We start from the raw sequence: 576,716 nt of genomic DNA, 5'->3' as shown, positions 1-576,716 counted from the left end.
CTATATAATAACATTGCTAGAGACAATTCCAGTTAGTTTCCAGCTTCTTCTTAAAATCAAACATTTGTAAATTAGATAACTAAAAGTAAAATGGTGACATAATAATATGTAAGTCCTTAGACTTGATAACAGATTTTGAACCATCTCAAACTGATATTACTTCTTCAGTGGCCTTCCCTGGAATAGTTAATGAATGAAAGATTCTGAGCTCCTTTTCTTTGAATACTTCAGCCCTTATTTACAGTAACTGTTCATGAAGAATACTACTGAGCCATTACACTTTTTATTTGTTTGTTGGAATGATTGATTAAGTTCTCTATAAGGAACTTAGTACAAGTTGGATGCATATCTCCCTCTTCAATACCAAAAACTCATATTTTACAGCAAAGTTAAAACACCCTATATTTTTACTCTATGGAATTTCCCAGTGTCACAGCTATAAAAAATAGACTACAAGTGTATTCCGTACATCAGTTTCTAAAGTAGTCACAGGTACTTTTTAGTTTATTCTAGTTTCACAGGTTCATGTACTATACTCAAGCTTGGCAGGAAGTATCACTAGTTTCACTTAAAAATTAACTACTCTAGGAATACCTGTGTATTTATTTGAAGGACCCCCCCCCCTTTTCAGCATGTCTCTTGATTGTAGAATGCTCATTATTTTTAAATAGGACTTTGGGGGTGGGAACTACTATTTTTTTGCAGTTCTGAGACTAGAAGAAATAACTTTACAGGGAAAAAATTAGGAGAAATAGTTAATTAAAAAATATCTTGCACTAGTAATAGTTTACCTGAAAACCCCCAAAATTGTCCACAAGAGTTTTTCTTGGGAGAAGTGTGTCATAATGAAATTTTATCATGAAATTCAAACCATTTCATACATGAGATGACAGAGGATGATGTTATAAAAAGACTTGGAATTCTGGAAAATATTAAATGAGTCTTTTGCCTCCAGCTAAACAATTTCATCCTAAACAAATAATTCAGGCAGCTGATTATCTTAAATTATTTGAAGAGCTTCTAAAATGGAATTCCATACCCTTAGTACCTTAATATCTGCTATGGACTGAATCATGGCCCCTCCAAATTCATATGTTGAAACCCTAACCCTAATGTAACTATATTTGGTGATATGAGCTGAATATTTGTGTCCTCCCAAAATTCATGTGTTAAAACCCTTTACTCAAATGGGATGGTATTAGGAGGTGGGACCATTGGGAGGTAATTAGGATCAAATGAGGTCAAGAGGGTAAAGTCCTCATGAATGAGATTAGTGCCTTATAAGAGTCACAAGAGTATCTGGTCTTGCATTTAGGCCTTTAATCCATTTTGAGTTATTTTTAAATATGGTGTTAGAAAATGTTCTGATTTCATTCTTTTACATGTAGCTGTCCAGTTTTCCCAGCACCACTTATTGAAGAGACTGTTTTTCCTCCATTGTATATTCTTGCCTCTGTTTTCATAGATTAATTGACCATAAGTGCATGGGTTTATTTCTGGGCTTTCTATCCTGTTCCATTGATCTATGTGTCTGTTTATTTTGTGCCATACTGTTTTGATTACTGTAGCTTTGTAGTATAGTCTGAAGTCAGGGCACGTGATTCCTCCAGCTCTGTTCTTCTTTCTCAAGATCGTTTTGGCTATTTAGTTTCTTTTCTGTTTCCACACACAATTAAAAACTTTTTGTTCCAGTTCTGTGAAAAACGCCATTGGTGGGCTTCCCTGGTAGCACAGTGGTTGGGAGTTTGCCTGCCAATGCAGGGGACACAGGTTCGTGCCCCAGTCCAGGAAGATCCCACATGCCGCGGAGCGGCTGGGCCTGTGAGCCATGGCTGCTGAGCCTGCGCGTCCGGAGCCTGTGCTCCGCAACGGGAGAGGCCACAGCAGTGAGAGGCCTGCATACCACAAACAAAAAACAAAAACACGCCATTGGTAATTTGATAGAGTTTGCATTGAATCCGTAGATTACTTTGGGTAGTATGGTCATTTCAACAATATTGATTCTTCCAATCCAAGAACACGGTATATCTTTCCATCTGTTTGTGTCATCTTCATCATATAGTTTTTGGAGTACAGGAACTGCTAGAGGAAAATATAAGCATAACACTCTTTGACATAAATCGTAGCAATATTTTTTTGGGTCTATCTCCTAGAGTAATGGAAACAAAACCAAAAATAAACAAATGGGACCTAATTAAACTTAAACGCTTTTTCACAGCAAAGGAAATCATAAACAAATGAAAAGACAACCTACAGACTGGGAGAAAATATTTGCAAACAATGCAACCAACAAGCAATTGATCTCCAAAATATACAAACAGCTCATACAGCTCAATATCAAAAGACAAACAACCCAATCAAAAAATGGGCAGAAGGGACTTCCCTGGTGATGCAGTGGTTAAAAATCAGCCTGCCAGTGCAGGGGACATGGGTTCAAGCCCTGGTCCAGGAAGATCCCACATGCTGTGGAGCAACTAAGCCCATGTACCACAACTACTGAACCTGCGCTCTAGAGCCTGCGAGCCACAACTACTGAGCCTGAGTGCCACAAATACTGAAGCCTGCACACCTAGAGCCTGTGCTCTGCAACAAAAGAAGCCACCACAATGAGAAGCACATGCACCGCAATGAAGAGTAGCCCCCACTCACCTCAACTAGAGAAAGCCCACACACAGCAATGAAGACCCAACACAGCCAAAACTAAATAAATAAAAATAAATAAATCTATTTTAAAAAATGGGCAGAAGACCTAAACAGACATTTCTCCAAAGAACACATACAGCTGGACATTTCTCCAAAGAAGACATACATTTACAGGCACGTGAAAAGATGCTCAGCATTGCTAATAAGTAGAGGAATGCAAATCAAAACTGCAGTGAGGTATTACTTCACACCAGTCAGAATGGCCATCATCAAAAAGTCTACAAATAATAAATGCTGGAGAGGGTGTGGACAAAAGGGAACCCTTGTGCACTGTTGGTAGGAATGTAAATTGCTGCAGCCACTGTGGAGAACAGTATGGAAGTTCCTTAAAAACTAAAAATAGAGTTACCATGTGATCCAGCAATCCCACTCCTGGGCATATATCTGGAAAAGATGAAAACTCTAACTCAAAAAAATACATTCACCCCAATGTTTGTAGCAGCACTATTTGCAATAGCCAAGACATGGAAGCAACCTAAATGCCCAATGACAGATGAATGGATGAAGAAGAGATAGTATATTTATACAGTGGAATACTACTCAGCCATAAAAAAGAATGAAATAATGCCATTTGTAGCAAAACAGATGGACCTAGAGATTATCATACTAGGTGAAGTAAGTCAGAGGGAGAAAGACAAATATCATATGATATCATTTATATATGGAATCTAAAAAATGATACAAATGAACTTATTTACAAAACAGAAATGGATTCACAGACACAGAGAACAGACTTACACTTACCAAAGGGGAAAGCAGGAGGGATGGATAAAGTAGGAATTTGGGATAAAAAGATACACACTACTATATATAGAATACATAAACAACAAGGACCTACTGTATAGCACAGGGAACTATATGCAATATCTTGTAGTAACCTATAATGGAAAAGAATATGTATGTGTGTGTATATATATATATATATATATATATATATAACTGAATAACTGCTGTACACCTGAAACATTTTAAGTTGATTATATTTCAGTAAACAATTATAAATACCAAAAATACATTTATTAATTTTTTTAAAAAGAGTCACAAGAAAGTTTGCTCTTCCTCTCTGCTCTCTACCAGGTGCAGATATAAGGAGAAGTCAGCAGTCTACAAATCAGAAAACTTTCCTTACCAGAACTCAACCATGCTGGCACCCTGCTCTTGAACTTCCAGTCTCCAGAACTGTAAGAAATAAATTTCTGTTGTTTAAGCCATCCAGTGTATGGTAGTTTGTTACAGCAGCTTGAATTCACTAAGACATTTAGAGATAGGACCTGTGAGGAGGTGATGAAGGTGAAATGAGGTCATATGGGTGGGGCCCTAATCTGACAGGGTTGGTGTCCTTATAAGAAAAAGAAGAGACACCAGACTTCTCTCTCTACCATGGAGGACACAGAAGGCAGCCATCTGAAAGCCAGGAAGAAAGCTCTCACCAGAAACCAAATCAGCTAGCACCTTGATCTTATACTTCCCAACCTCTGTAACTGTGAGAAAATAAATTTCTGTTGTTTAAGCCACCCAGTCTATGGTATTTTGTCATGGCAGCCCAAGCCAACTAAGACAGTATCATAGAGTACTTCTTTATACTTACCTTTTCGGACAAGCATCTGGGTTCCTTTGGAAAGGAAGCCCAACATTCATACTGTACACTGGAATTTAGAAAGAGCTAGAGGGACAAATTGTAGAAGTTTCCTAAGAAAATAAAGGTAAGGAAGAGATTCTTAGTCATTTCTGTGCCCTAACATAGGAAATCTTCACCTCCTAGAGTAATCTGATGTTAGGCTGATGGTTTTCGTATAACCTCATCTTATCTCCATCAAAGTCAGAGGGGAAAACATCACCCTACTATTACCAAAAACTCTCTGCTTGCAATAGGGTAGGTTGTCAACCATACCTTAAAAAAGTCATACCAAGATATTGCTGACAAAGTAACAAGGGCTTTCTGGATCTTTTGCTAATCATTGTCTCATGATTTTTTTCTTTTTACTTGCTCCAGAATTTTAGAGGATAGTTGACTAGGTCTTCTCCAGAAGATACGGCTGCATAATTTCATTATCATTGCATTATTTTCCAAAGACCTTGGCAGCTAGAATTCATCTTAAAATAATGATCTTCAAAGTGGGGTACCTCTGTCTCTTGAGGTACACCAGGGCCACTTCATACAGCTGTGCAGTGTAGGCCCTGGGGTGAAAGATACCTTTCACAGCTGTACGAGGGCATGGATAGGACTATCTTCCTTTCTGACCACTTCTCTTACGTTCACCATATTCTTACTTTACAAAACCAAAAGATTGCTCTCTTATCCATCCCAAATCTTACTACAGTGTGTCTCTCAAGGGCTGTGTTGTCCAATACAATAGTCACTAGTCACATGTGGATATTGGGCACCTGAAATGTAGCTGGTATGAATTAAGATTTGCTGCTTGTATAAAATACTACAAGGAATAGTACAAAAAAAATGTAAAACTACCTCATTTTTAACTTTTTATATTGACTGAATGTTGAAATGATTATATTTTGGAAATATTGCATTACATATAACTTTAATTTCACCTGCTGCTTTTTGCTTTTTAAACAAATTTTAAAGTACATATATAGCTCACATTATATTTCTATTGGATAGCACTTCTGCTTTCGGAGAAGTCTCCCATGTAAGGCATCAAAAATTTGCATTCAGGCTTTGTGTCTTTCCTTTTCTTCTCTTTAAGAGTGGGTATTTTGGTATTCAGTGGAGCAGTTTGCCCAATATGTTCATTCAGATATAATGTAGAGTGTGGTTATAAGAGTGATGATAATTTTACCCAAAGAAAGCATTGCTCCTGAGTGAGAGTGTTGAGAGAACCAAGCAGAGTATAGGTAAGAGACATTGGTAGCATCTTAGGTCATCCAGGTGACATGCTCATTGCAACGCTCTCTGCCTTACATAGCACTCTTCCTTAGAATTAGTATTTATAAGTGAGATGATTGTCCTATAGTAGTCCCAGATTGACTGTAAAGACTGGATAATCAATCCTTTTGTAATTCAGGGGGTTTCTAATTCTTTGCTTTCAACAAATTTGATGGAGAACCTAAAGTTGATGATTTAAAATAACATTTAATGAGAGATTACTATGATACTTTTGGCATGCAATTCAGAAGTTGAAATAATTGAAGGACTTTACTATAATAAAACTATTCTCATCTATTTATGAGAACAGTGTCTCTAAGTGCTTATATCTATAAAACCCCAAAATAGAAATTGAATCTAGATTAAATTCTATCTCTAACAATAAATAACATTCATCAATAGATTTTGAGAGATGTATCCAATAAAATTTTACTAATTATGTGTAATTATTATCAAAATTTATAATATATTGTTTCAAATTTTAACTACTGATAATTATAATAAAACTTTCAGGTAATTTTAATTTTTAATTTTAAAAGACTTTCAAACATAAAAATACACCGCATTACATAAAATTCTGGGAATGGAGAATGGAATGAAAATAATATTTCATTGAGAAAAAGGAATGATGTGAAATGCAGTCTTTTTTATGAATGATAGTGACTTTCTAATAAATATGTTATTTTGATGGTACTGGAAACCTAAGAGTCATGTGATGATTTTATTTTAAAATGTCAATATTTGTAGTATAATGGAAATTACATTCTTTAAAACTACATTTCTAATGGAAAATTTTAGATGTCAACTCTCAAAATTTATAATATTTTGAAACAGTTTCACAGTTTTTCAAAACTCTTTTAGCGACAAAGTGAGCAAAAATATTCAGATGACTGCCTCAGATGGCAGCTAGTCAAAACCGTCTCATTTTATAGATGTAGCAGCTGAGGACCCCAAGTTCTGTTCTTAAACCAGAACCCAAAGCCACATTCAGTCACTCGCTCTGCAACTCCATTCCATCTCCTACGCAAAGAGGGCACACGGGGTTCTGAGAGAAAGTCCATGTTTATTAATGACAAGGTACCTCTAAGTAAAAGGTCATCTCTTAAATGTATTTGAGTTTAGAGCTGTCTGACATCTGTGGTAGCCTGTCACCACTAGTCTCATCAGGATTCCTTCTAAGGCAATCATTTAGAAATATGAGGTGTCCATACATCTATCTCAGCAAGTTGGGTTGTGATTTATCTGACAGCTGACTTCCCTAACAAAGCTGGAAGCAGCTTAGGGGGAGTAGATCTTCATTGTTTTAGTTGGCTTGGGCTGGGCTGCCATAACAAAATACCACACACTGGGTGGTTTAAACAACAGAAATTAATTTTCTCCCAGTTCTGGAGCTGAAAGTGAGATCAGTGTGCCAGCACGTTCGGGTTCTTTTCCTGGCTTGCAGACAGCTGCCTTCTTGCTGCATATGCCTGCCAAGAGAAAGCAAGATCTGGATCTGGTCTCTCTTCCTATCCTTAAGGACATAATCCTATTGGATCAGGACCCTACCCTTATGACCTCATTTAACTTTACTTCCACAAAGCCCCTACCTCCAAATATGTCACATGAGGGGCTAGGGCTTCAACTTATGAATTTTAGTTGGACACAAACATTCAGTTCCCAACACTCATAAATCTTTATATACCTTGTTCCTAACCCAACGGATCGCACTAGTGAGCATTAATAAATTTCCGCTGAATAAACATATTAATTCCTTATATCAGTGCCATAGTGGCAATGTAGTATAGCAAAGAGAAAACTAGCTCTATGACCTTGGGCAAGTCATATAACATATCTGAGCCTCAGCTTCTTCAGATGTAAAGTCTAGATAGCAACTCTTATAAATATGAAGCTTAGAAGGGAGGTGTGTCAAGGGTATGGAATCGTATGTGTGAAATAATAGCTCTACATAATACTTTTGCTTAACATTTTACAGTTTATGAAGCACTGCTGTATACATCATTCTACTGAATGAAGACCTGAATGCCTCAGACACTTGTAGCACCCAGCTTCATGATCTTTAAGGTCTTGGATCAACTGGTATTGTGAAAAGAAAATAAGGTAACCTTGGACTTCACTAGGTCATAATCTCTGTTATGCAATGAAGTAATTCACTGCATTGGTCTAGCTCTCAGGGTGATCAAGAGGCCAGGTTAATAAATCTTCCCGGCAGGAAGAGGAAAATATTAGGTGTTTTAATGTCTATTCTTTTGCAAAATTAATCAGTTACTTGCTATTTCCTTAAATAAATTATTTTTCAGAATACTTATAGCCAAAGTTTTGTAAGTCCAATCATGGACACTAGATGGCACCATAAGAACCTCACCTGCACCAATTCCTGACAGTCCAACAGCTCTTTCTCACAATTTACAGCCTGAAGATTTTTAAGATAGAGTCTAGGGTGAAGAAAAGTTCTTTCATTTCTGTGTAGAGTCTATAAGTTTTCTCTCTAAGAGGCTCTCCTACTGTGAATTGTACGCAGATGGTCAAGACTGTCGTGGGAAACTACAGACAGCGTGGGTCAAGTCAGGAGGCTTGGTCTGAGTCCCCGTGCTGATGCTTAGCAGGTTTTTGCGGAGAAAGTCTGTTTCCTGCCCTGTATGCATCTCACAGAATTGCTGGGAGGACCATACGGAGTCGTGTATGAGAACTGCCACGTGCTACAATTTTTTTTTTTTTTTTTTTTTGGTACGCGGGCATCCCACTGTTGTGGCCTCTCCCGTTGCGGAGCACAGGCTCCGGACGCGCAGGCTCAGCGGCCATGGCTCACAGGCGCAGCCTCTCCGCGGCATGTGGGATCTTCCCGGACCGGGGCACAAACCCGTGTCCCCTGCATCGGCAGGCGGACTCTCAACCACTGCGCCACCAGGGAAGCCCCACGTGCTACAATTAAAAAACAAGGTTCTTTCTACCTCTGCAGCCCCTCTTCCTGGGAGGCTCCTGCCTTTGCACCAGCTCCGGGCCTCTGCTACCCTGGCCCCTGCCTACTCTGTTTTCAACCACAAGCTCACTCCTCAAGCATCTGTAAAGGACTCTGACAACAGATCTATTTTTCCACTTTCACTCAAACGGCTGAAACTCATGCTTCTTAGTGTCCCCCACCCCAGTGGTGCTCAGCTCCTCTTCAGTAGTCCTGTGGCTACTCGTCATCATCTGGAAGTGAACCCCTTAAAATCATCAGCTTCACGTCCCATTGTTGCAGAAGTCGTCCCTCCTCTCCCCTCCCCACTTGCCCATCCCCTCATTGCGATTCCAGCTCCTCCACGGCTTCCTTCTCTCCCTGTTCGCCAGCCCCCGCTTCTCTGCGCACAGAGCCCCTCCTTCTCTTCTTGCCTAAGCTCTGTACTCTCTCACCAGCACCTGCGACTCCCTCTCCCCAGTCCTCCGATGCTCCAGCCCTCAGGCCCCCACGGGACCAGTGCAGCCTTCTGTTTGAGGCAGCGCAGAGTGCTAGGTGGAAGAACACAGGCGTAGAATTGTTTATTACCAGCTTTTACACAGTGACGAGCTGTGTAAGTTACCCTGCCCACGTACACTACGGGTCCCTCTGAGCACCAGCGCAGGGTATTTTAGGAGGATGAAAACATCTACCGACAGGAGAAGTAAGAGAGTTAGTAGGTAAGAAGAGATTTTCTAAAACATATTTTTATGCTTTTGTCTTTTGCCTCTTCCACATATGTGACCACTCCCTGCGATCCAGAGGTACTTCTGTGGAGGGCAAGTGGATGAATAGGTAGACCTGGGTTATGAGAGTGAAACGCAAATAAGAGGCAGGGTGTAGTTTACTTCTAAAACAGGTAATTGAGATATAAAACTAAAGGCCTGAAGAAAGTAGGGCCTAGAGATTAGGCCCTTTGGAAACAAAACAGGGGAGACCCAGGTATACCTGCCTTCTGTTTCCCACCACAACCAGAAAGGGTCATGAAGACCATGGAGGAGGAACCTCAGAGGAAACGGGCAGGGGGGCAGAGGGGCTGCATTGTCCCCGTATGGTCAGGCCCCCCACGATGACTGTTCCCTTGCTCTCTGTGCATCCCCTGACTGACCAGTCCCTGCCTCACCTGCATCCTACTCACCTGACCGACCTTCCCTCCTCAAAAAATGGCTGTGTACTCGCCCCGGGCCCTGACTAGTGATCGCTCATTAGATCAAAACATCCGTACCTTGCTAGCTCATCAGAGGGTGGGGAGGGTCATGCTCCTCTGCTGGTTTCCCTGGTAACTGATGAGCCAACCTGACGTCACTTCCCCCTGCAGCTGGTAACCTTCCTCTCGCCGTGGTAGTGAAGATGCCGCTGTCTGCTCCACAGGGTGGGGGGTCACGCCCGGACCTCGCTTCACACAGGTAAGACCCTCCTATCCGTTAACACCACTGATGTCTCTGTCACTGATTCTGGGGTCCTTCTACGGTCTTCAAGCTGGGCAAATACTGGGCTCACAGGCCTGCGGGGTGCAGCCCTACAGTCCCTTTTCAAGAGTCCTATATTCACCTAATCGTGAAACCCTGAAACCTAGGTGGGTCCCTTAAGCCCCAGAAGCAAGGATGTGGAAGGAAAATCCACAGCATATATTTAGCCCTCAGAACAACTCCACAAAACCACTGTTACCCACATAAAACAGCACCACAAGACTATTATTGGCTCCATTTTACTGAATAGGAAAGTGACAGGATTTTAACTCAGGCCAGCTGACTTCAAAGGCCGTGCTCTTAACCATCACCCTACACAGCCTTTCAGTGAACATCAGTTCCCTGCACTCACCCCAGCCCCATCTCGGTTCAATGCCGGGGCTAAGAAGCTGAGTTAGGAAAGGCAGGCTACCATGTGTTTCATGCTCTTACTATTTAAGGTCTGAACTCAGCTGGGCCTTCGGTTCTGCTGCATTTCCTGTTGTTTCTGCTCCGTGGGCTCCCTTCACCAATCCCTGCAGTAGGCCTAAACCTTCAACATCCCCTGCCCTGCTCACCTTCAGCAGTAAACTTGCCTGTGATTCATAGAGGAAATCAGTGCCGTTAGGGGTGGACTCTCTCAGCTTCTCTCCTTCCCTCAACTTATCTTCAGAAGCACCCTCTCCTCCTATCCAACCAATTTTCGAAAGAGAGGTTTCTCTCTCTAGCCTATTTCAGACCACTCCCTCCTTTGCTCTTTCACCTCCTCCGGGAGTTCTCTCAGGTGTCTCTTTTTCCAGTATGTTCAATCTTCACCCTCTCTGCTGGGTCCTTTCAGCGTATAAACAAGGTAAGGTCTTTCCTCACCTTCATGTCACTTCCATCTACAATTGTCCTAGATTTCAGAAATTTCCAAGCACCAGTCCCTGAACTCTTCCTAAGTAGTGATGAAATCTCACTAATTCATGATAAAAACTTGAGCAAATAAGGATAATATAGTGAGTTTCTCATTAAGCTAAAGTAATTCAATTTAAATGATTTTCTTTTGTTCTGAAATTATGACTTTTTTTTGAATGTTCTGATATTCTTTGTATAGGAGGCCCTCTGTATCTGTGGGTTCCATATCCTTGGTTACAGAAGGCCGACTGTACCACACCATTTAATACCAGGGACTTGAGCACCCGTAGAGTTTGATATCCTTTGGGGGTCCTGGAACAAATCCCCCAAGGATCCCCAGAGATGACTGTATGCCACCTATCATCAGAAGTGTGAAGACTTCACCTGAGCAACGAACAACCCTCTTTGCTGTAAGACGTTGAGATTTGGGGCACCTTTTTTTATTGTGCATTACCGAGCCACGAAGCCCTCAAACTCCTTGGTCTCTGAACATCTCTACACTCTTTACACTCTTAAAAACTATTAAGGACCTGTATTGACTATGTTTCCTTACTTTGTCTTCTTAAAGCTCTGGCACCTGGGACCTTGCTAGCGCAGGGGAGACTGCTCCTTTGAGGACTAGCTAATTCCTAGAGATAACAAGCTCCTCCCTTGTGAATATACCTCTATGTGCAAGCTAACCAATCCAAAACCATACCCCCTCCGCCCCCATGAGCACCCCCTTTTTCCAGCTCTCACAGGGCTCTTATACTCTGGGCCAATACAGCGATGCGTTGTTTTACTGTACTTCACAGATACCGCATTGTTGACAGATTGAAGGCTTGTGACAAACCTGCATTGAGCAAGTCTATTGGTGCCGTTTTCCCAGCAGCATTGGTTTCTCGTTAAGGTGTGTGCGTTGCTTGCTCAGACACAATGCTATTGCACACTCAGTAGGCTGCAGCATAGTGTGTGCACATAACGTTTATACGTACTGGAAACCAACACTTCGTGTGGCTTGCCTTATTGCCCCATTTGCTTTAATGCAATGGTCTGGAACCAAAGCAGCAGTATCTCCGAGGTATGCCTGTACTCACCTGTCCTAGTCACCTCAGGGCCAGATACAGGAAACCCTAGGACAGCCCCTACACCCAAGAGCCTGCTGAAATTATTCAAACCTGCTTACCCTGCCTTGCCTGTTCCTTTCTGCGAAAACCACAGTAAGGCTCTCACCCATGCTTTCCCCTCGCTCCTTCAGCCTTCTGACTGACTTCCCGGTGGCCCTGTGTGGCCCTGTGTGACATGGCAGGCCTCCTATTCTCGGGAGCAGACTTCCCTTTCAGTGACAGTCATCTCCTGGTCTATTGACCTAACCATACCCGAGTAATAACAGAGCCTACATTTTAAAACAGGACCTCAATGGACTTTATGTGGGTTCTATATATTGATATTTACTGTTTTAGATATTAAAACTGAGAAATTTTTAAAATATGTAAATGAATCCATTATACATTAGCATAGTAATATCTGAATGAAAAATATATTTTCTAAAACAAATAACTGTGAGAAGAGTAGCACCGTTTCAATTTTTGCAAATCTCTTTAATGTCTGGCTAAGCAGAATGAAGCTGGGTTTGGGGGTCTGCTTCTGCATTCAAAGAGCTGCAGTATCACATTCTGGAAAACTCCACAGTACACTCATGAGAGATTGAGAATGAAAAAGGCAAATAACATTTTAGCATTTAGTCATTGATTTTGAAATTGACCTCATAGACCCAGGGAAAATGTCCCCAGACCACACTTGGAGAATGCTAACCTACACAATATTGACTAATACAAGCAAGTTTTTTAGAATTTAATTTTTTTCCAGTTGTATTGAGATATAAATGGCATACAGTACTGTATAGGTTTAGCTGTCCAGCATAGTGATTTGACTTCTATACATCATGAAATTATTATCATGATAAGCTTAGTGAGCATCCATCATCTCATATCAACACAAAATTAAAGAAATAGGGGAAAAAACATTTTTTCCTTATGATGAGAACTCTGAGGATTACTCTCTTAACAACTTTCATATGTATAGTACAGCAGTGTTAATTATCTTTATCATGTTGTACATTACATCTCTAGTAGTTATTTATCTTATGACTGGAAGTTTTGTACCTTTTGACTGCCTTCACCCAATATCCCACCCACACCCGCGCCTCTAGTAACCACAAATCTGATCTCTTTGTCCATGAGTCTGTCTGTTTGCTTTTGAAGTATAATTGACCTACAACACTATGTTAATTCCTGATATATAACATAGTGAATCAATATTTCTATACATTTCAAATTGATCACCACGATAAGTCTAGTTACCATCTGTCCCCATACAAAGATATTACATAATTGTTTACTATTTTCCCCACACTGTACATTTCATACCCATGACTCATTTATTTTGTAACTAGAAATGTGTGCCTCAGTCTCCCTCACCTATGTCTTATCTCCCCCTCAACTCCTCCCCTTGGCAATGACATGTTTGTTCTCTGTATCTATGTCTCTGTTATGTTTGTTCGTTTGTTTTCTTTTATAGATTCCACATGTGAGTGATATCATAATTTGTCTTTCTCTGACTTACTTCACTTAGCATAATACCCTCTAAGCCATGCATGTTGTCACAAATGGCAAGGTTTCATTCTTTTTATGGCTGAGTAATATTCCACTGTGTGTGTGTGTGTGTGTGTGTGTGTGTGTGTGTGTGTATGTGTATGTGTATGTGTATCCATTCATCTGTGGATGGGCACTTAGGTTGCTCCCATATCTTAGCTATTGTAAATGATGCTGCTATGAACATAGGGTTGGATATATCTTTTCTAATTACTGTTTTTATTTTCTTTGGATAAATATCCAGAAGTGGAATTACTGGATCATATGGTAGTTCTATTTTTATGTTTTTGAGCAATTTCTATAATGTTTTCCATAGTGGCTACACCAATTTACATTCCTACCAACGGTGCACAAGCGTTCTTTTTTCCAATCCTTGCCAATACGTGTTACTTGTTGTCTTTTGATAATAGTCATTCTGACAGATATAAAGGGGATATTTCATTGCAAATTTGGTTTGCATTTCCCCGATGATTAGTGATGTTGAGCATCTTTTCATGTGTCTGTTGGCCATCTGCATATTTTCTTTGGAAAAATGTCTACTCAGATCCTCTGTCCATTTTTTTTTTTAACAGCTTTATTGGGGTATAATTTCTTTACAATGGTGTGTTAGTTTCTGCTTTATAACAAAGTGAATCAGTTATACATATACATATGTTCCCATATCTCTTCCCTCTTGCGTCTCCCTCCCTCCCACCCTCCCTGTCCCACCCCTCTAGGTGGTCAGAAAGCACCGAGCTGATCTACCTGTGCTATGCGGCTGCTTCCCATTAGCTATCTATTTTATGTTTGGTAGTGTATATATGTCCATGCCACTCTCTCGCTTTGTCACAGCTTACCCTTCCCCCTCCCCATATTCTCAAGTCCATTCTCTGGTACGTCTGTGTCTTTATTCCTATCTTACCCCTAGGTTCTTCATGACTTTTTTTTTTCTTAGATTCCATATATATGTGTTAGCATATGGTATTTGTCTTTCTCTTTCTGACTTACTTCACTCTGTATGACAGATTCTAGGTCCATCCACCGCACTACAAATAACGCAATTTTGTTTCCTTTTATGGCTGAGTAATATTCCATTGTATATATGTGCCACATCTTCTTTATCCATTCATCCAATGATGGACACTTAGGTTGTTTCCATCTCCTGACTATTGTAAATAGAGCTGCAATGAACATTTTGGTACAAGACTCTTTTGGAATTTTGGTTTTCTCAGGGTATATGCCCAGTAGTGGGATTGCTGAGTCCTATGGTAGTTCTATTTGTAGTTTTTTAAGGAACCTCCATACTGTTCTCCATAGTGGCTGTACCAATTCACCTTCCCACAGCAGTGCAAGAGTGTTCCCTTTTCTCCATACCGTCTCCAGCATTTATTGTTTCTAGATTTTTTGATGATGGCCATTCTGACTGGTGTGAGATGATATCTCATTGTAGTTTTGATTTGCATTCCTCTAATGATTAATGATGTTGAGCATTCTTTCATGTGTTTGTTGGCAGTCTGTATATCTTCTTTGGAGAAATGTCTATTTAGGTCTTCTGCCCATTTTTGGGTTGGGTTGTTTGTTTTTTTGTTATTGAGCTGCATGTAAATTTTGGAAATGAATCCTCTGTCAGTTGCTTCATTTGCAAATATTTTCTCCCATTCTGAGGGTTGTCTTTTGGTCTTGTTTATGGTTTCCTTTGATGTGCAAAGGCTTTGAAGTTTCATTAGGTCCCATTTGTTTATTTTTGTTTTCATTTCCATTTCTCTAGGAGGTGGGTCAAAAAGGATCTTGCTGTGATTTATGTCATAGAGTGTTCTGCCTATGTTTTCCTCTAAGAGTTTGATAGTTTCTGGCCTTACATTTAGGTCTTTAATCCATTTTGAGCTTATTTTTGTGTATGGTGTTAGGGAGTGATCTAATCTCATACTTTTACATGTAGCTGTCCAGTTTTCCCAGCACCACTTATTGAAGAGGCTGTCCTTTCTCCACTGTACATTCCTGCCTCCTTTATCAAAGATAAGGTGAACATATGTGCATGGATTTATCTCAGGGCTTTCTAGCCTGTTCCATTGATCTATATTTCTGTTTTTGTGCCAGTACCATACTGTCTTGATTACTGTAGCTTTGTAGTACAGTCTGAAGTCAGGGAGCCTGCTTCCTCCACCTCCATTTTTCATTCTCAAGATTGCTTTCGCTATTCGGGGTCTTTTGTGTTTCCATACAAATTGTGAAATTTTTTGTTCTAGTTCTGTGAAAAATGCCAGTGGTAGTTTGATAGGGATTGCATTGAATCTATAGATTGCTTTGGGTAGTAGAGTCATTTTCACAATGTTGATTCTTCCAATCCAAGAACGTGATATATCTCTCCATCTATTTGTATCATGTTTAATTTCTTTCCTCAGTGTCTTATAATTTTCTGCATACAGGTCTTTTGTCTCCTTACGTAGGTTTATTCCTAGATATTTTATTCTTTTTGTTGCAGTGGTAAATGGGAGTGTTTTCTTGATTTCAATTGCAGACTTTTCATCATGAGTGTATAGGAATGCCAGAGATTTCTGTGCATTAATTTTGTATCCTGCTACTTTACCAAATTCATTGATTAGCTCTAGTAGTTTTCTGGTAGCATCTTTAGGATTCTCTATATATAGTATCATGTCATCTGCAAACAGTGACAGCTTTACCTCTTCTTTTCCGATTTGGATTCCTTTTATTTCCTTTTCTTCTCTGATTGCTGTGGCGAAAACTTCCAAAACTGTGTTGAAAAAGAGAGGTGAGAGTGGGCAACCTTGTCTTGCTCCTGATCTTAGTGGAAATGCTTTCAGTTTCTCACCACTGAGGATGATGTTGGCTGTGGGTTTGTCATATATGGCCTTTATCATGTTGAGGAAAGTTCCCTCTGTGCCTGCTTTCTGCAGGGTTTTTATCATAAATGGGTGTTGAATTTTGTCAAAAGCTTTCTCTGCATCTATTGAGATGATCATATGGTTTTTCTCCTTCAATTTGTTAATATGGTTTATCACATTGATTTGTGTATATTGAAGAATCCTTGCATTCCTGGGATAAACCCCACTTGATCTTGGTGTATGATCCTTTTAATGTGCTGTTGTATTCTGTTTGCTAGTATTTTGTTGAGGATTTTTGCGTCTATGTTCATCAGTGATATTGGCCTGTAGTTTTCTTTCTTAGTGACATCCTTGTCTGGTTTTTGTATCAAGGTGATGGTGGCGTCGTGGAATGAATTTGGGAGTGTTCCTCCCTCTGCTGTATTTTGGAAGAGTTTGAGAAGGATAGGTGTTAGCTCTTCTCTAAATGTTTGATAGAATTCGCCTGTGAAGCCATCTGGTCCTGGGCTTTTGTTTGTTGGAAGATTTTTAATCATAGTTTCAATTTCAGTGCTTGTGATTGGTCTGTTCATGTTTTCTATTTCTTCCTGATTCAGTCTTGGCAGGTTGTGCATTTCTAAGAATTTGTCTATTTCTTCCAGGTTGTCCATTTTATTGGTATAGAGTTGCTTTTAGTAATCTCTTATGATCTTTTGTATTTCTGCAGTGTCAGTTGTTACTTCTCCTTTTTCATTTTTAATTCTATTGATTTGAGTCTTCTCCCTTTTTTTCTTGATGAGTCTGGCTAATGGTTTATCTATTTTGTTTATCTTCTCAAAGAACCAGCTTTTAGTTTTATTGATCTTTGCTATCATTTCCTTCATTTCTTTTTCATTTATTTCTGATCTGATTTTTATGATTTCTTTCCTTCTGCTAACTTTGGGGTTTTTTTGTTCTTCTTTCTCTGATTGCTTTAGGTGCAAGGTTAGGTTGTTTATTCGAGATGTTTCCTGTTTCTTAAGTTAGGATTGTATTGCTATAAACTCCCCTCTTAGAAATGCTTTTGCCGCATCCCATAGGTTTTGGGTCATCATGTCTCCATTGTCATTTGTTTCTAGGTATTTTTTGATTTCCTCTTTGATTTCTTCAGTGATCACTTCGTTATTAAGTAGTGTATTGTTTAGCCTCCATGTGTTTGTATTTTTTACAGATCTTTTCTTGTAGTTGATATCTAGTCTCATAGTGTTGTGGTCGGAAAAGATACTTGATACAATTTGAATTTTCTTAAATTTACCAAGACTTGATTTGTGACCCAAGACATGATCTGTCCTGGAGAATGTTCCATGAGCACTTGAGAAAAATGTGTATTGTGTTGTTTTGGGATGGAATGTCCTATGAATATTAATTAAGTACATCTTGTTTAATGTATCATTTAAAGCTTGTGTTTCCTTCTTTATTTTCATTTTGGATGATCTGTCCATTGGTGAAAGTGGAGTGTTAAAGTCCCCTACTATGAATGTGTTACTCTGGATTTCCCCTTTTATGGCTGTTAGTATTTGCCTTATGTATTGGGGTGCTCCTATGTTGGGTGCATAAATATTTACAATTGTTATATCTTCTTCTTGGATCGATCTCTTGATCATTATGTAGTATCCTTCTTTGTCTCTTGCAGTAGTCTTTATTTTAAAGTCTATTGTGTCTGATATGAGAATTGCTACTCCAGCTTTCTTTTGGTTTCCATGTGCATGGAATATCTTTTTCCATCCCCTCACTTTCAGTCTGTATGTGTCTCTAGTCCTGAAGTGGGTCTCTTTTAGACAGCATCTATATGGGTCTTGTTTTTGTATCCATTCAGCCAGTCTGTGTCTTTTGGTGGGAGCATTTAATCCATTTACATTTAAGGTAATTATCGATATGTATGTTCCTATTCCCATTTTCTTAATTGTTTTGGGTTTGTTATTGTAGATCTTTTCCTTCTTTTGTGTTTCTTGCCTAGCGAAGATCCTTTAGCATTTGTTGTAAAGCTGGTTTGGTGGTGCTGAACTCTCTCAGCTTTTGCTTGTCTGTAAAGGTTTTAATTTCTCCATCAAATCTGAATGAGATCCTTGCTGTGTAGAGTAATCTTGGTTGTAGGTTTTTCTCCTTCATCACTTTAAATATGTCCTGCCAATCCCTTCTGGCTTACAGAGTTTCTGCTGAAAGATCAGCTGTTAACCTTATGGGGATTCCCTTGTGTGTTATTTGTTTTTTTTCCCTTGCTGCTTTTAATATGTTTTCTTTGTACTTAATTTTTGACAGTTTGATCGATATGTGTCTTGGCATGTTTCTCCTTGGATTTATCCAGTATGTGACTCTCTGTGCTTCCTGGACTTGATTAACTATTTCCTTTCCCATATTATGGATGTTTTCAACTATAATCTCTTCAAATATTTTCTCAGTCCCTTTCTTTTTCTCTTCTTCTGGAACCCCTATAATTCGAATGTTGGTGCGTTTAACGTTGTCCCAGTGGTCTCTGAGACTGTCCTCAGTTCTTTTCATTCTTTTTTCTTTATTCTGCTCTGCAGTAGTTATTTCCACTATTTTATCTTCCAGGCCACTTATCCGTTCTTCTGCCTCAGTTATTTTGGTATTGATCCCTTCTAGAGTATTTTTAATTTCATTTATTGTATTGTTCATCATTGCTTGTTTCATCTTTAGTTCTTCTAGGTCCTTGTTAAATGTTTCTTGCCTTTTCTCTATTCTATTTCCAAGATTTTGGATCATCTTTACTCTCATTATTCTGAATTCTTTTTCAGGTAGACTGCCTATTTCCTCTTCATTTATTAGGTCTCGTAGGTTTTTATCTTGCTCCTTCATCTGCTGTGTGTTTTTCTGTCTTCTCATTTTGCTTATCTTACTGTGTTTGGGGTCTCCTTTTTGTAGGTTCGTAGTTCCCGTTGTTTTGGTGTCTGTCTCCAGTGGCTAAAGTTGGTTCAGTGGGTTGTGTAGGCTTCCTGGTGGAGGGGACTAGTGCCTGTGTTCTGGTGAATGAGGCTGGATCTTATCTTTCTAGTGCACAGGTCCACGTCTGGTGGTGTGTTTTGGGGTGTCTGTGGACTTATGATTTTAGGCATCCTCTCTGCTAATGGGTGGGGTTGTGTTCCTGTCTTGCTAGTTGTTTGGCATAGGATGTACAGCAGTGTAGCTTGCTGGTCGTTGAGTGAAGCTGGGTGCTGGTGTTGAGATGGAGATCTCTGGGAGATTTTCGCCATTTGATATTATGTGGAGCTGGGAGGTCTCTTGTGGACCAGTGTCCTGAAGTTGGCTCTCCCACCTCAGAGGCACAGCACTGACTCCTGGCTATAGCACCAAGAGCCTTTCATCCACACGGCTCAGAATAAAAGGGGGGAAAAGTAGAAAGAAAGAAAGAGAGAGAGAGAGAGAGAGGGAGAGAGAGGGAGGGAGGGAGGGAGGAAGGAAGGAAGGAAGGAAGAAAGAAAGAGGATAAAATAAAATAAAGTAAGATAAAATAAAGTTATTAAAATAAAAAATTATTAAGAAAAAAAATTTTTTAAGTAAAAAACAGATGGATAGAACACTAGGACAAATGGTGAAAGGAAAGCTATACAGACAAAATCTAACACAGAAGCATACACATACACACAAAAAGAGGAAAAAGGGAAAAAAATAATAAATTTTGCTCTCAAAGTCCCCCTCCTCAATTTGGGATGATTCATTGTCTATTCAGGTATTCCACAGCTGCAGGGTACATCAAGTTGATTGTGGAGCCTTAATCCGCTGCTCCTGAGGCTGCTGGCAGAGATTTCCCTTTCTCTTCTTTGTTCTTACAGCTCCCAGGGGCTCAGCTTTGGATTTGGCCCCGCCTCTGCGTGTAGGTCGCTGGAGGGTGTCTGTTCTTCCCTCAGACAGGAAGGGGTTAAAGAAGCCGCTGCTTCGGGGACTCTGGCTCACTCAGGCCGCGGGGGGGGGGGGGGGGGGGGGCGGGGGGGGGCATGGAGTGCGGGGCGGGCCTGTGGCGTCAGAGGCGGCGTGACGTTGCACCAGCCTGAGGCTCGCCGTGCGTTCTCCGGCGGGAGTTGTCCCTAGATCACTGGACCCTGGCAGTGGCGGGCTGCACAGGCTCCCCGGAAGGGAGTTGTGGATAGTGACCTGTGCTCGCACACAGGCTTCTTGGTGGCGGCAGCAGCAGCCTTAGTGTCTCACGCCCGTCTCTGGGGTCTGCGCTTTTAGCCACGGCTCGCGCCCATCTCTGGAGCTCCTTTAAGCAGCGCTCTTAATCTGCTCTCCTCTTGCACCAGGAAACAAAGAGGGAGGAAAAAGTCTCTTGCCTCTTCGGCAGGTGCAGACTTTTTCTGGACTCCCTCCCGGCCAGCCGTGGCGCACTAACCTCGGGCAGGCTGTGTTCACGCCGCCAGCCCCAGTCCTCTCCCTGCGCTCCGACCGAAGCCCGAGCCTCAGCTCACAGCCCCGCCTGCCCCGGCGGGTGAGCAGACAAGCCTCTCGGGCTGGTGAGTGCCGGTCGGCACCAATCCTCTGTGCGGGAATCTCCCTGCTTTGCCCTCCGCACCCCTGTTGCTGTGCTCTTCTTCGCAGCTCCGAAGCTTCCCCCTCCGCCACCTGCAGTCTCCGCCTGCGAAGCGGCTTCCTAGTGTGTGGAAACCTTTCCTCCTTCACAGCTCCCTCCCACTGGTGCAGGTCCCGTCCCTGTTCTTTTGTCTCTGTTTATTCTTTTTTCTTTTGCCCTACCCAGGTACGTGGGGAGTTTCTTGCCTTTTGGGAGGTCTGAGGTCTTCTGCCAGCGTTCAGTAGGTGTTCTGTAGGAGTTGTTCCACGTGTAAATGTATTTCTGATGTATCTGTGGGGAGGAAGGTGATCTCCGCGTCTTACTCTTCCACCATCTTCCCCCTCTCTTCCCTATTGACTGTTATTGATGTGACATTCCACTTTCTTCACAATTTGGTCCATCCTACCTTCTAATCTATAACATCTACACTCTTCAGTTGCCTGTGAGAATTAATTTCTCTGCCTATATTGGTTCCAAATGTAGATAGGAATAAAACAGGTTTATCAATATTTGTTTTCCATTAGTCTCTCAATTATAATGTGATCTCCTTTGGGTAAAGACTATACCATCATTCTTTATGTCCCCACACCTGGCCCGGTTCCTGGCACAGAGTTAGTAACAAGTAAATATTTGCTTGGTTCGTTTGAAGTACAAAAAAAAAATTTCTATTGAAATTAAATTTTCCTCCTCTTCCTGTAGAAGCTAGCTCTGGCAGAATTTCACAGTGTCTAATTGTTACCTGATTATCCAAAGCTTTATAACTGTTGCCCTTGGAGACATCCCAGCAGAGTGATATTACCTAGACCACCAGGTGATAGGAAATTTTGTTCCCCAGGTGTCATAATAATTCCTAGTGAGTCCTTCCCAGAATTTAGCTTTGTGAACTCCAGGTGAGCTTTGTCAGTTCTGCACCTGCTCTGAAATTTTTGACAAAGGAGAGGGTGGAGGTTGACAGAGCCCATGTTTCTGTAAAGCTCTCATCTTTCTGACATTATGTAGGGCAGGGTAATGACTGAAGTGGTGACTTGACTGACAAGACTCTTATATGAGGATTTTTGTTGTAGACTGTGTCTTCTCCATAACCCAGTAGTGAACAGGGGTTAAAGACAAAAACCAAAATCAAAAAAACCCAAAGCAGGGCTTCCCTGGTGGTGCAGTGGTTGGGAGTCCGCCTGCCGATGCAGGGGACACGGGTTCGTGCCCCGGTCCGGGAGGGTCCCGCATGCCGCGGAGCGGCTGGGCCCGTGGGCCATGGCCGCTGAGCCTGCGCGTCCGGAACCTGTGCTCCGCAACGGGAGAGGCCACAGCAGTGAGGGGCCCGTGTAACGCAAAAAAAAAAAAAAAAAAAAAAACCCAAAGCAAAATAAAACAAAAAAATTCTTGCTTTACTCTAATTCTGGTGACACCAGCAGAGAAAAGTTCAAAGCCAATTTTAATCATTCATATAGCATCCTCAAAAGATGGAAAATTAAACCTGCAGTTTACTATCTTCTAGAGATCACAGTGACATCAAAAATAGAACTCAGGTCTTCTGACTCCCACTATATATTTATTTTTTAAAGTAAATGTACAGAGGAATTATTTGGGTAAAATATAAAAAGTATTTCAGATGGCCCTGTAATGACTTTAAGATACTAGGGGAAAACACTTCGAAAGCTAAATAAATTAATAGTGAATTTCAGATGTTTGTAAATTAAGCTATTAGATAACTCTCATTTTCTGTCCAACAAAATAAGCATTTAAAAATAAAGATTAATAAATATCATTTACCCTTATGAACAAATCAAACTTTGAATGTTTGAATGATTCTTCAGTTATACTGATAGCAATTATTGATTTTTAGCAGGAGGAAGAACATTCCCTTAACTGAAACAAATAATGGAAAACTGCCCATGTAGGGAAAATATATTTTTAGCTCAGGGATATGAGAAGATATTTTTCAACTCAGTGTAGGTGTTGGATAAATGCTATATTTGAAAGTTTTTAAAATTAAATTTATTTTATTTTTAATGATGTATAGTTGATTTACAGTGTTGCGTTAGTTTCTGGTGTGTAACAAAGTGATTCAGTTATATATATATATGTGTATATATATATATATGAGTATATATTCTTTTTCATATTCTTTTCCATTATAGGTGATTACAAGATATAGAATATAGTTCCCTGTGCTATACAGTAAATCCTTGTTTATCTATTTTGTATATAGTAGTTTGTATCTGCTAATCTCAAACTCCTACTTCATCCATCTTCCACCCCCTTTCCCCTTTGTAACCATACGTTTGTTTTCTATGTCAGTGAGTCCATTTCTGTTTTGAAAATAAGTTTATTTGTATCATATTTTAGATTCCACATATAAGTGATATCATATGATATTTGTATTTCTCTGTTGGGCTTACTTCACTTAGTATGATCATTTCTAGGTCCATCCATGTTGCTACCAATGGCATTATTTCATTCCTTTTAATGGCTGAGTAATATTCCATTGTGTGTGTGTGTGTGTGTGTGTGTGTGTGTGTGTGTATGTGTATGTGTGTATATATATATATATATATATATATATATATATATATATATATATACCACATCTTCTTTATCCATTCATCCATCAATGGACACTTTGGTTTCCTCCCTGTCTTGGCTGTTGTAAATAGTGCTGCTATGATCATTGGGGTGAATGTATCTTACCACATTAGTGTTTTCATCTTTTCTGGATATATAACTAGTAGTGGGATTGCTGGGTCATATGGTAACTCTGTTTTTAGTTTTTTAAGGAACCTCCGTACTGTTCTCCATAATAGTGGCTGCACCAGTTTACATTCCCACCAAAAGTGTAGGAAGGTTCCCTTTTCTCCACACCCTCTCCAGCATTTGTTATTTTTAGATTTTTAAGATGATGGCCATTCTGACTGGTGTGAGGTAAGATCTCATTGTAATTTTGATTTGCATTTCTCTAATAATTAGTGATGTTGAGCAGCTTTTCATGTGCTGTTGGCCATCTGTATGTCTTCTTTGGAGAAATGTCTGTTTAGGTCTTCTGTCCATTTTTTGATTGCATTGTTTGTTTTTTTTGTTGAGTTGTATGATCTGTTTGTATAGTTTGGAAATTAATCCCTTGTCAGTCGCATCATTTGCATATATTTTCTGCCAGTGTGTAGGTCGTTTTTTCATTTTTTTTTAAGATGTTGGGGGTAGGAGTTTATTAATTAATTTTTGCTGTGTTGGGTCTTCGTTTCTGTGCGAGGGCTATCTCTAGTTGTGGCAAGCGGGGACCACTCTTCATCGCGGTACGCGGGCCTCTCACTATCGCGGCCTCTCTTGTTGCGTAGCACAGGCTCCCGACGCACAGGCTCAGTAGTTGTGGCTCACAGGCCTAGTTGCTCCGCAGCATGTGGGATCCTCCCAGACCAGGGCTCGAACCCATGTCCCCTGCATTAGCAGGCAGATTCTCAACCACTGCGCCACCAGGGAAGCCCCGTCTTTTCATTTTGTTTATGGTTTCCTTTGCTGTGCAAAGCTTATAAGTTTGATTAGGTTCCATTTGTTTAAGTTTGCTTTTACTTCTATTGCCTTAGGAGACTGACCAAAGAAAACATTGCTATGATTTATGTCAGAGAATGTTTTGCCTTATGTCAGAGAATGTTTTGCCTATGTTCTCTTCTAGGAGTTTTATAATGCCCTGTCTTATATTTAAGTTTTTAAGTCATTTTGAGTTTATTTTTGTTATAGTGTGAGGATGTGTTCTAACTTCATTGATTTACGTGCGGCTGTCCAGCTTTCCCAGCACCACTTACGGAAGAGACTCTTTTCTCCACTGTATATTCTTGCCTTCTTTATCGAAGATTAATTGACCACAGGTGTGTGGGTTTATTTCTGGGCTCTCTATTCTGTTCCATTGATCCATATGTCTGTTTTTGTGCCAGTAACATGGTTTTGATTACTGTAGCTTTGTAGTATTGTCTGAAGTCTGGGAGGGTTATGCCTCCTACTTCATTCTTTTTCCTCAGGATTGCTTTGGCAATTCTGGGTCTTTTATGGTTCCATATAAATTTTAGGATTATTTGTTCTAGTTCTGTGAAAACTGTCATGGGTAATTTGATAGGGGTTGCATTAAATCTGTAGATTGCTTTGGGTAGTATCATCATTTTAACTATTTTAATTCTTCCAATCCAAGAGCATGGGATATCTTTCCATTTCTTTAAATCATCTTCAGTTTCCTTTATTCATGTTTTATAGTTCTCAGCATATAAGTTTTCACCTCCTCAGTCAGGCTTATTCATAAGTATTTTTTTGGATGAGAATTTTAAAGGGTTTTTTTTTTTACATTCCCCTTCTCTTATGTTTTGCTTGTCTGAGAAATTCTTTATCTCTCCTTCTATTCTAAATGATAATCTTGCTGGGCAGAGTATCCTAGGTTGCAGGTTTTTCCCTTTCAGGACTTTGAATATATCTTGCCACTTCTCTCTTGCAATGGTTCTGTAGAGAAATCAGCTTATAGCCTTATGGGGATTCCCTTGTGACTAACTCTTTGTTTTTCTCTTGCTACCTTTAGAATCTTCTCTTTATCTTCAACTTTTTCCATTTTAATTATAATATGTCTTGGTGTAGGTTTGTTTTGGACCCTCTGTGCTTCCTGTACCTAGATATCTGTTCCCTTCCTTAGGTTTGGGAAGTTTTCAGCCATAATTTTTTCAAATACATTTTTGATCCCCTTTTCTCTTTCTTCTCCTTCTGGGATCCCTATTATGTGTAGATTGGCTTGCTTTATATTGTCCCATAGGTCTCACGATGCTTTCATTTCTTTTTCATTTGTCTTTCTGTCTGCTGTTCTCATTGGGTGATTTCCATTATTTTATCTTCCAGATCACTTATTCATTGTTCTATATTATCTAGTTTGCTATTTATTGCCTTTAGCTTGGCTTTTGTCTCAGCAGATGAATTTTCTAATTTTTCTTGACTCCTCTTTATAGTTTCTAGCTCCTTGTTACAGTGATCTGCATTTCTATTGATAGCCTTTCTTAATTCCTTCAGTATTTTTATTACCTCCATTTTGAACTCGTGATCTAGCAGGCTGGAGAGGTCTCTTTCATTGTTTGTTCTTTCTGGAGATTTCTCTTATTCTTTTAATTGAGACTGGTTCCTCTGCTTCTTCATTTTTCTTATATTTCTCTGACTGTATGAATTTACCCACTGTGTTCTTGAGGGTGTGGGAGTATCCCTGTGTAACCTGCATGAGTCTTATATTTTGGTGGTGAAGACTGTTTTTAGTACGGATGCCTTCCACATCTTTCCTCAGTGTGTGCTGAGTGTTGTCTCCTTCATAGGGGACTTGATTGATGTTGTGGTGACCACAGCCTGCACTGGATGTTGGGTGGGGCCTCCTCTTTGCTCTGTGGTTGTCACAGCCCTATTGGGGGTAGGGTCTGCTCCTTATTTGTTGAAGCATTAGCTCTCAGTTCTGTTTCTGAGCTGCAGTTTGAGGTTGATGGTACTGGAGTACTTCCACGGCAAGAGGAGCCACTGAGTATTCCTTCATAAGAGCTTTCCACCTGGAAGTGTGCTCTGTGGGGTTGCCTGTCACCCGTGCATGCTCAGAAAGTATACTGCCCTTGGTCCCACCTCAGCTGTGGGAATTCTAGCAACCAGCCTGGATGTTCTTTAGGCTCCATGCTCACAAAGCCACCAGGCACTGCGACCCACCGTAGTTCTACCCCTGGGTGCTGTGGAATCAGCCCAGACCGCAGCTGCACCTCTGCATGCTTACACTTGCAAAGCCTGCAGCCGCTACACCAGACCCACCCTAGCCATGGGAGCACCAGTAATCCACTTGGATGTCCCATAGGTGCTAAGTTTACAAAGGCCCTGGTGGCGTAAATCACCAATGTCATACAGCTGTAGGGATATGGCCCTGCAGATTTTAGCCCTGCTTCAAAGTCACATGGACCCAGGGATCAGCTCAGACTTCAGCCCGGCCTCTGTGTGTCAGCAACCCACCGGCACTTGCATGCTCCCAGAGCTTGTAGAGGCAGATCCATGCCTGCTGTAGGCACTCATAGGATGAGGCTGCTCTCTCAGGGCCCTACCCCTCACTCCCTGCACCTGTTAACAATGGGGCTGCTATGGCAGATCTGGGCTCTGTCCTGAGCACACCCCCAGTTGCGACCTGGACCACACTCCAGCTCCTTTGGGCTGTCTCCCTGCAGCCAACCCCAGTCCTCTCCCCAGGTCTGTCCACTGAAGCCTGAGTTTCAGCACCAAGACCCTCCACACACCAGCAGATGCACATCTCAGGCTGGGGAGTGCAGTGAGGTGTCCAGGGCCGTCTGTCCTGCTCTGCCTGCCATAAGCCAGTGGCTGCACTCTCCCGTGAGCCTCTGAAGCTCCCTATTTGTCCCAGATGATCTCCCAACTGGTGAAGGGGGTTCCCAGGGTGAGGAAAGCCTTCTTTCACAGCTCCCTCCCAGGGGCACAGGTCCATCCTAATTCCTTTTTTTTTTTTTTTTTCCTTTCACCCTATCTGGTTAAATAGTTATCTTCCTTGTAGTTTTAGTTGTATGAGATATTCTGCCAGCATTCAGTAGGTACTCTGTGAGAACTGTTCCACATGCAGATGTATTTTTGATGTGTCTGTGGGAGGAGGTGTGCTCTATATCCTTCTATTACACCATCTTGATCTCTCAACCTTGAAACTTTTCAAAGGAATAAAATTGATCTCAGTTAACTCACTAGACTCTTTTTTTTTATTCTGCTTTCCAATAAGGGGGAAAAGCTCTTGCCGATGTAAATATTTTCCAATTAAAAAATAGTTTAATCTTTCTCTGATTGTGTGAGAGGAATATATTTTATTGCCAAATAATAAAATTTGAAAACAGGGGTTTAATACTTACTAGTATATAAAACAGGTCTATGCTTCCATCACTTTTTTCCTTGACTATCATTTTCAAGCAGAGTTTGTTTTATTGATAGGAGAGTAGGTTCCACACAATGAGAAAAGTACAGTGTTATAGTGAGGCACACCTCTTCTCCTGCAGGGAACAGATGCCACACATTCTGCATCGTCCAGTTTTATAAGCAAGCCTTTTACCAGAGAGCCACTAAAATTTTTCTTTCATATAATATTTGCCAACAGTTATGTTGTAAATGAGTTCCTTCCTTCATAATGAGCTACTTGGAGCATAGATACTGGAATTCTTTTTTTTTTCTTTTTTTATTTGTGTATTTCTGTTCTTTTTCTACAATTTTTAAATTGAAGTACAGTTGATTTATAATATTGTATTAGTTTCAGGTGTACCTCAAAGTGATTTGATTATACATATGTGTGTGTGTGTGTGTGTGTGTGTGTGTGTGTGTGTGTATATATATATATATATATCCTTTTTAAGAATTGTCTTCTGGGCTTCCCTGGTGGCGCAGTGGTTGGGAGTCCGCCTGCCGATGCAGGGGACGCGGGTTCATGCCCCGGTCTGGGAGGATCCCACATGCCGCAGAGCGGCTGGGCCCGTGGGCCATGGCCGCTGGGCCTGCGCGTCCGGAGCCTGTGCTCCACCACGGGAGAGGCCACGGCAGTGAGAGGCCCACGTACCGCAAAAAAAAAAAAAAAAAAAAATTATCTTCCATTATAGGTTATTACAAGATATTATATACAGTTCCTGTCCTGTATATAGTAAATCCTTGTTGTTTACCCATTTTATATGTGGTAGTATGCATCTGTAAATCCCATACTCCCAATTTATCCCTCTCTCCTTCCCCTTTGGTAACCATTGGTTTGTCTTCTATGTCAGTGAGTCCATTTCTGTTTTGTAAATAAGTTTGTTTGCACTATTTTTTAGATTCCACATATAAGTGACATCATATATTTGTCTTTCTCTGTCTGACTTGTTTCACTTAGTATGATAACCTCTAGGTCCATCTATGTTGCTACAAATGGCATTATTCTTTTTTATGGCTGAGTAATATTCCATCAGAGAAGGATCACTGTGTTGAAAACAGTCATTTACACTATCGAGAAAGTGAAAAGACAAACCACAGTGCGAGAGAAAATATTTCTAAATGATATATTTGATAAAGGATTTGTATCCAGAATATATAAGAAACTCTTTCACCTTAACAATAAAAAGAAAAACCACCCAAATTTTTAAAAATGTGCAAAAAATTTGAATGGCCATTTCTCCAAAGAAGATGACAGGTGTCCAATAAGTACATGAATAGATGCTCAACATCATTAGTCATTACAGAAATGCAAGTCAACCACAATGAGATACAATTTCACACCCACTAGGATGACTAATATTAAAAAAACAGACAATAACAGTTGTTGATAAGGATGAGGAAAAATTGGAATACTCATACATTGCTGGTGGCAACTGCTTTGGAAAAGTGTTTGACAGATCCTCAAAATATTAAAAAGATCATATAACCCAGCAGTTCCATTCCTCGGTATACACACAAGGGAACTGAAAACATATAGCCGCACAAAAACACTTGTACATAGATGTTCACAGCAGCATAGCCCAAAAGGAGAAGCAATTTAAATGTTCATTAACTGATGAATAGAATGTGGTATATTCATCCAATGGATTATTGTTTGTCAGTAAACTTAATGAAGTATTGATACATATCACAACATGGATAGTCCTCAAAAACAGTATGCTACGTGAAAGAAGTAAGTTACAAATAGCCACATATTGTATGATTCCATTTATATGAAAAGTCCAGAATAGGCAAATCTATAGAGATAGTAGATTCCTGGTTCCAGAGGCTGAGAAGAGGGGTTTCTTTGGGTTTTTTCTTTTTTCAGCAGTAATAAAAATATTCTAAAATTACATAATGGTGATAATTCCACAACTTTGTGACTATACTAAAATCTAGTGAATTATAGCATTAAATTTACCTTTTAAAATAATAACAAAGCTATAATTAAAAATATTATAAAATCCTTAAAATATTTAGAAAGGAAAATTTGTTAGAAATACAATTTTTTATTGATAGTATTGTCATTGGTAATAGAAGCCCAGAAGAAAATATGTAGGAAAACTGGTTGAGGCCATCCTCTAACCTGTTCACCTCATGGAAGGTTCAGCACCAAGGACAGCTCCCCTGCCTGCCATCTTTTCAAAATTAGCTTACAAAAGGCTACCAAAGTCCTGCAAAAGTTTTCTAAAAGTGACATTTCTATGATGCTTTTCTTCTTTTCAACACTGCTGTATATTATGGCAGGTATGCTTGTCTTCATTTGTACATTTCGTAAGCAGTTGACCAGAAGACAAAGGATCTGCTACAACACTTCATTAATCCACTTAGCAAAATAGATCGTTGTGTGCCAGGCACTCACTCAGCATGAGTTCTTAGACAAGTCACTTGCCTCTGTTAGCTTCATTTTCGTATCTGAACCTTGTGAATGATTATACATGCATGATAAACTAAGACAATATTTGTGAAATAAGTCATATGACTTGTATTCATGAAGGTATTTTTATTACTGAATTGTTGAGCAAATCATCCCATTGCATTATTGAGCAATTTATTTTATTCTGGGCGCACGTAATATCCTGTGACCCTAGAAGCCCAGACCAGTGTCTGGGTCATACTCAGGCTTAAGATTAATTCTGTTAAGAGCCTTCATGGTAAGAATAATCTTCTTAAGCATGCTTCACATGGGCACAAATTTCTAAGACATAATCCTGGCCCTGGCCTGGAAATGGGCCCATTTCCTAGAGATGAGGAAAGGATTAAAAGCTATATATCCAATCCTTCACCTTTCTAAATTTAGTCCAAAGATGAACTTCAGCACATAGTTGCAGCTGCATGTCCCCTACACATATTTCCACGTGATCAGTCCTGTCATAACAGACTTTATCTGTATGGTAGATGTTAATTCTAACCTCATACAACACTGTTATAAAAGAATTGTGTAAAAAATAGCACTTCAAAATAAGAAATTATATAGAAAGTTCCCACAAATGTTTGAACAGAAAAATTGTGTCAAATCATGTGATGTCATGTTTTCATCTGTATGACTGTGGGTGGGAGAGGGAAAAGATGACCTACAAAGACCTAACTAAAAATGTATGGTTCAGTCTCACTGGCTTTCATTATCCTCATTCTTACTCAGATGGTTCAACTTTAGTTGCCATTTACCAATCTTGTTTGTATTTAAAAATCAACATAACTAGAACAGGATGCTTAACTCTGCCAAATTCCATGAAGCCAGATGCTGCTTCCTTAAGACGAAAAAGAAGTACATAAAAATTACTGATTTTTAAAGGGAACAGAGTGGAAGGCAGCCATTTGATCTCTCAACGTCCATTATTTCCTTTGCTCTGGCTTAAGTAAAAATGTTGTGTAAGAGGTCAGAGTACATTTCTGTAGAAGCCCTGGAATTTCTTAACACAAACATCGTAAATAGTACTTCTGTTCCTGGAGAAAAGAAAGAGCGTCACCCTGAGCAGGCACACAGGAGCCCCTATCATTCTGAGAAGCTGGGAATGGATCTTGAGTCCAAATGTTTTCAAAAGCAAACACTTCCCATTTCCATTTCATTTATTCTTTTGTTTTTCATTTATTCTTTATTTAACCCTTACTTTCTCCTTCAGTGATTATTTATTGCTTTCTTCAACTATAAGCCCATCTGCAAGATGGCTATTCTTTTGTGGGGCACAGAATTTCAACGGTTTGCTTCGTTTCCTTAATGATTTTCCTGACTTGCCCACCTGCCTATACTCTTCTTCAAGGTTTAATTTAAACGTGCCATGTCATTTCATATCACCCAGCAACATTTATTATATTTAGAATATCTTTTTCCCAAATGTATAAATGTGGTTTCTTTCCGGTCAGTTTTAGAGCCCCATCAGAAAAAAAAAAAAAAAAAAACCCATAATAATTAATACATATTTATGGGAGCACTTGAGATGAGAGACTGAAACAAATTTATATTGAAAAAATTCAAATAATATTTATAAATAAGCCACCAACACAAACCACTCTATCAAATTCCTTCAGGCTAAAGGCAAGCCTTATCATGTCTATTAGATTGGGCTTTGGACCATAAATTCAATTCCCACAGATTCATAGCACAAAAGCATTGGCAAACATTGCCCTCCTCAATTTGGACCCCAGACTCAGGAATGCAGTGGGATCTTGCGTTGCAGGTAGACTCCACATTCTTGGTATGACACTCAACCCTGTGAAAATTTCCCCATGATTCCTCTTCCTTTTTCCAGTACCAGGAAAGGTATGTTTTAGTCACCCAGCGTCCATGAGCCCTTCCTTAGAACACCCTGAATTCTTTTGGGGAAACAGCCTTCCCTCTCTGTGTGCATGTGATTTTGGTAGAACTGTGGTTACAGGAAGCAGCCCTCCTGCTACCAAGACCCTAAGCGGTCCTGAGCACCTCCTAGTAGGTCCTAGTGTATCTAGAGAGTGAGCACATGATGAGTCCAGTGCTTGTTCCTGGGACTTTGACACTTGAGCCGGTGATGGAGGTTTGAAGTAAGACTGGAATTCACTAGTTCCCGTGGAAGCAACCCAACCAGACTGCTGCTGCTGCTGCTATGGACCATCCCTGGAATTCCTGCTTCCCCCTTCTGGAGCTGCCTCAATTCCAAGACTGATTTTCTGGTCTTCCCAATGATTTTCTTTCCTTTAAGTCAGCCAAAGTCAGTTCCTGCTACCTGCAACCAAAGAACTCTGACCGACTCTCGCTTCAGGTGGAGTTTCTTGCCATGTTTAATGACTACCTACAACAGCAGCCAGTGCCCTGTGCTAATACCAGATAAGATGCTAAAGCATTTACAGGGCTGGAACCATCTTGGGAGAATTATTGCACAAAAGGTCTTCATTTTCCTTCCACGAAGCTAGAGAGTCAAAGAACCACTCACTATAAAAGGAACTTGAGTCATGGTTTTCTGTATCTTCAAACCTCGTACATTTATTTTTCAATTTCAATATTTTGTTATAAAAGCTATACGGAAGGTCAAGAATCTAAGAATAAAATTAACCGCAATCACATCCTAGGTCAATTCAATGTTTTCACTTGTTCATGTCATCTTCTAATCCTGGTCTATGTTCAGAACACATTTTTATTATCAACAACACTGTCATAGATTATATTTAACACTTCTTGTTATTTTATCATGCATCTGTTTCCATTTTGTCAGTCTCCTTGTGTTTTTCCCTCACCTCTCCCTCCTACTACCCATAGATAAACAAATACTAACAGCAACTCTGTATGTTGCTTTTTCCACTTCACAGCGCATCCGGAATTCCCTTCTGTCAGCTGGATCTAATTCATTCTTTTTATTTCGAGTGTTTGTAACCATTTACGTGTAATGGTTGTGATTAAATCTACCATCTGGATGTTTGTTCCCTATTTATCCCATCTGTTCTCTGTTCATTTTTTACCCTTATTTCCTGCTATTGGTTTCTTAGCTATACCTCTACCTTTTAGCTTTTAGTGGTTGTGCTAATGTTTATAATATATATCCTCAACTTACCAAGTTTACTTTAATTAATAATGTTTGAATATTGTATAATAACCTTATAACAATATACTTCCAGTTTCCCCTTCCATCCTTTGTGCTATTGTTGTCATACATTTTATTTCTGCATAAGTTATGAACACATGTTTATTTTTGCTTTATATAGTTAATTAGTCGTAGAAGAGATTTAAAAGTGAAAAAATACTTGCATATTTACCCACATATTTACCATTTCTTGTACTCCTCATTCCTTTTTTAGATCCAGGTTTCCATCTGGTTTTATTTTTCTTCTATCTAAAGAACTTCCTCTAACAATACTTATAGTGATGTTAACTGGCAAAACCTCTCAGCTTTTGTTTGTCTTAATAAGTCTTTATTTCACCTTAAGGTAAAAGTTTTAAAGAAGATTTTTGCTGGATATAGAACTCTATGTTGACAGTATTTTTTCTTTCATTCTACAATTTAAAGATGTCCATGGTCTTCTGACTTGCATCATTTCTGAAATCTGCTCTCATTCTTATCCTTATTCCTCTGTACACCATGTGCCTTTTTTCTCTGGCTGATTTTAAGATTTTCTCTTTATCACTGTCTTTCAGAAATTTGATTTTGATGTACTTTGATGTTATTTTGTGTATGTGTGTGTGTGTGTGTGTGTGTGTGTGTGTTTATGCTACTTCAGGTTCCTTTAGGTTCTTAGATCTGTGGGTTCATAGTTTTTATTAAATTTGGAAGTTTTTCAGCCATTATTTCTTCAAATATCTTTCTGTCTCCCTCTCCTCTCCTCCTGCCAACACACACTTTTCTGGGACTCCAGTCAAACATATAATGAACCACTCTATATTATCCCCAGGTCATTGAGGCCTGATTTATTTATTTAGTTAGTTAATGTTTCAGATTGAATAGTTTGTACTGCTACATCTTCAGGTTCCCTGGTCTTTTTCCATGTCTAAGCTGCAGTTAGTCCCACCCAGTGTATTTTTTCACTTCAGATATCTTAATTTTCATCTCTAGAAGTTCCAATTGGTTCTTTATGTCTTCACTATCTCTCCTGATTATATTCATATTATTTAAAGATCCTTAAACATGTTGAGCATGTTTGTAATAGCTATTTCATTGTCTTTGAATACTAATTCCACCATCTGTGTCATTGGTGGGTCTTTTTCTATTGACTCTCTTTCTCCTCCTGGTTATGGGTCATATCTCCTGATTCTTGGCATGTCTAGTATTTTTTTTTTTGGATCCTGAACATTGAGTTGTTAGATCATTGAGTATCTGAACTTAGCTATCCTCCTTTAAAGAATGTTGGTTTTGTTCTGGAAGCTAGTTAAAGTCCTGGAAGATCAGATTGGTTTGATCCTTTCATGGCTTCTTTTTAAGTGTTTAAGGGTATATCTGGAGTAGTCTCTATTCTGGGCTAGTTTAGCTCTACTACTAAGGTGTGACCCTCTGGGTCTCTTGAACAGTCACTTTGGATGCTGGTCTCTTGAAGGCATAATGTGAAAAGATCCATGGCTTGACCTTGACCTGAAAGATCCTTGGCAAGAGATTCATAAAATCCTCTCTCCACATGGTACAGCTTGAGACCAAAGAGTTGCTGTGAGGGAACATGGAACTGAGGTTGCCTGCAGTTGCATAGAGGGACCAAACGTATGGCTGGATGCTGAGAAACAGTTAGAATGCTCCTGTGAAGAAAAGTGGCTGGCGAATAGTGGGTCATTCATTACCAGGTCAGTAATTCAGTGTGATACTTGATTCTCTCTGTATACAAGGACTTGGCAGCTTTTTGGCCTGCTACATAGCTAATGCTAAACTTTCTGGTCCCTGTTAGGATTAAATGGCACTGAAGATGGCATTAATCTACGAGGTCCTAATGCATCTCCTTAGGACCATCAGCCTACAAATAGGAGCTTTGAGGCATTGCTACAATTCTGAAGCAGTTGTCCTTTACCACGTCTTTGCTTAATTCCTAAACTTCATAAAAGTTGTTAAATGGTTTTATGTTGAGAGATTTCTTCATATTTGAAGAAGCATATCTTGTTTCACTCATTTGAAAATGACTTTGGTTACTATTTTTCATCACTGTCCTTTGTTCAACACAATAACTGACTTTGAAAAGCGCATTATCTGGGGATGGTTTAGGAGTAAAGTAAGGGAGATGGCTTGGAACCATTTGAAATCATTTCACCATATCTATTTACTTCTTTTTCCCTGAGCTGGGGTAAGTATAGGTTTAGCACCAACCATATCTATTTGATAAGGTGTTTGCTTCTTCCCACATGGATATTCAACTTGGTGTCTGAGGTTATTAAAATGAAGCTTTAAGTCTGACTGCTTTTTTTATTGTGATTTTTACAGCATTGTTCAACACACTCATTCCATTAGGTCTTGTCAACCATTAGCTTGTGGAAAATAGTTCCTCTTCTCTAAGTTTAAGCCTAAACTTACATTGGCTTAGTTAGTTGCATTGTTAACCTTTGAAATGTAGGTAATTTTAATGTCCCCAACACAAGTTGGCCCAGAAATAGATTTAGTGAATATTCATTTACAACACCAAACTATCTTTTCTGATATCCACCGTTGAGGCTCTCCAAAGATTTCCCTTTGTTTTTATTTACTTAGTGTCTAGAAAGCCACACATGTAATCTGACGGATGAGAACAACCAGCAAGTTTACCCTTCGAAGGGTCTGGGTTCTCTGCTCTGTTCCCTGGCTCCAGGCTGTATCTTAACAAATATAATATCCTGTAGAAGGAATAAGAGGCATAGGGAAAACAACACCTCATTACAGTAAGCATTAAACTAACCTGTGATAGAGCTGTTGGGAATTCTGTGCATAAGGTTCCAGACAACCTTGGTGCTTAGGCTTAAGAGTGCAGGAGCCAATCTCCACTGTCGGTAAGAATTTACTACCCAGGGCACAAAGAGAACAACAAGTTAAGGAAGTCGTCATGGAACTTGGAGGAAGCAGACAATGCTAAATTTACCCTTTGCGACATGAAGTTCAAGTACTGGAGCCCAGAGCACTTTACAGAGCTAGCCAGCCGCAGGCCAAAAATGGGGCTGAAAACACACGTAGTTGAGGTTTAGAGGACAGAACTGTAAATCCCCTTTCCATCAAAAAGCTGCAGGAAACCTCGCAGGACTTCGGTCTGCATTTGAAAAACAGCACATGTGTGTCTTTTAGGCTATTTAAGCAGATCAACAGCAACAAACCTGCACACGAAGGGAATTACTCCGGACACCTGTAACTCTTTTTTCTTCCTATCTCCCCTCCGACCGCTAAGAAAACTGCCTCATGAGGGCAACCTTGTGTGACTCTTACCCTAAAGCTTTGATGTCACCTGCATTTGTCTTTGTTCTTCTCTGATGAACGCGTTAAGTTAACATTTCTATCGGTGAGGATGCTAATTGGATGATTACCAACGAGGTGCTCTGAACTACGCTGACTCTTCTTCCTTTGCTGAAGGTCACTCATGTGTGCACCTGAGCTGTGAAAACTCCACGTGTATTTGATATGGTTTGAGGCACGCCCTGAACACACCTGCTTCCCAGAAACTTTGAATCTGTGCTGCAGGCGCCCGGGGCCCCATGCCCTGGCCACAGATGATTGGATAGAGCTGTGCACGTGGTTCAAAGACCGTAGATCGGCTGAGCCAATCAGATTCTACTCAGGATTTTGGACTGGTGAGCTAAGATGCAGCTTCCTTCAGTGGCAGGAGCATCCTTGTGTGCCCGGAGGATGAAGAGTGGGAGGTGGAGGTGGAGAGAGACAAAGAGAGGAAAGAGAGAGAGATCATGTACAGAGCGAGGTGGGGAAATCTTGAGCGATGAGACCATCTCTCCGTGGATTGTTAGAGATGCTGCTGGAAGCTTTACTTCTTGGCTCTCTAGGTCCCAGGTGCCTTCCAGGAGGACTGGCTGTACTTCCTGCCCTGTCGGTCTGTGGGATTCTCCTTATGGAACTGACTTAAGTGGTTTTCTATCCTCACAACCCAACTGCTTGAACAGAACCCAAAATATGTTAGACACATACTTCTTGCGTTTCTGGCAAGACTGGTTTTAGGCTCAGGCAGTATTTCATATTAATCATAAAACAGCAACTTAGGCTCATAAACATTTGTCATTCACACTAAAATCCCATACAGAATTGGAATTCATGGATTTGCTCAAAACTCTTCCTTATTACAGACATTGAGCCCGTGCCCCCTCTTCAGGCCACTATCAACGAGGCCTGTGAGGGTCAAACAGTGTGCCTTTCAGATGCGTGAAGACCCTCAGGAACCAAGGCATGATGGATGTGTCTGGTGGAGAAGAGACCATTACGAGCCACCTGTTGTTTAAGAACTCTCTCCTGTCCCATTTGCCACCAAAAGTTATTTCCTCTGTGTTGGTGGTAAGTTTCCAGGCCTTCATTTTTCCTGATGTCAGTTATGCATGCCAAGGGGTGTGTCCTGCTTCTGACTTTGATAAATACCTGAGGTGGTCTCAGGCTGCTATGCCCTTGCTTCCCTGTTTGCCACACCAGCCTCACCCTACACCACTGTCCCCTACCTGCGACCTGCCAGGAGGCTCTGCAGAGTCCAGGCTGGGGTCAGGCCTCTTCCACCAGCAGTGCAGCATGGCACGTGTGTTCCCCAGACATATTAAGGTTCTGTTCATTGTTAGGAGTCCGTGACCCCAATAAGCAGTGTTTTTTCATGAGCTATATTTGTTTAAGAACCTGTTTCTCGGTGAACTCAATGTCCTTGGTTAATTTTAACCTCACTAAAGATAAAATGTTAATAATACTTGGTTTGACCTCTTATGTCTATTGTGGCCATTCCATAGGTCTCTCTGACTGGATGAGTATGTCGGGGTATCATTAACTTCAGGAAGCTTCTCTCCCCAGGACTACATCTAAGAACTTGGTCTCTTCAAGTCCTGGATCAATAAAAAAAGAAGGAAAAAAGTCATCACACTATGAGATTCTTTGCTTCTTCAAGAAGGTTAACAGCTGAGTGTGGCTTTCACTACCAACCTGCGATTCGGAACTCATTTGATATTAGTATGAGCACTGTTCTAGTCACAATATAAGACCCACACTCCTTCCCACAGGAGCCTGAAACCCATGAAGAAATAAACGTGATGAAGATTTCTGTTAACCATAACGAACTGAAATCAAAAGGACGTTCTTGCTGATTTCCGCTAAGAGAATGTAGAAACCTAGGGAAGCCTTCTCAAAAAAGTAGCAAATGTAACTGATGGCTGATCCAAGAACCTCCACCAAGCAGAGGGTACGACTCAGAGGAGAGATCCCAGCCCCCACGCACCTCCTCAGTCAGGTGCCCTGAGCAAGGCGCGTACTGGGCAACTCTACACAAAAGTTGGACCAAGAGCAAAACAACAAAACAAAAGAACTGCCCTCCCGTTCTGGGCAAAATCCCAAACTCCCAGATAAATAACATCAGGAGCTATTGATCCTTGCCTGAAACTCACGTTTCACTGCTACTAAAGGGTGCTCTGCGGACCAGTGCCACATAGCAAACTCTTTCTGCCCATCTGCAAGAATGTACGGAAACTGAGAGCAAGTGTTTAGAAACTTTTATAGCAATTTGATCTCAGTGCAACATTTTAATTTAATTTTACAAAAGTGCCAGTCTGCAAAGAACTGGAAATTGTAAGAACAGGTCCATCACCACAGATTCACCACGGATAGTTTTATAAGCACTGCACTGTTCTGTCACAGTTTTCAAAGGAAAAAGCCACTTCACTTCCTGCTTTAAAAAGAGAGTCATGTGACATTTCCTTTTCCTGTACAGTACATGGAGAGTCTTCTGGTCTGCTAGCACCTAGAAAGACACACAGGAGGGACAGCTGAAAATGCAACCAGTAATACAACTGGCCTCACAAGCCGACTGAAGTGTCCACTCTTATCTTGTGAAATATAAACCAAGTGGAAAAATTAATTTCTCATTTACCACTTTCTGACTGATGAATTTAAACACAGATCAAATATACACCAGTGCTCAGTTTTTAATCTATCCAGCATGCTTAATTATAGCTAAGGGTAGCTCCTGATAAGAGATATAAACATATATTTATCTTTCCTATTTAGCTACAATGATACAAATATTTTATAATAAACATCATTTTCACCAGGTATCACCTCATCTCTGCTCCTTTTTTATTTAAGGGAGTCATAAATGTGTCTACTTGGAATCACATACGGGAAGTTGCAGAACATTCACGCAGCTTTTCAGGTCTTCACCCCCACCGTCAGCTTACACCAGCTGCTTCTCATCACCTAGCCCTGGGGTCCTTCCCATGAAGCTCGGTCCAACAGAGAAGCCAGCACCCAAAGGAAGTCCATGCACACACTGGGCAGTGGACAAAAGCCGAGACTTGAAGGTACATGAAGTAGATCCCAAGTTGTTTCCCAGATTCTGTCTTTGGGGATGACGGTGATAAAAAGACATGGGGCCAGGAAAGTCTCAGGCCTTCATGTTTGTCCTTATAAAGGTGTTGATGTATGGTAAGGAGCAATGGAGTAAAGTTATACGTTGTCCATGAAGCCTTCTAGCGTTACCGATTTGACCTTCACCCCACCTTTTCAAACTCGAGGATGAGTAAAACAGAATAGTAAAATGCTATGCTGACGGTTTTAACCACCATCCTCTATATGGTTCTGTCCAGATGTTCCATCTGAGGTTTTATAAGTTAGAAATAAGAAAGCCTATTCGTAAACAAAGAATATTATTTCAATGGAAAAAATATTTCTGTACCTCAGGAATGCTTCTTAGGGCACATTCCTTATTTAAATAAACTACTTGTACAGAAATGGGTTTTACAACCCATCTAGACGAAGTTGAAAATACTTAAAGTGAGCATTTAAAAAAAATTTTAGGAAATTGTCTTGACTAAACTTTCCAAGTGACTGACACTGGTGGCAGCAAAATGACTTGAATAATCTGAGACCTGATGACGTTGACTATGAGGACCAATGGATCAATTATATCAGAACTCTGTTTTTTTTTTTTAACAGAGTGGTATTTTCTCCAGAGACACCGGATAGGAATATAACTTGAATGTCTCACATGTGGTCCACTCATCCACACTGGCTTTGAACCACACTCATTCCACGCTGAGCTCTTGTTTCCTAAAGCGCATTCTATGGTCTTCCAGTGCAGACATATGGCATGCACTTCTGGCTGTTCTACAGAGCCTTCTGGTCCAGGGCTGACTGAATATGTGAGTAGTTTTTCTATCACTTATAAACCATGTTGATATTTAGCATAAATGTAGTCCAGATAAGCTTTCATTTTCTTAGCCTAGAGGAGTATGACAGGATTAAAACCAAAGTGAATTGAGGGACGACTTAACTGTTTTCAGCAAATAATATACAAGTGATTGTACCATCTGGACCCATTTAATTTTGTGTCTGACTATAAAGCAAACATTGTGACAAACGGGATTTGAAGGAAACTGAGTGACTATAGAGGAAAGTATAGTCTATATACTTTTATACTATATAGTATACTTTATACTATACTATATAGTATAAAAGTACAGAAACCTAAGTATAGTCAATACTAAGGTAATGAAACAATATTCAACTTATGACAAGCAACCCAACAGACCGTTAAAGTTTTAGATCTATAAAAATATATATTTTAAAAATTTACACAGTAACAATTTACATAGTCTTAAGCAGTGTGAAACACATTCTTATAAAGAGAATCACACAGCTTTAGAAACTTGCTATTTAAGAGAACTAATTCTGAATTAGTCATTCCTTTATTCCTATTTGTATAGGTTTTCACATATCAAGTCAGTTATCAGTTAAAATACAGGGCTTCCCTGGTGGCGCAGTGGTTGAGAGTCCACCTGCCGATGCAGGGGACACGGGTTCGTGCCCCGGTCTGGGAGGATCCCACATGCCGCGGAACGGCTGGTCCCGTGAGCCATGGCCGCTGAGCCTGCGCGTCCGGAGCCTGTGCTCCGCAATGGGAGAGGCCACAACAGTGAGAGGCCTGCGTACCACAAAAAAACAAACAAACAAACAAAAAAAAACCTTCTTTAATGTGGATTCCCAACATTTTCAGAGTACTCATAAATTAGACTTTTTTTTTTTCCTCCCCAAGGCCTGCTTGGACAGAATTAAAATGGTCTTTCTTAGATCTCATTAAAATATGAGAAAATCATCTGATATATAACAAAAACAAATATTTCCATCCAAAATCCATTTGCAGAAAGTCCCTGGAAAATTAACAGGAGTGCCCCTGATCTGGGCTGCTCCTCTCTCCTGGAGGCTGGGCTGAGCCTATGCTAGCTCTGTCTTGGGCTCTCCCGTACACCAGAGAAGGCCCTGGGGCTTTCCCCTGGCTCCCCCGTGGGTGGAAATGACTTTGGTTCAGGGCTGTGAAGGCCCACATCCAAGAAATTCAAGTCACTAAGGTGGCCCTGAACTAATACAGTTTCTTGGGGACCTTTCAAATGATAGTGTTCCTAGGATGAAACCAGAAGCCATCTGTAGGTATTTCTTTACTTTGGAGACAAAGCAAAACACAATTTGCATGACTCATTTGGTCACCTAAACCTCCCTCACGTTGGACTTTACACTGAGGGTCTTTTAAGGCTAGAGGAAATAGATTAGAAGGGCACGATAGAAAGATAAAGTGAAAAGGAAAAGAAATCCAGGTACCAGGCAGGGGAATTAAACTTGCTTATCAAAAAAGTCAGTCTTGAAGATAAAAGTTCTAAGGATGGATGGTGATAATAGTTGCACAATGTGAATGTACTTAATGCCATTGAACTAAACATTTAAAAATGGTTAAAATGGTAAATTTTATATTATGTATATTTTACCACAATAAAAAAGTCAGTCTTGTACTAATATTCATACAACCCCTCAGTGTGGACACACATGGCCAAAATTTAAGAGAGAAACTTATTCTAAAATCAAAAAAGGACAAGGGCATACGTTTTCATTTTTGCTAAAATTCCTCTCATCATTTGAACCCTATAAGGTTAGAGAGACATTAAATGTTGGCATCACACAGGAAATTCACTTCCAGTTTATTGCTGGCATTTAAAAGTGGTGCTAATTTATATGCAGTTCCTTTTAATTAGTTTGTTACATTCAATTATACAACTGAATTAAAAACATAAAAACACCCAGTACCTCTTCCCTTAAAAATCTTCTGTTTTGATGCTTTCCCAAAACACAGCAACTACTGAGAAGTCGTCTTTATTTTTTACTTTCATTGTATTGAAATGTTTTCCACAATCTGGTCTTGCCCCTCTTTTTAAAGAATTCTTTTCCCACCCTGCCCCATCCCCCCAACACAGTTAAGGATAAACATCATGGGTTGATACGTCACAGAGTTATAGGCTGCCCATCCCTGTGAAAAAGTTCTTCCTTTCAGTCCTGGATCGATGTGGAAATCATTGCACTGGATAAGGAGATGCCAAGGCCAGTGGGAACACACACGTGCCAGGTACATACCTGGACAGGCTCAGGTGGAGCCAGGAGTCCGGAGCAGCAATTCTACGTGTATCGGTCTCAGCAGAACTGCTGCAGGCTGTCATCATATCTGCTTGTGAACACAGAGGGGAGAGTTCTTTTTTTCTTGGTCATGGGGATAACTTGCAACAGTGTCAACTCAATGACGGGGGTGACGTACAACCACAGATGCCTCCAAGCAGGAAAGGGCTGTAGAGATCTAGTGAGAACAGCCGCTTCGCCTGCCTGTCAAGGTAATGCACAGCCCCTGGATCTGAGCTCGTTACTGTCCAACTCTTCACCCAGAAAACAAGATGACAGCAGGCACAGCACTGGCTTATGTAGTACATACAGGTGATCGTCTCCATTACAGAAGAATCTGAATGTTATTTTCATATACCACAGCATTTAACATACCTCTTTTTTATTTACAGTAAAATATAGAAATGTGAGAAAACGTTAGCGTCAAACACGTTAAGACGTTCTTAGAAGGGATGTGTAACTTTGAAGTAGTAGATCATTAGCCAAGATTTTTAAGGTTATTTTGTATTCAATATTTGTTGAAATTCAAAACAGATGAGCAAAGTACCTCCAAAATAAAGATTACCAAAATAAACTGAAAAAGTATTTCCAAAATAAAGATGATCAAAAGCTAGTTAGCCTGAGTATATTAGTTGTCTACTGCCGCTGTAACACATTACCAGAAACTTAGCGACTTAAACAGCATATCTATTGTCTTACAGGTCTGTAGGCTAGAGGTCTGACATGGGCTCCACTGGGCTAAAATCAAAGTGTCGGCAGGGACGCGTTCCTCTCTGGAGGCTCTAGGGGAGAATCTGTTCCCTCGCCTTTTCTAGCTTCCAGAGGCCGCCCACATTCTTTGGCTTGTGGCTCCTTCCCGAACCTGCAGTAACTTTCTTCCTGTATATGCTGTAAGTAACCAACGCCAGCAATGTTGCATCTGTCTCTGATTGTACCTCGTTTCCCTCTGACCCTCTCCCAAGTCCCTCTTCCACTTTAAGGACGCTTGTGATTATGTTGGGCCCACCTGCAGAACACAGACTCCTCTCCCTATTTCAAGGTCAGTGGATTAGTCCCTTAAGTTCACCTGCAGCCTTATTCTCCTTTGCCATTTAACCCAACATATTTACAGGTTCTGGGGATTGGGATGGATTCTCCCTACACACGTTAGATACACATGTAAATACACATTAAATATACCGTTTAATATTTTTGTGACAGTACAATAATTGTCATTCAGTTGCCTTAATCTACAGAATTTATCTTTTTGATCTATATAAAACATATTAAACTGGCCAGATGCAATAGTAAAAATAAAAAAGATAAAACAAATTGTACAACATTACAAAGTAGTGGCTAAGTGTAAGTATGTGTTTAGATATGTATATATAAAATTATACATGTTTATGTGTATGTGAGTGTAAATACACACACACACAATTTTAAAGTTAATCGAATGGTTCTGGAAAATCAATATACCATAGAGATTCCTGGGAAGGTAATGCTTATAAAATAAGGCCATGTTTATGAAGATCCCAAATCAGTCAAAGACAAGATTCTTAACAAAGAACATCAAGATTATAGACAAAGCAATTCTTTCCCTTTAGTCCTTTTCCCCTACTTGTTTTTTTTCTCGCTTTCTTCCTGTTCTTGTTCTTCCCAAACTGAATGTCCTTGTGCTCTGTTGTGTGTGAAATGACCAGAGCCTTTACAAACAAGGTCAAACCACCAACCCACAAATGCATTAGTGCAAGGGCTCTGGAGGAAATCACTGGAAACAAAGGGAAGGCACGTGGGTCTCCGTCCAGTGTACCTGTAATCCTGGAGAGGGAGGTCCCGATTCCTCCAATGGCAGCAATACTAGCTTTGCTTTTCTAGAAACATGACTTGCAAGTGTGACCACTGTCACCGGTGAGAGCTGGTGCCCGGTCCAGGCAGACTTAAAAGACAGGAATGTGATAGTGGCAGTCATTCTCAGTCAGCAGGGAGACCTCCGGCCACTCCCTGAGCGACTCCTCTGGGTAGCAGACTTCAAAGTCTCTGGAGTTAAACCTGAACAGTCTGAACACTTTTATCTTCACTTCCAGGGAGTATCCAAGTACAAACATATCAATCTGGGGACGAGATGAAAGAGAGGTCACAGATACACATCTCCAAATTCCCACCTCTCACCAGCGGAGGGCGAGTATTCTTCTGCAGCTCATGAGATGATGATGTACTTGCTGACCCACACATGAACCAGGGAGGGGGCACAGAGCTGGGGACGAACGTCCGCTGCGTGGAGGGCAGGGGACAAGCGGAGAAACGTCTCTGGGGAGTAGCGTGAAGAAATCACAGGGGAAGCTGCCTGGAAAAAAAAAACTAATAAAGGAATGCTTACAGTAAAAGTTACACTGTTTTTCCAACGGTTTTTTTTTTTTATCGTTTTAAATCAATTTTTACTAAAATGTCAGATGATTTTGAGCACCTCCTAGGAAAGGAAAGCAAAGCAAAGCAGAACGAAAGCCCTTTTCTATGGGGAAATGAAAGCATTGTCTGGACTTCTTTTAAAATTTCAATAACTTCTACTTGTCTGCACTAAGTAGCCAAATGCTCTCCCAGATGTTGCCTCAGTTTGCAGCTGGACTTCCTCCTGGGTAACCTCTGTTGTGGGAAAGCCTGTTACTGCCTGAGAGGCAGTGGGAAGGTCAGGAACGCTCCCAGGACTGCCACTCGCCAGCCACAGGGCTGCGAAGACGCAGCCGCCAGCGCCGGGCAGGAAGGTTTATCACTCTTCTTTTCCTCACTTGAGGGCAATCATACCCACCCGCCACCTCTTTGCAGCTGGATTGCTCATGGCTGAAAGCAAACTACAAACACCTATGTGCTCAAGTGTTGCCAGCATCGTCCTTCATCATACACATGCGATTCTTCTGCCCCATTTACCTGCTCTAGTCCACACGTGTCACCTACAGAATTCAGGTGATTCATCATGAAGCTTAAAGGGTCGGAAGAGGTTTCCCGGGTAAACAGGAGTCGAAAAAGACTGGGAATGGCCTTTTCGGTCTTCATTTGTTCGTAAGCCTCAGTGACCTGATAGAGCATGATGAACTTCAGAGCTTCGTAAAGTTGATATTCCAGGATAGCATCAGAAAAAAGGATGTTGCACATGCTTCCTCTCTTGTGATAATCTTTAATTCCACTAAATTCAGTCCACTAAAAACACAGATGTAAAGTGAAACTTAAACGGGAAAGGTGAATACATGCACCATTGCCTAATTGTTAAAGTACTTATGAAACAAACCAGAGATTAATAGAGGGGAGTCGAACTTTAACTTTTCATTTTATATCATTTGACACTGATTTTTTTTTTAACCCTAAGTACTTATTACTTTTACAATAACAAAATATTTCATTTAAACTAGTTTTTCAAAAAAGCACCACCTACTAGGTAAAATACTAAACAAGTCAGTTTCCTAAAGCTGCCTCTAAGGGTGTTGGGTTACACAAAGGACTTTCCAGTGACAAACAGTACTAATTAGTATTCTCTCTTTACCACTCACTGTGTGCCAGGGCGGAGTATAAAGCGATCCACGTGCATTCTCCCATTAAATCCTCACAACAACTAACTGTACAGGGTTGAGGCTATTCATATTTTAGTTTTACAGATCAGAAAACCGTGGCACAGAAATGGTATTTCCCAAGGAGGATTCATTTCAACGATCTAAAATCTGTGTTTATTCAGAGCAGGAAAAACAATCTTAGTCAAATTATAACATCTGTCCTGTCCCCAAGTTACTAATAGGCACGTTTCAGAAGAGCATTTCCCAGTGCCTTGTCTGGACCTTGCACCACATTTTTCTGGGGAAACAACAGAGGTACGTGATTGTTAAGGTTTCCCGGCCAGCCCACAAAAGCTCTCTTAGCCCGTGATAGGTGTAATCGTCGCGTACAACAGCATCGCTCCCGTTCATTACTGGGAAGGACACAGAAGAGCAGGGAAGGAAGTGGTCAGCTGCTGGAAGACCATTCCTGCCCCACTTCCTACTAGCGGGGCGTAGAGCGACACGCCTGGCATGAGAGAAAAGGGGCTGTGTGTGGGGTGCATGCTTTCATTCCTAGTTTTCCCCCCTAAAGACTCACCTGTGCTTTCAATAATTCCACACATTTACGTAATTTTCCAAACACATTCGAACCTGTATACTTCTCAGGACCAAAACTGTATTGCTGGATCCAATTACAACCTTGTGAAAAGAGCAGTTTTTCAGGAAGCTTAAAAAGGAAGTAGATGCCAACAGTGATCAGTATCTCAACATGTCTGACACACAATTTGGAATATGTCACAGGAGATAATCTTATCCCATTCAGAATCTTCATTTTAAAAGACTATAACAACAGTTAAGTAAAAACATATAGTTTTTTTTTTTTTTTTGCGGTACACGGGCCTCTCACTGTTGTGGCCTCTCCCGTTGCGGAGCACAGGCTTCAGACGTGCAGGCTCAGCGGCCATGGCTCACGGGCCCAGCCGCTCCGCGGCATGTGGGATCCTCCCGGACCGGGGCACAAACCCGCGTCCCCTGCATCGGCAGGCAGACTCTCAACCACTGCGCCACCAGGGAAGCCCTATAGTCTTGTTTTAGATTTGTGGATTAAGTGATTTGGATCATCTTCTTAATTCACAGTTTCACAACTGATGAAAACCTAAATGAAGATTACGTCTACAGAAACTATCTTTTTGGATAAAACATTTCCCGAACTTCCTAGGTATACACTTTTAGAAATTATTTTTAACCAAGAACCGTTAAGAGTAACATAGTATATCAGGGGAATGTAGATTGTACGAGGATGCACTTTGGGGTTCAAACCTAGCTTTGTCACTCGCCTGCTGAGAGATTACTCACCCAGCACTGTTTATGTAACCTCTTAGCCTCATCCTCCACTGTAATGGAGACAATGACAATTGTCAAAAATCAATGACAGTACTATCCATTTTGCAGGACTCTTGTTGGGACTCTATAAGGTTATAGAATACGTAAGAATCTGATCCATTGTGGGTATCTGATACATTTTCCCACCCAGCTGAGCTTGTGGAGCCCAGCACCTCAGCTAAGTTCTCTGTCCTCAGCAACTATCAGCAGGGCTGGCACACAGCACACACTTAACCGCTAGATGCAATTAAACTACCACTAAAAACAGCTCTAAACAAAAGATGGTAAGGAAATAGACCATGTGTAGTTATATATATGCAAATACTTTATATTTCTTTGCTCCTCCATCCTTAAATGTACATCTGTGGTTAGGCATACTACATTCAAATAAAAATTAAGGTTATCCATAAGACTGTGCTGCTTTAACTGTCAAGAAAATGAAGAAAACAAGGTACTGACTGGGAGAAAATATCTGCAAATGACATAGCTGATGAAGCACTCATATTCAGAATATATAAAGAATTCTCAAAACTCAATATTAAAAAACCCAAACAACCCAATAAAGAATGGGAGGGGCTTCCCTGGTGGCACAGTGGTTGAGAGCCCGCCTGCCGACGCAGGGGACGCGGGTTCGTGCCCCGGTCCGGGAAGACCCCACATGCCGCGGAGCGGCTGGGCCCGTGAGCCACGGCCGCTGAGCCTGCGCGTCCGGAGCCTGTGCTCCGCAACGGGAGAGGCCACGGCAGTGAGAGGCCCACGTACCGCAAAAACAAACAAACAAACAAAAACAAAAGAATGGGCAAAAGATCTGAACAGAGACTTCTCCAAGCAGGTAATGTGGATGGCAAATAAGCACATGCAAAGATGCTCAATATCATTACCCATTAGGGGAATGCAAACAAAAGGCAGTGACACAAATGCACCCCTATTAGAATGGCTAAAAAACAAAACAATAAACCTGAGAATGTGGAGCAACTGGAACTCCGTTATTGGTGGCAAAATGGCAGAGCCAGTTTGGAAAAGAGTTGGCAGGTTCTTATAAAGTTAAACCTATCATGTGACCCAGCTATCTCACTCCTAGGTATTTACCCAAAAGGGATGAAAACTTACGTTCATACAAAATCCTGTATGGGAATATTTATAACAGCCTTATTCATAATTGTCAACAACAGGAAGCAATCTGGGGACCTCCCTGGTGGCACAGTGGTTAAGACTCCATGCTCCCAGGGCAGGGGGCCCGGGTTCGATCCCTGGTCGGGGAACTAGATCCCACATGTGTGCCACAAATAAGAGTTGTCCCACATGCCACAACTAAGGAGCCTGCGAGCTGCAAATTAGGGAGCCCGCCTGCCGCAACTAAGACCCAGGGCAACCAAATAAATAAATAAATAAACTGGAAGCAATCCAGATGTCCTTCAACTCATGAATAGATGAACAAAATATGTGACATTCATATCATGGAACACGATTCAACAATAAAAGGAGTGAACTACAAATCCATGGAACAACGTGGATGAACTGCAAATGCATTATGCTAAGTGAAAGAGGCAGATTCAAAAGGCTACACACCAAATAATTCCATTTACGTGACATTCTGGAAAAGGCAAAACTAAAGGGACAGAAGACATGTCAGTGGTCGCCTGGGGTTGGGGGTGAGAGAAGGATTAACAAAAAGGGATACAAGGGATTCTCTGGGATGGAGGTTACATACTGTGCTTGTCAACACTCAAATAACCATAGAGTAGAAAAGTGAATTTTAGCAGACCACCTAACTTGTAAAGGACAGATGCCCTTCTCAAGAAAAGATGCCGGCATTAAAAACAAACAAAATTGAGTGCGACTATCCTTCTGAGATGGTTTGTTTGCAAACTGACATGAGAGACAGAGGACTGGGCTAAAGGACCTTCAGTCTCCTGACGCCCTGTGTACAAAGCCACCCACAGAAGACCCCGAGCATCTGCGTTGCAGTCCCCATCAGTGTGACCTTTCCCGAATTTCCGGTGTGAGAACGTACCTTCGCAATATCTTTTTCTTTCATCCAGGACGGGAAAGAGAGGCCCTGGCTGAAGATTTGGAAGAGCACCGACCTTAGTGTGTTGTAGTTGTCTCTCCTTACTTGTCGAACACATTTAATATGCCGCCGCCAAAACAGCTCCTCATAAGCCTATGAGCACGAGAGGAGAGGCTGTCTTTAATTCCACTGGATGAGAGAATAAAGAAAGCAAATCCACTGCCTCTTCAGCAGGTGTTACTCCCAAATAAAGTGGACAACAGAAACAAAACAATTATAAATTAAGAATGCGAACACGTGTAATTTTCAAGTGACTTTTGTGTGTATGGAGTCCATGTCATGCTATTTTAGTTGGTAACTTCCTGGAAGCCCAGAGCCAGGAAATGTCATTCTGGGGAGATGATGTCTACAACTTGAACACAGTGAAATATACTATATATACTTTTAAGCCCATGCTAAAGTGTCATTTAAATGTACTCTTCTTTTTCTTTCTCTCTCTCACTCTCTTTTTTTTTGGCTTTAGCTAGTGACAAGGTTGGACAGCACTGCTGGGAATATTTACCAAGATCGGTCTGATGGAAAGTTCTAAAAATCCTCAAAATGTTTTATGTCAAGGTGCCTGAATCCCGTCAAGGACAGAAATCTCCACTGCATGTGCAGATGTGTTCATAGGCTTGGTCAGCGGGGAGCTGAAACGGGTACAACGCTCAAGTGTCCTGAAATTACGGGCCTAATTTACCCAAGTCCTCGAAGGCACTAGCTCTAGGTGAAAGGCCCGAAGGCAATGTCTAGCAGCTGTTTGGCTTTTAATTAGAGCCACAGTTGTTCTTGGTGCCACATTTGGTAAAGCAGAATGGAATGCGTGTTTCCCGATTTTTACACACAAATTCTCCAGCCACCACGAGCTGTATAAACAGACACACCTTCCTCATCAGCTTGGCATGGGGTGTCTCTCCTTTCCATTCTCTTGCACAATGACTGAGTAAATCAACTTCTGCCTCCACACTGAGGTTCCCTGGACCAAATCAAAGACACAAGGTGGTGAATTTTCCCTTTCCTTTCCCTTCTTGAACCCTCTCTGCACTTTAAAACTAAGGAAACATATGCATGAAAATATTTACTTTTGAATCTCCTCTGCAGATATCCAATCCACCTAAAAGATAAGGGAACGATAATATCAAAATTCTATTTTAAACAGCAAGGGCATTTTTGAAAATTAAAGATGACATAGCCACATACCTTTTCAGCCGGTGCCCTAAATATAAATGTAGCCTTCTGAAGTAGCAGAGGGTGCCCACCAGAAATGAAACTGCCAACGTCACTGACCCCTTTGCTACTCTCCACGTGGTATCTAAGGCTTGGCTGGTGACGAGTGTCCAGGAGTGCACTTGGTCATTTCCTACAAAAATTTAATAATAATAACACTGTATAGCATGGGGAACTATATTTAATATACTCGATAAACCATAATGGAAGAGAATATAAAAAGGAATGTATATATGTGTCTGAGTCACTTTGCTGTACAGCAGAAATTAACATTGTAAATCAACTATACTTCAATAAAAAGTAAAATAAATATACATCACAATTACACAAGCCTGCTTTGTTTAAGGGGGAAAAAAAGATACACTGGATAATTTTACCTGTAAAGAGTCTATCATTGATTTAAATAAACATTTTTTAAAGCATTTGAAAATTCAATCTAAAAATTAAAGAAACACCTAGTTCTATAATCAGTGTCATATATAAAGATATCTTTGTTCCACAGAATTCAAGAGGAACAGGGAACATAAACAGCATGGGTTTCGGAATCCCTCAGACCTGAATTTAAAACCCGTTTCTCCTACTTACTCAGCTGTCTGACTGTGGGACACCTCATTTCTCTTCCCCTGAATTTTCTTGACTGTAAAATGGGAGTAAAAATACTGACCTCGCTGGAGAAAGATGGAATGCAGTCCTTTAAGAACTAGCACAGTGCGCCTTGCCCTGGGTAGAATATCTGCTAAATCCAAGAATGATCAAGGGAGTCTGCTCAGCACCGAGCCCACGGGAGTCAGTCACACCAGGGGGGTCTCCTGCCGCGTGGCCACCACCCACTTTTGCCCACGGCGACACTCTTAGGTCATTATGGGGCATAACACATGCCATCATCTGAACGCACAGAACGAGACTCAGACAGCAGGCACAGAGACATGGTTTGCAGAAAGTGGGCCACTTAGAATAGTCGTGGATGGAGCGAGGTGTGCAGACTACAGGGTACACTACGATTCCTGATGTGACAGGAGAGAAAATTCACAGGCCAGGAGAGCCCCAACTACGTACTTGCGATATTTTACTATGTGCAACAGATTCCTAATTATATTATGTTTGAACATGTAAAATGCTGAAGTACAAATGAGGAAGAGAACTTTTGAATGGTGGCCAAACCTCCTGGGGTTCATTGTGAAACAGTTCCCTCCCTGGCACATTGGTTTAGTAAAATTCCAATGATTAACTAGTAAAAGCCTCCTGGATTCGGAATCTACAATTTTAGCATTTTTGATCTTATGGATATTTGATATGCATATCTCAGTAAAGTTGTTATACATTCTCAATAAAGAAATATATATACTCTCAATAAAGAATTTACCAGCAAATAAAGAAATAAAGTTACCAGCAAATAAAAATATGCATGTTTATAATTATTTAAAAGAACATTTTTTTATTATTCGATTAAACTGTTTATTTTTAGATCGTTGTACATTCATACGCAGCTCTAAGAAATAAGCTTACAAGAGACAGAGAGACCTCGTGTACCCTTTACTGGAAACGTACATTTTCAAAAGCAGGTACTTACCTGTTTAGAACAATTGATTGGCTGTTAATTATGTATTTACTTCTACCTATTTAGTACAAAGTTTTTAATGAATTGTTTAAAAACGTAAGCTATAATGCCTTTGCATCTATAATTCAGACTTTTATTAAAGCCTACATTATTCTCCTTAAAGAATGTATAATATTTTAGTATAAAGAGCGAGCATCACATGTGTACACAATCACTGCCTTGTTGACGAGCATTTGGGTGGTTTCCCAGCTTTTCACTTTTACAAACATTTTCCTCCAACAACAGTCCTCGTGGACTCACGGTATCTTTTAGGATAATTTCTAGAAGAGGAAACTCTGGGTCAAAGGGTGTGCACATTTCCAGATGTTACAGATGTTGCCAAAGTGCCCCCTCAAAGAGCTGACACTCCCGGCACATGTACGAGCCTCCATCTCCCTAAACCCCAGGACCGGTTATGATTTCTCACTGCAGTAACACGTTCATAGTTCGTCCTCTGTGAAGAGCCTTTTGGAGCATCTGCCTGCTTCCCACCGGGTCGTCCTGGTTTTTGTGTGGACTTGGAGGGCTTGCAGTCACTGGGCTGGGGGCTGGCTGCTGCCCCCTCCATGGGGCACTGCTCTCATCTGTCACACACAGACTCCAATCGACGTGCTGCATTCTTAAAAGATACTGCCCGGCCCCTCGGGGCATTTGATTTGAGACCCCTGAAATGGGGGCTTCTCCTGAGCCTGAGGCCTCTCGACAGCTGCCAGGGCCTCCACGGGGACCCACCGCAGATTATGGTCTCCTCACACCTACACACACGTGCACGCACACGCACACACACACGCACGCACTTCCCTAGCCTACCGCCCTAATCCTTGAAATTAAACCCACCTCCAACCCAAGAAACGGCGATACGATCAACTTCTCAGAAAAAAACGTGTGAGGGCTGAACACCCCCTTCCCACGCAAACCAAGAATACGAGCCTAAACTCCTTGCATCCACTCTACCCAGTGCAGCCACAGGTACTAGCCAAGAAGGGCCAGAGAGAGGATCAGGGGGGCTGGTGTGTGTACCAAGGAGCGGCCTGGAGGTGGGACTCAGGAGGTCACAGGGGAGTGGGCTGCAGCTCAGAGAGAACCCCGAGGTGTTCACATAACTTCATATGAAAATATTATCAGGAGTGGGGCTTTGACAGTTTAAAAGAGCTACAGTTTGAGCTTTTGCTATGTGCCAGGCCCTGCAGCAAGCGTTTTACAGGAATTGTCTCATTTGCTCCTAGAAACGCAGTGGCGTCAGGAGGCCCTGGTCCTGCAGTACACGGGGTGGGTGACTCCATGCCCCCAAGTGCCTGTTCCTTAACCCCGGGAGGGAGGGCAGCAGGACAGCCCAGCACCAGGAACGCAGGGCGGCTCAGGGGCTCCTCTCGCTGCCATTACCCTGGTAACACGGAGGCCCCCTTGGAGCTGCGGGATGCTCCAAGGAGATGTTGGGAAAAGTGCCGAGCTCATGGCCGGGCGCACGGCAAGTACCCAAAACATGTTCATTATTATTTTATCACCTGAGGACACTGCGAGGGAGAGAAAGATGAAATAAGCCGCAGAGCTAGAATTCAAGCGCACGGGGCACTACGATGCGGGAGCTGGACACTGTCCCACTTGCCTACCCTGCCTCTGAATGATGGAGCTGAGTGAATCCCAAGCCAGCTCTGCTACAGCAAGTGGAATCCAGGCTCTTTAAAAAGAGAGTTTAAAAAATTTCTCCTGCATGTGTCAATAACTGGATTACAACTCAAAACAACAGACACAGAGGAGAACACCATAAATGAGGCACCCAGCAAAATACTATCATGATCACAGCTTTGATGATCTCCTGAGTCAAATCTCATTTCCCCCAAAGCAGCCAAGACGGGATAAGATCTTCCATGTCAGAATCTTCCCGGGGTCCCCCTCGGCCAACCGGCCAGGGAGAAGTCAGCACCCGCCCGCCCAACTTCCCCTCCCCTGCCCAGTGCCCTGCCTAACAGCAAGCTGGCCTTGGGGGGTGCCCCCTGGAATAACAGGAAAAGAGAGAAGTTCCACCACCATGGAGGCAGTCTTTCAACATAATAAACAGAGGAGCGAGAAGAAGGGCAAGAAACAAGGGGAGTAGGGGACGAGGGGTGGCTTTGGCAACGAAGAGGCGGAAAACAAGCATTGCCAGGAATTATGGATTTGATCCTTTTTAACGCTCATCAAGAGATAAAAATGAAATTTCTTTTTAACGCTTTCGGGCTGGACAGCTTGGGTGGTGGCTGAAATGAGGTGATACATGAGGCACCAGGCATTCCTGTGACAGCGGAAAGTGGATGAACTAGGTCTTACACATCCCCCCAGGCATCAGCATTACCACCTGCTGAGACCTCAACCCACACAATCCGCGGCAACACTTAGGTAGTTGCGATGTCCTTTGGGTAATGACACCAGAACCTCCTGAAGCCAGCAGTGTGGCCATCTGACACTAAACTCCGATCTGCGATCACTCAGACTACATGTGGCAGATGAGACCACTGACTAGAACTGAAAAAATAAGAAGCCACTGTTCTTTTGTGGTAAAATTCTACTCAGCCTTTTTTTTTTTTCCGTTCTCTAAACTGTACCAAAACTGAAATAATTCAAACACTCAAACAGGAAACCAAAAAGAAAAAAACAAACCTGAAAACAAAACTTAAAAGACCCAGAGGAGCCAGGAAACCGAGTGATCACCCTGACAGCACTTGGCCCCAGCCTCAGGCGTGCTCTCAGGGAGAGCCCTGGGGCCTGGCTGGGGCCCGGCCCCTGCCCCACAGGCCACCCCTGGGGCTGCGGCGGCACAGGGAGCTCGCTCCGCCCTGCTGACATCTCCTGAGGCAGAGGAGGAGATCAAGAGGCGGAGACTAGGCCTGAGCTAAACAGTGGAAAAGGTGACCTAATTTCGACATTGGAGACAGCAGGGGCAGCGAGACATACAACATGGGAAAATCACCTTGTTGAAAACTTTAAGGTGAAAAATACTAAATTTAATATAATAAATACAACAGATATTTCTATCAGCTTCAATGCCATGTTCTGGCTGATTAGCTGGAGATGGTAGGAAGAGTGGCCAAGAGAGATGGATGGGTTAGGAAGCAAATAGGGCCCGGGACGGCCGTGCCCCTTCTCTGTGGCAGGAGTGGTGAAGGGATGGGGGTGCCCCAGAGAGGAGTACACACAGGCCACGTGGTACAGTGGGCTGGGAGCGGCCCGGGAAGCCCCCCTCCCTCCTGCCCCTTGCCCTTTGGTTATGCTATTTCTTCCTACCCTGGGCTGGGCGCCAGGCTGGCAGGCAGTGAACTGAAAAGACACATGCTCTGGCCCCAGGGCGCTCTTGGTCTGGTCTGCTGTCAGGAAAGGCTACTGGTCAGCTTGCCCGCGCCCACAGGTTAGCACGTCCTGCTGTCAGGGTCCGGCCAGGACACAGAATAACACGAGGCCCTCATGCTGGATGCCCAGGTGGGTCATCTCTCTCAGAGGGGAGCTCTGAGAACCTCAGAGGCTCAAGAATAAAGCAAAATACGGTACATTCGTCCAAACGTATAAACTAAGCAATATGCAAACAGAGCGATAAACATACAGAACAAATCCTGTTAGGACATCAAGGCTTCTGAATAACTTAGAGCAAACGGGAGACTCCTAGAGAAACGTCAGCACGGTGGAGTGAAAGGCTGCGTTTAAATGGTCTTGGCTCGTGCAAAACCATAGGTTAGTTGGGTTTTTTTTTTTTTTTTTTATCAGCTATGTGGGAAAGAGAACAAATAACCTCTTAATAAATGTTTGAAATGGTGAGGTCAAAAGACTTTCTACACATTGGAATTTCAGGTACTAATCCTGCTCAGTGAAGAAACAACGGTCTCCCGCTTAGTAGAGTTCTATAACCAACAACCACAAGATCAGTATCGCTGAGGAAGAGAACCCCCAACGTGGAAGTTTTTATCTCGAAAGTCATGACCAGCGAGACACACAAGGGTAGCCCTGTCGTGCAACCAACTTAACAAGGCTATGCGCGCAATCCCACATCCCGTGGGACTGGGCATGCTTCACCCAAGGCTTCTGCCAACCAAGAGTCACCAAACACAGCAGGAAATGGTGCTTGCCAAACACTGAGGGGACTGTGTGCGTGTTTTTAATAACATCATAGCTCAGAGTATTTTCATGTACTGGGCACAGCGTTCGGTGTGTTCAGTCCCACCCGTTGCTTTAATTTTCTAACCATGTGGCAGAGGTTTAAAACCCACCCAACTACAAAAGCAGGAGGTGGGATAGACTCCGGGGACCCCAGAACTCCAGGTCACTGTACCCAGCCAGGCAGACTCCCTGTCCCTGGTCCGGTGGAGACAGCGGGCTGGCAGAACAAGGCTGGGACCCAGTCTTTATTCTGCCATTTTCTAGCTGCAGGACCTCAGATGAATCACTTTGTCTCAACAAAGAGGCAAGCGGTTGGTGTGACCAGATCTGTCACCACAACTTGAATCGTTGCTGCTTGGCATCACGAAGAACGTGTTTGATTCTTCCTCCACACGACAGCCTTTTAGATCTTTGACAGAAACACGGGATGCTTGGGCCGAAGGGGCTGGAATCCCACTGGTTCTCCAAGGCCTGAGTCACACCAGGCCCTCAAGCAGAATGAATCTCTCCCCTGGTTTCCCCCTACACACACACACACACACACACACACACACACACACGCTGTCCACACTGCAGGTGGGTTCCGGTTCAGTGGATTCATGACTGTGTCCCCCACTGGCTGGAAAGCACTTTTGAGGTGAAAGCTGAAGCTTAATTCACTGTGGGCCTGGCCACCTGATGAGCTATCACATGCACACTTCATCTTTGAAGCCCAGAGAAAGCAAGCAGAAGCCTGAACTTGAACCCACATGTTCTGACTCAAGGTCAGTGCCCTTTGAATTAACTACACAACTGCCCTTCCTGAGTAATTCTCTTCCAAGAATTCAAAATAATTAATAAGCATGAACTCGGAAGGCAGCTGTCATTCCCACTGTGCCTTTTTCTCTTCTAGATCAGACACTCCCCCTTCTCTCCACCAGGCCTCACTTGACATGATTTGGTGGCGAGGGGCAGGGGGGTAGTCTCTTCACCATCCCGGTCACTCTTCTCGGGACCCACCCCACACTCAGAGTGAGGCCGCAGGTCAGAACACACTGTCCTGGGTGTGACCAAGCGGGAGAGAATTCAACCACGTAACCACTTCGTGCTCCATCGGGAGTCAGCAAGTTTTCTGTGTGGGGTCAGAGAGTATTTTCGGCACTGCCAGCCGTCTGGTCTCCGTCCCATCCACTCAGATCGTCCCCGACAGAGGGGAAGCAGCCATCAGACAGTACAAGCGGGTACTGTGGTGTTCCAAGAAAACGTTTTTACGGACGCTGAAATTTGAATTTCCTATAAGTTTCACATGTCAGGAAATGGTATTCTTCTTTTGATCTTTTTTCCAACCATTAAAAAATGTAAAAACCATTCATAGGTCACAGGCCATATAAAAACTGAGTGGGACAGATCTGGCCCATGGGCCGTGGTTGGCCAGACTGTCTAGATGATACATTCACACTAATGCAGCCTGCGATTGTATTAGTACTCAGCCTGCCATCAACCTAAAGCCGTTTAGACCTGTTGCTGGAGCACATCTCCCCATTTGCTGAAGGGGGAGAGAGAAAAGGTGCTATCGTCCCACTGTCCTCAGACCTCCAGGTGGAAGAACTGTCCTGGAGATCTGGTGCTGGCCTCCACCCCTCTACCCTCTCCTCTTCCTCCTTCTTGAGGGAGGGAGACTTACCTGATGGCAGGTGTAAGACCCTATGCTCAGCTCAGCCCCCTCCTCTCCACCAGGATCTGCCTGCCTGCCGAGAGGTGCCCTTGGGGCTGCTGTCTCTCTGGGAGGGAGGCCTGACCTTTGAGGGGAGAGTACAGCTCAGGCACTGTCTGCAAGCCCATCTGGCCATATGACTAAGACATAGGGATTTTATCACCGAGCCGACATTTTAAAAATCCCTGACTTCCACGTCCACCTTTTAGTTAGTTCAGAACCTGGGAAGGGAAGCAAGGGGTTATCCAGATCGCGTGTGCAAGCTCTGTGCTTTTTCGACCCAGGAGCTGACACACAGCCCTGCTAAATTTCACGTTACTGGACTTGGTTCACTGCTCTGACCTGTCATGGCTCCCATGGTGCTCTGTCCCTGTCTCAACTCTTAGGCCTTTAAAAATTAAGCTTGTCTTCCACATCCCAAAATAGATCATTTATGAACATGTGACCAAGAGAGAAATAAGGTACACCCTGAGACAAGCCACTTTCGCTGCAGTGATTTTTCCATTAATCAGAATCATTTGGCCTCTGTCGCTAGTGGTTACTCATCCTTCTAATTGGCTTCCCTTCTCCAACGCCATTTTCCGCTCTGGAGCCAATGGTGTGGGTGTTTTGTTGGTTTGTTTTTTGTATCTTTTTTTACATTCAATGGACGTGTCATCTCCTATTCAAAAATCTTTCTGGCTTTTCTTACTTATAGGAAAGACCCACATCCTGGCAGCCAGTGGAGTCATCTGGAAAGACCTCTAAACAAGTAAGAGAGTAATGGGGCAATGCCTATTGCACCATCCCAGCCACAGGCCTCGGAGAGCTGGTTTTCCCATAACCAGGGACCGGCCTCACCACGTAACCCCAGCCACCGGTGGAAGAAACTGAGAAGTCGGGCTGGGCCCACCACTGATGGGAGCCCAGGGCGGAGGCCCCCTGTCCTCCTCCCCTAGTCTCTACCCCTCGCGGACCCACCTACCTTTACGTGGTCCTTCAGATCTGCTTCCCTGAAAAGAAACCAGAGGCTTCCAAACAAACTCGCCAAACATTATAGAGCATTGTACTCAAAGTCTATTGACAGCGACATCCTTACCAGCTGGGCACTTAGAAAGACAATCCTCGGGCCCCATGGAAGCAGAATCTGTGTTCTACAAGATCCCCAGCGATTCAAGCGGAACCAAAGCCTGGGAGGTACTGCCACCGAGAGGGAACCATCCTTGCCCTGGCTCTACCTGTGGAGAATCTATTTATTGGCTGGGCGCCGGTCTTTTCTTTAGTTCCCAGGTGATTCCAATGTATCACTGGCGATGAGACACACTGCTCCGGAGTCAGGGCTTCCTCCACCCTCGGCTGTTTCTGTTAGCTCAAATATACTATCACCAATTGATTTCCAAAGTCACCCTTAGGGGAAATCATGCCAGATAAAGTCTCACTGGTCATGTAATCCAGCTACAAGTACGTGCTGCCTGTGTTTTGTGTCTCTTTCCCTTTGGCCAGGGTGGGGCTACTTTTACTAGTCAGTTGCTAGTTTTCCAAGGCTGGGATCTATGCCTACCTAAAAAAGAACTTTGCTGAAATTAATAATCAAGGAACCCAACTACTAATGTGACCTCCGGGGAGGTTGACCAACTCCTCCTGGCTTGCCTGGGACTCCCCCAGTTTTAGTGCTGAAAAGCTCCTCGTCCGAGGACATCCTTGGTCTCAGGCAAACCAGGACGGGTGCTCACCCCGCCTCCAGGGTCCCCCTTGGTCTGACCCTGACCCTTCCCTATTCTCTCACCTCTTCCTCTGGCTCCAAGATGACTGGCGGCCCTCAGTTCCTCCATCAGGGCTCACTCTTGCCTCTCGGCCTGCCTTTGGCCATGCTCTTCCCTCATCTGGAATACTCTTCACTTTACTCATTCTCCAGCTCTCAGCTCAAAGGTCGCTTCCTGGGGCCAAGCTTCTCTGACCCAATCCCAACCCCCAGGCTTGGTCAAATCCCTGCTACACTCTCTCACAGTACACGGTGTCCTTTTCCTTCACAGCACTCATCACAGTTTATACAACTGTGTTTGTGTTTGATTAGTGTCTGTCTCCCTGTGTAGGTAAATGTCTTAAGGACTGGGACTGTGTCTGTTTTCTCTCTGCTTTCCTGGTCCCTAGAAACATGGTAGATAGTTAATAAATATTTGTTGAATAAATGAAATGAATCGATGTAGTCAGAATCCAGTCCACATGTCTCCACGACAGAGACTGCCGGCCAACCCCCGTATCTGTTCTCTCTTCTTCCACAGGAATAGAATCCTGACTTTGGCTGGATACCTAGCTACTCAGAATAAAGGCTACATTCCACCTTCCCTACGTGCTGGGTAGAGCCATGTAAGTGAATTCTGGCCAAGAAGTGTTATGGGCAGTTTTCAAAAGGTTCTGCTGAGAAGAGTGTGTACTCCTTGCCCTCCCTCCTCCCTACTAGCTGGAATGTAGGTGTGATAACTGACATTCAGCAGCCATCTTGGATCAGGAAGTAGCTGTGGGCGTGAAACCCATGCAGGATGGAAACAAAGTGGAAGGAGCCTGGGCCTCTGACACTATGGAGCCCATTCCAGCCCTGGGGAGCCATGTCTGAGCTTTGCCATAAAAGAAATAAACTTAATTCACTTATTTGGGGCTGTTCTGTTATTCCACCATACCTAATCCTGCCTAACAGCCTCTCTCTTGCTGGTCCCTTCTGACTTCTAACATGCATGTCAGAAATGGTGTGGGAATTCCCTGGCGGTCCAGTGGTTAGGACTCCACACTCCCACTGCAGGGGGCGCGGATTCAATCCCTGGTTGGGGAACTAAGTCCCGCAAGCCGTGTGGTGTGGCAAAAAAACAAAAAAGCAAAGAAAAAAAAGAAATGGTGAGCCACCACTCTTGTTTTCCCTTCCCTTAAATACACTCATGTAAATATAACGCAGGAAATGAGGCTGTGAAGCTGTCACCTCGTGGGATGGCTTCAGGGCAGTGGACTGAGCAGGCCCCAGGGAGTCAGGAACTCAACTCCAGGTCTGGTCCTAGACAGTCGAGCAACCTGGACCTCAGCTTCCTCCCCTATAAACAAACACAAGGAGGCCAGGCCACTCAGCGCCATTGTCCTCCAAATGCCTCTTTATGTTAACATGTTTCAGAGTTATGTTAGTGGAATGGTCACGTTGTGGTACAGGCACAGGATTTTAAGAAGTTGTGAAACAACCGAGATTCAACTAAACTCAAAACATTACTCAAAACTTGCACTACAGGAAAGATGCCTGAGCGTGTACAGAAGATACATAAGACCTTGACAAATGCCAGCAAATACTTCACCCCTGAGACATGCGTGCTTAGGTCTGCACGTCTATTACACCAGCTGACCTGAAAGCAGAATTTTGATAAAGAGCCTTTTCCGCAAGGGCTTGCGTGGAACCCCAGTTTCTAAATGACAGCAAGAAATAAAAGAGGAAGATTGAGGAGCCTGGGGGAGTGGGGAGGGAAAGGAGAATTGTACCTTCACATGTTAGAGGCTCCACACTTTGAATGAATCAATGAGGTATATGTGGGAGAAGATGCTGGAATATCCAAGCATGAGGACCAGTGCAGTACAAGGTAGGTCTATTAGCAGTGGCTGTACCAGTCCTCTGTCATGACACAGCTGAGTATCCCAAACTGAGTTTAACAAATGTTTAAGAAACAAAAGAGAGGGATACACCATGGATAAAACTGATCTAATAAACTCTCAGTTTGAGAGATTTTTCTCTTTATTTCAGATTTCAGAGGAAGGAATCGATGCACCCAAGGCTTGCACTGCTTCAGGTGCAAAACGGAGGGACCCAACATTTATATTAATAATTCGATTGGCTACGTTGGCATTTCAAGGTGCGAGGCCAGCCTTAGCTACGAACTGAACTCCCAGTTCATTTGCTAAATACCAAGTAAAATGACACAGAGCTGATCGGGTCCGCCACTCAGCCCTTCACAACTGGACGGTGACTAACTGTCCTCACCCACGCCGGCCTGGCTGGCCATCTCTTCCACTTCTCCCGTCCTCTCAGCCATTCTGCTTCTTCCACAGCATTTCGACCTATCCTGGCAGGCGATTTGGAAGACACAGAGCACTGTTTTCCTGTCACTTTAGAGATCTCACAGCAAAGTTGAGGCCTTCTTGTCGCAGATCAACAAATATACCCACGATGTGCCTGGTGTCACTCTAAGACCCAGGGAAAGGTTGTCTCTTTACAGTGAAGAAGTTCAGTCCACTTCTCTTCAACTTGGGAGACAAGACGCTCTGGGGAACCTTCTCTGCCCCGGCTTAGGGGAGAGACACACAAGGTTCAAAGCCCACGCCCCTACCCACCTCCGCTCCTCAGCCACTTGGGAACGGGCGCCTGTGCCCACGAGGTCCGCCAAGCCTTGGGGGAACAGGAGCTCAGGTCCACTGTATGGGCAACACGAGAAGGCAGGACACTTTTTTTTTCCCCAGTGAAAAAGACAGCTGTATGTGATTTACATTTAACAAGATTTACAGAAAGGGGTAGGCGTGGTCCTGCGCTCCTGGCCCCCCCAGATCTGGGCAGTGCCTCCAGGACAGCCTGTCTGACAGGCCGAGACAGGGACCCCCAGGTCTTCTGGGTCCCTTCTGGCCGCCTGGGCCTCAGCGTCTGACGTCCAGCTTGACCTCTGAGGTGGGCCCACGGCACAGAGCCCACCCGGAGTGCAGGCGCCCCACAGGCCAGGCCAGGTCGGGAAGGCATCTTGTGGCTCTGGGGGCCGCAGGCACTCAGACCCCACCCAAGAGGGCAAACCCAGGTATCTGGGCAGCTGCCGGTGCTCAGGGAAGCGGGCTGGGATTCTGCTTCTAAGTTGGGAGAGGACTCTTGAGAAGCTAACTTCCAATTATCGATACATTATTACTCCCTCTGCCAGAAGACTAACCCTAACTAATATTCAATAAAAACCAATAACACTGGCAAGCAGAGATAGAGCTAATAAGGTGTTTTAAATTACTATGTATCTAACATCCAACAGTTCCACGTAAACTCAAAGTCAGAGTCACCTGGTTAAATCAACAATGGAAGACTTACTATTAAATTCTTAATTCAGAGGTTTATTGAGCATAGCCTCTTACGTGCTACAGTTTCTGGGATTGTTGTTTATTGCCTGGGAATCCCAGCAACAGTACTAACAGACAAGCGTCCTTAGTCTCCTAGAAATGAACATAAACATTTTATCTTCCTCTTATTTTAAACATGATGGCACGTCTATTCCGGCTCAGTTAAATGAAAAAGTAGAAGAATAGAGTATGACTAAAACAAAAGATCACTGGAAAAATGAGTGTATAAACAAAAACTTCTCCCTGTTGACTTATTGTAAAATGACATTTAAGTGTTCTTCCATTCAATTAATTACAAATCAATAAATGTGTATATAACCTCCGTCTTGAGAACAGATTGTCCTAAGTAACTGAACGTGGACCAGAGGATTCAAGTGGGCAGGAGAGAAAGGTCAGATTCACTAGTCCATTAACTCCTTTAAATGGTACATAGAGACTTCAGAGCCACGTATAAAGAAACACACGTGTAGGAAGTTTTAGCTCGATAACGATGACTTTTTCTCCCGCGCACACACCTGTGAGTTCCCTTGAGCAACAACAACGGTATTACGTTGATAAGCCAACTTTACTTTAGAACAGCTTAACTGTGATGAGGTACCCTTGGAACCTAGAGTGCTCCCAGGTGTAAGCCTGACTGTTTTAGGAGACAGAAGCGGGCGATGGTTTAGAACGTGCTGCGGGAGAAGCCAGGCTGCCAGGGCTTGAATCCCGGCACCACTTACTAGCTGGAAACTCTGAGGAAATTCCGTGACCATTCCGAGCATCACAGGAGGGTGGTCGTCGAGATTACATAAGACTATGTATGGGCAGTGTCTCCACGTCCAGCACCGTGAAGAGAACTCCAATACCCACTGCTACTGTGGCAGGGACAACGCTGGGGGCTGCAGACACATAGGACAGCACCCACCTGCTCCGGGGAGCCAGGTGAAAGGTCACTTTCAAATTCAGTCATTGTGCCAATCAAGAATTTCTACTTAGCTAAAACACATGGTGCCAGAACTTACATTTTATTTGCTATTTAATCCATCTCACAGCGTTAAGAGTAGAAGTATAAAAGTGACAAACAGGCTGGCAAAAAATAGCAACTGTGGACCACTTGGTTGTAAACATTCTCTTGTAGGCTCTGTTGCGGACATGTGTTTTCAATTGCAGTGTTGGTTTTCCTTTTCCTAAGCCCTCAAACTATTTTTTAAGGAAGGAAAATGTTTCCCTTTAGGCTGGAGCTGAGGAAAGAATTCTCTCTGCGCTCACAGTGGCTGCACACCTTGAACTTGGTGCAGTGGAAGGGAAAGTTCCTGACAATTACATTAAGCCAAGAGTAGGTACCCTTCCGCGCCCCCCAGTCAGCTTTTCCCAGCTGTGCCCCACCTCCGCTTCCAGCTTTGCTCTGCCGAAACAACACAGGGAGAAGGGAAGAAAATCACATATGAAAAAGTTCAGATGGATACACCCCCAGGAAATATTTGGCTAATTCTATAAGAATCCAAGGTGCAGAAAGGTTGAAAAGGAGTTCATTCTCCAAACTTTTGAGAATGGGAGATACGTCAACCACAGAATTCTAGACTGGGAGGGGCTTTATGGATCAGCTAGCCCAGTGCCCTCATTTTATGGACCAGGACCCAGAAGCTTCGAGGCCCGCAGTCCTGGGCAAAAGGATGTCTAGAACTCATGTCTTGTCTCCTAGAACCGGGCTGTTTTCACCACACCCGACACTTTGCCGTGTGAATCAAAAGCTCCTGCTGGGACCAAGAATCCGGACTAAGAAGCAGTCCCAGGAGCTTCCCATTGACGCTGCGGCACCTGGAACAGGCGTGCTCCCCAAATTCACCAGTGGGCTCTCACCCCCCGGGTGGCCTCCAGGGAAATACACAATCGGGAATGTGCTCCAAACTGAGAAGCAGCTCATCTTCCTCAGACCTGGGGCTGAAAGCATGGGAAGGAAAGCACCCTTCACTCGTCCGGTGAGGGCCCCGCTACGCACGCAGAGGGCAGAGACACCGCGACACAGGTGGCGCGCGGCGACCCCGGCCACCTGTGCCATATACCGTGCTGCCGCTCCTGTCCCTGGTGACATTTTTTGTTTCAAAAGCCAGAGTTTTCTCTGTTGCTCATCGAGTCTCGACTGCTGCGAAGGTGTCGGCCACATCCTCCGCCAGCAAAGCGCGAAACCCGTCAACTTCCCTCCGACAACAATCAAGGGCTCGGAGGGGACACCGAGAAGGAGACACCGGCGCTCGTGGGCGCCAGGGCCCGACCCCAGCCGCTGCCGGGGCACCTCACGCCGCCGCAACGCATCCTAGCCCGCAGGATCCGCTTTCTCTTTCCAGGAACCCGCCAGCTCTGCCTCGGAGGGTCGCTCGCTGCCTCGGCCCGAGGGCGCGGTTCCTCACTGAGGGGCGACCCCCGCCCCCGACGGCCCCCCAAACCCTGCAGCCCGTTCCCCTCCCCGCCCCGGGCAGGGCGCCCAGGACCTCCCACCCTTGGAATGGCGGGCCCCGAACCTTCCAACCCAGGGCTGCGCCGACGGCCGGCGGGGAGACCGCTTCCCGGGCGCCCGCGGCCCCCGCCCCGCCGGGCCCCGGGCCCACCTGCGGCGGAGGCGCGAGGTCGTTGCCGCTCCCGCTCCTGCGGGGGGCTCCTCCGCGCCGCCATGGCAGCCGCGTGCTGCTGATGGGCGCGGAGCCTCGACCGGTGGGTCTGTCAGACGCGGCGGCAGCCGGCCGGCGCCCCGTCTCTCTTCCCGGCGGCTGGCGTGCGATAGAGGCGCCGGCAGGGGACCGCAGCCTGAGCTCCCGCCCCGGGAGCCCGCTGGTCGACTGACACACCGGGCCACCAATGGGAGGCCGCGGCGGGGCCAGAGTTGGGGACCAAGAGGGCGGGGCCTTGCGGGGTGGGCGGGGTCTCTGCGCCTTCTGGGTCGCCAGCCCGGGCTGCGCAGAGCAGCTGGTACTCCGCGAGGCGAGGGTGGGAAAGACACTTCTGGGATGCAAACGCCGCTTCTCGGGAAACATCCTGGGGATTCCACCTGGACGGGTCCTACGACCTCCCTGGCACTTTATATCGAAGACCCACTGAGTGGGAAGGAAGGAAGACTGGTGGGTGAGATGGTGTGGGAGAGGGACTGGTCCCATTTTCCTCTCATGGCAAGGTTACAGCATTCCCTTCCCTGGCCCATACGTTAAACCGCTGGTCGGTCAAGGTTATGGGTGGGCGAGACTGGAGTCCAGCTGTTGACCCAGGGCCTGTTCCACTAGACTCGGCAGATTTCCTGATCTTGATTTCCCTCCGGCTCAGCAGAACGGGGTTGTGCTCACTTAGAACTCAGTTTACATTTGGAGCGTTATTGACAAAGCTGATCATCTGTTAAAGTGGTTTATCAAAAGGAAATAAACAAGGCAGTAGCGAATAGTAAAATTAAACAGTCCAACAATACAATGCACTCACAACAAGGTTCTTTCACCCCTGATTTCCTTGTCAGATGAGCTTTTTTTTTTCACAAGAAAAAGGAAGAAACTTAAAATCTTGGTGAACACTTCCTCCTTCTCCAATATACACAACTCCAGAGACAAACAGACTTGCATGTGACATGGTTTGGTACCTTTTGAAAAATTCCATAACTAAAGAAAGATGTGGGAAACACCCTGGAATTTTAGGTGGCTCCAGTATACTTAGGGCGATGTCTGCAAGTAACCACTTCCCCCCTCTGAGTCTCAGTGCCAATGATTAGAGGATCCCACAGGTCTTTGGCAACTTCAGGAAAATTCTGAATCAGAGCAACAGCAATTGATATAATGCTGGACATTTACTGAGAGCTGACATCAGGCCAGGCACTTTGGTAATCCTTTTATGTCTTACTTTACGTATTATTTCACCTAATCCTCACTGGCCCAGGAGGTAGGTACTATTGGTTGTCTTGTTGTTGTGCTGGGTCTTCACTGCAGCACGCGGGCTCTTCATTGCAGGCTTCTCTCTAGTTGCGGCCAGGTTTAGTTGCCTGGGGCATGTGGGATCTTAGTTCCCAGACCAGGGATCGAATCCACATCCCCTGCATTAAGGGCGGATTCTCAACCACTGGACTACCAGGGAAGTCCCAAGGTAGGTACTATTGTTATCTCCAGTTTACAGATGAGGAAACTGAGGCTCAGTAAATGCTGGTGCAGAGTTTGAACCTAGGTCTGATCTCTCAACCACCCCACCATTCTGCAACCCATGATTCACAGAAGATAATAAGAAACGTTCCCAAACTCTGCTGCATGTTTAGAAAAAAAAAAAAATCCCTTCTATCCAAGTCAGATTTTAACCTAGAGGGGTAGTTTTCCACAGCCATAAACCATGATTTGCATGTATAGAGCCATGTTATACAAAGTAAATGACTTAAAATTGCTGTGTATAATTAAACCTAAACAAAGTTATGAGCTGTGATGAGTATAAATTGTCTATTTTAGAAACTGAAAGTAGTACCAGGGCTAATTTCTTGTGATATAATAAAATAAAATTTTCTTGAGTCCTTTAACCACAAAACAAATGAGCCAGTAACTTCCCCTCCTCCCACAAGAGAAAATTTATGAACACAGCTGTTTGGACTCAGCCTAAAATCCTTTCAATTAATTCACAGTCAGGGTTCCCGTGGTTTGCTGTAATGTTCACTGTTACTCTGAAAGCTGAGTGGAAGGCCTCTTTGTGTGGTACTTACAGACCTAGACCTTGGAACCAGACTGCCTGGCCTGGCTGCATACTAGCCATATGGACTTGCTCAATTATTTAAACTTTTTGTGCCTCAGTTTCCTCATCTGTAAAATGGAGCTCAAATGAGTATCTTCCTCATGGGATTGTTATGGGGATGAAGTAATTAAATATATCCCAAACCCTTAGAGTAATGCTTGGCACATAATAAACACCACATAACTATTCGTCAAATACAGGATGTGGCTACACCTAGAGATTTCTGATTGGCTTTCTGGTCTACCCAAGTGTGCTTTACTACCTGTCTTAACAGTTACGAGGCTATCGATCTTTTTGTATCAACGTGGATTGTGAGCTTTTTAAGGGCAAGAATTCTGATCTAGAATCCTTAGTGTCTAGCTCAGTGATTGAATTTTTTTTTTTTTTTGTATATAGACTGTGACAAACCTTTATGGCCTTTACTAACACACATTCTTGCCTTCTACATTATATCACATCTTGAATACATAGGCTTAAAAGAAAAACTATCCGGTTGGTGCTGCACTAGAAAAATAACTATCATTGAGCCCAGTATAATAAAATCAGATTTCATGGAGCTATTATGTACAGCTTGAATATTTTTGAATGGGTGAGGCCATACTTTCATAAAGGTTGCATTCAGCAAAGATGCCTGTAGCAATTGTCTCAGCTGAAATGTTGACACATATTATTAAACTCATGGAAATATTGACCTTAGAACAACTGATGACAAAGTCAGTGCCTAGCATTGTGCCTAGAAGCACATCGCTTGATTGTGATGCTGGAGAGTTTGGACTGAGTGGCCAGTGGCAACAGCTACTCCAGTTAGTTACATGGACAAGCCTGATATGGTCCACATCAGAAGAAAGAAAGGGGTGGGGGAAGATGGGGGCGGCTCACTGGTCAATAAAGCATAGCAAATATTTTCTGAGAATTTTTGTTTTCATAAAGTTTTCTTGACCATTTGAACTCTGAGAATGGAATGTGAATATCAAGAACCCCTGAAGACATTGCAAAACGCATTCTCCATTGCTATGCCAAACTTTTCATGTTACTCAAGAGTCACTCATTCATATCTGGATCAGCCTCAGGCTAGGACAAGTTGACGTTTCTTCTGAGAACAGTGGAACTCATTACACCTTTGGGCAATAACTGCAATCTTCATTTCTATTGAGAGTTTGCTTCCTGACGGGCTTCTAGTTAAATATCCTCCTCTAGCTGGGAGGTTGCAAAGGAAGTTGCTGGTCGGTTGCTGTAATTCCTGCCCCAGGAATTGTGCCTGGCACATGGAAGGTACTTATTCAGTATTCATTGAATGAGAACGAGTGAATGTGTGAGTGAAGGCAATGATTGGACTTACTACTAAGAATCAGTGGAATTTTCCCAACTGTACTCACTTCCCACAGTCCTTATCCAAATTCATTGTCTTTCTTTTTGGTGGTAAAATACACATAACATAAAATTTACCATTTAACTTTTTTTTTTGGCGGTACGCGGGCCTCTCACTGTTGTGGCCTCTCCCTTTGCGGAGCACAGGCTCCGGACGTGCAGGCTCAGCGGCCGTGGCTCACGGGCCCAGCCGCTCCGCGGCGTGTGGGATCTTCCCGGACCGGGGCTAGAACCCGTGTCCCCTGCATCGGCAGGCGGACCCTCAACCACTGCGCCACCAGGGAAGCCCTTTACTGTGGTTTTGACTTGCATTTTCCTAATGATTAGGGATGTTGAGCATTTTTTAGGTGCTTATTAGACGTTTGTACATTTTCTTTGGAGAAATGTCATTTAAGTCCCTTGACTACTTATTGTCTTTGAAAACATTATGCCATCACTGTTGATATCTATAAAAATTAAAATTTGAGAGACCCTTATCTTTACTTCGGTTCTGCATTGTATCAGGTAGGGTCAGTTTTTCTAACAGAGGGCAGTGCGTAGAGGTTAACAGGTACTGATGATGACGATGGTAGAGCTTAATCGAGCACTCATGAAGTGCCAGGCCTCTATTAAGTGCTCCACATGTATTAATTAATTCAACCCCCACTTGAGATATGTACTATTATTATTCCCAATATACAGACAAAGAAACTGAGGAACTAGGTCATTCCGCTAGTAAATGGCAGCGAGAGTTGAACCCAGTTTCTGGGGCCGTATGGAAAGTGTCTCCTAAAAAAAAAAAAAAAAAATCACTTCTCGGGAATCAATGATTCCCTGAAAGCCACGTCTGTTCTTTTTCCTGAATGAGCTGAGGCTCAGAGAACCCTGGTCCACCTGCAACATGCCAGTCCAGGGCCTGGCTGAGATGCACCATGTCCACCAATACAGCATGAGGCAGAGCAAATGTGTGAGACCAAGACCCAAGCTGGCATTTCACAGCCAAAGCTGAGAAACCCAGAGGGTCAAAGCAGGAATGGGGAAGCCAAGGTGTGAAGCCTAAACCGGCAGAGAAACCAGGAGAGTCCTCGAGAGAGGGGCCAACGTGGCAGGAGTAGAAGCAGGTCTAAAGAACCCTGAAGCTGCCCAGAGGGCACTGGCAGGCGCTTCTGTGACTCCCGACACTAAAGCCTTAAGCTGTCCCAGCTGGGGCCTCATGCGACAGTTTAAACTGTGTTCCTTGGTCTGGGATTTTGTCTACTGTAAAAATAGTATCAGTCAACTCAATTACAACACTGTCCTATCAGTCATTCACACCTTAGTGTCAACAAGCCTTGGTTCCCACTAAGAGCAGAGGTTGTTAAGGAGAGTGCAAAGAGAGCCTAAGAGCTGGCGAGAGGGATAAAGGAGATCAGCTGAGAGCCATAAAGGGAACTGAAGGATGTGAGGGTGGTGTGTGTGGAGAAGAACTTCACAATTTTGTGTACGTCCAGACCAGAACTTACCAGAACTTAGTGTTTCCTTTTTTTTTTTTTTTCCCAGCAAATTAGATGGTTTCACTTGTTCCCAAATTCCTGACAACTGCCCTGCCTGCAGTTTGCATAGAGCGGGGCTTGCTCACGGTCTCCGGCCTTTGACCTTGGTGTTTTGCACTCCCTGGGTGTGCTTTCACCTGGCTGGCTCCAGTGGTCCTTCCAGATTCGGCTCAAGCCTGCTGGAACCCCCATGATGAGTTAGCAGTCTGGCTCCACTGCCCTCTCATGTGTTCCCACTGTTCCCACTGCACCCAGCACTCATCTCCCCACGCTTGACTGTGAGGTCCCAAGGCCAGGGACAAGATCTCAGTCTCCCCTGGGTCTCCTGCTCAAAGTCTGGGGGACACTGCATGAGCCCTTGCGGAGTACAGAATGTAGGAATCATGCCTCTCTTCAGGGGCTTCCACCCACTTGCCTCCTCTTGGCTGGGCTCAGTGAGTCTGCAGATCGATTCCTTCTCTTTCTCTGCAAATGGGCTCTGAGGACGCAGAGGTCCTTGTCAACGATTTGTCTCCTGAAGCTTGACACCTCCTCTTTCATGCCTGGTAAGCTCTTTGAGATTACAGAGGCAGCAGGAGCCTCGCCACATGAAATATACAAATGAAAAAACAATTTTGCTGTATAATTTTTGACGATTAAGTGAAAATACATGAAGAGGCACGATCTCTAAAACTTTTAGATGTGTTACTGGGCTTGCAGCTCTGACTAGCCAACAAAGCATATTTTTATATTTAGTTAAAAAGGAACAGACAAACAGCAGCCTTTGTGGCTTTGTCTACCCCCATGCCACCCTCACTTTCATAAGTAAATCCAGGAGCAGGGAAGAAAACCATATTGCTCTGAATCATTTATTTTTCAGGCTCCCTGGGCACGCACACTCCTTTAGTTGACTGCTTTTCCAGCCTGACGTTTTGCTTCAGGGTTGACATTTTAAGAGAAAGCCGCTGGAGGGCTTCCCTGGTGGCGCAGTGGTTGAGAGTCCGCCTGCCGATGCCGCGGACACGGGTTCGTGCCCCAGTCCAGGAAGATCCCACATGCCGCGGAGCAGCTGGGCCCGTGAGCCATGGCCGCTGAGCCTGCGCGTCCGGAGCCTGTGCTCTGCAACAGGAGAGGCCACAACAGTGAGAGGCCCACATACTGCAAAAAAAAAAAAAAAAAGAGAAAGCCGTTAGAAAAGACTGAACCTTGGAAACATTTAGATTTGGCTCTCCATCATCAGTTACTTGAAAGATAATGGGAAATCACTTACCCATTCTAGGTCTCAATTTCCTTTACTGTAAAAGGAATAGAATGTACTGGATATGATTTCTCAGATCCCATCTAATCCTATAATCATAATTGTGAGATGAAGATTTCCTCCAACAGGTTGTTTTAAAAACTTGTGGCGCATTTTGGGACTTCCCTGGTGGTCCATTGGTTAAGAATCTGCCTTCCAATGCTAGGGGACACAGGTTCGATCCCTGGTCGGGGAATTAAGATCCCACATGCCGTGGGGGCAACTAAGCCCGTGCGCCTACTGAGCCTGCACGCTCTAGGGCCCCCACGCCACAACTAGAGAGCCTGCACCACAACTACTGAGCCCACACACTCTGGAGCCCATGCAGCACAACTAGAGAGAAGCCCTTGCACTGCAACTAGAGAAGCCCACGCACCGCAATGAAAAGCCTGAGCACCGATCTCGCATGCCACAACTAAGATCCTGCATGCCAAATTAAAAAAAAAAAAAAAAGTTAAAAACTTGTGGTGCATCTAAATGATTACATATCAGGAAGCAAATAAAACTCATCGTGTCAAAGATATTGATGGACACTGGAAAGACATATTTGTTTGTTTTTGGAGAAGAGAATCTTCCTGCTTTTCCACCCTTTATGTTAGAGTCAAAATCCTCACGCCCCTGCTCAAGAGAGCAGCCATGTGGCAGCTCTTGGGGTGGTCAAGCCCCACTTTGGAATCTGAGCTTGAAGCTGATGGAACTTTGAAGGATTTTTTGTTCGTGGCTGCCAGACTGGCTTTCTACCCTGTGATGATCCCTAAGTGGAAGAAGTGTATTGCTCAGTCAAAAACATTAGGTAAATGATTGGCCAATGGCAATTTAAATTTTTAAAAGAATGTTCAAGTTGGGAACATGTTTGAAGTTTCACTTTAAGAAGGAAAAGACAAGTAGAGGGGTTTACATTGATTGCCGTCTTGGTGTGTTGAGAATGGTTCCAGCTATAACTAACAACAAATCTAAATTATGGTCAATAAAATGAGTAAGAGTCTCAGGTCACAGGAAGTCCAGAGGCAGGCATTGTTGGTGTTGGATCCACTGCTCAACCCTGTGACTCTCTCGGTCCTTCTAACATGAAGGCTGTTGATGCTTTAAGCATCGTGTTCGAATTCAGGGAAGGGAGAAGGGGAAGAGACAGCACCAGCTACAGGTATCCTTCCCAGAAGCCGCCAGCAGACAACCACTTAAGTGACATTCTACAGAATGGTGTCATGTGACCGCCCTGGCTTCAGTGGAAGCTGGGAGAGAAAGCGTGAGCTTTTTCAGCCTCTAAGGTAGAGGTAGCAATAGAGACAGGAATTAGGAGGAGCTGGTGGTTGGCATAACATTTATGTGGTACTGAATAAAATTCCTGAGAGCAAGCAAAGCTATTCCACCCTACACCGTGGGTCAGACCACTCAAGGAAGCACAGACTTCATCTGTCTGTGCATTGCGGTATCCCCAGCTCCTAGCACACCGAAATCACTTAATAAGCATTTGTAGGATGAATGAATAAATGAGCCAATGACAAGGCCTCCTGGAAACTCATTGTTGGTATGATCTATCTTTTTCTGGATAACACACCAACCAAGAACCCTTTGGTTCACTCATGCCTGTCCAATCTTCAAGCATGGTTGAAAGCTGCACCTCGTGACCGAAAGCCCTTACACACAGCTCACCAGCTGTCTCTGCTCATCATTTAAACCCTGCTGAAATCCTACCTGTTCACGGGCATCTTCCTTGACTGCAGAGAGGAGATGCACTGCTTCCACCCGCTTGCCCAGTTCAGAATGAAGCTTGTTTAGTGGCTACCTAGAGCTGGAAATCAGGAGACGCATTAGCACAAAGAGGATAGAGATGGGGGTTGCGGAACAGCGTCACAAAGCTTCATTCAGCCCTTCCTATGTTCCAGATACTACGGGGGGGGGGTTACATATGATTATTCACACTTTATCACTGAGGAAGAGAAAGCTCACACGATTAAGTGTGAGCCTTTGAGAAATGTCATGGGTTAAATGAAACAAGATTAAAAAAAGGAAAATTTTAAATTACCAAAAGTTGAAAATTGGTAGATGGTGGTTAACAGTGGCAGGTTCCCTGAATGCGTTGTCTCTTCTAACCTAACATGACCAGAGGAAAAGAAAACAAGGAAATGGGAAATCAAAGAAACACCACTAGGTAAAAAAAAAAATTGCATCACATTTTTAGATGAGGGAAGGTAGATAGAGCAGGGATAACTGAACAGAGAGAGAAAGCTTCCCCCTTCAATGCCCACTGTGAAGAAACCAAGAAGAAGAATAGCTAAAAATAATCTTGATAATATATACTGAATGATTATTATATTCCTGGTAATTCCAGGTGTTTTACATGCATCATCTCATTTAATCCTCACCAAAATCTCACCAAGTAGGTAAGATTATTGTCCCTATTTTACAGATGAGGAAACAGAGGCACAGAGATGTAACAAGATGATTAGGAACTGGATTAATCAGAGAACAAGAAAGAATTCTTGGAAGTTAAAAATGTGATAATCCAAATAAAACATTCAACACTGCCTGACCCAGAGTATAAGTTTAATCAAGGAACACTTACTTTCCAGTTTCACTTTTCTTTTCCATTATTGTTTTATGATCTACACCTGCATCCAAGACCCAGCACCCTTTATGTTATTACAAGCTCTTATTGGACAGAGGATAAGATTTTAGTATCTTGGATAATAGCACAAACTCGACTCTAGATCCCTCCTTTGAAGGGAATTGACTGAGGTGAAAAGAAGCCCATCAATTTTCCTAAGGTCATGCAACTACTCAGTAGGTACAACCAAGAATAGAGCCCTGGTCCCCTGGCTCCCAACTGAATGCCCCTCCATCGGTCTTTTCTTGGTTCAGCACTGCAGTGGACATGCGGGGTGGGTCAGCTAGGCCCCTTCTTTCAGGGCATCCCACCCTCCCTGGTCCTGTGATGTCGTAAAGGGAACGCAAATCACAGGGGCCATTAGATCACCTCATTGCTCTGGTCAAGAAGGGGTCAATGACCCACAAAGAGCCAACTGGAGCCTTCCCTGGGTTTGGAATATGGACATTAGAATAAAGAAGTCACTTTTCACTAGGGTTGCTAGTAGAGGGGAAGGAAAAAAGATCTTTTTCCTATACTCATCGTAGGTACCCCGGCTGAGATCCTATAAATTAGGCAGGCAAAAGACAGATTAAAAGAGAAAAACAAACGGAAGTTTTTTCTCATGTGCATGGCACATCACGTGGGGGCACCCAGTGATGGGTAGCCCAAAGAGGTGGCTAGAATTTGGGCTTATGTGCCATCTGAGGCTAAACAAAGAAGAGGGGTTTGGGGCTTTTGGACAAGCGAGGTACTATGAGAAGGTGACCAGGAAAGCTGTGCTAAACCAGGGTTGTTTAGCAAGGTTTGTTATGCAGAGTTAAATCGGTGCCTAAAAGTCCTTCTCTTCCTACTACAGGAAAGGGAGACCTCTTGACAAATGGAAATTTACTTCAAAAATATAAATTTCCTTTACCAAAAAAAGCCAACTTGTGCCCTTTTTTTGGAGTTTTTCCTGTGCTGATTCTCAAAAGTCTTTTTTTTTTTTCAATTCTTATTGGAGTATGGTAGATTTACAATGTTGTGTTAGTTTCTTCTGTATGGCAAAGTGAATCAGTTAAACATATACATATATTCACTCTTTTTTAGATTTGTTTTCCCATATAGGCCATTACAGAGTATTGAGTAGAGTTCCCTGTGCTATACAGTAGGTCCTTATTAGTTATCTGTTTTATATATAGTAGTGTGTATATGTCAATCCCAATCTCCCAGTTTATCCCTCCCATCCCCTACCCTTCCCCCTTGGTAACCATAAATTTGTTTTCTACATCTGTGACTCTATTTCTGTTTTGTAAATAAGTTCATTTGTACCTCAAAAGTCTTTAGCTCAAAATACTTTGGGTGTGGCATGTTCTGGTACCCTTTCTTTGTTGGGGAGGATCTGCAGCCAGGGTGGCCACAGCCATCTTACTGTATCAAGTGTGACGGCAGGGCATCCCCGGAGATGGAGACAGAGATAGACGGCCTTGGTAATGCCACTGAGTGTGGCCAAGGGAAGTACCTAGATGACAGCTGTGTGTGCAGCTGGTCTAGAGATCAATCAGTCCAGTTGAGACAGGAAGCTGGAGGATTCCAGAAGGGAGACCTCCAGGGAGAAAAGTGGAATTGGTTTTGTATTAATGCATTTGAGCTTTTGAAAAGTAATATGGCAGGTACCTGGTGGAGCTGATGGCACACTTGGAAAAAAAAAATATATGAGTACATAGGAAACCAAGCAAGCGGACGAAGTGAGGCAATGAACTCCAGGAAGAGCAAACAGTTGTACAAGAAGGGAAACATATATTACAACATAATTCTTGGCTCATCGATGGGCAATATTGACATTGTTATAATAAGGTTAGAAAATTGTGACACATGCTAGTGGGATGGGAGGAGATTAAAAATGTGGGAAAGAGTAACGGAAATTTTCATCTCTTGTAGCAGGAAGTCAAAAGATAATGTCTAAAATGATAAACAGTAGAAAAGGTATATTATTTAGGAATATGAAAAGAAATACCAGAAGAACTAGGAAAAGAGTTGAAGTTATAGAGCACAAAGCTTGGGAGTTTTGCTGTTGTTATGAGCTCTTAAAAGCTATGTGGTTTTTAAATTTATGGTTACTGGGGGGAGGGGTGGGGGAGGGATGAATTGGGAGATTGGGATTGACATATACACGCTACTATATATAAAATAGATAACTAATAAGGACCTGCTGTATAGCACAGGGAACTCTACTCAATGCTCTGTAATGACCTGTATGGAAAAAGAATCTAAAAAAGAGTAGATAGGGGAATTCCCTGGCGATCCAGTGGTTAGGAGTCTTTACTTTCATTGCCAAGGGCATGAGTTCGATCCCTGGTTGGGGAACTAAGATCCCACAAGCCACATGGCCACACAGCACAGTCAAAAAAAAAAAAAGAAATGGAAAATTAAAAAAAATAAAAAAGAGTGGATATATGTATAACTGATTCACTTTGCTCTACACCTGAAAATAACACAACACTGTAAATCAGCTATACTCCAATAAAATTTATTTTTAGAAAGCTATATGGTTTTTAAAGTTATACATACTTACTATTTTATACATATTACGAATAGAAAATATTTGTACAGTAAATACGTATATTTATATATAACCATATATACGACTATGTTGTATATATAGTAAATATATATATTCTTACTAAATACATATACATTTCCAAAAAGTATTTATTTTGGAAAAATGTAACATAATCAGTAGTCCCTCAGAAGCCATAAATGCGAGTGGGGTCATTATCTTACTCTATTATATAAGTCGGCAAATAAGCACAAGAAATAAAGTCCTATGCCTCCCTCAAACACAAGTCTCTGTGAATACAGTAAAACTTAATGATATAGAGGGAAGAAAAGGAAAGGAAAAAAAAATTTCATTAAAATTAACATCTTTGCAGCAAAACAATGCAAAAAAGAGGTCTTTACCTCCATGATGGCCCTGGAACTCACCCTAATAGAGAGGTAGCCAGACTCTGGCCCCACACCCTTTAGCACACCATGTTCATGGGCAGGGCTGAGATCTCAGTCCATAAAAATGTCAACATCTTGAAAATAACAGCTATGAAGTGTGGGCGTGTATCTGTGCCAGAGAAAAATGAAGAAAGTTTCCATTTTCCAGGCACTTAGTATTCTCAAGACTTCTTTTCTTGCTGCAGTTCTCGGGACTAACTCCCTACAACCGTTTCCCTTTGATCCCAGCCCTCCAAAGTCCTGCCAGTGATGCACGGGACATTTGTGATGCTCTCAGTTCTGCCCTGAAGGCCAAGAGAATATTCCTGAGTTGTGTGAACCACGAGAGAGGGTTGCTACTTGCCTTTCTGCCCAGGCTGAGCTCCAGAATCACGTGGGGTATGATTTGGGAACTCCTGGTCTGAAGCATCATCTCTAACTACACCAGGAGGACCTCTTCCACGCACGGGATCACAGGAGAGCAAAAGATCTGAAAAAGAAGTGGGATCCACCCTGTGGAGTGTCGCTTATATGATGTATAAGGGAGGACCTCGTGGTTTTGAGTGACTGAATCCTAATTGGAGTTATCACTCAATGAATGTTACCTAGTTTTAGTATAAACAAATCCAGTGTTTTATATTTGGAAGCCTTTCTTGACTCCCAACAGCTCGGATATTGCTGCTAGGTCTAAAGGAACTGGCTTAAATTTAAGGCCAAAGATGAGGGTAGTGAGGGTATGAGGACACGAGGCTCCAGAAATACATAATCTCCTCCCAGATACGGTCTCTCGAATCTGCATGTCACTGGTCTCATGCCTGGCCCCTTTAGGAGCATTGTCAGTGACTCAACAATTACACATACTATCTTGAAAAATAAAAATAAAAACAGTTATGCATAAATAATCACAATATTTAAATTGGTTCAACATACTACAAAGCAAGGCTCAAAGACACCCAGATCCCTGATCCTTCAGGGAGGTGAAGTCACCCAGTCGGCCATCTCCTGTCCCCATCCCTCTTCCCATCTCCCTCTTTTTTAATCAGCTTTATTGAGATATAATTGACACATACCATTGTGTAAGTGTAAGGTGCACAGCATGTTGATTTGATACATTTATATATTGCAGTGGATCACCACCAAAGCATTAGCTAACATGTCTATCACTCACATAATTGCCATTTCTTTTTCGTGGTGGAGAACGGCATCTCCCCGCTTTGCTCACTTAATTGAATCTCTCATCCTACTTCTTTCCCTCCTTCCGCATGTCCTCTTTATCCCTGTGAAGAACTAAAGAGAAATTTTAACTTAGGTCATTGCTTTCCTGACCCATTTACAGGTCAGTGTACCTCTCAGCAGTTCACATTTCAGACACGTTTAGGATGGAAGAGACATTGGTCCCAGGTAGAGACCGAGAATGGTTGGCAGCCATCTCCTGAATGAATTCTGAATGAGGACGGTGTAGAACCCAAGTTTCATGTGGTTTTTACTCTATGGCTGGCAGCTTGAACTTCTGGTAAGCATGTCCACGCCCATTCCGGCTCCCACACGGCAGCAAGTTCACTTTCACCTGCTCTGCAGCCACGATGCTACTGGTTCCACCCTGACCATTTGCTGTTTGCCCCAGGAGCAGCTTGGGCAAACAGAAGAGATGGGTAGGTGGGGCAGGAAAGGGCCCTAATCACCCCCGACTAAAAACACAGGGTAAAGATGGTTTTATAGCAGGTAGCAGTGCCAGTGACAGTCTCACCCTGCAGGGCCCACAGGAAAACAGAGAGGAACTGAGTTCACCACACTGGGTAGTCACTGCCTCTAACTGGTTTGCTTTAAAGCAAAGTCTCATAAAACACTTCAGCAGCCACTCGGACAGAAGCAACAGAAATCATGGAATAAGCATTATCCTGTCCTGTTGCTGGGTACCCTTGGAGTCAAGCATGGAAAATTTTTTTTCTTCTTCCTTTGCTTCCTTAAAAAAAATAATAACAGACAGCTGTCAGTGACCACAGAAATTCAGCTTTGCTTTTTTGGGTTGATTTGAGGCTTGTTATTGCAAACTGGGCTCGCCCCCTGGAGTCATTCTTCTGCCCCCAGTTCCTAAGGCTGCCCTCTGTGTACAAAGACGAAACGCAAGACATCAGGGTGCACAGGCAGAAATGTATTCTAAAGCCCTCCTTAAAAAAAATTTTTTTGAAGAGCTTTCCTCCAAACCTCTACAAATGAAAGGGTTGAAATTTAGAACTGCTGTGATTGTCCCAACTACAATTTGAGGATTTTCTGGTGGGAATTCACTTGGGCAACTTGAAGGTCATATATACACTACCAAATGAAGAATAGATAGCTAGTGGGAAGCAGCCACATAGCACAGGGCGATCAGCTCGGTGCTGTGTGACCACCTGGAGGGGTGGGATAGGGAGGGTGGGAGGGAGACGCAAGAGGGAGGGGATATGGGGATATATGTATATGTATAGCTGATTCAATTATACTCCAAAAAAGATGCTTAAAAAAAAAAAAAAAGAAGTACAACTAAAAAAAAAAAACTTGAAGGTCAGAGGCAAATGGGTGGCCTCTGTCATTTACAGGCATCTTGAATGTAAACAGGGAGAGTCTGAGAATCACTCAGCTCCCCATGTGGTTAGTTTCCTGGGAGAGCCGCAAGGACTTTCAACTTCTTGGTCTCTGCTGATTAAGAAGAAAAGGGAAGAGAGAGTCAAGGTGCACCATCCAGGGGAGGGAGCTGGGTGGGGACCTGGTGTGGGCGTCCCCTTCCCCTCCCCTAGTCAAGTTTACAAAAGCGCAGTATTTCCAGGGAACAGACTGAGGCGTCTGTGTGGAAAAGGAGGGGACCAGGCAAATCAAGTCCATAACCAGAGCTGGTCATTAGGACACCGCCTGGCTTTCTGCCCCTCTGGCTGCACACTTGAATCACCCTGGGTACAAAGTGATGAATGTGAGGGATGGAGAAGGTCCTGAGGGGGCAAAAGGACTTGCCCACTGATGGAAGGTGCTTTGTTCTCCTGCAGTCCAATATCAAGGGAACCCCACTGGGCAGTAGAAGTTCCTTTGATTCAGAGAAACCAGATTTAAATGCTATGTTATTTCAGTTAATCTGAAAGGACGGGAACTCTATTTTACAAGGTCTTTTAGTTTACGTCCTTCCCAAATTGGAATCACCCGAGGGACTTTGGAAAACCAAAACCAGATTCCAGACCACCAGCCCCAGAGATTCTAAGATGGAGGTTGGAATGGGGCTGAGGTTTCTGCGGTTTAGCGTTTCCAGGTGATTCTGATGGGCAAATTCTCTGTGTAGAAAGTGGGCTAAAGCTTGGATATAGTTTATTTTCCTATGGGTTATTTTTCAGGCATTACTAGGTTAGTAGCCAGAAGTGGGTAACTGTCAATCAGGTGACTACTTCTATAATGGCCAACATTTATGAGATGATCGTATAAATTGGTTAACAAAGATGTGCACACACACTGGGCATGTAAAAGGAGGGTGAACAGACCAGGGAAATCCAGTCTGACTGCATCACTTGGCTGTCATTCCCTCCAAGGGTTTTATAATCTACTCTTCAGTACACCAGTGAACACCATAAATAAAAATCATAAATTTTGTTGTTGTTGGTTAGAAGTTACAGGCATAACACACAATAAATAAGAGAGTGTCTTCAAAAAGAAGATGTTATTAAGATTTATAAGTTGGGGTATGGCATTTGGGTATAAGTTTGTTCCCATAAATAAAAAGCATTTTTGTGTAGAAGATTTAAAATGAATGTTTCAGGGACTGATGGTACCCCTAGGAAGGTGAGAATGCTTGGACTGACGTGTGTTGAGTTTGTCATACAAGCCTGGATGATAACACTGTTGTTTTTAATAAGCAAAACCCTCACAGTAAAATACCATGTTGTGTACCTAACACTAGCTAGTCGTACCTAAAGTTAGATGTCAGCTTTCCAAAAATTAGAGCTCACCTCAAAAAAAAAAAAATTAGATTTACCATATGATCCCCAAATAGAATTACCATATGATCCAGCAATTTCATTTCTGAGTATATACCCAAAACAATTGTAGGCGGGGTCTCAAATAGATATTTGAACACTCATGTTCATAAAAGCATTATTCACAATAGCCAAAAGGAGGAAAGAGCCCAAGTGTCCATCAACAGATGAATGGATAACCAAAACTGTGATATATACACACGACAGAATATTATTCAGTCTTAAAAAGGAAGGACATTCTGACACATGCTACAACATGGATGAACCTTGAAGACATTATGCTAAGTGAAAAAAGCCAGCCACAAGAGCACATGTACTGTGTGATTCCACTTACGTGAGGTACCAAGAGTGGTCAAATTCACAGAGACAGAAAATAGTCTGCAGGGACTGGGGAGAGGGAAGAATGGGGAGCTGTTTAATGGGCACAGAATTTCAGTTTTGCAAGATGAAAAGAATTCAGGAAATGGATAACGGTGATGGTTGCACAATATGAATGTACTTAATACCACTGAATGGTAGACTCAGAACTGGTTAAAGTGGTCAATTTTATGTTATGTACATTTTACCACAATTTTTAAAAATTAAAACAAAATCAATATAATTTTATTAGTTATGCTTCGGGGGGGTGTTAAAGAAAAGAGACCCAAGGGCTTCCCTGGTGGCTCAGTGGTTGAGAGTCCGCCTGCCGATGCAGGGGACACGGGTTCGTGCCCCGGTCCGGGAAGATCCCACATGCTGCGGAGCGGCTGGTCCCGTGGGCCATGGCCGCTGAGCCTGCGCGTCCGGAGCCTCTGCTCCGCAACGGGAGGGACCACAACAGTGAGAGGCCCGCGTACCGCAAAAAACAAAAAACAAAAAACTGTAGACCGTAAAGAGCCATCACGGACCCCATCCTGCCCTAGACTCCTCTCCCCACCCCCATCCCCGTTAGAAGCTGCTGGTTTATTCCTGTGGTCAGGACAAGCTGTCTCTCCAGATTTTCTAGGGCATTCCCCGCCCCCAGCCGTCTGGCAAGTGTCCCACTGGAAGAAAACTGAGAAGTAACTTTGTAACGTCGTCTGTAGAATTTCCTCTTTGAGGGCTGACTGTTGGTAAGCAGTTACAATACCAGGAGGGGCTCTGGGCACTGTTCAGAGCTTCTCAACTGTTCCAACCTAACTTCTGGAGCCTGGAAAGGCCGGTGGGAGTTGTGTTGGCTGGCATTTCCAGATGGGCATTGCCATTATGCCATAAGATGTCTGCAAAACAGGGCAGAACATACAGTAACCAGCTATGAGAAAGCATCCCTAGCGGGATCATCTATAGTTTAAGTATGGCTTAATGATTCTCTTGTGATGGCAGAATGCATTTGTAAATTTAGGTAATACTGTAGCCCACAAAATACTGGGCATGTGGTAATGAAAGCTGATGTCCTTGGCCACACCTTGTGCCCTCGCCATTGAGAGGATGCTTATTGGTGTCACCCGGGATGTGACACAGAATTTCCATGCAAGTGTTAAGAGAGAAGAGGTCCTGCCAACCCAGGTGGTCTGGAGCATAGAGAACAAAGTACAGACTAGACCAAAATTCAGTCTGTCTTCTTCTGGGCACACTGGTTGCCATCAGACCTTCAGTTTGATTTATAACAGAACCCCATTGAATAAGCTGTGCAAGTTATTGTTTACTAAAGTATGCAAACTATTCAGGACTCTTGCAGCTGGGAGTGAAGGAGTCATAACTAAAACTGCCATTAACAAAAAAGGGAATTCATGGCTCACGTTACGAACACATCTGGGTTGTTTCTGGTTTTAGATATGGCTGAGTCTGGTGTTTAAATCATGTCATCATCATCCTTTCTTTTTTATCTAATGATTTTTTTCTGTTCTCAATGTTATAGATTTCTTCTCTTATCTTAATTATATCCTATACTACAAATTTGGAAAACGATCAGTGTCACCTGGTTTGCAGGACCTCTTGCATTAGATAAAAGTCAAGGAAACCAGCACCCAGATCTTTGTTTCTAAATAAACATTCTCCAGTAAAAGGAACCAGGATGCCTTAGTGGAATGGCAGGGGTGGGGAAAATACAAGATAAATCTGAAGCATCTTTAGTACCACAAAGTAAGGAAGTACAAAAAAAATAAAAGAGATAGGGGTATGTCAAAGGGACACAGGAGCCAACCAGAAAGAGCTCCCAGAAAGAGCTCCCAGTGACCGGAGCTGGGACAATCTGAACAACAGATTAGGGTATGTTAAGTAGGTGATACAATAAGCAGTCACTGTAATTATAAATATTAACATTCTAAAGCACATGGAAGCAAGTTAGACTTTAGAAAACAAGACATCAAACTGTAAATCCATCTATGTAAAATTTGCCTAGGATAAATAGTGAGAGGTCACAAAACATCCAAAATGTCAAGAGGGGTGATGTTGGTGATGGAATCCCTTCTTAGTTTCCACAATACTGTGTTACTTTTATGTAACTCTTAGGAAGATTAGATTCATAATGCAAATAATCCCTCTCTAATTGCTTTTAAGACTATAGATGTTCTTGCCTGAGATTTGCTTCAAGACCTGCGTATCTATAACCAGTCTGTGCTGCAGGCTTTGAAATATACATTTATGTTGTGTCTGGTGACATGTCAAGAAACTCCAGAAAGAAGAGGGAACCCTTCTCCACTGCTGGTGGGAACATAAGATGGTGCAGCCACTACAGAAAACAGTACGGAGGTTCCTCAAAACACCAATAATAGAGTTGCCATATGATATAGCAATCCCACTCCTGGGCATATATCTGGACAAAACTATAATTCGAAAAGATACGTGCACCCAAATGTTCATTGCAGCACTATTCACAATAGCCGAGACATGGAAACAACCTAAATGTCCATCGACAGATGAATGGGGATAAAGAAGGTGTGGTACATGCATACAATGGAATACTACCCAGCCATAAAAGAGAATGAAACAACGCCATTAGCAGCAACATGGATGGACCTGTAGATTATTATACTAAGTGAAGTAAGTCAGAAAGAGAAAGACAAATACCATATGATATCACTTATATGCGGAATCTGAAATATGACACAAGGGAATTCCCTGGTGGTCCAGTGGTTAAGACTGTGTTTCCACTGTAGGGGGCACGGGTTTGAACCCTGGTCAGGGAACTAAGACCCTGCATGTCACATGGTGTGGCCAAAAATATATATACAGGACACAAACGAACTTATCTACGAAACAGACTCACAGACATAGAGAACAGACTTGTGGTTGCCGGGGGGAGGGGGAGTCAGGGGAGGGATGGACTGAGAGTTTGGGATTAGCAGATGCAAACTATTATATATAGAATGGACAAACAACAAGGTCTTACTGTATAGCACAGGGAATTACATTCAATATCCTATAATAAACCATAATGGAAAAGAATATGAAAAAGAATACACACACACACACACACACACACACACACACACACGTATAACTGAATCACTTTGCTGTATACCAGAAACTAACACAGCATTGTAAATTGACTATACCTTAATAAAGTGCATTAAAAAAAGAAAACTCCAGAAGGATTTAGTATCACCTCTGCAACCCGACGGCCATCTTTGTCGTTGGACAGATGGACACTCCTTGACTTTGAGGGTGTAGTTTCTCATTATAAATCATCTTTGGGAGTGAAGCGTTGGGTCGGGGTAGGGGATGTGAACTGAGATTGTCTCCCACGTGAGACAAGCATGGTTAGGGCTTGCCAGGCATGGTAGGGAAAGTTCCTTCCACCTTCCCCAGGGAGAAGCATGACACTGAGGTTTTCCCTTTTATGTCAAATGCCAAGAAATTAATCCCACATAAAATATCTTGTTGACGTTAGTGCCTGAGGGGAAATCAAGTTCAGCCCACCATGTGAACGGGAACGCACCATAAATAACACACAACTTAGGGACTTAGGGGCGTGGCCAGTCTGAATTTTCCCCTGCGTTGTAACTGCTACTGGCTTCAGCACACCACAGGAAGTGCAGACAAACACTGAGAAAATCTACTGGGACAAAGGAGATCCCTAACCTACGAGCTGCCCAAGGCTGGAAATCTGGTATTCCAGGCACATCTTACCGGGGAAATAAAGTGAGCGGCCATCGGGGCCCTGGGCTGTCCACAGGAGTCTAATTGACCTGCCGGAAGCTGAGCCCAGGGGAGAGGGGGTCCTTGTCGTGGAGCAGAACAAACCCAGGGTGATCTTGGTTTCTCCCTCTAGAACCCACATGTTTGAAGAACAGGGGCTTGAATTTATAGAGAATGAGGAAGCAGATGGTGAAACGGCTTCTTTCTTCTACAACTTGGAAGGGAACTGTGGGCCCTTGCAAAGGCTTTAGTAACCAAAGCACTGATTCTTTGCAAGGTCTACTCTGCCTTGAAGGGGTGTGTGTGTGTCTCCCCGCATGGATATGCATGTAGACATAGGGCATATGCACAGTTGTCCCACCACACCCAGCGGCAGTAAATGCTACCTTCATCTTTTAAATCACACAACTAACTTGGTCCACTCCTACAAGAGAAATGACCAGAAAATCTATCTCCCTTGTGTGGGAGGGGGAAGTCCTCTCTGCTCCCACGGTGTTCTGTTGGAATCCCTTGAACTAATGCCTTCTAAGAATGATGGGGCAGAGCTTCTGCTGTTCCCTGCAAGTAATAATAGTAGAGCTACTGTATGCCTGACAGTGTTCTAGAGACTCTCTATGTGATGATTCCTTTCATTCCCACAATAGCCCCGTGAGGTAAGCACGATCTTTAGCCCAGTTTTACAGATGGGGAACCAGGTGGGGCTTGGGCTCCTACCCACCACTTGGGACCGCCTCCTGGCCCGTGGCCACCGACGTGGCTGAAGCTTGGGACTTCCCTGTGGCCTGGGGTTGCTCACAGCCAGGACAGGTGAGGAGCCTGACGATGCATCTTTCTGAACCTGCCTTGTGGGGGACGGAAGAGCCACCACCTGTAGGGACGTCAGGACCTGTGCATGGGCACGAGGGATGATGGATGCAAAGCCGGCTCCCCAGCAAACACCCCGTGTGTGCAGGATCCCTGTGTGCAGGATCGTGTCCACGATGGAGGAGAAAGGGGATCGCCTGGATGGGCACTGAGCCAGGCCTGGCTCTGCTCTCCACCCCAGGGACTCAGCTATGTGTGAAGGGTAAGGTGGACAAGCTGAGATGAGGGCCAGAGCAGAGTGACAGCTGGCCCCTGGCTGTGAGCGAGAGCCGGTCACTAGAATATAGGAGTATGCTGATCGCCAGCTGCATTTATTTCATCTACTTTTAGGAGCCGAGGATGAACAATAACTTCATTAAACTAACGCAGAAATGGCACTAGATGAAGGAACAGAAGTCATACAATGAAACTCGGATAAAAGAGCTGAAATTTACAAACAAACTAAGAGAAAAACATTCCAGGTTATTAATATTCAGTTCCACAAAATGATGACATGTTTAGCTCTAGAGCCTATTAAATAAGCAGTTATTTAGAAGAAATAAACTTGATTTTCTTCATTTAAAAAAAAAAGTCACTCACTGGCTGGAGCAGTTACTTTGGCCAGAATGACATTTAAAAGCATGAAGTTTAAAAATTGATTTCAATATTATAAAAGCCAAGACACAGGTAAAGAACATATAGCTGAGAGTCCTCCCCCACCCCTGTCACCCAGCCACTGTGTTCCTTCCCCAACATTCTGTGTCTTTATATATTCCACCAGAAGGGCTTCACATACATAAATGTATATAGTCTCCCTTTTCCTTCTCTTTTTTACACAAACAGGAGCTCTTTATACCCCATTCTACAACTTGCTTAAAGAAACTACCTGTCTGGGGCTTCCCTGGTGGCGCAGTGGTTGAGAGTCCGCCTGCCGATGCAGGGGACACGGGTTTGTGCTCCAGTCCGGGAAGATCCCACATGCCGCGGAGCGGCTGGGCCCGTGAGCCGTGGCCGCTGGGCCTGCGCGTCCGGAGCCTGTGCTCTGCAATGGGAGAGGCCGCAACAGTCAGAGGCCCGCGTACCGCAAAAAAACCCCAAAAAACAAACAAAAAAACCCTGCCTGTCTATCTATCTATCTAATCTATCTACCTATCTATCTTATATATCATTCCATATCATTTATAACACATTTCCTGGGGGAATGAAATTGCTATAACAGATACAAGCTCTGGGGAGGGCATGTCATGAGATACTTTATTTTCAAAGGCCATACGTATATAAGTCAACATATTTATTGGGTATGAATAACCCAGGACAGCACAGCAACTCCTCCCAGACTCAATGCTCTTAAACTGGACAGAACAAAACGTGTTGGGATAATTATTTATCAATTTATAAACAGTGACTTCATAAATCCATGGGGGAATGTGTGGCTAGAGAGCCAGGCTTTAAGATCTAAGACGTTCAAAAGTTTCGACACGTGAAACCCAGCACCAGCCCGTCCCCAGTGTAAGGCAAATAGTGTCAGAATTGAATTGAGGAACCCCCTGGAAACAACCTAGGCAAACTGGTCCTACCCTAATATGAAACCAAGACAGAAAAGATGACCCTGTTTCCCAGGTCCCAGCTGGTGTCTGAGAACTGCTTGGTGCTGTAGGAGAAACCCCACACCTTGGAACTGGTTGCAGAATCTTAGTGTAACCGAAAGTGGGGTCCAGCTGCTCACCGCTCACAAGCCAGTGAAGAGGCCAGGTTGGTGGAAAGGAAAGTTTGCTTTAATTTGGATGCTGGCAACCAGTGGGGAGGGCCGACGCCTGTCCAAAGGCCACCTCCCCCCCAACTGCGCCCCCTCCCCCGACAATCAGGGGGCAAGAACTTTTATAGACGGGGGAGGGGGCTACATGCAGAAACAGCACAGTCAGCTCTGACAGTCACCTTGGAATTGGTCGTCGGTGATCTGACCAGCGTCATCTCGATTGTTTTAGGTTCAGTTCACCTTCAGTTCCAGGGTCACTTTGTTTCCATTTCTTTGAGGCCAGTTCTGGGAACTGTGGCAGCTTATGTCATGGCTACAACCTGGTCACCATGTAGTTAACTTCTTCCACCTGGTGGAGGTCTCAGTATCTATAAGACAGCTCAGAGGAGATGGCTTGGAATATTATCTGTAGCCCTTAAGGAGGAACTAAATGTCCTTGACTTCGCTTAATGACTAAACTATTATTATTTGGTCTCCTTTGACTGTTCCTCTGTTTCTGCATTTTCTCACTTCTCTGATTAAACTTATTCTTTGGCCAAAGTTTTTCCACAGACAAAAGGCAGGCTGAGGACATGGGGCGGGGCAAGGACCATAGGGTCCTGCTACCGTTTCATTAGGTCCACCTCCACGGTTGCTGAGGCACCGGAGGCTGGGCGGTTCAGACTCCCAGGCATGTGCACCCTTTGCCTAAAGTCCCCGTGGCTTGAGGACACTTGGGGAAGCCCTGCTTCCTCAACAGTCCATGTGGTGCCTTTGCTGAGGCTAGAAGGGACCCGGGTCATGCCGTCCTGCCCAGTGAGCCTGAAGCTTAGGAAACAGGCTGATCTCATCCTGCCCTTCGGGGAAGGGTCTCAAACTGAACTCGTGAATACCCCCTGTGCAGGGGGTGACGTTTCCGTTTTGGGTTAAATTCTGATGTGGTGTGAGGAGAAAGAATAAAATCTCAACGCAAAGGGCACTATGAAAGCCCATGGAAATGTCCCAGACTTCCCTGGTGGCGCAGTGGTTAAGAATCCACCTGCCAATGCAGGGGACACGGGTCCGAGCCCTGGTCCGGGAAGATCCCACATGCCGCGGAGCGACTAAGCCCGTGCACCACAACTACCGAGCCTGCGCTCTAGAGCCCGCGAGCCACAACTACTGAGCCTGCGTGCCACTACTGAAGCCTGCACACCTAGAGCCCGTGCTCCGCAACAAGAGAAGCCACCGCAATGAGAAGCCTGCGCACCGCAACGAAGAGTAGCCCCCGCTCGCCGCAACTAGAGAAAGCCCACGCGCAGCAACAGAGACCCAATGTAGCCAAAAAAATAAATAAAAAATAAATAAATTTATTTTAAAAAAAAAACAGGAAGCATTTTCAAGGAGCCTTCTCCAAATAAAAGCGGGATTTTACAAACAACACCCTGGTTGGAAGAGTTTCCACTGGGGACGAGTGGGCCTATGTTTGGGAAATGACCCCCGCCCCTTCCCCCTACCCTTTTCTCTTCCAAGTCATGTGCTGCAGACAGCAAACAGCCCAGCACTGTTGACTCACAGATTTAGACCCAGCTGGTGCTTGGAGAGGGCCGCTGGGTGCCAGGACTCCCGCCGGTGCACCTCCACTCACAGACCCATCGTTCCCACTTTAGAGGTTAGGAGGGTGACCAGTTGTCCTGGTTTGACCTGGACTGAGGGGGTTCCTGGGGTGCTAAACCTGGAAACAACCTAGGCAAACTGGTCCTACCCTAATATGAAACCAAGACAGAAAAGATGGCCCTGTTTCCCAGGTCCAGTGGTTAAGACTCTGTGCTTCCACTGCAGGGGGCACGGGTTTGATCTCTAGTTGGGAAACTAAGATCCCGCATGCCATGCGGTGTGGCCAAAAAAAAACAAAAAAGAAAAGAAAAATGCCCTGGATTCCCCTGTATGGCTTCACCAAAACCACTGATGCCTCTTTTGACAGACTAGCCTCTCCATTCTTTGGTTGTCCTAACTAACAAACTTCCTTCGCTAAATTACACCTTGCCACTAATAGGACTTCCAGCCAAAAGAAGAACATAAAACTCAAATTCTATTCTTTTTTTTTTTTTTTTTTTTGTGTGGTACGCGGGCCTCTCACTGTTGTGGCCTCTCCCGTTGCGGAGCACAGGCTCCAGACGCGCAGGCTCAGCGGCCATGGCTGACAGGCCCAGCCCCTCCGTGGCACGTGGGATCTTCCCGGACCGGGGCACGAACCCGTGTCCCCTGCATCGGCAGGTAGACTCTCAACCACTGCGCCACCAGGGAAGACCCCTAATTTTATTCTTAAAACATTTTTTTTGTACAACTCAAACTAATGAGTGGGATATTCAAACCTTACGTATTTTAAGTTACTGGGCACTGGGCTTTCATTATTAAACATTTAATTACAATTTTATCACCAATTCAGGAAAGAAGCGATACAGAAAGAGACGATGTGAAAGCACCTTGCTTCTTACTCCTAAGGCCCTGGCTGTCTGTATATTCTGGAAACATACTTCTGAAGAGTCTCGTGCCTGGCCAAGGACCTCGATTTCCTTCCAAGTTGTTGCTGTAATTTATGGATTAAAAACTTTCCTCCTGCAGGACGTTGTTCGATGCTCTTTGTACAAGTGCTCTGTCTTGTTTATCATGCGAGACTAATGAAGCCTGGCATGTTTACTCACTGGGAGAAACGGGGCTGGACCGTGAAGGGACAAAGGTAGCGAGACGCAGAGGCCCGTCTGACTCACTGCTGCTGCCACTCTCTGACTGTTCTCTTCCTTACCCCTGCTCCAAAATAACCCCAACAATTTATATCGGGATATAGAGGCTGGAGATGCACCGTGTCGTTCCCAGGTAACTTTCCACCCTTATCTTTGTCATTTTTAAAACTCTACATTGACGGGTGAAAAGATTTCATCTCTGTGTCTGTGGTTTTGATGCTAATGAACTGACCCTCAGAGGCTTATACGATAAGAGCAGAGCAAAGCTGTTCACCCCCATGTGCACTGCACAGACTTTAACGAGCATCCACAGCACTGGGGATCTTGCTAAAATGCTGATTCTGATTCAGTGGGACTGAGATGGGGCCTGACATTCTGCATTTTTTTTTAAATAAATTTTTATTTTTATTTTTGGCTGCATTGGGTCTTTGTTGCTGCACGTGGGCTAAGCCGTGAGCGGGGGCTACTCCTCGTTGCGGTGCCTGGGCTTCTCATTGGGTGGCTTCTCTTGTTGCAGAGCACAGGCTCTAGGCGTGCGGGCTTCAGTAGTTGTGGCAGTCAGACTCAGTAGTTGTGCCTTGTGGGCTCTAGAGCGCAGGCTCAGTAGTTGTGGCGCACGGGCTTAGTTGCTCCGCGGCACGTGGGATCTTCCTGGACCAGGGCTCGAACCCGTGTCCCCTGCATTGGCAGGCGGATTCTTAACCACTGTGCCACCAGGGAAGCCCATTCTGTATTTTTTTAGGCTGAAATAGATTTAATTCTTTTTAGTTTAATAAATTTATTTATTTTATTTATGGAGTTTTTTGGCTGTGTTGGGTCTTCATTGCTGCACGCGGACTTTCTCTAGCTGTGGCGAGCGGGGCTACTCTTCGTTGTGGTGCGCAGGCTTCTCATTGTGGTGGCTTCTCTCGTTGCAGAGCACGGGCTCTAGGCGCACGGGCTTCAGTAGTTGTCGCTCGTGGGCTCAGTAGTTATGGCTCGTGGGCTCTAGAGCGCAGGCTCAGTGGTTGTGGCACACGGGCTTAGTTGCTCTGTGGTATGTGGGATCCTCCCGGACCAGGGCTCGAACCCATGTCCCCTGCATCGGCAGGTGGATTCTTAACCACTGCACCACCAGGCAAGTCCCTGATTTAATTCTTTATTCCTCATAGATATGCATGGACAGAAATACTAGGTCATGAATGAAGTAATGGGAAGTCATGAGGTAATGAGAAGACTTAAGATCAGTCCTCTCTTTGTCTATGGATTTCTCTCATTACTTGTGTTACCATAGGTTTACATGCTCTCACGCGGCAGCGAACTGCAGGTCTTGAGCAGGATGCAATCGTAGGTTCTCTTCCACCACGTGGAGTTTTACATTGGCCACTAGGCTTATACAGTTTTACATTGGCCACTAGGCTTATACATGCATTCCACAAGCTAAAACCAGCATGGCACTCTTTACTTTCGGCTGAAAGCAGGAAGGAATTGGCTGGGATTAATAATCCGAGCAGGAAGCGGTATTCTGCCTCTCTAACCAGCTCGTGGGTGATGCTGAGGCGGCTGGCCCAGGGGCCCCATTTGAGTAGTGATGGAGTTGAGCGTGACACATGCCCAGGATTTAGGGGGCCAGGATGAAGTTAACAATCAAATTCTTCATGAGACTCCAGTAGAATTAAACACATATAGTTGTTCTGTAGACCACAGATTCTATAACTTGTGAGCTTCTGTTTCTTCACCAGTTAATAGGATGAATTATACATGGCTATGAGGATTAAATAAAAATAACATTCCCTACACTCAGGGGTCCACACATACTGTCTTGCACTGTGCTTTCTTTTTTTTTAAATTTATCCTGGTGATTTTTCCAAATCCATAGAGAAATGACCTTACTGATTGAATAAATAGTACAGTATTCCCTTGTATGAAGGTACCTTATTCAATCGATCCAATACGAGTGATCCTTTAGTTTGGGTTTAGATCTATCTTTGGAGGTTTTCAGAATACCCCGAACATTAGCATTTTCAACGCCCCAAAATGACCAGTGGAGACCTTGTGTTCATGCTCGCCTGGCATCCTGTGGAACTCTTGAGTGTCGGCCTGGGGTGAGGGGTCACACAAATTGATGATCATCTAGTCAGTTGGCCTAAACCATACATCTCCCAAGGGGAAGTTAGTGAAAGGGAAATTTAGAAAAATATGTTCTTAAAGTAACAGTGATATCACTTTCTGAATGACAGGCCTATGGCTCCAGCCTCCGTCCCCTCCCTCACTTACCGCTTGCTCTGCCTTCTTTTCTTAACAGGAAAGTTTTAATATCTCTGACGTCAACATTCTGATGATTCTCTAACCTGTGGGTCCAGCTCAGGTCTTTCTCATAAGTACCAGCCATTTACTAGGTGGTATGAATTCCAGGATCTTCTCCCAAGCAATCATGATCTCTTTGAATCCTGGCATAGTCTAGAACAACCAAAGATAAAACTAGGTTGTCCCACTGGGTTGTCTGTCCCTGTGTCAATCCCAGTGTCCTGATTACTGGAGTTTCACCCCTCCCCCTCCCCCTCCCCTCCCCTCCCCTCCCCCCTCCCCCTCCCCCTCCCCCTCCCCCCTCCCTCCTCCCCCCTCCCCCTCCCCCTCCCCCTCCCCCTCCCTTCCCCCCTCCCCCTCCCCCTCCCCTCCCCTCCCCTCCCCCTCCCCCTCCCCTCCCCCTCCCCCTCCCCTCCCCCTCCCCTCCCCTCCCCCTCCCCCTCCCCTCCCCCTCCCCTCCCCTCCCCCTCCCCCTCCCCTCCCCCTCCCCCTCCCCCACCCCTCCCCCTCCCCTCCCCTCCCCCTCCCCCTCCCCCTCCCCCTCCCCCTCCCCTCCCCCTCCCCTCCCCTCCCCCTCCCCCTCCCCTCCCCCTCCCCCTCCCCCACCCCTCCCCCTCCCCTCCCCTCCCCCTCCCCCTCCCCCTCCCCCTCCCCCTCCCCTCCCCCTCCCCTCCCCTCCCCTCCCCTCCCCCCCCTCCCCCTCCCCTCCCCTCCCCTCCCCCTCCCCTCCCCCTCCCCTCCCCTCCCCCTCCCCCTCCCCTCCCCTCCCCCTCCCCCTCCCCTCCCCTCCCCTCCCCCTCCCCCTCCCCTCCCCTCCCCCTCCCCCTCCCCCTCCCCCTCCCCTCCCCTCCCCCTCCCCCCTCCCCTCCCCCCTCCCCTCCCCCTCCCCTCCCCCTCCCTTCCCTTCCCTTCCCCTCCCCCTCCCCTCCCCTCCCCTTCCCCCTTCCCCCTTCCCCTCCCCCTCCCCCCCAATATTTATTTATTTATTTATTTATTTAGCCGCACCGGCTTTTATTTGCAGCAGAGGATCTTCGTTGCCATGTGCAGGATTTTTTTTTTTTTTTTTGCGGTACGCGGGCCTCTCACTGCTGTGGCCTCTCCCGTCACGGAGCACACGCTCCGGAGGTGCAGGCTCAGCGGCCATGGTTCATGGGCCCAGCCGCTCCGCGGCATGTGGGATCTTCCCAGACTGGGGCACGAACCCGCGTACCCCACATCGGCAGGCGGACTCCCAACCACTGCGCCACCAGGGAAGCCCGAGAACTGACTTTTTTTACAATATTGAGCCATCCAATCTATGAATGTGGTATTTCTCTCTGTTAATTAGTACTTTTTAAATTTCTTGGCAACATTTTGCAGTTTTCAGTGAAGAGATTTTATGCACCTTCTGGTAGACTTTTCCTAGGTATTTTATTTTTAAAAATATTATGAGAAATGAGTCAGTTTTCTTTCATAAAGTACCCTGGCTACCACCCCCCAAATCCCTGCTTTCATGACTATGATTTACATTTGCTTAAAAAATAATTTTTTTTAACTCAAACTGAGCAATAGCTTCCTTGTTTTGGGCTTTTTCACCCACACTGAAACATGAACGCCTTGGGGACATTGGCACGCATTGATAGGGAGGATAAGATTTCACAATCATTCCCAACTGTGGACAATTAGAGTCTCCTCAGGAATCAAAATGCTCCCAAGGAAGAAAAATACACAGAACCATGGAATAGAACCCATCTGAGGAAGTTAGAGGCAGAGCGGAAAGGTTCTGACCACGCCAATGGACATGCAGTGGTCAGGTCATCCCTGGCCTCTCAGCTTCACAAATCCTTCTTAGAAATTATTTTATGGAAACACGTTTGATTTGCCTGCTTTCCAAATTTGGGAGCACTTTAAGATATGAGGTGCAAATGGGTTACCACTGGTGTGGAACTGGAAACTCTTGCCAGAGTTAGGACTTCAATACCACTTTGCTCATTGTCAAGTGCAGAATCTGTCAATTTCGATCATGGGCCAGAGCTGACAGTTACTATCCCTTGGTGAACCGAGCAAAGACGTTCCCCTGCAGTGAGACCAAACTAAGCAAAGAGCAGGTGCGGCCAAACTTCCAACAGACGGAAACCTATTTCCAGGTCTCTAATTGAGAGAGCAAAGCTATCCGCTCAAGGCTTTTATTTTTTTTTATAATTACTTTGCTTATCTTCCAGGCATTGTTTTCCTTCCCCGCCTGGGCAGCAATTTAACCTAAAAGAAACGACTGCCAAGCTCCCTGGCAAAAGACCAAATGCCACCTAAAGTCAATACTAGGACAGATTTGTTCGCCTTAATGTCATTTAAAAGTGAAGGACAGTGTTGTGTATTTAAATGGTGTACGGAACCCAATGAAAGGAAATGGTCTTTTCCGTTTAGTGTCTCAGATTTTATTTTATTTTTTTAATTAATAAACCGATGTTCTCTTTTTACTGGCACCTGCAAAATGATAAATAGCCTTGGGCTTCCCTGGTGGCGCAGTGGTTGAGAGTCCGCCTGCCGATGCGGGGGACACGGGTTCGTGCCCCGGTCCGGGAAGATCCCACATGTCGCGGAGCGACTGGGCCCGTGAGCCGTGGCCGCTGAGCCTGCGCGTCTGGAGCCTGTGCTCCGCAATGGGAGAGGCCACAGCAGTGAGAGGCCCGCGTACCGTAAAAACAAATAAATAAAAAGATAAATGGCCTTATGAAAAGACTTTTTTCAAACACAGCAATTTTTTAAGCAAAAATTTAAAGAATTTTAGATTCATCGTAGAAGCAAGCAGTCCTATAAACACAAATATAAAAATTTGAAGCTGGCGCCCTCATTGAAAACAACCTGCACCGTGTCCACAGAGTCAACATATAATATGAGGTAGAAGCCGCCCGGACTTTTGACAGATAGTTTAAGGACGTTTACTCACGGGGTTTACGTTAGGATAAGGATGGCCCATCACTTTCCACCTTAGCAGATCAGGTCCCAACTTCTAAGCTGGACTGTGGTCCAATAGGAAACAGGGGTTATGGATAAAATTTCCTATGCAAGTAATGGCGCATAGGTAGTGGTTAGCTTTCCAGGGCAGCTGGCAGTCCGCTGAAGCCAGAAGGTACCCAGGACCCCCTTCCCAACTAGCCAGAGGGACACAGATGCCCTCGGGGACCAGCCCATGGAATTTGGCTTCCCCCGTCCAGTGAGAAAGTTTTCCTGACTGTGCAGTAACGAGGTTGGGCCTGGACTCTGGGGTGTGGAGCCCAAGGGGATTAGGGGCGACAGGATGCAGCCTGGGGCTGAGACTGGCGTGTGCTGGCTGAGGGAGAAGCCCCTGAGGATGGGCTCCCTCCTTGGCACCCCCATCCTGGCCTCACAGGGGAAGAGGTAAGAGGTAGGCAGGAGCCAGGCGGGAGAGGGGGCTGGCATGGACTTTGCAGAGAGCCTCCAGGGGGCAAGGGGAGGGACTTCCGGCTCCTGAATCGGAGGGAAGAGTATTCTTGGGGTAATCCCTGGTCCCGGCAACTTTGTCTGTGGGATGTTCATGGTTCCAGGAAAGTCTGTCCTAGTGGTCTGGGGAGGAAGTGGGCTGGACTCATGCTAAAACATGAGTCCTGGGCCAGCTCTGCCTCTGGCTGGCTATGAGAAGGACAAGACTTTTCAAGGACTTTTTATTTTGAAATAATTATAAGCTCACAGAAAGTTGCAAAAATAGAACAGGGAGGTCCCTTAAGCCATTCAGCCAGTTTGGTTACATTTTAGGTAACTATAGTGCAACGTCACAACCAGCAAACTGACACTGGCACAATGGATGTGCTCAGTTCTATGCCGTTTTAGATCTGTGGAACCACGACTGCAATCGAGATACAGAATGGTTCCCTCATAAGAGTTCTCTCACCACCACCCTCAGCCCCTGGTAACCACTAAGCTGTGTTCCCCTCCATAACTTTGTCACTTTGAATGTGTTCTGTATATATGGAATCACACGGTATGTACCTTTGAGTTTGGCTTTTTTCACCCAGTGTACTTCCCTTGAGATCCATCCAAATCATTGTGCGTATCGGTAGTTTGTTACTTTTCACCGTGAAGCAGTATTCCAGGATGTGGATGGACCACAGTTTGTTTAGCTGTTCACCTACTGTAAGATAGAGACTGTAGTTGTTCCCAGTTTGGGGTTATTAGAAATGAAGGCACTATGAATAACTGTGTACAGCCTTGTGTGTGCACGTCCATTTTCATTGCATTCCTGGGTAAATGCCCAACAATGTGATTGCTGAGCTGTATGGTGAGTGTATGTTTAGTTTTTAAAGAAACTGCCGAAGTGTTTTCCATAGTGATCGTATCATTTTAGGTTCCCACCAGCCATGTGGGAACCAGTGATCCAGTTTCTCCGTCTTCGCCAGCATTTGGTGTCATCACTATGTTTAGTTTTTGCTGTTGTGATGGGGGTACTAGTAGTGACAACTCACCAGTGTCCTAATTTGCTTTTCCCCAACGGCTAGTGATGTTGACTTACCTTTCCAGTGCTACTTGTCATCTGTGTATCCTCTTTGACTTTGGATTGCAGTCCTTTGTCTGCCAATTCTGGGAGCCAATGCCCTTTAAAACACAGACTTACTTTTCAGAGCAGTTTTAGGTTCACAGCAAAATTGAACAGAATGTAGAGATTTCTCATGTGCCCCCTTCTCCAAACACACACAGCCACCCTGGCTAGCAACATCCCGCACCAGAGAGGTGTGGTCGTTGTAACTGACAAACCTACATCGATACACCATCACCGCCCCCACGAACCTACATCGATACACCATCACCGCCCCCACGAACCTACATCCATACACCATCACCGCCCCCACGAACCTACATCGATACACCATCACCACCACCAAGTCCATAGTTTCATTTCACTCTTGGTGTTGTGTATCCTACAGGTTTGCGCAAGAGTAGAGTGACATATATCCACCATTACAGGATTACGCAGAGTAGTTTCACTGCCCTGAAAATCCTCTGTGCTCTACCTGTTCATCCTTCCCTACCCCGAACCCCTGGCCACCACTGATCTTTTTACTGTCTCCCTGGTTTTGCCTTTTCCAGAATGTTATATAGTTGGAATCATAGCCTCTTCATACTGCCTTCTTTCACTGAGCATTACGCATTTAGTGTTCTTCCACTTCATGGCTCGATAGCTCATTTCTTTTCAGTGCTGAATAAAATTCCACTGTATGGATGGGCCACAGTTTATTTATTCAGTCACTTACTGCAGGACATCTTGGTTGATTCCAAGTTTTAGCAATTATGAATAAAGCTGCTGTAAACATGTGTGTGCATGTTTTTGGGTGGACATGTTTTCAGCTCCTTTGGGTAAATATTAAGGGCAGGGCTGCTGGGGTGTAGAGTAAAGGCTGTTTAGTTTCGTTAAGACACTGCCAAACTGGAGATGGAAAGCTAGGAACTGTTGGCACAGAGGTGGCGTGATATGTTGAAAAATGACTCTTCATTAGTCATCTATGTCCTAATCCCTGGAACATATGAATGTTACCTTTTATGGCAAAGATATGATTCAGTTAAGGACCTTGAGCTAGGGTGATTCTCCTGGATTATCCCTGTGGGCCTAAAATGCCATCACAAATGTCCTTATAAAAGAGAGGCAGAGAAGGTTTTTATATACACAGAAGAGAAGGCAATGTGAGGAGAGAGCAGAGAGAGACTTGATGATGCTGGCCTTGAAGATTGGAGTGATGTGGCCACAAGCCAAGGAATGCTGGAAACTACCAGACACTCCTTGACACTCCTTGGAAGTGCTGGAAAGGAATAGATCCTTCTGTAGAGCCTCTGGAGAGAGTACAGCCCTGCTCAGTAAGACTGATATTGGCCGCCAGAACTGTGAGAGGATGATCTTTCTTTATTTTTTAAATGTTTTATTTATTTATTTTGGCTGTGCTGGGTCTTTGTTGCTGCACGTGGGCTTTCCCCAGTTGTGGCGAGCGGGGGCTACTCTTCGTTGCAGTGCTCGGGCTTCTCATCGCAGTGGCTTCTCTCGTTGCAGAGCACGGGCTCTAGGCACGTGGGCTTTAGTAGTTGTGGCATGCGGGCTCAGTAGTTGTGGCTCATGGGCTTAGTTGCTCCGCGGCATGTGTGATCTTCCCAGACCAGGGCTCGAACCCGTGTCCCCTGCATTGGCAGGTGGATTCTTAACCACCGTGCCACCAGGGAAGTCCCGAGAGGATGAACTTTAGTGTTAAGTCACCCAGTCTGTGGTAATTCGTTAAATGTCACAGGCAACTAACACAGTGTTATACAAAAGGATGATATCAATTGAGGTCAAAAGAGCCCGTGTCATCAGAGAAGGTGGCTCGCCTGTTAAGTCCCACAGAGGGGAGATAGCATCAAAGAAAAAAGGAATGGTCCAGGAGAGCGGAGGCAAGTGAGTTTAACATCTGCACAGCTGCAACGCCTGCTCTCATTTATACTCCCGATGTTGCCCACTTGGCCGTGAAATTCAAAGAGAAAATAAAGGAACGCTGACTTCTTCCCACCTTTGGGGAATATTATAACTCCTGGCATGGTAGAGCTTAGCGCCATGAAGTAATTTTCATGTTTGCAAAAAAGTGATGCTTTGCATCTTTTCTCTTTTGGTGTGAGCATTTAAAAAAAAATAGGGAAACCAGGTCATTTCCATATCTTAACCACCCAGCAGTGTAGGCAGTTCTCAAATTATCAGTAGGTGTGTCTCAAAAATCTGTTTAATGTCACCGGTTCTGACCTCTTCTTTCCTGTATGAGCACATTCACATGAGGTAAACTTAGTTATAAAGAAACTGATGGATAGGGTAATATCGAGTGAAAGGTTTTTTAGTCTTCAAAAATGGAGCAGAGATGCATGTTTTCTATAAGCAGTAATTATAAAGGAGGCAATTAGTTTTAAAGGCTCTACTTTTTTTGGCCTTTCACAGGAGGCTTTGCCTTACAAGCCCTTTACCTTTTATATTCTATGGAAGGAGGAAGCAGGAAGGTGCTCTGGTAAACTCAGCAGTCCTGAGAAGAAGCCTCTGCACTGGGGCTTCAATAGAATGAGAGCCACAGAGTCAAAGACAAACCCCTATAAAAGCTTTGACTTGCGAATGAGAGACGGCCAATGGAAGCAACAGATCTCTAAGGAAGCAAATGTTCTGCCGTAAATTACAGCAGAATCACATCGTTCTCTCCCAACCCTGCCATTGCTGGAACAACCTGACGCCTGGACCCAACCCGAGGCCAGTCTGGAAACCCTGCTCTTTTCTGCTCCTTCAGAACTTCTGTTGGACAATTCATCGCATGCCCCCTTCTAGAAGATACTGGAGGCAATGCTCTTCCCTTCTCTCCCTCCAGATGTTTCTAGAGACCAGGACTGGCCACGCATTCTCTGCAGGCCCTCCGGTCCTGTCCCGGGCCCACCTCTTCCTGTCCAGGCCACTGGCTCTCAGAAGCCTGGCCATTACTTCCCATCCTCGTCAGTTATCCTTGCCTAGGTATTCTGTCTGGTTATTGTGGCATAGGAGTAGAATCGCAGTGTTGGTAGTTAAATAAGGCTTCAACAAGAAATGAGTCAACAAAAGGCACAGACAGTAAAATGTGCAACGAACTTAAATTCTGACCATTACTGGTTGTGTAGTTCCCCCCTTTTATAATTGATAAAATTGGTCGCTTTTGAAAGGAAGATTATGCAGTTGTTTTTGTAGCTCTCAGGAGACCAAGGTCACATAATCTTAAAACAGGAGACATGATCTTAAAATTAACAAATAAAAAGAGAAGCACTGATTCTGGACTTCTGTTTCTGGGAAGCTGGGCTCCATATACTTTTCCTATTCTCGCCAACTAAGTACAATGAAAACCCTGGACACTTTACATAAAACAAACTTAAGAAGACTCTGCAAGGCGAAGGGCAGAGCAGTGAGGGAGCTCAAAGCTGAGAACCCAGCTCAGTTCTCTGGCTTTCTTTTTGCCTCGGATATCCCAGTCTGAGAGCGGAAGAAGTCTGCAATTCAGAAATGCCAACAGATGCAGTCAGCAAAGGCCCAAACACAGCCCTGCTCTCTCTAGACAAAGGACCAGGGAAGGGGCAGCCTTGCAAGACCAAAACCTTCAGGCAATAACTTTTTCACTCAGCCAGACACTACAGAAGACACTGGCCATCACCCCCACCCAGCAGTGAAGACTATGCAGGGGGAGCCTAGATCCCCACCCTTGTCAGGTTACAAGGGGGACCCCCTGCCCCCAGCCAAGGTGGTGTTAGAGGAGGCCAAATAGGGAGCTGGAACCTACATCCCCTAAGGGCATTAACGAGATCCCCCCAACCCCTTTTAGCAGTTGGGATTCTGTGGGGAGCCTATGCTTCCGCTCCCATCCCACCAAGCGATCACAAGACCCCTTCCCTTCCCCACTGGGGTGGTGTCAGAGGAGGCCTAGTGCCGGGTCAGGACTTGTATCTTCCCCATGGTGTCTGAGGAGGTCTCATGGAACCCAGAACCCTGTTCACCATTAATGAGGCAGCACCCAGCCCTCTCCCCCTGCTGGAAAGGTGTCAGAGAAAGCCAGCTAAATCAGAAGGTTTAACTGAGATTCAGAGTCTCACAACCTCATAATACCTACAATGTCTCCATTTCAAGTGCAGATCGTTCATGATACCAACCAGGAAAATCCCAACTTGCATGAAAAAAGATAAGCAAGACACCAATCATGAGATGCCAGGGGTGTTAGAATTATCTGACAGAAGTTTGGAAGCAGCCACGATAAAAATCCTTCAGGGAACAATTACGAACGTCCTTGAAATAAATGAAAAGATCAAAAGTCTCAGTGAACAAATAGAAGATATAAAGAAAAACCAAATGAAATTTTAGAACAGAGAAATACAACAGCCAAAATAAACTCAGTGTATGGGTTCAACATAGGAGTGTATGGGTGGAGAGAGGAAAGACTCAGCGTACTGGACGATAGAAAAATAGAAGTTACCCCATCTGAACAACAAAGAGAAAACAGCTTGGGGAGGTGGGGAGGGGAAGAACACTGCCTCAGAGACCTGTGGGACCAAGTCAAAATGTCTACATACTCATGTCACTGAAGTCTTTGAAGGAGAGAAGAAAGAAGGCAGGGCTCTAAAAGTACTGGAAAAAAATGACTGAAATTTGGCAAAAGATATAAACCTACAGATTCAAGAACCTGAATGAATCTCAGACAGAATAAACACAAATAAATCCACACTAAGACACATCATGGGCAAACTTGTGAAAACTAAAAACAAAGAAATCTTGAAAGTGAGAGAAAAACATCTTACTTATAAGAGAAAAAATTTGGATGACAGTAGATTTCTCATCAGAAGAAATCTATGTATGAAGGCCCAAAGGAAGTGGCCCACTTTCTAAGTGCTGAAAGAAAAGACCTGTCAGCCCAGAATTCCACGTCCAGGAAAAATATCAGGAACGAAAGGGTAAATCCAGGCATTTTCAGATGAAGGAAAGTTAAGAGAATATGTTGCCGGCATATTTTATGTTACCCTAAAAGAATGGTTTAAGTTAGTTCTCTAAGTAGAAAGGGAAGGATAAAGGAAGAGACCCTGGAATATATGGAAGGAAGAAAGAACGATGGAAAGAGCAAAAATATGAGTAAATAGAGTACATTTTAGTCCTTTTAATTACGTTTGACGGTTGAAGCAAAGTTCTAACATTGTGTGATGTGTTCTGAATAGAGGAGATATTTACAACAGTTATAAACTGGAGAGGATAATGTGACAAAAAGGGAGGGAAGTGTCACAAAAAGTGGTAAAATGGTGACACCGGTAGGCTGTGATGAGTTATGGATATATAATACCTAGAGAAACCACTAAAGTGATACAAAGAAATCAGTAGAGATGAATCAAAATGGAATTCTAAAAGTGCTCAAGCAACCCACAGGAAGGCAAGCAAAGAAAAGATATGGAAACCAGAGAAAAGAACAATAAACCCAAAAATAAAAGTGCAGGCTTAAGCCTTACTTTTACCAATAATTACATTAAATGTAAATAATCTAAATACACCAACTAAAAGAAATGGGCACTGTGGATTAAAAAGCATGATCCAATTGTATGTTGTCTGTAAGAAATCTACTCATATATAATGATATAGGTATGTTAACAGTTAAAGGATGGAAAAGATATATGATGCAAACATTAGTTTAAAAAAAGTAGGAGCGACTACATTTATATCAGATGAAGTGGGTATCAGGGCAAAGGAAATTACTAGAGAGAAGAATGGAATATATTACATAGTGATACAAGGGTTAACCTACCAAGGAGACATAGTTAGCCCAAGTATGTGCGTGTCAAAGAACAGAAAAATATGTATGAGGCAAAGCCAGATAGACGTGAAAGAGGAAACAGAAAAATCCATAATTATAGTTGGAGACTTCAACATTCTTCTATCAATAATTGAATAACTAGGGCTTCCCTGGTGGCGCAGTGGTTGGGAGTCCGCCTGCCGATGCAGGGGACATGGGTTCGTGCCCCGGTCTGGGAAGATCCCACATGCCGTGGTAGCGGCTGGGCCCGTGAGCCATGGCCGCTGAGCCTGCGCGTCCGGAGCCTGTGCTCCACAATGGGAGAGGCCACAGCAGTGAGAGGCCCGCGTATCGCAAAAAAAAAAAAAAAAAAAAAATAATTGAATAACTAGACATGACAGATCAATTTGAAAAGTACAAACTATCACAATTCACTCAATATGAAATAGATCATTTGAATAACTATAACAATTAAGGAAAATGCATTCATTAAAGCAAAAATTTCACATAAAGAAATCTCCAGGCCACATGGTTCCACTAGAGAAGTCTCCCAAACATTTAAAGAATTAACACCAATTTTATACAATCTCTTCCAGGAAACAGAAGAGGAGATAACACTTCTCAATTCATTTTATGAAGCTAGTAGTACCTAATACCAAAACTGGACAAAGAAAGTACAAAAAAAGAAAATTACGGACCACTATTCTTTATGAATATAGACATAAAAATCCTTAATAAAATATTAGTAAATACAATTCAGGAACATAGAAAGAATGATACACCATGACTTAGTTGGGTTCATTCCAAGGATGCAAGGTCGGCTCAATATTCAAAAAATCAGTCAGTATAATGCACCATATTAATAGGCTAAAGAAGACAAATTACATGATCATATCTATTGATATAGAAAAAATCTGGCAATATTCAACACCCATTCATGATAAAAACTCTCAGAAAAACAGGGGTAGAGGAGAACATCCTCACCTTGGTAAAGAGTATGTATAAAAATCTACAGCTTACATTGCATTTCATGGTGAAGGATGGAATGCTTTTCCACTTAAGATGAGGAACAAGACAAGGATGTCTGCTCTCACTACTTGTATTCAACATAATATTAGAAGTTGTAGCTAGTGAAATAAGGAAAGAAAAAGAAATAAAAGGCATACAAATTGAAACAGAAGAAATAAAACTGTTCTCTATTTGCAGATGACATAATTATGTAGAAAATCCTAAGAAATCTACAAAAACACCTAGAACCAGTGAGTTTAGCAAATATGTAGAATAAAAGATAAACATTAAAAAATTAATTGTATTTTGAATAGTAGCAATGAATTCATGGACACCAAAAGAAAAAATACAATATTTATAATTGCTTAAAAAAAGAGAAATACGTATAATTCTAATGAAACATATACAAGAAATTTTAAAACTACAAAATGCTGATGACAGAAATCAAAGAAAATCTAAATAAATGGAGAGCTACAGTGTATTCATGGATTGGAAGACTCGACATAGTAAAGATGTCAATTCTTCCCAAATTGATATACAGGTTTAACGCAATTTCTATAAAACCTCCAGCAAGGTATTTTGTAGATAAAAACAAGAGTATCCTAAAATTTATATGGAAAGGCAAAGGAACTAGAATAGTTAAAACAATTTTGAAAAAGAAGAATAAAGTGGTGGGAGGAGCAGTACAGTCTACCTGATTTCAAGACTTACTGAATAGCAACAGTCATCAAAACTGTGTGGTTTCAGTGGAGGGACAGGTAATTAGATCAGTGGAACAGAACAGAGAACCCAGAGATAGACCTACATGAATGGGCCCAATTGATTTTTAACAAAATCAAAGAAGGGTAGCCTTTTCAACAAACAGTGCTAGAACAACTTGACATCCATCTGCAAAACAAAAGCAAGAAAACAAACAAAAAAAAAACCCAACAAAAACCCCTCAACTTATATTTCATACCTTATACAAAGATTAACTCAAAATGGACCACGGACTTAAATGTAAAACTTAAAAACGTTTAGAAAAAACAAAAAACTTGGGAGAAAAAGCTTCAATGTAGGGCTAGGTAAAGAGTTCTTAGACTCAATACCAAGAAGCTTGATCCAGCAAAGAAAGAACTGATGAGTAGGACTCCATCAAATTAAAATCTTTTTCTCTATGAAAGATCCTGTTTGGAAAACTGAAAGACACACTACAGAGTGGGAGAAAATGTTTGTGAATCACATCTCTGACAAAGGACTAGTATCTAGAATACATGAAGAACTCTCAAAACTCAACAATAAAAAGCCAAAGACTCCAATGAGAAAATGGGCAAAGGACACGAAGAGACATTTCACAGAAGAGGATAAACAGATAGCAATTAAGCACATGGAAAATGTTTAACATCACTAGCCATTAGGGAAACACAAATTAAAACCACAATAACATGTCACTATGCACTTGTCAGAATGCCCCCTCTCCCCCTGGCCAAAACAGTGACAACACCAAATGCTGGGAAAGACCTGAAGACACTGGATTACTCATGCATTGCTGGTGAGAATGTAAAATGGTAGAGTCTGGAAAACATTTTAGCAAACCTTCAAAAATGAAATATGCAACTACCATACGATCTGCCAATTGTCTGACATTTATGCCAGAGAAGTGACGACGTATGTTCACACGAAAATCTGTACACATATGTTCATAGAAGCTTTACTCGTGACAGCTAAAAGCTGGAAAAAATTCAGATGCCCTTCAATGGGTGAATGGTTAAACAAACTATGGTACATCCACACTGTGGAATACCACTTGGTAATAAAAAGGAAAACTCGATACCCACAACCTGGGTGAATTTCCAGAGAATTACACTCAGTGAGAAAATCCATCTCAGGTTATATAGTATATGACTCCATTTATGTAAGATTATGGAAATGACAAGATATGGAAATGGAGAACGGATCAGTGGTTGGCAGGGGTTAAAGGCAGAAGGGAGGTGAGTGTGCTAGAAAAGGGCAACGGGAGGGATCCTGGTGGCGATGGGATGCCCTGCACCTTGACTGTTCTGACGTCAAAATCCTGGTTGTGACACAGTGTTAAAAGAGTTTTCAAGATGTTATCACTGGGGAAAACTCGGTGAAGGGTACACTTCATACAACTGCATGTGACTACAGAGATCTCACAACAAAAAGTTTAGCTTGATTTTGAAAAGCACATACTAGATGATCCTACTTACGTGAAGTTCAAAGGCAAACTAATTCATGGGTGATAGAAATCAGAACAGCCATCAGCTCTGGCAGGTAGGGACCTATTGGGAAGGGGCTGGAGGAATCTTCTGGGGGACGGTGGAAATACTGACTATTTTGCTTTGGGTGATGGTCACAGGTACAAACACATGTATAGAAATGTATTGAGCTATTTACTTATGGTTGTGTACTTTATTTTTTGTAAGTTAAATTATGCACACACACTCACACAGAGCAACCTATCAATCCCACGGATTCTTTGTCTCTATAGTTATGTCTCAAAGATGTACAGTTGAAAGGCCTTTCCTTCCAATGGTCTACAATGGTCTAATATTCTCTGGATATGACTTGCTATGATACTCATAATTTATTGCACAAAAATACTGGTAATCTTTTTTCCTTTAGAGCTAAAGAGAATGCCTGGATTAAAATACATATACATATATATATATATATATATATATATATATATATATATATATATAGAGAGAGAGAGAGAGAGAGAGAGAGAGAGAGGGAGAGAGGGAGAGAGGGAGAGGGAGAGTAACATGCAGAATATTTTGCTATTTGAGAAATCTAGGTAGTGATCATGACAGGACACTTTTCACTCGTGGGATGCTTTGCTAACCCGCAGGCATAACTACTTCCTTCAACAAGTGTCCGATTGAAAAACAGCAGACCCTTGCCTCCCTCCTGTTGCTGAGGTGTGCCACGTGGTGGCCACAGGACTCCTTCTGGGGCCTGAAGCAGAGCTGCTGCGGCGTTTCAGGACTGACCCTGTATTTCCGTCCCTCCAGGGCCCACCGAGCACCGCTGTCCTGGCACCCGGGAGGAGGCACACACCTCAGGGGGAGCGAGCTTCCCACGCCCGGACTTGGGGTCTTAGCACAAATGTCATCCTCTCACACTTGTCTTAACTTCAGGATCAAAGAGATGAAAAATAGAGCCTTTATAGTGTGCCGAGCAAAGAGTCATGATCCCAGGGGGAACAAGTCCAAAAAGAAAGCAAAAAGGAATCAAAACCGAGAGATGACAGTGTTCAGCAGGAAAGATGACCTGCTGTCAGAAGCAGGCAGAAGCCACCACTGGTGGGGGGGGCGTCTTCGCAGGTGTGGGTTCTTGGGATTGTTCCTAATGCAGGTGCTGGAACCTAGTGTTTCACGTGCTTTAATCCATCTGAACAGCATTAATTTTGCTTTTCTGTGGCCAAGTTGCAACAGCTTTTCCCCTTGCTCTGATTACGCGTTCATCAAGAACCGGGGGTACCTTAGTTATCCTAACCAGGACCAGTGCGGCGTCTCTGTAAACAGTCAGCTGACGTTCTGGTTTACACGCCAGTACCTTCCGAGTCTGGGCTGTGCCCCAGTCTGCAGGAGTATGACCGACTCCCGTTTCTGGTGGCCTGCAGTGGATTCCCAATCCAGAATATTCTCCTCCCCACGCCCCTCCCCTGACCCACCGGAGGCCTCTCCTTCAGTCTCTCCCTCATTGATCTCGCTTTTTGATTCAATAGTAACCAACTTGAATAAAAGGCCTAACACAAAAATCAGGCAAATATGTTTAATTTTTTAAAATAACTGATGGCAAAATAAAATATTTACATCACATCATACTGTGTAAACATGTAAGGTCTCTGTACAAAGAAATATACATGCAAAATAATGTAAAAATTTAACTGAAATAATAAAAGAAACAATACACAAATAAAAGTTGTGAGGTTACGAATACACATCCAGTTTTGAATCCAATTTCTTTTAAAAAGTTTCTGTACAATTTTACAAGAAACAAACAAAAACCCAACAAAAGAATAAATAAAATACATTGGAAGCTGCAAAGCTCAACTATGCCAGTTCATGGCTGAAGACCCAGGTGTCTGGCTGGCTTGGGAAGCGGGTTTTTTTTTTTTTTTTTTTTTTTTTTAGTGTATTTCACACAACGAGGATAAAAAGACATCCAGAAAAATTCAAGCGTGCCCAGAAACGCAGCGTCTTTTGTTGAGGGCCTCCCACACCAGCGTGAATTCTGCCACAGTGCCACAGACGCCAATGCCAGCCTCAAGGCGGCTACTGCTTGATTGGCTTTTATTTCTTACCAAAAGCTCAAAATCCAGCCAATTTTTGTACCGAAAGTTGAATGTCAAAAAGTCTAAAAAGTAGGAAATGTCCAGACTGATTTTGGGAGAAAAAAAATAATACTTTGGCATTCTGAATAATAGCATAATAAAATTTAAAACATTACCCTATTATCCAGTTTTATATTCAGAGTATGAAATCACTTTTTACAGTCCTCAAAACTGACAAATTTCACGAAGAGTTAAGTCTCTCTGAACCGATGGCACAGGGCAAAGACCCCCCCCCTCCCACCCACCCCCGACACACGCACAAAACCATAAAGCTCACCGTACGAAGTATGTGCTTTTTCTATATATTTATTACAGGTACAACAGAGGTCTTCATAAATAGTTGCATAAAATGTTAAAGCCACAACATTGCACATGATATGAAATAAAACCAAAAAAACCCCAATGAGTGCATTTACAGTATTTTCATCTGACTGTATACTGCTCAACAATCTGACTGACGGCTTGGGGGTGGGACGTGTGGGGAGGGGCAGAGGGGCAGGACCCAACCTGATGTCCTCGGTGGGTGGGCAGACCCCTCGGACCCCCAAAGGAAGCCCCGGGCCGGAGGCGGGGAGCGGGGGGGTGGGGGTGGGGGAAGGCAGTGGGGGGAAAGGACAGACCGAAGGCAGGACCAGTCTTATATACAAGTAAGGCCTACATTTCATCAGAGCAAAACGATTCATTCTATTTTTATGCAAAAGTTTGAGGTTGAATGCACGTTTCAGAAACCTAGTCTGGCGTAGGGGCCAGAGGCACACAGACCAGGCAGCTGCAAAAGCTCAGAGCCAGGTGGACCCCGAGCTGGACGAGGCCACGGAGACGGCCGCCGCTGGGGCCGGGGTCTTCCCCAGAGGTGTCCAGTATCTCTGTTTTGTTCGTTAACACCAGTGGTTGAACATAGGCATTTCGCTTCCTTGAAGAAATCCTGGAAAATGTTAAATTTGCAAAATTCTACTCATGTTCGTTTAAAAAAGTTTTTTATTTTTTTTGCAGAAACCTGAATAAAAGACTGTGACACAGCAATGCTGTCTCCGCCCCCGCAGAGTGTTCGAGAAGGTCCTCCACCCCAGCACAGCTTGCAGCCCGAGTCCCAGGCACTGCCGAGCACAGCTCACTCGGAATGCAATTTCACACGATGAACGTACGGCAGCTGATCAGTTATGTTGGTTTGTGTTTCTCTTCAAAATTCAAATGAACAGCTGATTGGCAGGTGAAAGAGAATGAGAAAGGACTTCAAGATAGGTCAAACTCTAGGCAAAAGCCTGCTCTGTAAGAAGTTTTTAATGCTACGAATCGGTCGAACATCGTTCTGGTGTTTGCGCCGCTCAATGAAGGAGGTCAGTCTGGACGTGTCGAGGACGCCCGCGCCTTTGCCGTGGCCATGGCCGTGGCCCGACTGCAGCCACTGCTCCTGGAGGGCCAGCGCAGCCGAGGGACGCTTGGCAGGGTCCTCGTGCAGGAGGAAGCACACGAAGTCCTTGGCCCTCTGGCTCACTCCTTGGAAGTAGTCATCTGGGAAACTAAAGTCTAGCCGGCAAATGTTCAGGCAGGTCTCTTCCACGCTGTCGTCCAGGAAGGGGGACACGCCGCTGAGAAGCACATAGGCCAGCACTCCAACACTCCACGTGTCCGAGGTCAGGGAGACCGGGTTCCCCAGGATGATTTCGGGGGCTGCGAATTCGGGGTTCCCCAGTAACTGGTGGATGTGGTAGGTCGTGTTGAGTTGGACAGCATCTCCAAAGTCAGCTAGTTTGATGGTTGGCTTGGCTAAACTCTGATCCACTAGGATGTTTTCGGGCTAGGAGACAGGACAAGACAACCGTCATCCACTCCGGCAACCCCAATCTCAAGCTGAGGTGCAAGGCTCACCAGGAATCTAGGAGGTCGACTGGCGCCGACCGTCCACGTGCGAAACAGGACAAAGCCCTCGGAGGAGGACAGAGAGGCAACCCAGAGGAGAAGCTGCCCTGACTCCTCCGCAGCTGTCACGCGCAGCTGCTGTGTTAAACCATGCCGGTGAGTGAAGCCGGGGATTCACTTCCCTCCCGGCGGTGGCAGCAGCGACCCTCCGCCTCCCGCCTCCGTCACCCTGCTCCAGCCCCATCCCGACCCAGCGACACTCACAGGAACCCCCTGAAATCGGAAGAAATGTCTGAAGAGCTCACACGTTTACCTGGTACTTTATTGTTTGTGTATATCCAACGTTTAAAAACAGAGATTAGAAATCACTGCTCCCATCTCCCGCCCCTTGTGTTGGTCCCCAGTCCCCGCGGGCTCCTGGCCTGGCTTCAGAGGACAGGCTGAGAGTGGGCTCTGCATCTCGCATGGCCGCGCTGGGGTCCCTCGGCTTTCCCGTCCCCGGGGCCCCACTAACCTTTAGGTCCAGGTGTGCTATCCTGCAGTTGTGAAGGTAACGGACGGCTTCCAGAACCTCCCCCAGATATGCCCTGATCTTCCCCTCCGTGAGGTTTCCCCATCGCACCACACATTCCAGGAGCCGTCCCTGGTCAGCCCTGCAGAGGGAGGAATGTGCGTTACGGTGCGGGTCGGTCACTTCAGACCCGTCTCCTGCGATATACGCATCACCTCCGTGCCCCGCTGTCACTGTTCTGTCAGCTTTTGGGGATCACACCTCTACCTGAAGGCAGGACGGGATCAAGGGGGCGATTTCTTTTTAAGCTCACCGTGGAGGCACAAGTGGGGAACACAGCATCTGGACCCACAGAGGGAACTGGGAGGCAGAGATGGGTGCACCCAGGCTCCCCAACCCCGCCCCCAGCAGGCTGCTGGAGGAGGGGATAATGTGAGACCACCTCCCCAAGCCTTAGTCTCGTCGTCTGGAAAATGGGTCATGTGACGGCTGAACGAGAGAACGTTAAGACACGGACAATACAGTGAGGGCTTCACGTGGGACTCAAAGTCTTCCTACTGTGAAATTGCTTTTAACATTTAAAAAACACCTATACAGAGCAGCCCTGTGCCAGGGACTAAGTGCTTTCTATCAATTCACTTAATCCTCACGACAACCCTCTGGGAAGAGTGTTTTATGGCCCCCATTTTACAGATGAGGAAACGGAGGCACAGAGAAGGTATGTAACTTTCCCAAGGTCACATAGCTCATAAGGGAAGGCTAGACTTGCAAGGAGGTGGTCTGGCCCCAGCCTCCCTGAACACTGGGCTAGGCTGCCCTTTTTGCAAAACAGAAATTTATGGAAAGATCAGCCACCTGTTTGCTAATGTCGAGTAATCAAGGGAACTTCGGTAGTAAGTAGTCTGTTACAAAAATTAACCCTATTAACAGCAATGATGAGGCCAAACCATTTAGTTTCCAGCGAAAAGAAATGACAGCTGGATGCACTGAAAATGTAAACCAGAAACCGAGGTCTTGCAGGAGATTTCTGACAAAGACTCTAGGACTCTCTTTCTTGTTGAAACTCCCTGGGGAAGATACGCAGAGGCTTTTGGTCACCAAGCTTCTAGAGCCAGAAAGCACCTTCCCCGGTACTGAGGGCCCACAGGGGCCAGGCCTCTGCCTGGACATCGTTTTAGCCCCATAATGATCCTTCAAGTCGCTGAGCGTCCACGGGAGCCGAGGTTGAGAAATGAGCCCCAGGTCCGCCGACCTGCCCTTTGCACATGATGGCCAGCCTTGGGGGCGGCTGGGGAGGGCGGAGACCTTTCCTGCTCCCTCCGTCATCTGGGAGGCTCGCTAGGCCAGAGAGAGGGCTGGACAGGCCCACAGAGATGCTCCAGCGGGAGCCCTGGGCGGGGACACCCTCGAAACATCCCCTGCCTGGGGTCGGCGGGGAGCGAGGCTGAGGCTCGACCTGGCGCCGAGGGCCCTGCAGCAGCTGCACCCGTGAAGGCTATGATGCGGAGGCACTTCCAAAGTCTTTGCGGATGGGACCAATGGGATGGCGGGTGCGGGACCTCAAGGGAGTGCCCGCGAGCAAGGAGCTCACGGTCCCTGTGACCACGCCCCGCGCGGCTCCACAGGTGGCCCTCCTGCCAGGCCCACTCTTCCCAACAACGTGTCAAGAACTAGGAAATGGGGCTTCCCTGGTGGCGCAGTGCTTGAGAGTCCGCCTGCCGAAGCAGGGGACACGGGTTTGTGCCCCGGTCCGGGAAGATCCCACATGCCGCAGAGCGGCTGGGCCCGTGAGCCGTGGCCTGCACGTCTGGAGCCTGTGCTCCGCAGCGGGAGAGGCCACAACAGTGAGAGGCCCTCGTACTCCCCCCCACCCCCCCAAAAAAAAAAAAAAAAAAAAAAAAAAAAGAACTAGGAAATGGCACAAAAGATGGTGCTCCGGCCGATGGAAACGGACTCAGGAATCCAAGGAAATGTATGAAATGACTCCCCCCTGAAAAGGAGGACTAGGACATTCAACAAAGCTACATGACGAGGAGTCTCAGAGAGACCAGAGTGTTCTACGGGCAGGGCTTCTCAACCCGGTGTTACTGATACTTTGGGACAACGGTCCTCTGTTGCAGGGCCGCCCTGTGCCTTGTGGGGCGGTGAGCTGTGACCAGCAAAACGTCTGCAGACTTGCCAAATGTCCCCTGGGGGGCAAAGTGTCCCCGGGCTGAGGCCCCCTGCTCTTGGGTCGAAGCTCTCACACTTTATCTTTAAACGACGCAAATGTTTCCTGAGATGGCACACAGGGCCCAGTAAGTACCACGGGGACCAGCGGGCTGCCCTGGGGGGAGCCACCCCCCTCCAGAGGGCGCACCTACGCTCCCATTCTCATCACCCTTGGAGGGGCAGGACGGGCCCCGGGGCAGAGCTGCAGGCGCCCACCAGCCGGGCTTGCCCAGCTGGGCAGACACGTGGGACCAGCTCAGCCTGAGAGCACGAGCAGGGCTGTGGTCTGCAGAGGCCTGGCCTCTCGGGACCTTTGGGAACCAGGGGGCATCTCCAGGTTGGCTGCGACCCCCGAGGGAGCCTGGGTGGGGAGCATTTGGATGCCAGGTTTGTGCTTCCTCGCCAGGCAGCTGTACTTCCCTCTGGCATTGCTGGAAAGCTCTAGAACTGTGGTCTCTGAGAGCAGACGTGCTTTTTTAGAAGCTCTGTGAATCCTAACATCCTGATTTCTATACTTCTTAGAGAACAAACAGCAAGACCACTTGGAGTCGAGGCTGAGCGCTAGAAAGAGGAGAGGCAGCTGGCGTGTACGCACATTTCCAGAACCAGGACGTAGCTGGTGGCGGTCTCGAAGGTGTCGAGGAGGCCAACCAGCAGCGGGTGCTGGAGGTTCTGCAGGATTCCAAGCTCGTGGGTGACCTGGTCGCGCTTCATCAACTTCTTGTTCACAAACTTCGTGGCCACTGCTCGTTTGGTGCCTTTCTGATCGCATTTCTTAACGACAGAGAATCTGCCCCTGGAAGACAGGTGGAGAAGGTCATTTTCAGAGGACTCTGAGTGTGTCACGGAGAAAAGACTCTTTCAACCCAGGCAGCCTCCCCAGCTGGTAGCCCTGCTCTCCCCGGCCGCCAGTGGAGGGGCTGCAGCCGCGCGACGGCCCCAAGGAAGCCTGCCCATGCCTGTGCCTGTCCTGTCTCCTCCCCTCCCAGAGGTGGGCTCCGTCCGGCTCAGGACAGCCACGTGACTTCCTGCCGCCGCTGAATGGAGCAGCAGTGACATCGTGAGATGTACCAGGCGGCTTCCACCTTGCTCTCGTGGAAACCTCGTTGCGTGAAGAAGCTTGGAACGGACTACTAGGTGGCTCCTGGGCACCCCACGCCCCCCACTTCGGACGGGAGCGTCTACTGTCATCACCGTGTCTGCCTTGCCGCTGCAGGATGAGTCGGGGGGCTGGTAACTCATCTCTAGTTTGTGGTCTCCGGAGCTGCGCCCAGCGAACCGCACCCAGGAAGCCTCGGCTGTACCTCGACTGGATCCGGATAACAAGATCCTGGACCTCAGGCCTGAGCCGGCTGCCACGGTGGGATGAGATTTGGGGGCTGGGGAATGCAGACTGCGGGGAGGAAGGTGGGCACACTGCTTTGCCCCTCCTCCCACGGACAGGCGGAGTCTCTTTCTCCTCCCTTGAATCTGGGCTGGCTGGTGGCTGTTTGCGTCCACAGGATGTGGACGAAGTGTGGTTGTTAATTTCTGAAGCTGGGCCCTGAGAGGCTGCAGCCTCTGCTTCTGCTCTCCCGGGCTGCGACTGCCATCACACGAGGAGGCCCAGGGTGAACGTCTATGTGGACAGAGGCCACAGACACGCGGGCGAGGCATGGGGGTGCCAGCTGACCGAGCCCAGGAGGGAGCAAGAGAGTAACTGTCCGGTCAGTGGCACGTTGCACAAAGTGATACATCTCTGCTGCTCTGGACAGCAGGGCTGAGCCTTGTGCAGCGACAGATGACTGACAGGCACTTCGGGCTGATCCACACAGGCGTGTGCATGGATCCCTGGGGCCAGCGGATCCCGGAATGGCCATCGGAGTGTACGAGGCTGCTGCTGGTGGGGGGGGGGGGTCCTCGGAAAGCTTTTTAACGGGGACAAGCTCAGCTGTCATGCTTCTGACCTTCTTCTTGCCCTACGGGACGCGACATGAGGCGTGGCTGAGTGCCGTGCCACCTCAGAAGGAGCAGGGTGACGGAGGGCGCCGCTGAGCCACCGCCTGAGCCCTGGCTGCCGTCCGAAGAGGAACAGCCCCTCTCTGTCGAAGCCCCCTCTTGGTCTACGCAGGGGGACCCTAAACCTCCAGGCACAGCCGAGACCTGAAGGACACATTCAGCCCCTCTCAACTGGGTTCCAGAGCATAATGTACCACGAGAAGGGGTGTGAGTGACTCTTCCCTGGATTCTCCCGAGAACGGGCACAGCCAGTGCTGCCTGGGCACGGAGCAGAAGCGCACTCATCACGTCACCGGACGGCTCACGGTATGAAGCCTTGATTCTCTCCTGGAACCTGCACTGGCAATCTTCTCCTCACTTCCTCAGCGTTTAACACCAACAGGCAATCACCACTTCCGCTTCGGATGTAATACATCTAACTTCCAACTGCTGGCAAAATCCGCCACTGAACTTTCTCTGTGGGCTCCTACAGAGCTGTGTCTCTGACTCTGCGATCTCGGGAGGGGCTGCGGGTTTTCCACCATACCTGCCGAGCTCAGCCACTTCGCTGTAGAAGCAGTCAAAGTTGTCCTTCCAGGTCACCATGACGCCATCGCTGCCTGGACCTGCAAGAAAGGCAGCGTCTCCCTGAGCCTGGTGTACGGGGCGCCTCTTGGGGAAGGAGACTAGAGCCCTGCGCTGTCCAACCTGGTGTACGGGGCGCCTCTTGGGGAAGGAGACTAGAGCCCTGCGCTGTCCAGCCTGGTGTACGGGGCGCCTCTTGGGGAAGGAGACTAGAGCCCTGCGCGGTCCAACCTGGTGTACGGGGCGCCTCTTGGGGAAGGAGACTAGAGCCCTGCGCGGTCCAACCTGGTGTACGGGGCGCCTCTTGGGGAAGGAGACTAGAGCCCTGCACTGTCCAACCTGGTGTACGGGGCGCCTCTTGGGGAAGGAGACTAGAGCCCTGCGCGGTCCAACCTGGTGTACGGGGCGCCTCTTGGGGAAGGAGACTAGAGCCCTGCGCGGTCCAACCTGGTGTACGGGGCGCCTCTTGGGGAAGGAGACTAGAGCCCTGCGCGGTCCAACCTGGTGTACGGGGCGCCTCTTGGGGAAGGAGACTAGAGCCCTGCGCGGTCCAGCCTGGTGTACGGGGCGCCTCTTGGGGAAGGAGACTAGAGCCCTGCGCGGTCCAGCCTGGTGTACGGGGCGCCTCTTGGGGAAGGAGACTAGAGCCCTGCGCTGTCCAATGTGGCAGCTGCCCGGGCTGCTGAGTGTCTGAACGGAGGCTCGTGGAAATGGAGACACACCGGAAGTATAAAATCCACACTGCGCTGGGACTTCGTATGGGACAAAGATGGATTTATGTGACAGAAATAAACACACACTTGCTTTTCCATTATTTTCCCATTTGCACTTCCGTAAGACCATTCCTATGAACAGCCTTCTGTCTCCCTAAGCTCCCTTGCTTTCACCAGTGATTTGTTAAAAAAAAAAAAAATCACCTGTATACTTTTTGTGACATCTTTTAAAAATTAGAACATTGGTGATTCTCTACTGTCAAATTCAAAATTATCTTCCTTTCCTGCGCTGTGATCCAAAACCAGAACCCTTCCCTTCTTTGACTTATGAGGTTACAATATATGGGATTAAGATATACAGCATATAAACTTCTAAAGACAATTCTGTTTACTGTCTACACTCAGGGCACTCCTGGACTCAATTCATCTTTTAGTCCTTTTATTTATTTACTTACCATAGTCTTAAAAAATTGGTTTTGTTTAATTTACTTAACTTATTTTAGTTCTTTACCTGTCATTCTAGGAGGTACATCCAGGTACATCCTATACCTGATGCAGCTGGAGGACCCAGGAGAAATCTCAGCAGCCCTGGGCCGCACAGCTGGCACAGCTGGCCTCCTGTGAAATGGTAGCTGGAAATCAGCCAGTATGTGTTGCTCACTAAGCATGTACATACGTCAGGTGCATCTACAGGAAATTCTAAAAGGTCTAAGATATGAGTTCTGCTGCCAGCAGCTCACGGTTTAGCTGAGGAGAGAGATCAGACCCTGCTGGGCATAGAGGGAGCAAGGGCTTTAGTCCCACCAGGGTCGCCCTGTGCTCATGGAAGGGCTGGGAGGACACACCCTCTGGAAGGGCTGTTGCGGTCTAGGACGGGTACAGAGCCTGCTCGGGGCTCACCCACACTCCCATCTTTCCTTTCTTTCCATTCTATTCTACGTGAGACTGACTGAGAGGAGCTTCTCTTAGAACTAAAGCATCAACCGAACCATCGGACAAGTGAGAAGCTGGAGACGAGAATGTTTTGAACACGAGGAGTACAGGCTGCCCTGCTCCCACCTGGAGGCTGGACCAGACGCTCACACGCTCAGTGGCCGTGGGCAGAAGCCCTCACCGTGCGCCTCCCCTGCCCGAGGGCATCCCCCCGGGTGTCCCAGAGGCTGGCCTGCTCCGTGCAGCCTCCGAGTGACTTGTCACGTATCTCAGGCCACATCGAGAGTGTGTGGGGCTCGGGGTACAGCTTACCTAGAACCCTGAGACTGGCTGAAGACGAGGCTGACCCCATGTCGTTCACTGCGATGCATGTGTAGATGCCGTCGTCCTCGGTGGTCACACCCACGATCTTCAGAGCGGCCTCTCCCAAGTCACTGCCACAGAGGAGGGCACACGGCGTTCAGAAAGGCTCAGCTCTCCCCGCCGCCAGCCCCCCGAGCTCTCTCCTTTGGGGTCACAGGAAATGAGGAGCTCAAATGCTGACGGGCAATATCAAGTGGGATTTCAACCCTAGCTGCACACCCAGGTACGACACCTTCCTTCATGGGAGACGTTCCGGGGCCAGAGATGACCCAGGCAATTGGCCACGTCAGTCCCAGTGGAACGAGGTCATGCTCACTGCCTGTGAAACTGACCCCCGAGGGGGCTTCCCTCACCTGTAGGAGATGCTGTAGTGACCATCGCTGTTCAAGGTGTTGTGTTCAGGGCCCTTCCAGGTGACCGAGGCCTTGGGGCGGCCACAGACCCGACATCTAAGAACAACGGTCTCCCCTGTCTCACACGTGACCTCGCTCAAGGGAATGACGAATTCTGGGGGAACTGCGCGAGAAAGGAGTCAGTAACGCTGGTCACCCAGTGCCCCCTCTTGTGCCCACCAACCCCCCCACCAACAAATGAAGGAGATGCTACCCAGGCCCAGAGCTCCACAGAAAACCCACGTCCACAGGCTACACTCGAGTGTCCTGAAATGCCCCGTAGACCTACCCTCTAAAGTCTACAAGAAAAAGAACAGAACTCACCGTCATAGATGTAGTTGGGATTGAGAAGCTGAAATGGAAAAAGCGCACAGGTATTAACCAGATACATGAGCTACTCTAAGATATACTGCTTCTATTCTGGGGCTACAGTTGTTGAAAGATGAAAGGAAACACGACTTGGTTTGCCTGCGTATCAATCAAAACCGACCACATTCCGACTGCCTTCGAATGCACTGGAAGGCTTCGTGTCACACAGGTGTAGGAGAGATTTTTCTTCCTACCCACAAACGCACAGCTTACACTCAGAGAAGTCCCTTTTACGCATCCTATGGGCTGAGTCCAGCAGATCCCCGAACCACCCACTTCTGCAGAATGGCCAGGGCCCTGACTCAGGGGCCTCGAGTTCCCCTCAAGAGACATTTCCTTTCTCCCCAGGCAAAACCTGCACAGGTTTAAGGCAATCTGATTACAGAAGTCAAGTGGACTGAAGCGCCCGCCGAGGGAATCCGCTGCAGCAGTGAACCTGCATCTTGGCATCTAGTCACTTCCCTTGTGGTCTGAGCCACAGCTGCTCTGTGCTCCGTCCGCTTCTGAGGTCCTAGTGTCTGCTCCCTCTGGGAATCCAGCAGCCTTCTCTGTAAGCTACACATGCACCCGCTTAGGGGTTTACCCGTATACCCGGCTCCTCAGAATACATATGCATACCTGCGCCACACTGCCCATGAGAGCGCCCTACAAAGCTCTGCAGGTCTGCTCAAAGGGCAGAGAGAGGCGGGTTGCCGCCAGGCAAGGCTGGGTGCCAGGTCCGCGACGGCTCCTCCTGGGCCGGCCCCAGCCCTGCGTGCTCCCTAAGGAGCACAGGCTCCTGGAGACATCCTTGCTCACCTTCACAGATACCTTGTTGCTGAGTCCTTCCCGAGACTTCCGATAACCGTTCTCTAACTTGCCTTCCCGTTTGCCGTCTTTATCTTTTTTCTCAGATTTTTTCCTTAAACGGAGTGCTGTGTGCCAAGATGTTGACTTCCTAGGGGGACCACAACACATTGTTAGTATTACGCTTTCCTGGTGTTCAGCAAACAATTCCTGAAAGCATCAGAGAAAAGCGGACTGTCCAATTTACACGGATATAGGGTGACTGAGATTCCTTTAGGAACAGGGATCTCAGCGAAGAAAAACTTTTCTGCGATTCTCAATGACCAGAGATAAAAGCCAAATTTCTTAAATCAAATTTTAAGGATTAAATATAAAGGTGTCTGTGATGGTTAATTTTACGTATAACTTGACTGGACCTAAATATTTGGTCAAACATCATTCTGGGTGTTTCCAGATGAGATTAACATTTCAACTGGTAGAGTGAAGCAGACTGCCCTCCATAGCGTGGTGGGCCTCATCCAATCAGTTGAAGGCCTGAGTTGAACAAAAAAAGACCAGCCTCCCTGAGCACGAGGGAATTCTCCAGCAGAATACCTTCAGACTTTACCTGCACCACTGGCTCTCCTGGGCCCCCAGCCTGCTGGCCCACAGTGCAGGTCTGGACCCACCAGTCTCCACAACTGTGTGGTTACAATAACCACCCGCTGACCACACATACACCCTACTGGTTCTGTTTCTCTGGAGAACCCTAATACAGGGCCTAAGAATATATTTGAGGAAACAAAGTATAAAATGGGATTCTTGAACAATGTACTAGAATAAAATATCTCTGTGTATCAAGGAGAAACAGGACAAGGGACTGTCAAGGAAGATGGGCTCTTTGTAGCCTGAACTCAAAGCCTGGACTCCCCATGGGGTATAGGTGCTTAGCCCAGAGGTTTGGGGTGGTGCTGGAAGGCTCGCCAGTCTGGGCTGCAAACCAGCCAGGGGTACTGCCATGCCTGGAGAGGAACATGACCACGGCCTGTGCCTTTGAGTCTGGTCTTTTGGGTTGAAGCCTCTGGAGGCTTAAAAATCACAGTTTTGCAACGCTTCCACTGCCAGAAGCCACCTGGCTGACGCCTCCTACAGCCAGAGAGATTCAGGGAAGGGCGGAGTTTGAAACCAGCCCCTGAATTCAGTTTTCTTTAAAGTAATGTTTAACGCGGCAAAATTGGTTTCAAGTTACTTGACTAAAGTAACCTAGTATACATAAGGCACGTTGGCAGTGGCACCACACGGATCTTTAGCTGAAGCTCCCGGGACGAGGATCTTCAGTGATGCAGCCTCAGCGTGCCCGATACGAGTCAGGGGCCCTTGGAAAGTCCTCACCCCTCACCCAAGACCTCGGGGAACTAAAATACCGTGATGCTCCGTCTAGCGGCTTAAAGCTATGTGTGTGCAAATGTAGGTCATTAAAAGAACCCATCAGAACAGGTCTGAGAGATGGAACGCGCCCCACCTTCACCGCGGGGTTCCACATTGTGTATAGAGATGACCTGGTTCAAGAGACCACAGCACTGCTTTCTCCCAATGGGCTTCACCCTCCCAGGGCCGCTATGCCTCGTCTGTGCTCAGCACCGCCTGCCCCCCGCCCCGCCACGGCTGCCCCGCCGGGCACTCACTTGAGAGTCCCGTCGGGGTTCTCCATGATGACTGTGCTGGTATGCCCCAGGACGAAGCCTGGAATCCAGCCCTCGGCTGCGGGGCACTGGTCAGTGGCGGCTCGGAACACCAGAAACATGTTCTGTTGATTGCTGGCCAGAATCTGAACGACCTCTCCTTGATAGACGTTTATCTCATCCTCCTTCACTGCCGTGTAATCGTGTGTCACCAACATGGTGGAGATGCTGCTACTGCTGCTGCTTTCACTCTGTAGAGGGCAAGACGAACAAAAAGGCAGAGGGGAACTGAAATGGGATCTGATGACACGAAGTCGCTCGTCAGCGTGCACCACGGCACGACGGCCCAGGGCAGGGCCCACTGGACGGACGCCTCCACACTCTTTAGCTAACTCGGTGCCTCTTTTTCAGTAACTGACCGTCAGGATTTCTCTAGAAAGCAATTTAGGAACGACACAGTGATGATGACACTTTACTTTGGAAGCTTGATTATTTCAGTCCCATCCTCCTTGCACCGTCAGAGGGATGGCTCATCCTCATGGTGATGACACGCTGGGTTCCACCTATGTCACAGTCCTGTCACTGTGACCGTCACGCTGCTGGCATCGCTAATCATTTCCACCTTTTATCCCTTCTAAAGGAGGAATGCGGGACACCTGAAAAGCAGACCAACTACTGTCCTGCTCTCGTGGAGAGTTGCTCTGCCTCCTGTATGTATCCCCGGGTGGGTGGTCCTCCTGTGAGCGTGACGATTCAACTGTCCTGAAGGTGCGGCCGTCGTGGGGACGGCAGAGCATCGCAGAGCAGCTGTGGACAGCACTGGCCTCACAACTCAAGTTTCACGGACAGCCCCTGGCGTGGGAAAGCCTATCTTCCCCTTATCTTGGAGTCCCAGTGGTACCCGATGTCTTCAGGTCACTACTGTGTCTTTAGTGTCCATCACAGTGACTGACACGTGGCAGGCACTCAATACACGTCCAGTATCTCACTCAGTGGAGCAAGACTGCAAAAGTTAAACACAGATCATTTCTCAAGACCATCGACTCAGGTTCACAAGCTGAGTGGTGTGAGCTGCTGAGTAGAAGAAACACAAATGCTGTTTGTCCCAAGCTGTCATTTACCAAGTGACCCCTTTGTTCCAGGGGATGAAGAGGAAGCTGAGACCTCCAAAGCCTGAGCTGCATCTTGTTCAATCCCCTCTGTCAACAGCTGGGATGTGGAAGTGGTGTCAGGCGCCCCACTAGCTTGTTCTCAGGGGCTCCCACCAAAGATGCTGTCTGGCCCTTCACGGCTTCCCAGGACTCCACTGCTTTCCTCCGCTGGTCTCTCGGATGTCTGGGGCAGGTCCTGGGTCGGTGTAGGCGCGACTGTCAGCAACCTTGCCATACGCCTGACGGCTCTGGGCTACTGAGACACACTGGAGTAGACGGCTGACCACTGTCATGGAGCCTGTGTGCTGGGAATTCCAGGGGCCAGGACTCTAGGCCCACAGTGGGTGGTGAAGTTAAATACACCGGAGTGCCAGGTTCTCGGTCCTGTCGCGGCTGAGGAGTCTGGTACGTGTTCCCGTCCCTCGTGGATGTCCACGTCGGGCTTTGGCCTGTGCACACCCCTTCACGCAATTTTATCCTTTTAGCATGACTTATATAGCAACACCCAACAGTGTTGAGACTACAAAGCCACATTTGCTAGAAAATGTAAACAAAACCAACTTCTGTGGCATGGCTCTTTTTTATCATACAGCGTACCACCCTTTGTCTCGTAATGCGAGTATTTTGCCACGATAATAATAGCTATTAATACTTTCTGAAAACCTCCTATGTACCAATCTAAGTACGAGGCATTTAAAAATGGATCTCAATTAATGCCAGTGGGCACGATCACCACCCCTTACACAGTGGAGGTTAGGGATTCGCACGGGTCACCCGGCCTCTGAGAGAGAGGCAGGGCTGTACTTCTATTGCTGCCTGGGTGGGTGGATGCAGGGAGGTGGTGCGTCCACGTTTCGGGCCTGGCGCAGTCACTGCCTGGGCTGATCCACATCCACTCCACTCCTGCTCTCAGCAGAACTTTCCAGAAGGTGTGCGTTAAAGGAGGAAGAAGGACCTGGGCCGTGGGTTAGGCACAGCTGCTGGGCTGTGACCGCAGACAGCTTCACGGAAGCAGACAAGGAGGGAGGAGGCCGCTGCTGACCGCCAGGGGGATAAGACAGTCTGAATCGGGGGGGGGGGGGGGGGGAGCAGGCAGGGCGGTAGCTCTTCTTGACCGAAAAACTTAGGAGTCCTAGAGGACACTCTCAGGCCCATTCTAAGCCTCTCGTGGTCTTCCCAGGCCTCCAGGGCGTTTCTGTAAGGCACCTGGACTCCCTGGCAGTTTCCCTTTCCAGGTTACCAACCACATAAGAAACACTGAGAGGCAGAAATAAAAGGCACCTTTTGCGACCTAAAACCTGCCAGAACGTGTGCCGCATGTGACGGTGCTGGCCTCAGGGTAAGCATCCCGGGGGGAGCCAGGCAGGGCCGGGAACCGAGCACGCTCACGGGGGGCGCAGAGACCAGCACGGGCTCCCACGCTGGGGCGGGTGGCGCTTAGGGAAAAGCGTCCAGATTAGGATGGGCTGAAGAGCTGCTCCCTTGGCTGATCTCGGAGGGGGCCTCGGCTGCGAGGCCACGCCTGCACCCTGAACCTTCAACCAGGTGCTGGCAGGTACAGCATCACTGGGCCTCTGCGTCTCTTCCTCTGGCTGAAACCGTGCTGACGCTCACCTGCACACCTAGCATTTCAGAACTAACTGGAGGTGGGGGTCCTGGCTCCCCTGCAGGACACGGTCAGGCACCACGACCGGGACGCTGGTGGCGGCCACCGCCGAGGAGGCCCGCCCTGACCGCTCATTTCTGAGAATAAGACTACAGGGTACATGTACCAAGACCCGTTTTTCAATTTCTTCCTCAATTAAAGACCGAGGGTAACAAAATAAATAACAAAAAGTAAGAGGAACGAATAAGGCCATGTCCACCCAAACAAGGCATTAACGGAAGTCCAGAGGAAAGAGACATGCAAAAGCCGGATTCCTTCCTTTCTTTTTTTATAAAGAGAGACACAGACCCTTTTAGGGAAATGTATTTAAAAATTTATAAAGCGATCAAACAAACACGCATTAGAACAGTTCTATTCCCTCACGCGTGCCTTTAGGAAGGTGTAACGGGTCAGACCACCTGCCGTGTGGGAAGCAGTTGGGTAGGACAGGGAGGAAGCCAGAGGATGGGGGCCAAGCCCCCCCCAGTAACCCTTCTGCTAAGAACGCGGATAGTGATCCACGACGCCCCGTGCCGCCCGCAGCCCGCACTGCGCCCCCTGCCAGACAGAGAGCGGGCGCTGGGAATCCAGCCTGCCTGCGCCTCCGCTCCCAGCCGCCGGCCGGAGCCCAACATCCAGGGGCCCTAAAGCAGTCTCTCTCTCTTCCACAGTGAAACTTTTTCTTTCTTTTTTTTTGGGGGGGGGGCGGGGGGAAATATTTCCACTGGAGAGATTCCTTCCCCCCACTGTGTCAGCTTAGTTTGCTTTGAGTCGCTGTTGGAAATTTCTTGAGGAATTTTTTTTTTCTTTTTTCAGCAGATGAGTCAAAAACGCTGCAAAGATTAATTTAAGGCATAAAAGGGCACAACCAAGCGACGAGCAGAAAGCTGAGAGTGTACAGGTTTCAGTTGACGCAGGAGGTAGACAGCAGGGGCACGGACCCCCCTAATAAAAGTGTGCGAGGAAGGCAGGGGTGAGAGAGGAAGTTCCCAGATATGCTGCTGCTCGGAAAACGTGAGAGGCTTAGAGATGCTGCATTCGGAAGGTTAATGATCTGCTTTCCCGTATTAAGGAGACACAAACAAAGCAAGGAGCGAGTTAGTAGAGATGAGAGCGCGCCGTCCGCCGGCGGGAGCAGGAAGTTAGAAGGCGTCCCCGCGTGTCCGCGCGGCCAGGGCACAGGGCGGACGGAGCTGGTGACCGCAGCGTAGCGGCCAGGAGCCCAGAGTTAGTACGAGGACAGCGGCGGCCACGCGGGAGGTTTAGCAGAAGAGCCGCGGGACAGAGGCAGCGGGGCGGGCGGGCGGAGGCGGCCGGGCGCTCTTACCCCATTGCTCTGGGTGGACTGCACGGACTGCTCGCTGGCCGAGGAGCACGTGCTCATGCGGTCCGTGTCCTTGCTGGGGGCCGCGTGGCGCTGCGCCTGCCGCTGGAGGGAGTCACTGTCCCCCGGGAAGGTGAAGGAGCCGGGCCGGCTGGCGGGGGAGGCGGGGATGGAGCTCCAGAAGGAGCCCCCCTTCTGCAGGGGGCTGCTGGGGGGCAAGGGCTCCTTGCCGAACGGAGAGGGGAACGCAGCCGAGAGAGGAGAGTTCAGAGGCGAGATGGCCCCGGGCCTGGGCTTGCCCGGCGGCAGGGAGCCCGGGCCGCTCCGCGCCTCCTTGGCGGGTCCATCCTGCTGCGCGCCCGCGGCGTTCCCCGCCGCCTTCCGGGGGCTCTCCAGCACCTTCATCTTGGGGATCGGCTCCGCTTCTCGCTCGGGACCTTCGGGCTCTCCGCTGGGGGGCGCCCTGGTGGGCTGGCCGGCCTCCAGGGCGGGGCTGCTGCTGGGAGGAGGCAGTGACGGGCCGGGAGTGGACATACCTGACATCTTGTCTGCCTCTGCCTGGTTCGAGGCTGCAGAGGAGACCAGCACGGGGGAGTGGTGTCTGACAGGCTGGGGGATCCGGGAGGGCCTGCTTCTGCTCGCGCTGGGGAGGCCGCCGCAGCTGCCGGGACCGCCGCTGTGGTTGCTGCCTGCGCCGCTGCCACCGCCGCCGCCCCCGCCGCCGCTGGGGGCCCCGCCGCCTCCCCCGCCGCTGCCCCCGCCGCCGCCCCCGCTGTGGTTCCTCTGATACTCGATGGGTGATGTCAAGGCTGCAAGACACAGAAGAGACTCAGTCAGGGCACCGAGAAAAGGAGGGTCACAGGGGCGGAGGGAAAAGGGGGCACGATGAATGGAGAGGGAGCGCTGGCTTAATGGCCCAGGGTCAAGTCACAGGGTGGCCACCAACTTCCAGTCACCGTCATCCAGAAACACCCACCCACCCTCCAGGCAGCAGGCTGACACCACCCATCAGGGAAGGCAAAAGAAAAGTTCTTAAATTTAACTACTCTCCTGTTCATGAACGAGTTAAACTGGCCCCTGCGTGTGCGAGGCGGGAGGGAGCAGAAGTGCAGGGTGACGGAGGAGGCGCGCTGCTGCGGGGAGAAGTTTACCGCCCAGGAGCAGCCAGCACAGCCTTAGCATCCCCGCCAAGTGAAAAGGGGTGGAATCGGCCTGGAGCATCCCAGGCAGATGGCCAGGGTCAACGGTGAGGCCCAGGGCTGCCAGGGGAGATTCAAGTGGGACTCCACCGGTACCAGCTGGCTCCCGCGCTGGGAAAGCTTAGCCCAGCTGCCGCAAAGGTCTTCGTTAAACCAGGGAGCAGTTAGGCAAAGAAGAACCTGGCTGGGGGTTACCCCACGCTGAGGTGGTGTTAGAGACCTCCACCCCGGGAAGGGAAGGAGCTCCACAAACCCTTGTGGGTCGTGAAGCTGTCCCATCTCCGGGCTTTAGTGATTCAGTTACAACATCACCTGCAGGAAAATGCAGGAAGCACGCCCAATAAGATATATGGAAACTAACACAAATTCTTAAAGAGCTAAAACCTTTGAGACGTGCGACAATCAGATGTAGCCCCTTCCTGCCTGGGAGGCATCAGGCAGATGTGAAGGAGCATTCTGGAGCCATACGACATTTGACAAGCTCTGTGTTGGCCGCGGCCCCCGCTCCCAGGACGAACGGGAGAGCAAAGTGGGGAAGCAGGCCCGGAGCCCACTCTATTCCCGACCTCCTTCAGCCCTCGGGAACAGTATCAACAGTCTCTAGACTGAGCGCCCAGGAAACGTGAACAGCACGGCCCACTCGTGCCTGCAATTCGGGAAGCAGTTCATTTTATTTTAAAGAAGACGGTAAAAGTTTAGAGATTTCTCAGTAGTTAACCTGCTATGGACTGGCATTCAATGCAGTACTTAAGAGCTACACGTTTCAAGAGACCTGCATTCGCTCTCAGTCGTGGGAGCAAAACTATTTTCTCCATGCACAGGAGCCATCCCCCACACCGGCCCAGCCCCAGCCATCCAGTTCTAACTGCACATGGAAGAGATGCTCAGTCTACAGTCTGGACGGGAGCCTGGGGTTAACACCCGGGCAGCTGATGACCCCTTGGCCAAAAATGCCACGTGACCTTGACTTTTCACTGAGTGCCTGTGTTCCTGAATGTCGCTCGAGATATGGGGGTGGTTTTATGTGACAGAGAGATTACAGCATCCTACTGGACCGGGGTGTAGACACGGAACACGGACATGGAGAAAAGGACAAGGACGTGACACTGAATGAGTAGCTAGCTTCTCACTGCATTTGACGCTCTTCACTAATCACCAAATTAAAACCAGAGTCCAAGTCAGCGGCCACCAAGAGAAGCCAGCAGTTTCAGGTCAGGAATAGGGAGAGTCGAGCTGTCTGAAGCGTAAGGTCTGTGCGGCCGCTCTCCCTGCGGAGAAGGCCTTTCCCTGGGGTGGCTGGCACCTCACCACTGTCCTGTGTTCTACTGTATTATTACTGTATTGCTCCTCCAAAATCACTCATGTCGTGGAAGTGGGAAGGAAAAAAGATGCCTTGTTTTTATAACGAGGAGGGTGGTGCAGATGTACAAGGTGGTCAAACACAAGTTTTAAAGTTGCACCCAAGAATGTCTCCAACATCTCTGGCCAATTACATCTGCTGCCTTAGTTTTTCTCATGCATTTCTTTCCCAGAACAGGGTTCTGGGCGCAGGTGGTACGAGAGCCTGTGGGACAGAGTGAACAGTACAGTGGTGAGGGGCACATGGCTGCTCTGAATCTCGACTTTGCCACCAGCAACTCGTGGGACTTGGAGTGAATTACGAATCCACTTTGTGCCTCAGCTTCGTCATCTATAAAATGGGAATAATATCACTACTTGCCACTTTGGGTCGTTCTGAAGATGAAATGAAGCAATATATATATGGACAATGCTTAGAACAGAACCTGGTCCACAGTAAGTGCTCAGTAAGTCCTGTCATTCCTAGTTGTGTGTAATAGGGGAGAGACGAGAAATAGGAATGTGTACATTAGGGAAAGAAAACACGTGCCCAGTAACAACACACATTACCATTTAAAAAATTGCGCTGGTTTTCTAAAATTTGGTTGATTTCATGGATCCATGCTTGCCGAACACTTGGACTGGATGAATGCAAGATGAAGGTCTCCACCACGTCACCCGTCCTTGATGTCAGAGCGAATTTACAGGGATCGTTCTCCACGTTTTCCTCCAGGCAAAGGCAACTCACCTTAAAAAAAAATTAAAGCATTAGTCACAATGGCCAAAAGGTAGAAGCAACCCGAGTGTCCATCAACAGGTGAATGGATCATCGAAACGCAGTCTGTATATACAAAGGACTATTATTCAGCCTTAAAAAGGAAAGACACTCTGTCACAGGCTACAGCATGGGTGGGCCTGGAGGACATTATGCTACGTGAAGTGGGCCAGCTATGCATAGACAACACTGTTACGATTCCACTTAGATGAGGCACCTAGGGTAGTCAGATTCCTCGAGACGGTAAGTAGAAGGGTGGCTGCAGGGCTGGGGGGATGGAATGGGGAGCTAGTGTTTAATGAGGATGAGTTTTACTTTTACAAGATGGAAAGAGTCCTGGAGATGGATGGTGGTGATGGCTGCACGACAATATGGATGTACCTAATGCCACTGGACTATACTCTTAAAAATGGTTAAGATGGTCAATTTTATGTTACGAGGATACCACAATAAAAAAACTGACGCACATTTATTTCCACTGGTCAAGTGCAAAGTGAAGTTCATCCTAGGTCAGAACTGAAACCACCACTTTTTGGTTGAGCTGCCATTCTTACTGCCTCAGAAATCCTTGTCTTGCTTTTTTATGACTCCTTTAACTCAGGTACATGGGGATGACCAGGGGTTTAACTAGCAGCTTAAACAGTTAACTAGAAAGGTTAACCTGCTGGGACCTCAGGCCTCCTCTGTCTCACCTTTGGTTTGTCCCCTTTCCAAGACTCAGGGCCATCTGCAGTCATTTTATTTGTCTTTTTCTTCTATCAGAGAGCAAGCCAACCTACCTTGTCCATCCCTACAGCCCCTGCCCAGCTCTGAGGGCAGAGTAGGTCCTTGTTGAATGGAGAAGAGAAGACGACCCTGGGTAAGCTATCCTCTGAACTTAAATAATTTTACATGGTCCTAGAGAAGACGGAGCACAAAAACTAACCAAGACGAGGTCTTCTCATTATGGTAAAAATGAATGCTGCAGCCACATGTGTAAGACATCAGCCACTGGGGAACACAGACCGTAGACAGATGGAGTGAATTTAAAGGTTCTGAAACGTTATTAGAAAATTCTCTAAATATTTAATAAACTGAAGATCAGGACATGTCATAATTAAGAAGGAGACAGTTTATCAGCATGATGGGTACATGCGTTAACCCGTGAGAAAACAGGCAAACACAAGTTACCTTGATACTGTTCTTAAACAGGAATCCTGGCACGGAGAAGCCCTTTTTTTTATCGAGCGGCTCACTGAAAATGACGATCTGCTCAAAGAGGAACACCCGCCTCTCTTTGCATCGAGGCAGAAGCCCCGTGTCTTGGTCCGTGACCAAGAATGTGTCCTGCAAGAGCAGCTTGCCCTGGGCAACAATTTTACCCTAGAACACGGAGAAGGGGGCAAAGAAATAGGAGAAGAAAACATTGCATTTGAAGTTAAGACACAGGAAGTTGTTTTTTGTTTTTTAGCTTTCCTCCCACAGAATGCTACATTTTAAACATATTTTTCTTGTCTTAATTTATACAGCATAAACATTTCTTTCACTAAAATGAGGTCTTAGCTCCAAACAGAAAAATCATCTAAATAAAATTCTTGCCAGCCTCTGTGTAAATCACTGGCCTCAGTTACAGTCAAAGACTGAAAGTGGATCTAAGGATCTAGTTCACAGTGGAAGAATGCTTCTCAAGGTGCGGTCCGCGGCCCGGTGGCACCAGCACCCCTGGCGGGACCCGCTCACAAAAGCACAGGAGCCTGGGTTTTCAGAAGCTCTCCAGGAGAGCCTGTGTGTGCTTTTTGGAGAACCACAGCACCAGCACGTTAAACCCAGATCTCTAGCAAAACAGTAGCAAGAAAAGTAAAACCTTCCCGTCTTCTTACTCAACAGTCAAATTGAAACAAACAAAAAAAAAAGAAATAAAGGCTTCTGGTTCTGAATATCTTTAGGATACTAATAGGTAATATGTAATCTGAGTAGACTGTCAACTCATAGGAAAGTCTGTAGGCTAACGATGAGCACAGTGACCCTGGGGTCAAACTCGCAGGCTGACAGAGGACAGAAGGACGGGCCCCCTGCTTTCCACTACGCCTCATGCCAGGGAAGGAAACTCCGCTCCTGCAGCAGCAGAGGCCCAAGAGACAAAGCAGAGTCCTGCCTGTTCCCGCCACAAGGCGCTGGGCTTTGAGCAGAGGAAGGTACCCCCCCAAAGCAAATCAAATGCACCAAAAGAAGGTGAAAGAAAATATCAATCAGGTTGAAGGACGGTGAGAGACGCCAGAAAACCAAGCAAAAAGGATCAGCTTTCTCCAGGTGGAGACAAAGAATCCGAGACCAAAGAAAGTGATGGCAGCCAGAGGCCGAGGTTAAAGAAGAACGCATTACGTCAAATCCTTGCAGCCGCCCGACGTTCATCATGTCGTTGCAGCGCTTGGGGACGATGCACATGACCTCCACGGCTCTCTGCGGGGTGGCGTGGGGGGAAAGCAGAGTGAGCGTTCAGTTCCAGAGGGCAAGGCTGGAGCGCTAACCCTCAGATGCCGCTCCTCGATCAGTTCCTCCCCGTTCCCGCCCGCTGGTGTGCAGAGGGCACATCTGGGGCTGGGTAGACCCGCTGTCACCCGCCGCCCCCACCCCCCCAGGGACAGGCTGGGGACGCGCGGGGATTGAGAGGGGAGCCCAGGGCCCGGGGGTGTTAAGTACCTCTAGTTCTGACGTATCCAGGCTGGCTTTCTTGGAATACTTGAGGAAGTCCTGCAAGGGAAATGGAGAGAAGGGCATGACGAGGGTGATGGTCGCACAGCAGTAACCTTTTTGATCACGTGAGATGCCAGGCACTGGGTAATCCTCGTTTTTTCCTCCCAGTAACACAAAGAAAAGGTTTCCTTTTGTGTATTTCAAGGCACAGTAGAGCAAAGTCAGACCAGATCTATCAAAGCGGGTCATGGTTCCTGTTTCACTCCAAGACAAGCGCTCATCTCTCTTTACATCCAGGTTCTAAGTTTTATACGTGAAGGAATCTCAACACTTCTAACAGTCACTTTCATGGTGGAAGATGGTGTGACTTTGCCTTCAGTGGTGCTTAGGAGTTTGAATCAATCAAGGGCCACTGCTGAGCCCATAGAGAGGAACAGGCAGGGATTAAATATTTGATTTCATCTGGAGCCCCAAGAAGATCAGAAAATATGTAAGGTGGATAGAGCCCAAGAAAGCTCATTGGTATTCAAGCTCTGTGGTGGGGAAAAAGCTCACTTTCACGGACCTTTGGCTCAGAACCTGATGTAAATGATAGTGTAAGGTGCCTTATTAAATTTTAAAAGATTTACTCAAATATTTCAAATCAGAAATGACAAGGCTGCTTCGTATTTTTTATAGAAAAGATTCCCGTCACCTGCCAAACCCTTCCATCCCCTCACGAGTCTTGTCCTCCCGCCACACGGGCTCCTGCCCCCAGCACGGGCACCGGCAAAGCCTCACCTTCAGCAGCAGCTGGTACTTCATGATTCTCTGCACTGGTTTGATCAGCAAGTCTGTGAGCTGCAGCCTGTGGCCGAGGCGCTGCTTTAAGTCCTGTGGTTTCAAAGCAGAAAGAAGGATCGTAAGTGTTGTCTTTTAAAGTCCCCGTAACTGTCAGAAATGCTAACTAACTACACTGCAGTAGAAGTAACTACTTCTAGAAAAGAGTAAAAAAGAGAAAAGATGCCAGGCTGCACACGACCAACAAGTGCTGTGCCTTCGCTCAGAATGTCCGAGTCTGACACTGAAAGATTTCTGAGCCGTTTTTCAAAAGCGTCTTTAATGCTTGCCTAAAATGGCCTTCTCTCAATTGCTTTCTTTTATTCATACAAACAAGTATTTTATTTCTAGGCTAAAAGTCGAGATCATTATTCTGAATTTGGAATGAGCCTTAAGTTTGAAATTGATTTTTAGAACCCCTTATTTTAACCATGACCCCAGTCCTCTGAATACTAAGGGATACGATCACAGCTTGAATTTACACTCATTTCTCTGATTTATAGGAAAGAAATACAGGTTCAGAACTCATATAACTGAGGCTAAATTTCCTGAGGATTGCTTAATGTCCTGGGAAACAAATGATATTTCAATTTCTTGAAATCAACTGTAACAAAGAAATACTTTGTTTGTAACTTAGGTCTTACCTCAAAAAAGGTATCGATGTATTCTGAAACAATGTGCTCAGACTTTGGTTTATTTTGACAATAAACTATGTACATGTGCAACCTTCTCTCCTAGGAATGAAAGGCACACAGATGGGTTAGAACACAGGTGCACATGCAAGTGTCAGCTCATTCATAAAGGAACGTTTCTTAAAACCCCATACTTTACCCAGCAAATACGAGAGGCTGTGAAAGGACACAGTTCTTAATGTTAAACGAAGAATCATTCTCCCCCTCTTCAAACCTTGCCAGTGGTCCCAGGAAGCCTGGCTCTTTTCAGGAGGTTAGAAAAACCTCTTTAGTCTCAAATACTGAGGGCAGCAAGCCATCCCTTAATGCCCTGATCCTCAAAGTGTGGTGTGCACACCCCTGGGGTCCCTGAGGCCTTTCGGGGACCCATTAGATCAAAACTATTTTCCAAACAATACTAAGCTGTCATCTGCCCTTTCTGTTGCGCTACCATTTGTAGTGATGTGCAAAACCAGTGGTGGGAGAAACTGCTGGCATCTTAGCAAATATCTTTCACTGCTACACATGCCAGTTTCACCTAAGGATGTCCTTGATGAAGTGATAAAAATTCGTTGTATTAAAACTCAGCCATGGGGAATTCTCTGGTGGCGCAGTGGTTAAGAATCCGCCTGCCAACGCAGAGGAGATGGGTTCGAGCCCTGGTCCGGGAAGATCCCACATGTTGCGGAGCAACTAAGCCCGTGTGCCACAACTACTGAGCCTGCGCTCTAGAGCCCGCGAGCCACAGCTACCGAGCCCACGTGCCACAACTACTGAAGCCTGAGCACCTACAGCCTGTGCTCCGCAACAAGAGAAGCCACCGCAATGAGAAGCCCACGCACTGCAACGAAGAGTAGCCCTGCTCACCACAACTAGAGAAAGCCCGTACGCAGCAACAATGACCCAACGCAGTCATACATACATACACACATACATAAATAAATAAATACCAAAAAAAAAAAACCCTCAACCATGGACTATACATCTTTTTAACGTTCCTGTGACAAAATGGAGATCCTTGTGACACTTGTGCCATGTGCTACAGGAGTCAAGGAAAAGCCCTCGTGTGGCTGAGCCATGAGCTGAACCGACTGCTTGTTTTCATGGACCATTTTTACTTGAAAGAATGATGGACACAAACTATAATTATTTACACGTGGGTATCTGGTAGGCAGTTTCCTGAATATGAATAAAATAAGCCTGTCTCATTTCAAGGCAAACAACCTGCAATGTCTATTAATAATGAAAACTTGAGCTGTCAAGCAAAAAATTATACTTTTGGAAAACATGGATTTGCTACCTGGAACATGACAATACTTAAAGACAATACTTAAAGAACATTGACAATACTCAATGAACAAATCTGATTTCTTGATACTGTTTATTGAAATGTTTCAACATCTGGAAGATCTGCCTGAATCAGTGAACCAGAATTTACAATGCAGGATGTCACAAGCTGGTGCAGGGGTAAAAGAGCCTTTAAGTGTGAGGCAGTTCAATGGCTTCTAGTGCAACAGCAAGAGAGGAGTTCACCAATGGGTTTTCAGACTCCATGTTGCGACTAACCTTTAAGAAATTCTCACTTGTTGAGTTTTGATGTAGTATCTAAGAAAATTATCTATACTTATCGGAAAAGGCTATTAAAACACTCATCCCTTTCCATCCAAATATCTGTGAGGATGGATTTTCTTCATAAATTTTAACTAAAAAACACACTACAATAGGTTCAATACAGAAACTGATATAAAAATGCATCTGTCTTCTATTAAGCCAGACATTAAGGAGATTTGCAAAAATACAAAAATCCTGGTCACTAATTTTTTGAAAATATAGTATTTTTTCCTAGAAAAACCCCCAAACTTTTACTGTTGACATGCTTCTTTTAGATACACACAAAAATTTGGTTATTATATTAAACCCACTGCACGTCTCGATACATCACCACCTGCACCAGACACCTGTTTGCCTACAGACATCCCCAAATGTTCCTCCTTCTGGTCTGGCTCTGGTCCCCTTCTGACCATCCTGTACTGTTTGTGAACTGAACAGCCAACTGGGGCCAGGTGACTGGGAAAGCTGATCATTCACGTGTAGAAGAGCAACAGGGGATTTTGAGTCCAACTCGCCGACATTGTACAGTTTGATTTTATTCTTAATGTTAAGTACTTTTGTAACCCACACATGAGTTCACCTTTAATCTGACAAGCCAATTACTAAATATGACAATACAGAACGGAATGTAAATAATGCTATTGTACTTACATGTTTAACAAAAAGGGATCCTAGTTTTTCTGGATCTTCAAGGCACTTCTCCAACTCTCCTAAAAAAAAGCTGAAATGAAAGGAGAAATATTAGAACCATTTCCAACTTGGCCTGCTAATTTTAGATTGAGATTTATATTTTCAAAATATTCTGTTTTGACAAAAACAATTGGGAAGTGTAAAGTATATGCTTAACAAATACAATGCACACTGAAAACATTCTGTTAGGACAGAAAACAGAAAGAGACACAGGTTTACAAGGCAAGGCAGAGTGAGACATCCCTCGACTGGCAAACTTCCCTTCCTCTGGATAATCAACCTTTTTGTCTCACTTTGTTTTTAAATGACACAAACAGTAATATCCCATCTGAATATGGGGTAAAAAATAAATGTTTCAAAGCAATTGGTCATTTTTCTTTCTAAAAACTTGGTCCTCATACCTGTGAGTTTCATATTCTTTCCATGGTAATTTTTAGGAGGCTCAAATTGGATAATAACAGATACAAAATACTGAATTGTTACCTGGGCTGGCTTTATAAAGTTTTCTCAAATATTATCAAAATCAACTTCTAGGTGGCACATATTAGCTTCCATTAAGATCGGAATTAGGTATCCACAGGAACAAAGCAGCTGGGGACAACTACTCTTCACTTCTTCTGGGCCACAGTAGTTGGTAAGATGTATGCCCACCTTAATTATCACTTACATATGTTGATATTTGTATCTGGTATTGTACTAACCTGCAAACCAGTACACCAATGAATGCTACATTGAACTGTGTTGCACTTGAGGATTCAATATCCCCTAGTTCTGCGCACGCCACGGCAGACACCACATTGCCGGGAGCAATTTCTCTGTCTGGTCGTCCCAGGGGCCTTGTGCCATTTCCCCTTCCCTGTCACAGCTTAAAACCAGCCTTGGGAGCAGATGACTAGATAACAGCACCGAATGTCCTTTTTTAAAATAGGTTTCACTGTAGATTAGGACAGGTGTGGCAAGGTACTGGGATCAAATTTGATTTTCATGGGCAATCATGTCTACTTTCCCCATTAAAGCTGACTTGAAAAAACTCTCTAACAGTAATTTGGATTTATTAAAGAGGTGGCTGCAATTCTAATTAGAAACACTCATCGAGTCTCACTCTATGCAGATGTTATCCTAAGTGCTTTACATGTATTAACTCGGTCACTCTTCACAAAAGTCCCATGAGGAGGGTAACACCGTGACCCACGTTGTGTAGAGGAAAGGATGGAGGCAAAGAGAGGGGAAGCAAAGGGCTCGGGGTCAGGACCGTGCTGTGAACCCAGGCGGTCAGGCTCGGTGACTGGGTTTCCAGCCTTCCCAACACGGGCAACCTGGATGGGTCAGCACAAAGAAGGTAAGAGACTTCCTCGTGCTGTGAAATGCAACCAGAAAAGGCCTCGGAACACCAATATTTCCTTTACACCAGCTACCTCCATGGGGCCACATAGGTAAGGAAATGAAATGAGTCAACAAATATCCTTTCTCGTTCGCTTGGCGTGATGCAGTTTAGCGGGTGATGACAGACTGTCCACCAACGAACATGGTATGTATTTTACGTACTCTCTGTGCCAGTCGTAAATCTGATGGATGTTGCCAAACACAATCTTGTCTTTGCCTTTCATGTCATCGGGAACGCCATCTTCTTTCATAAGTGCCATGTAGCCCTAAAATTAAATATTTAAAGATAAGATTATTTCATTGAACACGTTTGAATCAAGTAATGGTTTACTGATTGAGAGCCACAAAGGATAAAAGAGACGTACGCACTGTCTTGTAAACTAATTCTTTATGTAAGAACAAAAACCCTTTGTGGGGCTTCCCTGGTGGCGCAGTGGTTGAGAGTCCGCCTGCCGACGCAGGGGACACGGGTTCGTGCCCCGGTCCGGGAAGATCCCACGTGCCACAGAGCAGCTGGGCCCGTGAGCCATGGCCGCTGAGCCTGCGCGTCCGGAGCCTGTGCTCCGCAACAGGAGAGGCCACAACAGTGAGAGGCCCGCGTACCACAAAAAAAAAAAAAAACGAAAAAAACAAAAAAACCCCCAACCCTTTGTGAAATGTGTCCTTAACTGGCCCTTGAAATACAGTTACATTCATTGACGTGATTTTCTCTCCCTAAACTATTTAGCATTCAAAGATCAAAACTCTTCTGAGGAATTGGAAAGTTTAAATAAATGTAAATGGTTTCATAAAACAAATCATCTTGTCAGCTTGTAAAGATTAAATACTTGGCCAGAAGCATATTTCCTCTGTTCTCGGTACTGATCTGATATAAACAGATTTTCTTTTCTTTTTGGATTATTTACATACTTTGTTAAACACGGATTTAACAACATACTTTTCACAAATTGATTTTTAATAACAGTTGACTAACTATGTTGCTAAAATGTGGTTTAAAACTTCTATATAACTTGAATGTGATTCAGCCTGTACAAGAAGCTCTGAAGTTTTCAAGTTACTGTTAGTAATGATTACAGACATGTCAAGCACGTTTCATCCTTTATGTCACGCAATTAACTGTAACAGCCATTACTTTTAATGGAATGTACATCCAAAAAGTATTGCCCTGTACTGTACATATTTGCAAAGTTGAAAGAATAAGTGATAAAGTTTTATATTATAAAAATAGCTTTTTGATAAGTTGAGTTTATTAATATGATTATGCCCTAAAGTTAATGGCAGGGACAAGCCTAGAAAAGAGCCCTTGATTTAGTATGAAAGGCAGTGGTTTTGCTATGGGTACAAAGTGCGTATCAACTTCTGGTCAGTGAAAGTGGTGACATATTCGTTCTGTGAAAACTACAAGCAAATGGCCTAGGGTGGTAGCCACAGACCAAGCTCTGAACCCAGGTGATTCAGGATGTAACTGAATCCATAGCTGGTCACATTGACTTTTCAACCAATGATGTCCTCATTTCTGTGGTGATACCCACTCTTGTAAAATAATTAAAGGCCAGATTTCCACAAAAGAAATTCAAAGGTTGGAGATAATATTTACAAACTTAATTATAAAAAGAAGAGACTATGTCAAGAGGCACCATGCAAAAAAGAAGCCTTTAAAAAGTGAATACCGACTGTTGAGATAATTGGCTAAATTTTACTTTTCAGAAATATTTTGTTGGTTGTTGTTATTGTGTTTTGCTTTAGTCAAAAATATTTTTAAAGCTTTTGAGAAGGTATCAGCTTTCAATTGTCCTGTACAACACCCCCCGTGGCAACCCTCAGGGCGGATGGATACAGGTTATTACATCTCTGAAACACACACCTCCACCACACAGCCGAGGTCCCGCACATAGTCACGTTCTGTCTCCACTAATTCTTGCAAAACGTAGCTGAAACAAGAGAGAAAAAACAGCGTTTACCACCCACAATCCAAGGAATTTTCTGAATGAATTCATCCGCCCTTTTGCTTTCGTCAGGTCAGATTCTGCAGGGGCGGCTAGGAAGTGACCTCTCAAACTTGCACAACCGGATCTCCAATTCCTGTGTGTCCCCAGTCACTTACAGGTTCATGTGGGTGACCCACGGGTGCTGCAGAGGTCACAAGACACCTCGCATTCTGGGTGAATTCACACCACCGGACTCTGATCACATGCACAAGGACCGAAAGCAGCACAGACATAACTTTGTTATAAAGGCAAGATGTTAAAGGAAGCAGGGCTTTTGCTTGTTTGTGTTTTCATGATAAAGTCATTTTAAGCTTCGCTGGACATACAAAAGAAATTTAACTCAGATGTTTAAAGCCTTGGGTCTGATCACATCATTCAGAAGTATTTCTTTTCGTAAGGTTCAGTAACCGTTTAAGGCCGCTCAGATAATAGAAGACAATTCCTTGATCGGTTACAGCAAACAACCTCAGTTGACCTAAAAAGGTTCGTTGGTTGGTTGGTTGGTTTGTTCGTTCATTCATTCAGCCAACACTGGCCAGGCACCTCCTATGCGCCCGATGCCACGCTAGGTGCTGGGATACAGCACTCAATGAAACCAAGTCTCTGTACTCATGCAGCTGGTTAAGCTTTTTCCTGTTCTCCAAATGCAATTTTAAACCTTCTGTAATATTCTTCAAGACTTTTTAACTGAAACTGAAAAGCTCTACCACTAAGGTATGTTTCAAGTTTGGGGGACTGTATTTAATTTTACGTCATCTTCTTTTTCCTTCACAACTATGTATATAATAGAAAGTACGGCTGTTTCTCACCAGAAGTGACAGAAAATATTCTTGTCTCATTCTTATTTATAAATAAAGTATAATATACAAATAAAACAATAAAAGATGCAGCTATGGCTTACTGCACCCTCTTGAGGTTCTGTACGTTTGCAAACAAACGTACAATCGCTCGGCGAGAGACCCTGGGTCTCCTCCTCGTGTGACTCAGAGATGAATCCCAGCCACAGCTTCGTAGGTGACAAAGCCAGGAGGGAAGCCACCAAACAATGACAATGAGAACATTTCTTACTGCCGTCTCTTTAAAGAGCTGGATTTCCTCTCTTCCATCTCATCAATGGGCGAGGAGGAGGACAGAAGGGAGTTGTCTGAAGGGTTGAAGGAGGGGCTGCTACTGTCTCCCTGGTCCACGAGGAGTGAGCTGGGACGATCCTCCAGCGCCTAGAAGAAACCAGATCGCCCGTCAGGCCTCCTGCCTACACAGCACGTGGGGCTGAAATTAGTACCAGAAAATCTCATACGTCAGAAAATACAGAAGGCCTGATTACAACACTATAGAGTCTATGTGTGTGAAATCACATCGTATTTAGCAACAAAACCCCCAGCATTAATTCTGAAACTGAGTAAGAGGGGCTGCACAAAAGAGGAGAGTTAGAATGAAAAGAATGGTGAATTTATATCCGTTCGTATATTCTGTTCCTGGTTACCAAATAATTAGAAACAATACCACAGACTGTACCCATTTCAAATCTAGACATTTTCTTTCCAGTTATATTCCTGTCACATGTAAGCATGACCATTTCAGAAGTGTGTGTAGTCGCCTCGTTCAGGCCGGTGTACCCAGACACACTGCCCACACTCCTGGCCGGTGGACCATGCAGCAACGTTAGCAAACCTCTGTTTTAATTAAACAGGTTCGTACTTCAATGCACAGAGATCATGCAGCTAAAACTAATCTCTGTCTCTGTGACGCTCGCAACTTTCTTCTTCCTTAGTAAGTGGTTGCCATGCCAACCTTGAACACAACTTTTTCGGTGATCAATAAATCTGTGAGTTGAATATTGGTGACTTTTCTCCCTGGGTTAGTGTGATAATGATCAACTCGTTACTCTCTAATTGGCACCTACTAACTTTCTCTCTTCACCTGAATTCACAAAACTACCAGGGGTACAGGTGATAGTGCCTTTTTGTAAAAAATGAAATACAGTTGATTTACAATGTCGTGTTAGTTTCAGGTATCCAGAAAAGTGATTCAGCTGTATGTTTTTTTTCAGATTCTTTTCCATTATAGGTTATTACAAGATACTGAATCGTCTCCTGTGCCATAGAGTAGGTCCTTGCTGTTTATCTATTTTAGATATAGAAGTATGTTCCTGTTAATCCCAAACTCCTAATTTATCCCTCCCCCCTACCTTTCCCCTTTGGTAACAGTAAGTTTGTTTTCTACGTCTCTGAGTCTATTTGTTTTGTAAATAAGTTCATTTGTATAATTTTTCAAGATTCCATATATAAGTGGTATCATATGATATTTGTCTTTCTCTGACTTACTTCACTTAGTAATGATAAGCTCTAGTTGCGTCCATGTTGCTGCAAGTGGCATTATTTCATTCTTTTTTTTTTAATGTCTGAGTAATACTCCATTGTGTATACGTACCACATCTTTATCTATGCATCTGCCGATGGATATTTAGGTTGCTTCCATGTCTTGGCTATTGTGAATAGAGCTACAGTGAATGTTGTGGTGCGTGTATCTTTTCGAATTAGAGTTTTCATCTTTTCTGGGTATATGCCCAGGAGTGGGATTGCTGGATCATATGGTAGCTCTACTTTTAGTTTCTGAAGGACCCTCCGTACTGTTCTCCATGCTGGCTGCACCAATTTACATTCCCACCAACAGTGCAGGAGGATTCCCTTTTCTCCACACCCTTTGATGATGGCTATTCTGACCAGTGTGAGGTGACATCTCATTGTAGTTTTGATTTGCATTCTCTGATAATAAGCTATGTTGAGCATCTTTTCATGTGCCTGTTGGCTATCTGTATGTTTTCTTTGGAGAAATGTTTATTTAGGTCTTCTGCTCATTTTTTGATTTTTTTTTTTTTTTTTGATATTGAGCTGCATGAGCTGTTTGTGTATTTTGGAGATTAATCCCTTGTCAGTCACATCATTTGCAAATAGGTGATAGTTCTTTTAAATTTTTCAAAGCACCCTGGCTGGGCAGAGATGACCAAAAGGTATTTCAACAACTTAACGGGGAAAATGTGATTTACTTCTCTTCAAACAAAAGCCCAATACAAACTACAAGAACACTTAATATTTCCTATCATATTAAAACCTTTAATGCTTGTCCTATTTCCCCCCTAGGAGTAACAGGCTGAAGCTGACGCCATCACTGAGCACAGCTTTGAGAACACCAAGTCTGTTCCTGCAATCTTGTTCAAACCCATGGAGCTGTACAAACACACCAACTCCTGCTCTTAGTTATGAAAAACAGTTAAAGAACGGGGCTTGATGGGAAAGTAGCATTCTTATTTTTAAATGAATAGCTCTTGACCTCTAGTGGAAGCACACATCTCGTGGTAGCAGCACGGCCTGGTCCATGCGCGTGGTCCTGGAGGCCTTGGACAGGAGACTCAGGAGACTGGAGGCTGGAGGACGAGGGAGGGAGCAGCGGCGCCGTCTCCTGCCCAGATGTGCAAGGAAACAGCTGAAGCTTGTTAGCTTTAATTACGGTCACTTGAACGGTGAGCAAAGAGAGAGAGACAAGAAAGGTTCCAGATGGCCGCTCACGCAGAGTGGGCGGAGAGGCCCCGTCTGGACCTGCCCCAGTGGCATCCAGGCTCCTTCCGCTGCCTCTCCTGGACATGCTGGTGTGGACCCCGGTGGGTGGCCAGGGAGGGTGCAGGCGCGCCCCCAGGCTGCAGTCACGCCCCCAGGCTGCAGTCACGCTTGTGCCATCCACTCCTGGCTGCCCAGTGGCTCTCCCACCAACTGTGCGCGAGTGAAAAGGCTCAAAGCTGCCCCAGAGCTGGAATTACTGGGACTTTACAGGTTCAGATGAATTATCTGTGGAACCTTCTGGGTTGGGTGGGATTTTGTGGGTAGGTTCTTGTCAACTTTCCCTGTTTCTTAAATGAAGAGAGACTACCTGTGCAGACCTAGCTCTTCTGAGTTTAGTTTTGGTAAACTGATTTTCTTAAGAAACTGCCCATTTCATCCAGGTTTTCAAATTTGCTTTCAAAGCGTTGAACAAAGTAACGTGTCATGATTGTTTCAATTCCCTCAGTTTATCTTTCCTTTGTAATTTCTTCTGTTGTGAATTTGGGCTATTTTCTTTGGAAGGTTACCTGAAGTCCATATGTTTTGAAAGAACAAATTTTGGGTTTTATTTCTTATTCTATTTTTCTGTTTTCCAATTCATTCATTTCTGCTTTTATCTCTGTGAATTCATTCCTTCTGCTTTTTTAAAGAAAATTTTGTTGTTCTTCTAATATCTTGAGCTACATGTTTATTTCACTGATTTTCATTCTTTCTTGTATCTCCCTTTATATTCAGATCGACAAAGAGAAGGAAACTCCAAAGTCAAATTCAGTCCCTGTAGCTGTCAGCTGCCATTGCCCACACCTTCCAATACTGATCAGGAACGTGGAGGTGGAGAGAGAGGCGAATTCCAAGGAAAGGTGTGTGGGGCGGTTTTTCCTTTTCAGACGGAATCCGCAGGTTCAGGGCGAGGAGAGTCAGTTCCCTGAACACACACCGCACGACAGCAGGACACCTTCTCCCCTCGCCTTCCCAGTCCACTGCACACACAGCTTTGGAGGGATAATGGTTCAGCATTCAAATCCGATCACGAAGTCATGAGCGCCTAAGAGCCGGCCCTCAGGAAAATGAACAGGAAGACCAAGGAGCCACAGCACACGGTGAGATATGCAGGAGTAACTCAGAGTCATGGGGAGCATGACAGGGTAAAGGATATTAAAATGGTTCACTAGAGGTTTTAGTGACAAAAAGTGCTTCCTGTGTGAGGATTAGTGACCAGAAACCAAGGGAGAGTTATGTTTCCCCTGAACCAGAAAAAGAGGGCAGAATTTAGATTACATTCCACGTAGAATGAAGAAGAGATGCGCTCACCATAAAAAGCCTAAATATGGTTCTGCAACGGGGAGGGGAGGCACGAGTGAGCGCCCAGGTGGAGGGAACCCGGCTGGGAGCTTAACAAACAGCAGTCGGTTTACCATCCCGTTTCCAGCTGAGAGGTGGGCTCAGAGAGGCGGAAGCGGTCAGTAGGAGAGTCTGAACCCACACCTATCTGATTCCAAAACGTACGCCCTTTCCACTCTGCCAACAGCTTTATGCCCGTTAACTTCAGAAGAGACATAAGTGAGTAGAAATAAGTCAGTTTCAATGGATAAAGTTTAATTATTCAGAACTTAAAAGGGGGAGTAAAGCAGTAAGAGCTGAGAGACCAGCCATAGATCTCCTCTCCATCTGAAGTCCATCTGAATTAATTACACATTAATCTCAGCCCACTTACAATGTAATCCATTCAGATACTTGCAGAATAACGACGAGCAGGTTGACAAAGTGTTGTCTCACAACATTCCTTGGGAAAACTACTTAAATTACTAGACAAAAATGATTTTAATGATCATATAACTGATGTGTATAAACGGCTGTTTTGAAAATGTTTAAGGATGTTTAAGAATGCTTGAAAACTCATTAGATATCATTTAAGCATCTTTTTAGACCATTAATCAACTTGTCTCTCAAAAACATAGCCAGGATGTGGTTTAGCTCAGTTCCTACTCACATGATCCCGAATTTTTGACCAGTGGAGTCAAGTCCTTGACTTACTTACCAAGTCCTAGCAGCCCTGCTGCCTAATGTCTTGTCTAAGCTCGAAGCCCACTGCGTCCTTCTCAGATCACAGCACAGAACACCAAGCAGGGAGAATTCCAGCTACGGCAGGGCAATACCTGTCAGTCTGAATTTTGGATACAATTCCCCATTTGACCTAGTCAACCAGCCTCATTAGAAGCTGCTTAGGGGTGGGTGGGAGAAGAAACTGGAGTTATATACATGGTACCTAGTCAATACTGGCTTTGGAAGATAAATTCCTAACTTTAAAGAAGTACAGTTAATTCTTGAACAATGCAGGGGTTGGGATGCTGACTCTCTGTATACGTGGTTCCTCGGTATCTGTGGTTCTGCTTCTGTGGATTCAATCCAGGGCAGACTGTGTTGTACTAGAGTATTCACTATTGAAAAAAATCTGCATATAAGTGGACCCATGAAATTCAAACACATGTTGTTTAAGGATCCATTGTATACTCTTTGATCTAGCAATTCCAGTGCTGGAAATTTACCCTACAGGTTTAATCACACATATAAACAAACAATGGATGTTTACAGTAGTGAAAATTGAAAACAATTGATATATATTATTATGAATTTATTTAAATAACTTATAGTAGATTTCTATCTCTGCCCCTTAGCAGCTGGTCAACTTTTTAAGCATTCTGTGTGCCTCAGTTTCCTTATCTGTAAAATGAGAATATGACAGTACATGCCTACCTCGTAGGGCTGCTGTGGGGAGTATATACAAAGAAACTGTCTGGAGGGAAACACATCAAACTCATGGAGAATGGAATGTGGGAGAGGCCGAGGGCTTTTACTTTAGGAGGTGTGACTTTTAAAAGATGCTGTAGGGTAGCAGGATGTACTAGTCTAAAATGTTGTTACCATTACTGGTTTTTCTATTTCACAGGAAAACTAAAGAAACACAGAAATTTATTGATTTCAATCAGTTAGAAACAATGCAAACCTAACTTCAATAAATCAACATTTGATTTGGGGCTTTTATTAAATGAATCCATGTTGACCAACTGGCAACAGAGAGGTCACAAAAAGAATAAAGCCCTTATACAGCAATGCAAACCCTTCTCTCTCATACACTGCAAACCCAAGTGAAAGATCTCAGAGACAGAGAGAGAGACTCCCAGTGGTACCTGTGAGTCCAATGACCCTGTGCACAGCTTTGGACAAGACTGGAGTTGACCACATTGGCTATGACAGTGCCAGCACCGCAGACAATGTGGGTGCAGGAAAGGACTGACCTTGGCTCCTGGGAGGTCCCTCTAAGCCTGTGGAATGTCCTGCCTGATGAAGTCTCTGTTTACCTGGGGTTTTGGGGCTAAGACAGACAGTCTATGCTAACAGTGTGACTTTGGGTGAGGGCTTTGGTCCACGTCCTATCTTAATCCCTGGAGAGGCAGGGGACAAGGGTGAGCCATGTGAGCTCACCCTCGTGTATGTGACTGAGCCCAAATAAAAACTCTGAACACCAAGGCTCGGTGGGGCGGGGGGTGTCCTGGCTGGTGACACCCTGCACGTATCATCCCACACTGTGCGAGGCGGGGAGAGTCAGTGTTGCGCACATGACTCCACTGGGAGAGGACAATGGCAGCTTGAACCTGACCCTCCTGGACCTGCTCCTGCACCCCTTCCCTGGCTGATCTTCACCTGTGTCTTTTCACGGCAATGAACCGCATCTGCGGCTTCTCTAAGTTCTGTAAGTCCTTCAGGCCAATTACTGAACCTGAGGGTGGGCCCGGGCTTCCCGAACTCTGTCCTGCAGACCAGAGCCACACCTGGATGAGGGCCCGCCCACCTACAAGTAGCACCCTGGAGCAGCTTCCAGCCCTCAGCCTGAGTCTCTGGGGAGCCTTACCATCTTGCTTTTCACGAGTTCCTCGATCGCACTGACAAGCTCGGCTGCGCTTGGCGTTTCGGAGCTGGTGGGCCGGACTAATAACCGAGAAGAGGCCTATGGAGGAAGTCGAGAAAAAGAGAGGGGGAGGGAAATGCATCGTGTTAGTCACTGGGCAGACAGAATTCTCCTGCAAGCTCAATCTCCTTTCAAAAGTAATTCCAGACAAAAAGACCACAAGTTTGTCTTTGTTTGCATTTATTTAAAGCCATCTTTTAAAATTTACAATATTCTGACATGAAATACTAAATAAGACCTGTCTGGGATACATGTGGAAAGCAGACGAAGTCTGTTTCTAATCAGCAGTCATGTACCATCAGAATGTTTTTCAAAGAGGTGACTGGGCACGGGAAAATTCTAACTTTTGCAACTGCTGGCTAGGCTACTGGCTAAGGAGGAAAAGGCAGAGAATCTGATCAACAGAAGAGTGAAAGGCTTAAGGGCTAATGAGTGAACCCTTTAAAAAATCGGGAAACAAAACTGGATACTAAAAATGGCTTTACTGTGTGGATGGGGTTAAAAGAAAGAAACAAGAAAAGGAAAGGAACCGGGAGTACTGGCCAGACAGGGAAGAGGGGGACAAGCTCACCATTTTCTGTGCCATCCACTTCCCCAGTGATTAGTGCAGAGGACAGGAGATCTGTGGCCTCACAAGCTATCAGATGCCATTTACGGCTAGAGTCGGGGTGTACAGGGGTGGACAGGTAAGGAATCTGGGGGAGGGGCTACTGAGTTCGAGTTTCAGTAATTAGCAAACACGCTGTGTTTGCAGATTACTTGCACCGTTAATTTACTGGAAACTAGAAGAGGGGTGTAATATGAACCTTGCTTCATATTAAGGACAGCAGAGATGCATGTGACACACGGCTAGCTGTCCTAACGATGCATGTCTCACAGCAGACAGATACGGATTTATACGTTTACAACGAGGCTGTTACAATGCGGATCCAGATATGCACTTGGCAAAACAAATGTTGGCTTGGTCTAATGAAATCTGGAAGATGAGGTGAAGAAAACAAGGAAAAAATTCAAATGGAGAGGTAAGGAAACTGAGCCAAAACAGACACAGAACACAAATCAACATAATGCTGCAGTGAAAGTTTACGAAAAGAGAAAACAGAACAAAACAAAACATTAGTCACAAGATAATATACTCTCCGGGAACATCACTATAGACTTTTTGTAAAGGAAGAATTTCTGTGGGTAATACCCAAAGAGGTAACACAATAACCAATAAGTGATTTTGGCAAACAGAAGAATATAGTGCAATCCACTCTTTCAATGGAGAAAAATACCCTCTTATTCGGTAAATAAGTCAACCAGGCCTGGCACCTCACTTTCGGCTAACCATCCACATTTACACAATTCCGGTTTTCTGCTTTTAAAACGCTATGGCTTAGAACGCTACAAAATAACCCAGGAGCTGTCAGAGCCTGGCTTCCTGGCGGGTCTGCTCTGGGCAGTGGGGCGCGAGCTTCTCTCCCATCTCAGGCCACCCTGCCCACCGCCCCCCACCCCATGGCACGGGGTCTGTACCTCAGATGCCCTCCAAACCCCAGTCTCGAACCCAAGCTCCCTCCTTCTGCCAAGCCCACTGCAGCCCTGCTGTGCACTGAGGGCCCCGGAGCAGGAGGGAGAAGAGGAGTTCTACAGAGAAGGCGCCTTAGGTTAAGGCTAACGCGTGATCGGCCTTTGGCCTCACGGCCGTCGATCACTGAGCCAGGGCGACCCCGGGTCATCACGCACGAGCCCATCCAGCGAGTGACTGTGTTAGCACTGAGGGAAGTCAGGGAAGGAAAAAGGGGAAGAAGGGGGAAAACTGACGAAAACTTCTGTTTTATTCAGAAACCTTAGTTTCTGCCAAAAAAAAAAAAGCACCAGTAATGACTCCATAGGATGGTTTTCAACACCTGCCAATTTGGAGAAGCAGGATGGGCCAGAAATTGAGAGGATGTATAAGCCACAGTTACCAGGTTTCCTTCTTGATATTTTAGGGCTGTACAGAGTAATTTTAGATTATGTAAGAACTCAAAACAACCCACAAAACAAAAAATAAGATTTACTTGGCTTGAAGCCTCTGCATACGTCCAAAGAGGAAATTCATGGTTTCGAACTGATTCCTGCACTTTGACAAACTCCGGTTTGACCCAGATGTTTGCCATGTTGGTAAAAGGAACTGGACAGCAATACCATCCCGTCTGAAAACCACACCTGTGTGCAGACACCTAACAGAGAGAACCAGATGGGCTCGTGTGCGTTTAGGACGCAATCACGCAGGTGGCGTGCGACTTCTCTGCCCTCTCAGGGACCCTGGTTAGTACAGTGAGAAAAATTAAAATGACTTGAAAAGTAGCAATTACGAAAGCATCCATTAAAAATGCACTGAACGTCTGTATACAAGCGCACGTGTACGAGAGACTGCGTGGGTTCCTACAGCTTAGTCTAAATGGCCTTTGCTATCTATACTTTTGGGGTGAAAGGCATCTTCCAGGTGCCTTTTCACAGCCCGGGTCGCTCTCTATGTCCTGCAAGGAGGCTGGGGCACGGCGGCAGGCAACCACCAGGCCCTCTCCTGGCGAGGCTCGGTGTGGGCGTGGGCCCCCTTACCTTGTCGTCCTGTGAATCCGGCTGCAGCAGGCTGTGCTGCTGGATGGCCATGGGCGGGGGCAGGGGCACGGCATCGGCGCCCTCCTCCCCTTCTTCCTCTCCGCAGCTCTGCATGCCCGAGGACGAGGATTTGGAGAGCGTGCCGCTGCTCAGGCCCTCGTTCCGGCCTCTCTGAAACCAGACCGACATTCGCCCATTGGAACCCGGCCCTGACTGTCCAATGTCAGTCCACAGAAACTGAGCCCTCAGGGGTTAACTGGAAAAGCACAGCCGGGATCGAAACTGAGAGCAGAAATCAAGGCCAAGCTCCTTCCAACCCTGGCGGGAGCTTCCACTCCCTCCAGCAACCCAGCTCCCTCGCTTGCCAACTTGGACGAGGGAAGGGCCACTGACAGTGTCTTGGGAAGGGACTGCCAACGTTAACCGTTAGGCTCTGAACACATCTGATCTTCAAGAAGCCAATTTAAAAAGAAGGTTCAAAACTCTGAACCATAACCCTTAGTTTCTCTAGTCTCATACTTCACTTTTTGTTACTTTGCTCAAATAAAACTCACTGACATCAGGAGGACATAAAGAAAAATACAATTCAAGGTGTACTTTAAGAATCTGAATTAAGTATCTCATTAATTTCCCCGTTCTTACTTTTAGAAAAAAATTTCAGTTTTTCATTTCTATCACGGGGACACAGTATATATAAAACAGAGAGATGAGGACATAAATGAACCATACGCTCCAGTGAAAACCCACGGTGAAAACACACCCGGGCAAAAAGCAGCAGAAACCCCACATCTGCAAAATAAATTGAACGATACAAATCCTGTCTTCTCTCTCTCTCTCTGCCTTTTTTTGAGCCTGTGAGGGAACTGGGAGATAGGGGTCCAAGTTAAAAACTCTGAGGGCCCCTCACTGATACCACACTGCTGAAGGTTCATCTTGGGGACCATAAAGGAATTCGGTTCCTTGCAGTATAATTTTAAGCTCCCACCTCCTCCAAAACAGGGGAAATTAAAAATAATTCCTGGCTGACCTACATACATTTATCTTCGATGACATGAGAATAAGCCAGTGTTTACTGCTGGGTCAGCAAAGTATATTAACTGTGTGCTTTCTACTCAGGACAAGACATAAGCATGAATGTGTATGAGTACGGGGGCAGGGGTGGTGGTGGAGGTAAGTGGAGGATGCAAACATTCCCTTAGTCCTTCCAAGTCTAAAACTGGTGCTTTCCTTGCAAAATGCTGCCCCCGTGGTTGAGTGCTAACCTCAGGGGCCACGTAAATCTTTTGCCTCCCGGGAGGCACCCCTGGCTTTGCCTGTGATGGAGGTGAGAGGGGGCTACGGTGGCCGGGCACCACGTTCTCCTGAAGCAGGCGGGGTTGCCCACGGTCCTCTGATTTCTTGATCCGAGGCCACGCGTGGGTCCCTGACTCTAGACGCTGCTAGAGGAACGGAGCGGGGCTCTGACCCTGGTCCTTTCCAGAACTTAGGGAAAACCACCAGACGAGTGTATTCGCTGTTCCCAGGACCCGGAGGGAGATGCCGGAGGCCCTGACCTCTTCCACCGTCTCGTCCTGCGGGGTGGCCGCGCTGTCGTCCGAGTCCTTCTGCGAGCCGGCGTCGGCACTCTTGCGGACCTCCCTGCTCTTCTTGTGCTTGTGGGCCAGCTTCTTCACGTGCCCGTCAGCCTTGCCGCTGCTCAGCCGCCGCACCGGGCTCGTCAGCCACTTGCGCAGCGTGTTGCCTGGGCGCTTGGGGCCCGGGGAGCTCTGCGCCCCCATCATGTGGGGCTGGAGGGAGGCCACGGAGGCAGGCGGGCTGGCATCGTTGCTGGAGACGGACAGCGAGTCTGCGGGGCAAGAGCGAGAAACAAACAAGTGTGACTGGCAGCCCCCAGAGTCCTGGTTGGTGCCGCCGTGCCGGCGAGCAGCGTCACCACCCAGGCGAACACCAAGTTCAGGGGCCGCCGGGAGTGGCGTCTGGTGGCTCTGCCCTGGGGGGAATGTCCACATGCTCACCCATCAAATGGCTCCCCAACTTGAGCTTTGCTAGCGGTGATTCTTCTCCAGGTGTATTGCCCCCTCCAAAACCCCCCAAGTCACCAGTCCTGGAGACCAGCATCATTATCGCACAGGCTCAAAATGTCACTGTCACTCAAAATATCACAGACATTGGAGGACACACTGTTTGAATTATTTTCACCCATCTCCTCGATAGACAAGAACCAAGAAAGAATGGCTTAAAGAAGAACTTAAAGGAAGTTAAAAACTAATCCTGGTGGATAAATGTACAGTTTCACTCACTCCCATGAATAGAAGTACCACTCAATAAATAAACATGGGCTTCCTTGGCGGCGCAGTGGTTAAGAATCCGCCTGCCAATGCAGGGGACATGGGTTCGAGCCCTGGTCTGGGAAGATCCCACATGCCGTGGAGCAGCTAAGCCTGTGCGCCACAACTGCTGAGCCTGTGCTCTAGAGGCTACGAGCCACAACTACTGAGCCTGCACTCTAGAGCCCACGAGTCACAGCTACTGAAGCCCGTGTGCCTAGAGCCCATGCACTGCAACGAAGAGTAGCCCCTGCTCGCCGCAACTAGAGAAAACCCACGCGCAGCAACAAAGACCTAATGCAGCCAAAAATAAATAAATAAACAAATAAAATGTTTAAAAAAATAAATAAATAAACACACACGAGTATAGGCACACCTTGGGGACGTCGTGGGTTCGGTTCCAGACCACTGCCATAAAGCCAATATCGCAATAAAGTGAGTCATAAAGTTTTTGGTTTCCCAGGGCATATAAAAGTTATGTTTCCACTTATTGTAGTCTATTCAGTGCCCGATAGCATTGTCTAAAAAAATGTACATACTTTAATTAAAAAATACTTTATTGTTAAAAAATGCTAACCATCAACTGAACCTTCAGTGAGCTGTAATCTTTTTGTGGGTGGAGGGTTTGAAAAATTGCAAGACTCAACAAAATGTGACACAGAGACAAGAGCGAGCAAACGCCATTGGAAAAATGGCTCCAACAGACTTGCTCGATGCAGAGCTGCCACAAACCTTCAATTAGTTAAAAACGCAGCATCTGTGAAGTACAGAAAAACAAAGTACAATAAAACGAGGTATACTTGTATATATGTACACGTGCGTGGGTGTATAGACGTGAGCTGGTCAGGCACTGTGACAAACGGCACCCTTCTAGAAAGTTCAGTGTGGAAGGGTAAAGCTGGCTGGTTCACTGGGAAATCCGGCTCACGGCCCCTTGTTTCCCAGCCGTTCTCTGGAACTACACAGGCATCTTGCAGCCTCTGCTCTCAGCCTCAGCAAAGTTACTTCACGTGTTGGAGAAAATATCAGTAACACTTAACAAAACAACAACACATTTTAAAAAGAAATGTGAGTAGGAGAAACCTTCCTCAAGTAACCAAAATGTTACTTGAAAATATAGCCAAATGAATCTTCTCACTGGATTTGAAAAATTAAATACAGTCGACCCTGAGTTGTTAATTTTTCAGGAGAAAAAAGGAGATATAAACACACTTAGGTAACAGCTGACACTCAACAGATCTGTGGAATTACGTGAGACGTTACTTTACAAACACAAGACCAGTGACCTGGGACACTTCTTGGCCCCGTCCCGAGCACTGGACTCTGGAGGACTCCTCCCACAGCAAAATGGAATAAACCGCTTCACTTCAGGAAATGGAAGGAGCGAGATCATTCACTATATGCTTGTTATTTTCTTAAATCTTGTTAAGTCTTGAAAATTAAAATTAACCTTTAAAAAGATGATGTTATTCAGCTGCCTGTATTAGCTGTATTTACCTCTGCGGCACTGGAGACCATTACCTGCTGCAGTTACAAAGCAAGGCAGTTAATTCCAGTCCTGTGATTACACGTACGAGACAGTTGACAGCAGTTTCCCGCTCACGCTCAGATGCCCGGGCGAGACAGCGGAGCGCCGTCTGACTGCTGCCCGTTCCCTCCTCGGCCGAGCCTTGCAGGGGAGCAGGGGAGAGGGTATAATCTTCCATAAACAGATGATGCGTTTCAAGCTGGATCACTCATTCTTAAAAGTCTAGGTTTTCTCAGAGGCAGACTCAGGCTCAATACAGCATCTCCCCCTTCCTCGTGTATATATGTGTGTGTGAGCATATATTTTTATTTTATTTCTTTTCATAGAAGAGTGACTAAAACGTCCCCACGTCAGCCTCGTTCTCCTCAGGTACCATCGGGAAGAGGTAGCAGAACGAAGCCATGAAGTTAACAGCACACCTGCTGTAAAGAGCTTCCTGGGGACTTTCTCAGGTGCTGACTTAGGGTAAAGGGCAAACAAGGCAGGCACTGTCGCTACCCTGGGCACTCCTGCTGCGGTGACAACAGGAAGGACAGAAGGAAGAGGAGGGGTTGCACAATCCATGTGTAGATGATACTTTATTCAGCTAAAGTGTTTCTAAGTACCAACTATCAATGTTAGCAAGGCACTGTGCTGGCCACAGCAGGGGATGTAACTTCATAGTCGTTTACTGTGCCTTTACTGTGCTGGGATGCAGACCCAAGCCCTGTACTTGCCACTGGACAGAGATGGCAAAACCTACATCCTCCTTTACCCCGGGGACCCACCTGCAGGGCTTTCAGTGATCACATAACCATCATTCAGGCAGAACTGTGACACTTCATGCTGTAAACGAGTACAAACCCTGGTAGAGGTTGAGAAGAAGGAGAATCAGGTGGAGGGATCACGGAGGCCTTCCTAAAGGAGGTGACGCTGAAGCTGGCCTTTGAAGGAGCTGGGCCCGAATAACCCATTAGGAGGAGCTCACAAGGACATAAGCTCCAGGAGGGTGGGGGCCTCGTCTGACGTGTCTCCGGAGGTGTGCCCAGGGCCTGGCGCGGTGCCTGGCGTACAGCAGACACCTATGAAGTATCGACTGGAAACAGCAGAAATCCCAGCCCAGAGAAACAGAGCAAGCTGATCCACGGCCCTATTCTCGGGACGGGCGTTTCTTCGAGGAATATTCACTCAGCCGAGTAACCACACAAGACAGAGAACCACGAAGGCGGCGCCCGGGGGGAGGAGGGGGGGCGTCCCCGACAGGTGATGAGCGTCCGTGACGGAGCTCCGTGGTAGGAAAACGACAGAGGCAGACTCGCTTTCATAAAGCCAAATCAACTGCAGGCCTTAACGTCACCAGCAGAACCCTCACACGTCACAAGTGACAGGGACACCGCCTAAGCCAACAAACGAACCTTCCACGTGTCTGGGTGCCTAAAAGCAAGCATCTGGGGGGACGCAGCACGGGAGCAGTGCGGCCCATAATATGAACCTTCAGTGAAGAGGCTGCCCACCGGGAGACCTGGCATGGTCTCTGTGTCCCCCAAACGTGCGGGGTTACGGAGAAGTGAGAGCTCTGGGCCGGGTGGGCAGCTGAGGGCCGTCGCCCCGACACGCAGACCTCGCCCCCGGGCAGCAGCCCCAGCGGCCTTAGGCGGCACGAGGCGATGAACTGCAGTCCATCACCAAGGCCTCATGGGACCCGGCTGGCTTTGCAAGTGTGATACTCAGGGCATCCCTGCCTTGCTTAGGAAAGGAGATGGTGGTTCACCAAATGGTTCAAAAAGAAAAAGAAATTAGAGACGACCCTGCCAAGCTTCTCTCTGCGTGCTCAGCCGCATAGGAGTTGGTTCTCTGCACTTCGAGAAGCAGGTTCAAAAGAGAGTTTTTTCCCTCAGTTGGCAGGTTGAGCATTACCAACGTGGCCGTGGCCTGACCGGTCCAGCCTAGACCCAGGAGGGAGGCAAAGCTGCCCAAGGTCAGAGCTCACCAGGGCTTCAGGGAATAGCGGTTCTCTTCTTGAGCTACTATTTATCGTCATTTAAGTAACATTATTTCACTTTACTGGAATATTCATGACTTAGAAATATGCTAGCAGTGGGCTTCCCTGGTGGCGCAGTGGTTGAGAGTCCGCCTGCCGATGCAGGGAACACGGGTTCGTGCCCCGGTGTGGGAGGATCCCACATGCCGCGGAGCGGCTGGGCCCGTGAGCCATGGCCACTGAGCCTGCGCGTCCGGAGCCTGTTGCTCCGCAACGGGAGAGGCCACAACAGTGAGAGGCCCGCGTACCGCAAAAAAAAAAAAAAAAAAAAAAAAAAAAGAAATATGCTAGCAGCAATTACAAACTAAGAAGAAAATTTTGTCGTTTCTTAAATTTTACCTTGAAAAATCTATTTCGTTTCAGAAGTCTGAAAATGTAGAGGAAAAATTTCTTCCTCTGTCTCTGAGATTAACAGATATTTCGTGCTGTGCACATCTGATACATTAGTCACAATCCGGGGGATTAGCAATGAAAAAAATGACCACAGACTAAACAAACAGATACATTCCTTCTCTCTCCAGTTTGTTTTTAACAATAATACTTAATTCTTCATGCTGTTTGACACTTTCCAAAAAAAAAAATCTTATTTTTTTCTTTTCAACATAGAAACTCATTTTGCCCAAATCAATGGGTTTTAACAGTCCATTTACACGCTCTGTGACATAATGCATAAATCAGATTTTAAAACACTTAAAAATTACTTAAACTTAAGTCAATGATTAATAGAATGAAATAAAGGACCTGCTATTATTTTTCATTATCTTAAGAACAGACTTTGACCCCTAGACCCACTGCTCTGCTCCAAAACTTAAATTAAACAACGGGTCCTAATGACATCTAGTAGAATTAAGGTCTCCAGTGTTACCGGGCAAAAGGTAAGCGTGACTCACACGATAAACGAGTTCGGTGGTCTCCTTGGGAAGCTCCTAAATTACTGCACACAGGTGCCTCACGCAGCTGAGCTCCCGGCGGCCCTGACACGCTGCGTCTGAAGGTCACGATTGGGCACAGACGCTGCTGGGAAGGCCCCCTTCCTCCCTCTGAGACCCCTCCTCTCTGTTCGGGTGGATTGTGGGCGGCTCAGGCCAATGACAAGAGTAATCCTAGGGCGGAGGCCCACGGCCAGGCTCTGCATCTCCCTTTCATGACTGCAGTTCCAGCTGGGTAACTGTCAGGACAGGAAGCCACCGTGACCTAGACTCCAGGCTACACGTGGGCGGGCGCTGGGTCTGGGTTGTTTACAGCTACGTGCTCAGCTGGCACACCCTTGGAGCTTGGTAAGTTTATGGTGAATATATAACGAATGGGTCGGGACTTCCCTGGCGGTCCAGTGGCTAAGCCTCTGAGCTCCCACTGCAGGAGGCACAGGTTCGACCCCTGCTTGGGGAACTAAGATCCTGCACGCAGCCAAAAAAAAAAACAAAAACCAACAACCGAACGGGTGAGTCAGCGGATCGACTGCCAGCTACAGGCTGTTTTCCAGCCTGAGCTCACGAGCCTGATAACGTACGCTGACCCCGTGAACAGTGACATCCTGACTTGGTGCTATACCCCACCAGTTTGGAGACGAGCTACAGGTCACATCTAATCTTCGTCCAGCTTGTGAGTCTGTGAACTATGTACGTACAAGATGGTAACTCAGAGTAGATGAGAGCTGTCCCTGTACCGGCCTGCCCTATGTGATGCCTTCTTGCAGGCGAGAGCCAGGCCCAGGAGCCCTTGGTGAGTGTGGGGAGCACGTGAACACCCCCCAGCACGTGTGGTGTGGGCAAGGCGGCAAAAAGAGGGGTCGGGACCGAACTCACCTGAGAAAGACGATGGAAAACTCATTTGTCACTCAAGGCGACTGTACTGTCCCTGTTCCCATCTCTTGCCTTCCCCTCAACTCCTACTTTCTTGGAAGACAAAAAAGACTCGACATTCAGTACATTCAGTACTGCTGCCTTTCTACCCTGTCACCACCGTCCACATCTATGAGGATGCCGGCACTCACAACATGCCTTGTTGGGATGTGCCTGTCGCTTTCCAGCCTGGGGAAGCTCCGCTGATGCAAGGTCCAGGTGGGAGATCAGCTGAGGACGTCGGAAGGACTCTGGACTTGTCACAGGGTCTGAGTTTGAGACTGGCTCTTCCACTCCACGGCCCTGACCCAGGCCAACATCCTGGCACCTGAATTCCCTCGTCTCCCAGGGCTACGGTAGGATTACATGAAGGAGGGAGAAGGAACGAGCTTTGCAAATTGTAAACTGCTATTCGCAAACATAAGATGGTTGAGGCAAGCTTCTCCCGGACTCCCTGGTAGCACAGAACTTGCTACATGGCATGCATGCAAAACTGTGAGTACCCAGACAACGGCGATTTGGATTAATGATTTTCCAATCGTAGGCCTAGCGTGGTAAACAGCTACATACTCAAAATCATTTTTAGATGTATGAATGATGAGTGAGGCAACTTAGATGAATTACTTCATTCTGTTCCCATTTAAAAAAATAACTTGTCCCTTATTAAGAGGACAGGGTAAACTGTAGCATAAAGATACTGTCAGCACGTCCCACTCATTTCAAAAGACGCTCATGTGTGTATAAGAGAAAGCCAGTTGTGAGCTGCCTGAAGCCCTAAGAGGGGAAATCAAAGTTTCTCTTATTTTGAAGGGAAAACAACCCCACAAAGATGGTTCTCTGCTGAAGTCAGAGTTCACCCAAAGTCCATGCTAGATTTCTTCTTAAAATTAAGAAAAAAACTTAAAAAAAAGGAGGGGGAAGCGGGAGTCCTGCCTCTCCGGCCGCCACAGCAGAGTTCCACCATGGGAACACACACAGCCCCAAACTGCTGGGAGAAGGGAAACCGCCCTCTAGTCCCAGTCTCGACAGTTGAGACATCTGTGATTAATAAAGCCTTTTTTTTTTTAATGTAAGAAAAAAAGGAAAAGGGACCATATCCTGCTAGCTGCAGACTGAGAAAAGGATCACGTTTCATTTTAACCCTCTCCTTGTTTTCACGATGGTAAGAAGGCGTGAAGATGTTCCTAAGTGTCCCAGAGTACAGACCGGATTGCCGAGGGCGCTGTCCCTGAATTCAAAACGCCAGCCCCTGAGTTTGAACACGCTTCACCAACACGCCCTCTTGCTTGCCTTCATTTCAGCCCTAGCAGCATAGGGGCTCCAGGAGGACAGAGATCGCTGCTGCTATGTTCAGACTGTATCTCTAGAGTATAAGGTTTGCCTTTCCCTTCAAGCGAGCGCCTCATAGATTAATGGCCATTCAAAGCAATGGGGCAGCGGTTCCACACTCTCCCTGGCAGGTACTGGGCGTGGGTATCTGACAAGTCGTCCAGTTTCCTAACAGTGAAATGACTGTGATTCTTTACCAGGCTGCTGCGGGGAAAAGGAACAAAGATGGTCTTTGTAAACATATAGGCTAACACAAACACGAGGCAGTACTCACATTTTTACACAGAAAAAGGAACTGTGAAAGACAAGCAATAAAACAGGATGCAGTGGGGTGGTGAGATGTGTAAGGATCCATCTGAAAGACAGGCACCCCGGGCTGAGAGGAGGAAGAGAGAGCAGTTGGAGAGCAAAGCCGGATCTCTCTGACGGCTGGTGCTGCCGTCTTCGCTGTGTCACCGAGCGTCTGCTGTGACAGGCACCCTGCACTCTGCAGCACCGGCCAAACGTGCACACGTGGGACCAATGCCAATGGCCTGTCACGTCTGAGGCACGACCACCGCGCAGAGGCGGACACTCAACATTGGGACACTTTCCAACAAACAGCTGACTCACATTTCAACTGCTCCTCCACGGAGGCTCCCAGAGCAATTTCAGCTGATTAGTTTTCAAGGAAGATATTCCCATCTTTCTGTCCATTGTAGGTGTTCAAAACTATCTGTCAAATGAACCTTGCAGGGCTGTCTTGATGCAGACTCCAAACAGGGTAAGCTGAACTCAGAGCCTGGCACCCTCCCAAAGCAAAGTGCTAATTTACAGTTCTGGTTGGAAGGACTTAAAGAAATGCTTATTTAGCCATTATTGCTATGGGCTAGAAAAAGATAATTCAAGGCCACTTTGAGGCTGAAAACAATTCCATCAGACCATTTTAGAACAGACTGGGCAGGGTTTGATCGGGTATGCCTGGCCTCTGGTACCTTCTCAAACCACCGTCTTGTCATGAATTCAATGCAGCAAATCACCTTTTATTTAGGGAATTCTTCCACTGTATCAGAAAGGTTGTAATGTACACGTGGAAGTCGGGTCTACAGGTTACTTATAAATCACAGAGAGAATAAGTTGTTGGCTTATGATTGCTGACTGGGTTGGTTAACGTATTTTAGAGCAAAATTTTCTGAGTAAACGATTGTCATTTGTCTCTACATTTTTCAAACTGGATTTTAAGTCCCTGCTTTTAGAATCAAGGTAACTTTTTTGGGGGGGAATAATAATTGAAAACGATCACACACTAGAGATTCTCCTGAAGGTCACACAGAAAGTGAGGTCGTCCTAAATCATTCTTCCGGATGCATTTCTCGGGATCACATCTTCTCTCTGATTTACACAGTGATTACAATTGCCTGGGCAGGCTAGGTGTCTTAATTCACAACAATGAGGAGTGAGGTGAAGCTGGGGTATTACGTGGAGAACTTGAAGTAACTAAGAAGTAACTGACTGCCTGGTGATACGGTTACACTTTTGGTGGGTCAGAATATAAGAGCAAGTACTTTATAGTACTTGCCCAAATTTAAATCCTTTTTCTATTTGTGAGTAAGCATCTGAACACTTTTCTTGCTAGACTCCTAACTTTCCACCCTGGTCACCTCACTCGTCTCCTGTCTGTGAGAGTCCTTGTTTCATAATTTGTTCCTCAGCACGATAAAGACGCACCAGGGGCTGAGACACGGGCTTGGACCGGACGCTGCATCCTCGGTGGGTTATCTGCTCCTCTGCCCACCCCTAGGCGCAGGTGGGCCAGGGCTTCGCTCCGGGCTGTCAGTGTCATGGCAAATGCATGTTAACATGGGAAACGATCTTTTTTTTAAAAGTTAGAAGCTGCACAGAGGCACCGAGCGCGGATGTGGGATGGTAATGACTGAAAATGTGGCATAAGGGTATTAAAAACCAGCTTCACATACTTCGCAATTTGGTGCAGTGGGTCCTCAATGCAGAAATGGGAACTCTGTCTCTGCTTCAAATATGAAGTGGATACAGAAAACACGAAGAAGCAAGATAAATTCCCCATTTTTTTTTTTTTAAATAATCCCTAGATTTAACCAAGAGGTCCAGCATAGCACGGCCATGGATCACGCAGTAATGAAGAACACATGGTCTCTGCTGCCTGAGAAAACGCACATGAATGACCAACACATTCACTGTTCCCTGTGCAGCCCCCTTCCACAAACTCACACCATGGGAGCGCTCACTCTCAGGCCACCTCCCGGGACCGCTGAAAGGAAGAACATAAGGTAACTACTGGCATCAATTAAAACACTCAACTAGAAACAACTGGACCCAACTGGAAGCAACCTTTTTCTTTGTGAAGGCTGAAAAGCAAGGGTGTGTGTGCCCACACAGAGCAGCTGACCCGTTTCGTGCACTAGTCCTAGGGAGTCGTGTCATAAAAAGAGAGGGTCCTCGCACCAGCACCTCTCAGCAACGTGAGAAGCAAGAGAGACCCAAGGCTTGTGACCTCTACCCAAACAGAGCATGCAAACAGCACCCACATGTGCGATTCGCTCTTTGAATCTTAGGGAACCTCTAAATGCTATTTATTCTTGGTATGGCTTCTGAAAACACCTAAACCACGACATAGTCTTTGGAAAACGTGGCTGTGTCACAAACACAAAACTTCAAGCGCTGTTCTTCCGCCTCAGATTCATTCTTGTGAGAAATGCTAACCTGTCAGAATTTCTAGTCAAAACCCATCTCGTTTGAAAGGTTTGCCCTCCATCCGAATGTCACTGCTTGAACTTCCAAAAAGGAAATGTGAAGAAATTAAATAAAGATAAAAGCAGATGGCATAATCCTTTCCTTGGCGAATCAGATGAACGGGATAGCACATACTGCCAAAGTGGAAAGCTGAAACACTCCAGAAATGACATGAGGAGGGAGGAGTCATTATTGACAGTGGATAATAGAAAGGGTGGGTGAGTCTGGATCAATGTAAGGCATTTAATACAAATCTAGTGAACTGAGTTATGAAGCCCTCAACAAAACTGGACCTGGCTCATTTGTGGGATGAGGAACATTCCAGGTATCAGTGGGTCTGCGGCTGGTGACTGTTTATCACCAGGCTGTTGGCTTCTAGGAAGAGACGAGATTGGGAGCTGCTATGCCTGGTGACCAGAAGGCTGGGAGAGGGCAGCCGTGTGCCAAGGGGCAAAAGGGGCCGTGGCAGAGACACGGCTGTGCTGTGACCTGCCTGCCTGACCCGCTCCCAGGGGTGCGGCGGGGAAGGGCGGGAGGACCTGCGTCACCTGCTGGCCCGGAGGATGGAGCAGACGTCCTCCAATGGTTAAAACCATGCGGTCATAAAACGACGACGCTGTCAGAAAGCCCTCTTCTTTGGAATGCCAATGTCATGCCGGGGCTCACTTCTAAGGGGATCTTTCTCTGCTCTGGGCAAACACTGGCTTTGTTTGAGGAGAGTTTCTAGCCCATGCTCCTGTCTCCTTGGAATGACAGGGCCATTTTCTCTGTTTTTTGGTTTTCTTTTGGTTTGGTTTTTAATGCGGACTAGCCCTTGAAATACACATTTTTGGGGAGATGAACAGCAGGCTTTTCCTGCAACCAAAACTCTATGCTGCCCCAAAAGGGAGAAGAAACCCCTGAAGGGCTGTCTCGCCAGGGAGGGCTGGGAGGGGGTTTGGGCTCATTCCTGACTTTCATACAAGGACAAAAGCAGATGTTTCAAGATATCCTTGCTGCATGAAAGAAAGACACTTTTCCAAAAAAAAAAAAAACGACATAAAAGTGAGACCAGAAACACACACACACACACCTTGCAAGCTGCAGACGTTTACATCCCCATGCCGCCATCCCCAACCTGACACTCTCCCAACCCAGCCCCCATACTCCGAATGGACGGGTCCCCCCGCACCCCCCGGGGATATCTGAAGGGTGAAAGGCTGGTTAGCAGCAGCCTCATATGGAAAGCTCTCCAGCCAGCGAGTGGCCCTGCTGCCCACCCTGCGCCCCACGTGGCGCTGGCTGCAGGTGAAGTCCCGGGCCTTGGAAGTGACTGATGACACCAGCGCTGACACCCAGTGAGGGCAGAGGCGTGGGAAGGGGGCCCTCTGACACCTCACCTGGCTCCACGGCCCCCTCCTACGTGATTAAAAGGTGTCAGCCCGAGACCAGGCTGCTTCTGTGGGGGTTCTGCACGAGAGGGTGCTGCCCCTGACCGCCGTGACCACACTGCCACGCTGGCAATGAATGACACCCTGCGGGCTGCTGCTCTGGCCCAGGGCTGCTTAAACGCTTAGAAAGCACAAAAGCTCCCAAAGGTGCCTCTGTTTGTTCGGCTTTTTCGGAGGCTGAGATCCTCTGTGTCCCCCACCCCCCCCACCAAAAGTCAAATGGCTGTTCTTTTCTTTACGCAAAGAAAACATAATTAAAAAAAAATATTTCTGCGTCTTTCTCAGATTGCTTAGTATTTAGTATACTGCTAACTTAGGGATAATGAGGTTTCCTCTGTGATAAAATGGTGGGTTGTTGATTCTTAATTTCTTGATTTGCGAAGCTATTTCCAAGGCAATACAGTATATATTATTGCCCTGAATGGATAATCATCTTTTAAGGGAACAGAAAGTTAATTTGTGGGGGAAAAAGGAATCACACGGTGCTCACAAAATATTCCCTCCATCTCATCCTGGCTTTCAGAGGTTCTTACACTGCTAATTAGAACCATGAATGTTTAACCCGTGGGCAAAATTGTCCCTGCTGTCAAACACAAAGTGTTAGTCAGTGGAAGATCTAATCTTATTTGAGGGAGGCTGACATTCGGAACTGTGTTCTTCATGATGGATATTGATGCTTTCGATTAATGTCTTCATATTGTTGAAAAAGATAAAATAACTTGGGCTACCTTTTTTTTTTTTTTTTTTTGGCGGTACGCAGGCCTCTCACTGTTGTGGCCTCTCCCGTTGCGGAGCACAGGCTCCGGACGCACAGGCTCAGAGGCCATGGCTCACGGGCCCAGCCGCTCCGCGGCATGTGAGATCTTCCCGGACCAGGGCACGAACCCGTGTCCCCTGCATCGGCAGGCGGACTCTCAACCACCGCGCCACCAGGGAAGCCCTTGGGCTACCTTCTTAAAGAGGAAGCCAAAGAATTTTTTTAGGGGGCAATGTGTAGATTTTTTCAGTTGGACATGGCTCTAGGTGAAGCCAGGGACATGCAAAGACACTCCCCTGCAAAATGGTTTAAGAGAACATTATGCAGTTAGTGATTTAAACTACGTGATTGATTTATTTCAGGTGGTGACAGATTTCTCTTCATTCGTATATAAATTTATTATTACTTTTAATTTAGACCAGATTCAGAATGCCAACACTGTTGAGTCTTTTTCCTACATTCCAGAAAATGCATGAATTACATATGAACATTTCTAACCAAAATATGCTATAAACTACACAAACTTATAAACGTTTTTTTAGAGCCACATAACTCATTCATAGAGCCCTATACTCATTTTTATGGAGCATCAGGAAACAAAAACTGGCCTTGGAATGTTTTGCAATCAGCTTGCCAAGCACTATCACTCTTCACGTCATCCACCCAGTAGGTTAGCTGAAGTTTCAGTCTCAAGGGACGGAATATTAGTTTAGAAAGAGTTACAGCTGTGGAGAATGAGGAACTGGACGATTCCATCCCCCCACCCCCCAAAACCACAAAGCAAGTATCTAGTATATATATCTAGACATTATATCCTAGGGTCCGTGGTTGTTTGGTTCCAAATCAGAGAACCAAAAAGCCCTAACCAATTAGGAATTCCTTTTACAATTGTATTTTAGTAACACCTTTACCAAAAGCAAAATGCTACTCTAACTAAAACTAAGCACTTGAAAACAGGATTAAAATGTTAACCCCACAATTGTGGCTTTTTGCGCAATTGCGTGTGTGCATCCTGCATCCACAATCCACTTAACCTTATCTCGCTTGATTTTATGACATCTTGCCCCCTCACTCCCCTGTAAGAACTGAAGGGCACTGAATTTTATTTTTCAAATTATTATTTCATACTTTCTTGAGGACTGCCCACTCCCTCTCCAGGATATCACATACTAACACAACAACAACAAAAGCCAAAACACAAAATGAAAAGAGGATCAGGGCAACTGTTTCTAGAGTTCTTCATGTCTCCAACACCGGAGGTGAAATCTCCATCTATGATGTGTCTCAGGAGGAGTGCGCAAGGCCAGGGCGGCCTTCTAGCAGCCCCCGCACTCCTCATGCACAGGTTGTCCTGTTAGCATCTTCCCCACGTCGGTGTTACTCAAGCAGCTGAGTAACTACAGTGGGAAGGAAGGAAGGGAGGCCTGGAGTTATTCCAGGAAGGAACAAAGCTGCCTCAGAGACAAAGGGAATGAAAAGAACGCCTCTGCTCTGAACACCAATTAACGGTACAAATCCTGTCCTTGGCTTTAATTAGTGCCCCGTGTGATAGAACGGCACTGCTGAGAACCGGGGCGGGGTGGGGGGGGGGCAGGAGGGAAGCAATAGGAGGAAACAACCAAACAGCCTCCGCACCGGGCAGGGGCTAGCAGGGCTGGGTAAGCGCTGTGTGCCCGAGAGAGACAAGGGGAAAAACCTTCCATTTCCAGTTCTATGTCATAACAAGCACGGTCCCTTCTTGTTACTAAAGACTCTTCATCAACTTCACAGGTGCTTCTGGCCATTGGGCCATTTCTCAAAATAATCCATCAGCTTATTTAAGAGATAAAAGAGGAAGGGGGGTTGCCTGGAGGCGACGTCCTTTGTCTCAGATGCTTCTCAGTGGCTCCATCCTTAGAAGGAAGAAAAACTCTAGTCTTTTTGCAAAAGGGCCATTTTCATGACAGTGTGAACTGTTACTACTATTAAGATGTGACAATAGACACTTTCTTTAACCGTGCATTTGAGAAAATGGATGGTGGAAAGCATTGAGAGATGATGTCTTCCAGCCAAATTGTAAAAGTATAAATAAAAGAGACATCATTTTTTCATATAAAAAGCCTAAAAATTTGTCTGAACATTGTCACTGGTTGCCTATGGGCGTTCTCTCCTCCCCTCTGCTGCTCCATATGTCTGTGAATTTTCCTTGTTTTTTTTTCCTTTTTTTCTTTAAACCCTTGGCATACAGTTTCAGAGAAACACCAACTATGTGTTGGGCTGGTACACTTTGTTCACGTTTGTGTGGCTTTATGTGAGAACTGTCAAAACTCAAGAGGAACATCTGGGCTGTGGCCCCTCAGCCCAGCCTCTCCCGCCCATCCTCAGGGGCAGGCAGGGGAAGCAGGAGCCTCGGAGGATGAACTCCCAGCGCATTACCCGGTCCCAGGCAGACTCACCACCCTGAGGCCAGTTGGAGCACCTGGAGGAAATTCTTCAGCATAAAACGCCGTACACTGGTGTCCCTCACGAAGCCTAGCTGAAGGGCTATAAAGAGCACACACCGAAGGGGGCTGACAGCTGAGGAGAGAGAGGAAAGGCTTCCAGAACAAGGCAAGGTCAAATTCCAGAACAAGGCAAGGTCGCCTGGTCTGGAGGCTCCTAACCTGGGACCTTCAGGGCACTGGGAGGGAACTTTTCAGCCTATTTTCCACATGAACTTCAAAAAGCTTTACTATTTCAAAATTTGTATATTCCCATTAAATAAGGCCCAATAACTTACCATTTCTTTGCATTTTGGGCTGGAAATATACATGTATACAAATTCGGCACATAACACTTCCTCCCCCACCCCACCAAACTGGTCATCATAAGCTCAGAGGGACAAATACATCTTTGATTAGTGAAAAGTGAGAAAACTAATTAAAATTATTTTATAATTGTGGTTTGTCTAAAATAGAAAAAATAACCTTTAATGTCGTTTTTGAAGAGCATAATAACCATAGCAGCTGCAAGCTTCCTTTTTTTTTTTTTGCAAGCTTCCTTTTTAAAAAACTTTTCCAGGCGAGGAGACTGCAGTTGAGCAAGATTAGCAAGGACCTGGCTCACTCTGGCAGGGGGGCTGCCCAGACAGGAGCACTGGTGGTCTGCTATGTACAGTCACACACTACTCCCATTGTTACCATGCACACCATGCCTTAAACTCGGATTCACTTAAAAATACTTAAGGGGCTTCCCTGGTGGCGCAGTGGCTGAGAGTCCGCCTGCCGACGCAGGGGACGCGGGTTCGTGCCCCGGTCCGGGAAGACCCCACATGCCACGGAGCGGCTGGGCCCATGAGCCATGGCCGCTGAGCCTGCGCGTCCGGAGCCTGTGCTCCGCAACGGGAGAGGCCACAGCAGTGAGAGGCCCGTGTACCGCCAAGAAAAAAAAAACTTAAAGAGCAAAGAAGATTTAGGACACAATTTAGTTTGCACAGTACTTGCATGCAACAGTCAGTCTTCATCGTGGGAACAAGACAGTACTGTGCCGAGTGCTTCTGTGGTTTCGCTCACTCACAGGAGACTGATGGCCTGTGCACTGGTTCCTTGACGTGAAGTGGGCACTGCTGCTAACCACCTGCATACTTCTAGAACAAGTTTCACATTCCTATATTTAGTCTTTGAGAGGTCTGTCCTTTAATTTACAAAAAACAAAAACTGCATTGGTGAGAATCCACACTCCTCGTCGAAAAAGAACAAAGACAACTTGAAGAGAGTTCTAGAAGACTGCTGAGGCACACAGCTCCCCGTGTACAGGGGTCTGTTTAACATTAAGGAGGATCACCACTGTATGTTTTTCCAGCACTGGAATAGATTCCATGTGTCCTATAAATGGGAATGCTTATTTCAGAATGAGAACCAACTCAACAGTCCCACTATCTTATCAGGATAAATGGGCTCTCCCACTGGAACCCTCTTAAAAGATAATTTATCGCTCTCCTTGACCTCACCTTCTCTTAAGTCCTTTTCCTAACAACAGCTTGGCAGTAAAAGTCTCAGGGCTCATGGCTGTGTGAGTGACTGGAAATGGCAACATCTGCAAATAAAATTCCAAGCGAGACGAATTCATATTTGGACAAGAATGCCCCACTGCATACGTCAGAAAGCAGAAAAACTGCCTTTTCCCAACGTACTCCAATAAATGAACTCCCAGATTGCTGGTGGATATAAAAAAGGCTTTGCAATCACTCTCTACGATTTGCTGGGTATTTTAAAGTTACTTTGGGATCCATTTCTTGCATATTACTCAGAATCATCATTTTTCATTTCCCAATCTGATGCGCATATATGTCCCCATAATCAACTGGATGAGTGGAATCAGAATGTGTTAAAATATCACTCTGATATAACATGGCATTCAGGAAATTGCCTAGGAATTACTATGAAGGTTTAGAAAGAGATGGACAGTCATATTTCTCTAGGGAAAAAAAAAAATCACAGTAGAGTTTTGCTTTCCTCTTCTAGTCTTTACTGTGAAGAGATTAATTTTTTTTTTCCCCATGAAAATTCCAGTGGACATCTATTTCTTTCCAAATTTGTGTTAGCTTAAAAATTTTGTGTGACAGCTCGGATAACATCACCTGGAGTTTCCATTATAGTCTGAGAATTACCAGGACAAAAATATATCCAGGGGAAACCCAGACTACGACAGCGTAACGATCCTCCTGTATGTAAAAAGTCAGTTTAATAACGTCTCTTCGGAAGAATTCCTAAGGACCTAAAATGCCGCTAGGATTCAAAATCCCCCCTGTAAGAAGAATGCCATGTCTTCTTAAAATCTTAGCAAAATTGTTTATTAAAATATTTTGGTCTACACTTTGGGGATGTTTATGATCCACTGAGAGGGGTGCTCTATTGCTTTTCCCATTTTGCACACAAAGAAGTGAAGTTCAGAGAGAGAGAGAGAAGGTCATTCACTCGAGTCCAGAGTTACTGGGTGACTGAGACTTTAAATCTGACTTTTGACATTATCGGTTGTTCTTTTCACTGCACTGACATTATTATTTTCAATAAAGAGATCTTACAGATCATCTACTTCCACCCCCAGTGCAGATTCCCAGTGCACAGTATCACCAATGGACCTGCTCAGCTTGGACCCCTCCAGAAAGGGGGTATATTCTTGAACAATTTAATTAACATAAATATGACAAAAGTTACGGTCAGTGACTTAAAAATGCTTTGACAGCTTTGTGAACAAAAAAATACGAGGAATATTATCAAAACCCACGTTCACACCAACGAAGTCAATATTCACACAGCCAACACCTCCTTTGGGGCTCCTTTGGGGCCCATTAATCAAAGAGATTTGGTTGTTTTCCTCTGGCATTTCATGCACAAACACGTAAGCGGTGCCATGTCGCCTTCAGACGCTCAAAGCACATTTCTGCGCCTCCCTCTTCCTCAGATTCCCCCCTTCTTTGGTGGGTCCCTCCACCTCCACCTTGTCCACTGAGCTCACAGTACACTGAAGTGCCCCAAAGGTCTCGCCAGGTCCCCTGGGCTCTCTCCTGCTTGCTGCCCACTTCTAAGTGCACATGTGAATAACAGCGGGTGGGAGAGTGGAGGCAAACATTAAACGCACACCAGGCCAGCACCAACATTCTGGTAGAAGCCATCCCGGCTGGTATGCAGGACACAGCCTGTGAGAAATTCCTTTCCATGGCTGTACAGTCTGGACAGATGTCAAAGGCTATGGCTGGAAAGTTAGCCTCCTCTGGAGTGTTGCAGGGCAGGGGTTCTCTGCGACCCGCAGGCCTAACTTCTTCCCTAGCTTCACTCTTCTGTATCCTATTGCCTTTTCCTCAAAGTGGAATTTATCTACTTCTCAAATGACCTTTGCAGGAATCACGTTTTGTTGTCTTGACTCCAGTTCTGTGTAGAAACCGCAGTCTGGCCCACACACTCCCCTGAAATAGACTGGTGGTTATTGGGAGACCCGCTCCCCCCATATAACTTTATATTAACTTGTTATATGGCTGCAGTTCTTAAGGGAACAGAGAATCTAAATATACATGCAGGACACCTGAACAGTCTGAAAAACCCTAAACAAAATTAAACCTGAAACAGACATATGACCACAAGAAAGCAATTTGTAGCATAGATTACTTTAGACTGTTTTATGCCATTTACAAGAAAAAAGGGATAATCAAAGCAATCCCCAGATATTAAGAATAACTTACAACAAAGCAATCAATCAACACATCACTGCACAGAGCCCAGTTCCCGTTTCTCATCCCCTTGCTAGAGGTCCCCCGTAAAACCTCCCCATGCAGTCCCTCTTACAAGGCAGTGCGCAGATAACGCATCCCGGCGGTCAAGCACAGACCCTTTCTGTTTTCAAGCCCACCACCACCACTGCGGCAGCTGCCTGGAAGAACACAGCCCGGGGGGGGGGAGCAGCTGGGGCTGCAGGGAGGTGTGTACCTAGGTCCAGGATCCAGTACTTGCAGGTGCCGGGCTGCCCACCACTGCGGTAGGTTGTCCTGACGGCCGAAAGCGAGTCCAGCGGATCAACTGGCTTAATTCCGTTTGGCATGGTGCGGCCGGGCTGACCTGAGCCTAAAGGCTCAGCACTCTGACCCTCCCTATGCCTCCAGGCAGCCAGAGCGACCCTGGGGGCAGCGAACCAGGCGCCAGTGCCCCGGGCACTCAGACGCAGGCGTGAGGGACTGCTCCCTCTGCCTGGCGGCCCAGCACTGCCTTGCAGTGGGCTTCACATGTGGGAAGAGCCAGACGCCGCCGTGGATTGCTTTCTACCACAGTCACTCTAATTGGAGCTCAAGGAAATTCTGCAGGCGCGCTGGGAGCCAGATGTTTCTCCTCTCCTACTAGAGCCAGAGCTGCGACTTCCTGACTCAGGGAGATGTCAAGTGGCAGCTGCCCTCCCCTCGCTGGACTCTCTGACTCGGGCTTTGTGTGCCTTTGGATGGAGGGCTTCTCTGAGACACACAACAAACACAGTGCCTCCTGATGTGACTTGATATCAAAAAGAAACGTAATCCGGTCTATAGCCAACTGGTTACATCACTGAACTGCAATGCCGCTCCTCGCTTATTAAAAACATATCTTCATCCTTCCTTACAAGAAGCAGCCGTACGAGTGAAAATAAATATCCTCACTTGTGATCTGTAAAGGCGTTTTTACTAAAGCATCTTAAAAGCTTATTTTTGTCCTTTTCAGAAACTGGATGTTTAGCCTACAGAAATGCTCACTCTCTCTATGAAAGTTTACATGTGTTTTCTCCCCATCTCACACAGCATAAGGGCTTCTCAGGGGGATATCCATTGTTTAACAATCACCAAGTCTGACTTTTCAACTTCTATGCTAAGTGGACGCACTCCCTCTCCTGTTTCTCATTAATTGGAGAAGCACTCAGTGCTCTCCAACCTCTACTTTCATGGCCCAGCTCCTGCTGTGAGGCAGTCACCTGGAATATTCTTCACATATCTAAAACTGTAATCTGGCACTCAGTTACCTAAACATTTTCCAAGGGGGGATTACTGAATAGTTTCCTTCTCATTTTAGGACAATTAAGAACTATTTAAAAAAGGAAACGAAGAGAATTAATCCAGGGCGCCCGAAGAAAGCTGTCCCCGGCACTGTAACACCTCCCTAAAACAAACTGCTACAAAGTGGGGTCCGTCATTCATAGGCCCACATTAGGCCTCACATTCTTCTTAGAAGACCAGAAACAAAGCATAAGTTTGTTTTTCCTTATAAATGGTCCCGTGATAGATCCAGATGGCATACTTATGCCAGGACCAAGCAAGAGGCGGAATTCTGCACAGAGCACTTTTTATGCAAGAAAAGAAAACTTCATTACCGAATAAATAACCCTCTCTCTTCTTGGCAAAAAAAGCAGTAAAAATTATGTCCTAAAGGAAATCAAGTTAACTGACATTCTAGGGTTTCATTTGCTACAACCTTTATTAAATATTTTACTTTGTCCCTTTCCAAAAATACAGACTGCCAAGTGAGGGTCATTAATTAAAAAACAACAAAAAAAGAGCTGTCAGGGAAATTAATTACTTTATGTGTAATTATATGTTCTCTACTCAAGAGGCAGGGAATGATGCTTAAAAATGAATAAAATAATTTTGGCTAAGATATATGAGAAATTTCCTCAGCGACTGCTCTCTTCAAATTTCAAGTTCACGTCTGTCAGAGAAATGTAGCACAGCAGAAGTAAAGGAAGGAAGGAAGGAAGGAAGGAAGGAAGCTTTTTCCATCTCCTCCTTCCTTCTATTCATGGAAGTGTGACACTGCAGAGTGTTTACTATGTAATTTTGAAAAAAGTAGTAAAGATAAATGATGTCAACTAATGGTACCACATGGCCCTCACCTGGAAGTGGTGATAATCTAACCGCTGGACAGACAAACATGGAACCAACAGAAGTGCTGATGTGAATAAGTGAAAGGGATGGGAGAGGATTGAGAAAAAGGAAGAAAAGTCCAAACAATTGGCAAATGCTTCCTGGAAATAAGTTCTGCCTCTAAGGCGTGTTTCTACCTCGGTGGTATGACCGGGACTCTAAGAGTCTGAACCAAGGTCAGGTGAGAAAGACCCATGGGTGACCTCAGCTGACCTGGGGGGCAAAGCCTGTGGGAACCGTGGCCCTGAGGGTGGGAGGGAGCAGGTGGTGGGAACAGAGGCTGGGGAATTCAGGTGACTGGCTGTAAAAGAGGCGATAATGTGCCGTGACCAGAAAGGAAGCAACTGGGAAGCTCCAGAATGGGTGGAGTGAGGCTGAAGTTCCAGCACAGAATGAGTCTATCTGCAGTGTGAGTGTGAGCTAGCAGGTAGGAAAGGTGGTCAGGAAACCATGACAACAGTGTGAGACCCGGGAGTGGAACGCAACAGTGAGCTCAGTGGAGGACAGATGGAGGTGAGCTTTGCAAAGAAGGCAGACAGACATGAAAACTGACTAAATGGGGTGGGTTAAAAAAGAACGTTCTAGGCATGTGGCAAAAGAGGAGATACGCAATGTAGAAATTAAAAAGTGGACTTTGTGAAGGAAAACAAGAAATTCTGTTTTTTTGGGTATTTTTGCTGCTTTCATTTGATGGCTAGATATATAATTAAAAGCGTCACAAAGGAAATAGAAGATGCGCTGCCGAAGACAGAGCTTTTCAACGCATTAACCCAGTGATTCTCTGTAAGGCTCAACAGCAAGGGGTGCTGGGAAGAAAAAATAAGACGTATCTGTATGTCAGAAAACCGGGGATGTTGACGCTTGGAACCATGGTTATGTTTCACACACTCCCAAAGAAGTAATTAAGATCAATGAGGATTGGGGTGTGTCCTCCAAATGCAAGGTAAACACAGTAGCAAATGAACCTAGCTGTACTGCCATGGAAAAACATAACCACACTGCAGAGGGTAGGGAAGAAAAGAGCTTACTAAGCGACTTTGAAAAACAGTATTTTGATTGTATACTGTAAAACCAAAGACAACAAGAATCATAAGTTCCTGTCATGGGTTGGCAGTGAGAAAATGTAGAGTTGAGTCTTTCAAAGCCAAGTCATTTTAGGTAAAGAAAATATTTAATTTCCAAAGAGGAAAAAAAAATGGGCTTCTGGACTAGGATTGAAGAAATAAGTAAACATATTTTGGATAATGAGATGCAGGTCTCTCACTGTCAGAGAAAATGGTTCCAAGTAAGGAAAGGCGGAGGAGAGGCAGAATGAATGCTGTGTTGTTCGACAGAGGTCAGAGGTTTCAGCGTGATGTGACAGTTATGTTTCTTTATGTCTACACACACACATACATATATGGAGAGAGAGAGAGAGAGAGAGAGAGAGACGGAACATGGCTATAGACATGTGTGCACACATGGGTAGGTGCACATATATGTCTGCTGAGAAGACCTAAAAGAAACAGTTGATCCAGCACTGCCGCAAGGAAAACACAAGATGAGCCAGGAGCACTGTGCATTGCCAGAAAGCAAGGAAGCGCTCCAAAAATGATGCGATGTGTCCAGAGTTACACAGAAACCAAACTGAAGGAGCTCCTAACGGCCGAAGCTGGAATAATTTGAGCAACAAAATAAGTAATGACAGTATTGGATGATGACTCACAGAATAATATAACTATCCATGACTCTGTACCAATATAAATAACTGAATCAATAAATGAGGCGGGGGAAGCACTCTTCCTGACAGAATTCTAATGAATAAACTTAACAGGAATGAGTAAAACAGAAAATCACCAGTAGGCAAACTCCACAGTAATTATTGTTGTAGGCAAGACCCACTGATGGATGGACACGAGTGGGTAAAGGCAAGAGGAGAAACAGAATATTCTCAGTTTCAAAACAGCTCCCACAAGGTATCTGTTAACTACAAAGAGAAAAACTGTGACCTCATAGTGGAGAAATATGCAGATATCACTTTATCCAGGTGACTGAGGTCACCACCACCAGCAAGGAGACACGTCTGGGTCCTCCTGCACCCTCAAGATGATGCACCGAGTGGGGCACAGTATCATTTTTGTGGTGTTCTTGCCGAAAATGCGTAAGCTCCATTTACTCATGAGAAAATATCAGATAAACCCTACCTGGGGGACATCTTACAAAATAAGGGATGACTAATACCTCAAAAGTGTCAAGTTCATGAAAAAACCAAAGAAGGTGGAGGAACTACCACAGACTAGAGAAAACTAAATACGACATGGGTCCTGGATCCTGAGCCAAAAAGAGACATTAAAGCAAAATCCAAAATCAGGTCTGTGGCCCGGTTAACTAGGCTGGATTCCTAGTTTTGGTCACTGAACCAGGGTCATGTGACACGTCACATCAGGAGAGCCAGGTAAAGGGGTACAGGAATTCTCAATACTAGTTCCGCAGCTTTTCTCCAAGTTTAAAGTGATCTCAGGACTTTCCTGGTGGTCCAGTGGTTCAGAATCCGCCTTCCAATGCAGGGGACGCGGGTTCGATCACTGGTGGGGGAACTGAGATCCCACAGGCCGCGGGGCAACTAAGCCCACTGGCCACAATTACTGAGCTCGCGCACCTCAACTAGAGAGCCCGCACGCTGCACGCTACAGAGCCCATGCGCCCTGGAGCCTGCGCATCACAAGTAGAGAGAGAAAACCCGCATGCCACCACTGGAAAGAAGCCCACGCACCACAGTGAAACGTCCTGCATGCCTCTGCGAAGACCCCGTGTGCCGCAACTGAGGTGGGCCGCAGCCAAAAAATAAATAAATAAAAATTAAGGGAAAAAGAAATCTCAAAATGAAAAGTTTTTAAAAATAAAAAATTGAATGTTGTTATAGATAGGTAAACAGCTAAAGAAACTGAGTGTGTGAAAAAAGTTACCAGAGAAATAGGCGAAGTCAGAGAACTTCTGTGGGGGGAAATAACCCCTATTAGGGGGCCTTCCCTGATGGCGCAGGAGTTAAGAATCCACCTGCCAATGAAGGGGACACGGGTTCGAGCCCTGGTCAGGGAAGATCCCACATGCCGCGGGGCAACTAAGCCCGTGTGCCACGACTACCGAGACTGCGCTGTAGAGCCCGCGAGCCACAACTACTGAAGCCCACGTGCCGCAACTACTGAAGCCCGCGCACCTAGAGCCCGTGCTCCTCAACAAGAGAAGCCACCGCAAGAAGAAGCCCGCGCACCACAAGGAAGACCCAGCGCAGCCAAAAATAAATGAATAAAAATAAATAAATAAATAAATTTATTTAAAAAAAAAAAAAAACCTGTTAGGCAAATTGATCACCTGTGAACAAAGGGACCTTTGATTTATTGAAAAAAATCTACTGAAGAAATATAAAATCATCCTTCGTGTAACTGTGTGTAAAATTATAATAGCCAATCTCATTCTCGTGAAAATAAAGGTATTTTTATTTACATTGGTTGACAAGAAATTCTTTTGGTCAAAATCAATGCCCCCACCACCCAAATCACTTTTCAGGTAAGCTTCTCTTGTGATAATTAACCCTCAAATATTTAAAATGAGAACTTCAAATTTCACGTGCCCGTTATTGTTCAGAAAAAAACGAGACAAGGTCATTTTTTGTCAAAGGTCGTCTCAAAAATAAAAAAAAAATCCAAAACTCACACCAATAAAATAGGTCCATATATAAATGGTGCTTTATTAAATCAGAACTAAAAATATACTTAAAGCTATTTGTAAAACTAAAATTCAGATGAACCAAAGGACCTAACGTCCTTCTATTAAGATTATAGCGCTTTTTGAAAAGGGAACAAACATTAATAATTAGGCAGTTAATGTAGGACGAAAAGGTCCTCGAAATCTTCAAAGCCAAAGATGGGATCCGTAAAACAATAGCAGCTACACTTTGAGATGGAAACTCAAATAACACAACTACGAGGAATGTTATTTATCATTTCCTCTCAAAATTAGTAGTGTTTTCTTGAGACCTGAAACACTATCGACAATTGCGGTAAGTTTTCAGTATCCAGTCCTGAAACCTCAACCATTAGGAGAAGCAGGCAGCGCTGCAGCTGGAGCATCGGAGCATCCCACTGCTTCGTGTGGCTGCTTCCCATCCTGCCTCCCCGGCCCTGGTTTCCTCCCTTCCCGGCACTTCCTTTCTGTCCAGCAAGTCCACAGCGCTGGCCTCTGCACAGCTGCACAGCCGGGATCGAGTTTCTCAGGTTCCACGCACAAAGATACTCCTGTTCAGAGGACGTTGTGTCCGGTTTCTTACCCCGCAGATAACACCTCCCGCTCTGGAGGGAGGGGACAGGACGACTGAATCCTGCATCTGAGGGCCCCATTCAGCACATTATTTCCTGCCGCTTTCTAGCGCAGTTGCCAATCCACAAAAGCACCTTTATTGAGGCATTCAAACTCTTCATCTGGGTGCCAAAAATTCGATAGGCTCCTTTTCACTGCTTTACTTAACTATCTTTTCACAAACGGTGGGAGTTTTTCTCTTACTTGAACAAAACCAACATTCAAGGCCTCCTCTTTCCCACTTTAACTCACTACGTGACCTTCTCTGTTTGCATCAGCATGTGGATTATTTGCAGAATGGCAATATGAGATGGTAACCCCACAAGAACGTTCCCTAAAAAACTAACAAAAACAATAGTGTTCAAAAAATTAGAGCAATGTCGCCAACTCCTGGCAGCCAATACGCGCCTTTCATGTCCCAGTTCTGTGAAGCATCAGAGAGCGAGGACACAGGCCACAGAGAACCCAGGGAGGGGTCAGGGTGAATGGGAAGCCCCGACAGGAAGCTTACTTATCTCTCCAGCTCTTCCAAGGAAGGCCAAGTGGCGGACTTCTATTTTTTTAGGCAGCGAGGGAGCAGGAAAATTTTACTCCTGGATGCAAATTGATTAAAAAAAAAAAAAAATTTCATTTTCCCTCTTGCTACTGGTTCTTCCATTCACTGACTCACAACAAGCCCCCTGACGGTCAAGTTCTGTGCTTGACTCACAGAGGAGGGAGAGGAAGGGAGGGACCTCAAGAGAAGGGAAAAGGACAGATTTCCATCAAGGTGGCCTCTTCGGGTGGTGGGAAGCCATTAGAATTATCGTATCGTAAGTGAAACCAGAAGGTTGAAAATGGATCCTTCTCAGAGAAAATCGACTGCTGGGGGTGGTGCTGGGGTAGTTTTGGGAATGCCCACAGCCCACGGAAGGCAAATGGCCTCGAGAGCGGCGGGCCTGGGAGACCGGCTTCCGGAATCAGCTCTTCCACCAATACTGCATGGCCTTGGGCAACTGAGTCTGTCTCTAGAGGCTACAGCTTCCCTCCGGGACCAGAGGCTCCTTCCAGCTTGTATGGAGAGCAGGACACACAGGGGTTAAGAACTTGAGCCCTGAAGGCTGACCGCTGCTTTTAAAACCCCATGTTCCATCACCTACTAAGCTTGGTCAAGTTAATTTCTCTGTGCCTCCATTTCCCTATCATAACACAGGGATGATAATAGCATACACTGCCATTGGGGTATCTTGAGGATTAAATGTACAGAAAAGCAGCACAGTGCCTGGCACAGGGCAAGCCCTCAATATATCTTACCTGTTATTACTGTTACTCTTCTGAGGCTCCAACAGTTCCTCTGCTGTAGGCTGATTACGACCCCCCCAAATTCCTAAGTTCAAGTCCTAACCCCGAGTACCTCAGAATGTAACCAAATTTGGAGATAGGGTCTTTAAAAAGGTGACCAGGTTAAAATGAAGCTGTAAGGGTGGGTCTTAATCTAATATGACTGGTGTCCCTATAAGGACAGGAAATCCGGACACCCAGAGAGACACCAGGGGTATACACACAGGGAGGATCATGTGAGGACAAGCAAGAAGGTGGCTGTCTGCAAGCCAACGAGAGAGCCCTCAGAAGAAACCAACCTTGCCCACACCTTCATCTTGGAGCTTGAGCATCCAGGACTATGAAAAAGTAAACGTCTGTTGTTTAAGCCATGCACTCTGTGGTTTTTGTTATGGCACCCCGGGGTGACTGGTTCAGCCTCTGCCCCCGTCTGATAACAATCTGCTCCATAATCTGGGACTGAAATGGTCCCATTAATTTTGAGACGGAAGCTAATCTATCTCTAAGAACAGAACTTAATATTCTTTCCTTCTAGTAAATTCAAAGTTTGACAGACCCAGGAGAAGGGGTGGGGGAGGAAAAGGATGCAACTGAATACACAGGGAAAAGAATACGGAATTCCAGAGCTGCCTTGCAACGCAGCCAAGGTGAATGAGTCTATTTACTGTCTTCTCGAATGTCTGAGAGGGCCCTCAGACAACAAACATGCTGGGTCCCCTGTCCTGAGCTTGGTCAGAAGACTTTTGGGAAAATGACGACCCCCTTGAATAGCTGGCCACGTGGAACGACCAAGCTGTCCAAAGCATCCCAGCCATCGCTGGTCAGACCATGCTACCATGCGCCTTGAAGGCCCAAGCACCGAAGCACGTCAGAAGATTCCAGGGCAGCCCCCTTTCTTCTAGACAGAGCTGGGCTGGGGGTGAGAGTTCAAAGGTCAACCTCTCGAACCCTCTGACTGACCCCCAGCCTCCCGCACTCTTCTCTTCCCTCCAAAATCTTTTCAGAGTGTCCGTAAAGAAAGAAAAATGTTACACTGGGGAGGGTTTTAAAAACAGCATGTTTCAAAATTCACTGTGAAATGTTCATGATTGGCAAGTGAAGCCTCCATAAAGTATAGAGGTTATACGGAGACTTCAAAGCCCGTGACAAGCACGGACAGCACTGTCTCCGGAATGTGTTTCTCACAGGTGACGGGTGGCCTGGATTCGGAGGCAGCCTGGCTCAGGTGGAAAGCAAAACAGAAGCGCCACAAAGAGCTATTTTTAGACACACACTACGGGAGGTTACCCATTCCTTGGAAACTACGACCACTCTACATTTAGTGTCAAGCCCCGAATTTGCACCTCTTTGTCTGAGTCTGCAGTCAAATGCAGACACTGGTGAAGCATTGTTTGCATTAATACTGCGCGCTCCTGTGCAGAGCTCTGTGGGAAAACGTCCAAAATCTCATCTCACAGGAGTCACACGGAAACTTCTGGTGTCATTTACATGCATGATTTTAAAGAGTACTCTCACTCAAAGGGGAGAGTTTCTTTTTTTTTTTTTCTAGGTGGGTAAGATGAAATTAGAGAGCTCAAGGGGTTTGGTACAGTGCAAACATCACGACCCTGATCAAGAATAAAAAATATGTAAAAGCAAGTGTCATTAAACAGCATGTTTACTGTGATTTTTTTTCTGATGTGATTAATTTATGATGCAGGTGACTCTTCTTCAAAAGTCTGTTTTCCATGAATGCGTGTACCCTTCAACCCACCAATCCCACTTGTAGAATTCCGTTGTATAGACAAGCTTGCATATGAGGGAAAAGACACATACACACAGTGATCCTCTGTGACCCTCTTTATAACAGCAGCAGACCAGAAGCGACCTGGGATGCTCAGCCTTGTAGTAGGTACTAACCTAAGCCACGTGCACATGAGAAGCTCTCCTGTCCGTGAGAAAGGAAGAGGCATGCACCTCTCCACGTACTAAAGTCATTCCTAAAAGGTATGGCTGAGCGACAAAGCCGGGGCAAAATACGCTACCTTTTATGTAGGGAAACGGAAGGAGGAATGAATACATGCTTATCTGTGCCTAACACAGTGCCAGATGTAGAAGGTGGGAATGAATAAAAATGGTGATCTATACATGGCCAGTGGGACTGTGGGAAGCAGACTTCTCAGTTTATACCTTTTCAGTTTTATTTTTGAACCACGCAAAACATCTAAAAATAAGTTTTAAAATTTGTTATTTCTTCCCTTCTTTAGAAAGGAAGTTATGAATGTGGCGTCGCTGAAATCGTATGTAAAAGTTTTGTACCGATGTTCGTTCTTCTGGGACTAGGTACCACAGCTTCCATCAGATTTGACCAGGGACACATGATTCTAAAGCTTTCCGGGAGCGCTGCTTCGGAATCAGCCAGGATCTCTGAAGGTATTTTCCCTTCTCCTTGCCGTTTGCAGCTCAGCTATCAGGATCTACAGTCAAATCTTTCAAAATTCTGACTGCTGATGGGAAAGTAAGCTCTAGGCACACAAAATAATCACAAAATCATCTCACATTTCTCAGAACAGAGAAAGGAACGTAGAAGCCAAAGCCAAACACACTTTAGTTTTTCTGGCACACACTTGCCCATGGGTGCTTAGGTGCAGTTTTATCAGGTGTCCTCAGAACCACGATCTAGTAAATACTATCAGGAAAGAAGTGCCAACTGACTCTGACTGAAACATACATGAACATCCCCTCCAGGTACAGCATTTATTCATTTTCAAAATACTTAAGAAAACCAGCGCACTGAACAACCTCTTACCAAACACATCACCTCCCTGTAATTTTTCACAGCTTCTGCAGGCACTAATCAGAGTAAATTTAAAAGAGAAACCCCAGTTTGTTTAACAAATCGCAAAGTCTGGTATGCGTACGTGTCAGAAAGGAGGCAGTGAAAACCGTCGAGTCCACAGAGAGGCAGGAAGCAGACACCCCGCCCGGCCCCAAGTCACCCCGAACAAGACACGTTTCAATTCTCCCTGGGGATCACCTCTCCCCTGATTACATACCTTTCCCTGAACACTGTGTCATGACCGGCTGTGGGAAGATGGTGTTCGCATTCATTGTTTATGGCTTTGCTATATATATAATTTTTTGTGATCAGCTAATACGGATGGCGTCAATACCTGCTCATGGTTTTTTCCTGTTTTAATAAACACTTTCACGTAAAGTTGGCGCATGAAAATACCTCCAAAATGAAGCACTCAAGAGAGTCATGGCCTACTTGTGAGGCTCCGTAATTACATGCTGCATGGAAAGCGCTCCTTAATCACAGGCCTCGGGCTGATCCCCGAGCCCCGGATCCACAGGGCTCAGGGGAGAGACTAAGTCTTTGTTCTTGGTGCAACTGTCTGTTCCTCGGTTTTTCTTCCCACAGGGATTTACATAAGCAGCTGTTCAAACAGACGAAAAAGTGCTCTTTTCCAAGCTAATTAAAAAATATATATATACAGATCTTCCATTATATATATTCTTAAAGAACGTGTGGGCAGATACAGGTTTGAACGTCTATGCATTGGTGTGTCTGGGGTGGATGTGTTTTCTGATTAACGGGGACAATCTGGCACTAAGCAAATGTCTGAATACAGCAGAATCACAAAATATTCAACTAAAAATTTTAACATTACTAAAGCCTTTTTAATGCCTTACGTTTTCCAAAAACATACACGTCATTTAAAAAGTCATAAGCATTCATCAGTGGTAGGAGACTTAGATTCATCCTTGGGGAGGTGGGTTTCATGACTTGGGAAAGATGATATATTTGGGTTGAACAAATTTAAACCAAGTTTTCCCCAATATCCTTGAAGAAATGCAAGAGGCCTGGGACCGGGAGCTCCATTTTTGGTTGCACAGATTTCTATCGAAGGTAGAGAAGCACCTGAGCATCTGCAGAGATGCTGCTTTTCTGGGTGGCAGGGGGGCTGGGGAGAGAGCACAGGATGAGGCCTTGCCCCGTGCACAGAGGCCAGGCTTCCTCTCCCAGGATGGGGCGTCCCTCTGCCAGCTGGGCTGCATGGAGCGGATGCTGTCCCAGGAACTGGGAAGGTGGTCTGGATGGGGGTGAGGAATCTTAGTAACTGCTTGTATTCCGAACAGGGAAACCGCTTTAAAGTGCCCCTGAGCTGGGGGTCAGCCAAAACCAGATGTCGGGCACAGGCTGGGGACGCAGATGGTGAGGCCAGGGCCTGGGATTCCTGCGGGATGACGCACCAGTGGCCAGCGGAGTCCTACTTTTCCACTATCTGCAAACCTCTGCTAAGTCCTGTCACCTGGTCTCACCTGTATGGCACGGGACCGAGGGGCACGGGAGCTGAGGGGCAGGCAGTGGTGGGCGCCACCCAGCAAGCAGGCAGAGCCACGACCTCACAGGGCCCCGACGTGGCCAGGGAGGCTGAAGAGGCTAGGTGAGGAGAACGGCCCTGGAGGGGGGGGCAACAGGGGCTCAGACGCACTGCAACTTGGGTGCCCTAATTTTATCCTCACCTAATGGCCGTGCCAGTGGTTACCCAGAGAATCAGATGTGGAGTTTATAACCTCCAGGTCTGGGACCGGGACACTTCATCCATTCATTCATTCTAAGAAATTGCATGTGGTATAAATGGTATGTCCATTTTTCACAACTTTGAGCAGTGGCCCCATGGATTCATCTATGTAAGGTGTGTATCTTTAAAGTGAAAAACACAGAACAGAACTGGACAAAGCGGATCACGATGAACCGTACTCATTTATTTGCCTGTGAACACTGCTGAGACTCCTTTCCCCCCAAGTTACAGGCCTCGATTTTTCTTTTTTGACTGTGCTGGGTCTCAGTTGCGGCACTCGGGGTCTTTAGTTGTGTCCCACGGACTTTCCTTAGTTGTGGCATGTGGACTGTTAGTTGCAGCATGCATGCGGGATCTAGTTCCCCGACCAGGGATCGAACCCGGGCCCCCTGTGTTGGGAGTGCGGAGTCTTACCCACTGGACCACCAGGGAAGTCCCGGTCCCCAGACCTCCATTAAAGCCCTTGTGCCCACTGTTCATGGTCCCTTCTCTCCATGACGGCTGTGGGCAGAGGCTCTCTGCCCCTCGTCAACCCTGCTGTTTAAAGCCTGCGTTACTTGTACCTCCTCCATCACATTTATGAGTTCAGCACTATTACTGCACCCATGGCTCCTACTAAAACGTTTTAAAGTTCTTTCAGTGAGTTCCTGTGAGGTTCCTTGTGTGTCTTCAGTGGTCCCTGGAGTTCATCATCTCATGGGGCCTTTCTCAGGTTACCCTGATGTTAGCCTTTGCGCTGAAATACTTGCTAACTGCACCCTCATCCCCCCGCCAGACTCACTGGATCCGTTCATTTTTTCCCGTAGGATTTTTTATTTGGTGAGAAGGGACAGGAGCGTCAGGCAGGAAGAACCCCCGCTCCCGTTACTTTATGACCACACCAGGGGGAGACAGAGGGGATGTGTGCACTCATCATGTGTGCCCGTGCACACGAGCATGAGGGGCAACGCCTTGTGGCACATGTTAGGAAACCGGATTTTATCCTGGGACCAACAGCAAGACACTGAAGGAATAAGCAGGAGCACAGTATGACCGGATTTGTGTTTTAGCTGCAAGAAGAGGGGGAAAAGTGAGGCTGGGAGACTTAGTGGCAAGGAGGCAACGGTGGCGATGGAAAGGAGAATATGCTTGAAATATACACTTTAGATAAAGGTACCAAAATGTGGTAGGCATGCTCAAAAATGAAAAACAACACTATCATGATCCAGCAATTCCACGTCTGGGTGTCCTCCCCAATGCACGGGAAGCAGAGACTGGAGGAGAGCAGCTACTGACAGCAGACCCCAGTGTCCATCGACAGGTGAATGGACAGCAAACTGGCGTCTGTCCATACAGTGGAGTAAGAGTCAACCTTAAAATGGAAGGACATTCTGACACAGGCTACAACGCGGATGAACCTTGAAGACATTATGTTAAGTGAAAGAAACCAGTCACAAAAACTTGGGAGGACAGTCTAGTGACTGAATATGTGAGAGTCAAATATTCAGGCAGAGAGAAGGATGGATAGGGAAACCCTGGCAGAGAGTTTTGAGAGACAAGGAGGCAGCCCAAGGTGGAACCCAGAGAAAAACCTCCATTTCAGGTAGTTTCTCACGAAAAATCTCACCTTCCTAGTTTTCATTTGGATTAAAGAAAACGTCCCATTTCATTGATATCAATCACATATCACCGCATTTATGAAAGATAATTCCTGGGTCTTCTCTTTGACCTGATTTTGATGGCACCCACTTTGCTGTAGGTGATGTGGTAAACTGGAAACCACAGGGGATTATTTCTGGAACGTCGTTTTTCAGTAAGTGTGGTGTGCTGAGTCAAAGCCCCAGGGTGTAGAGGCCCAAGTGGTTAGCAAGCAACAAATTTTATTTCTCATGTTTTTGTTCCTCTGTTTTTCTAATGAAGAATTCAGAGGGGAAAAAAAATCATGTTTTTAGCTTCTTCAAAGTGAAATGCAAGTACTGACCTATACACTATCCCAGAGAGAAAAACTTTATAAACAACTTCAAGAGAGGTTAAGGCTAAGGTTCCTAAGTGGGTATTTTCTCCTAAATATATCAACAGACTAGCAAAAACACAACCTGGCCACCTCATTGGGGGTCAGCATAAGGAAAAAGGGGAGGTTTGGAATTGGCCTTCATTCAGAAAGGCCTCATAAGAAACAGAACCTGAGAACGTCAGAGCTGGGGAGGACCTCAGGGACCACCCGTTTCCACCCACCTCAGGCCCCGGGTTGCAACGTCACCGAAGACAGAGATGGAATCAGAACTCGGGTCCTCCTGAGACAAAGCACAGACCTTGCAAGTTCAACACATCACCTCTTCTAAAGGCTCCACCATAAAACGTCACTCTCACCCCCGAAATGTCTTCTCTTAAAGCTGAATTTTAGCAAAAAACAATTCAGTGGTGGCTAAAAGCGCAACCCCAACTGGGCCAGGCCAGGCAGTGGAAGACCTCAATTGACAAGTGGCACCATGACAGTCACATGGGCAGTCTTTCAGATGCAGTAATCCGGGTGTGAGGACAGTGGAAGGACCTCCTTAAGACTGATGACAGATTATTGTTTCACCCTTAAAAAAAGCAAATACAGTCCAAAGGCTGCCACGACACGCTTCAGGCATGCGTCCCGCAGGAAGCTCGGGATGCGACTCTGCCCGGTTACTGACCCGGGACAATCCTACTTTTACTGAGTATCTTCCACCCTCTCACCGCCAACTCTGGGCACTGTTGCCCATCCAGGGCCCCTGCACTGCTCCAGGGATGCTTGCTGGGTTACCCCCGAACCATGGAGCTAAGCCCTCAAACACTATCACGTATGGTAGTTCTGGCTGTGACGAAAGAGAACAGCTGACCTACTCAGTCTAGGGTAGCACCAAAAAGGGGATGTGGTGAATGGGCCTCGTCGGGAATATAAACATTTCTGATATTCCTGTTTACTTTCTGGGACCAACACTAAAGTAAATAAACAGAGAACAGTGACAGCTTTCCACGCTGAGACAGGAGGACAGAAAAATCCCTTGGATTTTCTGAGAGACTAAAGATAATTCCGTGACCCTGTATGAGCAGTCTAGCAGTGACCACACACGGGGGTTTGGGGGCCACTGCCTCTCAATCCGGCTGCTCGGCGGACTCACCGGGCCCCAGACCAGGAGAACCTCTGCGGTGGGAGGTGGTGTGAACCACACACACGCGCTGGAGGGGCACAGGGACTTGCAGAGGCCCCGTTCTGCTGACTGTGGCTGCTGCCTGCCTGCCTGCCGCCTGTGACTGAGAGGCTGTGAGAGGGGAGAAGGGCGGCCAGGGCAAGATGAGAACAAGATGCCAGACACCAATGCTGCCCGTCGACGGACGCCGCTCCACGGCTGCCCTCCCGTACCGACCTTTCCCCTGAATCACGTCCACACTGGAGTCTAGCCTCAGACCCAAAAATATCTTCCTGAAGAACAAACTGTACAATTATACTTCTTGTTCGTTTTAATCAGTGATGTTCTATCCTCCCCCGACATCACCCAGGGAAACTCAGCATGATCCAAGGAGCCTGGGGCTCATAAATCCTAAGTCCTCGTGCTGTCCAGCAGACTTCCAACTGCAGCCACGCCTCAGAGCGCCTGCGACCCGGGCGGTGGTCACAGTGCGTAATGGGCCCCTCTGGGCTGACCTATTTATCCTCACAGCCACACTGCGATTCTTAAATATCACACACAACCAAACACACAGACATTTAATCTCAACAGGCATGTTTTTCACCTGGAAACTGAAGGTGTTTGGATTGGGGAGTTGTGAACAAATTGAGGCACTAAGGCTGAGAAAACTGTGGGACTAGAGATTAGCGAACGTGCGTGTTCCTCCGCCTGGAAGGTCAGAGCAGCAAGAATCACAGACATTTAAGGAACCAGATCAACAGCGAGTGACCAGGGACGAGACATCACGACACCCCCCCACCCACCCCCCGGCACTCCGGAGCTCTGCAGCGTGTGAAAGGCCAGATGGCCCGCGCGCGCGACCCTGCGAAGGAGGCCTGGAGGGCGCGGGGCGCCCAGTTCTCGAGAGGAGGGGCCGCACTGGACCCCTCCCTGCAGTGGCCCTGCGGCCCAGCCCGGCTCTCAGACGGATTGAGCCGCCGCGCCAGCAGAGGCCGGTTGAGCAGCAGCCCCATTGGCCCAGCGCGCGGCGGTACGCGAACAGCCCGCGGTCCTCTGCACACGAGAGCCAGGAGGGGAGCTGTGGCTCCGAGCAGATGCCCTGGGGACCTCCTGCTCCCCAGGGGGGCGGCGGCCTCTTTCCCGCAGTCCCTGGGGCTCGTTCTGGACCCTCGCCCCTTGCTGCCCCGACTACCCGATGAAGACTCTTCTCCTAGACGGAGCCGCGGGTCACTGCCCGATCCCCTGGACTTGACCGTGCACAGGAGGCTCTGGCAGAGGCTCGTCCAAGAGCCCAAGGAGGATCCTCCCTCCCCCATCTGCCACCCAAGTCCCAACACTGCCAGGAACAGGCCACCTCAAGAGCTTCCCTGCACTACAGGAAAAACAAAAATTCGGAAAAGGAGGAAAACAGTGCTTAAGGCTCCGAGCCCCAATCTATGAACTGACTGTTAGTCCACAACAGGTTCTACTCAACGAAGAGACACCTTCTCAGTACGCAGAGGGTTTGTGAGGAGTGACGTCTCAGGTGCCGGAAAGTCACAGAACGTCAGAGAGAAGAGGCTGTGAATGGTAGTCAAGCCGGAAGACAAGCACAAACCCAACCTCTGCAGGAAGTTTTCAGGACAAAGGCAAGTGTGATAAATACACGGTTCTTTCTGCTGGGCTAGCCTGCAATGGCGAACACCAGGAAGCAGAGAACACACCACAGGAAAGGCACATGTGAAAAGAAATCTTTCAGAACAAACGTTATTTGTAGCTTAAGTTCACCGGGGCTCCTCTGCATATAATGGACGAACTTGAAAAAAACGTTGTACTTCCTTTTCAACTCAGACTCAAGGACTTAACTACATTATGCAACTCTGGGAACACCCAGGCGATGGGCCAACGGGTAGCCCAGCACCAGCCGCTATCTGAACTCAGAACTCGGTACCACAGCCGGGCAGGTCCAAGGCTGCTGGCACGCAGGGGCAGCTTCCCCGTAATTGCAAGCAGATGCCTCAGCTTCGGGGCAAAATTGGGAAATTCCCTGCCTTTCTCTTTGGACCCCTGGAGACACCACAGCCTAATTCTTCCAGCTGCTTACTGAGGTGACGATACAGTCACATTTAGGCCCCGAGGGATCCGGAACATGGTCGGGCCTGTAATTCCCGAGGGGGCTAGTCACCAGCTATTTCCTGTGCAGCTTCACTTAGCTCAACGCCATGACTAACCCCTCGGCAGCCAGAGGATGGTCTGCAGGACGCGTCAGGACGAATGTAAAGAGGGCACAGGGGCTTCCCTGGTGGCGCAGTGGTTGAGAGTCCGCCTGCTGATGCAGGGGACATGGGTTCGTGCCCCGGTTCGGGAAGATCCCACATGCCATGGAGCGGCTGGGCCCGTGAGCCATGGCCGCTGAGCCTGAGCATCCGGAGCCTGTGCTCCGCAACGGGAGAGGCCACGGCAGTGAGAGGCCCGCGTACCGCGAAGAAAAAAAAAAAAAAAAAGAGGGCACAGCTGACCAACGGAGGGAGCAACTGGAATGTTCCAAAATTAAAAGAACTGGAATATGCAGAGTATAGTGGAGTTCTCTCAGGAATGGTAAACCAACCGCTGACCCCCAGATCTGGAAGAATCGGCCATCTGCCAGCATGGCAGAAAAACGAAGACTGACCTAATGCAGTTTGAAGCATATAAACTCTACCCATTCTACATTTTTCTAGAAGCTATAGCTCAGTGTTTCTGAAAAGGTCTTAAAGGCTCAAATTAGCTCCTCAGTAAGATGAGAGATTAAACCAGCACCGTCCAACAGACACAGTGCAAGCTGCCTATGTAATTTAAATTTTTCTAGCAGCCATTATTTAAGTGGTAAAAAGAAACAGGTGAAATTAATTTTAATCATACATTTTATTTAACCCACCCTATAAAGTATGTTATAGTACCAGTTTGCAATGCCTATAAAATAATCACACATTCTTTTTTCATGGTAAGTCTTGCAATCCAATGTGTATTTTGCATCTGCAGACCAGCTCAATTCAGACAGGTCCCGTTTCAAGCCACATCAGTCCAGCAGCAACCATGTTGGACATTCAGGATGCGGAAGCTCGTGACTGACCCATCCAGACACACGTGGAAAAGCGGCCTTGCTACAGTTGCCGGCCTCTAAAGGAGTCCCCAGTGCCAAATGCCGTTTTGTTCAAATACCCTGTTATTTCAGTTGAAAAGCATTTTTTTCAAAAGCCACCTCTCTTGTCACAGCTGCAGACCCCTGACACTGAGCCCTGCCTGACTTGGCCAGCCTCCCTACCGGGGGGTCCAGCTGCGTTCCCTCTCCAGGCAGGGAACCTGGGGAGTCTGGGATGCCCCAAGACACTTTATCAAGCTATAAAGACAAACTCTCAGAACCTGCATGCTTGACTGTCTAGCACTGAACACTAACCAAATAAGAATCCACAATGTGAAAACCTGATCAGGAAGATGCCGAGTCTGGTCCCACCTCCCCTACCTGTTTCCAACACCACCTGGAGGAGAACAGCGTCTTCTCTGTCTCCTCCATTTATGAATGGCACTGGCCCCCAACAACAGCCCCCTTGTCCTTCGCTAACCAGCTATCTTATTACGCGGCCTTGGGAAATGAGGCGATGCTTCATTATTTCTGAGTGACAGGTGAAATCCTTATTCCATCTCAGCTCCAGATGGATTAAGGAGGCCCGGAGACACAGGGATAACGGACTGGGGCACGAGTGACCAAGAGGGATCGTACCTATTATGAGGCTGCAGGAAGCAGGGACAGAAGCACTGGGCATTTCCAGTAGGACCGTCATTGCCATCCACGCCCGCAAACTCCTACCTTTGTGGTTGAAGATGCCCTCCATTTCCATGCTACTTCTGGAGTGGGCGATGCACAGGGAGCCGCAGGGGACCAGGCCTTCCACCGCGGGGGACCGGTCGGTGGTCCGCACCAGACACCAGTCAGGCTTGTCATGGGGCCGCTCCAAGACTTCCACGGTCTGGCCACGGCGGATGGTCAGCTCGGTGCTGTTACAGGCCGTGAAGTCGTGGATCACCACTGTCAGCTCACAGCCGCCGGACAGCTGGGGAGGGAGGGGACAGGTCAGCGAGCCCAAGCCACCGGCCCTCAGCAGGCGAAGCTGGCGCCTGGGCCGGGAGCTCAGCTCCCATTCCACAGCTGGGTCAGAGCACTGGGCACCAGCCGAATGAGGGCTCTCCCGTTTCCCTGTCCCTTAATTTACGTCCCTTTCGAAACACTCGAACGTTTACTTTTTCACATTCTAATGTATAATAATGATTTTCCGTGTGTTACACTGTCGGAATCTGATGGGTTTCCATGAGAATGTCCAACTACTTTTGTGCCTGAGACATATGTCCCTTCTCAAAGAGTGCCACATACTGGTGACCCTTGAACAACGTCGGTGGTTAGGGGCACCGACCCCCCTGCACGGTCAAAAATCTGCGTCTAGCTTTCGAATCCCCCCAAACATAACGACTGGTAGCCTACCGTTGACCAGAAGCCTTACCAATGACATGAACCGTTGACTAACACGTATTTTGTATGTCATAAGTTTTACACACTGTATTCTGACAATAAAGTATGCTAGAAAAAAAAATTATTAAGGAAATCATGAGGAAGGGAAAATACATTTACAGCACATATATGTACTCATTGAAAAACAACGCACATATGAGTGAACCGGGGCACTGCATCCGTTTAAAGGTCAACTGCACTCATTTTTAAACTTAGGGCAAACTAGTAAGAACTCTGCTTGTAGACCTTTGGGGGGATTGTTGCGAAATACGGTGATAAATCAGATGGAGGTCGGTTCCGGCCTGGTGAGAGCGGTGCGGCCGGGGCAGCACCTGTGCCCCCCCGGATCGGGAGGACAGCCGCAGAGCAGGGAGCGCAGTATCCGGAAGCACGGGCGGAGCACGCCCTTCTCTCTCCAAAACCCTTCCAGAGCCCTCGCCAGCCCCCAGGATACTCTCTAAAGCAAGCTTCCCCGCCCCACACTGCCGCCACGCACCCCAGCTCCGCCCGGGCTCCCTCCCCGCCCCAGGCCTCAACACGTCCCTCCACATGCTGCGTGGACACCGGCTGACCCCTCACGTGCCACATGGCTTCTGGCCTGAAGGGCCTTTCCCCCCTCCTTCCCTCCTCTCAGCTCACTCCCGTTTTCTGTCCGAACTCTTCTAAGTCTTGGGCCCTTTGAAGCACACCCAGGAACTCTGTAAAGAGCACCAACTCCATGATCTCTGCTTGGAAAACAGGTGCAGGGCCTTCTCACGACCACTTGCTGTGCATCTTCCCTTAGACCGAACGCTCCTTGGGGACAGCTCACAGGTATGCTCATTATCGCCCCTCTGTAGGAGAACCTTGTGACCAGCTCCCCGTCCTTGGCCCACCCGCTCTGGCCCTCCAATCCGGGCAGCCCCAGGCTCAGACTGCACGCCGTAGCCTCCGTGCTGGGCACTTCCGAGCAGGCATCCGGGCCTGCTGCTTCCCCAGCCCTTCAAAGCAGTGAGTCTGGGACGTGACTCATTACTCGCCCTCACATCTGTTTCTCTTCCAGCGTTGCCTTTTGGGTAACGGTATCACAGTCAACCGCACTCCTTTGCACCCCTGAAACACGGTCGGTCGGATTCTAGAATGCGTTTCTGACTTCTCCCTTCATCTGCACGCCCACACCAATCACTTCATCTGGATTTCTGCACTGGTCCCGAGTGCCCTGCCCGATCCAGGCTTTCCTTCCAAACCACCTGAACACTGCTGCCACAGTTCCCTTCTTAAAATGTTCACACATGCCATCCTCCTGTTCAAGAACCTCAGGCACACATTCCTTGGTATAAGACGCAACGTTCCCGTCACCGGGTCCTAGCCCGCCTCCCCGGGCAGGCTTCATGCTTCTCCCGTGCTTCAACAGCCCAGAGCGGCCATGTCCTCCTTCTGAGGTGGGTCCTGCATGCCCTGTGTCCGTGAGCCCTTCTGCTTGGAGCCCTCACCTCCCCAGCTGCTCTCGTCTCAGCCCCCGTCAAATCCCTCTGAGAAGCCGCTCCTGTGTCTACCGTCCTTAGCACTCTGTCCTTAAATTACGTCTCAAGTCTGACACGAGCCAGGCTTTGGGTTGTGCGTGTGTGTGTGTGTGTGTTGTGTGTGTGTGTGTGTGTCCTCCACACCAGAAAGCAGGTTTGTGTCATTCTTCTGCGACCTTTCCATGCCCAGTGTGTGAGGCCCCAGGTGCCAAGGGTCGGCACACAGCGTGTAAGAGGAAGCTAGCAGCAGGCTTTGTACCCAGCAAGTGGTCACACGTTTGCTGAAGTGAAAAAGGTAAGATAGGTTTGCTGTAAAAATGAGCTGTCTGAAAACCAAAACAAAACACGGGCTCTTCCTCTGTGACTTCGGGAGTGAACTCTGCCTGTGTGTTTCCTGTCCCCCCTTTGGGCATCAGCACAGAGACCACAGAAGAAGAGAAGACGGTCACCGGACTGAGCTGCGATGTGCAGGAGGAAGGGGCGGCCAGGCCTGCTGCCGGGAAACATCCTGTTCCAGAGAGGCCACCCAGCCCCACCCCCGGCAGAGAACTGACTCCTACCCGGGCTCTCAGCCCTGCAGTGTCCTCGGCTGCCTGCCGGCCCTCTGTCACGCTCCATGCTCTCCACTGCCCTCCTGTCTTTCCAGAGAAAGTCCAGATATTTAGAATAAGAAACACATGTCCACTTGACAACCACAGAAAGCAAAACAAAACAAAACTCTTCCAAAATAAAACAAATATCGACAAAAGGAATTGTCTCTGCTGGGCCACAAAGGACATTTTCCCCAAGTGACTAACCCCCTTCTAAATTTTACAAACTTCTCTTTGGAAAAACTACGCTGAATCTCACACATTTCTCTGTGAACACTCGAAGATGCTAATGTTAAAAGGTCAACAGCAGAGGCCCAGCCCGGAGAAGATAACCCCACGTTATGGAAGTGGTTAATCCCTGTAACGAAAAGGAGGAATGTTTCCCATCCCAGGGAAAATGTGACCCGTGAACAAGCCCCATGGGGAGCCCAGCCTGCCGAGGCCCCTCAGGCCTGCGCTCCCTATGGAGCCTTCCCTCGGCCCGAGCCGCCCGTCTGCTGGGCCCGCTCGTGCACGTGGTCCCCGCGTGTCACCACCCCGGCCCTGGGAAGCTCCACTTCAGACGTGTTCCCTCATCACCGGCCTGTGCTGGTCTCCTTCTCCCACTGTAGGAACTTTTCAGGCTGCTCGAAGCCACGTGGTGTGTTCTGGGGTGGGGGAAGGGTGGGAAGGGAGACAGCGGCTGCCAAGAGGAATGAGGCTAGACTTTCTTTCTGGCGCTGAGTTTTCAGCCCCTCACAGAGTAATCAGAACTATTGGAAACATCTGTGCACTTGACAGAGCCTGAGAAACGAAAATCAAGCCTGTTCTGACAAAGAACCGCATACTGAGTCAAAATTCTTTCTCAAAGCCTTTAGAGAGTTAGTAACAAAATCTAGTACCAGAAGAATGTCTTCAAACAGTGCTAGAAGTATCATTAAGAAAACCATATCTTCTTGGCTCTACCCCTAAGAATAAACTGACTTTTCCCATAAGAATCTCCTGCACAAATCTATACGGGGAGGATTAAATGGGCGTTTTCTAGTCCAGAGAGGAGACAACCCATGGATTTCTGCCTCAGTGTTCGCCTTTGAATATTTTAAACTTATTCCAAAGCTTGTCTTTAAGACCAGGCTTGTTAATTAAAAAGACTTTTTTTTTTGTATAAAAGGCTTAAAATAACTATTTTCGAGTATCAATGCAAGTCATTACAGCCTTTTACGTAGAACTGATCTCCTAATTAGAAAAAGGTTGGGTTATCCTCATTTATTGTCAGTGACATTTCTACCCCTAATGACACAATTTCTTCACTATGTTGAAAGTGTTACCATTCCATTTATCTAGTTTAAAAATTCACTTTTCCTTTCTAACCATATTTTGTGAAAGTTTTCACATTATCTTTTTCACATCTCTATATTTTATGGACTTGTATCACGGGCTCCTTACCACAAGCATTTGGTTTAGGATTGCAATTTATGAAAATCTCAATTTCCATGACTCACATTAACTCTTGTGACATTCTCATCAGAAGATATTCTTTTCCCAATCTTTCTGCTTTTCACCTTAAAAAAATTAAATGTGGTGACTAAAAAGCATGACAGTAAAATGGCCTTAACTGGAGCAAGGACCGTGGATACTATAATGAAATGCCTCCTCCAAGACCAGCCGCGGAAGGCCTGCCGGGGGGAACGCCAGTGATGCTGATGCACGGACGATTCGCAGAACCAAACCAGGGCCCCCTTGCCTGAGTTCTCTCAATGACTGAAAATGAACAAGTTGCTGTGTTTCACCCAAAAGAATGAAATACTCACCTGGTCGCAGGCACGTGAACCTTCAAAAACCGTCACACAGAACAGAACTTTCCTTTTTACATTTTCTGGAGGAACCACGGTATATTGTTTTGCTTTGCCTGAACCCAGTTAAAGACAGTAACTGAAGCAGAGCCATGGCTGGGTGCTTCTCACCCACCGCTCGGGCTCTGGCATCCCCTCCCTGGAGCTCTGCAATGAGGCATGTCTACTTTACGAGAACATACAGTTCTCGAGAGACAACAGCAAACACCTGATGTGAATGAATGGCTCGCAGATGACTTCTGGGGCGGGTTCCGCCAGAGGAACAGGGGCTCTTTACAACTGACACTCAGATGGTGTAGTCCTCCCTGTGAATGAATCTGCTTCGAGAAGCTAAGATCAATTGCAGGTGGGTGTCTGGCCAACTTTCTGAGAGCGCTTCAGAAGGAGAGGGGGAAGCGGTCTACTAAAAGCCACCTACTTCTATGGAATAGAGTGTACCAACCCACAGTCACATCCTACAGCCCAGCACGGTGCAGGCACTAGAAGGGCCTTGCGGTTTTGTGCAGGCTTCACACAGAGCAGACCAAAGAATGGCTCCTCGCTTAAAGGGGACTAGAAAGTACAGCTCCGTGAATTACCAGCTCCGTGGTTACAAGAGAAAGGCCACCACCGGCAGTCAGAACAATTCCCCAAGGAAACGCATTACCCCAGCTTCTCCCTGGGCAACTTCGCGGAGGCCGGAGGCTTGGGCTTCTCAGTGGCCGTCCTAACCACGGGACCATCAGGCCCCTTGCTTACCCCAAACTCAAGGCCAAGTTCACAGGAGAAGCCGTCACAAAATCTGCTGCTGGGTTTCCAAGAGGACCACTGTGAATCTCTCACAGATTGGGGTACAAAAAGAAATCTGTCAGAACTGAAAAATGGTTAAGCTGGCAAAAATGTTGTTTCTTACCACCCCTCCCCCAAGAAAAAGAAGAAAAGAACGAAACAAAAGGAAACAAAAAAAGAAAAGAAAAAGAAAATCTGTGAGAAAAAACGTTTTCAAAAGCAGCAGCTTACCCTACCCAACATTTTTACCCAGAAAAGAAATACTGAGTATACCATTCAGGGAGGTTAATCCTTTACTCTTTGCTAATGTGATCACACGCTGGTTTTGACATGCAAATATCCCTTGGAAGCCTTCCTTGACTGGGATACACATGAGGTGCAGTGGAAAGTTAGATGTCAAGAAGCTAAATTTAAAAGATATATTTGAAAAGGCAAACTTTAAGTGTAAAAAGCCAAGCAGATCAGAGAGAGGACAGCTCCCAGGTACCAGGCCTCCAGGCTCAGCAGCAGCTGGCCTGGACCAATGCCACACTTGTCCTCACTGAACATTTTAGAACGAGAGGCGCCGAGGGCTGAGCCACGGGGCATGAATGAAAAGCTTCGTTGGCTGAAAAGCAGAAACACGAATGAGGCTCAGGAAGCAGTCAGCTGGACCCCACCTGTACTACTTTCAATCACAGGCCCTGGAAAGCAAGACCCCTCTTGGGACAACTGAGCCCAAAGGAGCCTGTTTGCTGTGTTTCCTGGGTCAGCAGCACTTATCCAGAAAAGTTCATTTGAAAGGCCTCTTTTTTTCCCCCTGACAAGCTAAGGTATGACAGCCAGGTAACCAGCCGACTGGGTCCCTCACCCAGAGGAAGAACAACCAGGATAAACCACCAGCCTCGAGTCTGAATCAAAGATGGGCCGCCACTGTCAGCAGTGACTTTGACTAGTACTGTAAAACTTACATTGGAAAGCACTTCCCGATGCACCACTATTTTTAGAAGCACTTTGTTAACAGTTATACCTCAAGTTGTAGTTTTGAAAACTCTGCCTCTTCTTAGAACTGAGGCTCTCTGCTCTAGCATGGGGGATTTTGTTTTTCTGATTGAGTCAAGTTAGCAAAGGCTGCATTCGTTCTGTGGCTTTATGAGAGCACTTCAGAAACGTGTTAAAAACTACAAAAAGCCACAGTCACTTAGAAAGATAGAGGGAACCCATGCCAGGGGCCACCCTCGCCAGGCTGCCAGCGGGGAGGGCTTTCTCTGCTTGTCCCTGTGGAACGGCACCTGTCCTGGGATGCACAGGGCTCGATGCCCCTGCACCTGGGAAGGCACGAACCGACCTCGTGAAGAGCACGGACTCATCCTACGGCTGATGCGGTAGGATTACAGGGGAGCGGCTGGGAAAACGTTTCAAGCAAGAGTCTCCCGCTTCCTCAGAGGCTGCCCATTCAACACGTGATCAGTATTCAGCTGTTGAGCCACCAAGACGTGCAAGTCAGGAACTGAGTCTGAGCAATTTACCCTTAGCACAGCTTCCAGCTCCGAAGGGACACAACTAGCTTCTAAATCCACCGCAGGCAGGAGTGCTCAAGGCCGATGTGCAGCGGGTCTGCAGCAGCCAGTAACGAGGGAGAATGAGGCAATTTTTGAAACGAAGACACAGTGACCGTCGACATCTAGGCAGTGCTCAGGGCGTGTAAGGCACTGTTCCAAACGCACGTTTTTAATGGTCACAGCCCTGGGGGGGGAGTCGTACTGTCCCCTGTTACAGATGAGGAAACCGAGGCACAGAGAGGCTGCTGGGGAGCACCTGCTTGTTCTTAACCATCTGCTGTTGGACGCTAAATACTTTGCTTACTCGACTCCGTTACCCTCTGGGCGGAGTCGGGACCCTTAACTGACGTCCCGGGATTAAAACTATGTGCTGTCCCCAGAAAGGCTTCTGAACGAAGCGACTCAACTTCATGCCCACGTGGGCAAACCTACACGAGGCTCTGGGACACCCTGGCAAGGGCAGCGGGCTGGGCAGCGCCTTGAGCCAAGGCTCCCTCCTGCTTCTGGCAGCTGCGGGCAGAGGGGAGAGGGTGAGCCTAGGCGGGTGGCACACAGCGCCAGGTATGTGAGGGATGGGGCTGAATGCAAGCACGAGGCACTTCCTAAGTAGGCTGAATGCAGGCTTCCTTTCTCCAGAACTTGAAGCCAGCCTCATCTTAAGACGTATTAGCATTAATGACTTTATATACTACCTCAGCGCTGCAAGTTATGTAAATCCATCCAAGTTCCTATGGTGCAGGCTGTCACTTCACAGAGGTTTATTGACTTTTTAAACTACATAAATTTCATATCCCCAACACAGTGCTATATATACTTCATGAAAAGTAACTGAAACCATTTATTTTTTTAAATGTGTGAATTCATATACTCACATCACAAGCTTAGGGGCAAAATTCATGCCAAGTATCAAGTCTCAACTGAATTTCTCGTTCATTACAAATAAGCACAGCTCGGCTTCAGACCTAGAGAAGGCTCACACCTGGCCCCCTGCTGCCTCGGGCCGCTTTTCCACAGCCTGCCCTGTCTGGCCTTGGTTATTTTTTTCATCCTGACCTCAAGATGGTTTGTTCTATAGTAGTAGCCTATATCTGATTCGCATACTTTCTATTTTCCTTATAATATAAATTTTTGTTATATGAAGCAAACCACAGACTAATAATGCATACAGAAGGAAAAAATACTAAAAATGCTTCTTTAATACGCCAAAATATTTAGTTCCTCCTCAGCTCCAGTGTGAAATAACAGGGTCTAGACCCCGCCAGGTAATTAGATCCACATTCCGTTTCTGGCTTCCGCTCTCTATTCCGGGTGGCCCTGCGAGGGTCACCTGGCCTCCCTCGTCCCCGCAGTGACCTGCAGGCGTCCCCTCCCAACATCAGGGAGACAAGCTCAGAACAAATGAGACAAGAATCTGGCAAGCATTTGATTTCTTTGGAACCCAAATTGTATTTTCATGGGATCGCTTTATCAGCACAAGCATCGTTAATAAGGGCAAGAATCAGCGCTACACTTACATCTGGAACAAAGAGATGGCAGCTTTTAAAACCGACGTTTGCAAAGAAGGAAAGGTGCTCGGGGGCCCTGTGGTCTGTATCTGCTAACAGTGTCCCTGCAGAGAGGGTGTCTCCAGGCCCCTCCTTACCTGACTCTTCTAAAACCCTGTACCTCATCTGAGAGTTACTACAGCACTGGGCAGACAACTTCTCAAGAGTTCTCCAAGAGGCCAAGCCGAAAACATCCCCCCACCCGGTTTCTGAAATGGAACCAAACTCCACGATAACAACTAACTCATAACAGACATCATAAATTAAGTCAGACAGGCAGAATATGGTTAAGTAATTTCCCTTGCCAGATCTATCTGCCCATGTCACCAGAGGCTATTTAAACTTGAAATATGTAGGGTGGAAAGAACCTTGGGACATATGAAAAGTTACTGCCATCAGAGATAACAGGGCTTTCTGTTTAAGCCTAGTTCAGAGTAACAGTGCATTTTACAAACTGACTCCATAAAGGATGCAGTTTCTTAAATGTATTCTCCTGAATCATCTACTGACCCTGAAATGTTCTACCAGAGAAGTACATAAAAGGAGAAAAACCTCCCCAAAGCAGAGAACAGACATGTGTAGGCATATGTGTGGTCGCAAACATGGGCCTTCTTTTGTATAACGCCTCATGGGTATGGCCCCTCCAAACTCCACATTCTGACGTATCCATATTAAGTGTCACACGCTGCTTATTTTCCTCCCGAATACAGAACACAAGAACGGAAGAAGACAACCCATTGCCCTTCTACGGTCTTAGGAAGACATTTCATCCTTTTTGTGTACTTCCTATTAAGGACCTATGGCCTCAATGAGGGGTATTAAATACATGCCACATCCACTTAAGAAAGCAGTTTTGGCATGTCACTACGCGAGATGGTTAGGAGTCATGAGAACATCAGGTAGGCTGAGTGGCTGAGTGAGGGGCTGCTATCACAGCTTCAACCGGGAGCACAGGCAAGGCGGCACCTGCAGAAGGGGCCCTGGCGGGATTTCTGAGCTACGGAATGAAGTTCGGTGCCTAAGGTACGAGATGAGGTAAACAGAAACTGGTGAGTTACCTTCACAAATAAAATATTTAAGAGGCAGTTCTTTAATAATTCTAATTCCCCAGTGTAAAATGATTAATTTCCACAAACCTATGCTGTTGCTAGGGATGTATCCCTTCTCTCTCACTGGGTACCTAATGTGTTGTCTTTTTTTTTTTTTTTTTTTTTTTGTGGTATGCAGGCCTCTCCCGTTGCAGAGCACAGGCTCTGGACGCACAGGCTCAGCGGCCATGGCTCACGGGCCCAGCCGCTCCGCGGCATGTGGGATCTTCCCAGACCAGAGCACGAACCTGTGTCCCCTGCATCGGCAGGCGGACTCTCAACCACTGCGCCACCAGGGAAGCCCAATGTGTTGTCTTAAAAGCAACAGTTCCTAGGATAATGCCTTATTTTTCTACAGGCGTTGTACAGACTCAAATCCAAGTTCACATAAGCCTATTTTGCTATAATAGATTCGAAGTAGAACGAGTTGCCTCTTCCTAACTCCAGGGCAGAGCCTCATCTCTGGGGCAAACCCCCTGTGAATACCGGTCGGCGCCCCGCAGCTGCCAGCCCCCAGTGTCGGGGGACAGGGAGCCCGGGGGCACTAGCACACGGTTCTCTGTGGGCCAGAGGCACAACCTGGTGCCAGGCAGCTCCATCTCAGAGCCGGGGGCTGGAGAGCCAGGAGCCCCTTCCCAGATGCAGGGGGCGTTTCCAGACTCCCCCCACCACCCATTTATACATAAAGCACCCCAAGGGTGGTTGCAAAGCTACCCTTTCTCCTTGGGCCAACCACCAGAAAAATCTTAACACCCCTTCCAAAGGACAGAACTTTTGATATTTATTTTTCTCTGGCAATTTCATTCAAATAACCTGTTTTTTAAATAAACTTTTAAACTCAGGTAAACCCAGACCAGATCCATGAGAGGACGTCTGGTAAGACTGCGAGTTTGGGGGCCTGGTGGACCTCCAGCTGGGGCGGCGATGCTCAGCCTTGGCGAGTCTGTGAATTGGTCCCCACGGCAGGAGCCACGATTACTTTGGACCTTTCCTTCAGGTGGAAGTCTTATGTAACTATTAAGATAACCCAGTCACCTCAATTACTACTTTTTTAAAAGAAAATAATTGGGATTACTCTAATGAAATGTTTCCAAGTTCAAACTTTATTTTCTTCACTGAATGACTATGGTGGGGGGGGCCTCGGGGAAAGAGGCTATTAGGGACCAAATGATTGAACATGTCATTTATCTTATTCCTCATTATTACTACTGGAGAGAAATATTTTCTGAACGTAATACACTGAGCTCTGAACAAAATCAAACGAGACATTGTTTTTGTTCTCCAGTCCTGTTACTCTAAGCATTTAAGTTCTAGGGCTTATTATTTAGTGAAGTCAAAAAGGAGGTTGAGAAAGAGCTAATTACTCCTATTAGAAGTCTGAAAATGAAATCAATGTAGGAAACCAATGTTTTTAAACCTACTCACTTCTGTCCTGGAAACAACATTCAACACCATGAATTCTGCGAAAGCAAGTGAGAAAAGACCGAAGCCTGGGACTCAGACTTGCCCTCTGAAGCAAACCCCTGCGCTGGGCTCTCTCCTCTGACAGCGGCCGTCTCCAAATGACGGGAGGTCAGGACAGCGAGTGGGCTGTGGAGACATCGTGCAAAGGCAGACTCCTCCAGCCCCCTCGGGACGAATGTCTCTCGTGGGAAAGTCCAGCCCGTGTCAGGCACTGAGAAACCCAGGAATTCTGAACCAACGGCAAGTTCAATGAAACCCCTACTTGCTGTCAAAACCTTGTTTTAAGAACTTGGTCTTAAGCCTTCTAGAAAAAGAACAGAATAGGTGCTTATCTCAGTAGGAACTGAGGACTCTGTGGACATCAATGCCTCCTCTGGCTTTTACAGGGGACTCTGGTCACCTGTGCATCACGTAAGCCCAGGGTTCCAACTTCTCCCATCAGTTTATTTTGTAGGTTAGTTGATTCTATCAAGACAGAATCACAGGACACTCTAGGCCACTGCTGTAGAAGGTAAACCTACAGACTTCTTTGCTGCAAATCAGATCCTCCTTCCTGGTGGGTAGTTCACGGACGCCTCAGGGCCCACCGGCAGATGCCGCTGTCCCTGCTTCAATCAGAGCGCCCCGCTTTCACACACCAGGGCTCTGTGTAAGACTTAATTTAAAATAATAGGGTCTTCTGCTTAATATAAAATAAAAAAGCTTAAACACACTGCCTTAGAACACTCGGATAGAAAACCATGTAACGGCACTGGAAAGGGCGAGTGACTTTTTCCTGAATCTTCAGGGTTCAAGTCTGCCAGCCCTGACACTGCAAATCTTTGCTCCTGGTACCACGTCCGGGCACCTCTTTTAACCCATGGCAGCTGTTTGAAATGCTGATGACAAACTGTCATTTATCGACTGACCGGAGACTGGCCACATGCACCTCCCCAAAGAAAGGGCTCGTTCTGGCTCACCTTATCACTGTCCAGCGTGTTCTGAGACGTCCGGGATGCGATTGAAATCGTATCAGGCTGGCTGCTGCCATCTCCTTGGCTATCCAAATCCTCTCCATCCCTGGAGACACAGAGAAATTCCTGACATTGCTGGATTTGCTTTTCAAGAATGGTAAAGATGGGCTATCAGCCATTGGAGGAAGAACAGATTTGTTTAAAGAGGTGCAAATCGGTCTCTGATTACGGCTGCCACCACGGTATTAATGACGATACATGACTGACTCTTCACTGAGAACAGGTTTTTTGCTGGGCCCTGGGCTGAGAGTCTAACATCTACCACTGCACTTAGTTCTCACAGTAATAAAAATCCAGTTGATAGGGTCACCGCCATTTTAGAAATGAGAAGCAAAAACGTCTAGGTGCTACATAACTTGTCCAAGGTCACATGCACGACTTACACAGGAGCACAGATTAATAACACTTGGGGTGGAAAAGGAAAAGAATTAGGGATTTGCATATAGACTTTCATTTACTTTAAGCTGAAGGAGGTTGTTGTCTTGACAAAGGAATTTCATTACTAAGAATGATGCTATACATAAATTGTATTCTTTAAAAAATTACTCCTCAATACTTCTCAAAAATATTTGAGAAAAATGATTTTTGAAAAATAGTATGTTAACATTGCCTTGTTCCTTTCCTTCAATAAAAGCAAACTTACAAAAAAATCCCCAGGCACTGACCTCCTTCCCTTCTGTCTCGTTGCCGGAGCTGTTTTGGGGATGTGAATGGGCTCCTTCAGGGCGCCTTTCAGGTGAATGGTCCTTTCCTGGATCACTTCCCGGATATGCTTGATCCAGTCCTGCTTGTTTTCTATACTGGAGGCCTTGACAAAGTGTTAGAATCAATCAGGATACAGAAGGGGCCTTATTCCAGAACCTGCACTAACCACACTCAGGTCCCTGCATTCCTGGAATTGCCCGTTTAAAAAATAACTTTTCAGCAGAAAAGCAACCATCTCCTGTGTTTAATTCCCCACCAAATAAATGACCCTAATTTTGAATATTCTGTCATCAAGGCCGTTTTTATTCTATAGCATTCATGTTATTCCAGATCTCTGAATATCCTAGTAATCAATCATTCTCCAGCCCTAAGACCTGTTAAGCAGCCCTGGGTAAATACGAAAACACAACCACCCCCAAACCCAAGTGTCTTGAGGCCCTTTAGGCAGACAAGTGGCCAGTGCCCCAGAGCTCGCCACCTCGCCCCCTTGGACTCACGATCAACTGGCGCAGCTGCACCGTTTCCCCAGCTGCGTCCGCTCCCCATATCCCCACTTGCACTCTATGGAGTTGGGGCCTCCCTGATCCTCCTGTTATAAATGAGGACCTGCAGTGTGGACACACCGGAAATATGCCTAAGGCCACACTGCCAGCAGGTGAAGAGGCCGGGATTCCCGGGGGGGTGGACACCTCAGCCCATCCCCCCATCTCTGCCTGTATCCACCTCTGGTTAGACCACTGGGATAAACCAGGGTAGCCTACTGCCAGTTACATATGGTGGATTTCCCTCAACTCCACTGCAACACTGGAGAAAGGTTCTCTGGAAAAGACACATCGTAGATACTCAACAAGCATCGGTGGAATGAACACATATGGCATCACTTTTTCCAGATTTTTTTCTTTCACTGTGCCTCAAAGGAGGTGGTTTTTTTTTTTTTTTTTTTTCCTTTTTTACATGTTCTGGGCCTTAGTAACAGTTTTTAATTTCCTTACGGAAAACATCAACCTCCTATGATATAAGCATAATTCCCTGTGAATGATTAAAACAATCGTCAGTGGGATTATGGATGAGATCACGCAGGGAGGGGAACCCAGCATTTTCTCGTGGTGGACCTTGTTTTTGAAAATACAAGGTCAAAGCCCATGCTGGGGAAGGAAATTAAAATTGAGAACTCTCTTTCTAAACAAAATGTTTTCACTGGAGGGTGTGTCTTCAAAGTTAATGAGAGGCAGTAACAGAGAAATGAGTGAAGGAGAAAAGGAGCCTCCTGTCCCTCTCCCCAGATCTGATGCCAGGAGAGCAGTTAAACCGATTTCTCCTGGGGCAGGAGGCAGCGTGACTAGGGAACAGGGGAATCTGTGCATGAAATCAGCATCTCAGGATGGACAACTGTGAACAACACAGAACTACTGGCATTTAAATGCCTGAGACAAATATTTGGGACGTTAAACAAAGCGAAGTATCTGAGAAAGGACATTTGGCAAAGTTTGGAGATCTGTATGTACCATGTTCAGAAATAAAGAAAATTCTCATAATTTAAGTAGAGCAAACTGACCATTATCTTTATGGAGAGCAATTCTCCTAATTCAACAAGGAAAAAAGGCACCCGTTTTTCAGAGACAGTAAAAGAAAGGTAACCCAGCTAGAGTACTAAGCAAAGGCCCCACGTGGCTAAAGAAGGGAATAATTTGTTTCATACTCTCAGTAGTCTCAATCTGCTCAAGAAAGGATTTAGAAATAAAATTCTCCTTTCCAGACTGTAAAAGTAAAAACAGGTCACAATTTTGTTCTACAAGTACTAGGCCATCACCATCACCGTCATTACCACCGTTACTGTCACCACCGCCACCACCACCACTGTCTACACCATCTACACCACTGCCATCTCTACCACTGTCTATACCCTCACCACCACCTATACCATAAGCACCATTGCCACTGCTAAAATATCCACCAACTCCACCTCCACCTCCACCTCCACCCTCACCATCTCTACCACCATCGACACCCTCACCATCTCTACCACCATCGACACCCTCACCACCACCTATACCATAACCACCATCGCCACTGCTAAGATATCCACCACCTCCACCACCATCTAGCCATCACCATCTCTACCACCATCGACACCCTCACCATCTCTACCACCATCGACACCCTCACCACCACCTATACCATAACCACCATCACCACTGCTAAGATATCCACCACCTCCACCTCCACCACCATCTAGCCATCACCATCTCTACCACCATCGACACCCTCACCATCTCTACCACCATCGACACCCTCACCACCACCTATACCATAACCACCATCGCCACTGCTAAGATATCCACCACCTCCACCTCCACCACCATCTAGCCATCACCACCACCACCGCTAAGCAGTGTCTGAAATTAATAAGGACGGCATTTCCTTTAGCCTCTCGTTAGAAGTCAGAAAAATATTACCCTCCATTCCCTAGAAAACTTTCATTTGGTAAAGCCTGCAAGGAAATCTGATTCTTCAATTGCATCGTGAGTATTTTATTATGTCCTAAATGAAAGTAGTCCATGTCTGGCTAGAATACCTGGCACTATTTCTCAGATGTACCCTTTGGCATGTGTCACTGCAGCTAATCTGGATAAATACTCATGAGTTGGAAGTTTTAAGGTCTTGAGTATACTTTAAAACTTTATCCCTTAGAAAAGTTCAGCTATCTAATATCGAGCTATCAGTGCAATTTGTATTTTATAGGGCTTTACGCCAGTACTAACGAGAATACACTGGGTTGGTAGTCATATATTCATTGCAAAACAATCCATCATTTCCATGTGAATAAAGACCTTAGGAACACAATGGCTTCCACAGTCAGCGGTCACTAAAGTACAGGCTCTACAAGAGCGCTGTACTGTTAAATAACTCACAGTTGCTGGAAATACCGTAGAGAGATTCAAAAAGAATGTAAGGGACAAAATTGCTGACATGCAAGTCCACACACCAGAGGCCCATTAAGCCTTTGGCTCGTCTCCCAATATTCTACAAATCTTCAGCTACATCTGAAGTCGCTTATGGTCTTTCCAGATAGCTCAGGAAGACAGTTCCATCTGCATTTTCTCAAACACAGGAGGAGGGAAGTCCACAAGACACCCTTAGAGCCCTCCAACTTTCCTAGGAGAGGTTAGTATACTCAAAACAGCGTTCAAATTAAATATTCAAAGATATATTCCTCCCTCAAAGACTACACACTCCAAAGCACCCTTAGTGTTTTTAAACACTTTAAATGATAACATTACCAAACCCTACACCTGATCATGACCGCCCCCGCTCCCCGCCACTTTTTTTCTCTGCCTCCAAACTGGAAAGCCAAAGACTCTTAGGACCCCATGAAGACTCCTGGCACGTTCAGCCTTGAAACTGCCAAAGGCCCTCACAGATTCATCAGGTGCCTATTCTCCTTTGGAAACCAGAGGTCAAGTGCACAATGGGAAGCTACTGGTCCATATCTCCCTCCTCCTGTACCTCAACTTCTTGCATCTCTTATGCAATCACCCAATTCTTTGCAAGACTGGAAGAATGGAGAAGTTTAGAAAGACCTTTCTCCAAGTGACCTTTTGTAGGCAAGCAAAAATTTAGCTCGAGTAATTTCACCACTAGAATACCAAACTGAATTTATTCTACTGTTCTTTTTGTGGTAATCCCCAATCTCTACAGAACACAAAGGGAACAATAAAAGGACATGAAAACCAATATGGCTCAACAACAGGAAAAAGCACTCACAGACATGGTAACCTTGTCACAAAGCACATTCCCAAGCTTCGGATGGACGTACCTTAAGGACAATTTTATTATCTGAAGTTGGCGTCCTCCCCACCCACAGTGCAAATTTGCAAGGATCTCCTTCAACGTGTTCTGTGACACCCAACTCTGAGGTCTGGATAAAAAGACAATTACATAATTAGGCAACAGTAAAATTCTGGCAGGATATAGAACAGAGACAAAGGAAACCGTTTTTGGTGACCTGTGCTCATGCTAGGTTGTAATGACACGGTTTTGTTTACACTGACACATACTCCTTAGACCTCACTTTAGTTAAAATGAGGAAATTTTGTTCTTAGGCTACACATGATTGGCTTCATCTCTTTCGCTTCCTCTGAGCACCTCCACTGGAAATCCTGATGCAGGTCAACAAGCAAATCCAGAAGAAGAAAACAAAATATCTGGAAAGTTCTATTTCCTATTATCTGGAAAATCAAGAGCTATTTTCAACCTAATAAGCAATAAAATGAGTCTGTCCTAGTTGCAAAAGAGCTGCTACCATGCACCTTCATTGACGAACTAGCTTCACAGGAGAAGCTAAATGATATTTTAAAACGCAGCTCGTTTCCACTGTGTTTATCAATAGCATTAATGTTTACTATTTCGCCAATAATGTTAAGGGGGCTAAGAGACAAACTTTCTCTCTATAATACATGCATTTGCAGGAGATGCAGAACACGGAAGAGTGTAGATGAAGGTCAACGTCTTCATCCTCCCCCGCAATCAGGTTCACCCCAATGCATTCTCTCCTTTCCAGCAAAGGAAGTGATTCATAATTGTGGCCTCTGAGGGAACCTTAACTTTTAAAAGATAAATTAAGTGAAGATGTATCAGCTTCTAAAACAGACTAGCTTGGGCCCTAGGGACTGATTAAGGCCAGCTAGTGAAATTATTAGACAGCAATGCTTCATGTTTTCTTTCCAGTTACAATATGATCTAAAATGATGTAAGGTGGGCTGTGATCCAAAAGCCAATCTCAAACAGGAAACAAGCCAAAGAAAATGGTATGCCTATCGTTAGCCTGAACCTGCAAACCCCAGATTATTATTAAGGTGACTTCTACACTTGGTAGTATTCTATTACTTCGGGAATTTGATTAATACGTGGATACCATAAAAATGTATAATGTATAAGTTGTCCAAAGTCCAAACATCTACCAATATTTATAAGTGATCTGCCATATCCTGTGAAGAAACCAAATTCTACCCCATTTTCTATTCTCTGATTGTGATTTTTTCCTCCCACTGCCCAGCAATTTTGTGTTGAAAGCCCTCTGAGATATCGCCCACGCAGGGAAGGCGAGGATGACACCCGCCCGAGACTTTTCGGAGCGTCGACCTGTGGTTTATAGATACTCGTGTGGGGCTGCCACCCACAGAAAAGAGCACCAGGTGTGTTTCTCTTGCCCGGAAGTACGCCGGCAAGTTAAAGAATTCAGAGGCATCACTCTATCTACCAAGCGCTCAAGGGAGGCTGTCTCTAGGCAGGTGGGGCTGGGTACCTTTAAAACGATTTCTGCTTATAACATACATTTTCTCTCATAATGGTATTCTGCTGCTGTTTTTCATAAATGTATTTTTAATGAAAAAATCAAACTTCATCATTAAGAGCCCACAGTTAGCCACCCAGTAGGCTGCTTCGATAAATTCCAATGTCGGTGAATGAAATATTAATTATAATGAGATGAGAACTTAATTATAGTCTAACATGACTGATTGATTTATAAAGCTAGTTAAGGCACACAGGAGATAAATAATTTAAGTTCACTTACGAAGTGTCTTCTTATGCTGCAGTTGGATTCTACGGGATTTAGAAAAAGCAAGTTTCCTAGGTCTAGGGACACTCAAAACTCACAAGCGCCCTCCAGTGGACTCAAGGCTGTCAGAATTTCACTGAAGAAGCTGCTTCAGAGTCACACTTTAGGAGTTTGGAGGTTAAACTGAAGGCCACAAACAGTAATTTTTCTCTGACCACAAGAAGCTGCAACTGTGTCACCTTTAAACTTACAATTCTGAAGGCCTATACTTACAAACAATTTGCTTTTATAAAGGTACTTGCTTCTGCCACTGGAATCTTTCACTTCTTTACTAAACACTAAGGACATTTCAAAAAGGAAGAGGTGCCGTTCTCGACCCTTTCGAATTAAGGTTTTGGGGTCCCACACTTGGAAGGATTCCTGCAGGATGAGTTCTCCCTGAGACTCAATGTTTTCATCAAACCCTAGAACACGAAAAAAAGGAGGCACGGTCAATTTGAAAGAAAATGAAAAATGATGCAGTAGTAGCATCATGGCTACTTAAACATTTGCAAAACGCCCATCCACTCAATCTCTGATTAAAGTTTCCCATCTGGGCCTCTGGCTACCCTTCCTTGGGGGGTTTTCTCTCCTCTGGACACGAAGCTCTTCAAGCCAGTCGGTCGCGCTCTGGTCACTGGCTGCCGTTCACTGCGGCTGTCTCTTCCTCAAGTGGCCGACACCCGGGCAGGGGCTTCTAGTTACGTGCCAGCCTCCAGGGGCCCCGTCCTCTAGGAGCAGAAGCCCCTCCGTGGCCGCTCAAGCCAGCACTACACTTCCCATCCCCCCGTGCGGCCAGGAGCAGTCACAAGCACGCTCACCTATGCCCGGGCCACGCAGGGAGACTCGGGCACAACTTCTGGTTTCTGCCCTTCGAGCTGTCCCCTCCCCGCTCTTTCCCCACATCCTGCTAGATGGAAGGCTAACGTGGCCTTGACACACCCTGCAGCTGGCCAACCAGCAAAACATCCAAGGAGTGGAGAGAGACCAGCTGGACAGAGCCTGAGTCCCCGGTGACGCCCTGAGGGCTGCCCAACAGCTCGGGATTTTACATCAGAGGGGGAAAAGGTGCTCTGGCTTGGCCTCTGAGGTGGGGGGGGCGGGGTCTCTGTAACTAACAAACAGCAGCACCTCTGCCCTAACTGGGAAACTGTTCAATGGGACCAATGGTGACCACACAGGCTGGCCAAAGCGTTTGGGGCAGGATTACTTCTTAAAATAACTCTGCGTAACCTGATAATGAGAGTTGAGCTGAAACACAGAAATAGCTTTCTTAAACAGAAGCATTCGTGGAAACTATAGTGGCGTTGACCATTTTTAGGCGTATTTATCTGATTCTCTTTTTGCCACGTTCCACGCGCTGTTTGGCTGCACGGGCAGGGATGTGGAACCTGCTTGGTTCAAGGCTCTGACAAGTGATGCCAGAGATGGGGAAGATTCGAGCGCTGTTAGGGATTTTACAATCTTGGGGGATGGATCTACCTATCCTTCCACCTGTCCTTCTAACACAGAGACCAGGTAGCTGAAGGCAAGTGACACAAGGTGCTCCCAGGGTTCAGAGTGTGGAGCGGCTGCTCTCCAGTGAGGGGACAAGGACAGGCTTGTGATGAGGTCGAAGCATGTCATGTACTCCTTAAGGGAAGCAACGAGACCAATTATTGCAAAAAGAAGGCACCTGCACCTGCACTGATGACTCCTAACTAAACACAGAGGCACAAGGACGCGGTGGGGGGGTGGTGGGGGGGGTGGACAGGTGGCGTCAGCAGGAGGCGGGAGGACGTACCTTCCAGCATGCTCAGGTGCATGGCGTCGTTGGCCCGTTTTGGCACACTGAGCATCACCTCCAGGCCGTCCTTAATCTCCCCCTTCCCCTCCTCGCAGCACGTGAGCAGCTCCTGTGGGAAACCGACACCGTGAGCGAGCCCAGGAGAGCAACATGCTCCGCTACGGAGGTCTTTGCAGAAATGAAAGAGTCTGTGAAAATCCATGACTTGCAAGATAAAAACAAACTGTGGTCAATTGGGCAGAGATTCGCACAGAGAGCGAATGATAAAACTGAACTGCCTCTTAATCCAATGGATGCAAGGGTGTGTCCTGCTCAAATCAGGACGTTTCTTCAGTTCAGAGGAAACCAGACACAGTCAGAGATTAAAACGAAGTTAGTGTCCACGTCAACTACCGAGCCTCAAAAATGACAAATGAAATATTTAAGCAGTGTAGCAAAGCACAGTCGGCTAGTGGTTACATCCGAAGGTCAAGCCAGAGTCCAGTTAGTACTGCTCTGCTTGCACAGGATCCCAGCATGATCCTGAGCCCTCTGGCGCCGTGAACACGACGTCTCCTCGGCCCTGGAGCTGCCCTATCTCACAGCGGGAACAGCATCGCTGCAGTTACCTACAGGGAAACGCTTCTTCTCTGTGCTGGGACATTCAGAAAGCTCTAATGATTGCAGCACGCCTCCCCGGGCATAATTACATTTCAGATCTGCGTAGGGGAACACCTGTCATTAGAGGAGTGACAGCAGGACAACAGATTCACATTCTGGCGGGCTCCAAGATATTTTCTCACCAGCGCATCTATGATTTTTATCAGGCAGTGACAGTAACAACAGCTTTCTGTGTCCTGGGGCTCAACAAGAGGGACGTGGCCCTGCAGTCATACCCTGGATGGTTTCGGGCAATGCAGCTGCCTGACAGGCCCCTCTTCTCATGGCCAGATGGTGTGCACCTATTATTCTGAGCAGCTTGGCAAAAAGCGCTTTAAAACTGCAATGCACTGAGGCTAACATCACTGTCAGGAAACGCTCCTCGCTGGGGAGCTCAGCATAGCTCATGACTGCTCTCTTGAAGAACCCCTGGGCAGAATAAAGTCAGGTTTATAAATTGAAGCAGAGGTTTAACAGTGAATGACTACATGTGAGGTCACCGAGGAAGAGATCTTTACTAGAACCATGTGCTAAAAACAAAACCCATCAATCCTGAGGACACTAAGAGGTAAATTGCCTCTGCAGAATTAGAAAGCAAAGGGCAAACGTGAATACAAACAACTTAGCCTCCTGACTTGTATTTCATGTTTATAGCAACCACGTATTTCTGCCGTGGTGGTCATAAAATCACTTAATGGGGTTCTGACAGGGAAGTGCAGGAGAGCTCTTCCAATGTAAGAATGCCATAATGGTACCCCTTCACCAAAGAATGTAGGCACTTTTTACTGTTTCTAGATTTTTTTGTATGAACAAAAAGGGTAAAAATAAGGGTTTCAGGCATTCATAACTTCATCTTCTGTATTTCTTTTATATCTAGAAAAATTACATGATCATCTCCTATTGCTGTGTTAGGACCGAACTGGGGACTTAGTTGGGTTCATGCAATGTTCTTACTGGGATGAACGGATGTGGGTACGTTCTAATGTTTAATAACATTCACCAGCCAAGGAAACGGTGGGGTAAACACCATGAGATAGAGTTTGTAAATTATTTTTCTTGTAGTCAAGAAAATGTGCGTCAGTTATATATAATGAATTCTGTAACAACTCTTATCACAAATGCTAAGTTTTCTTCACCATTCTATCGTCAGAACTAATCATTATTTGGTTTTTACAAGTGTGATTTTAACTATAATCATTCATAACCAAGAAACAGCAGGGGTCAGTCTGATACAAGTCATACTGGGAACAATGGTACTAAGTCATCCAGGATTGACAATTTTTCCTTCCCTTCTCATTTTATGTCAGGGACTAGGGTCAGTCAACAAAGTTCAGGTGCATAATCAAGAAATACACTATTATTTACCAGATGCACTGACAGATGGGTCGGGGCAATAAACGGCAATGAGTTGTAAAATAACATTAATTTGCTAGGTGTTATTTCAAAAACTCAGGGTACTTTACATACATAAAACAATGTCAAAAGGATAATGCACGGTGCATAAAATTTTTCAGGCTGAAGAGGCTTCATACATACTTTTAAAAGGAGCTGATACTTCGTTATTCGCTGAACAGGTTTAATAAGGTAGGAAGAGATGGAATTGGCTAATCCGTGCCGCTGTTGTATCTCCTGAATTTAAAAAAAGCATACACACACACACACACCACTGTGTAAGTCAGATAACAGGAACTAAAAATTTACATTCATTTACCCCCACGATGAATACACACAAACCACTTTTTCTAAAGTAGGAATCACTATTGCTTCTTTTAATAAGGTCAACATAAAAATAACAAATCTCGGTCATCACTTTGAATACTAAAGACACAGTGTTTCCCCTGTATTACAGGCCTCCACGTGCAGAGGTCAAGCAGGGAAGCCAACCACCCCTGGTGCCATCATCACTGTGCCTGCCCGGCAGTCAGACTCTCCCACTGCAGCTCCTGAAGCTTCGGCCACGTGCGCACCCTCGTCACAGGCCACATCGCAACCCTCCCTACTGGAGGCTTCCTTCGTCCTCGCTATAAGGAAGTCCTCTCTCCTGCTTGCTCTCATTTTCACACCAACCTACTGTATTTGCAGTATCTTAGCTCTTGGCATCTTCCTTAGGGCATGGGGCTTTTTTTAATGACTTTTGATTCCAAACAGCACATGTGCCATACGGTCAATAAGGCCTTCAAAAATCCTAACTGCATAGAGCCACAGTGCTGGGCTCCACATAATGGCAAAGACCCAGGGTCGTGTGAAATATCGGAAAGAAAAGGCCTCACTGGGCTGGGAGCAGGGCTTCATATTCACCCAGGCAGTGATGTGTAACTACTGGCCATGAGAATGGCCACTAAGATAGGGGCATCTACAGGCAGGGCTCCATCTCAAAAGACAGGAGCTGAAATGTATCCTAATTTCCCAGACTTTCGGCGAAGAGCAGATGATCACACTCGGCCATGTACAAACATAAAGACGGAAACAAGTCTAATACCCTCGTGGCCTCATGCACCAAATTATACGTAAAATTCGAAAGTACCTTATCTTTTAATCAAAATTTATTTGGCACACATTTGACTCTGTTCTGGAAACCCCCAAATCACTCTATATATCATGAGGCTCCACCACCTTTCGTACTAAATAACCTCCCCGCAACACGGTCCCAAAAACGACGAACTATGTTCACACCAATGAGAACATAATTAATGAACCTCCCGACGGTCTGAGCTGTTAGAGAGCTACGTGTACAACTGTACTGACAGGCCACTTCTGGAAGTCAATAACATCATGAAATTGAAATGGGAACAATAAATGATCGAAAAAGATTCAAAGTTACTTGTTTATAGAGGGGGAAAGAAGCTTAATAGTTAATACTCATACTTTTTACATGATATTACATGTAAAAAATTAATGACTATATATAAATTGTAAGTAATGACATATACACACATGTATATATTAAAATCGGAATTTTTTACAGATATACAGCTTGCAGTATTTGAGAAGCATCTTTTAAAAACAGAATATAAGAATATCCCATTATAAGATCAGCTCGGTGCTTTGTGACCGCCTGGAGGGGTGGGACAGGGAGGGTGGGAGGGAGGGAGATGCGAGAGGGAAGAGATATGGGAACGTATGTATATGTATAACTGATTCACTTTGTTATAAAGCATAAACTAACACACCATTGTAAAGCAATTATACCCCAGTAAAGTGTGGAAAAAAAAAAAAGAATATCCCATTATAAATGTGATAGATAAAAATGGTATCATGCCATCCATTAGGTGAAAGTTATGAGTCATGCTGCATTTTATGTACACGAAATGCAACTTAGAAAATATCACAGCTTCTTTAGCGATCTATTACTTACATCAAAGTAGGATCCCGCATGCTCTAATATCAGCTGAGTAGAATCAGGCTTATTTTTGCAATATGTGACATACATCTGAAACTTGTCTGCCTATATAAACAAAAAGAAAATTAGACTATCTCTTTCAAATGACAATAAATCAAATTATGATATACTTTTATGTAGAAAAGAAGCTGTGTATATAAATGAAATTCAAGCCCCCAATTTAAGAAACCCTACTTTATAAAGAAAGCTATTAAAATAAGAAACACATCCTGCTAATAGGACACACGTCCTCCCCTGGCCTGGAGAGTCAGGGCTGGATGCCGGCCCCTCTTCCCATGATGCTATATGCAAACGTGAGTGTCACACTTAGAGAGCAGGGCCTGATCACCAGGTCACTTGCCTCCTTCCCTCCCTCCCGACCGGACAATCCTCCCAGGCAGGGCTGGGCACTCACGATTACCCGTGAATCCCCAGGGCCATGAAGAGAACTCAACGTTCTATCTCAAACCATCACTACTGTCAATAAAAAGTTTATTCCACATTAATAACTAGCTGGAGAATGTAATTCTTTGAGGTAAAGTCTATTTCTCTCTCTGTAGACACCAGGAGAAAATGGCGACACTTGAGAAATGAACAGTATTCCTTCCAACTTCCCTCAAAGCAACTGTGACAGAACAAGCAGCTGAGGTCTCATTACCCAGGTTACAAAGCAATGTCCAACGTCCTCTGGCAACTGTTCATATTTTTCCAGCTCTTTGAGGAATATGCTGCAGAGACAGAAAACGATACTAAATGATTACGGTGTTCTAAAACATTTTACTAGTGAGATACGCCGGGAATTAGACCAAGCATACCGTGAATTCAGACAATGTCTGAACTTCATCATTTTAATTAAATGCAGTGAAAACTGTAACTTCTAGACTTTAATTTAACAAAATGTAGAGCAAGTGCTCTGAACTAGGGTAAGTTATCGCGACTTTCAAAGAGTTCACCTTTGAACACTTTCAACAGCAGCTTACTTCTGGGAAAGTGGTACGTTTACTAGCTAAGGACATAAGTTAGGGAGGTAAACACTCAGCCTAGAGAACCCGTTTAGATTCTAGCATCTTTGCTGGGGTGGGGGGCAGGGAAGCGGGGAAGACACCGCCAGCTCTGGCCCAGCATCCTCTTTCCACAGGCTATTTGGGCTGTACAGGCTCCACCTAGAGGAGCTTCTGCTGCCTTTTTTTTTGATCTTGAAAATAAAACCATGTTCCTCCTATGGCCTGTGGAAAGGGCACTTTATTCTGGTCACACTACACATCTGTTCAGTCCTCAGTGCCTTCCTCCTTCTTATTAGAAAAGACCAAATGCCAGCCAGCAGCCCCACAGAGGGCGGTTCTTTCTTTTAACCTTAAGAAGTTAACTGATGTAGCAGCTGATGACAAAGGCTTGAGAGAAGTTAGGGTCCCTACAAAACCAGCTTTCAGTTTTCCTAATCTCATTTCTATAAAAAGTAAACACAAAGTTGAGTCTCTGCTAAAATTGTCTCTAGAATGTCTGTGCTTGTGAAGCAAGTCTGGCAGGCTTCCTCCAAATTTCAACAAAATCACTGGAATCTATGCTTATTTATTGGAAACTTTCATTTGTCATGAAACTTCGGCACAGATTTCCAGAGTGGCTAATGAGGTCCCCAAAGATAAAGCCACTCACTTATTGTGAAACTCATAGATTTCCTGCATGTTCCCGAAGATAACGAGCTCTTTGTTCACAATGCCGGGCGGGATCTCCTCCACACCACTGGTCATTTCCCACAGGTAGGTCTGGCCGGGAGGGAAAAAGAGAGGGTTAGATGAAAACCCACACCTCACCTTCAAGAAACAGGTACTCCTGACCTCTGTGAATACGTACCCAGGGTTAATGTATAATTGAAAATATATCTTAACGATACAACCTTTTGCAAAAAAAAACACGAGGAACTATTTTTTTAAAAATCTCAGTTGTTATTAATACTTGAGAACAGTTTCCATACTTTTCAGCTCTAAATGCATTCCCAGCTTCAAATTTTGGGATAAACCTACGTCACAAGGTACGGCAAAGCTCCGTTAAACTACTGAGCGTCAGCTGCCAGTCATAATCGGTAGGCACAGTTCTCTGAAGCTGCTGTAAAATTCTACACAGAGAGAACATCAGCCAGGCCATCATGTGGTAAACGGAATGAGAGGATTAGTGCTGCGTCATCTCTGTAATGAGCAACAACACGCCTAGAACTTCACAGAAGTGCAGCAACGTGCACAGAAGGCTGCTCCGTGCGCACTTCAAATCTCCAAAATAACAGCAAAACGTGATTATTTTAAGAACTGCCAACAGGTAAGAATCAACAGCGACACTATACTCCATCTCAACAAATAAGCAGAAAAACTTACTTACATCCATACACTCCCGGAGGTCTCTTACATAAGCCTTTTCAGTTTGAATCAGCTCAGCCATTATGAACCTTAAAGCAGAGGAAAAGACAGCAACTAGTTTAGTTCACAGTCAGGATACATGCTTATGTTAACTATTTACTTTTAGGGTCTATGAAATAATAAGGTGGTTGAAAAAGCACTAGTCAGTGATATGTTCTGGAGAATTAAGGCAAGAATAGAAGAACTAACAGTATCCAGTCACCAATTCAAAGGAAAAAACATTCTGGAAAAAATTTTGTTAAGGTACCTACTGGTCATGGTTTCTCAACTTGGCAGTACTGACGTTTGGGGCTGGAGGATGCTTTGCTGTGGGACTGTCCTGTGCCTTATAAAACGTTTCGCAGCATCCCTGGTTCCGCCCACTAGATGCCAGGAGCCCTCCCCGCTCCCCACTGGGTGACAACCAAAAATGTCTCCACGTATTGCCAAATGTCCGTCCGGGGGGACAAAGCTGGCCCCGACTGAGAGCCACTGGTTTAGGGCAATCTTTTGTCTTTATAAATATTTAGTACAGTTTACTAATTAGCAACTTCCAAAGAGCTGCACTTGTGTTATTAATTTCTTCTCCTTAGTATTAGTACTCATGACCTATTGATGACAAACGACACTAAAACAACTCGTCAACCACATATGAAATGGGGGCACATGAACAAAACAACAAGATACTGTCTCTGCATCAGGGGACAGTGGACACAGTGGCATTTTTGCTGTAAAAACTAAGCATATTCAGAGCAATGAGAAGTATGAACACTGCTTGATTTCAAAGCACACACAGAAGTAAGCATCTTTGTCCAAGTGACATTTTCTTCACTTTTTCAATGAATCCCGGCAGGTTCTTAAAGACAAGCTTACTCTTTCCTGCGGGCAGATTTCCGTTTTTCTTCATTAAGCTCATGAGCGGCATCGCGGAGTTTCACCTCTGACCCGGGGATACTGGCCGGAATGATGTCTAGCTGAAGACTTTTACTCTGTGGAATAAGGGAGTCAACGAACTTCAGTTAATTAAATCGACAAACAGTACGAAGAAGAAGACAGTCATTTATTCAATTTGCACAAAGCAATTTACCGATTTGTTGGAATCTGAAGAAATCCCCAGGGCTTTCTCCAAAGAGGTCCTGTACTTCTCCATCCGCAGAGAGAAATCTCTGTACCTCTTATCCACTGCAGTGACACATTTTTTTATCTCTGCCGCATGGGCATGCCCCTTTTCACAAAAGCCATCAGCCAGCTGTATCAATAGCTTCACTCTCTCTTTGGTTTGCTGCAAAAAAACAACAGGAAAGTATTGTGAAGCAAATGAACCCAACTGCCAGAAACCAGAAACACGGTGGCAACGTGCCTACAACTCTGAGCTCTGAACAGGAAAATAACTGCTGGTGACAGAAACTCAGACTGAAACCCTAAGTCCACCCAATCCATCCCCCCGATCCTAGACTGGCTCCGTTTCCTCAGCTCTTCTGCAATGAATGGCATTTTTATGACCTCGAGGAAGAAGTCTGGACTGTCTCTGGACGGTGCCTTCACCTGGTAGATGGTCAGTCCCTCTGCAAAATGAACAAGTGGGTGCTCACTCAGGACGGCCTCTACATTCCACGACTCTCCTCCTGTGAAGGCCATAGGTAGTGCTTACGGCCACCTCCCGCCTTACGCTTGTTTATTCTGTGTCCCCAGTTAGACCGAAAGCCCTTTTAGGGCAGCAGCCGTCTGAGATTTTCGTTCTCCTGAAGCCTATGTGGCTAAGCCCCCGCCGCCGCCCCCCCGCCCCCACAGATGCTCAACCAAATCCCTGAAGCCACAGCATCACAGCACGCGCTCGTTTCTTCTTTAATTCTCAGTAGACCCGGAGGAAAAGCCACGACTAGGGAAGCTGCCTTCATAGAGGTATTTTAAACTTAGTCCCTGTTTTAAAACTCTCTCTCAGAAATACACTTATTTCATTTTATATGCACATAGAAAGATCTTTAAGTATGACTTTCCTACTTTTATAGCTACGGATAACCATAAAACACTGGTCTGATGGATGGATGGATAGATACATACATACATACGGCAGTGATTTCAGTCAAATCCGATTCTTCAACAGATTTTTCGTCACATCCGTTTATTTCACTTATCATTTCACTCATTTTGCCTTATTACTTGTATCATTTGTTGCTACCGTTTCATTTAGTCCTTGGGCTTCCTTCAACCTTCCCACTGGCACTTCATACAAGTATAGTTACTCTGCTGCTATGGAACCTGCTTTCCTCACTTAGGCTTTAACTAGAAAATCTTTATGACTAACACTCAGGAAATTGACTTTAAAAATCCCCCAAAGGAAGGAGGTCAGGGTTCAAAACCTGGATAAACTATCTTACTTTGTACAATAAAAGTTTTGAGCAGAGTTCACTAGGCAGCCTGCAGAGCCAGCTGTGAACATCCTCAGACTCTACACGAACGCCCCCCGGGCTCCTCCACAGGGTCCAGCTTGCCCACCATCCCTCCAGGCTTGCTGGCCTCCATCTCTGTGTACCAGTGCCCCTTCCGCCCGGAATGCTGTTCCCCTGGACGTCTCCATGGTTCCTTCACGCTTTGCTCGAATAAAGGCCACTTCTCACCGGCCTCCCTAACCCTCACGACTGCCACGCACCTCCCTCACCCAGTCTGCTCTGCTCCGCCCCACAGCACGCCTCACCCTCCCAAGAGGTGTAATTCACTTGCTAAGATCACTGCCTGTCTCTCTCCTGGTTAGAATGCACCTGCCAGCAGCCAGGGACATTTGCTTCCTCTGCTCACTAGTATCTCACACACCTTCTACGTGTCTGGCACATGGTGGCCATCTACCAAATATTTATTGAGATAATAAATTAACATTAGGTCCTTTATGCAAGTGTGTATACACCTGCAACTTCAATGGGAGTGGTAGTTACTTTTAACTGGCATGAATACATACTTTACAAAAAAAACTACAGGAAAACAGAACTCCAGAGACATTAATACCTCTGTGGAAAAAACTGCTATTGCAAATTGTATAAAAGCTGTTTATTGGAGAAAGTCAGCCAAACAAAACACTCTGAAAGTTTTTAGGGCCTTCATCTTGCATGGAAATGAACTCAAGTAGAGTGAGCTAAAAGGAAAATATCTGTCAAACAAACCTTCTGATTTGTGATCAGCATGATACCTTTCTGGTTAAGAGAAGCCCAATTATGTATCAAGGAAGTAAGAAATCAAAGCTTCAGACTTGGAAGCATAAATTCCAAAAGGGATTTAAGTTAGAAACATTATTAAATTTTAATATCAAAGACAATTGACATGGCTGATACAGGATTTTTAAAAAATCAGGTTGCCTAAAGACGGTCTTGCTGTTTACCAAGACATTAATCTTCTGAAAAGCACAGGGAAGTTGGGTTTTAGCACCATTTAAGCATTTCTTTTCCACTGCCATGAATGACATCAGTGGAGGGCACTGCAAACAGCCGACCCTTGAACAACTCAGGGGTTGGGGTGCTGACCCCTGCGCCTCACTTCTCACCCCGCCCCCATGAAGTCCACATCCGAGGCTCCAGTGGGAACAGGCAGTACTATAGTACGTATTTGTTGACAAAAATCTGAGTATAAGTGGACCCACACAGCTCACCCCCGTGTTGTCCAAGGACCGCTTAATCTTTAAGGAGTTAAGAAAGTTATTTCATGGTTTAAGCAGTGGGGACATAGAAGTGAAGATAAAAAAGAAAATGCATCTTACCTACATTAAAACAGAAAACAAAAGCCACCAAGAAACTAAAGGAAGATTTTCATATATGTCAAAAACACATCACAAAACAGACCTAGTTGCAAGCATGTGATGCCAACAGGCTGAGTCTATGAAATTAGATACAGAACAAAAGGTTTCCTATAGGCAAAGCCTGGCAGATCTATAAATCTTCCATTTGCAAACTTCATTTAAACAAAAATGCTCATCAGATAGTCAAAGGCTTCTTGAGGAGAACTGCCGACTGCCGAAGCCTATCAAAGATGGCAACCCTCCCCTCCCCCGTGGCTTTTTCTCTTATTATTTAACATGTATGTATATATATTTACTCATTTATCATGTTATTGCTCGTTTCTCTAACTAGAACGTGCAATCCATGAGCTCTGCACCAATGAGTGGTTCCTGGTATATTGTAGAGGCCAATAAATAATTGTTGAGTGAATGAATGGTGTGATCAAAATTAAGTAGGACGAACCTGCTAATCCACGAACATTTTATAACAGTGTCTTTTTATTTTAACTGGTATTTTTATTTATTTTTTATTTTTTTATTTTTTTTTGCGGTATGCGGGCCTCTCACTGAGTGGCCTCTCCTGTTGCAGAGCACAGGCTCCGGACGCGCAGGCTCAGCGGCAATGGCTCACGGACCCAGCCGCTCCGAGGCATGTGGGATCTTCCCGGACCGGGGCACGAACCCGTGTCCCCTGCATCGGCAGGCGGACTCTCAACCACTGCGCCACCAGGGAAGCCCCTCAACTGGTATTTTTAAAATGCATTCACAGAATTCAAAATTCAAAAGGTACAAAAGGACACAAAGTGAGAAGCCTTCTCACTCCACATGCACCTGTTACCTGTATCAGCTTCTTGTGTACCACCCCGGAGATGTTTTATTATATACAAGCAAGTGCGTGTATGTATACGTGTATTTCTCTCCCTTCCCTTTTTTGCATAAATGCCTATGACAAGCACTGTGCGGCACCCAGCATTTTCAGTTAACAACTCTCGCTTATCCTTCACCATCAGGACACAGCTGCCTCCTTGTTTGTATAAGAGATTGTTATGAAAGCAGATTTTTATTTTTGAAGAGTACAAATATAATCTGAACAACCTCATCTTTAGGCATAATCAAGGGACTGGAGAAAAATAAAGGCAGACCGAACGTTGAAGTCCACATGCTCACGAGAGCTTTACTCATCGTGTTCTCAGGTAATCAGACACCCAGAAAGGATGCATATTCAATGGTCTCAGACACTTTCTAGCAAAGTAAGGCACTTGGCATGGGTGACAAAGTTGTGAAGGTCTTAGTAAGCCAGTGGGTTTCAAACTTGAGTGTGCATAAAAACCACCTGGTGAGCTTGTTAGAAATGCTCCTTTTCAAGCCTTGCTCCCAGGGAGTCCAAGTCAGTACGTGCCTGGTGAGGATAGAAATCTGCTTTGAAGGAAACACCCATGGCCTGGATGCCGGTGGTGCTTAAAAGCATTCTGAGAAATTACTGCCTTGAGTTGCAAAGGAATCAAGCTGAGTCTTAATCAGAGAGTGAGGAGAGGTTTCATTTCCATGAACCCTAAAAATGTTACAATACTAATTATGTAACTACTGAACTGGAAGATGTCATGTCAGAACGGAGGATCTTCTACCTAACAAGAGAAAAAGTGACTTCTTAGAAGACGCTGAGACAGAGGGACAGAAGGCTGGCAAGAGCATCATTTCATCACAAAAAACTGAACGATGTCGCCAAGCACCAGGGCAGGCGCCTTCTGATTAAAAGAAAAGGAGCCAGAAACCAAGGAAAAAATGCTAAGAAAAAAACCTGAGAGGTGCTCTTTTCAAAACCCATCAGTTCCTCTTGGCGAAACTAATTCAATATACCCGACAAAAGAAACAGCTCTATTTGGGAAATAGAAAAATCAGATGTCACCTATGATTTTAGACGCTGATTTTTTAAATAAAATACAGGCAAAAATATGCCTGTTACTGCTCATTCTTCCCAAAACCACAACCCAAGTCTGAGGAAAAGGGCAAACTAGAAATAATGGAAAAATCCCTTTGTACGTGCTCCACTGGCGGCACAAAGCTGCCACGCTACTCAGCTCTAGACGACGACATTCCCACCACAACCTGTGTACGTGGCATGGCACCCCCTGGAGCTGGGCAGTGAACAGCTGTCTGGCTGTACGCATGGCTTGCAGAGTACAGCATCCATGGAAATTTAAGTCAGTGCAAATGAGCAAAGCTTAAATCTACCTGAGTGTATCTTAGGCATTTTCTTACTATCTATAACCAAATGTCATTCAATGAAACAAATATAAATCATATAAGGCACACAACAACTGTATTTATTATCCAATTATTAACAAAAAATAAGAATTATTCGGCCAAACATGTACTGCAGCTAGAGGAAGGAAAACATATGATCCTTACCTGCAGAGGTACGACAGGTCAGCTCCCCTTAACCGAGCGGGCGGGGGCCCCCTCGGAGCGTTCATGGCCCCTCTGGGTGTGGCTCGCCCTACCCAAATGCTCCTGCTGCCAGGCCTCCCCACTGAGCCCCGCTACACTGTGTGTCCTCCAGAACAGAGACCAGGGGTTCCCACAGCCCGGCACCGAGAGCCTGAATGGAAAAAGTACACTTACGGCTTGGGATGGAGGGGAGCTGAGAAGAGAGCCCCAGGAAGAAAGAACAGCAGGACTCAGAAGTTGTTACAGAATGTATCAAAAAGGAAAAATAAACATAATACAAAGTAGCTGTTGTCATTCTAAACGATTTAAAAATTCCCCATGGATATGTTTTTAAAGCCAAGATAAGGGCCACACAAGAAATTCAATCTTTTTACTTTATAGGAACATTTTTTTTTTTTAGGAACACTTTTTCTTTTTTTTTAAGTTTTAGTTTTATATTGGAGTAGAGCCAATTAACAGTGCTGTGATAGTTTCAGGTGCACGGCAAAGCAACTCAGCCATGTATACACGAGTCCATTCGCCCCAGACTCCCCTCCCATTCAGGCTGCCACATAACACTGAGCAGAGTTCCCTGTGCTATACAGTAGGTCCTTGTTGGTTATCCTTTTTAAATATAGTAGTACATATACACCACTTCTTTCTTTGTTGTTTTTTTTCAATATAACCTTTTATTTTATTTTATTTAACATCTTTATTGGAGGATAATTGCTTTACATTGTTGTGTTAGTTTCTGCTGTAAAACAAAGTGAACCAGCGGTACATACACATATATCCCCATATCTCCTCCCTCTTGTGTCTCCCTCCCACCCCTCCCTATCCTACCCCTCTAGGTGGTCACAAAGCACCAAGCTGATCTCCCTGTGCTATGCGGCTGCTTCTCACTAGCTATCTATTTTACGTTTGGTAGTGTATATATGTCCATGCCACTCTCTCACTTCGTCCCAGCTTACCCTTCCCCCTCCCCGTATCCTCAAGTCCATTCTCTATGTCTGCGCCTTTATTCCTGTCCTGCCCTGCCCCTAGGTTCTTCAGAACTTTTTTTTTTTTTTAGATTCCATATATATGTGTTAGCATACAGTATTTGTTTTTCTCTTTCTGACTTCATTCTGTATGACAGACTCTAGGTCCATCCACCTCACTACAAATAACTCAATTTCGTTTCTTTTTATGGCTGAGTAATATTCCATTGTATATATGTGCCACATCTTCTTCATCCATTTATCTGTCGATGGACACTTAGGTTGTTTCCATGTCCTGGCTACTGTAAATAGAGCTACAATGAACACTGTGGTACATGACTCTTTTTGAATTATAGTTTTCTCAGGGTATATGCCCAGCAGTGAGATTGCTGGGTCATATGGTAGGTCTATTTTTAGTTTTTTAAGGAACCTCCATACTGTTCTCCATAGTGGCCATATCAATTTACATTCCCACCAACGGTGCAAGAGGGTTCCCTTTTCTCCAAACCTTCTCCAGCATTTATTGTTTGTAGATTTTTTGATGATGGCCATTCTGACAGGTGTGAGGTGATAACTCATTGTAGTTTTGATTTGCATTTCTCTAGTGACTAGTGACGTTGAGCATCCTTTCACGTGTTTGTTGGCAATCTGTATATCTTCTTTGGAGAAATGTCTACTTAGGTCTTCTGCCCATTTTTGGATTGGGTTGTTTGTTTTTTTGATATTGAGCTGCATGAACTGCTTGTATATTTTGGAGATTAATCCTTTGTCCACTGCTTCGTTTACAAATATTTTCTCCCATTCTGAGGGTTGTCTTTTCGTCTTATGGTTTTCTTTGCTGTGCAAAAGCTTTTAAGTTTCATTACGTCCCATTTGTTTATTTTTGTTTTTATATCCATTTCTCCAGGAGGTGGGTGAAAAAGGATCCTGCTGTGATTTATGTCATAGAGTGTTCTGCCTATGTTTTCCTCCAAGAGTTTTATAGTGTCTGGCCTTAAATTTAGGTCTTTAATCCATTTGGAGTTTATTTTTGTGTAGGGTGTTAGGGAGTGTTCTAATTTCATTCTTTTACATGTAGCTGTCCAGTTTGCCCAGTACCACTTACTGAAGAGGCTGTCTTTTCTCCACTGTATATTCTTGCCTAATTTATCAAAGATAAGGTGACCATATGTGCATGGGTTTATCTCTGGGCTTTCTATCCTGTACCACTGATCTATATTTCTGTTTCTGTGCCAGTACCACACTGTCTTGATTACTGTACCTTTGTAGTGTAGTCTGAAGTCAGGGAACCTGATTGCTCCAGCTCCATTTTTCTTTCTCAAGATTGATTTGGCTATTCGGGGTCTTTTGTGTTTCCATACAAACTGTGATATCTTTTGTTCTAGTTCTGTGAAAAATGCCACTGGTAGTTTGATAGGGATTGCACTGAATCTGTAGATTGCTTTGGGTAGTATACTCATTTCCACAATGTTGATTCTTCCAATCCAAGAACATGGTATATCTCTCCACGTTTGTATCATTTTAATTTCTTTCATCAGTGTCTTATAATTTTCTGCATACAGGTCTTTTGTCTCCTTAGGTAAGTTTATTCCTAGGTATTTTATTCTTTTTGTTGCAATGGTAAATGGGAGTGTTTCCTTAATTTCTCTTTCAGATTTTTCATCATTAGTGTATAGGAATGCAAGAGATTTCTGGGCATTAATTTTGTATCCTGCAACTTTACCAAATTCATTGATTAGCTCTAGTAGTTTTCTGGTGGCATCTTTACGATTCTCTATGTATAGTATCATGTCATCTGCAAACAGTGACAGCTTTACTTCTTCTTTTCCAGTTTGGATTCCTTTTATTTCTTCTTCTTCTCTGATTGCTGTGGCTAAAACTTCCAAACCTATGTCGAATAATAGTGGTGAAAGTGGGCAACCTTGTCTTGTCCCTCATCTTACGGGAAATGGTTTCAGTTTTTCACCATTGAGAACGATGCTGGCTGTGGGTTTGTCACATATGGCCTTTATTATGTTGAGGTATGTTCCCGCTATGCCTACTTTCTGGAGAGTTTTCATCATAAATGGGTGTTGAACTTTGTTGAAAGCTTTCTCTGCATCTATTGAGTTGATCATGTGGTTTTTCTCCTTCAATTTGTTAATATGGTGTATCACATTGATTCATTTGTGTACACTGAAGAATCCTTGCATTCCTGGGATAAACCCCACTTGATCATGGTGTATGATCCTTTTAATGTGCTGTTGGATTCTGTTTGCTAGTATTTTGTTGAGGATTTTTGCATCTCTGTTCGTCAGTGATATTGGCCTGTAGTTTTCTTTTTTTGTAACATCTTTGTCTGGTTTTGGTATCAGGGTGATGGTGGCCTCGTAGAATGAGTTTGGGAGTGTTCCTCCCTCTGCTATATTTTGGAAGAGTTCGAGAAGGATATGTGTTAGCTGTTTTCTAAACGTTTGATAGAATTCACCTGTGAAGCCATCTGGTCCTGGACTTTTGTTTGTTGGAAGATTTTTAATCACAGTTTCAATTTCAGTGCTTGTGATTGGTCTGTTCATATTTTCTATTTCTTCCTGATTCAGTCTTGGCAGGTTGTGCATTTCTAAGAATTTTTCCATTTCTTCCAGGTTGTCCATTTTATTGGCATACAGTTGCCTGTAGTAATCTCTCATGATCTTTTGTATTTCTGCAGCGTCAGTTGTTATTTCTCCTTTTTCATTTCTAATTCTATTGATTTGAGTCTTCCCCCTTTTTTTCTTGATGAGTCTGGCTAATGGTTTATCAATTTTGTTTATCTTCTCAAAGAACCAGCTTTTAGATTTATTGATCTTTGCTACTGTTTCCTTCATTTCTTTTTCATTTATTTCTGATTTCATCTTTATGATTTCTTTCCTTCTGCTAACTCTGGGGTTTTATTGTTCTTCTCTCTTAATTGCTTTAGGTGTGAGGTTAGGTTGTTTATTTGAGATGTTTCCTGTTTCTTAAGGTAGGGTTGTATTGCTATAAACTTCCCTCTTAGAACTGCTTTTGCTGCATCCCATAGGTTTTCGGTCATTGTGTTTTCATTGTCATTTGTTTCCAGGTATTTTTTGATTTCCTCTCTGATTTCTTCAGTGATCTCTTAGTTATTTAGTAGCATATTGTTTAGCCTCCATGTGTTTGTAATTTTTACAGTTTTCTTCCTGTAATTGATATCTAGTCTCATAGTGTTGTGGTCAGAAAAGATAATTGATATGATTTCAATTTTCTTAAAATTACCAAGGTGTGATTTGTGACCCAAGATATGATCTATCCTGGAGAATGTTCCATGAGCACTTGTGAAGAAAGTGTATTTTGTTGTTTCTGGATGGGATGCCCTATAAATATCAATTAAGTCCATCTTGTTTAATGTATCACTTAAAGCTTTTGTTTCCTTATTTATTTTCATTTTGGTTGATCTCTCCATTGGTGAAAGTGGGGTGTTAAAGTCCACTACTATTACTGTGTTATTGTCGATTTTCCCTTTTATGGCTGTTAGCATTTGCCTTATGTATTGAGGTGCTCCTATGCTGGGTGCATAAATATTTATAATTGTTATATCATCTTCTTGGATTGATCCCTTGATCATCATGTAGTGTCCTTCTTTGTCTCTTGTAAGAGTCTTTATTTTAAAGTCTATTGGGTCTGATATGAGAATTGCTACTCCAGCTTTCTTTTGATTTCCATTTGCATGGAATATCTTTTTCCATACCCTCACTTTCAGTCTGTATGTGTCGCTAGGTCTGAAATGGGTCTCTTGTAGACATGATATATACAGGTGTTGTTCCTGTATCCATTCAGGCAGTCTGTGTCTTTTGGTTGGAGCATTTAATCCATTTACATTTAAGGTAATTATTGATATGTATGTTCTTATTACCATTTTCTTAATTGTTTGGGGTTTCTTATTGTAGGTCTTTTCCTTCTCATGTTTCCTGCCTAGAGAAGCTCCTTTAGCATTTGCTGTAAAGGTGGTTTGGGGTGATGAATTCTCTTAACTTTTGTTTGTCTGTAAAGGTTTTAATTTCTCCATCAAATCTGAATGAGATCCTTGCTGGGTAGCGTAATCTTGGTTGTAGGTTTTTCCCTTTCATCACTTTAAATATGTCCTGCCACTCCCTTCTGGCTTGCAGTTTCTGCTGAAAAATCAGCTGTTAACCTTATGGGGATTCCCTTGTATGTTATTTGCTGCTTTTCCTTTGCTGCTTTTAATATTTTTTCTTTGTATTTAATTTTTGATAGTTTTATTAATAGGTGTCTTGGCATGTTTCTCCTTGGATTTATCCTGTATGGGACTCTGTGCTTCCTGGACTATTTCCTTTCCTGTATTAGGGAAGTTTTCAACTATAGTCTCTTCAAATATTTTCTCACACCCTTTCTTTTTCTCTTCTTCTTCTGGGACCCCTATAATTCGAACGCTGGTGCATTTAATGTTGTCCCAGCAGTCTCTGAGACTTTCCTCAATTCTTTTCATTCTTTTTTCTTTATTCTGCTCTGTGTTAGTTATTTCAACTATTGTATCTTCCAGGTCACTTATCTGTTCTTTTGCCTCAGTTATTCTGCTACTGATTCCTTCTAGAGAACTTTTAATTTCATTTATTGTGCTGTTCATCATTGTTTGTTTGCTCTCTTGTTCTTTTAGGTCCTTGTTAAACATTTCTTGTATTTTCTCCATTCTATTTCCAAGATTTTGGACCATCTTTACTATCATTACTCTGAACTCTTTTTCAGGTAGACTGCCTATTTCCTCTTCATTTGTTTGGTCTGGTGGGTTTTTACCTTGCTCCTTCATCTGCTGCATATTTCTCTGTCTTCTCATTTTGCTTAATTTACTGTGTTTGGCGTCTCCTTTTTGCATGCTGCAGGTTCATAGTTCCTGTTGTTTTTGGTGTCTGCCCCCGGTGGCTAAGGTTGGTTCAGTGGGTTGTCTAGGCTTCCTCGTGGAGGGGACTGGTGCCTGTGTTCTGGTGGATGAGGCTGGATCTTGTCTTTCTGGTGGGCGTGACCACATCCAGCGGTGTGTTTTGGGGTGTCTTTGAACTTATGATTTTAGGCAGCCACTCTGCTAATGGGTGGGGTTGTGTTCCTGTCTTGCTAGTTGTTTGGCATGGGGTGTCCAGCACTGGAGCTTGCTGGTTGTTGCGTGGAGCTGGGTCTTAGTGTTGAGACAGAGATCTCTGGGAATGCTCTTGCCAAATGACGTTACGCGGGGCCGGGAGGTCTCTGGTGGACCAATGTCCTGAACTCAGCTCTCCCACCTCAGAGGCTCAGGCCTGACACCCAGTCGGAGCATCAAGACCCTGTCAGCCACACGGCCAGGTACGTGGGGGAGTTTCTTGCCTTTTGGGAGGTCTGAGGTCTTCTGCCAGCGTTCAGTAGGTGTTCTGTTGGAGTTGTTCCACATGTAGATGTACTTTTGATGTATCTGTGGGGAGGACGGTGATCTCCACGTCTTATTCCTCCACTATCTTGAAGGTCTCTCCTCAGGAACATTTCTTTTTACCCAAAAATTATTATGCAGCTTCATCATTTATTTTCTACTCTTAAATGTGAAGTAATTTCCAATTTTCTCTAAAACCTTAACTCTATCATCAAGAACAGAGGTGCTCCTGAAAACAGTACATAGAATGTATATTCAAAACTTTGAAAAACAAAAAACAAGAACACCACAGGTTGAGAAGGGAAGCCTAGAAGCCTCAAAATTGTTTTGAGGTATAAGAAGGAATTAGCCCCTGCAAATATTTTAATTGAGAAAACATTCGTGTCAGTGTGTGAATTCTTACACATCTGCTTAAAAATTCACAGTCACATGTACTGCATATGCCATAAAGATGTATTTAATTCAGCAGAAAAGTGAAAATGCCTCCAGTTTTATAAGCCTATGAACAGCCACTGACATAAACTCTGCCAACTATAAAACCCGGACAGCTTCGTGACTGGACAACTGGGCATGATGCTACTGCAGCAGTCTTCACCGTTCAAGACAAGGAAAGGAAACACGCACAGGATCCGTCTAAGTCAAGCCGGGAACACCAGCGTTCCATAAAAATAGCAAGTACTCAGAAAATACTTGGAAAACCGAATGAAAATAAGAGAAGAACGAAAAGGACAAAGAAGAAAGAAAAAATAAAGGAAGGAGGTGGGAGGCATTTCCAGAAATCAGAGGCACAAGAGGAAACAGAGAAACAAAGGGACAAATGAGGACAGTGTGAAAGGCCTTAGAATTACCACTAAAGTAGGGTCTAACAGTCCATCTGGCTCACCCCGTTCCTCCCATTGCATAAGGTATTTCTTCAATGAAATTTTTAGGAAAGACCTCTTTTACACCAAGTATCCTGTTCGAGGTCATCCTGGAAACACGCAGGAGGCACGCAGGCACTGAGCCAATGCAAGCTCACCTTTGCCGTGATCTGGAAGTCCTCGTGCTCCTTCAGCAGCTCCTGGGTGTGCTGGATACTCGAACCTGTGGAGGTGTGTGTGGAAAGGTAGAACTCCCCGCTGTCATGGATCCACTCCAAAGCCTAGAGACAGAAGGAATGGAAACAGGTTCACGGCTCAACGTCAGTGAAGCCAGTCCCAATACCTCAGTATCTCATTTAAACGCAAAGTCACACTCCCAGGCGCATCAAGAAACACTCCCTCAAAGAGAGATGAGCTTCTGAAACATGTACTTAATTCCAAAATTAAAAGTTGACATTCTAGAAAACTGTAATCATGTCACTTAGGCATCAATGATAACAAGCTCAGGAGTTTCTTATAAGCATGAACCAAGGGCCATAAGAGTCCAGTGAATAGCCTCCCTCAAGAATACTGAGAAAGTGTGGGGAACGGGAAGTCTGAGACCCTCGCGTTGCTGAACACTGAGACATTCACGTCACAGGGACTCGACAGCCTTCCTGGGGTGATCTAACTTAAAACAGGAAAAGAAAGCAGATGCAAATTCCCAGCTTTCAAATGTACAGTGTTAGCCGATTCTTCCTATTCCTGCCTTCAGTGAGTCCTGAGGTGTGCACCCACTTCACTGGCCTTCTGGGGGCTCCTACAGAGCGTCATTATGCATAAAGATGCTCTGGGGAGACGCTGGCAGAAGTGGCTTAACCTCCCAGATGTAGGAGAGATGACCCCACCTGGGAAGAAGGGGGCCGGCAAGGTCCAGACTGCAACAGAAGGACACATTCACACTCCTATTCTTTCATGTTTTGAGATGGAAGCCATTTTTTTCCTTCTATGTGCATAGATCTGAAGTGAAATCTTACTTAAACATAAACGTCTGAAAAAGCAACACTATGGAAAAGAAACAAAAACATGGAAGCTTTCATATCTGCCCTTCACAGTATCTTAGTCGTCCGCTGTGATTTGCTGGTCTTGGAACAGAAACATCACCGTCTCTATTAGATACTTCACAGCATTTACGGCATTTTAGAAGAAAAAAATGAAAAGGAAACCACGACCCAGATTACTTACCACGCAGCTTCCTGGCTGGGAATTTACCTTCGTTTTGCACAAGCATGGCTGCCCCATCTCTGAGACAACACTGCCACTGACAGTGTGTCCAGGCAGAAAGCCATTTTGGTCAATTTATTCAAAGGTCCCTACTTCCTCCGTTCACACAGCGAATCGTGCCCAAGCGCCCTCTATGCAGGCAGGTGCTGAGGGGGGCGCTGGGGTGGGAGAGGCTTGGGCCCTGCCCTTGTGACCATGAGGGACCTGCAGGCTGAGAAGGGATGGGCTCAGGAGGAAAGGGGCCCTGCACAGGGGGAGGCTGGAGGTGAGGCTGGAGGGCGACAGGGGGCCCTCGGAGGCCGCAGGCCTTTGGACTTTGGTCTGGAAGTGAATGGGGCTGCCACATGGAAAAGGGACTGCAGTGGAGAGTGAGCGAGAGAAAAGCAACACCGGTTGGCAAACCGGTCCAGGGGGTTCAGATGAGACATGGCTAGGCTGGTACCCGTGATGGCTCTGGGGGCGGAGGAGAGGGCAGATGTGCTTCATCAGGCCCCGATGAAGGGGCGAAGCTGGGAAGATGAGGGAAAGGCGGGAATCAGGTAAGATGAGGGCGGGGACACGGCGGACGGGGAGTCCCAGGTCCACTTCTGCTTTGGTTAAGGCCAAAGTGGAGAGACGCAAGGAGGGAGCTGGGGTTTCTACATCTGGAGACCAGAAATGGAGGTCAGGGCTGGGAGACACCAACAGTGAGAGCTAAGGAGAGAGGAAAGAGAAACAAGAACAAGCCCTGAACTGAAAGCCAACTTTCAGAGGCAGAGGTAAGGGAGAAGGGGCACAGACAGCCCGGGAGGAGCAGCCCCGAGGCAGGAGGTGCCCAGAGCAGAGCAGGGGCTGCAAGTCACCTGCCACAGCCCACCCATAACTCGGTATTTACTGTGGGATTGTTGTTATCGTACAGCACAGAAGCCGACCCTACAGGGCCGTGGGGCTGACGGGCCATCATCTGTAACGGCAGAAACTGAATGATTTTATTTTTGGCATGTGAACTGGCTTTAGGAAAAAGCAACAGCATATTCCATTATTTCTCTCTGTCAAGGGCATTATTTACAATTTTGTTCTCTGTAGCTGAATAACTCCTTGTCTTTCAACAGAGAGATAAAGACGTGAGAGAAGACTATGAAATAGTCTCTAATTAGAAATAAAATCAGGCCCCCATAAATCTGAAATACGGTTAGATTATCCTTAAATAAAATGTTAAGAAAATGGAATTTAAACATTAAAAAATACTACTGCTTGCCACCCCTGCTGGGAACGTGGTAACTGCATCTGGGAAAGCCAATCAAGACAAGGGAGAGGTCGGGTCAGGGTGCCAGGTTCAGGGACCATGAACTCCTGCTTACGCCCTGGGACACCGAGCTGCTCTGGGCAGCAGGCTGCCCAGTGAGAGACTGACATTTACCAAATTAAACAAAATATGTTCCCCAAGTGAGAAATCTGTGCTGAGGAAAATGTAATCTTTCTTGAGCTAAACGGATTTTATCGAATGCCTATGCTGCATGAGGCACGTGTCAGGTTTCCAGGTGGATCCAGAAGACAGAGCAGGTCACACGCGGTCACCAGGGACCGGCAGCCCTGAGGAGGCCCCGGGGACATGGTGCATGTGAGGTGACTCGCGGGGGCTTCTGAGAACAAGCCTTCTCCCTCCCGCTCCCTCCTGACCCTCCGAATTCTGGACTAATGGGCACGGATTCCTAGGCTACTGTTAAGGCCAGAGAGAAGTGACAGGCATCTTCCTGTCTGAGTTACAGTCAGACAGACTTTACCCTAAAATGATCTCCACGACTGGCCATCGACCCCAGAATGACTTCCGGCAGGTGGGGGAGGGGAGGGGAACACTGCAAACGTACCCTCTTGAGGTCTCTGCCTTAGCCAAATGTGTGACCTTTTTTTGAGTGTACTGAATTCTGAGAAATTCTGCCACATTTCTTACTTAATTTTAGCTCAGTTTATCGGAAAAACAAAATTTTGTCTTGAAGATATAAGTACGCCAACGTGGAAAACTGCCCACCGTATTATCTTACAGTGACTTAAATCATCATGATCACGACTGCTCGCACTTCGCTGTCTTAACTGTGGGGTGACGGCAGCTCGGCAGAGCTGAATGGCACACCCGCTGAGGCCAAAATCACTGAGTAACACACTTTTACGAGGCTGGGGGGTTTTCTGGCAACAAACGGTCAAGTAAAAGGCAAGGCTGTTTTGACGATCAGGGAGTGGTTTTCCATCTGCTGCCATGTCAGAAGCTGCCCGTCTGACGATGGAGGCCTGGGCACGGGGAGGAGGGCGCCAGGAGGGCTGTGTGATGGCTGACCTGCTTGGCGCTTCGCTCAAAGACCACGTACTGCTGGCACTGGTCCAGCCGCCGCTTCCTCATGGTCCAGTAATGCAACACCCTGTTCTCCCGCTGGAAGAGTTCATTCAAGATATCTGAGAGAATGAAGAGAAAGCCGCATGTTGGCGCTGGCCATCAAGCACAACACCCACAAAATCCCATTCATTTTTATTTAAAGACATTTTAATGCAAATGCCGTGGTGAGCCAGAGTATAGTCACTGAGCCGCACGGCCTGCCTGCCTGGCCTCCTTGACACGCCTGTCCAGACCTCTCCTCGTTCTCTTACTCCAGTTTACACTTAGGACTGACATCACCCGACACTCGAGTTGGCCTCTAATCCCTCAGGTCGGCTGGGTCAGTGGGATAGCTACTGAGTCCCCTGCTGGGGCAATCTGACAATGGCTGGAAAAACACCAGTATTAGACGTTTTGTGCAAGACCATGAGAACCTTCCTGCGGAAGGAATTTAGTATACATCAAAAGATGTCAGATGAAACAGTGGAGTACTAGAAGAAAACGATGGGGGCTTTAAAAACAAAACCAAAAACAAACCCTTAGGAGAGGGAAGGAAATGAAGTTGAGAAGCACGAAGCTAGAAAGGAAAAGTTAAAACAGCAATCAGATTACAAGAGAATTAAAAATCTCATAACCAAATAACAACCGCCATAAAAATATGACACAAGTAAAAAGCCAGGAAAAAACTACTGGGAACATAGAAGGTGGATCTAACTTACTTAATAGTCAACAGGAAAATATGAATAGTCTGTTAGCAAAGCGAGCAAAGCATATAAACATGGAGGTCATGATTATATGAAATGAAATATGGCCACTAAAAATACAGAAACGTTTCGTCTCACTCAAACAATGAGACCAGTTTACACCACTCCCTGGCAAGGACTACGCTGCCCAGGGCTAGAAGGGACAGAGGAAACCTGTATGCCTGTATTATTGGGGGAGGAAAATGGAGCACAACCCCTGCAGAGGTCATCTGGTGACAGGTAACGACACTGAGTGGTGCGCACCCTTGAACCAGGAATTTATCTTTCAGATACGGTGCTGGCACAAGCTCTCGACACAATTTGTACACAGATGCACACACGCTGAGGTGCTGTTCGGAAAAACTGGCAGCAACGTATGAGCCCATTGATTAGGGCAGATTAAATCAATTACGAAGTCGCCATACTGGACGTTAAAAGTAACAGAGCAGATCTCCAAATTCTGATATAGAAAGAGATTATTACTAAGCGTAAGAAGAAAATTGCAGGGGAATATAGTCCCACTTCAAAAAAAAAATTAAAAAGCCAGATGGGTGAGTTGAAGCTACACGTTTGTATCTCTCTGCATATTTCCATTTATGTGCATAGAAGGATGCACACAAAGGTCTTCACAGTGGTTACCACTGGCAAAGGAATTTAGGTAATTTATATACATTTGTACACTTTAAACATTCTTTACAGTGAGTCTGTTTTACTCTAGAAGTTTACAAAGTAAACAGATAAAAAAAACTTCAGAAAAAGATTCCCCGACTGAAATTGCAAATCAAATAAGTGGTACCTGGAATACAACTTTATTGGAAAACTTTAAAAATAATAACCTCTCCACAAATATTTACCGAGTTCCTCATAGGCTGAGTACTTTGTGAGACACAGGAGCCTGCGAGCAGCATGTACCCGCCAGCTCACTGGTTGGTCCTGTTACATTATCTTTGCTCGACTGAAAAGTGAACTAGTTTAGTGAAGCAAATTAGCACTGCAATTTGAAGCCTGTCAAAAAAATAAGCTACCACTTAAATGAAAGGAAAACGAGCCTAAGTCTTTTCTAGTCTCTTATTTCCGTAGCCTCTGCCTGGGGCAGGACTGAAGCTCAGGTGAGGATTAAAGCTGATAGAACAGGGCCTGAATACCGAGACTGTTTTCAACAATTCTCCTCATTTTCTGAGGACCCACTTCCATGTCATTTCAATTAAACTTGTAAAAAAAATTATGATTAAGTTTAAAATGATGTATCACCTGGATGCATTTTCACTGCAAAATATTCAATCAGAATTCTACAGCATAAAAATCATCAGTACCCTTAACTTCCACCCATGACAACCCTACTTAGAGTTTAGTATAATTGTTCCCAGGTCTTTTTCTATGCGTGTGTGTGTGTGTGTACAGTTCTGTACATTTTTAAACTCAAATGATACCCATCTATCTATGTAACATTCTTTGGCAATTTGCTTTTATTAATAATGCTTTAAGTATATAAAACTGATACATTATAGCAATGAAATGGGTATATAATTGTTGTGATTTAAACTTTTAGAAGTATTTGGCCTGTAGATAATTCTGGCTTTCATTTTTTCCCGATTTATATTTTCACTTACTTTTAACAAAACAGTCGATGCCAATAAATACCCTGAGCATGCTGCATTTTCTCCCTGTTTATATTCTTCAACTTTATTCAATAAATTATCAAGCTATATATTTGTTTAATATTTTATTATTAAAATAAGATAACTTAGGAGAACTTTAATGATATGAAAAGGACATTCCAAAGGAAGCCCTGGACCAAGATTTTAGAACATGTCTTGTCAAGCTCATCCGTCAGCTGACTCCTAGGTGTACTCACTTTTCACTTGTTGTTCAGGGGCTTTGATATGTGTCACCATTCCAGGCATGTTCACGCTGTTCCTGTGCAGGTATTTCAGGAAGACATCTGCATTCCTCCTAGCAAGCGTGCAAGCCTAAGAAATAATACAGAGCAACGTGTTCTTGTGACTCATACAGACATGCATCTTCAGTGTGTATGGATGACATCACGTGGCTCTAACATAGGTCTTAATCTAAAGCGTTCATCTGGTCAATCTGTGTCTGGAGAATACATAGGATAAATCCTATTTCAACTTAAAAAAAAATCTGTTTCAGAGCCCTTGCTCTGCTGAACCCAGCTGCTATGTTGAGAGCTGCCCCATGCTAAGGTCCAGGTGGCCAGACACTGAGGGTGACCCGTGGCCTGCAGCCCGAGAGGAAGTAAAGCCTAGTCGAGCCTTGAGGTGACCACATCCCTGACCAACAACTTGATCACAGTCTTGGGAGAAACCCTGAATCAGAAGACCTGGCTAAGCTGTACCGGGATGTCTACAAAGGGCAGACAGTAAATATTTTCAGCTCTCCGAGTCACGTGGGCTCCATCTCTCTGTTGCAACTACTCAACCTGCCCATTGTAGATGAAAGTGGCCTCGACTGATAAATGGGAGTGGCCAGATTTAGCCCTCAGGGCTTAGCTTGCTAACCCTTGGTTTAAGCCATTGAATTGTGGGGTGGTTTGTTATTGTGGTAATAGAAAACTGATATTCCATGTTTGTAAACCGAATAAGTAATTTCATTCATGTATTTAAAGAAGTTTCATTTAAGAGAAAAGAGATATAAATAAGAAATCAAAATGGTTCAGGAAAAAAATCCCTTAATTATAATAGAATTGGAAATATCTTGCACATTTCCTAGCCCAGATCTGGAATCAATCTTTTTTTCAAGGAGTTCGGTCTCCTTCTTGGGGTAAATGGCACTGAAAACCCACAATGTGGGCACTAGAGATGCTCGTTATCATTGGGCTGGTCATCGTTCCTAGGCCTTTTCAGTAGATGGAGCTGCAACACCTTTTTTTTTTTTTTTAATTAAGAGAAAAATACATCATGAGTCTGTACTGATAAGACCGAAATAAGTTGTCATTCCAAACAGCAAGGAGGCCGTAAAGACTGCTAGGGTTACATCAAAAGGACATCTGAGCCAACCTGACTTGAAGGGGCTCCCACTAGTGGGACAAGTTGAATACAGAAAGATAAATGACTGTAACTGATTGAAACACACCAAATGTTAAAATCCAGGATGATACTAAAAGAACAAATTAATCATACGCAGAGATTGCTAGGGCAACAGATCATTCTTCTGAAAATCATAAACAAAGGGAAGGAATCAAGCATTTACCTCCCCCCCACCCTTTTTTTTGACAAACTCTATTTTAGCATAACTAAATAGCTGAGGAGGGAATAACTGCAGCTAATCAAGGCAGAAAGAATGATAGAATGCCACCATTTTGCAACTCCTAATGAAACAGTATCACCACTGGCTACCAAACCCAGTGGGTGAAAGGCTGATGGGGAAGTACACAATGGATGACGTGGACTTACGACGTCTGAAGCACTGAAAAACCCTCATGTCACAGAGACAGCCGGAGAAGCAGACCTGTGTGTGGGTCCTGGAGCAATGCCGTTGGAAGTACACACCACCACCCATCAGGTACCCTAAGTGTACCCCACACACTCACTTAAACCTGAACCGGGTCAAGGCCCTCAACACAACTAACAGAAATGTAGAGAATCCGGGATGGTGCTAAATGACTACAGGATGCAATTACCAAATCCAGAGTGAGGGAAATTCCACAGTATGAATAACTTATTTCTTCAATTAACAAATGCTAATAAAAGGGAGGGTGGGATTTAGACTGAAAGAGACTTAAGAGACATACCAATCAAATCAATGCATGGTCTTGTTTGGATTTTGATCAAGACCACATATAAAAACACATTTATGGGACAATCAGAGAAATGTGAACACCATTGGATTTTATATAAAATATGAGTTACTGTTAATTTTTCAGGTCCAATAATGGTACTGTGGTTGTAGAATGGTTTTAGAAAGGTGGAATTTAATGCTTAGATACACACAGAGGTCTTTATAAATAAAATGGTGTAATATCTAGAATTTAAAATAATCCAGTTAAGGTGGGCATATGCCCATATGTTGGTAATTATTGAAGCTGGGTGAGAAGTACATGGGGGTTCATCCTTCCTCTTAATTTCCATAAGCATTTTTAAACTTCCATAATAAGTTTAAAGATATCCAATACACCAAAGACATAATCCTAGTTGAATGAAAGAATCTGACCAGGTCTGTGATTATTTTTGTTTTGTAATTTTACCTAAATATCTTTCTTAATTATATTAACTAAGTAGTATGTAATTTTGTTTTATACTAAATGGATTCCAGAGAAAGAGAGGCAATTGTAACGATTCCACCTCAAAACATCCCAGTAGTGGTGGACCTTTCCTAAACTTAAACAGCACCGACAAGCTGGGGTGGGGCTTTCAAGGTCCTGTTTGGAATCGTTACAACTAATGACCCTGGGAAGCTCCAACTGTTTTCCCACCTTGATTTGCTTAAAAAGAAAATCTCTGTGGTGGAAGCTCATAATAAGTTACCAGGTAAGAATTTTCAAAGAGTTACAATTTGTTCTCCCAGACTAAACAATAACTCTCTGTCAGCTCAGAGGATCACCTTCAGAAATGAAACAGAAACAGAAATGATTAAATGTGACAGGAAATGGTGTCAGAGAGGTCAGGATGCTGGAGCAAGGAGGAAAACTAAACCAAGTAACATGGAAAGTAAACACCACACCTAGTTTTCATAGGTCTGAGTGGCCACCAGCAGAACCTCAGGAGAACTTTTCCACAAGTGAAAGAATGCACCGTGGAAACATTCAAAGTCAATGTATCTCAACATTTTGACCACTTTTTATAATTTAATTGTTGCAAAGCACACCAGTAACTCAGGTATGGACCATATATACAAATGACAAAGCAGGCTTGATAAGTGCCTCATTTAAAGCTTCTCAGAGTTAAAACTTTCAGCCAGGCCTTGAATGGGATTAAATTTCTCTTGCAGGAAACACTTCCTGAATAAGTACAGTATTAGTAACTGGTCCTGTGAACCACAAGGGGTGTTCCTGCTTTGTGTCCACTCTACACTGGGCTCACACGTGTTCTGAGACAGTCTTTATTCCTCAAAAGGCTGAATTTCCAAAGGAAGATTATTTTAAGCTCTAGGCATTTTTGTTCCCCCAAATCAATCTCTCTGCATGTCTGTTCAGGATCACTGGGTATTGTGACTTCCACCCGATCTTTATGCACACAGGTTTCTATCTAGCTCTCTGCCTGTGGAAACTAGAAGGAGAGTACAAATGACAACTGAAACAAGATTTTAAGATCTCCAGTCAGCTGACTTATGGCTGAGGCAGGGTCACCGCGATCTCTCTCCAGGGCAGGGGCGCTGCGAGGCAGGCGGGGCCGGAGGAGTGGCCGCAGCTGCGGGACTGACGGTCCGGACGCCCCACCGGCTCAGGTGGACCCTCGGGGGGGGCTGCGAACCCCGTCACTGAGGCACCACACCCGGAAGGTCAGCTCCGTACCTTCAGGAACGCTTCCTTCTGCTCAAGGTGCTTGCTGATCATCGGGGTGACGTGGTCCGTCTCGGAGTTGGGGCCCAGCTTGTCGGCCCCCCCGCACCAGTCCTCCTCTCTCTTGTACTCCTGCTCCAGGCTCTCGAGGACACTGCAGACCTGCGGCAGGAGAGAATCCGGGCTCAGAGGGACCACTCGGCACCCATGGGATGACGAGTGCCGGCCCGAGGGCCGGGACCGCCACCTGGCGTGCGGCCACGCAGGCTTTCAGAACAAGGCCAAAATACAAGGTGAATTTCCCGCCTCCCTCTGCCCTGTGTCAGGCCATCCATCTAAATGAGAGGAAAAGGGACATCTCCTCAGATCCTTTCCGACCTGCTCTCTGTGATACGTGAGGGAGCCCAGGACTGACCGGCGAGGTAAGGACTGAGCCGCGCCGTGCAGTCAGGCTCAGCAGGCGGCAGCGGCGGGGAGCCCTACCTGCTCCGAGGTCTTGTAGAAGGCCACGGACGCGTTCACCAGCTTCAGCCGGTCCTCCATCTTGAGCATGAGCTGCTGCCAGTGCGAGGCCACCTTCTCGGCACAGTCCCGGATCATGTCCATGTCGTAGTGGTTGGCCTGCAGCATGGCTTCTGCCTTCTGCTGCACCTGCAGTGCGCTCTGGTGGGTCTTCTAAGGGGGGGAGAGAGCGGAAAGCGCTTCAGCGGGGGTGTCGCGCACCCACGGGGAAGGAGCGGGAAGGCCGCAGCTCTTCCGTCTGCTCGCTTTTACGGGAACGACTTCAGTTAACACTCACGAGGACGCTTCGAAAACCACAGCTGACAGGTTAGTTTAAAAAAAGCTTTTACGTCTACCAACAACGATTTATATTTATCCAGGGAATGATGAAATGCCTTAGGACTTTCCAGAATGGGGTCTTGGTTGGGGACTTTCCAGCTTTTGAGAGATAGCAGGAAAAACCCTTAGCAGCCAATATTCTAAAAAAGCTGTTGAAATGTTCCAAGTTTATTATTCCTGTTGATTCTTCTTATAATAGCAGCCAGGGGCTAATGAACAAGTGGAGAAAAAGGTGGCCTAAGTGAATGCTCTTTATTTCACTTTTACCTTAAACTCTGGACTCGAGTAAAAGGTTTTCAAAAACTACTGATTTAAAAAAAGAGAAAGAGAGAAACACAGTTAAAAGCTAAAAATGAACCAACTGTGTTCTCTGGAGGTCCATGCCAGACAATGCATCTATGAAAACAAATTGGCAAATCCGGTAACAACTCCTGCCCTCGCATCCTCACCAGAAGCTTCTGTGAGGGGCTGAGGTCAGGTTCCTCGGGGAAACCAGAGGGCCCGGCAGGGCAGCCGTCAGGGGGAAGCACATGGGTCTCTGTGGACACAGAGTTTTCTCTTTTTTTAAACAATGGCAAAATTTTGCGTTTCACCTGAAGTGGTACTAATGGCCCCATAAAACACTGTACCCAGCGTAATCCTGTCCGTTACCCAGACGGTGAGGCACACCAGTGATTTAATTACTAGAAGGCACTTGGCACAGGGTACGATTTTCACAAGATTCACCCAGAGTCTGGGCTTCAGGGAGAAGTGTTAGTGTCTGTCCACTGGCGCTGAATGGTTGAGAGTAAATTAATCTAGGGAAGACATTAATGGTAATTTCTTTGGTTTTCATCTCTGGCTGAGAATATGTATATAACCAGAGCAGGAAACAAGTTTTCTATCATCAAATGCTCTCTTTCCCTTGACTGTGCCTTGAGACCACCTGTCACAATCATTAACTCCCCCAACCCTCCAAAAATACTCTAAAATGAATTAATCCATATGCTGTGAGAGTGACTGGCCGAGCCATTTTGCTGAAGTCCCGGCACAGCACTGACCCCGTCGAGGCACAAAACCCTCTGGTGAGGGACGCTGCTTTTCCCCAGGGTCACAGGAGCTCTGCGCACAGCACTGTTTATGGGGGAAAGGGAACCGGTGATCGGCACCCGGTCCTGAAGAGCCACCCCGAGTGCCCTGATTTTTCAAGACCGGTTACACAGCAGCAACCGTGTCTATAACATCAGCAAAATGTGAAAAACCTCATCTGAGACCCCAGCTCGGGCTCCCTGGTGCCGAGATGTTCCCAACAGGTGAGGTGCATCCTGCCAGGGCCCTGACAGCAAGGGGACAGCAAGAGCCACCCCTGGCCTCTGGGACCCTTGCGGTGAGGTCGCCCTGGTGGACATGGACAGCCTCCCATCACTGCAGTTGCCAGACTGCTTCCCCCCTCTTGTAACGAACTGCAGGCTCGTAAGCGCAGCCGTTTGGGGTTCCACTGAACCCCCTTCGGCTCCCAGGGTCAGTGCCGTGTGAGGGGACTTAACAGGCTGGTCCTGAGGTTGGAGAGGCCGGGTTCCGAGGCCAGGCCGGGCGTCCGCACCTCGATGGCGTGCTGGAACTGTTCGTGCTCCCTCTGCAGCTGCTCCGCCTCCTGCAACGAGCTGGCCGTGATGAGCCCGGCGTTCAGCATTGACTCTCCGTTCCGGATCCAGCCCAGCACCTGAAACACGACACAGGGAACTCCATGCAGCAGCCCCTCTGGGGCATCCAGGCCACGGAGCAGCAGTGATGCAGTCCGAGTGCGCGGCGGTCGAGCTGCTCACTTAGCTACGAAGCAGGGATTTCCTCGTGATCCTACTGCCAACAGCCTGCTACCCTTCCCTGGTATCTGATCGTTAAGTGCTGCATTTTAAAATTAGTTCTGTCATGTTTAGTTTCAAGTGGGAGCTGGAAAAGGTGGAGGGTCCGGAGGAGTGATCATTCATCCACAGGTCAAAACAGACTGAGGATCACATACGAGAAAACCTACAATTGCAAAGAATTCCCTGATACTCAAAAATATATATCTTTCACTCCTTTTAGGCCTCATGGACATGCAGAATTAGCAAAGTGCTTGATAAGGGAACTGTTTTGATGTCACTAATGTATTTTCCACTTTAGAGTCAGTGTTAAAACAGCACACTGACCCAAGGATGTATTTAGCTGTTGGCTAATGCTCAGGGCCACACCACCAGATTCTCAGCATCACAGAATGAGAAGTCAGTTCTGACCATGGAAGCCACAGGGATGTGGAAGGTCATTCTGGATAATCATTTGTGGCAGAAACTGCTGGTTACTTAACCAGTACCTAGTTTCTTCATGTCCTTTACTCAGAAAATCCCAACTTGGGAAAGAGCTTAAAATAAAGCCAGTTCTCAGCTCCTATGACAGCTTGGTTGCAAATATGACACAATTCTAGCCACTGAGATCAAAGCAGGGGCTTCTGGGCCATTTGGGGAACACATTTCTTTTCTGATCCAGGTGCTGCCTCTTTCTTGATATGCTTTCCCTTCCTGATACCTGGAATGTGGAGGTGATAGTTGGGGCTACAGCAGCCATTTGGCAACCATTAAGCACCTCCAATCAAACAAACAGATGCCTTTCTACACAACTACAAGAATCCCAGAAAGCCATACTTCCATGGTCTCCCTGCTCACGTGATAAAATGTCACAGACATGCTAAATATACATATGCACGGAATCCCACTGGCACTGAACCAAAAGCAATCTCTTCCAAATGTCCCGTTTTTATTTTGCCATGCTATCTGGGAGATGGGAGTATCGTATCCTGAGAACACAGGAAGACCCAAGCCATACACAGCCTGTGATCCCGGCCAGACTGATAACAGTCTATTTGGGGAAAAAAAATAAATCATATAGTTATTCAGCCCGGGAAGCAACGTGGTCAGGGTTTCAGGGAAGAGACGACCAATAACAAAACAAGCTAAGTGGAGGTGACTCTCAAGTGACCAGTTGCTGGGTGACGAAGGCTTTTCCACTCCAGAGTAAACACGGAGCTGCCCAGGCACTGGCTCAATTTTACACACTAGCTGTGGTGTGTCGGGGGTGTGTTGTATTCTACACCAGGACAGCTGTGTTCTGATCAGGGACGATCTGCCCCAAGGCTTACACATCCGAGCTACCAGGAGAGCACTCATCGAGCGCTCGCTTGTCGGCTGGGTCCCCTTCACTCCGCACATTCGTTTACCTGCTTCACTTCGGCCTGCAGGTGGCGGAGCTGCACACACTGCTCCAGGTGCTTCCGATGTTGCTCGGCTGCTAAATCCAGCTCCTGCTGCTTCTCGTGGAGAAACTCCAGCAAGTCCTGGACCCGGGTGGCCATGTCTACGTCTCTGTCGCAAAGCAGCTCCACGCCTGCGGACATTGAAGGGAGGCCCGGAATTCAAACAGCACTTCAACCGGTTCTTTTCTTTTTGTTTTTTTAAAAATATCTTTATTGGAGTATAATTGCTTTACAGTGGTGTGTTAGTTTGTTTCTGCTTTACAACAAAGTGAATCAGCTATATATATATATATATATATATATATATATATATATATATATATATCCATCCCTGTCTCTCCTCCCTCTTGCGTCTCCCTCCCACCCTCGCTATCCCACCCCTCTAGATGGTCACAAAGCACCGAGCTGATCTCCCTGTGCTATGCAGCTGCTTCCCACTAGCTAGCTATTTTACGTTTGGTAGTGTATATATGTCCATGCCACTCTCTCACTTCGTCCCAGCTTCATCCCACCATCCGTGTCAAGTCCATTCTCTACATCCGCATCTTTATTCTTGTCCTGCCCCTAGGTTCAACAGAACCATTGTTCTTTTTAAGATTCCACATATATGTGTTAGCACACTGTATTTGTCTTTCTCTTTCTGACTGACTTCACTCTGTATGACAGACTCTAGGTCCATCCACCTCACTACAAATAACTCAGTTTCATTTCTTTTTATGGTTGAGTAATATTCCATTGTATATATGTGCCACATCTTCTTTATCCATTCACCTGTCGATGGACACTTAGGTTGCTTCCATGTCCTGGCTGTTGTAAATAGTGCTGCAATGAACATTGTGGTACATGTCTCTTTTTGAATTATGGTTTTCTCCAAAGAAGATATACAAATTGCCAACAAACACATGGAAGGATGCTCAACATCACTAATCATTAGAGAAATGCAAAGCAAAACTCAATGAGGTATCACCTCGCACAGATCAAAAAATCTACAAACAATAAATGCTGGAGAAAGTGTGGAGAAAAGGGAACCCTCTTGCACTGCTGGTGGGAATGTAAACTGATACAGCCACTATGGAGAACAATATGGAGTTTCCTTAAAAAACTAAAAACAGAACTACCATACGACCCAGCAATCCCACTACTGGGCATATACCCTGAGAAAACCGTAACTCAACCTGTTCTTAAGGGAGCATGACGTACACGCTGCATTTGTGAACTACCTGCCCGGCGCCGGGCCAAGCCATTACTGTGAAGGCCAAGTTTGAGGAGGTCAGAGGCAGCAGAGGAGGTTTATGCCTGCCTCCGAGCATGCCTCAGAGAATAAATTCGATGTGGTCCAAAGCCACATATAACGCACAGCTAATCAAAGCAAACCCATTTCCTATCAATCTACTTCTGCTCCTACACTGATATCTGGTGAAAGTGAGTCCTTTTTAAATGCACAAACTTCGGTTTGTTTCCGTTGTTACCCACTGTATACCCGTTCACTCTTGAGGAAGCATTTAATTTGACTTGTGTAAAATGAGTAACGTAGGACACAGGTTGTTGCTAAGTTTCTAACACTACAGTTCACTCTACGTTTTTGAGCCTATAGTGACATCTGCTGGTAAAATATAAAACTAAGAAAAAAATAAAGGACATGAAAATATTTTCTTGGGGTTTACATTTCATTCGTGGAGATCCAACAATATATAATTTGTAAAACTAAAGTTCGTGCCACTTGAAATAACACGCAGGAATATTAAGGGTAAGTACAATAGTCAATGTTAAATGTGATCGTATTATGTGGGTGAAAGAAAGCAAAACGTTTCCTTTCAGAGAGCAGGTACTTATAACACCGCAATCACAGGGGTAAGTGACCTGCGCACACCCTGAAAGGAACCGGATGCGTTCCTGCGGGGACACGAAACCCGTCCCAGGGCGGAACGCGCTGCTCACCAGAGGCCTGCACTTCATTGACATACTGCAGGAGGTCCTGCCCTTGGTGGATGACGTCGAAGGTCAGGTTATTCATGGTCAGAGCCTTGTCCGCGTGGTGCTGCAGGCGCTGCTCTGCTATTGTGAGGTCCTCCGTGTCAAAGTCATTCATTTGCTGAGAAAGCTCGTCGTTCCAAGACTCAAGGTCTGAGATGATCTGACAGAGGAAAGTATCTGCTTAGGACCAAGACTTAAAAAATAAATATCTGCTGTGACGTCTCACTGTGCCAGGTAGGGGAGGAAGAGAATAAGGTGACTGTGTCAAAAGGACACAGGAGCCAGGTGACTGGGACCATTAGACCCTAAAAAAATTTACCACAATTGAAAAAAATACACGGAATATACGAAAGTCCATTAATTCCTAATGATGTTAAAAAAAGAGCTAAAAAGCCAGAAATTAATGAAAAGCTCTTTGGTTTTGATTAAAGGGAACCAACCTTCATCCACAAAATTGGTTCTTAAAGGAGAAATTTATTTAAGCACACCATGATGAAGGAAAGTTCCTCTTTACACTTAAATCTAGCTATTAAATGTAGAAATAATAAAATTTAAAAACTTCTTTGTAACCAAAAAAAAAAAACTACTACTACTACTACACCTGTTCAGGTAAAAGTCATCAGCGCCCAGTGAACTATCCCGAGAGGCTGACGGGGACCAGGCTGCACCTCCTGCCCCAAAGACCGCCCGCAGAATCCCTGCAGATGCGGGACCAGACAGCACACGCCTCCTGACAGGAGCAACCATGCTGAGCCACCTGCGCAGCTTCTGGTACCAAAATGAACCCGAACCTGACTGGGTCTTCCCATCTGCCTTCTAAGGTTACAGGAAATGCCGAAGAAAGACCAGCAGTTAAACAGCCTACCAGAGATCAAGTGAGAAAATGCAAAACGAGGGACCTGGTTCCTCTGACAACTGAACGTTATTTCAACAAGTCACAACACGGGGAAAAGAGAAGGGTGGATGGGGGGAGGATTCTAGATGAAAAGGCTTACCACCAAATGCAGGGGCAGACCCCATGTGCCTCTTCTCTGCAGTACTTGCAGAAATCTGAACAGAGGCTGGGCATTAGCAGACAACAAAGCATCACTCTTAACAGCGAGGTGCTTAGGATATGGTTATGCAAGAAAATGGCCTGTTTTTTAGAGATATTCACAAAGCCTTTAGGATCGAAACATGATCAGCTGGCAGAGATTTCCTCTGCAACACTACAGCACAGCAATAGCAAGAGGATACTTGACGTAAGAGGGGCAAACTCATGTTGAATTTACAGGACAGGCATCTGGAAGGTAATTGTACTATTCTCGCTACTTCTGTGTAGTTTGAAAACTTTCATGCTATACTTTTTAAAAACTAAGACCAAAAATTATGAAATCCAGAAAGGAGGAGAAAAACTTCTTGTGAAAGAATATTATACTCCACACTTCAATGAAATAGCATTTCCCATGGATCCTCATTTACTTTGTCCACAGGAGCTGTAAGTTTGAGAATTTGAGAACGTGAGAGAGTTTACACAGAATCCAGCTGGGAGATGGGAAGTAATAAACATCTTAAGGCTTCTCCAAATTCCTATTGCCCAAATCTTCCTGATTTCTTCCTTTTATTACTTGGTCTCCATAATATATGTGCACATTATATTAATTTATTAAATTATATCAATTTATAAAGTAATCATTTTAAACAACGCCAAATTAGACACAAACCAAGAGGCTACGAGAAAAATATTTTTTAAAAGGAAGGAAATTACCATAACTTTAATCTTTATTTCTATTCTAAGGGGAATTTTTAAAATTAATTAATTAATTGTATGTATTTATTTTTGGCTGTGTTGGATCTTTTGCTGCTGTGCATGGGATTTCTCTAGTCGTGGTGAGTGGGGGCTACTTTTCATTGCGGCGCGCGGGCTTCTCTTGTTGTGGAGCACGGGCTCTAGGTGCACGGGCTTCGGTAGTTGTGGCTCGTGGGCTCAGTAGTTGTGGCTCGCGGGCTCTAGAGCGCAGGCTCAGTAGCTGTGGCGCACGGGCTTAGTTGCTCCGCGGCATGTGGGATCTTCCCGGACCAGGGATCGAACCCGTGTCCCCTACATTGGCAGGCGGATTCTTAACCACTGCACCACCAGGGGAGTCCAGGAATTTTCTTTCTTAATGTTTGTTTGTTTTCTGACACTGAAGGAGAAGAGAGTTAGGTGTGGTGGTGAGTTACAGACTCAGCGACAGTGCCTCATGGAGACAACATTAGGCTCAAAAAACACTCAAGAAATGGACAATAAACAAAGGTCGATGTGCTAAAAGCAGCAAGATTCAAAACCACTCACTGAGCACAAAGAAACGCTGGCGATGGTCAGGATCCAGGATCATCAGGAAAAATCCTGCCCTCACGTTCAGCATTGTTAATAACCACACAAGCCAAGGAAAGAAATCTGTGGCACAAACAAAGCTCCAGAAAGTGGAAGGCTTTTTTGAACAGAGATTCTTTGAAGAAATATCTTTGACACAATTTTTTTTAATGTAGCCCCAAACTTTTAGAAAGTCTGTTTTCCTTTCTAAATGCAGACAGTTATGACTGTTCTCCGTAACTAAACTGTCACAAGATGCTAGTGTAAGGCTTTTGTTGTTCTTTTTAGACCAACACAGCAGATTTTATATGGAATATTTGGAGACTGAAATAGCAATATTCTAAGCCATAAGAAACCCTGTTCCACTTCTGAGAGATGGAAATGCTATTTCAACTGAAATACAAGTGATACGGGGGATTTTTCTCACTGACCAGGTAACAGATGAATTTCTGACACAAAGATAACTCCATGACTCCTATGGGTAGTCAGAGGGGGCACCTTCCCAGACAGGAGAGGAAATCCCTGCAGAGCCTAAACTGCTCAACTTTTCACATTTTCAGGATTACTCCAGAGAACAGAGGCTCTCAGGCTGTGACATTTAAAAGCTTTTAAACTATATTTTAGCTGGTCTGTGACTGAACTGCAGGGTTACGTTCCCAGCTTAGGAAAGCCCTTATCCCTGGCTGAGAGCGGTGGCTTTGTTGAGGCCATGTGGAACTCTGCGGCTATCATGTGGGGAAAATGCATGTTTTTGGTTCCTGATCTACGTTTTAAAACAGTAGTTTTATGAAAGTAGAAATACAATTAAAAAAATTTTTTTCCCTTTGCGATAACATTAATACAAGTAAAGCCAATATTTTATTTCAAATATCAAAATGTCCTGGAAAGAAAACTTCCAATAATACTTCTGATTGCTCTGTGTTTCTTGATCGAAACTATTGAGGAAGCAGCTAAGTCACCAGGAGCAATTCCTATGAAGTGGAGGTTGAGAGGAAGGCAGCCACGCTGGCTCTTCTGTTCATGCAGTGCTGCACCCTGACCCCGGCCAGCCCCCAGTGATGCACCCTGACCCTTGCTGACCACCAATAATGTACCCTGACCCTGGATGCCCACCAATGATGCGCCCTGACCCTGGTCACCCCCCGATGATGCGCCCTGACCCTGGCTACCCCACGATGGTGCGCCCTGACCCTGGCTACCCCACAATGATGCGCCCTGACCCTGGTCACCCCCCGATGATGCGCCCTGACCCTGGCTACCCCCCGATGGTGCGCCCTGACCCTGGTCACCCCCCGATGGTGCGCCCTGACCCTGGCTACCCCCCGATGATGCGCCCTGACCCTGGCTACCCCCCAATGATGCGCCCTGACCCTGGCTACCCCACAATGATGCGCCCTGACCCTGGTCACCCCCCGATGATGCGCCCTGACCCTGGCTACCCCCCGATGGTGCGCCCTGACCCTGGTCACCCCCCGATGGTGCGCCCTGACCCTGGCTACCCCCCGATGATGCGCCCTGACCCTGGCTACCCCCCAATGATGCGCCCTGACCCTGGCTACCCCCCAATGATGCGCCCTGACCCTGGTCACCCCCCGATGATGCGCCCTGACCCTGGCTACCCCACGATGGTGCGCCCTGACCCTGGCTACCCCACAATGATGCGCCCTGACCCTGGTCACCCCCCGATGATGCGCCCTGACCCTGGCTACCCTCCGATGGTGCGCCCTGACCCTGGTCACCCCCCGATGGTGCGCCCTGACCCTGGCTACCCCCCGATGATGCGCCCTGACCCTGGCTACCCCCCAATGATGCGCCCTGACCCTGATCACCCCCCGATGATGCACCCTGACCCTGGCTACCCCCCGATGGTGCGCCCTGACCCTGGCTACCCCCCAATGATGCGCCCTGACCCTGGCTACCCCCCGATGGTGCGCCCTGACCCTGGCTACCCCCCAATGATGCGCCCTGACCCTGGCTACCCCCCGATGGTGCGCCCTGACCCTGGCTACCCCCCGATGATGCGCCCTGACCCTGGCTACCCCCCGATGATGCGCCCTGACCCTGGTCACCCCCCGATGATGCGCCCTGACCCTGGCTACCCCCCAATGATGCGCCCTGACCCTGGCTACCCCCCGATGGTGCGCCCTGACCCTGTACCCCCCGATGATGCGCCCTGACCCTGGCTACCCCCCAATGATGCGCCCTGACCCTGGCTACCCCACAATGATGCGCCCTGACCCTGGTCACCCCCCGATGATGCACCCTGACCCTGGCTACCCCCCGATGGTGCGCCCTGACCCTGGTCACCCCCCGATGGTGCGCCCTGACCCTGGCTACCCCCCGATGATGCGCCCTGACCCTGGCTACCCCCGATGGTGCGCCCTGACCCTGGCTACCCCCCGATGATGCGCCCGACCCTGGCTACCCCCAAACGCTGCAAACTGGCAGCTGTGGCGCGGCACTGTGAGTTGAGACCAGCGCACCTCTTCTTCATGTGGCTCCACGTGGATGGGAAGGTTAAGACCAGAGCCCTTGAGTAGCTGTTACCGGGCAACATGTGCAGGGTTTGACTCCTTTCTTGTCATCAACCAGTGATGACAATGAAACAGCCAAGACGGCCTTTCTTTAATGAAAACACGGATGGAAGATTAGACAAGCAGGCAACCAAAGGCCCCTGTGAGAGGCACACACACCAAACCACCACTCGGGGCAGGACCGAGGGACGAGCTCCAAGGCCCACTTCGGGCAGACGGTCCCCCTGAGCTGCAGCAGCCCTGCCATCCCTCTGCCTTCGGTGGCGCCTCGGTCCGGACCCCACTGCCCTCAAGTCCCTGTTCTGAATGCAGGACAAGTGATAGATATGGAGACAGTAGGCTCTACAGATTCTGACCGCCAGGCATGGGCCACCTGGGGTGCCTGGAGGTACCTGGACAGGCAGCAGGTCCCTGCCAGCAGCGGCATGAAGCCCACTGGCTCCAGGAAGCCAGGCTCACCCACAGAGTTTTGGTTCCTTTTATCATATTTCACACACAGATTCAGCGTCATCCAATTATACTTACTTCTGCTTGTACTTCATCAAGTTCAAAAATAAAAGATCTTGCCTGGCAGAGAATTTAAGAACCGCTCTCTTAAGAAACCTGTCCTTCTTTCTCCTAGTCACAAATAAGGTGCAAAAGTCAATCTTTTAGGTAAGAATTACAGATCGCCTGAGAACATTTCTGTGAAGAAGAAGAAAAAGAAAAGAAACCTTTTTCTGAAAAAAAAAGAAAAGAAAAAGAAAAGAAACCTTTCCTTCTTTCTCCCAGTCACATATAAGGTGCAAAAGTCAATTTTTTAGGTAAGAATTACAGATCGCCTGAGAACACTTCTGTGGGGAAAAAATGGGGTTTCCTGGGACGTACAAGCTTATGACCACAGGCTCTGGGAACACTCACTCTTGAAGGGAGAGGAATGGCAGGGGTGGGGGGGGGAGGGAAGGAGGGAGGAAGAGCATCACTGCCCTGGGCTTGCGCTTCTGCTTCCAGGACAAAGGGACTGCTTTGAGGGGTCCAATCAAGGATGAACAAGCCAAGGTGACAAGGTGGCCCTGTTTGTAGAAGCCCTGCCTGGATCCACTCTCAAAGCTCGCTCACGTTGCTGTCCTGCTGTGTGGTGTCTGTCCCGCTGCCCACCTGCCTGCTCCAGAGCCAGGCCCCATCTCCCAGGGCCGAGCTGGGAGGAGCCGTTCTTTCCCTCCCCCTCCCTGCTCCCCTCCCCTCCCCCTCCCCCTCCCGGCACAGAGGCTGGGGCAGTAGGCGAGGGGCAGAGGAGGGGTGCTGGAGCTCTGGGAGCAGGCCCGGGTGGGCGGGGCGGGGGGGACACTCACGTCGATGGCGTCCCTCTCAAAGATGCGCAGCTGCAGGAAGAGCTCGAGCTTGATCTTGCGCTCCTGGAAGAGCTCCTCCATCTGGGCCTGGGCCTCGTCCAGCTGCTGCAGCACCGTCTCGATGTGGCTGATGGAGCTGTTGTGTGGGGTCTTGTTGCTGGAGATGGCGGAGTCCCTGAGAAGGGGCGGAGAGGGACAAATAGGAACTGCATAGGAGAGTCTCACCCTGCCGGAGGCCAGAACCGGCGGCTGGGGCCTCGGGGAAGAAGCCGGCGGGAAGCGGGACTGCCCCGCTCGGAACACGGAATAAGCCGCCCCTCCCGCCAGACAAGCCGGGCCTTCCTCCCTGATCTCAGCATACGCTAAGGAACTCCTTCCGCACTTTTTCACAGCCCCTCTCTTAGAAGAAGTCTAACAGTCATGTGAGTCATGTCGTAGAGTTTCATCTTCAGCCACTTTTCTCTGTAAGTAGAGAACAGATGGCACCCGTTCACTACAAATGGTGGAGCCACGTCAGCTGTGGGGTTAAGCTGTAAGGCAGCCAACTGAGCCTTCATCAAGGAAGTCTGCCGGACTCTCAGAAAAGCGAGGATCACGGGAAGTTGTCAGGGGCGATGAGATAAGCTACCCCGAGGGATCCAGCAGGGGCGCTGAATTTACGTGACGGTTCCCTGTGACCCAAGGACAGGGATATGCTCTCTGCCCCAGCCTACCTCCCCATTTCCTGCCACTAGGAGCACCCGAGTGTCAGCTGGTGCCACCCGAGGCCAGGCCTGCTGAGCCTGGACTCTGAGAGGAGTGACGCCCACCTCACCGTAGAGAAGCAGGTTGCTCAGGGCCTGCAGGACGCGGTCCTGGGAGGTTTAAATTCATCTGGTTTGTAAAGAAATTTCAGTAATTTCTAGATAGCTGTTAAAAGGAAATATTAATAAGACCTGAATCCTGGGGAGGCGTATTAGTCAATGCGATAATGAGAAAAATCATAAGAGTGAAAACACTGTGAGAGAGAAAAAGAGAAAGGAAAAGAGAGAGAGTGATGTTGGTCTCCTTTGCATGCATGGATGCTATTCGTTCTCTGCCTAGTTGGACAGAGGATTATAGCTAATTGTTCCAAAAAGTGAGGGGGAGGGGAAGCCCCCCGCAGATCTCAGAGCGTCTGCGCGGGAACGGGGGAGGGGGATGGGGCGTGGCCCACCTCAGCTGCTGGATGAGGTCCTCCCCTTCCTTGATCACGTTCACGGTCACCTGCAGGGTGGTCTGCTGCTGCTGCCCAAAGCGCTTGATGAGGTCCTGCACGGCCTCCACAGACTCGGCGTACACGTCGTCCAGCAGCTCCTTCTGCAGCTCCTCCAGCCATGTCCACAGCTGCGGGGACAGCGCTGTGAGCCCGGCCCTTCCCGCTTCCCCGGGGCTGGGGGGTCCGGGCCGGGAGGGGACCGGCGGCAGTGGTTCCCAGGGAGCTGAGAGGGAGGAGGGCGGCAGGGGGGCCGGCGGCCAGTGGGACACAGAGCAGGACGCGAGGTGAAGAAACAACCAGGCAGAGAGCCCGAGGGGACTGTCACAAAGGAGAGAAAGGAAAGGGGAGGGCAGCGACCATTCCCAGTCCTTCCCAGACCCAACCCAATGCAAGAGGAAACAGAAAAAAATCTCAACAGCTGGAACGTCTGCTAAACGTAACGGGCATTCTTCTATGCGTCTTCTGACTCTTACTTAGGAGAGGCATAGTTTTATTTTTAGCAAGAGCATGACAGTCCATTACTAATTATTAAACTGCTGCTCAGACAGGGGGCTTTACATCCCTCAAAAGGAAGGAAACATATAACGTGGTAAAATCAACCCGTCACCACGCCCGGCAGGAGATTCGGATGTGGCTCTTGCCGGCTCCCCACTCCCAACACAGGCCACGGTCAACCCGGACACAGATCAGTCCTTTGATGACAGGAGTACATACTGGAAACATGTGATCACCTTCATTGCCATGACCATTAACAAGGTGTTCGCACACATGGATAGGCAAAGACAACTTGGGACAAGGACTGCTTCCAGCCTGGCGGGGACAGAGCACCTTGACCGCTTCTGGGAAGCCCACTGCCTCTTCCAGGTCCCTGGGTAGCCATTCAGCGAACTGAAAGGACAATTAATTAAACTGAAAGGGCCCTGGTGGCTTGGGAGCGGTTTGTGCGTGGAGAAAAGGCTTCCTGCTTCCCCGGGGATGGAATAATCACCTCCCGTACGGTACGGTATGTGTACATTACAGACGGCTGCCCCAGCTGTGGGAAGACAGGGGGCCCTGACACTGCCGGCCACGCGGCCTCGTGGCTGACACAGCACCACTGCTTTACTGAGGCCTGACGGACACAGAAGAAACGGCACAAGTTTAAAATACTTCGATATTTGGTAAGTTTGGACACTTGTAAACCCATGAAAAGATCAACGCTATCAAGACAGTGACTAGCTCCATCACCCTAAGAGTCTTCCCGTGCCCCTGGTAATCCCTCCCTCTGTCTTCCTTCCAGGCGATCACCAGCCTGCTTTCTGCCACTACAGATTAGCTTGCATTTTCTAAAAAAAGAATTACATTCATGGAATCGTATAGTAGGTCCTCTTTTTTTTTTTGCTTCTTTCCGCATAATTATTTTGAGATTTCATCCATACTACTGCGTGTATCAACAGTTCTCTCCTCTTTGTTACTGAGTAATACTCCATTCTGTGTCGACGCCACAATTTATCCACTCAGATGTTGACGACATCTGGGTTGTTTTCAGTTTGGGGCCATTACAAACACAGCCGCTATGCACACTGGTGTATAGTCTCCGTATGCACCTGTGCTTTCCTTTCTTGTAGGTACACATCTAGGTGCAGAGCGGTTGGATCATATGGTAGGTGTATGTTTAACTTTTTATTAACAAAATGCCAAACTGTTTTCCAAAGTGGCTCATTTCATGTTCCCCGGCCCCCGCTGCCCCTGGCAGTGTCTGAGAGCTCCAATCCCTCCACATCATTACCGATACCAACGTGGTCGGTCTTTTTAATTGTAGCCATTCAAAATGAGGGGTATCTCATTATGGTTTTAATCAGCAATTCCCTAACGACTAATGATGGCAAATCCAAGCTAACCTTTCAAGAGTTCTTTTGTTGTTAAACATGTATTCAGGTGAGAACAAAGTCTTGCCAGCTGGCTCCTGTTGGGTCAGTATTTAAATAGGGCAGGTAAATTTAAAAACAAGGTGAGTGCTGGCACAGAACTTACTTGTAGTCAAGTACTTGGGGTCCTAAGAGTTAATTTTACTAAAAATGTTAAAATGTCAACTTGAGTCATATTTTTTACCCATCTCTGTAAGATATCAAATTTCATACAATCCAAGGATTTTAATTATAGGCATTTTAGAAGGAGGCTGGTTCACCTCTGTGATCTTACAGATTAAGGAAAAGAGGCCACAGATGATGAAGTGACCTGAACAACATGGGCACACCTATTAGCAGCGCCAAACTATGCGCAAAGTCAGTACGGTATCAGAAAGGAGCCCTCCAGACCTGGTCACACGTCACATTGATACCGCATTTCAACATGAAAAAACACCATTCATCAACAGACCAAATAGGGACTGATACCTTGCACATCTATTATGGGTCCAATCAATAACATACTCCTGTTTTTCATTTTGTTTTGTTTTGTTCTCTAAATTCCCATGAAACTGGTTGCTGCAGTTATAAATAATAGGAAGGATGAAAGCATTATGACCATAAAGAATCTCCCAATTTGCTCTCATATTTCCCACGAAAAATATTCCATGGGAAGGTGATCATTTCACAATATACAGGAGTACTGAACCATTATGCTGTAAACCTGAAACTAATAATATGTCAATTATATCTCAATTAAAAAGTGTTTTATCCACAAATAATTAAAAAACACTTTTCTTATAATATGGAATAACGATTACGAGGCGTGGGTTCTGAAGCCAGATTGCCCGAGTTCAAATCCTGACTTAACATTTCCTAGGGTGTGACCTGGAGCAACTTCCCTGGATCCATGTCTCGGCATTCTCATCTGTAAAATGGACATGGTAATAATGCCTACTCCAGGGAGTTACTGAGAAGATTCAACAAGACAATACATATTTCTTCAAAATAACATATGTTAGCCACTATTACAGTTTTGTTCTTGTAAGAGAAATTTTGATAATAAGAATCATAAAGTTTTTAGAAGTGTTCTTTCTCTAGGTATTTTTCAAAACACGTCCAAGTTCCAACCAATTGTTCAAAATATGTCACTTAGTCTGGTAAACTTAATACTGTGCCGCATTTAAACCTTTTTACACCTAAAAACAGTGCAGTACGAGGGAAGAAGTGCTGGAATTAGTCCAGATCCTACAGAACTCTCTTCCCATTGGTTCTGGGGAAAGTGCCAAGAGTATGTGTGGGTCAAACCCTCTCCTTTCTTCCTGGTAAGTTCTGAAAGAACTAGCTAATTCCTTCAAGAGCCTGGACATCTTGACACGCAACCATGGTGGAGGGTGCACACCGCCCAGCCGGCTGCGGAGCCAGGGAAGGGCCCAGCTCTGGAGGGGTTCACGCAGTTGAAAAGGGAAAAAAAACTGAGGTAGAAGGAGCGAGACTATGTTTAAATCCATGATTAAAACGCCCAAAGTTCCTCTGCCCCTTTAGAATTCCTCTGTCAGGTCCTACAGGAAATATTCATTTTGGAGGAAAAAGTCTCAGAGAAAGGTCATTTCCAATGCCAACCGATGATGAACTGATGCATATCATAATACAATATGAGTCAGACAAAGTCTATTTTCAAGCTTTCGAAGAGGTACACGTGACGCCCAAAATAACGTCTGAATAAAGGAATGAGAAACAGTCTCTAGGATGCCTGTGAAATTTTTACCATAGACTTCCTGAGGGTGAAAAAAATTGCACTTCTGGGCATGCTGTTAATTTACAATGAAAAGATAAATCTTTGCCCGACAATGAGAGAGGAGTTGTATCTTATCCAAGTTCTCAGCAGCATGAAATCCACTTCTAAGAGAACTGTGCCCGCAGCCAGGTGACGGCCAGGCAGCCAGAGTTAGGCAACGCTGTCCCCTAGAGGCCACCCAAGCTGTGGCCAGGAGCGTTCCACGCAGGAGAACTTGAACCCAGCCCAGAATGGGGTGCAGGTGCGTACAGACTTGGGTCACAGTCCAGGATCCAGAGAGGAGGCTGGTTTAGAAAGACCCATGGAGTTCTTGGAAGAAAACTCCTGTGATAAGTTGTGGGAGAGCCTGGTCCTGGATCGAGCATCTGCTGTGTCTGATCCCTGTGCGTCCCCTATCCCAGTCCCTTCCCCCACACCGCCTGTCCTGGGTGGAGCCTAAAGAAGGAGCCAAAGCTCTGCTGGGAGAAAGCCCCTGAAAAAGCCCTTTGCTTGCTAGAGAGGGATCTGAGAGGAACTCACTGGGGGGGGAGATCCCAGGAAAGCACTGAGTCTCCAGCTGGTTCAGTGGGTGGTCAGATGGGAGCCCCGAGATTTGGGGGCTGCTCTAGCTGCAGCCGCTCCCAAGATGCACAGTCTGAACGCAGGCTACCAGCCTGGTCCATCTGGAGGTAGGAGTGCAACACACCAGCTGGGGGGTCCTTATCCCCCATGTGACCTTGGGAAAAGTCCTTGGAGTTCTCTGCCTTCAGTTTTCTCGTCTGTGAAATGGGATCATTTTACCATGAGTTTGAGAATCAAGTGAGATGACCACAAATGTGTGGCAGTGCTCAATTACCACAAGCACTTTGTAAATAGAAGCTACCACCACTGGTATCCATTTCCCTACTCTTGTTTTTGACAATCATTCAGGTACCAGTGGGGAAGTGTAAAAGCCGGGAGCAGGGACTTCCCTGGTGGTCCAGTGGTGAAGAATCCGCCTTACAGTGCAGGGGACATGGGCTGGATCCCTGGTCAGGGAACTAAGATCCCACATGCCATGGGGCAACTAAGCCCGCGTGCTGCAAACTACAGAGCCCATGCGCTCTGAAGCCCGCACGCCACAACTACAGAGCCCATGCGCCCCGGAGCCTGCGTGCCACACCTGAGAGAGAACCCGCACGCCACAACTAGAGAGAAGCCCGGGCGCCACAGCGAAAGATCCCGCGTGCCTCAACGAAGATCCCGCCTGCCGCAACTAAGACCTGACACAGCCCAAAATAAAAAATAAATTGGAAAAAAAAAAAAAGCCAGGAACAGAAGCAGGCGGCAACTTGCAGGGGGAATTTCAGAGGGCACCTGCTATGAGCACAGAACGTGATTCCGTTTCAGACAGAGGAAGCAGGGATCAAAGGGGAACCGCTCCAGCCACGAACAGCACGTTCTTTAGCCTGAAATGACCACCTGTGATTCTGGGGCACGTGCCTGTCACCTGACTGAGGAGTAAGGGTTTCAGGAGTACCAATTATCCTTGGATGGGTGATAAAAGATCCCTTAGTATGATGAAATGAAATGTATGAAGGATGTATGGAGGGAGGGGCAGAGGGCAAATAAAGTCAGTATCATGAAGTAATACCAAGGCAAATATGTTTAAGGGGGGACAGAAAAGGAGGAAACCCCAGGAGCATGGCAAGGGCAGCCCACGCATTAAGGAGGGACACCATTAAGGGGGGCATCGGGCTCTGCAGTGGAAGCGAGGACAAGGTGAGGCACAGGTGACGCGGCTGGGCCCACGGCCGACTGGGACATCGGGGCAGTGCCAGAACCTCCCAGGTATTTAGATGAAGTCTAATTCGCTAAAAACAGACATCGGGGCAGTGCCAGAACCTCCCAGGTATTTAGATGAAGTCTAATTCGCTAAAAACAGATGTTGAGATTTAGAATTTTAAATCTTCTTTTTATTCCACCCCATCCCCAGCGGGTAAGACACTCCCTCCAGCAGCTGTCGCTCCCTGAGGCATCAAGTTGGGGGAAAGTGCCTCGCCACCCAGGGTCGTTCTGAGCGCAACCCTGTCTCCCCGAAACAGTACGCAGCTGATCCAAGTGTACTTCCTCGTGCGCTCTTCAAATCTCCAGAGATATTGCCTGTTCCTGCAGACCGGCCTCCCTCTCCGGAGACTAACACGTTATTCCCTGCCCTCGGCCAGCTCTGGCAGCACCAGCTGTCTCTCCTCTGAATTCCCCGCCCCCCAATTTGGGGGCTGAAGCACTGAAGGCAGCACCAGACGTGACCCAGCAGCAGCGAGATACGTCACCCTGGGGGAGGAATTACTGCGGACACTGTCCATCAACACAGGTAGGAATGTTCTTTGTTTAACGCGTGCTGCTGCCACCTACGTGGCTTATGTTACCTCTGTAACCCGCCTACTTCTGATTCAAAACAGACTCATGAATCAAAACCCATGAATGAAATTTCTGTCATAGGTTTGCACTTATTCTTGCCGGGATCTTTTCTGATTCTGTTTTATTATCTGATATATCTGGCAGCCCGTGGTCTAGACTTTGATCAACTTGCCCTCCGTGCCAATCCACGCACTCACAGGCCTCATGCTTAGAGACAGAGGTCTGCAGTGCAAACAACCTCCAGCCCCGCTGAGGTCATCCACTAACCAACACTCCCACTGCCAGCCTCGGCTGCAAGGCTTTTAACGCAGCCACAATTATTTCTGCTTCAGCACCGAGTCTGTCCTGGCTTTATGGCAATTTGACCACTTTCAAGACAAAATGCTCTCAACACAACAAAGGCAAGTTTTCAGGGTGCCTGGACTTGGATGTACAATCTCTCCAGACGTCCCAGACGGACGCAAAAGTTCTGAATAGGTGGGTGGAGGCAGTTCAGAGACATGGCAACCGCACAGGCTGCTCCCCTGCAGCAGGTGACACCAGGGATTAAAACCATCCGTCTGTGGGGCCTCAGGTCCACCTGGGATGACTGGTCTACTCCCTCCCATCACCCCCTTCATCAGAAAGCTGATCCAATTGCGGGTCTGGGCTGGAAATGACTTCCTCATTCACAGGCAGGGTATGAGCAATGTCTTCCCATCACAAACACTTTCTTCCTGGCATGGTCTACTCAGAGATCAGTATGGGAGGATAAGGACAGTCTTGGTCTTGTGTTAACTGACACCCTCAACTGATTCTTTTTCACAGTGATTCAGCCCATATTTTCCTGTCTGTGTACAAATTAAATGTCAAACGCTTGGCTAAATGCTCACTAATTCCACTGCCTACTCTTCATCCAATCAGAAACCTAGTAAAGAATGAAATAAAGTTCACACAGCATAACTTGTTCATTCACTTCTTCCCTTTTAAAAGGCAGTTTAGAAACTGTCTTTTCTAGAACTCTGCTTAGGAGTGACCTCAACCTGAGTAATATGTGAAATCTACCTTCTTAAGAAGGCCTTCTGGCATCCCTTCCTTTTCCCACAGTTCCTTAGACAGCAATACACCAAATCTGGTGAACTAACTATCAAGTTCTTTCACTACCCAGGGATCTAATGTGTCTTGGAATACGGACTTGAAATCATTTAGGAGAAATAAGTTCGTTCTTATAAAAATCTTCACCCATTTTGGTCATCAACTTGTATCCATCAACATCCTGGGCCCCAAGCAGAAAGCCCGACCCTTCCTTGATCTTGTGGTTCTGCAGTTTGTGCTTTATAAAAAGGAAGAGAGAACAAACAACAACAAAACCAAAAAAGGCTTTTCAGTCTCTGTAGGCCCAGCTTACCTAGAACTTTTAAGCTTTCTGACAAAACACTGCTGGTGATCAATCTTCCTACCGCTTATTCAATAAGAACAATAAACAGTAACAAATAGTACACGACACATGGATAGTTTACTTCTCTCAATTAACCGAAGCCCTATCACATTTAGTTTATGAAGCTGAGTATCAAAATATGAAAATGCCCTCTAAAAGAAGTCTAACAAGTAAACAAGATTACACATACATCCATTTTCAGCTGGGCATTTTAAGACCTAATGTTGTATTCCCTGAACTTCTGTACAAATGCCTCACCTCCTCGTTACATTAACTGAGGCCAATCTACAAACAACTAATTAAAGCAGACGTTTCCGACTCTCCGTTTAGAAGCAGACATTTAGACTTTCCCTTCAATAAAAAATGATAAAATCTGGAGTTAGTGCACAGGGATATACGTTTAGTCCCCACTGTAATAGTGAGTTACAAATAAAGATAAGATAGTATATTATTAATTCATTCATTTAATAATCATCCACTAAGTGACTATTCTCTGTCAGGTATATTAGAGTTCCGTACAGTTTTACACACTAACTTCTAATTTCTCTCTTGATCTAAAAATTTTCTCTGCCTCAAAATATTGGGTCGATAAGAAGAAACTTCATGAATTTAAACCAGTTTTAAACCATTCTCTAGAGAAAAAAAAAAAAAGCTTTACATGAATTAAACTAAATTGACAAAAGGATTTTCCTTTTAGATAATGACATCCCTCTTCCCCACTGGCCAGCCCAAATGCTTTACACATATTTACTTGGTGAAAAAATTCATTTATTTTGCAGCTTTGGCTGGGAACAAAAGTAGTCAGTGATGTGAACAAAGCCATGTATGCCAATGTGACAGAACCACGAGCAAAGATTCTCTGTAACAGCCTCCTCGGCCCTGAGTGGATGCAGCGCTGGAGCTGTGCATCCAGCAAGGCTCCGACTGCTGATCTGAAGGGTCAGAGTGAGGCGCTCACCCTGAGAAAGGGCAACAGAAGCAGATTAAGCAGTTCCTGTTGCTCAAAGATGAGTAAGGGAGGTATCGGGATTATACCCAAGTATTCATACCCAGGTATTTATTATACCTCTGTGTCTTATAGTTAAATCATTTGTCGAGTAACAAGGCAGGTGAGGAGGAAAAACAAGGACATTTATTGGCAGCTAGGATGGTGAGTGTGTAATTGCATCCAGTAGGTCCACAGCCCTCAGAGATGCTGTTATTCCCAATTCTGCAGAGAGAGAGCTGAGGCACCAGAGAGCAGCCTGTCCCAGATCACCCAGCCAGTTAAGTAAGGGGATGTGCTACACTATAGTGTACTTTAATTATTTTAATAAAGATGATATTTTTACAGAAAGAAAGCATAAATGATTAGATCTATTTTTTTGGATATTCCCACCTATGGGAAGACCACCTATTTTTTTTTTAAATACCAGATACCACAATCTATGTGAAGGCCTAATTGCCAAAGCAGTAGTAGCAACTGAATGTTGACTTGGAAACCAAAGTCAAATCCAGTGCTCAGTCTTGCAAGGGGCGATGATGTAGTGGACGGTTCTAGGCCCTGAGTTTCCCTCTTGCTTCCTCTGGCTTGTGGCCGTTTAATTGCTCGTTTCTGTCTACATCAGATAAACAAGCTAAAGAAATCAAACATTTAAGAGTGTATTTAGAGTCTTCATCTAAGGAATTGAATATTAACATAAAAATTATCGAGATGTGATCACAGAAGGTAAACTTTACTTCCTAAAATATTATGCATCTGATCTTAACCTTTCCCACTGGACTTCTGAGATGTTAAAGAGCGAGGTCACTCATACATTGCTGCTGGGAGTGTAAAATGGTACAGGCATTCTGGAAAAGTCTGGCAGTTTCTTTTAAAACAATGTGTTTACCAAAGGACCTGCCAGTTGTACTCTTGGGCATTTATCCCAGAGACATGAAAACTTCATGCAAGAACTTGTACATGAAGGTCCACAGCTTCTCTGTTTGGAAAAGCCAAAACCTGACAATATCCCAACTGTCTTTTAAAGGGTAAATAGTTAAGAAACTGTGATGCAGCCAAACCATGAAATAAAGTACTGACACACGCAACAACAGGCATGGGTCTCGGGAATTTTGCTGAGTAGAAAAAGCCAATCTCAAAAAGGTACGTATTGTATGATTCCATTTATGGAACGTTTCTGAAGTACAATTATAGAGATGGAGAACAACAGACTAGTGGTTGCCAGGGGTTGGAGGTTAGGGGGTAGGGGTCAGGCACAGGTGTGAGGAGGCGGCAGAAGGGAGCCCGCTGGTGATGGGATGATTCTGCATGACTCTGTACATTCAAAGTGGTGGTGGTTACACGAATCTACACACGATAAAATCTCACGAAGCTAAGCATGCGTGCGCACGCGAACACATACACATCATGCACTGCACACCGGGGAAAGGAGAATCTAGGAATAAGCTCTGGGGAGTGTGGCAAAGCCACTTTCCTGCTTTGACAGTGTACGTGGTTATGCGAGATGTGACGTCCTGGGGGGAGGCTGGGAGAAGGGTGCAGGGACCTCCTTATCTGTTTCTTTTTTTCCCAACTTTCAGGGATTATAAATATTTCAAAATAAAAAGTATTTTTTAAAAAAGCTGGGAAATATGTTTAAAGGTATCACCCATACATAGGAATGCAGAAAAAACCAAATCATTTTGGAGAATAGAGAGAGATGAGTCATCAGTAAAATCCAGCTGAGAAGATCAAAATACAAGGCTTGAAAGTTGCAAACCAAGTTTTAGAGATCTCTGCACAGGAGACAGAAGGGATCTGGAAGAATCCGATGCCGAGAGGCTGAGATCACCCCGAGGAGGACTGTGACCCCTCCCCTTCCGAGAGTCGTGCTGAACAGAAACAGGGCTTCTCTGGAAAGCTAGGTGTCCTGAACGGGGCTGCATCACGACTGCCAATGACCACGAGATCCATCAGAGGGCAGCTGGTCTACACGGGCAGCATCAGCTACCTGTAGTCAAGTTTCCTGAATTAGTTCACCCGGCAGATGCCTGACTGGTTGGTTCTCCGGCTCCACAGGGGAAGAAGAGAAAAGGAATCTGGGCCCTTTGAGTGGTGGCTGGTTGAAAAGGCACTGGGTATGTTTTCAAACTCAGTGAGGATGGCAGGAGACGCAGCTGGGGAGCTCCGCACCTGGAGGAGAGGAGCGGTGAGCCCGCTTCCTTGTAACCCTGCACCACTACAGGGCAAGATCCGGATGGCGCTCTCCCTGCTCCCTGGGGAGAGCTGGGCGCTGGCCGAGTGTAAAGAGAGAGGTCTGCCTGCCTTGAGCTATTTGTAATGAGGTGGATGGACCTAGAGTCTGTCATACAGAGTGAAGTAAGTCAGAAAGAGAAAGATAAATACCATGTGCTAACACATATATACGGAATTTAAGAAAAAAAAATGTCATGAAGAACGTAGGGTTAAGACAGGAATAAAGACACAGACCTACTAGAGAATGGACTTGAGGACACAGAGGGGGGGGCGGAGGGTAAGCTGTGACAAAGCGAGAGAGTGGCATGGATATATATACACTACCAAATGTAAAATAGATAGCTAGTAGGAAGCAGCCACATAGCACAGGGAGATCAGCTCAGTGCTTTGTGACCACCTAGAGGGGTGGGATAGGGAGGGTGGGAGGGAGGGAGATGCAAGAGGGAAGAGATATGGGAACATATGTATGTGTATAACTGATTCACTTTGTTATAAAGCAGAAACTAACACACCATTGTAAAGCAATTATACTCCAATAAAGATGTTAAGAAAAAAAAATAAATGAAGCCAGGCTGGTATGCTGTGACCAAAACATCTCCAGGTGGTTGGGATGCCTTTATTTTTGACTTCTGAATAAAATGAAAGGTTCCTCTTTTCCCAGGCATTACCCCCAAACAAAAATGTGTCCCAGTTCAGTGTGTCAGTTTGCAGAAGCAGAACCAAAAGGCTTCTTTACTCAACCCAGCAAGAATCACAGCCTCATTCAAATGGGAATGATCTTTCCTGGGAAACCATGGTTTCTGGGAATCAAGTGAAGAAAAACCAGCTCAAGGCCACGGAATCGATTCCAGAAATAAACTCTGGCTGAGAACTCAATGTCACCACCTGGTTGCCTCAAATAACCCACACATTTCAAAGGTAATTGTCAATTAACTCGGGACCTAATTTTGAGAATGAAGTTGAAGAGAACGAATGGATGAAAATAATTATGCCTTTGCTATATTTGAAAATGGAACTATGTCCCTCTGTCATTAAGTCTCAGAATGATGGGCTAGAAATAGACATCATTTGTTCCACAAGCTGACTGAGTATTTGCTAAGTCTGGGAGGCAGGCTACAAAGACAAGGGAGACAGGGTTCCAGACTTCAAGTAGCTTAACCTCTATCAAGAGAAACCAACAGATGTCTAAAATATGTGATGCACAGAAGCAGAAGTATGTTCTTCCAGTGGTCATTCATTTTTATACCCCCTCCCCGTATGTTACAGGTGGCTTTGGGAGACACTTTGAGAGGAGTAAGTGAAAGAGTAAATGAACGAATTAACAAACGGTGCAAAGAGCATTCAAAAGGAAAGGAGGACAGGTAACAAAGGCCTAATAATGGGAGAATTATGATCAGAATGGAGGTGAATAAAATGCTAGAAACACTGAAGGGAAGAGAGGGATACAGGAGGACAAAATACAGGAGGACGAAAACTCTCCTAAAATAAAAGTCAACGTTCCTTCTAAATACTACAGTACTATTTCAAAGACATTAAAAAAAAAAAAGAGGACAGATTAGCAGTCTTCGGGTCTTCTGAGAGATTAAACATCTCATGGATTCTTTTAGAGAAAAAGAAAAAAGAGGAAAGGGTCCCAGGATGCTTCCAAATCTGGGTTTAAGGGTGAAATTGGGCTGACACCTCTATCGACCACCTTCTGTATTCAACCTCAAGGTATAAAATATTTGCCACCCACGTGAAAATTCAAATGACCCTTGAACAAAGCGGGGGTTAGGGGCGCCGACCCTCCACACATTCAAAAATCCACGTAGGATTTACAGTCAGCCCTCCGCGTGCGAGGTTCCTCCACACCTGCGATTCTATACCCGCAGATCGTGTAGCGCTGTAGAGTTTACTACTGAAAAACGTCCACGTGTATGTGGACAGGTGCAGTTCAAACCCATGTTGTTCAAGAGTCAGCTGGGGGCTCCTCTTTCTTATCTCTTCCCGGGAACGAGCACCTGCGTTCTGTCCTCCGGGGTAAGAGAGTAGAGCCCAAGGTCTCCATGCTGAACCTCAGTGCTTGGTCTGCAACGAGACTTAGAACCACCAACCTTCTCCCAGGTGTGACTCTTAAAAACAATTTCCGAGTCAACACTGAGCAGATATCACCTTGACCTGGCACCTTTTCAAAGTTGGTTGTTAATCAGATCACCTTTGTATTACTTGCTCCTCAGAGAGCCAGAAATTTACTGCAAAAAAGAGAGGGCTATAGGGCTACTCTCCGGAAAAAGTGAGTCTTAAAACCACTGCCGAACATCTGGGAGCGAGGAAGGTTAACCTCCGCGTCAGCAGAGCCTTTGACAGTTAACTTCTAAAAAGCTTCACGTATTTGCCTGAATGAAAAAGGCCACTTGCTTTTTCTATCTCCCTCCAAGTAATTTGAAATTGTATGATCTGCTTGAGAAAATTAATTCTGCTAACTTAAATCTTCTAGCACTTTTTCATTCATCTGGTATGCTAAAATACTTAGTGACTTGATGCAAACACACATTTAATTAGCATGATTTCCTCCTCTTGGCCCTTCTCTCACATTTAATTTTGTTTAGGAACTCCCTTGGCAGTCCAGTGGTTAGGACTCCGCACTTCCACTCCAAGGGGCTCGGGTTCGATCCCTGGCTGGGGAACGAAGATCCCGCAGCCTGCACAGTCCGGCCAAAAAAATAAAGAAATAATAATAATAAAATACTTTTTTTAAAAAAAGGAGTTAATTTGGTTTCAAAACACATAATGAAATTTGTTCTAAATGAAGTTTTCTTTCAATAACAAGTTTCAAAACACAGCAACTGAAGAAGCCGTCCCTTCCTGCATTAAACCTACCACGTACCCCGGTGGGTCTGAGGGAAGCCGTCCCTTCCTGCATTAAACCTACCACGTACCCCGGTGGGTCGGAGGGAAGCCGTCCCTTCCTGCATTAAACCTACCAAGTATCCCGGTGGGTCGGAGGGAAGCCGTCCCTTCCTGCATTAAACCTACCACGTACCCCGGTGGGTCGGAGGGAAGCCATCCCTTCCTGCATTAAACCTACCAAGTATCCCGGTGGGTCTGAGGGAAGCCGTCCCTTCCTGCATTAAACCTACCAAGTATCCCGGTGGGTCTGAGGGAAGCCGTCCCTTCCTGCATTAAACCTACCAAGTACCCCGGTGGGTCGGAGGGAAGCCGTCCCTTCCTGCATTAAACCTACCAAGTACCCCGGTGGGTCGGAGGGAAGCCGTCCCTTCCTGCATTAAACCTACCACGTACCCCGGTGGGTCGGAGGGAAGCCGTCCCTTCCTGCATTAAACCTACCACGTACCCCGGTGGGTCGGAGGGAAGCCGTCCCTTCCTGCATTAAACCTACCACGTATCCCGGTGGGTCTGAGGGCATCTGTACAGCCCAGAGAGGAGAGCGAGGAAGATTCTGGGGCTGGTCAGGAAACAATAAATCCACCGAGAAAATGGCTGAGGCTAAAAATGGAGTCCAAGCACATGAGGGGAAGAATCAGAAAACATTCCACGCCTGTGTGTGGCCAGCTCCCCTCAAGTCCTGCCCTCCCAGTCACCTGGGCATGTTGGTACCCCGCCTCCAACCGTCACCGAATCCTTCCCCGACCCGGGTCACTTCGGGGTCACATGAGATTAAGAGGAACCAAATCACAGTAAAATACCAGTTTCTCTGCTACTGTGGTCTTTCATACAAAAAGGCAAGAATGATGGACTGACAATTCTCCAGTTGTGAAGGTGAACCACTTAACCTTCACAGCAGCTTTAAGCTCTCCTCAGTCTACAAACTTCACATATACTAGAAGTTCCTACAGCGTAAGTCGAGAAAACAAAATGTATTTTCACTTTTCCATAAATTTCCAAGCCTAGTGACAAAACAGACTCCATAGTTTACTAACTGGAATGCTTCTACTGTAAGATTTTTCCTTAGAAATGCTGCTGCTGTTACAAAAACCAGTGAACCCAAACATAGCCTCCGGAGAGCAGCTTTCGTAAACGGCTTTCCTTCTAGTTTCCTTTAACGCCTGCTTTTGGAGAAGCATAACAAAGCTGGAAAGTCATACATAACGCTTCATGGAAAGAGCCTCTCTCTGTCCTAACTGCAAGTTAAATCTTCGTGAATCCTGCTAAAGAATATTCCTAAGGCCTGTGACACAGACAAACATCAGGATACAAGCACTGGCTCTCATCTCCAGACTCCAGGCCTGCCGCCACTGCTGCCCTTCCCCTCTGCTCAGTCTGTGAACGCTGCCCGGCGGCCTGTCCTTCCTCTTGGGCCCCTCCAGGCCCGCGGCGCTCCCTGCGGCCCGAATAAGGAACGCCAGCCCCCCCATACCCACCCACCGCGCCTCCCTCGGGAAGGTCCGGGCTGCCCAGAGCCCCTCGCCTGCTTTCTGTCTCTCACAGCTTAATGAACAAAGGCACAACCTGCTTTTTCACAGGCATCATCTTCTCTCCCTCTCGGCTAGGGTGTAAAAATGCGTAAGAGAAAGAAGAGGTGGCATACGAGTACTGATGGGAAAGAGAGGGTAACACACAGCTATATCAAAACAGGTGCTGTAACAGGTGTGTGTAAAGAAAGTTCTAGAGTGCAGGGGGAACAGCTGAATCTGCCTGGGGAAGTGAAGGGAAGCAGTACATAACTGCAGGGACCAGATCACGAGGATGAGGTGATTCAGGCTGGTGCTCCAGATACACACAGAATCTCTGATGGTTCAAAAGCAAGGGTGTGACCCACTCAAATTCATATGCCTTGGTGGCAGGGCTGCAGAGCCAGGGAGACGAGTTAGTGGTTGTGGCTTGGTTCGAGCTGAGTGGGGAACTGGTGACACATGCACCCGTAATCAGAAACTGCCATGGACCGATGTCCACTTAACGTGTCGTCTCCTTGGGAAAAACAGTCTCTTTGTGAACACCGTGAAGTCTTTTTCAGTGGTGGCATTATTAAACCAGGAAAAGAAGCCACTCCTGTCAGTTTTCTATTCTGACAACTGTCCAGGGTCCACAAAGCACCAGCCCCTTTGCAGAAAGGGCTGCTCAGGGTCCCGGCCATTTGCCAAATATGCCCCCTACACTGTCTTCCTGGGCTCACGAAGTTTGAGTTGGAAGTGAAGACGACTGTCCTGAAGCCAAACATTCAAGTCAAACAAACGGGCTGGTGGAGGACTGACTGCCCAAGATCCCAGACCCGGTAGTGAAGTTCTTTTCCTTTAAACAATTTCATTGGTTCCTGATCTTGGATGCCTTTAAACAAGGCAAGCCAGGCCTGGCCCCTTCCAAGTGTCTCTCAGAGTCTTACTCCTCCCAGATCCTTCTTCCTAGCCTGTTACTACCGCCTTCATGTACTCAATCTCAAATTACCTAAAAGGGCCCCTCATTTCCAACTTATAAAGAGCTGTCAAGTGGAGAATTTTTTTCACCTTAGAAATAAGATGTAGTAAGTCGACATCTTAATTTGTAGTCCTACCGAAAACTTTAGTTTTTATTATAAATCCTTCTATCTCAAAAGCTACATAATAGTTTCTTCAATTGTAACTTTCTATGATTTTCTTTTTTTTAATTTTTATTTTATCTTGGACTATGATTTTCACAAGAGTAACATATATGCAAGGTATAATTAATACCAACGTGTTTTCCATTTACCAAATAACACATTACCTCTTATCCTGAGACAAGTTTATCAGAACAGCATACCTATGACAGTAACATGGATATTATTAAGGCCGTGCTGGCTTTGCTACGTTTAAATTCAACATTATGTAAAATGCACTTCTGCGAGTATCTGAGAGCAGCCGCACAGCCTGATAAAATCAGAAGGCAGCCAGGACTTCAGCCACATGACAGGCTAACAGGCAGAAAGGAGGTCCCACAGCTCTGAGCCCAAAAGGCAGGTCGTCTATTTCTGCTACAATGGCTGTGCCCTGCCTCTCGCCAAGGACCCCCTTCAGCTCCTGTCTTCCCCGCTCCCCTCCTGGTCCACAGCTCCCAGCCACGCCCTCCCTCACAGGTCTGCTCCCGGCAGATGCCACCCCCTGCAACGGCACGCGTGTGCCCGTGTGGCGAGGACGGCCAGCAAGGAGGCCAGCCCTGCCCCCACCTGCGCAAACGGCCACCTCTGGCCCACTTTCTCACACCACGCCCATCCTCATTCCTCCCTCGGAGTCCAGAGGCCCTTCCAGACAGGGCTCCGTCTCTGCCTCCGGATGCCTCACCTCTTTCACGTGGGTGTGAAAGGACACCGACATGTCCAGGAGGATCTTCCGCTGCTCAACTCGCCGAACAAAATCTTGTATCCGGTCCTCGAGCTGATGGGCGGCCTGATAGATCTCTTCCGGGTCACATTCCCCAGTCTGAGCCAGCTGTTCTGCTGCTTCTAGTAATTTATCCGCATTGGTGTATGTGTTCTGTGCAAGAGAACATTCAGAGACACAGAAGGTGAATAAAAGACAAACTGGCCAGGCTGGGAGCCATAATACACTGGAACAGAGTCAGTGTGTGATGTTCCTTTCTGTAAATCAAACAGAGGAAAGAGGAGGGGAAGAGATGATTTTAGGAGTTCAGAACATCTCCATGAGCAGCCTTTTCCATTCTCGTTTGAGGCTGTTAAACTCTGAACCTCACGGCAAAGCCCTTCCGTCTGAGGCAGTGATGGGGTATCTGGTAGGCAGCTGCTGGCCATCTCGTGACTCATAAAGGGCTTTGGGCCTTTTGCTGCCACGCAGCCAGAAGACAGCGCGTAGCCACAAATGCCTACCTCACTTTTTCTCCTGGTTTTATGACAGAGTGCAGAGTTTCAGTTTTGTGTCTTTCAGTATGATATGCCGCTTTAGGATAATTCCCCAAGATCAAGTGAAAAAGTTACGTTGCAAACAAACATAGGCTGCTGCCTCTTTTCACATGTTTCTACTTATCAGTAATTCTGTGCTTATCTTTCCTCTACTTTGGGGGATACGTTTTTTAAAGAAAAAGGAAATAATAACTACAATAGCTATAAAGTAGCCAGAGTTTTAAAGAGCTGAGAGCTGAGTATCAATTGGGTGTCTAAAATACTCTGAAAATTACTCTGTTTTAATTCTTGATAAGCGAGGCTGCAAATGGCTTCCTCAAATCAACAGGTTTGTTAGAGACCCGACAGTGTTCGAGGGACCTGCTGGCCAGAGGGCTGCCGACGGGAACGGGGAGCAGTCCAGCCGGGTGGGGGACCTCAGTGCAGGAAAGAACAGAATTCAGGCCCCGAGAAGCCCAGAAGAGGCATGCGGCTCCCCGTGAGACACCGGCTGAGCCCTTCGTCCTTCTCCTTCCCCAGCATTTCAGCCCCACAGCCGAGCAGGGTCGGCACCTCATGGATGAGACGGGGCGTGGCCCCAGGTGTGCGAGGGTGCCCCTGTGGGAAGTCCGAGCCTGATGGGGCACGGGGTGCCCCTGCACTGGGAAGCCTCCCAGGTCGAGACTGGTGACCTCCAGGGGTATTAACCTACTAATAAGCCAATGCATCAGGATGATGAGAGGGAGAAGGAGAATACTTGTGTCAACCCTGCAACACTGGACTGGAACTGGAGGATCCACGTAAGTTCACGGTTTTCAAGAGACACGTGTGTAAGTGTGCACGTACCCTCATGTCCCTCCCCCGCCCCCCATCCACCAAGAGGGCCTGGGAACAGTGATGGCCCAGCAGCACTAAGCAGGGTAGTACCAAGATCTCCACTTGTAAGCACCATTCTGCTCTGGAGGGAACCAGGGCTCCGTGGAGAAATGGCGGGCTCCAGGGTTGGGGTGAGACAAAGTACAAGATGAATCTGTGACATCTTACCGTGCCCCAAAGCAAGGAGAAGCCCAAGAACAATGTGGACAGGAGAGAGAAGCCAGCTTGAGGAGGCGCATGCTGGCCAAACGAGGGACAATCTGAGCATCAGAGGGAACAGTGACAGCGATGGAGGATAATCCATACACTCAATCGGAAACCAGGAGTCCCGACTGACACAGAAAGTAAAACTGGAGGATGGACGGCATAGTTACAGAATTTCAAAGTACCTCCCCACAAAGAACTTGCTAATTACAAAGGGGGAACGACTCACTTTACAACGGAGACATCTGGCAGACACCACCTTAACCCAGGGATCAAAGTGGACACCATAGGTAACAGGACAGATTAAACTGTTGCAACCCTTGAAGGGACGGAGTTAGGAGGACACGGCAGCACTCCCGGGATACACCTGCCAAAGACGTATAACCAGAGTACAGGCATGAGGAAGCATCAAACAAACCCAAAGTGAGGGGCATTCTCCAAAACAACGGGCCTCAGATTTTCCTAAATGTCATGCCACAGAAGTTAAGGAAGGACCAAGGAGTGACTCTAGACTGAAGGACACTCAGAGATGTGACGACTAAATGTCACAGGTGGTTCTACACTGGATCCCTTAGCTATGAAGGACATCGTGGTCTGAGGGTTAGAAGGTAGTCATGTGTCAGTGTTAATTTCCTGATTTTGATGGCGGTATTATGGCTGTATAGCAGGATGTTGGTAGGAAACACACACTCAAGTCAACGGTTTAGCGTGGGGGGTAGGTTCTCTGTGCTGTATTTCCAACTTTTCTGCAAGTTTAAAAAAATTTTACAACGGAGTAACATTCAGTGTGATAAGGATGAGGTGATCTCAAAAATGATGCCGACGCACACTTAAAGAGCACGCGAGGCCCGAGCGTCAGGGTAGGGTCGGGTGGAGCGGTCCATCCTGGGCAGGCTCTGAGGGGGTACAGTGTCGACGGGTGATTTAAACGTGACAGTAAAGACCAGCTGGAGGGCGCTCTGCTCTTCGTCACCAGCATAGGTTGATGGCTCCCTGCTCCAAGTGTGCCCCTGGCATGAGCACCTACTGGGCATGGGTCTAAGGGCCTCCCCCACACTGAGCTGTCTGATCCTAACCACCGCCCCTTTTACAGGTCAGAAGACTGAGGCCAGGAGGCCAATCTCAAGACTCAGAGGCCAAAGCCGGCAGGTGGTGAAGCGGGACGCATCCCGGTCTGCCTCAGGGGCCTGGGCTTTCAACAACCCAGTGTACTGTTCAGCTCACCCCTCACAACGGTGGTTCATGCAGCCCTGCTTCACACACTGCAGGGCTGACAGTCACCCCCTTCTCCCTGTCCCTCTGGAAAACCATCTTCAGGGGACTTTTCTTTCTTGGTACTATCCAAGTCTCACAAGAATGTCCTGCACTACTAACAAAGGATCCTTCAGAACTCCTAGAAATGATGGGAGAGACGTCAAAGAACCCCGCAAGACTGACCGACATGGCCAGACTCGGAAAATGTCTATGTGCGCACTTTACATAGTCTTTGAACTCAATTACGTGGCCTCATCTGAAAAGCACAGTCATTCCCGATCTGACCGCAGAGCTTCAAAGCACAGTTAAAGGGTTTTGTATATATATATTCACCGTGACCCGCTGGGAAGCTAAGCTGTCCTGATTCCTGCGCAGAGCAGACAGTGCACCTGCCCACTTCAAAAGAGCTCTGGAACCACAAAAGCACTTTTCAGAAAAGTCCACTCTCCGTCCTGCACGACTCTGGCCAGCGGTAACTTTGTGACAAGAAGCCCTTCACGCAGATTATCAAACCATCTGGGAGATTCCGAAGGACAGGACAGAAAGACTGTCACGTCAGTACCTGGGTGTCGCCGTGGTGACCCACAGCCTCAGGCTGGATAGGATCAGCCCTCCTCATGGCCAGACGGACGAGGGAGGAGTTAAACTAGGAATGAGAATCACAGCGATGCGGTAACGATGAGGGAGGGATAAGGAAGCCATCGACGATGACACAAAAAGGAGCGACGGAAAATGTCGGGGCCACAAGGAGCCTCAGGGGGCCTCACAACCACATGGAGCGTGGATCCGGGATGGGGCCCCGAACAGGGGGAAACGAAGGAAACCTGAACGAAGTACGGACTTCAGTTCAGCAGTATGAGTTATTAATCCTAACAGTATCGGTTCAATATTACATTCCTATAATATTATATATTATTAGTATGATATGAGATCAATATTAGCTTATTAATGATAACAAATGTACCGCACTAATGAACGGTGTGAGTTTTGATAACAGGGGAAACTGGGTGCAGGGTATGAGAATTCTCTGTATCATCTTCACCATTTGTGTGTGTGTGTGTGTGTGTGTGTGTGTGTGTGTGTGTGTGTGTGTGTGTGTGGTACGCGGGCCTCTCACTGCTGTGGCCTCTCCCATTGCGGAGCACAGACTCCGGACGCGCAGGCTCAGTGGCCATGGCTCACGGGCCCAGCCGCTCCGCGGCATGTGGGATCTTCCCGGACCGGGGCACGAACCCATGTCCCCTGCATCGGCAGGCGGACTCTCAACCACTGCGCCACCAGGGAAGCCCCACCATTTTTCTGTACATCTAAAAGTTGTCTAAGAAAGTTTATTAAAAAGATATGATGTGTATGTATGTACACACACACACAGAGCAGATTTTTAAAAAACAGCCTTCACCTAGGGAACAGGTCCTGAGCACTGTCCACAGATTCTGTCACCTAGTCCAGCGGTCCCCAACCTTTGTGGCACCAGGGACCGGTTTCGTGGAAGATGCTTTTTCCACGGACGGGGCCGGGGGATGGAGGGAGGATGGTCAGGCGGTCATGCGAGCGATGCGGGCGGCAGAGGAAGCTTCGCTCGCCCGCCCTCCACTCACCTCCCGTTCCTAACAGCCCGCAGACCAGTACCACTTGCGGACCCCTGACCTAGTTCTTCCCTCCGGGGAGACTGGCCTCCGGCCCCTCAGCGCAGCCCCTGGCCACAGAGAAAGCTCTCCTCACGATGGGCAGCTACCAGCCTCAAGGTTCCTGCTGGGCAGGTTCTGCATACACGTTGCCCCCAGAGGCCTCCACTCATCAGAGGCCGCACAGTGAGGTGGCATTCCTGGGGACGGTGGCTTTATGGGGATCCACGCTTCCCTGCGGGGCCTCCCAGGACCGTGCTCTGCAGCTCTGAGCAGAGGCACGACCGGGCCTCGGTGCTGGACGGACAGACAGCGTAGCACGCTGTACACTGCACGTACACACCTGTTAAGAGCCGAGTCCTGTTCTCGCATCTATTGTCACTACAGCCGTGAAGCTGCTTCCCTCTCGAGTTTAGTAAGTGGATCTGCAGGTGACAGAGCCTCCCAACACATGCCAATTCTGAAGGCTTTCCGCCTCTTGGCCAGCAGGTAAAGACAGTTACAACAATCAACGTCCCAAAGGAAGAAGTGCATTTCTGAATGATCTGGGACATGAAACAGCACTCATTTTACGCTTGAAGACCCTGAGCCAGTAGGAAGGTCTCCGTGGCTCTCCCTCGGCAGAGCAGTAGGTGCTGCTGGAGCTAGGGTTAGCCCGCGGCCTGTCTGAAACCCAAGGCCAAGGCCTCCCTGTGCACAGAACCTACCCTGGATCCTTTGGCCATGGAAGAAATGGATCCCCGTGTGTTCATAAACATACGGATGAGAAACACTAGCTTTGGAGCACTTGCTCTGTGCCCCGAAGCAGCCTTGTGACAAGGACACGATTTCACTTCTACTTTATAAGCCAGAACACGGAGACAAAGAGATGCAAAAACTCAGCCAGCAGTCAGGAGAGCTGGGACTGTCCCCGAAACAAAGGCCTCGGCCAGCGGTCCTCTCAGAAGGGAAGGTTGAGTCAATCTTAGACTTACAGCAGGGAGGAGGTGTCAAGTAAAGGAGGCTGTTTTGGGGTCTGAAGAGACTGGAGTCCCCTCTTCCACCCACTGCCCTGTCCCCAGGGCATCTCCCCCGGGGCCCAGCTCCTGGTCCATGGCGTGGGGTACCAACCCCTGCAGCGAGGACTGAAGGAGATACTGTAGGGCCAGGCCGGGGTGCGCCCAAAGAGTTTCCTTTTTTCTTGAGAAATAAATTAAAATTGCACAATGTCCTAGGTCTCAAGAAACACAAGAGCCTTTCAAAGGAGGATCAGACCTTCTCTCCCTACCATCCACAGCCTGGGTCTTATGCAAGATGGCCAGAGGCTATATTTAGAAACTGGTTTAAAAAAAAAAAAGAAGATGGGTTTTCTTGATCTTAGGAAAGGAGGAAAACACAAGCATGTCACGCCTGAATTTCAGGTGTGCCGAAAGTGCCCTCGTGCTGTGCTCAGCGCATCCTCCCTGCAAAAGGTGAATGAGCTCAGGAGAGACCCCGGGGGTTAGAGAATTGGCCTGATTAGCTTCTGAAAATCCAGAATGAATGGTTACGGTCTCCTGCTCTCCCGAATGCCACACTTCTTTATCCTGGAAGATATGTTAATTATATCGCACACAAAAAAAGTTACTGACAGAAATGGCTTCCTGGAGAACAACTGTGAGATGTTTACGTCTTTGCAAGGTGATTTGAATCCCAGGGGACAAGCAGACATGAGAGAAGGCACCTACGGGAAGATGCTATGCCAGAGATGTACTGACTCCTATTAGAGACATCTTCTGTGCTCTCAAAACCAGCTTCTTCCGCGAACCAGAATTGTCTCAGCTTTCCTGGCTGCTGTACTCATAGCTTTTTAAATCTAAAAAGGGACGTTAAACTTGGACAATTATTTAGAAGGTAAGAGAGCAGGTGACTGTCAAAGAGCACCTTCCTTTCCCAGTCATTTGTAAAAAGCTTCACGTGGAAAGCATTGCTCATTTCTTTTTTAAAGCTCCTGCGTGAACGTGCAACGTGGCCGCGCTCTAGAAATTCATCAGCATGGAGTCACTGGATAGGATCTATCTACTCAACAATCACTGTACAACATAAGGAATGGATCTTCAGATTAGTCGCGAGGAGGTTCTCGGGTCTGCCGAACCGTGTGCAGAAACGGTCCAACGCTTCCTGATGCGGCTCTAGCAGTGTCTGAAACAGCCTGAGACCAGGGGCCTCGCAGCAAAGTCGAGGGCCTGCAGCAGTCACACTGGCCTGCACAGCTCGCTGCCACCAGGACACAGAGGCTCTTTTCGGGTTCCCCCTTCTCAGAACACTAGAACCGCTCTACACAATAATCTATATTTAGTAGGTTTTAAATGAATTCAACCGTAAGACTTTTGACACTTCGTTTCTGAATCTCTGTCATGTTACTTTACCATGTCATGTTTTGAAGAAGCTGACTTTAAGAAAAATTCATTAAATAAACTGCTAATTCAATATCTTGAAACTAAAGATTGTCTAGAGACAATTTAGAATTCATTTTACAAAGGACCCTTCAAGACACAACCCCAAGACACACACTAACTCACCTTAAACTTAACTATGAAAAAGAAATTTCTTTTCCCTAAACCCAAAATGTGTTTTACCTTTGTGAGTATGTTTCAGAAAATGAGAAAAGGCTCTTTATTAAGCACTAAAGATGCCTCTCTGTTCCTGTTTTTAAGGTGCCTCCAAAGGCCATTCTGTCCAAAACATACACACATCTAAAGCATGACCGTAGACCTCCCTCTGCCATAGGACTTGTATTATACTTTGTTTTGACAGAAAGCAATCGAAGACAGGAGGGTAGAGAAGGAAAGGTGGGGAAGGCATTCCCTCCAGTGGCCTCGCCCCCTGCACGAGAGCAAGACTGATGTTGTCTTCTCTGGGAAGAGGCAGACAGCTTTCCATGAATGAAGCTACAAACACAGAGTGTAATCTGGCTCGATACCCAGGCCGCTGTCTGTCTAGCCCGAATCCACTGCACGTGGTCTTAATAAAGCCCGGCTCCTTGTGGAGCCACTTCACAGGACAGACCTCTCCTGGCTTATAATGCTACCCTCCTCCCTCTTACGCCCCTCAAAGAATCTTTATTAAACAAGCTGGGGTGGGGGGCTAGAGAGAGAAGCCCACTCTATTTCTTCAGGTCTATAGCCCCCTCCCAGCTTACTACGTTTAATCTGTTCTTATCATAGAGGGGTCCAGGGTGGCCCCCCGGTGTCCTCTGAGGCAGGGCACGTTCCTTTCAGAACCAGCCTGAAGCGGGTCCGTGATGCGCAGTTTCTGCAGGTACACGGGCGGCGAGCACCGGGCTCCAGAACCCCATCAGGGACCACTCGGGCCCTGTCACACGACACACACTGAGCTGGATGCGTGTCTGCGGACAGAAAGGATCAGAGCCTTTCACCCTGAGGCAAGTGGAGGGGATTTCTCATACATGAGGGGCTGGTCCCCGTTCACAGCCAACCACGACAGACTGCTGAATGCCCACTCTGGGCAGCGGCACGTCCCTGTGTGCCTCCTGGATACAGTTTTATCAGCCAGGGACGCAGAAACCGGACTGCCGGTGCCAGGGGCGATGCGGAGGTAAAGTGCACAACACTCCCTCTGAACCAACGGTATCTAAAACATGCACCAGCATCAAGCGACATTCTCCAAGTGACGGGAGGGCCTATAAACACTTCATGCCAGAAGGAAAAGAACGAAGAGAAGGAGAAGCTGGAGATGCTGGGCCAAGAGGCCAGAAGTGAGGGGCCAGGTCCCAGCAAGGGGTGGAAATGAGCGCACGGCCAGGTCCAGGGCGGAGCGCTCAGAGCCTGCCCCCCGGGGGGTTTGCAAAGGAGGGAGGCCCGCAGAGAGGGGAGGCTGGGTGTCTGTGCGTGGCTCCCCAGGCCGCGGCAGAATGAACCCCTGGCACATGACTGGTGATTATATGAAGACCAGAGAGAGGGAAACCGGGTGCAGGTGTTTGCAAAGTGAGCAGAAGGTGTTTACGTTTAAGGTATTTGTTTTTTCATGCACAGTTCAGACTTGGGCTTAAGGACTTTCAATTTAAGGAAAAGAGGGTCAGGTACCCCTTAGAGTCCCAGGGTCAATATGCCAAAGATGATAAGAAAGCAGTGAGACCTGGCCGGGGAGCGGCGGAAGCTGACAGGCCCCTGCCTTTCTCTGAACCAGGGGTAAAGGCAGTCCTCCCTCCACTCTGGGGCTCGCCCTAGAAACCTCAAGACGCAAAAGTGCCCTACAAAGAAAGTGTCTCCCTCTTGCTGCCCCCCGAGCCCCTGTGTTGACGGCTTTGATTGTCATCTTAGATCTGAAGAAGATTACTATGAAAAGATAGGGCGAGGGTCGTCACAGAAGGCACCACAGGAGTTAGAGGGAGGGGTCAACAGGTGCTGGACGCACACAAGGACACTCGGCAGGCCAGCGCCTTCACACTGGAACCGAGCCCACGGTCACGGGTGACCTTGCTACTTGGGGCAGAAGCCTGCTCTGGGTTTGGTTGTTTGCAGTCCCACCTCTTATAGATTCTTTGGTGCCTGAAGTCTTTGCTCAGAGGATCCAAATCTCACATCCATCCTCAAACCACATGGCTACAGAGCAGTAGCTTATCTTATGGAAAAACCAAGGGGAGATGGAACACATCTTCCACATTTCTTCTGCTACGAGAGGAAGGCAAAATATTTTCCAGCACCGTAAGTAGGGACATCACACGTAATGCAGAAAAGAGAAATCCAGAGACCCATTCTGGTGCGGCGAGGCCGCTGAACACAGAGCCTCTTCCATCCCGCTTCTAAGATCAAGAATGCACGAGACTGGGTGTCACTTTAACTTTACATACAGAGACTTTTACAGTGTAAAGGAAGTAACTGTTTTTTTGGGGTTTTTTTTTTGCGGTACGCGGGCCTCTCACTGTTGTGGCCTCTCCCGTTGCGGAGCACAGGTCTCGGACGCGCAGGCTCAGCGGCCATGGCTCACGGGCCCAGCCGCTCCACGGCACATGGGATCTTCCCAGACCGGGGCACGAACCCGCGTCCCCTGCATCGGCAGGCGGACTCTCAAGCACTGCGCCCGCCACCGGGGAAGCCCTAAAGGAGGTAACTTTTTAAAGGCATTTTCCCTGAACAGGACTGAAGTGCAGTTTGCTTTCCTGCTCATTTTGGCATTACAGATTTTGAGACTACATCGTTAGGTGTATATTGACACTCCCCCTTTTATAATTGAAGGCTCTCTTTATTTCTAATGACGTTTTTATGCTTTCAAGTCTATATGCTTAACACCAATATTCCTACACCAGTTTTCATTTGCTTAATATTTGCCTGGTGGATCTTCTAACACTTTACATACTTTCAAAATTCCTGGGTATTTATGTTTTAGGTTTGCCCCTTGAAAACAATACACAGTATGATTTTTTAAAAAACTATTCAATCAGAGAATCTTTCTTCTAACAAGTATAATCTATTTTGCATTTACTGTAATTACTGCTATTTGGGGACAAATTGCTACATCTTATTTTGTGATTTCCAACATAATTTTTGTTGTTCTCCTTTCTTTTGCTTCCACTAGACCCATTTTCCTGAGTTTTTACTTATCTGGTTTTCTGTATTTCTTTTCTTTTTATACTTATGGGAAGCGGTGTTTTCTATCCCCGCATTTAGTAGTCATTCAAGAACACTCACACGCACCCCTGTCTTTACAAACCTAAGATAAGCAACACCTCCTGCCAACCTCGTCAGGACACCTCTCCACCTTCTGTGTTCAAGTGCTCCGGGGCTTTGCTCCGTCTTGTTTTTAACTACCACCCAGTTCTACCGTCTTGTGTCTAAATGGTCAATCCTTTGATTTACAAACGTATTTACCAATTTCTGTGCTCATTATTGACCTCAAGCCTTTCTTCTCATATTTCCTTTTTATTCATTAAATTAACTCATTCAACAAATACTGCTGGACGCTTAGCTGTACCACGCCAGCCTTGTTCTAGGCGCTGGTGACAGAGAAGTGAACAACACAAAATCCTTGCACTCGTGGAGTTCAAATTACAGTGGCTGCTTCCATTATTCTGACTAAACTACACACTTCAGGTCTCCTGTAAGTAAGTGAATGGTAAACTCTCTTGGTCTTGGTCTATATTTTATTCTCACTGTTGAATGATAGCTCCACTGGGTGTGGAATTCCGGGTTCAGAGTTCCTTTCCCTCAGGTCTCCATCCCACTGTCTTCCAGAATCTGCAGTTACTGGTGAGAAGTCAGCTAAGAGTCATTCTCACGGTTGTGATTTTGTTATTTCTCTCTCCTTGTTGAGACTCTGCCTTTGGTGTTCCTCCGTTTTACCATTATGTGTCTCAGTTTGGATTCATCCTACAATTTCTTTTTAAAACAACCTTTACCCTAGCTCCTACAGCTTCCACATATATATCATGGCATGGTAATCTCTCCCTCCTTCACTCCTCCTTCAAAACACAAAACTAAATGAAAGGCACATTTACCAATGTGGGAAAGAGCTGGGCGAGATGCCATACATGACACTATCACATACACCTTACTTCCTCTCCAGCAGCCCTCACTGTGCCTACTTTTCAGGTAAAAAAGTTAACCTCAGAAAGGTTAAGAGACTTTTCCAAAGCCACACAGCTGGTGAGCATTACAGCCAACATTCCAACTCCACAAATCTCATGCTCTTAACACACCACACCCCTGCCTCCTGTTTCTGAAGCACATGACTTTAAAAGAAATAGAAAAGGGAAAAGAAATGCTGGCCCATCATTACAGAAATTCAAGGACTGTTATTCCCTGATTATGAGCTGGAATTTTACAAACTAGTCAACAGACACTTGTACCATAACTATGGCAAAAATATCCAAGACACTTTTCTGTTTCAAGAACTTCACATTTATGAAAGGGTCAACAGTCTAAACCATCTTTCGGCCAGGCCATGACAGCTTCATCTGAAATCTGAGCATTATCTCTGAATCACCTTCAAACCTACGTCATTAAAGCTAAGTCAACAGAGATGGGGTTAAAACTGTAATTCAAAACCAACCACATAGGTATTTATGGAAGAAAATAGTAAAAGCCATTGTTTTACCTGTGCTACTTCTTCAAAATCTTCATGACGTTTCTGCAAAGCTCTGGCCCGATGCAGAGATTTCCCCACACCTGTATGTTTGCTCAGAAATGCTTCTCCATGGTTCTCAATCCAGTCCAGCACCTACAATGAAATACAGATATACATGCCATAAAAACCATGCCTGCCTCCATCAGTTTTAGGGCTATCCATTAACGATACAGTCTCTTATCTAAACTCTATAAGAAACAAGAAACAAGGGAGAAAAAAAATTGGGAGCAACCGGACAGTAATCTAACACGTTGAGAATTACATCTTCTGTCTACTTTCTTACCACGATTTTAATCAGCTCTTACTTTAATAGTGCAAGTCTATCTATGTATAAATATTACATGCACTAATGATTAAATTAAATCTCACCTCAGTTTATGCATGACTGAGCCAACAAAACTGCCTGGGTTTTGTGTGAGATAGTGGTAGCCAAGTCACAGAGGAGCAATTTAACTTAACATTTTTATAAGGCTCAAAGCTTCACAACTCAGACAATTGAAGTTTAACTACAGAGTTCATGTTTTTCTGTCTCTTCTGAAAGACTTGAAACATGTAAGTAAAACCCAAGAAAACAAAACAGCTAAATGCCTCTGTCCTGGTCTTCGAGGATAATTTATTCTATAAACTAAGCTGTTATGAAAGCTAAACGTTCCATGAACTTAAATACATAAGAGTTCTTGCTAGCTGAAATCCACCACACTAAAGAAAAAGAGTAAAAGTAAAGCAGGGCAACCCAACGTTTTTAAGTCACAGCTGGGGCTGAGTAGTTCACTGGCTACTGTACTTGAGAAGTTGCAAAACGCCAACATTATCAAACAACATATTTAAGACTACATCAAATACACATTCGTCTCTTTCTGATGGAGAGGGGATAACCAGCCAAAAACTAAGCCAGTGACGTCTTTAGCCAGAAACTTTCCTTAAAAGATATTTGAATATCTGAAGACATTTGTTCATGTGTTGCAAAGTACTGAAGGCCACCTCGGATTCTGCAATTAGTAGCCATGGTAACTAAGGATGCAGATCAAAACAATCTTGGACTAAAGATCTGCCTGGAGCCGCACAGCTAGGACAGTGGTCTAGAGGGCAACCTGGAAGGGGCCCAGTCACAGCCCTCCACTAACTGCAAAATTAAGGGGGCCTTAGGGTGGGGAATGCAATGCACAGCTTGGGGAAGACAGTGGATAATACTGCAATAACTGTGTGTGGACAGCTGGGCACTCAATTTACCTGGTGATTGTTTCACAATGTATGCAAATGCCAAGTCACTACAGAGTACACCTGACACTAACCTAACAGTGCATGCCAACTATATTTCAGTTAAAGTAAATAAATAAAAGGGGCGTTAATTTGAGGTTCACTGATACGAAAGTGATCCCTTGCCCTTTGTTACCTCCACCACTGAGAGATCAGTTGCGCTGACAGACATCTAGATAAAAAGAGGCTAAAGGCCTGTCCAGGGACAGCCGGACTTGTCCTCTTCTGCTCCACACCAGTCATCTTCTGGTCTGACTGATGGTCCTTTCTGCATAGGGCTTAGCAAAGTCAGTAATGCGTGTAAATAAAATGGCTCACGAACCTGAATAAATCCCTGGTGGTCCTCTGTAAAGAGCCTTGTAGAATGAGCAGGGGTGTGTGTGTGTGTGTGTGTGTGTGTCTCTCTCTCTCTCTCTCTCTCTCTCCCTCCACGCGCGCATGTGGGAGGACAGGGTGGGGTACGGAGGTCAAGCCTCGCAGCGCAGCGGCTGCTCAGGCTACAGACACACGCTTACCTTATTACCATAGTTCATTTCTGAACCTCTCTGTCAACACCATGCTCTTCCAGTCACCCGGGGTCACACTATCAAAGTGATTCCTACTGGATCCATTTGTCTTCTGTCTGTCCACCTCCCAGCCCTTCTGAAAGCTCCCTCTTTACCTTTCATTTCTAGCCCCCTGCCCCACAGACGCGGGGTAGCCCTTCTGAGCCGCAGCTTCCCGCCTGCTCAGTGGGGATAATAATGGGGGCCTGTGAGTTGTCAAGCACCTTAATATCCTGGCGTGGCAGGTATAGAGCACACAGCCAGCCCCACCCACAAACTGTCACCAGAGACAGCTTCCATCTAATATCAAGCTCTTTGGTAGCACAGGCTATGAATATTCCATTGCTTTTTAACCAGTGCACTTAAGTATATTATTTTTCTTTCTTCAGATTAAAAAGAGAGAGAGAGACCTTCAGTATCACCATTAGTAGGTAATACCACATTCACCACCTGATATCAAGCTGCTGTTTATATGACAGTCTCTTACTACGTATTACAGAACACAGGTCCTGTCTCACTCGTAAAGAAATACCCAATGATAATTTCAAGATGTCTCAACTTCAAAGAATGGATACAGTTAATGGAATGTGCCTTTCGGTATGAGGCCAGCACCAGGCAGAAGACTAGGATCAAGTATATTAAGCTTGAAAAGAGTTGAGAGATACGTAAGTACATCTATGCCACTGTCCACTTCCCTATCAGATCTGCATGAAAGACTAGGAGACACTTTTTTTAAACTAAAGCTATAGTATCTGCTGTATACTCCCCAACACAGTGTAAAAAGAAAAATCGAGGTTTGGTAAACAGCAAACCTGATGAGTATTGATGACTCAATACAGACTTGAAGTAAGGGCACAATTTCAAAAAGTAAAAGACAAACACTATTTGGTAGAAAGAGCTGGAGGGAGCAAAACACAGTCTTTTTTAAAAAATAAGAATTTGTTTTTTCAAGCCCAAGAAAAGTTGCTTCAGAAAGCATAAATTGGAAATAAAAGCTATTATGAACCAATCACCCAGGGTTACAAATGGGTTACAATTTTTCTTTTATTAGTGGTTCCTTTTCACAGAATTATAAATACCAAGTGAAATTATATTTCCAACAAACATGAAAGTAATTCAAAGAAGACTACAAATTCCAAGCACTTTTTAAAAACAGTCGCAGACAACTGTGAGATCTAGCTCATACTCAAAACCAAACTTCCCCACGAGGCTTTTGCTTCTCATTAAGTCTGAGAATGTTTCCCAGATCGCCAAGGAATCCCGAATGAACGTACCTGCCCAAGGAGCATTTGAAAGACAAGCTTGTGGAACCTTTCCATTTAAAACATAAAAATATTTGCAAGCCAGGGGCTCCATCAAGCTAGTCCAGCCGGCCCCCTCCCTGACTCAGCTGTGGTGGCAGCTGCCCTCTCCCTGCCTTGTGACCTTCACCTGAACAACAACTTGCTCTCTGCAGCCGGCTCGAGGAAAAAGGGCAAAAGCCAGTCCTTCCCACGGGCACCTGGTTCACAGGCAGAAGAGCAAGGCTGGGAGGCCAACAGCGCCCCCTCCTTGTTTGGGGGATGTGGAGCAAGCTTGTTCCTCTGTACAGTGTCCTCTAACAGGCACCATGATAGCCCCAAGGTCAAGGTCGCTCCAAAGTGAGCCGCCAAGACTCAAAACACAGATAACTCTTCTCAGCATCTAAGTCAAAATGTCAGCTGTGCAGAAAACCTCAGATTGCTTAGCTCCCTACTTGTGATGTAATTATAAGATCAAACGTGACCACGGCAGTATGAACGAATAATTGCGCTGCTGTCTGAGCGCCTGCTACTGAAGCCGGCCCTGACGTACACTACACCGCCAGTCCTCATGGAGAGCTGGATGGGGGCACATCGTGCCTCTGTTTCATACGTGAAGACGCAGGACCAACGGCTACCAAGTGGAAGAGCCAGCCTGTGGACCTGGACCCAGGAAGCAGGGTCCATTCTCTTAACCTCTACTCTCCACTGCCTCTTCAAGTCAGCAGAGCTGGCACACAGGTGGCAAACTGAGGAAGGAAAGAGCTGATTTGCTTCAGAACAGTTCAGGCTATTGGGTAAGTGACACTATTATAATAGAGAGCAAAGCGGGGGGAGGTGAACCAGCAAACAACACCACGCCTGGACCACACGTCTCGGGAACTGGCCACTGTTGCCTTTTCTATCCTCACTCACGTGGCCGAGTCTGGCCATCCCATACAATCTCTAAAGTAATTTTCTGCCATAAGCCCCTACTACCTAATATTCACTATGTTTTGTGGATTAATATTTCTAAGTAATTACTATTTAAGAACTTACAACTAAATACTAAACCCTTGTCAGAGAGGAGACATTCTCAAAGGCCTATGTGTCAACAGCATGCAATATAAAGACCAATGCAATGACATTTTCCCTTGAAAGTGCGGAGGTATTTATTTCAAATACTTACTAGAACAGCCTTCTGTCATCACCATGCACCGTGTCATTGTCTCTGGCATCATCTATTGAGAGATTATTCTGTGCTGTGCTTGGGAGGGCAATACAGGTCCATAACCCCTTATCCACAAAAAGCTAAAAACAGCTCTGAAATTCCAAATATTTTTTCAAAACTTGGTCAGAAAAAGTCACTGGCGATTAAGACCTGACCTGAGGCTACTAACAGTCTTTACTGATCCCTTTGGTGTGGGTCCTTGAACGTTTGGCTGCAGAAATCTCCATGTGCTTGATGATGGGGGGCTGCCCAGACCTCACCAGAGTGTGTATCACGGTGTATACACACTGTTGTTCTCTTTCTCAACTCTGAGAGATTCTTAATTCCAAAACATATTTGTCCCAAGGGCTACAAAGAAGACAGTAGACTTTTATTATTATCTCTATTAAGCAAGAACTGGATGCTCAGGAAAGTTAAGAGCCCGGGAAAGAACACCTCGTTAAAAAGAGAAACAAACACAGGACTTCAAGAATCCGAACATAGGCTCCTACCTCTCATTATATTGTGTTACTATATGAAATGTAAATACTACATGAAAACCTTTAAAGTATTTCTAACATTAGAGTTCCAGCGCTAAGATTTACTGTTTGTAAAAGCTAGACCAGACCTCTGACATAAAACCACCAGGAGCACATTAAGCTTATCTAGTTTTGCTGGGAACTTTGGATGCAAACGGTATTCAGGGAAAACATACAAACATCTGTCAATTTTAGCTACCGTTGTAAAGAGACGAGGCCTAGGGAATCAGTGTTTTCTGTCACAATAATGAGAGTTCCCTCTAAGTCAGGGGGCCTCCACCCTGTTAAGACCCAGGCCACACAGCAGGAGGTGAGCGACGGGCAAGCGAGAGAAGCTTCAACTGCTGCCCCCATCGCTCGCATCGTCGCCTGACCATCCCCACCCACTCCAGCCCGTGGAAAGAGACTGTCTTCCACGATACCGGTCCCTGGTACCAAAAAAGGTTGGGGACCGCTGCTCTAAGTCACATTTTAAGCACACAAAAATGAAACAATTAACTCTGCCGAGTCTATATTCAATTTTAAAAACTACGGTTACATGAAACAAATAAAAAACAATGGCAATTCTAAAATATTCTGAATTTGTTCTTTTTAATATAAAATCAGATTTTCTAGTGGTAAAATATGAATTTCCTCCCATCCCTACCCTAGATTCCCTGTAAAACCAAAACTAACCCAGTTTCACTTACTTTAGTTACTTCCTTGTTCAACAGGCTGGCTGTTATTTAAATCACCAGGATACCAATCTAGAAATAGACATACTATGCTTCTAGTTCTGCTTTTAAATAAGTGCTCCTGACAGAAGCATTTAGATAAGAGCTTTCTTTTTTTTTTTGCGGTACGCGGGCCTCTCACTGCTGTGGCCTCTCCCGTTGCGGAGCACAGGCTCTGGACGCGCAGACTCAGCGGCCATGGCCCACGGGTCCAGTGGCTCCGCGGCATGTGGGATCTTCCCGGACCGGGACACAAACCTGTGTCCCCTGCCTCGGCAGGCGGACTCCCAACCACTGAGCCACCAGGGAAGCCCTAGATAAGAGCTTTCTTGATGATCAAATCAATGCTATTTTAGTGATTATAACAAAGGATGACCGAACAACTAAGCCACATCATTTGAAATTTGCTAAACTCAAATGGGGCACCAAAAAGGAGGCCTGCTCTTCAATAACATAACTTTTCTTAAAGGCCAGTGTTTCAGTCACTGCTGCAAGGAGGACGGACGTCCAGTATTACGCTGTTAATGACACTTAATCAGGAAGTTAAGAATCAGAAGTGAGGGAACCCACACACCCCTGCCATCTGAGCCTGCCTGGCACCTTCTTCCCTAACGCTCACAGCGTACTTTACTCCTGAAGCCGGCCTCCCAGTCACACTCTTCCCTTTCCCATCAGCTGCTCAGAGAAGAACACAAAGCTGTGAGCTGGGAATAGCTGGGCTCGGGACCGCTGGGGGTGGGAGTCAGCGCCCTCTCTCCCTTGAGGCCTCCGTTTCCCCTCATCCACTCCTAAGCTGAATGCAAACAGTGAGTGAGAAAGTAAAATGTGAAGAAACCTAAAAAGTCTCCTTCAGTAGCTATTTTCCTTTGCAGTGATGGGCAACTGCAGCTTCTATGAAAGCCCCTTCCCAGAGCCTGAGAAGCTCCACTTAAATATTCCTTCTTAAGTAAGATGTCAATTTGACTCTTTGATTAGCTCAGAGTGAAGCATCCTCCCCAGGTCAAGAGCAGTGAAGCAGTTAAAAACCCACTAGGCTTCCTGCAGCTTCGGCCAAGATGCTCGACTTTTTTGAGTCTGGGGTTTTTTAACCTGGAAAATGAGGGGCCTGGTCTGACGTGATCACAAGGGCCTCTGGGTCTAAATTCTGTAAAGTGCGTGGCATAACATTTACAGTGGAATGAAACAGACACAAAATTCCACATGCATTTGTGGGCTCTTGAGGACTGAGTGAAGAAAGAGTAACGTTCTAGGTCCAGCATTCACCGCTGCCTGACAGTAACGACTATCTCTACCCACACATTTCTTTACTTCTCTCCAGGGGAGCCAAGAACTCTCCATTTCTTCAATCATTGTATTTCAAAATTAGAATTAAGTTTGTTCTAAAAATATAATCACTCTTTTTTAAAAATTTATTTTACTTCTTTGTTTTTGGCTGTGTTGGGTCTTCGTTGCTGTGCGCGGGCTCTCTCTAGTTGCGGCGAGCAGTGGCTCCTCTTGTTGCGGAGCACGGGCTCTAGGCGCGTAGGCTTCAGGAGCTGTGGCTCGCGGGCTTAGGTGCTCCGCGGCATGTGAGAATCTTCCCAGACCAGGGCTCAAACCCTGTGCCCTGCGCTGGCAGGCGGATTCTTAACCACTGCGCCACCAGGGAAGCCCCTACTCTTTTTTTAACTTTGTATTTTATATTGGACTATAGTTGATTAACAATGTTGAGACACTTTCAGATGTCCAGCAAAGTGATTCAGTTATAGATATACATGTCTCTATTCTTTTTCACATTCTTTTCCCATTTAGGTTGGTACATAACACTGAGCAGAGTTCCCTGTGCTATACAGCAGGTCCTTGTTGGTTATCCATTTTAAATATAGCACTGTGTACATGTCAATCCCAAAGTCCCTATCTCCTCCCCCACCCCCCCCCATAACCAGAAGTTCCTTCTCTAAGTCTGTGAGTCTGTTTCTGTTTTGTAAGTTCATTTGTATCGTTTCTTTTCAGATTCCACATATAAGCAATAGATATTCTTTCTCTAACTTCCTTCACTCAGTTTGATAATCTGTAGGTCCATCCATGTTACTCCAAGTGGCATTATTTCATTCTTTTCAATGGCTGAGTAATACTCCATTGCATTATGTACCACATCTTCTAATTACTCATAATACTGAAATTTTTTTTAAATGGTTTCTAGAACATTTCAAAGTACACTAAGCCTAATGCTCACTTGGAAAAAGATGCTATTTAAAAAAACCTCAGTCAAATTACATACAGCAAACATATGATACAGGACACCAAATGCCCTGCATTGCAGGAGCTACTTCTGCTTAACTCCCATGAGAGCACAGGAAAGGCCAGGAGCGTGTGCTCCGCACGCACTTTCTTGTGTGGAAGGGAGCCTGGGCGAAATCAGGAAAGAAGGGCTCAGAAAGAGGCTGGCAGGCTTCTAAACTTCTACATCATCCATCCATCCATCCACCCATCTTCTAAAAAAATTTAAATCACTTCTCCTGGTATTACCATAGTTTTAATTACATAAGTACATTAAATTTCTTAAGGAAAGCAAAGAACCTTAGGATGAGAGGGAGGGAGGGAGGGAGGAAAGGAGGTAAGTAGGTTACTATTCATATAGTCTCACCTTGGATGTTCCCATCACACCCCAACCAAACCATCACTCTACCAACATGGGCTAATACCTTTAGCAATTTTCTAAACTTTTAAAAATTATTTTTTTCATTCTTAATTTGGAAATAAGTATAAAACAGTACAAAGTTGTCCAAGAAAAATCTCAATATGCCTAGATGTTATCTAAGAAACGCGTCCAGATGTTACGTATACCTTAAGTCTAGTCACTGAACTATAGAAATATACATACACACATGCATGCGTGCGGTCTTCCCTGTCAGCTAATCCCTGGACACTTTCCTCTTAGGGGACCCTGGCAATTCGGCTGACACTCAACAATGGGGAGACCCAGCTGCCTGGGATTCGTTCTTGGCTCTGTCTGCTCCTGGACATCCTGACCCCTGAGTGAATGTGTCCTCGACTTCCCATCCCACTGGCTCACAGCGCCAGCTCCCGCGCCCTGCATTCCTGTATTGCATCCACTGTGGGGAAGAGATTCATCCCTTTTCCCTCCCTTTTAACCCCACCATCGAACTGTCGGCTCCTTGCGAGCTGTGGTTACTAAGATTACTCAGACAGTCAAGTCTCTTCTCTGTTTCTATGACAAAAGGTAATGAAAGGGCTTCCCTGGTGGCGCAGTGGTTGAGAGTCTGCCTGCCGACGCAGGGGACATGGGATCATGCCCCGGTCCAGGAAGATCCCACATGCCGCAGAGTGGCTGGGCCCGTGAGCCATGGCCGCTGAGCCTGTGCATCCGGAGCCTGTGCTCCGCAACGAGAGAGGCCACAACAGTGAGAGGCCCGCGTACCGCAAAAAAAAAAAAAGGTAATAAAAGCTGGCTCCAGATCCACCAGAAAGATCAACAGTTAGTCTCTATCTGCTCCCAGCAGGTTCCCAATCCCTAATCAAACACTCGCCCTCCAGTACTCCCTAATTCGAACTGAGAAACTCTCAGAAAAGATGGCCATTTTCTAACCATTCTTATATGTAAACAGAAGACAGTGTTAAATCATCACATAGCGAGGGCTGTATAATGACCCTGATGAGAAAACCCCATCCTTCTGACTTAAATTAATGAGCAAAGGACAAATGAGGTTCCAGAACCTTCCCTTAAGAGCTAGGTCCAGTGTAGGTGGAAACTCTGGGTCAGGCATCACCTAGGGATGACTTTTACTGGCAAATGGCTAGCAGCCTAGGACCCAAGGCAGAACTGTGAAATAGCTTCTCCGTGGACCTGAAACCCATTTCTTTATGTTCAAGTGGCCAAAATCTTTAATATTTTAAAGATCTCACACATTGGCAAAATTCCCAGGCCATGAAATCACCCCTTCCTTCCTCAGCCACCCCTAAGTCCCCAACCTTAATCAAAGCTCCTGGTCCCTTCACAAAGATCTCCCAGTTAGATGACTTGATTCCAATGTAGGGCCAACCCTCCCCCATTCTAGAATAAACAAAGAGACTAACTCCAAATAATCTTTAATTAGCAAAATTGGGGGAATTCCTTAAATTTCTTCATCTACTCATTTATTCATTCAGCAACTACTGAGCATCTACTATCCCAGACGCTTGGGAAACACCAGAGAATAAAACACAGACCACTGCCCCATGGACCTTAAGTTCTGCACTCCAGGACTCCCCCCTGACTTGCACATTGGTCCATGGTGGGGCCCGAGCCTGTCTCCTCGCCTGGAATCTCGCTCTCACGCCACACTTGTCACCCTGTCATCCACTGCCGCAGCATCAAGTCAAAACACACGGCCTACGGGTATGAACTCCATGTGGTGAAACAGGGAAAACACTAACCCCTCCGCCACAAGCTGGCCGAGAGCACTGAGAGAGGAAGGAAACATGCACGGCGCTCAGGCTCGCCATGTCCCCTCAATGTGTCCCAAAGCTCACAGAAACAACTCCCAAGCCTTCATCGCGGAGGTCGTTCTTCCAGACCTGCACCAGTTCAGGCTCCATGCTCCCAGCTGTCCACTCCGGGCCCCTGCTGCTCCGGACAGGCCCCGCCCTTTGTGTCTCCACCATCCCCGCAAGCCCTGGTGCACCATCCTCAACATCCTGACTTTCCAGTCACCCGTCAAAGACCAGCGGAAACCTGCATCTCTCAGGAAGGCTTCCCTGGCACCCTGGCAAGTGTGACTTGCACCTCTGTTACAGGAGTCTTCATCTTCCTCATAAGCTGCAGCCTTGATGTTTGGGGATACAGACAAGGCTCCCTGGAACCCCCAAATCTGCACAAGTCATTACAGCACAGACGTGTCCCCTTAGATGGCATGTGCAAGGCAGGCAGACAACACCGATGAGGGCGGCCAGTTTTATTCACTCCCTCGTGGGCAGCACCTCAAGAGGCATGACTCAAACTCACGCCTGGGCAAAATCACACCTCACAACAACCAAAGACACACACGCCAACTCTGAGCATGTTACGGGCTAATTTATGAGACTATTAAACCATCCACTCTCACTAGGCTGTAATTCCTTGAGAAAAGGAAGGTTGGGGGCTTCCCACGTGGTGCAGTGGTTGAGAGTCCGCCTGCCGATGCAGGGGACACGGGTTCGTGCCCCGGTCCGGGAAGATCCCACATGCCGCGGAGCGGCTGGGCCCGTGAGCCATGGCCGCTGAGCCTGTGCGTCCGGAGCCTGTGCTCCACAATGGGAGAGGCCACAACAGTGAGAGGGCCGCGTACCGCAAAAAAAAAAAGAAAAGGAAGGTTGAGCTAGTCAACATATTTACCTCTGTACCTCTCAGAATACCACACATCCAATTTTAGATATTTTGAAAAAAAGGATGAAGTGTGGACAAGAAGAATCTAGAGTGGACTAGATTTTCTTGACCATTTTTTCATTATATTAGCTAATGGCCCAACACCAATCTGGAAGGAGTTTTTCCAAGAGATAAGTCTGCGAGGGTTGAAGGGCTATGGGGGAGCCAGAGGCTTTTTTAGGAGAAGGGCTCCTTGTCTGAGGGGCTTCTTTGGGGGGAGTCAGCCTGCTTCAGGAAAGCAGATTTCCAGGGCCCATTCACCTCACACAACATGTTGGAGCAGCTAAATCCCACCAGCCCAGGAGGCAGGCAGACTGCACCAGTGAGTAGGAGAACGGGTTTGATGGCATCCTGCTGTGGACTGCTTCCAAAACTGTCATCTCATTTGAACAAGTGCAGCAGTGATCAATTATGCTGTTAGAGAAAACTAAAGCATACCCTAAACTGGAAAACACCACTTGGCAGTAGGACAAGTCTTCATTCACTAATTCAACCAAACGTCCACTGGGGGTTGCTCTAACAGTAAACAAAAGGCAATGGGAATAGGTATATTATTTGACCACCAAGAAATATGACAAATGGTATTAATTTTATTTTTAAGCTAATGATGACCAAGGTTAAGGCTGTCCAGTAGGCAGGACATGTGCTTGGGCAAGTCTTCAGCAAGTGTTCCTACCACCCGCGCCCCCTAACCTTTGATTTGGACCCATGCTCAGTGCCCTGGGATGGTAGCTTCACACCCCCTACCCCACAGCGCCTGACTCCTGTCCAAAACACTGTCCATCCAGAAACTACGAAATTGCCTTTGCTTGTTATGGAAAAAAACCACTAAGCACTAAACCAAAATTACTCGTTTTAAAAATGAAATCCCCCATGCCATCCCTTCCTCAAGAGCACACGCCATTAATGGTCTCACGTCTTTTCTTTCAAGTAATTTTCCACAGACAAGCATATACACTTCTTGGAGGGCTGTCTTCACAAGAATGTCATCATCCTTACCTCTTTTGTGGTAAGCTGCTTTTCTTTTTCCTCAGTATTTACAGATAGATGCCTTTTCACGACCCAAAGCAACCGAACAAAAACCACTTGTGGTATCTCTAATTGGCTTATTATGTTTCTGTGGAGTTCAATTGTTTTTGTCTACAAATTTATCTTCTGCTGACAACATCTTTCTAAAGCACTATTTTCTTTTCCTCACTTATCCTCAGCTTACCTTTCCTCCTTTATGCTCAAGATGGCAAAATTTTTCCCTGTGTGTGATTAATTTCTTGAGTTTCAGAAACACATTTTCAGTTCTGACATCCTAAGGACTCCTCCTAAGCAAAGTGTTTGCTTTGCTTAATCTTATCAACTTTCGCTCCTGGCTTCACAAGCTGACAGAGCAATTTCCCGTTTGCATAATGAGTCCAAACTATTCCGGATCATTCAGTGGACAAAATGTTTCCCTTAAACAGCAATTATCATTTCTTCAGAATGCTAATAGTGCCATGGACTGCAAAACACTCTCTCCTGCAGACATCCAACCCTGCTCTGGCTCTTGAGAAAAAAAAATTAACAGCTTAAAGAACTGGCCTCGTAATTATCAAAATTACCTTTCTACCTGCAAAAATGAATGTTTGCTCTTTTCGAATTCAAGCACAGTAAGTACCGGCACCAAGCTAGATGATTTTTCTCACCAGCCTGTTCCCAAAGGCTTCCTCTTCTGCTGTGAGCAGCCCAGTGGCTTATTCTTATATGACTGGGCGCCCCAAGGAGCCATGAGAGCTGGGGGGAGAAAAGGGGGTGCCCAGCTGCTGCTCCAGACACAAGTCCAGAAAGTGTGCTGTGGCCCATGGACAGGTAATGAACAGTTGGTCCAAGGGATACGTAGGTAGGGGGGGAAATCCTTTAATAATTACATTTAAGCTATTAACATTCCACACTTTGACAGTTTTTGGACAATTAAGAAAAACTGATATTGGTGCTTTCAACCTCACAATTTCAGTTCTCACAGTAACTTCTACACCTTGACTCCTCCATCTTCTTTCCCTGGCAATTACCTTCTTCAACAAAAACACCACCAAAAAGACGCATGCACAGTATCAAAATGATTATTCCTATGGCGCTTTGTACGTGCAACCTTCAGAGAACTCAAAAACCATCAGTAAAATCAAAGCATACTACGCGAAAATTAAAAATTATAGAGCAGTTAAAAGGATCTGGAACTCACCAGATTCCCATTACTAGAAGAATGATGATCAGTGCATATGGAGGACCTACGTGTCGTCAGGACACCGCACGACTTCCATGCCTCCGTCCGTCGGCAGACAACCCCCTCAGCGGCAGGTGATACTCGGCAGAGCGCGGTCTGAGCCTCTACCTGTCTAAGCAATGCTCCCGGACTCTGGGACACCCAGGGAGGGGACACAGGCTCTGTTCCCGACCCATCACTGTGGCTTCACGCCAACTCCCCTGGATGCCACAGGCTTCCCTGCACCCCCAGAATTCCTCATCCAGACTGACACCTCATCCACACCCTTGCTTTCTCCTCTGTTTTAGGGCAAAGACACAACTTTTATCTTAGTTATTACTAAAGCTATATCATATTTCATAAGCTCCCACAGCGTTAATCCTCAAAACCCTGGTAGCAGGACAATCTTCCGTATTTCGTAACAAGGAAATAAAACAGTATCGGGACTGCGCTTACTCTTATTTTTGTAACAACAACAAAGATGTCAACTGCTTAGAAATGAATGACTGTAAAAGTCCGTTTTTCATTAATCAGACGGCTATTTGTTAAGCCCCCCTGTGCCCCTCGGACTGCAATACCCACCAAGCGGGGAGAGAAGCATGATGAGCTTATCATTAAACAACTGAAGGGCAGACAAACCTTCCACTGTACCAGCACCTCGTTATAAGCACCACAGGCATTACTCTCACACAGAAACATAATTAAGGATGACCTGCTTCAAGAACAAAACACAGGGGCCCCGGGTTAGGCGCGGCATCGTCTCCTGTGTTCCAGGCCTATGAGCTCGTGGCAGACAGCAGCCTGAACACACGTTCTCGAAGCGCCGCTTTCACTCAGGGTGAGAAAGGAGATGTGCACGCGCGTGTGTGGTGTGTGCGTGCGTGTCTGTGTGTGTCTCTCTCTCCCGTCTGGCCTAGCATACTTTCATCAGCACAGACAGGCCCCCCATGACGACGCGCCCACCTACACTCTCGCTCGGCACAAGTCGCCCCCGCGAGGACAGGGGTCCACGAGACCCACCTGCTGAACGTCCTGCTGGAAAACGCACAGCTGCAGCCTCTGGTGGAGCCGGACCTTGCGGTGCTGCCAGATGTTCTCGAGCTGCCGCTGGTGATGCAGCACCTCATGGATGACGTCGAGAACGTGGTGCACGGCCTTGGAGTAGTTGGCGGAGGCCGTGAGGGAATCGGAGCTGCCGGGAGTCAGGGGCCGCTGGAGCTTGTCAAGGAGTGACTTCCCGTCCTGGCTCACCTGCCGGCAGGACAGACGAGCGATTATAAACCAGCAGCTCTTCCGGACCCGAGGCTTTGCCCAGGCCATGCTGCAGACCCTGTCCTCCAGTACGTGTGCGCACACTTGCACAGACACGTGCTCACACACACACAGGCATAAACCGCAGTTTCATTCAAAGGCATATTATATAAAGAACAAAAAAAAATTGGAAACAAATCCATCAGTTATTCAATTACATCACAAAACCAAATATGGTAAAACACGGACTTAAAAGAACATTCATCATCACGAAACACTGTAGCAGATGCTAGTCTTAACAAATAAACATGGTATTTTGCCTTAAATGACATACGCGCTGACATAAAATTTCATTGCTGCGATATCTGCAAATTAAAATTTAAAAGTAATACTCTTCTTGAGTTATGTTAGCGAGCATACGACAATCACAATGGAGCAAAAGTTTAATGCTGGATCTGAAAGCTCACTTGAAAAGCTCACTAGCACCAGGCAAAGAATATGTACCTTCACTTTCTGACACAGCTGGATAGCAATTTTACCTCACACAATAAAAAAGAAAATTAAAAAGTGCCATTTTATTTGGTTCATGAACTTAGAAGCAGCAATTTTAATTAAAATGCCATCATTTCTTAAAGGAGATTTCAGTGCTGTGTTACAGCAGTTAACTATCAAAGTGCAATTAAATGAAAGCAATCAGACTAACCAGAAAAAGTAAGAAAAGGTGAGGGTAGAATATGGAAAGAAAGGCATTATGTATTTTTTACATTTAAACGTATGAGTGATTATGCCAGATGTGGGAGAAACTATAGGATCCGATTGGACAAAAAGGAGGATGTGATGCACATAATGGAGCTGGGCTGTGCGTGTGGTTCAGGGTGTTCCCTAAGCCAGTCCTCATGACCAGGATCCTGCTCGGATCCTTCCAAACCTGAAAGCCTCCTCGGGTTTCTACGGAAAGGAGGAGCGAAACGGAGCCTTGTTTTTTTTTAAAATAAATTTATTAGTTTATTTATTTTTGGCTGTGTTGGGTCTTCGTTGCTGCGCGCGGGCTTTCTCTAGTTGCGGTGAGCGGGGGCTACTCTTCGTTGCGGTGCGCAGGCTTCTCACTGCGGTGGCTTCTACTGCCATAGAGCACGGGCTCTAGGCACATGGGCTTCAGTAGTTGTGGCACGCGGGCTCAGTAGTTGTGGCTTGAGGGCTCTAGAGCTCAGTCTCAGTAGTCGTGGCACACGGGCTTAGCTGCTCCGCGGCATGTGGGATCTTCCCAGACCAGGGCTCGAACCCATGTCCCCTGCATTGGCAGGCGGATTCTTTACCACTGTGCCCCCAGGGAAGTCCCGAAAGGGAGGCTTGTTAACAGACGCAGACAGGGTTCAGGGGCAAACCCTTAGGACAGAGGAGAGGGGGGTGCTGGGTGAATGGGACGGGCCAAAGGAAGCCTTTAGCAACCAAAAACTGGTGGCAAATGAGAGGCCTGTGGATTTTTCTAATCTCTTCCTTTAATCCTCTCACAACTTTAAATCTTGCTAGAATGCAACATGTTTGTTTCCTAATGCCTGATTCGGAGACCTTTGTTCGAAGTGCTGACTTCCTTAGGAAGGCTGGCTACCAGCCTTTGTAGATTAAAATTGATCTAATACATCAAGTTAGAAAAACTGAAGCAGAAACCAACCAAGCTGACATAACCAAAGAGAACAGGGGAAAAAAAGGAACCAACTGAACCGCAGCAGTTGTGTCAGGCACCTGTACAAACAAAAACAGAGGAAACGCAAGTCTTCCAAAGCAGGGAGTTGCCCCCAAGAGTCACTGAAACGTGCCTGGGCACTTTTGATACAATGATTTGGGGGAGGGGAGGCACAGTGACTGACTTGGGGGAAGGGACTTATTGTGACAGATTCACAGATTCAAAATCATCCTGCTTTTTGTAATAATGTGAGTTAGGCTCTATTTGACATATAAACATGGAGGGTTTTTTTTTTTCCTTTTTCTTTTTTTCACCTACTCCAATATACACTGATTTTTCCAGGAATGCAGTTAACTATGTTAATCAAAGGAAGGCAGTGCTTGGTCTTCTTTGAAACTTTACAAGAGTTGCTTACCGTTTTAAAATACCAGCACAATTAATACCATTCTCAGTATTTGAGTCACAAGTATTAATATAACACATGTCCAGTCTGCATTTGTAGTTGCCATATTCACAATGGTTTTATATATATTGCAAGCACCTGAATATCTAATTGTTTTCTCCTCCATTTTGCATGTACTTAGGCATTTATAGACTGAAACACATTTTATCATAAATCACCTTTTGTCTCTCATTCATATTGTAGCATATAAGTAATTTATATATACAAATATTTTCTGAAAATAATTACCCATACATTTTATTTGAGCAGGTACCCTAAAATTTCAGTTAAACAATGGGGGTGCAGCATTTCTTAGGACTGAGGACCAATACTCCAAGTTACACATTTCGCATTTGTACAGAGCCTAGAAAGAATTCCTTATAAATATTTCCTCTGAGTTTTACTCCTTACAATATGCGTAAGTCAGGAAACATACACCAGAGCATACGACTTGGTGAACATGTGCCAGAAGGATATATACATCAGAAGGTGTGGCAGAAACTGAGAGCTGCTTCCCCAAAGTCCACTTGCCCCTCCTTGATAGCCAAACCCCACAGTCAGGAAGAGCAATACTCCAGCTATAAACCTGTATTTCCTAGACTCGCTTCCAAGTAGGAGTGGCTAACGTAACAGAGGTAAAAAATGCTGAATGGGGCTTCCAGGAAAGCTGCCTAGGAGGCTGAGTATGCCCGTTACCCCCTTGCCTCTTTCTCCTCCCTGCTGCCAATAACTTGGTGAAGATGGCTGGAGCTTCAGCAGCTACTGATGACGTTGAGGCAACCTTAAGGATGGTAGCCCACCTGCTAAAGGAGGCAAAGCAAAAAGACAAAAGGATTCAGAGATCCTCTTACTAACAGAGCTACCATACCAGCCCTGGGATGCAAGCCCTGGGACTTTCCCACTGGTAAAAAGTAAACCTCTATATTAAGCCATTGTTTTAGATCTTAAACCACAATACAAAATGACAAATGGGTTCCCGGCCCTTACCAAGTTTCCAAAGGCATCCATGTGACACTATTAATATTCTACTACTGAGAATAAATAAATAATCCGAGAGAGAATATTCCAACTAATCTTTCTTGGGTGTCTTTGCAACTGTCTGACAGAGCTCGAGAGCAGACATTATTACTGGGTTTACAACAACAGGCCTACTCATGGTGAAGGGGCGGGAGGCAATGACTGAGTACGTGAACACACAATCACCTTAATATAAAGGAACACATGAAGCAAAGCTCTGCCTTCTGGGTACCCCTAAGCAGGGATTAAGCTGTCTCTGTTGGTGCCCCTGCTGGCACTGTCGCTTGTGGGTAGAGAGTGTGCCAGCAGAAGTGGCTAGAAAAATATCCCAGTCAAGAGGACACCTGTTGCACCAAAACTAGACCCCATGGAACTCCAAATGTGTGTTCATACACAGCAATTCTCCAATAAAGCTTTCAGAAGTAGTTCTACTCTATTTCAGTGCAGCATTCACAAGTCTGTCAATTTAAACGGTATTATTTAAGCACATGAAGAATACCATGTATAAACTTTAGTAAGTTTTAGCAAAATACCTTTGTCTTTATAAGTACAGTAGTACTATATAGGGGAAAACATGCTAGAATTTTATAAAGAGGACTGTTCTATTGTATCAAAATGAGGACTTTTAAATGGTACAGAATAACCAGCAGAAAACTAATGAAATAAAAAACTGAAAATAGCAAATTATTCATATATAATTTAAGTACTAAAACAATGAATATATATAAGTTTATGGTATGTGATACAGTTCTGAATTTCTTAACTATAGAACCAGGTGAATTAATTTACTTAAGTTATATGTTTTGTCTAAAAACGTGTTTTTAGCTTTCAGGCAGTCAAACCCTGTCCCACAAAGAGACCACAGCTGTAAAAAAAGGAGATCAACCTTTACTATCAAAAAGCAGGACTTATCTGCTGTAATTTTTGAAAACATCAAATTGGGCCATTTTTTCACATTCTGCTCTTTGTTCCTCTGGCAATACAGCGCTCAGGGACTTGAAAGGCAGTGGAAGTAACATTTTACAAAGAGTAACATTTTATAAATATGTGAACTAATACACTCTAATACCTAAATGAGTTAAGAAAAATGCAAAAAAGGAAAAGAAGGGGTTGAAGTTTAAAATTTTACCATATCATAGCTACGTTCGTTCCTAATATTTAAGAGGAAACCTAACTGTTTAAAGTCAAGAACAGTGGTCTGGTTCTTGATTATTTACTTTTAATCAAAACTTCACATAAGGTCTGTAACTTGGATTCCTGTGTACCACCCTACAAAACGTCCCGCCAAACCTCACAGAGGCTTGCCCGTTCTTATCTCCGGTACTTGGGTCTCTACATTTCCCACTAGATCAAATTAGAGCTCAGAGCCTCCAGCAGGAGTACTCTTCACTCACACACAGAATGCTGCTCTGATCTACAGGAAGAGACCAGTACCTGGAGATTATTGCTCAAGGTGGCAAAAACCACCACCCAAGGACCAAGTATGACCTGTGAAAGGTCAGTTATATCCAAATGTGGTGCTATATCAGATGAAACAGTGCTCCAACAGTATTCCCAAGATATGACCAATGTAGGCAAAATACATGAACCGCATAAAGGCACGGCTAGAAATGACTACACCCAGCGTGTCGTAAAGATATTGTGGTCCTTCTTCAAATCTTTTATGCACTGACTCAAACCAGCATCCCCCCACTTTGCTTCCTTCGCTGGGTGTGGCTCATCACAGCCTGCAGGGCACAGCCCTCCATGCTGAGCCTGAGAATGTTTCACAGCCCCACTACCCCCTCCAACTCTCACGAAGTTATTCTCAAGCCCAGGTTCTAGGAAAGCAGGAAGGAGTGACGAATGGCAGCATGTGAGCATCCAGCTTACTGTGCAGTTGTGCTTGACACTCCTCAGCCAAAGAGATGAACACTTTGTCTTTGAGTCTGGAGCGTAAACCGGTCTGAAGATGGCTCCGCAAAGAAGCTGCTGCCACTATGACCTTCTGAAAGGCTGCATGCTGGCTCCCCACACCCCAGGGAGGCCACCCAATATCCTTACCTTTAGAGGCTGGGACTCCCCGCTGAGATGGCTGTCTTCAGGCAAAGCTCTTAGGATGGAATTCTGAAAGCCTATTTCCATTTCTCTCAGCTATTAGATTTCTTACTCAGAACCAGATCAACCTAACCATGCCTGGCTCGCTGACACCTCTACCTGGGATCCTCCGAAAGGGAAAACCAAAACAGGACCCAGACAAGGAACTGGCTGGCACAGCCGAGCCAGTTAAGTCAGCTGTATGCAGAGAACATGCATGTTCTACAGATTCCACGTGGGCCGGACCTCTGTCGCTTCTATGTATCAAGCCCTTGCGAGGCCTGAAGTTTGGGGGTGCAGAGAGCTCAGACCCCCGGATGGTCTGTTGGCTCTGATGCTGTGCCCAACATTGACTACGGCACCTGCACGTCTACAGCGATGCTACAATACTCAATGAGGCTTTGAAGTAACCGCTCTATAGAAGTTGCTCTCTACCCAGGCAGGCAAGCTGTCACACATCACCGACAGGATTTTAGGATGTTTACTACCGAGGTGACTCATTTTTCTGTTTGCTTTTCTTTTAGGCTAATAACCCGCACCGCGCCCTCACCCACTTGTACAGCTCCTTAAAAAAGGAGCTCTACCAGCTCTTCAGGCAGCCTGTCAGTCACTTCCACAAGGTGCTGTTGAAGTAAGTTAAATTGAGAAATGTGTTAAATCGTTAAACTGACATTTTAATATTTGGTAAATTGAGAAACTGATGCAGAAACTAAACCCTGAAGTCACACTGGATCAGGGCGGGCCACGGTGGACGTGGCGTTTCACCTCCTCTGCTCCAAGAATCCCCGCCTGTGACTGCTGTGGCGAAGACCACGGGCAAGTGGCTGGATGCTCGGTACACAGTCTCACGTCACAACTCAGATGGCGGGGGCTAGGGTTACAGATGGCACGGGCACACTGTACTGAGATAAAAACCACTTCTATGAATTTAGCTTGCTGAGAAAGTAGTTGGTAAGTCTGCTTAAGATAAGATGTTGCAAATGACTACTCTCTGTGCTGTTTCTACACCTACAGCTGATCCCAGATGTTCGTATTGCTTCACTCTCCTGCGATCAACTACATCAGACAGCATTAGCCCCAAACCTGGAAAACTGAAGCAAGCACACGTTGACGAGGCACGGGCATGCTCCTGTTGCTACAACACAAACAGGAACGTGGGACAGGTCCAATTAAAGCACAGAAAATCAGGTGTTTGTGTCCTGGGGGGAAAACAAGTGCTGGGAAAGTTTCCACTGCAAACTTTTGTCACTGGAGACTAGAAGCTGTAGGTAACTATTTAAAGAAAAAAATTGCGGAAGAAAGGAAGGAGGAGGGAAGGAGGGAGAGAGAGAGGGAGGAGGGAAGGAAAGGAAAGGAAAAGTAGGTGAAAGCAAAATGAAGCACAAGCCCTGCTTACCAATATTCCTCCTCCTAAGTGACCTGTGCCCATGGCAGGGGCGCAATAAATTTCTGTGGGATGAGTGCCTCCTGGGCGGGCCGGCAGCTCTTGAGAGCCAGGCAGGGACTATCTCTCAGTGTGTGGGCTGTAAAGCATCTGCATCAGAGTCCCTGGACCACTTGGGAAACCCACTAAAGATGGCAATTCACTATCTCTGGGGGTGGAGTACGAGAAGCCGCACTTATAACCAGCAGGCTCGGGTTAGAAAACCACTGAATTAGGAAAAGAAAAAATCACTGAAAAGACAGGAGGGATCCTTGCTTTCCCATCCCCCTTCCCCCTCCCCTCCTAGCATGGAGGAACCAGTGCCCAGGGTCTGCAGCAGTGAGGGGTGGAGGTCCCACGGTGACCCCGTGCTGGGCTTCCTAAGGGCACGGGCACTGGGGGTGATCAGAGGCCAGGGGAACGGGGGAGACTGGGAAGACAGAGCAAATGCACTTACCGAACAAATAACTTAATATACCGAGGATAAAAGGAATCAGGTTTCTCGCCATCTGAAAGGGGATTTATAAACAGAAAGGGAAAGGCTGGTACTGGATTAGAGACAGAAGTGTCAGTAGGAACATGTGTGGTTTTAAAACAGAGACAGACACAGACATAGCAATAGCTGTAGATGTATGTGCATGGATGCATGGATGCATGGATGGATGGATGGATGCATGGATGGATGGATGGATGGGTGGGTGGGTGGGTGGGTGGATGGGTATCTACATTCACATGCTTCCTGACTCTGCTCAGACGGCCTAGAAGCACTGACACCCCACAAGCAAGTGAGCACTCCTGAGCAGCCAGACTTTGTTTCTAAATACCAAGCAACACTACAGGGAACCAGAACCTCTTGGCGAGATGCCTGATCTCAGGGATGAGGCAGGAAAAGAACAAGATGAGCCTGGGAACATCCTGTTATGCTAGGTAGTAACGCTCAAATAACCATAAGGACAGATCAGAAAAACACAGAAACATGAGGCCTAAGTTGTCCCACTGTCCAAACACGGACAATTTAGGCATCTAAACAGAGTACTGGATTTTAACCCATGGAATATAATAAGATTTCACAGACTCATACTGAAATAATAAATAAATTAAAAAATGGGGAAGAAAGGAAATAAAGTCCTTCCTACAGCAGAAGGTCACCTAACGAATACAGAAGGAACGATGGAAATAGGTCCCCAGCGTCTGACGGCGTCACAGTGGCACTGTCGTGGGCAGGAGTCAGCAGGGACGCTAAGGCCGTGAGAAGTCTGAGGAAGTACAGACATCGTGTTACATCACTGCCTCTCTCCACAACATGCTCATCCAAGACGAATTTTCACATGGTGATTTTACTCTGGAGAAACCTTATAGACGCCGCCCACCTCACCAGGTGGTCACGGTTAACACCGGCAGTCGAGGGAGGGGTCAGCATCCTTGCCCCTGCTGTGACACTCGGCCCAGTCAGCTCCCCAAGAAAACTGCATGGGTGGGAGGCTGAGGGTCATCCTACAGAAGGAAAGGCCTGAACTCTAAGACTGTCAAAGACACAGGCAGAGAAAGACTAAAGAATGTTCCAGTGTGAAGGAGGCCAGTGAGACACATCCACGAACGTACCGCATGCTGCTGGGCCGGAAAAGAGAAAGAGACGTAGCCGGGACGGGGGAAATACGGATGGCCCGTGGGCAGGATGGTCGTGTTGTGTCACTGTCGACGTGAGGGCTGGAGAGAGGCGGGGGGAGAGGACAGCGCAAACCACTGGGCAATGCGGTCGAGGCGATGCGGGAGCTCCCTGTTCTAACACTTTTCTGCAGCCTGAAACTACCTCCGAATTTAAATAATTTACAAGGAAAAAAAATTTTCTCTTCTACTGAATTTCTCTTCAATTCATTCTCTTCTATTGAAAGTCTTTTCTGTTCATCTAGTTCCAACCACCATCTCCTTGAGTTTACGACTCAGTTGCAAACATGTTCTTAGGCTAAAAATTGCGGTTTAAGCCTGGGAAGCTGTCTACTTGCCATCAAATCATTTTAAATCATTAGTATGAATTTAAAATCTAATGAAACCACACCAGAGGTAAACCTAAGTTCCCATGTTAAGATGCCCCATTTTTATAGAATGCAGTGGAAAGGGTGAGAGAATTCTGTTCTTCGCTAAAAGTGCCAAGGGGCAGTGGGCAGGCTGACCGGCCACCAGGCCAGAGGATGACACTGGTCAGGTCAGGTTGAGTCCAAGGCGAGTCTTGTAGGTGAAGACTGTAGGCCAGTCCTGCCAATCACCTTGTGTGTGAGCTGTTCAATCCCATAGCAATCTGGAACCTACGAATGCAACTGAAAAGATGCTCCCAAGAAAATCATTAATAAGATGGGTGCACTTTGTTATAAAGCAGAAACTAACACACCATTGTAAAGCAATTATACCCCAATAAAGATGTTTAAAAAAAAAAAAAAAAAAAAAAAAAGATGGGTGAAGGCCTAGTCATACCAGGGATAACAGGGTCATTCATCCACTTTCTATATTACAGGTCAAAATTAGATGATGCATGGAGATGGTACACTAGGTACACTTAATGCTCTTTGGAACTCACACATTCCTCATGAATCAGTATGATTAAAAAAATACAGATCTGTTCAACCTTCACTTTTCCTATTAAAAAAGTTATCACTTATTTATACAGTTTCTAATAAACTAGATAACCAAATTAGCTTATAAACACCTGACGCAAAATTAAGAAACATAACACAGAGTTGACTATTTTTTAATTGCATGACAACATAAAATAGTGTTAAAGAGGGATCATGTTAAGTAAAGAGGTGTCCAGAGAAACAAACACGTAGATATCAACTTTCACGGGCAGGAAGGAGACTGGACCACACTGTGAAGCAAATATTGTAGCGCAACACACGTTCATTTAATTCACCCGTGGACACGGTGGGGTCAGGAGACCTGGGCCCAAGGACACGAGAATGACAGCTGTTTGGTGAAGCAGGACGTGTCAGACTGAAAATCAAATGGCCGAACAACTCTGACAGGTGTGGATGTGGCTCAAATCAAGGATCTGGATGTAAATATGGTCATACCTTGGTAACAAGGGGGAATGGTTCTAGGACCCCCCAATGGATACCCAAATCAGTGGATGCTCAAGTCTCTTTTCTACAACCGCGTAGAACAGGTGACCCCGCACATCCAGAACACAGACCTGCAGCTACAGAGGGCTGACTGTACTTCCTAAACATCTACTCCATGCTCAGTCCTCTGCCAGGTGGTTTGAAACATATTCTTACTGGACTCTCACAGTAATCTTTCCCATGAGCACACAGTATTACAGATGCTCACTATAGATGCTGAAAGCAAGCACACACAGAACTCCTACCCACTCCCCACTCACCTCCAGGAACTTAACCAGTATCAGCAGACTGGTCGGAAGGGCCAGATGACCACGACGTGGACAAGAGTGTCCTGCCCGGACCTACGTGTATTTGTCGTTGTCACCGCATCTAGCACAGCGGTGGCTGAGAACACACAGGCAGCCTGCCTGGGTTCAGTCCCCGCTCCACCTCCTACAAGCCGTTAACCAGGCACAGGTCACTTGACCTCTGCACCGCGCTTTCCTCATTTGTAACAGCGGGTTAGTATGAGTCCCTGCCCCAGAGCTGCAGGCATTAAACAAGTGATTACATAACGTCCTTACAACAAAGCCTGGCACAGAAGGTGGCAGAAAATAAAGCAGGGATATGTTAAATAATTAATTTAAACTAAGAAAGAAAAACACTCCACTTAGATTCCTAGAACAGCAAGTGGCTTTACACACTTGAAAAAACTGTGTATGCTTTTTTTTTTTTGCGGTACGCGGGCCTCTCACTGTTGTGGCCTCTCCCATTGCGGAGCACAGGCTCCAGACGCGCAGGCTCAGCGGCCGTGGCTCACGGGCCCAGCCGCTCCGCGGCATGTGGGATCTTCCCGGACCAGGGCACCAACCCGTGTCCCCTGCAGCGGCAGGCGGACTCCCAACCACTGCGCCACCAGGGAAGCCCCTGGGTATGCTTTGAAATCCAGAACATGAGGTACATCAGGTTTCCCTCTTTTCTAGAAAGTTTCATTCAGGAATAGTAGATTGAGCTTGACTATACTAAATAGCACACAAAATACTATTTCCTAAATACATGTAGTCAAGAAGATTACAATTTCATTTATTTTAGCAGATGACAACCTAAGCACTCTAAAGAAAATCCACAAACGTCACAGGGCCATGAAGAGTTTGCTCTCTGCTCTGTCCTGTTTTACTCACTAGCCCTCACCCCCAACTCCAGTTCAAAAGTTACAATGAAACTTCAGTTCAACTCGAAACTTGTAAGTTTCTTCTAGACTAGCCAAAAATTTGATTTTTTCAACTTTCAGTGCCATGACACAAAAATAGTGTTGCTTTACAGCTGAAGTAGATCTGACCACTCACCTCAGAGTAAGCAAGGGTGATGTGCTCATATATTCCCTGGTGATGATGAATGGCATCCTCCAGGTCCTGTAGCTCGGAGGGAAGGTCCACCTCACCACAGGCTTTGCACCACGAGTCCACGTTGCTCATATACTGGGATGGTATTAAAAAAAAAAAAGGATCATGTCTACCAATAGCAAATGATATTGACAAGTAGCTACTTTTTAACGTGGTTTTGAAATAAGCGTGGTTGAGAGAGTGCCTAAGAACAGAGCACGGTTGAGCCTCCATCTCAAATGGCACTGACATGAGTTCTCAAACCAGATTCCTGGACTCTGCGCCCCCCTCCCCCTCGCCCAGCTTAGGTTCTGGCAGAACTGGGGCTGGGCCCAGGAAGCTGCATTTGAAATCACAGCCTCGGGTGGCTCTGCGGTCACCCCTGGGAGCATCTCTGCCCCGCATTAGCGGTTTGGGGCATCCTGGTTCGTTCTCCCGTTACGCATCTGAATCTGTGTTTCCAACTCCTCTGCGCTGCTAGCCATGGAAAGCAGAGATGCCTCGTCCACTTCCTCCCCTCAGCCTCTTGCTACTCCTGGAGCTGTAGTCCAGCCCTCCTGCTTTCCTCTTACATTAAAACGGCAATGGGAGATTCCTGAAATCATCTACCTATCATTAGGAAGAGCAGGGCGTCCATTTGTCTATCTTTCCAAAAGCAAATACACACAGGAATCAAGGGAGACCGAGCGAACGGGGCCGAAACTCCTCAGCTGTGCCCACCGAACGGAAGGGAGGCTGCGGAATCACTGGGCTCTTCCCACTTGGCACGTAAACGAGGAGAGTGTGGGCTGCAGGCTGCCGTCCTGGGTCGCTGCTGCTACCTACCCTGTCTTCTTCACTGCCACCAGCACATCCCAGGACTCATCAATAGCTGAGAAATCACTGCCAAATTTCCTAGGGGGATCCTATCAGCATCCATCGCGGGTAAGCATCACAGGCAAGCAGCAGAAGGCCCAAGTGAAGACGCTACTTCAATTAAGCCAAACAGACATCGACAGCTTTCCCCGGGTTTCACCTCCTTTACTCTCGTTCCTCGCCATCTTTCTACTTAAGGAATGCAGAGGGTGACTATTTAAAACAGGGTAACTGACCTGCCAGGTAAGAAACATGCTATAATTCTCTTAAAATATATGTGAGAATAACCTCCCAGGTACTTATGACATTTTTAGGAACTTAAAATAGACAAGTCACCTGAATAATAATTGTTTATAAAAATCCCTTTATTATTAATGTATTGGCTCAAAAAAACACCTGTATGCAAATCCTAGGGCTCAAAACGAATTCCCAGGGCATTAAGTGTCATCTGATAGCATGTGGCTTCTGATGGCTTCAAACATGACTAAACGGATGCAGGCCCAGGGGAAGGTCCTCAGTACCCTCCTCTACAGCTCCTCCTAACATCACCATGGCAATGCAAGTAGTAATAAAATTCTTTATGCCTCTCCCCCTCTGCATGAATACACTTATGAGTACTTAGGCATATTTCTACTAAGTATTTCTTGGATGGCGTGTTCTACAATTAGGTCAAGTTGATGATTATAAGCATTCTTGATCTCTATTTCACTCCATCTTCTTCCATTACTGCATGTGACGCCGACTCTAAAATTACTGTAAACCTTTTTCAAATACGAAATTGACCGAGGTTAACCATCAACGTTCATCAGCCGCCAGGTCAAGTCAGCGATTAACTGCTCCTGCACACTGGCCACTACGGAACGCCCAAAACAAAGCAGAGGTGAACATATTCCTAAGGAGAGGATAAAACGCTTCTGACGTAACAAGGTGAAAGCAAGTTTTGGTTACACGACACTTCACGATAAGCAGAAGCGTCAGACTAATATATTACTGCACCAAGAAGACCGCTAAAATACATTCAACCCCAGTTTTTGAAGCTATCGGTAAAGAGAAACATTTGAGCAGTTTTATGTATGCCTGTAGTTACTTAACTTCCTTATAATTTCTTAAAGTAGCCGGAGACGTGTTGACTGTATTTACCTGCAGAAACATAGCCCAGTTCTAAAAACATAGGACAGAATAGCTTGTAACACAGAAATCTTGTGGAACAAGGACTCTGCACATCTAAATTCACTCGATTAAAATACCCCAATGACAGAAATAAACCTGGCCATGGTTTTTACAGGGACTTTTGCACAAGCACAATTTTTGTCTTTTATTTCTGAGATGGCAACCTCAGACTCTAAAGGGCAAGCTCCAGTCCCTGAATGCTTTCTGGAAGGCTCAACACCCGAAAGAGATCAGAGTCAGAGCAGCAATCCCTATCTGGAGAGCCAAGGAAGACGATGTTAAACAGGCATTCCACAAAGAAAAGGCATCCCAGAATCAAGTTTGGTGTCAAAGTTCAACAGGTACCTATAGAATAGAACCTCCTAGAGCCTATTAATATAATGTGCCCTGTGAATATGGGAGGGGGAGGGACACTGGTGTGTTCGCTTAGAAACCTCTCTGACCACTTTACTACACACCCCCTACACACACGTGCACACACCTCTCTTACCATCCTGACAAATATGTTTTGGGCTTGGAACACCAGGGGAATGTCCAGCACAGAGCCTGACACTTCGTGAAGGACAACGGAAAGTGGCTGCTATACTCTAGCCAGATCAGAGCACCAGTGGACTCTCTGATGCTTTAAATGTTCAAATGTGGACCAAAATGAGACTGGCCAGCCTGGGGGTAGAGGCAGGAGAGTGCAAGGGAATTCAATGCTTCTCTGGATTCAAACCAGGAACCGGCTTCAGAGCTGGGGATTCTGCGGCTCAGGAGAATGGTCACTTCAGTGCTGCTGAGTAGAAGACGACCGGTTTGCAAAAGCGAGGCAGGCAGACAAGGGGAGAGTGATTAATACGAAAGCTTTAAAAGGAGAGCCTGAAAAATTAATTAGCAAACTTATCTTCAGAAGCATTTATTGCACTGCTCTCCATCTGCTGAGAGCAGGGGCTTCCGATGTGCTGGGATCACCCAGCCCAGTGAATTTCACGCCCGCCAGGAGCTCCTGATGGAGCACCAGCTGAGCACAGGTGGTTACACCGATTCAGGAGACAAAGGGACAGAAACTTCCTAGAAGGTAAATGTGTAAAATACTTATTTAGCGGGGTTTTCTCCTCTTTGGAAAAATTAAGACTGGTTGAATTTTATACATATGATACATATATGAATTCAAACTTCGGAGTTTCCTTTCTTATTTCTAATTTCCTCATTTTCTGCTTTCATTTCTAGGAGACATTACCCTACTTTTTCTTTTTCTTTCATCATTTCTACTCCCTGAGTATTAATAAACACACTCACTCTCCTGGTTCCTTTAAGGGAGATGGGCTCCCTTCTCGGCCCAGCAAAGTCACAGGAGGGATCATGCATTTTCTACTTGTGAATCCAGGTCTGATGGCTCCAACAGAGTAACCTGGAGAAGACAGGTTCAATCTGAACCAAAATATGCCAATGATCCCTCTAAGTACCTTCCACCTGTTTTCATTAGTATCTTTTTCTTTCATATATACAGATATATATTCTAATCCCTTTCTATTACATGAGAATCTTGTTTTTGTTTTACTACAAGCCAAGAATTAGACTTATGCTTTTAATAAAGTGAAATGACATTAAAATGGGAACAATTACATGTGTATTATTTGCCTTAAAAAACTCAAAAGGGAATACTGACGCAGTATTTGTAATATCTTCCTCTAAATTTCAACCCAGACATACGATAAAATTATCCAGATGATAACTATGATACACTCAAAGTAAATGTTACTTCTAAAATTTTTTATTGAACGTGAAATTTTATAAGAAAATAAATCTAAGTGCTTTGTTTGTGAAACAGTGTGCTGTCATGTCAGGAGCAAAAGACTCTCCTAGACCTTGAAGAAAGTCCCAGCTTGGGTAAATTCCTCCCCAAACAGAATATAAGGACATTAACACCATCAGTCCCATGTCCTTCACTGGGCTGATTTAAGGATGAAGTGAGATCTTTGTATTTAAAGGGCTTTGTAAATTTCAAAGAGCTATACAAGTCCTGGTTACTTTGTTTTTGGCTATGATCTGATTATAGAGGCCCTTACAGTCATGGATAAAACGATCAGATTTATGGTTCACTCTGAAGGTAAACCATTAGCAACACTAACAGAATTTCTGCAGTGATGGAAACGCCCACCTGTGCTGCTGAGGCCACCAGCCACAAGCTGCTACTGAGCATCTCAAATGTGGATACTGTGACTAACGAGGTGAAATTTAATTCTTTTTTTAATAAATTTATTTATTTATGTATTTATTTTTGGCTGTGTTGGGTCTTCGTTGTGGTGCGTGGGTTCTCATTGCGGTGGCTTCTCTTTGTGACGGACCACGGGCTCTAGGCACGTGGGCTTCAGCAGTTGTGGAACGTGGGCTCAGCAGTTGTGGCTCACAGGCTCAGCAGTTGCGGCGCACGGGTTTAGTTGCTCCGTGGCATGTGGGATCTCCCTGGACCAGGGCTTGAACCCGCGTCCCCTGCATTGGCAGGTGGATTCTTAACCACTGCGCCACCAAGGAAGTCCCTAATTCCATTTTTAAATTATTTAATTAATAAATTTATTTAACATTAAGTAATTTCAATAGCCGCATGTGATGACTGGCTAACATACTGGACAGTGCAGCTCTAATAATTTTTTTAAATAGTGAAAACTGGAGATTTTCAGGAGCAGTAAAATCAAATCACTTTAATTCTTTGATTTATAAAAAGGTAATTCTCACGAGTTTGCTATGAAGCTTCTTAATATAAAGGGATATAACACACGACCAAACAAAGTGGAGGCTGGAGCCGTAGACACTGTCTACTGGTGAAATCAGTAACCTTGTGGTCGTGTCTCCATTTCTGCAAGCTGACATTCTGATCCTGTGCACACCCTCACTGTGGACGAGGCTGGGAGAGAATGAATGGCCAAGACATCTCTGGAAGCGTAGTCTATGAAACGTCACTCTCATCTAGTTCTAACCCCAAGATTTACGTTTATAAAACCATAAACGAACACGAGTAAGACGTGAAGAGATTATAACTGCTGAAATTGCTGTCCTCTCACTCAAAGCAAATATCTGGAAAAGAAGAAAAAGGAGAAAACATCTCCAAAGGATAAAGAAATTGTAAGGGAATGACTGGATTCTAAAAGGACTGAGCTAATACAAGACTGGGTTTCAGTCTTTATAAGGGCCCTGAACCAAGATGGCGGAGTAGAAGGATGTACTCTCACTCCCTCTTGTGAGAACACCAGAATCACAACTAGCTGTTGGACAATCATCAACAGGAAGACACTGGAACTCATCAAAAAAGATACCTCTCATCCAAAGACAAAGGAGAAGCCACAATGAGACGGTAGGAGGGGCGCAATCACAGTAAAATCAAATCCCATAACTGCTGGGTGGGTGACTCACAGACTGGAGAACATTATACCACAGAAGTCCACGTTCTGAGCCCACGTCAGGCTTCCCAACCTGGGGGTCCGGCAACGGGAGGAGGAATTCCCAGAGAATCAGACTTTGAAGGCTAGTGGGATTTGACTGCAGGACTTCGACAGGACTGGGGGAAACAGGGACTCCACTCTTGGAGGGCACACACAAAGTAGTGTGCGCATCGGGACCCAGGGGAAGGAGCAGTGACCCCAGGGGAGACTGAACCAGACCTACCTGCTAGTGTTGGAGGGTCTCCTACAGGGGCAGGGGGAGGCTGTAGCCAAGGACATTGTCAGGGACAAGGACACTTGCAGCAGAAGTTCTGGGAAGTACTCCTTGGCGTGAGCCCTCCCAGAGTCCGCCATTAGCCCCACCAAAGAGCGCAGGTAGTCTCCAGTGTTGGGTTACCTCAGGCCAAACAACCAACAGGGAGGGAACCCAGCACCACCCATCAGCAGTCAAGCAGATTAAAGTTTTACTGAGCTCTGCCCACCAGAGCAACAGTCAGCTCTACCCACCACCAGTCCCTCCCATCAGGAAACTTGCACAAGCCTCTTAGATAGCCTCATCCAGCAGAAGGCAGACAGCAGAAGCAAGAACTACAGTCCTGCAGCCTGTGGAACGAAAACCACATTCACAGAAAGACAGACAAGATGAAAAGGCAGAGGGCTATGTACCAGATGAAGGAACAAGATAAAACCCCAGAAAAACAACTAAATGAAGTGGAGATACACAACCTTCCAGAAGAAGAATTCAGAATAATGATAGTGAAGATGATCTACGACCTCGGAAAAAGATTGGAGGCAAAGATCGAGAAGATGCAAGAAATGTTTAACAAAGACCTAGAAGAATTAAAGAACAAACAGGGCTTCCCTGGTGGCGCAGTGGTTGAGAGTCCGCCTGCTGATGCAGGGGACATGGGTTCGTGCCCCAGTCCGGGAAGATCCACATGCTGCGGAGTGGCTAGGCCCGTGAGCCATGGCCGCTGAGCCTGCGCGTCCAGAGCCTGTGCTCCGCAAAAGGGGAGGCCACAACAGAGAGAGGCCCGTGTACTGCAAAAAAAAAAAAAAAAAGAAAAGAAAAGAAAGAAAATCCTCCAACAAACAAAAGTCCAGGACCAAATGGCTTCACAGGTGAATTCTATCAAACATTTAGAAAAGAGCTAATACCCATCCTTCTCAAACTCTTCCAAAAAACTGCAGAGGAAGGAACACACCCAAACTCATTCTAAGAGGCCACCATCACCCCGATACCAAAACCAGACAAGTATACTACAAAAAAAGAAAATTACAGACCAGTATCACTGATGAATATAGATGCAAAAATCCTCAACAAAATACTAGGAAACCGAATCCAACAATACATTAAAAGGATCATACACCATGATCAAGTGGAATTTATCCCAGGGATGCAAGGATTCTTCAATATACGAAAATCAATCAATGTGATACACCATATTAACATACTGAAGAATAAAGACCATATGATCATCTCAATAGATGCAGAAAAAGCTTTTGACAAAATTCAACATCCATTTAGGATAAAAACTCTCCAGAAAGTGGGCACAGAGGGAACCTACCTCAACATAATAAAGGCTATATATGACAAACCCACAGCAAACATCATTCTCAATGGAGAAAAACTGCAAGCATTTCCTCTAAGATCAGGAACAAGACAAGGATGTCCACTCTCGCCACTATTATTCAACATAGTTTTGGAAGTCCTAGCTACGGCAATCAGAGAAGAAGAAGAAATAAAAGGAATCCAAATTGGAAAAGAAGAAGTAAAACTGTCACTGTTTGCAGATGACATGACACTATACATAGAGAATCCTAAAGATGCTACCAGAAAACTACTAGAGCTAATCAATGAATTTGGTAAAGTTGCAGGATACAAAATTAATGGATAGAAATCTCTTGCATGCCTATACAGTAATGATGAAAAATCTGAAAGAGAAATTAAGGACACTCCCATTTGCCATTGCAACAAAAAGAATAAAATACCTAGGAATAAACCTACCTAGGGAGACAAAAGACCTGTGTGCAGAAAACTGTAAGACACTGATGAAGGAAATTAAAGATGATACCAACAGATGGAGAGATATACCATGTTCTTGGACTGGAAGAATCAATATTGTGAAAATGACTCTACTACCCAAAGCAATCTACAGATTCAATGCAATCCCTATCAAATTACCAACGGTATTTTTTACAGAACTAGAACAAAAAATCTTATAATTTGTATGGAAACAAAAAAGACCCAGCATAGCCAAAGCAGTCTTGAGGGAAACAAAACAGAGCTGGAGGAATCAGACTCCCTGAGTTCAGACCGTACTACAAAGGTAGAGTAATCAAGACAATACGGTACTGGCACAAACACAGAAACACAGATCGATGGAACAAGATAGAAAGCCCAGAGATACACCCACTCACCTATGGTCAACTAATCTATGACAAAGGAGGCAAAGATATACAATGGAGAAAAAGACAGTCTCTTCAATAAGTGGTGCTGGGAAAACTGGACAGCTACATATAAAAGAATGAAATTAGAACACTCCCTAACACCATATACAAAAATAAACTCAAAATGGATTAGAGACCTAAATGTAAGTCCAGACACTATAAAACTCTTAGAGCAAAACATAGGCAGAACACTCTATGACATCAATCACAGCAAGATGTTTTTTGATCCACCTCCTAGAGTAATGGAAATAAAACCAAAAATAAACAAATGGGACCTAATGAAACTTCAAAGCCTTTGCACAGCAAAGGAAACCATAAACAAGACGGAAAGACAACCCTCAGAATGGGAGAAAATATTTGCAAATGAATCAAGGGACAAAGGATTAATCTCCAAAATTTACAAACAGCTCATGCAGCTCAATATTAAAAAAAAAACAAACAACCCAATCCAAAAATGGGCAGAAGACCTAAACAGACATTTCTCCAAAGAAGACATACAGATGGCCAAGAGGCACATGAAAAGCTGCTCAACATCACTAATCATTAGAGAAATGCAAATCAAAACTACAGTGAGGTATCACCTCACACCAGTTGGAATGGGCATCATCAGAAAATCTACAAACAACAAATGCTGGAGAGGGTGTGGAGAAAAGGGAAACTTCCAAAACTGCTGGTGAGAATGTAAATGGATACAGCCACTATGGAGAACTGTATGGAGGTTCCTTAAAAAACTAAAAATAGAACTACCATATGACCCAGCAATCCCACTACTGGGCGTATACCCAGAGAAAACCGTAATTCAAAAAGACACATGCACCCCAATGTTCACTGCAGCACTATTTACAATAGCCAGGTCATGGAAGCAACCTAAATGCCCATCGACAGACGAATGGATAAAGAAGATGTGGTACATATATACTATGGAATATTACTCAGCCATAAAAAGAACGAAATTGGGTCATTTGTTGAGATGTGGATGGATCTAGAGACTGTCCTACAGAGTGGAAGGAAGTCAGAAAGAGAAAAACAAATATTGTATATTAACGCATATATGTGGAATCTAGAAAAATGGTACAGATGAACCGGTTTGCAGGGCAGAAACTGAGACAAAGGTGTAGAGAACAAACGTATGGACACCAAGGGGGGAAAGTGGCGGGGGGTGGGGGTGGGGGTGCGATGAATTGGGCAATTGGGATTGACATGTATACGCTGATGTGTGTAAAACTGATGACTAATAAGAACCTGCTGTATAAAAAAATAAATAAAATTAAATTAAAAAAACCCACAAATGAACACCAACAGAAGAACACCCACAGAGACAGAGGAGCAGGCTGGGCGCACAGCACACACCCCTCCAAAGCCGAGCTGTCATCCTTCCGGGAAGGCTGCTTCCTTCAGTGACACCATTAACCACAGGGTCACAGAGTTGAGCCCTCTGTCACCCTAATCACATTTAAATTCTTAATGAGAACTGGATGAGGGTCAAAGGGGTGGCTGTGATGGAAACCTTATTTATGATGTCCAGGTTCTGGTCCTTTCCCTACCGAGTTTATGAGAACAGCTGAAGCATAACTAGAAGACGTAGCATTTAAAAAGAGGGAACGAAGTTAACCTATTCGGAGAGCCCTCTCCTGGGAAGAGGAAAACTACTTCGGAGGTGTGATCTTCTTCGGCGCCTCTGCACGTCAGTGGTCATGTTTGGCATCTTCTCTGGCCACCAACACGCAGGGACTGCGAGCACTGTTAGAGCTCACGCAGGATCCCACGAAATTCTGTTCCAGGGTGTGTTCATCTAGTTGCATTTCCTTCAAATCCATAAATGACAGCCATTATTTTATCCAAATAAAAACACCTCAGGCTCTTTCAACTTCGCTGCATGTCTAAAAATTTTTATAATAAAACACTGGTGGGAAAACACCCCATGGCACCCACATTTCTACGTTCTTTTCAGGTAGGTCAGAGCAGCAATTAATCTTCTGGGTTTATTTGCAATTCTGAAAGCTGCCATGGTTAGAGAGATTTTCCCTATGTGTTATTATGCTTCAGACTATCCACTATTCCCCCAAGCAGCCTGTCCTTGTTCAACTTTATTCCCATCGTCTTAAAGGACCTTTCTAGGGGCCCACAAGCAACTCACACACCTCCAGGCCCAGGGGGTGGCTGCAGCCCACACTATATGTTACCATTCCAGATGGCACACGAGCGGGGGCCACAAAGCTCTTCTCCCACCCACGATAATGGCCAATGCACAACACACCACGACCTTGACAATGACAGGGACCAGAGGCGGCCACAGAGAAGTGTAGGCAGCGCTGCTTTAGGCTGAACGGGGCTCCCGATACTTTAATTCAAACTGCTTCTGGGTGGGGGGCTTTGTTTCTCCTTCATCGTCAAACTACCGAAATGCATACAGTTAGCAGAAAAACCTGACCAAAGTCCCTACTCACAGCTTTCACGTGAGACTCTTAAGATTTTTTCCCCTTTCTATCCCACTCTGTTTCCTCAACTGCTTCACACTTTAAAGGTTTCTAGAGTTGAGATCACTCGTAATTAGCACCTGGAGCAACATTCCAGCTGCCTTGCCAAGATGCCGGGCAAGGTGGGGCCTCTACCTTCCCTGTTGCCTTCCCTCCTCAACAGAGACTGTTTCTAGATTAAAGGGATACTATTTCCTTCTTAGAAGCGTCAGTGCAGATCCCTATGCATGCAGGTTCCCTCCCATAACTATCCCTGAGGAAGCTCTAGTAGTTTCCATTGAGGCAACCACTTGTGTCTTCCTCGCGGCCCGAAGTTCCTGAGCTTTCTTCCTCTATGTCTTGAGAAGGGGTTTCGCCACCCAGGCTTCCAGCAATTCACTTTCCTTTTGCTGTTTTCCAGGCGTGTTCACTGAAGCAGGTTCGCCTGTTTGTGGGCATGTGGGGAGCGTTCAGGGCACACATCACATGTTACCTCTGAAATAAGGTACTGTGACCAGCACATCAGCAGATGAAGCTGATGTGAAGCCGAATCCACACAAATGACTTAGTAACTGTGAGGGACACTGGAAACCACATCCCAAAGCCACTTTCCCACCGCAGCCCTGGCTGGCAGAGCCTTGGCCCTGCCAGGGAGGCTGAGAACCCAGAACTGCCCTTCCCCGCCCCCCTGAAGCCAGGGTGTGGGCAGGCACCCCTCTCCTGGCCAAGGGGACTGTAAGGAAGCGGGCTGGGCTGGAGGGACCTTCTGAAAACACTGTCGCCCGGAGAAAGTGAGAGGACACGACACCGCTATCCTGCACGCGTGGGACACCACAGTAGAGGGGCCGGCGCTGGGAGCTGCGGCACACAGCCGGCACCCCAAGGGGATGGCCAGGCACAGCCAGGAGCCCACCCAGCCCTGATACCACTGTGCGGCTGGAACTCCCTATACTTTGCAATTCCCTGTGTTGTGAGATAAGAACTCAACAACCCCTGATGTCTAAACCTGAGAGTCAGGCTTTCTGTTACTTGCTGCCAAAGCACCCTAAGTGGAACCCTCAAGTGATGATGAGGAGGGACAGGAGGGGATAAAGGACAGCAGTTGCCACTTGCGAGTCCCTACAGCGTACCAGGCCCTGTGCAGCAGCTAATATGAGTGACCGCGTTACACCATGCAACGGCCGCTCAAGTCCGTACTTTTCTCTCCACTTTACAAATGAGGAAAGTAAGGGACAAGGAGGTGGAACAGCGTGCCTGAGGTTGCACAGCGGGCTGGGCGCAGCCGTGGACTTCAGGGCCCCAGCGTCCTCCTGGGCTCTGCCGTGTGAACACAGGGCTCCGGGCTGGCGGGGGGCGGGGGCGGTGGTACCAGGCACTGACCTTCTCTGCCTTCTGGTGGAAGACGGACGACATGTCCAGCAGAGTGCTGCGCTCGTCCAGGGCGGCCGCGAACGCCTTCCACTCCTGCTCCAGCTGGCTGGCGATCTGCTTGATCTGCTGGGAGGCGTAGTGGCCCGACTCCACCAGGCGGCTGGCCACCGACATGATGCGGTTTATGTTCACATATACGTTCTGCGAAGGGGGCAGAAAGCGGGGCTGGTCAGGGGAAGGCGCATGGGCTGTCTTTCCAAGAAATGCGGAGAGCGCTCGCTGAAAAGTTACATTTTAACAGCAGACTCAGCTGGGGGGTAATAGGACATGTGTTTTGCTATTTGGATTTCCATAAACCATAGGTACTGGTTTCAGTTTCTGTTTTTAAAACTGCAAAATTACAGGGCTTCCCTGGTGGCGCAGTGGTTGAGAGTCCGCCTGCCGATGCAGGGGATACGGGTTCGTGCCCTGGTCCGGGAAGATCCCACGTGTCGTGGAGCGGCTGGGCCAGTGAGCCATGGCCGCTGAGCCTGCGCGTCCGGAGCCTGTGCTCTGCAGCGGGAGAGGCCACGGCAGTGAGAGGCCCGCGTACCAAAAAAAAATAAATAAACTGCAAAATTACAGATCAACTAGCTGGGAGGGATACTGTTAGGCACAAAGCAGTCATACACACAAGTGGGTGCACACAAACGCACTATGACTTGCTTCTTGGCCTCAAATCCCGAAAAGGGTCCAGGTGGCAAGCAGTTACCCAGAACTGCAGGAACCCACCGCTGCAGTTTGTAACTAGAAGCCAGAAACGACAAACTATGTACTTAGCAACCAGAGGCTATTTTGTGTGAAAACAAGCTCTCCTTTCTACATAAGCCCAAGTCATCTTTCTGGTGCCAACAGAAAATCTGTAAATGGATTCACATTCACCAAGGAATATGAACTGGGGTGCGAACAGAACAGTGCTGTGTTCAAACTTTAAATCACACTTTTCTACTGTGTTGCAATCTCTGTCTTCAAGTCCACTAGCTTGCCGCAAAATAGGGGTGCAAGGTTTTTAAAAAACAAAAAAGCATTTTTCTTGCAAAAGGAGTTCTCACTATGGTATTTCCCCTCCCACCTTCAATCTTCTTTAAGTGTCACACTGCAGCAAAGGCAGAGTGCGGAATGCACACCTTCAACAAATCCCAGGCTGCTGCTCTCCATGTACGTATTACTCATTATTTTTCGTGGCGCATCACAACACTGCACCTTGCAATGGGTCTCCCCAAACCGTAGACTCACCTCTGGCTCCTCCGATTCTTGCCCCTAAAACAAATCTAATTATCCAACCTACCCAAACTCCTCTACAGTCTTCCTCCTTCCTGCCATGGTCCTCCAGGCCAATCTCCCACTGGCTCGCACCTGGACCCCTACATGAGCCTTGTCACTGTCACCTTGTCTCCAGCCCACCCAAGTAAGCGTCCTAGAGAATGCACTTGTCGTTCTGTCTCTGTACCTTCATTTACTCATTCCTTTCCTCCACTTCTGACCTAAACCTAAACTAGGTGGAGTCGCCTTTATCTGGGTTTAGAAAGCCAGACACCAGTCTCGGAGGTACTTCTCCGGGCTGCAGGCTCAAATCAGCTACCACACATCCGGGTGTCTGCAGCGGCAGGGAGGGGGTACTTTGTGAGGCTGTGACATCCAGTCAAGGCCACAATCCATGGGGAACTGGCCTCACTGCCTCATGTGGCATTAACGCTCTAACTAGCATCCTCTAGGTCAAGAGCAGTGTCTGCCCTTCTCATAGGCATTCTCCCTCTCTGGTGACAGGTGGCCACATTCACTAAGTTTTGCTTTCTCTGTATGCTCAAAGAGGAAAATCTACCCAAAAGGTCTGTCGGGAAGAGCATCGGCAGATGCCCTCTGTCAGCATCCAGAGAAGAGCTGTCCATTTGGATGGCTTCCTTGTGGGTCCCCCTTGACGCTGTTTCAGGGCCCTGGATTACTTTCATCCCCTCAAACAGACTGTGCTCCGCACATAGAGTACTGCTCTATGCTTTATGCCTCGTCCATACCTCTGTCACTTACTGCAGGAGGAAGGAACCACGTGGCACAAAGCCCAAATGAGTGTGTACACAAGCACGGCAATGTACAAACGTACAACTCCCTACGTTAGAAGTACCTCCACCTAGACTCTCACCATCATAGACTTTAAAAATACCTGTGGGGCTTCCCTGGTGGCACAGTGGTTGAGAGTCCACCTGCCGATGCAGGGGACGCGGGTTCGTGCCCCGGTCCAGGAAGATCCCATGTGCCGCGGAGCGGCTGGGCCCGTGAGCCATGGGCGCTGGGCCTGTGCGTCCGGAGCCTATGCTCCGCAACGGGAGAGGCCACAGCAGTAAGAGGCAAAAAAACAAAAAAAAACAAACAAAAAAACCTGTGACAGGAGGATGAGCACGATTGTCGCTGTCCCTTAAAATGCTTTCTTAAAAGATTATCAACTTTGCTTACTGATATCTAGCACTTTCATTTTCTTTGTCAAAAAATGTTGAAAACACTGTAGATAGCACAAGAAAGGGCTGAAGGTTAACAGGCCCCGGTTCTGCATAAATAAATGTCCTAGACAGATACTGAGGAGTCAGGGAGGTGTCCGGAACCAGGGGCTGGTAGGCTTTTGGAAAGCGCTCCCAGGAGCTGTCACCACGCAATGCACAGGGTTACAACATCCTTTTTCAATTAAAATTTTTACTTAGAGAAGTGATAAAAATGTATCATAGAAAAACAGAAAATATACTTAAACCTAAAAAAGTCACCCATACTTTTAAGAGTTTCTTACTTACTATACTAAAAATACTGACCGTATTTTTAATTAGATGATAACGTCACTGATAATAACGACCACTTATCAAGTACTTGCTTTGTGTTCAGCACTCTGCTTGGTGTCCTACACATACAGAGTAAGTAAAATAATGTAACACCGTGTTAGGCAGAGATTATCCCCACTTCAGAGATTAGGAAACCGAGGCTCAAAGAGATTAAACAGACTGCCCAAGGTCATGCGGTAAACAAGAGTCAGAATTTAAAACCTCTACATTCATAACACACTGCACCTGTCTTCCACACATGCTTCCTCTTCTGCTGATTCCTAAATGTGTCACAGTAATGCTGGGGGAGGCAGAGGACCCTCTCTGGTCACTTCTAGTTTTTACAAAATATATTTTAACATTTCTAGTTTTTAAAGTATGTGATATGGTCAGCTGAATGTGCCTTTCACCATTACTAGAAGTTTCGGAATATTCTGAAAAATTGATAGGAATTTTTTTAGGAACAAATTCTTCTAAGACGCTTCTCCCAAAGGCCCACATTTGCGTTCTCTTCACCTCTCCCCAGGCTGAATCACTTAACCCCAAAATTCTCTTACCTCAAACTCAAGAACAGTATCAAACTTCTGGGACAGTGTCTATTACAAACATTTTATCGCTGAATCTTATCTTTGAAACTACCTAAAGTGGAGCACTTTGTGGACTGAACGTTAATTAAATGGCGTCTTACTGAACTAATTTAAACGAAGACCCCGTCTGCATGTCGTTTCAATGCTCTTTAACGCACGTTACAAGGCTAAGAGGGTGAATTCTCATAATTCTGGCTCAAAGTCCACACCAAAACTCTGTCTCTAAGGTGAAAATTTCTAGAATAACTCTCTAGAGAAGTAACCATATACCCTACAGAACAACATACAGCTCTACTGCAGTTATATTAACTCCAAAAATGTAATAAGACCGTTATTTAAAATTCACTGTTGGGTTTCTTCTGGGGTGTTTGTTTGCACTGTAGTCTCGCAGCTGTCCAATCACAAGAGGCCCAGGGCATCAAAGGGAGCCAGAGGATTCCAGGCACGGCTGGCGTCCAGACCCGACTCCCTGCGTTCACCTTGGGAGGAGCGCTCACGTTTGAGGAGAGCTGAAGGATGCCCTCCAGGTGAGCAGCAGGCTGGCTTATTCCTTCAGTGTGAAGGGCAGGCGGCCAGCAAACTGACACTGGGCTGGTCTCGGAGGCTCACTCGGCCTCTGAAAAGCTCTTCTGGGTCCCCGCGGGCTCCCAGGACGTACAGCGCAGGAGCCAGACTCAAAACCGTGCACGTGGCACTGGCCAAGTAATTGGTTCGAGTTTCACTGGTTTGTCTGTTTGCTTGTTTTCCCTTCTGTTTGCTTAAAACTTAAAACGAGCTACGTAAACACTGCTCCCACAGAGAACTTCCCGCCCCTGGAGGTCAGCTGCTGCCGCTGAGCTGTCAGAAGCCCCTGCATGGGCTCCCCGCAGTGTGCTGGGAATGATCTGTGTAAATAACCTCCCGTTTTATACTTTCACAGGCAGGATACCTCTGTTCCCACAGGATCTTACCATGCAGTTCATGGCAAAGTGGTTGTGCTGTGTCTGAAGCTCCATTGCATGAGGATGGCTGGTCCCAATCTCAGTGTAGCTGTTCAGAAACAGGCCCTTGTTGTGCGTGATCCAGTCAAACATCTACCGGAATGAAGAAAGACAACCTGGAATCACTCCAGAAAAAGAAATGACTGACGCGGCTCCCAGCACGGGACCGAACCAAGAAAGAGTGGCGTCTTTCCTCTGACAACCTCTCAGGCGCCAGGGCCCAGAAGATTCTCGACTTCTAACCAGTCAGCAGCTCTGAACTTGCAGGAGCTACAAGAAAATCTTATCTAGTGTGTTCCTTTGACAGATGAGGGACTAAGGAGCAGATAAGTAAAGAGCGGTATTCAAATCCCCCAGGCTAGTTAAAACTCTCATCTGCTGCCTCTCAACCCCAGTCTCTCTTCTATACTGAACTACATAATGAGGCACACCGCTCTGCAAAAAAAAGACCCGTTAGGTGAAGTTACAAGCTTACAGGTTTCTGGATGGGCTTTGCTTTGACCACAGATTACTGACAGCAATTCCAATGACTAAAAGGTTATGCTCTTCAGTGCAAGGATAAAAAAATTTTTAAAAATCCCTGTGCAGATGCAAACAGTAAAATTTACCGTAAAAATAAAAAGAAATGGGGGAAAACTTTAACAATGACGTCTCTCAAGATTCTATACAGATGCTACCTGGAAAAGGATGTTAATTTCACTGTTCCCAGGAAAACATTTAAGGAAAAAGAAATGATTATCAATTAGCACTGCTTCTGTGATGTGAATGTGACTTCCAGGAACAGTCACCTGTTTGTTTGGTAATTGAAAGGAAGATTTTCTAGCATCTTTGACAAGGCACTACAGTGGAACCTTGAACAACAACCTGAACTGCCCAGGTCTACTCACATGCAGATATCTTTCAACAAATGAGTACCTATATTTTCATTTTACACATCTTTAAATTAACTAAGTGTGGGGGAGAGCTGTGTTCAACTAGAGATCACAATATATGGAATCAGAAGAACTAGAGTTGGAGGCCTGATTCTATCCACACTGTTTCAGCTTGCTGTCCTCGGGTGAGTCATTTATCAATTCCTTTGTCTTGGAGGCAGAGAGAGCAGTCTGGATTTTCAACTGCAGGAAGCGTCAGCGTCCCTACCCCCGTGTTGTTCAAGGGTCAGCTGTACTTTAACCATAAAGAGAGGTTAAAAGCTTACCAAATAATATTACTGGAAAATAGTGGTGGACTGTCACCTTTCAAAAGGTCCTTTTATAGCAAAGATTTTTAATGTTTTCTAACTTTACAAAAAATTTTCCTGTCCGTGAAAAAAAATTCAGTGAGCTCAAATTAAGAGGGATCAATTCACTCACGTTCACGGCTTGCAACGTATTCCTCTAAATAAGTGTCCTGCTTTCACGTTGCTGAGACAGACAAGAGCTCACTTTGGCCAGTTGGTCTGACTCGAGCACAATAAGGAAACATGAAACCGTAAGTAATTATTGCCTCTATTTCCCAGAAGCTATTATTTTTAATTCATTACTCGCCTTTTATTGTAAAAACATACTCAACAGTAGATCTGAAGGGTGTTTTCTCACTGGCTTTTATGAGTGGAAGAGCAGTTATTAGAAAAATACTCACATGAACAACTACTGCTTTCAATAATATATCCTACAAAGTTTTCACTCTTAATTGAAAATATTCTCGTCTATCTTACAGGCATTCTAAACCAAACTATTAGTAATTAGCAACTCTAAGTTTCTAGAAGAGCTCTGCGTTGCACAGGGAGTAGCAGTGGAAAGCAGACTGAGGGGAGATCTCTGAACCGACACTGCCGGTCTCCCACCGATGCCGTGCGAGTAGCTTACCCTTCCCCAGCCCTTTCATTCTGCCCTTTCTCCTGACCAAACCAGCCTCGGCTGCCGAGACCCAAGGATCCAGGAAGCCTCCCTCCGTGGCGCATTTTAGCGTCCCTCCCCCGTCTTTTACCTTCTCAGCATCCTGTTCAAACAGCCTCAGCTGAAAGCACTGGTCCAGCTTTAGCTTCCTCACGTGCCACATCTGATGCAGGTGCTGCCGCGTGGAGTGCAGCCTGTCCAGCATGGCGGACACCTTGGGTAAGAGGCTCTGCAGGTCCGCGTTGCCTGACCCCGAGTTCTTTTTGGGAAAGCTGTCACTGCTCTGAATCCTCTGCAGCAGCTTCTGTCCCTCCAAATCCAAGTCCTCTATGGGGGCCTTAATCACCTTCTTCTTCAGCTGGGAATGTTCCTCGATCATATTCCGAGCCCCCTCCAAATCCTGAGGCAACTCCTTCTTAGCTAGGATGTCCTGAAGCTCCTCCAGCCGAGACAGCATGTGGGTGGCATTGCTAATGTAGTCTTCAAAAGCAACTCGGATTTCAATCCATTCTTCATGGTTGTATTCCAGGCAGCCGTCAAATTCGGGCGTTAGCTGAGAAGGGTCAACTACTTTGGTAAGGCCTTCTAAAGAGACCATATTTGTCTTAAGGGGAAAAAAAATCATGTATGAGAAGATGAACCAATCTTATACGGTCTTATCATAATGCAGTTTGCAACGTTTAATCACAGATTTTCAAACTTAAAGCAAGCAATCCGTTTATAGAAAACGTAACATACCTTGCTCTGGCCCCATAAAAACAAATGTAAATGAAAGAGGCATTAGTACAGTCAGTGAACGACAAATCCATTAGAGCAACACATATATGTTAGTTGCAATACCCCAAATTATAGACTCATATGAATTTCAGGACAGCTAAAGATATTAGATTTCTTTCCAAGAATGCAGAAATTAATCCACTATCTTAGGCACATTAGAATATGAATGGCTTTTTTAAAATGTAGAAAATACACAAGGGTTATTAGCAAGAAAGCTGGCAGAAGCTCTTCTCACAAAGTTGGAGAGAGAGGGAATGCTTCATTCACTGCAATAACCGGCAGCGATTCTGAGCAGTACAAGCGTTGTACTCAATACATCATCGGACTACATTCCAATCTAACGAAGTTTTAGTCAATTACAACCTGAGCAAGAAATCTTCACCTCATCCTATCAGAAGATGACGCAGAGTTAATATTAGTATTATGCCTCAAGGAAGACATAACTGGGGGTCAGGTGGGGTAAATATGAAGACAAAGGGAGAGGGAAAAGATGTGTGGCCTAGAACCAAAAGATAAAACAGAGAAAGGCTCGTTTAGCCCCACCTCTGTCACCTCCAGCCTTAGAGAAACCTAGAACTGTATCTCTGTGCTGTTTGACATAAGGAACGGCAAAAGGCAGCAGAGCGAGAAAGACGGGCGGCTCCTCGGCCAGCACTTTTCCCTGAAGCGTGACTGTCGGTTCATCCCTGTCTCGTCTGCCCAGACTTTAATAATGTCCGTGGAGACAATCACTTCACAGACAGAAGCTCGTGATAATGTACAGACAAGTTCAATAGAAAAGCCAGTGCAGGAAACTTTTAAAGGCCCAGAGGGAAAGATCACAATTAGACAAGCAAAAACCTGCATACATTATACCACCACATCGTTATTTCTGCTTAAAACGTGTATCATTAAATACAACACACTTTACATTCTGCGTCAAGAGAATAACTAATATAATATCCAACCAACTGTCCTCCGAAATCACTTCTTCTTGTGTGTGAAGATAAAGGCTTACTGGTTTCACCTTTCATCTAAACCTCTTGGGTGCAGTTTCAAATTAAAACTAAATTCAGATTTCAGGTTGAAAATCAATACCATGGACTGAGAAATTTTAAAATGCAAGTAATGTACCCATGAAAAGACATTGAAAAGTGTGTGTAACATGTAACATAAAGCTTAAGAATTAATACTGTGTGGTATGTTTAATACTATTACTGTTGTTAACCTTGAAATACGTGAGTACATTCACTGAAACCTAACGTTTGGGCCAAGTGGCTAGAGGAAGCGATCTATTCAACTAACAATTATTATAATTTATTGTTAGAAAATACTTAAATTTTATTACAGAATATGGCATGAATCAAGTTTCCAGCTGGCCAGAATACTTTCCCCCCATAATCATCTGATGAAACCAGTTGCATCAAAGCCTTGTCAGAACCCTGGTAGCTTGCTTAAGGAGAGCAGTTTCCAGGGGAAAGGAGAGTAAGCCAGCGGGTTGAGGTCTGTTTTACACACTATCTGAAAGACAACGACCTTGTGTGCTAACTGAATCCAGAGCCCCACATAGGTTTTCAAGGCACCTCTCCCTTTTCATAAACGAGAGACCTGACGTGTGAAATACACGGCACACCGTCCTCTCCAGGACACGATGAAAAGTCAGTCTCTCCCACACATTTTCCTCAGGAAATGTGAAGTTGGGCATTTCTCCCTAACATTCCCTTATTTCCAAGGCTGAGGTAACGATGATGACTCTGAAGCCACCTAAAGCCACTTGCACTGAACAGTAAAGCTATTTTATCCTGTGTAGTAAAAGGAAACAGGCTTCTCTTTCTAAGACACACGCCTTACACCCCAGTAGCCCCATTACCCAGAAACAAGAGGCCTGGAACCTAAACCCTCCATGGGCAAAACACCCACTGGGATAAGGCGAGAAAGAAGCCTAATTGTGTTATTTTACACAATAACTAATTTGGCATGTCATATGTACGTCAGATATGCAGTTCTTGTTGAATACATGGTTTTTAAAAATCTATAACCAGCCTAAAATGATGACGGAAAAGCTTTTAATAAACCACACCTACTGGTTTAGTTGGTCTGGCTACACAGGGAAGTTACCTCAAATTCAAATTTAGAACTGCCAAAATTAGTCCTCTGTTTCTGCCAAAAGTTGTCTGGCTTGATTATCAGTGCAACGTGAATGCAGCAGGGGAAGGACTCTTGTAATATCTTGAGCAGAGGCTTGATGGAGTCCCACTTGGACCCACGCATGTCCACAATCACCGTGAATCCTCGCTTGCAGACTTCTTCACTACAGAGAAAGAAAAGACAGGTTGAAACCACGCAATTCCCACCACTTTTTCTGGTCAGAGTCCTGCTGGGCAAGGCCGATTCTGCTTCCGTCATCCTGCTGCCTGTGGGGCACCTCCCTCCACCCACCACCTGGCTGGCCAGCACTTGTACCCAGGGAGCTGGCAGACGGGAGATCATTACAGAAAGAGCTTAGGTCTCACCCGTGGTCCTCACCCTTCCTGGTACCTTAACAGAGTAGACTGACTATTCACGCACAGGGTTCAACCTCAAAAACCTTCAAACTTTTTCTTTTGTGTCCACGGTTTTGCATCTTGCCTTCTCTTTAGGAGAAGAGCAATGACCGTCCTGCCCATCTCTCTGGTCTTTTGTGCGTTAACTGATCACACATGCTGTCTAGTAACTGTTAGGGCCACTAAACAGCAGGGACAGAACCCCAGCAGCACACGCAGAGCAGTGAACAGCAGTCACGCGGGACTCCGGGGTCACAGGAGCTGAAACCACCTGCACTGGCGTGCTGGTGATAGCAGGAGCTTTTGAATGTCCCAGCTTATTCCCTTTAACTTGTCCCAGGCCCCTGAGCTACCTCAGAAGTTCTCAGGTGTGGTCCACCCGCCCCTTGGGATCCTTGGCACCCTTCTGGCGGGGTCTGTGGGGTAAAATCTAGTAATACTGAGACTTGTCTATCTTTTACAGCTGGTTGCGCCAATGGCACACAGGCCACGGTGGACACCGCTGGCTCTGAGCACAAGTCCAGATAGTGCTAGAAGTCATGTATTCTTCCTCTCCACGTTCTAGCTGTTAAAACAAAAGAGCCAGTTTCTCTTAAGAATGTCCTTGATGAAGAAATAAAAATTATTAACTTTATTAAATCTCAACCTCTGAGTACACGGGAAATATACAGAAAGCACATCTGCAGTAAAGAAAAAAACAAAAGTCAGAGTGTTCATAAACTTGGGTTAAAAATCCATAGTCTCGGGGCTTCCCTGGTGGCGCAGTGGTTGAGAGTCCGCCTGCCGATGCAGGGGACAGGGGTTTGTGCCCCGGTCCGGGAAGATTCCACATGCCGTGGAGCAGCTGGGCACGTGAGCCATGGCCACTGGGCCTGCGCGTCCGGAGCCTGTGCTCCACAACGGGAGAGGCCACAACAGTGAGAGGCCCGCGTACCGCAAAAAAAAAAAAAAAAAAATCCATAGCCTCCCTTCACACTACATACAAAAATAAACTCAAAATGGTTTAAAGACTTAAATGTAAAACATGACACCATAAAACTCCTAGAAGAGAACATAGGCAAAACATTTTCTGACATAAATTGTAGTAATATTTTCTTAGATCAATCTCCCAAGGCAAAAGAAACAAAAGCAAAACAGTGGTGGGATGAACTGGGAGATTGGGATTGACATATATACACTACTATGTATAAAACAGATAACTACTGAGGATCTACTGTATAGCACAGGGAACTCAGTGCTCTGTGGTGACCTAAATGGGAAGGAAATCTGGGAGGGAGGAGATATATGTATATTATACATATGGCTGATTCACTTTGCTGTACAGCAGAAACTAACACAACATTGTAAAGTAACTATACTCCAATAAAAAAAATTTTTTAAAACCCTAAACAAATGGGACATAATCCAACTTAAAAGCTTTTGCACAGCAAAAAAACCCATCAAGCAACCGAAAAGACAACCTACAGAATGAGAGAAAATATTTGCAAATGATGTGACTGACAGGGGTTAATATCCAAAATATACAAACAGCTCATACCACTCAATATCAAAAAAACAAACAACTGAATCAAAAAAAAAAAGGACAGAAGACCTAAATAGACATCTCTCCAAAGAAGACATACAGCTGGCAACAGGCAGATGAAAAGACGCTCAACATCCCTAATCATTAGAGAAATGCACATCAAAACTACAATGAGGTATCACCTCACGCCGGTCAGAATGGCCATCATCAAAAAGTCTACAAATAATAAATGCCTGAGAGGGTGTGGAGAAAAGGGAACCCTCCTGCACTGTTGGTGTGAATGTAAACTGGTGCAGCCTCTATGGAGAACAGTATGGAGGTTCCTCTAAAAACTAAAAGTAGAACTACCATACGACCCAGCAATCCCACTCCTGGGCATATATCCAGTGAAAAATGAAAACTTTAATTAAAAAATATACATCTCCCCCAATGTTCATAACAGCACGATTAACAATAGCCAAGACACAGAAACAACCTGAGTGACCATCAACAGACAAACTGGGTTAAGAAGATGTGGTACATACACACAATGGAATATTACTCAGCCATAAAAATGAAGGAATATTGCCATTTGCAGCAACAATGACGGACCTAGAGATCATCCTACTAAGTAAGTCAGATAAAGACAAACATTATATGATATCACTTATATGTGGAATCTAAAAATAATACAAATGAATCTATATACCAAACAGACTCACAAACACAGAAAACAAATTTATGGTTACCAAAGGGAAGGGGGTTGGGGGAGGGATAAATTAGGAGTTTGGGATTAGCAGATACAAACTACTATACATAAAACAGATCAGCAACAAAGATTTACTAGCACAAGAAACTACATTCAATATCTTGTAATAATCAACAACGGAAAGTAATCTGAAAAAAATACACACAACTGAATAATTCTGCTGTACACCTGAAACTAACACAATATGGTAAAGCGACTGACTACACTTCAAAAATTTTTTAATAAAAAATTTCTAAAAATAGGGCTTCCCTGGTGGCGCAGTGGTTGAGAGTCCGCCTGCCGATGCAGCGGACACAGGTTCGTGACCCGGTCCGGGAGGATCCGGCTGGGCCCGTGAGCCGTGGCCGCTGAGCCTGCGCGTCTGGAGCCTGTGCTCCGCAACGGGAGAGGCCACAACAGTGAGAGGCCCGTGTACCACAAAAAAAAAAAAAAATTCTAAAAATAAAGTGAGACCATTATAGACAGGAAAAAGAAAATCCATAGTCTCACCTAAATTTAAGTCGAAATAAAACCAATTTCACACTCTCACACATGAGCTTACTCCCCTACCTTCTCCCGTCCCCTGCCTCCATGCCCTCCCCACTCCCTCACACGCCATTCTTTTCCTTATCTTTTGATTCATACCAGTAGAGTAACGGACACTCCAAGTTCCTATGACAACTTCATCAGTATAAGAGGCATATTCCCCAAAACACTCCAAAAAAGTCCATGGGGACAGAACCTGAGTTGATGGCGGCCCGCAGTCCTAGGAGCACAGTCCTGAAAGCCCTAAGGAGAAAACAGACTGATCCAACACACCGGCTTATCACTCCAGTGTGGAAAGCTGCAGGAGTGATTGGATTAACTCCTGTATGAATATGAACTGAAAAACAGTTAACAGGGCTCAACACTCATGCTATCACTCCTCCTGTCTCAAGTAGGTCCTGGGCCACGATCCTGGGAGCGTCTCGGGTCACCTTCACAAATCCTTAGAGGTAGCTGGGCACTCCCAGAAATGCTTCCTAAAATCCCCCAAGTCACTGAAATTAAGCATTCTGAACTTCCTGGGGTTCTAAAGGAGCTTGCCATCCTGCAAGAACTTCTGGGCTCCACAGCGCCTTGGGGCTAGACCTGCCTGAGCAGGACGTCGGATGTCTGCTGCCCAGCTGGGATCTTCTGCTCCAGACTCTCATGTTCTGCTGCCGTTCACCAAAGACAGGAGGCTGTCGGGCAACAGGTGCTGCTGTTGTACGAGCTGCTGTCTGGTCCTGCGCTTTAAGCATCGGTCGTCCCCTATCGAGGTAAATTCTCTGGCAGCCTTTCTCCTCACATAGCTCTACACAGTGTGTACGTAAAACTACAAGGCCCTCCACCTGACGGGGCTTAGAAGGAATCCTGAATAACTCCAGGCTTAACAAGAGGAACAAGCTGGAGAGAGACAAGCAAAAGGTGCCCTGAGCTTACACCGCTTACAGAAGGATTAACCGGCCACCTGCCCCCGCCATCCAACTGCTCCCACCGGTGACTTCCAAGTAGAGCAAGCAGCACTCCAACTGGGCTGGGAGTGCACATCCTTCGCACCCATCTGTCTTTATCAAGTTAAAAGCCACGTGTTATTAAGAAAGCGGCGACTTGCAAACATGACCAAAGCCACAGCTCTATTTCTGAGCGTCTAATGAACAAACACAGCTGCTGCTGAAGGGCTCCGTGCCATGCTCTTCCTTCAAGGCACTGCTCACTGCAAAGTGTGACTTGTTAACCAGGTATTTCAGCAGTTTTACCGAAGAGCCTCATTTTAGCTGTGAGATTTTTTTAAATGTAGATGAAACTAAGGTCCTTTTTCAATTCAGGTCTCTAAAAAAGAGAAACTCTCCTTTCTTCAGTTCCTAGATGAAGAAGGTACCTTTTTATATGAATGTTCATGAATGAATCAACTCAAAAGTTTCACATGATTTCATTGGTGACAAAAGAGAGTCAGAGTGCTTTATCCATTTAGTTGCTATAAATCATTCCAAAGAAGTCAAAACTTTCTAGAACATAATGAGTATAATTCAAAAGAGCAATAAACACCTAGAGATGCACCAAGACTAACGCGATTATCATTTCTGTGCAGGAGTCCCCATCACACCACGAAGAAGTTCCGCTGTGACTTTTCTCCTACACATTTAAGGAAAAGTTCCCTTGCAAATTAATCATATGAAAACCAATCTATTATTCTAATTGTTTGTTTTTTAAGGAAGGGAGAGGGGAGGGAAGGTGGCCCAAACAACAGTACTCAAAACTAGTCGCCACTCTCAGATCACATTATGTTTTAACTCTGGGGGCCACATTTTAAGAGGCAAAGACAGGAGGCCACGCAGAAAAAAAACAGACAAGATGATCTGGTTCTAGAACACATGGCAAAAAGAAAATCAACTGAAGGGAAGTCAAAGAGCAAATACGAAAGATGGACATTACTGTACCACTTCTGAGACAGCTACCGTGAGTCAGACACTGTGCTGGGCATGTACATAAATAATCTTACTATTAATACAGTGATCCGAGAAGTACAGATTACTATCTCATCTCGTAGATCAGAAACCCCGTAAAATTAAGTAAACCAGGTCAGTCCGTCTGACTCTGACCCCCAAGCTTTCCCGGATGGCACACTTCTCCAAATCCGGGAATGTGTAGTCCTGTAACTGTCTGGCTGAGGGGCAGCCAGAGGCTACCATCATGTCACAGAAAACATTGACAGTGGTGGACAGAGAAAGGAGTCCCACAGGACATCCTCCCCCTGCCCCTCCCACTGCCCAGGACTGTGTATTTCACTCTGAAACTGTAACAACAAATTATAGACTCAAATAAAGAACAAGCCAACCCACAAGTCCCCAAAAATTCACACACCATTAATCTCCTGACATGATCACTGATCCCACTGTCTGGCTAAAACCAGAGCTCTCCCACCTCTGCAGGCTCCCTGAAGGCGGCACTAAGGTTCTCTGTCAGTCGCTGTAGGACCTGCGGTGGACCTGGAGAGGACTCTTTTTGTGGCCACTTCTATTTGGACCACTGGGAAACCTTCCTCCACTATGATTTGGCAAACGCATCATTTACATACAAATTAATCCCATCTCTCTCATTTGCTCATTAACCAAGAACAAGAAACTGGCATTGCCTGTCACTTGAAACTGTAAATACAAAAGCAAAGCCAGGCAATGAAACGAACTGACTGTGCTCGGTGCTTGGAGGGTCACTCTACACACTGAGGAATTTATGAGAGAAATGAGAGAATATCTGGGATTTGCTATGTTTTCTTGGGGAAGTAGACAAGATTGGCAGAATCCAATAATCGTTGGAGCTGGATGATGGGCCCATGGGTGTTCGCTTCTCTCTAGTTTTGTTTACACTCACGATTCCCAGGACAAAGTTTTGTGTTTTTTTTTTTTAAAGTGGGTCATCCAGCTGATTCAAAATATACCTGAATCGATTTCTTTATGATATCAATGAAAGGAAAAGTAATTTGTTTACATTTATAATCAATATGGATTTCAAAACCAGAAAGCAAGTTGCCAAAGTTATATACAGAATTCCAACGGTGTAAATGTTTTCTAAAAGATCACCTGGGTGAAATTCAACTTGTGTTTCACTGAACTATACACCAAGCATCATTTTGGATGGCAGGGATTTGTTTTTTCACATCATCGTCTGTATCTGTTTCTTTTTCATCATCAGCACAGCACACGGCACATAGTAAGAGCTCAGTAAGTAGTGGCTGTAAACTATGCTGTTATTTATAAGTGACAGTGAGTAGTAAATAACTTCTAAAACTCTTTCCAACTCTGTGATTTCAACAGTTCAACAGTCCAAGAAAATATCAGAGTAAGAGCAAAGGGAAAACTTTTCCACATATTTAAGCAGGGGCCCATTAATATGTTGCTGATGATTTGATGTAATAGCTTTCCCACAAAGGATACCCTACAGAAAAACCCAAGAACCCCCTCTGAAGCTCAGACCATCGACACCAAAGCTGACCTTCCTCAGCCACCGTGAGGATGGGTTGCCAGAGGACCGTGCTGTTTCCCTGGCTGGTGTCAACCCAAAGAGGTCGCGGGAGAGTCACAAGCCCTGCTCTGTGGGCGATCTGTTACACTCACCTCAAACTTTAGAATCCACTACGCTGCTGTTGACCATCTTTTATGCTTTCCCGGCGTTAACATGTTCCTTACGGCTACTCGTTAGTCTATATTATGACCGAGTGTCCTTTTTCAGGCGCTCGTTTAGTCTCCTAGGAAATCCCTCTTCACTGGCGCACATCAGCCATGCCCTGCTTTAGCACACCCGCTTCTGGGGTGAGAGTACCTCTTCCTCACAGGGGGTCCCGCTCCGACCCCCGGCACACAGCCACCTCTTATGCCAGGCCTGGCTGTATGCTTGGATCATATCAGAGCAGTACTTTGTTTTCCAAAAATTAATCTTAACCATTAAACGGAGATGTTAATGTGGGAGGCGGGGGAGGGTTTCCTCTGCCAGCTGTCAGCTCGCTCTGTAGGTAAAACCTCAGTAATACGTTTCTAAAGCAGAAGCAAAGATGCTAGACTCCGCAGGTATACACACTCGCCCACTGCTCCTCACGTTAACCGCTCCTCACGTCAGGGCTCTCCAGAAAATAAAGCCTTGCCTATTCCTCGTGTTCCTCGGCGTCTATGCCGAAAATCCCCCTGGCTGTCACTAGCGGGTTGCAGATTGAATGAGAGCTCCCAAACTCCATGTCCCAGGACATTAGCTGGTAGGGATTCTGAATGCCCTGCAAAGTTCACGCTACAAATCAACCGAATACTTCCCAGGAACTGAAGCACAGCACAGAGCCAGAAGGTTCCTCTCGGAAACCACACTCCACTGGTGAGCCTCCGGCCCGCCGGGTCTCCGTTATCAGGATCATCTCTGCTTTACCTCCACCTTGGGCACCACAACCTAAGGTCCCCGCCCGGTGGCCAAGCCACCCCCATCGCCACCACACAAGCCTGCTCACTCAGAACACTGCCCTTCTCAGCCCCGCACCGAGGAGGGTCACAAAAGGAAAATAAGGAGAAAGACCATAATTTTCACTTGACAGCACTTTGATCAGAATCCAGGCTCCTGTGGGCTGTTTTCTGGGGAGTGTGTGCAGCGCTGCACCTCTGGGACAGGGACCAGCCACGACCACGCGGGACTCACCTGGGGATACAGGCCAGGTAGGAAATGAGCCTCCGGAGGTCCTCCTGTCGTATCCTGTCATGATTGCTGCGGGCCGGGAAGGTTAGGATGGGACCCCCGCGCTTATCTCTGCCACCTGGAAACAAACGTGGAAGAGGCTCAGACAGAAACAAGAGGAAACAGGACTCTATGGGCCACTGGGCGCCCAGCATCGCAGCCTGCCCACCCACTCTCGCGAAGCTGTGCCCAGAGCCCTCCTGGCCCGGCAGGACCCCATGAAAGGCCGGCATCCCTGGCTCCGCTGAGACAGGTGGCAATGCCATCCCTCCCAGGACACCGGCGATGAAGTCTGAGTTTTGCACACCACATGGAAGGTATCACAGAAGGCCCTGGCTCTTTCTTCCAGTGTTTGTTCCCTCCTTTATTCAGTTTCATGTTTGGACAGAAAAAAAGGTTTCATGTATACGTGCTTCCATCACCTTAAACTCCCACCTCCGGGGACTTCCCTGGTGGCACAGTGGATAAGACTCTGCGCTCCCAAGGCAAGGGGCCCAGGTTTGATCCCTGGTCAGGGAACTAAATCCCACATTCATGCCACAAGCAAGGAGCTTGCCGGCCACAACTAAGGAGCCCTTCGGCCACAACTAAGGAGCCCAAGTGCTGCAACTATGACCCGGTGCAACCAAATAAATAAATAAATATTTAAAAAAAAAAAAAAAACCATCTCCTCACGCCCTCTCTCTCTCCCTTTCTCTGTCTCCCTCTCTCTCTCTCCTCCACACTGTCCCCTCTCCTTCCCTCCCCGTCACTCTCAGCTCTGTCTCTTTGCTACCAACCAAACTGGGCTTTAACTCATGAAAGGGAAAAGACAGAAATGTTCTTCAAACTCTGCACTGACGGCTACTTTATATAATCTGGGATCCAGGGCACCTTCCCCTCTCAAGGGCAGTACCTGACCCCTGTGGTCAAGCTTCCCCACTCTCTCACACAAAGCCACACACACACAAAAGCAAAAAAGAGAGAGAGAGGGAGAGATTGGCACACAAGAAGTTTCAAACAGAACTAAATTAGCTTAAGAACTTTAGAAATATTACATTACACACTAAGCACAAATCCACGTGACTGGCCTTTGACAGGAAGGCAGAAACGCTTCTCATGAACATGTATACAATCCTAAGGAAGTCTGCTGGGTATCACTGAACATTTCTGGTGAAACTACTCTATTTATTTTATTACTTCTATTCGGGTTTTCAGAAAAGAACACAGAGAAAGAAAATTTTGTTTTCCCAAGTGTATGCTTCATTTAGTTTTACAGCTCTGGTCACCTCTTTCTAGAAGTACAGCAATAAGATCTCAAAATTCAAGCCACAACATGAAACAATTATTTTCTCATCTTAATTATTTACCTTGTCAGCAGACGTAACTGAAAAGGCAAGCAAAAAGCAAGCAAGCAAGAGAAAACCAAATTCTTTACTTTTAGAATGCCAAAAACATACTCAGCAGAAGATGCTGGCATTTTAAAAACACATTTTTACCAACATGGGTCTTTACCATGTCCTAGAATGATTAGCAATTCCTCTCAACAGTAATGAAACTAAGTGCTGATTCTGAACACTTAAACTGACCCACGTGTACTGTTAAGTTACGAAGCCCAGAAAGATGTTAAATTATTTATAAATCCAATAACCCAGGTATTAAATAGGAACAACACTACATCACAGCTGACACACGCTAGGTATGGCATCAAGTGCCTGACACCCGCGTTCTGATCTGATCATCACAACGATCCTGTTAGGAGATTTCCTCACGCCAGCTTTATCGTGAAAGATACTGAGGCTCAAAGAGCTTATATAAAGACAAAGGGACCATGCCAGCATGTCACAACTGGGCCCTTTGCCCTGATAAGAACTTGCATAATTTTTCAAACTAGTGGCTTTACTTCTTTCTAAATAATAAAAATATCAGAAGGAATGAAAGGTACTATTAAAAGTGAGAAGCAGTAAATTTTTTTTAATTTAGATTTCAAACAGTAATAGATTTGCCATTTTAAAATACATCATTGGAGATCTACTTATTTGTAAATAGCCTATTACTCATTTGGAAAAATAAACCAGTGGACAATATTTTTCTATTGTACTTTTCAGAACCATTTTGTCTCATTACTCCTGTTTTAGCTGAAGAATTGTATTACGTGCGGAGAGTAAAAAACTTAAACACTGAAAAAACAAAAAAGTGAGAAGCAGTATTGTTGTAAATGCTGGAATGACATTATGAAGTAATCTTCTAAATACGAGACAGTAATTTTAGGGAAAAATCATTGGCTCTAGTTTTTTTGGAATACCTCTTGTCCCCGAGATAAGACCAGTAACAACTGCAGTATTTTTTATTTCCCAACATCTTTCATTCCTTTCAAAACAGAGTCAATCTCCTTGATCAAAAATATAAGAGAGACCTTCAGGATGGTGGAGGAGTAAGACACAGAGATCACCATCCTCCCCACAAACACATCAGAAATACATCTACATGTGGAACAGCTCCTACAGAACACCTACTGAATGCTGGCAGAAGACCTCAGACTTCCCAAAAGATATATAATTTCTTTTCCTTTTTCTCTTTTTGTGAGTGTGTATGTGTACGCTTCTTGGTGTGATTCTGACTGCATAGCTTTGCTTTTACCATTTGTCAAGGGTTCTGCCTGTCCGCTTTTTTTTTTACTTTTTTATTTTTAATAATTTTAAAAATTTTTATCTTAAAATCTTTATTCTATTTTATTTTAGTTTTTTCTTTCTTTCTTTCTTTCTCCCTTTTCTTCTGAGCCCTGTGGCTGACAGGGTCTTGGTGCTCCAGCCGGGTGTCAAGACTGAGTCTCTGAGGTGGGAGAGCTGAGTTCAGGACATCGGTGCACCAGAGACCTCCCGGCTCCACATAATATCAAATGGCAAAAGCTCTCCCAGAGATCTCCATCTCAATGCCAAGACCCAGCTCCACTCAACAACCAGCAAGCTCCAGTGTTGGACACCCTATGCCAAACAAATAGCAACACAGGAAAACAAACCCACCCATTAGCAGAGAGGCTGCCTAAAATCATAATAAGGTCACAGAAACCCCAAAACACACCACCAGACGTGAACCTGCCCACGAGAAAGACAAGATCCAGCCTCATCCACCAGAACACAGGCACTAGTCCCCTCCACCAGGAAGCCTACACAGCCCACTGAACCAACCTCAGCCACTGCGGGCAGACACCAAAAACAACGGGAACTACGAACCTGCAGCCTGCGAAAACCAGACCCCAAACACAGTAAGTTAAGCAACACGAGAAGACAGATAAATACACAGCAGATGAAGCAGCAAGGTAAAAACCCAACAGACCAAATGAATGAAGAGGAAATAGGCAATCTACCTGAAAAAGAATTCAGAGTAATGATAGTAAAGATGATCCAAATCTTGGAAACAGAATGGAGAAAATACAAGAAACGTTTAACAAGGACCTAGAAGAACAAAAGAGCAAACAAACAATGATGAACAACACAATAAATGAAATTTAAAATTCTCTAGAAGGAATCAATAGCAGAAAAACTGAGGCAGAATAACAGATAAGTGACCTGGAAGATAAAACAGTGGAAATAACTCCCACAGAGCGGAATATAGGGGGAAAAAATGAGAAGAATTGAAGACAGTCTCAGAGACCTATGCGACAACACTAAACGCACCAACATTCGAATTATAGGGGTACCAGAAGAAGAGAAAAAGAAAGGGTCTGAGAAAGTATTTGAAGAGATTATAGTTGAAAACTTCCCTGACATGGGAAAGGAAATAGTCACCCAAGTCCAAGAAGCACAGAGAATCCCAAACAGGATAAATCCTAGGAAAAACACACTAAGACACATATTAATCAGACTAACAAAAATTAAATACAAAGAAAAATTATTAAAAGCAGCAAGGGAAAAACAAAAAATAACACACAAAGGAATCCCCATAAGGTTATCAGCTGATTTATCAGCAGAAACTCAGCAGGCCAGAAGCGACTGGCAGGAAAATGTGCTCAAAGAGAAAAAGCTACAACCAAGATTACTCTACCCAGCAAGGATCTCATTCAGATTTGATGGAGAAATCAAAAGCTTTTCAGACAAGCAAAAGCTAAGAGAATTCAGCACCACCAAACCAGCTTTACAACAAATGCTAAAGAAACTTCTCTAGGCAGGAAACACAAGAGAAGGAAAAGACCTACAATAACAAACCCAAAACAATTAAGAAAATGGTCATAGGAACATACATATTGATAACTACCTTAAATGTCAATGGATTAAATGCTCCAAGCGAAAGACACAGACTGGCTGAATGGATACAAAAACAAGACATATATATATGCTGTCTACAAGTGAGGCAATTCAGACCTAGGGACACATACAGACTGAAAGTAAGGGGATGGGAAAAGATATTCCATGCAAATGGAAATCAAAAGAAAGCTGGAGTGGCAATTCTCATATCAGAAAAAACAGATTTTAAAATAAGGACTATTAGAAGAGACAAAGAAGGACACTACATAATGATCAAGGGATCACTCCAAGAAGAAGATATAATTGTAAATATTTATGCACCAAACATAGGAGCACCTCAATACTAAGGCAAATGCTAATAGCCATAAAAGGGGATAGCGACAGGAACACAATCATAGTACGGGACTTTAACACCCACTTTCACCAATGGACAGATCATCCAAAATGAAAATATATAAGGAAACACAAGCTTTAAATGATACATTAAACATGATAGACTTAATTTGTATTTATAGGACATTCCATCTGAAAACAACAGAATACACTTTCTTCTCAAGTGCTCATGGAACATTCTCCAGGATAGATCATATCTTGGGTCACAAATCAAGCCTTGGTAAATTTAAGAAAATTGAAATCGTATCAAGTATCTTTTCCAACCACAACGCTATGAGACTAGATATCAATTACAGGGAAAAAAATCTGTAAAAAATACAAACACATGGAGGCTAAACAATACCCTACTAAATAACCAAGCGATCACTGAAGAAATCAACGAGGAAATCAAAAAATACCTAGGAACAAATGACAATGAAAACACGATGACCCAAAACCTATGGGATGCAGCAAAAGCAGTTCTAAGAGGAAAGTTTATAGCAATACAATCCTACCTCAAGAAACAAGAAAAATCTCAAACAAACAACCCAAGCTTACACCCAAAGCAATTAGAGAAAGAAGAAAAAGAAAACCCAAAGTTACCAGAAGGGAAGAAATCATAAAGATGAGATCAGAAATAAATGAAAAAGAAATGAAGGAAACAATAGCAAAGATCAATAAATCTAAAAGCTGGTTCTTTGAGAAGATACACAAAATTGATAAACCACTAACCAGACTCATGAAGAAAAAAAGGGAGGAGACTCACATCAACAGACGTAGAAATGAAACAGGGGAAGTAACAAATGACACTGCAGAAACACAAAGGATCAGGAGAGATTACTTCAAGCAACTATATGCCAATAAAATGAACAACCTGGAAGAAATGGACAAATCCTAAGACAAGCACAACCTTCAGAGACTGAACCAGGAAGAAAATAGAAAATAAAAACAGACCAACCACAGGCACTGAAATTGAGACTGTGATTAAAAATCTTCCAACAAACAAAAGCCCAAGACCAGATGGATTCACAGGCGAATTCTATCAAACATTTAGAGAAGCGCTAACACCTATCCTTCTCAAACTCTTCCAAAATATAGCAGAGGAAGAAACACTCCCAAACTCATTCTATGAGGCCACCATCACCCTGATACCAAAACCAGACAAAGATATCACAAAGAAAGAAAACTACAGGCCAATATCACTGATGAACACAGATGCAAAAATTCTCAACAAAATACTAGCAAACAGAATTCAACAGCACATCAAAAGGATCATACACCATGATCAAGTGGGTTTTATCCCAGGAATGCAAGGATTCTTCAATATACGCAAATCAATGTGATAAACCATAATAACAAACTGAAGGAGAAACACCATATGATCATCTCAATAGATGCAGAAAAAGCTTTCGACAAAATTCAACACCCATTTATGATAAAAACCCTCCAGAAAGTAGGCATAGAGGGAACTTACCTCAACATACTAAAGGCCACATATGACAAACCCACAGCCAACACTGTTCTCAATGGTGAAAAACTGAAATCATTTCCTCTGAGATCAAGAACAAGACAAGGTTGTTCACTCTCACCACTATTATTCAACACAGTTTTGGAAGTCTTAGCCACAGCAATCAGAGAAGTAAAAGAAATAACAGGAATCCAAATCACCAAATAAGAAGTAAAACTGTCACTGTTTGCAGATGACATGATACTATACATAGAGAATCCTAAAGATGCTACCAGAAAACTACTAGAGCTAATCAAAGAATCTGGTAAAGTAGCAGGATACAAAATTAATGCACAGCAATCTCTTCCATTCCTATACACTAATGATGAAAAATCAGAAAGAGAAATTAAGGAAATACTCCCATTTATCATTGCAACAAAAAGAAAAAAATCCATAGGAATAAACCTACCTAAGGAGACAAAAGACCTATATTCAGAAAACTATAAGACACTGATGAAAGAAACTAAAGTGGATACCACCAGACGGAGAGATATACCACGTTCTTGGATTGGAAGAAACAACATTGTGAAAATGACTATACTACGCAAAGCAATCTACAGATTCAGTGCAATCGCTATCAAACTACCAATGGCATTTTTCACAGAACTAGAACAAAAAATTTCACAATTTGTATGGAAACACAAAAGACCCCGAATAGCCAAAGGCACCTTGAGAAGGAAAAACGGACCTGGAGGAATCAGGCTCCCAGGCTTCAGACTATACTACAAAGCTACACTAATCAAGACAGTATGGTACTGGCACAAAAAAAGAAATATCGATCAATGGAACAGGATAGAAAGCCCAGAGATAAACCCACGCACATATGGCCAGCTTATCTTTGATAAAGGAGGCAAGAATATACAGTGGAGAAAAGACAGCCTCTTCAATAAGTGGTGCTAGGAAAACTGGACAGCTACATGCAAAAAAATGAAATTAGAACATTCCCTAACACCATATGCAAAAGTAAACTCAAACTGGATTAAAGACCTAAATGTAAGGCCAGACACTATCAAACTCTTAGAGGAAAACAGGCAAAACACTCTATGACATAAATCACAGCAAGATCCTTTTTGACCCACCTCCTAGAGAAATGCAAATAAAAACAAAAATAAACAAATGGGACCTAATGAAACTTAAAAGCTTTTGCACAGCAAAGGAAACCATAAACAAGACCAAAAGACAACCCTCAGAATGGGAGAAAATATTTGCAAATGAAGCAACTGACAAAGGATTAATCTCCAAAATTTACAAGCAGCTCATGCAGCTCAATATCAAAAAAACAAACAACTCAACCCAAAAATGGGCAGAAGACCTAAATAGACATTTCTCCAAAGAAGATATACAGATTGCCATGTAAGGATGCTCAAAATCACTAATTAGAGAAATGCAAATCAAAACTACAATGAGGTATCACCTCATACCAGTCAGAATGGCCATCATCAAAAATCTACAAACAATAAATGCTGGATAGGGTGTGAACAAAAGGGAACCCTCCTGCACTGTTGGTGGGAATGTAAATTGATACAGCCACTATGGAGAACAGTATGGAGATTCCTTAAAAAACTAAAAATAGACCTACCATATGACCCAGCAATCCCACTACTGGGCATATACCCTGAGAAAACCAAAAAGAGACATGTACCACAACGTTCAATGCAGCTCTATTTACAATGGCCAGGACATGGAAGCAACCTAAGTGTCCATTGACAGATGAATGGATAAAGAAGAAGTGGCACATATATACAATGCAACATTACTCAGCCATAAAAAGAAACGAAATTGAGTTATTTGTAGTGAGGTGGACGGACCTAGAGTCTGTCATACAGAGTGAAGTAAGTCAGAAAGAGAAAAATAAATACTGTATGCTAACACATATATATGAAATCTAAAAAAAAAAAAATATATATATATATATATGGATCTGAGGAACCCAGGGGCAGGACAGGAATAAAGACGCACATGTAGAGAATGGACTTGAGGACACGGGGAGGGGGAAGGGTAATCTGGGACGAAGTGAGAGAGTGGCATGGACATATATACACTACCAAATGTAAAACAGATAGCTAGTGGGAAGCGGCCGCATAGCACAGGGAGATCAGCTCAGTGCTTTGTGACCACCTAGAGGGGTGGGATAGGGAGGGTGGGAGGGAGATCCAAGACAGAGGAGATATGGGGATATATGCATATGTATAGCTGATTCACTCTGTTATAAAGCAGAAACTAACACACCACTGTAAAGCAAGTATACCCAAAGATTAAAAAAATATATTATACATCGACATATTACAGAAATGTGAGTTTTAAAAAATTTAGTATGATATTTGTATTAAAACATTCACCTCACTTTTGGTAAAAAGAACAGCATCTCACATTTTTCTGGACCACCATTCTTAATATTTTAAATGCAACATAATGTGTGGCTCATTAGGGAGACTAAATGCCCATGACCCCTGCTCGACTGTCCTCCTTCCGGGGTCATCATATCTCACAACGCGAGCAAGGTGGGCTCCAGCGTGGCTGTGAAAAGTAGAATCCAAAATCCGCCCACCTAAGACAGTCGTGGGGGAGTCAACAGGTGTGCACGCCGTCATTCTGTTCACTCCATGAGTGACGACAAGCTGCAGGTGTGTGCCGAAGTGCTGGCTGCCTCTGTGACTGCTCCACTGTCAATGAGAGATGCCCCCGAGCTGGAGGTGCTGGTGAGGAACCCCCAGGGAACTGCCGGTAAGCTCGTCCACCAAACAGACTCTCATTCATGTCCTAAAAAAAGCTTACCTAAACCTGAACTTGAATTTTAAGACAGAGGGGCAAAAAGTCATTTTGTCTTTTGCCGGTTCCCAGAAGAGTTTCAGAAAACTCACCACAATAATTTTAGAACTTCATCAAAATTTACTTATGAGGGACTTCCCTGGTGGCACAGTGGTTAAGAATAGCCTGCCAATGCAGGGGACACGGGTTCGACCCCTGGTCCGGGAAGACCCCACATGCCGTGGAGCAACTAAGCCCGTGCGCCACAACTACTGACCCTGCGCTCTAGAGCCCATGAGACACAACTACTGAAGCCTGCGAGCCACAACTACTGAAGCTCGCGTGCCTAGAGCCCACGTTCCGCAACAAGAGGAGTCACCGCAATGAGGAGCCCGTGCATCACAACGAAGAGTAGCCCCCGCTCGCCACAACTAGAGAAAGCCCGTGAGCAGCAACGAAGACCCAAAGCAACCAAATAAATAAATAAAATCATTTTAAGAAAAAATCACTTGTGAAGTAAAGATGGACTATTCTCCGTTAAATAATTTAATAATTTCTTTTCACTTGCAAACCTCCCTGCACGGGGGTGCATCTTCCAATCTGTGGTGTGTCACAGTCAGTGACAGGCAGGTGCCAATCAACCATATGAGGACCCCTCCCAGTGAGGCTTAAAAAAAACATCTTAGAACCATTAGTATTAGTTCAGAAGAATACAGTCTCTGACCCTTAAGGTGCTTAAAAATCATCTCCACAGATGTTTGTTTATATTATATTCCCCAAGATTTAACTTGGTTGCCAATGTCACAGAAGGTACACAAATGAAAACACTGACCCAGTTATGACGCAGAAAAGCCACAAATTCACAGTTTCGGTTCCTGAAGTAATAAAAACAATGATGCTGCAGTTCATAAAAGCTTCATCTACTAGACACTCCTATGTGTCTGATGTCAACCCCCAGCTTCACAGTGAGGCGGGAGGGACAGATGTCAGTCCCACTTTATAGACAGGAAACTCAGCGCCTCAGTTCCTATGATGAAAAGAAAAGGGCAGGAAGTCCAGTTCCTGCACCTACCAACGTCACAGGATATCTGCGTATGAGAGCTTCACAGCTTCTGGACCTCTACGTGTCTGGAACCGAAAACCAACAGCCCATTCAGGATTATCTGCCCATCCAAATGCTGGGTTAGCCGAAAAACAAGGCAAAAAACGTGAAGTTTCTGTTCACGATGACACTATTCTCAATTCTTATAAAAACGGCATCCTCTCTGCCATTCCTCCCCACCCCACTACATTTTACTTCCGTGAGGCACCTATCACCTTCTAGTAAACGATACACGTCACACATTCTTTCTGTTTGTCTGTCTCCCCACTAGAACGGAAGCCCCCAGAGGCAGGCATCTCTGTTCACTCACTGACATCTTATACCCTCTCAGGCTGGCACACAGGAGGTATTCAGTAAATAGTCACTGAATGAACGGATTCTTCTTCTACACTCCAAACAAAGTTAATTCAAAATACCTACTATCAGGTATCAGGAAGTTAAAAATGGAAATGCCTGATGAACACTCCTATAGAAACGCAGATGCTAAACGAACTGAGGTTTATTTTAATATCAGAAGGAGGCTGGAAAAGGTCTACGTAATAGCTATATACGTCTGTGTGACGCTTCTTTTCCTAATAAACCTAGTGATACTCATTTCCCTCTTATGAGAGGTAACTTCAGGGGACTTGGTCTCTTGAGCAGTGTGGCCCAGAATGACCACAGAAGCAGCCAGTTTCAGTTACCCCTTTTTCTTTAAATGAATTGATAAAAACTCACCTCTTACCCAAGTAGAAGAAACTTCTTTCTTTCTTTTTTTTAATTGAAGTACAGTGACTTACAATATTGAGAATAAACTTCTTTTGTAAGAAAGGCATTCTCACTTTGCAAAGTATAATGTAAATTTCAATGGACCAACAGTACTGTTCCCTGCATGGTCCCCATCTGAATTTCCGGTTTCGAATACCATTGCAAATGGTTCTTCACTCCCCCTGAGGAACAGCAACTCACTAACCATGAAAAGCAAACTTTTCCAAAGCAAAGCTCTGAGAAAGTGCAGTCTGTGAAAGAGAAATTATGGCTACTATCTATTAAGTCTGCTACGGACCAACAAAACTCTGGTAAGAGGGTGCCCACTGGGCCCCTGCTCGAGGCCAACAGAAGGCCAGCCCTGACCGTCACACGCTCACCGCCCGTACCTTGTCGCTGCCTAATCCTGGGAATCAGAAACTCGCTTACACACCGTCTCGAATAAAGACTCTAAGGGGACTCTGTACTCTGTGTGGAAGGAAGGTCTCTAGAGGCACCCGGCCCTCCAGTCAGTCACTACAGCCTCGGACTGTGCTAGATGCTAACTAGAATACACAAAATGAATGGGAGGTCCCCCTTCCCTTCTCAAGAAACGTGGAATTTTCTGCAAAACTGAAACACGAACTAGAGTCAGTGGTCTCAACACTAACAGCAAACCTCTGGGCAATAAGATCCTATATTCCTGTCAATTCCCCCATTTACAAAGGTCAGTGTTCACCTTGCCCAAAAAAAGCTATTCTCAAAGAGTTCCCCAAATGCTGGTCAACAGACAGCTGACTGAATGAGCTATGGTGCAGACACAGCACGGTTATATACAACTGTGAAAGGCACGGCGAATCTCCGTTTGTCCTGCTATACACTGCTCTCTCTACAATACTGTTTAAGGGGAAAGCAGAAAGGCAGAGAAAATGGTGCAAAGTACATCACTGTCTGGTCTGGGGGCGGCGGCGGGGAGGTGAGAATAGATGGACGGACAGAGACTGCTTGTGTTTTAAAGGTATAAGAAATAAACCAACACTGAAGAAGACGAAAGCAAAAAAGTTTACCTACTGGGGAGGGAAGGTACAGGGTGGATGAGGCAAGGAGAGAAACTAGATTTCTTTGAGTACACCTTATCTTTTAACTTTTTTTTAGTTTTTAAACCTCAAATGATGTACACATTTTACTTAATATTGAAGCAAGATTAAGTGGTTGTTTTTTTAAGCCTTAAAAATGTAAAGTAAAATAAGACAAATGATCCTGAGTTTCAGGTTGGGAAGAACTTGATCTACGTGGAGAGGAACTATTTTTTGTGACTGTAAAACACAGTAATAGGGCTGTACATTCTTAGTGGTATGTACCCTTAGGACAACAAGACAACAGAAGTGTTAAGTTACATTTGGTAGTCATACTGTGGTGACAACATCAGTATTACAATGTAAATAAGTAATTAGGTTGATGAGGGTAGGCACTAAGATTTTTAGCAAAAGGAAAAGAAAAGGAGATGCAGATATAAAATCAAAGAAAAATAAAATATCTGTAATTCTATATTTGAATTGGAAACTTTAGTATGAAGCCATGATATCTTTTCTCACTTCGAAAACATATATATACAGATTTCCTAAATGTGTCCACTGAAGAGGCTCAGAAACAGTGACCCACCCAGAACAGCAAGCTTCCCCAGCACCCTGCACCATTCCCCATGCAAAAGAACCAGGGCACTTTAGAGAAGTGGCTGATTGCAGACATGGAGCAGGAAACAGACAAGATGGGCCTGAAATATCTTGTAATATCAGCAGAGAGAGAAGCTGTAATACTGTGGTACTTGGATTCAGGAGCCCATCTGAAGAGGCTCTCACTGGCCAAAGGATGGGAACATTTTAACTTCGCAAGAGAAAAAGAAATGTACAGTGGGGGAATTCCCTGGCGGTCCAGTGGTCAGGACTCAGCACTTTCACTGCCTGGGTTCAATCCCTGGTCGGGGAACTAAGAACCCACAAGCCGAGCCGTGTGGCCGAAAAAAAAAAAAAAAAAAATGTACAATTGAAACACATCAAATATATTTAAAATCATGAGCTCAAAATGTCACTTATAAAAAACCTCAATGGTTTTTTTATTAGTCTGAAATGACTAATGATGTGTCTGAAAACTAATAAAGGACAAGCATCAATCGTTTTTCCTCCTTTCCTGTATGAACTGTGTTCTCAGGGAAACCAAGAAGCTGATTGGGACGTTTCTCTTTATGGAATACCCAAGTTGACAAATGAAGAAAAAAGGATATAATTAGATTATCACTATTTTGTAACCCTAAAAAAATATTACATCGAAGCAATAATTATCATAACGTCATAAAAGAGAGACAACCAGACTCTCCCAATAAAACTCACAGTAGAACCACCCAACACTACCCATTAAAATTTTCTGCCTATTTCCCTGCAAAACCAAGCGTCAAGATCCAGCTCCTAGCTCACAGGAAACACGGGGCAAGGGGAACATGTGACATGACCCCCCAGGGACGCAACCAGCAAAATGTAGGGAAATCTACAGGAAAACACTGTTTCCTCATTTAATAAACATACAGGAGTGACACAAAAAGAATGAGGAGGAGGAAGCTAAAGATTAAAAGATACATCAGACACATCAACCAACTGCAGTATACATCCTGTAAAAACAAATTACGAGACAAACGGAAATATGAATACTGATTAGCGTTTTATATATCAGAGTTATTATTCATTTTTATGTCTATTAATGGTATATTGAGGTTTTTTTAAAGCCTTTCAAGGAATACAGATGACACAAGATGATTGAGGTGACCCATGGATTCACGGCAGTTTTCTATACTATTCTTTCTCCTTTTGGATGTTGAAATGTTCCATGATAAAAAGTTAAGGGAAAAAAGGTGTTCTTAATTCTGGTGGCTGCCTGTGAGTTCTTTCACGGCCCAGACCAAACCCTAGTGGCACAGGAGCCACATGAAGTGGTTGACATTATATACACACACGTACATATATATATAAGGTACACACACGCACAACATTAAATATGTAATACACTGAATATGTATACCATAAATATACCTACTTTTATACATATAACATTAAACATAAACTACAGGACACTTCTTTTACTGCCCCTCCGCTGACGTCATGCATGAAGTTAGACACGTCACTCACCTCATTCAAAAGGACTGCTTTTTAGGGGACCCGGAGATGAGACAGGATCAGAAATACTGAAGCTCAAAGAGTCCACACTGGTTTCTTAGAGATCTTAAGCTAACAGGCAACTCACAGAATCGCCGATCCTCTGGCCTGCTTTTTCAAAGCCCTGGCTATTCCACTTAGACTTAATTTACTAAAAGCCACTCTCGTGGAGAGCTTTTACAAAGTTACCATAATAAATACCCCTGATATGTATTAAAATGGGGTCAGGGCAAAAAAGTAGATTGGCACTTGCCAGAGCTGAGGGGTGGAGGAATCAGGGGCTGGGAATGGGGCTCTTTGGGGGCTGATCAAAGTGATGCTTCCACAACCTTGCAAATACACTAAAATCTACTAGGCTGTACACTTTTAAAAGGTGGATTTCAAAAATAAATAAATTTTAAAAATAAATAAAAGGTGGATTTATGGTATGTGAATTTTATCTCAAGAAAAAAGAAAAAACAGGATCAGAGGTAAAAATGTTTCAGAAGTTTCCTCCTTCATTGAAATAAAAAAAAAATTTACCACATAAGTAATCAATTTGTTTTTAATTTAATGATTTTTTTTTTTCCTTTTCCCTTCCTAAACAAGATAACAGCAAACCTAAGGGAATCAGCAAGGACCTCATGCTACTTTAACTGGCCAATTCTGGCCACAGATTAGGAAATACTATGAAACTGTGGTGGCCCCTACTAACTGCATTTTGCTAACCCAGCTGGTAGAAGTCCTACCATCTCTAAAAATGGTTCTGGACTGATTTGTTGCAATGCAAAACTTCCCTCCCCACTAAAGACATCCAACTTTAATTAACCCTGCAGAATTTAAGGTTTTAGCAAAGATTCATGATAAACTCTGAAAGATTGATTTTACTGGATTAGTCGAAAGAGAAATAGTTTAGTTTTGACAGTAACTTAGATAGAAACACCATCTATTAATATATTCTGTATTAAATGCTTAAAAACAGTGAATATGTACATGTACACACTGCTATATTTAAAATAAATAACCAACAAGGACCTACTATATAGCACAGGGAATGCTGCTCAATATTCTGTAATAACCTAAATGGGAAAATAATTTGAAAAAGAATAGATGCATGTATATGTATAACTGAATGACTCTGCTGTACGCCTGAAACCAACTCAACATTGTTAATCCACTATGCTCCACTATTTTTTTTTTAAAAAGAGTGCATATAACAATCATCACTCAATCTTCTACTGTTCTTCACCTACCCATCACCACAAGCATAATAAGAGAAGAAAGCGCAGCGACGAGGTTTAGGAACAAAAGAAGGGACCGAAGGAGCAGGTGCCCTCATCACAGAGCCAAACTTTAAAACAGAACACTGATGAACGTGCGAGATCAGCTTTCTTTCAGCCTTTCTTACGAAAGAAAGCCTGTAATGTTTTAGAGTCTTTAACTTTAAAATCCACCTGTGAACTAGTCAGGAGGTTCATGAAACTGGCATGAGTCCATATTTTGCAGTTTGTCAGTAAATGATTAGAAAGGAGCAAATGCTAATTTGAAAACAGTGTATTAGAAGCCAGGAGGGCCTTTTCCCCCTTTCATTTCTTTACCATGTTTTCGCAACAATCTAAAGCACCTTCTCCTTTTCATGAACTTAGTCTTCTATTAACCTCTCAAAGTCACCTTGAAGTAGATTTACTTCAGCAAAGTCATCAAACAGTGGTCAACAGGAGGCAAGAAACACCACTGGACACAAAGCGAGATGAGACTAGCGAAAAAGCCACAGGAAGCTGCATCCTAAATATATAGCCGTCCCACATGCTTAAAGGACACGTAGAACACATAAAAGCAGCTAGCAGTGTCACAAATTTAAAATAAAACGGGTTCAAGAGGAGACATGAGATCAGCATAGCATGCCTGTTTGTGAAAGATAAAAATTTATCAAGGGAAACACCACCAGGAAGACTGTCTAAAAGCACGTGACAGTCTACAGATTTACTTCCTGCTGTAACACAGCAGAAAACTCCTGCAAACCTTTGTTCTGTAACAAGTGAACTGGTGCTAAAATGGTATGATACCCAATGGCTGTTCTGTTCATGTAGGAAGGAACTCCCGAGGAGACAGCCAGAAAAGCCCCCAAGCTGACCCTCTGTGTGCAGAGGAGAGGGCAGGTGAGTGTCCCAGAGCCTGGGAGACCGGTCCAGTCTGTCCCCACGCTGCAGAAGGGCCAGGAGTTAAGTGGAGGACTGGCTGGCAGAGACGACCAGGGCTTTCCAGGTCCACGACATGGGTTCTAGGAGTTCCAGGACCAGAGCGCCAGAAAGAGAGGCAAGGAATTCAAGACACATCTACATATGGTCTCATTCCCACCACTTCTGCTGAGATGGTGGGCAGATACCCTGAGAAAACCATAATTCAAAAAGACACATGTACCCCAGTGTTCACTGCAGCACTACTGACAACAGCCAGGACAGGGAAGCAACCTAAATGTCCCTCGACAGAGGAATGGATAAAGAAGATGTGGTACATATATATAATGGAATATTACTCAGCCATAAAAAGAAACAAAATGGGGTCATTTGTAGAGACGTGGATGGACCCAGAGTCTGTCATACAGAGTGAAGTAAGTCAGAAAGAGAAAAACAAATATTGTGTATTAACACATATATGTGGAATCTAGAAAAGTTGAACCTATTTCCAGGGCAGGAACAGAAATGCAGACGTAGAGAACGGACGTGTGGACATGGGGGAAAGAGGAGGGTGGGATGAACTGGGAGATTAGGTTTGACATACATACACTACCGTGTGTAAAATCGATAGCTAGTGGGAACCTGCGGCACAGCACAGGGAGCTCAGCTCGGTGCTCTGTGATGACCCAGGCGGGTGGGATGTGGCGGGCGGGGGGGGGGGAGATATGTATACATATAGCTGATTCACTTCACTGTACAGCAGAAACTAACACAACATTGTAAAGCAATTATACTCTAATTTTTAAAAAATCAGTTTTTTTACTTAACTGTCAAATGTTTGTTGAATGACAGACACGAGCATATTTTAATCACCGATGCTATCTGACCTATGATGTGCCTGCCAGCTAGAAGAAAACCCCTTGGGCACTCATTTCTCAGGACCACACTACAAGAATAAAGCAGTTAAAAATCCATCGAAATGCCAATGCTTTTACGTTGTGACAGGTGCGCTAGTGTATAGTTTAGTATTTCAGACTCTGACATTGTATCAAAGCACTCAGAAGGAACAATAGAGCAGATTAGAAAGTTAAACTTTACCTGAAAGGTATGCAACTTTTTCCTTTAAAATTGGCAAAACATCCATAGCTTTCATTTCATCGTTTTTTCGAAAACCTGAAATACATAAGGAGAAAATAAAATTACCGGGTTGCTTGAGAGTCATTTAATTTCCTAACCACCCAATCTCAATGCCAACACAGCTGCTTTCTTCACACCCATTAAATCAACTTGAGAAATATCATCATTTGAAAACATCTGAATTCTATGAAGGAAAGTCTCTGATCACAGGATTACCTTCTATTTCAATGTGGAAGAATGATTTGCAGACCCAGACCCAGAGGCTCCCATACCAAGCAGGCTCTCGATCATTTCTGGTTTTAAAGAAAGGTTTGGTCCCAAAAAGACGGGATATGAAATCAGTCCAGATTGTTTCAAAAATCTTCATTTTAATTCCACAGATTTAACATAAACACTGGCAAATAAAGCAGCAACATGGTTGTTTTAAAACTGCGACTCATAGCACACTAAAACCTCTAGGGGGAGCTCAGAGCCTCATCCTATCTCCGAATCCAGTTAAACATAAACAGCGTCAGGGAGGAGAGCAGGATTATAAACAGCTGGGGACTGGCCACAGCTCCCACTTGGCGCTGTCCTTCCAGGCTTTCTGGGGCAGGCGCCCCTGGAGGAATGTCACTGGCGAACGTGTAAGATGGCCTGGTGTCACCCGCTTCACTGGGTGGCCCAGGTCCCTCTCCTCACATCAAACCAACTCTCCCCACGCCCCGAACATCGTAGAAGGCCCAGTGGAAATAGTGTGGCAAGGAAGCATGCAGCGGGCACTTCAGGCCAGGCCAGTACCCATCTCCGCAAAGGGAACTCTGGCAGCCCAAACAGGACCGGCCCAGCTCTCCAGGGCGAATGCCCACATGGGACTCTGGGGTCAGAAATGTTCATACTGGTAATAACGCCTCGGCATTTTTCTCTTGGAGGTCTCTACCAGGGGAAGTCCAGGTTCAGGATGTTGGCCATACTCATCAAAACAAGTAACTATCGTTCACGGCTGAGCAATATCTAGAAAGAATTAAAGAGAGCTGCCCCATCCCTATTTTCCTGTTTGTTTTTGCCAAAATAGTACAAGGAAAGGATCCAAAAATGTGAGTTTGGTAACAAATAACCAATGCAAGGCATAGACCTGGAATTAGCAGCAAAAAAAGTGCTCTAGGTACGTGACTGGAGCTTCCGCTTCTGAGCCTGAGCAGTTCCTGTGGACCAGCCCTGCCACAGATTAAACCTACAAAAACCGACTGTCTCAAGGCACAGGACAGTGACCAAAAGCAGGGAGAGCCACCAGGAAAAAGGAAGTGACTTTATAACGGCTTTCAGCCTGAGGGCAGGGCCCAGCCTAAGCCACCTGGAGCTACTAAAACAAGTCGGGACACAGCTCAGGGCAACCTCAGCAGCTGTAATCAAGACAAGAAATCGTGCAAAAGAGAAGGGGAGACCCAACTTCTGTACATAAACTTGGCCCAAACCTCTGGCTGTCCCCCGAGCTTGCATGTTCAGGGCAAGCTCCAAGCAGCCCCAGCTCCAAGCTAAGGCTAAGGACCTGACCCGAGGCTGGAGTGGCTGCCCGCTGCAGGGTCCAGCCTGCTGAAACAAGCACCCAAACAGCAACAAAACCAGCACATTTTGGAGGAATCCAGCAGAATCTAGTCTCTGCAATGTATCATTCACAGAAACAAAGAATGAGTAGATTAATAACAACCCTGTCCACAGAATACCTACACGTGTACAAAGAACCCAGTTTAACAGGATCTAACCACGACACTGACGATCACCAGAGACTTCTGTGCAAAGACCACAGCAAACACATCCTGACGAGGACCCTGAGGTCCAAGGGCTTAGCGGCACTACCCAGCTGGTTGTGAAATGGCTCAACACAGAACGCAGGCCTCCGGATCACCAGGCCATTTTGCTTTCCAATATACCATGCCTTGTGCTGCCAATCCACCAAGCTTTTAGAACAGTGGCTATTTATAAATGGCAAAACAAGAGCCAAGGGCTCTGCAATTTCATCCTTAAGGTTCCTTCAAAACTCTTGAATGGATGCAGTGTCATCTCAGCAGCTCATTGCCTGTCATTGGGTAATTCACCGCATGTGTCTACAAAGATTGATGACATCCCAGTTCCAACTGAGGCGGACATGGATGGCAGCAGGGCAAATGCAAAGAGGAATCAGGCACCACAGCGGCCTTTGCAGAGACAAGCTCACGAACACCTAGAGAGCAAGGCACCCGACGGAAAGTTCTGTAAGCAGCACGAACGGACCCAGGCAATGAGGAGGCAGATCAAATAACAGAATACTAGGAAGGAGGAAGCCATAGCTGTGGACCCCCATCTACCGGGATTTGAAAAGAGGATCCCCTTCCACTGCCACCAGACAAGAAAACGCACGCTTCCCACCGTCCCCCCAGAGCCGTGCACACACGTGCCCCAGCCGGGACACAGCAGAGCCCTCAGAGAGCTGCCACTACCACTGCGGTCCTGGATTCCCACACTGCAGAAGCAGGAGCTGCCTCTCACACAGCCCTCAACAAGGAGAATGTCCCCATTCTAGTTCGGGGACCTCAAGAGAGGCCTGTGTGACTTACGGAATTCCAAAGCATTCTTGACAATTCCCATCGACTCTGAACTACATCTGTTTATTAATAACCTTGATGGAGTGAATGATGCTATTTAGAGCTGCCATGTTCCAGGTCACCCCACCGGAAGAATATCATACTGATATGAAAACAAAGTGAAGAAAACAAAACAATGACAATCTCCCCTAAATTAAGTGAGACTCAACAGTTTTTCCAGAAGAAGAAAGGCACATGAATCAATGGCTAAATTGGTGGGAAAATGTGTTTAACTTCTATTATGATATACATACATGTCTGAACATAGACTAGAATATAAATTCTAAATAGTTTTACCGTAATATTTTTGTTGAATATGGCACAGAAAAAAAGAGATGCTGATTTTATTAAAATTGACAATGAAAACGTCTAAAACATAAAAGAAAATAGAGAAACAAACAATGAAAGAAAGAAACATAAAACTAACCACACAAAGAAACTGAGTTTATGGCTATTATTAGGCGCTCACCTAACTACTGTTTAACCTCGTTTCCATTTTTAAAAGACACACCCAACAGGCAAAGGACTGCGGAAGCCTGTACACATACTAAAGCTAGATTAAATATATCACGTAACTTTCAATAAAAAGCAGGAACTCAGCCATGAAATGTCCTCAGATCAAATGGCAGATTCTGTTCCATACCCTGAAGAGCTATTTATGAAAACAGAGTGCATGACTACAAAAAAATTACAAATAAATGGCTTCTGTGCTATTCCAGTGATTCTAGATTACATGACAGATAGGACAACAACTACTGTGCTGCTTCCTCATACATTAAAGGATCTAGCTGTGGGTCCTACACTTTGGAACAAAAGGATACACTCAGCAACTACCCTCGAACCATACACCTGTCCTCCCACCCTCATGGAGAGGGGAAGGACTGGCAGATGCCATCTCGGAGTGACACTTGAGAGACCACAGACCTCATCAGTGCCACAGCTAGGAAGTCATCAGCACTTTACTTCTAAGTGCCACCAAACAATAGGTGGCACAGAGAGAATTTCAGTAAAACTAGGAGAGAAGGGGCAAAAAAAGAAGAGCAATGTGAAAGGCAATAACTATATAACAGAGGTAAATGGTCAAAGTCAGAGGACATGTATTTGTACCCATTTCGTCAATTATATACTTTTTTTTTTTTTTTTTTTTATGCGGTACGCGGGCCTCTCACTGCCGTGGCCTCTCCCGTTGCGGAGCACAGGCTCCGGACGCTCAGGCTCAGCGGCCATGGCTCACGGGCCCAGCAGCTCCGCGGCATGTGGGATCTTCCCGGACCGGGGCATGAACCTGTGTCCCCTGCATCGGCAGGCGGACTCTCAACCACTGCACCACCAGGGAAGCCCCAATTATATACTTTTTAAAATACACAGGCCTATACTGAAGTGTGCAGAGGGACTGGATACTTGTTACGATTTAAAGTACATTTTGCTGAGACAAAGAAGCCACCGTGAATTTTAATGAAATGCTAGCTTCAAGGGACAGTGAACAGCGCATGGGATGCAGTCAGCCGAGGCTCATCCAGCTCCTTCATAGGTGCAAAGGGTGTGTCCCAGGGGAGTCCTAAAAGGAAGTCAACAACTGCTCTTTTAAACCAAATCTGAAAAAAATGTTCACATAACATTTGCCATTACTCTAGATCTTGATGTTAATATTTGTTGAACGCTACTGAGGGAAATGCGTTTGGGTTAACAATCTGATTTTATCATTGTTAACATAAACATGCAGTTAGTGGCTGATTTTCTTTCCTCCTTCCTGGTTTCAGTCAACACAAATAACCCCTTTTCCTAAAGCAATCACATTTGAATATTTAGAGGTTTCAACATATTCATTTAAAAATATCTCAAACCCCAGGTTCAGCATGATATGACTTGCCAAAATTGATTCTGTTACCACTTTTCAAATTGCTATTTGGTTCAGTAACCTGTCAGCCTGAGGTGCATTTCAACGCCCCCCCCACCCCGCTCCCAAATCATTCACATTTCCTAAAGTGACTAACATTATGTTGCCCATCAAGAGAACAGTTTTTCTCTCTCTTCCTCTAAATCCACCTGCTAGCCAGAGGACGGGTCTGTTTTTGTCCCAGCTGCCTAGGACAGGGCAGGCACAGGGTGGTCAATAAACATGGGTTGGCTGAATGAATGAATGAACGAACGAACTAAGACATGCACATACTTCTCCAGCTTCTTGCCCAAAACCCCCATGCAAGCACCTCAATGTTCCCCTGTTTCCCGTTTAACCTATAAGCTCAGTATTGCTCAGATGGCCTACAGTATGACTTATATTTACAACCAGGAAAATGAACCTCTCTGCCCTAAGAGAAAACATTCCACAAGTTATTCAACAATGTAAAATCTTTTAGTTGAATCAATGGTCTGAAAGTTCAACTATCTAATACCCCACTGGTCAGTTCAATCTCGTTTGTCACCCCTCGACCCTACAAGGAGGTGCTGTATTGTTACTGCTGACAAATACCTTTTGAAGCGAGTCACTGCTGACCAGAATGCTCCCACACTTGGTCATTTCCTTGGTATCAGATTTTTTAAAATCAACAAACAGATAAGGAACAACCACCCCCAAGTTTTTTTTTTTTTTTTTTTTTTAAGAAGTACAAAAGCACCACAGAAATATTTTTACAATGAGCAAACATTATCCCAGCAGTCATTTTTCCATAGCTGGTTTCAAAAGAAATTAAGATGAAACAAATCAAATGAGTTTTTAAATGAACCAAATTTTTAAAATTCTAAACCAAAACACAGGTTAATTTTTTCCCCCATATTTCTCTCAGGACTACCGGCAGATACTAGCCATTTGAAATTTTACATAATCCTCAAATTAAACGAGTCAATTTTTTTTTTTAAGTATTGAATAAAAACAGTGCTTGTTGGAAGAAAAAAAAAAGTCATTCTTCACCATTTGAGCTGAACCAGATGAACTGGCACCTTGTTCTCAACAGTCCGCCTCACCTCCTGCACTGGGATTTGTCCTTAAAGGACAATCCACAAGGCAAGCTGTGCAGCTCCTCCGTTTTCAGAGGTCTCATTTGCCGGTCAGCTATCTTACGTGAGTATTTACTAAATGGGAAGACAAAGTGAGAGAGACTGAACAAATTCCCATCCTTCTAAAGACACAGGTGGTAGCAGTAATAATGTGGTAATAAAGCAGCATTCTGAAAGAACAAAGAAAAGTAACATTAAGTAGTAAGCTGGAGGGTCACTATTAGTACGGAGTCTTGGTGGTAATTATCGAATTTTTGCTCATTGGTTTATTTAGGGGAAACGCTCGCGCATGCACCCCACAGCACAAAGAGCAGGGGGCTAAGCCTCTCCATCAGCGGCAGCACGCACGCGCAGATGGAGGTGACGTCACCCTTTCCAGGCAGGCCGTCCGCAGTTCCGACTCCCGGACCTTTCTCTGCAGTGCCTGCGGGATTAGTCACGGATCGCTGGGAGCGGCAGCGCGCGCGCGCGGCACAATGTCTGCGCTATCAAGGCTTTTAGTTGGGCAAGCATTGAGACCAATGTTGCATAGGGAGGAAGCATTTTCTCTAGCCTGGATCCTCTCTGAAAATGTTGGGGGGGGGGGGGGGGGGCGGGGATATAAGGTTATAAATCAAGTGGTGTACTGTGTCTTCTTTACTAATACATGAAAAAATCAAAACATAATGCAATGCTTATATTATTTTTACATAAATATGTAACTACAGTCCATACTTATAAAATTATAAAATGCATATAAAGTGAATTAAGTATTTACATCAAGAAAATAAACATGTTCACAGGCCACCACACAGGAATATGGATGGGGTTTCATAGTACAGCATTATAATTTCTACTTATTTCCTTTATGGTTATAATAACTGTCAGACTGGTTGATTTATTCCTTCACATAATTTTAGAAGTAATAGCCTGTAACATCATACCTTGCAGAAAGAAAAAGCAACATAAGCTGTCTGATTCAAGGCAGTTTAAGGGCATTTCAACTTGAAATAGCTCTGGCTTTTAATGTCTTGAGCACAAAACATAGAAGACAAACCAAAATAACCAAAAAAAAAAACACAAAAACAAAACCATAGCAAGAATATTTTTACCTATTGCATATATTTTACTATAATGAAACAATCTGCAGAATTTTTAACATTTGATGATTTAATTACACAGTAACTGTGTTAGAGGTTAATTAAAAAGCATAAGGAATAGACCAATGAAAGGAAATATTCCAATAGTCAAAAAAAGGAGGAATATTATAAAAGGGAACTCTATAATCTCATAAATCTAAAAAGAACCATGTGCCCAGATGTGCCGTTCATCTTTGCATCCCCAGGGACCAGCACAGGGCCAAGCGTAGAGAAACCTTATCCTCGTGTTTGTCTAATGCCAAGAGAAAGAAGACATCTGTCTGTGCTTGTGCCTGTACTGCCTGTCAGGAGATGCCTCTGGGGAAAGCTCACCCAGGCTGTACCCTGAGACCTATCACTCACCCTAAACTACACACACACCCACACACACACACACTTTGATTCATATGGTTCTGTGTGCTGACAGACTCCAAATAAGGTTTGCTTTACATAAGAAGTAGCCTCTCAGGAAAGCTGCTTAAAAACTTACTTTGCAGGACTTCCCTGGTGGTACAGTGGTTGAGAATCTGTCTGCCAATGCAGGGGACACGGGTTCGATCCCTGGTCTGGGAAGATCCCACATGCCACGGAGCAACTAAGCCTGTGAGCCACAACTACTGAGCCCACGTGCCCCAACTACTGAAGCCCACGCACCTACAGCCCGTGCTCCGCAACAAGAGAAGCCACCGCGATGAGAAGCCTGCACACCGCAACAGAGTAGCCCCCGCTCACCGCAACTAGAGAAAGCCCACGCACAGCAACGAAGACCCAATGCAGCCAAAATAAAACACAAAAAAACAAAAAAAAACTTAGTTTGTAGCAAATGAGTAACAGTGATACAACTGTACAGCAATCAACCAAAATTGACTGCTAAAAGAAAACCTGTTTAGTCATTACATCAAACAGTCTGTAAATGGTAGTACCCTTATCCTCTACCAAATAAGAAAAAATTCTAATGCCCATGTGTATTTTTTTAAATGCACATCACAATCAAACTCTATAAAAGTCTTTGGAAAATAAAGCTACAATTATAACTCTACTCTTTCCCTTTATATACATATCTTTTTGATTATTACATACAGAAAGGCTTTCAATTATAGAGAAGTGGTATAAATTGACGGTATTAAAACTTCTCTCAGTGTACACTGATTTGCTCTGATCTGGGGGCGATATGAACATCAAGTGCAGTCTAGGGTCCTTGTTGAACCCAGTGTGTTTGGCAAAGCAGCAGGAGTGGTCAGTTCTGTACAGTGCAGACACACAGTATGGAAAAACCAGGGCCAGAGGGATCAAAGTAAGAGATGTCCTATAAGATGTAGGATTCCTGCCGGGGGGCGGGGGGGGGAGTTGATTGTGGTTGGTCTTGGCTGCCGAGCAGGAGACTGACTGTCATCACTGGAGCCATGAGGGGTCATGAACTGGGCACCTGCATGCCTATAGTACAGGCTTCTCTACCAAACGTCTAACTCCGAACTCACCCGCATCCCCCAGACCTGCCCCCCACTGTGTGGGTCCCAGCGCAGCACCTGGTCCCACAAACCACCCACCCACAACCGAACCAGGAACCCAGGCTGGCCCCTGCCCCCCACTGTCCTCCCTTGCACTCCTGCAGACTCCAGGGGCACCGTATCCACTGGCCAGCAACTCCCTCGTGTGCATGACTCCAACAGTCACCTAATGGACATTCATGATTCCCTCTGATCCATTCTGCCACTCTCTCCTAAACATCCATCTCACAGTTTCACTCCCCTAAAATTCACCACTGGCTTCTCTGTGCCCTCGAATAAAGCCCGAACTCCCTGATGTGGCACAAAGCCCCTCAAGACCTGACGTCCACTTACCCCTGTGGCCTCACTAGTTCCACCCGACTCAGTACCCTCTCCCCACATCCACTCCAGGAATTCTAATCACCTGCAGGGAACACACGTCCTCGCTCATGGCTGAACTTCCACAAACACTGCTCCCTACCAGCGGGAAACACCTCCCGCACCTCCCAACATGCACATACACGTGTGAACACGCACACGCACGCACTCTTCACCCTCCCAGCTCCTCCAGAAAGACTCGGGCCAGACCCAGCCCGTCTGTGTAGCCTTGCGGAGCCCCCCCAGTGCTGGATCAGATGTCCCATCCTGCACTCCCACAGCACCCCGCACCCTTATCACACTGCACAGTTACAATTACCTAAACACCCATCAGTGTGCCCCATGATAAGGGAAGCCCCTCGAGGGATGGGACGGTCCTACATCTCACTGCCTAGCAGAGTGCTATGGTCACAGTAAGGGCTCCATCCCCAGCTAGGTAACCGCCCCCCGAAGCTCAGAGCGCTTCAAGCAGTTGGAAATTTTAAGTGGCAGCTGACAACCTGCAGCTCTGAGCCAAGTATCCGCCTCATCCCAGACAGTCAGCAACCGCTCCAAAGCGGTCAACTTGCTCCAAACACTCATTCGAGGAGGCTGCGGTGACGAGTGAGTCCTTCATCTAGTACATAAAATTACATTTACATATTCTTCGTTCAGATTTTTTAAGCAGGAAAAGTTTGACTCTGGGATTTTCACAACGTAATTAAAAAGTTATTTGCTGCCCAGCCACACACACACAAAAATTATTTATGAAAAGCTTCTGTGATGGGAAGGACACTGAGTGGCTTTGAGTTCCATAGACCACATACCGGCCCCTAGAGAGTTAAAATGCATACCTAAGGAAAAATTTCAGGGAGCCCAGATTCCTGCATCTTCCCACACACAGAAAAACAGTGCAATCATTAACTTCAGATGTCCGTTCTTTGTAATTAGCAGTGATCTTTTTATTCTTGACCACATGTTTTTCCAGCAAAAAAGTTCAGCTGTATCCTGGCTCCCCCCTTACCTCTTCGGAGCAGATCCTCAGAGCCATCTGAGGGGCTGTCTCCTGGGCTACAGTCCTCAGTGAGGTCACTGAATAAAACAAACTCACTGCTCTCACTTTGTGTTCTTTTTCAGTCAACACCACGTCCTCAACCACCAAGAGGGATGCAAGACTCTAGGGAAGTGGTTTCTAAGTAGGAAAACACGGGTCTTGCGGCCCCGCCCCTTTGCACTCAGGACTGTCTTCACCCAAGAATTCCGAGTTACACCAAAGTGCTTTAATTAAGAGATTCTGTAAGCAGAGTAGACGTGAGGGAAACAGCAAGCCAAGCAAACCCCATACAACTCAAAACTGAACCTGAAGGACTGAAAAGTTATTTCCATTTGGATTTAATTTCAACATAAACTCACTACAAAGGTATGGAAGAACTTTCTACCAGCCAGTCCCTCTGATGAAGCTTAGAACTGTGTTTTTCATCACCTGGCATTCATAAAGGACACGTTAACACATGGTGTTCTCTTAAGCCCTAGAAATGTTCCCCCTGAATGACGTGTTCCTGATTTTAAGAAGCTTATAATCTAAAACAAAATAAAACACACATTAGACCAAATAGTGGCCTTAACCATATGTACGTAACAAGCAAAGTCTGATGGACAAATAAATATGCCTTACAAATACAGGTACTGTTATTTATAAAAAATATGTAGATGCTATTGTGATTAATTACACAAAGCCATCTAAAAGTATTACTTTTGTCACTGAAGTTCTGTGTCAATCACTGGCACTAAAACTAAGTCCTTGACATAGAAAAGGATGCTCCAGACCATTATGAAAAGGTTGGAAACCCTTGCTATAGTGATTAAAACCACAAAGCACGGAAGTGAATAATACTATTAACATGTTCAAAGAGTAATACTGTGATTGCTTTAATCATGAGAAGGGGGGCGGAGTCAAGAAGGCAGTGTGGGAAGACTCAGTGTTGGCGTCTCCCCACAACTAGGGCACCTGCCAGACGCGGGTGGGGGACCCTGACGCCCAAGGAGACGGGAAGAACCCCCAAGAGAACTAGTAGGATGTGGGGGAACTGAGGAGTGAGGAGAAGTGGAGGCCGGACAGGACCAGTGCCCCTGAGGGGTGGCTGAGAGCAGGGGAGGGATGCCTTCCCACGCCTGGAGGGACCCTTGGGGGCTGGGATCAGGGGAGGGCGGGCCCAGTGGGCCCAGCATTTCCCCTGCCCGATCGGCCGGGGAAGTCCGCCTGGCTCTCAGGTCGGATCCTATGCCCTCAAAGGTCCCCTCCAGGCTGGGGTGGTCCTGGGGGCATAGGAGAGAGGCTGGGGAGATGAACAGAGGCAGGCGGGATGGGCCCTCCGGGACTGGAGGAGCAGGACAGGAGCAGAGGGCGTTTGCTCTGCCCACTCGGGTCCGGGTAGCCTGCTGAGCTCCCAGGCCAATCCCACACCCTCCAAACCCCCTGCAGGGAGCATGGGCCCTGGGGACGAAGGAGGGAGGCCAGCAAGATCAGGAGAGGCTGCTGGGAGGGGACTAGAGGAGCAGGAGAGGAGCAGAGGGTGTTTGTCCTGCCCACCTGAGCCCAGGAAGCCTGCTGGGCTCCCGGGGGGAGGCACGCCTGGGCCCCTTCTATTCTGTAGAGCCTAAGCCCCGCCCACCCCCACCACCTTTTCCAGCCCTGTGGGTCCTAAGCATAGGCCCTGCCCACCAGCCAAGCCTCACCCCTGCTTAGATGCCACCCTCCACAGCCAAGACCTTTTCCACCTTTCTTTTTTTTTCTCCTCCTCTTTGTTACTACTGTAGTTCTGTTCTACCTTCTGGTTGTTGTTTCATCTATATTTTTTTTTCTAACATAGCTGTTACTTTCCTAGTCTAATTTTATTGTTTACTTTGTTACTCTTCTCCTTTTTTTCTTCTTCTTTTTTTTCTTTTTCTTTTTTGGCTGCCCCAGGTGGCTTGCGGGATCTTGGTTCATGAACCTGGGGTCAGGCCGAAGCTCCTGAGGTGGGAGGTCCGAGTCCAAACCACTGGACTAACAGAGAACCTCAGATCCCAGGGAATATTCATCAGTGTGAAGTCTCCCCGAGTTCCTCATCTCAGCACCAAGACCCAGCTCTACCCAACAGCCTACAAACTACAGTATTGGAAGCCTCAGGCCAAACAACCAGTAAGACAGGAACACAATCCCGCTCGTAAAAAAAAAAGGGAAAAAAAAAATGAGACAGCAAAAAAGTATGTCACAGATGAAGGAGCAAGGTAAAAACTTACAAGACCAAATAAATGAAGAGGAAATAGGAAATCTACCTGAAAAAGAATGCAGAGTAATGATAGTAAAGATGATCCAGAATCTCGGAAATAGAATGGAGGCACAGACTGAGAAAATACAAGAAAGGTTTAACAAAGATCTAGAAGAACTAAAGAACAAACGAACAGAGATGAACAACACAGTAACTCAAGTGAAAAATACACTAGAAGGAATCAATAACAGAATAACTGAGGCAGAAGAATGAATAAGTGAGCTGGAAGCCAAAATACAGGAAATAACTGCCAAGGAGCAGAATAAAGAAAACAGAATGAAAAGAATTGAAGACAGTCTCAGAGAGCTCTGGGCCAACACTAAACACACCAACATTCAAATTATAGGGGTCCCGGAAGACGAAGAGAAAAAGAAAGGGTCTGAGAAAGTATGTGAAGCATTATAGTTGAAAACTTCCCTAATATGGGAAAGAAAATAGTCACCCAAGTCCAGGAGGCACAGAGAGTCCCATGCTGGATAAACCCTAGGAGAACACACCAAGACACCTATTAATCGAACTAACAAAAATTACATTCTAAGAAACAATAATAAAAGCAGCGAAGAAAAAACAAAAAATAACACACAAAGGAATCCCCATAAGGTTATCAGCCGATTTTTCAGCAGAAACTCTGCAAGCCAGAAGAGAGTGGCAGGATATACTTAAAGTGATGAAAGAGAAAAACCTACAACCAAGATTACTCTACCTGGCAAGGATCTCACTAAGATTTGACGGAGAAATCAAAAGGTTTTCATACAAACAAAAGCTAAGAGAATTCAGCACCACCAAACCAGCTTCACAACAAATGCTAAAGAAACTTCTCAAGGTAGGAAACACAAGAAAAAGACCCACAAAAACAAACCCAAGGGGCTCCCCTGGTGGTGCAGTGGTTGGGAATCTGCCTGCCAATGCAGGGGACACGGGTTCGAGCCCTGGTCTGGGAAGATTCCACATGCTGCAGAGCAACTAAGCCCGTGAGCCACAACTACTGAGCCTGCACGCCTGGAGCCTGTGCTCCGCAACAGGAGAGGCCAGGACAGTGAGAGGCCCGCGCACCGCGATGGAGAGTGGCCCCCGCTCGCCACAACTGGAGAAAGCCCTCGCACAGAAACGAAGACCCAAAAGAGCCATAAATAAATAAATAGATAGATAGATAAATAAATAAAAATTTTTTAAAAACCCAAAACAATTAAGGAAATGGTAAGAGGAACATACATATCGATAATAACCTTGAATGTAAATGGATTAAATGCCCCAACCAAAAGACACAGACTGGCTGAATGGATACAAAAACAAGACATATATATATGCTGTCTACAAGAGACCCACATACAGACTGAAAGTGAAGGGACAGAAAAAGATATTCCATGCAAATGGAAATCAAAAGAAACTTGGAGTAGCAATACTCATATCAGATAAAATAGACTTTAAAATAGAGACTATTATAAGAGATAAGGAGGGATACTACATAACGATCAAGGGATGATTCCAAGAAGAAGATATAACAATTATAAATGTTTATGCAGCCAACATAGGAGCACCTCACTACTTAAGGCAAATGCTAAGAACCATGAAAGGGAAAATCGACAGTAACACAATAATAGTACGGGGCTTTAATACCCCACTTACACCAATGGACAGATCATCCAAACAGAAAATAAATAAGGAAACACAAGCTTTAAATGACACAATAGCCCAGATAAGATTTAACTGATATTTATAGAACACTCCACCTGAAAGTGGCAGAATAAACTTTCTGCTCAAGTGCGCACGGAACATTCTCCAGGATAGATAACATCTTGGGTCACAAATCAAGCTTTGGAAAACTTAAGAAAATTGAAATCATATCAAGCATCTTTTCTGACCACAACGTTATGACACTGGAAATCAATTACAGGAAAAAAACTGTAAAAAGCACAAATACGTGGAGGCTAAACAGTGCACTACTAAATAACCAAGAGATCACTGAAGAAATCAAAGAAGAAATAAAAAAAAATACATAGAAATACATGACAACGAAAACCCAAAGAGCCAAAACATATGGGATGCAGCAAAAGCAGTTCTAACAGGGAACTTTATAGCAATTCAATCTCACCTCAAGAAACAAGAAAAACCTCAAATAAACAATCTAACACTACACGTACAACAACTAGAGAAAGAACAAAGAAAACCCAAAGTCAGTAGAAGGAAAGAAATACAGATCAGAGCAGAAATAAATGAAATAGAAACGAAGAAAACAATGGCAAAGATCAATAAAACTAAAAGCTGGTTCTTGGAGAAGACAAAAAAAACTGATAAACTCTTAGCCAGACTCACCAAGAAAAAAAGGGAGAGGACCCAAATCAATAAAATTAGAAATGAAAAAGTAGAAATCACAACTGACACCACAGAAATACAAAGGGTTATAAGAGACTACTACAAACAACTATATGCCAATAAAATGGACAACCACAAAGAAATGGACTAATTCTTGAAAAGGTCTTTTCCAAGACTGAACCAGGAGGAATTAGAAAATATAAACAGACCTATCACAAGTAATGAAATTGAAACCGTAATTAAAATCTTCCAACAAACAGAACTCCAGGACCAGATGGCCTCACAGGTGAATTCGATCAAACACTTAGAGAAAAGAGCTAACACCCATCCTTCTCAAACTCTTGCAAAAAACTGCAGAACATTACCAAATTCATTCTACAAAGCCACCATCACCCTGATACCAAAACCAGAAAAAGATATCACAAAAAAAGAAAATTATAGACCAGTATCACTGATGAACACAGATGCAAAATTCTTGAACAAAATACTAGCAAACAGAATCCAACAACATATTAAAGGGATCATACACCATGATCAAGTGGGTTTTATCCCAGGGATGCAAGGATTATTTAATATACACAAATCAATCAATGTGATACACCATATTAAATAATTAAGGAATAAAAACCATATGATCATCTCAATAGATGCAAAAAAAGCTTTTGACAAAAATCAACACCGATTTATGATAAAACCCCCCCAGAAAATGGACATAGAGGGAACCTACCCCAACATAATAAAGGCCATATACGACAAACCTATAGCAAACATCATACTCAATGATAAAAAACTGAAAGCATTTCCACTAAGATCAGGAACAAGACAAGGATGTCCACTCTTGCCACTCCTTTTCAACATAGTTTTGGAAGTCCTAGCCATGGCAATCAGAGAAGAAAAAGAAATAAAAGGAATACAAAGTGGAAAAGAAGAAGTAAAACTGTCACTGTTTGCAGATGACATGATACTATACATAGAAAATCCAAACGATGCCACCAGAAAACTACTAGAAGTAATCAGTGAATTTGGTAAGGCTGCAGGATAGAAAATTAATGCACAGAAATCTCTGGCATTCCTATACACCAACAATGAAAAATCAGAAAGAGAAATTAAGGAAACACTCCCATTTACCACTGCAACAAAAAGAATAAAATACCTAGGAATAAACCTGCCTAAGGAGGTGAAAGACTTGTACTCAGAAAACTATAGAACATTGATGAAAGAAGTCAAAGATGACATAAACAGATGGAGAAATATACCATGTTCTTGGATTGGAAGAATCAATATTGTGAAAATGACTATACTACCCAAAGCAATCTACAGATTCAATGCAATCCCTATCAAATTACAAAAGGCATTCTTCACAGAATTCGAACAACAAATTTTACAATTCGTATGGAAACATAAAAGACCCGGAATAGAAGCAATCTTGAGAAAGAAAAACGGAACTGGAGGAATCAGGCTCTCAGACTTCAAACTATACTACAAAGCTACAGTAATCAAGACAGTATGGTACAGAATAGAAAGCCCAGAGATAAACCCACGCACATACGGTCACTTAATTTATGACAAAGGAGGCAAGAACATACAGTGGAGAAAAGACGGCCTCTTCAGTAAGTGTTGCTGGGAAAACTGGACAGCTACATGTAAAAGAATGAAATTGGAACACTACCTAACACCATACACAAAAATAAACTCAAAATGGATTAAAGACCTAAATGCAGGCCCAGAAACTATAAAACTCTCAGAGGAAAACATAGGAAAAACACGCTTTGACATAAACCACAGCAAGATCTTTCTGACCTACCTCCTAGAGAAATGGAAATAAAAACAAAAACAAACGGGACCTAATTAAACTTCAAAGCTTTTGCACAGCAAAGGAAACCATAAACAAGATGAAAAGACAACCCTCAGAATGGGAGAAAATTTTTGCAAATGAAACAGACAAAGGATTAATCTCCAAAATATACAAACAGCTCATGGAGCTCACTATCAAGAAAACAAACAATTCAATTAAAAAGTGGGTGGAAGACCTAAATAGACATTTCACCAAAGAAGACATACAGATGGCCAAGAAGCACATGAAAAGATGCTCAACATCACTAATTATTAGAGAAATGCAAATCAAAACTACAATGAGGTATCACCTCACGTTGGTCAGAATGGCCATTATCAAAAAATCTAGAAACAATAATTGCTGGAGAGGGTATGGAGAAAAGGGAACCCTCTTGCACTGTTGGTTGGAATGTAAATTGATACAGCCACTATGGAGAACAGTATGGAGATTCCTTAAAAAACTAAAAATAAAACTACCATATGACCCAGCAATCCCACTACTGGGCATGTACCCTGAGAAAACCATAATTCAAAAAGAGTCATGTACCACAATGTTCATTGCAGCTCTATTTACAATAGCCAGGACATGGAACCAACCTAGATGTCCATCGACAGATGACTGGATAAAGAAGATGTGGCCCATATATACAGTGGAATATTACTCAGCCATACAAAGAAACGAAATTGAGTTATTTGTAGTGAGGTAGATGGACCTAGAGTCTGTCATACAGAGTGAAGTAAGTAAGAAAGAGAAAAACAAATACCATATGCTAACACATATATATGGAATCTAAAAAAAAAAAGGAAACAAAATGATACATGTATACACTACTGAATGTAAAATAGGTAGATAGTAGGAAGCAGCCGCATAGCACAGGGAGATCAGCTCGGTGCTTTGCGATGACCTAGAAATGTGGGATAGGGAGGGAGGCTCAAGAGGGAGGGGAGGGCTTCCCTGGTGGCGCAGTGGTTGAGAGTCCGCCTGCCGATGCAGGGGACACGGGTTCGTGCCCCGGTCCGGGAAGATCCCACATGCCGCGGAGCAGCTGGGCCCGTGAGCCATGGCCGCTGAGCCTGCGCGTCCGGAGCCTGTGCTCTGCAACGGAGGAGGCCACAACAGAGAGAGGCCCGCGTACCGCAAAAAAAAAAAAAAAAAAAAAAAAAAAAAAAAAGTGGTGTTTGTAACTTGTTTAAGGCTGAATTCCAAATGCAACCTATGGTTAAGTTGGAAGTTTTCTTCCCGATCCTTCTATTTAGCATAACAAGATTTGATGGCTCAACAGGTGTGCTACAGCCCCTCAGGAGAAAGGCCAGCCCGACTCTGGTCACAGATAATGGCACCTGTATCGAGATTACACCAGGAGGGCAGCCAAAGCCTTTAGGACTCACTGGCTTTTAAGGTTAAAGCAACTTTTTCATTCATGTTAACTCAGGTACTGCTGTCCTGAGTTACCCTCATTTCCAAGCAGGGAAAAGAAATTCTAATAAATAGGTCCCTATTATTAGCCTTCCTACTGAAGTCCTAATAAGAAATTTAAGAAACTACAAAGGAAGCTGAGAAAACTAATGCACCTGCTAATGTAAAAAAAAAAAAAAAAAAAAAAAGAGAGATTCATTTCAATTCTCTAACCACCTCTCTCCTGCTACCTCTTCACATCAAATTCCCTTCGGCATACCTACAAAAGTATGTTTTTTAAATTCTTGTTAAAATGTTTATTAAGCCAAATAATTTCAGATATGCTGATGGGAAAACAAATTTTGACATAAAAATGGATTTAATGTGGATCGACTCTCTCACTTGGGATTCTTATGCATATTCATTGATAATGAGAAAAAAGATGCAATTCCCGAGGTACAGAGGACTGAAGTGCCAGCGAGGGGCTAAACCCTCTGGGAGGGAGCGCAGGGAAGCCTGCTCAGAGGGAATCACTGCTGGAGACCCCGTGAACTTGAGGAGGTACCAGCCCACGTGTAGCGGCATCTCCCCTTTGATTCACTCTGAGCTCAGTAAGTGGGTGCCAGCCCCGGCTCAGAAGTGCTCCGGCGGGGCTGAGACCCTCACAAAACGGGAAGAAGTTCCAACTGCGTGGCCGTAAAATTCATCATCCCACCTGGGAAACTGCTGCCATGTAAGGGGCGAGAAGACACGTGTCCTGGGCCCGCACTGGGGCCGGGCCGCGCAACCGTGATCCATGGGGCCTCTTCCTGCTTGCTGTGGGGTCCGCAATAAATAACTGAGAGAGGGGTGGGGGGAGGCAAGCTCTCCGGAAAGATGACTTCCTTAGACGTGCCCGGCAGTACCCCATCTAAGCGGGCTGAGACTCAAAGCTGTAGGCCATGCAGGCTGGGCAATCTGTTTTCCTTTCTCCAAGCCTCTAACTGCTAAGTCCCTGACAGCGAGGAAGCAAGTCGGTATCTCTCTCCTGGGAAGCCCAGAGAACATTTTTTCACGATTAGTAAAGAAATGCAAATGGGCGTATAGAAATGCACAGAGCAATGCAGCAAGGACAGTTAAATGAAGGGGTGCGTACTCACACACTCCCCAACCCGCACCTGCAGGACTTGCCCGGGACTGCACCGAGACCTCAGCGCACCTGCTGCCCAGGTGCTCGGGACCAGCACAGGGTTACAGACAACTTCCTTCCAAGGCAGAGATGGCACAGACCTGAGAGGTGTGGAGGGGAGTTCTGGAGGAGTGTATAAAAGCTACCCCTCACCACCCCTCTCCCCCGCGTTACATTGATGGATATCACCTGAAAGCCACGGTGCCACGACTCAACACGGAACTTTCTGCTGGGGGACTAATGTGTTTAGTGAGGAGTCGGGGCTGGAACCTTGCCTGCCCAGTCTGCACTTCCCAGCAGGGAGAGCACGGAGGCCACTGAGTCTTTCTGCACCTGTGACTCCTTATCTGTGAAATGGGTCGGATGAGGATCCCAACGATACCACTCACAGGACTAACAGCACCTAGAACGCTAACTACTATTACCACTGACCTCTGAGAAAGCGGCGTATTCTCAGACATACACATTTGCTAAGTGCTTTTAAGTAAATGGGTTTGGGGAAATTTTGCCCATTTACCTGAAATTACTACATTCTATAAGGAGATATGTCACGTGCAGTTATTGTCAAAAGCCACACACACCAAAAAAAATTTATTTTTTAAAATCAACAATTAACTTTGGCAACTTCCTTCTCCTGGGACTGACTATAAGTAATTTAAGGAACTGTAAGGCAGTTCAAAAGTCAGAGTATTCTTCTGCCTAAGAGACTGCAGCTTATCCTGACCCCTTGGTCACACTCCCCCAACCCAGGGGCACCCCGCTTGCCCCTGGGCCTTCTCAGGGTCCTGCTCAACCTGTCCTACTGTAGAAAGGGGCGAATAAGAATATAATAAGAAATAAAAACAGATGAGCCCAAAAGTCACATGAAATGAACAAATTTTGGGGGGAGCTATCACCTCCTCTAACTAAAATGGTGACAATAAACACTTCAATAACTGAAAAAGCGCTCCCTTTCCAACGTCTTTCCAATTCACATCCCTCTACTGTCAGGAAGCCTGTCCACTGGAGTAAGAATCCAGTCGCTCTCTACCCCTGCGAAGCTACCTGGCTCAGACCCGAGGCCAGAAAGCACAGACCACGCTCCAACCTCATCTTCCACCTTTGGTCTCTCTTTTGAATACACAATCATCTCTCGTTTTAATAGATGATCAAGCAAAAACAGGATCTTCCCACTCTGCCCAGACACATGATAAGCACTGCCATGAACAGCTAACTGTGCACCCAAAAGCTGCTGGCCTTCATGTGTCCATTGTCCGAGGCTGCCACCCCCTCGGCCCACCGTGGTGAAGGCAAACCCATTCGAAAATACGTTTTTAAAGTGATGAAAACCCACACTAAGTTTCCTTTCTTCATTCTTTGCAAAAGCAAGCCCAGATAGTTCTATGGAAGCTCACAGCATGACATCAGTCAACTCTCCAAAGGTACCACCTCGAAACCTCAAAACAGGAAGAGCAGTGGGTGCTATTATAGGAGATAACTTCCAAGAGCCCTGATGGCTTTAAATGTTCGATTATTCACTGCACGGTAAAACAAAAAGGGCTTTTAATCAATCTTTCTAATTCTTTCAGCTACTAAAATGAAAAGCCCAGGCAAAAATAGGCCCCAGACTTAGAAGAGAATGTCAGGTTGGTCTGTATGAAGGTGTGTATGTGTGTTACGTGTATATATGTGAAACCACCATCCCGTTTAGGAACCAGAACCCTAATTCCTTAGAAGCCTTCCCCACACCCTGGCCTGATGGTACCACCTCCTGGCTCCAGACGTACCACTGTGCTGGCATTTAGGATAAACATTCCCTTGCTTTTCTTTAGAGTCTTGCCATTTATGAATCTACTGCTACATGATATATTGCTTCTTTTCCTTGTCTTTGGACTTCATACGAAAGAAATCATATTACACGCGTTCTCTTGTCACTTGATCCAGTTTGGACGGCTCATCTGCGTTTATCCGCACACTGAGCTTTGTTTAATGCTCCACTCCGTGACTATACCATGAACTTACTCCTGCACTCTTGTTCATGGACATTTGCTTTGTCTCCCATTTTTGCTATTATAAATGATGCTGCCTGAACTGCCGTGTCCACGTATCCCAGAACACACTTTCAGAGCATCTCCGGGCAGAGGGACCGGCTAGGGGAGAAACTGCTGGGTCAGCGTTTATGAGGTGATGCCAAATGTTTTCCCAAATGGCTGGACTCCACATCTTCTCTAAAGCGTGTACTGTCTGTCAGATGAGCCCGAGTATTTTTTTAAGGATGCAACCATTTGGTACCTTTTACCAAAATGAGTTGAACAAGGAAACAAAAACAAGCCTGTTACTGGACAAGAGATTGGTTAGAAATTATTTTTAGGTTCTAACCTCTCTGAGCTAACAGAACAGTAAACTAGATTTTTACATTTTGTCCAGAAAGTTTGAGACCGAAAGAATAGGATACCCCAGATGTTTCCCTTTCTATCTCTATCTCAACTGAATTCCCCTAATAGTTCCTCCTATTTAAGATTCCTTAAGAGGGCTTCCCTGGTGGCGCAGTGGTTGACAGTCCGCCTGCCGATGCAGGGGACGCGGGTTTGTGCCCCGGTCCGGGAAGATCCCACGTGCCGTGGAGCGGCTGGGCCCGTGAGCCATGGCCGCTGAGCCTGCGCGTCCGGAGCCTGTGCTCCGCAACGGGAGGGGCCACAACAGTGAGAGGCCCGCGTACCGCAAAGAAAAAAAAAAAAGATTCCTTAAGAGTAATTGCCAAAAAGGAACTGCTGCGGAGACCTGCACAGAAACTCGGTCACTAACCGCCAAACAGCCTGTGTTCCAAAACTCAGTTAGCAAGTCCGCCGTTACTGGATTTCAGGAATGGATTTTCCCACAGCAATAATGCCATAAGTTGGTCTTAGGGTCTCAGGGGTTCCAGCAGAAGCCTATTTAACACACACAGTAACCCATCTGTGCTACTGGCGTAGAGGCTGGAGCAGAACTGGGAGGAGGAGTGGAGGCCAAAAACAGACCTTGCTGCCGCTCCCAGGGGCGACGGGGCCAGGCAAAGGCACAAAGCGGTCCTCGCCTTCCTGCCCTCCCGCCTGCCAGGCCCTCCTCCCCAGGCTCCTCCTGTGGGCATCTTGCTGGACTGCACGGCCCAGACCAGCCTACCAGACCTCTAACACACCAAGCAGATCTCAAAGGCTTGGTGGCAAGACCCCTCTGCACGCTTAAACACCACTGAGGATCTCAAAGAGCTTTGGTTTCTGTGGGTTCTGCCTGTCACAGTCCAGCCACATAATATCGAGACATCGAATATCTACGTTAAAACCTAAAACTGAGAAAAAACTGTAAAGATTAATTTCTTGAAAAGTAATGAAAGGGACTTCCCTGGCGGTCCAGTGGTTAAGACTCTGCGCTCCCACTGCAGGGGGCATGGGGTTCAATCCCTAGTCGTCGGGATAAGATCCCACATGCCACACAGCACAGCCAAAAAAAAAAAAAATTTTATATATATTTTTTTTAAAAAGGAAAATAATGATAATAAATCTATTACATGTTAAAGTAAGTAAGACTTTCTATTTAAAAATCTGTATTTCCAAAATCTACCAGGAAAAAGGCTGGCAGTGTTTTACACTTTCGAGACTGGCTTTAACGTATGCTTGGTAGAACATCGAGATTCTCACACCTGCTTCTGCCTTTAATCTGCTGTGACGTTAGGTGCCAGGCAGCCACTGGGAAACATCACTATACACTCTGGAAAGAATGAGAGTGAAGAAAAGCTCAGACTCTATTTGCCTATTGTGGAAACAGCTTTAACTCACAGATCCCCTGAAAAGTCCTTGAGGAGCCCACGGGATCCCGGAAGCGCACTGTGAGATCCACTGCCCTACAGCAACGTTCTTCCAATGCTTTTGCTCAAGAATTCCATCACCAAAGAATTTTACTACATGTCCCCAATTATGTTTAAGTGTACTATTGTACTAATCTATTGTATACCCCCAAATAGATATTTGAAAATAATAAGCTATACATAAATATCTTTCAAAAGCTTTTGCTATTTTCTTCCCACACTCAGGAGATCCTGATGCACACACACCCTGCGGTGAACAAAGAGCTCCCGTCCGCCCTGGAATCAGCATTTCCTTTTCTTCAGCCAAGTTCCTCTTAACTACCGCTAAACAGTGATCTGACTGGGATAACCTGCATCAGGGACTAAAAATCATGCTGATACAGAGGGTGCTTCCTTGAGCAAACTCCCCTGAAGTTACATGGCTACCCATAACTTCAGGCCAGGCTCTTCCAGTGGGTGAAATGGTGGCTGTGTGCACAGCTGGACCCTGAGTCCAGGAGCCCCGAGTGTGCAGGCCAGTCCCACCTGGAGTCTGCCTGGGGGCCGGCCGCCCTCCGCTGGGCCTCCTCCCCTCCCCACGAGCCTGGCAGAAGTGGGGAAGGCTGCACACCTGCCCAGGGGCAGGACCTCACCCCTCCGCTCTCCTGGCAGGACGGCAAGAACCGCACCTTCTGGTTCACAAACAAAATAAAATAAAACCTGGGTTTTATTAAATTTTAATAAAATGCTGGGTTCACACACAGACAGCCCAGTCTAAGGGGCGTACTTCAGATCTGGAAAGGTCGGTTTCAAGGAACGTTCAAGCAACGGCTTAATCATTTCCTGGGGGGTACTCCCCTGGTGGTCCAGTGGAAGGGGGCCCGGGTTTGATCCCTGGTCAGGGAACAAGATCCCACATGCCGCAACTAAAGATCCCGCATGCCACAACTATAAGACCCAGAGCAGCCAAATAAATAAATTTTTTTTTTCTTTGCGGTACGTGGGACTCTCACTGTTGTGGCCTCTCCCGTTGTGGAGCACAGGCTCCGGACGCGCAGGCTCAGGGGCCCAGCCACTCCGCGGCACGTGGGATCTTCCCAGACCGGGGCACGAACCCGTGTCCCCTGAATCGGCAGGTAGACTCTCAACCACTGCGCCACCAGGGAAGCCCATAAATAAATATTTTTTAAAAATCGTTTCCTGGGCTCTTCTGTCATCTTTTGTCCCTTCTTCCGGAGGTGGCAACAGAGAGCACAGGTGCCCCTTGGACCAGGGCCCGCATCAAGAACAGACGTGAGTCCCTCAGTGACGCAGGTGAGGCCGCCTGAGGAAGCGAGGTCAGCCTCTCGGAGCTCGCCTGCCACTCTGGCATCCTGTGCAGGACAATGACAGGCCTGGCCCTCAGCGGGTGCAGAGCAGCACATATGTTTAAGTCAAGGAGGGGAAGGGGGGCCTGAGGGCGGGTGGCGTGGACAGAAACCAGGCTCTGGGTCAGGCCGGTGGGACGGACAGTGAGGAAGGGCTGGAGGAAGAGCGATCGTGAAGGAAAAGCGATCGGATCTGTCGACAGACAAGAAATAGGAGCCACAGCCCACTGAGCCTTGCACAAAAGATGCTTAATGTTTAATGAGACGAAATCTCGAACAAGACAGGAAACTACCACGACTGAGCATACAGTGAGAAAGTGACCCTTTCCTTTGTAAATAAGTACAAACAAAGCCAAACTGGTATTTTTATTTCAATGTCTTATTTTGCAGGATCTGGTTAAGGCTAAAATCACAACAGCCTGGGAAGAACATCTCTTGAAGGTTGGCTCCTTCAGAATCTCGTGCTTATTAGGCTTTACTGTCATCTCACAGGCTGGTCACCCCCATAAATGAAACCGTTTACTAGGTGACCAGACAGTGGTGATGAGCTGCCAGCCGCTGGGGCACCTGAGCTGCCATGACTGCTGTCCCCCAACCCCTACCCCTGGTCTCCTCAAATCCTCGACCTCGGCGCACCCTTTCACCAGGCAGTCACCTCTTATTTCACCAAGAAGAGCAAGGTTTTAAGATACAAGCTCACGTTTCTTCCCTTCTGCATCCAAATGCCTCTACTGCTACCTTCTCTCCCTTCTGGTTTTAGAGAAGAAACAGGCACAGTCTTTTCTCGAATCATCTCTCCCTGATCCCAGGGCTTCTGTCGGCACCTGCTTCATCCATTAATTAGGCACCCCCCGGACCCCTCTGCTTCCCTCTGCAGATGGATTCCAGGCCCCAGCCATCCACCGCAGGGACAGTCCCCACCTCCCAGGGACACTGCGGGGACTCGGTGAGGGGAGGCACGTAAAGCACCAGAAACTGCCCGGCAGCGGTCCTCTGCAAACATCAGCTCGATAAATAAAAAGACAGGACACCCCAGCTCCCCCTCCCCAGTCCTGAGCTGTACCACCAGCGGAGGAAAGCCGGGCCATCCCAGCCTGTGGCGCAGCAAGGCCACACGCTGGCCGGTGGCCGTGCAGACGGGGAAACGGTGTGCGTGGCAGGCGGGCAGGCATGCGCTCCTCTCCAGCTCCCATCTACTCAGGCTCCAAATTCTCCAAGTAAGGCACTTGCGGAATCTGGGATTAAGGTGCTCTGTTACCTTATGTGCATCCCATAAATGCTGATCAAAATTAGTACTGAGACAGCTTTAACAATAAGGTCCCCAGAGGCGTGAGGGCCCCCAAATCAAGGACATCTTATAGTTGCTGAAGTATTTCAGGCAGCTGCACCTAGCCACCAAAATCACATCACGCAGAACGCCAGGCCCAAAGAAGCAAAGCTGTCCTGGCGTCACTACGCCCCAGTGGGCAGGGGCTCACCCTCCCACGGACTCTTCACAACTGGCAAGAGAACCAACAGGGCGGCGTGAGGAGAAGGAAAGTTCTGAACCTAATCTTTCCTTCAGGGCAAAAATAAGCAGAGATGAAATGCAACGTGCCCCCCAGCCTGTCTGTCTTCTGTGCGGCAAAGCTCCCCACCCCTGCCACCGGCTGCAGTTTCCTCTGTAACTGTGTTTCCGAAGTTGTTAGCAGAACCTAATGAGCACATGCAGGGAAACTGCTTAACCCAGAGCTGAACAAACAAGGGCGCAGTCCACAGCAGCGGTCACTGCCCTAAATCAACAGGATGGAGTGACGCCCGTGGAGGAAGGGCAACCGAAAGGCAGCACACGTGGTAGGACGCGTTCAGTTGGAAAGGATGTGCTTCCATGTACATGAGGCTGCTTGCAGCACGGCCTCTGGGCTGTACAGGCTCAGGTGAGCTGCTATCAGAGCTCAGGAGAAAGCAGTGGAAGGAAGGGGAAGCCCGAGCTTTGTGCGTTTCACCCTCCTAATAAACAGGCAGGTGGTTGCTAATGGCAACAGAGTCCCCTCCCCCAATCTTAAATGCATGCACACAGCCGGCTCCGCTCTCTACAACATGCTACTCTGGTCATTTTTCTGCAATAAAGTCACCCACGCCATCCAGGTGCGCGAAGGCACACGCATGTATACGCGGGTGAAGGCCAGCCTTGGCGAGAGGAGCAAGACACTGAGAGAGGAACGCAATTTCATTTCAAATGCACAGTCGTCTGGGCAGCGCAGAGGTATCCGCGTGAAGACAGTGACGGCATGCTGGCCACGTGGCCGGCAGTGAAAAGGATTACATCATCCCCTTTGTGCAGAGATGAACTGCGGGAGAAGCACCGCTCGCTAGTTTAAGCAGCACACAGAGCTGGGCTAGAGGAGGCTACGGTTTCCGTTGGCAAAAATCTCCCTTCTTTCTCCTTTGTGTCGAAAATAAAACATGCCCCCAAGATGATAAAAATCAAGCAGCTTAGTTTCACCAACAAATTCATATTTATCACTTCTCTGTGCCTCCTGAAGCACACTGTGTCTTAACAGGGTAACTCCTAAAACTGGAAAGGGGAAAAAATAGGGTTTTTTTTAAAAATAAACTAGGTAAGAAATCGGCAAAACATTTGTTCTTATTCCAGACTGGCTTCAGCTCCCCATCCCGGGCCAAGTGGCGTATTTACCGATTTATACCCGGTCTCCGCGTTCTCGCCGTAAGATGGAGCTGCTCTGGGTGTCACAAAGCCAAGCCCGTCCGTGCACGTCCCCCAACAAGCCCCCAGGCAGGTTGTCACCAGGTCCAGAACCGCTCTGCTCATTTTAAAACGATTCTGTTAAACGGACAGGCCAGGAGTCAGCTCAGAATGACGTTACCGAGAACTCTGCTCACAAAATGCGTCCTGTGAGCAAACACGCCTGCCCTTTACGGTCGCACTAACCTCACCCTCCGGCCTTGGTGACAAAGTATCTGTGCCGAGAGGTCTGTCCAGCTGCCTGACCTCGACACATGCAAATTAAACACACAAAGGGCCAAATGAAGCCTAAACCACAGGACACATTTTCCTCAGTAATCTCCCTCGTCTAAAGCCCAGAAAGTTCAGCTGTTTTTCAAGCCGAAGTAATGAGGAGGGTGCCCACCTGACCCCCTCCCTTTGTAAGCTGGCCTCAGCTGGAAGTGACGGGTGCAGGAAACAGGAAAGTCTAACCAATGTCTGACTGTCATGAACTTCAGAACAACACCATCTTTCACCCTGCATTTAGGATGGCTCTAGAGCCCAGATATCAATAAATCACAAATAACTGTCATCCTCTCCACTTCCAATCTGCTTTACCATCAAGGCTCCCTTATACATTCCCACTGATTTCTTCAATGGAGAAGCCACGTGTCCGCCTCTGAGAAACAACACACAGGTCAACTACCTACAGCCAGCCTGCCCCTCTGTGGACCTCGAGGTTATTAGCAGGTCCAGGCCGCCCTGTCTAGTCCCCACCTGGGGACTGTGTCTTGCTCACCTGTGCTGAGCCCAGCACCTGTGCCAGGCACTTGGCAGATTTTTCAGGGGGCTCAGAGTAGCGAGAGAAATCATCACCTTCAGAGGTGATGAACGCTCAGGCTTGGACTCAAACCCCCGAAGTACCGTCTGCAAGTTAATAAACTCCTTAGAGCACCAGGGTTACCTTCTATCAAACGAGGGTAAGAATGTCTCACGTGCAGACGTGCGCAGAGCATTAAAGGAAACGTCAGCACAGTACTGAGCACCAGTAGTGTCCAGCCAGTGTCAGCTCTGCAGACGCTCATCTGTTCCAAATCAGAGCCTAAAACGGCAGTTCCTGACCACGAAGAAGACTGGAGGAGAGGTGCCCAGTGGTCCGGGCAGCCACCCATCCTGGGTAGCGCTAATGAGGGGCTCACCCTCAAGGGGCGGAGGCACAGCACAAGCTTCCTCTGTTCAGGCAGGACCTGGGGCTCCTCTGTCGGCCCCCTACAGCACAGCACGGGGTGCAAGGACACTGCCTGGGGCCCTGGCTCCAATATCTCCCCTATAGTCAATCTACCCATTGACATAAAATTAACTATCAAAGTAATGAATGGTTCAAATCAATGTATTTTACTTTCCTAATCTACTCAATGTCACTTAGAAAGTCAATGCAACTAAAATACATTCAACACACTTCAACAGCAGCTGTCTTAACAAAAGGGTATGACACAGGATTTCAGTTACCTAAAGCCTAAGGAAGGACATTCTATTTCTTTCTAATTAAAGGGGTGGCGGGGAGGCTATAACATAAATGCATGATTCCTTCAAAATCTCCTTTATCATCTTAACTTGGTGTACTTATTACCGACTTCTAACCCTATGATTTCCTAATACACTACAAAGTAGGAGATGCATTTAAATTTCCCACACTCAAAAGTTAAAACCAAGCAAGACAAAACGGCAGCAAGTAGTCCATCTTTTTTTACTAAGACGTCTAAGTCTACAGAGTCTAACTCGTGAACTTTCATATGCTCTCTCAGCACGGACTGTCAAGTCTTCAAACAAAATCAAGATTCATTTTAATTAATACAATGAAAACTCCTACCATTACAAATCTACACTGCGTATGTGTGTGTATGCATGTGTGTCCTGTAAGAAACCTACCACAAAATTCAGTGCACTTTCCAAATCAAGGTTCAAATGATTAAGAATTTCTTCAATGTAACTTCAATTTCTGAGTTAAACTATAAGAACGAGTTCCTTTAAAGACTTATTTTTTTTACCGTAATGGGATACACAAATTAGCAAAACTGTTCATGTAAAGCTGTGTACACTACAGTTTATTCACTACAGTTTATTTATCAATAAACTTTTATTGATAAATAAGTTTATTCACTACATTTGTAAATAAACGGCACATTATTAAATTCTTCCATAATTCAGACTGATCTTCCCTATAATTCTGAGGTTTATACCCATACATCAAAACAAGGGATTACAGCAGCGAAGTCCAAATCCCCAACGGTGACAGTAACAGGACATTCCCATTATCGTGAACTTGGCTCAGGCCTGAAGCCAAGGGCAGAAGGGGGAAGAGCCCATGCGTTCCGATGCCAGGCCGAAGGCGCATCTCTGTGGGGTTTCCTGGCGCCAGCCCCCTGCTCAGCAGGCTGAGGCGGGGGAAGGAGAGAGGGCAGCAGACTCTGCAGCCCGCTCCTTTCAGTTTGGGGGGACACACATCCTACTGTTGTGGGCAGAGGGACCAAGGAGAGGCCAGGAGTGGGGTGAGGGTCTCAGCAGAGGGGGACGGAGCAGGGTGCACCTCCAGGGGAGACTCTGGCGGGGAGCTGCAAAAGGTCACCTGGAGTGTGCCTCGCCAGCACTTAGGGACATTCTCGGAGGCTGGGAGGGAATGTCTCTGATGAAAAGAGAGACAGATGCAAAGGCAAAATCAAGGTGATAGGGCTTCCCTGGTGGCGCAGTGGTTGAGAGTCCGCCTGCCGATGCAGGGGACGCGGGTTCGTGCCCCGGTCCGGGAGGATCCCACATGCCGCGGAGCGGCTGGGCCCGTGAGCCATGGCCGCTGAGCCTGCGCGTCCGGGGGCTGTGCTCCGCAATGGGAGAGGCCACGACAGTGAGAGGCCTGCGTACCGCAAAATCAAGGTGATAGTAACAGCCAACAGATGTCACCCTTCTCCTTCCCCTGTCCCCAGCTGTCACGTGGAAGGGAGTGTTGGGGATGAGTGCAGGGGGGACGGGAAAGAGGAGAGCTGAAGAATAAACCAACAGCCCCTTCCCTTTGGCTGCTCTGCAGAAACAGGAGGTGGCGGGCTGAACTGGGGAGGATGAGAGTTTGGAGTTGGATGAAAGAGTGATATTTTGGGTTAAACTGGTCTGGGCCCGTAATACCCAGAGCACCCCCATCCTAAAACCCAGAAGAGAACTGACAGCTATGGGCCTACCTGAGAAGCTAGCAAGAGGTGGAGGCACGTGAAGCGAAGCCAGCCCATCCCTGTTTGTTCCATCCCATGTCCCGACAGTTCAGTTAAAGTGGCAATGAGATTTTATGGACAGACTTGTTATTTTAAAATACTGGCAAAGGACTTCCCTGGTGGCGCAGTGCTTAAGAATATGCCTGCCAGTGCAGGGGACACGGGTTGGATCCCTGGTCCGGGAAGATCCCACATGCCGCGGAGCAACAAAGCCCATGCGCCACAACTACTGAGCCCACGCGACACAACTACTGAGCCTTGCGCCACAACTACTGAGCTGGCGCGCCTCGAGCCCATGCTCCGCAACAACAGAAGCCACCGCAATGAGAAGCCCATGCACCCACCACAACGGAAAAAAAAAAAAAAAAGGAGCTGATTCCATAGGCTGTATCATTTAATTAGAATGGGAATCATCTGGCAAGTTGGGCTTCAGGAGGGCAAAGCCCTAGCTGGCAGTGGTGACAAGGAAAGCACAGGCCGGCAGTCATCCTGGATCCTGGAGCACCAGGCAACCCCCAGCCCCGCACACCCTTTGCCCACGTGTTCTTCTCAATGGCCTCTGTGTGCACAGGCGGAGACGGCCTTACAATCAGCTCCAGGCGCAGAAACGGTCTGTTGCAAAGGCCGCAGATCCACACAGGGAAGCTCTTCTACTCCGAGGCATCGCCCATTCATTCCAGTAGAACTGTTCCCAGCCTGGGCCAACATACACCATCATCACACAACAACAAGCACAGCTCTTAAGAAAACACGATTTTTGTTAGCAGCTGCCTCAAAAATAATCTAAGCCCTTCTTTTCTTAATTCAGAAGTGGAGGGCGGGGTGTAGGGACTGACTGCAAGCACTCCCCCGAATCAGAAACCTCGTTGTTGCAGAGAAAGACTGAGCCATTTGAAACCGTCCAGTGTTCTAGCTGAAATAAGAAGCATCAGCGAAAGAAGAGCTCAGATTTCTGGGGTTTACTAATGTAGAAATTATGCTAGCATTTTCAACAGGTGCAAACGAGCTTTCACAATAACCAAATTTAAACACCATGGACAAGTGGATCTACCACAGGATGGCACGTGGATGTTAAAAGCTGAGAATGGTGAACGCTGAGAACAGTTACACAGGAACTACATTAGAGACACTGTGTCACAGCAAATGCTCGCTTGTCACTGACCCAAAAGATGCACTAGCTTTTACAAACTTTATGTCAATAATATTTTAGGGTCTGCTGCAGGGAATCTTGAACATGTAGCACTCAACGTTAAAATACTCAACTTCAGGCTGGCACGCACACGCCCCGAACCTCATTCTCTCTGCGCTGCCAGCTCTGGTGACTGCAACCTGCTATAAGAGCCGGACCCATTCCTGAGTGACCTGCCAGGGTGCACCAGGAATTGCTACTCCCTAAGCTGACGACAAGGAACAGAGCACGGAGCTCCCAGGCCACCGCCAAGCGTGCTGCTTCCTGCTACATGGGCTTCAGCGAGGAGCCAATGTGGCTGCGATCCCACTGGCCCATCAGAACTTCAAATCTATTTTAATGTCCCTGCTTATTCTTCTAATATTCTTAAAACGACAGTTCAGCGATATCACAGGGTAGTTTGATTTCTAGGAGCTGGCCTGAAAGCCTAGTCACTAAGTATCAATTCTATAGGAAAGCATATTCTAGAACACAAATAACCAATTCAGAAAAGTTGGCCATAGGTTGCTTGTGAGTATTCTACATATTCTACTGTGAAAACTCAAACATCTCTGAGAGCTGTGGAAGAAAGCATCAATTCCCATGTCCTCTCCAACGTCAGAGACGAAACTCAGACTTTTCTACAGCACTGGCCCCACTTACAGCAGACACAGCTGAACTAAAGACAGAAATCCTATGCACTTCTACACCCAATGCTGTCAATTAAAAAGGCAATCACAACTTCAGGATGCATTCCCCAAACTGGCAACTTCAAACGCAAAATAATCATTCTTATGAAAAATAGGTTATATTTTTTAAGGTATTAGGATCTACTTACATGAAAGAAACATCAAGCCCTGTGTTAAAAGTGCTCTATCCAAAGGCCTCAAAATTTCTCCACGATGTTTTGATTTCTTCATTTTAACTAATGGACCTGAAGCAAAAAATGCTAAATGAACTCCCCTCTGACAAGCAGGCCCCGTGCAGGATATGAGTCACCCCTCTAGGTGGTGATGGGGTACTAGCTAGTTTGTGGAACAGCAATGGGAAGCTCAGACAAAGCCTTTGCTATTTTTTTTAGAAATATCCTGTTTGATGAATTAGGAGGCTCTAGGCTACTGGCATGCCTATACCAAAAACTAATCATACAAGATAAGAACTATCGAAGAATGTACACAAATAAGGAAAAAAATCCTGCCAGCACACAAAAGACAGTCAGTACGGTCTTTTAATGCACGTAATTATTTTCATGACATATGTTTTCCTTCTAAATGTATGAGAAAAGTAAATGCTGGGGGAAAAAAAACTAGTTTGGCTTATAGCCTCCTGCTGAATAGTTTTTTTTAAACCCAGAAATTACATTTATTATAAGACACTGTTTTGTCATTATCATCTCTATCTGAAGTGCTATATCATTCCCCAAATTTTCTAATTCAAGAGATTCCCATAATGAAACTGGCCATTAGAGTACGTACATGGAAACTCTTTTCAACCAAGTGCTACAAACATAAAGAAAAACCAACCAAGGACTCTGGAAGCTAAGAACAACTTAATGGGGGTAGGAGGAAGTTTACTAGCATTGAGGAATATAGCCTCGAATCAAAGTGAAACTTTTTTTTTTTTTGACCACACAGCGTGGCGTGCAGGATGTTAGTTCCCCGACCAGGGATCGAACCCGGGCCCCCAGTGGTGGAAGCCCTGGACCGCGAGGGAATTCCCAAAGTTAAACTTTTTTTAAAGAAGAAAACACGGGCTGAACGTTGAGGAATGAGGGTGAATGTGAACGAAGAGGAAAGGAGAGTGACGGCCGCGGCAGGGACAGGGGCGCAAACGCCCAAACGCTACAGGAAGCAGAGAAGCCTGAGAGTTTGAGCCACAGCTCAGGGGTCAGAGCGCCCAGGTCTCTTCACTGGGCACACCCTGCCCCATGCTCCTCCCCCCGAGGAGGGGAGACAGTGTCCACCCCACACCTGTGCACTCGCAGGTGCAGCCGAGGGAGGGGACTCCCCCTGCTCGTCCCTGCGTGTCTGTCCTCAAAGTCCCCTCGGCTGGAACTCACAGACGAGGTGACTCAAAGCGCACCTGTAATTCACCTTCCCAAGTGGAGAGGGTGGCGCTGTGTCTGCCATCGCTGGTTTATTCTCCCACAAGGCAGGGGACGGTGAGAACTTAAGGGTTTGCTGACCAAGCAATCACGGAGTAGATAAAAAGGTCCCACGTTATTAGGTTTTCCTCCTAATATTCATTTGTGAGAGAGTGTGGATATAGAATCAGAAACTCCTCTATGCCTGGCAGACAACACTTTATTTTCCTCTTGTGAGGACTCCCCAAAGGAAAAACTGTACCAATTTTAATCATATTATTAATCATAAAAATTGACCAGACTTCAGATTTACACAGGATTGGTCTCCTATGTGTTCTCTGTTAACCACATAGTCTATGTAAGATACAAAGGTTGAGAAAAGATAGTGATTCACTGTATCTCTACTGCATACACAGATCCATACACTCATGTTGTAAGGCTATGTTAACGTAATGGAGAAAAGAACTTTCCATCCGTCAGCTGAAAACGTGGAGGAGAACAATAAACAGGTGGTTAAGAGCACGATTTGGATTCCAAGCCTGGCTTTGCCACTGGGGAGCTGTGTGGCCTTGGATAAGTCACTTAACTTCTCTGTACCTCAGTTTCCACATGTGTAAAACAGTACGTCCCCCTTGCAGCGCGGCAGTGTGGGTCAGAGTTAATACAAGTCAGGAGTTCAGGCCAATGCCTGGCACATACTAAGCACCATAAGGCCTGTGGTTGGTTGCTGTTATTCAGAAGGCTGTTGGGATGATGTCGTTTACTTTTAATTATATAATTATAATTTAATTTTTTAGTGAAAATTATAGTGCTCAAATATATTATTACACTGCTACAAAAAATATTCCAAACTTGCATGGAATATAATTTGTCCCACATGTGGCATCAAGAGGCTTCACTACTCATATAACTAGCGCACCCTGATGTGCTAACGTAGAAGCAAATAAAATGACAGTGTCTGAGCTGAGAGAAGAAACAAGAAATAAAATGATCAAATACATGCCTTAGTTGTTACTGCTTTGCCCTCTTCAAATTGTGTTATTTAAAATGATAAAAGAGAATGCAAAGAACGCTAAAAAATCAGTTTTAGAACTGAAAAGTTCTCTATACCCAACAATATACAAATCAGCCTATAATAGGAATTGAGTTTCAATTAAATAAAAGGTTCTAAAAACTTTTTTTTAAAAGCACATAGTCTAAAGTCAGGACCAACAGCTGGTTCTACCTACTCCCTCTCAGACTGCTCACAAGGCATCTGATAAAGAACATTCTAGCTGAGTACTTGTGTTACTATGTACAGATTTTATAATCAGACTAAATGATTAGTAAAACACCCCAAAATCTGCCTACTTCATAATTTCTACCTGGTTTCCCTAAATCAGTATCATTTAATTCCCTATTATGATATAAGGCAAATTTATGATGTTCAAAGGATAATTATACATCATTAATTATAAATTAAATGTATATGAGATTGGCCCAAAACAAGGCCTATATATATATATTTTTTTTTTTTTTTTTTTTTTTTTTTGCGGTATGCGGGCCTCTCACCGTTGCGGCCTCTCCCATTGTGGAGCACAGGCTCCGGACACGCAGGCTCAGCGGCCATGGCTCACGGGCCCAGCCGCTCCACAGCATGTGGGATCTTCCCGGACCGGGTCACGAACCCGCGTCTCCTGCATCGGCAGGCGGACTCTCAACCACTGCGCCACCAGGGAAGCCCAAGGCCTATATTTTTAAGTTAATATGAAAGACAGGTCTTTGGAAAATATTCTTCTTTGAATGAAGCCCTCAAACTGTTGTAGCAGTCTTCACCAAAAATAAGCTCAGTAGGGAAAAAAAAGCCTCGATTTAACAATGATAAACAATAAAAAAAAAAGAGTATCAAAGTGACGTTTTTGTTTCTTTCAATGTACTGAAATGAAATGCACTGCTATTTCCCTAAAACACTATCACCAGTACTTTAATCACTCAAGCTCTAGGGACCCCAGAACTACTCTTACAAACTTCTGTTTCACAGTTTAGGAGAAAATAATGTAAATGTCAAGTTTTTATCATATTATATCCAAAATAGATTTTGCCAACAGCTTTAATGAAGAAATCCCATCTTGACTATATGAAAGGGGAGGGAGGTGGCATAGAGAGAAAAATCCAAGTTTAAGATCCTCTAAAATTCAAACCAGTTAGTAGACTTGCAGAATTTTATCAGATATGGATAACAGATATGGGTCTTGTCTTCTATGACTTAGAACTTTTCACCTTCAGTGAAACACAGGTAGTCTTTCTCTCTCCGCGTCTCCCAAAAGCCTAGAGAAGAAGCCCACACACCCCTCCCCAAAGGAGGCCCGCAGCCTGCCTTGCCTCCTGTGTCAAAGGACGTGGTACACACGCCCACTGCTTGCAGCTGAAAGGGTTTTGAAAAACGTCTGGCTGCTTCACAGATGCTTGGCTTGGCTCTCCTCCCAAATATGTTTTTAATGCTGATAATGCTTAAATGCAACTGTTCACAGCAAGGGAAAGAGTGAGGGGAATGAAAATCTGCTGTTATATAAAAAGGGGAGGGGGGAACGGGCTCAGGATAACAGCTTATCTAAAATTTTACAGTGATTTTCACATAAATACATCAGTCCTTCCTCATCTTCCTGCCACCAAGAACCCCTTCTTCTTCATTTATCCCCACTGTGAAGCTCATGATTTGAAAGCATCTCCCTACTGAATTGCATTTAGTAGATAAAAGCTGACCCCATTTTTAGAAATCATTTATGTTAGAATAAACCAATGGAACCACGTTGCATTCATAAAAGCAAATAAATTTCAAGCTTCATTTAGTTTCTAAAGCCTTATTCCAGAAACCTGTATGATTCCTATTAACTTTTATTATTACTATTTGTAAACCTGTTACTCACAGACTAAAGACGAAATCCTGAAAAATAGCAAAACTTAGGTTTCAAAGGAAGAAAAACCAAGCAAAGAGTTTAGAAAGGAACGGTTACGGAGACAGGAAAACCTAGGGAACGTTCTAGAAGATGGAACTCTGGGGTATTCCCAAATTTATCAATTATGTGTAAATTACTTCAAAATCAGGAAAATATTCCTTCTGCTCCTATCACCATCCCCTCCCCCCCCAAAATCCTTCTTTTAAGGAGAGTCTCAAAGTCTCAAACTTAAGGGACCTTCCCTAGGGATTGGTGGGGGGGGGACTGCTCCCCTTTTAGACCCCACGCAGCTCTCTATCCACCCCTCGGCATTCGCTGAACTGAAATCTGTACTTCCGTTAGGAATTTCACAGTCACGTATGTTCCTGTATCTTCCCCCTCCACGAAACATGAAGGCAGACAATGGTCCAATGTGGGTTTTTAGAGTTGGCTCAACCAGATCAGAATTCAGTTCTGCAGCTGGGAGGCCTTGGGCCTCAGAGTCCCCATCTGTGAAATGGGTGGCACCTCATGGGGTCAGGGAGAATTAAACAGGGAAATCAATTCCCGGTCAAGTGCCCATTGAATATGAGTCAGTCATGTGCTGATTCACTGCTTGACATCTCCATATCTCCAGGGATTTGGGGGGACCAGGAAGGGGAGCAGGGGGAATGAACGCTATTTCTTCCACACTGCTGTGCTTGTGCCTTTCTTTTCAGCAAAGACAACACGGATCCAAACTTTGAGACCATGAAGGTTGCCCCTGCAGATTGAGTCACTGCATATAATTCTTATCCTGTACATTTCAACCAAGTATAGGAAGAGAAATACTAGCATTATTTTGAAGAACACTCACACAAGCACTGAGAAGGGCAGGAGGACACGGGGGGCAAGGAGGTCTGTACTGCTAATCAGAATAGAGAGTTGTAAAATAATCATTAGGTTTTCCATCAAAAACAAATGGAGAGGCATAATTTGTTAGAATACCATTTACATATTCTGGAATTATTCCTGGCAGTTTAACAGTTGAATTATCAATATTTTTTTTACTTTATTGACTATTCAAAACACCCTGGGCATTCCGCTGTGTATCTCAAGTCTATGGCCAACAATTCCAGGTTATGTGTAACCTCCTCCCATCCTTATGAAGATCATGTGAACAACAAAGCATCATTATCACCATCTTCGGCATTACCGTTCACTGAATTGATACCATCAGCTGGCAGAACTCCTAATGTGACGAAGGGCCTGTTTTTCTACCTGTCTTGCATGAGAAAACTGAGGTTTCCAGGGGCTAATTAACTTCACAGGTTAAACCAAAGACGTGAAACCCAGGACCCCGAAGCTCTAAGCAACACCATTCAAGACCAAACGGAAAACGCTGCAGTTGTGCTCCCAAGCTCTTTACAAAACTGCCTTGCAAGACTTCAACTTTCAGAGGACCATTTCATGAATTATTTATTTAAATGAAAAAAGAGTGTAAGAAGTTACATTAAAAGGATGAACACTGAACTGTCTCTTTACTAGCGTCCTGAACGATATGCACATGGAGATCCTCATCTAGAAACTGAACGAAACAGGGTGCCCACAGGCCCTGCCTCCGCCCCACCCCCCCGCAGGCTGCAGGAGTCACGGGACGCGGTGCACATGAGTCCACGTGTGGTGACAGAGCGCTGACCCTGGGAACCAGAGTCACAACATGCAGAGGTTACTGCCTACCGCGCCACGCCATAGGGAAAGACCCTGCCGCTGACGTTATGATTTAAAGTAATGAGCGAATTAATGAAAGGGTTCAAATGGGCATCAAAGAAAACACTGAAGGGCTTTTCTTCACAACACCTAAACTCCTGGCTCACAGAAAACCATTCCCAGCACGCAGGGAGTCGAGTCGGTTCACCTCCAACACCTGCCACACCCCCTCCAAAAACAAAACTGCTGAGCGTTTTTCTAATTTTCCTCCTGTTAGAATCTGTGGCATGCCCATTATTTCAAGAAATCTGACCCAAACTCCACTTTCTCGCTGTAAATATCACTCTGTATCTCTGACTTCATCTGAATGTTACCATCACTTTAAAAGCCACGCAAGGGGCTTCCCTGGTGTCGCAGTGGTTAAGAATCTGCCTGCCAATGCAGGGGACCCGGGTTTGAGCTCTAGTCCGGGAAGATCCCACATGCCGTGGAGCAACTAAGCCCGTGCGCCACAACTACTGAGCCTGCGCTCTAGAGCCCACGTGCCACAACTTCTAAGCCTGCAGGCCACAACTACTGAAGCCCGCACGCCTAGAGCCTGTGCTCTGCAACAAGAGAAGCCACTGCAGTGAGAAGCCCGCACACCACAAAGAGCAGCCCCCACTCGCCACAACTAGAGAAAAACCCGCACGCAGCAGCGAAGACCCAACACAGCCAAAAATAAACAAATAAAATAGATACAACGTTAAAGAAATAAAAAATGTTAAAAAAGAAAGCCATGGAAAATAAAAAGGGAAATGTATCTTATATGGCTCCTCCTACATGTTCAATTGATGACAGGCAGGCAGGATAGGGACAGTGGCTAAAATAAAATAAAATAACTATTCAAGGTAATATTTTAAGGTAATTTTGCCCAACAAGTAATAATAGCATTAATGCTAAGAAAGAAGAAAAATAATTGGGCCATGAATTCTACTACAAATCATAGCAACCTCTAAATTAAACCCAGGCAAGCAGGTGTGGGCTCGGCTTTGAAACAGTCTCCCTCTTCAATACCTAGCTATCAAGTCCTGACCAATATTATTGGCCAACTAATTATCTATCAATCAAAGGGTCTACCGGGACAGAGATGAAGCTGCTAAGTTCAGGCACCAGTCAGACATTTTAAGCACCAAGCTAGTCAATGAGCTCAGTGACTGCGCAGAGGGTTTTATGTCTTCAACTGTGCTGTGTTCACTTCCATGTGTATCAAGCTACAACTGTCGATTTCCACCCGACAACTGCTGGAAACAGCAGGTGTGTGCACCATGTGTGCGCACCCATCTCCAGCGTGCCACGCCGGCCCGTCTGCACTAATGCTGATTCTCTGATGTTCGAAGCGACAAGCAAGCCGTCTCCTCCCAGCCCGACTTCCCGCCACACCTACAGCAACGCGACAATACCGCTGCACCTCACACTTCTTAGTCACTGTGTCCACAGCCATGTTAGGACGGAAGGCGAATACCTCTGGGATGCTGTCAGAGGGAAAAATCACTCCGTAATGCTGACAAGCAGACAGGCAGGGGTTCCAACCCTCTCTCAGCAGCTTAGCGCACCAAGTTATCACATGGTGCAATCGGAGAGAGGCCTAGAAACTTCCCTCTGAAGACCTGTCTCAACTTATGAAACAGGTTGTTTTACAGGCAAATCCATAAAGGAACAAAGTAGCTCAGCAAGTGTTAAGGTTGTGGGATTTCTTCCTGGTGTTGAAGACGCTCTAAAATTGACCATAATGATGGCTGTACAACTTGGTGAATACACTCAAAAGCCACAGAATCATACACTTTAAATGGGTGATTTTGACACTATGTCAGTTATATCCCAATAAAGTGACACAAAAAAAGAAAGGGTGTTTAGAAATGTTACAAAGATATTCTTCAGAAAACATTATTCTGTAACTGATTATTAAAAACGTATCTATGGAATGGAGGAGATTTGAATAGATACAGTATGGTTACTTCTTCTCTCCCAAAAGCACACAAAGTTTTGGTATATACAAGAGTAACTAAAATAGTAATCATGTTTACCACCTTGGCCAAATATTCCTCAGGAGAAATAAGTGCATATATTCAAGTTAAGGATCCCTGAACCCAACAGCTCTGTTTGATGCACTGAATAGAAAGATGGCTACTTACGAATTCATTACCTTTGCTTTGGCAAGTGGTTTATTACAAGACTAAGGCCTGAAGAATAAACACATAGCTTTTACATTAAGACTAACTTTTTTACATAAAATGCTTTTTGTCACTGTATTTAAAAAGCACAAACGTTTTAAGATTTTGAACACATTTAAAGAAAATACCTTAAATCACCATTCAATTTTTAGTTTCTGGGGACCTTTCATGCTCTGGCAAAAAGCTTTATTTAAACTGCCTCACCAAAGGCACTACAAACCACCACAATTCCATATCATTTGGACTTTAACTCTGAGAAATTAACAGTTCAATAAAATTAGCTTGGTTCCTACCACAAATAAATAATTTGTTAAATAGGTGATCTACCTAACAGACCAGGTCAGTCAGTTCAACCTTCAGTTACAATTTTCATGTTTCCTCAAAAATGTTTAGCTTCATCAGTGAAACCACAAAAAGCTTACATCCCCTATCCAAAAGCTTTTGACAACTTTCCTGTGAACTCATTACACAAATACATGCTTGTAGATTAGAATGGGTATACATAAGTGCTTAAATTTCATTTGTGGTTTTCACATTTTGGCTTTGGAAGAAAAAATACTTTTCCTTTTTTTAGAAGCTCTCCAGTTTCCATAAATTAAACCACCTTTGGACTTAGCGGAATGATCACTGGCCAACATCCCACCTCTGAATCGCTAAAACTATTACATTTTATACAGTTCTTTACAGTTTTCAAAGCAGGTAACCAAACCAAATTAGCTCACCTAATGACTAACCCAGCCTGTAAGATAAATACATTTATGGTCTATACTTTAGAAACCAGGGACTCGAGGGTCAAAGATGAGACATCACCATTTACTGGAGATAATATAGCCCGAAGCCATAATCAAATCCAGGTCTTCCAGCAGCTTTTAAAAAAAGATCTGATCTATTTTATTTCTAGAATTTATTGGTTTGTATGAAGGAAGTAGATTGTATTATAAGATGCTTAAAAAGATACTTTTAAGATACTTTTAAAGTATCAAAAAATTATCTGAAAAGAAATGTTTTACAAGTAGCAAAATACACTTCCTAGGTTTCCAATATATTCTGAATATGCCATGTGAGAATGGGTAATATTTTGTCTCGGCTTTGCTTTGTTTTTCAGAGATATCATTTTCCCCGTAATTTCTTAATATATCAGAGTTTCCTCAAAAAGAACAAATATTCTTAAAAGAGGTCCTCACTAACACTTTACTTAGATAAAATTTTCCAAATTATTGGAATATATAATTTAGGGCAAAGTAAAATTTGTCTTTTATATAGTTTTCATGAACTAGCATTTAAAAAGAAAAAATAATGCATTTTAACCTAAAACAAACTAATATTTTCTTATCAATATTCTGCATTATAGACATTCCTTGAAAATAATCTAGCTTTGGAGATGAGAGCAGACTTTTTTTTTTAAAAGAGCCATTTCAGACCTTTTTATAAATAAAGCACTTTTAAATGCCCCACAGCTCAGTTAAATGACCTGATATGACAACTCGTACATTCCTCTTAATAGGCTGACGTATCTGCTGCCATGAAATGGACTAAATACATTTTGCATTGCAATCTGCAGTCATCACAGCGCTTCCCTTTATTTTAGATGCAATATTATAGTTAGAACAGAAATAATTTCCACTACTTATTTCACTCCCTACACTACACCAAATGTGATTTTTCAATATTGATTCTCTAAATACAGATCTCAGTATATTTCCCCCTAACTCAGTTGTGGGGTAAATCTTCCCCCAAACAGACACTGAGATTACAAGCTGGCTCACAGGAGCTATCCGCCTCTGACCAGCATCAGGCTTTTTACCAGCATCACTGGCAGTCTCACAATATGGAAGGTTAAACATGCCAAGGCAGCTACCACCCTACCCACAGATTAGCCAAAGAAGCAGCATTTCACCCATTCACTGGTCTGGCCACCAGCTTCTAAGGTCACAGCTGTCTGGTCCCAACATCCACTGCCCAGCTCGTCCAAATGTCAACACTGAATTGTACTTTTTTATCCTCTGCCATTCATTCTACCTCTGATACTACCAGTATTGCTCTATGGGCTTAAAGCAGTCAGTCCATGGCATCATGCTGTCATTACATCCTTTGTAGAGTAAGTAAACTCATCGGCATTTTCAATGATAATGACAGAGTAAATCTTTTAGGTTCATCTGGTAGAGAGGGAGAAAAAGTTAACCAAGATCTTACAAAGTGATAGAATAAATTGTACTTTATTTCTACTATACCCAGAGATAAGAGAGGGAAGGGAAAATATTTACTAAAGGATAAGGGGCGGTGCAGTTATCTGCTTTCTCAAGAACTTAACAAGCTGTCATTTCAGGACGGTGAAATCTTACACCTTGAACTGGTCTCAGACCTCAGTCCCAGCCAAGTCCCAGCCTTTCTGATGAATCTTATTATTCCCTACCCCTCCGCCATGATCTAGATGCTTCACCTTTCTGTTCAATCACTCACCCCTCCCTGCGGAAGGCTGGTACTTCCCACTCCAGATCAAGCTCTGATCTGTCCCAAGATCCCATCCGATCCCAGTCCCAAATCCCACCAGGTGCTGAAGCTGGATTAGTTACTTCCTTTTCCCACAGAGCCTGCCCGAGCTCCCCCGCTGCAAGTACAGCAGGTCCTTACACCAGTTGATCCTGTGACATACAGAAAAATATTTTAGAAACTCCATGTTTTAAGATTTTCTTCATCCTTTTTAAAGTTTCAATTTGGTGAACTTTTGCAGTATACAGCATATATGAAGTAAACAAAAACACAGATGTTGAAAATACGCGTTTTTTTAACTGATTTAGTGTGCCATTTTTTTTTTTATAAGTGTGTTACCCATGGTTCGAAGGATGAACACCTCTCTCTCTTTCTACTCTGTGTGTGTTGCACAGGACATGGGGGACAAAAGTATGAACATCCATTCATTCAATAAATATGTTTTGCACACCCACCAGGTGCCACATGTCAAGTTAGGCAACCGTGTCAGACCGTTCCTGTCCTCACTGAGCTAAGAGTCCAGGAAAGCAGGCACACATGAAACAATTAATACCATCAATGCAATCCAGTAGAAAGCTGGGGATTACAGGAAATAAAGGGGACATACTGGGGGCGGGGGGGGGCATTGATGTAGAGGTTAAGACAGCCTATCTGCTAACATCTAAGAAAAAACTTAAATGATGGTTAGAACTTAACCAAGGGGTAGGGGTGTAGGGAGGGCATGTTCACTGAAGCCAGAAGGAACAGAGGCCAGAGGCAGGTGGGTATGTCTGTCTTATTCAAGGACCTAAGACAAGGCCAGTATGACAGAAACATGCAATCAAGAAGGACAGTGACAAAAACACAAACTTGGCCCCTACCAGCCATGTGACCCTGACAACCACTTCGCATCTCTCATCTTTAACATCTAGCTCTATAAAATGAGAATAGCAAGACCTACCCTGGCATGACTGTCGGAAGGATTAGATAACTTACGTACCTCTTACCGTGGGGACTGGTAGATGCCGCTGCCAGGGCTGTTATAATTAAATCCTTATGTTCTCAACTAAACCTCTGCCTGAATGGTCTTGCACATGTAGATTTCTTAACAAGTATGTGCTTCCCCTGCCCCCAAAATTATCTGTGATAGTATGAGTAAATAGTCAGAAAAATTAATTCAGTCTCAGGTTTACGCCTGTATAAGACTCTCCAAAGTAACAGAAGTCCCCAGGATCAGAAAGGATCCTCGAGTCTACAATAAAATATATTACTTTCTCAATCTCTGCATAATAGAAGCTTTAAATAAGTGTGTTGTAATGGCATTTTGTTCTTGCATACTTTATGTTCTAATCGTATTATTATATTAAACTCATAAGGGTAGAGAATGAAGCTGGGGAAAGCTCTATACTTCTACTGCACAGAGGACAGGCAGAAGAGGCTCCCAAAAAGAGATGTGCTCAGGAGAGCAAGACAGGCCCAGGAACAGGTGTTAGCAACAGACTTGCAACTTAACCCCAAGGAAAGGTTTGCTCCCCTTCACTGACAGCCGGGAGGGTTTGGGAACAAAACGTGTCTACCTTCTGGTTTGAGAAAATTAAGTAGTACTGATTATGACTCATTACTGCTCAACTGTGAAATCCATAAAAGTCAACTGAAATAGACAAAGTTGCTTCATAAAACATAATCTTAACTCTTGTTTCAGACACAACAGCAGTAACACCTCTCCCTTCCAACATACACTTTCATACTCAGATTCACAGGTCATCAAAGGGTCTGGCCCGCAGGGGGGAAAAGGGAAGGCGAGGTGCTACTGTTGGAAAATTGACTTGTTCATCAGTACTGAGCATCACAGGGTTACATTACAAAGTGAGAGAGAAGTTGCAGAGGCAAAGTGCATTTCTAAACCTTTGGGTTGTTAAAATATTAAACAATAGGAAACATGGAACATCTCTGTCTTTCCCTCCTTTGTAACATCTACCACTAGATGCATGGAGCAGGCATTGGCAAGTAATTCGAAAGCACTATCTTGCAAGTTGAATCCTCAAGCAACCTCCATGAAAGGTGCTAATGTAGCCCATCTGTAGAACCTTGACATGCAGGAGCCTGCACTCCACCACCTTCTCTCTAGCTCAAAAAAATTTTTTAAATCAATAGGGGGGCTTCCCTGGTGGCACGGCAGTTAAGGATCCACCTGCCCATGTAGGGAACACTGGTTTGATCCCTGGTCCGGGAAGATCCCACATGCCACGTAGCAACTAAGCCCATGCGCCACAACTACTGAGCCTGCATGCCACAACTACTGAAGCCCGCATGCCTAGAGCCCGTTTTCCACAACAAGAGAAGCCACCACAGTGAGAAGCCCGCACACCGCAGTGAAAGAGTAGCCCCCGCTTGATGCAGCTAGAGAAAGCCCATGTGTAGCAATGAAGACCCAACGCAGCAAAAAATAAATAAATAAATTTTTTTTTTTTAAAAAGGCAACGTAGGGCTTCCCTGGTGGCGCAGTGGTTGAGAGTCCGCCTGCTGATGCAGGGAACGTGGGTTCGTGCCCCGGTCCGGGAGGATCCCACATGCCGCGGAGCGGCTGGGCCCGTGAGCCATGGCCGCTGAGCCTGCACGTCCGGAGCCTGTGCTCCGCAGCGGGAGAGGCCACAACAGTGAGAGGCCTGAGTACCTCAAAAAAAAAAAAAAATCAATAGGGAAGTAAGTGATACTGGAAAAAGTAAATTGCAAATTTCAGTGCTTTGATTACCATCGGTAATAAATTATTTTCAACACATCTTACAAATGATAAGACTCACCACCATGTTGGAACATCAAGACAAGAAAGTTTACCCTAGAGAATGATCCAAAAGAGAGAGGACAGGGTAAAATGGGGCAATACTAGGGGAGGCAGGGAGGCAGAAGGGAAAAGGCCAAGAAGGAGACCATGAGAAGGGGAGAGAAGAGGCTCAGAAGAAGTTCTGAGGAGGCTTGGGCAGAGGGTGAGCTGCTCTCCCCGCAGCCCACCCGCCCTCTGAGAGCACAGCAAGATGCCGATCCAGACATCTACCTTTGCTCTGTCCTGTATTTGGAAATCTGTGGGGGCATCTGTGGTTCTCACAAGGTTGGGGGGCGGGGAGCGCTACTAGTATTTAGAGGATAAAGGTCAGAATGCTGGACAGGAACTGCATGTGACACAGCCCTCCAACACACACTCACACACACGCACACACCCATCACTAAGCATCCTGCCTGACTTTCCAATGTCTTGCCGGATATTTAAGGAAGCAAAAATCCTGGGCTTACAACCTAACTCCATTTCATGCATAAACAGAAACCGTGTTGGGGGCATGGTTCTTATACACTACATTTTTTAGGAGAACAGCTACCTTGTAGATGGAGGAGATCTCTACTTTGGTCTGCACCAAGAGCTGTTCACTTCGGAAATCATGCCCCCAGCAGCAACGTGACTCAGGGTTTCTGAGTCACCAACACGGCACATCAGGAGCAGGTGTCCTCCGTGGACCTCCTGCTCGTGGAGACTCCACACATGGGTGCAAGCTGCTGCAAACATCGTCACATCTTCTGGAGTAGTGCTGCCACAGCGTGATCTGAAGACTGGCTGCAAGCCCACAAGTTCCTTAGCACTTCCCTGCACTCAGGTAAGGAGTCTGTTCAGCTGACTTTTTTTTTCCACAGCAAAACTCAGTGAAGAAAGTTACTGGGGAACTTGCAGACACAAACAGACACATTGTCCTAGCAGACCAGCACTGCCAGTACCACTGTTCTAGTCTAGGGTCATATCTCAGCATCTACGTACTTAATTACATGTTTGTAAGTTACATTTATTTCATTTCTTTTTTTGTTAAAGCATTGTTTTGATTTTTAAATTATACATTAATTACATTTCAGGATAGGACATGGAGCATTACCCAGTATGTTAGAAACAGGGAAACTGGGTCTGCAGGAGTTAGGAACCACCCACTGCTGTAAAGAAAGAGAAGAATCATCTGGATCCAGCCTTGAACACTGTCTTCCTAAAAGTACAGGAAACCCGTCCAAGTGGGGTGTGATCACCTGGACCGTTCCAAGGTGGTGAAAATTACATCAACCCAAACCTAAATGAAACTCCTGGGATAGGTTCTAGAGATTGTCCACTGAGGTTTGACAGTTTCACTTCATTTAAAAGTAGTAGAGAAAAAAAAGAGAGACCGTTTCTCCTCCCAAGTCTTAAGACAATACTGGAAGGGAGTGGCAAACAAGGACCCACGGGACAAGCCCATTCTCCCTGAAAACTGCTTCTAAGCTACAACCATGGGGCAGAGTAGCTGTGACAGACACCATCTAGGTCCACAAAGCCTAGGATACTCACAATCTGGCACCCAGCAAAAGAAGTACCCACTCCTGTTCTAGATCAAACATACCTTGATATGTTTGATTTTTATCTTAAATCTGTTTTAGATATATAAAATCTATGTATCATAATCAATATTGTAAATTTAAACATCATGAGGGATGTCTCAGATAAGCAGGATGGTTTGAACTTCCTTATTAAATACGTCTTAGTTTTAGTCTCCTTGATTCCATGAATATATATCTAAAATTTCCTGTCCAGATTTTCGTTGGCCACAGCCTACAATTAGAATGCTTTGACCCCATCAATTATAATTTGATACATTCAAACAATATTAAGTAGAGAGAAAACTTTTCTACCAGGTAAATTCCTCTAAAGTCAAAAGAGTTCCATAAGAACAAGTGGTGATACAGCAGATATCAATTTCGTTCTAAAGAGCTTATTCAAACTGATGGGATTTGTGCCCATGCAAATTACCTGCAGTTAAATCCACATGCAACCTCGGGAAAGCTCACCGTGACTGCAAGAAACAAGACCCGTACAGTGAGGTTTTTCCAGTCCTCTCCAGCCTCTGAGGCCTGAATGCAAGGTTGTGTGCTGCTGCCCTTACACTGGGCACTCTCTCTCCAACATTCCCCAGCCACTTGTCCTCTGATTCCCAGTACACGCTCTGTCAGTCACAGGCTCACACACTCACAGCTGCAGACTGATCATCTGTCCACTTCAAAAATAGCTTCTGCTCACCAGCTCGGTGTGGACCTCTGGAAGACTGAGCGGGAAATAGTCTCCAGCTCTGGACAGTCTTCTCATGGTCACAGCTGTCCAGAAGGGATCTGCCCCTGACACCACCCCCCCGGCACACAGCAGAATTAAAACTCCGGGTGTGAGAAATTACATTAAAACACACAGACACAATTTCTTCCCACACCTAACCAGGTAGTAATGAAAACAAACCCTTTTCTCCTTTTTCCTTTTTGGGGGTGGAGGCAGGGGGTGGGGTGTTTCATCCGTTCAGAAATCAGCCATCAGAAACCCAGACAGGGCCCAGCTCTCACTAACCTCCTCTCACATGGGCCCCCGCCCTCCCTCTGAATCCGGGGGAGCTCAGATAGCAACTCTCAGGGGCCTCTATTACGGGATACTTTACTAAATATTAATATGAGCTGTACTCATTGTGAGTTTCAAATACAACAAATATGATATTAGCAAAACTGGATTTTAATTGTACTCTTAAGAGATTTTTCCATCACACTGAAAAACTAACTTTATTCTTATACTGTAACTTCTTAATGGAGGTTGAAGAACAAAGCTAAAGTTATTTCCCTAAATTTCATATCTAAACTCAACAATTTAGGTGTTAGAATCATTACTGTATGACTTAAAACAAACCCTCCCGATACGATTTCATCACATTCCATACAAGGTAAAAACCACACGGGGCTCTGGGTATCTTACACACAGGTCTTCCTGCCCAGCCAAGTCCCTCAGATGGAGCTGTCTTACCACTGTCTTACACAGCTTAGAGGAACACAGTCCTGAGCATGCAACACACACGAGAACGTCCTCCCTGACTGACTGCATTACACACAAAAACCGGAGTATGCTACGTAGTAAAATAAACCTGTAATCAAAACCCACTAGTGAGGAGGTGGGGCAGGCATTGGGGTCGCGCCGGAACCAATGATACAGGTGAGGATTCCACTTCACACAGCACCAAGGATGCCCCATCCTTTACCACGAAGGTCAAGAGGGTGTTGTTTCTAGACTTTCTCCTCGAGCTGTGATTTATAGAAAACATCCTCCTTTTATAGAAAACATCTCCATTTATAGAAAACAGAAGTGGTGGTCTTAGAGTCAGTTCCCTTCTCTTTCTGACACAGTAGGAGCTGAAGGCTTTAGAGGCAGAATTACCAGGATGCCTGAAATCCCTTGAGGACTGAGGCGTGTGAACAAAAACCTGGCCTGGGGACTTCCCTAGTGGCGCAACAGTTAGGAATCCGCCTGCCAATGCAGGGGACACGGGTTCGAGCCCTGGTCCAGGAAGATCCCACATGCCGCGGAGCAGCTGAGCCCGTGTGCCACAACTACTGAGCCTGCGCTCTACAGCCCACAAGCCACAACTACTGAGCCCGCGCACCACAACTACTGAAGCCTGCATGCCTAGAGCCCGTGGTCCGCAACAGGAGAAGCCACTGCAATGAGAAGTCCGCGCACCGCAACGAACAGTAGCCCCCGCTCGCCACAACTAGAGAAAGCCCGCGCGCAGCAATGAAGACCCAACACAGCCAAAAATAAATAAATTAAATAAATAAATAAATTTAAAAACCTGGCCTGAACACTGAGAGCTTAAAATGACCCAGTATCTCCTATTTCTGTCCGTTTTCCCCAGAGCCATCTCATGCCTCAATTCTTGGCCTCACAGGAGCCACGAGTTTATGAAAGTTCCTCCATCCTGAGGACATGTCCCAGGCTGCAGCCCTCCCTCCTCCGGACTCCCAGTCCTAAGCCCCAGGGATGCGGAGGCCAGGGAGAGGCATGGCTAGGAGCCAGCTGTCCCCTCACTGATGCTCTCCCCAGGGAGTTCTGGAAACACCCCCAGGGTGCGTCCACTGTGCGTGTCAGCCCACCACCACACTGGATGCCCAAGGCAATGGACTGAACAGATTAGTTGTTTCAATGAAGACCTCTTGATTCACCAGCTTCACACTTAATATTCACGCTTATCAGAATTCCTGTGTGTTATAGACACAGCCTCCATAAATATATAATTTGGAATAAAATAATACTGTGTAAAAGAAAACTATTTATGTAGACCCTTCCACCGGATACACTCAGCCTGGAAAATAACGTCGCAATTTCCGGTTTACTAACTTGAGGCTCCCTCAGTAAACTACTCTGCTCATCCCCCAGCCACCCAGGTGGGTCTGCTCAGCACCAGGCAGCTGCAGGGAGCTGGCACAGCCCAGCTTTCAACCTTCACAGGGTCGCCTTAAAATCGACCTGTACTAGCAGCTGGCAAGGTAGCGCTTTACAGGAGAAAGGGCTGGAAGCCCCCTTCCCCTAGACCGCTGACACCAGTCAGAGAACATCCCCGCCCTCATCAAATAACCTGAGAGACTTGAGGGACTGGAACCTTCCCTGCAGGTGCCGTGAAGACCCGCCCACCGGCCTGTCTGTGCGTCCCCGCCTGAGGCCTGGCCCCGACCCCCCAGCAGGCCTCGGCTCGCCCAGCAGTAATCAGCTGCCTCACCTTCCCGGACCCCAGCCCCCATTCAGTCACACACGTCGCAGACCTCTGACTCTTAAAGGGGGAACTCAAAGTTGACTTTTAATTTATATTCCCTCTTTTTCTTTTGATCTTTATTTCCTTCCTGCCATTTGTTAGTTCAGCCATTATGCACTGAGCACCGTGGCAGGCAGAACTCTAAGATGCCCCATGACACCCACGCCCAGTTTTGCTCCTAGTATAATCCCCCTCCCTGGAGCTGGGTGAGACCCGTGAATAAGACTGATGATAGCCTTTAATTTTTACACGCTTAACTTGTAATACACGTTATATATTTAACATAATGTTACAGAACTTAACCTACACACACGGTTAACACTGTGGTAGTCTATGCTCTTCTTTCTGTAATTTGAAAATGGGTGGTATGTCCTATTTCTCAGTTCTCTATCATTGTTCCAAACCTATAATTTCTACTTCCAGGCCAATATCCATTTAGAGTCAAGCCTCCAGAAAACAACTCAAAGACAATCGTTTTTTGTCAGCTGAAATTTTTTCAGCTGTGAGTCCTTCCACTCTTTTCCTATAAAACTCGTTTATTATTTTTTTGTATTGCTAGCTAGCACCTTATAACTCATCCATGAAAGCAAGCAGCCATCCAGCCCTCCAGTTACTCTCTATCCTTTAAAAACTGTGTAAAGTCAAAATGTTTCAGATGATGCTAACATTCTAGACTAGGTCATCCTCAGTGTTAACTTTTAGCATATTCTTCGCTTCACTGTCTTCCTCAAAGGACCACAGGTTAACTTAGCTATGTCTCCTCTTATAGTAACCCAGGGTTGTAAAGTAACTTACAACTCATCAGTCTGCTCCATTTAAAAAATTATTTTAAAAGACAGACGCTAGAAATTCTGCTTAAAACAAACAATACATATAAGGTTAACCTGAACATGATGTGGGCTTTTGCCTTCATATCCTTTCTGAAAACCAAAATATAACAAGCTTCTTCTTCCCTAAAAAAATTAAGAAGTGGAAAATGGACAAACATATTAAGATTAAACATGTAAATTCTCAAAATAAAGATATGATTTAGTAGAATATCAAAGAAACACGGCTGCAACCTATGCCTGAAAAACATTTACTTCGGACTTCCCTGGTGGCGCAGTGGTTAAGAATCCGCCTGCCAGTGCAGGGGACACGGGCTCGAGCCCTGGTCCAGGAAGATCCCACATGCCGCGGAGCAACTAAGCCCGTGCACCACAACTACTGAGCCTGTGCTCTAGAGCCCACGAGCCACAACTACTGAGCTTGTGTGCCACAACTACTGAGCCTGTGCTCTAGAGCCATAACTACTGAGCCCACGTGCCACAACTACTGAAGCCTGTGCACCTAGAGCCCTTGCTCTGCAACAAGAAAACCCACCACAACGAGAAGCCCACACACTGCAATGAAGAATAGTCCCTGCTCGCCGCAACTAGAGAAAAAAGTCCGCACGCAGCAACGAAGACCCAATATAGCCAAAGATTTTAAAAGTAAATAATGTTAAAAAAAAAATTTACCTCCAAATACTACTTTTAGGCCAAATGTGGATGCTGCCTTCATCCAGGTACTCTGAAGGACATCAAGCAGAAGGAACAGCAAATTTAATCAGCTGCGGATCCAAGTCAAGGGTTTGGGTATGTTAAGCATTGAATGCTTATAAAATAGCATTTTTAAGAGAGTGGCTACCTCTATAATCCAACGTAGATTAAGACCAAAATTAGATGGGAATTTGAGCATAAAATGTCACGCATTTTAAAAGAGAAGGCAGTACATGTGCCAGAGACAGGGAGAGAAACAATAACCTTCAAATTAAAAATAAAGTACCTTTTTAGGGCCACAAAAATGCACAACTACCCAGCACCAGCCCAGCTTCCCAGAAACATGACCATTTCCCCTGGTTCTCACAAATCCCCTTGGATATAACTCCTGCCTACACACTATCGGCTCCAAGGAGTTGCGTAGTTTTGAAAGAAAATCATTTTCCCTTTCTTTACATAAAGAAAGTATGCAGTCTCAGGGTCGGCTAGCCTCCACCTAGGCTATGGAACCTAGTTCCAGAGTCTCTGCCTGATGGGTGGGAGACCAAGGAAATGCTGGAATGCGATTGACATCCCTCTCCTGCTGGAAAGCAGGGCTCGTTCCCCAGGAGCAGCTCTCAGAGTACGCAGCTGAGACCTGTGCATCAGTGGACGGCAGCACCCCGTATATGACTCTGTTTACAGCATTCTCCCTGGGGGGCTCAAAACGCTTGCATACATTTTGTTTAGCCATTCCGTATCTCCTTCAAGGTGAGGGAGGAAACACTACTTTTTCAAAGATGAAATCACAGGTTTTGAAGTCTGGAAGCACTCGCAGGGTTAGACGCTGTCCGCTAACGCTCTTGTGTTACAGAGGAAGCAGCTGGGCCCAACAGCTGAAGCTGTCACCTCGGATGCCAAGACTGGAGGCAGAGCTGGACTGAAAGTCTCCTGCAGTGACCCAGCCCCGCGGAGGAGGGGCCCCCCAGTCCACCGTCTGCGCTCTCCCTTCTTCAATCTCCAGCTCTGCTCACGGAGGGCACACGTCTAAAAGGCCGCCCTAGAAGCAGCAGTAACAGTATTTGCCTCCAAGACAAAGTGCTTCTCTCTAAACTGTCATTTTTCAACCATCCTATTTTTTTCCCCATGAGGGCAGCTCCCTCAACCAGGACTGTTTATCTTTCCCATTTCATGCCACCTGATTCCCACCCAGGGGGGAGGGCCGACCTAGGCGTGAGTCGAGGCCCTGATCTTAGCATCTCTGAGACACCATGGAGTCACCAAATCGAATCAATGTGGGCTACAGGGTCCTTATGTGTGAAACGGGGGGAGGAGTCACCTCACAGAAATGTTAACAAGGTTTAACATATAACAGGTAAAGTGCCCGCACAGGCAGTTCGAATGTCCTAAAGGTGCCCACAAACCCCCGCCTCGGAATCCCATAAGACACTTGGTTAAAATGCGGGATACTACGCCTGCCTCATAGCTTCTGAGACAGAAGGTCTGGAGTGCGGCTGTGTTTTACTCGGTTTCCTGGGGGATTCAAATGCATGCCCAAGTTTGAGACCCACTGCAAGGACAGGTTAAAGGCTCCCCAGTATCTTTTATTTTTGATGTTCACCACAAAGTAGATGATTTACTTACTGGCTGGGGCACAGTCTAGATTGCAAACAATACAAAAGGACGCTGTGATGAGAAGGAACGCAGGGACACCGTCTAGTCTACTGGCTTTCAAACTTTATTGACCTCGACCCACGGTAAGAAACACAGTGTACAATGCAACCAAATAAGAACACATATGTCATAAACACAGTCTCACAAAACAACCCTCGGTATGTGCAGTGAACTCTGATACTTACCGTAGTATTCTAACTTTTAATTTTTAAAACACGCTGGGGCTTCCCCGGTGGTGCAGTGGTTAAGAATCCGCCTGCCAATGCAGGGGACACGGGTTCGAGCCCTGGTCTGGGAAGATTCCACGTGCCGCGGAGCAGCTAAGCCTGTGCACCACAGCTACTGAGCCCACCCACCACAATTACTGAAGCCCGCGTGCCTAGAGCCCATGCTCCGCAACAAGAGAAGCCACCGCAGTGAGAAGCCCACGCACCGCAACAAAGAGTGGCCCCCGCTCACCGCAACTAGAGAAAGCCCGCACGCAGCAACGAAGACCCAATGCAGCCAAAAATAAATAAATAAAAAATTTTTTAAATATGTGTAGGTAACAACCTACTGCTTGGAAAATAACCATTTATTTTATTTTTTTAATATTACACATTTATTATCTTAATCGTTCTTGAGGTCAGAAGTCTGAAATGGATCTCAATGGGCTAAAATTAAGATACCAGCAGGGCTGTGATCCCTTCCGGAGTCTCTTTGGGGAATCTATTTCCTTGCCTTTTCCAGCTTCTAGAGGCCAATACCAATCGATTTTATTTCCTCCAGAAATGGTTCTTCAACATTAGTCTGGTTCTCACGTAGAGATCCTGGTATTACACGGAGTCCTGAGCCCCATCCCAAAGGCTCTGGTGCCTCACCCTGTGGGGCTCTGGGTGCTGCATTTTCCAGGCCCTCCGGGTGATGCTGCTGTAAGGTCACCCCAGGATGAGGGGGCCTGGCCCACATCGAGGGCACTCTTTGAAGGTTGGCACAGCCCAAGGAGGCAGCTCAGCATCACAGGTGAGGGACAGTGAAGTGAGGAGACCTACTGAAACTGTCAAGCCCCAAACCTGGAGGGTCTCCACCGACTACAGCGTGGAAGAGCCACCAGCTCTGATGGAAGAATCCAAACACAAGGGGACTCCATTCCTGCGGGGCTGGGAGGACGCTTAGGGACGCTGCAGAAGGAAGCACATGTGTCCTCAGCGCTGAAATGGGGGCTAAAGACTCCCGGGCTGAGTGTTTCAAATAACAAAGCCCCGTCCAGAGAGGCCGAAGAGGGCTCTAGAAGGAGCTTTCCTGCTCTGCGGGGGAGAGGAGGAGGAAAGCAATCGCTGGGTCAGCTTCTCACAGAGCAAACCCCCCAAAAATGACAGGAAAAGAAACAAATACGCTTCATCCCTCCCTCCCCGCCCCACATACCCACCCAAAGCACCTGGCCCTAAACTCAGTCTTCATGTGCCGTTGCCTCTGCTAAAACCCTAGCCGTGCTTTTCCATTTAACAAACACTCCCCAGTGTCATGTCACCGCACTGGCCACGACCGATTTCGACAAACTCTGGGCCGCTTGCTTTCACCTCGGCCCAGGTCTCTCTCTTCATTCACCTCTGACGGCATCAGAAACGGAGGCACTTCCTTTTCAACCCCATAAACTCAACACGGAAGCGCAAAGCCACAGCCTCCCTCGGTGAGGCGGCCGGACCCCTGCCGCACTGACAGGCTTTCAACGCAACACTGCGAACAGACGCGCTGCTGCCAGCGCCGACTGCACGAGCATCCCACTCCAGTAGCTCCAGCCCTCTCTGCAGGGTTTTACTTCTCTAGGAGAGGTCATCAGCCTTCGCAATGACCGTTTCCCACGTTTCTCCTGCAATCAGAGCTCTGTTGGATGCAGAAGGCTGCCGTGGGGTCCGGGGAACGGACAGGGCTTGGGTTGGGGTCTGGGCTCTGGGCCGCTGTGCAACCAATGTGCCTGCAACTCTCCCACGTGCTGGGGGGGGGGTGCTGGGAGGGGGCAGGTCTGGTGGCTCAGCCACCACTGCTGTGAGCACCAGAGGCAGAGCCCTGCCCAGAGCGCCCTCCGCCTCCCCCTTCAAAGGAGACTGAGATTTTATTTTTCCTTGCGGACTGCAGTATCCCTGTAACCTCGGGGGGTTGGTTCCAGGACCCTCTGGGGATGCTTAAGTCCACAGTCAGCCCTCCATGACCATGGTTCCGGATCCATGGATTCAACCAATGCAGATCGTGCAGTACTGTATTTATTACCGAAAAACATCTGTGTAGAAGTGGACCCGGGCAGTCCAAACTGCTGCTCGACAGTCAACTGGACTCTATTTTTTGTATTTTGATAGCCCTTGTATGATAGAGCTGACTCTCAGAGAGTCACTTAGCTCAGGTCCTTGGATTCTAATTGTTGGCAAGGTTAAGAATTGTTTCAAATTAAAACATGTCACAGCATTGAAACAATGTTTCTTTGGGGGCCTTAACATCAGCCTCTTACATGTGTCATTATGGTTTCATAATTAAATAATGAAAATTACTTTAACAATCATGAGACGCTCCTTGGCCACAGGCACCATCCTAAGCTCTTGATGCAGACAACTTCGCTGAATCATCCAACAACCTTCCACTGCGGATCAGTCACCAACTGAGGCACAGAGAGGGCAAGAGCTTGCTGGAGATCACACAGCAGGAGGCTGGGAGCCCTGGCACCCTGAGCACACTGAGAGTCCTGCACTCCTTTGTCCATTCTTCTGCTTTTCTTTTTTTTTAAACCACATTTACATCTTTACTTACATAATCTACTAAAGGAGGAAAATGCCAAATGCCCTTTATTAAAATATTATGCTTATGTTCCTTTTAATTTCTTACTGAAGTTGGTGGTCAAATATGAGGAACTGAAAACGTGTCCTCGTGGAAGAGTCATTTACTTCTCAAAAGTCATTTTAAAATCCAACCTATTTGGAGAAGGTAAATGATAATCTTCCCCCTCCCCAAGAGACATAAATTATAGTTATACTAAAAATAAGCTGGTTAAAAACAGCTTTACTCCTTTAATAGGAAAAGCAAAGTCTTGTTTCTAAAAGTTATTGAATTTTTTAAAATTAATTAATTAATTATATTTGGCTGCGTTGGGTCTTCGTTGCTGCGCACGGGCTTTTCTCTAGTTGTGGCGAGCGGGGGCTACTCTTCATCGCAGTGGTGTTTCTCTTGTTGCAGAGCATGGGCTCTAGGCGCGCAGGCTTTAGTAGTTGCGGCACGCGGGCTCAGTAGTTGTGGCTCGCGGGCTCTAGAGCGCAGGCTCAGTAGTGTGGCGCACGGACTTAGTTGCTCCGCGGCATGTGGGATCTTCCCGGACCAGGGCTTGAACCCGCGTCCCCTGCATTGGCAGGCGGATTCTTAACCACTGCGCCACCAGGGAAGCCCTACTGAATGTTTCTGTTTTTGTTTTTGTGGTACGCGGGCCTCTCACTGTTGTGGCCTCTCCCGCTGCGGAGCACAGGCTCCGGACGCGCAGGCTCAGCGGCCATGGCTCGCGGGGCCCAGCAGCTCCGCGGCATGTGGGGTCCTCCCGGAACGGGGCACAAACCCGTGTCCCCTGCATCGGCAGGCGGACTCCCAACCACTGCGCCACCAGGGAAGCCCTACGGAATGTCTTTTAATGTTTGATTTCAAACTTGTAAAATGTTATTCATTGAATATTTTCCCAAACCTTTGACTCCCAACCTTAGACTAACATTACTAGCATTAGTAACATAAAAAAACAAGATATTTTCAGACTTCTCAATGAGAAACTGAGCAGTGTCGTGGCCGTGTGTCCCACAGAAAGGGCCCAGGACCCTGAAGGTGCCGTGGCCACCACAGGCGCCCGCACTTCTGGAATGTGACCCGAGTTTGAAATAGCTGCTCACGGTTTTCCTTTACCATTTTCTCATTAACTAGGTCAAGCGTGCCCTTGTCATCTTTGAGAAAAGGCATTTTCCTGTAAATGAGAAATCCGGCTCCAGCAGCTAAGCGTGTCTGTGACTGAGCAGAGTGCATCGGAGCATCACTGGACCCCAATCCCACCTGCGAACACTTTCCACTTGGGGTGTGGGGAGGGGAGGAAGAAACACTGGTGACATGGGGACACTTAAATGACCACTCTCACCCGTCCTGAGAAGAAGGGGAGGTGGAGAGGTGCCTGGAAGGGCCACGGCCGACGGTAAGAAAGGGACCCCAAAAGGGTGCCGCTTCACACGCAGAGATGTGTTTCCTGACTGTGTGCTCCCCTGGAGACCGTGACAGGACAGAGTCACACACCTGAGACAGAGGACCCTGAGGGGCCAGGGTGCAGTGACCACACTCTGTATGGGGGCTAGCATTTGGGGTTCTGCTTTTTTGCAATTCCTGGCTCTAGGTAATCTTAATAACAAACATCCACTCGAAAACGAGAGGAATTGAGGACGTAGGACACGGCAAAAGGACGTGTCGTCGGAGAACCTAAGGTGTTTCCCCACCATCTCACACTCGCATCTCCTCCTCAGTCCACATGTCCAGGCCACTGCGCCCGCTCCCTGAAGCCGGGGGTCCCCGAGGCCTTCTCATCCCACAGGCGGCATCCGAGGGTCTTGAGAGGTGTGGCCACGCAGGTAGGAGCCTGGCTCTGGGGCCAGGCTGCTTGATTGGAATGCTCGCTTGATTGGAATGCTCGCTCCCCCTGCCCAGCCTTGGGGCCCCAGGCTGCCATCCACCCCACAAGGTTATTATGAGGATTTGGCTAAGCAAGACAAATGGGCCAGTGATAAGAAGAGAGGGGAAACAAATGCACTGACCTGGTTCAGGACACACTCAGGTCGTTTCCCCCAAATCATGGAATCATGTTAAAAGATAAACATGCCAAGTTACACCGCTGCTTCCACACTAGCATGTGCCAAAAGGAATTACACAGACAACAAACGGTATGCCATATGATGCACAGGGTCTTTAAAATCCCAGAGGTACGGCTCAAATCCACCATACGGAAGTTTACACTACGCACTGGAAGAAAAGCCTCTTCATCATCAAGATACCTCAGTGTCGGTAACAGGAGAATTCGAAACCAGAGGTTATTTCTAAGAAATAATCAATACTCCAACAACCATTCAGCTCCCTCTGAACAGGTGGGGTATACAACACAAACCCCAGCCATCCATGAAAGGTGAAGCAAATACAGGAAAGAAGATAAGAATCCCCTTGTCTGAAACACCACTTCTTCTTTTCAAATAATCGTATAAATAAATGGGCACACAAGACGAACACCAATGTTTGTACAGGTGGGACCCTACGGCCAGCACTGAACAAATGCTAATGCAGGGGGGGAGACCAAGCCCATTCATAAATTCTAGAAGGGAAAACAGTGCCTGAAGAGTTTCCATAGTCAAACCAGATCACAGGGCAGATTCAGAGAACCCTGACAAACGTATGGAAGGAAAGCCTTTTCTACAGGCTAGTGAAGACAAGGAAAAGTCATGATCACAATCTGAACAGCCCACTAAGCTCTTACTATGTGCCAAGCTCTGCATGGATTATCTCACTGAACCATCAAGATAACACTAAGAAGCAGATACCATTTATCACTCCTGATTCACAGACAAGGTAAACTAGATGCCCAAGACCAAACAGCTATCGAGTGAGGGGTGGGCTCCAAGTTGACTCCAGAACACAAGTTCTTAATCACTGAAGTGTAAAATAAATAAAAAATAATCAAATCAGCATAAATCAATAACCAGTTCTCAACACTAGTTTCTAGTCTGAAACCCAGCTGTCTATTTAGAAAGAACAAGACCAGTGATTTGGTTTCTCAGTTTCTACATATAAAACTTTGGAGGGGTAGAATTTAACTCATGTCATCGGTGAAATCGCAAATAAAGATCTGTGCACACAAATGAGATCACACACTTCCTGAGATCACTACATCAGAGCTTGCGAGACCTTAGGGGTCATTTAGCAGAGTCTTCATTTTATGGATGAAAAATCAAGGTTCGGAGAAGCTGAATAAAGTTCCCAAGGTCACATATAAGGAATCCAGGTCGAAACAAAGCCGAAGGGAAAAAGAAAATGAAATTTTTATCACTAGCAAGTTCACTAGTAAAATATAAAAGCATAATAAAGTGCAATACACTTCTAGGCTATTTTACTTATGTAAATTCATTTCTCTGTTCTTACTACTGAACTAAGCGTTCTACTTCTTTAAGGTAAAAGAAAAGAAAGAAAAAAAAAAAACCCACCATACTGCTGATTTGAAATCAATGAGTGAGGCAAAATGATCTAAGATAGGATGTGTTTCATTACCTAAGGAGTTTCCTTCACGCAGGTCAGAAGCAAACAGAACGTACCCTAGTCTATACACATACATCGACTGACGTCAATCGACAAATCAATGAGGTCCTATATCATCCTCAAACAGAAATATAACACTCAGTTTAATCCATCCATTAAAAGATCATTACATGAAATAAAGTGACAATAGAATTGATTTCTGATTTGTATTATAATAGGTTTTCATTCCTTCTGCTGTATTCTTTCGAGATTTCTAGCAAGCTATGGGAGATGTAGACTTAAAACAATAGATTATTCGTAACCTTTTCAAAACGCTGTGTGTCGGTCAGGTTAACCTGTATTTCCAAATCACCCTGAGATCACCCTATGGGCTTGCAGAAAGCAGCAGGGGAGGAGACGCCTGTTGAGCTGGCCATCAGTTCTAGCGTGGCCAGACACCTGTGAGAATTGAACCAAGAGCCTCAGTTTCCCTGTCTGTGAAATGAGGCAGGAGAGACGCATCTTCCAGTGGCCCTGCCTAGGTGACCTATGGCCTCTCCTTCCTTAAGACCTGGAGGTTCGTCCAATTGTGAACACCAAGGCTTAGTGGTCTGCCAGGTTAGCCAGAAGACACCAGTGCCAACAAATCATTGCCAGCCTTCGCAATGGCACCCAGTCCTTCTCTAGTTTGCCATACATGTGTGACCACTTTCATAGGAGCACACTGTAGGTTACAGCCATGCCGAGATAGTCTGGGGCTCGTCCGAATGTGCCTTCCTTCTCAATGTGACCACTAGTCGTTTGGTCAGTTAATTTTTAACTAAGTCAGTTAAAGCAGAAAGCCATTATAAAGACACCCGTTAAAGACTCTCCTTCTCCTGCTCAGTATGACACAATGCCAAGTCCACTTCAAGAGCCTGGCGCCTTATTTCTGGACCTGGGCTAAGGTCTTTTCTTTGAGTATGAAGCCCTGGATGGGCCGTCTTCACTGGCTTACTTGCATAAACCCGAATATGCCAATTCTAGTATTGGTCCTCAAACGGAGCTGGCATATAGAGTCACTCCAGAAGAAAGCCAAGGGCAAAATGCTTACAGATACTTACAAAAATCTCCCTTTATTACAATGGTCTCTCCCACACTTGATATGACAGTTTATTTTAAATGCATTGCCTTTATCAAGTCTTCCCATATCATTCACTTTAGCTTTTACAGAAATTTATTCTTTTCCCACTCACGTCTTAAAACACTTAGATAACATTAAATTAAATTATACACTGATAGTAAAAGTACATAAACAAGTTTGGAAACAAACATGGCTTAAGTGCACCTACTCAACAGGTGAGCACCAAGTGCCCTAGCTTGCTAAGCTACATGCTCTCCTCTCCCAACAGCTAGTTAATTACAGGTTAATATCCGTTTTTAAGAAGGAGAAGAGGAGGGGGAGGGGGCGGAGAGGGGGGGGAGGGGGGAAATGTATTTTCCTTCTCCTTCATTGCACTCACAGGCATCCTTCTGCCCCAATTTAAATTACTGATGTTCTTAAGTACAAAGCAGACTTGTTTCACTCTCATCCTTGTCAGTGTTTGTAAGGTTATTTGCACAAAACAAACATCTAGGAGGAGGAAGAACCTCTCACCTGCTCTGAATCCCTCTAACATATACCACTGGTGTTCCTCATGGTACTCAAACCTTTCTTAGAGGCAATAAATTTTACTTCAGGAGATCAGACCACTAGTCTCAACTCCGTCACTAACCGTATACTGCTTTCATCAAAGCTTGCCCTGTTGGGTTTCTTTGATTGCTAGAAAATAAGTGAACTGGTATGAGTCCTGCACGAATAAAAGACATGAGAATCACTTTCTCAAAATTCCTGACCCAAATCAAACACAATAGGTAAATTTAAAAATAAAGCAGTGGGGTACCAAACCCCCTCTTCCTGGCCACACTCAGCCGACTTTACGTACCCCAGTCAGAATGCTTTGTTATCCCAATCTCTCAGGAAAAGTAAAGATTTTCCTGAAAACTTAAAAAAAAAAAATCTTTCTTGTCTCTTCAATAATGCCAACAATTCTTACCTACCTGTTCCAGCCCTTCCTTGGGCACTTATGCTATTTGTAATTGGCCCAGGCTAACATTTAAACCTTGAACAGGCTTTGTGAAACACCCTGCGTGCCTGCGACGTGATTCGATGACAGCAGTGCGTGTGCGTGTCTGAGCGTGTGCACAACTGGACTCGTCTTTAGACTCACACAACTGTGCAAAGCTCTGATAACGAGCAGTCGCTCCTTTTGAGATGAAGGTAAGAGAAGGCCAGACCAAGGGGCACGGTCAAGACTTTTCTTTAACAATTTTAAGAACAGATGTCACCTCTTATTTATATAGAGAGTGGTATCACATCACAAGAAAATAAGAGAGCATGTAGCAAGCAAAGCCTCATTTAAAACAAGCAGTTCAAAATTGCTTTATTTTTTTCAAAGATTTATATTTTTAATATTCTACGTTAATATCAATTTTTTATTTTAAAAAATCAGTTTGTTCCTCTTCTGTAAGTATCAATTACTTCTGTAAGTAATTGATACCTGTGCATTCCACATTCAAATACTGGATTATGTCAGAGAGAATGCTCTTAAAGGAATAAAGGTTGTAGCCAATTAGAAGGAAAAGGGCTTTTTCCCCCCTTTTTCCCTGATCACGGATTAGGGACTATACTGGTAATATCAAGCTTCTTATCACAGAAATAATGCTGCATTATTAATCTGACAGTAGAGAAAAAGGTATCAAAAGCACCTTTTTGTGTTTCATAATTCTATTTTATTTCCAGGAATCGTGTACCAGTCTTCTCTATGCACACGCACACCCCATACCTAGCATTCAACAAATAATGTACTGACTGAGAGCTTTATTTATGCAAAAAGATGTCCAAGGATGAAGCCAGTACAACTCTGACCCTCTTAGAATTTAGTCAAATCAGATAACCAGCAGTTTCCACCCTGGCCTGGAGAAGCTGGCCGGGCGCTCTGAAGGTTCAGCAGAAGCCAGCCCACTGTGCTGGGTGGGGTGTGATTCTTCTGAGGGACCACAAGCTCACACGCCAATCAGCGTGGGCCCTGGGCCAACCTGGGTGAACAGGAGTCCTCCAGGCTTTCAGAAACCTGCCCGTTGGTCCTTGAAAGGATGGAGCTCATCCACACCTATTTCTAATTCTTTCCCTCTGAGATCTCTACAATAAGCATAACTCATACATTTTAGCCACTACTTTATTTTTGTCTATTATATTTCTTTTTATACTCTTAATTCCATTTAGATGTTTTTTCCCTCATCATACTGATTTGATCAGAACACTAAAAAAACTTCCATATTCTGTTTCTTAAACACATGTCTATTTGAAAAACCTGTTTAAAATCATATCTGTATTCAGATCTAGCCGAGAGAGGACATCTGTGACAAAAAAGACCTAATTTCTAAAGAAAGGATTTTAAATTTACAAACAAAAAGGAACTTCGCAGAGTTTGCAAAGGCAAGTCCTATACACACTTCAGCTGGTACATGCTTGTTTTAATAGTTTAATCTTTCAGTCACATGACAAAATATTCTACTGTTTCAGATCTTACATTACTGTGTAAGTTATATTACAGATTAATTCACAGCAGGGGCAAGTTTACAGTAATAATGACTGCTTATGTTGTTAGTCCACTTAAAGTTAGTAATAGTAAACCATTTCAGAATATGGGCTTTATACCAGGTATGTTTATAAATAGGTTTATATTACTCAGTATTCATAATAAGCATTTTGCAGGCCCTAAGTATTACATGTTAACATCTGAACTTTCTGTAGCAAATCATTTTTTTTTTTTTTTTTTTTTTTTTTTTGCGGTACGCGGGCCCTCACTGTTGTGGAGCATGGGCTCCGGACGTGCAGGCTCAGCGGCCATGGCTCACAGGCCCAGCCGCTCCGCGGCACGTGGGATCTTCCCGGACCGGGGCACGAACCCGTGTCCCCTGCATCGGCAGGCGGACTCTCAACCACTGCGCCACCAGGGAAGCCCTGTAGTAAATCTTTGAGATGATAGTTCTTTCTGAGATAATAAACATCCATCTCTTTGATTCTTCCCCTTTTGAGGAACTGATTTTGGTAGTTGTTATAAACATGAATCACTGGTCTAATTATAACCTATAGTTCTCATTGGAAAGTTAGAAAACCAAGTCAAAAGGTCACAAAGTAACATTAATATGGCTTTCTATTTTTTGCATTACAGTTGACCCTTGAACAAAGCAGCCGTTGGGGTGCCAACCCCTGTGCAGTTGGAAATCCAGGTACTGCTATCTCTGCCTCAAAAACGAAGAAACTGATAAAGGACTCACCCCGAGGCCAGAAGCTAAGATAGTCTGGACAGAATCAGGGCTCAAACCCTAGTTCTTTGGATTCTACATTTTGTGATCTCTAATCAAACACACACTTATCCCCACAGTTAAAGATGTGTAAAATGAAAATACAGGTACTACATTTATAGAAAAAAATCTGTGCCTAAGTGGACCTGCACAGCTCAAACCTGTGTTGTTGAAAGTTCAAGTGTATGAAGAATCCTCAAAAGCTTTGCCTACTCCCTTACTGGCATGGCTACGGGTGGCCACCAGTACACTTGAGCAATTCCTAAAAGCAAGGGAACAGATCCAAGATTTGGCCTGAGGGCTCATGACGAACTGAAGAGGGCAGGAGTGGGGAGGTTGGAAAGAAGGGAGAGGCAAAGGGGATAATGGGATGCAGGAAACTGCGGAGGACAGAAGAGTACTAACAGAAGAGCTGAGCGAGAACAGGGAGCCTCCTGGGTGTGCATCACTCTTGTCCGAGAATCATTCTTCAATATCCATCTCACTTATGCTGACTTCAGATTTTAATTTTAATCTAGTTTAGAACTCCTGGACAATAAATAAGGCTAAACAGAATAAGTTGACACTTTAAAATCATATAATAACTGATGAAAAAGTGAGGGTGATAATATCTATGGTTCGTATTGAAATAAAAATTTGACTCTTCCCTTTTTCTTCCGTGGTTTTCCTTCAAAAGTTATGAAACAAGAAAACATTGTTTCAAAAAGTGTTGGGTGGGCCAAAAGGTCCATTCGGTTTTTTCTAGTAGCACTTAGTTGTCGTTAATTTCATCTGAAACAGTTTTGTTAGATTGTACGTGACAGCTGTCATATCAGAGTGCATTTTAAAAAAAGACATCAAAATTGGTGAATTTTTGTATAGCCATTTTAATGTTGAAAATGGAAGAAAAAAGCAACATTTTTGGCATGTTATGCTTCATTATTGCAAGAAAGGTAAAAATGCAACTGAAACTCACAAAAAGATTTGTGCAGTGTATGGAGAAGGTGCTATGACTGATCGAACGTGTCAAAAGTGGTTTGCGAAGTTTCGTGCTATAGAGTTCTCACTGGACGATGCTCCACGGTCGGGTAGACCGGTTGAAGTTGATAGCGATCAAACTGAAACAGTAACTGAGAACAAGCAACGTCATACCACGCGGGAGATAGCCAACCTACTCAAAATATCCAAACCAAACGTTCAAAATCATTTGCACCAGCTTGGTTATATGAATCACTTTCATGTTTGGGTTCCACATAAGTGAAAAAAACCTTCTTGACCACATTTCCACATGTGATTCTCTACTGAAACGTAATGAAAACGTTCCATTTTTAAAACAAGTTGTGACAGGTGATGAAAAGTGGATACTGTAAAATAATGTAGAATGGAAGAGATCGTGGGGCAAGTGAAATGAACCACCCCCACCAACCACACCAAAGGCAGGTCTTCATCCAAAGAAGGTGATGTGTATATGGTGGGATTGGAAGAGAGTCCTCTATTATGAGCTCCTTCCGGAAAACCAAACGATTCATTCCAACAAGTACTGCTCCCAATTAGACCAACTGAAAGCAGCACTCGACGAAAAGCATCCAGAATTACTCAACAGAAAACGCATCATCTTCCATCAGGATAACGCAAGACCGCATGTTTCTTTGATGACCAGGCAAAACCTGTTACAGCTTGGCTGGGAAGTTCTGATTCATCCACCGTATTCACCAGACATTGCACCCTCAGATTTCCACTTATTTCGGTCTTTACAAAATTCTCTTCATGGAAAAAAATTTCAATTCCCTGGAAGACTGTTCACCTGGAACAGTTCTTCGCTCAAAAAGATAAAAAGTTTTGGTAAGATGGAATTATGAAGTTGCCTGGAAAATGGCAGAAGGCAGTGGAAAAGGATGAATATGTTGTTCAATAAAGTTCTTGGTGAAAATGAAAAATGTGTCTTGTATTTTTACTTTAAAAACCGAAGGCACTTTTTGGCCCACCCAATACTTGAAAGGAGATTTAGAAGAAACTAATATTCCTCTCGACTGTCTCCACAGGCCTGGAAAAGTGAGGCCTGACAGTGTCCCCGACGAAAGGCGGCCTAAGTTAAAGGATTTCTGGACAGCGTCCGAGGCTAAATACACTCGGCCAACAAGGAGGCACCAGTAAGGGGTGGGGGACCGTGGGAAACCACAACACCCCAGCTCAGGTCAGGGTTCACTCAACGATTACGTGTATGGCTTCCGCAAGCCACAGCCTCCCTAGACTCAGTTTCTCCGTCTGTAAGCGAGGAAGTGAGACAAAGTCTGGTACTCGGAAGCGATGTTCGGTTTCTTTGAATGATAGGATGCCACCTCATGCTTCCGACCTTCAACACAGAAACGGCCCCAGCATCTAACTTCTGATCTTCCTTCAAAACTGAAGTGAAGGGTCCGCCAGCTCCTCCATTCGGACTTGACACCTCCTCCTCAGGTGCCCACATCCCACACAACTGTAGCCTGTGAGCACCTGCCCCCTCCTCCACTGATCCAGGGTGCCCACCAATGGGAGGAGAGGTAAGCCAGCACCATCGGGACTGTCTGCCGGGGGCACAGCAATGCTCCTCCCCTCCCAGCTTCCTCTCTTCCTAAATCTGAGTCTGATAAAATTTCCTGACACCCTTAAAATACTGCTTGGGGCTTCCCTGGTGGCGCAGTGGTTGAGAGTCCCCCTGCCGATGCAGGGGACACGGGTTCGTGCCCCGGTCTGGGAGGATCCCACATGCCGCGGAGCGGCTGGGCCCGGAGCCTGTGCTCCGCCAGGGGAGACGCCACAGCAGTGAGAGGCCCTGCTTGGAGGTATGATAGGTATTTTCTTAAAGACCTTTGCTATAAAACTTACAGCTCTGCTTATAAGACACTTAATCAGAAACACAAGCAAAAAAGGGAGAGGGGGGCACAACGGGGTTTGGTGGGGGGGGGAGAACATGAATATCCATAATGTCTTTGTTTCCAAGGAACAAACTACAAACAAAAGAATGCGAAACAGTTGGGCTATTTCGTTATGCACATGTTCTTAGACAAGCAAAACTACCTAAGGGCTATTTTGAATTTTGTTAAATCTTTTTAAAATACACTTTAAAGCACTGAGGAATAAACTGGTTCTTCCACACAATCTCTCCAACAACACAGTTCTTCTAAGCCGTGGAGTTCAATTGGCTGCACTGGAAAACAGGCGCAAGGTTTGTTGCAGCATCATCTACCAAGCAATACTATGTAAGTTTCACCCTAAATGACCAACAATCCGCGACTGGTTTAACACATTACGGTACAAGCAATAGAATAGTAAGCGTTCATTTACAAACGATGATAATACACTGAAGTAACCACAGAATCAACAACAGAATTAATGACAGAGACTTGCTTCAAAGTGATCCAGGTGGTAGGGAACAGAGATGAACCAAGACAGACCATGAAACGATCGCTGAAGCCAAGTGAAGAGTACATGGGTGATACTCTTCCAACTCCAGGGTGGTCACGACCAACTCTATTTTTATGAATGTCTAAAATGTTCCAACATAAATTTTAAGATGTGATGGCCAAAACAGGTCCTAACACAGAAAGGTCTTCATGATATATTCTTTAAAACGTGTCATGAGGTGTTTTAATGAAGTGAAATTTATATACCATAAAATTCACTCATTTTAGCAGTCAGGGTGCTGTGGTCGGAACACCTGAAATGTGGCCACCTGGTCTGCCAAGTTACGGACTCTGAGAACTGAAAAGAATTTACCATCGCTGGTCCTCAGTTTCCTCTTCTGGAAAATCAGTATATCATCTACCTCCGAGAACTGCATGAAACAGCAAATGGCAAAGGGTTTCCTGCAAATTGCAATTTGTCAGACAAATTTTGATCACAACGTTTTTAAAAATATTTACCCGTTTTAAGTGGACTGTTCAATGAGTTTCAGTAAATTTATAGTCGTGCAACCATCGGCACCATCGATTTTAGAATACCTGCATCAATCCAAAGTTTCCCTTGTGCCTCTCTGCAGGCAATCCTCTCGCTTACCCCTAGGCCAAGGCGACCGCTGATCTGCTTCTGTCTTTATAGCTCTGCCTTTTCTAGAAATTTCATATAAATGGAATCACACCGTATGCAGTATTTAGCGTCTGGCTGCTTTCTCTTGTTGTTGGGGGTCATCTTTTTTTGTGGCATGTGTCAGAAGTTTGTTCCTTATTGGGGAATTTCACTGTATGGATATGACATACCGTATCTTGTTTATCCGTTCACCAGGTGGTGGACGTTTAGACTGTTTCATTTCTGCTATCAGGAGTAAGGCCGCTGAGCATCTGTATGAAAGTCTTTGCGTGAGCACATGTTTTTATTTCTCTTGAGGCTGATTCCTAGAAGTAGAATTGCTGGTTCATATGGAAAGCATAAGTTTAACTGTTTAAGAAACTGCAAACTGTTTTCCGAGGTGACTGTATAATTTTATATTCCCGCTGGCAATCTACGAGGGTTCTAGTTTCTCCACAGTCTCACCAACACTCGGGAGTGTCAATCTTTTCATTGCAGCCATGCCAGAAGGCGAGTAGTGGTATTTCTCTGTGGTTTCCTAGTGACTAACAATATCGGACATCTTCCCATTTATTTCGCCTCCATATACCTTTCTTTGCTGAAGGGTCTATTCAAATCTTCTGCTCATTTTTAAATTTAGTTATTTTCTTACTATTGAGTTGTAAAAGTTCTTCATATAACCAGATCCTTCATGGGATATATGACCTACAAGTAGTTTCTCCTGATCTGCGGCTTGTATTTTCATTTTCTTAAGGGCACATTTTAAAAAGCGAAATTTTTTTAATTTGATATTCAATTTATCAACGTTTTCTTTTGTTGTTCATGCTTTTTGCATCGCTTCTAAGAAATCTCACTAGACCCCGAATCACAAAGATGTTCTTTATGCTGTCTTCTAGAAGTTAACAGTTTTACATTTAGTTTTCTGATACGTTTCCATACTTGTTCCTTGGTGGAGAAAAAACTAGTAATAAAACTGTATTGCAAAATGACCCCTTTGAAAAATATGTAAAAAATATGGTTACATATGCTTCTAAATGGTTAAAGGCATACAAACATACATAGAAAGAGAAAAGCCTAAACGGATATATACCAAAACGGCAGATAGGTACTTATATTTTAGAGCGAGTTTTACTTTCCTCATTTGGCAGTACTTAGGCATAACATATAATAAAGTGGTTTCAAAATGCTATACTCCAAACGGCAGGCTCCGTCTCACACAGACAGCGAACGTGTACTTTAGTCACGCACAAGCTACACAAAGATATCATCAAAAGAGAATGAGAAATTTCGGGAGCAGGCAGCCAACTGTCGGGCTGTGTGTGCGCCGGGACAGAGGCAGCGGCTGGAGACATCCTGGAGGTTAGGAAGACGTTAGGGAAATGGGTTGCTGAGACCTCAGAGAGCCTCATGGTTAGAAAAAAGAGGTTGAGTTAAACTTCTGGAGGTGAGAAACATCTGGAGAGTCTGGTCTCAAGTTCAGTGCAAAGAATGCAAAGTTCCCAAGACTACAGACAAAAATCTGGATGAACCAAGCAACATGTTCAATTTTTTAAAAGAAGCTTCTTTTTCTAAAGAGTACCTTGTAAGAGGCAAAAATGGTATGTTCTAGAATGCTAGTAACTGTTATACGTTGAGTTTTTAACAACACAGTGGCCAGATAATAAAAATTCGTGAATTATTACGGAGTGTGGTATGCAGTTCTTCGCGAATTAAGTTTAATTACCACAGGAAGATTCCTATTTTTGCCAGAAGCTTTTATCCTTCTATCCTTGGCCAATGAACTTCAGAAACAAGATAGATCTTCATTTTGAACCAAATGTAATGAACAGTATGTTTCATTGTAAGCTAACTTCAAATGTGGAGGAACTACTACTGTTCACTGCTGGCAATACTTCTGAATGAAACAGGAGCCGCTTCAATAGGCTGATGAATTCTTAATTTCTGGATCACACGTCCTACTTTCCAAAGAACTTGCAGCCCACAGAAGAGTAGCCGAGGGAGCAGCAAGGGATGTGCTCCGTGCACCCCAACTCCTCAGAGCTCGGGTCCCAGAGCAGACACTTCGTGCAGCTGCAGCTTACACAGACATGTTCTCTGGATCCGTCTGGCAATAGCTGATAATTCAGGACGACAGAATCCTGTATCCTCCTTAATCCGTGGGCCCTTCGCTTCGCACCACAAATACTGATGTCAGTCTCTACTACAGCCAGGGAAGAACACAGAAAGCAGGAAAAGGGCTGGGCCTGCACACGTTCAAGAGGGGCGACAGCAGGCCCCCAGGCTTCCTTCCAGCAAGCCTGACAAATACCCATAACAACGGTTATTAATGAACCACAGGCAGCGCGGCTGTGGTGCCACACAGCCTGCGGGAGGCCCCCGACGGTACCCAGTGATTTCCTCAGCATGACCCCCGGCGAGCGCTGCGACCTTCCCCGCTCCACAGCAGGGACTCGGAGGCAAGCAAGGCGAATGACCTGCCCAGGTCGCAGCCCCTCCTCCCGACCAGCACCTTCAGGGTCACTGTCCACACTACACTGTCTGAAACTCGGGAGGACGTTTTCACAGGAGACCGGGTCCTCACAGTGGTCTTGTTTCAGACAGCCCCTTCCCCAAATCTTTTGTTGGCAATGACACGCTCTCATTTGTTTCTCCAAATCGCTATGCAATTCGATGTGTTTCATTGAACTTGAGGGCACTTTTCCGGTACACTGACCATGCGATGGCCGTCCACCTGCAGCAGCCCAGAGGGGCCAGGCCCTCGCTTCCGGCTGAGCAGACAAGCCTCCTAAGACGAGGACGACCTGAGAGGAAGGAGGGCAAGTCACACTCCTCCGTGCCCACTGCCCAAGGAGAAAGGGGCTCTCCTTCCCCTCCTGCACCCCACAGGGCAGGCAGCCCAGGGCCCCAGCCCCTCACGCCCTCCACTCGGCTCCCAAACTACCTGTGCAGTAAACAGATGCGCCGGTGCCTTCCTAGTCAATATTTTATTGGGAGAGGTCAAGGCAAAGCCTAGTAGTAGCACAACCACCGATAACGTGTTTTTGGCTTCAAACAGGACATACAATTCCAAAGAAGCAATTCCCAAAATATAAAAAGCATAAACAGCTTTTAGAAGTCTACAGCTAGCGGCAAGTCCTAATACTTTTATCAAAGTCTAGAAAAACTCAAAGCCTCCACTGACAGCTTTTTGTACCAGAATCATTCAAGACATCCCTCAAGATCCCGGAGAGAGAGCACTGCAGCATCGGTAGCAGATGGCTTCTGAGGTGCAATGTAACAATGACAAAATAACAAAAAGGGAAAAAAATCACCAGTTTTACTGTACAGTCAGCCAGAGCTCATTTCCTCCCTGGATTTGGTCCACGCCTTCTTGTGCTTCTCAGCCTGCACCCAGCCCCCTCTTACCACCCAACGCAGAGCAGGTCCAGAGCCTTTGCCTGGAGGGACCAGGCTCCCTGGTCCGGAGCCCCTCCCACACCGGGACAGGGACCCTCAGATGCTTCTAGAGGGGGTGGCTCAGTGTCCCTCCACAATTCGCTCACATTCTTGAAGACACTGAGAGGCACACTGGATGGATAACAAAATTGTAAAAAAAAAGACTAAGAATGTGTTACTTTTTGTACTAAGACTATAAAAGGTAATTTGAATACAAGATCTGTGTCTTCATATTACTCCATTATTAAGTACAGAACCAGAAAGAGCTGACCAGCAAACATGTTCTGTAAAATATCACCTCCCTAACCTGATTCTGAAGAAAACTGGCAGAACTAAGATGCCTAACATGATGTCTGCATGGCAGTCCTTGGCAGGGGCAGCGGCCCTGTTTCTGGAAACAAGGACTGAAGCCGTCTATTTTTCCTTTTATTATTATTTATTCTTTAACAAAGATGCTAAAATGAATCCTCTAGCGTGGTTACCTTCAGAGGAACCACCCTGGGATGCCCCAGACCTACTCCAGCACACGCTCCAGAAAACCCACCAGCGCTCGAAGGCATCCGGAAGCTCTCTTTTCAAATTGCCCATGTACCCTGGAAGATTCTTAGTTCTTAATTCTCTGGAAGATTCTTAATCCAGTAAACTGTTATTCTTTCAGGACAGGGTAGCATTTGGGAAGTAAGTTAGTCATTCAGTGCCATGCATAGGTGAGTGGAATAAAGAAACCTGGTTACTCCATTTTTTAAAAGTTAAGAATATACCTGGAATATCAGGTATCTACCGCCTAACGATCCACCCAGAACAACGACTTCTGGTTTCTCATGAGTCTGTGGGTTGACTGGGTGGTTCTTCAAGATTATAAATAAAATCATAAATAAAAAATTACAGATGACTGGGACGGATATACTGGTATTCACGGCAGGGGACGCTGATACTGAAAATTACTTCAACTGTGTATACAGCCTAAGAATAGCCTAGAACGGTCGTCTGGGCTGGCCTTTTATGGAACTTTCACAAGGTGGTAACAGGACCTTCATTTTCATCTTTTTTCCTGAAACTGTCAGAGCAAAGTAAGCACGATCGCCACTTGGGCCCACCTTTACCTCTAGGCCCAGATTTTCAATCACTTCTGTGTTTCTGCTTTTATTTAATGTAGGTCTTGTGATCTGAAGACAACCAATACTTTAAGAAAAATGAACAATTTATTCAGAGTTAATTAGTGAGCAGAACTAATTCATTAATATTTCCAAAGTAAATCTGACTAAGCGAAGCAATAAAAAGAACCTCTCCCTTCACCCAAGTAAGGGATCATCTCAGACCACAGCTCCTGCTACCCTCCATGGAAAGGTTCTGTTACCAGAGTAGTTACACTTCACCCTCAAAGTTAACAAATAATGCAACCAAATATTCTTGAAAACTACAGGTCGCGACCTTAGCCAAGTGCTACAATCAAAATGCAATGCATTTACCTGTAACCAATTCAGTGTTAGAAGTCCTATTTACAAGCACGTTTAACTATTTAAAAACTGCTATGACTTAGGTACGATTTTAACTCTTATACTTTTGTTGTATAGTAAACAGAAGCAAAATCTTAAGTTACTCCAAAACATAAATGCAGATCAGAAATAAGTTTTCCTTCCGGATACAATTATCTTTGAAAGAATAATGATTTTTTAAAACATTTAAACGTGGAAAGAGGATTTTTAGCTAACTTTGAAAAAGCAAAACTCAGTCGTTTAATAAAAGAGAGGAAAAATCAACTCAATAAATGGGCAGTTTGCTCATACGCTGGAACTGAAAATATTATCTACCATCAGTAACCACACCAAAGCAGAAACTGAGAGGAGGCACTCTTATTGGATGGATGGCTTTATTATACACTATGAACCCATAAAAGCACAGCATCTTTCCTCTTACTGGAATTATACGCCCCCCCCACCCCCGCCGGCGACTCTACGGCTGGTAGGTCTTTCGATCTCTGCTTGCAAATCCAGGCACCAATTTCGAGGTGGACCCAGGCCCAGTGAGGAAAATACTAAGCCTAAACTTAGTCAACAGGTACTGGACAATCACAGTAATACTGGACATGCCCTGGGAGTCCAGATATGAAATACAGACGTTTACTCCCTGCCTCAAGAAGTATACCCATCCTACAGGGGAGACTGAAATAAAACATATAATCGACACAGTAAGTACTCAATTTGACAAGTACAATTAAAGACTTAGGACAGGATCCTGCAAAGTGTCTAAGAGGGAGTCTCCTTATCTGAGGGGTCAGAGAAACCTTCTTGCAGCAAGTGACACTTAAGCTGTGACCTAAGGACGGGGAAGGGTGGGGGAGGAAGGCAGGCGGCCCTGAGAAGGGCAGGAGCGTCCTTCAGGATCAGAATGGAGGCACCAACTGATCACAGCGAAGGGAGGGGCAAGGGCAGGGCCACCTGACTGCGTGACACAATATGCAAAGCCCCTAGGGCACAGTGTCTGCCTCCCAGGAGACACTGCTGCCGTGGCTGGTTCTCCGCTACTATGGAGGGGAGTCACTGGCTAGCGGCCAGGGCACCGTCATCACCACCCTGCTCTAGTCAGTGGAGGGCTGTGCCCTCCGCCCTGGATGATGCTATTTCAGGGGAGCCTCCTAATCACAACCACTGACTTGGCCACCCCCAACGTTGGCTACATTCTCTCCCTCAAGTCTGTCCTGACCCATTCGAATAGGCCCCACCCCACACCTTCTCCCCAGCTCCCTTTCTGGGCAAGGGTACAGCACTACATCTAACTTAAGCAACCAAGATCCAGCAAGGGGAATGGTCAGACCAAAGGTAAAATACAGTTCCAGACACCAACCGCACAAGGCTCTGCGCAAGGCCAGCAAAGCTCTGGAAGTGGTACGGCATCCCTGCATAAATCTCCTCCTTGGGGATAACAGGGGAGAGCGAGGGGGAGGGAACAGGAAAGAGAGATGGTCGTGAGAACACATAACACCACAGCCTCACCAAGCTTCTTGGCTATCTGCTCCGTAAGGTCCTGTCAATAGAATGACATGAGGAGTAGAAATAATCCTTAAGAACAACAGTCTCTTCTTAGTAAAAGAAGCTAGAACTTGTTTTATTGTTTGAAGGCAGCATATCATTATAATTTTCCAAGAACTAACAGGCTTAAATCATTCAACAAAGAATAATATTTTCTTGAAAGCAGATAAGACAGCTTTGTATCTTTCCAAAGAAAGACACCATTGAAAAGAATATTTAGCATTTCTGCCTTAATAATCCAAAATCTGAAAGTACTGAAATTTTTTAAAATCAAGGCGAGTTTTATTTATATAAATACCTCGTAACTGTCTTTAATGGAACCTAGAAATATGAATATTTAACACCTTGAGTTGCAGGTTTGGGGGAATACTTTTCAGGAAAACATTCTTCCACAGTCTTTAATACACTGAAACAAGTATACGCTGGAAATGAACTAACTTACTACTGTTCACAAAGACTTGAGTCTGATTGGAAGAATAAGGTTTAAAACTAACTCTTGTTTGGGCAAGCAATTCCCAAGACTCCGAGCCACTTACTCCAAGACAACCAGTCTGATTCCTGAGGGGCTCTGAGGTTACAGGCATAAGCAAAGGTGGTCCTTTGCTTTGCTTTGACAGTAGTCAACAGTGGGCTCGACTCAGCATTATCAAGGGGGTTAAAAGGGGTTCGAGGAGCTAGATCCCAGGTTTATACAACCTACTCAGAGCCTAATGCAAAGGCCCCCATACTTATGGTACAACAACAGGGGCAGAATCACCCAAGCAATGTAGCTACTGCACCAATTTCTCACAGTACCCCAAACTCCCACCATTATAGTTCCACATTAAGGGTGTGTCGTTGCTTCCAGAAGGTCTCAATGAAATGTAATTACGTGAAACGAGAGCATTAACATCTTCAAGGAAAGGGCTGGGCCAAGTGATCTGAAACTTCTCCACTCTCTAAAATGCCGACTCCATACTTAGCACAACTAAGTGCCAGGCAGAGGGTAGGGCCCAGACGACTGGGCACAGATGCTTCACCACATCCAGTTATCAGTTAGACAGCACATGAAATACACACCATATACAAGCATTTATATTTATGGAGATAAAACAATGAAAGTGTGTATTTCAAAACTTTAACAGTGATTATCTTAGGATGGCAGGATTCCAATGACATTTTTTTCTTTTGTTTTCTAAATTTCCGCAATGCATATTGTTGGCAGAGCCCTGGCAGGGACCAGGGGTCTCTCAAGAGTCTACACGTCACGTAGCAGAGGCACTATCTTTGTCCCAGATCATCATTACAAGGATAATCTTACCTCGAACAGACTGAGAAGACAGAGATAGTGACTCTTCCCTCCAGAGCAAAGGGCAGGTTTGCTTACAGGCCTGGAAGAAAGAGAGACGGTCTCTCCTCAGAGCAAAGAGCAGCCACGCGTACAGTCTAGGAGAAAAGTTCAGGCGCCCTAAATTCAGGTTTCCTCTCCTGTGATGCAACCCACTGTGTGCACAAGTGTTGACTGGCCTTCTGCACGTCACCCTGGAGAAACTGGGTTTTCTAGAAATGGTGCCCCCCCCCCAAAAATGCCAATACCATGACTACTGTTACTACCGTGAGTAATAAAAGTCCTTTGTCTCTGACCCAGGAGTTTTGTGTCTTCTGTTAGCATCTATCAAACTGTGGCAGGCTAATCTTTTAGCTTGCAAACGGGGAAAAAGCTCTCAGACCCTCCACAGTTCACGACAAATATGTGCTATTGTTACCATCTGAGATGCTTATAATTGGCTAAAGACGGTTTCTATTGCTTGCAACCAAAAGCCCTAATGATAGAATTGCTTTAGAAATCAGGTCTTTAAATGTCCTTTAAAAAATAGAAAGGCAGGGATAAAGATCAAGGGGGGCCACCTCTCTACGACAGCACTCGTCTTGTGGCCAGGGGCGAGGGCACGCTCGTTTTTACTGCGCCCCTGCTCTGCGAGGGGTGCCGTGCCGGGAGCCGAGGACAAAGCAGACAGGAAGCACCTTGTACGTACACACCCGCGAGCGGCACCACAGGAAGCGAGCGCGCCAGGACCAGGTGTTCTCAGAGGACGGAGAGGGGACTCGGAGGAAGTCCGGGGTTGGGGGGGGGGGGGGCGGGGGGCGGGATCAGGGAAGGCTTTCCTATCATTCAACAGATGTCACCTAACAGTGCACAAGTACGCTTTTTTCTCCTGGCAGGCAAGTCTTCATTCCAGAAAAAGTTTACAAATCTAAACAACTGGCACAAATTTACCAGCCCCCGTTCTATCAAACCAATTATGTTTTCAGAATTACAGAATAACAGCATAATTATAAGATGAACGCCAAGCAGTAGGCTCAGCATTTCACGACTACAGTCTACCAAGAAACCGATTCAGAGTCACCTGAAGGTGTTAATCACCAACCACAGCCAAATGGTCTTTGATGACGTCTGCATATAAAGCTCTGGAATATTATCCAGTGAAGGGCACTGACAAGTTTAAGCTGAAGGCTCTTAAACACTTCATACAGTACCTTGTAGCTAGAAGGCGGTTAACAAAGAAACAAAAACGGCGTTAAGGGTTTTCTAAGGACACTGGACTCAGAGCCAGAGCGTTAAATTTACTCTTAATTTCCTCTCTCTGACTCTGGGCAAGTCACTTAGCCTCCCAGGCAGACAGACGCCTCATCTGTCCTAAGAAAGGGGTAGAGCATAGGTTATAAGGACTTCATAACTTCTAAAGGTAGAATAATCACTTCAGCTCATCAGACTGGCATTTAGTGGCAGTACTCCATTTCGCATACAACGGAACCTGAAGGATACGAGTGTTCCCAAATGATAAGCGTAAAAGGCAGGATAATTTCAGTTAGCTTTAGAGATATGTGATTTCTAATCACAACTAATCTCTGCTGTTTTTTAAGGGGGGGGGGAAGCATTTTTCCCCTGATAAAAGTAACATACATGTGATACGACTAGTTTTTTTTTCAGAAAAAAATACAGATAACCAGTAATTCCACAACCCAAATGCAATCATCACTAACATTTAAATAAAGCTCACTGAAAGTTTTTAAAATTTATGTAGTCACAGATATGTACTTAAGTTTACACACAACCTAGTCAAATAGTGATTCCACGCACACACACTCCACCAACTAAACTACCATAGAAAAAGCAAAAGAGAAATGCTCAGAGAAAACTACGAAGTGCTCACAAAGTGCTCAGGACCAGCTGAAGCTTGAACAGGCTCCCACTGGTCAACCTGTAACAACTGGAGCAAAACTAATGATAATAATGGATGATAATCAATAGAACAAAATGACAACCTACGGTCCTATTCTGATATAAATAAATAAGTAAATGAGAAGGGAAAGCTCTTTCTTACGGTAGGATTCCAACTAATAAAAGAATAAGTAAAGGAATCAGAAAATTAACCATTTGGCAAATACCAGACAGGCACAAGTCATCAATGGGTAAACAATTAACGGGGGAAAGGATGACGAGAAAAGAAAATCACAGTTTCAAAGAAAATCCCCACTAGATACTCATTAATTACAAAGAGGAAAGTTATGAATTTTACAACAGAGATCGGTAGGAACCATCCTAAGTGATCACAGTTAATGTCACCAGTCATGGGACAGACACACCAACACTGTGTACCTCCTGGTAAAATGCACGGAGAAGATCACAGCATCACTTCCACTGCCTTCCTAACAAAAATGCACACTCTGAACCGAATCATGAGGAAATGGCTTACAGATCCAAACTGAGGACCATCCAACAATATATATCACACAATAAACATAAATTCAAAATTGTTATTAAGAGAAGCTGCATGGAAATGCAGTTCTGCAGACAAAATTTCCAAACCTGAACTCCTATAATTTGAGCAATTATTGACAGATTTCTGAATTCTTTCCCAGCAGGGGCTCCATTTCACTCCCACCACCAGGAGAAAGCTTTCTAAAATATCCAGTTCTCCAAATCCCATAAGCTGTTAAAAACAATGCCATATATGGCACTTTCCCTTAACTATCATCACACTTTTACCTTCAAAGTAAACTATTCTTTGCAAAGTCGCCATTTCTAACTTGTAAAGCACAGTCACGATTTTAAAACTTTGACTTAAAGGGAAGTCCAAACTCTGCTCTGAAGATAGGTAATGTCTACAGAAATTTTAGTTTAATCAGTATAATAACAAACCAGATAAAGTCAGTGAGGGGATGTACTCCTCCTATTAAGCAGACCCTTCCCTCTTCTATTCTTGACCAGTAAATGTTCATGGAAAAGCCAAAGTTATGTTTAGTGGATAAGTAGGTCCTATAACTTTTTTTTTTTGGTGGTCCGCGGGCCTCTCACTGTTGCTGCCTCTCCTGCTGCGGAGCACAGGCTCCGGACGCGCAGGCTCAGCGGCCATGGCTCACGGGCCCAGCCGCTCCGCGGCATGTGGGATCCTCCCGGACCGGGGCACGAACCCGCGTTCCCTGCATCGGCAGGTGGACTCCCAACCACTGCGCCACCAGGGAAGCCCTTATTCTTTTAATTAACTACCTTACAGGTAGTTCTGACTGACACCTGTTGTCCCAGCACACTTATTAACAGCACTCCCTTTCATTCTTAAAAATATTCTGATTTGTACAACAAATTATTTGGTAACCTACTTTAGTCTTCCAAGAAGTTACTAGGGGCACTTCTTTTATATCTGAATGAGATAATATATGCATCACACTCAATAAATGAAAGCATTCTTTATTCCTGTCACTACTGTTATTATTCATACTAAACATGTTGCCCTCCTTACAATATAACCACATTATCTCCAAAGATTAGATGCATCGTTCTTTCTGAATTCCTCTTTTTTCACATTAGGATGCATTAACACTAATTCTAGTCTTTCTAAATTCCTTCTACTTTTGTCAAAGCTTTGATATGCCAACATCTCTCCTAATACGTTTAGCATAAAAAAAAAGGAGAGAGTGTGTGTGTAAACATTTAACAATAAATGAGCTGTTTGGGGTTACTGAATACAGAGGTTAATCCACACAATCAGGATTTCATGGTGAAGAAGCAGAGCTACTAGCTTCAGGAAGATATATTAAGAACCACAAGAATTCTCTACTAATAATTATCTTTTCCAGTCTGCAACTTTCCTGACTGTGGCCTAATTCTCTAAGTCCTGATTACTGTCTTCTTTATCATCATAATGAACTTCCCTACTCATTTGACCTACGATTTATTCATTTTTCTAAATAATTATTATAGAGTATATAATAATTATTATAGAGTATATTCTATGTGTTAATGATGAAAATAAGTGGACAGTATCTGTGGCCATTCTCGAATGAGGGTGAAAGAATGCTACATGTGCACTGCAGGGCTGGCAAGGGATTTGCGGTCAATAACTTAATTCTAGTTTCCAGCAAAATCGTGGAACGCAACGTTTGCGGACACACAGTGCAACATACGCCAAGAAGGTCTAATTGGCTTTTTTGATGCACACCGTGAAAAGTTTAATATACCAGCCCTGCCCCACGGGGTGGGCCCCAGAGTCAGACATACAGTGGACAGGCCTCTGGTCAACACCCTGCAGGTCCAGGGCCTCCCGTATCCGGCATCCCGCCCCTGGGGGACGGCAAAGGCAGGGGTGCTGTACTGCCATTCTCCCCTTTCCAGGAGGACCTGCTGAGCCACTTAATTAATTATATATGTATCAATCTCAGGGGAAGGCTATTGTTACCTAATTCTAGGAGGGAAATCCTAGAAGCACTTGTGTGGATACAACTGATTAAATTACTATGCAGCGTTATCTGGCTTCCTTTTCAAAAGCCACAGGTGTCAAATGCAGGGGTGTGTATGTAAATTTGTCCTAAGATACTTCTGAACAGACTAAGTGGGCCATTCACTTCTTTTTGAGAAGGAATTAAACAAAATTTAGCGAGTTCTTGGAAGACAGGGGAGCCAGGTATTTGCAAAGGGTTAGAAGTGCCCCCGGCATCTGAGTCTGGCTTCAAATGAATAAATGAGGGGGAGAGAGAGAAGGCAAAATAAAGAAATATTTATACGGAAATTTCATGTGCCTGAATCACTTAAACGGGCGGGAACCGAGTAAACGCAATGCCCGGCTGACCGAAGAACGCGTGTGTCTGCGGAAAGGCCGCAAGCAGGACGCTTCAAGGGAGCCCAGTGCAATCCCTCCTCTGACTGGCTCAATTTCTTTAGGAAGGGACTATTTTGCATACACACATTTTTAGAAGGATCTCTTATGATCAAAGAGGGTCACCAATGTTGTCTTTTAAATATTTGCGTAAGTGGCTGATTTTATGGATGATGTTTCTTTTTCTTTTCAGATTGCCTAGATTTGGTGATATTGCCTTTGTCACGAAGTAGGCTTCCGTGCACACCTGAGTGGACGGGTCGGCCCTGTGCAGCACTACCTCTCACCTGCTGCCCCACAGCAGGGCCATGTGTTAGCAGTGACCGCTGGGGACTAAGGAAGCAATCCCTTTCCATGCATGTCTTCCCTCCCTTCAAAATTAGGAGCCTCCACTAGATTCAAGCCTGTAACGTTCTCTCTGCATAGATCCATCCACTAACTACTATGTAAACTAGCTCTGTTGACCAAAAAAGGCCAACTGTCTGTGCCAGATACGAACTCACTTCTGAAGACATTCAGAACCGCAGCACCTCGGCTCTCTGCAAATGAAATACAGACCTGTTTAAACCTAGGTGGGCAGACATAACACAAAATACATTCCTGAGAGCGTGAAAGTGAACCACACTCGTCCATGAATTTATACAGTGCCTTGGTCCTGTGTACAGTCTATGATGGGAATCATCCAACACATTCTCCCAGGTCACGCGCTTGCTATGATAAAGAACAACAGCCCTTTTTGTTTTTCAGGATTAACCCTTTCCTGACCCCTCCAATCCAATTCTACAGAAATATCGGGTGTTTGGAAAGTGATAAAAGTCTCAAAAATGTTCCACTTGTAGTTGAGCTAGTGATTTTCATCCAAATTTGATAATAAATATGGCCTTAAGGGTACTGGCTGCTTCATCAAACCATGGGACCAGAAGCACCAGACTTCTCTCTACATGGTACTCGAAAGGAGACAAGTGCTACAAATCACATGCTAAAATCCTCACTGAAGCCTGGGCTTCATGCAGAATCCCTTTACATGTAGACACGTTTCTTCAATACAATATTGAAAAATAACTTAAAGACTAAAAACTGAAATAAATGTAAATCTAACGTAAGGTGATGCGGCAACTCTGACAGCAAGCTGGTGATCCGTAGGAGTTCTTAAAGGGGGAATCAGAGCCAGACGCGCAACATCTGTAGTGAAAACCCAAGACCGACATTAAAGAATTATTCATGGAAAAACTTCTTCACTACAATGAGCCAGAGCTCAGCTGCTAAAAATACATTCACTGTGCACACAGTGCACGGGCTCATTTCACAGTGTTTCCACTTCAACTACATCACCAGATTCTCCCCACCCAAACGTTCCCAGGCAACATGGGATTCAATTCACGGGACAAACCTGGACACGTGAGGAATTAAAGCAGAAAAGCTGAAAAACATCAATGGGTTAAAGAGGAAAACCGCGTGGAGTCAAACGCTGTTACTGGCGGGCTTGCCTGCCTGCTTGCTCCCTTTAGAAGTTCCTACTTACAGCCCATCAGCCACGGTGCCGGGGAAAACGATGAGAATGACGGCAGAAAACTCACTCAAGTATAGGAAACAGCTTTCATAACATTAGATTCCGCAGAAGGCATGGAAAATAATGGGTCTGATTTGATAAGGCATGTAAAAAGGAAACTGTATTAACTTATACTCATGTCTACTGAATTATTTAGTTGCAAACAGTTAAAGCTAAGTGGCTATGAGGACGGACCAGGATCGAGGTTCAAACCAACCCATTCCTTAACTAACTGTGTACCCTTGGGCTACTTAACGACTCTGCACCTCAGTCTCCCCATCTGTGGAGTGGGGATAATAGTATACTGGTTTAATAAGTAATTCAGGCAAGGAAGACCGCCCTGAGAACAGCAGATGGCACCGTGTTGGCACCCAAGAAGGGTGAGCTGGCATCATGACTGCTCTAAGATCACTTGAAACTGAATCACAAAATATTTACTCAGCTCCAACAAGTGCACAGTTTGTCCTTTTCACCAAAATGTTTTTAAACCGTTTATTTTGCATAACCTGGCAGATGCCAGGAATAAAACACTAGTGGTCTTATAAAATCTGTGATCACAAATCCGAAGTTACTGTCCCTCCTGCTGATGTTCCAGTCTAGCTTCTCGGCTGACAAGGAGAAAGGCGAGGTTGTAATCATGAAAAAAGCAGAGACAGACTCACACTTCTTATCAGCAAAGCTAACTGAGCAGAGTCTGCTCCCAGCTCAACCAGGACTGGTTCAGCCGCAGGGTAAATGAAAACTTCAATGAGAAAACACACATTTATCCTGTAAGAAAGAAGCCTTTCTCTCATTATTGTAATAACTCCTTCCCCCTCCTCTTCACCCATGCCTCATTCTGTCATTGTTTTATAAGCAAAAACATCGTTTTAATAATCAGGAAACCCCACAAAGTAACATCTAAGTAACAATAATCCCTTAAAGCACTATGTATAAAACACTCACAGCACCTCTTACTCAATCGGAGTTCCATGTGAGATCAATTTAAATAAAAATTCAAAAGTCAAGGCTCTTTACAAATGTTCATTTTTGTTCATAAATTCAAAAAGTCCAACAGCCAAAGAAACATAATTTATTCAGATTACACAGGACTGAATGTGACTACTAGACACACTCCTTGGCACAATGATTTTCATAAACATAGATTCAAAGGTACATCCTGACTGAGAGCCAATTATATATGCCAGTTATTATACTGATACTAAGGCTGTGGGCAATAAAACTGAATCAGACAAAGCCCACAACACCAATATTTACAATTTCACGGTAATACAGAGGGAATGGCATCCTCTTTGTACCCTGGAGTCTCAACCATGAACAAAACAATACAACACACAAGAAGAAACACCTGGTGACTTTTGCTTTTTCTTAGAAATCCTTATTGCCCCTATTAACTCTTGGCTGGGCATGAGCTTTGCAGCCCTTGTTCATACTATGTACTACATTTCAAAATGGTGGGAGAAATAGCATACAATACATTCCAGGACTGCAACTTATTGTATGTGACACTATAATTAGACACATAAGAAAGACCGAAACCGACATCCCGTAAAATACTATCAAGTTCCCATTCGTCACTTTTGGCTGCTCCGGCCAAGTAACTTTTTCATCGCATGACTTTCTCATTGTTACACATCTTGGTATTAGCAAGCACTCACGCTCTAATTTGCCCAAATATTGCCAAACACTAATATAAAACAGTAAATAAACTGAATTTATCCACCGAGTTTGGCTCACACTGACATGGCAAAATCTTGAGGCTTTTTGTCCAAAAGTCTCAAACATCAGAAACTCGTTACTGTTACGGATATATGAAGGAGAGGCCACCGTTTCACAGAAAGTGCAAGCGAACCCAGTGCCTCCGTCCAGGTGGGCTGACCCTGCCCGCCCGAAAGGCAACTCAAAGTAGCATCAACCAGACTGTTCCAGCAGGGCACCAAGGATACAGCCTTTCACTTCAATTTCAAATGAGTCCAAATTTAGAGTGTGCTCTGGAACAACGTGAAGAACTTACTTGGGGCATGTTTTTATAGTTCTTTAATATCCATCCACTGGATGACTCACAGTTATGTATCATAGAGGCCAGGTACTTTTATTTCTAAAAAAGGAATACGTTGGAGGGGCTAGCCTGGAGCTCTAACGCTTGGTGACTAAGCAAGACAAACAAGGGAGAAGCCAGTTCATCTCCAGCCTAGGAGAAGTGATTTTAAGGGCCTAAGTCTTGTTTAAAACGTCACATAACTCAAGTTCGCAATTTATTTTCCAGTATAGTCTCACGAATCTAGTCAACATTTAAACACTACTCAGTAGTGCTAACTGGGTCCACCTCTTAAAAGTCTGTTTACACAAGCTATTCAAAACACCAAGGTCCCAAAGTTGCCAAAAAAAATATTTTGAAAACATTTACTAGGGCACAACTAGGAATCAGTCTTTCCAGCAGTTCTTCCCAGGCCGAGGTACTCAAAACGGTAAATTGGTCTTCTCTGATTCAAAGACAAACCTTCCCACTCCCCATTTCCTACCCCATGTCCACCTTCCACAAGGGGTCTGTTCACTGGAGAAGGTTTGAGAAGTTTCACGGAATCATTAAGGGAGTTAACAGTTGTCTATTTCACTTTGCAAATAAGAGAAGTCAACCCATTTGTAAAAGGAGCGAGCCAGACAGATCTGCCTGTTGCCATGAGATTGTCTACAGATGTGTTCTCAGACTATGGGATGATTCCCAACTGTCTACAGTTTGGTTTATTCTGTCAATTCTGCATTCCAAATACATCATGTCAGATATAAACACAACACCAATGCTCCCTCTGCTAAATCAAATCACCTGTAGGAAAAAGCAATTTAAAGACCACTCTGAACAAGCCCTATAAAGCCATCAAACACACATCAGAGACAATTATATCCTCTGTTAAAAGTTCTATCACTGGGGCTTCCCTGGTGGCACAGTGGTTAAGAATCCGCCTGCCAATGCAGGGGACACGGGTTGGATCCCTAGTCCGGGAAGATCCCACGTGCCGTGGAGCAACTAAGCCCGAGCGCCGCAACTACTGAGCCTGCGCTCTAGAGCCCACGAGCCACAACTACTGAAGCCCGTGCGCCTAGAGTCCATGCTCCACAACAAGAGAAGCCACCGCAATGAGAAGCCCGTGCACCACATCGAAGAGCAGCCCCCGCTCGCCACAACTAGAGAAAGCCGGCGCAGCAACAAAGACCCAATGCAGCCAAAAATAAATAAATAAATTTTAAAGTTCTATCACTGGCCACAAGCAGCTGAACATACATCATAACTTTAATCAAGGCAACATAAAACATTAGGGATATTAAATGCAAGGCTTCAAAACTTACCTGGCAAAAGTGAAGACTAAATAAATAGGCAAATGCTTTTATTCACTGGCAGTAAGAAAATGCTTCATTTAAGTTTCTTTTATGAAAATACACGCCATGAATCAGCCAAATGCATGGAAGCCTACATCTCATCAATCAAATCAGCTTCAAAATATTTTAAATTTTTTTCCCCTATGTGCCCCAGAAGTTACTCACCTACCGCCTTCCCATCTATTTCATCTAGTTTCCCCCACTCTGTCTTCTCCCAATCATTTCCACGTATCTTTCTGACCCCTTCTCCTGCTTTCCCAGGTGTCTGGCATGAGAGCAGCAATGCCCTCAACTCCTCCCTGTACGTCCGCCGGCCGGGAAGTCTTCTCTGCAGCCACACCCCGCAGGTCAGGTGTGCGGCACGGCAGGTAAGCACAGGCGGCGGGTACACGTGGTACTCCGCCAGGCCGTGGAGGCCGACCTGGGCCTGGGAGCCGGCTCAGAGCCCAGGAGAGCTGCTCTCACTGCCGCGTTTAATACTTTCACGCTGCTCATATCTTTCAAATGTTCCTCAGGGCTGGCCCCCATGAGAAGAACGTCCACCCAAGTCAGGGCTGGGAAGGACAAGCGCTGTCAGTGTTTCTGTGTATTCACTTTTCAGTTGATGTCAACAGTCTTCAGAATTCAACTTAGAAGAAAACATTAGGACCAAGCTCTCCTGTAATCCTCCGTAACTCTGTTTTGGCTTCAAGTTTGAGAACACTCACTATTAGCCTTTATGGGGGGAGGGAAGGAAGGAAGGAAGGAAAGGAGAGGGCAAGCAGAGGATGGGGGAAGGAGCCAGCGAGAGAGGGAGAGGCCCTAATTTTAGAGGAGAAAGTAGAAAGATCCAGCCACTGAAAATGACTAAAATGCCTCTGGCATCCAGCAGGCCACTTACATTTTAGGGAAATCGGCCCCTTGGCTGCCACCCCCGACATACACACATACAATCTCATTTATGCCTACCCTACCCCACCAAAGTCTATTGGTCATTTGCTTGAGAGTCGATTCCAAGGTGGGTTAAACAAATTGCTCCATTTTTCTCTAAAGCACATCAGCAAATCTTTTTTCTTTTTTAATTTCCTTGATTCAGGATGCTATAGATTAAGATCACACTGAAGGTTTAATAACAGCTTTTAATTGGGGGGGAGAGGAGACAGTAACACTTTAAATAAACATCTCTATTGGAAGATGCACAAAGGTTTCAGAAACTTATAGTGTCTATAGTTACTCATCACCTCGTGTACTGATACAGAGAGATACTGGGCTCATAAAAGCACTGATACATTTTCAGACTAAGTTTTACAATCACTGGAATTCACAGTAATGACTCAATGACTACAGCTGTGAAAGGCTAAACTACAAGAATCCTGGGTATAAAAATCCTGTGTTCTGAACACTGGGCAAAAATATTTAAGTATATGGGGCAGAAGCAGCTCATACTTTTCAAATCATGACGAAAATCATGGCAAGTTCTCCTACAAATAACTATCACTAATGGTTTTAAGTAAATAGTCTTTCCCCCTTCCAAATATCTCTATTGGTCACTTCGCTACACTCACCAGTAGGACAAAATCTAATACATCATGACCCCTTAGGTGCTTTGTGCCACCACACTCACACACAAAAGCCAAGACCCGAAAGTCAACAAAAGATCTACAATATTTTAAATTACAAACAAGCTTTATGAAGTAAAATTGTTGAACAGCCAAAGGCCATAGGGTGCGCTCACACAAACATGATAATGTACATCACTCGATACCGAGGTCCACTTACAACCAGTGCAGTCTGTGAGCCACTGGGGGCCAGGATGGATCCCGCACACAGCGGCAGCTGGCCCGGCTGTGGCCTGTGGCACTGAGTGCACTGCTCCGTGGAAGCACGCTCTCCAGGAGGAGTCTGATCTCTGCTTAGGATTCAGAACAGCAAAGGTGATTTGAGTTTAGTAATGAACAAGAAGGCCACAATTGATGTAGAAAAGCATGGGAGCCACAGGAAAAGCACAGCAATGCTTAAGAGGTGTCCAAACGCAGGATGAGAACTGAACCCAGAAAGTGTCTGCTCTCGCTCTCACTCACCTAACTTAAATTTTTTCCTGAAACATCAAGAACTTTCTATATAGGATGTACTGAAAAGAAACATGATAGCACAAGTGTTTGGGGAGTTTATTTCAGCAGCATTTAAAAGATGCTAAGAAGCAATCCTTCCTCTGAAGTCTACGTGTTAATCATACGACAGAACAGTTTGCAAGGGAAATAAAACTCCTCCGAACCAGTGACGTCCTGCCTCGTAACGCACAGCTAATATTAAGCAGATGCAAACACGTTCCAGCACACTGACGCCCTATCATTTTATCAATGTGACAAAATCACAAGTTCAAAGTCTCAACAATATCGTCTGGTGCCTTCAGTGGACCAGAGGGCAGTGAAAGGCACCTTGCAGAAGCCAAGCCCTGTGATCCGATGACTGGACAGAAGCCATGAGCAGGGGACAGCCTCGCAGCCGCAGGACACAGCATTTCCGGCAGCGGCCGGTTGTCTTTCTGCTGAGAGGACATGAAAACAGTGTGCGGTATTCCCTTCAACACTGTCCCCAAACACTGCTGCTGCCACTGCTAAGACAAGCAGCAAAGCTCTTCTGCCCAAAACGTTCCAAAATCCCCACGGGATAAAGGCTGCGAGGCCTTCAGTTAGCAAGCGGCCGGGGTTTCCGTAGACGTGGGAGCGGCTATGTGAACAGGCAGCAGGCTCGGGACACCTGCTCGTGTGGTTGAGGGGCTCTGAAGTGAAGGTCACTGCGGAGCCCTCCTTGACCAACCACAGCGCACACGGAGCGCTGGAGTGAGAACCGTGTACTGAACTGCGAGATCCATCTTCCCTCACGAGCCATGTTCTCTTGGGTAATATGTTTGAAAAACAAATGCTTGCCATGGAAATAAATTCAAAAACTGGCACCGTCTGTCGAAGGTTAACAGTTGGCAGTGCCCCACAGAACCCCGGGTCACAGCACCAGAGACCCTGAGCCGTGCAGCCTGGAGCGGGCGCAGCTCTAACCATGCGTCCTTCCCCAGAAGACTGAGGGGACACTGCACGTGTTTTGTTCGGCCCCAGTTTGAAACCAATCCCATTAAGGAGGGAGAAAAAAATGAGACTGCTGGTTAAGGCACAGCGCTGAATTGGTTTTGTTTTCCTCTTTTTAGAGTTTCTTTAGGGTTTTTTTTTTGGGGCGGGGGGGGGAGTTGGTCAAACAAAGAAATGTTTAACAGGTAATACTCTGTTTAAACCAGTAATGTTTAAGGGATGCGTTAATTCTTTTGAAAGAGTGCACTACATTTTTTAGTACACTGATGCCTTTTTATCAGCCTCTTAAAAAACAAGGTCTCCAAGGCACTTTTTTTTTTTTTACTATTTATATTTACTGGACTCCTACTATTGAAGAAAGGAGAGAGAAAACAACCGTTTAAGTCACAATCTGGTTGATGAGAGAGAGAAATCACAAGAACTACTGCAGAGCCACAACCAAAGTATCAATACCACAGAACCACAGGTGTTCGTTCAGGAGACTGAGCCACGGGCTTTCAGCTGAGAGAGATAAGGAAAATTCCAGGAGAGCAGTAACAAACCTGGACATGATAAGGGGTCAGCCACAGGAAAGCAGGAAGGCGCAAGGGTCCTTCTGAAGCCTGCTGGAAGACGCCCCACACCCCCAGACAGCAGGGGACATCTGGGCTCCGTCCTGAGACCCAATGCCATCAACCCCAGGGCCGCCTGCAGGCCGCGGGGAGCAGGGGACCGTCCCGGCTCAGGGGAAAGTGCACAGAGGGCTGATGCCTTGCGGCCAGGGGTACGGGTGGAGCGCACACGCCTGTCTTTGCCATCCCTGCTCTAGAAGGAGGTAATGGCAAAGAGGAGGATCTCAGCGGTACTTAGTCCCACTTTCCTTATTAATCTCTAGAAAATCAGGGAAGGATTAAAAAATCATCAGAATTTCAAATTCATACCTAGGGAGCACTTCTGTCAGAAGAAGTTAAGTGAATTCTTAAATGCTAGTGAGCTTTCCAGTGGATAATTTCATAGGACGAAAAACAAAATGTAGAAAAATCCTATGACTAACCACAGAAAAACAGAAGTGTAACACTGTCCTTTTTAATAAATGACATTTTCTCACAGACCGAGTTTCTACGTGTAAATTTCTCACTAATTTCTGTATTTCAATCGTTAGCAAAATTAAGGCAGAGAATTTATGCCACCATTTAATCATGCTTCTATTATTACAAGCCAGCTTTTTAGCCATATCTACAGGCAAGGAAGTAGAAACTACATTGTATTTGATAAGCCAATCCCTCCTAAAACAAAGCTTGTCTCCTTGCTTTGAAAATTTCACTATTCAGTCCCACACTGACAACAGTTTCTATCAGATCCAAGTGTGCCCCGAGGTTGAAGCATCTCTGTTGGGCAATCCCAGAACTGCTATTAAGACCAAGGGATCAAGGTGCTGTTTCGGTTAAAGGTGGTACCAGCAGAAGTCAAAGGGGACCATGAGGTAGAACGTGGCCCCATCTCACAGTGAGCCTGACGAGGGTAATGAGATAGCAAACAAGCTATGGGTGCCCACATATTTCACAGATGGGCCCCTCTCCATGGAACTTTGCTAGCAATGACTTAGATAACAAGATAGAGAAGTCCAGGTAATCAAATCCTCAGACCACACAGCTGAGTGAAATCATTAGTGTGTCAGTGGGGAAAAAAAAAATACTATCTAAAGATCTGAACAGAAAGAACTGAAAGTAATAAGATGAAATTCAACAATCTGTGTAAAGTCACATTTACATTCAAAATGTTAATTTCTTAAGTACAAGTGAGGAAGGATCTGGGTGAAAAAAAGGAGATAAAGGAACCAAAAACCCAGGGTGTTCTGGAGAGTTCTATGAGCTGGGTCTCTGACAGGAACAGGGCAGGGCAGGGTGGCGTGTACCCTGCACAGGTCACAAAGATCAGACTGGGATTCTGGGATCCACATCAGTGCAAAGTGTGGAAGCTACTGGGGGGAAGTGAGGAGAAGTGTGGGTGTTTAAAGAAGAGCCTGAGGCCAGGAGGGACCTGGTCCCTATCTTCAAATATCTCAAAGGCTCAGCAGAAAAGAGCTTTTGCAGTTCTGGACACTTGGGCTCCAACAGCCAAAACTGGAATCAACTGAAGTTTCAGGGGAAGAGACTTCATCTTCGAAAGCGCGTCGAGGTGGAGGGACGAGGACAGAAGGGATAAGGTGATTAAAAATCAAAGGCTGCGCAGACATTTAGGAGTTTCTTCCCTTTGAGCGAAGTCTGCGGTGTCTCTGTGGCCTGCGGCAGGCGCCCTCAGCGCTGAGTTCCGAGCCCAGAGGTGCCCCCACTTCACCGGTGTGCTCTCTGCCTAGCGCTGCGACTGACAAAAATGAGTCCAGCAACTTTCTGCTCACCTTTTCCGCAGCCCCACACTATAAGAAACCTCCCGAGGCCTCTGCTGAGGAAAATGAGGCTCACGTGTTCAAGATGCCAAATCTCTAAGCTGTGTAACTGTGGTGAACCCTCGAAAATCGTTAAGGATGTGGCTAGAAAGAGGAAGCCCCGTCATTTCTGGAAAATGAAGCCAAAACTGGCCAACTTTCCTAACAAGGCTATCATCACAAAAAAGGTATGCACGGTTCAAAGTCTGTGGACTGAACACTCTTGCGGCAAAATCAGACACCACTAATAACTCAGGAATAAGGTAAATCCCCAGAGGATCTCACCTTTGGCGTTTTTCCCCTGGGCCTGGAGCTGGTCTGAGACCTGCAGCGCCGCAACCGGGGGCTCGCCCTGGCCGCCCTCCCAGTAGGCACTGCCCCGGGTGACGGCCGTGGAGCCACTGACAAAGGAACCATGCCTCTACCAGGTGCCCGCTTCCCTCCCAACACACAGCAGCCAGCCCCTGCCGGGAGGGGTGCTCAGCGCCAGGCCGGCTGCAGGAAGGCCTTGCCCTCTGCACCAGTCACGCTGTGCTTACGCAGGAGACCCCTGCCCCCTGCCAGGCCCGTGGCCCCTGTTTCCAGCCCCGAACCGCTGTTCCCCTTCCCCCAACTGGCTCTATACTCAGAACGTCCTTTCTGTGCCCCCTTCACCAGGTTGCCGCCTCCAGGTCCACACACCCTGGTCAGGCCTCTCTACACACGCCCCACGACAGAGAGCTTAACTGGAAGAGACGTTAGAACTTAAGGAAGGCAACGCAGTACCAGACAAAAAGTGAGCCAGGTCCCGAGCCCAACACCTGCGCACGTTCTAGCCTCGTGACCTTCAGCAAATTAAGTGGGTTAATGTCTCCGAGCTTCCCCTATTACATGGAGAGAATAACGGGACCCAGGTGAGAGGGGCCCTGGGAGAAGCCCGTAAGATAATCTACAGGAAGGCTCAGCAGAGCCCCCTCACAGATGTAAAACACAGAAGAAGGACCCTGGGCTCTTAGCCTACTCAGAGCGCATGCTCAGTGAAGGGCAGCGACACTGCAAGGCTGAAGTGGAGAAGCCAGAACATGAAACTCTTCTATTTTCGGTCCTTTCCACTGTGCCCAGTTACTTCTCCAGCTATCCACTCAGATCCTAAACTTGGCTAAAATCCTCTAATTTGTCTATTTTAAATGCCCCTGACGTTGGTCTATATAACAAAGCGAGAGGACGCCAGAGCATTCCACGTGCACTGAAAAGGCGCTCACAAAGGGATTTCTGCAATGCAGCTGCCCTGGGGCGGCTGTGGGTACATGTCCCATCTGGGTGTCCCGTGCCCCACCTCACAGGCCACCCGGCCCAGAAACACGCCCATCACAGGCCGGCCCACAGCCATTCGCAGCCTGGCACGGGGGTCAGCACAGATTCTCAGATGGGATGGATCACAGAAGGGCCGGAAGGTTTAAGGGCCAGCACCGGGACCGGTGGGCAGCTAATGACAGCTGACAAGGGCAGTGACCAGCTCCCAGACTCATCTGCGCTAGGAGGAAGCAGCCACCGTCCTGCACTGGCCCTAAAGCATCGAGCGGGGCTCCAATTTCAGGTTCAACAGATGCCCGAACCTTTGGAGAGGCACTAACACAATTACGACCAGGCCAACGTCCGAAGGCTTTCCCTTTTCAGCGTTCTCTTACACACTTTGAGGCATCTAAGAACAATGTGGCATCTGTAGAAAATATCAACATTCATTCTATACCCTTTAAGTAAGGTGTCTTTCTCTATTACTTAGAAAGAGGCTGTAATGTCAGCTGCATGTCCTGTGAAAAGGTAGGAGGCTGAGATACAGTGCTAATAGAAGAATCAAACCAAAAAATGCATTGTAATAGTCCAATGTTGCTTATTTTTTTTATAATCCATACAACGGAGCCAAAAAAAATTCTAAAAGTGAACCGTACAAATGCCATTTTCTTGCATGGTCTTTATACCTTAGCTCTTTTCCGAAGAATTTCACTGCATAAAATTAAATATTTTATCATATGTAGAAAAATAAGCCAACTCAAATAATAAACTCCAGAAGAAAATTAAAACTATCTACCTGTATTCTCATATTCAGAGATGAGACAGTTCTAACACGTCCTACTTCTGTGATTTTTTTTTTTTAAGCTAAAAATGAGATTCTTACCAAAGTCCAATTTAGGTAACATTTTTTTTTTAAAGCAAGCAATAAGAATACTGACAGCTTCCATTTAACTCAATACTCTCGGCACAGTTAAAGAAACGGTGGTAAAGTCAGTTAGCCTCTTTTGCCCCTTTACCTTCAAAATGATCTTTTTTAATCCAATGAGAATAGGAAGCTCCAGGCAGTATATAATGATCAGTTTGGAAATTCAGGCCACACAGACTGAAAATACCAGCATGTAACCAACTTTTTATCTAGGTTATTTCAGAAGGATGTACCAGAAAACTAGGGAATATAATGCACAGGCTTGACTACGTCTGTATTACAGTTAAATGGTACTTTACCCAACATGCCTTCCAAAATCAGGTGAACTTAAAGGATACATATACCATATGTAGAAAATTCCAGATTGTAAGAAAAAAATATGTTTTAACACACATTAATTCTGATTTGTTTACGTAAATGCTCATCCTTTTGAAGAATCCTGAGGGCAGAAAAAGTAAAAAAAAAAAAGGAATTTTTATTTTTAGGTGGTTTTAAAATCACATTTAAATGTGCATTTATTTTTAAAAAATAATAAATAAGTAAATAAATAAGGGTGCATTTAACCTAGCATTATGGAACAATTAAGAACAAATACAGAACAACTCCTCTAACAGGTAGTGAAGAAGTTGCCAGGGGTTCCAGTCAGGGAATCTTAAGTGCTGGAGAGGATTTCTTCCTCGTTCTGGGACACCAGACCCATGCCTTGCGGGTGGGGTTGGGGGTGGGGGGTGGGGTTGGGGTTGCTGGCCAGGCGTGGGACAGGCTCTAACCAAAACACTCTTCACTCACCCAGAACAGGACGAAGTTAAAAAGCCTTCTTCTGTGATGGGGAGGGAGGGGGAACACAAAGACCCCCTTCTGAGCTCTTGTGAAGAAGGGAAGGACGCGCCAGGTCCTGAGTGTTGACAAATCCTGATTCACGGCTCCAGTCCCACTTAGCTCACACATAAAAGGGGCGATTCAGCCACTCAAGGAGCTGGGGCGGGGGGTGGACTTTGAATGTACTTTAGGTCTGTTTTTAAACAGACCACTATTGACAGGGGCTCTGACTCAGCATCATCTCTCCTGACTACTCTTCTCGGCCAGCTGTCAATGCCTCTATGTGTCCAATACTGAATCACACATCACTGTATCCAAGTTAGGAATAAGCCACACAGAACACTCACCACTGGGAGACATGACTGTCTTAACGTGACTCTTGTCCTCTGTATATGGAAATTATAAAACTGTGGTCAGTAAGCCGAGTGACCATACATCCTGGTTTGACAGGGACAGTCCCAGTTTACACCTACTGCTCCAGAATAATTATCAGTAATAATCTCTTTCACCCTCAAAAGCATCTCTGCTTAGATCATAAATTATATGGTCAGTCTACCAGTGAGGAATGTCACGCTAAGGAAGCATCAACATTTGACAGCAACACCCATCATCTCTTAAACACCTAGCAGGGACACAGCTTTTTAAGCACAACACAGCACAAGGTAGGAACCTAGAGCTTCTAAAGTTGAACCTGAGCAGTAAGTGCCTCACTTGACTCGGAACTTAATCATTTTCTCTACCCTTCTAAGTGGCAGCATTCCTGTGCCGACAGCCATCACCTACACTGACCTCTCTTTTGATCTCTGGCACCAAAAGAAAGCCTTTGCTGTGTGGTCCTAGCACCACACATACAACCTGGCTGCTCCGGCTTGGCAAATACAGAGCAATAAGGGCCAAACAAAATCTCTGCCCTAAAAGAGGTAGCTTTAGAGAAAAATGGTTAGAAGAAGTGAGAAAACGAAGAATTACCTCACGAACTAGGAAAATCATTGGGTAGGGGTTATTTGTAAAAAATAAAAACAAAACAAGGTACATACACAATAAAATTAATGTAAAATAGTAGACAACGTGGATAAAATCCTTGCAGTGAGTTAGAAACAAAGCCAAGCCATGGTATATAGCCAGGGTTGATTTTTTCTGTTTAATTTGCAACCATGGGCCTGTGGAAATTCCAGAGAAAGTCTTATATTTACATGCAGATGCCAAGCAGCCTCCTTCATGCAGCCAAAATACTCAGCCAAGAACCCCTAGGTGCCTGACTCAGTGACAGGAGAAGAGCTCTCCGCAGAGACAGGAGCAATTCTTCCTCTCCCAGGGGTCCTGGGTCCCAGCCCAGGGAGGGAAGCCACTTAGTCCAGCAGTACTTACCCTCTTTCTTTCTCTCTGTTTCTTTTTCTCCTTCTCCCTCTGTCAGCTATCTTTTCTATTTTTACTCTTTATAATTCCCTATTTGCCAGTAAACCAGAGGCAGCATGCTTTAAAATGTTGGAATCCCTCCAAATCTCTAGGTCCTGGAATAGGAGCTCTGTCATGGAAGGTACAGTGCTTAGTGCCCCAAGTTTCAGGGCAGCCAGATACCAAGACAACATGAAATTCACCCACGTGCCAGAAATGCATGGCAGTAAAAAGATCTCCATGTTTGAAATTTTCCATAATAAAAAAACTTTGTAATATTCATAGTCCAGTTATTATACGAAAGAAATGGGATCTTTAAACTCCGAAACCTTTAAACTTGTGAAATATAAGCCACTGAAAACAAACTGTAAGTGTGGCAATTCACTTATGAAAGTTTTAAATACATGAATATTAATTTGTTGTCAACACTTAAATGGATTCTAGGATAAATCCTCTGTCCCCTGGGACATACTTGTATGGTTACTACTGTCAAATTGTGAGCATCTTCCTCTCTCAAACCTCAGGGCAGAGGCCATGAGACAAATCTACTGCAGAGAAAGTGGGACACAGAAACAAAGTATCGGAAATGGGCTGTTCATGCTAATCTAAAAATACTCTTGTGAAAACTAAAGTTAATGGTCAAGTGTTTCAGAAGACCGCTGCATTCGTGAAACGCATATATCCAGTATCAACTCTGTAAATATGTGCATAAAATGTTCAAGAGCCATAAAGATGAAACTTAAAACCCAGTTCTCAAGTGACTATGATTTAAGGAATAACTAAATGTTTTAGCCATCTCCGTTTATTTGACATTACGTAAAAATGTTATTTTCGAGGGCTTCCCTGGTGGCACAGTGGTTGAGAGTCCGCCTGCCAATGCAGGGGACACGGGTTCGTGCCCCGGTCCGGGAAGATCCCACATGCCACAGAGCAGCTGGGCCCGTGAGCCATGGCCACTGAGCCTGCGCGTCCGGAGCCTGTGCTCCGCCGCAATGGGAGAGGCCACAACAGTGAGAGGCCCGCATACCGCAAAAAAAAAAAAAAAAAAAAATGTTATTTTCGAAAGGTTCAATGTAAATTTTTAAAATCATCTTTGAAAGCAAAATAGGAATTTATAAGGCCTGTTTTATAAAGAAGTGGCGTAAAACATATATTTAAATAAGAACTATGCTAGACATTCATTATCCCAAAATGCATTCGCCTCCAAAAAATCATCACATATCAGTATTTCTGATGCAAAGATACACTTTTACTGTAACACGGTACTTTGTGAACTTTTCTTTCAGAAGCTTTGTCTCCCGCAACCCAGCACACAGGAGTCTACATGTCCTATATATTTTCATGACTCTCATAAATTAAGCTGAGCTCATACTAAGCGGACTACACAAGAGAGAGGCTAGCTACGTTATCACGTGGGGGAGTTCCCCAAATATTTGTGTAATTGTCAATGTGATAAAATGAGTTCTATTTAGAAGGCCCAGGCAGACTTAAGTGAACTGAGCCTCATCATATCTAATCTAGAAAAACGTAGGTTTGTAAAGCACATCTTGCTTCCACATCTTGAGGTTACACACCAAGATCTAGTTTTATGCCGATATATCTCTAAATTTTAATACTGTAATAATCTAGAATCTTCAAAGAATATACAATTTATGCAAAGGAAAAGCAAGAATCGGAATCCGTTACTAACCCTTAAAAGATAAAAAAAAAGAAAAGTAAAAATTGTGGAAAGGGAGTTCTAAGTAGAGTGGGGAAAACTGGAAGGAAATTGGAAAACTCCTTGTAGAAAACATTTGAAATCTGACAGCCTTAAAAAGAAAACTGTGGTCCAGTTCCAGATCGCGATTTTTTCCGAAGTAGTTTAGTTCTAACTAGTGGCAGCCTGGAGAAACTTAATGGACCTCTTCTCGGAATACTGTTTTCCAATACATAAAATAAAATACAGAAAACTACACAGAAAACCAATCTTTTTTTTAAAGTTATCTAAAGATTTTAAAGTATTATGTGCTTCTTTACTACCCATGAAATAACAAGATGTAGCAATCAGTCTAGTAACCACTGTCATTTTGAGGCAGTGCTGAGCATTAGTGAAATTTTGAGAGATCTGCAGTAACCACACGTAACGAAATTTGAAAATATCTGCGACGTCCACTGGTCACAAGTCACAGGTGCTGCCAGAACTACTGCATTACATTCACAATTGAAAGAAACAGCGTATTTAGTTGGAGAGCTGTGAAAAAATAAAGATGTAATGAATTTCTTTCCCATCCAAGTTCATGGGTCTTCACTCCAGACCAAAATCTCTTATGCCAGACACAGTGTTACTTACCTGGCCTTTTTGAGCTCTACCTTTGGAGGGAATGTCTTAAGAAGGTCACTGAAGAACAGGTTCTTAACCAGGGGAACATAAACTCCAAGCAGAATCTTTCTCAGGCAAAGGTTCAGGTGGCAGCCCTGTGTGTGCCGTGTGTACCCCTGACTGTAGCTGACCAACTTCTCAAGAGTTGCTAGTCACTCCCTTCTTACGCTATGAAAGCTATGAATGTGGCTGGGCAGACAGACAGACAGACATAAGGAAGACCCGAGGGAGAAACAGGAAACAGAGACAGACTCAGAGCAGCTATTTCAGAGTGCCAACTCCCAGCAGCTCCCCCGGGGGGGCACGCCTCGTCACCTCCCTCCCCCGGGCCGACTAAGGGTCCCATACACTTAGGATAAATTCTCTTTGTTGCCCCAGCAGCCAAAAGAGCCTTAACTAAGGCCCTGAAAGTACAATATATGCCAAACTGTAATGCGACTCCTCAAGTGCAAACTACTAAAAACCACACTGAGTATTAAACCAGTATGGACTGATGGTGACTAGAGCTAGTTTTCCCATAAACCAGCAGCACTGTAAAGTGGATCTTTCCCCAAAGGACATGAAGAATCTATACCTTGGTGATGCTGAAGTGTCAGCAGACATGCTCCTTCGTTTCACTTTCCTGCAGTAGCCTTTACTTGTAGCCGTTTGTGTTCACGGCTGGGGTTTTGTACCATCATGCTGTATTTTCAGAGGACAAGCAAGGCTCTAGACTTACGCTGACCACGACAGGAGGGCAAGAATCACAGAGACAGACACTTCTCATTTATATGTGCAAAACAAAACAGAGATAACACAAACCCTCTGCGCTTTGATGCCAGCATTTTTGCTACTAATCAGCAACAGGCTAATTTCTTTCTTCTTTTCTAATCTTATCACCAGGGAAGACTGTTTCAGACTGAGAAAGACCCCGGAAGAGCAACGAACTAGTCCTTAAACCTTGTCAGGTTTCAGATAAACTTCTGGTCTATTAAACAATGATTCTGCAGCAACCTCTCCGTATCTGCACTCGGCAGAGTCATGAAACAGACAGGACAGACAGAGGAACAGCTATCGGCTAAGCCCTGCCTTTGCCCTCCATTATCCCAAGTAATTTAGATTGCCTAATTCTGACCTCGGGCTCTTCAGCTTATGGTCTACGACCACATGTTACAAAGTTTAGCTAGCCGGCATTACCTTAAATGGTGCAATTTCAGAGTCTTTCAAAATGCTGAAAAATTTGGATTGGCATTCCTGTAGTTTTAGTCAAAAGTATCATTACTTACAGCGACCAATGAGAGACTTAGCAACGGGCTTTTCTTATAATGGGCACTATATTTTTGGCAAGCTATTACAAAATATTTTATTTCTTTTAAAAGGGTATAAATAATCTGCTGTGTGTACAGTTTTTCCTGAACATAAATCAGTTCTTTCTCTGTGGTCGTACAAACCAGATGTCAGACTTAACTTATTTTCTGGGGTAAATCAGGCTCGGTTGGGCCTTCTGGACATTCTTTGTATCTTTACTGCTCCAGGACTGTGATGATTTCCAATCTTTCCCCCACATATCTTTATGGTCTTTGATTTTAGGGCAAGGCTAGGTACAATTTAATAATTAGAATGCTGAAAAAGGGTCACATTCCAACTAATTTCTCATTATTATAAATTGCTAATGCTGAAATTATATATCAGGTTAAAACAAGTGTTTAAATTTTAATATTTTTAATGCAAATGGTTGAAAAGTGACAAAACACATTTCTACATATATAATATTATCTCCCAAGGGCTTCAAATCGACTCCAAGAAAGGTTTTACTTTGACTGACTGCTGAGCACATAGTAGGCACTCAATAAATGTGTGATGCATGAAAGAATAAGTGAGCATTAAAGATTGTTTTAAATAATGGTAAAACTGAATGGCGAAGGGTTCAGTGACTAGCTAAGGATTACCAAAAGTACGTATTGATATATCAAATTTTGAAATAAAGCCAAAGCTTTCTAACCCCAGGATATACAAATTACTACACTCTCTCCATGGAATGTGTTTAATTAAAAAAGAAAAAGCTAAATATTATCTATATCATAAAGCTAAAGAACTTTTATATATCTAACGTGAAACTTAAAAAAAAAATCCAAAACATGTCACAACAGGAACCTCTGGTTTGAGGGAACTAGGGAAAACACACCTCAAGAATATAAATGAGTTCTATAAAGCATTTCCTTAAATCCCTAACACATGGCCTGATTTCCCACCCTCCTACCTCCTCCTCCCCCTCTCCCCAGCTTCATCTGCTTTCCGTTTAATCACCTGGAACCCTGCTTTTCTCAACCACTTTCTCTTTCACCTATAAAAACTGGCTACTGCTTGCTCTTAATAAGAAGCCCTTTCTAAAGCGCTTTGTCTAATTACCAAATCACTCCACAGCTGGTGACAACACAATCCTATGATCCAAGTATCAATACTATCAACTTACAGATATTTTCAAGCTAATCCTAAAATACCATTAAGTACTTACCACTTTTAGTTTCCCAACAGATTTCAATCTACTAGTGGGTGACCCTTTTTTTAAAAACTCACTATGAATCCAATATGAGAAATCATAACTAAATGTAGAAGACAATTTTGTTGCCACCACTGCACACGATAAATTCAAGTCGCAGTGCATCTCACTGATATGCACTTTATGATAGTAACTTGAGCACTCCACTTGAAAAAACAAAGAACATCACAGACTTGATTATCACCCACAAGAGAAGCCAACTTATCAAGAATTTATGAAACAGGGCAAGCTATTTCCTGGGACTCAGTGGTAAAGTTAGAGCAGTAACCCAAATTTTACACCTTTGAAACCAAATCTCTCTTCTCAAAATCACTATAAATAATACCTGGAATCAAAGGAGAGAGATTCAGACGTACCAATTAGTAACCATCAGAAATGACATCATCCTACAAAAATAAAAGACATGGCAATGTGGGAATATTTCCTTAAAATAACAACTTACACTGTCAAATGAAGATGTGTATGGAAGAATATGACATAAAAATAAAAATGGAGACCTTCCCATCTATAAAAGAAAAATGGAACGAGGCAGTCTTAATACCCATTAAGACTACAACAGAAGTGATGAACAAAAGCAGACCAGGATGTCTTAAATTTCCCTTTAATTCTGTCCTACACAAAGAACAAGAAACTTAATCCATGCATTCACCTCAAATAACCTAATTAAAAAGTAAAAATCAAACTGTAGGAGTCAAAACCCTAACCCTCTAAGTAGTAGCCCCAAGGACAGTGGCTGCAGAGGTCACCTAGTGACCGCGAGCGTTGGCTATCAGATCTGGGTGGGAAACTGGCAAAAGCCTCCCTGCTCTGAGGCTCTCTTGTCCCACCTTGGGGGCAAAGGCCATGGCCTGCCCCAGAAGAGGAATGCCAGGCAGACCTGGGTTTCTTGGTGACATTTCCAACAATGAATTTTCAACACAGGACCAGTAATTAAAATGAAAAATATGGACATATAGGAATTTAAACATTTCTACTGCAAATAGTAGCATGAACTCATAAGCCCCGGCATCCACTATATCAAAGAGGCCAAGTAAGGGCTTCCCTGGTGGCGCAGTGGTTGGGAGTCCGCCTGCCGATGCAGGGGACACGGGTTCGTGCCCCGGTCCGGGAAGATCCCACATGCCGCGGAGCGGCTGGGCCCGTGGGCCGTGGCCGCTGAGCCTGCACGTCCGGAGCCTGTGCTCCGCAACGGGAGAGGCCACGACAGTGAGAGCCCCGCGTACCGCAAAAAAAAAAGAAAAAGAAGCCAAGTAAATCCAACGAACTGAAGGCCAGCTCGAAGGGCAGCACCGTGAATCAGGAGCAGATATGCACACACAGGCACTCTCCAGGGCTAGAAAGCAGGACCCAAAACAACACAAAAGCAAGTTATTCCACTACAGGCAAACAGTATATTAGAAATCAACCTGCTTGAAAATCAAGTACAAGGGAAAAAGGAAGAGATTTATACCAGGCTGTATACGTCACATTCTGTTGCCAAATATTCAGATTCACTGGAGAATCTGCTATTTTAAAAATGTGATGAATAACATATTTGTAGGGACTCTCTACTTAGTTCACCTGTGTGGGACCTCCCTATTCGGGGGAACTTAGGGTAAACTTAAAGTGCATCTCTTGCATGAGGCTATGTTAACAGCACAGAAAATCTGATGGGGAATTGAACACATGGCACATACACTCTTCGTGGATGATAAGGCCCGTGAAATGCGTGATAAAGCATTTCACTGACTTCAGGATAATATTCTTGGGTGTGATGCTGTGAATGTTTACACCTATGAACACAGCCAGTTTTCACAGCTATTCAGACTTCTTTTCAATTTTACAAACATAAGACAGAGTCCTAGAAACTTTTCCAAGGATCATGTCAGAAATTATTACCATTCTTCAAGGGAATCTATTCTCAGATAAATGTGAAGAACCACCTAGCAAATCCCACCATAGTTTCTTTCCCTCCCTGACTTGTTACAGTCTGGAGGCCTTCCCAATATCACACTATTATCAGCTGATTCTGATATAGAGATTGAAAGCACAACTATCCATAAAAAGAACTTTGGGGAGAGATTTAAGTCGCTCTCTCCATGAGAAAGACATGAACGTTCAGTCGTTAAGTAAAGCAAGAATACTCGTTCGACGGGAAACACCCCGTCTCTGCTACCCTCCTGGGGTGGAATGCGGCTGCCGGTTCCTCACGGCCCCTCTTCAGAACCAAGCTGCCTCTCCGGGACCCAGAGCTCCTTACAGGTCTGCAGCTGGCCTTCCTCTTTCACACCCGGCCTGGGCCTCACGCCACATCTGGCCCACAGCAGGTTCTCCCTTAGTAATTAGTGCCTGTGGCACCTGGCAGTCCATCCAAGGCAGGCCCCAGAAATCAGCATCTTTTCGTGGCCAGGATTCTCAGGCCCTGCCAACAGCTGAGCTTTGAACATTGGTCATCTTTCCTTAAAATACCTCTTTCTTTAAAGGATAGAGTGTTTTTGAAACCCTACTTTGTAGAAACATCTTGACCTATTTATGAAAAACTGGGTTGGCCTCATATTGATGTATATAATTTTAAAAGGCCCTGTGGCCTGTTTTCAGATTCATGTAACTAAAGCCTTAAAAGGGATGGGAGGGGAAGCTCCAGAAATGGTAGCGAAGTACGCAAAAGGGAAGACCGAGAACGACCTAAAACATTCTTAACCAGCTTACGGAAAGCTCTCCTATGAAAACATTCCCAAGAGCTTAGAAAATCTTACCAGCACTATCATTCCCCAACGCGACCTTTCCAGTCTACTCACTGGGAAATCCACTCATTGAAATGAAAACATTCAGAGGCAACTAATCTTAAATCTGAAAGGAAACCTTGAGCAAAGCTGCTTCTTCACCCTCCTCCGCAGCTGGTCAAGCCCAGTAATCAACTGGCCAGCAAACGTGGGTCAGGGCGAGCTTGGCCAGTCTAGGTGGAGACGGTGGCTGCCCAGGAGACAAGTCCAAGCGCGAGAGGCGTGGGCCTTGAGAAGCAGCGAACTCTCGACAGTAACAACAGTAAGTAGATGAGTAGCAGCAAGGCGCACACAGCCACCACACAAGGAAAGGGGATGCTGCTTCTACTACCCCCGCCCTCCTCCGCTGCCGCCCAGCCCACGTCCACTCGCACGCGCACGCCCCGGCTTCAAGACCAGCGGGCTCTCTTCCTCTCACCATCTTCTACGGGGGAGGTCGTTAGACCATAAACATGTGTGGGCCTCTAGCCCACATCTGCCTCCTGCCCTCAGACGTGGGGATGTGCGTGCACTTACTCATTCCTCCAGCCGACAGCTCGTAAGCGCCGACTGTGTGCTGGGTACTGGGGATACAAACACGAGTGAGGTTCAGCCTCAATGTGAATGACGGCTTAGAAAATCAAACATCAGGAAGAAATTACATGGTGCGGGTGACTGAGTCAAACGGCATTACGATGAATAATAATACCATAGTTCAGGGGAAGGAATCAAATTACCCCAAAATAAGAACTGTTGGGCTTATTTGCTAAACCAAGTTTAGCAAAAATCATCATAAAATGCAAATTTTACATTACATAAAACTGTGGTTAAAGAGGCGTCAAGTAGAAAGAGGTTCAGAGTCAAGGGCCCTGCCAAGTGAAGAGGCACAGAGGAGACAGGAGGGGACACACAGAAGGTGACGTGGACGTGAGGGGCCTGGGGACAGGGCCGGGGGCTCCGTGGGCAGCGCTTCCCTCCCCATTTAAGACTGTACTTAGTGCCAATGTGTCATCTACACTCTCCACGGGGAGCACCCCCTAAACTCCTGCCCTGGAGATCAAAGTCTCTGACTGCCTCCAGCCGAGTCCAGCAATGGCAGGGAGGGCACTGCCATTCTTAAGCAGTCAGAGGAGAGAAAAAAGAGGAATGCAGGAAAAAGGAAGAAGTGAGAAAAACAGGGATTAGAAAAGAAAGATAAAAGAGTCCATTTAGTGAAGAAAAGCATTCGTTATTTCAATAGGTCTGGAATCAGGGCATGTGCCCCTGGTGGCCACCATCCATCCCATTCTAGCTGACCTGACCTCCTCTGGAAGCTATAAAACCCAGAATGGATGGTGAACCCAGGGCTCACAATGATACACGGGTGGGAGTTCACATAGCTCTGAATGAGGGCACTGGTGACAGCTATTTATAGGGTTCAGGGGCCTTTCTGAAAAGCTTACTTCTGAGCAGATGGGGCTCTGCTTGGGGGGAGGGCTAAGGCTGGGAGAATGACCTCTGGGTGAGTCACTGCCCTACAGAGAGGAAAGTCCCTCTGAAGGACACACAGAGACGCAGAGCCTTGGAAAGAAAGACAGACGGTCACCAGGAAAAATAAAGTAACATACAGCTACTGGGAAGTTTAAGGGTGGGAGTAACAGGGGTAAGGGCTGCTTGCATTCATTCATTTTCCTTGAGAGCATCCTTCCTTCACTGAGAGGCGGCGAGCTCCACGGCCACTGCACACCCAGGGGCCAACTGGAAAGGGCCAACCTGTCCTGCTGCCCGTGGTTCCAGGGGCCACACGTGCCCTCAGTGTTCCTAACCAGCAACTCAGTAGGCAAAATGACAGTGACACTTCAGGACACTATGTGTAAAGGGCTGAATCCGAGCTAAACATGCAGACACTGCAATGAGGAAACTCTTCCTCCAGACATAACCAACAAACAAGGGAATGAGTTTAGAGGCTTATAAGAGGAAAAAGACAAGCACATCAACGCCAGTGGGTTTGCTGAGTGGAACAAAACAAGATTCATTCCAACTCTGATCGAAGGGAAAAGATTAGCTTTCCCTACGAAAGAGAAATAAGTGTATGGAAAGCTACCCAGTGACTCTCCAAATCCCACTGGCTGGGAGGTCATTGTCCAAATCTTCCTGAAGCAATCTCAGGAAAACAAGATCCTGGGCTAAGGCAGCAGGAGCCTTTCTGCCCTTGATGTAACTTGGGTCCTGGGCAAATTCTACCATTCGTTATGCCTCATTACCATGACAGGTCGGTTTACAAGCCAAATAACCTGCCCTCAAGCCATCCATTTCAATAATTGGGCAAATTCACCCCGATTCATTCAAGCCAGTGCCAAAAGACTGTCAGAGGACGGTTCCCAGGAGGTTGAGCCAACCTTGCTGAGTGGTGTGCCATGCCTAATAAGGCATTAGGGCTAGGACAGTGATAGCGTCAAGATGGCGCAAGAGTAAGACGCGGAGATCACCTTGCTCCCCACAGATACACCAGAAATACATCTACACATGGAACAACTCCTACAGAACACCTACTGAACGCTGGCAGAAGACCTCAGACCTCCCAAAAGGCAAGAAACTCCCCACGTACCTGGGCAGGGGAAAAGAAAAGAGAAACAGAGACAAACGTATAGGGACGGGCCCCGCACCAGTGGGAGGGAGCCGTGAAGGAGGGAAGGTTTCCACACACTAGGAAGCCCCTTCGCGGGCGGAGACTGCGGGTGGCTGAGGGGGGAAGCTTCGGAGCCGCGGAGGAGAGAGCACCAACAGGGGTCAGCGGACAAAGCGGAGAGATTCCCGCACAGAGGATCGGCGCCGACCGGCACTCACCAGCCCAAGAGGCTTGTCTGCTCACCCGCCGGGGCCGGCGGGGCTGGGAGCTGAGGCTCGGGCTTCGGTCGGAGCGCAGGGAGAGGACTGGGGTTGGCGGCGTGAACACAGCCTGCAGGGGGTTAGTGCACCACGGCTAGCCGGGAGGGAGTCCAGGAAAAAGTTTGCACCTGCCTAAGAGGCAAGAGACCACTGTTTCGGGTGCGCGAGGAGAGGGGATTCAGAGCACCACCTAAATGAGCTCCAGAGACGGGCGCGAGCCGCGGCTATCAGCGCGGACCCCAGAGACGGGCATGAGACGCTAAGGCTGCTGCTGCCGCCACCAAGAAGCCTGTGTGCGAGCACAAGTCACTATCCACACTGCCGTTCCGGGGAGCCTGTGCAGCCCGCCACTGCCGGGTTCCCGGGATCCAGGGACAACTTCCCTGGGAGAACGCACGGCGCCTCAGGCTGGTGCAACGTCACGCCGGCCTCTGCCGCCGCAGGCTCACCCCGCACTCCGTGCCCCTCCCTCCCCCCGGCCTGAGTGAGCCAGAGCCCCCGAATCAGCTGCTCCTTTAACCTCGTCCTGTCTGGGTGAAGAACAGACACCCTCAGGCGACCAACACGCAGAGCCGGGTCCAAATCCAAAGCTGAACCCCAGGAGCTGTGCGAACAGAGAAAGGGAAATCTCTGCCAGCAGCCTCAGGAGAAGCGGATGAAATCTCCACAATCAACTTGATGTGCCTGCATCTCTGGAATACCTGAATAGACAACGAATCATCCCAAAATTGAGGCGGTGGACTTTGGGAGCAACTGTAGACCTGGGGTTGGCTTTGTTTCTGGCTTTACGTTTATCTTATTTTAGCATTCAGAGCTTATTATCAACGGTAGATTTGTTTACTGATTTGGGTGCTCTCTTCCTTTTTTTTATACATATATATTTTTCCTTTTTCTCCTTTTGCAGCGCGCATGTGCACGCTTCTTTGTGTGATTCTGTCTGTAGAGCTTTGATTTTACCACTTCTCCTAGGGTTCTGTCTGTCCGTTTTTCTTTTGTTTTTTTAGTATAGTTTATAGCACTTGTTTTCATTGGTGGATTTGTTTTTTGGTTTGGTTGGTCTCTCTTTTAATTTTGTTTATTTTTAATAATATATTTTTTTATTATAATGACTTTATTTTATTTTATCCTATTTTATTTTATTTTACTTTTCCTTCTTCCTTTCTTTCTTTTTTTTCTCCCTTTTCTTCTGAGCCTTGTGGCTCACAGGGTCTTGGTGCTCCGGCTGGGTGTCAGGCCTGACCCTCTGAGGTGGGAGAGCCAAGTTCAGGACACAGGTCCACCAGAGACGTCCCAGCTCCACGTAATATCAAAAGCTTTCTCACAGATCTCCACCTCAACACAAAGGCCCAGCTCCACTCAAGGACCAGCAAGCTACAGTGCTGGACACCCCATGCCGAACAACTAGGAAGACAGGAACACAACCCCACGCATTAGCAGAGAGGCTGCCTAAAATCATAATAACGTCACAGACACCCCAAAACACACCACGAGACACGGTCCTCCCACCAGAAGGACAAGATCCAGCCTCATCCACCAGAACACAGGCACCAGTCCCCTCCACCAGGAAGCCTACACAACCCACTAAACCAACCTTACCCACTGGGGGGCAGACACCAAAAACAATGGAAACTATGAACCTGCAGCCTGTGAAAAGGAGACCCCAAACACAGTAAGAGAAGCAAAATGAGAAGACAGAGAATTACACAGCAGATGAAGTAGCAAGGTAAAAACCCACCAGAGCAAACAAATGAACAGGAAATAGGCAGTCTGCCTGAGAAAGAATTCAGAGTAATGAGAGTAAAGATGATGCAAAATCTTGGAATTAGAACAGAGAAAATGCAAGAAGCGTTTAACAAGGACTTAGAAGAACTAAAGAGCAAACAAACAATGATGTACAACACAGTAAATGAAATTAAAAATTCTCTAGAAGGAATCAATAGCAGAATAACTGAGGAAGAGGAACGGATAAGTGACCTGGAAGATAAAATAGTGGAAATAACTACTGCAGAGCAGAATAAAGAAAAAGGAATGAAAAGAATTGAGGACAGTCTCAGAGACCTCTGGGACAACATTAAACATACCAACATTCAAATTATAGGGTTCTCAGAAGAAGAAGAGAAAAAGAAAGGGACTGAGAAAGTATTTGAAGAGATTATACTTGAAAACTTGCCCTAATAAGGGAAAGGAAATAATCAAGTCCAAGAAGCGCAGAGTCCCATACAGGATAAATCCAAGGAGAAACATTCCAAGACACCTATTAAACTATCAAAAATTAAATATAAAGAAAAAATATTAAAAGCAGCAAAGTAAAACCAACAAATAACATACAAGGGAATCCCCATAAACTTAACAGCTGATCTTTCAGCAGAAACTCTACAGGCCAGAAGGGAGTGGCAGGACATATTTAAAGTGATGAAAGAGAAAAACTTACAACCAAGATTACTCTACACAGCAAGGATCTCATTCAGATTCAACAGAGAAATTAAACCCTTTACAGACAAGCAAAAACTAAGAGAATTCCGCACCACCAAACCAGCTTTACAACAAATGCTAAAGAAACTTCTATAGGCAGGAAACACAAGAGAAGGAAAACACCTACAATGATAAACCCAAAACAATTAAGAAAATGATAACAGGAACAAATATACCGATAACTACCTTAAATGTTAATGGATTAAACACCCCAAGCAAAAGACACAGACTGGCTGAATGGATACAAAAACAACACCCACAGTATATATGCTGTCTACGAGAGAACCACTTCAGACCTAGGGACACATACAGACTGAAAGTGAGGGGATGGAAAAAGATATTCCATGCAAATGGAAATTTAAAAAAAGCTGGAGTAGCAATTCTCATATCAGACAAAATAGGCTTTAAAATAAAGACTATTACAAGAGACAAAGAAGGACACTACATAATGATCAAGGGATCAATCCAAAAAGATATAACAATTGTAAATATTTATGCACCCAACATAGGAGAACCTCAATACATAAGGCAAATACTAACAGCCATAAAAGGGGAAACCGACAGTAACACAATCATAGTAAGGGACTTTTAACACCCCACCTTCACCAAAGGACACATCATCCAAAATGAAAATAAATAAGGAAACAAAAGCTTTAAGTGACATATTAAACAGGATGGACTTAATTAATATTTATAGGACATTCCATCCAAAAACAACAGAATACACTTTCTTCTCAAGTGCTCATGGAACATTCTCCAGGATAGATCATATCTTGGGTCACAAAAAAAACCTTGGTAAATTTAAGAAAACTGAAATTGTATCAAGTATCTTTTCTGACCACAATGCTATGAGACTAGATATCAATTACAGGAAAATATCTGTGAAAAAAACACATGGAGGCTAAACAATACACTACTAAATAACCAAGAGATCACTGAAGAAATCAAAGAGGAAATCAAAAAATACCTAGAGACAAATGAAAATGAAAACACGATGACCCAAAACCTATGGGGATGTAGCAAAAGTAGTTCTAAGAGGGAAGTTTATAGCAATACAATCCTACCTCAAGAAACAAGAAACAGGGCTTCCCTGGTGGCACAGTGGTTGAGAGTCTGCCTGCCGATGCAGAGGACACAGGTTCGTGCCCCGGTCCAGGAAGATCCCACATGCCGCGGAGCGGCTAGGCCCGTGAGCCATGGCCGCTGATCCTGTGCGTCTGGAGCCTGTGCTCTGCAATGGGAGAGGCCACAACAGTGAGAGGCCCGTGTAACGCAAAAAAAAAAAAAAAAAAAAAACAAGAAACATCTCAAATAAACAACCTAACCTTACACTTAAAGCAGTTAGAGAAAGAAGAACAAAAAGCCCCCAAAGTTAGCAGAAAGAAAGAAATCATGAAGATCAGATCAGAAATAAATGAAAAAGAAATGAAGGAAACAACAGCATAGATCAATAAAACTAAAAGCTGGTTCCTTGAGAAGATAAACAAAATTGATAAACCACTAGCCAGACTCATCAAGAAAAAAAGGGAGAAGACACATATCAATAGAATTAGAAATGAAAAAGGAGAAGTAACAAATGACACTGCAGTAATACAAAGGATCATGAGAGATTACGACAAGCAACTATATGCCAATAAAATGGACAACCTGGAAGAAATGGACAAATTCTTAGAAAAGCAAAACCTTCTGAGACTGAACCAGGAAGAAATAGAAAGTATAAACAAACCAATCACAAGCACGGAAATTGAGACTGTGATTAAAAATCTTCCAACAAACAAAAGCCCAGGACCAGATGATGTCACAGCGAATTCTATCAAACATTTAGAGAAGAGCTAACACCCATTCTTCTCAAACTCTTCCAAAATGTAACAGAGGGAGGAACACTCCCAAACTCATTCTACGACGCCACCATCACCCTGATACCAAAACCAAAGATGTCACAAAGAAAGAAAACTACAGGCCAATATCACTGATAAACACAGACACAAGAATCCTCAACAAAATACTAGCAAACAGAATCCAACAGCACATTAAAAGGATCGTACACCATGATCAAGTGGGATTTTTCCCAGCAATGCAAAAATTCTTCAATATACACAAATCAATCAATGAGATACACCATATTAACAAACTGAAGGATAAAAACCATATGATCATCTCAGCAGATGCAGAAAAAGCTTTCGACAAAATTCAACACCCATTTACGATAAAAACCCTCCAGAAAGTGGGCATAGAGGGAACTTGCCCCAACATAATAAAGGCCATATATGACAAACCCACAGCCAACATCGTTCTCAACGGTGAAAAACTGAAACCATTTCCTCTAAGATCAAGAACAAGACAAGGTTGTCCACTCTCACCACTATTATTCAACATAGTTTTGGAAATTTTAGCCACAGCAATCAGAGAAGGAAAAGAAATAAAAGGAATCCAAATGGTAAAAAAAGAAGTAAAACTGTCACTGTTTGCAGATGACATGATACTATACATAGAGAATCCTGAAGATGCTACCAGAGAACTACTAGAGCTAATCAATGAATTTGGTAAAGCAGCAGGATATAAAATCAATGCACAGAAATCTCTTGTATTCCTATACACTAATGATGAAAAATCGGAAAGGGAAATTAAGGAAACACTCCCATTTACCACTGCAACAAAAAGAAAAAAATACCTAGGAATAAACCTACCTAAGGAGAAAAAAGACCTGTATGCAGAAAACTATAGGACACTGATGAAAGAAATTAAAGATGATACAAACAGATGGAGAGAAATACCGTGTTCGTGGATTGGAAGAATCAACATTGTCAAAATGAGTAAACTACCCAAAGCAATCTACAGATTCAGTGCAATCCTTATCAAACTACCAATGGCATTTTTCACAAAACTAGAACAAAAAATTCACAGTCTGTATGGAAACACAAAAGACCCCGAATAGCCAAAGCAATCTTGAGAAAGAAAACTGGAGCTGGAGGAATCGGGCTCCCGACTTCAGACTCTACTACAAAACTACAGTAATCAAGACAGTATGGTACTGGCACAAAAACAGAAATATCGATCAAATATCGATCAATGGAACAGGATAGAAAGCCCAGAAATAAACCCATGCACATATGGTCACCTTATCTTTGATAAAGGAGGCAAGAACATACAATGGTGAAAAGACAGCCTCTTCAATAGTGGTGCTGGGAAAACTGGACAACTATATGTAACAGAATGAAATTAGAACACTCCCTAACACCATACACAAAAATAAACTCAAAATGGATTAAAGACCTAAATATAAGGCCAGACACTATAAAACCCTTAGAGGAAAACATAGGCAGAACGCTCTGTGACATACATCACAGAAAGATCCTTTTTGACCCACCTCCTAGAGAAACAGGACTAAAAACAAAAATTTTTAAATGGGATCTAATGAAATTTAAAAGCTTTTGGACAGCAAAGAAAACCATAAACAAAATGCAATGAAAACCCTTAGAATGGGAGAAAATATTTGCAAATGAAGCAACTGCCAAAGGATTAATCTCCACAATACACAGGCAGCTCATGCAGCTCCATATCAAAACAACAAACAACCCAATCCAAAAATGGGCAGAAGACCTAAGTAGACATTTCTCCAAAGAAGATATTCAGATTGCCAGCAAACACATGAAAGGATGCTCAACATCACTAATCATTAGAGAAATGCAAATTAAAACTGCAATGAGGTGTCACTCATACCTGTCAGGATGGCCATCATCAAAAAATCTACAAACAGTAAATGCTCAAGAGGGTATGGAGAGAAGGGAACCCTCTTGCACTGTTGGTGGGAATGTAAATTGATATAGCCACTATGGAGAACAGTATGGAGGTTCCTTAAAAAACTAAAAATAGAACTACCATATGACCCAGCAATCCCACTACTGGGCATATACCCTGAGAAAACCACAATTCAAAAAGAGTCATGTACCACAATGTTCACTGCAGCTCTATTTACAGTAGCCGGGATATGGAAGAAACCTAAGTGTCCATCGACAGATGAATGGATAAAGAAGATGTGGCCCATATATACAATGGAATATTACTCAGCCATAAAAAGAAACGAAATGGAGTTATTTGCAGTGAGGTGGATGGACCTAGAGACTGTCATACAGAGTGAAGTAAGTCAGAAAAGAGAAAAACAAATACCGTATTCTACCTCATATATATGAAATCTAAAAAAATAAAAAATAAAAAAAAGGTTCTGAAGAACCTAGGGGCAGGACAGGAATAAAGATGCAGACGTAGAGAATGGACTTGAGGACATGAGGAAGAGGAAGCTGGGACGAAGTGAGAGAGTGGCATGGACATATATACACTACCAACTGTAAAACAGATAGCTAGTGGGAAGCCACCACACAGCACAGGGAGATCAGCTCGGTGTTTTGTGACCACCTAGAGGGGTGCGATAGGGAGGGTGGGAGGGAGACACCAGAGGGAGGAGATATGGGGATATATGTTTATGTATAGCTGATTCACTTTGTTATACAGCAGAAACACACACACCATTGTAAAGCAATTATACTCCAATAAAGTTGTTAAATAAATAAATAAATATTAGGGCATTTTATAAAAAGGAAATTAGGGCTTAATCCCACATTTCCCACCTCACTCCTGTAACGGCTCTGAGGCCTCTGATAAGATTATTTTTCAGATGCTTTTCGATATAATTAACAAGTTTTTTTTTTCCCTAGCACTGACACAGAGGTGTCAATACACTTACGTCACCTGAATGATTCATCCTAAAGGAATTATTACATCCAACAGAGCTGGGTTCACAACTGACCTACCTGTTCCACCGCTGAGTAGCATCAGAAACCATCACTGGTACGAGCAGCACAGGCTCATAAAAAGTACTTATACAGGCAGAGAAAGATTCAAAGAGAAGTGCCCTGTACTGTTAATGTCTGGACTCAGCTTAAAACACACACATTGACATATAAGCAAGTCAGGAATGGTCTGGGGACTAGAAAACTTACTTGTTAATTTTTTTTGCCAATCACTGTTAACATACAGCAAATGACAAAGGAGAGTCATGAAAATGTATGTAGGCATAGCCTGTGAAGACTCCTGAATACTTTAGGAATGTGAGACTTAAAAAGAGTATCTAAAAATTATGTTCTCGTGTAACTGCAAGTACGTAAAAATCAAAGTAAGCTTTACTGAATTTTAAATTACACTAATAGGATTGTCATTTCCTAATTTGAAGTGGTTTAGACATGTATCCACTCTGATCATGTACACAATGTAAATTACAAGTGTGTGTGTGTGTGTGTGTGTGTGTGTGTGTGTGTGGGCATACCCATGTGCACACTCCAGAACTCCAGTGAAGCTGCAGTTCCCTGCAAGAGACAAAGAATAACTGTCCTTGATGAGGGATGCAGTCTTTAAGTGTTGCACATCAATCAGTCCATAGATTAGAACAGGAAAAAGGTCCTCTTATGGAAAATACCCTTTACATTGTTGATCACATACAAAACACCTTGAAAGTGAGTATGTTGCCTGAATCTATACGATCTTGTGATATTACTTTTACTGTCAAGCCAGGAGATAAAAATTAGCCCTGACTAGTGCTATCAAAATAATAAGGGAGAGTATGAAATCTCTAAGTGGACCAAAAAAAAAAAAGCTGCAAATCATGTGTGAGTTCTAAAAGCAGAGGTAAAGAGGCCACTCCCAAAATGCTTTAAATATTCTCCCCACTTTGCATCACTGCCATTGTATACTGTGTGTGTGGCATACATTATCTCCATTTTAAATCAGGGTATGAACTCTGCCATTTTTAAAGGTGAAAAACAAAGTAAGAAGAGATATTTTCAAGTGTTCTCAAGTACCAGTACAAAAAATACGAGCTAGGAGAGTGTTAAATTACAAGTCATCTGTTCTGATAATGTACGATGTGATTTCTCTAATCTCCTTCAATACTACATAACATCTCTGTGGCAACACGGTGACTACAAATGCAAGTTTGGTGGGCCAATCGTGCACTCAGTCTGTTCACACAACAGAAAACCAGACTGGTCAGCGAGCTCCTCAATGAGCCAGAGTCTTCTCCTTCAGGAAGGATGTCCCGTCATAAACGGACCACATTCACGTTCTCCATTCCCTCCAGGCATGTAAGTGAAATGGTTCTGCACATCGCACGTATCATACCTTACCCAAAACTGGCCACGGCCCCATAACCCGTAACCAATATGTGCACCTCGGCATAACTCAGAGGTTCCTCTTCCTAGCTGTGCATCTGAGTTACCAGTAAGGCTTTTTCAAAATACAGATTCTAGGGCCCTATTCTAGAACTACTAAATGAGAATCGCTGGAGATTTGTAATTCTTTTTAACTTTTTAGGTGATTCTGATACAGTCTGGGTTAAGGAACCACTGGTATAAATCACAACAGGCATTTACTTTGCCTCTCCTTGGAGCTTGCCCAGGCCCACAGGCCCAGCAGCCCACACTCACGGGAAACAATTAGACCCAAAGACCCAGAACCAGAACACGGTCTACACAAGGTACTACGCCAACACTGATGGCCAGGGAGGCCAGAAGACAGACAGGTGGTTTCCTAAAGGAAGTGATGCTTGAGCTCAGTCAGTTATAGGAAATCCAGGAAGAGGGCGGAACACCAAACACACAGACAGGGGCAAGAACACATACACAGCGTGGGGTGTGCGATGGGCCTTCGAGAGGTTGACGGGGCAAGCGGTCCAGAAGCTTCCCTTGAGGCCAGCCAGCCCAGCTAGGATGGATGGACTGAGCCAGTCGGAAACTCAGAAAACTGCGTTTGTGGCTCACACGCAGCCTTGGTTGCAAAGCACATCCCTACACCAGGTAAAGAAAAACAGGATTTGGGGGTGGTATAAAGAGAATTAAAAATGAATCTGCCCTAGCTTTAGCAAAATCCTCATCTGTAAACAGGAAAAATACTATGTATGTCAAAAAATGTGTGATAAGTGAGAGATAATAGACTAGGTCTTTTTTAAGAGCATCTCAAATTTCATTTTCACCTTGAGAGCAATTCCAATTAGGTGGACTTGAGCTAGCTGATCACCTCTTATAATTTTAATTTCTACATTATTCCCCAGCACATTTTTAAAAAGAGGCCAAAAGAGAGAATCTGCCTAATCACCTTGCCTCTTTAGAATGCAAACTCCCACCGGACAGAATATTATTTTTGTCTTCTCCAGCTGTATGGCACCTGGCATACTGACACTGCTCAAAGGATAAACAGCTCATTCATTACACAGTGCCATGTATATTAAATAATGCCCATAGAGTCCTTTGAAGATGAAAACCACTTCAAGTGCTAAGGAATTCTGGGCTGGGCATTTGAAACTGAGAAACAAAGACGACAGGCCAAACATCATAAAAAGGTCACCACCCAGCAGGAGGAAGGCTCTCTTTCCACCAGACCTCTGGTCCCCTTGCAGGCATGCTACAAAGCAGACAAAAACCCCAACCTGCTTTACACGTTTTTAATGTATATAATCAGGAGAAACAGTTTCAAAATGCTAAAAAGAACGAAAGTCTTCAGTGGTTCCTTTCTTTCAGGGACCTCGCCCAAAAGAAATTTCAAAGCCACACAAATTCTTCTGAGACGTCTCCTTTTAAGTGACGCTAACATACTCTCTATGAAGTATCAACTCAATTCTAAAACAGGCACAATGAAAATTCTTGAACAGAGCATATGCAATTTTATGCAAATTAATACGGTTTCAGTCTTGGAGTTCTAACACGTACTCCTGGTCGTGTATGCGAGTGAGCAGAGCTGACTCCAATGTTCAAAAATACAGAACTCGGGCTTCCTCGGTGGCGCAGTGGTTGAGAGTCCGCCTGCCGATGCAGGGGACACGGGTTCGTGCCCCGGTCCGGGAGGATCCCACATGCCGCGGAGCGGCTAGGCCCGTGAGCCATGGCCGCTGAGCCTGCGCATCCGGAGCCTGTGCTCCGCAACGGGAGAGGCCACGGCAGTGAGAGGCCCGCGTACCGCAAAAAAAAAAATACAGAGCTCACAGGAGCAGGAGGACACTGCGTGCAACTGTTAATGTCCAGGCCATGCTCAGTAGGAGCAGAGCGCAGAGCTCCTCTCCCTTCAACTCCCCCAGGAGGCTACGAGGGAGACTAAGTATCACCGGCTTGAACCACTTCAGGTGTGCCCTTCTCTGTCCCCAGATACACCACTTACTGGGAAGCAAAGTCCGTCCTTTTCTTTTTGACTGAGACTCCCTGAAATTTTCAACGGGACAGTTAATCCAACGCTTCCTAAGAAATTACCAAAGGTACCATCAAATCACAACTGGAGCCCAACCAGATCTTATCCTCAACGCCCTCCTTCAAAGAGGAGTGACTTATTTTTCCTCTCCCTGACACCAAAAAAAGGGACATAGAAAGCTCCCTGGATGGTGTCACATACCTCAGTGTGATACGCATGGCGCAGCGGGAGAAACCATCCGCAGGCATCTGCTTTCCACCGGGGACACCCACCTGGGGGAGAACAAACACTGCGCTCAGCATCCTCCTGGCCACCCCTACTAGCTACTAACCTACAGGAAGTTAAAAGCCCTCGCTAAGTCCCCTCCCTCAGGTATAAAATTGGATGTCACTGCCTACCTTGCAGAGGGCTATGAAAATTAAACAGCTGGTGGCTTAAGCACACAATAAATGAAGCTGTTCAAGAATCTGAAATATTGCCAATTTAGCCATAACGTTTTTTTATTGATATGTAACTCACATACTATAAAATTTTCCCTTTTAAAGTGTATCATTCAGTGGGGTTTAGTTTATTCACAATGTGTGCAACCATCACCACTAGCTAATTCCAGAACGTCTTCAGCACCCAAGTCCTTCCCCAGAATGCTTGACCAATTAGCAATCATGACCTTTTACTCTCCAAGTTTTCTAAATCAAAAAGCTTTCACCCTTAAAACATTAATAAGCAAATTATGATTCTTCTTGCTAAAATGTCTAGTTGTAGGAAGGGCCTGTAGAGGTCCAGAGGCTAAATATTCCACAGCACACTCTGACAAGCATGAGGACAGTCACAGAAAATACAGAACACAATGTATGAAATCGAGACTGTCTCCCCAAATCAAGGGCCCAAGTTCTATGTCATCATTTAATGGAGCAAAACACTGAACAGCCAATATTCACTTTGCCTGTAACATAAGAAAGATCTGCACCCAGTGGTCTACGGTTTCTGGAACTGAGTGCACACACACACGTCCCAGAAACCCCGCGCTACAGCAGACACTACATAGCGGCATGAAATTTACTGCAGGTGGTTTCTGGGAAGAAACATTTGGTCAATGAAGGGCAGCAAGCAGGTCTCCCAAGTCGTGACTCATGACTTACTCCAGAGGGACTCAGCTCCTCCCCCTACTCGGAGCATGTGATGGATTCCTGTGAAAGGACCACCACTGCTCCATCCTCATCCTAACAGACACCTGGTCCCAGGCCATCCCTCACGTCTCCTCATTCATTCTTATTATCTCAACACTTTCCTTTTTCCTCCTCTCTTCCAGCAATTAGTATATGGAAATGAAGATGATAAAGTGTTTTTCCCACAACAGGTGTCAGCTTTATAAACCATACTTATTAGAAATCGATCTCCCTTTCTTTTTTGGCAACTCCTTATTTTTCAATTTTGCACTTCCACATCTCCAGAAAGTGAGCTGTTGATGGAGTCTGGCAGCTCTTTTCTTAAACATGCCTCAGGGGAGTTCCAGGCATGACTTCATCTGTTTTCTTTGGGTGACTAAGTGACAAGGCAAAGAGCTGAACAGAAGCTGACCACTAACTGCCGATTTGAACAGTTTCAACTTGAAGATGTAGGTTCCTTTTAATCACAGTGGTATTGCTCAGCATTCTGAAACTGCTTACTGCATTTTCTAGGACTGAGTAAATCAGCAAAGACACTGAGGATAAAAAGAGCCTTCACCATCAGAGAAAGGAATTACAAATCTGGGAAGGGCAAGACTGAAATGCAGTTTGTAGTACTGGACTGGAATTGAAGGCACGAGTAGCAAATCATGGTTTTTATTCTAGACAGACAGGTGCAGAAAAAGCGGCACGTGTGCATGTGACATTGTGTGTGTGGGTGTACATACATGTATGTGCGGACATACACACATACGTACTCCCCACTTCCTAGCTCTGTGGACTGAGAGGTTCTAGAAGCAATGAAAGCCCTGTAGCAGTAAGTACACTTAGTGCCCAGACTGAGTTTCTTAATGCTGTTTCCTGCTAAAATGAACCAGGGCTCCTTGGAGGAACAGCTGATTTCAGGGTTGGAGTAAGGAAAGGACAACATAAGCCTGGAATATTTTACTGTGTCAGAAAATAACAAAGTGCCCCAAAAATGATGGGAACATGTCACAGAAGATAAAGGAGCCAGCCTGAAAGGACATCATGGCCAGATCTCGGACAAGTTAAGCATCAAACTAAATAATGATAACAAAGGATTATAACCCACTGAGTAAGACAGGAATTCACGAGGTCGCACTTATATAAATAAATAAGTAGGGCAGAAGGAAAGGCTCTGCCTTACGGTCGAAAACCAACGAAATACAGAAGACATAATGAAGTTAGAAAAATCACCATTTTGTAACCATCATAGTAATCACTGATTCAGGCAAAAGCCATTAACGGAGACAACCAGCAAATGAAAGTCGGGAAAGGAACAGGATTTTACATAGTCTCAAATTATCTCCCCACAAGACACTAATTACAAGGGAAAAATACAGTGGAGAAACCTGGTAGTCGCCACCTAAATCAAATGACCAAACTGAACAAACGTCCCACAATGGGGCAGCTGACAGCTGTGTCCCTGACAGGGCACTCGGGGAAGGACACAGCCCTTATTGCCAGAAGTGCACGACCTGAACCTAGGAATCATACAACCCAAACCAAGGGACAGTCTTCCAAAGAAGTGACTAGAATCTTCAAAAATGTCAAAGTAACAGACGAGACAGGCTGGGGAGATGTTCCAAATTAAAACCAAAGAGACATGACAACTAAATGTAATATGTGGTCTTGGATAGGGTGCTGGGCCACCAATATTTTTTTTTTTTTTTTTTTTTTTTTTTTATGCGTTACGCGGGCCTCTCACTGTTGTGGCCTCTCCCGTTGCGGAGGACAGGCTCCGGACGCGCAGGCTCAGCGGCCATGGCTCACGGGCCCAGCCGCTCCGCGGCATGTGGGATCTTCCCAGACCGGGGCACGAACCCGTGTCCCCTGCATCGGCAGGCGGACTCTCAACCACTGCGCCACCAGGGAAGCCCCCCACCAATATTTTTTTAAACGCCAACAGTTTCTGGAAGAACTGGTAAAATTTTAGTAAAGTCAGCAGATTTATATAATAATATTACATCAAAATTAACGATTTGGGTCACTATTGTAAGAGAATGTCCTTGCTCTTAGACAATACTATCGAGCCACCTTTTACAGATAAGGGGACCATCACCTTGCAACTTACTCTCAAATGGTTCAGAAACAAAGTAATATGTAAATTTAATATATACAAAATATATATGTATGTGTATGTGTGTGTGTATCTAGAGGGGCGTGGGGAGGGGAGGGGTAGGTGATGCACCTGAGGTGAAATAGTAACAACTGGGGAATATGAGTTCTTTGAACATGAATACTGGCTTCTCAAAGCAAACTTACCTGCTCCCGCCCCCCAAAAAGAAAACCTCAACAAACTTTAAATGTAATCAACAATGAAGACATGAACCAACTAAACAGCCAAAAAATGATACATACAGTGAAATCTCAATTTGACTAAGTTGATATGGATTTCAGCCTTGTACCTCCTTTGTTGGTTTAAAATCAAAGATAAGCTAAAATAGCATGTCAAAAGCACACACTCTCCCATTAAACAGCAGGCCAATGCTACTTTTGTAATTCTAGACATTTTTTAAAAGCGAGAATTAAACAAAAATGAAAAAACCTGAAACTTAGAAACTCCTTGAGTAAACCAGGAGGAAATGAAAAGCAGATTTTAAGAGTACAATACACCTTCCGGTTATATAATGTCTACATCCAAGACACCAGCATTTCAACCATCCTCTGACTGAAATAGTAAAAGTCCAAGGAAGATGTGGAGTTACTCAGAGACACATGAAAACTGATCATGTTCCCAGTGTGGAAATGCTGCTGGGACCTGCACGTGCAGTAAACCTGAAGCATCGCATAAAATCAGGCTACAGTTTGGGGAGGGCGGGATGAGGTGTGACCGACGAAAATGCACCCCACATGTAGGAAAGCCTAGAACACATGCCCGAGACTTATCTCACTAAAAGAGGACGGTGGAAAATAAATCTATTCCCCATGACCACAACATTCATCATCTATGGGCACATTTCCATGAATAACAGCAAAGACATGAGTGGCTGCAACAAAATAGCTACACAGAAAGAACCCAGGAGTGACCACACCCACCTTATAATAAAACTGTCCCGGACAAAGCAGCTTTAACAGCTTCTGGCCCCTCCCCACTCCCCCACCCGGGCTCCCTTCTTCACTCAGAAAGGAAGCCCCAGTAATCTTTATAAGGTGTCACACACATCAACCCGCTGAAAAAACTTCCCTCCCCGGCCAGCCTCTCCCCGCCCTTCCCAAACCTCCCTCCGCTAACCTTGAAAGCTGACCTTGACCGCCGCAGAGACTTCCTCCCCGGCCAAGTCCACAGCCAGAGAAACAGGGACCAGCACTTCCACAGGAGTCCTCCCCAGACAGAAACAGCTGGGAGCCAGGAAAACTCAATACACCTCAGTGGGAAAGCTGGGCTTACCAGGGTTATTTATGTAAAAAGGAACATCATTTTTAATTAGGTGACAAAAGGAAAGGCATAGAAGCTAAATTATAGGGCTCAGACCAACGTGAAAAAAATGCTTGCTCTATCCTGGAATCTTTCATTCCACCTTTGTTTGGTGTGAGACTTTTAAATTACAGCTTCCATCCTCAACACACAAAGATATACATATTCAGTTTTAAAAATCTGAAAGTTACAACACAGTACCTTGTGGGATGCTATACAGAGTGAGGGTCATTTCTACTCTCTCCCTCCATCAGGGAAGCAAAGGGCATGTCGGGGCTTTGTGGTCTGGCAGCCATGGGTTTAAATTCCAGCTTCAGCCCCTACAAGCAGTGCAAACTGGGGCAGTCATTCAACCTCCCCAGAGGCTGAGATCCTCATCCTAACCCAGAAATAGCATCCACCTGCTGGAAGGGGGATTTGATTTTACATAAGAAAATGTATATAAAACACCTGCACAGCATCTCGAATCACAGGCACTCAGATGGTAGCAGCAGCAGAGATAACAGTTAAGAGAAAGACTTTACCAGGTTTTCTTGAAGGACAGGACTGGCATTAATAACATGTGGAGACAAGAAAATAAACCTCTTTTAAATATCATCCTCTGACCTTACAAGCAGGTTACTGCTTTCCGGATGCACTTGTTTTACCCGCTTATGGAGCCTAATTCCAAAGGTGTTACCTGACCCCTGACGGCTGGGGGTCCTCCCTCCCACGCTGATCTGACAGCTGCTGCTAAAGATTTAGGTTACAGCAAAGCTCGTGCAGAGGCAGAGGGCTGTTCCAAGACTGCCCGTCATCCTAGTTGCCCCCAAAACAGCCCCCGATCCACACTGCAAGCTGTCACGGGAAATCTACCATCATCCCACCTTAATCCTGCATTAAGGGTCTACAGTCAAAGGTTTCCAGTAATTTGGTTCAGGGGGGCAGGTCCCATCTCACCAACAGGCCGTCTCCTTCTGTGTGTTCAGCGACCAGCAGAGCTGAGACAGGACCTATAAGCAATGCCATGGAGACGAGAGATGCCCGACAGCGAACCCTGCAGATCCTGCATCTCTCAGACTGCGGTTAAATATCAGGAAAGAAACAGGTACACAGCCAGCTAAGAAAACGCTGAAGCTCACTAGTCCCGTGAGGAGCTGCTCTCCCAGAGGCTCCCGTCCAGGGACACGTGAACGGAACTGTCACGTGAAGCAAACAGATTGGCCTGGAAACCATCGAATTAGCACCGGTTCTCAACGTTCCTGAACCCAAGATATATCAGGACAGTGCAACAACATTTCAATGGAGGTGAAATAACTCCGAAATAAATGTGTGAAACATACTCTGCCTCTGTGCAATCTGGCTTTTTGGAGCTAGTAACGGTCCCTTGCATGCCAGCTATCATCACTGTGGTCCTGAAAAGGGCAGAGATGGCTGGAGGGATTTCTCATAATCATGAATTAAAAAAAAAAAAAAAAGCTACCTACAAGCAAGAAACATCTATTTGTTTAGTATTAGACATGAGGAATCTGTTCGTTATTAGGATGCCAAAATACCAGACAATTTAAACTTTAGAGATTTCACTGTATGAGTGACTCTAGTTCAGTAGAAATACTTACAGCAACATTCTAATCAAAGTATTGCTTCCCAATATATTTGTGTGCACCTTCAGAATGAATGGTAGAGGAATTGTACTTTTTGGTCCTTATCATTTAAAAGCTAAACTAATAAAGTTATCCAAAAAACAACATGTATTTTGTTATTCCTGAAGATCCTAGCACATCTGCCATGAAGGACAAGGATTAACTAACAGTAAAAGCAAGTAAGAAAACATACACCTTTCAGAATCCAAATGGCTCAGGAGTACCCTGCTTGGGTTTGCAGACATGGGGTTCAACAGCAGCAGCAATGAAGGAAAAAGGAATCCCTGAAGACGTGGGTCAGCGCGAGAAGAGGAAGTGAAGTAAAAGGAATCAACGACGGAAAACAATTGTAAATCGATACTGTTTTGACCAAACTCTCACAGACTTTTCATTGGCATAAATTTCAAATTAAAATTAAAACACACGTCATTTATACATGTCTCTTCACATATACAAGGAAACATGGGTTCTTTTAAGATAGATTTCAAGTATCAGTCTTTGTGGGACTTCCTCGGTGGCACAGTGGTTGAGAGTCTGCCTGCCAATGCAGGGGACACAGGTTCGAGCCCTGGTCCGGGAAGATCCCACGTGCCGCGGAGCAACTAAGCCCGTGCACCACAACTACTGAGCCTGTGCTCTAGAGCCCACGAGCCGCAACTACTGAGCCCGCGTACCGCAACTACTAAAGCCCGCGCACCGCAACTACTAAAGCCCGCGCACCGCAACTACTAAAGCCCGCGCACCGCAACTACTAAAGCCCGCGCACCGCAACTACTAAAGCCCGCGCACCTAGAGCCCGTGCTCTGCAACAGGAGAAGCCACCGCAGTGAGAAGCCCGCACACAGCAACGAAGAGTAGCCCCCACTCACCACAACTAGAGAAAGCCCGCGCACAGCAATGAAGACCCAATGCAACCAAAAATAGATAAATAAATTTATTTTTTTTAAATCAGTCTCTGATATATTCATTTCTTCTTGCACTGAAACCACCCATTCCACAGAATTCCAAAGTGGGGTGTTTTATGACTTTTCCAAGATACACACACACACACACACACACACACACACACAAAGAAAAACAAGACACCAACAAAACCTATCTAAAAATATTTGAGGATCATACTTTTAAATTTGAATTGTGTTTTTCTCAAGTTCAGCTTTATCTTATGGTTATGAGTCTTAAGTGGGGAAACTAACACTTTATAAATTCATTTATTAACCGTCAACACGGCGAAAACACAGAGCTTCAGAGTCAATTACATACAGGAAGGTCCATGAACAGAGGGCAAATGACCTCACATAGGTATTAATGCAGGAACAAGGCCCCCTCCCCCAAATGAAACTTATCCCTAGAAATTCCTTCTTTAACACCAGGAATGTCCAGGCACAGCGGACCACCTGCATGTGCTACTCTTTTTCTATCTGGACAGCAGCAAAACTCACTGGAGTGGGAAAATTGGAAGCAGGTGACTGATAGTTTTTTTAAGTCCGCAGACTTGACTTATATGCCAAATGGACTCCCAAGTTACGCTTCTTACAGAATCCAAGAAAAGGATCTTTACTTCCCCGTAACTATCTTCAAAGTCTCTCTAGGTGACCCCTAGACGTTTCAGGAAGTTTGGTCCCACCGAGGTCACTCTGACTCTTACTATCCTTAAAATCAATAAAAAATCTTTCTAAAATAACTCAGTTTTGTTCAAGTTCACCTAGATAAGTGACTTCTATTAGATTTAGACTTTTGTTGGTATCTCACAGTTTTTATTTGCATTTCCTTGAATATGTGTTGGCCATTTTGTACTTTGAATTGTCTGTTTGTCTACTTCCCTTTTGGACTGCCTTCCTTATTGATTTGAGGAAGCCTTTTTTTAATCCTATATATATAATTCTTTGTCTGATTTGTAATGTAAATGTTCTCCCCCAGTTTGTGGTTAGCCTTTTTTTTTTAATGTTATGTTTTACATTACAATACAGTACAACTGGATTCTTTTTTCCATGTACAGTTCTATGAATTTTAATATATAGAATCACCACCACAGCCAGGATACAAAACAGTTCCATCATCCCTCAAAATGCCCCTTACACTGCCCCTCTGTGGTCACGCTCTCCCCACCGCTAATTCCTGGCAATCAACCAATCTGTTCTCTGTCCCTGCAATTCTATGTTTTTGAGAATGTCATACAAGTGGAACCCTATGTAGCCTTTTGAAACAGGCTTCCTTCACTCAGCATCAACTGAATGGATGTACCAGTTTATCTGTTCACACCTACTCCTTTTAATGCTAACAACCACAGCAGACAGCAAAGGGCCTTAGCCCTTCCCAGCAGCCGGACAGGAACAGAGTAGCATACCAAGTACCTTCCTGAGACTGAAGGAAAAGAGGGGAGGGCCATGCAGCTGGCAGGACCTTGCAGAAACCCCTCCTGAAGAGAAACCGAGTGCAATTAATCGCTGTCCACAACAGGGCTACAAACTGTAAGAAAATAAGCCTGAGGAACTCACGCGGACACTGCTAACGCAAAGTACCCTAGACCAAGAATCTACTGTGTGCTCACTAACGTTTTCATTAAAGCTTCCCCTGTCAGGGTAACTGTTAAAATGTACCAATTTATGACAGAGCCCAAAGAGTGTGATGCTTCCAAAACACAAGATCTGCTCTATAGATTACTCCGCAATCCTCCCCAACCAGAGAAGAGTAGACGTGCGGCTGATCAAAACAGTCAGCAATCTACAATTCAAGTATATTTATCACCAAAGGGCGGTTTCACATTGCCAGAGCACATCTGGCATTAGACCAAATAGTCCAGACTGACCAGGAGGTCTCACAAGGAAAAAACCCCAGAAACCCCAGAGAAACGCCTTTCTCCAGCTCAAGCCCCTACACCTTGCGCTTGAAAGTCCACACACCCTACTCTCACTCTCGCTCTCGCCCCAGACATATAACCTTTCCCAGAGGGCAGGTGGTTCAGAACCTGGGTTTCCAGGGGCTTCCTTACGTGGAGAGGGAACAAAAAAGAGGAAATTAAGGTAACGACTATTCTGTAAGCAAACTGAGTGCTTCCATTACCAAATAAGAAGGGAAGATGAGACTCAGGAACTCGCCAACCATTAACCGCTGGGGCAAGAGTTCCCATAAACAAGACCCTCTGCGCAGAAGGCTCGAGGATGCCACAATGCTGGGAGACGGCGTTGGCAACTCTAGCCAGGGTCTCCTCTTTTTCAAGTGGCGGCGACGGAGTGGCATCGCGGTCTGGTCGGGGCTGAGCACTGTGTCAGGGGCAGGAGCCAGAGGCTCGGGCGCGCAGTGTCTCCACAGCGGGCACAGGAGCCCAGGGCCATGGAGAGTAGGCAGAGGGGAAGGCACCCCGCGGGGTCCTGATCCACACAGCCTTGCTCCTTTCTGCTCCTTGGCCTAATTCAGAGACACAGCGATAGCGATACCCAGAATGGCTCCAGGCGAATAATAATAACGATACATCTGCCAGAATTCCCATTCGCAAGGCACACTGGGAAGGTTCCCATGCATGCTCATCCCCTTGCCCAGGGCTTGCTGGACAGCTCACCAGCGGAATCTGGAGTAGAACAAAAGAGAACTCTGTCTCTGTACCATCTAATCCCTCTCACCCCTTCTGCACCCGTGGGCCCATCCTATTCACTGCCCACGAGTGAGGCTTCAGCGGGGCGGAGAAGCAGGGAGAAGACACAAAAGACAGCATCTCTGTCCACAAGACAAACAACACAGTCACCCCAGTCAGTTCACCCAAGTCCACTCAGCCGAACACTCGCAAGAGGAAGAAATGAGCAACGGCGTCAGAGGTGCCACTACCTTTCAGGGCAATGTAGTAGGGTTCTCACCCAAAACCATTTCTTCACCATCCACAGAATAGCTACTGCTCTGCCAGCGGCGCTACTAAAAATTTGTCAAGACAATGCACTTAAGGAAACAAAAAGCAATTCATGATAGAACCGAGGAGGAAAGAAGGGGGTTGTTAAGACTGCTTTTTATAGTAAAACACAATTCATCCCTAGCAACATAAGTGACTTTACTAGGCAGTACTGAGTAAGAATTTGACTTTTCTCTGGAATTCCACCAAGGATATGAGAGAAAATTTTCTCAGTAGAGGAGTCAAGTAAATAAACTTAAATATCAGATAGAGCTGATTTAGATTATGACAGCTCCAAACACATCTTTCACTTAGAAACAAGTCCCAAATCTATCACAACATTTAAGAGGTCTGAAAAGGCCACCCTAATCACGTATTTTTAATATACATTTGAAAAACATACTTAAACCCATGCCCCATCTCAAACAGAACCACTGGCTTCATTTAAACCTTGGTTAATCATTTAAATGGTTTAAATGGCTTCACCTAAATCTTCACTTGAATCTTGGATGGTTAAATCGCAAAGGAAACAATATAATATTCCATGTCAGTAAGTCAGTTTACAAGGTCTCAACGGAAAGTTTCCTTCAATGATTGTTTTACTGCTCTTTGATTTCTTGAAAATCACTTACAGGATATTTTCAGCTATCTCTTTGCTCTCCTCTAAAACTGAGCCTCACGGTGCCACTGAGAAAGGGGAAACCAACATTCACTATGAAGTTTCATTTTCTTCAACTTTCCCTTTCAAAACACTGAGGGTAACAAGGACCAACTGATAATTATTATTGGTGCTAACAAAGACCAAAGCCGCCAGGCTTCTAAATATACAAAGCAGCAGCAACACAAGCTCAGAAGCCAGCTACATAAGTGGTGTTAGAAGCATAAATACAAAGACAAGTTCCCTCGATATTCCACGAGGAAACCATTCTATCAACATAGAAGGATATGCAGACTGCTCCCTCACTAAGGAACAGATTCGAGTGTCTTCACATATTCCATTGGAAAGAGAAGCGCTGCAGCCAGGGGTCCAGAATAAGATTTAGTAATGAAAGGAACACAGCACGATGAGCCGTGACTCTTCATAATAACCACAAACCCTTATTCTCTGCACATTCATTTAATGCCAACCTAAAACATGCCAAGCAGGTTAAAAATAATGCATTTATGTAAGTACCCCACACACACTCTAGAAAGGTTAAAGGGAAAGCTCTGAAAGAATGACTTATTGCCACAAGAACAGAACCCCAAAAGAGACTGGCAATAAAAGTGAGTGGTCCCGGTGGGACTGAGAACTAATGTAGGCAAAGTCCCGGCCATGACAGGCTTCCGGGAAAGAAGTCCAGAGTCAGGGGCGTGCTTCCTGGCCCTGACCCCACCTCTACCGGAGCTCCACTCTGAGCAAGTCATTCAACCTCCCTAGAAGCCTGCTTCCTCTTCCATAAAATTTTTAAAACAAATTTTTTTTTAAATTGACCAGCTCACATTTGTGATGCCTTTTTAAAAGAAAAGTGAAGAATAACCACTAGGTGCTGGGGGCTCAGAGGGAACTACGGAATCCAAGGAGGAAACAGCCCCTGAGCTATCTCCCGAGACCCTCTCCAAGTGCAGGAGTCCTGCCCCCAGCACCCAGCTCCGAACCCTGGCAGGTGGCAGTGCCCCTGCTTGAGTGTGTCCAGTAATCATGACGGCCCCTTCTATGCCTGAACTGCTCTAATTATTTAAAAGTTCTATCAAGCTGAATTCTCCTTCTTTCATCCAACCATGGGTACCAGTTTTCAATCAGTGACTACAAGGATAAAATTTAATGCAGGACAGACAAGGAACAAAAAGGAGGAAAGAAAATAAGGCAGCCAAGCAAACAGTTCCAGGGCCAAGAAATGAAAGGCAACCAGTAGAAACGCCTTGTCTAAGTCAGACTGGCAATCTTAAGTACCAGGCTCACAACACCCTAGGAAAATGTTCACACCCTGATCTGTCCACCCCAGTCAACGAGAACCTATTTCCTGTGTTTCTACATCTTAGGAAAAAATGTTCGATTTTACTAACGGACTTGACCTCTCTGTTCAGCCATCCACATTCAACCCGAACTGCCCAGGAGGACCCCTGCCTGAGCCATTCTACCAGGTGAGGTCCCCACCCAGGGTCCTCCTGCTTCATCTGTCTAAACGTTCGTCCCATCCCACCCGACCAATCCAAATCAATGGTCCCTCTCCACCCTCCCTCTGCCAGATATCACTGCCCTAGATGCTGGAGCCAAGATCTAGGTCAGGGATTCAGAGTTGCCCAAAGGAGGGAAAAGCACTTTTAAAAGATGTTCCACGCTACCCCTGGGATGGGACAGCGCAACTGCTGCCTACTTAAAATCTGCTCTGGTTCCTGATTCCAAGTCAGATAACTAAAGGGGCAGTTTGCCCAACCATTTTGGAAGGAGGAAGAAAGGAATAAACCCGTAGGCAGCACCGACTGGCTCGGCCCCAAACTGAACATGTACAGGAGACCAAGCAGAGGAGCAGAAGCACAGGCCTAGGCATGGCCACCAACAGATTTACCTCGCCAGGTAAAGCCTGAGGACAGCCACACTGACTGGGGGCAAGTTTTCTGTGAGCAGCCAGTCCAACCTGATGTCTTTTGAGGCTCTTCGGAGCGAAAGAAGTGATTTCTCTACTATGCATAATAAAGATATAAGAAAGACCGGTCTCAGAAAGCACCAAAAAGTCCATCACCAGGGCACAGGCGCCTTTCTAAGAGAAAGGAGCTGAATTCTGCACAGAATCCATTATTCTCTGACAGGTGGTAAAGACAGTGAGAAGACATACTAGACTTAGCTGCAGGGCATGAAGGGAAGACGTCCCAGGTCTGCTATTAAAAGGTAAGACGGGGCTTCTCTATCGGGCTAGTTGCACAAAATAAAAGGCTTTCATTTGAAGGAGTTCATGTTTTCCTAAACCTTTGCTTTCTGCGGGGACCTCGCGGGGAGAGGGCGCAGTGGGGAGTATATTAACCCCAAGCTGACAGTGTTGAGTCGGCGTATGTCACTCCCAGCCACAACCAATCTCTTACAACGACTCAAAAGTAACCCCACCTGACAAGGACCAAGAAAAGAGGGAAGACAGTACTAAACCAGGGATGCACCGGCACTGCTCACTTCTGCCTCCGACCATCGCCCTCCCGCTGCAAACTGCTCCCTGTGACCCGGATTACCGAACTGATCTCACCGAATCTGGCGACTTGATTTTGAAAGAGGCCACGAAGGAACGTGAGCCGCCGGCCTCCGGGGCGCGCCCCGTCGCAGGCCGCTCCTCCGACGTCCCCGGCCCAGCCGTCCTCCCGGGAGCCGCCGCCAGCACTCCGCACGCGCCCTGGGCCCGCCCGCCCGCCGCGGCCCCGACTTGGCCCGCCCTCCTCGGCTCTCCAGCGCCGAGTCTGCATCCTCCCTGCCCCGCACCTGGCCCGCTGGGCGCTGCGCTCCGGGCTGCGGGCCCCGAGGCTGCCGCCGCCCGGACGCGCCAGCCAACGGGACTGGGCTCGGGGACGCGGGGCGCGGGGCCAGCTCACGCGGGATCTGGGCCCGGGCGGGAGGAGGCGCCGCCGCCGGGGTCCCGGGGACGCCCTGTCACGCCTCCCGCGCCTCCTCCCCGCGGGCCGGCCGCAAAGTTCGCCTCTCCCGCGGCCACCCCCCTCCTCGCCCGAGAGACACCGGGCCACCTGGCACTGCCTCCCAGGCAGTGCCCCGCGAGTGCCGGCCCCGCGCCGCCCCCTGGGGTCACCACGTTCCCAGATGTCCCTCCCGGGGCACCCCCGGAGACAATGGCTCACCCATCGCCCGGCCGGCCACGCTTCATGTCTGCCACCACCTCCCCTCCTCCCTGGGCGGCGGGTGCCATGGCTGCCCCGTTTCCCAGAAGTGTAGATCGAGTCTGGGGAGGTGACAGGCTAGAGGACCGAGCGAAGAAACCAGGCGGCTTACGGGGTCGACGAGGGGCCAGGGACAAATCAGCCCCGGAGACGGGCCCAGATGAGAGCCCGCATTCCCGGGCCTGGCCCCGCCGCCCCCGTCCTCTCGGCCTCCGGGACAGGGGCCTCCGCCCTCGCCGTCCCCGCCGCCGCCTCCTCGGCCCTCCCTCGAAAGAGACAAAGAGCCGGCGCCCCAACCGGTGGAGCTGTAGCCTCCGGGGCGGGCGACGGGGAGATTTCACCCTGGAACGAGGGGCGGGTGCAGGGAAGGGCGAGCCGGCGGCGTCCGGGCCGAGCCACGGCACGGGGGGAGGCGCAGGCAGCGGGACCCGCCGGTGTGGAGCCGGGAGCCCCGGCACGGGGCAGCGGCCTGGGCGAGCGCGCTCCGGGCCCGACGGGCGGCGAGCACCGGGCGCGCCAGGGCCCGCGGACCGCGCCTCCGCGGCGGGGTTGGCGGAGCGCGCGCGGGCAGCGGCGCAGTTGCACTCACCGGATCGGAAGAAGGCCGCGATGTCGGCCAGGTCCTTGGCCGCCTCCTCGGCCCCCTCGCCGGCGCCGCCCCCGCAGCCCGAGCTCACCGCGCTGGCCGTGGCGGCGGGGCCGGAGGACGCGGCGGGGGCGGCGGCGCCGCCGCTGCTGCCGCTCATGGCTGCGGCGGCGCCCGCGGCCGCGCCCGGCTCGGGCCCCGCGCCCCTAGCACCGCGCGCCGCCCGCTCCGCGCCTGGCCTGGCGGCGCCGAGCGCCCAGCTGCCCGCGCCCGGCGCGTGGACGCAGAGCCCCGGGGCGGCGGCGGGCGGCGGCGACGGCGGCGGCTCGGCCGGAGGAGCGCGCCCACATAGACGAGGACTCCGCCCGAGAGCCGCGAGCCGGCCGCGGGGCGGGGGCGCGGAGCCACGGCCTCGGCGGCGCCGGCCGGAGCGCGGGCAGCAGCGCGCACCGTGCCGGACACGCAGTCGCGAGGGCGGGGGCCCGTGGCCGGCGGGAGCTCCGGGATCACGGGCGCCGGCGGCAGCCGCGAGCCTCCATCTTGATTTCAAATGGGGAAGGAAGGAGGGGGAGGGGGGAAATCACGGCAGAGGGAACCCGGGTGAAAGGAAAAGGGAGAGCAGGGAAAGGAGAGAGGAAGGAAAAAAAAAAGAGGGGCTTCGGCAATTTCCGGCGAATATCGTCAGGGGCCGGAGCGTGGGCTCGGTGGGTGGGCGGGGCCTATGGTGGGCGGGGCCTGGCGGGAGAGGCGGGGCGGCGCCGGGGTGCCGGTCGCCCAGAGAGCCGGCGGATGCCTGTGGGAGCGTTCAGTCTTGCTCCTTCTCCCCGGCAGCTGCAACCCTTGGTAGGAGCAGGAGCGCTCTGACCAGCGAGGGCGGCCCTTTCCAGGCCCAGCACTGCGCCCCCCGCCGGGCGCTCGCTCGTGCTGCGCGAGGCCGTCCTCGGGGCGCTTGAGCTGTTCACTGCGGCTCTCGCCCGCGGGGCCGGCTGACTCCGGCACGGGACCGGTGTGTTTCTCGTTGGCGCAGCGCGGGCGCCGGCACGTAGACAGGGCTCCATAATAGTTGTTGAATAGAGAGATCGTGAAAATGGGTGTTGTGTACTCCAGTCCCGGAGGGAGCAGATCAAGCCTCTGAACTCCTGGGGGACGTCTTCTCGTCTGTAAAATGGGATTGCGGACTCACAGCTACCCCACCAGAATGTAGAGAATGGGGAAGGTGATGGTGGCTGAGGAGACCAAAGGACATGAGGGGTAGGTGACATCCAGCTTTACGGAAGACCCGTGTCAAGCCAGCATATGACAAATATTCAGGTACAAACGCCTATGACGTGGCTGCAAGCAAAGGGAGCAGAAGTTATGGGTGTCAGAGGTTAAAGGAGCCAATGCTGCCGAAAACGAGAGAGAGAAACAAGATTGATTTTAAAAAAACAATAAACAAAACTTATGAATACTGATGAAACCAGTACACATGTATACTGCAAATGAACAATTGAGTAAATAAATAGTGGGTGGTGGATACCAGGTTTTTCACTGTTGGAGAGGGAGGCTAGAATGATCCCTGTGGTACGGGATTAGAGTTGGAAACATCAGTATGAATTCATGTTTAGCTTAATATAGATACAGATGGATATATAGAAAGATTTACAGATATGTATATTTACAGGGGCTAGTACATGTACATATATTTCCTTGCTCTGTCAGCTGAGTGGGCTTAGAAATAACACTCCTGTAGCAAGATGCACACCAGGCACTCAGATCTTGTTATTAACACCAATCTTCAGTAAAAGGATTCTTCAGGGGGATGGCTGACTCTAGGACTAGGGCAGGAAATATACAAGAGAGCCTGGAGCATCTTGTTGCGCCAGAAGGTAAGGAAGGGCTCAAAAAAAAAAAAATTTTTTTTTAATTAATCAACAACCAGAACAATGATGGGGACACGGGAGCCAACTGAAAGAGCTCCCAGTGACCAACGCTGTAACAGTTTGAACAGCAAAATAAAGCAATATTTGATTATACCCAAAGTATAAAATAAATATCCATGAGTCCATATTGATATAATTCAATGACGGAATAAGTAACTAATTGAGAGAGAAGAGACAAATATCCCATGCAGAAAACTTCAAAATCATTACCTAGATACTCTGCCCTCAATGAGATGGAATAGAAATTCCCTCTCCTTAACTATGGGCTGCACTTAGCGACTTCCAGAGTACAAAATGGAAAGAGGGAGGGGAGAGTAACTTCACAATGAAGAAAACTGATAAGCACTACTTCAGCCACATGAGCAAGGTTAACAGCAGTGATAAATCACATGGATGGTATATACCCTTGATATGATGTAATGAAAATGGCACTTTACCTCTGCGGTCTTCCTCCCAGAAACACAGTCTAATTATGAGAAAAACATCAGAAAAATCCCAGTTGAGAGACAGTCTACCAGTACTTCCCCAAACCACTAAGTTCAACAAAAATAAGGAGAGTCTGGAAAACTGTCACAGCCAAGAGGAGCCCAAGGAAACATGACAACTAAATGTAATGGAGTATTCTTAAGAATCCTGGAACCAAAAAAGGACATTAGGTAGAAACTAAGAAAATATGAATAATACATGGACTTTAGTTAATAATAATCTACCAATACTGATTCATTAATTGTGAGTAATATGGGAAAATTGGACATGGAGTATATGGGAACTCTGTACTATCTTCACAACTTTCCTGTAAATCTGAATCTATTCTAAAATAGAAGTTTATTTTTTTTTAATTTTTAATTGTATGTAGAATCTCAAAAAGAAAAAATTCAGTAAGTCCAAATTTCTCAGGTGTGCTGCCCATGTTTCTTTTTCTTAGTCTTCTGTTGGGTAATTTCTATCTCCAGCTCTTATTTCTCCTCATGGCTTACTCCTAGTTCAGGGAAAACAATTTCCGGGAATTTTCTTTGTCAGTTGAGTACATTCCCCTTCCTGCCTTCTCCCCAAGGTTGCAGCCAATCTCCCAGAGGTATTGGTGGCATCACAGCATGGGATGGGGATGGGGAGATTGCATCCGGTCCTTGGTCACTATGGGTTCATGTTGGTGCTGGTGCCAATGAGTGTCCCATGTGTGTCTGCCTCCCCAGTGCTCCTGCGACAGGCGTTGCCATGACCTTGTTGTTTTCTGATGTTGCATTCTGCTCACCCAACCCCGGGCCCCCTCTGTAGGTCTGCTGGCAGTCAGCGCCTCTCCCGAGCTCCTCCCAAGCAGTCAGGAAGACATTCAACTGCTCACTGGGATGCTCAGTCCCACCCCCTCCCACCCCACCCCAGAAAGTGAGGCCAAATTCTCTCTGCTCCCAGACCCCTCAAGTCTACCTGGGCACAGACTTCCTTTCTCAGAGATTCACATCGGGGTCTAATGCTATCCATTTCCTCTCCCACAAACTGCAGAATTATTATTTCCTCTGCAGGAAGAAAACTTCTCTCCAGGTTTGACATACTTTCTTCAAAATCTTTTCTTTGGGACATAACCTTTGTGTTCTTAGGAGACTCCGTTTTAAATTTATAAACGCTTTCCCTCCAATTCTTCCCTCTGCCATAGGTTCCAGAAGTGTCTCTTGAAATTCAGAAGCCAAGTGTCGACTTCTTTCTTTCCCTCTGCATCCCTCCCATAGTATCCTGCCCTGCAGGTAGTGAATACAGATCCCCCCTCTGTTGCCTAAATGGTGGAGAAAGTTCAAAAATTTGAAAACATCAGAACTGCTGGGGGGCAGAGGGCAAACTGGATGTCATTCAGTCACAGAAAGATCAGCAACCCCTTAGTGGTGGTACTCGGGAAGTGTCCATTGGAAAAAGCTAACTCCTGCTGGAGGGTTCTTGGGTGGAGGCAAGTTCTAGATGTTGGGAGTTGGCCTGAAAGGGAACATTGACTGCATGGTAATGACTGCTAAGGGTGTTGGGATCAGAGTGGAATGACTGGTGTGTGTTTGGACAAAAAGAACTCTCTAGTGTTGAGACCCAGATATTGACCAATTCTTCTGTCTCAGGTAGAGTCATTTCCAAGAAATCTCAATTGAAGACTTTGTGTCTGAGTGTGGGATGTGTGGGAAGGCTCACCCGGACTGCAATAAGAGAAAGAGGCTGCACACAGGGTTTTTTTTTTACCTTCTGCCATCTGAGCATGTGTAGGGGGATCTAAACACGGTTTCATGACAGCTGCTGTTGATCCTGCCCCACTTTCAAAATTCAGCTCGAATTTCATCCCCTTTCGTGGAGCTGCTACAGTACATTAACTCGAATTGACCTCTCCCTTCTCTGTATTCTGGAGTACCACTCGTTCTGGCATTTGATCGTGTACTGCATTATATTATTTGCATCCTTTGCGTTTAATGTCTTGCCTACAAGATGGTGAGATCCCTTGCAGTCAGTACACAAGCATCAACCTGTCTCCTGTGTGCCTAGATCTATACCAGTCCCCAAGCCATGGGGCAAAAGAAATGGAGAAAGCCAGTTGGGGGACACAGGGTAAGTTGTCTAGTCAATATCCTTTCTCTCCTTCTTATCAGAACTCATGCCTGGCTAATAGACTCTATTTCCCAGCTCTGAGGGCTATGTGACAGAGTGCTGGCCACTGAGTGGAAGGGACTGGGCAGATCTCAGAAGGAAGAGTTCAGACACAGCAAGGGCGTGCACTTAGCCCTTTGCCCTTTGTCCTCTTCAGAACACAGACAAAATACTAGAGGTGAAGAGGCCATCGTGTGACTGCAAGAAGGTAAACATGAGAACAGAAGCACATGGTACAGATGGATGAGTGAGCTGCCCTTCTCTGGGCTTCTTATTGCATAGAAACATACAAGAAAAAGAAGACCCTGATTTAATTAGGTGGCTGTAAGTTGGGTGTTCAGTTTTTGTTTTGTTTTAATTTATTTATTTGGCTGCGCCGGGTCTTAGTTGCAGCTTGCAGGATCTTTTTTTTTTTAGTTGTGGCATGCGAACTCTTAGTTTCGGCATGCGGGATCTACTTCCCTGACCAGGGACCAAACCCGGGCCCCCTGCATTGGGAGCGCAAACTTAGCCACTGGACCACCAGGGAAGTCCCAGGTGTTTAGTTTTGTGCAGCCAGACCAGCTCTGACGGATAGACCAGTTATGGTTCTTCATCAGCACTTCTCAAACTTTTCCACCAAAGCAGCCCTAAAGATGGAGGAGAGTGAAGAGGCAGGTGAAAGTTGTATCACTGGGGATCGTGGAGAGGAACCGAAGTGGCCACCACGAGATGAACTTCAAAAAGCTGCCAGCTTTTTCTTAGAAATGCGTGTGAATTTTTCCTTCTCCTTACACATCTATATTTATTTTAATATACAAACAATGTCTTAACTCACTTACTAGTTGTTTTGGGTTGAATTGTGTCCTCCTCTAAAAAAAGATATGTTGAAGTCTTAACCCCCAAAACCTTAAATTGTGACCTTGTTTGGAAGTAGGGTCATTGCAGATATCATTAAAATGAGGTCATACTGGAGTAGGATGGGCCCCTAATCCAATACAGCTGGTGTCCTCATAAGAAGATAGCCATATAAGAATAGACATGCACAGGGAGAATGCCTCATGGAGTTGGAGAATTATAGATGCATCTACAAGCCAAGAAACACCAAAGGTTGCCAGCAAACTACCAGAAGCTAGCAGAGAAGCAAGGAAGGATTCCCCTACAGGTTTCAGAGAGAACACAGCCCTACTGGCACCTTGCTTTCAGACTTCTAACCTCCAGAACCAAGGCAATCGTTTTAAGCCACCCAGTTTTTGGTTCTTACAGTTATGGCAGCCCTAGGAAACTCACAAGCTAAACCCGTCCTCCAAACTTTTGAGCACAACTGTCATTCTAGAGAGAAATGTATACGTTGATCTTATAGATAATATTTGATGAGTGCTTAAGAAAAAGAAAGAATCTAGAGGAATGTGGCGAGTTCCAGGTGGAGAGGTTTTCAGGAGTGAATTGATGTTAATACAGACATACTGTGGAAATGTCCAGATGATCTCTTGAGCTACGGGGCTTTACCTCTGGCCAGAATTGGAACTCTAACTCTAAATTTGAGCTAAAGAGCATAAAAATACCTGGAGATTTAACTTGACTAATCTGTTAAGGAAATGAGTGTGGAAAGTAAGTAGGGCAGAGGGCAGAGGGCTGCCATATGCCATACAGTGGGTAGCACTGTGTGATGTGACTTGTGTCCTGAGAGTCCCCAGCTGGTCCTGGGGCAGATTAAGGAGCAGGTAAAAGGAGGAAAGCAGACCCACAGGGGCCAGGGCATCTAATGCAGCCCAGGCCATGCTAAGTTGGCTCACAAGGCAGTACAAATAGACCCAGCTTCTTTCTTTGATTTGGGGTGACCTCCACTAAGCTACTAAAAGGTCCAAGCCAGAGCCCTACTTATTCTGCTCTGAACCTGTATTCACAGGCATGGGACCCCCAGAATGGCTGCCTGGCCTTGTGGGTTGATTGGTAAGAGTCTTTTGAGCTCCTTCACTCCGGTAATTTTTTTAGCCATTGAGATAGCTCTGAATATACAAATTAAGCAAAGACACCCGGTGGGAGGTGGAAGAGAGAGTTAGGTGGAATAAGCCTGGCAAAGGAACAGGGGATGGAAATTGGGAGTATCTGAGGTGGACAGGGGACAAAAAATATGTGTGTGTGCGTGTGTGTGTGTGCATGTGTGTGTATATGCACACGTGTGTGCAGACACGCTTATGCATGTTTGTAGGTTATGGGTTGATGAAGATCTGGAAGTTCTGGTAGCAGGGAAACCCAATTATACATGGAGAAAAGATAAAGATAGATTTGGCTTTAAAATGAGCTCAGATTTGGAAGTTGCAAGGTTTTATTATTACTGGTATGTTAATGAGAAGAGCGTACAGGAGAAGTGACAATAGCTATATTTGCTGCCTTGGTTTCAAACTGAACTATGTTACAGCTCATTACTTAATAACGGCTGACTTTCTGTCCCTGTCCAGTAACTCAAAGAATTCCAAAGTGAGCCCCCAGACCCAAGTATGCAGAATCTGAAATTCTACCAGGTGGGAAATTCAGTCGTTCTGATCCTGGCCAACTTCTGGTCTTCAAGATTTCTGTAAGGGATAAATACTCCTGGGAGCGCTAACACCTTAAACCTCTATCGCTTAATGCCTTTTAGAGAGGATTAGTGGATTAACCCAGCATCGGCAAGAGTAATAAGAGGGATGAAAGAAGGAGAAGAGCGATGGAAGGCACCAATAAAAAAAGCACCTACTTTGACTGCCTTTGACTGGCCTTACTGCCTCTGTTTAGTGTGGACCCTCAGAAAGTTCTGACCCTGGTTCCTTGGCAGAGGTAGTGAAGATTCTTATATTTGGGGGTCACCGATTACTCACTGAAGACCCCACAGGCAAAGGCCTTGAGGCAGCCTGTTCTGTTTGGCTATATGAGGAAGGGAGGGGAGACCACCATGGCTGAGAGTGGGGGAACAGGAGATGCAGTCGGTACAGCAGAGCAGCCTCATCATGTAAAACCTCATAGGTTCTTTGTAAGGACCCTGCCTTACAATCAGAATGAGATCACAGGTGTGGTTCACTGTCTAAGAAGATTCTGAGTGATTTAAGGTCAAAAGTTGGAGACTGTGTGGACTCCTCAGAATGTTAGAAAATAAAGCAGAAGTCTGTAAAAAGCTTGTAACAGACAGTCGTTGAGAGGAGCTGCTAGAAACCAGCAGCTGTCACCCCCCCACCACCAGGGTAAAGGCTCTGGAAGATGCTTGAGGACCGTCACACCAACTAATGGGACCCGCGCCAGGCAGAGCTGACCGGGAGCACAGGATACGCACGTGCGGAGGGAAAGCTGGGGTGGCCCTGGGCCACTGGCCTGGTCCTTGCTGCCCACTGCAACGTGGAGCCTATGTGTTATGCAGCTACACCTCGAAGGACCTCTTCCCTCACCAGCCTGGGGGGGTCCTGCCCATGCACCTCCATCTCCTTTTCCCACCCAGCTGTCTGCTTTTAGGGACCTGGAGACAAGAAGAGACGCAACAAGAAAACCACTTTTTAGAGAGCATCTCAGGCATCTTTGTTTTTTTTTTTTAATTTTTATTGGAGTCTAGTTGATTTACAACGTTGTGTTAGTTTCAGGTGTACAGCAAAGTGAATCAGTTATACATATACGTACATCCACTCTTTTTTTTTTTTTTTTTTTAGATTTTTTCAACCTCGGACCTCTTTTTACTTCTTGTTTCTTTATCTCTGGCCTCAGAGTAAAATCAGGGGTTACGCAAAGCAACAAGGAATTCCAATTAGTGGATTGGATTTATTTTCAAAACCAGTACAGTTGACTGTCTTCTTCCAGAGACGCCAGATACATAGCATCACGGAGAAAAAAAGAAGTCCCAGTGAGAACTAGTTTTCGGTGCCACTTCTGACACTGACTAGCTGTGTGATCCTGGGTGAGTGAACTAGAGAAATGAACATTGCCTGCTTGACCATGGCCTTCAGGAACTGCCCTTCTCCCCAGGAAGACCTCATATGCATCACTGCTTGTACCCGCTAGCCCCCATCTACCCCTCGTCCATCCCTACCTCCTTCATTGAAGGAGGAAGAAAGTATCTGGAGACAAGCCAGACTGAGCTCATTCCTACTTGAATCGGGAAACTTGGAGAAAGAGGCAAAGGGGACAGGGCAACCAGGCAGCAGGAGAAGTAACTACAGGGAATGGACGGGAGGGAGGCCCCCCAGCACTACTTCCCTGATGCCAGGCTGTTCACCAGTCCCCTCGGTTTAGCCCCTACAGTAAACCCTTCTCCTGAGACCACCTGAGGGGGTCTCTAGCTCAGAGCATCCCACTGGAAAGGAATCAGTTGCAGGGGACAGTTCTATGTCACAGACCCTCACTGAGGTATGGCTTTGGAGCAGAACTGGGGACAGGGCATAGAGCCCCTCCTCCGCACATCCTGGGACAGGATTGGTAAAGCCCACAGTCAGCAGTTTGGGGACAGCTGATGAGCTATCCCTGTGCTTTCTCCAGGATGGACCCTATGGGCCCACTGGAGGCAAGAGAAAGCCTCAGACAGAGAGCCACTTAAAGGAGGAAATGAAGGTGAGAGGACCAAGCATTTGAATTACTCTCCTCCCAGCCCTGAGCCTGCAGTCTACTTCTGTGAAAACCCCAAAATGGTCATGCACATTTTTGATTCGCCCAGTTTCAGCATTGGCTGAATTCTCAACCTTTCTCTGTTTCTACAAATAGAGTTAAAGATTCCAGAAAGTACAATGGAGATATCTGAGAATCAGTGCAGGGATTAACCCCTGCCCCTAGGCATCACAGCCCTCCCCCCACTTCTGTCCTCTCTCTCTCTCTCTGGACAACCACAGTGACCTCAACAACCCTGAGGCAACCGTGGGGCTAGGCTAGAATGCCACCCGGCTCTGAGGTGGGGCAACATGCAAATCAGACCAGGGAGGAGAGGGGACGTGGTACCCGGTCTTTACACTCTGCTCCGCAACTGGCCCCCGAGGAGCCACGCTACAGAGGACAATGTTTATGGGAGTCACAGAGGAGCAGGGGTGGGACCACAGGCTCATTGCCCACAACACAGCCTTGGATGGAACACAAAGGCATGTATAGATGCTCGGTCCCTTCTCTGTGACTCCAAAATCCAAAAGTTCTGAAAATCAATGTCTTTTGTAACTCTTTTGGTGGCAAAAACTGACTTAAGATATGTGAGGTTATGGGTATACTTTATCTATCTCATTTAGGGTGAATCATATTTTTGCTGCAGAAATACTGCAGGATGTGATTTTGGGGATATAGCCCAAGAGCCTACTGGGAGTATTAAGCATTTTACAGTATACAAACTGTGTTACCTTTCCATATCTGAAATTTTTTTAATGAACTTCAGGAAGGGTCAGAATTGTGAAATCCATCTGGTTCCTAAGGTTTTAGATAGGGAATTGTGGACATAGAGATTGTATACAAATGGCCAATAAGCACAGAAAAAGATGTTGAACATAATTAGCCATCAGGAAAGTGCAAACCAAACCACAGTGAGATACCACTTCACACCCACTAGAATGGCTGTAATCAAAAAGGCATCCAGAAACAAGTTCTTACAAGGATGTAGGGAAACTAGCATCTCATTCCTTGTTGGTGGGAATGTAAAATGGTGCAGCCACTTTAGAAAACAGTTTGGCAGTTCTTCAAAAAGTTAAACATAGAGTTACCATATGACCCAGCTACTCTCGTCCTAGATATATAACCAAGAGAAATGAAAACTTGCGTCCACACAAAAATCTCTATGTAAATGTTCACGGCAGCATTATTCATGATAGCAAAAGACTGGAAACAATCCAACTGCCATCAATTGTTGAATGTATGAAGAAAATGTATATCCACGCAATGGAATATTATTCAGCCGTAAAAGGAATGAAGTACTGACACCTGCTACAACACAGATGAATCTTGAAAACATTATGCTAAGTGAAAGAAGCCAGTCACAAAAGGCCACATATTGTATAATTCTATTTATATGAAAATATCCAGAGTAGGCAAATCCAGGGAGACAGAAAGTAGATTAGTGGTTGCCAGGGGATGAGGGAGGGAGCATTGAGTTGTGTACTTAAAATGCGCAAATTGTGTAGTATATGAATTATATCTCAAAAAAGCTGTCGAAACAGAAATAAATACAAATTGAATCTGGTAGATACAGCTGTGGCTAATTCAAAACAAGGCAGTAGAATGTCAGGGCAGGTGCTATGGATTGAATGTATCCCTGCAAGATTCATATGTTGGAATCCTAACCCCCAAGGTTATGGTACCAGGAGGTGATTAGGTCATGAGGTAGAGTCCCCATGAATGGAATTAGTGCCCTTATAAAAGAGGCTCCACAGAACTCCCATGCCCCTTCCACAGGGTTACAGTGAAAAGGCAGCCATCCAGGAAGAAAAGCCTTGCTAGACACTAAATCTGCCGGCACCATGATTTTGGATTTCCCAGCCTCTGGAAGTGTAACAAATCAATCCTTGTTGTTTCTAAGCCACCTAGTTTATGGTGTTTTGTTATAGCAGCTCAAACACATTAAGACTGCATCTCGGGAAATTCTTAGGCCCTCACATAAAGGAAGAAAAGGTGAAATTGTCCAAAACAGGCAGCTGCAGTAGTAGAGACCTTGGAGGGGTTCCTCCCAGGGGGCAAAATACGCTAACAACCATGAGATTCAGGGATCTGACCATACACCCCACCATACTCAACTGACCAGTCTCACAGGGCCAGCTGGGAATCTCCCATGGCAGGTGCTGTCCCTGAGCAGCCATAATGGATGGTGCTCTTCCCCCACTAGCCAGAGGGGTTCAGGGATCTTTCCTAAAGCAGGTGTCTGTGGCAGTTGCTTCCCTTGAACTGCACAGTCTTATGAAAGGTGTGCATTCACTGAAAGTGGTTCATTCAGTCTTTGGTCAAGTACCGAAGAAGTTGCAAAGTGCCAGGAGAGAATGATAGCAAAACCCATGGAAGAGTGGACCTTCCTAGAGACTGTGGAATGAGAGGCAAACAAGCAGCCCTTGGTACAATTTCTGGATACAGTGGTTTACTTGTGACCCCATAGTTCAACAGGGAGGAAGCCAGAGAAATAAACAGTCCAATGTCTCTCTCCTCCCACCCGCTATCTGCTGCCTGTGCCTCCCATTGGCTGCACCCGACTAGGAGCGAGAACAAGGGAGGCTGTGGATGAGTCCATAGCCATGAGACTCCTGAGGACGGAGAGGAGTGAAGAAAGGTAGAGGGCACATCTAGTGGGCAAAGGACGACATGATAAAGTGGCTCCAGCATTTGGAAGTCCTGAATCAGCCAACACTCAGCACCTGTCTGAGCATGACCCTGTGCATGGAGCTCTAAGTGACAAGACATAGTTGGAAGGATAAGACCCAGTCACTTGACAAGACAATTATGATTACAAAAGAGAATAATGTGGGCTGCTGGTGGGGGACCCTGATGCCCAAGGAGACGGGAGGAACCCCAAAGTGAACTGGTAGGAAGTAGGGGCACTGAGGGGGGAGGAAAAGTGGAGGCCAGACAGGCTCAGTGCCCCTGAGGCCGGGGAGATCAGGAGATGTAGGCAGGAGGTGCCCTCCAGGAGGAGCAGAAGAGGAGCAGAGTGCGATTGCCGTGCCCGCTCGGGACAGGGAGCCTGCTGAGCTCCCAGGCTGATCCCCTGCCCTCCAAAGCCCCCTTCAGGCTGCATGGGTCCAGCGGGTGTAGGAGGGAGGCCAGGGAGATCAGGAGAGGCAGGCGGGAGGGGCCCTCCCAGACTGGAGGAGCAGCAGAGGAGAGGAGGGAGTTTGCCCCCTGCCCACTAGAGCCCAGGAAGGCTGCTGGGCTCCCAGGTGAGGTCCCCTGTCCTCTGAGACCAGGTGTGGGGGACACACCTGGGCCCCTTCTGTTCCTTGACCCTAAGCCCCTCCCCCCACAGCCCCCAGGGCCTTTTCCAGCCCTGTGGGTCCTGAACATTGGCCCTGCTCACCACCAAAACTCACCCTTGCTTAGTCCCCTACCCTCCACAGCCAAGGCCTTACCCGACCATTTTTTTCTTTTCCCTCCTCCTCTTTTTTACTATTGTGGTACTAATGTACCTTCTGGTTGTTGTCATCTATATTTTTATTTTTATATTCTTCCTGACATATCTGTTAGTTTCCTACTCTAATTTTATTTTTTACTTGTTATCGTTCTTTTTTTCTTTTCTTTCTGCCCCAGGCAGCTTGTGGGATCTTGGTTCATGAACCTGGGGTCAGGCTGAAGCTCCTGCGGTGGGGGCTCCAGGTCCGAACCACTGGACTAACAGAGAACCTCAGACCACAGGGAATATTCATCGGAGTGAAGTCTCATGGAGTTCATCTCAGCACCAAGACCCAGCTCTACCCAACAGCCTACAAACCCCAGTGTTGGAAGCCTCAGGCCAAACAACCAGTAAGACAGGAACACAATCCCACTCGTAAAAAAAAGGAAAAAAAAAAGATGAGACAGCAAAAAAATATGACACAGATGAAGGAGCAAGGCAAAAACATACAAGACAAATAGGCAATCTACCTGAAAAAGAATTCAGAATAATGATAGTAAAGATGATCCAGAATCTCAGAAATAGAATGGGGGCACAGACTGAGACAATACAAGAAAGGTTTAACAAAGATCTAGAAGAACTAAAGAACAAACAAACAGAGATGAACAACACAATAACTGAAATGAAAAATACACTAGAAGGAATCAATAAAAGAATAACTGAGGCAGAAGAACGAATAAGTGAGCTGGAAAACAAAATGGTGGAAATAACTGCCAAGGAGCAGAATAAAGAAAAAAGAATGAAAAGAATTGAAGACAGTCTCAGAGACGTCTGGGACAACACTAAATGCAGCACCATTTGAATTATAGGGGTCCCAGAAGAAGAAGAGAAAAAGAAAGGGTTTGAGAAAATATTTGAAGAGATTATAGTTGAAAACTTCCCTAACATGGGAAAGGAAATAGTCACCCAAGTCCAGTAAGCACAGAGAGTCCCAAACAGGATAAACTCTAGGATAAACGTGCCAAGACACATATTAATCAAACTAACAAAAATTAAATACAAAGAAAAAATATTAAAAGCAGCAAGGGAAAAACAAAAAATGACACATAAAGGAATCCCCATAAGGTTATCAGATGATTTTTCAGCAGAAACTCTGCAGGCCAGAAGGGAGTGGCAGGATAAAGTGATGAAAGAGAAAAACCTACAACCAAGATTACTCTACCCAGCAAGGATCTCATTCAGATTTGATGGAGAAATCAAAAGCTTTTCAGACAAGCAAAAGCTGAGAGAATTCAGCACCACCAAACCAGCTTTACAACAAATGCTAAAGGAACTTCTCTAGGCGGGAAACACAAGAGGAGAAAAAGACCCACAAAAACAAACCCAAAACAATTAAGAAAATGTTAATAAGAACATACATATCAATAATAACCTTGAATGTAAATGGATTAAATGCTCCAACCAAAAGACACAGACTGGCTGAATGGACACAAAAACAAGGCCCATATATATGCTGTCTATAAGACACCCACTTCAGACTGAGGGACACATACAGACTGAAAGTGAAGGGATGGAAAAAGATATTCCATGCAAATGGAAATCAAAAGAATGTTGGAGTAGCAATACTCGTATCAGATAAAATAGACTTTAAAATAAAGACTGTTACAAGAGATAAGGAAGGGCACTACATAATGATCAAGGGGTCAATCCAAGAAGAAGATATAACAATTACAAATATTTATGTACCCAACTTAGGAACACCTCAATACCTAAGGCAAATGCTAACAACCATGAAAGGAGAAATCGACAGTAACACAATAATAGTAGGGGACTTTAACACCCCACCTTCACCAATGGACAGATCATCCAAACAGAAAATAAATAAGGAAACACAAGCTTTAAATGATACAATAGCCCAGAGAGATCTAATTGATGTTTATAGAACATTCCACCCAAGAGTAGCAGCATACATTTTCCTCTCAAGTGCGCATGAAACATTCTCCAGGATAGATCACATCTTGTGTCACAAATCAAGCCTCGAAAAAGTTAAGAAAATTGAAATCATATCAAGCATCTTTTCTGACCACAACACTATGAGATTGGAAATCAATTACAGGAAAAAAAACTGTAATAAAACACAAATACATGGAGGCTAAACAGTGTGCTACTAAATAACTAAGAGATCACTGAAGAAATCAAAGAAGAAATAAAAAAAATACATAGAAGCAAAGGACAATGAAAACACAGCGACCCAAAACCTATGCGATGCAGCAAAAGCAGTTCTAAGAGGAAATTTTATAGCAATACAATCTCACCTCAAGAAACAAGAAAAATCTCAAATAAGCAATCTAACCCTACATTTAAAACAACTAGAGAAAGAAGGACAAAGAAAACCCAAAGTCAGTAGAAGGAAAGAAATCATAAAGATCAGAGCAGAAATAAATGAAATATAAACAAAGAAAACAATAGCAAAGATCAATAAAACTAAAAGCTCGTTCTTGGAGAAGATAAACAAAACTGATTAACCCTTAGCCAGACTCATCAAGAAAAAAAGGGAGAGGACGCAAATCAATAAAATTAGAAGTGAAAAAGGAGAAATCACAACTGACACCACAGAAATACAAAGGATTATAAGAGACTATTACAAACAACTATATGCCAGTAAAATGGACAACCATGAAGAAATGGACAAATTCTTGGAAAAGTACAATTTTCCAAGACTGAACCAGGAAGAATTAGAAAACATAAACAGACCTATCACAAGTAATGAAATTGAAACTGTAATTAAAATCTTCCAACAAACAAAAGTCCAGGTCCAGATGGCTTCACAGGCAAATTCTATCAAACATTTAGAGAAGAGCTAACATCGATTCTTCCCAAATTCTTCCAAAAAATTGCAGAGAGAGAAACACTCTCAAATTCATTCTACGAAGCCACCATCACCATGACACCAAAACCAGAAAAAGATATCACAAAACAAGAAAGTTATAGACCAGTATCACTGATGAACATAGATGCAAAAGTCCTGAACAAAATACTAGGAAAAAGAATCCAACAACATATTAAAAGGATCATACACCATGATCAGGTGGGATTTATCCCAGGGATGCGAGGATTCTTTTCAATATATGCAAATCAGTCAATGTGACATACCACATTAACAAATTAAGGGATAAAGACCATATGATCAACTCAATAAATGCAGAAAAAGCTTTTGACAATATCCAACACCCATTTATGATAAAAACTCTCCAGAAAACGGGCATAGAGGGAACCTGCCCCAACATAATAAAGGCCATGCATGACAAACCCACAGCAAGCATCTTACTCAATGGCGAAAAACTGAAAACCTTTTCACTAAGATCAGGAACAAGACAAGGATATCCACTCTCACCACTCTTATTCAACATGGTTTTGGAAGTCCTAGCCACAGCAATCAGAGGAGAAAATGAAATAAAAGGAATACAAATTGGAAATAAGATGTTAAAAGGTCACTGTTTGCCGATGACACTGTACTATACATAGAAAATCCTAAAGATGCCACCAGAAAACTACTAGAAGTAATCAATGAATTTGGTAAGGTTGCAGGATAGAAATTAATGCACAGAAATCTCTGGCATTCCTATACACCAACAATGAAAAATCAGAAAGAGAAATTAAGGAAACACTCCCATTTACCACTGCAACAAAAAGAATAAAATACCTAGGAATAAACCTGCCTAAGGAGGTGAAAGACTTGTACTCAGAAAACTATAAAACACTGATGAAAGAAATCAAAGTTGACATAAACAGATGGAGAAATATACCATGTTCTGGATTGGAAGAATCAATATTGTGAAAATGATTATACTACCCAAAGCAATCTACAGATTCAATGCAATCCCTATCAAACTACTGATAGCATTCTTCACAGAATTAAAACAAAAAAATTTACAGTTCATATGGAAACACAAAAGACCCCGAATTGCCAAAGCAATCTTGATAAAGAAAAATGGAGTTGGAGGAATCAGGCTCCCTGACTTCAAACTATACCATGAAGCTACAGTAATCAAGACAGTATGGTACTGGCACCAAAACAGAAATATAGATCAATGGTACAGGATAGAATGCCCAGAGATAAACCCACGCTCATATGATCACCTAATTTATGATGAAGGAGGCAAGAACACACAATGGAGAAAAGACAGCCTCTTCAATAAATGGTGCTGGGAAAACTGGACAGCTACATTTAAAAGAATAAAATTAGAACACTACCTAACACCATACACAAAAATAAACTCCAAATGGATTAAAGACTTAAATTTAAGACCAGACACTATAAAACTCTTAGAGGAAAACAGGAAAAACACTCTGACATAAATCACAGAAAGATTTTTTTGACCCGCCTCCTAGAGTAACGGAAACAAAAACAAAAATAAACGGGACTTAAAAGCTTTTGCACAGCAAAGGAAACCATAAACAAGACAAAAAGACAACCCACAGAATGGGAGAAAATATTTGCAAATGAAACAACACACAAAGGATTAATCTCCAAAATATACAGACAGCTCATGGAGCTCAATATCAAGAAAGCAAACAATCCAGTTAAAAAATGGGCAGAAAACCTAAATAGACATTTCACCAAGGAAGACACACAGACGGCCAAGAGACACATGAAAAGATGCTCAACATCACTAATTATTAGAGAAATGCAAATCAAAACTACAATGAGGTATCACCTCACGCTGTTCAGAATGGCCATTATCAAAAAATCTAGAAACAATAAATGCTGCAAAAGGTGTGGTGTAAAGGGAACCCTCCTGCTCTGTTGGTCGGAATGTAAATTGATACAGCCACTATGGAAAATAGTATGGAGGTTCCTTAAAAAACTAAAAATAGAACTACAATATGACACAGCAATCCCATTACTGGCCATATACCCTGAGAAAACCATAATTCAGGAAGAGGCATGTACCACAATGTTCATTGCAGCACTATTTACAATAGCCAGGACATGGAAGCACCTAAATGTCCATCATCAGATGAATGGATAAAGAAGATGTGGCACATGTTTACAGTGGAATATTACTCAGCCATAAAAAGAAACGAAATTGAGTTGTTTGTAGTGAGATGGATGGACCTAGAGTCTGTCATACAGAGTGAAGTAAGTCAGAAAGAGAAAAACAAATACCGTATGGTAACACATATATATGGAATCTAAAAAAAAAAAAAAAGGTACTGATGAACCTAGTTGCAGGGCAGGAATAAAGAGGTGAACATAGAAAATGAACTTGAGGATATGGGGTGGGAAGGCGAAGCTGGGATGAAGTGAGAGTAGCATTGACACATGTGCACTACCGAATATAAAATAGTTGGCTGGTGGGTAGCAGCAGCATAGCACAGGGAGATCGGCTTGGTGCTTTGTGATGACCTAGAGGGGTGGGATAGGGAGGGTGGGAGGGAGGCTCAAGAGGGAGGGGATATGGGGACGTGTGTACGCATATGGCTGATTCGCTTTGTTATGCAACAGAAACTAACAGAGTATTGTGAAGCCATTATACTCCAATAGAGATCTATTTAAAAAAATAAAGAATTTGTGTTCAATTGTGTAGCAGACACAATCAATGCCTACGGAACTCAAAGCAGTTAGAACCCCCCTTGCAGTGATGTGATAAGGGAAGAATCCTTAGGTCAGAATTTTATTGCTTTTGGTCAAAGGCCAAGACTCAGAGAACAAAGAATAAATACAATGTGATCTTATAATAAATTATGGAGATACAACTATGCACTTGGAATAAAGCAGAACTGGGCTTCCTAGCTTAGACTAGGTCGATCTCCTACCTGGGACACTGTGGGCAGGTCAGATGTGTCTGGATGACACGTCTCCTTGGCTTTGAACAGCTGTCCTCTCTCATGTTGCAGTATCCTTTACAGCAAGAGCTAGCAGCCAGCATCTCACCACGTGGGAGGAGATATTACCCCCACCTCCCTTCCATCCTGCTCCATGGTGCACAGATTCTTTCCCAAAGGAGAGACTCAAGAAGATACCTCCCAATCTCTTAATTTATCACTTCCCTCTACCTTTCCCCTTTGGTAAACATAAGTTAGATTTTGAGATTTGTGAGGCTGTTTCAGTTTTGTTAAAAAGTTCATTTGTATCATTTTAAAATTAGATTCCACATATAAGTGATATCATATCTCAACTATACTCCAATAAAAATTTTAAAAAAGAAAAAGAGAAGAAGATACCTCCCACCTGCAGAAGGAAGCCCTGGTTTGTGTCCTTTCAGCAAGACTCTCTTCTCTGCTCAGCTTCTCCCAGCTCTTCACAACCTCAGGGAAGCGAGGAAAGGAGCTAATACGTATTGCCTGAAATACTATGTTATCTGGATTTTTACAAAATGGTGGGACTGGAAACCATTTAGAAGCCACGGTGTTTTGTTCATTCAGTTCCCTCCATCCCATTCCCCACCTTGGTGACACCTTCCCGTGTCACTGGTCTTCTTTCCTTCCTGTCTTCTGCACGCTCTCCTGCATTATCTAATTTATCTTTACATTTATCTTTCCTGAGATAGAAGCCAATGGGAAGGTGAAGGTGAGACCATACTGAACTACAGGGGAGCAGTAAATCACACATAACTGGATCTCCTCAATCCAGAATCTAAAAACTACCCTGGACAGAATATGTCCAGATTAGTTTACCCTGGAGTCCTACAGAAATAATGAAGCTTTAACAAGATGTGTTCTGCCTTTATTGGAACTCATCTGCATTGGAGGATGCTGGCCTTATGTTATTTAATTTCCCTTTAATAAATAAAGATCCATGTGTTCGCTGTTTTAAGATTTGGTAGTAGGAAAGTTTGTCTCTGCTGACAGATGGTTGTGCTTCCTTTTAGGAGCTAATGCAAAGTAGGGAACTCGCTGTGTTTCTTTTTATTCCGTGGAAGATGAGATGCTCTGAATTAAGTTATGCGCTTATTTGCATCAGTTTTACAATAATCTACTCCCCTTTGTTACATGGCTCTTATTCTTTTATTGTTATTTTAAAAGTTTTTACTTCTTTATTTCTCCTAAGTTTCCTCAAGCTCTTTTCTGAAGAAGGTTGGGGATAGGTGGCTGATTAGATGGATGGATGGATGGATGGATGGATGGATGGATGGATGGATGGATGGATAGGTGGATGGGTGGATGGATAAGTCAGTGGTTATATGATATATAGATAAATAGATGGATAGACAGACAAACCAGTTGGATTGAATTGTGAGTAAGGGAAAGGTAGACTCCAGTACAGTTCCTTCCCATCCTGATCTTTTTTTTATGCCATGGACTTACCTTCTCTTTCAAGGATCCAATGCTCTCTATTTTTAACAAAATTTTCATGAGAGTCTGTGTAGCACAGTAACTAAGAGTATGGTTCTGGAGTCAGAGTCAGGGGCACACTCCAAATAGCTACTATATCTGTGTAAATATAAGAAGCTTACCCTCAGTTTCCTTATCTGTAAAATGGGGATAATAGCATTTCCTACATCATACAGTTGTTCTGAGGTTTCAGTTGGATAATACATGTAAACTGCTGACTATGGTCTATATACCACATTGTAAAGGCTCAGTGAACATTGGTCATTATTATTCCTCAGTTATGTGACCGCTTTTTCATCTTCTTTGATGCTTCCCTCTCCATGTACTCTTCATCATATGTTTGGACTATTACAGTAGCCTTCTAACTTGTCTTGGAATTCAGAATCTTACAGCTGAAAAGGATTACTTAACTCAAGGTCCCAATTTTATTACTATAACCTAGAAAACCTTGACAAGAGAAATGTCATGCCTGTGTGACACAGTCACACAACATGGATTTCAGCAGATGGGGACACTTAGCCATGTCTAGGTATGCCTGGTGAACCATTGGGTACCTTAAAGGAACCACCTGGGAAGAGAACTCAGCTGTGCCCACTGCTAGGGTGTTTCTCCATACAGGTGGGGTGGCCTGTTGGTACAGCCTATCTGAGGAGCCTCTGGTGTCAGGGCTCATCCACAGGGGAGAGGGATCCAGGTATGAGGAGCTCGGACCATTGGACCAGGAGCAAAACTATATGCAGAGAAGAAAAATTTGAAAGAGAGAATGGGCTTCAGTCCAGCCTCCTGTGTGAAAGTCTGGATCCCAACAAGAGCAACAACCACAAGTGAAAACTGCTGGGATTCAAGTAATGTGTAGCTGTGAGAGCCCTTCAAGCCATGGGGAGAGTGGTCATGTCTCCCCATTCTCCTACAGCCCTCAGCTTGGTTTCTGCCTCCTGAGGGCTTGGGCTGGCATTTCAGGAGGGACCATGGCAGCCGGTGGGGCGCACTGGACCTAGTGGGAGGGGCACATGTCTGTGACAGTCTTTGGAACTCCTCCAAGTACTTGGGGCAGAGGGTCACTTTGCAAGACCTTGAGCTCCTGTGTGACCCTGCTGAGTTAACAAGCTGGTGAGAGTTGCATGTTCATGATAATGGGACGGTCATTTATCTCTGAAGGTGCCTGAGGGCAGGGATATCTGGGGGAGAGTCACAAGGAAGCAGAATGGGGGGGGTCTGTCTCAGGGAATGGCTCTTGCTCTTTTCCACACTTTAGCGTCATTCAGCCATTGCTCCTTGGACCCCAGCTCAGTGATCTTCCCGGAGCACAGGGTGGGCCATGCCACTCCTTCTCACAAACTTTTGATTCACCCCCTTCCCTTTAGAATGCTCTTCACACTCCTTTGTGTGACATTAAAGATCCACCTTGTCATTGTCCCAAACCTCAGAATCTCCTAGAGCCTTTCTGTCAAGTCCACATTTTGGAGCCTGCTCCAAGCAGAATGTCTGAGGGTACCCCGGGGGGCTCCACAGTTCCAAGACCTTATATCCATCCATACCTGGCATAGGATCCAGGCAGGAAGACCCCTGAAGTGCCAGGACCCACTCAGGCCAGGACCTTGGCCACCTGTGTCTATGGGGCTGGGGGAGTGCAGCCAGAGAGCACCCATGGTCCCAGAGTCTTCCGCCAAATCTGTGCTCACCACAGAGCTTTTGCTCTTGATAGTCGGAGGTGAGCACCCCCTGTTACCAACTCTACACCAGCCTTCTCGTCACTCTGTTCAGAATCATTTCCCCTTATAACCCAACGAGGCTTTTTAAACGCTGGTCTTTCCCACTAGCTCCTTGAGAGCTGAGACTAGCTCAGGCTTCCTTTGTGTCCTTCACTGTATCTGGTGCACTGCTTCACAGATTTAGTAAATGTTCAAAAAAAATGCCTGTTGAAATAATGAGTTGCTCAATCTAATTTTCGTCATTTATTTTTAAGTAGGCATGTTCGTCAAGCTATTGCCTCCCACAAGATGATTTAAACCTTTTCTCCAATTATGCAACTGAATGTTCTAAAGAGGTTTCCCACATATGCAGGCACCGAGGAGTTTTAGGAGCCTTGGATGCCCTTCCCAGATCTGCGGAACCACATCAGTGTGGAGAGCCTCTGTGCAAGCCAGAATCCTTTCCTAATGTTCCCCTCGAAAAAGAAAGGAGCAAAGTAAGATCTACTAGATCAAGACTTTCTGGTGGACAGTGTAAACCCAGTTCCACCACTCTGCTTTTGTAAGCATCTCTCTTCTTTGCCCCTGATTATGGCTTCCAAACCAACAGCCAAAAATATAGGATGTGGGAAAACGTGAGTAAGAGAGCAAAACAGTCTTTGGGGGGAAAACGTTTGTTGTTGTGCCATTGTTGTTGTCATCTTCTTTTGCTCTGTTCAGTTTCAAGACTTATCAGGCATTAGCTTAACTGATCAATAGATATTTGTTGAGCCCTATTCTGTGATAGGTATTGTGCCTCTAATTATTTTATGCTGTGAATTATAATTTCCACTTCAGTGGTATTTCGTTCTTTAACTAAAACATTTGTGCTTATTGAAAAAAAAAGTCTTCAAGGCTAATGAGGAATCAGCTTACTTAGGTGAGATTTATTCTGTGATGGATGCTACAGGAGCTCACGAGCATCCATTTTTCTCTTCTTCAAAGGCCCACAGACTACAATTCCCAGGCTTCCTTGCACTTATATGGGGCCATGTGACCATATTCTGTCCAATGGGATATGTACACCCCTGTTTGTGGACCTCTATTCTTCATTTCCCATCCACATCAGCCTTGGTGGCAACGTCTGCGGTGGTAAAGGTACAAGATGGAGCAGGCCTACCTAATCTGAAATAGACCAGGATGTGAGTGAAATACACTTTTACTTTTGTTAAGCCCATGAAACTCAAGGCTCTGTTTGTTAGCACAACCTTTTGACTAATACGTATCTTTTCTTCAACTTAGTGTTGTTTTGGGTTTGTCCAGTTGGGTGGTTGGCTTAAATTCTTTCTGAAGGACCGTGTCCTTTTTCTCCATTTCATGAATCTGGCTCACTGAATCATCTTGAGAAGAAACACACATGCCCTAGACACCGATGCTGTTGCCCAGCTTTTTACTGGCTTTCCATGATCTGACCCCAGGTAGTTTCCTTGCTAGTCTACTGGCCCCTAACCTCACAAGACATTTTAATGGCTTTATTTCTCATATCTTTCCCTAGGAATTTTATCAAGACCTAGTGCAGCTTTTCAAGACTGGCTTATTCTAAAATGTGCTAATGAAATGACACTAGCCCTATCCCCTACCGGAGCAGTCATTGTAACAAAACTCCTTGAAAGAGTTGTGTAGTCTGGTTTTCTCCACTTGCTCGCCTCCCATTCTCTCCCGAGCCTGCAGCAGGCTGGCTTTCCTCCCCACCACCCCATGGATCCCTACTGCTAGTCTTTAAAAAAAAAAAAAAAAATTTATTTATTTGGCTGTGCTGGGTCTTAGTTGTGGCATGTGGGCTCTTTCGTTGCAGCAAGTGAGCTCGACTTCCTTGACCTGGGCCCCCTGCATGGGGAGCGTGGAGCCTTAGCCACTGGACCACCCAGGGAAGTCCCTCCCTACTGCTAGTCTTAATCGTCAATGTGACAGGTGAGATCTGGCCCATGTTTCTCTTCAGCCTCATCTTTACTGTCTCCCCATGACATTGAGCTATTGATACCCGTGCTCTTGTCCTTTGCATGTGCATTTCCCTTTCCCCAGAGATACTTCCCTCATCCCCCAAAGTGTGTACAATAAGTCTCTTAGATGTCCCCAAAGAGCTCTGTATTGAACTCTATCCTATTCCCATCACAGTGTATTATAATTTCCCGTGCAATTGTGTGTATCTCCCAACTGGACCATGTATTTGTGGTGAGCTCTGTGTTGCATCATCCAGACGTCCCTTCAATGAAAGATGTGTTGCTCTAGCTGCTGGGAACACAGTCAGCAGACAGCCTGCAGCTGTCACCCTCTTCAGGGAGTATCTCTGTTGTAGAAAGCAGTCTTGCCCAAGGTCATGTCCATTCTCGTGGCAGCCTATGTCCAGGTCAACTCAGGGGTCTAAGGGCCTGGCCATCTCAGCCAAACTCAGGACAACTCTGGGGGGCTATTCTAACTCCTTGAAGTTGGCTGAGACTATTGTTGGGCCTGCCTTACAGCTGACAAATATCTGACAGTCCTTCATGTAACTAAAAGATGTATGGGGCCGTTCACTCAGATGTAAAAGGTCACTCTCTCTGGAAATAAGACATGAAGGTAGAAGTGAAGAAACTAGTCGTGTTGCAATAACCATCATGTGATCCTTAAATTAGGTTAAATTAAGTCTGTATTAAGCAACGCTCCTGTGAGATAATACAAATCTCTTCTCCCATCTTGCAGCAGGCTGGTTTCAGAACAAGGTAAGAGTCTCTGCTCCAAGTACCGTATTTTGGCATGTGTCTCTGCAACGGGTCTAGGGCCAGCTAACATCCACTTTACTTAAATATTTTAACTGAAATTGGTAAACTTTATTTTTCAAAGATATGCAGGTAAGGGTTGTACTCAGAGCACTAAAATCTCATGAAATCACAGGTGTTGGTGTATTAAAAGTGATCATTTGATTTGAATTTGGTTCTTTTAAAAAAGTAACAAGTTCCAAGACCAAACGAAAACAAAGAATGACTATCTGAAAACTGGCAAACAAGGTAGAGACACAGATATAGAAAACAAACTTATGGGGCTTCCCCGGTGGCGCAGTGGTTAAGAATCTGCCTGCCAATGCAGGGGACACGGGTTCGAGCCCTGGTCCAGGAAGATCCCACATGCCGCAGAGCAACTAAGCCCGTGCGCCACAACTACTGAGCCTGCGCTGTAGAGCCCACGAGCCACAACTGCTGAGCCCGCACACCACAACTACTGAGCCTGCATGCCTAGAGCCCGTGGTCTGCAACAAGAGAAGCCACTGCAATGAGAAGCCCGCGCACCACAACGAAGAGTAGCCCCCGCTCGCCACAGCTAGAGAAAGCCCGAGTGCAGCAGTGAAGACCCAACGCAGCCAAAAATAACTAAATAAATAAATTTATCAAAAAACAAACTTATGGTTACCAAGGGTGAAGGGGGTGGGATAAACTGGGAGATTGGGATTGACATATACACACTACTATATGTAAAATAGATAACTAATAAGGACCTACTGTATAGCACAGGGAACTCTACTCAATACTCTGTAACAACTTATATGGGAAAAGAATCTAAAAAAAAAGTAGATACGTGTATATGTATAACTGATTCACTTTGCTGTATAGCAGAAAATAACACAACACTGTAAATCAACTATACTCCAATAAAAATTAATTTTTAGAAAAGTAACAAGCTCCAAGACCAAATGAAAACAAAGAATGGCTATCTGAAAACTGGAAAATAAGGTAAGTCTAAGGGCTGAAAAGAGCTGACTGCACTGGGGTTGGGTTTCATCTTCCTTAGAGTTCTATCATTGGAGAGACACATTCTGAGAATTTCCTGTCTGAAGTAGATAACTTAGGTGGCAATATGTTTGATCATTGTTGAAATTTAGAAAATGATAGAAATGCAGGACTTTCAAGAAAAATTAATTACAATCTGATGGGTGTGGTAGAGGCCCATTTATCTCTTCCTGATTACAGTTGCTTGGTGATCTTGTCACAGACATAGGAAAACTTTTCACTGCCATTGTAGGGCATAAAATGGGACCTGCCTTGTGTCCTGCTTCACAGAAAGTCAATATAAAAGCAGAAAGATATTCCTCCCAAACTAAGCTTCTGAATAAAACTTGGCTAGTGCTTTCTTCTGGCTGTAACCATGTCTCATATTTCCAAGAGTGTCATTTTCTTAGTTACATCCCTAGAGGCTTTTAATATGAATCCTTCCAGGTCAAGAACCAGTTCTGCGTTCCCACACTCATTCACTCCCTCATTCCGCTGCTATTCACCATCTACTGGTTATGTTGTGTGCAATCTATATAGGATGAAAAAAAAAGAGAGAGAAAAGATTATTTTCCACACTCATTCATTCATTCAACTGATATGAGCATCACCTTTGTTGTGTGCAACATGTATGGGATGCAAAAAAAAAAAAAAAAAAGATCATTCATGGATCTTGATTTGAATGAGGTGAGAGTCTAGCAGAGGGAAAAAATATATGTACTAACCAATAATAGGCTGTAAGTGGTGACTAACACGAGATAAGCAGTTTGGAGGAGACAGCGTCTGTCTGGCCAGCAGAGAGGATACCATCTAGATGGTGGCACCTCTTCTCTTGAGCAGGTGGATGGGGGCGTGGCCAGATCATACCTGGTGAAGGAGTCTCCCCAATACTTGGGGAATCACCTTCTCTCAGAAGGGTGACAGTTGACTTTCTCCTCAAAGCACGTGCTGTTGACATCACACTTCCCACAAACCTTTTTTCTTTCAAACCTAGTAGCTAAGTAACTTCCTGATACAGGTAACACCACAGGCAAACTGTTTGCCAGTCACAGAGGAGACAGTATTAGGTAGAGAGTGAATAAGATGGGGTTTTTCAGTTAGACAGATCTGGCTTCCGATTTTATGTTTGCCACCTTCTAGCTTCTAAGCCCTTGAGTAAATAACTTTTCTAAGCCTCAGTTTCCTCATCTGTAAAAGGGCTCGATAACCCAGTGTCAGAGCCCAGGAGGGTTATATGGAAAGCATGTAGCATCCAGCTTGGCACATCCGTACGGAGATATTATTTCTCCCATACTTTCTTTAAACAAAAAAAAAAAACCCAACTCAGTTAAGAGATTTAATACTGATTGGAGACAGCTTAAAAGAAGAAGGGAAATTTTCCAAAAAGCTCTTTGTGGAAGACCTAGTTCTTCCCAAGGGGTTTGAAGGATCTCAGAGTCTTGGCTCTACCTTGGCTAATATTTAGCCTACGATTTCTTAGTTATTTAAATAACTCTGCCTTAGACTGTTCTTTACACAACAAAAAGCACGATATAGTTACCTGCTCTTTGGTAACCTTAAGGTCTGAGGAAGTCTTAAATGAGATATTAAGTCCTGGCATTAAGTATGTATAGAAGTAGGTTGATAATATACACAAATGTCTGGATGGTACTGTTTGGGGGCTGCATTTCATTTTTTTTTTTTTTTTTTTTGCAGTAGGCGGGCCTCTCACTGTCATGGCCTCTCCCGTTGCGGAGCACAGGCTCCGGACGCGCAGGCTCAGTGGCCATGGCTCACGGGCCCAGCCGCTCCGCGGCATGTGGGATCTTCCCGGACTGGGGCACGAACCCGTGTGCCCTGCATCGGCAGGCGGACTCTCAACCACTGCGCCACCAGGGAAGCCCTGGGGGCTGCATTTCTTGAGGATGCCTTGGGAAAATGCTCTGGCCACCTGGCATTGGGCTTATCCCCAGTACTATGGTGTGAGCCCTTCCTGGCTGGGCGGACACACAGGGATGGGGTTCATGTGTAGCAGTTGCTGTGAACTGGCTGGTGCACCTACAGGCTGGCAGGTGCCAGGTTGGCCCCTGGAGATACTCACCCTTGGTTTTCAGTGCTGGGAGGGTTGGGGGGTGGGAGCGGAAGAGGAGTAGCCCTGGGGAGGGGGCGGTGGAGGCAGCAGCCCCTACCAACCAGTATGGAAGTATGTCCTTGCTTTTTTTTTTTTTTAATTTTTATTGGAGTGTAGTTGATTTAAAATGTTGTGTTAGTTTCAGGTGTACAGCAAAATGAATCAATTATACATACACATATATCCACTCTTTTTTAGATTCTTTACCTATAGAGGTCATTACAGAGTATTCTGAGTTCTGTACTCTACTGAGTTCCCTGTGCTATACAGTAGGTCCTTATTAGTTATCTATTTTATATATAGTGTCCTTTTTTTAACAGCAGATATAACCTCAGTAGAGCCTACTTTCCACATACCAGCCCTGTATAGGACACCTGCCAGGACACTTCCTTGCTAAATGTCCTTTATGCTTTTGCCAATTACTACTGTCTAGACGCCCAGCTTTGGCCTTTGCCCTTCACAATGCACACAAGCCCATGGCCATGCCTTCAGGGACGCCTCCAAAAGAGGAATTCTCAGAATTTGATTTTTATCTCCATCCAATGGGGAGGCTCATCTCCATTTTAGTGAGCCTCTCACCTTGAGATGTTCTTCAGCCTGCAAATTAGACTCTGTTATCACAATCGCCCTCATGTGTTTAAGTGTATTTCCTTTTTTTTTTTTTTTTTTTTGGCTGCATCACAGGGCTTGTGGGATCTTAGTTCCTCGACCAGGGATTCAACCTGGGCCCCTGGCAGTGAACGTGCTGAGTCCTAACCACTGGACCGCCAGGGAATGCCCTTTAACTGCGTTTCCTTAGAGGACATGTCAAGATATGTTAGTGCTAGAATTCCACCCGTGGTCGTAGAGGAAAGTTTTGTGTGTTAGTTTTTGTTTCAACCTGATTTCCCTTGCTTCCTTTTAGAAGTTATTTTTTTAAGGACCCGCCCTCTCTCCCAGCCCTGAGTCAAACTAAAGAGCGTCAGGCTGAGCCCATCAGGCATGAGGTCATTTCCAGTTTTAATCCTGGAGAGCGCGAGCCGGACCCCCATCCATGCCAACCTCCAAGCCTGACCCTTTGCCCTAGTGGCCCACTTCAGGGACCATAGCACTTGTCACGTGAAGGCTTTTGAGGAGCTGCAGAAACTGGTAAGAGAAAGCTATCGACAGCAGCTTGGAGGTGATTTTTCTTTTCTGATGCTCCTATGACACCCTTTTCTCCCTACCACATGCTTGTTCTCTTCACCCAGAATGCTCCGCGCATTGACATCAAATATCTGCCAAGGGCACTGCCACCCTGTCCAGCCGTGAAAGTGCACTCCCAATTTTGGACAGTTTATATACTTTAAAAACTCATTCTCCTTTCCCCAGGCCTTACAGGGGGGCGATGGGGGGTGTGGCTAAAAGAAGTCCCACTTTCTGCTTCCTCGTCCAGCCCCGGGAGTCCGGGCAGCTGGCTGTTGGAAAGTTTTGACTACGATTGACTAACAGTTTGCAGGGAGCTCTTAGCTGGGACGGTGGACCACGCGGTGAATGCCAGCGCTGGGGGGAGAGACCACAGAGAGCTAATGGCCCATTGTCGGTGCCTGTCGCTTGGTCTCCTCGGGGGCCAGGCCCTATCTAGACAGAGTCCCGGCTTTTGGCCAGCAGCCCCTCAGCTGCCCGTCAGCCACTGGCAGGCCCTCCTGGGGACACAGGCGCTTCTGTGTCCCCTCCCACCCTCTGCCACGGGGCCAAGAGACTGACCCGGGATCAGCAGCAGCTTTCAACTTGAGCCTTTTGTGACTGAACAATGGCTAACTATGGCCCTGGAGGGCCCCAGAGGCAGCTCCTTTCACAGTGGGATTTCCTTCCTTGTGGGTTTGCTCAGCTGTCTTTGTCTGGGGTCGTGTCTAACAGATGTCGGTGGCCTTGGAGAGCCTTCTGAAAAACCAGTGACAACGAGACCTGGGGCCCCTTCCGGGAAAACTGCGGCCAAGGCCCTTCCGGGGTCAGCTGAGGCCCGAAAAACACGGGCAAATCACAGGATGCCCCCAGCCTCTGCTCCCGCATCCACATCCTTCCTGCTAAGGGTAGCAGAGCACTTTCAGGGAGATTTAGCAGTTGGCTTCTGGTGCAGTCGGATGGAGATAAAAATCGAATTCCGAAAATTCCTCTCTTGGAGGCCTCCTGTCAACTTATAAAGAACTCCTCGAGCATGAGAAATATGAAACTGCAGGGTCAGATTATTGTTTTTTTAACCAACCTGATAAACCTGGTATATTCAAATCAGAGTCATCGTTCAGAAGTGTTCCCCAGGAATCAGTGAACTCATGTCGACTGTGGTGTCGGTGCTTCACACATAATTGGAACTCCTCCTTTGGAATTATTTTCCCAATGAATCAATTTGATAATTTATAGTGAAAACATTGTAAACAACCCAAAACCATAATAGGGAATGAGTAAGTAAATAATCTCATATGGTCATTAAAATATTGTTCATGTAGACCCTGAGACTATGCTTATGGTAATATATGAAGTGAGAAAGGAATATATATTAATGAGTTCAAGTTTATAAAAAAAGAAAAGCAGATACAAAGAAAAGACAGGAAGAAAATCCCCTCAAAAGCTGCAAGTAGTTGTACTAAGCCAGTGGAATTATAGGTGATTAATTTACTTTTTTTATTTTCCAAGTTACCAGCAGTGTGATTATGTGCCCACGTAATAAAAAAGTGTAATTTTTAAAAAGTCCTATGAAAAGTATAGCCTGGGAAAGATTAGTTTAATAGGCTTAGGAGAAAATTAGGCTTATTAATTTATAATTGCAACTTACTTTGGGTAAAAATTGTTATTATGCAGTTAATCACCTCGTCTCTGTCTTTTTGGCTATTTCTAAAATTCATATCTATTCTAAAAAGTAGTAAAATTTGCCACCACTGAATATTTCCACGAGAGCACGGATTTTTGCCCTTTTTGTTAGGTGACATATTCCCAGGTCCTGGCATGGAGGTTGTCATAGTAGGACTTGGTAAGTATTTATTTGCTGAATGAATGAACAGACTGTAGGTTGTAAAATGAACTGGAACATAGGACAGAGAATGGGGCTGTAGAATGAAAAGGAAAATCAAAGACAAGAATTGCAGGAAATACTTTGCAGAAGATAGCTAGACGCACGCTGCAGGACTCGCCCAGACCCCTTGGGTCCCCGCCATGTCCCTGCTTGTTCTCCCAGCTCCAACGCACTTTTGTTTCTCAAAGCTCAACACCTGCCACTCTTCTCGGAGAACTGCTCTTGGGCTGCTGGAGCTGACTTGCCTGTCAACGGAGAGAACAGGCAGTGCCAGGAAATTCTTTCCCCCAGGAAGCCCCTTGCCCTTGACAATGGGTGCCCCCCGACTCCCCATTCCCCTGTGGATTTGGCTGAAGCTGCCCTCCCTGTGACTTTGCTGAAAATCAGACCCTTCCTTGTCTCAGAAACATGACCCAAGACAACACTAATTCAGCAACAGCAAGAAAACCTCACATTCATGAGCTGCTTATTATGTACCAGGCACAGTTGTAATGTGTGCGGGCATTATCTCATTGAAATAGGGGCTCTTACTATTCCCATTTTCACTTGAGGAAATGGAAACACAGAGTGGCTAAATAAATCGCCTCTGTGTTTGAAGATTTCATCCCACCTTGACATTTGCGACCGTCCTCCATGAAGGGCCTGGAGTTCCTCTTGCTGGCCTTTCTCCTGGTGTAAAGACCGACCTGTAAGAAAGTAGCAAAGACCAACCCAGGGAGTGAAAACGTTAGAAGCCACATGGAGGGCATGGACGGATGGGTTGCCCCAGCTCCGTGTGGATGGAGCAAAAACAGAATCAGAAGGGTCACCAAGGAAGCCCTCACATTTGTGAAGGTGATCAGAAGAGGCAACATTTGAGAGCCTGTTCGAGGTCTGGCTGCCAAGGGCATGCTGAGTAGATGATGAAGACCAGGGTCCTGCAGACGCTTTACTCAGGTCTTTGTGGACAGCCCTTGGTCTAGCGCCGAGAGACATCTCTTTTGGTCTTTAAGGAGCTGAAACTGAAGTGAACATGTGACATGACCTCCTCTGGTAAGGTCATTTTGATTGTGGAAGTGGGAATATTTATTTAAGCGCAGAGTTATGTTAAAACATTCTTTTGGTTTAGCATGGGGATTATGCCCAATCACTATTTGTTTGGTTAATGAGTGGATGAATGGGTGAATGGAATGACTCCATAATGAGAATGACATTCCTGAATATTCAACCCAAGTCAACACACGTTGACCACACCTATGGTGAGGGAGCCATTGTGCTGAGTTGTGCAGTTGTAAAAGTAAAGGGAGAGAATTAGACACAAGCCCCAACAGGACCGTGACTCCAGGTGGACAAGGTGAGAGATCCAGAGGTGCAGAGAAGAACAGCGTCACATCACACCCTTTTGGCAAGGAAATCGGGAAAGTCAATCTAGAGGAAGTAGAATTTGAATTTGTCATGAAAGAAGTAATATATCAATGGGGATGTGGGAGTGGAGTCTGAGCTGGGATGGGGAGAAGTGGGAGTAGAGAAAGCAGAGCAAACAAGGCTGAAAAGCGCAGGGTGAGAAGTCTGGTTGGATTGGAACACGGATGCTGGTGAGAAATATTGGGACATAAGGTTTGAAAGAGAGGTGGATAGTGAACTTGATAAAAAGAGTTTTGGGGACTTTCCTGGCAGTCCAGTGGTTAGGACTCCGAGCTTCCGCTGCCGGGGAGCAAGGGGGGCACGGGTTCCATCCCTGGCCGGAGAATTAAGAGCCTACATGCTGTGCACACAGTGTGGCCAAAAAAAAAAAAGTTTTCATTACTGTGATGGATTCGAACTGACCTAGTTACGTGTTCTTGCCTGGTCCTCACTGAGAGGCTGGGGACCGCCACGGGTGCACGGGACCACCATGAAGTCAATCAAACAGTGGCCGCTTCAGCCACGCCCTCTTCCCCATGATGCTCTTATCATTGGGCTTCAATACCTGTTTGAATTAGGACAGCCTTTGAAGGTATAAAAGGGTATGGACTAATAACAGTTAAGGCCCCTAATGTAACCTTGGCAACAGTTAGGAAAAATAAATTGAATATTATTCTGTGCCCAATTAAGCACAGAAAAACAGTGTGGATGGAAATGGAAACTTATCTGCAGGTGGATAGCTTCATTGCAGGTTAATGACAAAGCTGTGTGCGGTGGATCATCTGTTCCAAAAATGGCTGCGACCTCACCTCCCATCCCACAGGCTTTTTGGTGATGTGACCTGCTGGCTCCCCATCAGGAGGGGCAATTCACTGCTCCACACCCTGGGTGGGCTCCCTGGCTGCCTTCACTCACTGGCTACTGTGGAATCACGCTGTCACAGTTCCAAGCACAGCCCTTCAATGGCTCGGTAACTTCTGCTTCCGGCCCTTGGAAACACTCATCCCTGCAGGGCTCCCCTGGAAATCAGCCACTAGGCTGTGGGAAGTCCAAGTCACACGGAGAGGCTCACATAGGTCAACAGCCCCAGCTGAGCCATCACTGCTGTGGCCCATGTGAGTGGACCTCACAGGACATCCAGCCCAGCGAGTCTTGGAGTAAGCACCAGCTGACCTGGTATCAGACTGCATGTCTGAGAGTCTCCATGAGAGAACCACTTGGCCCAGTCAACTGACAGAGCCGTGAGACATAATAGTAGTTATTTAAGTTGTTACGTTTTGCAGTGGTTTATTAAAACTCAACAATGGATATTTGGAACACCAAAATTAGGGGTTAGACTATGGGCCAAGGAGAGCTGTGGAAGCAGGCCTGTGCTCATGAGGGGGTGGGGTAGTAGGATGTGAGTGGTCAGGGGACATCTGACCCCACAGAGGGCAAGACCCCCAGGGTAAATACCTGGTGGTGTGGGTGGTGGCTGAACAGGTAGGAGGCTGGCTTCTGGCTGTTACCTAGAGCCTCAAGTTTCTAGCTAGTAGAGTGGAACTCAATCCTCATAGGGTGGAATGAGGATTAAACAAGGCAGTGTAAATGAAGGTCCTTTACACTCTATGAACCTTCCCAGAAGGTATCATTATGATTTCCTACAGGTGGTCAAGATGTTAATACTTGTTAGCTGGTGCATCCCAGCATCCCACGTGGCTTGTCATGAATGGGTTTCTCCTTGGAAAGGTCTGCTCATAGCAACCCCACGAAGCAGTTCTTAAACCATAATCACAGAACCCCGCTAGAGGTCCTGTAAAGTTCTCCACATTCATTCATTCAGTTGCTTCTTCATTTATTCAATAATTACTTGAGTGCCAGTTATGTGCCAAATAGTGTTGTTGGCACTGGGCATAGAGCAGTGAACAAAACACAAAAACTCCTTCCCTAATGGGGCCTGCGGTATCAGTGTTTACAGTAATACATTGCCAACGGTTTTAAATTATTGAGAGTAATGTGGTGTGGTAGTTAATTGCATGCGTTCAGGGGTCAGATAAACCTGGGTGCACATCCCGACTCCGCCACTTACCAACCGTGAGACTGTGGACAACTCACTTCAGCTTTCTGTGCCTCAGTTTCTTCATCTGCAAAGTAAGCAGCATCATCATCGTCATCCCTATTTCACAGAGTTGTTATGACAACAAAGGAGTTAATGCGTGTAAAGGACGTGGACCAATGGCACACAGGGTAAGCTGTGTCAGTAAATATTATTAAGTATTATTGTTATTATCATTATTTTGTTTCTGTTGGGCAATAGTTTTTCTATTTCTCTCCTTGTTTTGTGATCAATGATAGCATACTCTCCATTCAATGTGAAAAATCCGCCTTGCAAGGAAGAATCCATGGCTTGCAAGGTTGAGAAATCTGATCTAAATTAGCACCTAATGATATTATAAACCCACAGGTTGTATCAGCAATTGTTGGCTCAGTATTTGAATCTAAAATCACCTTTTTACTGATCTCCCTGTGGATGAAACCCCAAGAAATCAAAAGGTAATCAGGGGATTCAGTGAAAGCAGGGGAAACTAGGACCACAGGGTCCAGTGGACCCTATTCACCCTGCAGTCTAGGTGGGAGTCTAGGTGGGAGGTGTCCACTGGCCCACAATATATAGGGTGTCTTCTGGAGTTCTTAGTGGACCTATTCGAAAAAGTCAAGGAAAGTATGATTGACCATACTTCCTCAAGAAATGAAGGCAGTTTTTAAAAAAATAATTATTCTTTTTAATATTTTTAAAAGTATTTTTTAAAATTTATTTATTTTGGCTGAGTCGGGTCTTTGTGGCTGCATGTGGGCTTTCTCTAGTCGCGGCAAGAGGGGACTACTCTTTGTTGCGGTGCGCGGGCTTCTCATGTTGTGGAGCACGGGCTCTAGGGCACAGGCCCAGTAGTTGTGGCACACGGGCTTAGTTGCTCCGTGGCATGTGGGATCTTTCCGGACCAGAGATCGAACCTGCGTTCCCTGTATTGGCAGGCGGATTCTTAACCACTGCGCCACCAGGGAGGTCCCTGAAGGCAGTTTTGTTTTTTTTGCGGTACGCGGGCCTCTCACTGTTGCGGCCTCTCCCGTTGTGGAGCACAGGCTCCGGACGCGCAGGCTCAGCGGCCATGGCTCACAGGCCCAGCCGCTCCGCGGCATGTGGGATCCTCCCGGACCGGGGCACGAACCCGTGTGCTCTGCATGGGCTGGCGGACTCTCAACCGCTGCCTCTGAAGGCAGTTTTAAAAGGGAAGTAAAGTTAAGCTCTAAAGGTCATGGATCTGGCTGTGTTAGTGAATAAAGAAAAACTCAAGTAAGAGGCTTTCTATTATGTAAAATCCCAAGGCAGGCGGTTCAGGGAGGGTATGGCATCAGCACTGCCATCACATGTGTAGGTTCCTTTTATCTTTCACCACCCTCAGAGTGTGGCCTCCTTTTTTCAACATCTACCTCGAGATACAAAATGACTGTTGGAACTCCAGCGATCATGTCCCCATTCCAAGCAGGAATAAGGAGGCATGGGGGTAATCAACCAAAAGCACCCTTCCTAGCTGAGTGAGCCCTCTTTTAGAAACTTTTCTTGGGACTCTGTCCAATACGTTCCACTTACATCTCATTAACCATTTTAGAGTGGAGAAATTGTTCCCAGGGTGCTGTGTTGGGAAGAAGTATGCTGAACCTTCTGTGATGAGAATGAAGGCTTCGGGGAGCTGCAGTGAAAGCCCTGTGTTGGCTGACACTTTGCCCTCCTAGCTCCTTTGAAGTCAAAACTCATCATATATAATATGAAATATCTGAAGTATTTAATTATCACGACACTTCAAATTTTCAAAGTAGGGAATCTTTCTCTGATTTCAAATAAAAATCATACATATTTAAAGTCTTCGCTTCTCCTCCTTCTCTAATTCCCTCCCACCCATCCTCCTACCTCATCTCCAAACCTGAATTCCTGGATTAATTTTTAATAGAGATAGTTCAGGGGAGAATTTTAGCTTCTGTAATTTTTAAAAAATTACTTGCTATAATCCATGGTGGGTTGCTTTATACCTTCCACCCTGGGAATTTCAGATGATGTTTTGTGAGGGTTCCTTGTATGAATTTTCTATCACGAAGCCAGAAAAGTTAGTATTTCTTCTGAATGAGCCCAGGACTTTCAAGCCCTGATCCCGATGAAGTCAATCACTTTATTTATTTAATTAGAACTTACATAAACTTATTGCTAAGAGGCTTTTAGGTAGTTTACAAAATTAAGTATAATTAAAAATAAAAATGTTAGGGCTAAAAACAAAAGATTTTCGAAAGGCAATGATTTTTTTTAAAGATTTTTAAAATTTTATTTCTTTTATTTATTCATTTTTGGCTGCGTTGGGTCTTCGTTTCTGCACACAAGCTTTCTCTAGTTGCGGTGAGCGGGGGCTATTCTTTGTTGTGGTGTGTGGGCTTCTTATTGTGGTGGCTTCTTTTGTTGCAGAGCATGAGCTCTAGGCGCACAGACTTCAGTTGTGGCTCGCGGGCTCTAGAGCCCAGGCTCAGTAGTTGTGGTGCACGGGCTCAGTTGCTCCATGGCATGTGGGATCTTCCCAGACCAGGGTTCGAACCTGTGTCCCCTGCATTGGCAGGCGGATTCCTAACCATTGCACGACCAGGGAAGCCCGAAAGGCAATGATTTTTCGTTCCTCTGACTTTGAAAAGGAAACCACAAGCTGATGCTCCTTGGACATCATTCTGTGTTGAAATGTAATGAATATTTGCCAAGTGCTTTGAGATCCACCCTGAATGGTGTCATAAGTTTCAAGTGCCATTGTTATTAAGCACTGTCATTTTAATGTAGCTTTTAGCATTTCCATCCTACCTCTGATGTAATGTGAGCTGTAGGCATAATCTTTATATTCAAGGGACAAATAACTTCCTAATATAATAACATCCTGGCTCTTACTCCACCCAATAAATGAATTACAGGAGAAATGAATAGGATGTGTGCTGACATATACAATAGACACTAAGGATGGATTTTGTTTCTTTCTTGCCGATCCTTCTCACTTTTTCAGAAAGATGCTAATGTGACAGTCTTGAGCTGAGAGCCTGGCTGGCTCCTTAGAGAGGAGTTATTCAAGCCAACCCGGTGTTTGCATTGCCTTCTTAGTATATCTTTAAAGGTCCTGGGCACAAAAAAATCCTTTTAAGATATCATCTCTTGGGGCTTCCCTGGTGGCGCAGTGGTTGAGAGTCCTTCTGCCGATGCAGGGGACACGTGTTCGTGCTCCTGTCCGAGAAGATCCCACATACCGCGGAGCGGCTGGGCCCGTGAGCCATGGCCACTGAGCGTGTGCGTCCGGAGCCTGTGCTCCGCAACGGGAGAGGCCGCAAGAGTGAGAGGCTCGCGTACCGGAAAAAAAAAAAAAAAAAAGATATCATTTCTTGCTGACACTGCAAGAACAATAAATGGTGTATATGGATGAAGAGCGCCCTCCAGGAAACTGGTCCAAAGGGTCGGATTCTAGTCTCTATCTTGTCACTAGCTGGCTGTGGTGTCTTGAAATGGTCACTTTGATCTCTCTGGATCTTACTTTTCTCATCTATGAAATGCAATGATCTCTTCCAGCTTCATTAATTTATAAACTTATGGAACACTGAACTTTATTTGTTCTCTGTGAGATCCATGTGGCCCAGCGTGAGAACGGGCTGGGCCATCTTTTGCTCCCTGTGACGGGACATGGTTTCTGTATTTCACGACGACTGTTCACTTCTGGTTTGTGATCCGCGTGAATCAATGATTATTAACACTTGAGTCAAGCTGAATCCTGTGGTATCTTAAATCTAGTACATAAAAAATAACCGCCATTTGGTAAACAGACAGAAGACATTTTTTTTTTTTTTTTTTTTTTTTTTTTGCGGTACGAGGGCCTCTCACTGCTGTGGCCTCTGCCGTTGCGGAGCACAGGCTCCGGACGCGCAGGCTCCGGACGCGCAGGCTCCGTACGCGCAGGCTCAGCGGCCATGGCCCACGGGCCCAGCCGCTTCGCGGCACGAGCTCATGTCCCCTGCATCAGCAGGCGGACTCTCAACCACTGTGCCACCAGGGAAGCCCCAGAAAACATGTTTTAAAAATCTACATGGAGGTAAGAAGTGGGTGGAGACAGGGAAGAAGTGGGCAGTACAGAGTTTGTTTTTTTTCATTTTAACTAACCTCTGCTTATGAAAGGTAAGAATGGCTCCTGATTCAACCACACAGATTCAACACTCATTCTGTTAATACAGTTTATTGATTTCTTTTAAAAAAGTGAGAATGCAAATGGAGTGAGGTCCTCCAGATATAACTCTGAAAAATGAACTGGTTGTGTTTGAAATCACAGAGATTAAAAATGGTCAGGTGGTTTTGCCTTTGCTATTGGGACCTCAGTTACGGGGCATTGGTTAGTGGAGATCACTCGTAGCCTGTGCGAGGTCTGACGAAGGAGATGACTGAGCTGTTGTTTATTTATTCTTAAATCCGTGGGAAGTTTCTGTAGACATATAGCCTCTTTAAAATCTCCAGGGCTACAAAAAACCTTTGGAATTTGTGGGAGATTATGGGCACACCTCCCCCTACTGGGCACCATTTGAAACTACTTATTTGTGTGGTCCAAGCCGACAAAGATGTGGAGATGTTGAACGGTGGGAGATGCCAGTGGAAACAGGAACCTTGGGATTCTACTCTTGTTCGGAAGGTGGGGAGAATAACTATAAAGGGGTGTGTGTGTGTGCGTGTGTTTTCTACCAGACAGGAAAAACATCATAGAAAAAGGCATGGAACTCAGCAAATAAAGCAATGTAACTGGAGAAGAGCTATTATGTGTGAAAAACCACATGAATGCAACTGGAAAGCTAGGCTGGAGCTAGCTGTGGAAGGTTTTGAACAACAAACTACAACATGGGGAGAGTCGCTGAAGCTAATTTTGAGCGGAGGAATTCACTTGTTAATTTCTCTGATCAGCAGCCATTTGTTGGCCACGTGCCACAAGCTAGTAGTTGGCTAAGTGCTGTGCACAAGCAGAGACCAAACTCACTTGGATCCTGACCTCAAGCAGCTTAGAGTCTAGTAGTTGAAATTAGATAGATACCTAAGGAACCGTAACCCAAAGTTGTAATTGGTGCATCACATGAAATGAAACTAGAAAGCAAAAGGGATTACTTTCAGCAGTGGACTAGGGCAAAGTTTAACAGAAGATTGTCACGATGAAAGGGAAGTTGATCTTGGCAGTGGGAATGTCCTGGAGATTGGAGTGAGAGAAGCCAGTTAGAGGTTACAAAATTTTTATGTATCATATCTTATACTGAAGATATATAATATCATAATGTACCAATTTAGATTTCTTATATGTATGGAATGAATGTGGATGAACAAATTGTGGTCTATTCATACAATGGAATACTGTTCAACTATAAAAGGAAACAAACTACTGATTTATGCAACGATATGGATGAATCTCCTAGACATCATTCTGACTTTTTAAAAATTTTATTATATTTTAATTTTTTTAAAAAATTATTTATTTATTTAGGCTGCCCGGGGTCTTAGTTGCAGCATGTGGGATCTTTTAGTTGCGGCATGAGAACTCTTAGTTGCGTCATGCATATAGAATCTAGTTCCCCGATCAGGGATCGAACCCAGGCTCCCTGCATTGAGAGTGCAGAGTCTTACCCACTGGATCACCAGGGAAGTCCCAATTTTATTTTTTATTGAAATATAGTAGACATACAGTATTGTATTAATTTCTGGTGTACAACATAGTGATTCAACATTTACATACATTGTGAATTGATCAGCACAAGTCCAGTTACCATCCCTCACCATACAAAGTTGTTATGGTATCCACTATGTTCCCTATGCTGTATGTTACATCTCAGTGACTTATTTATTTTGTAACTGGAGGTTTGTACCTTAATCTCCTTCACCTGTTTCACCCAGCCACCACCTCCCCTCCCTTCTGGCAACCACCAGAGTGTCTGTATCTATGAGTCTGTTACTGTTTTGCTTTGTTTGCTTTGCTTTGAAGGCTCCACATGTAAGTGAAGTCATGTGATAGTTGTCTTTCTCTGTCTGACTTATTTCACTTAGCATAGTAGGTCTAGGTCCATCCATGTTGTCGCAAATGGCAAGATTTTGTTCTTTTTTATGGACAAGTAGTATTTCGTTGCGTATCTATATCACATCTTTGTTATCCATTCATCTGTTGATGGACCCTTAGGTTGTTTCCATTTCTTGGCAATTGTAACTAATGCTGCAATGAACACTGAGGTGCGTATATCTTTTTGAAGTAGTGTTTTTGTTTTCTTCAGAAAAATATCCAGAATTGGAATTGCTAGATTGTATGATAGTTCTATTTTTTATTTTTGAGGAACCTCCACACTGTTTTCCATAATGGCTGCACCAATTTACATTCCCACCAACAGTGCACATGGGTTCCCTTTTCTCCACATCCTCGTTAACACTTGTTATTCGTTGTCTATTTGATAATAGCTTTTCTGACAAGTGTGAGGTGGTATCTCATTGTGGTTTTGATTGCATTTCCCTGATGATTAGTGATGTTGAGCATCTTTTCATGTGCCTGTTGGTCATCTGTATGTCTTCTATGGAAAAAGATCTATTCAATCTATTCAGGTCCTCCGCCCATTTCTTTAATTGGATTGGTTTTTTTTGTTTGTTTGTTTCTCTTTTTGATATTGATCTGTGTGAGTTCTTTATATATTTTGGATATTAACCCCTTATCAGATATATAATTTGCAAATATCTTCTCCCATTCAGTAGGTTGCCTTTTCATTTTGTTGCTGGTTTCCTTCACTATGCAAAAGCTTTTTAGTTTGATGTAGTCCCATTTGTTTATTTTTGCTTTTGTCTCCCTTGCATGAGGAGACAGATCCAAGAAAAAAAAAATACTGCTAAGACTGATGTCCCAGACATTATTCTGAACAAGAGAATTTGGACGGAAAAGTGGGAAGACTGTATGATTCTGTTTATTTGATGAAATTCTTGAACAGACAAATTGATATTGACAGAATTCAGATCAGTGGTTGACTAGGGTGTGGTGGTGGAGGTATTGATTGACTACCAACCAGAACAAGGAAACCCTCTGGGGAGATATTCTGTATCTTAAATGGGGCATTGGTTACATGGGTGAACACATTTTTCAGAATTTATTCATTTCCAGTAAGAATTTATCCATTTTTACTGTGTGTAAATTATACTACAATAAAGTCTACTTAAAAATTAGGAAACGGTGAAGCATAAGAAGTTACTATGCTCAGCAAGGCACTTAACCTGTAATTTGGTCATTTCTAAATTGTGTCAGTTAATAATTAAAATGTACTTTATTTTAATAAATAAACCCACTTTAACAAAGAATTGTGATTTTATTCTAAACAAAGCAAAATGAGACATGATGGAGAGAGTGACTGTCATATATTTCCTGAAGGGGTGAATGGAGAGAAGGGAGTAAAGGGAATATTAAAAAGATAATGATTAGAGAATTTTCCAAAACTGATGAAAGACATCAATCTACAGAAAGCATAATGTATACCAAGTATGGATAAGTAAGAATGTGTATCTCCATTCATAGATTTAATCTACTGCAGAAAAATAAAGACATTTGGGATTTTAGTGGAAATAAAGGAAAACTAATAAAAATAGAAAAATTGAGACAGCTGAGTGATAATAAGGAGCTATGCAAAGATCGATCAATCATTTCTCCAATTAAACCTTTCAAATGCTTCCTCGATCTGCCCACGTTTTCACTATTCTTGGTACTTTTATTCAGAAACCGGAGTTAGGTTTTCTTTGGTCTCTAAAAAAAGTAACTTTTTCAAGTGAAAGTGGAATAAGAACTGTGAAATTGTAAAGGGAATTACAGTAGATCTGAAGAGCAGTTTGATTTGCTATTTCAGTGAAATTTGAAAGAAAATTCCTTGGTAGGCAAAATTTCCCATAAAGTCTTGCTAATAAAAGTGAGTACCGTGCAGTTTTGTTTTGTTTTGTTTTGTTTTCCTTCAGTGTTCAGGCAAGCTCCCTATAAACTAGGAAATATGTTATTAAAATGAAATTGAGATAAAAGACCACAAGTAAATTTGAAGCAGCTTAAAATAGAATAAGGGAATCTTGCCATGGGTTAGTGGTAATGGAAATCATTTACTTCGGACATCTGATTTTATTATTCTGTAATCATTTACATAACAATCTGCTTAAGCCATGAATTTATAGATGTTCCTCTCATGCATTCAGATTTAAGGAATAATTTTATTTTCTATAAACAGATAAGAAGAACTAGAAGATAGAGATTTTTTAAGAAAAGGGAGAGAGCAGTAAATTCACGCACAAAGTATCCTCCTTTATTCTTGCCTACGACTGTATCCTTGTCCTTATTCATTCCTGCCATTGACAGAGCGTCCAAAGACCACAGGTTCAGTTATTAAGCAAATTCCTTAACGATGACTCCAAGAAGGGATTTTGTTTATGTCTAATCTGGGAGAAATGTGGTAGTTTCTATTCATCTGTTCAAAAGCTCTATTGAGGTTAGAGTGCCTATCAAGGTCAGTCAGCGTTCTAAAAGGGAGTCGCTTGCCCCCTTTTCTCTAAAACAATTAGAGCTTCAGGACACTACCTGCTTTTGAACAGATGGATCTTTCCACAAAAGTGCATGGAGTTAATTTCTTTTCCCTGAAAATTGTATCATATTTTCAGACATGTGAAGTGTACTAAAGAGAGATGTTCTGAATCCTGTATGAACAAGCTATGAGTCACATAGACCCCATACCATCGCAGCTTTTGAGTCAGTTTATTTACTTCCTGTTCAAGAATTCCACATCCATTGCTCATCAGTCAGTGGGTCACCATGAGATATTTACATAATTATATTACCCCTAGGTGGCAAGGAAGAAGAGAATTATCAGTAGGTTCTCCTCTTAAGGATAAACCCTTAAAGAACTTTTCTTACCCTTGAATTTATTGGGATCTTAGACCAATTTGGGGGAAAGCGTCTTCCTATTAATTGTTTTTCATATTTTTAGTGTTTGGATTGTCCAGCATCCACTTGCATTAGTGAATGTCTTTTTCTTTAACATTAAGTGACTATTTTTTTGTGTAACATTTCAATTCCTTTAATGATTTTTTTTCACTATTTTGAGGGTTATATGGTGTTTTTTTTTTTTTTTTTTTTTTTTTTTTGCGGTACGCGGGCCTCTCACTGTTGCGGCCTCTCCCGTTGCAGAGCACAGGGTCCGACGCGCAGGCCCAGCGGCCATGGCTCACAGGCCCAGCCGCTCCGCGGCATGTGGGATCCTCCCGGACGGGGAACGAACCCGCGTCCCCTGCATTGGCAGGCGGACTCTCAACCGTTGCGCCACCAGGGAAGCCCCTATATGGTGTTTTATCTAGAGCTTGCCAAATACATCTTAACTAATCAGAATCTACTTCAGATTTATACTAACTTAATTACAGTTGGATATCAAAATATTACTTTTATATAGCCTACTCCTTCTTCCTTCTTTTTCTTTAAAGTCTTTATTGAATTTGTTACAGTACTGCCTCTGTTCCATGCCTTGTTTCCTTGGCCACGGGGCATGTGGGATCCCAGCTCCCTGGCCAGGGATTGAACCCACACCTCCTGCATTGGAAGGCGAAATCCCAACCACTGGACCACCAGAGAAGTCCCTCCTTCTTCCTTCTTTATGGGGTTATTGTTGTTATATATATAATATATTTTACTATAATATAAATATATAAAACATATTTTATATAATTTTGTGTCTTTTAAAGAAACAGAAGGAAGAAGAGCCAGCATATCGTTACAGAGTGTGTTATATTTCCCTTCTTGTTTACCGTTTCTGGTTCCCTTCATTTGCTCCTGTGGGTTCAAGTTATCATAGAGTGTAATTTCCTGACTCCTTGCTCCCACCTACCTCTTCCGTGCTGTTATTTTCAACTATATTACATTTCTATGTGTTATAAACCCAACTATATACATGTTATTTTATAGAAGTGCTTTTTAAATCAGTTATGAGAAGAAAGGAGATGAGATATGCATCTATACGTTTATAATTACATAATTACCTTTACCTGTGCTTTGTGTGTGGTGTGTGTGTTTGAATTATCATCAGGCATCGCTTTATTTTATTTGTATTTATTTATTTTAAATTTTATTTATTTATTTTATTTATTTTAATTTTGGCTGCATTGGGTCTTTGTTGCTGCGCACAGGCTTCCTCTAGTTGTGGCGGGCGGAGGCTACTCTTTGCTGCGATGCGCGGGCATCTCATTGCGGTGGCTTCTCTTGCTGTGGAGCACGGGCTCTAGGCGCACGGGCTCTAGGCACGCGGGCTTCAGTAGTTGTGGCTTGTGGGCTCTAGAGCACAGGCTCAGTAGTTGTGGCTCATGGGCTTAGTTGCTCCGCGGCATGTGGGATCTTTCTGCACCAGGATTTGAACCTATGTCCCCTGCACTGGCAGGCAGATTCTTAATCACTGCACCACAAGGGAAGCCGCATCACTTGATTTTAGACTGAAGAACTTCTTTTAGTGTTTCTTGGAAGATGGGTCGGCTAGCAACAGATTCTCTCAGTATTTGTTTGTCTGGGAATGTCTTTATTTTGCTTTCATTTTTGTAAGATAGTTTTGCTGGTTGTTACATATTTGGTTGACAGGTTTTTTTGTACAACACTTTGAATACATCATCCCACTACCTTCTAAACTCCCTTGTTTCTAATGAGAAGTCAGTTGCTAATTTGTTAGTGTTCCCTTGTACAGGACAGGCTGTTTTTCTCTCACTGCTTCCAAGACTTTTCTCTTTCTATTCATCTTTCAGCATTTTTACTATGATGTGTTTAATCTCTTTTGTTTATCCTACCTAAATTGAGTTGAGCTTCCTGGATGTGCAGGTTAATTTTTTTTTAAACAAATAGGAAGTTTTTAGCTTTCTGTTCCTTTCTCTCTTCTCTCCTTCTGGTACTCCCACTATATATATGTTGGTGTGCCACATTCCTCTGGGGCTCTGCTCATTTTTAAAAATTCTTTTTTCCTCTCTTCTTCAGATTGCATAATCTCTATTGATTTATCTTCAAATTTATAGATTCTTTTTTCTGCCAGCTCAAATCTACTGTAATGCTTTTAAAATTTGTTATACTTTTCATCTCTAGAATTTGTATTTGTTTCTCTTTTTAAATAATTTATCTTAATTAATATTCTCTACTTGATGAGATGTTGTCTTTACTTCTTCTTTTTTTTTTTGCCATGCCGTGTGGCCTGTGGGATCTTAGTTCCCTGACCAGGGATTAAACCCGGGCCCTAGGCAGTGAAAGTGTGGAGTCCTAACCACTGGACCGCCAGGGAATTCCCTGTAATGACTGTTCTGACGTCTTTGCCTGTTATGTGTAACATCTGGATCCAGGCAGTTTCTGTTGCCTGCTTTTTTTCTGTGTGTGGGTCACACTTTTAATTTTTCTGCATGTCGCAAATTTCTTGTTGAAAATGGAATATTTTAGTTAATGTTTTATAGCAACTCTGGATATTGACTTCCCCCAACCCTAGGGCATCTTGTTATTGCTTGCTTGTTTATTTGCTTAGTGTTTTGGCTGGACTTTTTTTTTTTTTTTGGCTGTATGCGAGCCTCTCACCGTTGTGGCTTCTCCCGCTGCGGAACACAGGCTCCGGACGCACAGGCTCAGCGGCCATGGCTCATGGGCCCAGCCGCTCCGCGGCATGTGGGATCCTCCCGGACCGGGGCACGAACCCGTGTCCCCTGCATCGGCAGGCGGACTCTCAACCACTGCGCCACCAGGGAAGCCCTTGGCTGGACTTTTTGAGAGAAGTTTGCTTTCTCTGTTATGTGAAGCCTCTGATGTGAGAAGGCACAGCCTTGGGCATGTACACAGTCACTGAGATGACAGGGGTTTTATCAGGGTTCTTTGCCATTTTCCCTGATCACTCAGTCAAGCTGTCTGCCCCTGTTGGTATCACAACCGGCTGTTAGACGCCACTAATTGCCAGGTTGATTGCTTTATTGTTTTTTGCACCTTTGGGTATAAATTGCTCGACAGTCTAATCCAGTTTAATTCAGGCCTCTTTCCAGGGGTAAGTTTTGAGGCCAGTTTTGGAAGTTTGTTCTAACCCCAGGAGTGCTCTTATTAACTGTATCTTCCCCTGGTTTTCTCTGGGAAATTAACCAGCCTGTGCCTTAGCTTTAGCTCTCATAAAGCTACCAGCCTCCTCTTAATTACTTACCACCAAAAATTTCCATTGTTTTCCAGTGCCCTTAGGCTTCTATTTTCCCATACTCGGTTTCAAATAAAGTCAGTTATTTGGGGTGAATTTCAGAGCTCTCTGGTTTTTGGCAAAATCTCTGAGTCATGGCTTCAGAGCTGAAGATAGGGACCGAGGCACGCTTCTCTGAGTGACACCCTGCTTTAGGAGCAGAGTGCTGGGTTGGTGCAGTAGCCTCTAATCTTCTCAGCTTCCCTTTGTTGGTGTGGAAACTCCAACCTATGAGTGAACTGAGATGAGGGCAACTGGAGCTCCTATATTCTCAGCCTGTTGCACTTAAGGTAGAGCCTTTACCCTCTGAGTGAGGCTCGGTGGAAGAAGGGGCCCTTGACCTCTTAACCACACTTACTTGGAATTCAGCCTCTGTAACACAGACCTGATGGCAGGAATGAGAAATGCTGGTGGCCTACCCCTGCCAGGGAGATACTATAGCCATTGATTGGGAATTGGGGGGGATGGAGAACCGCATCTTCTTGGCCACACCCACCTGGAATAGAGCTTCCAATGCTGAGCTGGATGGGTGGAGCAAGTTGTAGCTTAAGTGCCACGGATTCTTGCTGACCTCATCAAAATTTAGTAGATTTTCTTGAATACGTGATTCCTCATTTCCTTAGTACAATTTCCTGAGACTTTAAATGGTTGTTTTGTTTTTCAAAAAATAATTTTCGCCAGTCATGGTCGTTACATTGGTGAGTGGGTCCATGGAGCTCACGTCACTATTCTCGAAGTGGATTGTGCAATTGTCTTTTCCCAGTAACTTCTGAATATGAAAAAACCCCCAGCAACAACAGTAATATCTTCCTCTGTGGCATTAATTCTATCACTAAATAAGATTTGCATTTGCCTCAGTATTTCATAGCTAATTTTGCATTCATTTAGGTCAATTCATATTGCTTAAAGCAATTGTATATATAAAGAATTAAATCACAATTATGAGACAAGTGTAAATTCCATGCCTACAGGTTTATAAAGAGATTCCATTATGAGAATTATAGATATTTTCACACATTTCCTAGTTTCTATTAAGATAAACAACTTAAATAAGAAAAATGACCATTTTTTCAGACTTATTAAGATGTCTGTTCTTCAATCATGATTTATTTCTTATTCACTTCTAAAATAATTTATAAAATTCTCTTAAATGGTAAGATACTGTTCACATTTTCTTAAAGAATTAGACAAAACCAATCAAGATCTGGCTTCTGGTTGTTAGTTTGAGATCAGACTAACAGTGTTATAAAACGTTGACAAATCTGGAAGCAGAGCTGCTTGATTTCATCTTCTGTATGAAAATGAGTCTGTGATCTTAGGGGTTTTCATGTGAGAATTAAGAAACATGACTTTGGAATTTTATGAATGCTCCAGTCCAGACCCCAAATGATGAATGTTAGCAGCATTCGCGACATGTGATCTTCGTGAGCCCCTTTGCTTCCTAACAAAGGCAGACAGTCCTCTGATCCATTTCACGTGGAGAAAGTTGTTTTTCTTGTCTCTTTCTCCCTTTCTTTCCTCCTTCCTTCCTTCCTTCCTTCCTTCCTTCCTTTCTTTCTTTCTTTCTTTCTTTCTTTCTTTCTTTCTTTCTTTCTTTCTTTCTACTGAAGTATAGTTAATTTACAACGTTCTGTTACTTTCTGGTGTACAGCAAAGTGATTTTTCATATTCTTTTCCATTATAGTTTATTACAAGATATTGAATATAGTTCCCTGTGCTACACAGTAGGACACTGTTTTTTATCTATTTTGTATATAGATACAGTAGGTGTATCTGCTAATCCCAAACTCCTAATTTATCCCTCCCCCCTCCCTTTCTCCTTTGGTAACCATAAGTTTGTTTTCTATGTTTGTGAGTCTGTTTTTGTTTTGTAAATAAGTTCATTTGATCATATTTTATTTTATTTTTATTTATTTATTTTTGGCTGTGCCAGGTCTTAGTTGCAGCATGCGGGATCTTTAGTTGCGACATGTGGGCTTCTTAGTTGTGGCATGCATGCGGGATCTAGTTTCCTGACCAGGGATCAAACCCGGGCTCCCTGCATTAGGAGCATGGAGTCTTAACCGCTGGACCACCAGGGAAGTCCCTGATCATATTTTAGATTCCACATATAAGTAATATCATATGATATTTGTCTTTCTCTGTCTGACTCACTTCACTTAGTATGATAATCTCTAGGTCCACCCATGTTGCTGCAAATGACATTATTTCAAAATGCTCCTTTCTTATACCTTTCACTGACTAGTGCTAGGCCTGTCTTCTGAAACAATCTAGATCAATTTTATCTCATCTTCTAAAGAAAAGCATTGATGTAGGACTGAAATGTAATTTTATGAGAAGTCACAAGTAAGCCCACTTAAGAGAAAATGTATCAATTAGTACCATTTCATGCACCCGGATATTTATTGCAGCACTATTTACAATAGCCAAGACATGGAACCAACCTAAATGTCCATCAACAGAGGAACGGATAAAGAAGATGCTGTACATATGTACAATGGAATATTACTCAGCCATAAAAAAGGAATGAAATAATGCCATTTGCAGAGACGTATGAATCTAGAGATTGTCATGCAGAGTGAAGTAAGTCAGAAAGAGAAAAACAAATACCGTATAATATCGCTTATGTGTGGAATCTAGAAAAATGGTACAGATGAACTTACTTGCAAAGCAGAAATAGAGTCACAGATGTAGAGAACAAACTTATGGTTACCAGGGGAGAAAGCTGGGAGGGGGGCAATAAATTGGGAGCTTGGAATTGACATATATACACTACTATGTATAAGCATACTACTAAATGTTTATATGTTTTATGGTTTTTTTTTTTTTGGCGGTATGCGGGCCTCTCACTGTTGTGGCCTCTCCTGTTGTGGAGCACAGGCTCCGGACGCGCAGGCTCAGCAGCCACGGCTCACGGGCCCAGCCGCTCCGCGGCATGTGGGATCTTCTCGAACCAGGGCATGAACCCATGTCCCCTGCATCGGCAGGCGGACTCTCGACCACTGCGCCACCAGGGAAGCCCTGTTTTGTGTTTTATAAAATAGGTAACTAATGAGAACCTACTGTATAGCACAGGGAACTCTTCTCAATGATCTGCTGTGACCTAAACGGGAAGGAAATCTAAAAAAGAGTGGATATATGTATATGTATAACTGAGTCACTTTTCTGTACAGCAGAAACTAACACAACATTGTAAAGCAACTATACTCCAATACAAAAAATTAGCAGGCTTTTGGCTACAATATACAGCCTACCTGACAGAATGTAGTTTAAACAGTGGGGTTTATTAATAAATCTCATTTTAGGAGAACTCTGATGGTAATTGGTTCCAGAGGCGGCTAACACAGCAGCTCTGGGCAACTTCTCTGTCCTTCTCATGATTATGCCCTCACAAGCATTACTTCTTTACCGAATAAAGTCAAAAAGCGGGGAATGGAGGGATCTTTTTTTAATCCAGAACTTTTTATCCCTTTAAGACTCTCAGCAGAATACTCCTCTTTTGTGTCAAAAGCCAGGACCGGGTCACCTGACAACCCTAAACTAGTCACTTTCAAAGGTGAATGAGGATACCATGATTAATTAGGCCAATTAATGCTCACCTGGGGTTAGGCATGCTGTTGCCCCTTACCTGGGCAAAATTGGAATTCTATTCCCAGAAACAAGAGGAGAATGGTAGCTGGCTTGCCATCTCATGGTGTCTGCCAAAATTTCTTAATCCAAATTTGAAAATTAAGTCCTATGATAGATTGATCTCTTTCTTCCTAATAGATCCTATGCCAAAGTATGTTTTTATAAGATTTGAGATATATTTCATACAGCATAAAATTCACCCATTTAAAGTATACAGTTGTTTTTTAGTATTTAATATATTCACAGCCATGCAGCCATCATAACTTAATTTTAGAATACTTCCATCACCCTAAAAAGAAACTTCATACATATTAGGAGTGATTCCCCACTCCCTCCCTCCTGCCTTGGCTTCTTTCTCTATTTGTCATTTCTGGACATTTCGCATAAATGAAATCACATAATTTGTAATCATTTGTGACAAGCTTCTTTCACTTAGCATAATATTTTCAAGGTTCATCCACATTGTAGCATGTGTCAGTACTTCATTTTTTAAAAAATTGCCAAATAATATTCATTTAAAACAAACCCACATTTTTTTATCCACTCATCAGTAGAAGGCATTTGGGTTATTACCACTTTTGGCTATTACGAATAATCTTGGTTTAAGCATGCATGTTTTTGTGTGAACTCATGTTTTCAATTCCCTTGGGAATATACTTGGGAATGGAATTGCTGAGTCATATGGTAACTCTATGTTTAGCATTTTGAGCATTTGCCAGACAATTTTCCAAAGCAGCTGCACCATTTTACATTCCCACCAGCAATGAATGAGGGTTCCAATTTCTTCATATATTCGTGATCACTTTTTATTGTCATCTTTTTTATTTTAGCCATCCTAGTGGGTGTGACATGGTATCTCATTGTGGTTTGATCGGCATTTCCCTTATAACTAATGACACTGAGCATCTTTTCTTTTCATGTGCTTGTATAATTTTCTCTGGAGAAATGTCTATTTAAATCTTTGCCCATTTAAAAATTGGTTTATATGTCTTTTTTTTAAAGACTGTTTGATGTGGACCATATTTAAAGTCTGAATTTGTTACAATATTGCTTCTGTTTTACGTTTTGGTTTTCTTTTTTCATTTTGGTTTTTTGACATGTGGAATCTTAGCTCCCCAACCAGGGATTGAACCTGCACCCCCTGCGGTGGAAGGCGAAGTCTTAACCGCTGGACTGCCAAGGAAGTCCCTATATGTCTTTTTATTGTAGTTTGTAAGAGTTCTTTATGTATTCTGGTATAAATCCCTTGTCAGATATATGATTTGCAAATATTTTCTCCCATTCTGTAAGTTGTCATTTCACTTTCTTGATGGTGTCCATTGAAACACAAAAAGTTTAAATTTTGATGTAGTCCAATTTGTCTACTTTTTCTTTTATTGCTTGTGGTTTTGGTTTGTATTTAAGAAATCATTGCCTAATCCAAGGTCACAAATATTTACTTCTATATTTTATTTTAGGAGTTTATAGTTTTAGCTCTTACATTTAGGTCTATGAATACATTTGAATTAATTTTTGTGTGCGGTGTGAGGCAAGGGTTCAAATTCATTTTTTTGCATTTGAATATCCAGTTGTCCTAGAGCCATGTGTTGAACAGACTACTCTTTCCTCATTGAATTGTCTTGAAATTCTTATCAAAAATCAGTTAACCATAAATATGTGTTTATTTCTGGACTTCAATTCTATTCCATTGATCAATATATCAATCCTTATGCAAGTACCACAGTGTCTTGATTACTGTAGCTTTGTTGTAAACTTGCAAGTCAGAACTGTGTATCCTTAAACTTTGTTCTTTTCCAGAATTCCTTGGCTATTTTTGATCCCTTGCATTTCCATATGAATTTTATGATCAGTTTGTCAGGTTTTTTTTGTTTTGTTTTGTTTTGTTTTGTTTTTTGCGGTATGCGGGCCTCTCACTGGTTGTGGCCTCTCCCATTGCGGAGCACAGGCTCCGGACACGCAGGCTCAGTGGCTGCGGCTCACGGGCCCAGCCACTCCACGGCATGTGGGATCTTCCCAGACTGGGGCACGAACCCGTGTCCCCTGCATCGGTAGGCGGACTCTCAACCACTGCGCCACCAGGGAAGCCCAGTTTGTCAGTTTTGAAAAAAAAATCGACCTTTGATTTTGGCAGGGCTTGCATTGAATTTTTAAATTAATTTGAGAAGTATTGCCATCTTAGATGTATTCATTCTTATGGTCCATGAACATAAGATGTCTTTCCATTATTTAGATCTTCTTTAATTTCTTTCAACAATGCCTTGTAGTTTTTAGAGTTTAAGTTTTGTACTGCTTTTGTTGAAATTTTGCCCAAATATTCTATCTTTATGCTATTGTAAATATAATTATTTTCTTTATTTTTGGATTGTTTCTTGCTAGTGTATGAAAGTACAACTGATTTTTGTATATTGATTTTGTATACTGTTACTTTGCTGAATTTGTTTATTGGTTTAATTCTAATCATTTTTTAGTGGATTCTTTTGGATTTTGTATATACAAGATCATATCATCTGCAAATAGAGATCTTTTTACTTATTCTTTTTCAATTTGTGCGTCTTTTATTTCTTTTTCTTGCCTAAGTGCTCTGGTTAGGACCTCCAGTACAATGCTGAATAGGAATGGAGAGGGTGGACGTCTTTGTCTCATTCTTAGTTTTAGGGGGAAAGCTTTCAGTTTGCCTACATTAAATATGCTAGCTGTAGGTTTTTCATACCTTTCCTTTATCAGCTGGAGGAAGTTCCCTTCTAGTCCTGGTTTGTTGCCAAAATACTGTTTAACTACCCTGTGTAAAGTAAAGAAGTAGAATCAGTTTCCATTTTCAAAGAGTTTTCTCTCACCTTTTTTCCATTTTTCATTTTCTGTTTACCGTAAAAGTATTTATTGGGCCTATCTTCAGTGATAAAGTAATTTTAAGAAATTACTCAAGAAATTGTCTAGTATGGTATTCACTTTCGCCATCTTCTGCAGGCACCAGAATTTCATTGTCCTTTCTCTTCTTTCTCACCATGAATTACTAATAATTTATACTCAGTGTAGAATTAAATCATGGTATCATTGGCTGAGAGACATTGCATTTCAAACTTTTCTCTAATTGATGTATGAAGACATTTTCCAGTTAAGGAACTTCAGGCATCAGTAATGATTCCTTACACTGCCGTCTACTCTGGTTAAAGAAAATCAACTGATGTTTGATATGAAGTCATCTTTAGCAAAATGGTAATACAGAAGCTCTTTTAGAGTTGTAGAGAGAACCTCAGCCCCTTCAATCTGATGTTCAGTTTCCTATCTGTTTATGTCAGCTAGTTTTTGAAACCAACTTCATGAGCTCTGAGTTTGGGTGACATTCAGCCTGGGAACTAAATAAAAAGAGGCACGAATGAGGTTGGCAAACCAGCTCTGTTGCCTCAGAGAGGTGCTTTATGTATTTACGTCCAACCTTCTTTCAGGAAGGATTTAGTACCACTTAAATTAAGTGTTGAAGAAATTGAGACATTGGGAAAGTGAGAGCCAGAAAGAACAGCTGCATCAGATCTGTTGAGGTGTGTGAACTCCCTCTCTGGGTTACTGGAGACCTACTCCTCCCAGAAATAGATGCTACTACCTTTGCTAGCAGGGACTGTGGAAGGTGATGGCCCTTCCTTCAACTGGCCTGGATGAAGTGAAGCTGGTTTCAACCTACTGGTGCAGTGACAGTGGCTGGTCTCCAAATCCCACACACCGGAGCGAGGACACACCCGCTCCAGAACCCTGAGGAGTAAAGTCATGATGTAGAAGGTCTACACAGCTGTTCTCTACCTTTGTGCCTCCTTCCCCACCCCAGCATCTGTCGGTGAAGGAAGGGATAAAAGACTTCAAAGTCACTGCTGGCTACAGCCAATGAGGGTGAGGGGATTTTAGCTGTGAAATCACACTCTCTAAATGCCTGTTTGGGAGATGATGTGGAGTACGAGGCTCAGTTCAAATCGCGGCTCCACCACCGCTGCCTGCTGCCTGGCACAGAGTAAGTGCTCAGAAAACAACACGTGCTCTTAGAACTGAGGATCACCTCCCAAAGCAAGTGAGTGCTGTGTCTCACCACTCTTAAATCCTAATTCAAAAAGGGAAAATAGGGACTTCCCTGGTGGTGCAGTGGTTGGGAGTCCGCCTGCCAATGCGGGGGACACAGGTTCAAGCCCTGGTCCGGGAGGATCCCACATACCGCAGAGCAACTAAGCCCGTGCACCACAACTACTGAGCCTGCGCTCTAGAGCCCAAGAGCCACAACTGCTGAGCCCGTGTGCCGCAACTGCTGAAGCCCGTGCGCCTAGAGCCGCAACTAGAGAAAGTATGCGTGCAGCAACAGGAACCCAATGCAGCCAAAAATAAATAAATTTTAAAAAAAAGATTCAAAAAAAAAAGGGAAAATAAACCTTAAAAATATTAAGAATAGATCTTTAAGCCACACTTATCAATAGTATATAATAAACATAATAGGCAATATTAATTGCAGTGCTAAAATATCTAGCAATTCATATTGCACATATATATTCTTGTTGAGGTAAGCAAGGTTTAGCGTAGCGAGAAGGTTATATATCGGGGCTTGTCTGTGTTGTGTATTACATATGTGACTACTATCACACATTTTACTTGTCAGTCATGCCGGATTCTTTCCACGGAAAAGATTAATTCATGCTACCAATTGGTTTGGAACTAGAAACCTGAATTCCAGATGGCATCATGGATTCTTCTTCGTGGACTTGTCTGCATGACTTCTTTGATGTCAAAGGACTCTGAACTTAATCTGCATAACATTAGTTCCACGGGTTTGTTGATGAGTTTTTTTCCAATCCGCTTTACACCGTTGTGGGGTAACATGTATTTTCTGCATTTTTAATGAGGCCCCCCCGCTCCGTCTTGCTTCATGAAGCAGTCTACGGAGGCACATTTGCTGTCCTGCCACTCCTGATATGGCTCACATCTTACTTAAAGCTTCCACATTTGTTGGATATTATACCAGTGCAATGGTTGTGAAATCAAGTACTGACTTCTTGTCTTATAAAAATAAAAATGATCTTGTGTCTTACTAGGAAAAAAAACTGGAGCCTATAAATTAGGATCAGAGCTTCTTATTAAGTCAGAATTACTGCCCTTTTTCCTTTTTGTTTGTTTGCTCCTTATCTAAGACGCTTCTTGCACATGCTGCAAAGACACATTAAGAATGGGAAGCAAAGGAACATTCTACCGCTTTGGAACTTCCTCAGGCCCTGATTACTTGTTTTCTTTCAATTTTTAAGCAGGGGGTCCTTTTTTCCAGCTAAGGTGGCAGAAGAACATGTCTATTTTATGAGCTCATAAGAGGAGACTATTACTGCTACCCCCTAAAGAGAAATTATTATCTATTTAGCCATGTACTGAAGCTTCACCCTTATGAAATTAGCTCAACTCTTGACTTTACTTTTGCTAAGTCAGTGGGAGAGTTTTTTTGCATTCTGTTCTTTTAGAAAGTGTGTTTGTTTTCTCACCCTTTATTTCACACTCCCTTTGCCTTCTCTCTTTAATGAGAATATGAAACACAAAAGAGCATTTCTCAGCTTTGCAGACAATATCACCAGAGCTATTTTTAACTTCAGTTTCTGCAAATAATCTGCCTCTTTTGTACAGGAGGAAAAAAAATCTGTCTTTCTTACTAGAAAATAAGGTTGCGTTTTATGTATATTTATTAGAGATTTTAAAGGAGACAAACCCCCTAATTCTCATAGTAACAGATTTCCCACACCATGCATATATGCAATAGCATATTACAGATTGAGCATTAACTTTACAATTTTTCCATTTTTAATTCTTCTTCTCCTTCCCCTCCCCACCCCTCCCTCATCCTCTTTATCTCTTTTGAATGAATGTTGACAGCACTGTCCCAAAAGAATTAGCACGGGGTGGGCTATTTCTTCTTTTTGTTTTTTCGCGGTACGCAGGCCTCTCACTGTTGTGGCCTCTCCCGTTGCGGAGCACAGGCTCCGGACGCGCAGGCTCAGCGGCCGTGGCTCACGGGCCCAGCCGCTCCGTGGCATGTGGGGTCTTCCCGGACCGGGGCACAAACCCGCGTCCCCTGCATCGGCAGGCGGACTCTCAACCACTGCGCCACCAGGGAACCCCGGGCTATTTCTTTTACCAGAAAATTTGACTTTGCCTCCCTCAAAGTAGATCTGCGGAAAGATTTAGGCCCTGTTTCATGACTGAGTGACAGTTACAGAGTCAAGTCACAACTTGTGCTATAATTCTAGGCACTTTCTTGTTGCAGCATTTCGTCTTCAGGTAAATGAAACTTAAAAAAAAAAAAAGAAATCTTCCTTGGCTGACAAAAGTTCCTTTGTTATTGTAAGAGAAAATGTTTTCAATATTTTAGCAAAAGTGTAGGAATATTTTTAGTAATTGGGAAAAACAAACACAACCTCTCTTTTTTTTTTTTTTTTATAAATTTATTTATTTTATTTATTTTTATTTTTGGCTGTGTTGGGTCCCCGTTGCTGCACACAGGCTCTCTCTAGTTGTGGTGTGTGGGCTTATTGCGGTGGCTTCTCTTGTTATGGAGCACGGGCTCCAGGCGCGTGGGCCTCACTAGCTGTGGTGCACAGGCTCAGTAGTTGTGGCTCGCGGGCTCCAGAGCGCAGGCTCAGCAGCTGTGGTGCACGGGCCCAGTCGCTCCACGGCATGCGGGATCCTCCCGGACCAGGGATCGAACCCGTGTCCCCTGCATTGGCAGGCAGACTCCCAACCACTGTGCCACCAGGGAAGCCCCAAACACAACCTCTCTTTAGATTTAAATTGCAAGTTCACTTTGGATATAAAATTTGAGAGCAGGTGTAATTTTTCATCTTGGGTTCTGAGTAAGACTAAAACCAGAGGGTCAAAATATCCAAGGAAATCTACTCTCTTGCCATTACACACAGATGAGTAAAAACCTTTGCTAGAAAACTCACTCCAGGTTTTACAGAATTGATTTTTCCATCTGACATTAGAGACTAGTGATTATTCAAGCAATGCCTTCACTTCATACCACTTAAAATCTATGTATATTGAATATTTCTGATGGTTATTAAAGTTCAAAAATGATATTACCATTTCATCAGGCTGGTAAACAGAAAGGTTAATTAAATATGCCATAATTATCGATTACTAAAACTTGAAGATAAAACACAGTTGCAATTTTTACTATAATCATTTTTTTTTTTTTTTTTTTTTGCTGTACGCGGGCTTCTCACTGTTGCGGCCTCTCCCGTTGCGGAGCACAGGCTCCGGACGTGCAGGCTCAGCGGCCATGGCTCATGGGCCCAGCCGCTGCGCGGCATGTGGGATCCTCCCAGACCGGGGCACGAACCCGTGTCCCCTGCATCGGCAGGCAGACTCTCAACCACTGCGCCACCAGGGAAGCCCATTTTTTATTTTATGATTCAGAAAATATCTTAGGAGTTTCAGGGTCATGAATTATCATTATGATTAGCAACACTTTTCATATTTGGAAATGCTCTTTGATACAGGTTTTGTCAGATGCTTCCTTGTGATTATATTAGGTGATGCATTCTGGGCAAATCCTGCATGACTGGTACTGTGTTTTTCCTAGTGCATCACCTCAGGAGACACTTGCTGTCCATTTATCCTATTAGTGGTGATATTAACTTCAGCCTCTTGGTTAATGTGGTGTCTGTCAGGTTTCTTCACTGGAAATCAGTTTTCCCTTTTGTAATTTATAAGTAAGCTATTGGGAAATACTTTGTTTTTCAGTAACCATTTAAAAAAATTGAAGTATAGTTAATTTACAATGTTGTGTTAGGTTCAGGTGTACAGCAAATTGATTCAGTTTCTTTTTCAGTCTTTTCCATTGTAGGTTATTATAAGACACTGAATATGTTCCCTGTGCTGTATGGTAGGTCCTTGTTGCTTTTATGTCAGGAAATATTGGAGCTATGTAAATATCCTATTGTTCTTCATACATTCACCCCACATCCTGCAGCCATTGATAATTTTTCCTTGAGTCAGTTATGACCATGATGGTTATAAAAGGATGATTTTCTAACTCCTGGTTGTTCCACATTTGTTAGTTAGCATTCTATTATGAGGAATGACTTTCCCTTCTCTCTCATTTGCTTGTTTTTGCTGTATGGAATTGCACATTTAAATTTTATTCCATGAATTGCAGGATATAATACATAATTTTTATTATATTTTGAGGCTCAGATTGTCTCATATTTGGCCATTTAGGAGGCCTTCAAGCTGGCTCCCATGTCCTTTTGATTCCATCCTTACTTTCCTTACTTTTTGGCCTCACAAGTTGTTCCAGGCTCCCGTTGTACCTACTTACGCCGGTCCTAGAATTAGCCATTTCTCCGAGGAGCCCTACTTTAATACGTTCCTTTGCCTTCAGGCTGAATCGTACTAATTAAATGAAAATGTAGCCTTTAAGCCTAGTAACTCAGGCTTAATAACAGTATCATGAGTACTCTGAGGAACTTTACACTCAAAGATGCTTCACTGTCTTTCACGTAAGAATTCCAAGTTGATGATCTTATCAAATATCCTAATTTGTTAAATTGACTAACGCCCCTAAATTGCATTATTCATTAATTGACCACATGAAGTACATATAAATATTATTCGTTGTAACAAAAAAGATGTAACCTGCAGATTCCACACTAAACAAGATAGATACATACTATCATATAATAGACATTTACTCCTGGAAACTTTTCTCCCCCGGCCCCGGGAAGAAAAATGTAAATAAATGGTGAGACAAGAAGTCATCAATTCTTGTGTTTGCCATTATGTTGTGTACGTTAAAGAGATTCCAAAGTCCCTGTCAATAGTATTTAAAAAATTTTTTTTATTGTTTTCCTTGTTTTTTGGCCACACCACACGGCTTCTAGGATCTTAGTTCCCTGACCAAGGATCAAACCCAGGCCCCTGGCAGTGAAAGTGTTGTGTCCTAACCACTGGACCGCCGGGGAATTCCTATCAATAGTCTTTTTTTTTTTACATCTTTATTGGAGTATAATTGCTTTACCATGTTGTGTTGGTTTCTGCTGTATAACACACTGAATCAGCTATACGTATGCATATATCCCCATATCACCTTCCTCTTGCACCTTCCTCCCACCCTCCCTAACAGTCTTTTTAAAAAAAATCTCAAGCAATCAAATACAGTGAAGAATTGGGGACATTGTCTTGACTGTTGCAGGAGAAGGATGTCCTCTGTCTGAATGTAACATGGAAACTTGAGTGAACATATTAGAAGAAATAACACATATGATAGCATTAGTTAAGAACTGAGCAGGTATGCCTTCCTACTAACCAAACAGCCTTTTTTCATCACGCAACCCATGTAGGCAGTGGGTGAGTCGCTTATGAACTGATTTCTTTCTTCCTCCTTCTACTCTCCCTCCCTTCTAGACCAAGATTCTGTTTACATTCCCATGAATGTCAAGCACAGCACTCCTCTTCAACCCACATTCCTGAGGATGCTGGCTTCTCTGAAGAGTTTTATTTTATCCCCAATATCCAGTTATGCAACATATTCATTTGTGGATTTTCCTCCCCCAAAACATGTTTTTTAAACAGGCAAAACTTAGACCAACACTTTGGCCACAATCAGAGGCTGTTTCCTTGGGCTTCTGCAAGGAACAAAACACTCTGAAAACAATCCATATGAAAACAATACATACCCTCTCCTTGTGACTCCAGAGCTACCCAGACAGTGGAAGTGCTCGGATGGAGCCAGAAGCATCAGTAGAGAATTCCAGCCCTGGCCCAATGGAGGGGTGACCCACCAGCATCATTCCACAGCCTCCAATGAGAGTGGGGTGGGGCTTGAGCCTGCAACCTCAGGCTGGGGCAAGAGGAGGAGGGTGAGAGAAGACGTACACATGCCCACCACCCTTTCCTGTGCCCATAGAAGTCCCTAAAATACTATCTCTTAGTCCCAAACTGTATGAGACCTCTCCCTCCTGGTGAATCCTGGGCACATTTTTATTCGCAGTACTTTGTCTGCAATTGTCATAATATGATTGATCTAATTTATGTTACTATTTGTATATTTGCCTTATCTCTCTGCTTCCCCAATTTTTATGTAACACCTTGAGATCAGGGATGTCTCTAACTGGTCTTTGCTCACCTCTTACAGCTATTGCAGGATGAAAGTGCTCAATAAATATCCACTGACCTGAAATTTGGTGATCTCCTTTATCCCCAACATCCAGTTATGCAACATATTCATCTGTGTTCTTTCCCCCCCGAAACATTTCTTTTTAAACAGGCAACACTTAGACCAACACTTTGGCAACACTTAGGTCCAATTTAGACCCTCATCACTCATCACGAATTATATTACTTCAAAATGGTGATGGGAGTTTGTTTGAACAAGAAAGCACATTACACACTCAAGAGTGAGTGGGGGAAACAGGGTGCCCTGCTGTGCAGATCCAATCCCCCAGCCGCTGTTCATCATCTGTTCTTTGGGAGGGGGAAGCTTCCACAAAGATGCGCAAATACCACCTTTCAGAATTAAATGTCTCCTTTATGGTTCTAGAACTACGGCATATTTACTTATATCTGTTTGATTTACTTCATGAAGTTTTTGATCCCCAAAGAAAGCATAAGAGCTTGATAAATGCTTAACAATTTAAATGAATGATTAAAATATGAATTGGAGTATTTCCCAAAAAGAAATAAGACTTGGATATAAACCAGAAATATGAACTCTCTGTGCTCTCGTCCCATCATTCTCGAATCTGTGCCAGCCCTGGTGTCCAGGCCATGGAGACTGACCATCCTGCTTGGACTTCCAGCTCTGCCCCTTTCTGATTGTGCCATTTAGACTAGTTTCTTGACCTCCCTCTGCCTCCATGTTCTCATCTTCAAAATGGGCATTATAGCAGTTCATCTACCCCCATGACGCTGTGAGGCTTAAGTAAGTAGACACGTATTGATAGCTCATTACGGAGCTTGGCACGTGGCGAGCACCAGTATATGAGCATACATGCCATACATGCACCAGCACACATGCCAAAGCTCTCCCGGGGCACTCTGCTCTTTGGAGCCCATTTTGGCTCTTGTCCTAACACTAAAAATAGCTGAAAGCTCTGCTATTTGTTGAGGTCGAGAGTGGGGACTAAATTAGCCTTTTGGGGCTTGGAAATATTTCAGGACTGACGGTAAACGTTTATGGAATGGAGTTCCCTTCTCTTGGGAACTCTGGGATTCTTGGAGGGCCCAGCTGCTGCCCCACTGGTGGGCAAGCTGGTTTCCGAGAGGACACAGAAGTGAGGGGGGCCAGGCCCAGGGATATTAGGATCAAGGGACTCATGAAGACGAAAGCCACTGGGAAGACAGTGAGCAGGAAGGGGTACCAAGGTACCAAATGTCAGGCTTTTAGCAGAAGTGAAAAGATGCTGTCAACGATGTGTGCTCTGACTCAGAGCTTGTAAAGTCTTACTCAACAGGCTTAAGTGTACAATCAGGCAGATGCCAGGGTTACTCTGTAGGGTTGCTGTGCAAGGGCAATGAGTCTCAGGGATGCTGTAAAAACTCTTTTAAGGGGCTCCCCATCCACTAATATTCTGTAGTCTCTCTTTAGAGAGCCTCTTGACATCTTTCCCTTGCTTTCCAAATGTGGGCTTGCCTGACCATCTCTCAGCAGGTCCTGGGCAACCAGGTGCAAACTTAAACCCAAGGACCAAGAATATGGGATACGGTACGCAGTCTGGTCAGGGGCTGCCTTCAGCCACCGGCCAATCCCTTCTGGTTTCTCCTGTGTATTTTCTTGGGATGCTTTGCAGTCTATAGTCTGCCTAAGGAGACCACTCCTGGGATATTGGGGCCCCAGATATCTGAAGAACATCTGGATTTTGATGTTTAGACACTTGTGCCATGAGTGAGTACTGCAGGTTGTGTTTGGTCATCCATTGATAGTTTCATTTCCATGTTTCTGTTTGTTTGCTTCTCTTTGACCTGTTATGCTTTGACGTATTTTGTTTTAGTTCCTTAGCTTCCTTGATCTGGACCCAACACCACCCATGCTGTAGGGATAATTAAAATCAAATATTGTCTCTCTTCTGTAAGAAAAATGATACATGCATTTTTCACTGAGCAAATGGCTTCCACATTTACCTTGATGCTGCCTGCATTTTAGAACACCTATTTCCTCCACCTCCCATAATAGGAAGAAAATGAACACTTTGAATTCTTTGGTGGATTTGTGGAAAGTTTTCTAATTCCACAATGCTGAATTGTTAAAATGGCGTGGCCTGCGAATGATCTCATGTCACGAATACAAAATGAAAATCCCTGTGGGCAATTGCTTTTCCTAATTCTGTTTGATTTTCTGAGAGCAGATACCATCATTCAAAGCACATATGAAATCATGCACCTGGGCATTTAAATTTGGGATTGAATCTCCTGCAGACCTGAGCTTGGAAAAAAAAGTCTTCAGGGAATTAGCGTTTTCCCAGCAGTGGATTTGATAACCCGAAAAAGGGTTTCTGAACCCTACTGTCAGTCACAGAACTCAGTTGTTTTAAAGTGCCAGACAAGGGAAATAGATTTGATTAAGGAGATTTCTATTCCACTGACAAGGTATTTGAAGATTCTAATAGACAAAAATGAATCATGTGCTACGAGATGATTTGTAAGTTTTCTAAGTTTTTCTTCTGGTTTATACTATTTGGCACTTCAAGTAAGCTGTGCCCAAGAAATGTCTTAGCTGCTTGCTTTGGGAAAATAAAATCCAATCTGTGTGAAATCTAGAAAACAAAGCTCTCTTTTACCATCACTGTGCTCTTATACATCACTCGTTCATTCATTTTTTTTTTTTTTACGGAAGATGTTGGGGGTAGGAGTTTATTAGTTAATTAATTTATTTTTGCTGTGTTGGGTCTTTGTTTCTGTGTGAGGACTTTCTCTAGTTGTGGGAAGTGGGGGCCACTCTTCATCACGGTGCGCGGGCCTCTCACTATCGCGGCCTCTCTTGTTGCGGAGCACAGGCTCCAGACGCTCAGGCTCAGTATTTGTGGCTCACGGGTCTAGTTGTTCCGCGGCATGTGGGATCCTCCCAGACCAGGGCTTGAACCCGTGTCCCCTGCATTATCAGGCAGATTCTCAACCGCTGCGCCACCAGGGAAGCCCCACTCATTCATTCTTCATTTGGGTTTCATTGCTGCTTTCCGTGTTAGGTGCAGAATTCTTGCACATGGTGGCAGATGGGAAACACTGGATAGGGGAGGTCGCTGCAAGCAGCTGTAAGCCAGCAGTGACAAGAGTTGGAGGATAAATGCCCCGGCTCCCTCATCTCTCAGGTGCGATAACCCTGAGGCACGCCTGGCTCTGTCTCCTACCAGTTCCCAGCAGGACTGAGCCCCAGTCGTCGGCAGGGGCGCCCTGCTCCTGAACCCAGCATGCACTGCTTTCCTTCTCTTCTTCATATCACACTTCCAGTCGCCACTCAGTACTTTTTTTGGCAGGGCCAAAAAAATTTGTTTTTAATTTTTAAAACAAATACTGATACGGTTGAGGTTTAGACTCAAAACACTCAGTGGCCCCTATAGCCTTCCCTGACCAGAGCCTGTAAACCCCCTAGCATATTCTTGTCAAATTACACTTCCCACCACAATTTAAATATTGGTCTGTAAATTCATGACATTCTCATGGTTCACCTATATTAATCTAAATACAAATTTTGAGAAAAAAAAATCACTGAAACGGGTACCAAGGCTTGATTTGTGACCCAAGATGTGATCTATCCTGGAGAACGTTCCATGAGCACTTGAGAAAATGTGTATTCTGTTGTTTTTGGATGGAGTGTCCTATAAATATCAATTAAGTCCATCTTGTTTAATGTATCATTTAAAGCTTGTGTTTCCTTATTTATTTTCATTTTGGATGATCTGTCCATGGGTAAAAGTGGGCTGTTCAAGTCCCCTACTATGATTCTGTTACTGTCGATTTCCCCTTTTATGGCTGTTAGCATTTGCCTTATGTATTGAGGTGCTCCTATGTTGGGTGCATAAATATTTACAATTGTTATATCTTCTTCTTGGATCGACCCAGTACTTTTGGGGGTCACCTCACAAATAAACTACTTGCCCTTGAATCCTTGTTTCCTGGTCTGCTCCTATGGGAGCCCAACAGAAGCCAGTGAGGGAGGAGGAGACTGAAAGGAAGGCAGATGTCAGAGCGTGGAGGGCTGGGATTCTCAAAGCATGGTCCATGGAACCCCAGTGTTGCCTGAGACCCTTTCAGGATGTATAAGTCAAATCAGGTTTTCATAATAGTGCTAAGATGGTATTTGCCTTTTTCTCCGTTGTGATATGTCACTGTCAGAATGCAAATCAAGGGTGGATAGGAAAGATATCTCACGCCCTTGGATTGGAAGAATTAATATCGTTAAAATGGCCATACTACCCAACGCAGTCTACAGATTTAATGCAATCCCTATCAACTTACTCGAGGGTGGGTAAAACCAGTGGGGCTTTAGCACAGATCAAGGCTGAACTAGGAGTCATACATATATACGAGTTTCACTTTAAAATGTCCTTGATGAAGCTGTAAAAATGATCACTTCTTACTAATTCTCTTCTTTTGGGTATCGTTTTTTAAAAATTCTGTGTAATGGAATGGGAAATACGCATAAAGTGCTCTGTGTACTCCAGCTCCAATGGTTGACTTGAGCTGTACATGCATGACTGGCAGATGATCGAACTGTGATTATTCAGACTTAGATACTCGCCAAATGTTTTCTCAAAAATGAACAAAGTAATATTTTTTGTTGCCAATAATAAAATTTGAGCTTCCAAGTGAGAACGAGACTTTTGGAAAACTTCTGTCATAGTTAGGTTGAGAGTTTCCTTAATATTTCAAGATTTTTCTGATGAGATGGGTTTTTCTGATGAGATGGGTGGTGATCCTGAGAAGTGTTTTGTGATATCGTATAAATAGGCTGGGACAACATTTGCAAGATCTGCCTAACTCAGCCAATGTTTTCCAAATGACCAATGTGTGATGGTTCAGCATCTTGTATGGGTGAAAGATCCATTCAAAGAGCAAGATAGTCCAGTGGATTTTAATATAATAGTATATGAAAAAGTCACTGATATGATTTTGTGTTCCACATGGCAACTAACCGCTAAGAAATGACCACATGCTGAGAGTTGGTGCAATATCAAAAAGAATATCTACAATGATCTGAAATGCCTATTAAACACTCGTCTGGTTTCCAACTGCATGTCTGTGTGAGGATGGCTTGTCTTCAGATTTATCAACATAATCTATCACAACAGATTGAATGCAGATGTAGGAATCTAGTTGTCTTCTATTAAGTCAGACACTGAAGAGATTTGCAAAAATGTAAAACAGTGCCACTCTTTTCACTAAAAATGATTTCTTTTGGAAAATAGAGTTAGCCTTCATAACCTGATTTGTGTTAATAGTACGTGTTATTTATATTAATTATATTAACATGTAATGGCTTTATTATTGTTATTTAAAAATACATTCATAATTAAAATAACATCTTCTCAGTTTACATTTCTAATATGGTGAGTGTTGGTAGATGTAACCCACAGACATAAAAATCCTTTGAGGTCCTTGATACCTTTTACAAGTGTAAAGGGATTCCACGATTAAAAAGTTTGAGAACTGGGCTTCCCTGGTGGCGCAGTGGTTGAGGGTCCGCCTGCCAATGCAGGGGACACGGGTTTGTGCCCCGGTCCGGGAGGATCCCACATGCCGCGGAGCGGCTGGGCCCGTGAGCCATGGCCGCTGGGTCTGCGCGTCCGGAGCCTGTGCTCTGCAGCGGGAGAGGCCGCAACAGTGAGAGGCCCGTGTACGGCAAAAAAAAAAAAAAAGTTTGAGAACTGCTGATGTGGAGCCTTGCCCGTTGCAGGATTTTAGATATTCTCACCAATTCGGCAGGGAGCCCCTGAAGAGTTTTAAGGAGGTAAGTTCCAAGTTGAAGCAGATCTTAAAAATCATTAACCTTGAATGTGTGTTTGTGTGTGTGATGAAAATGTTAACAACTTCTGCAGCTCTGGGAGGCAGCGGATGCTAATGGGGCATTTGCCGTCTGTTCCATCAGTCCCTCTAGCGAGAGACACCTACTCCAGCAGGTGCACACAGGGGCCCAGCGCCCTGGTAAGGAAGGCTTCCTTTCTTGTCTTCAACGGACTGCACGCAAGTCACTGAGGCATGCAGAAAGCATTCGATTCAGAAGGCATTCTGTTAGGCCACTTAACAGATACCCGCAAGGCACGTTGTGGTGTAGGCTGATGAAGGGCACTGGAGAAGACCGAGGTCCTTGGATCCTTGCAATGTCTGGGGTCTGAGAGGGGTCGGCTGAATCTGCTCTCTCCCGTCCTTCCCTGGTCTGACTCGCTTTGACCTCATGATACTGTACCCTCCTGTATTTCTCCTAACCTTTCTCTTTGCTCTGGAGGGTGGTGTCCAGTTGAGCCCAGGGAGGGCAAGAAGGAAAATTTAAACTGGGGAGCGGGAGACCGGGGAGGAAAAACTAAAGGAAAGAAAGAGAAGGGCATTCTAGCTGAGTCCAACATTCTTAATGTGTTAAGAGCCCATTGTTCACTCTCCCAAGCTTGCCTGGCTGCTCTAACTCTGGGGGGTTCCTGGTGAGTTTAGAAAACAGTGTTTAATGTGGTGAGTGGGCAAGAGAGCATTTGTCTCGCTGAGCCTCTGCAATTCCTCCAGGCAGCAGCGGGAGAATAGAGGGAATTGTTGTAATACGACCAAGGTCACGTGGAAGTGAAGGCTAAGGTTCGGGATGACAGCGAAAGAGGGGGACAAGGGACCAGGGCACACGCAGCAAGCCTCCTGACAGCGCACGCGGAGCCTCACCGCCTCTGCCCACCAAGCTTCGTACCTGGAGGGGTTCCTCTCCGCCTTGCCTCCCTTCAGGGGGCCAGATGGCCCCTCTGGGAAGGACCAATCCCTTTTCTCATCGTTTCAAAAATCCTTTCAGTGGTAAGTAACAGGCTACTTCTTTCCTTTACTACTGTGGGTAGTAAATGGGAAGCAAATAAGTGTTCGTGGTCCCCAGGAAGGAATGTACAAATGGTGCATGCGAGCTGGGGCTCCTTCCTCCGGGAGAGCTGTTTATCGTAGGGCATCGGCGTCCTGGCGGAGGTTTTCAGCCGCAGCACGCAACTTACATATGTGTCCGTGAAAAGTTGGCACCTCCAGCGAGGCCCTGGTCTGGACTCTGCAGCCGGGAGCTGTTTTCTGTCTTCCAGGAGTGGTGCTGAACTCCCGGCACCATCTTGCAGCACTGGTGTCGGAGTGGAAGCGTGAAGCCTCCAGCATATTTTTTTTGAAATTCATTCCTTTCTCTCTGATCCCTTTCCCCTTTGGGGAAAGTCCCCAAAGAGATGTTTCTCGTTTGAGTTTGCCCCTTCATCTCCTTTCCAGGCTTCATAACAGGAAAAGGGCTCGTTAGCTCTGGTGGTATCCAAAATACAGACAATTTTAGCAAAATGGTCTGGTTTTGGAGATTTTGCTTTTTGAGACGTTGCAAAGTATTCAGAAGAGTTTCTCCGAAACGGAATCAGACCCTTTAAAGTCCTGATGTGAAGCGATTGTAAGTCGGGAAAACGATTCCTTTTCTTTCCCTTCTGTTTGGCTGCACGATTCTATCTCCAACCATTTCCTCAAACCTGTTTCCTCCTCTCCCTTCCCAGCAGTACAGCCCTGGTGCAGATCTTCACCGTCTACCTTCTGGGTGATTGGTACGGCATCTCACCAGATCTCCTAGTCTCCTGAATTGCTTTTCTCTACTCTGTCCACTCGTTTTACCCCCTCCCTCCGTCTCCCTCCCCACGCTTTGTGGCTTCCTGTTGCCTGAAGAATGAAGCCTGGACTCCTGAACCGGGGATCACAGAAGACACTGTGGATGCCCATCAAATAACCACGTGCCCCTCCACATTTCCCAGCCTCCCTTGCTGTTAGACCGGGATCACGTGACAAGGGTTTGGTCATTTGGGAGACGGATGAAAAGGGATAGAAGCCACTTCCAGACCTGGCCCTTAAACACATCCCATGGTATCCTCCAGTTGTCTTCTGTCCTTCTGGGATGACTTCATAGCTATGTGTGTGTTATGGGATGTATTGTGTCTCTTAAAAGCTGTGTTGAAGTCCTAACCCTCAGTAGCTTTGAAAATGGCCTTATTTGGAACTACAGTCTTTGCAGACAGAATCAAGTTAACATGAGGTCACTGGAGCCAGCCCTAATCCAGCATGACTGTGTCCTTATAAGAAGAGGGGAATTTGGACACAGACAGACACAGAGGGGAGAAGGGCATGTGAAAGTGGAGGCAGAGAGTGGGATTATGCTGTCACAAACCAAGGAACACCTGAGGCTACCAGATACTGGAAGAGGCAGGGAAGGATCCTTCTCTACAGGCTGAGGAGTGAGTATGGCCCTGCCAGACCTCGATTTCAGACTTCTAGCCTCCAGAACTGTGAGACAATACATCTCTGTATGCATACGTCAACACATCTCTGTGGATTTTCACGATACATTTTTTTACAGCAGCCCTAGCAAACTAATACAGTGTGCTACACAGAGTCGTTTCTGGGTGGAGGAGGCTGCTTGGCCTGCTTCAGGCTTTTTGTGAATGAGAAACAAAACCTCACTGTGACAAGCCGTGGAGATTTAAGACTTCAGTTATTACTGCAGCACTGTCAGGCTTATCCTCACACTTAAGCACATGAGGAGACCCCGACTGACCTTTTCAAGTATCATCTGTTACCTGATTTTCCGGTGATATACTTTATGCCTTTGGGATTTGAACGCTTTCTGTCTGAAAAGTTCCTCCTTCCCTTTTCTGTCAGGAGAAATCATATGCTGTTAAAGCCCAGCTTTAAAGCCCATCACTTGCTCTGGAGACATGTTAGTTGTATCAGTTACCTATTGCCACCATAGTGCTATGTAATAAACGACCCTAAAACTCAGTAACATCCAATAACATGCTTCCATGGGTGTACTTGGTGTTGGCTGATCTAGTCTGGGCTCACCTGGCCTTGCCTTCTAGCTGTGATTTAAGTCCAGACTGCTTCACATGTTTCTTATCCTCCTTGGACCAGTATCACCTACCCAACACATGGTTTTCTTATAGTCATGGCAGAGGCACAAAAGTGTAAGCCCAGCCATGCAATTACATTTTAACTTGCTACTCACGTCTTGTCCATTAACATCCCTTTTTCCAAATGAAGTCCCGTGGTCCAAGCCTAACAAATATGGGATGGGGAAAGTATACTCTGCTCATGGAGTTGGGTGAGTGCACGACTATTGACTGAGTAATCATTTGATCTAATCTATCATTTAACCTTACTAAATCTCTATTTTTCTCATCAGTAAAATGGGGGCAATAGTAATTACCTCACCGTATTGTGGTAAAAATTAAATGAGACATTGTAATGTGAGGTACACAGGATAGCAGGATTTCCTGAGATGGTGGCTGTTATGATCATCAAAAGGACTGTTGTAGACTCCGGACGGGAGGACACATTAAGGCATCATTTAATACTTTCAAGTGTAGAGAAGAGTTGCAAAAAGAGTGCAAAGAACTTTTGTGTGCACTTCACCCAGATTCACCAGCACTTAACATTTTGCCACATTTGCCTTTCCTGCACCATTTCAGAGTTCGAGACAGATAGCTTGCCCCCAGTTTTTTACGGAGGTGTCTCTTGACTGGAATAGGGTATTATAGCTCGGTCTTTAAAGAAGGACTTTACAGTGGGGAATGACAGTTTCTACTAATCAGCTCGTGAACTGAGATGGGAGAGGCTTCTGTGTGGTGCCTTTGGGCACTGACATCCCCTTGTCTTTTAGACGAAAGCTCAGATGGTAACCTAGACCATTTTCTAAAAATAAATATTTTCCTATGTTGCTACACAGTTTTTTACAAAATATTTATTTATTTATTTTTGGCTGTGTCGGGTCTCAGTTGCAGCATGTGGGATCTTTCGTTGCAGCGCATGGGCTTGTCTCTAGTTGTGACGCGTGAGCTCCAGAGTGCGTGGGCTCAGTAGTTATGGCACACAGGCTTAGTTGCCCCGTGGCATGTGGGATCTTAGTTCCCCAACCAGGGATCAAACCTGTGTCCCCTGCATTGGAAGGCGAATTCTCAACCATTGGACCACCGGGGAAGTCCTGTAACCTAGACCATTTGATGAAAGAAAAAAATCCACTCTCACCCAACTATAAATCCAGCAGGAACAACTAGTTGGGGAGTATGCCTTTGGTCAGTGGGCTCTGGCTCTCTGGAGTTATTCAAAAGGATCCGCACAGCCAGGTGTGGATGGGAAGTTTCCTAGCTAATTGTTCTAACCCATAGCCCTGGTCATGTTGCTCGTCTGATTAAATGCTTCAAAGGCTTTAAACTCACAGAAATAGAGAGAATGGTGGTTGGCAGGGGTTGGGAGTGGGGGGGGAAATGGGGAGATGTTGGTCAAATGTTGCAAACTTCCAGTTATAAGATGAGTAAGTTCTGGGATGTAATGTACAGCATGGTGACTATAGTTAACATACTCCAGTGTATACTGACACCTGGCTAAGAGAGTAGACCTTAAGTGTTCTTGCCACACACACACAAGGGTAACTATGTGAGGTGTTGGGTGTGTTAATTTGCTTGATTGTGGTAATCATTTCACAGTGTATATCATGTTGCATACCTTAAGTATATACATTTTTTATTTGTCAGTTATACCTCCATAAAGCTGATTTAAAAAAGGCTTCCCACTAATCAAAGGATGGAGGGAAATGTCCCAGTGTGGAGTGCAGGCAGCGCCTTCCAGGTCACCGTCCCACAGGCCATGTTTTGCACGTGGCTTTGTGCTCTGCACAGGCTGGCCTCCATATGTGGAGTTTCTATCTCTTCCTTTTCCATCTGGAACACTTGTCCCTTCCCTCTAGGGTCCAGCAAACCATTACTTCCTGTGTGAAGCCTTGGCCGGCTCCAGGCAGGGTCATGCTGGCATCTCTGCTCCACGACCAAGGACTCCCAGCTGATGGGAGCCTGGTTCCCTTCACTGCCTCCCGCTCCAGGGCTGAGCCCTGGCTGGAGACTGTCTTCTTTCTTTTTTTAAAATAAATTAATTTATTTTTGGCTGCATTGGGTCTTCGTTGCTGCGTGCAGGCTTTCTCTAGTTGTGGCGAGCGGGGGCTACTCTTCGTTGCGGTGTGCGAGCTTCTCATTGCAGTGGCTTCTCTTGTTGTGGAGCACGGGCTGTAGGTGCGTGAGCTTCAGGAGTTGTGGCACCCGGGCTCAGTAGTTGTGGCTCGCAGGCTTCAGTAGTTGTGAGTCGCGGGCTCTAGAGCACAGGCTCAGTAGTTGTGGTGCACGGGCCTAGTTGCTCCGTGGCATGTGTGATCTTCCCAGACCAGGGCTCGAACCCATGTCCCCTGCATTGGCAGGCAGATTCTTAACCAGTGCACCACCAGGGAAGCCCTGGAGACTGTCTTCTCATCTTCCTGTCTCCCAAGCTGTGCCTGACACAGAGTAGACAGGCAAGGAATCGCATAAACAAGTCAATACGTGGACAGATGCTACAAGATATACTCTCAAAAATAAAAATTTATGAGTTTTTATGTAGTGGGAGGGCTTAAATTGCTTCCTCAGCTATCAGCTAAGTCACGTGGGTGTTAGAAAGAAACTGTGGTCCACTGTAGCCATTCCCTCTGGATGGCTAAGAAAGAAGTGGTGTTTCCATCTAGGAATTCCTTCCCAGCACTGCCTGGAAAATTTCTGTGTTTTTCCAAAATCCCCAATGCTGAGGATAAAATCAGACAAGCAATTGGGAAAATGGGAAAAACAATAATTCTCCTGTGAGAATGAAAGCTTAATCATCAACCTGGAGACATAACTAGTTAGGAGTCCCTGACATCAGGTCAAAAGTAAGAGCAGGAAGCAATGACAAGCGGAAGGGTCAGGACATTTCAGGAAACAATGACAGGAGCGCTTAGGACGGAAGTGTTCACAATCTACTCAGTCAGTCTTGCTTGTAGCTGTTGTGTGTGTGTGTTCATGGCCCTGCCTCCTGCTAATGGTGACTCATTCTTAGTGTACTTTATACAAATGTTGTGAGTAGGGTTATAAGAAACAGTAAGTTTGGAAGCCAAATAGGCCCTTAAACTGCAATTTTGACATGTGAGAACAGTGCTGTAAACCCTGCTGAGAGGCTCAAATGTTAAGTCATTTAAATACTATCAGATAGTATTTGGTGTTTTCCCGTGTTTGAATATCTGCTGTAGGTTACAGTTCTTTGTAAAATGGACAATATTTTCATTGTATTAAAAAAAGGAAGGGAGCTTATGTTTCACTGTTTTTATGTAGCCACTCATTTAAAAACATGTCAACAGGGGATGTCCCTGGTGGCACAGTGGCTGAGAATCTGCCTGCCAATGCAGGGGACACGGGTTCAAGCCCTGGTCTGGGAAGATCCCACATGCCGCGGAGCAGCTAAGCCCATGCGCCACAACTACTGAGCCTGCACTCTAGAGCCCACGAGCCACAACTACTGAAGCCCGTGTGCCACAACTACTGATCCTGTGTGCCACAGCTACTGAAGCTCGTGTGCCCTAGAGCCCGTGCTCCACAGCAAGAGAAGCCACCACAATGAGAAGCCCCCACTCGCCGCAACTAGAGAAAGCCCGCACGCAGCAATGAAGACCCAACGCAGCCAAAATAAAAAAGAAAATAAAAAATAAAAACATGTCAACAAAATGTTATAAAAAATATATAACAGCATACGAGAATTCCTATTTCTGAGAAATAGGAATTTCTATTTCTCATTCCTGAATACCTATTTCTCATTCCTGAATCTCAACAGCAAATATCTGTTGAGAATTTAGGAACACTAAAGAAGCTTTGTCAGTTAATGTAGGGACCCTTTGTGGTTGGAAAAGAAGCCAAGAAAGAAGCAAATAGTAATTATGTCACAGGAAGTAGGGTCAGAATCATGGTAAAAGAAGGAGCTGACGGTCTTCACATGGACCAGGCTGGGAGGTTCTTGGAAGAAAACCGAGTTTTGTGCAGGTAAGTTATATTTGCCTCAGGTTCTTCAGGAGAGATCTGCCCCCAGCACTGCCGGGGGAGCAGAGGGGCACATGGAGGAGGAGAGGCAGAGCTGGGTCGAGTGGCACTGTTTGGGCTTCCCCACCCCAGGGTAACCCAGGAGGTGGGCTTGTGCCTCCCCTTGTTAGAGCCAGCAGGAAGCTCCCAGGGTCTGTGAGACCCATATAGGGGCAGGATGGAAGGGCTTTCTCCCTTGGAGAGGAGGGGGCTGTCCTGAAAGGTGTGATGCGTGGGGAGGGCTTGAAGGGGAATGTGGTGACTTGGGGGCCAGGACAATCTCAGGCCCCCTGGAAGTCTGGGCAGTGAGGCCTCTGGTCAGCCTTTTGGGGTCCAGTGAGTAGCCCCAGGCTCTCCTGTTGTGGATTGTGTGTTAAACCAAGTTCCCATCCAGGCTGGAAATCCGAATTCAAGTGTTTCAAGGGGCTGGGGGCTTCCCTTGGGTTACATTTTTATTTATTACTTGGCTCAGATGCTAAGATCTAACTCTTGGTGGAAATACAGCATCCTTTTCAGATGCATGGAAAATGCCTTTAGGGAGACCCCTCACTCAAACCTCTATGCCCTTCTCAGATTCCTAGAAAAGCGGAAAGACAAAAATACTATGACCTCAAGGAAGATATAATGCTATTACCACCAGGGAACGGAAGAATTTGCTTCAGAGCCAAACAATGGCCCATTTGCACAGACCAGGTAGAGTGAGGTCATGGCTGGCTTTGATCACCAACCCAAAACTTTCATAAAGTCTCAACTATTTCCTGTGCACCAAAAAATTGTAGCTGTTATCATAGAGCCCTGGCTCTTAATAAGGCAGTGTGACTTAGAGCTGAGAGCCCAGTGTTTGGAGTCAGACAACACTAAGAATGAATCCCAGCTCTGCCATTCACTGCGTAACATGGCGCCCCCACTCATGCATCTTCTAATGTCTACCCCGCAGGCAGAGGGGTAGGATGGCTGAGGTGTCAGGCCGATGGCCCTTAGTTCAGGTTCTGCTTCCCAGGCCACACTGAATGCCTGGTAGCCTTTACATTTATGTGAAGAATAGGGTTCAAGGTTTAATCCCTTGCTTTGATTTAATCCAAATCAGTGGGTCGCATTGCTGTGGTCACATCATGTTCGTAAGTATTAAAGCCGTTGATGAGCTATCAAAAACAGCTAAGATGTCAGGGGTTTCCAATAACTCTTGTCTGGAAAGCTCAACCAATAGCAAAGCTGGGACTCGAACCATTTACAGAATTCTGGTCTTTATCCCAGGACCTGCTGTGTCTCCCCTCTTGGGTCTCCTGTGTTCTCTATCCCCACTCTCTCCCTTTTTCTTGGTTTCTTTTCACTTTCTCATCTACCCTTTCTTCTCTTTGATGCTGTGTTTTACTTTTTCTTACCCCACCTTTTTTTTTTTTTTAATTTATTTTGCGGTACGCGGGCCTCTCACTGTTGTGGCCTCTCCCGTTGCAGAGCACAGGCTCCAGACGCGCAGGCTCAGCGGCCATGGCTCACGGGCCCAGCCGCTCCGCGGCATGTGGGATCTTCCCGGACCGGGGCACGAACCCGTGTCTCCTGCATCCGCAGGCGGACTCTCAACCACTGCACCACCAGGGAAGCCCTCACCGCCCCCCCGCCCCCCCCCCCCCCCCCCCACCACACACACACATTTTTTTCCTTCTTATTCATCCTTTGACCTGACCTCTGGTCAGGTGTTAATAATTTTGAGAAGTCTGTGTTCTCTCTTCTGCAGCCTCTCCCTTCACCAGAAACAGTCAAATGTTGCAGGGATGGGGGACTGTTTCCCACCAGATTAACCCTTTCTGTAGAGCACAAGAGGAACAACTCACTAAAGACTGAACACACTTTTCATTCCTCGGAGTTTGCTGAGGGTTTGAATGAAAGGAAATGCGCACCCACAGGAAGCAGCGGGGCTGGCCCTCGGCAAGACAGGAAGTAAATTATGTTCGTCTGTGTCTCTGGCAGTCCAGTGACCTTGGAGTGGGGTCCTCTGCCTTCCCTATGGCCCTGGGTCCATCCTCCCTGGTCTTTTAGCCCTTTCTGGCTCCTAATACCCAGGAGTCCCGCTTCCTTGGGCTGTTTTCTATATCCCTCAGGTGCCTCCTGGCTGCCCACTGATTGGTTCACCTGTTCTCCATCTTCACACTCAGGGAGCTTTGATGATAAACTAGCTTCCATCCTGCTTCTTCAAAACTTTGTTCCACGCCCTTCAAGGAGTCAGTTAGCTAATCTGCTAAACAAGCGTGGGCTTCTTAGAAGCAAAACACCAGCTTTCTGATGTCAATTCACTTGCCTTCTCGGGGCATGGCTGCAGCCCTGAGGGGATGAGGGTTATTAGAAAATAATAACCGGAAAGCTCTCTGCTCCAAAGGGTCTCTCCTCAGCCCACCGAGCTGCCATGTGCCACAAATTGGAAATTCATTTGCGTTTATAAATTTTCTTTTAAAATGAAACACCTCCTGGGAGGATTGGTCCTATACGTTGTTATTGCTTTAGTGTCTGTGATTATTAGGATGTAGAGTCATCCGTCGGAAATGATACTCCCACTACAATATTGCTGTGATGTGAATGTTCCATCTACCTTACATTGTTCTTCATATGTGGTTTCCAGAAAAATGTTGTTGGGAAAGGGGAGGATTGTTATTTCTCTAAAATAATCTTCACCTTTTTTAGTGACCTTTAATGGCTCCATCATCCCTGAATTTCAAAGTCCTTCCTAATCCTATGTATTTTTGTTTAGCCTGCATTCTCACTAGCACGTGACAAATTTCCTTATCTAAATGCTGGCTTCTGGGTTGGCCATTGTGGCAAGGGATATAATTTGGTGGCATTCTGGGTCTAAGGGCAGCTTTGATGGTGGGGGAGGCACATGATTTATGAGGCAACCCAAGAGCTCCTCCTAAATCACACTCTACCACTGACCCTACATGTATCCCTGCGATAGCAACAGTGTCCATTCATGGGCTTAGGCCTTTTGGAAAGAATGTGAAGGATCTTCAGTGGTCATGTAGCTCCATGCCTTCATTTGGTTTTTTTTTTTTTTTTTGCGGTATGCGGGCCTCTCACTGTTGTGGCCTCTCCAGTTGCGGAGCACAGGCTCCGGACGCGCAGGCTCAGCAGCCATGGCTCACAGGCCCAGCCACTCCGGGGCATGTGAGATCTTCCTGGACCGGGGCACGAACCCGTGTCCCCTGCATCGGCAGGCGGACTCTCAACCACTGCGCCACCAGGGAAGCCCTTCATTTGTTTTTATAGAGGGGAAATCCAAGGTCTCTGAGGTTGGATATTTGGCTAAACTCACACAAATGCAATGCTGGGTCTAAAACTCCAGTCTCCTAACTGGAGGGTACTGTGTTTTCCACCCCATAACACCTTGGTTGTGTAGGGATTGTGCACGATCAATGACCAGTCATCAGACAAATACCATCTGGGAGGAGTAATACCTGAGATGGTTGCTATCTACCCCTCAGCTGCCTGGTGTTAATGTAGGAAAGGAAAAGGAAAGTCAGAAGTAGGACCACTCCTGGGAATGACTTACTGTATCTAGAGCAGCACGGTCCAGTAGAAACACAAGGCCAGCCACATGTGTCCTTTAAAATTCTCTAGTAGCCACATTTAAAAAGTAAAATAATTTTTTAAAAAAGTAAAATAATTTAAATAATATATTTGAATTCTAATTATATATTAATTACTTAATTTTAATCAATATATTTTATTTAATCAGACATACCTGAAATTCAATATAAAAATTATTAATGAGCTATTTTGCTTTTTTTTTTTTTGGTACTAAGGCTTCAAAATCTGGAGTGTATTTTACACATTCAGCACAACTCAGAACTAGCCACATGTCACGTGGCTATTGGTACCATATGGGCCAGTGCAATTCCACTCTACACTTGGTCACTCTATCTGGCCTCCTCTGTTTGCTGTACTGGAGTATGGGGCCCCATAATCTGGGAGGTTCAGGGAAATCACCCTGATTCTTCATCCCCTATAAATAAGGGGATCATATAATTTATTAAGCAAACCAAGACACTGTTTAGCGTGAAAGGAGGGGGCACTCTTAAAAGCTGTGCCAGACAACAAGCATATACTAGCCCTGAGCCGGCAGACCAGGACATGTGGTCTCCTAGTTATAACCAGACTACCACCAGAGGAGGCCCTGGATGCCGAGGTTGCTGTGGGAATCACTGGGTAGCCCCGCGTGGCCAACGGGCAGTGAGAGATGGAAGACACGTGAACGAAGGCAGCGAAGAGGCATCGAGGAGCGTCTGGGCAAAGTACCTGTGACTTAAGCCAGGATGAAGGAGGCGCTAATCAACTGAGCAAGTACAAAAAAGAGGAAATGAGCTTAAACTGCGCAATGTGAGATTTATATCCGACCCAAGCAGACCTCCCTGGTGCTGAGAAGGCATTTCTGAGACTGGGGATGCTAATGCCTTCTAGAGACTTCAAAAGCAGAAGGCTAGTGCCTCCTGTGGACTTTAAAATCCACTTTATCCAAGGCAAAGACCTACCTGCTGCAAAGAAAGAAGATAAAATAATTAGCAGATGTCTGAGTCCCTTCAGCACTAGATCCCATGACAAGATTTAGCTATTGGTTGTAGGAAATGTTCCAAAGATGAAGAAAAATTTTAGCCAGATAAACATTTGTTAAAGTGCAAACCTTGAAGAAAATAAGAAAAAAAAAAAAACCCAACATACATTTTGATGACTGTTGGTACGGTAGAAAGAAATGATTCTCACATTTTATCTGGGTAAGGTTTAAGAATTACAGCGAGAAGGAATCTTTCCTAGCAGGTTTTACTCACAAATATTGTTTAAAAAAAGAAAACAAGCAGTACTACAGTTTGTCTCGATCATCCTGATATGCCATCATCTGAAGTAGCAGGTATTTCACGTGTTACATTAAACCAAATATTTTCAGCTATAAGTTAATTTCTATTGTAAAGTAATACCAAAGCAAGCATCTATATTATGCATTATAATATTCAACAGGGAGTAGATCTCAGTGGTGAAAACGGAGTCTTAGAGTCAATTAGTGTGGCCGGTAACAAAAATAACAAAACGTAGTTCTATGATTCTGTGAACAGGCAGAAAGAGGACTGTGTGTATTTATGAATGTATATATGCACACATGAGATGTATTTTCATACCCAGAATATTTTTGGCCTTTATTTTAAAGTCAACTTTGATGAAGTATAATTTACATGCAACAAAATGCATCCATTTTGGACAAATGTGTACACATGTGTTACCACCACTACAATCAAAATTTAGGGAGGTTCCATCATACCGGAAAGCTCTCTAATGCCCTTTTCCCACAGCCTCAGGTAACCGTTTTTCCTTCATGGTTCCTAAACTGTGCCGAGGCACCCTGGGACACCACAGCAAACTCACCGTGGACATTGACAATTTCCGAGGGAAACACGAGACTTCTGCTCAACACCTCAGGGACCCCTATTATGAAGTGATTTGCACCTAACCTCTAAATAAATAGAACCTTCAGGTATTTCGGCTTAGGTGCCATGAAAAAATTACTGAGATGCTAATAATAACATTTTCAAGGCTCATCCATGTTTTCGCATGTATCGCTATATCATTCCTTTATAATGGTGTGAAGTATTTTAATGCCACACAATTTCTCTAAAGAAAGCTGCTATGAACGTTCATATATAGATCTTTTGAGTACATATGTTTTCATTTTTCTTGGGTAGAAATCTAGAAGCAGAATTTCTGGGTCATATGTTAAGTGTATGTTTAATTTTTTCAGACACTGCCAAACTGTTTTCCAAAGCACAATTTTACACCTCCCGTCGCTCTACTTCCTTGACAACATGGCATAGCCAGTCTTTTAATTTTAGCCATTCTAGTGGGCGTATGGTGTTAACTCATTGTGCTTTTTTTTTTTTAACATCTTTATTGGAGTATAATTGCTTTACAATGGTGTGTTAGTTTCTGCTTTATAACAAAGTGAATCAGTTATACATATATATATCCCCATACCTCTTCCCTCTTGCATCTCCCTCCCTCCCACCCTCCCTATCCCACCCCTCTAGGTGGTCACAAAGCACCGAGCTGATCTCCCTGTGCTATGCGGCTGCTTCCCACTAGCTATCTATTTTACGTTTGGTAGTGTATATATGTCCATGCCACTCTCTCACTTTGTCCCAGCTTACCCTTCCCCCTCCCCGTATCCTCAAGTCCATTCCCTAGTAGGTCTGCGTCTTTATTCCCGTCTTGCCCCTAGGTTCTTCATGACCATTTTTTGGTTTGTTTTTTAGATTCCATATATATGTGCTAGCATACGGTATTTTTCTCTTTCTGACTTACTTCACTCTGTATGACAGACGCTAGGTCCATCCACCTCACTACAAATAACTCAATTTTGTTTCTTTTTATGGCTGAGTAATATTCCATTGTATTTATGTGCCACATCTTCTTTATCCATTCATCTGTTGATGGACACTTAGGTTGCTTCCATGTCCTGGCTATTGTAAACAGAGCTGCAGTGAACATTGTGGTACCTGAGTCTTTTTTTTTTTTTTTTTTTTGCGGTACGCGGGCCTCTCACTGTTGTGGCCTCTCCCGTTGCGGAGCACAGGCTCTGGACACGCAGGATCAGCAGCCATGGCTCACGGGCCCAGCCGCTCCGCGGCATGTGGGATCTTCCTGGACCGGGGCACGAACTCGTGTCTCCTGCATCGGCAGGCGGACTCTCAACCACTGTGCCACCAGGGAAGCCCCATGACTCTTTTTTAAATTATGGTTTTCTTTTAATTTGCATTTTCCCAATGACTAATGATGTTGAGAATCTTTTCATGTGCTTATTGACAATTTGTATATCCTCCTTAGTGAAGGCATTTGAAATCTTTTGCCCATTAAAAAAAATAAACTAGTTTGACTTCTTATGATTAAATTATAAACATTTTTTTGTTCTTAAGACAAGTTCATTGCTTCTCCTGGTCTGCAGTTTGAATTTTCATTGTCTTAACTGTACCATCCAAAGAACAAAAGCTTTCAGTTTTGATGAAGTCCATTTTATTAATATATATATTTAAATGATTTGTGCTTTTTTGTGTCCTAAGAGCTTTTTGTCTACTTCAAGACCACAAAGATGTTCTCCTACTTTTTTCTAGATATTTTACAGTTTTAGCTTTTACATTTAGGTTTGTGACCTATTTGAGTTTGCTTTTGTATATGGTGTGAGGTAAGATTACAGGTCCCTTTCCTTTTTGTAATGGATATCCAATTGTTCAAACAGCATTTCTATGGGGAAAGACCATCCTTTCCCCATTGAATCACCTTGGCATCTTTGTTAGATATTAATTGGCCATGTATATGTTGGTCTATTTCTGGACCCTCACTTCTTTTTCATTCATCTTACAACTACCCTTTGCCAATACCATACTGTTGATTACTGTAGCTTTAGAGTAGTCTTGAAACTTAGGTAATGCAAGTCCTTCAAATTTGTTCTTTTTCAAAATTTGTTTGGCTGAATTATAAGTCCTTTGCATTTTTATATAAACTGTAGAATAATAGGACATTTCTATAGAAAAGTCTGCTGGAATTGATAGGCTCTTCCTCGAGGCTGTCAGGCCAACTCTCCATGTTTGTCAGCCTCAGGAGTAATAAAAATAAAATTAAAACTATTGATGATATTACCCCCAAATAGGCAGAGATTAAAAGGACAATAATAAAGTTGGGAGACGTTTGTGAGGTAGAAAAATCCCACAGCCATGGGAGCCAAAATGTCCTGGATTCACGTCCCCCATTTTTCCCATTTTCTGATTGTGTGGCATTAGGGCAAGTGATCAAAAGATGGATTTTATAGTTTGCCATGAGGATTAAGGAGGATCTCACCAGCTACCTTTTTGATATAAAGGTACCTCACATTCAACAGGTCAAAAAAGGAAGCCCCTATTTTCCCTGTCACACCAGCTTTCCTTTGGTCTGTTCTCTCAGTGGCCTAACTCTACTGCCTGCCATCCACTCTAGCACAGATGTGCTCTTTATAGCAGCCTAGAATCTTTGGAACATGCTGTTCACATTTTGATTTTCTCCCAACATAGAAATCAAAATATAAAAACAAAAACCAGAGACACCTCCCAGCCTCCTTTGCTGCTAGCATGCAGACATGTGACTGAGAGTCCACCAATCAGATTCACCAGCAGGGACTTTGAATCAGGAACTGTGTGAGCAAAGAGGCGGGATGGAGCATCTCCATTTGGCTGGCACAGGCAGTGTCCTTCCAGGGTCTCCTTGCCACCTTCTTCAGGGATTTATTCCTCAGCCTAGACCTGATCTACTCTTCCTTCCAAAGATTCTCTTAGGCACTTAATTCTGCATTGTAATCCTCTTCTTTTCAAATTAACTAGAGCAGAGTCCGTTGTTACAATTGAAAACCCAGAGCAATACCCTAGAAGTGATACACACTGAAGTTCTGAAGCCACACGGCCTCTCTCTCTCTGTCACCACTGTAACCAGTCAGTCACCAAGTCTTACGGGTTCTGCCCCCACCCCCGCCCTGCCACAACAGCTTCTGGATCCATCTGCTTCTGTCCCCCACTCTCCCAGCCCTGCTCAAGCCACCATGTCTCTCATCTGGTCTTGGGCCATAGCCTCTACTGGGTCTCTCCTTCCACTCTCTGTTCCCGCCTTCCAGGCTCATCCTCACACTATATCCAGAGTCATCTTTGAAAAAAGGCAAACCTAATATTATCACATTCTGGCTTAAGACCCTTCTTGCTCTTAGTGTAAAGTTCAGCATCTTCACACTGGTTTACCGAGCCCTCCATAATCTGCCTCCTGCCTCTCTCATGAGATCCATCAGGTACCACTCCCTCCAGCTATACTTTCCCTCTGTCCCTCAAATGGGCCAGCTCTTTTCTGTCTCAAGGCCCTCATTCACTCTTCCTTACACCTGGAATGTCTCATTGCCACCCAGCCAATCCTTCCTCACCTTCCAGATCCTAGCTTCCGTTTTACACCTCAGTGATGCACAGCATACTCTCCTTCTTCTCAGCACTTCTTACAGTTATAGTTAAATCACCCTATATTTGACCTAATAGTCGGTACAGCATAGAGTGTGTAGCACATGTTTTGTAGCCGGACTGTACTATAGATCTGGTTCCTTCATTTTCTACATCTGTGACTTTGAACAAGTTACTTTATCTTTCCATCCCTCAGTTTCCTCATCTGTATAATGGGCACAATATTAGCACCGTACCTATATCTAAGGTTTGTTGTACTTAGAACAGGGGTTGGTACACTTTCCCGTAAAAAGTCAGGTAGTAAATATTTTAGATTTCGTGCTCTCTGTCTTAATTACTCAGCTCTGACACTGTAGTGTGAAAGTACTATTATAGACAGTAATCCATACGTAAATGGGCATGGCTATATTCCAATAAAACCTTGTTTACACAAACAAGTGGTAGGCCAGATTTGGCCTACGGACTGTAATTTGCCAATCCCTGGCTTTGAATAGACTTAGCACAAAACAGGTACTCAGTAAGTGTTAGCTGTTATCATGAATTATTTTATTTCTCTCTTTCCTGTTAGAATAGAAGCTTCATGAGGGCAGAGGCTATGCCTTTCTTCTTTGGTGCTGTATTTTCAGTGCCCAGCTTGGTAAGTAGTACATAGTAGAGGCTCAATAAATGCACATTTAATAAATGAGTATGTCAAGAGCTTAACCCAGAACCCAGGGCCAAGCTGGTGCTCAAGAATTGTTGGACTTCTTCTTCTCCTTCTTGTTTAAGAATGGTACTATTAACTCATTCGTGATAGGGCATTTATTTATTTGTTTATATTTTTGGCTGTGTCGGGTCTTAGTTGTGGCATGTGGGATCGTTTGTTGAGGCATGTGAGCTTCTCTCTAGTTGTGTTGTGTAGGTTTTCTCTCTCTAGTTGTGGTGCGTGGGCTCCAGAACATGTGGGCTTTGGAGTTTGCAGCACGCGGGCTCTCTAGTTGAGGCACGGAGGCTCAGTAGGTGCGGCAGGCGGGCTTAGTTTCCCTGTGGCATGTGGGATCTTAGTTCCCTGACCAGGGATTGGAGCCGCATCCCCTGCATTGGAAAGTGGATTCCTTTTTAAAAACAATTTATTTATTTATTTATTTATTTATTTATTTATTTATTTATGGCTGTGTTGGGTCTTTGTTTTTTTCTCTAGTTGTGGCCAGCAGAGACTACTCTTTATTGCGGCGTGTGGGCTTCTCATTGCGGTGGCTCTAGGCACGCAGGCTTCAGTAGTTGTGGCACGTGGGCTCAGTAGTTGTGGCTCGAGGACTCTAGAACACAGGCTCAGCAGTTGTGGCACATGGGCTTAGTTGCTCCGTGCCATGTGGGATCTTCCCAAACCAGGGATGGAACCCATGTCCCCTGCATTGGCAGATGGATTCTTAACCACTGCACCACCAGGGAAGTCCCAGAAGGTGGATTCTTTACCACCGGACCTCCAGGGAAGTCCCAGGACATATATTTCAAGGTTTGTTTTTTAGTAGGAATAGGGAACTTGATTTCCTTGGCATAGATTTTCAAGGGCAGACTTTCTGAGTTAAATAACATGACTTTTATGGCTCTCGATATCTGATAATAACATCATACATTATAATAACAATAGCTAGAACTCCTAGACGCTAGGTGTTTTAATATAACTCTTTAATCTTCACCACAGCTCTATGAAGCAGATATTCCCATTTATGGACAAAGGAACTGAGGTTTGGAAGGATAAGTATTTCATCAACTAGTAGTTGGCACAGCTGGAAATTGAACCCAGTGTCCTGGCTTCCAGTTTGATGCTCTTTCTACCAAACTACACAGCTCCTTATGTGACCAGACTGATTTCCACAGGGGCTGACAGCATTGCTTCTTTACTAGTATGAGGTGTTGTCATTTCCATAACAATGTAAAATGGTGCAGCTGCTGTGGAAAACAGTCTGGCAGTTCCTCAATAAGTTAAACATAGAATTACCATAAAATCCAGTGATTCCACCCCTAGGTATATACCCACATGATTTGAAAATAGGTGTTCAAACAAAAGCATGTAGAAAATGTTCATAGCAGCATTATTCACTATAGCCAAAAAGTGCAAATAACCCAAATGTTCATTAACAGATGAGTAGAGCAACCAAATAAATTATATTCATACAATGGAATATTACTCAGCCAAAAATGGAACAAGAGTCTGATATGTGTTAAAACATGGAGGAATGCAGGAAACACGCTGAATGAAAGCAGCCACATACTGTATGATCCCATGTATTTGAGATATCCAGAACAGGAAAATCCATGGAGACAAAAACCAGATTAAGGGTAGCTAGGGGCTGGGGGCAGGAGGAAGTGGGGAGTGACTGGTAACGGGGTTTCTTTTTGGAAGGATGAACATGTTCTGGGATTGTTAATGAACCAAATTTGGGTCTACTCGCCCACGAGCAGTAAAGCCAATCTCCTGGCACTGGGTTGTGGTGAAGGAGAGGGCAGTATTTATTGTAGGAGCCAAACAAGGAGCCCAGGCAGCTAGTGCTAAAAAGGCGTGAACACTCATGAAGGCTTTCAGGGAAAGATTTTTTTAAGACAGCGTAAGAGAGGGGGCTGTGGATGCTCTTCTGATTGGCTGGTAGGAAGTAACTGGGAGTCAACATCATCAACCTTCTGGTTCCGACCCGTCTGGGGTTTACGTGCTTGTGGGCAGCATGCAGTTAACTTCCTCCACCCGGTGAGGGTTTCAGTATCCGCAAAACGGCTCAAAGGCCATGGCTCAGCATATCATCTATAGCCCTTGCAGAGGAACTAAAGGTCCTTGACTTCACTTAATGGCTAAACTACTATTATCTTGTCTTGCTTGACTGTTTTCCTTTCTTTCTGCATTTTCTCGCTTCTCTGATTAAATTTATTCTTTGACTAAAGTTTTTCTATAGACAAAGGCAGGCAGAGGACATGGGTGAGTGAGTGGGGTTGGGATCTGTTCTGGGAAGGCCCCATAGGGTCTTGTCAGTTACAGAATTAGTGGTGATGGTCGCACAGCAGTATGAATGCAACCTGTACACTTTCAAATGGTAAATTTTATGTTATGTGTCTTTTACCACAGGGAACAAAAAGAGTCCATAACAAATCTGGAATACAATAGGGAAATAATTTCTCCCAGAAACAGCAACACCTTGGTCCTACCACTACCTTTCTTACTCCTGCTCACCCTATGCTCTTTTTTTCTTCGGAGAAATATTTAGATTTCTCCCACATACACTTGGCGTCCAAACAGCCCACAGACAACCTCCGCCAAGCTGAGAACAAGTGTGCGGCTTACACCAGCAAAGCCTGGCTTGTTCTTGTCTGTCCTGAGTAGATTTGCCGAGGCATCGGAAATAAGCAAGCTTTCTGCTGAGACGCCAGGCTTTCTCAGAACCACAGGGTTTAGCTCTAAAATGCCCTGTGTGCCTCTTTGCTCACTTTTCCTCCTGTGTCTGAGGGAGAAGAAGGACGGAATTCTATGGGCTCCTTCTGGAGCTGGCATCAAACTCCACCACAATCTTTTCTCCAACCTGGAGTGTTTCCTTGGCAACCAAGTGAAGAGTCAGTCACTCACTTCTTACTAATGCTTGTTCAGTTTTGAACAGTTTGTCTTACTTGAAAAGAAACTGCAGAAGCTGCACTCTTATTGTTGCTGTTTTTTTTAAAACCCGAGTTCCTGCCAGGCTTTTAAAGGGACCATCTAGATTTCCCCTCCAAAGCTGGAATACACAGTTAACAATCACACCAGTTGTACCTAGTATGTGTCAGGCTCTACATAGAATCACTCAGTCCATCTGCGTGACAATCCAGGAGGTAGGTATAATTATTATTCCCATTTCACAGATGAGGAAATGGAGGCACAGGAGGTCAAGTGCCTTGCCAAGGTCAACCAGTAGTACCATTTTTAGACTAAATTGTAGACTAATTTCTTCAAACCTGTATGGTGTACCTGCATCTTACTGGAGGAGCTTCAGCCCGAAGGGTGGACTCTTAGTGATGGAGTAGCAGGCACTGTTGCAGGTGGTGGGAGACAGATTTAGGGGAAGGGGACCCTTCAGCAGAACTCCTCACAGCCCACCATCTGGAAATACAGAGCACCGCAAGTAGAATGTCCCTGTTTTGACTGGCCTTGGTGCATAACAGAGAGGTATAAAAAGCACAGTCTCTGGGGTCAGGCCGAGCTGGGAACAGGTCCTGCCTCTATCACTGAGTCACTGGGCAAATGACCACGGAAGTTCCTGGCTGAGCCAGGAAGGAGTTTTTCTGAGGACACGCATGTCTGGAGAGAATTTTGGATTCGACTAGGGTTTCTCAACCTTGGCACCCTTGACAGAATTCTTTGTTGTGAGGGTCTGCCCTGTGCACTGTAGTTTGCTGAGCAGTATCCCTGGCCTCCACACACTAGGGGCCGGCTGTGACAACCAGAAGTGTCTGTAGCCGAGACCAACTGTCCCCTGGGGAGGGGGGCAAGGTCATCTAACCTCTAGATTAGACCACCTAAAGCTTCTTCCCATTCAGAGATTATTTTGTGATTCTGTCGTATGCTCTCAACTTACAGAGTTGTTTTGTATAACATCACCCCTTTCACGTGGTGGCATCAGAATTCAGGTCACCATTCCACCAGATTTCTGGACTTTGCCTTTTCCTCTCAGTGGGAACAACCTCCATGACAATCTTGCTCCATTTCCCCTCCAAAGGCCAGACTCGCCACTCAAGGTAATTCTGTATTTTCTGGTTAAAAACAAAAGCTTTTCTGAGTTAAATTTCTCAGTTGCCTCAAAGTTCAAAGTTCCTACCAGGCCTTTCCCACCTGCATAATTCCTCCTCTCACCCTCCTCCCCCCTAAGAAATCCCCAGGGCAGGGAGAAGCTTCTGGAGCACTGTGGCGGGTGGCTGGTTCTCTGAGCTGGCCTAGGAGATGTGTGTCTTCCCGCTTGGCCTTTGGCGGGACCTCGTTGTATTTTCTGTGTGCTGATGGCTGCCGGGGAGCTGGGCGCCCCACTGCTGCCTGGGCACCCGGTCGCGGCCTCCTTCTTCCTCCTCGCTCTGGGCTGTCACCTTGGCCTTCTGTGTCCCCTTGTTGCAGTCCAGATGACCCCTGGCAGGCACCGTGATGGATTCTCAGCTACCGCCTGGTCCCTCCAGGGCTACGGGAATGTCCCCGGGTGGCCATCGCGCCAGGCGAGGTGCAGGTGGCTCTCTCAGGCCATTCTCGCTCCAGCCCTGCCCTGTCGCCATTCCTTGACCGCAGCCCGTCCCCATCCCTCTGCCCTCCCCCTGCTCTGAGGCTGCCTCCTGTCTGGACTCCAGGAGGGGAGTGTGACACAGTTCATCAGGCCTTTGGAGCCTCTGTCTTGCAATCGTTCTTCCAGAGAAAAATGGAAACACGTCTATTTTAGTATTTCTATTGTACAATGCTAATTTGGAAGTATTCAGAATTGGCTTTATAACTCCCTCTAATGCCCCACTCCAACAATTGTTTAAACACACGGGGACCACAATCCACTGAACTTACCCACAGTCATTGACCTCGTGCTTTTTGTGCCCGCACTTTCCTCCGTATCCAGCTGGACATCCATCCTCAGCTGGTTGTAAACACCCCAGACCCTTCTCCTCTCTCATTTCATTGTACTTGGTTGATGTATGAGTCAAAGGTCTCCAGAGAAACAGGACCAACAGGCGGGGTGTTTATACAGAAAGAGGTTTATTTTAAGAAATTGACTCACATGATTATGGAGACTGGCAAGTCCAAAATCTGAAGGGTGGCCTGGCTGGTGTTTCACTTTAAGTCCAAAGGCCGGCTGCTGGCCAAATTCCTTCTTGCTCAGGGGACGTCAGTCTTCGTTCTATTAAGGCCTTCAACTGATTAGATGAGGCCCACCCACGTTATGGAGGACAATCTGCTTTACCAAAGTCCACCAATTTATATGTAAATCTCATCTAAAAACACTCTCTCAGAAACATCCAGAACAATGTTTGACCAATAATCTGGGCACTGGGGCCTAGCCAAGTTGACACATAAAATTCACCACCACTGTTGGCTAAACCACAACCCTGTTGTGGCTAAACTCACTTGCTGCCACTTCTGAGGTTGTTCCCACATAGCTAGAGGCAATGGGAACAACATGCCCACCATGTCTCACTGGAAATGAAAGATCAGTAACCCTCGGTGAAGTGCAGCGATTGTACTATATTTCCCTGGTTTAGTCACTCTCCTGCTCGTAGATGTTGACTATCTCAAATCTGCTCTCCATCCTTAGTCTCAGCAGAAGACCTTGCTCCCTGTGTCTCACAGAGAGATTCCGTAGGTCCTCACCGCTGCATCTGTCCTCCCGCAGGCTGCATCTGTGCTCACACACTCTCCCTCCCCCTTCTTCCCATGGATGAAAAGCCTGGGCTCCTGGCAAAGGCCAACCCCTTCCTCCCGTGATGGGTCTCACCTTTCTCCTCTGCTCGAGGTCATTGTCCAACAGCTCCTTCCTCTCTCTCCTGAATCATCAATTTTGTCTTTACTCGTTCATTCCCATTAGCACACACACTTTTCTTGACCTCGCTTAGAGCTCCCACTCTATTTCTCTCCTTTTTACAGTTTCCACTTGTGCTGTCTTTAATCTCTCTCCTCCTTTTCTCTTAATTTTTTATTATGGTAAAATACACAAAAATGTACCACCGTAACCATTTTAAAGTGTATGATTCAGTGACATTAAGTGCATTCACAACGTTGTGTAACCATCACTGGTCTAGTTCCAGACATTTTCATCACTGCAAATGGAAAGCTTGTATATATTAAGCAGTCACTCTCCATTCCCTGCTTTTCCCAGGGCCCCCCAGTCCCTGGCAACCACTAATATGCTTTCTGTCTCTATGGATTGCCTATATTGGATATCTTATATAAATGGAATCCTACAACATGGGGTCCTTTGTGACTGGTTTCTTTCACTCACCGTTATGTTTTCAAGATTGATACATGTTGGAGCATGTATCAGCACTTCACTCTTTTTCATGGTGGAATAGTGTTCCATTGTATAGATATCCCACACTTTGTTTATCCAGTCATCTGTTGAGGGACATGCATTGTTTCCTCCCATTCTATTTAAGCCCTTTCCAACAGGCTCTCACCCCCACCAGGCCACCAAAACTGCTCGCGTCGAATCACCAATGATCCCCATGTTGCCAGATCTCACAGTTGATACTCAGGTGTCACTGGACTTGAGCTATCAGCAGCACATGGCCTGCCAATCACTCTCTCTTCTCAAATCACTTCTTCACTCGGCCTGCAGCACATGCATTTTCCAGGTTTTCCTTCTTCCTCTCTGGAATGTTCTTCTCTGTCCCCTCTATTGGCCCCCTCCTCTTTTCTAACTTCTTTTTTTTTTTTTTTTTGTGGTACGCGGGCCTCTCACTGTTGTGGCCTCTCCTATTGCGGAGCACAGGCTCCGGACACGCAGACTCAGCGACCATGGCTCACGGGCCCAGCTGCTCCGCGGCATGTGGGATCTTCCCTGACCGGGGCACGAACCCACGTCCCCTGCATCGGCAGGCGGACTCTCAACCACTGTGCCACCAGGGAAGCCCTCTAACTTCTTAACGTTGGAGTGTGGTACTTGTACCTTTTGCCTATCTACTCTCGCTAGTCCCATGGCTTTCAGTACCATTTATATATGGACGAACCTCATTTTACTGTGCTTTGCAGACACTTGTGCTCTTTACAACTTGAAGGTTTATGGCAGCCCTGCAACGAGCAAGGCTATCAGCACCATTTCCCGACTGCATTTGCTCACTTCATGTCCCTGAGTTACAGATTGGTAATTCTTGAAATATTTCAAACTTTCCCATCATTATTGTATTTGTTATGGTGATCTGTGATCAGTGACCTTTGATGTTACTATTGCAAAAAGATTATGACTTGCTGAAGGCTTAGATGATGGTCAGCACTTTTTAGCAATAAAATATGTTTTCTTTTTTAAAAATATATTTATTTATTTGTTTGACTGCACTGGGTCTTACTTGTGGCATGCAGAATCTTTCAGTTGTGGCATGTGGGATTGAACCCAGGTCCCCTGCACTGGGATAATGGAGTCTTAGCCTCTGGACCACCAGGGAAGTCCCATTTTTTCGAAATTCCTGTTTGGCATTCTTTCTTTCTTCTGTATTGGTCTGGAAGTTATATGTCTTTTTACTATTCTTTTAGTGGTTACCCCAGAATTTATAACATACTTCCTTGACTTATTAAGATTGAATGTTACTTTTACCCTCTTTCCCAGTGACACAACTTAAAATACTTAAAATACTATATATTAACATACTTAAAACACTTCCTGACTTATATGCCATTTTTTAGTGTTTAGTATAAGGGGATAAAATATTTTTAATTTAGGTATGTACATTTTTTTAGACAAAATGTAATTGCACACTTAATAGACTATAGTATAGTGTAAACATAATTTTTATTTAATTTAATTTTATTCTCTTAACAACTTTATTGAAGTATAATTGCTTTACAATGGTGTGTTAGTTTCTGCTTTATAACAAAGTGAATCAGTTATACATATACATATGTTCCCATATCTCTTCCCTCTTGCATCTCCCTCCCTCCCACTTTCCCTATCCCACCCCTCTAGGTGGTCACAAAGCACTGAGCTGATCTCCCTGTGCTATATGGCTGCTTCCAACTAGCTATCTGTTTTACATTTGGTAGTGTATATATGTCCATGCCACTCTCTCACTTCGTCCCAGCTTACCCTTCCCCTGCCCCGTGTCCTCAAGTCCATTCTCTACGTCTGTGTCTTTATTCCTGTCCTGCCCCTAGGTCCTTCAAAACCATTTTTTTTTTTTTTAGATTCCATATATATGTGTTAGCATATGGTATTTGTTTTTCTCTTTCTGACTTACTCTGTATGACAGACTCTAGGTCCATCCACCTCACTACAGATAACTCAATTTCATTTCTTTTTATGGCTGAGTAATATTCCATTGTATATCTGTGCCACATAATTTTTATATGCACTGGGAAACCGAAAATTTGTCTGACTCTCTTGGTTGTGATATTCACTTTATTGAGATGGTCTGGAACCAAACTCGCGATATCTCCAAGTGTGCCTGCTTTGACATCTACCAAATTTTTGTTTCCAGCCCTGATATCTTCCCTCTACTCCTACTTATGTGTCCTATTGCCTGCTCAGAAGCACCTTGGGGTGCCTAAAAGTCATCTCAAGCTTAAAAATTTGTCTGCAATCTCAAAATTACTGAGGTATTGGAATCATCCTTGATTTCACATCTCCTGTCCTACTCCGTAACTAATCCATCAGCATGTATCATTGATTCCATCTTTATTTGTACCCAGAATCCAACCACTTCTCCCCACGTCTCCTGCTACCTCTCTGACCTAACACCCTGACATCTCCTCCCTAGATTACTGCCTGGTCTGCCTGCTGGGGTCCCTGCTTCCATTTGTTTTCTCTAGTCTATTGTGAGTGGTTTTCTTCAGTTTGTTTGTTTTTATTTTCATTAACACCTAAGTCATACCTTGTCTCTCCTCTACTCCAAACCCTTCAATAGCTCCTTATCTCACTCTGAGTAAATGCCAAGTCTTCATCACGACTCCTCCCCAAGTCAGTGAGTTTCCTTGTCATCTCCCTGGGCCAACAGGCAGATTTTCTTCTTGGATCACCCCAGGGACCTCAGTTCCAACTCTCCAACTGGGACAGGCACAAGGCCTCCTCTCCTGTCTAGGTGTGGCATAAAATCATAAATTCCTTAGTTACCAAAACTTGCACCTCTCTCACCCCTGTAGAGCAACCCCAGTACCGGTTCATGTTTACTATGCTGAATTTTTTTTCATTTTTGTTTTTGGCCCTGAGGCTATCCCTTACTTGCTTGGGAGTTTGGCTATGAATGTAGAAAGTTATTTTGTACCGCACTCCTTGGTGCCTGGTATCAGGAGAATATTTAGGTTATGTCCTTTGTCTCTGCATCTAGGTCCTGATGGCTACATGAGGCCATCCTGAGGCCCTCCTTGCTTTGCTGATGCATCTGGGCTGTTCTCTGACTCGAATCTTTGTCCCTTCTCTCAGACACGGTCTGTACTCACCTTCTAGATCTTCTGTAACTAGCAGCAAGAGGTGTTTCATCACCTTGTTCCAACCCTCAAATTTTGTGAGTCTTTTGCCTGCCTTTTGGGGTGTGGTAGGCTGAATAAAGACCCCCCTTCTCCAAGATGTTCATGGAACCTGAAATCCCTGGGACCTGCGAAAATATTACCTTACATGGCAAAGGAGATTTGGCAGATGTAAGATTAAGAGTCTCGTGATGGAAAGATTATCCTGGGTTATCTGGATGGGCTTGACTCACAGGGACAAGGGTCCTTCCAAGAGGATGGACACAGGGGGAGTCAGAGTGGAGAGAGAAGCCCACGTGATGATGGACACAGAGGTTGGAGTGTTTGAAGATGGAGGAAACGGCCTTAAGCCAAGGAATACAAGTGGCCTCTAGAAGCTGGAAGAGGCAAGGAAACAGATTCTTGCCTAGAGCCTGCAGAAAGATCACAGCCCTGCCAACCAAGCGATTTTATTCCAGTAAAACTGATTTCAGAATTCTGACTGCCAGAACTGTAAGATAATATATTTGTATTGTTTAAAGCCACTAAATTATGGTAATTCATTACAGCAGCAATAGGAAACGAATACACAGGGGATTCAGATCAACTTGATGAGGATCTGGTTCTTTGTTCCTGCATGTGAGCCCTCTCCTACAGTGTGAGAGAGCGGCCAGACCCTGGAGACGGACCTGTCCTGCGGACCGTCCTGGGTCTGGGATGCCTGCAGGGCCAGGGCACGTGTGAGTGCTTTGGTGTCTTGCTAGAAATGGATCTGTTGCCGGTTCATCACTCTGAGACTCCGGGAAATGAAGCCAGATGGAAGCTGAGCCAGGAAGGGGCCTCTGCTGAAGAAGCCTCTGGCTGAAGGGCTTCGGTGAAGGCAGGTGATGCTGGTGGTGGTGGAGATGGGGGGGTCAGATCCGGGGCGGCCAGGGATACAGGGAGATGGGGCAGGTGGAGAGGGGCCTCAGCACCCATGCACAGAGCACGGCACTTCCGGGGCCTGCCTTTTTTCTTCATTGTGGTAAAATGCACGTAACATAAAATTTACCTTTTAAATCATTTTTAAAGTGCACAGTTCAGTGGTATCAAGTATGTTCACAGTGTTGTACAACCGTCACCACCTACCAACCATCTCCAGAACTTTTTCATCTTCCTAAGCTGAAACCCTGTACCCATTAAACAAAAGTGTCCCTCTCCCCCTCCCTCCCCCTAAACCCAGGCAAGCACCATTCTACTTTCTATTTCCATGAATTTGACTATTGTAGGTACCTCATATAAGTGGCATCTTTCAGTAACTGTCCTTTTGGGACTGGCTTATTTCATTTAGCATAAATGTCTTTAAGGTTTATCCAGGTATGTGTCAGAGTTTCCTTTTTTCCAAAGGCTGAATAACATTCCATTGTATGTATAGTCCACATTTTGTTTATTCAGTTATCCGTCAAGGGACACTTGAGTTACTGCCACCTTTTGGCTATGGTGAATAATGCTGCTGTGATTATACGTGTACAAATTATCCCAGCGCCTGTCCTTAACATGTGGCTTTGTTGGTTGGGAAGCAAGCTGGGAAAGGATGGTGTGAACCCGATATAAGGCCACAGTCTCTTATCCAAAAATGTGGGGTCAGATGTGTTTCAGAGTTCGGAATTTTTCTTTTGAGTTTAGAAAGGTAATTCAGTTTATTGTGGTATGTTATATCATGACTACAAATAGCCCCACGTCAGTTTCAGGTTTGGTTTTGCAACCAAAGCTATTTGCCACAAATATATTTTTAATTTTTTAGAGCTTTTTAGATTTCAGAATTGTGGATAAGGGATTGTGGACATATATCACAGGTTATCAGTTTGTAGAGATAAGAAAAAAAAAGAAACGGCTTCACTTCTAATCCATACTGTCCGCTGTGTGTGGTTTATCTCTGTAAG

General features: G+C 45.1%; 2 protein-coding genes across 2 annotated transcripts; both read right to left on the bottom strand.

Moving 5' to 3' along the window:
• Positions 1-44,824: 44,824 nt before the first annotated feature.
• On the bottom strand, positions 44,825-66,588 carry OTULINL (OTU deubiquitinase with linear linkage specificity like). The gene is made up of 8 exons (XM_065873627.1): positions 66,087-66,588; positions 51,042-51,201; positions 50,924-50,955; positions 50,726-50,817; positions 49,806-49,955; positions 47,007-47,135; positions 45,810-46,079; positions 44,825-44,998 (listed from the first exon to the last, which is right to left on the bottom strand). Exons 1-8 carry the CDS (start codon positions 66,586-66,588, stop codon positions 44,825-44,827), a joined length of 1,509 nt encoding a protein of 502 aa, XP_065729699.1.
• Positions 66,589-110,549: 43,961 nt separating this feature from the next.
• On the bottom strand, positions 110,550-482,957 carry TRIO (trio Rho guanine nucleotide exchange factor). Its single transcript, XM_065873385.1, has 57 exons — positions 482,801-482,957; positions 351,898-351,972; positions 334,727-334,841; positions 326,857-327,049; positions 324,074-324,586; positions 322,076-322,198; positions 317,708-317,899; positions 305,938-306,069; positions 294,627-294,857; positions 280,441-280,563; positions 268,854-269,045; positions 251,882-252,051; positions 250,687-250,861; positions 244,451-244,646; positions 242,477-242,643; positions 240,830-240,949; positions 238,891-239,082; positions 238,420-238,569; positions 234,805-234,919; positions 232,171-232,286; positions 228,755-228,877; positions 216,262-216,456; positions 216,048-216,163; positions 215,158-215,224; positions 214,441-214,550; positions 213,446-213,515; positions 212,764-212,853; positions 210,945-211,037; positions 208,767-208,878; positions 207,218-207,408; positions 205,202-205,303; positions 201,345-201,487; positions 200,626-200,725; positions 188,642-188,885; positions 150,640-150,932; positions 149,087-149,257; positions 146,441-146,536; positions 140,003-140,151; positions 138,811-138,877; positions 137,109-137,212; positions 135,525-135,594; positions 133,236-133,325; positions 132,553-132,645; positions 131,779-131,829; positions 131,461-131,538; positions 130,270-130,461; positions 128,895-129,072; positions 125,791-126,596; positions 121,671-121,918; positions 120,019-120,157; positions 119,176-119,203; positions 118,813-118,975; positions 118,409-118,530; positions 116,413-116,491; positions 114,484-114,684; positions 111,681-111,819; positions 110,550-111,104 (listed from the first exon to the last, which is right to left on the bottom strand). The coding sequence occupies exons 1-57, from the start codon at positions 482,955-482,957 to the stop codon at positions 110,550-110,552; spliced, it is 9,315 nt and encodes a 3,104-aa protein (XP_065729457.1).
• Between the last annotated feature and the right edge of the window lie 93,759 nt (positions 482,958-576,716).

The sequence above is a fragment of the Phocoena phocoena genome, chromosome 3, assembly GCF_963924675.1.
Source record: "Phocoena phocoena chromosome 3, mPhoPho1.1, whole genome shotgun sequence".
NCBI lineage: Eukaryota > Metazoa > Chordata > Mammalia > Artiodactyla > Phocoenidae > Phocoena > Phocoena phocoena.
This window is presented reverse-complemented; position numbering and strand designations above follow the sequence as displayed.

What these genes read in the sequence shown, in the direction of transcription:
- OTULINL (XM_065873627.1), bottom strand. Translation starts at nt 66,588, where the DNA reads ATGTTTCCCGAGAAGCGGCGTTTGCATCCCAGAAGTGTCTTTCCCACC. An exon ending in TTAGGGCACCGGCTGAAAAG is followed by an intron (nt 50,956 to 51,041) that starts GTATGTGGCTAT and finishes CTTATCTTTTAG; the next exon opens with GTGGATTGGATATCTGCAGA. An exon ending in TGGAATTATTGAAAGCACAG is followed by an intron (nt 46,080 to 47,006) that starts GTGAGTCTTTAG and finishes CTGTGTTTTTAG; the next exon opens with TGGACTGAATTTAGTGGAAT.
- TRIO (XM_065873385.1), bottom strand. Translation starts at nt 482,957, where the DNA reads ATGAGCGGCAGCAGCGGCGGCGCCGCCGCCCCCGCCGCGTCCTCCGGC. An exon ending in GGCGGCTGCAAGGATTTGAC is followed by an intron (nt 130,462 to 131,460) that starts GTAATGCGTTCT and finishes TCCGTGTTCTAG; the next exon opens with GGTAAAATTGTTGCCCAGGG. An exon ending in TAGCACACCTGGACCTAAAG is followed by an intron (nt 111,105 to 111,680) that starts GTTAGTGGGGCC and finishes CCTGTCTCCTAG; the next exon opens with CCCGAAAACATCCTAGTGGA.